The 576716-nt window shown below is 37.3% G+C and overlaps 2 protein-coding genes and 1 long non-coding RNA gene across 3 annotated transcripts; 2 read left to right on the top strand and 1 right to left on the bottom strand.

The window, feature by feature from the left end:
- The first annotated feature begins 114996 nt into the window (after positions 1–114996).
- Positions 114997–548902, top strand: LOC124159317 (5-hydroxytryptamine receptor-like). Its single transcript, XM_046535061.1, has 3 exons — positions 114997–117678; positions 410265–410508; positions 545216–548902. Exons 1-3 carry the CDS (start codon positions 117087–117089, stop codon positions 546177–546179), a joined length of 1800 nt encoding a protein of 599 aa, XP_046391017.1. The 5' UTR covers positions 114997–117086; the 3' UTR covers positions 546180–548902.
- LOC124159318 lies at positions 229860–230601 on the top strand. Its single transcript, XR_006864945.1, has 2 exons — positions 229860–230171; positions 230570–230601. It is a non-coding gene; the product is annotated as an uncharacterized LOC124159318 (long non-coding RNA).
- Positions 548903–558431: 9529 nt separating the features above from the next.
- Positions 558432–561026, bottom strand: LOC124159856 (neuropeptide SIFamide). The gene is made up of 3 exons (XM_046535757.1): positions 560992–561026; positions 559541–559699; positions 558432–558728 (listed from the first exon to the last, which is right to left on the bottom strand). Exons 2-3 carry the CDS (start codon positions 559680–559682, stop codon positions 558637–558639), a joined length of 234 nt encoding a protein of 77 aa, XP_046391713.1. The 5' UTR covers positions 559683–559699; positions 560992–561026; the 3' UTR covers positions 558432–558636.
- Between the last annotated feature and the right edge of the window lie 15690 nt (positions 561027–576716).

The following is a 576716-nucleotide window of genomic DNA, read 5'->3' as shown; positions in this document are numbered from 1 at the left end:
ATATTCTATTTTCTGAACCAGTTTTCGTAGAAGTTGGTTGGTTGCTAGGTGCATTTCGCGTTCGTCCTTTAGCTTATGGATTTACTTTTTATCAGGTACGTTTTAGGCCTCGTAAAAATCTTAACTGGGCTTAACATGGTATAACTGTGGAGTTGAAAACTTGAGAAAAGCGTTAATTTGTTTACATCAATATGAAGTGTCATCACTCTGCTTCGAAAAGGTATTCATTCGCGTTTCTCTGATTCGCACTACTTTCACTTATACCAGTAGTAAGGACGAGAGTCATTGTGTAGCGATAGCCACTTGATTTCACGGTCTGAGCTGTGATTGGTGACAGTATGATTTACTTGCTGATATGAGCGATGTTTAGTCAAATTGCCTAAATTTAAGCTTTTGTGAACGGGGCTTCAGTGTGTAACCAGACTTTTATATCACCAAAATACTGAAGTTTATCATTTTTTACAGCTTTCCGTCATCTCAATTTTTTATCCACTATGCCTCAAAGTTTTTGAAGTGTGCTTTTCATAAAACTTTGCTAAAAAACAAGTGATAAGGCTGTGCGAAAATAGTGGAGACGTCACTCTTAATCCCACACCACTCGTTCAAAGTCTCATCCACGCAAGTACTCGACGTTTTCTGTTTCTAGAGCACTCATCGCTGCGTCAACCGTCTGTCCATGTTATAAACGCAATTTCAAAGTTCATTCCGGTATTTTACGACAGCGGCCGTCTAAATTGCTGTCGTTATTTGTTTTCATTACTAAAGAACTTTTCGAAAAAAAAAACGGATTGGACATGTTTTGCAATAAACGGAGTAAGTCACATTTCATTTTTTCTGTGTTTTTACTTTTTTCTTCAAAATGCATGCTCTATAACAGCCACCAATTTGGAGCGAACGAATATCAAGGTAGTGAAAGCAACAATGTTTCGCAATAAAAGTAGCAGTTTATGGGAGGAGGAACAAACGAGGAACCGTGTGTGGATTGGTTGGGAAAAATAATGCGTAGGGGTTGTAAACTGTTACGTATTGTGTTGTATTGGAAAGGTGGTGAATGTGTCTTCTAATAGTTTTCTTGCCCACCTATTTCCCCATTGTCCTTTTAAATTCAAATGCTGAGGTAGAATTATTTCGGCCTATTTCGTACGGAAAGGCTTCTTCCTTTCTGTAATTTTATTACCAAATTTGACGGGCTCAAAAATATTTTTCCTGACTTAAACCCACTTACATATAGCTAAGAAAAAATAAAAATATCAAAAACCTCTGCGGATGCATCTCATTACCAACAGGTATTCTCAATATATTGATTTTTTTGTTATTAAATATTCGAAAGTTTGACTGAAATGCGTAGTCTATTGGTGTAATGTGATCGAGTCCAAATTTGATTGGGTCATTAGTACTAAAAATCATCAGTTTTGATCACTTTAGCTGCAAAGAATTGAGAAAATGTGGTTTTACGATCCATTCTATTGTAATGGGCGAGAGTGCGAGAATTTTGGTCTATCTTCACAGAAGGTTGAGGAAAACAGCAAATGATTCAAGAATTACGCGATCAGTCATTCCGTAACTCAGAGGGGTCGCTCCAGCAAAGACATCTGAGGAACGGTGAAGATGATAACTAGGTTTATCTTTCCCCCAATCAAATAGTAATTTCCGTTGTCCCTTTTTCCAGGATCTGAGCAAATTAAATTATGGAGAGTTCAATCGAAGTGATATTTGGCTGAGTCATTCTTTTATAACCGTAGGTAATTGAGAAATGAAGGGAGGTAATTGCCTTGGGACCAGTAGCTACTGTAAAAGTCATGCGTTTGGGTGCATAATTTTCCGACCCAATTAAATTTTATGACTGAAGTTTTCAATTTTATGCTTGTTCATAGTTCCAGTGGTGGAGGGAGAGATGAAAAGATACGCGGGTATTGCTGCCATGAAGTAGATGTGGATATTGCGGACATAAAAGATTTTTGCAAGGAAAGTAAAATATCTATTGGGGTTTTATCATTTACTTCCAAAGTTCATCGCCTCGATTATGTGCAACCAAAAACTTCATACAAGTGAATTCCAACTACGAATGGAAGATGACCTCTCCATACCCGATGTACACACACGTGCAACTCCACATTTCATTATTATAATCATTTAAGTGTGAAATATTGATATTAAAAGCCGCTGCTGGACTTCTTTGTACATAGTAGTACATAATTCTACCACTACATGCCACATCTGTTAAGTTTTGCATTCGTAAAACATGATGGGTGACACAACGACAAGCAAGATGCGTGCGCGTCGTCAACTGTTTTCATTAATCTCAGTTGTTTAAAACTAATAAATAATTCAAAAAAGGCTATTCGGGCTTCCAGCCGGGTGGTCTCCCTCCATTCTGCCGACGTTAAAGAATAGCCTTTTTTGAACATATTCGCCGGGAAAGCATCAGATTTTACTTCACTAATAAATAATGTTTACAAAGATTGTATCAATTGACTTTAATGAATGATGATAAAGTATTCATCAGACTTGTTTTCGGGGTTACTACCGCGTAGATTCTTCTCATCCGATGACAGTTTCGCCGGCATTGCAGCAGGCTTCTTCAGGTCAATGAAGTGGCCTGTTAAGTGGCAAGTGAAGAAGTCTGCTGCAATAATGCCGGCGAAACTGTCGTCTGCAGAGATGAATCTACGCGGTAGTAATCCCGAAAACCAGTCTGCTGAATCCTCACCACATCGTGAAAGCCTACACAAGGATGATAAAGTATTCTTGATGATAATAATTATTCGTACTATCGTAGTGCATGAGAATATCTAAAATTTTAATATTTGTTTATATATATTCCTTTCAAATTTCACTGAAATGTTATTTTTCCATCCAATCTGATTATAAAAGGAGCCTAAAACATAAATAAAACAGCTCAGAAACTCATTGGTCTGAAGAAGAAAAGGTATCTACATAGGTCCCTACAGTTTGATGGCCCATCTGACAGATATAGCACTCTATTTGCAGCCCTATCATCATTAACACCCAGGAAGGCATGATAGCTCTGCGTAAATGTCCCCACCACCACCACGGTTTATGTTCAGACCCTGGGAATGATGATCGAGTGATCCAGTGACTAATAAAGCCTCTGTACTTTGCTGGATTATTTTCCAGAGAAATAAAATGCTTTAATTTGAATGAAAAGGAGCCTTTTAGGCAGAGTACTTGGTTACAGTTAGGTTCCAATACTAAGAAGAACCCTTAATTGAAAGCTGCCCAAGTATTGACATAGGTAACCTGTAAATTTGAGAGATTTTTCTGGAATTCATAACTTATTGGCCGGTAGACCTTTCACTATGAGAACCCACTAAAAGTACCCTCCGGAAACGACAATTTCTTCTGGTTGCATCACTGGACGTCTAAGGGTTATTTTTGCTTATAAATGAACAGGTAAGTATGATTCAAATGCGAGGATGGTGTTATGAAGTACTAATTGTTCTAATTTATTGAAATTATTTACAGTATAGGGCCTATAATTTTTCGTATTTCCCCTTAGAACGGAGTAAAGCTACGACAACGGCACGATTCATCAAAAACTAGTACGAGCGAACAGCGAGTGGAACGCAGCATTTTCACGAAATAGACTGAGATCTTAGGCGGGCGATGATTTTTCAAAAACGATACGATTTAAAAAGTGGTCTCAAAATATTAGAATTGGTGAGAAAAAATTTATTAAAAAATCCAAGTTCGTGCGACGTCAGATAGCCGTGCCTGATGCGCCTAAATGGCCTGAAGGCAATTATGTTGAATATTGAGTTTTTCGAACCGAATGAAACTTTTTTTAGGGTAACCCTGATATAAGAGAGTCCTTTGGGAAAGGTTTTCAACTTGCTAGCCGTATTCCTTAATGCCTAATTGTTGTATCAAAGGCGCCTGCCGCACGTGCCATGGCTCCCTCCGCGACGCGCGTATCTTGATTTGCTCGACACTCCTCACTCCTGTGATTCTTCCCTCCTTCCCCTTACACGCTTGCAGAGTGGATCTAGAGCGAGCAATAATGGCAAAACGGGGACAATATGATTCGTTTGTCAATGCAATTTTGTAAAAAAAAGTACCCTGGGGTAAAAAAGAAGGGAAACAAGGATTTTCACTGGGTAAATACGTTGAAACAACTACAAAATATGTCGCTAATTTATATCTCCCAATATCTCCCGATGGTAACTGCTAGAGAATCGGAGACTACGAGCTAGACTTAGATGTATTGAGCGATCAATATCAGGTGCTCTTTCGAGTGATACTGAAAACATCTCTATAAAGCCGGATCTGACAGATACGAATAAATAAGAGATATTTATGCGAATATGCCCTTTAAAACACGTTTTTCTTAAATTTGAAAATTTCCCTCAGAAATGTCACTGATTTATTTTTTTAATCTTTGAGAAAATGGCAAATGTGTACTGGTTTCTACTTCACACACTCTGGAAATGTCAAGATTAGAATTTAACTTTTAAATGAGGGAATCGTAGCAAAAAAATGAAAATATTTATTGGTTAGGAGAGTGTGTTGCGGCTTCCAAACGACTTTTAGCTCGCTAGAATAAATGGTATAGGAAAGAGCCAGCGGATTGGTGTATTTTTTTTAGTGGCTTGGATAGTGGCTCACTCTAGGTGTATCTCTCCACGATGAGGGTTGGTATAACCATAAAATCCTCCTCTTTTTCCCAAGAACGTCCGTTCACTTTATATCCTCCTTAATACTTCCCCTCTCTCCAATCTCAACCAGCCAACCACCTCGCCTCACTCTCCTTGTCTCTGCAAATCCCCTTCCAGAAGCATCTTCGTCTTTAACCCTCGGTCATATCACCTAAATGGGAATTTCCTTACGGTTGGCGGAAGGTTGTCCGAAAAACAACCCTAACATCCTCCTCAGCCGTAATGCGGGTGTCTCTAATCTGATCCTCCCAGTCGTAAGGGTTGTCGACGAAAAAACACGACATGGAGTAGGTGGAGTGAAAGCAAAGGGGATGGTGTAAGAGTGACATGGTGTTAAACCATACTGTAGTTTTTGGAAAGTGTTCTTGGTGAAGAAAAAGTTTTTTTTTCAGCTGCTGCGACTTTACAATTAGGTATTTATTGGTTTCCATCTTTGGTTTCTGTTAATATACTTGCGCTGCAGGCTTTAATTAAGGCTTAACCGGGGACGAGTTAACTATAAAAAATATAGCGAAAAGAAATGAAGACGAGTTACGGTACGTAATAGCCCGAAATATTTCTTTCTCAAAGACTTGAATTTCACAAATGCAGGAGTGGGAAGTAAACTGCAGCTATTGGTAAGAAGACTAATTCGCTATCTACCCTACACAACACAATACGTAACAGTGTACTGTTACGTATTGTGTTGTGAAAGAAAGAAATATTTCGGGCTATTACGTACCGTAACTCGTCTTCATTTCTTCTGCCATTTAATGACCAAATTTGACGGGATGAGAAATATTTTACTTGACTCAAACCCAATCGCAGATAGCTTAGAAAAAAATATATATAAAAAATCTCTGAAAATAATCTGTTGGAATGGAAGGGGGTTGGTAGACGAATTACATGGTTTTTAACCACATTGTAATTTTTGGAAGCTCTTCCAGATGCAGAAAAAGTTTTGTTTTAACTGCTGCGACTTTACAATTGGGTATTAATTGGTTTATGTCTTTGGTTCCTGTAAATATTCCTGCGCTGAAGGCTTCAATTAAGACTTCGAGCTTTCTTCATGTACCCTTTTGAAGTTTTTCGACGTTTCGATGTGACAACGCAAGAAAGGCTAGCTGACATAAGCAGTAATTGATTATATATAAGGCAAACTTATTGTCTTTTCGCGGTATGTGTAGTACATCCATGTCTAATTTTACCATAGGAAAACTACAAGACGTGTAAAAGACGAAGACAGTTCACATTAACTTTTGAAATGTATCAAATAATTTTATTTTCATAAACAATTTGATTGAACTCAACGTCAACGAGAAAAAGAAGTTACTTTTGAAGCGTAAAAAGTGAATTGTAAATTTGGCTAATTGAAAACTTATTAGTGAGCCAAACGTCGAGTTAATTCAATCCGCTCTGAAATTATTGTTACTCTAATAAGAAATTGAAAGCAAAAGTCATTTTCAATTCGAATTTCAAGTAAAACAGCACTTTCGATTCTATTATGGTCGGGTAGGTTTCCTTAGACTGACACATACCCACGAATTCCACTTTTTAAATATAAATGAATGTGCACTGAGTTTGAGTCTCTTTTCTTATTAGATAATATACTATTTTTACTCGACCAGGATACATAAAGGAGGTTAAACATTGAAGAAAGTCCGGATAAACATAAGGAAGAGAAATTCCTCTAATTTGAGTGGTTAGGCTGAATGTGTTCCATGAAACAGCAATTTCCTTATTTTCTTATTCAACGATTGGGACTGGTCATCAACACATCTATGGCATGACCTTGAATGCTCTAAATGAAGGCGTTTAAGTAGCGGTGATGTTAACGATAAAAAATATTACCTACGTACGAAAAGCGACTCCAATCATCGACCTCGGTGTTTATGCCTGGTTTGAATTTACAAACCGTATCCTATCCAGCCAGTCTTAATTGCTCAAAATTCTACGGTTGAATAATGAAATGCTGGAGAGACAAAACATTTTAGCATATAAACAGTTGTGCCTTTTTCAAATGAAAAATGGTTTTATAACCGTTTTCAAAGTTTTTATGATGTTCAGTGAATGCTTGGAAAACTTATGAGTGACCGATGTATCGCTTTACGTTGACATCGTTGCTCGGTTTCCCCCTAACCCTGAGCTATCTGATCCATCACTATGTTTTGCTTCTCTAAAGCCCCCATAGCCCTCATTTCGCATGCGAGTCTCAATTGCTACTTATATTAGCGCGCATGAATAGAATTAACGACCTATTTATGTTTTAAGAGTGTTATCCTTGCCGTGTGGAATGGATTCCTTTGTTGCTGAGGTCTTTAATTGGGACGTTTGAGGCAACCGAAAAATCTGATGTCTGAAAAGATTTTTGGGGAACGGCAGTGTTCTTTGATTACGACGACAGCTTTGATGAAGGGTTGGAGCTTTCTTTATGTATCTTTTCGAAGATTTTCTACGTTTTGATGTGACTGCACAAAAGAGTCTTGCTGAGGCAAACTGAGTTAATTTGCACTGCCTGGGCGGAATATCCAACGCTAATTTTAGCATCATAAAATGAAATGACGTATACCAGACGAAGACTGCCCACTTAAACTTTTGGACTTTATTAAATAGTTTTCATACCAATAAATACCCACGATATGATTCAAATGAACTTAAACGGGAAAAAACAATTTGCTTTTGAAAGGTAGTAGGTGAATTGGAAATTGGCTAATTTAGATGGTAGGAACGTAGTTCATTGGTCGTGTGATTTACGGTAATATTACAATATAAGAAGTTTCTCGTAGTCAATAGCAGTCATTGAGTTTTTAACGTTATTGTGTACATGTGCAAAACTGATTTCAGTTTAACAGCTTAAATATCTCCATGCTTTAAAAATGCACGCTCAGTGAATATCCCACGGTAGCCTAATTTATCATAATCCTTTCCAAAACATTCCGTTAATTTGCAGAACCTACACGACGAAGGATTTAAAGAGCTCCTTTCATAATCCTTCAGGCTGGCCAAGCTCCAAAATATACTTTCTCGCTTTATGACCTGGCCAGAGATTTTATCCCTGTGGATTTCACCTTGATCCTGCTCAGGGCACGTGGTCTAATTTGGGACACACCTCTGCGTTGCGCAAGGGTTGTCGGAGGATCTCGCCATGTCCGCTGATTTGACCATAAAACTCGAGTGATCTCGGGGTGGTCTTCATTATTAGGATTTTGAAATTGGAACAGTGCGCGATTTCGCCTGCTACCGAGAAACTTTTCATGCGACCTATAATACAGTTGTCCTTATGACTTTATTAAAGAGTTACTTTTTCACTCCGTTGGCCAGGGTTCAAATCCAGAGGGTTACGAGCAATATCATAGACCGTCCGATCGCGGTTGGAGTACTTAATGGAAAGAACTTCAAGCATGGTAATCTGTCCGTTGATTGGGACGCTAAGTCGTGGTCTCCATTGCGCCTTAACCCTTTCTAACCCAGGGCTGTTTTTGGGAGAAATCAAATTTCAAGATATTTCATTTTGAAAACTTGAAAATTTTACACTCAATGATAACTATCCCGGCAGCTAAATATTTCGTCACTAAAATTTATACTAAAAAATAATATATAGTTATCTCCTAAGTAGAGCTGTAAGTTTAAACATTTTTGATGTTGCTTAGAAGCAACATTGGATTATAGAGGGTTCAGTTTCCAAAGAGGCTAATACTTAGGCTTTGAATACTTTAATAATAAAAACAATTAAGAAGGGGAGGCTGCCAGAATGCTTCTAAAGTACTCCATGGAAACCTACCTTAATTGGTAGAATAATATAGCATTAATAATAATAATACCGAAGATGGAATTCTCTTTAACCTTACTGTCATTTCCCTCCCTTTATCCCGAATGACCTACTTTTGTAATCCATTTTGATAGACTGGATTATATTGCATGACTCTTCTGCTAAATCATGAAACATTAATTGACAGAAGAAGAGTACGCTGCAGAATACCGTATTAGATTTTATTTGATATTTTAATTGGTCTTCGGTATATCCACGGCGAGTTATTCCGCGTAGGGAGGCTTACATCTATGGAAGTAAGGAATCTCAATTTGACTGTGATTAAAGGTAAGTCGAAGCTAGAGTTTAGCCCCACAGAAGCTGTGATCAGAAGGATTTTTGGAGTCGGAGCAAGTAGATTTTTTCAAGAATTCCTTCGTGAATTTCAGGTCTTGGTTAGATCGAATGGAAGGATGATCAGCATTTTTATTTCGCGATTTTCTCTCTGCAAGGGAACCAGACACAGATCAAATACCTTCCGTTCAAAATGAACCCTGATGCAAGGTAAAGTTTTATCACAGTAAACTGTCTTTTTTATAATCTAATCGAAGACTAAATCGACAGTTTTGAAATGCAATTTCGTACCTCTCTGATTTAGTTTACAACATCGCTCGAAGGATTTCTAAGTCTTTATATAGATATAAGAGAGATATAATTTAGATAGATATAAGAGCCTTCACCATTTTTCTCAATTAACTTTCGAGATTTTTTCATAACTCTCTAGTTACGGTTAGTTGAACTATAATAATTCTATGATTGTTCAACTGTACGTTATAATGATATATAGAAGGAAGATAATTTCACCATCATAAATATTATAGACTGCACGTAATTTGAAGACCCACTCAATTGAACTATGAATACATACTCCAAGTATTGCACGCTCGATAGATCTCGGAGATTTAAGGTACACTTTATTCCAATTCTTCAATAACAAACAAATTATTGTAATTTATTTTGTTTTAAGTTGTTTTCTTGTTAAAACTTTCGATTTTATTCGCACCGAGTGGCTAAGATGGAGGCAAGTTCTGCAGCAGGTGGAGCAGCTAAGTAAGGATTTCAACAAGAAACCTAAAATCAGCTGATTGGTAATTCTGTCTATCCACGTTTTTTATGTTCACAGTATATCATACTACGGTAGATCAGGTAATAAAAATATAATAAGAGAGATAGACTGTAGAGCAGATGGATTCTAAATGTCGTTTATTCCACGATCCATGAGGGACTATAACGAAAGCGTTAATATGTTAGTTGACTTGTATTTTAGCTTACTAACTTACGCTTTCCTCAATGCATGTTAATGAATTTTTCTTGTGATTCCAACAACATGTTTTGCATGTTCTAGCTTCAGACGTGGATTGCCTTTATTAGTAGTTGGCTAGTATTGCCTTGGCATGAATGTGGAAGTATATTTTTTAGTATGCGTAAGATTTTTGTCCGAGTGGTGTGCATGTGGGAATCCTCTTGCTTGCTGCATGCTGGTGATAGATCATCCCCTGCCAAACATCACGGCTCACAAGGTCGTGTGTAGACGCAATTCATATCTTGTATCGAAATTTCTGAACATGCAGTAGTGAAGAATTACATATCCGTACTACCATTATTCATCCCTCGGTCACAAATTGTTTCCTTCAAGGATTTTACCTCCTTTGCCACCAACGGTATGGAGTAACGTTGAACTGGAGGACATTGTGGGCGTGGATATAATTAAAGTGATATTTTATTAGAACCTCCACTTTATCTTTTTAATGTCAACATTCTTGTCCACTTGAGTTGGATTTTGGCCATTATTAAATGCCCCCCAGTAAGGCGGAAAACTTATATCTGCTACACCCAGTGTATACATACGTTGCCTTAAGGGTGTATAGGCAATAAGTGTTTCCCCCAAAAGGAACCACAACTAAGTACCCTTCATCTTCTCGAAGACTCTCCTCCCTCTCCTGAAGTCTCTGCGACCTTGTGACCACGCCTCCTCCTATTTATTCTCTTCCTTTCCCTCCTGTATTGCGTTATAGCCCTAGATTCCACTTGCTATTCTCCTGCTTCCAAACTGGAAGCTACCCTCTTTCACTCTCTTGCTTGATTGTTTTTTTTTTCCTTTTAAGATCCTATCTTTAATAGGTCGCATAAGAAAAAATAAAGGCGCAAGTTACACCGCCGCTGGGAAAAATTTCACGGCGTATAGTCCATGGAGGAATTGGGAAATACTTAACGAAATATTCAGCCAATCGGAATATTTTTATCCATCTAAAGTGATTTTACATTAGCATTTGAAATCGAAAAAAAACTGTAAAACCTTCTAGTGCAGCGTAGTAAAATTTTTATAAAATTCTCTCAAGAGGATATATCTCAGATTTTCATTGAAATGGCATGAACCGGGAGGTAATAGGTGATTCCTTGGTGGTTTTCCATTGAAAGTCGGAAACTATATATTTTTTGCAGGGTGGGTACGTTAAAAATGAATCAACTACTGATAATATGAGTTATAACAATTTATGTTAGTAATTTTCCACTCAGCGTTTATTTAACCGATTTCGACACTTATTGCGTCAAATGTACTATTTATGTATTACACTGGATGGACTTTATGTATTTCAAACTGGAATTTTACGAATAACAAGCAAGTAATAGAAGAACTGCTTTCACTATAATTCTTAGCGCGTTAGATAGTATTTTATCGCATTATCATCCATTTTCAGTAGAATTCCCCATTATGATGAAGTTGCATTTTTCAGTTGATAGGGGACAAAGAAAAAGAATCGGGGGTGAGATTTAAAATTTTGACGAAAAAATCTATTTTGGTATATTACACAAACTGCCTTATTATAACCCTGGGTACAGGGATGCCGACTTGCAAAAAATATTGGGGGGCCCAAACCGGGGATCTTGCCCCGGGAAATTTTATGAGTATTGAGTTTTAAGTTTTTTAAGCATTTTAGAAGAGTCATACGATCAACATTAGAACCCTGTTAACTCGAACCTTGATATCTGGACACTCCGGGGAAAATCGACAAGCATGACACATTTTTTCCTCACACCCATAACGAATTATTTCGGGGCCTCGGGCCCCCTCAGGCCCCATGGAGCCGGCGCCACTGCCTTGGTACATCTAAACCTCTATACTACCCCGTAAGCCGCCTCAATAGTGGCATGTAGGAAGGTACTATAGCACTAGTCGTAAGCTAATGTATGAAATAAGAAAATCTAGGTGGACATCGTGAGAGGTTTAACTATTTTATCTTTTTAGCATTTATTAAAGTCTTGGCCCATCAGTTAGACAAAATATCTCTGAGATGATTCTCTCCGTACTAAAATGTAATTTCTACTCTTGATTGATCGGAAATCAAATATAGGGTCTTGGAGATACTGGGGACCTATTTCAAGGGGCAGGAGAACGATGCCTGAGTAGTCAACGCACTGAAGAATGTTGTAAGGCATAATAAGAAAATCAGGAAGAATAACGTAATATATTCTAAATATCAAGTATGCCTAATACGTGGCCTCCGAATCTTCTAGTCCAATTCGTGCTGAAGCCTTATGACGCACTCAGCTCGCTCGTAACAGCTTTTATACATCTGCATCTAAATAATACCCTGCGAGCCACCTGCAAAGGGTGACCGATCACCAACATGCAGCATGCAATTGGACACCCACATGCACACCATATGGTCACAGAAATATTACGTGTACCAGCAAAATATACAGGCATATTCATAAGAAAAAAAACTTGCCGATGGTTTTTATTAATTCCTATAGCAAATGCACTAAAGGTTAGAAGGGAAGAATGTCATTTTAAATGTCTCTGTTTTTCAGTCTATTTCTTTTATTTTTTCTCATGATAACGTCTACCATAGTACGACGGTAAACGAAGGATATGATTCTTGTCGTCTGAGAAAATTCTTCTTCGAATTTACTAAGTAAATTAAGCCTATACTTCGATCTTCGGTTCAGTAAAGATTACCATCATAACTCGTGTAACATACTGGAAATGCTGCACTTTCTGTCATAACTACTCATCACAAATCTAGCCGCCCTGCGCTGTACTCGTTTGATTTCAGATATCAGTCCTGCTTCATAAGGGTCCCATTCGCTAGCAGCATATTCTAAGTGAGGCCTCACTAGAGTCAGGTGGATTATTTCTTTCACCTTTTTTTTTGCATTTACCGAAAATTCTTTTTACAAATCCCAGTTTACGGTTAGATTTCCCGCGTACTTCACGCATGTGTTTACCCCAGGAAAGATCCCGGGTAATGGTGACCCCTAAGTATTTTAGGAATTCGGCATTTGATAATGCTGAATTTGTAAAAATGCAGACTTTTGACGATTTGCGCCGCTTTTCTTTGTATTTAATTTAGCTCACGGGACTACCAAGAGTAATGCCTCGCAAAATGAGGGAAGGCATGAGCAAGGATTGTTGGTTTTGGAGGGAAATCCCACATCATCGTTGGGGGTTGGGCATTCTTAATACGATCCCTTCCTTCCAACCTCCCAACTTCCTATCCCTATCTCGGAGACCCTCAGCTTCTCACTAATTGCTATGCCCAGCGCCTCTCTCGACCTTGTCCCTGTAAGGTGATTTCTTTGGGTGCGTTATGCTTCCCTCAGTGGGTGGGGTTTTTCACTCACGCCCCTGACCCCTAATTGGCCGCCATCTGACTTCGATCCCCTTTCGCTCCATGCGTACTTGCTGAGGTGGACAGGGATGAAGCTAGGAAAAATTATCAGTTCAGCTACTTCGCCTAATACCGGCTATACCTTCTAGGCTAAAAGTCAAAATTGGAAGGAGAAAAAAACTAAGTACCTGAATTTATCACGGCTTACAAATAATTTATCATTGAAAGGACCCAGAGAACTCAGTGTATCTTACCCTTTCGCAGCAATAGATTGAGTGTGAAATAGTTTAAAGAATATTTCGTTGGCTAATTAGGTTTTTTTAAAGGAGTTTATTTATTAAGTCAATCGCATACAGCACTTCTGGCAACTTACAGAGAAACAGTAGTATGGACATAATAGATATCGTAGATTGTAATAATCATTGCTGAGGGAATAAGGGCCAGGTTTCACCCTACCTTTTTTCCGTAATTGCTAAAGAAAAATTATATGGTAAATTTCATTTGCATGCCATGCACCTTTAAAATGGGTTTATTTGGACGAAGTTAACTAACTACTATTTCTTTCATACTCATCAGGAGTAATGACTGGCCGGTGCAAGTACTAGCCTTCAGTGTGCAGGTCAATCCCAATTTTCCTAGACGACCTCCGAAAGGGTCATAGTTAATTTCATTTCTCCTTAATGGTAGGGTTTGGCTTTTTTGCTCAAATTCTTGATTTTCGGCCTTCTAAAATGCGCTTTGGAAAGTAAAACCAATACGACAAAAAAGCAATAGATTGTTTAATATTTAGAGGTACCTAGCTCAAGAGCACTAAATATATCTAATAAATATTAGTAAGTAGTTAGAGTATTTTTTTCGACATGGGAGAGGGAACATGTAGCCATTTTTTATTTTCAATAATACCAGTTATCAAAACAAGGAATTCGAAGGGCTTGACTCCTACGAAAAAGAAAGTTTGGTACCATATCTAACTCTTAAATTCATGTTTTATGATCTATCTGCTTACCGAATGCCCAAGAGTAAAATTCAGAACAATTTTGTCCGAAATTGAGAGCAGAAAAGTAAAGAAAAATACATTAAATTACAATACAGGATACCAATAAATGCACTTCTGTTGCAGGATACAAAGTGAATTACGAGGTGATATTAATTAACTGAATTGTGAAGAAATGAAATTTAATGACCAAAATATTTCCAAAATGATTGAAACTTAAAAGATTTTACTTAAATTTTATCAACTGAAACGTCTTCTTGATGAAAAATCTTTCAATGTAGGTTAATAATGATATTATTCCTCCCTCACCATTAACAAATTTTAACTTTATTTTGGAAAAGTTTCTCCAGTCAAATTTTCCGAGGAAACATACTTTGTTTATTCGTATAATTTATTTAACTTTTGGCCCCGAGGGACTACAGGGACTACTTCCTGTTCCCAGAGATGAAGATGTCACTCGCTCCGCAACGATTTGATACCGATGCTGAGCTGCATGCTGGAGTACCTAAACCAGTGGTTGAACTCGCAGGCGGCAGATTTCTACAGGGAGGGTATTGAAGAATTGGTACTTTAAAGCTAAATGCCTTAATTTAAATGACGACTATGGATAAAAATAACCAAAAATTTATACGATGAAAGTTCTTATTCTCACATTGTTTAATTTTTAGTTCAACACATCTGTTATTTTCTGAACAGCCCTTGGATTAAAACGGAAAAAAGTCGCAAAAGTGGATGAATGGGATCAGGGTTAGGAGGATGGAAAAAGGTAGACGAAATCGTAACAATAAAATACTGAATACCGGTTCCATTAAACGATATATTTTTCATTACAAATTTCTTTTTATGGTGTTAAAATATTCCCGGCGTAACTTCCACCGAACTCCAACTCGTTTAACGTGTGTTTTTTTATGTCATAAATACGATATCGGCATAATGGTATCGATTTTCAACATCGACATATGGGCATAGAAAAGTATCTCGTTAAGGTTATTTTGTTCCTCGTTTGAAATTTCTTTGCGTGCTATTCATCCATCTAGTGATGGAAAAATCATTTGGAATATATCGAAAAACGAGTTTTGCTAGTCAAAGATAAGGGAAATCGAGATCAAGCCATAGTCCACGAGTTTCGTTCCAAACTCGATGTTTCAACTTCGATCTCGACCATTTTATTCGATCTCAGCAGCGTCACTACCGGCCTTTAATGTCATCATCCGTCCCAAATACTTTTCTCTAAGACCGGTGTAACTGGAAGGTAAGCCCCCGATCATCAAGATGGCATTTAATCAGCTAATCTTTCTTCAAATTTTTGGTAAGGTCGAATAGTTCTAAAGTTTAATGTGAGTGCATTTGTAAATTTTTACTACTAATATTGATATACGTTAATCCAGGCTAGTATTTTAGGTAGATATTTTCTACTACTACAATGTGTATATTGAGTGTTTACTGAAATTAATAATAAACATGTAAAAACTGGAATTTATTATGAACCGCCGATTTTTTCGATAAATCGATATTTCGATTTCAACCGTAATTTTTCCACCACTTCATACATCCTATTCAGTTCCTCACCACCCACATCTTGCGTCTCCTCGATGGTGTCTCTTTGAAGGAGGTCACAGCCAGGCCGATTGGTCGGTGAAACTGGAAGGTAAGCTCCCGATCATCAAGATGGCATTTAATCAGCTAATCTTTCTTCAAATTTTTGGTAAGGTCGAATAGTTCTAAAGTTTAATGTGAGTGCATTTGTAAATTTTTACTGCTAATATTGATATACGTTAATCCAGGCTAGTATTTTAGGTAGATATTTTCTGCTACTACAATATGTATATTGAGTGTTTACTGAAATTAATAATAAACATGTAAAAACTGGAATTTATTATGAACCGCCGATTTTTTCGATAAATCGATCTTTCGATTTCAACCGTAATTTTTCCACCACTTCATACATCCTATTCAGTTCCTCACCACCCACATCTTGCGTCTCCTCGATGGTGTCTCTTTGAAGGAGGTCACAGCCAGGCCGATTGGTCAGTGAAACTGGAAGGTAAGCTCCCGATCATCAAGATGGCATTTAATCAGCTAATCTTTCTTCAAATTTTTGGTAAGGTCGAATAGTTCTAAAGTTTAATGTGAGTGCATTTGTAAATTTTTACTGCTAATATTGATATACGTTAATCCAGGCTAGTATTTTAGGTAGATATTTTCTACTACTACAATATGTATATTGAGTGTTTACTGAAATTAATAATAAACATGTAAAAACTGGAATTTATTATGAACCGCCGATTTTTTCGATAAATCGATCTTTCGATTTCAACCGTAATTTTTCCACCACTTCATACATTCTATTCAGTTCCTCACCACCCACATCTTGCGTCTCCTCGATGGTGTCTCTTTGAAGGAGGTCACAGCCAGGCCGATTGGTCGGTGAAACTGGAAGGTAAGCTCCCGATCATCAAGATGGCATTTAATCAGCTAATCTTTCTTCAAATTTTTGGTAAGGTCGAATAGTTCTAAAGTTTAATGTGAGTGCATTTGTAAATTTTTACTGCTAATATTGATATATGTTAATCCAGGCTAGTATTTTAGGTAGATATTTTCTACTACTACAATATGTATATTGAGTGTTTACTGAAATTAATAATAAACATGTAAAAACTGGAATTTATTATGAACAGCCGATTTTTTCGATAAATCGATATTTCGATTTCATCCGAAATTTTTCCACCACTTCATGCATCCTATTCAGTTCCTCACCACCCACAACTTGCGTCTCCTCGATGGTGTCTCTTTGAAGGTCGTCTCAGCCAGGTCAATGGGTTCGTTGTCTCGCTGATCATCCACAATTTTCTCCTCCCCCACTCTCCTCGTAGCAACAAGACAACCATTTTCCTCCCACATTCCCTTTAGCTCCTTGCCATTGCCTACGAGGAAAGAGGCGACCCATATTCGTCCTCATATGGGAGTGCAGATATCCGATATCCAGAATGGCCTCGCTATTAGGTGATGCCTTGCTGGGAATCGAAAAAGACTCGTATCGCGTACCTATTTTTTTTTGCAGAAATGCAAGATAAAAATGCATAGATGCACATTCTATCTCAGAGAGTATTTTGCCACTTATGCGAAAGAATCTTGAAATAGGTTTTCAAGCTGAGTGGAAAAGCTATAACGCCACAAACCGACTGTCTCAGTGTTATAAATGCATAATGTGAGAGAATCTTTTGCAGGTTATCAAGTAATAAAATTTTTTCTCCGATGAAAATACATCTAGATGTCCATAAAATTATTGAAAATGAAAAAGGATTCGAATATTTATCATAAAAATTTATTTGCAGTGAATTTTGTCGACCATCCACATTCATCTTCCTCCATGCATAACATCATACCATTAATAGTTAATTAATCGAGTTAAACAGCAAAATAATTGATCAAGTGATGACTCTTGTTGGTTAACAATGACTACGTCATTAATTCTTCTGCCAGTTGATTCGATTATAAATTCCATTTTCACTTAATATAAAGCTATCAATAAAGGAGAAATATCCGTATTATTATTATATGGAATAATTTTTTGCTACCTTTTTCCTTTCCCCACAGTAATAATGTAGCTTAGCGTGTCAATACTTCCCATTACTGCGCAGCCACCTAAGGCACACACATAAATATTTACTGGCAGGATAAGGCAATGAAAAGGGGCCATTTCAATGAGATATTCTGCGTGCGGCGGCGGAGCCTCTGAGCTTCTATCCTCGGTAAAGGACAGTAGACACACCAATACGAAGGACAAGGGCGCATACGAATTAGGCTGGGAGCCGCTAGAGGCTCAGAGGCTTAGATTGATCGACTGTTAGAAATTCAAGGAATAGACCTTTAAAAGCGAAACGGAGAACATCATATAAGAACCTCACTGTATTCCCAGGTCCGACAGAAGCGATAAATTAATACAGATATTTTGCCGAACGGATGCTAATGGGAATTCGTTTTTCCCTCGAACAATAAGACAAAGGACTTCTTATTTGTTAGTTTTTATTTTTCGGATTGTTGCAAATTCAACATATCATCATTTAATGATGTGCTTATTCAATTTGCTAAGAGTTGAAAACAGGAAAATGAAAGACCACCGAGATAACATAGTTACAGTGGACACTGATTTCATAGATTTCGTAGGATCAAATATATACTGTGGCTAGGACAATTTTTTCGGGAAAGTAGTTTACTTCCAGGGCTGGAAAAGGTGGAATATTATTCACATAACCTTTGTTCGATAAATCATCCCATATATATTAGAAAAAGATTTCTTTGTTGTTTTCTGGAGATGTATCACAAGTTTAAAATAACACCGCGAGCTGCCTTGCAAAGTAAAATGAGGGATTGATATCATTTATCACAAGAATATATAATTGGTATCTCGCGTATAAAGTTCACGCACTGAACTCCAGTAAAAAAAGGGTCTTTATTTCGACATTTCCTGTAGTCTTTACGATTTACTCGTAGTGTCACATTTATTTTATTTTTAATCCGCGATAACTTTAGTCCTGTAACCTTCTGTGCCCCCTCACCGCACTCTTTGTTTACGCATTTTCGGATGTATATTCGGAACATATCGTAGATACGTACTAAATTGTACGAATATTATCGTGTCCCATCGGATAATTAAGAAAATTTTCAAGGATATCGCCAATGACAGAAAATATATATCGCGAAGTGTACTCACAGTCGACATTAATTACACGAAATGAAAAATCTTGCCTTTGTGCACGAACTGCTTCCCCATCTCCGCATGAAATCGTCATTCATTGAACTTCCTGGAAAGAAAGCTGAAAAAATAAAAGAAAGAGCAAGAGTCAAATCGAAAGAGCTGAAAAAAACTTCATTTGGCTTGCTGAGGTAATATACGGCCCAATACGTATAAAAGCGCAAAATAAAATCCTTTTCAAATGTTCTTGTTGGAAGAAAGAAAGGGTGTAAACCGAAAATATTCTCCACCTGACTCCCCATATATCATATTTAAAACCGATTGTGCAGAGAAAATAATTTTAACTAATGAACACATTACGTATGTTGTTGAATATGATGAAATTTTTCCATGCCACTGAAGAGATTAGATATGAGATGTCTCACATGTTTTTTATATAATAATACGTCTATATTACCTCAAAAATTAAAATACATAATTACTGTGCATACCACACATACACATAAAATAAAAGGAATCCGTAGTTCACCGTTAAGTCATTCAGGACTTTTCTGTTGGTTATAACGTTTATACATATAATTTTTCAATACCCAAATACAATTTCACAACAATATACAATTTCAATACACAAAACCAATGAAATATTCAATACCAATACACCATAAAATACAAAGTCAAACTGTTTATCGTTGACATTATTTGTAAATTCAATCGTGTTTAAGCTCAATATAATTTACCTTTCATTTGAATACATAATTCTTCAGTCAATCATCTTTTAACATTTTTCCTTTTCAATATCAAATCCAAATCTGTAAGGTTAAAAGAAAAATACCTACTCTCACAAAGAAAGTAGGTATGGTCTCATTTATAATGAAGAAGCATAGGTACATCTTTTTCCCAGTATACTCTTTCAAACTATAAAAAATGAGGCTATTAGTGCGTTTATCCTTTTGTGTCAATGCGCTCACAGTAATATCCAATATTTTTTGACATTATCTACATATACCTAAATGAAGATAAAGAGCTTTTGCGTAAAACGGCAAAGTGTTTTCCCCTCCTTCCCCCTGGTCTTCATTTTGCATTAATGCATACGTAATGCTAGGCCATAAATAAGAAATGAGTTAACTTCAAAACCTCCATTAGAATGGGAAAATATGAGACGCTTTTAAAACGGCAGTCCGCCCACAAAAACTGGTGAATAAGATTAGGCCGCTGTCAATTTTTCCGTGAATGCAAATTAAGTTCGCGTAATGGAAGCTACCTTATGAAACCTGTTCCATATATTCTTCCCTCTAGAATTACGCAGGTAAAGATAAATCTTTCCAAATCTCTACAGAAGTGAAAGGAGAAGACCTTTATTCGTTTTGGAAACAATACATATAACCGTCTCATGAAAAGGGAAATAATAACTAACGTTGACATAAGATAAGAAATTTAACGCCATTAGTACTATTAAATATTTTCTCCCAAATTTTGGAATCTCTGTTAAATTTTTAATGACTCTCTCTGTATCCACTTATGTTAAATTAAATAAACCAGGAAAAGAAACTTATTTTCAAGGATCGCGAACTGCAAATGGAAAGAATTTGCAAAAAGATTTTCAAGGCTGAAGATATTTAAATACACAGGCTGGATAACGAATGTCGAATTTACCTTCTTATAAGGATAACTTTCATAAACCTAAAAATAGCTCCAAGTATAATATAATAATAAATAGAAATGACTAAGTTAATATGATTAATGAAGTGAATTTCAACGTTACACGCGAGGCCGAGGTTAAAGAATATTGTTGCAGTTACTCTTTCCTTAACAATTCCTTTTTTCAAGCACTATATTTAGGATATTTTCTAATACAAATCAGCTTTTAAACGCAGTTCGTGTGCCACGGAAGAAGCGAATTATTATATCTTGACAAGCACGACTCCGACAATGGCATTGGCTGTTCCACGTTTCACGATGGCTCTGCTATGAATTAAGCCAAAACATGGCAACGTTAATTAATTCATACCCATGCTTAATACTAAATTAGAGCACATGAAATTGGCCGTTATGGTCTTAAAAAATAAATTGAGTGAATATTGCTGGTAATGGAAAACATTTGTAATCTTATATTCATATGACATTACATATGTTTAGAACAAAATTTATTCGGAATCTTAAAAAGAGGAATCTTAAAATTTCATAAATGTGAACAAAAGATGGCGTGTTCGAAGCCAATAAGCTGTGCGCTGCAGCACAATACAGCACTGAGTCAATGTAGCCAATATTTCGCAATATCATTCAGTGCCACAGAAAAGGAAATTGAAGTGATATCGGAGCAGGACGGGTATTGTCCCTAGACGAATCGCAGATGAAAGATGAACAGGTAGCCACTCTACAAAACCCAAACCTTCACATCTACAGTGACCCTTAAATCCAATAGCAACGAACTCATGGGAGCGGATATGTATAAAATCGAATAGAAGGCTCCTGAGGTTGAGGATTGTGTTAAGAAACGGCAGTATTACGGATGAAGTAAGAAGCATAATCCATAAATCGGATGACATTAAGTTTTTAGATATATACTCTACTACTAGTCTAAACAATAACACTAATAATATGCTAACTACTTGATAATACAGGTGAAATAGGCGCTGCGAATTTTTTGTTTAAATATCTCTCGTGTTATATTACAGTCACTAGCTAAGTATCTTGTAAAGTATATAACTATAAATGTGTAGTCAGTATCTGTTGTTCTAAATTCGAATGGGATGTAAAAATTTGATATGTTCTTCATGCGCTCGATTTCAATCCGGTAACAGCCGTGAAATTGTGTATGACATTGTAAAAGCGATTTTGCTCTTAAAATATTCATCAGATGCACATTTATTGATGGTCCATAAACGCATGATTCGTTACTAGTACCTAACTATGTGTTTATTTACCATGGAGGGTTTTGATGACTTTCGTGTTTCATGGATTTGCGGAGACAACTTGATCAATAAATGCCGCAATATTGGCCGTAAAACCCTTGAATAGACGCACTAAGGGAAGGAGAGTATACAGGGATATTAATTTATTAATGCTGCTCGGGATTCATTACAACAATGTTTTCGTCGAAAATAGCTGTTTTTTGGATTCTACGGGACAAACATAAAACGGGAGTATAAATTTCATTTCTGTTTTAATGATAAACAACCTCTTCTTTGTTGATGTGGACCTATTTAACATCAGTTTCATAGGCATCAATAAGCCATAAAATAACTTGAAAAATTCTCTGCAAATTTCCATTGAGGTAAATTTTTCTGGACTATAACGAAGTCAATGTGACTAATATGTTTTCCCGCAGTTCGAACGGAGAATTTAATCCTAGAATTGCATGTGAAGTAACATTTATACTTTATTATTCTTATTAATCTTCATTATGAAATATATAATAATTACAAATGTAGCTTTACGTTGATTTCCTGATTGATTTTATGCTGTGTAGTAGTTTTTATAAAAGCATTAACTAGCCTTGGGGGAGAATAGCATCATGCATTTTTAACTAGATTTCATTATTCTGTGAGCTGGAGCAGCTAGCCTTAGGATACCATAAAAGTTTTGAACGTGATTAATTCTGCCAGTGTCGAAACGCTCATGATCCCTGTAATTTTTCGCCTCTCTTCATAAATCATGGTCAGTGTTCTCTTCAATCTCTACATTTCCTTCAATCCTTCTTCTCTCTTCATCCCTTTTAGACTCGGAGTATTCATGTATTCTCGTGACCCTGTGACCTCAGTTTTCCTTACCACGGTATGAATAAATTAATTGCTTACTAAATAAAGCATTGCTTACTAAAGCAGCCTTACCGAAACGAAAAGCAAGGTCTAAATTCTACCATTAATTCCAGAATTCCTTAAGTTAGACCATACAATAGGGGAGTAAAAATTTGATCTTCGCCGAATTTTTGCCGTGGTAGAAAGTAGTCAATCACATTGCTGGGCGTAAGTTAATATGAGTTGCAGAAGTTTGCGACGGAGTAAAACCAGCATGGTAAAAAGATCATTTTTGTACTTCCCTTCTCCCAATCTATCACTGATTTTACTAACTTTATAAATTTTATTATAGATCTGAGTGAAAAATACTAAAAAATATTTTATACACATTACACTGTCATAGTGATAGTCTAGTGCACGGCAATAAAATTAATCGAAGGAAAAATCGCAGAACTGTCGGTGGAAAGGGCGCATTCCAATGAATTTACCAGTGTCAGACGCCTTCCTACTCTAAGAAGAGTTTTACTTCTGTTCATGATGCCTTAGTTTCATCAATTTTTCAAAAATGGTGCTGGATTGAAGTGATATTGATGTTTCCTCTACTTTTGCCTGCACTAATGACTTACACTGTTCTGCTGTTCCTCTGATTGCTTGAGGAAATTGTATGGAAGAATGGTAATTTTGTTCTGGAAATACTTAGGGAATGTCTTTTGATTGGCCTTTGAAAGAGAGTTACCATCAATAACATACTAAATCAAGGCTAATTTGACATTAGGCGTCCATGCTTCGTGGCTTGACGTGGATTGGATGGCCTAACACTTCATAATCTAGGAGCTCCTCACGCCTCATGCTGTGATTTTTGGAGAACGCTTTTGACTTAGAAAACGCTTTGAACAATCTGTGGAAATTCCACTCTTTCGTAAATCTATAGTGGAGAACATGTAGTTTGTGTCGCTAAGCCGAGAGACTCAACAATAGCTTTCGGATGTCCCTTCGTCCTGGCTGACCATTCCAGATTCCCCGATTCACGCACGAGAAACTCTGGCAAGGCTCTATCGAGACAGCTCAGCGACAACTTTGCGGTCAGTACGAGCTCGGCGTTTATATCCTGCTGAAACTCTACCACTGAGAGCCTCTCGGCCAATTCTAGCGGCTACCTCCTCTTTGTTTTCATCTTACGATGATGCTCTTGCTGTGAATTTCTATATCTACACAGAAGCCAAATCTGCGTTTAGGAAACATGTTGAATTATATGCTGACTGATTTCGCTTCTCATCTGTTCTATCGGAATGGCTTTTACCTGAGCAATTAAGGTAAAAAAGTCACGATTCGCAACAGCGGAGGGATAGGATTAGAGTTAATTTTGAATTAAATTCCACTGTTTGCATCTAAATGTATGGAACCCGTAAAAAGGTAACCGATTGATAAATTTAGTGTTATCTCTCAGTATGTAGTGGATAGCGGTTTTCAGTTTATCTTAGTTTTAAGCTTTGAATGTAAGTCTTTTTTATCGTAAGATGTAATGAAAATTATCCTGTATTCTTAATCGGTCCATTTTATTGAAATCACAAGATTCAATCATGACAGACAAATAAGCGTATTGAGAGAAAAAGGGTTTTATCTTCACAATTTCCTGAAATAATAAGAAATACACGTCACAGAAGTACACAGTGGATTTTTTCATGCGGCATTAAGTATGGGGCAACACAATTGTTGCTGCCAGACGATTTTTTACCATAAAATGAGGTAATTGTGAAATATTTCAAGTATTTTAAACTATTTTGATCTGATGACGAGGAGGCTCGGAATCAAGGAAAAAGTTTATTTTCCAAGCGTTTTGCTTTCTTGATACATTAGATATTTTTTATTTTCATATCAGTGAGGAATTTTCATCTGTTTAGTAGTTTTTAAGGCGACATATGTTTTTCCATTAACATTTTTGCCATTTGATGTGAAGGATTTAACATTTTACCATTATACATGCTTTGAAGCGAGTATATTATTTTCATTACTTAAATATAACCTCGATTTGGGTACTTTTCCCCTGACTTTCTAAAATTTTAAGGGTAGAGTGCTAATAGTTAGTAACTATCCTAATTATAAACTCCAACGTCTTGTAACAAAAAATAAGGTACTTACTTTTATGCCTGAAACAACAGAGGTAATTATGGCTGATGGATAATTACAGCCACTTTAAGGCCTTAAAAGCTCTTGAAATGGCTCCTCCTTCAAAGGCAGCATTTAAGATCCTAATTGACGATTCAGCGACTCACCATAGTTCTCAATCGCGGCTTTTGGCCAAAGAACTTTGATGATTCAAGGTCTCGACGCAACGTCTCCTCTACGGTCGTAAAAGAGGGTAGTGTAGCGTTGAAGAATCCTCGCACTAAGCTTAATGTTTTGTATCAAGTCTTTCGTAATATAAAAATCTCTCTGTAATATTCTTATTTGTTTTTTATAATAAATGAATAGGTGGTGTGGATACCCTCTCAGAGTCCACTTTTAGACTCTAAGCCCTACTCTTTAGTTTCGTTCTTGTTGTTTAGCATTCAATTCTTTGGAAAAATTTCGAAGTGCATTCGTTGTTTCTGTGCAAAGACAATGGGACCGGAAATAACACAAGCAAAAAAATTTTTGTTTGAAAACTTTTTTCATTTTAATAGCTGATCTTTACAGATTTTTATGTGGCGTATCCAAACCTGGCCTTAGTTTTTCTGTATCACCCATAGTTTCCGAGCAATATGTATTTAATATTTACTCTAATACCCCTATACGGTATATAGGGAAATCAATGAAACACAGTGTTACATCATAAATTTGTTTGCATTTACTACAGCGTGATAATACAGGGTTCACTTGTCAACTGGAATTGGTCTTCATTTTCTTTCCCTTTTTTCCTTGAAGCTTCTTGTGTAGCTTTTTCTGCGATGAATCGCCTTCTGAACTTCTCGGAGAAGTACCAACAGTAATCCCCCATTATCTTCGTTCATTAGACCTACTTTTTCAATCTATATATATAAAAGAAAGTCGAAAATCGTGTTAGTTAGAACACTTATAACTCGAGAACGGCCGCACCGATTTCAATGAGATTTGGTTCTTTGGATTCGTCTCAGGCGGGGTTAACATATAGGCTATTAAAAAAAGGATAATTTCACAAAAAAATTCATCTCTTTCCTATGGACATGCTTTTAGGAGTTATAGTAACACAACAATTGATAAGTCGGTCAAAACTACAAATTAAATAATTTGTTTTGTTTTTACCACTTTAATAACTGAATTTAGTAACATTATAACATTTTAATTACTAAATATATTCAAAATATTAATTAAATTGAAATTACATTTTTAAAATTTAATTCGAGCTGATTGTAAGCCCAGCCGTGGCCCAGCTCGAGTTGACACTTCACTACCGTGTTTGTAAACAAATCTCCAAGCAATTGTTGACAAACGGTAATGTCCGTGTTCCTGTCGAGGAATCGAGTAGTTTTAACTCATTTCCTTGGAATGATTGCAAATTAGTTTCAGTGAGCTCATCAACAAAGAGTTCCAGAATATGATTGATCACCAAAAGAATCAAAGATGGTTGATTTAGCGAGCAAGAACGAAGATGCGGATGACTAAAACGAGGTAAATTCAAATAGTTCGTACTCTGCATGAATTCGAATCTTTTAAATGTGTAACAGACGAAGACGAAATCACCAACTACCTATCTGAATATTTTAAGTCCTTGGACATACCTAGCTTACCAAGGCACGATTTACAGAAAAATGTAGTTTCTGTGTTCATGATCTTTCGAAGCCTAAACCAACCATAACTATCCAATGGAACGTGTTTGGTGATTAAAATAATTGGTAATGAATGTGATTCACGCAACTTCACGCAAAGGAAAATTCAAAGGTGAGGAAGTCCTTATTCCGTAGATTCCATTATCTCAACTCATATGCCCTTTTGAGATTAAACGTATTCAATTTCCAATTCGTGTTGCATTCGTGATAACGATTAAAAAATCGCATGGTCAGTCTTTCAGTTTTTGTGTTGTTTGTGCTCATGTGCTAATGAAAACCCATGATTTTCTCATGGTCAATTTAACGTGCTATGTTCACGAGTCGATAAACCATCCTCTGTATTTCTTCCTTCGCTTCAAGTGCGTAGCTAGGATAGGGGGTTTTGGGCGCAGCTAATACCACTGGTCTGTAGGGTATAGAAAACTCCCCCAAAACCTCTCCTCGCTGCGTCACTGCTTTGCTTCGCTATATTTATTTAGCTTCATCCGCTTCATCTTGCGCCTGATAACAAAACAAAAACTGTTGTTTATCAGAAGGTGCTTGACGCAAGAAATTAAACCCGAATGTGTAGAGCACACCGTGGTGCGTTTACGCATGCAGTACGTTTACGCAGTGCATTTTTTTCAAACAGAGATACTAAAACTGGCGCGCCTTAAGTCATTTAATGCGAATGCTGCCTCATAGGGGCTCTTCTTGCACGATTTTGAGCATCAGTCAAGCGTCGGTCTGGGGTTGTGTCAACCTCTCCCCTGAATGGGCCAAGTGTATGCAACAGACTTGGACCTAAAAACATTTTTTTACAGCTAATAACGCAAATAGCCAACAACTGAATGCGTATAATTTTTATTTCATGAACTGCTTTATTAAACCACAATGCCCAAAATTTCTTAAGCTAAAACGTAAGAAAATTTGCTGAAAAATATCCGCGTAGACGTGCTGCGATCCACCCTATATAGATTCAATAAAGAAAATTTCCTCCTGACAAGCAATTTTGGTACTCATTTACGTAGTTTTATTGAATTTGTATCCTTATTTCTTTATAATAAATTAAACATGAATAAAAACGATACAGCCGCTCTTGATTTATAAATGGTGTAAGTAAACTTTAAGTTCATTGATTGTTAGGCGATACGAAGTTCGCCGGGTCAGCTAGTTTTATTATAATTATAAAAAAGCTGTTAAATTATAAAAATATTGCTTGATTTCATAACTTTAACGGTAAAATGTGAATAAATGGTGGTGCTACAACTTTAAAACCATCATATTTGGATTCAGCAACTTTAAAAATATAAGAATAATGTATTTTCAGTAAAAAAGTTTTTTCATTGTTGGCCTGTGTAATTAGTCTCTTTCTGGATGTATTCTTCAAAGGGCCAAAAAGACAGAAAGATTTAATTTATTTTATCGTTAACGTAACCAGATGAGGAGTTCTATTACTTCGGATAACTGAGCACCACAAACTTGGATTGCACACCCGTCATCATTGAAGATACAGAATTCGTGGCATTCCACCTATACCTCAGGGCAACTTATGATACAAATTTCCAGAATACTTGCTACCAGCATGTAAATTTTACGTAATTTTACCATAGTAACACCATGTAATTTTATACTTAAGCAAAGGGCATACCCAGGATAAAAACTAGAAAAGGAAAAGCCGCAGTCGTTTAAGTTGTAAAGCAGGAAAGGTTATGGAACCAAAATTTCAAGAAAACTGTAACAGCGCTTTATTAGTTTTTAAAATTATTTGCTTGGAATTTTTAAAAATTTCAACTGTACGTTTTATCCTAATATGTCTTTTCTTGGATTTAAAGAAAATTTGTTCAAAAATTTCGTCTTGCACTAAATTTACTTTTGCTCCTAGGGTGGAGGGCTACTCCCTCTTGCCCCCCGCTGGGTACGCACATGACTAAGTCCTTGTGTAATCCTAAAGTTTTGGGCTACATTTTCCTTCAGCTCTTACACTTTACCAAAATCGCTGAGTATTCATGTTACCCTATTTATTAGAATTCAATGCACCCCTGAGGAAGTGCACTCGGAGAAAAAATAATAATGAAATCGAAAAAAAGCGGCAGAATCTCCGGCTTGGTTACCCATTATGCTTTTAGAATAGAGATTCAGGTGCCATTCTTATGAGAGTAACTCTGTTGGTAAGGCATAGTTATAATTAATAATAAAGTTATTAATTTATTAATTAATTCGATAGTTATCAGCGTGGAGTGAAACAAGATAGCATCTCTGGTGAAAGATTTTACGTTTATTTGTCAAAACTTTGCCCTGCTACTATGAATGAAATTTCATAACAGAATATTTTATTTCTTTGAATTAGTCAAAACCGACCGGTGACAGTATGCTTATTTTCAGATTGCGTTGAGCGTAGCAGTTTGTAAGGCTCGAGAAACCAAAGGCGGGACAAAACCTCTGATTGATGTCTTATTCAATTGTAGTAAAGAACGCCATAATTTTACGTGGAACATTTCATCTATGTAGTTAATTTACTTCTTCATACGCCTACAACGACATGGCATCGCCTCTAGAGAATAATTATTAATAAAGTATTCTACCGATTAGTGCTAATTTTAAGAAGAGTAGGAGAGATGATGAACCTCATGAGAACCTCAATAAGAAGACGGAACAACCTTATAGCCCACACCTTGAGATATGATGACCTGATGAAGACAATCGTCGAGGGACAAGTGGATGGCAAGAACTGAAAAGGGAGACCTCGAACAAAATATACAGGAAAAGATAAAGAAAGAAGTGAAAGAGAAAAAATATATATAGGTGTGAAAATGTTATCTGAAAGGAGAGTTGAAAGGAGAGCTGCATCAAACCAATCTTAGGATTGCAGACCAGTGATGATGATTATGATGAAGGTATTTTTGCAAAGAGTATATCTATTCCTTTCTGGAATCACTTCTTCAATTTAAAATAAGGACTATTCCTTTCGTTCTATCTAAATATCCTATTCTCTTTCTTCATCTCCCTCTTTTACCTAACATTCTACCCTCTAACACTGTTTTCAACATCCCCTCCCCGCTAAGTACTCGCTCTATCCATGCCTTATGCCTTCTCGGTATCTCGTCCAGAGGCTGCCTCTCCTCAACCCCCATATCCAGCGCTTTGCCGTTCCTCCTCCTCTACGTCCATCTTTACCTCCTTTAGAAAATTATGATGAACATTTTTAAAATTCATTTAGAGGCCTGCTGATGGTACGGGCTGGTGATTTGTCACCTCCCATATATAACCCTGGAGGTGGCTCGCAGGGTATTATGTAGTAGTTCATTTCTTCTCCTCTCCAGTGTGAAAAATTACAAATGTTCTAATATCGATTCCAAATTTTTTAAAGGCATGTTGGTATCCATGATATAAATTACAAATGGTAATTTCCACTCTTAAATACAAAAGTCAACTACCTACCGCGACTTCAACATATAATGTCATTTTCAAGATTGTAAAGTCAAAGACAAGACAAGACAGGTCTAATTTATACCTTGAAAATAACATAATATGTTGAAAGCATGATAGGTAGTTGAGTTTTGCAATTAAGTGTGGAAATGACCATTTGTCATTTTTATCATGGATATATCGAATCTCCACCAAGTAAAGCCTAAAACGATTTTATGCGGCGTATTGCTAATTAAATTTATGGTCATCAACATCATAAACTGGTGCTACGCTCCGTGATTACAGGTCATTACGATAATAGGTATTTTATGTCCTGTTGCGCAATAATTTAAGCTTTCGCGAGGAATCTAAAGACCGTTTTACACGGGGCACGTCATTGCGCAGGTTAGCACTGAAAACATGTCAAAATGCGATCATGCCATTTTGTAAGTGGAGCAGGGGCTATTTTGCCGTTCAGCATCTGCGCATTCTCCCCTGATATCTTGCAATTCACCTCTTTACACGACGCAAATCTGAGTGCGCCTTCGTCAAACGTCAGCTTACGCAATGTCATGCCCCGTGCAAAACGGCCTTAAAGCCAGCTCCATGCATGTATGAAGATGGAAAGTGGAATATAGACTGTTTTACACGGGGCACTTACTTGCACAATCTGACATGTATACGAAGGCGCAGTCAAAATTGCGTCGTGTAAAGCGGTGAATTGCTAGAACACATGCGAGAATGCGTGGACGTGAGACGGCAAAATAGCCCGTGTTCTAATTTCGTTCATGCATTCGCGCAATTCCACGCCATTTTAGAAATTAATGTACTTCTAACCTGCGCATTTCCGTGCCCAGTATAGCACAGAGAGTGAAAGGCTGATTTGATGGCAAAGTGGGGAGGGATGGGCGAGCAAGACTCATAGGACCACGGAGCTATTCTCATAGTAGAACAGCGTGGCGAAAGAAGTCTCTCGACCGGACTATTGGATTGGGGAGCGAAAGGAAAGAGGGGAGGGGATTATGGGGATGGAGGCGGATGAGGGGAGGTGGTGACGTAGGAGGGACAGCGCGAGGGGGGAGGTAAGAGGAGGTCAAGTGCTTCGCCATCCTTATTTTGCTCAGCATCTGAAAGTGCTTCCACCATGAGGGGTGCATATCGGAAGAATCAGAAAACCGATTCTCTCTCCTTATTCGCTTAGTCCATTCTATAACTGGATGCAACCTGGCTAAGGTCCTACCAATGTTGATACCGAATGGGGATTTTAACCTATGTCCACTGAAAAACGCTAGTTCATGAGTCCCTTAGGTTGAGGCAGAGAGATTTGTTTACTGAGCTTCAAAGACATTTTCAATTCCAAGATAACGTATTTATTGTTGTATTTGTTGTGAAAACCTGGGCTACGACGAAACAATTTCTTAAATTAAAAACATAAAAACAAGTTTTTATGTTGTGGCTAAACTTTTATCGGGATTCCCACCGGGTTAGACGGTACTTGAAACGTTGGCCGTTATAAAAACATTAACGCGGTGGGAATCCCGAGAAAAGGTTTACCCACATTATTCGCCGGGAAAGCATAAAATCATATTTAAGTTTTTATGTTTTTAATTTAAGCTTTCGAAGAATAAATACGTTTCTCCGCCGTATTGAAAACAAATGACGAACGATATACAATTATGGACGAGGTTCATGGAAATGTTTATGACCAGCTGAAAGTAAACATTGTGAAAATCGAAATGCGAAATCAGGGTTTTACTGCATTGGTTTGCGAGGATTTCACTATGCCATTTGTATTCAAGGCCATAGAGCTCCAATCCTCATATTCTGGAACCTTCTATCTACATTTACATCTACATAATACCCTGCGAGCCACCTCTAGGGTGCTTGGCAGGGGGTGATCAATCACCAGCATGCAGCATGCATTTGGACTCCCACATGCACACCACACCGTCCAAAAAACGTCCCGTATACTAACAAACTACACTACCATATGCTGTTAGAAACAATAATTGAACCAAGAAACATGCATTAATCTTTACATATGTTAGTAGGCTACACTACAAGTCATGCAATCCATTTACGAGTTCTATCGCTGCCGTTATAATCTCTTATTGATCGTGATCGTGGTAAAAATGACATTCGGAATCTGTCTGTTCTACAATCTATCTCTCTCATTTTATTTATATGATCTGATCTTCCGTAGTATGTTGGCATCCGTAAGATATGGTTAACTTCGTCAGAAAAGACACTGCTCTTGAATTTATCTAAAAGGTTTAGTCTATTTTTCAATCTACGGTCCGACAGAGATTCCCATCCGAGTTTATCTAAGAGGTCAGTTACACAAACAAGACTATCGTAACGACCTTTCACATACCTGGCAGCTCTTCTTTGCACGCGTTCTAACTCTGTTATTAAGCATTTTTCATGAGGGTCCCAAACAGTGGCAGCGTATTCCAAATGTGGTCTAACGAGGGAAAAGTAGCTAATTTCTCTCACTTTGTCGTCACACTTTCCTAATCTTCTAATACCTTCGTATGCTAAAGCTCTTTTTAATTAAACACTAAACCAAAATCAAGTTTCCATTCAAAGAGTGAACGTCAGAGATGAAATGCAACACAAACATAATGGCGTGGTAAAGAAGTAAAATTTGGAGATTTGCTCGTTTCTAGCGGGAGGGTAACGAAAATAATGGGCCTAGGTTTAGTTTTTTTCCCGCACGAAATTAAAATCTCCAAGGAGTTTAGTTTTGACACGGGAAGAAACTTTAATCCCTGGAATGAAACTAAATTATTCGAAACTCTGCTGCTCATAGTTTCGATCCCAGAAATGGAGAGGGATAAGAGGGAATAGTTTCGACCCATTACGTTTGACGTATGTGTAAAGAAGTTAAAACACCTGGCTTAAAATAGAATTGCCAGTTTGAGTTCACCGTTATCCTGCGAGTGGTAAACATATGAGTGCCCCATGCCCCACCTAATGGTGGTGGGTCGAACCTCTACTTCATTCAACCATACTTCGTACTCGGTGTGTGGGTCAAAACTAAACTGTTCGAAGGTGAAGCACGTGGTCTCTCCGGTGCGAATCATTAACTGTGTTTAGTTTGGTCCCACAGGTTTAGTTTAGTTTCGAATCGAAGTATTTTTGACTCCGATTTCGTTTCGACCCTGAGTTAAGCTCCCCAGGTTTAAATCCATTTCGTTTCGTTTCTAAATTTCGCTCTCGGATATAATCTGAGGTTTTAGGCCTGGCCTTCCCGTCTTACCACCCCCATCCTGCCTTTCCTATTTAAGACGTTGCACACTTTGGTATATTGTACCTGATGATGCTGTGAGCGAAACCGGTAGTAACAATAAATTTAAAATTGTGGAAATTGCTCCTGCTTCATCATTTCACTCTCGGGAACGAAACTATTGAAAGTTTACTTGTTTTGACTTTTGTTTAGTTTTGTTTGCCATCCCTGAATTAGGGAGTATAGATCGCGTTCATTTAAGCATTTTTAAACAGTTCAAAAACACATTTGAGTTCAATAGCAATGATGCAATAAACCTGAAAATGGTTTTGTGAAAACTGCATCTCAACGAAGGTTCAAATTTGACGTCTTCATCCTCGAAGGTAAAAGTTTAAATTCCAACTTGACCGTTCAACCGTTTTTCATGAACTTCTCTCTGCTTACATCTTGTCAAAATGAAAAGTCACGAAATTGCATTTCAATCAGTAATATATCAAGAAACCGTCAGAATTTTATAACGCCGAGGAGACAAATTTGACCCGTTCGGCCTACTAGTGATAACATACTTTTCCAGTGAGAGTGCGAAATTTTCGCACGGATTACTTAGTAGTTAGTTCTATAAATCGATTTCGACCAACATTTTTCTATCCATATTTCCGTTCACTTCTCTTTCTTCCTTCCTACTTTCCTTTCACCTCTTATCCTAAAGAACATTCGTCGCTCCCTCTATTCCACCAGTCTCAATAAAAACTTCCCTCTTCCGATGAACCCTCGCCGGAATCTCTTTTTCCTCCTTCTCTCATCGTTTCCTCACATTCACATCCAATTCCATCCCATCCTACTTCGTGCAAGGAATATAGTAGTGGAAGAGCTCCCCCCGCGACGAGTTGGGCAACGAATAGAGAAAAAAAATGAGGCCGTGTAAGCGCCACCTCCGTCCAATCTTTCATCTCAGCCTCCAAACACATCGCTTTTATTTGTAAAGGAAAGCTCCGACTGTACTCTATCGCTTCAGAACGGAGGGGTCCTCAATACCCCCGGGTGAATATATCCTATCGCCGACACTTAAAGCATACGCCGAGGCCTTCCAAGTTTTATCATTTTTATTTTCCCTCGAGATCCCTTCGGTAGAAGACTGCACTTGCTATCTGAGTATTTGACCTGAACATGCCTTGTATTTATGCTTGATTTGGGGTTGAATTAAAAAAAATATGTATCTGAAATGAAAAGCTCTGGTTGTGGTGAATGAGCGAAGTATATCATTTTAGACGATCTGAATGGCTTTTAAATTATGCAGTATATAGTTGATAGAAGTTATGAAATTGAACAATGAAAGAATTATAAAAATGCAATAATACGTGCATTATATGCTTTCACGAATTTCATAAGATTTTTAAACGTTGTGTATAGCTACGTTCTTGCTTTGACAGTTTTTGATGTAAGTCAGTTCGTGCGCTGTAACTGAAAATTAGAAAATTTTGGCTTTATATTTAAAGAATGTATTTGTTCTCTTGTCATAAGTTGCATTCAAGGTCGGATTCTCGGTGGAAGTTAACAACGCCGGCTTGCATGCGTAAATTTTATCAAGATTTTCCCTCTTCACCCTAGATACCCAAGCATATTACATGTGTAGGATATTGCATGCTGCTCATTTTTGGAAGCTCACCCTCTGCCAAACATCTCTAAGGTGCCTCGCAGGATATTATGTAGATGTGGACGATATTTTTTTAATCTCCACTTTTTAACAGAATTTTCGCTGTTAAAAGTACCTCGCGTACATTTGAACCAGCAGGGTTGTATGGCGTGAAAACTTTAGTATCCCGCAACTACTAAGTACAAATGAAATTAGTCAGTTTTTGCATTTTTGTTTTTGATTTTTGTGCTACTAATGGGTGAATAAATAACTCATCTACGGTAGCAGAAAAATTGCTTGAAAAAGTACTGCTCGTATTCTGCATCCGTTCGAGTTTTTAATCCAGCTCAAGATGACGCAGTCGATTAGTCGGAGCTATATCTGTCAGAGCTTTTTCTATAGACGCCAGCTCTTTGACGACGTAACCCGTTTTCTATGGGTGGCGAATCTAGGTTACCCCTCGGAAGCATTAAAAATGATTTTCTACAACAAGTAGGACATTTTTATAATTCTTAGGTGTAGTTATTGACAAGTGATTCTGTTATCTGTTTAAAAATGCTTCGCAATTTTAAACAGATAACAGAATTTTTAAACCGAAAGTTTTGGCCGTAAATTAGAATATTATACCATTAATTCCTACTTTGGCAGCTGTCTTCTGCAAATTTTTACGCAAAAAACTTTTTCATGACCTATAATATATTGCTTTTACTGTTATTGTTCTATCATATCTAAGTAATATTTTATTATTCTTATTGTTTATTATTATATTGTTATTGTTATTATTATATTATATTATTGTTATTTAAGTCAATACATTATTGGTAAAAAAATCTTTGACTGTGGGTGTTGCATTTCGAGATACATATACCTATTACTTGAATAATGATTTTTTTCTCTTGCAACTGACTAAGGTTTGTCATTAGGGATTTAGTCATGGCCACCACCGAAAATTTAGTATAACAACTTCAGTTCAATTTCAGTCTTTCTAATGTACCCCTCAGTTCTCGCTGGATATAGTGTCTTCTGGTATAAATGGATTGCCGTCCGCGCAATGATGTCGAGTATCAAGCTTCGTTCTCGAGAGAGACTAGAAACGGCTTCTATAATTATTTCCCTATTGAATGAGCAGGTGTCGGTATTTCGTGCAGTTTTTATTCATCTCATTTCCTTGGCAAACCTTACGACGATGACATTGGATGGATCTGCAAAAATATGCGGTTGAATTTGAGTGTCATTACGGTTGAAAAAACGATTACTGCGGCTAAAATCCTTGGTCTAATGCTTAAGTCTATGTATAATTTATTTGGAGAATCTTTAAATTCCTTCACGGTATTCCTTTCAGATCGTAATGATACTTCTGACCCAGTGTTTAATTCCCGAAGATTTTTCTTTCTAGTTTTATGTTCCTGCAAGGGAAATAACGTTCTAAGAGGAAAGGCGTGAAATGGAATTTACATGAAAAAAAATACGGAGTAAATATTAAAAATGATGAAAATGGCAGCACATGCCTTCGATAAAATGAAAACAATATGTAATAAACATTTTATAGCGAAAAAGGAGTTAGTTACGGCTTTAATGCTGTATTTTTTATTTTTACTTGTGATTTTTTATTATCGTGACGCAGATTAGCTTTTTCAGAGAGTGTATACTAGTGTACATTTTTGCCTAACTTAATTATTTTCTAAAAGTTCAATGACGATTTATATTGAAGGTACATGAAAATCAATTTACATGGTGAGTATTCTCCAGAATTCTCCATGAAAATCATAACAAGTATAAATAAGTAATACCTTTAAAAAAGCACTATATGTGTACGTAGAACTTATCATTTTCACCCTGTATGGAATTTTAAACCCTTTACTATGTCTTATCATCTTGCAGGAATAAATTCCAAAGTAGATGTATTTATTTATGGTTATATGTATTACATTGAGACTCTCTTGGCAATGGGTTTCCATTGAAAAATTAGAGTTTGAACAACTTAATTTCATCCCATAGGATCTGTAAGTGAATACCTCTTCAACAACTAGGCATTATAGACTACCATGAACACCGGGATGCATCGGAGCAGGAATCTAAAAATCCAAGTACACTACTGTAATCATATTCGTGTGAAATGGCTAAATCTCTTGTCGAAATGTTAAAGTCCATCAATCAAGCTAGGTATGCTATCACCGCCATCACTTCATTCTTAACCTCATAATCTGAGTGGAAGGAGGATCAAACTAAAAAAAATGTCGTAAAAAATCTGTTATTACCTTCTCACCGTGGGGAAAAATGTTATGTCAAAAAAACTACTCTAAGAGTACGTGGAAGTTTTTTTCATCGTAGGTGTTCCACCCTCATGTGTGGTAATACACGATAATAACTCAAATTAGAGTGCGTTCGGGTACAGCGCCGGTTTTAGTTGTTTCATGCGTGTCTGTTCACAATCAAAGCTTGTTCCTAATTTTCGGCGCCGGCTACAAGGGCCTACCGGCGAAGCAGAGTGTTTGAAACATTATTTCCAGCGCCTACAACGCAGGCAGATTCCAACTGTGGTTGTGTCTTCACTGCTTTTCAACTCAAGTGGCCGAGTGAATTCTTTTTTTTTATTTAAGAACACTAGTTGCCGTCAATAATTATCATTTATAGTCAATCATCATCATTCAAAGTCATCATCAATAGTGATTATTCAATGAATTTTCCTGTATAGTGTGACGATGCTGCCAAATTTTATGACGGTATTTTAAAAACAATAAATAGCTTCTCCTTTTCATTTGATATGAACTTTAATACTGTGTTTATTATTGAAAAATCCTGATTCGAAGACATGAACGCATTCTGAGCTTTAAAAATAAAAAAAAACTTCATTGTCACTTAACGAAGACATCTCGACAACTGAGGACTAGAATTTGTTTCCAGCTTTTTGCGCTGCCATACATTCCAAAATACATATGCTCATGCATCTTTACATGTTTTGCTTTAGGACTGTCTTGGCAATGAGTTGCAGGTTCGTCCGGCTCAATCTACAATCCTCCAAAAATGTACGGCATAGAATTCTTTGATATCATTGGCATTATGCATAGTTTTAGAAAGTTTGATTCGAAGAACTAATGCCCACAGACGTTGAGCAACCTCAGGGATTCACGGTATTTCGGGGTCTAACGACGGTGACCTAGGCCACGACGTGTGATATAAAAATGGAGTTTATTCTCAGTGCCGTTAAAGTTTTTCCAAAATATTTCACGGAATAATCTAAAAATATTTTCAGTCAATTGTGTCATAGAGTATCCCGCAGGCTATTTTCCGAATAAGTATTATAATGTCTACTTTACGTAGTATTTTGCCTGAAAATACTGTGCATTGTCTGGATATTTTATACAGTTTAAGACTAATTATATTATCAATGTCTTTGAATTCCATCTATTGCTCCTTTATCAGCTAAATCTTTATGATTTTCTAGAATTAATGAGAGCGGCCGTTTTTTGAAAACTTTTCTAGGTGCCGTAAAACTTTTTTTCAAAATATTTCACGGAATAATCTAAAAATATTTTGAGTCACTTCTCTGGTGAAGTATCCCAGTGGCCCTTTTCCGTATAATTATTATAATTTCTGCTTCATACAGTATTTTGCCTGAAATAAACTGTGCAATCACCAATTATTTTGCGCATTATTCAAAAATTTCTAGACGGCAATTCAAAAAAGAGAGATTTTCGACTTTTGACCTACGATTTTCGATTTGGGATCATTCTACTTAGTCTGTCTAATGCATCACGCTCCCAGCCAAAATTTGAATAACATTTGGGGCCTGTCTCAGCCTAGTGGTCAAAAATGTGTTCTCCATGCAAATTAAAGCAGGTGGCCCTTATTAGAAAGAAAGGATCCTCTCCAATATGGAGAATAGATGAGGAAAAATAGCCCAAGTATACTGGTTGTGGTATTATAGATATATAGGAAGGGTATCAGCTGGCCCATTCCTTTAATTCTTAGAAGGTTATTTGATGCATTTAAAACATTATTAGATTATGCATTTCTCTTCGATATCGATTCGATGGTAAACAAGTATGATAAGCCACTTTCATTTACACTTCAAAATATTTAAAGTTTATTCTTACATCGCGAACTATAGTAACATGCTTAAAGAGGGTTCATTTAGCCATTAATTTTTAGTCTATTGGTATACAGTAAAAATATCAAATATTTCCTTTTCATTATTGCGTCTTTTGCTTACGCCGGACTTTCCTAATATTCTTCCTGTATTTTTCCTTTCCTTACATTGTGGTGAAAATCATTTCCATTGCTCAACGCTCTCAAGTTAATGCACATCAAAATTTATGCTGAGCCTCGGATAATTTGTTCACGACGCGTTACAAAACCGATAACTTTGGTGTTATCGTGATTGATCTTTTATTGATAAAAATATTATTAATTATTATTACTACAGTATTCAATCGTATACGGTAGGCTTGCATGGAGAACTTAAGAAGAATTTTGGGAGCCTCCCCTTCCATCAAGCACTTCCCTATTCAGTTCACAATAGGGTCTTATCCCTTTCATTCTATCTAAATATCCTGTTCTCTTCCTTGTTCTCTCTCGTATACCCAACATTCTACCCTCCAACTCAATTAACTCAATTTTTAACATTTCCTCCCCGCTAAGTACTCGCTCCATCCATACCTTTTTTCTCCCCCGTATCTAATCTAAAAGCTGCCTCTCCTTACCCACCATGTCGAGCACTTTCCTTCCTCTTCAGTTCTGTCCACTTTACCTTCTCCATTCTTCTCCACTACTTCTCATATCTCGAACGCCTCCTCTCTTCTCACGTCCTCTTTCCCAAGAGTCCATCTTAGCGCACCGTAAAGTGCCACGCTTCAGATCAGAATTTTCACTGATCTTTTCTTCAAACTCTTACATAATCCAGTGCAATGGAAATGAAAAGAGTTTTGGATAGCTTTAGGCTATCCGAAAAAAAGTTAAAAGATCGGCAAAGAAGCTCTTTTGGATCGAGGTATGCTCATTTTTGCCGGTAGTATAGAACGCCTTTGAATTCGGTAGAGGATCTCCCGCTTGGCAGGTTGAGCTGTTGTCGTCGTGATCTGTAGAGTTATACGTCATTGAGAAGGCTCCTTCTAGTGCCGTCGAGAGATCAGATGTTTCAACTCTGGAGAGTATATCCAAATCACGATTTCTTGGTTGTTTAAATGGTGAGCGCGGTAATGTGATGTTTTCAAAATACGGGGGTGAAAAGAGCTCCTATGGAAATGGGAGGCTATTTTGTTCGTCATTTGGTAAATAACTCGTATAAAACCCCGTTGAGTAAGAATCATCAGAGGCGAATCGACGTTGAAAAATTCTCAGAGAAAGACGATGGTTATTATGAATTCTGGTGCTATTTTTCCGACAGGCGATTTGATTATTTTATTTGATGCGTAGCGTCTTTGTGAATAGACACGCAACTGATGTGTGAAAAATCAAATCAAATGCGAACCCAAGGATAAGCATATTTATTTTTTGATCCCTGTTTTGATGTAGGATAAATATTTTTTTGTTTCGATAAGTCTGGAGTCTACGAAGTTATAATAGTAAAGATATATTTCTTGTTGAAGATACGTACGTGCGTCATAAAATTAAAAAATTATGTAATTTCGCTCTTTTTTAACTATGCCCTGAAAAAATCATCCGGAATTACTAATTATTACTATCTTCATTGCTTATGCCTTCCCTAAAGATTAGGATCTAAAAATCATTAAATCATCTTTGCATTTACCTCGATTGATTTAACGTGATCTGCGCATGTGCAACTCGATAATGCTACTAGCAATTATACAATGTTAAATAGTACTACGTTGCTAAAGAAATATTTTTTTCTCCGTTTGAGACTCCAAAAACAGTCATTCACATTAATTTTAATAGATATTGTTCGAATGCTTCCCGAAGTGATCTAAATCAGTCGATTTGTTGTTGTAATATTGAAAATTTTAAAAAATTCGAAAATTTTTAAATTATGCTCTGGCTTTCATGTATGTAAACTTTAGTACGTTTTCCAAAAATTATAATATTTTGTTGTTTGAGGCTATGAAAAGCATATGCATTACTAAGATGAAAAGTGGTCGCACTTTTCCGCATTTATTTAATGCGTAAAGGCCTGGTTACACGGTACATGAGAATGTACAAGAAAATGTGAGAATGTCTGAATCTCAGAATGAAAACGAAAATGCACCGTGTAACCACGCAAAATGTAAGAATGTATGAATTTCTGAACGCCTGCTCTAATTTCATTCAGACAATCATACAATTTGAACTCAGAGTCACCTGGTGGCAGAATACGAAAACGACACATTCATTTCATCTGGCTTGTATAGGCGACTTCTTTGTTTACGTACGGCCCCGATAGTTATTTCGATTTGATATGATCTTGCTTGACTTGGATATCTCACTGATTTGATATAGGTAGCGAAAGAATGGAACACAAGAAAAGGGAATGGGTAAAATGAAGGATCAGATGGAAAGGCGCTGAATGTATGAACCGCGAGAATTGTCCAAGATTGAGATCCAAATGATCGTTAAAAGGTATTAAAAAGTATGTGATAGGCAAAGAAATAAGATTCAAGTACTATTTACGCTGTATTTACTCAAGTTCCTGTTTTTGAATCGAGACCGACTGCAAAGCGAGTCGAAATTTTAGGTGTTGCGTTGACATGCAGCGAACGTTATGGGCATCGCAGTAATAAATATTGAATTTACCTTGCCAAAAGCCTCATATTTCTCGTATATTCCTGTAGCGTGCGCCGATTCACAGGAGAAGGATGGAGAGAAATCACGACACACTCGCTTTCAAATCTAAAATTCAACTGCCTTTATTATGTCCTGTTTATTATATCACAAGGCTTAAGGGCACGAGAAATTTTGAAAATGTGCTTTTATTATGGAACACTACTATCCAACAAAATTTTAACGATATCGGCGGAAGACACTTTGAGAATATTCCTTGTTAGGGGCTCCTTGTGACGAGAGGCCGGCCGCCCATTACATTCCTTATTTTTCACCGTGGTTTAATCGTAATCAGTATTTATTCTCGTAAACAGCCACTTTCCGTATAATTTGATCCTACAATGGGTAGAATGATAGGTACATTTATAGAGTTGTTTACAAAGTGAAATAAGTAGCTTGATAAAATCCTGCGGTAACCCTGATTTAATAGTGTACTTACGTTGAGGATATCCCGTTGACAATATAGATAATGTATTTGACTCCATTCTGTGGATCATCAACCACTCATTACTCTTATTTTTGTCCCTTCGAACACAAGCAAAAAACTTCTCCGGCGAGTAAATAGAGGTACTAGACGTCGGGGCACTTTATATGGTTTTATGGGATACACTATTTATATGGTTTTCACACGTTTTTCTGTTGAAGGTCCATGCTACAATATACTTACTGCATTAAGCAAATGATGTAGGTGTGTAACGTAGATCACAATCTGCAATTAACTTATTTTAATTTAATCTTTCCAAAGCCCCCCAAACAATCGCCTTTATTTATTTCAACAACGCCTTGGCAACCCAATATATCCGAAGTTTGACGTTAAAGCAGCAATTATATTCGCCAAAGTTGCGTTTGAGTCCCTAAATAGACAGTTTTTCTATCCACTTCCTCAGTCTGTCATCAGTGGATTCCAGGCCGTGGTGTAACGCGCGCACGCTCCGTCACGTGTTTTCAAACAGTCGATGAAGATTATTTTTAAAGACTCATATCTCAGCTATAAAACATTATTCATCCGCGAAATTTTCGGCAAGTACATTTGAGGTAAGGATCTTATTATTCTAGTACTTTTAAAAAAGTTTGCATGTTCCCCATTGATTTATATTAAAGTTGAAATAATTTGTTGCGCATTAAAAAATGTACGAAAAAATGTCCGAAAAAATGTACCGTGTAACCACCTACTCGTGGATCTTGTCCATGAGAATGTACAAGAATCTGTTCAGAAAACCATTCAGACAAATGTACAGATTCTTGTACATTCTAATGTACCGTGTAACCACGCCTTAAGACGCGTTTCAGCTCAAAGAGCCATCATCTGGCAGAAAACCTGTACCTCTGGTACGACTGCAACTACTTTTCATTTCAATATGTCTGACTTAAATAAAAAAAACTCTTTTCAGGCGTGAATTGGTTGAAATTATATGAAGTAGCTTTAACGTTCCCTTTTTCAGCCGTAAAAGGACATATTTTTGTACACACGGTTAAATACAGGTCGCCTTTTGAATTCACTTTTCACCGAGTTCACTTTTCTTCAATTTTCTATGTTTAATCCGAATTTTCCTCAAATTCTTTCCCTTGCTTGCGTAACTATGACGTCAGAGGAGGCAATGAGGAATGACGTCAGAGGAGACATATTACTTCCAGGATCTTCACAGTGAAATAATATACCTTTCCATGACGTCTATGGGAAATGTGTATTTTCTTAAAGGGGACACATCCTCGGAGGAGGAAGTTGATGCAGGCCACCACAGCTTACCTCTTCGTTTCTAGGCGCAGAGTGTTTGGGAGCATAACTTTTCAGTGTATTCTAAGAGCAAGATTACCTACTCATTTTAGTAATGACGAAACATTTCATTTTGGTGTTGATTTTGAGGAATAGCAACCTAAAACTAAAATACTTGTGCTCTTCAACATTCTTTCAAGCGTTTTATTCCTTAAAAAAAAGCGAAAGATGGCGTAAAAACTTCAAACGTCGGTTGCTCCTTCCTTCAGTGCGAGGACATCGCTTGATTCTACGATGTTTACTCTTTAGTGTGCGATACCATCCCTTACTGAAAGGCTCTTTCTGATTGAAGAAATGAGCTTGGACTCTATTGACGTCACCAACTTATGAAAAATGGGCAATAACTTAGTTAATCTTTATATTAAATTATTTTGAAAGTGGCTGGAGATGAATTCAAAGGATTCGGCTTTTACTTTGTGAAAATCCATGTTGAAATGAAAATACACAACCTTGGTAACTTTTCACTGGAAAATTATTTATTGGTACAACGCGTGTCGACGCTGAGGCGTCATTCTCAAGCACACTGTTTATTATTGTATCGACAATCCAATAAATACACAAAATCTGTCAGGGGGGAGGGTGAAGGGGGGAGTTTGGGGTGGAGTGGGAGGGTTGGTGAGGGAATGGTTAGGATTGTGACTAAGCCCACGCTAGGAGAGGCAGGTAAGGTTCCTCGGCCGGGGGAAGGTGTCGGTTTGGAGTGGGGTAAATTGTGAAGGTTATGTGCAGTGGTAATGAGAGGTGAGTTTCTCAGGAAGACGATGTCATTAAGAACATGTCCCAAACTCAAATTTCTTTAAATCTCCAACTCTTCCAGGACGTCCATCTTCCTCCCCTTCTTGACTTTGTGTAAAATGTCCTGTATGAAGTCACTGTGATGTCCGTCTTCCCACAGGTGCTTTGCAAAGTGGGATTGATGTAAATTCTCCGTGCGAAAACACCTTTTATGCTCTTCTGTTCTGGTCAGGAACGCCCTATCCGTCTGCCCCACATGGACTGCGTCACATTCATTGCACTTGTGGCTGGAGATTAAGTTTTTCTAAATCCTTTCTTGAAAATTGACCTTATTGTATTGATGAATAACTTTTATTAGTGTGGATTTTAAAATTATATAAGATATTAATTTGGCTCTTATATTAGATATAAGCATCGAGTTAATTTGTGTAGTTATTATGGTGAGCATTTACAACGAAGTCTGATTCGTCGCAAAAACAAAAGTGGATAGCTATGAGTGAAAAAGTGAAATCTTCCTCAAATGTTTAGAAGCCAGTCGTAAAATGAATACTATTTAGTGAATCTAGTTTTTAATTCTCGTAAAAATTTATTGTTTATCTCGCGATTTGAGGAAACACCAATTTACGTTTTAAGTATCTACTTCTTTTTATGTATCAACATTTTTCACCAAGCTTATAATTTGAAAAATAGTAATTTTAAAATAATCATCACTATTATTTCGTATTTATTTATCATCTTAATTTAAGATTAAATATTCCTTTCTTACGCGACCCCTGAACAAGCAGGCAAGGATTTAACCCCCAACCACCAAGGCCGGTTAACAGGAGAGTCACCAGCGAGGTTCGAATTATTGATCTCTCTTTTTTTAAGCAGGCGCTTTAACCAACTAAGCCACGGCGCCGCGGTGCCGTTTCACTTTTTTCCTCCAATTTCAGAATCTCTCGATTCTTTTATCCATACGTTTGGTTAACTTTGTGTACTATCTGGCCAAAATGCTAAGGCACTTTTGAGAGACACGTAAGTGAGACTTTTTCCAAAAATAGCAGTGCATTTTTAGGCGATATTTTTGGGAATAAATAAGAACTTTAAGCATCGCTCTAGCCATTTTATGCAATTTTTTTCTGGAAAAAATCAAGATAGCTAGTAAAATCAGGCATTGCAATATTTCCACTGGGTTTTATTTTAACACTGTGCACTTGATAATGTTTGTTTGTAACAACGAAACGCGTGGTGTTAAAATAGAACCGAGTGTAATTATTGCAATGTCAAATAATTTGAATAATATTAAGAACTTCCTCCATGTGTATCACATCCTACAAAAATATCTAGAACTTTTTCCGCGCTTTAGCTATTACCTACTCAAACTTCATGGTCGAGAACTTTTTCATTTTTTAAATATAATAGTTCATTTAAATTTGATCTATGATCCAACTTGTTGGAAATAGAAGTCCTTTGTTAGCTCCTTCTTGAAATTTACATTTCTTCATCGATCCTAAATATTCTGCTCTACAATTGTGTTTTTCCGCGAAATCCTTGTCTCGGCAATAATTGGCTCATTAGCCGTTGAAATATGTAGCTAAGGGCATGGGAATTTAATATTAGACCTAAGGCAAGTAATTCGAACCTTTCATTTGCACAGCAGGTTGTTGATCACAAAGGATTAAACACGTGTGGGTTAGAGAATATCCTTCCGCCGTAATTTCCGCTGGCTTCTTTTCATTTAAGCGGAAGAATCGCAACGTATGAGATGTTTAGTTGGCTCTCTTTTCTTTTGTTATTCTGGAAGTGCGCTTATAAGGGCACCAATTGTGAGGGATAGAAAAGTAAAGCCACCGAAACTCGACCTACTTCTGCTGATGCGGGGAGCACGTATTGAACCGTTGATTTGCATGCGGGTAGCCGTGTTTTTGGGAAATCCTACCGACATCTAAGAGCAATTAAGGAGGGCTGTAAGTATCGGCATGTATGTGTCTAGCTTGGACATGGATTGAAAAGTATTTATTACCAACGACCAATCGCAGAGGTTTATGAGGAATTCGCCACTTTTGGTTTATAAAGACATTGTTAGCATTAAACGCTTGCACTTTCTTTCATGATGCTTTTGTCTCCAAAGAAAAATTGTTCTTCTGTGACATAATCTTCGTTATTAAGTTCTAGTTTTCTTTTTTCCTAGTTACTAAAATGATATTGTGAGAATAAATTATTTACGCATAATACCAAGAAAATATTTTTTTTTACTTTTCAATACATTTTTAACGAATTAAGCGAAAATTTTACGCTGATTGATTTAGTTATTTGTTTTTATTTGATAAACGTTTATTTTTGATTCCTCCAAAAATTTCTTTGGCATCATTAATATGGTAGTTATAACTAATTTAAAGTAAAATATTTGGTCTCCTAGCAATGAAGTAGTAACACAACCAGTAAAAAGTGTGATAAAGATTACGCCACCGTATTTTCCATTGTTCAAAGTTCATCGCTTTAAGGAACGTGCTTGGATGTTAGCGCATCAGGAAAATATTATATCCATGTCGAAAATCAAAAACTTGGTTGGAGAGAGAGTAAATATTTTGCTGGCTGAGTTGTTTTTATTTATTTTTTTACAGTGATTTATCGTGTAAGAATTCTAGAAATTCGTGCGCACGCGATGTGTCTCAAGGTTAATGGACATTATTGCATGAACTTTCCATGGAATACTCGCGACCTAGTTAAATTGTATTTTATTTTTTTAGCACGTGTGGAAACGACGGAAATAGCGGCTCACCGTTGGTGTGGTGACTAAACTAATGTAAAAGGGGAATGAATTCCTACATAAAAAATAACTATGAATAAAAATTTTGCAATAATGATGCATCACGATATTCGCCTGTTTTCTACACTTCTTTGACGGTTCTTTTTTCGAAATCACATATTAAAGTTAAGATTTTATCTTTTCACTATCGATTCCTTCACATGCACAAGATACATGAACTTTTTGTTTTTAACACAAGCTCCTCAAAGTCTGAATTTAATTACCTCTCCTATGACATTGTTTCGTGGAAGGGAGCATAATGCTTAGAGGAATAGCTCCGTGGTAATAGTCACAGCCGGCGACGACATATTGGACATCAGTTTGACCTGAAGACAGTTTGTCTTCCCTCCAGCTGCTTGGAATTTTTTCCCAAATCTCTTGCGGTTCTGGAAATGCTCATTGCCGGTAAAAGTCAGTTTTTACGCTCAAGTTTGAATGCGAGTTCCGACTTTAACACAATGTATGTCAGCTGTGGCGATGAGGGTCAGGGTAATTTTTCCTCGCAGCCATTGAAAAGCCTAGAAGTTCGTGGCGTCTATGATGGATTGGCCATAAAGATGGACCTGAATTCGTTCTGTTTGACCCAGAATACTGCGCGACGTCTGACAGAGCCGACTCACCAAAACCTTTTGTTCTTTGAGAGCACACCGAAGTTGTCAACTCTTTATGAGTCACCATCGATCTCCTAGCTGCGTGACTGTAGCCTCTGTACATCTCGGAAGGTTTTTTGGTGTCCGAAGTGTAAAATTGAGTTAGGACCGAACCTTTTCATCCTATTTGCTTGCAAGGTCTGAATGTTTGTGTGGCACAAGGAGAAATTGACGGTGCTTGTTGCGATAACAAAGGAAATATGGAAAAATATCTATTCTTCAATTCTTTGTTGCATATCATCAAGTTCTTTGGAGATAAAATACTCGGAAAGTTCCCTTTCTTCTTAGGTTTCGTTTGAACCGTAAGAAAGCGATATCGTCGCCGTATATTTGTTTTGAAATAAAAAGAAGTTTCCGTGGGTTTAGTTGATAATGTGTTCTTTTTTTCTCGCCACCCAAGGTCACCGAAAAATTTTGTAAATTCTTTTTCATTATAATTGACTTGTATCCTTGAATTAGTGAACACCTGCATCAGCGAGATAAGTGGTTTCATGGAAAAATTTTCAGACACATGGCTCCCAAATCGAGTTAATGCTCTTGATATATTGCTTCTATCCTACACATTCTTCGGATTCTATCGTCTAGAATGGGTTACTCTCCTTGCATTCTTGCATCGTTACAATTGTGGTTTATGAATTCAGGTCACCAGAACTCCGATAATTTTGGTAAAAATACAAATCATATATTTAAATCTGTGCCCCAAAGGAAATTATCTTTAAATTTACGGTACATAAAGGTAAAAACTTATTTCCATTAATTGTTTTTAAATCATACCCTACTTAGTGGGCTGTCATGGTATTAAAATTGTACGTTGAGTGCCATGAATAGTTAATTCAAAATGATTTTTTTCGCACAGTGATAGAATTAAAAGTTTTAGATATATGTGCACCTTTCCATCTTATCATGCTAATTTTATTTTTTCTCTACAACACTCTTCAATTCTTTTGTATACCTACTTATATTTAACAAATTTTTAATCAGCCAATCAGTGTTCTGGGTTGAAAAATGTTTATCAATTCAGCGCTGATTCTTTCTCTCATGGGAATAATCTTCACATTTTTTTAAACGCTATCATCCATTCAATGCATGGAGGAATGTTCATGGAAGCCAAACAAACTATGGAAAATTCAATTTGAATCCCATGCATGAATCAAACCAATTACGAAATAAAATCTCAGGATAAGCCTTGGGTAGCGAGTACTGCAAATGACAGGGTGTGGGCAAGGTGGATAGCGAGTATGAATGGCTGGCCGAGGAAACCACAGACTGTGCGTATGCTGCAAAGTCGCCAACTAGGGCGATACTGAGAATTTAATTTAGGAGCGGAGAATGCAGGTCCAGATTTTGCAAGATCTAAATCCATCGTTCGTCCAATTGCAAAAAATATACTCCCCTGGGATCGCAGATGCATCCGCTTGCTACTGTTTTTCGTCGCCAAATAAAAAGGAGGGATACAATTTGTTTTTCTGGCTTAAACCATTAGTCTTCGCGGTGAAAGCTGCTAAGAGGATTTGCTGAGCTTTCGATGGGAGTTTGTACTAATGGTGTGAGTGCTTGCGATAAGAATCGATTCGCATGTTTTTTTGTTGAAGTTGAGATAAAAGAGGGAAGGGCAAATAGTTGCAATAATTGGCAATCTGTATCTAGAGGAAACACACACGAGTAGTCCGTTCACTCTTGGACAAATATGCTGAATGATATCACGTGTTTTCCACGTTTTAATTTTTATCGTGAGGCCATAATTTTGAATATGATCGTGAAGAAAAGCGATAAAATGTTTTACGTATTAATCATATCCCAGCTCCTTTTTATTTGAATTAACTAACATTTATATATATACAGGGTGCGTTCCGGAAGTAATGCAATTGAATTTCCTGTGCCGCCCCTATTCGTTGGAGTGGGATCAAAAAACTTGGAGTAGATGGAGTCAACTCTAAGCTTTTTCATGATACCAGTTTCAGTGCTATTCAAGCTGTGAAAGCGACAGGACGTTAGTTATTGTAAACCTCTGCGCGCCGACCGCGTCACGAAAAAAATGGAATCGATAATCGAGCAAAGTGTAACTTTTGTGCTGAACTGTAAAAATCTCTTAAGTATGCAAAAAACATTATTCACGAGGTTTACAGGGACTCTGCTCTGCCATACTCACAAGTGTTGAGGTGGTTAAAGGCCTTTAAGAAGGGTCGGGAAGAGGTGTATGCCCAAAATTTCAAGAATGGATATATCAAAAGTGAAATAAGTGCTCATTCTATTTTTAGACAGCAAAAGAGTGATGTATAAGGAATGTTTTCTCAAGGACACACATTTAACGCTCCGTATTATTATATTTAAGACTCGAAGAAAAGGTCATCAAAACGAGAAAAGACATCTCTGCTACCTGGAAAATCCATCTCGACAACGTGTCTTGAAACAACGCGCTATGAGTTGGTGAGATCCTGGCAAAAGACGAGGTTCTAACGCTGTTCCAACCCCATATAGTCTTGAAGTCGCCTTAGCAGACTTCATTCTGTCACGTATGAATATTGAAGCGCAAATACGCAAAAGCGTATTTCTTTATTTTTCAGGCTCCGATACATTTAAAAAATTCTCAGGTGTGCCCATTCAGCTGTAAGTAGAGTAGAGTAGTTAGCCTACACTACCTCGTTGAGCTTGCAACCTCAAGGAAGTGAAAACGCTCTCTTGAAAAGACTACCTCACAGCTGGGGCATAAACAAGCATTGAAATTAGGCGTGAGTCCACCAAATTTCAAGATTGGCAATGGAAAATTTTATGCATAGTCTGCCGGAGCGAATTTTTCGCTCAAGACAACCAGTTTGTTGAAAATAGAATTTTTAGGTCTCAAAATCATGTATGGCGCATTGCTTTAACCTTTCGCTAGGATAATTTAACAATACCGGGACTAGCCATGGTGATATTTTTACGGAATCGCCCGCTATGCATGGTTTTCTCAGCTGTCCATACCACCTTGTTTGGTATATTCCTCAAATTTCCTCCGGGGTAAATGACGCCTCGGTAGCTTAACTGGCTAAAACACTCGACCGGAAACGGGAGGATCCGGGTTTGGCACACCCAGGATTTGACCCCAGTTCTCTGAATTGGCGGTCAGGTATGTCACCAGTTACACCATCAAACTAGGCCCTACATCTCGCATGGGATGCTGGCTTAGCCAAATGATTTTTCTTGGCAAATACCCTATTTTTCCATCCCTATTTGGCCATCACCCTAGTTTTATAGGTTAGTATGATTTTTTTCATTCTTCTTCGGAATCCTAAATCCGCTGGGTATTCCCCTAGACGAGCTGAGTATTCCCTTATCCTCATCAGGGTGTCAGGCCAGATGTGGCCTAGACTGGAACAACCTAATAAGCCACATCTTGAGACATGATGGCCTAATGAAGACAATCGTCGAGGGACAAGTAGATTGCAAGAATGGAAAAGGAAAACCTTGAAATAAATATATGAAATTAGTAAAGAAGGATGCAAAAGAGAAGAAATACGTTGGTGTGATACGAAAAGATTAGCTGATTGGAGAGTTGAGTGAAGAGCTACGTCAAACAAATCTTAAGGCCGTTATGCACGGGGCACTGAATTGTGCTGGCTAGAACTGCATTGAATGTGCAAGTATGCGTCCCGTGTAAAACGGCCTTTAGAATTGTTGACCAGTGAATATTATACTCTTTTGGTACTTAAAGGTGTTTAAGTAGTGACGACGGAAGGCCTTTTAGGTAGGAGTGCTTATTCATCTGGCATAGATTAGCATATTTTTTTCAATCTTCTTAAACATCCCAAAATCTGTTGAGCATGCTCTTTCGGTCTTAGAGGGTGTTATAGAAGCAGTGGCTTGGCAATAACCCTCTTTCCGGCAAGGATGGAAGGCCTTTCAGGTAGACTTGCGTATTCATCTCGCAAAGCTCTCTCATTTTCCACTTCTTACGCCGAATAACATGTAAATAAACGGCGCGAAGGTGGCGCTTCTTTCATGAAAGTAGGAAAACCGGGGCTGCTTTCTTTTTTCGCCCTACCAGTTCCGCAAGAACCTTTTTTCTCTCCCCGTTACCCTTTTAGACACCCTCTGGAGCTTATCAAATAACCTATCAATCAATCCATAGTCTCTGATATCCTCACCTTCACCCCGTCCGTAGTTTTACCCCTTCCAATTCTCATGTATCCTGCAACGCTGCCGAAAATTTTGGGCTCCTCCTCCCCGACGTGTCGTATCATCGCCTCAGGAGTACTGACGCAAAGTTATGGATACGAAAGGGCAGTGCTAAGGCATGTGGACTAACAAGGAAAGCCCTTGAAGTGTCACCAACATATCTCGTTCAAATTTTGCTAGGTGATAGGAAATGAATACCCATGAGGTGTAGTTTTTGTGTCAGCCGCCAACGCTCACCACTCGAGATATTTGCGACGGAAAGTAAGGGAAAAACGCCTAAATTAGTGCAGCGCATAGCACAACAATACACTGTAAGTGCCCTTAACCCTAGTAAGGGAATCTAAGGGGCTATTATTTCGCTGCGATTTGAATGAATTTAGGCGTTATCCTGTTGGATCATACTCCCAAAAACGTACATTTTCTGCAGGCAAAATAAAATTTAAGCCTAATTTTTAAAAAGCCTTGATTCCTAGCTGCGCCCCTGCCGCAGAGAAACGGTCAAATGTAAGACACGTAACTAAGAGATGCCATGAAGTACGTATATCTTCTTAACTTTCGGTTTTAAATCGCGAGTAATGTGTTTGCGTTTATATTTAATGTAAATGAGGAAAAACTAGAATATTTCCTGGATATAGACAGTTACTTATACCACTTATAAGTAACTGTCTATATCCAGGAAATAATGGAATACCACATAGTTAACCAAGAGTCAGTGAAAACTAGAATAGCTTGTTTTTGTATCACAGAATTATTAAATTTTAAAAATCCTGCCCATACAATCGTCCGTCCTTAAGACTATATTTGGCGCATAAAGGTTGTTAAGTTATGATAATTCCATTACTGTCACCAGTTTAAAAATGTTAGCAAAGTAGAGTCAGTAAAGCAAGATGCTTATTTTATTTGGCCTGATTTTATTAATATATTTACAACGAATGATACATTCCATAGTATTTCATGAATTTGACTTGCTCTCTGGATTCTAGTGCAATCAAGTAATGTTTAAGGATTTCAAATCAACTGTTGGTAGTCTATAAGAAGGACATCTCAATATATCTTAATTGTTACAAATATATTAAATTATACAACTAGTGGCAGCATAATACTAGATATCCTTTAAGCAGTATTGATTGGTGTATGAAACAATAGAGAAGATAAAAACAAAAAGCGCTGGCAGGCTATAAAAAATAAAATACTATAAAATATATTTCGAGACTATCATTTGTTTCAAGGTCAACAATGCCTTTAGGAGGCAAAAATGAGTTCTTGAAATAGGGCAGTGCTGAATAAATGTTTGCATCAGTGATGATTTCCCATGATACTAACCATTTTTTCTTTTCGATTCCGAGAGAGTTTAAAAATAAAGAGACCCATTGAATTTCCATATCTCTTCCCGACGTAATATTTATCGCGCTATTCGCGGATAAATAACCACGGATTTTACTCTTTCGCCGATAAGTTGTAGGCATCACAAAAAATTTGATGTGGGGATCATTGCTACTCCGCTAGTCCTCGACTTTGCGCGTTAGGCGTATGTGAGTGTTCGTTTACTATTTTGGGAGCAATTTCTTCCCTCAATGAAAAGTTCCTTCTGAACGAATCAGTAAGCCAAAACTCAACTGACGTCACCAAAACACGTTCAGTAAGTAAGTTTTTTATATATTTCAAACTGGCAAGGGTATGGTTGAATTAGGATAATTGCTATTGTTTTCGTCGTAACTTGTGCTATCCTTCCATCTACTGAATTCTTTCGACGAATTTCGCGACTCTGGCTGTGTGTTAACGACCAGATTAAGGGATTTTTTCCAAGACTTTCCCAAAATATTTGGATGAAAATAGGCAATCGGAAAGTTTGTAATTAAAATTTGTGCGTTCCTAATCTTTCGGAATTTGAACATCCCGAGGCTAGAGTCAGCTCATTTTTTCCCCCGAGAAAAAACTCATTTCGGAAAACCTTGGAAGTTGGTTCATTTTTCTCGATTTCATCCCTCATTTCCCCTCTCACACTCCTATTTTTTCATGTCGACGCCAGAAATCGGACAAATGGGTCTCCTTCTTCTGAAACATTTACGCAAATTTTTCCCGAAGTCCCTCAGATGAGAGAACAACTAATGGGTTTGTAGAGGCGGAAGTGATTTATCTGATGGTATAATTATTCAGTTAAAGGTAATGAGCCAAATTCTGGAGGGTCGTTAACTCTTATCTCTTCTCAGAGGAAATAAACTGAAATTTAAAATGTTTTTCAAGCTGAAATTTCACAGTGGAAACGCCATGCAATAATAACCCTTGTAACTACTCGCCATAACTTAGGACGTTAGAAGTCACACCAAAGCGATGGCGCGTATTTAAAAATAATTTTTTCCTCTTGATTCCACGGCTACTTCAATTCCTATCAATATGTTCACCTATGTATCCAACGATTTGATAGATGGATTTTTTTCATTTATAGGAAAATTCACCAAAATCGTTGGCACATTAATGGCTTTGCCTGGTTTCGCTAATAGTAGGGCCCTCTTCGCTTCTATAGCGTTGAGGGGTTTTTCCTTCTCCCGTTCCTTCCGCACCTTTCCTCTCCCAGAGGCGTCGTTGGGCTCCTATCGCGGCGGCGCCTCTTTCCTTTTCCCTTCCTCTCCAGCCCCTCCCCGGGTGATCGGGCGTATAAGCCACTGGATTGGTTCACGGCCCCGGTGCGTTGCATCCTCGAAGGGCTCCCATGAGCCCGCATACGTTCACCTATGTCGGCCATTAGTGCAAATATTTAGACTATTAAATCTTGAAATATAAACAAATGAGCTGAATTTAAAGAAAAGCAATGATACGTTCAGAGTTTCACAGGAAAATACTCTTGAAAGGAATTCCTACAATGAACTTAGCAGAACTTAATGTTGGAAGTTGAAGTTTGGGGAGACACAAAAAAGAAATACAAGGATTATAAGTGAGAGTTTTCCAATTATATTCACAACAGTTACACCAAGGCCTATACCAGTAAGAATGCTATGAATAAAGGAACAATCAGTGCCAAAATCGGTAGAAATAGGGGAAAAATAAATTCCCTAAATAAGCAGCTAAGGGAAAGTGGTCAAATTTCTTGCACAGAAACACAGTCAAGAGTTTCTTAACAACCTAGGCCTTTAGTTCATCAGAAATTGGCTTGGGAGCCAATGTATAAGCATATTATATTTGCGTGCGCTCTACATTCAAGCAAATATCTATGCAATGAAGAAAGAGCAGCTACAGAACACTTGCAATCAAAGCCTTACCCTGTTTTCAGCCAAATCATAATTTATTACATTTGCTTAGCACATTATCAGGCATAGAATCACAAAATCAGTTTCGCAAAAAGCTGAAAGTAAACGTACCACAGCTATTTTAAACGGTGAAAAATTTTTCCCAAAGTAAACTTCAAGACACTACAAACATGTCTGAACAAAATAGAGCCAAGTAATAAGGTTTACAGAAGAGATAACAACAAAAAATGAACCTTTTAAAACGGGCTGCATATTTACTCTTTTGCATATATTTTTGTCGAGCTATGTTTTGGCTTGAATCGCCGATTACTAAATTCAAAATCTAAACTCTAATGATGAAAACAAGCTTAATAATAAATATTCATAACTTACTTCATCACACAGGTAGATCACTGAAAATGGAGTACTTCTTCCTCTTCAATGATATTGCATAAAAGAAGGAACTTCCCATTTTACTTACCCTGGCGAAAATAATGTGAGATAAGAGAGTGGTAATGCATGACGATTTTGAATAAATTATCAAAATATTCTGATAGTCCATTTCCTCACCGCAAAAGTAATCTGGCTGAAATTGTCACTATTGCAAATTCTCTCTCTTGCATTGTACATGGCATACTCCAGGCAACATTTCCTCTCGCTTTATTTTTTCGCTTTTTGTTCACTTAATTTTCACTGGAGAAGCAATATGTCCCTACGAAAACAAAAATAGAAAATTTAATATCTATCATTCCCGTGATGATTTAATTACCACTTATGCAAATAGGAGGTAAAAAAGACAATATTCACGGACAAGCCGGCATTCTTCTTTGGCCTAATTGATAAATTCGAAGAGGAAAACCTGCTGATTAATTCATTTACCCCAAAGCGTGGAGGTGGCGCAAGTTGATTAATTGCTTTGGCAACAAAATAATATTTATTTATAGGTTCATTATTATTTTTTGAATAGATAGCCTTCACGTATTAACAAGAACAGTAATAATTAATTGAGTGAAATAGCACACATAATTACTTTAAATTTAAAAAAAACTTTGTTTTTCCCTTCTCTTTGGTCTGCATCCTCTGTCATTGAGACCCTTTGTTCATTCCTCCCGGTTACACTGAATCTCTTCTCATTCTCATCCTGCCTTATGACTTGCCTGATGTGTCACAATTTTTGACTCTCAATTTCTAAATTTATAAGTAATTCAAGTAAATCTTGAAGCCTAATTTTTCCAATTAAAATTCTCATCTGCTACATAGTGTAGCAATCAGAATTTTTTGCATTAAATTTACAGATCATGAAAAAATCCCCTTTTATCATTTAAAAATCAGGCATCCAAAACTATTTTTAGATTTTAGGTTTATGGACACCCATTCGTGGAGGGGTTTCCTGGTCATCATTACGAATCCCCTCGTTTTAAAGTGAATATTCCGTCGCACAGCAGAACAAACCCCAAGTCGTAAGAATATCTTTTACCGCTTTCGACAAGTATCCTTGTCTATCTCCCACTTCCGTATTGATTCGATCTCCAACCCTTATCCAAGGTAAGAATTGTTGACCTGCGGAAAAGTTTGTGCTAAGGATAAGAAAGAGAAGTCATCACCCACTTGTTGCGGGCCCTTGACTCGAAGGATTGAAGAAGAGAAAATATTTCGGTTACTTACCTGGATGAGGGGCGAGATCACGCTTCCGTCCTTGAATTGTCTTGCACTTTTTTCCGGTGAGCGCCGAGTGCCGATGGATGAGATATAATAAATGAATATCTGTAACTCTTCCACTAGTATACTCTTATATTATTCCAATTTTCACCTACATACCTCCGTAGACTTGGGAGGAAAACTTCCAATTCCTTAACAATAGGAACATCGAGTATGTCGACGTAACACGCATTCACTTTTATCCATCAACTTACGAAGCATCTTTTAAACTTCCAAAAAAATTGTTTCCTCCATATTTCATAATAGGGTGGTTTCCTATTATTTTTTTATTGCCTTAATCGAAAGATTATTACTCCTGGAGTACGTATTTCACGCTTTTAGATTTTTAAATGGCAATATCTATTTTTCGCGATTAAATGAAAAGTGAAAATTTTCAAGCGCGCGAAAACGCGACGCTCAAGTATGAATGCCGGGAAATATCTCCTTACGTCGTATTTCTGGTTCCCCCTCCCGCCCGGTGAGGTGACCTTGAGGCGAGGCTTAGCGCTGATACGTCGCAGGCTGCCAGCGGGTAGCTGAGTACCTTGCTGAATGGTAGCGCTTGGCTTAATAAAGGTTTATTAGTACCTTATCAAACGAAGAAAACTTTCCGACCTTAGCCAGTTTTAGTAGGTGATTATTAAGACATGTTTCCCTGAGCTCTGTGCCTCATGCATGCATTGGTAACCTCAGACGATGTATAACTCCTATCCTCTCGTGTAGAAACTAGGTCCCTGTGACGTCACGTGGAGTGGAATCGCATGGGCGCCAATCTGGCCTTTTTCAAATGAGGATAAAATTTGACCCTTGCCATTCGTCTAAACCGGCATTTCAAAAACCAAATAATTTGTGTATTATGAATACACTAATGGTGGGTAACGAATTGCAATCAATGCCTTTCGTTTTCTTTGATGAAGGAAACTACCCTATTCTCCATCCCAATTCAGTTCTCACAGTTTCCTCTTCATTTTGTATGGTTATTTCCTCCTTGTATATCCTTTTGCACGTCGTATGTATATTTTGACACTTTAAACATGTTTCAAAACGGATACTGTTTTGCTTCACATTCCAGAAGAGCTCATTTAACGATATCAAACTTTTTCAGCACGACGCAGGAGTTCTGAGTCTCATTTTGTTATTCTTTATTCAAAGCAACTTAACGGTTAACAAAGAACTTGATAATTATCATCCGCTATTTCTGTCAATATCGTCTTTCCTTCTTCTTTTTTGCTTGATGAAATTCATGTAGTTATGTATGAAGGGATCGCAGGTCGAGTGGATACATTTCTGAATGTTGTAAGCGCATTATGAAGTTCATCCCCATGATATATGCATTAATGATAATTAAAATGGGTTTGAAAAAATTACGATTCAAATTTTTACCAAGAAATGGAAAGTCACACATTAAAAATTTGTAGTCACTTTCCTGATATATTTGATTTTCACTTAGCTAAAATTATTTTTTGCACCCTTTCTTAGCTAAAAGTCCCATGAAAAGATTAAGGCATTAATAAAAACATCTTTAAGCTGAGTCCTCTTTAAGTGGAAAGGTCCCACCGAGGAACTTCAAGATGCTTATAATGGGGGCAGATAGAGGAGACTGGGACAGAGAACATGTGGTGGCTAAAGAAACAATCAAGGGAAATGGATAAATAGAGGGCTGTAGTTTTCCCTTCAATAGAAGAATAAATTATTTATAAATCGGTTAATACTTCTGTGAAAAGAAATCGTAATTTTTTTTTAATGTTCCACAACCAGCATTCCTTACTGCAATCGCCGAAAAAATCTGCGTTAGGAAGAAAAAAATAAAGGAGAACAGGGAGGGTGTGGTACTCTGGTGGGTAGAATGTTGACATGTTGATCGAGGGGTCTCGAGTTCATATCCCGGGGTAAGTCTTCTGACACCCCAACAATGGTGCTCCGGCACTGTTAACAAAATACATGATAGTCAAATAACACTTTTATCAATTTTGTTGCGTCAAAATTTTAAAAATGTACATTCGTTACCAAAACAAAATAATGATAAAAATAAATAAAATGTAAATAATGACTTGTAACGAAAAAACACAGTAATATTATACTTCTAAAAAAAAGTGCGTTCCGGCACTGAAAATTCTGCTAATACGTCACTGCACCGCAAGTCAAAAATCCTCGAATTGCGAGGTGGCCAAGGAGAAGGAAACGGCCTTTCTCCCCTTGAATAGTGGTATACGTGAAATTTACACACCCGTGTCTTATTTTGAGGTGAGATTTACCCTCACCTATACAAACAAAACTTCGAGTGGAATCACTGGGTGAGTTAAATGTAGAGGCCATCCAGTATCGTTGCATGATCCTCACATTACGAAGGACACTCCGAAATTAATATACACAAATTTCCTGATACCAAAATTGTTACTCTAGGCAGTTCCAATTAATAGAACCATCCTTCCTGCTTCGAACGCAATACCGGTCGTGGTCTGGTAGCAGCAGTTCTATAAGAAGTCGGATGCACTTTATGCCCGTCAAAATAAACGCGCTGTAGTTGAATTACTTTGTTGTGTGAATGAGACGGTCGGAAACATTCAGTAAATAGTGAAGAGGGTGTACACAGATGATAATGTCGATCGTAGTGCAGCTAGACAATGGGAACAACGAGTATCTGGTGAGAATGGGCATGCAAATATTGAAGATCGTGGACGCAGCGGCACATCCCATACTAGTGTCGTAACCATTGTAGGAATATGATTTGGGGGGGGGGGAAGGAGGGAATGGATGGCCTGGGGTGGCGACGGGGGGGATGGGTCAACGGCGAATTTTTGAGAAATGTCCTGCCTGGAAATGCATTTTACATCATTTTGGCACTAAAAATTTAATTTTAAGCAGATGCTGTTATTATACATCAAAACTAGACAATAATTATAAATATTTTTTAAAATTTCTCTGAGGCTTCGAGGGGGATCTATCCCCTCATCCCTCCATAGTTACGTTAATGTCCCATACTGCACAAACACCTCTCATTGTGCAGCGCACCGAGACAGAGTTTTACCGAATAGGAAATCACGCCTTAGATCCAAGGTGACGTAAGGCTATTGAAAGGAACGGAGATTATGTTGGAAAGTGAAATGGTGTTCCTAAAGAGTGTGCCAATGCACTATAAAAAGTGGAAGTGCTTAGATTAAGATTGTGATGTCAGGAAATTTGGTTGTATTAATAATGAATGGATTGACCCTCGTACTTTTTTCCTGTCCTGCCAATAAATGACCTCAAGTCAGACCGTCAAGAAGCAGTACGCCTTTTTATGTGCTACTACATGAAACCCATCAATTTTCCTCTCGAGGTCATCCGATATGCTTTACGAGTTTCTTAATCGTTAGTTATATTTTAAGTCACGTGAGGAACATTTTCTCCCGGAGGAAGCTCAAATCCCCGATTCCTGTGGCCATGATTCCTAAGTCCACCGCATCATAGTTGCTTCTTTTAATGGCCCTGGTGCATGGTTCGTTTGGATCTAGAAAAGTGGTGAGTGGTTTTAACCTGTACCTAAAAGTGCCCTACCTTCAACTCGTGGGTCAGTGGCGTACCGGGGGGTCCAGACTCACCCGAAATGAAAAAGCACGCTAACTTTGCATCAGAAGAGAAACCCAAATATTGAAAAATCATGACTTAACTAATGATTTCTTGGAAACATGAAGTTTTTTTCGATTTTGAAAAGTATTAAAATTAGTTTAAAACCCACTCCTTAGTACATTGTTTTTCATAACTTTTCCCCCTGGTTTTGGACCCCTGCCACCCCCCAGAACAAAATTCCGGGCTACGACAGTGCCGCGGGTGACTTAGTCTGGGGTAAGCTTTCCTCTCATTTATCCAAAAAACATTCAGTTTGACTTACTGGCTGATCGATTGAAAGGAGAAAAGAAGGCAAATCGGTAATTAACGCTATGGCATGCTGCCATCCAACTGACCTCTTAATTTTCTCGCTCAGAAACTATTTTATCGACCACCGTTAATACCCTCACTTGCACTCTCTCGTCGTCTTGTCTCGTGGCCTAATTTCTAAAGGGATTAAAAAAGAAATGACTTTGGCTAGACAGGATCTATTCCGCCCTTTGAAAAAATAACCTTCCACATGTCGCGACTCATACTCGATGTCGCCCAACCGGACGGGATCCGAGACTTTCCCATTATCTGTCGTCACAGGCAGCGGCGGCGTTCCATTGGGTCGGGCTTTAAGCTGTTGAGTTTCAGCAAAGGGGTAATGGGACGAGCTCTGGCGAGAGTTTCGCTGTGTCCCATGGAATCTGCGGAAACTGGGTCGCGGAGAGTTCAGCCAAAGGAAGCGAAAGAGATATGCTCATGGAGATAAGGTCTGTCCATTGTAGGCTTTCCCCCGGTGGAGAAAAATAAAACAATCTCTCCCCCGCGTCGGGGAATCACATGGAGAGACAGATTAGAGTTTTCCCTCAAAACGTATCCCTGTGGCGTAATGCCTAAAAATATGACCACCATGAGATAGGAATGGAGCCAACTAGAAAGAAGAATGTCTGATACTTTCAGTCGAATTGGGGGATGGGTTTCGTCATGAATGAGGGGTTTATCTCAGTATTTGGTAATCTCTGTAGGGGTATTAGAGCTGGAATTATTATCGCGTTTGAAGGCAAGGACGATAAAGAATGGCTTGCCTTAGGCTTGATAGTGGCTTTGAATTATCATAAGCGTATTTTAATAGAGACAATTTCAAATGCTTTTCAAGCCTCCAATGTATATTATATTTAAACGGTGATCGTCTTGCTTTCAAGGTAAAACAAGAGCAGGATTGGTGCTGTTCAAATATCATTATATAGTGTAATCTTTTTAAAATATTGAGGTTATAACCAGAGTGTTGATGACGCAAAGATTTCGACGCTGGATGCTGACAATGTGCAAAAAATGTGTATGTTATCTCATTGTGTACCTATCAAAATTTGCATTGAAAACAGAAATTTGTATTGAAATCACAAAAAATCATTTAGAATGGGATTTAGAGGTGGCACCCTCGCTGGCTAGAAATAAAACAATCTTTCCCCCCACATCAGGAAATCACATGGAGAGACGGATTAGCGGTTTTCCTCAAAACGTATCCCTGTGGCGTAATGCCTAAAAATATGACCACTAGATGGGAATGACAAGATAGGAATGGGGCCAACTAGAAGAAGAATTGCTGATATTTTCATTGAAATTGGATAATGGGCTTCTTCATGAATGAAGGATTTATCTCAGTATACGGTAATCTGGGTAGGGTTATTAAAGCTGATATTGACCACGTTTGAATGCAAGAACGATAAAGAATGGCTTACTTTATTCTTGATGCTGGATTTAAATTATCGCCAGCGTATTTTTTAGCAAAGGAAAGTTTTATTGGTTATCATGTCCCCAACCCATACCTTATTTAAACTGTATTTGTTGCTTGGAACCGATACAATCTTGATACTTTTCAAATAACTTGAAATAGTTTCATCAGTTTCGAATATTTTAAGTTTTAATAAGAGGGCTGATATCACACAATACCCTGATGGTGGTCCTAAAATTTATATTATTTTGAAAAGTATAATGTTGCAATTTCTCCTTACCCCATTTTCTCGGCAACCAAGGATATCTATTTGTGTGGAAGTAGTTCGTCCTCATTCATTACAAGAATTTTATTTCAAAGATATTTAAGGATATGAGGTAAATTTTACTAAGAAAGTATGAAAGTCAAAAAGTAGCTACAACAAAATTTTATCGTATTCTGCGTGTGCCATCTAATCTGTTTCGTGACGGAGCATTCAGTAGCGACTGAATAGATTTTTACGAAATGCTGTGTAATATACCATGCCGGGAAAAATCTTAGCAAAGACATCGTTTTTATGATTGACTGTGGTTTGCGGGATATCTCCTTAATTCCGATTCTTTTTCCCACGGTCGAAAGAAAAATCGTGAAAATTTTACCATTAAATATTAAAATGCAGATATACAATATGCATTCATTCGTTATCGAATTCGTAAATATAATAGTAATCATGTTATCGTAATAGATGATAACGGTTGTATTTTTCAGTATTTCTCAACCGTTAAATTAATTTTCCTCAATAAAACCTTCCCCTCTCTGACGCTACCACCAGCGTTGCAAAATGATATTGTTTAAATGTTACTGGTTATAATGTATTTCTTGGGTCTAAACATCGAGAATAATTATAACATTGTGCCCTGAACCTTGGAATAGACGAATCATCATAGAACTAATCTTGATATCCAGAAGCTGTCTTGGCATTGCCTCCTTAGGCACTTGTAGTAAAAGGAGAAAAGAAACTTGAGATAATGAAGCGTTATGGTAATGGGTTAGTTGAGCTTAAATAAACATGAAACTTTCAACTACACGGCTCCTCATACTATGAAATATTTTTGGCGATTGGCCATAGTTTTATCAGAAAATCAGAAAAATTTTTCTTTGGATATAATGCTACCGTCTCCTATCAAAAATATCCAAAAACTAAATGCGCTGAAATATATAAAGAAAGCCAATAGAATAGGGTAAGATGTCGAGGTTGAGATAACAGTTTTTCATATTTACACAACTTTCAAACCTATAAAATCGAAATGAAAGAAGTTATCGTTTTCTGGAGGATGTATTATTTGCCTCTTCTGATTACGGCTTAATTAAGGGTCCTCTGTCCAGAAATCCGTAATTAATTATTGTGGCAGAAATTGGGTTCTCAATTTAAATATAAATCAGGCACATTTGATTAATTTTTGGGGCCACAATATTCGCTCATATAGATCCAAATGGGCAGAAATTACTCAGACAACTACCATTCACCTATTGGTTTGGCAAATCACATCATATTACGTTATGCAGATGTATACGAGTTCTCAATTGGTTTGCTCGAAGTGGAAACCACATGTATTATGTATTAGTACCATGTATTTTTACGCGTAAGGGTTGGAATAATCCAATATGGGCAAGAGTTTCTCTAACTGACAGCGTATGACGTTGATTTTACAAAGAGAATGCCCAGAGATTGAGATATTGGTTATAATCGCATAACTTTCGTAATCTTCGCATCCGAAGGGACGATGCTGAGAGTGAGTAATTCTAATTCGCAATGGATGTTATCCTATATAAGTGACCACTAAAAAAATAAAAGAAAAAAATATATACATATAGTGAATAAACAAAGCCACTAATGGATGCGGTTCTTTTTTATGCTGATTTTATTTTCCTCCTCCGCTGATTTCTCGGCCAAAATCTTTCACATTTTTTTAACCACTGCTTGTAAAAATCCCAAAATATTAAATATTTATATAACAGGTATGAAGAATATAAATGAGTAGAACTGTGTGTATGAAAAGATTCACTCATACAGGATTTCAATAGACAGCTGCGTCAAGCCAATGTCAGGAATCTTGACGAAGTAAAAAATTTTAGTTTTCACATTCGTCCAAAATTTGAAGAAATAAATTTATATAAATGGCTATTCTTCATTTTTACTTGTAGCTTAAAGATAGTATTTGTGTTAGTTTAGTGCATTGCATAAATGTTCGTGGTATCCGAATGGTGATATTTAGAAAAGGACGTCTCTGAATTTATAATTAGAAGTGATTTTAATAGCATTACGCATCTTTTCAGTCCCTTTCCCATTTTCCCGGTTGAGCCTCGAAGAGACTGGAATAGCAGGTAGATTTTATCATTTAATTTTTAAGGAAATCCATTTCCATGGATCCGCAAAGATAAAGCAGTAATCGATGTTGAGATTACAAAAATGTTTCCCACCACGTAGTTTGCTTTATTTTGAAGAAGTTTTTGCTTGGTCTATTGAATATTATGCTTCATGATAAATATCCTATCCTGTAATAGATGGATAAGGCATCCTTAGTATTGAAATTGCGACTCTATCCATTTTTTACACACCAAGGATTGAAATTCGCCATGAAAAAAATTATCTGGCTCATACGGAATTCGAACCCGAATCTCCTTTCTGCTGGATAGGTATGCCACCCGTTACACCACCAAGCCGACTTCTTCCAAGGTGAATCTCAAACTAGGTTAACCGAACAAGGTGTTACACACCAACGGTGAAATTCACCATGAAAAAATCATTTGGTTTAGCCGGGAATCGAACCCAGATCTCTCGATTGCTGGCAGTCCATCTTCTTTTCCATTTTTTCAAGGCGAATTTCATCTTTGATGAATAAAACATATCAACTGGGCTCGCGACTGCTTACAAAGTCACTTCTTCTATTCGGTGTTTTCTATCCATGATGTTTCTTAGTGTCCCACCCAGCTGTTGACTCTTCAACACAAAATTTCCTTACGACACAAAACGATTTCCTTAATTTAAGGAATACAAATTCGGGGAAACGGACCTTGTAGAGCAGGGGTCTATTCAATATCTTTTAATGCAAAAGCAAAAAAATCGATTTCACATCGTCCGGGAGGCAACAATACTCCTCGTTACTCTACCACCACATCAATAAAAAATATCAACTTAAAAGAGCAATAATCTGTATTGGTTAAAGAATTCAGTGAATCAATGCGATTTTTGACATTGCTTATTTTTGATAAGTGTGTTGAAATATATTGCGTACCGCGATATAATATTTTCTTAAGTCTATGGGGACCGAAGGAAACCGCGGGCTGAAGACCTTTGTTGTGGACAGGAATAATAATCAAAACTGAATGAAAGTCAAAACCAATAAAATTTCAATAGTTTCTTCCCGGGAGCAAAATGTAGAAAAAAACGGAAATGAATAAAACCCGGGGTGCTAAACTCAGGGTCGAAACGAAATCGGAGTCAAAACTACTTCGGGTCGAAACTAAACTAAACCTGAGGGACGAAACGAAACACAGATTATATTTCGCAACGGAGGGACCACTTCGAACAGTTAAACCCTAGGAAGACTGAAAAAAAATTATCGCGTAGTAGCCTGACTGGGTCCAATGGACCCTTAAACATTTTTTCCACAATATTACCAGTGTATGATGAATTTAGGCTGAGTTAAGTGATGGTTTCCAACTTATTTACTTCCTCAACATATTTCTTCACGTCTTTATTATTATTAAATTATTTTGTTGGAAGCTAGTACTGCAGGGAAGCATAATATTATTCCCTCTACCACAAATATCACTTCACCTAACCCATTTTTATGAATATTTATTAGCAAAATTACAATAACACAAGTTAAAAAATTGATTTTTTGTCAATGATAAATAAGATATGTAACAAATTTAATGAAACAAAAGTATGATGCATTTACAAATGTTTTTAAATTACTGCTATGCTACAACAAGCCTTGATTGCATAAAATTTCTGAATGCTCTTGACATATATTTTTCGCACATCGTGAAGAGGATGTTCGTGTCTTTCTATCCTTATTGTTGTTGCACTTACGACACTTATTTTCCTAGGTTGCTAAGGTTGTCAAGGAGTGTGTCACATTTTTTTCGCGATTTCAATTCTTCCGATATTGATATTCTCTTGGATTCCATTAGATTGATGAAATACCACTTTGTTAGGAAACCCTATAGGCTGTATGGCATTTACAGACGTGAGCTCGAGTGGAATCCCTCGTTTATTTTACCTCATGATCTCTACAATCGCTAAACCTTTGGAAAGTAGTAGGCAGTCTACTTTCACATATTATGTTTCTGGCTGATTAGTCCCTCAACCATACCTGTAACTAATCTTTTCCCTTGATTGACCTCTCACCTTTTATCAGAGTATATACCTGTGCAGACTTGGATATTCCACTTGTATGAATCACCACTACCACTTGCAGCCGAAATTCTAATTTTATTCAAAATTTTAATTCCATACCTTCATGGTTTTCATGAAACATACTGTGTAAAGGTACAGCGCCCACGGAACATCAATAACTGTTCGTCATCAGGATCCTGGAACGAATGCATATTTCAAATATTCATTCTGCCCATCAAATATCTCTCTAATAGTCTGCAACTTATCTTCGCCTCTACTTTTCCTCATTTCTGTCGTATCATCAAATCGAATAACCCGCAGTATTATTTTCACTCTATAATACTGTGGAATATTGGTCGCCCGTCTAGTTTACTCCAAAGTTGTGAAACATTTTCATTTTTTACTTGTAAAAACGGTAAATATTAGCAATCCCAGAACCTTATTTATTTCAGAGTCATTTTCTTCATTCTACAAAGCCTTTCAATAGTGGTCCATTTTCTAACAACATCAAAGATGTTAGGACGAAAAATTAGCAAAAAAGGAGAAGACAGAATAAAAATTCCGCACGGCGCACAGGATATGACGCAAAATATTACGCCTTCGCATTCTACCCTTTTTAGTGGCATGAGGATTTGTTTACCACTCCTCTTTCAGATTGCGTAGAATAAAACCTTTCTCCCGATAGGAATTCCCCATTTTCATATTTCTATCATCTTCTCAGCAAGATGAAGAAAAATCGCCCAAGGTTCAGTTCTTCTCCATCCAACATTCAACATTCATTCAACATTTTAGGCTTCATCTCCACCGGAGTCACTACTACCCTCCTCCTGTCAGCGCTGTATGTTTAGATGCTGAACACGTCCTTCTGCAATCTTTAGATGAACGCTTTCCAAATGTGTGTCACTATTAGCAAGCCTGTCGATAACGTGGCAATGAAATTGATCGATTTTTCATTCCAAGCTTTACTTAGATATAGATGGAAGATAACATTGTTCGTGCTACTCCTTAGTTATGAATTTAGGTAATCATTAGCAAAGCACTGTCTCATATTATGTTTCTGATATCATCAAGCAATTCAAAGAGCTCAATAATTTTACTAGAACAGCTAATTTGTACAATAATTATAAACAATGCTTTTTTATTATTACCTACCTCAAAAATATCTTGATAGCTATTTTGACTGTAATATCCAAAGAACGACGCCGACTTCTTAGCTCCTCAACTACACAGTAAGTATATAAATAGTCCCTCTATGAATTCAGTCACATCAATACCTCACTACACAAAATTTGGTGCCACTAAACATCCGGTAAAGGTAGGAATAATAAAATTGATGTATATCATAGTAGATAAAAATCAATACACCACTTCATCTAATCCATCTTAGGAGTAAACGATTTGGTAAATGAGGTAAATACTGAAGTATTACTTTAGAACGAAGGAGTATAATCTTTTATATAATCCATAAAGGTTTGTATTTGCCATGTACGGCATCAAAATGCAATGATGGTATTCAAATTCTTCAATGCCTTCAGTTAGATAGTTGGAATAACAGTAATGTCGGCAGGCAGCAAGACCACTCCAGCTTGCGAGCGTAACTTCTGAATTACCACCACGAAAGCACCGCAGACGCTATTTGAACGGTCTCACATATAAAACTAACATATTTTGGGACTGAATGTAGATAATTCACACTGTGTATGCGTCAAACCAGAGAAAGTTGCAAAAACCACCCATTACGAAACGATGTGGATACATGTTTCTGACCGTATCACTCTAAATGTGCCATTGTAAGAGCATATGAAAGGCTTCAAGCCAATCCAGAAAAATTACCCACTGATTGGTAATTGGTATCGCCTACGACTTTGTTTATAACTCCATAAACATTGATTCTCCCGAAAATACAAAGTAAATAAGAAAATTGCTGATAAGTTGAAATGAATTACCCATAGCATTGAAAATAGTCGACTGGGTCCAATGGACCCAGTCCGTCCACTGTGTAACTTTGTAGTATACTATAAAATGTAATGAGCCCATTCTCGTTATTTCTTGCTATGTTTTAGAGGACATACATATAGGAAAAGTTACGGCGTTAAAATGAGTTTCGTGCATTTTTGACATAATTATAAACTTTCAAAACTACCAACTGGGTCCATTGGACCCAGTCCGTCGTTGTAGGGTTAAGTTTCGACCCACACACCGAGTACGAAGTGTGGTTGAATGGAGTAGAGGTTCGCCCTACCGCCTCTAGATGCATGGGGCACTTATCCACTCATAATCCGCAACGCAGCATTCAGTCGGAATATGACGAAGCTAGATGTTATAACCTCTCTACATTCTGTCATGAAATGGGTCGAAATAATTCCCTCTTTTCAGTCTCCATTAAAATTTTTGGATCGAAACTCAACCAAGAGTGACGGATTTTCGATTAATTTAGTTTCATTCCCGGGAGTAAAGTTTCCTCCCAAGTACAAACTAAACTCCTTGGTGATGATGGAATGGTTAGAGCCTTAGAGTAAGTATTCCATGTTGAAACCCATTGGGACCCTACACTTTTATCTTTAATCCTAGATAAAAGATGCAAGTGTAGGGTCAACGAACGGATCAACTCCATCTTAGCTCAATTGGAAGGCCGATGTAGATGATTAAAGTGATGTACTGTAACTAAACAGCTGGTGGATCTCGACCTAGTTCATTCGTGGACACAGTCGTGGTGTAGATGAGACTGATTATAGCCATATTTGTTGACGTTGGATGTCATTGGTCCTGTGAAAGACTAGCTTCTGATATTATTTAACTTCGTTTATTTATTCTCATGTGAAACATTTCGTATAAACTAGTGGTAATAGCTTGACCTAATTATTTAATATTTATCAGTTAATCTGCTTCATCATGCATAAATCAATGTCCAACTACGATGCTGTTAAGATTCTTAGCTCATTCAGCTCTGGGTTCCTCATTTGTAGGTGTTATGAAATATTATCACATGACCTGAATGCACATTATTTTTATCATGGACTTCCGGAGCTATAAATACCATGGCGTCCGTGTGTGAATGCTAATGGTTTTAAACTCCGAGTAAGCTTACTTGCGTAGCGAACATCTTTTATTATTTTTTTCGCACGCTGGACCACTTTCTTTCTGATTCAAAGTTGCCCAGTGATTTTTTCCATTTATTGCACCTTTTTTCAGCTGGAGTCGTCGGGTGCTGTGCATTCAGATAATTTGGAAGTAAAATCATTTAATGTTGTAAATTATACAACGCGTGGAACTTCTGTCTCCTGATAATAATCTCATCATTGAATCGAATCATAAACTGTGCGTGTTTCTCTAAGACTTCAAATTTTTCGGAAGAATGATAAAAAATGGCCTAAATAGTTAACTACAATCTTATTTTCCGATTTAATACGCTGAGAACCTCTTGAGAGGGCTTTACGATGAAGCCTTGCTGATAAAGTCATTAGTCTAAAATGGTATTCGAGTCGAGCAGATTTTCCATTCCCTCACTGGATAACCTTAGGAACCCATTTCTCATCTTAATCACCTGCTCTGGTAGCAATCTTCCTATGAAACATCATTTCTGTATCTTGCGAAATATATCAACTGCTTTCATTTAAAAGGCAAACTTTAGATTCAGCTGTGACTCCTCTTCTGCTTTTGCGGTTCATTATATAATTTATTTTTCTCATGCATATTTAGAGTTGAAATGCAAATGATTAATTTTTAGCTTTAACTTGAATTGATTTAACTTAAACTTGAATTGATTTAAATTTAACTTGAGATAAATTATTAACATTCCTGATGACAGTGCTTAAGCATTGACACCGTTGGTGTATTGCAATGAAGTTTACATGAAAAATACCTATCTCCACCATGCTCGCCTATAGCGCAGGTTTGAGGCTCTCATCAGCTTGTGGTTCTTTGAAGTCCTTTTTCTTTCGCGTTGCCATCCTTGATAGACCGTGAGGACCTAAAATCTAGATCCATACACCTTGGAAAAATTTTCCATGGGAATTGAAGAACTTGGACAGCGTAGTGGCCTGCAGAAGTGATGCGGAAAGACAAAGGTCAGCGGTTCGATTTCAAGTACAGCGGATTTTTTTTTCTCGGCTATTCATGTAAATTTCACGCGAAACGGTCGAAATATTACACGATGGCAGTGGTTATTTCTCGGGTTTTTACACTGGGTAAGGTCCTCCATATCTCATTCTATTCTCTCTCTGATCATTCTTAAGGAAGATGGTATGAAGGGCCTTATCCGGTGTGAAACCCGCCGGGAAAAGAAACCATACATTACATCACCATTTGTGGAAACTTTTGAAAATTTTCTGAAATTTAGTTGCCATTTTGTAAGATAGTAAATAGACTAAAATGGGATCAATGATCTACATTAGTATCATGCCGTATTTTCCCGTTATGCAGATTTTCAGTAGCTTCAGAAAGATAATTTCATTTTTCATGTTACTTAGCATCTTTCATGCTATTTGGAGTTGGTACTTTGGTACTCCTTTTCGATATTTAGAGATGGAAATTTATGGTGTAAAAAGAGATTAGATGGGATTAGAGAAGAGATTAGTATTAGTTTTTTGTGTGTACTAGATGGAAATATAATAGTAAAATGCTTACAATATCGTTTTATTGCTTTTAGAGTGCTCTCTATTTGTCAGAAAAACCTTTTATTTCAGCTCTAGTTGAATCATAGCTCTTAATCCTTGTTACAGTAGCAGAAATGTATCAGTCGCTATAATCATGTAAAAGGTACGCGAACTCAGCATAAGAAACATCATTCTATTTTATGTACCACGAAAGTTTCATCCAAATGACATCTCCCCATAGTTCTTGTAATATAGTCGTTACGGATATATTATGTATACGGTTTCTTGACAAGGTATCCCCTGTGGACCGATGACATCGGTAAGCTATTTATTTAAAATACGGTCGTTGAAATTATACGCTGGATGCTTGCTAGTATGAAATTTTATTAATATTATTGTTTGATTAATTAAAAATTAATGACTACCGTGAAATAATTAAATTAAAAAATTCAAATAACTTTTTAATAAACTTTTCAAACTATACCACCCCATGAAGTCTGCCGCCCTGGGCACAAAATCCCTCAGCCCCCTCAACGAATCCCCTTGTTCCGGGCCTAATACAACGAGATAGGTCACGGTGACGGCTTGGGTTTCCAAGACCCTCGGTGGTAACGGGTTAGCCGGCATCAGTTACAATGTGCTGTCAGGGACGACAATTACTTATTTTCAAATTGTAATTTATCGGTACGAACGCTTATGGGGCATGGAGATTTAGCAGGGTTTAGTTTACAATTAGGGAAAAGGTATCAAAAATGTGGGATTGGAATTGTGTGTAATACTTTTGTGCGAAGTGTATTTTTTTTTCTCGTTAGGGTATGGTACCAAAATTTTACCTAAACTTTTCCCAGCTAACTTAATGCCTTGATGATTGAGCTGGCCGGAGTGGAGCTTTTTCCGGCTTCAATCGTATTCACTTATGGGCGCCAAGAGATCATGAATAATCATTCCAAATCTTATTCAACAACTGTAAGAATGGGAAGATTAAACTCAAAACTTTACACCCAAAAAATGAATTCCTTCAACTCTCTACATCAAACCTTTAACTTAACTTAAAAAATTAAACTTAAAACTTAACTTAAAAAATTAAACTCAAAATTTTACACCCAAAAAATGAATTCCTTCAACTCTCTACATCAAACCTTTTCTGTGAATATTTCCACAAGTCAGACTTTTCCTTATTTATCAATACGTAAATGGGGGTAAATATCCAGTGGAAGTATTTTATTGATATATTATTAAATTAAATTATGACAATCGTGCATGGAGAAAATCATCTGCCTTCCACCCACAAGTAAAGACACTTGATGGCTTATTTTTTTAGAGTACCCGGTGCAAATCCAGAGTTCGAAAAACCTGGCACACCACCACCAATGAACTTGTTGAAGCACTGAGTAAGGAGATATCCCATGTCCTCTTGTAATGAGCTCTTGTTTTTGAAGCTTTCGGCTTTCTTTTTTTTCTTATAAGATCACTACTACCTCTAAGCCACAACGTTTACGCTTGGTAACGTTAGCATTGAAACTAATAACTCTATCCATTAAAGTATTTGTACTTGGGTGGCACAATGCAAGTATATTTCTACAGTAATAGCTAACTTAAAAATGTATTGAATACTTTTCACACGTGACACATACGCGTCAAGTACGATGCATTAAGTGTTTCTCAAAGTCTCTAAAATAAATAAACAAAGTTTTTTTTCCGGGCTTCCTTCAAGCATACTTTTTCGTGATTTGTGACTTCACACACGGCGTGATTTTCAGTGCACACCATCACACATTCCATGATATTGCCACCAAATACCCCGTGAATATGGATTTTACCCAATGCAGAATTTCAGCAGTTACAGCTTCAAAATGTGCCTCAGTGGCCAATCTGCAGGTCGGGTAGGCCAATGAAATTATAAGTTGAAACGAATTTTTTGGTCCAAATTCCTATGAATATATTTCAGATTTACTAATTCACGTTGTAAAGATTAATAATGCAATTTGTTTATCATGTTTTCCGGTTGCCGTACTCTCCCGGGAGTATATTAACTTCAACACAGGAGCACAAGGTGACAGACCGGTTGAATTAATTGATTGCATCCGGATTGCATGTCTGTGCAATACCCCGCCCAAACCCATGTGTACACAAAACCAAGCCACGTCACTATCATTAAATGATTTGATGTGAATAAATGAGGCTATTGATTATTACGACCACCAGTATTGAGCTCCAAATGCTTCGGAAAGGGTCAATATTCTTGACCTATTTCCATTATATGTAGTGATTTTCATTTACTTATTGTTTTGCATTCACCCCCAAGTAATTAATTAATGCATACCAGCCTGTTGGCTATCCCCGAAACGTCCCACAATAACCTCTCTCCAACCCCTCACAAGCCCTTTTGAAAGTGACAGGACCGTATGCTACCCGTCGCTTTCCCACGTGATTCATGGCCACGGCCCCGATAGAATTTCATCATCTTCTCTTTTCCTCCCTTTCACCCAAACTCTAGTCACGTTCAGGCCAGGGGGATTCTCCCACTAATGATTCTGCTCATACGAGTCTCCCCAGCACTTCACCTGTTTTTTGTTGCGGCTTCTGTGGACCGGAATATTTTCATCCAATACTATTCGATTTAAGTGTATGCGACGGAATATTTTATTATTTCGTACTTTTATTTATTTTGGAGTAGGGGGTTGAAACACATTCTTCAAATATATTCCCACTTATGGACTCAATACTCGAACACATGTGATATAAACATATCCCTTTACCAATCGACTACTTTCTTGAAAAATCCAAGCGCTAAAAAACTCAAAAATGGTAAAAAAAAACCGCAGAAATTCTAAGCCACCACCGTTCATAGTATGACATAATATCCTTAAGATATATCATTAGCTAAAGGATAATGGAATGAAACGGAAACTGTTCCTCACTCGTACAGAAATTTTTAGATACAGATTAACTACAATATTTTTAGAGACATGCACAACATAACACGCAAAAATGTAAAAAAGTAGCAAGTTAATTTTAAGCATTCAGTACTTTTTTGGCATATTTATTTTTATAAATTACCTATCAAATTTATTTATTTGGCTGGAGACATTCTTCTATTCAGTAAGATCACTCAATACTATTAGTCCCATCTATATCACCTGAACAGATATTATCCTGAAGATATTTTATCATTTAAAGGATAATGGAATGAAATGCAAACGATACCACCCTCCAACAGAAATTTTCAGCAAAGATTAACAGCAATATTTTTAGAGGCATTTTAATAGCAAGTACAAAAGTAAAAAAAAACGTAAAAGGCTTATTTTGATTACGCTTTTGAGATATTTACATTTCTAAAAAGGCTTTCAAGCTTATTTATTTAGCTGGAGACATTATAATTCAGTAAATATTCTCGGTGTTTTTAGTCTCATCAAAATCACCTGGATATCGATTGCCGTGAAATCTCTCTTTGCATGTTTGCATGTTATAACATAAAGGCTTACATGAAATTTTCCTCGGGAAATGAAGGCGATGAACACTCGGTTGCGCTGGCAGTTTGCACCACCGATTTTTTTCTGACCTATTAGAGTGAAACCTTTGTCTTTGAAGCCTTTGCGCCGGCTGTCTGCCATGCTAATTACAGAGCTCATTTCTGATGGGTCTGAAATGCTAAAGAAGTATAGAGGATGGGTTGTCACGCTTCCAGGGTAAGCTCTGTCAATACGTCAGACAGACTGTACGTGTTGGAAGGGCTAGAAATTGTGCAGACAGGAATCGGTGCCCTGTTGAATGTAAAAACGTTTCCTTGTCACACTCCAATCCTCGTCATTCCATTTCCCAGGCGTCCGTCCTTTCAATGACCACTTCACTCCTTTCCAAGGGCGTACCCAGCGTGGGGGGCAGCTGCCCTCCCCCACCTAGAAGCAAAAATTGCAAATTTCTTTAAGGAAAATAATATTTTTCCAAGCAAATTATTTAAAAAAAATAATAAAGAGCTGTTACAGTTTCCTTAAAACGTTGGTTTTATTCACCTTATCCATGCTTAATTCTTACCCATAACTTGTGCATCCATGGCTTTGCCCCCAGTTTTGATCTTGATCACACCGTTGCTCTTTTCCCATTCTAATTATTCCTTACCTACTCTCATCCCCCTCTGAGTGGTGTATGTACGGCTCAAAGACCTTTCATTGATATTGTACTAGTGTTTGAAATGCGTGATACCAAAGTGAAACTTGTGGAAAAAGTGCCACCTTGTTTACTTCAACCAAGAATTTTATCTTATGGTAATTTATAGGAATCTTATATTTTCTCTCTTGACTGGATAGAGAAACTCTTATTTTCAAAGAGATTACTCGAAGAATGTAGTCTCATGAATATCCAATGCATATCGGTAGCTGTGAAACTCTCTTTTCATGTCTGTATGTTATAAAGGCTTAGCACGGAATTTTCCTCGCTAAATGAAGGGGATAAACTCTCGGGTGTGTTGGAAGTTTACAACATCGATTTTATCCTAATCTATGAGTGTAAAATCTTTGTCTTTGAAGCCTTTTTGCTAGCTGCCTTCCATGCTAATTACTAAGCTCATTTTCGACGCGTCTGAATTGCTAAAGTAGTATAGGAGTGGGGTCGTCACGTGATCTGCAGCGCACTGTCGTGCCAAATTGGAATGCCTGGCACAAATATCGGGTGCACCAATCGATTCCACACAGCTGCTATTTCGGAGGTGTCTATAATAACATTTATCTGACTTATATCATATATTGATCGCGCTTGATGATGATGATGTCGGTATGTTTATCAAGCAGTAAAAAAGGAACGAAAAAACATTTTTTTTATTTTATAGAATCATTTTATGCCTCGATAATACCTTCATTCATCTGAATTATATTTACATGGCATCCAAAATGATAGCTTGTTTAACCGTTTTCATCCAAGTTTCATTGAAATAGAGTTATTAAGATATTTTTCAAAAGGTATCTCATCGTGTAAACCTTTTTGATTGCATTATTTGAATTATGACTTTTGTATTTGTATTTATAGAGAAATAAACTAATATTCTTTCATTGAAAGTTTTATTGATGATGATACTATTACAATGCGCAGGGAAATTTAAAAAAAAATGAAAATGTTTCTACAAGTCACTATCATGTGACCTGGAAATGATTTATTGAGCAGGTGTATAATTATAATTGAATCAGTGTCTTCCAGAAGCAAAACTTCAAAATATTAATACTCGTATTTATTCCTAGGCGTGGAAAAGTCTGGATTCGTGAATCGAGAATCCTGCCAGCGAAATTCCCTCCTTCAAATTGCTGATCACTTGACTTCTGCCAGTGAAATAATATTGTTGGAATGCGATTGAGCTCCTTCTGTGCTTGTTGGGGCAGGAAAAGTGGAGTGAGGAAGTGTTTGGGCATCCATGAAGGAATTAGAATCATTTCTGCAGCCATGTCAGAAATCTTATGAGTATACATTGCCCAGAATGCATCGGGGTAATGTGAGAGGATTTTTTACTCATTGAGCGGAGATCGTAAATTATCTTTTCATGCCCTTCTCCTCACAAGTCATTCCTCGTAAATTTGATTCAAGATGTGCAGAAGTTCTTGGCGTGTGATTATTTTTCGGGTGATATGAGTCAGTGTATAAGCATTTGAAAGTATCATCCGATAAAAGTTCGGTGAATACCAAGCATTGCGTTTTTATCCTAAAAGATAAATAAATTTGGAAAAGCTTTAGCTCTAATTAGATACTTCTCCGATAGGTCATTATTTGTTTGTAACATTGAAAAAATACCGTTTTCTTAAATCTTCTTCATATTTTATTAATTTTAGTCTCTAACTAATCCTTGTGGCTACTTCCTAAAGTGCAAATCTCTTTCTTCAGTGTGTTCAATACCATAAGAAAAGTCGGTTAATACAACTGCCTTTTTTTCATGAGCAATTTACATTGTCATTTCGATATCTAATGCATTCATTTAGTTTATTTTGCATTATACTATTAACAAGATTGGTGAAAACGATTTGATTCGAATATATAAAAAAACAGGAAATTACTTGCAGTCATCATTTTTATAATAGTTAAAATGATACTGTTGGCAATTAGATGACTATTTCATGCCATTTATGGATGAAAACTTACCGTATCCGGACAGCGATCCACTTTGAGTCAACTTAGTTGATCGATTCCAAAAACGATGCTTCAAGGCTCAGATTTACTAATATAAAATTATGTATTATGCTTAAAGTAAATTTACGATTATCCTAGTGGATTGGAATTTTTTTTCAGTAAGCCCTAAAAAATTGTAAGCAAAACATTTTTTTATGCACCGGAAACTTTATGAATGAGGTGAAGAAGTCAACTTAGCGATACACATAAAAAATAAGACGCTATACCTGTGATTTATCAGCGCATACCTCAAACCTTAAGCGGTAGATCGGTCACATTTAGATGCATCAATAGTGCGACCAGCAAGCACTGTAGGATTTTCTTCTGATTCTTCTTAAAATTATTTCCACTCAATTCATTGAATATATTCATTTATTATATATTTAAGTTTATATAGATTTTTCTCAGTTATATTATCATGCATGGATTTGAAAAAAGAGCTTTTTTCATCTGCAATAGAGACTCATCTTCAAATCAAAAATTTAGCTTTTTATCATTTTGCAAATCCGTGGTGACAAGGCGAGATTACGCTAGTAGCCAGCGTGGAATATTTTTTATTTAAAGAATAGTAAACGCTAGCAATGTTCAGTGTGATTGATTTGTCACAAATTATGGTATTTTTTAAATTTTTATTTAATATCTTGTAAATATACTCGTTGCTAACGTTAATAACAAAAAACAAATTCAATACAATAAACCGTCAATCAATAAAGCCAAAAGGGAGCCGATACGTAGGCAGTTATGGAGTTATCGACCCGTATGGAAAGCAGTTTCTCAGATCTCAGAGCCACAACTAAGTTCCTGAGCAAATGAAATGAGTGCTGACCTAAATGTATAAGCAGGGAATTATATAGGTTCTGTGTCCCCTTTTTTGCCTTATCAGCACAACGGATGTTTTCTATGACGGAAAAACTATGTACTATACAGGGTTATTCAAGAGTAATCTGCAGTACTTTAGGGGCTGGTAGGGATGAGAGTTTTAAGCATCTTTGTCCATAAACATGGGGTCGCAACTCCTTAGTTTCTGATCCATGACAACGCAAAAATTTTTTTGAATGCACTTTGCAGTTACCATGAAAACGGTTTTGCTTGGATATCCAGTCTTTTATACATTTTTTTTAGTACTCTGGAGTTTTAACGTCATTTAATGATTAATGTTGGACGAAATTGTGCGATTATAATTGTCTGAAACAATAAACCTTTTAGCTTAATTAAACGAGAACTTTAGAGCGAGTACGATTGGAAAATATCACCCATTAATTGTTATTGTCGTACATTTTCTACCGATCTTACTTATTTAATGCCCTTATGAAATTTTGAGATTAGAATTAGGTAATGACTACACGATTTTTTTATCCCTTCATTTTAGATTCTTTCGTTTTTGTCAGCCAGTTCAGCGATTGCCACATTTTTACTCTCTGAAATTTGTAGGCCAGGTGTGCGCCTGTGATGAGAGACAGCATTAGCGTGACGTCTGACGGTTGGTGGGTGTCAACCAATTAGCCTCGTCTATGGAACGGATGGCCAGATTTCCGAGAAGTGCCGAGCACATTTCCCGATTCCACTGCCAGCGGAAGGATGGCTCTTGTGTCCCCAATATGCGGCCTCCGAGATGTGGTGGATTAATCACGTGATCGCTCCAACAGCTCCCGATCAAGTATGATTAGAGCTGCTGCCAGTGAGCATCACTGTGATACTGAGCACAGGTCATTCAATCCCATCATGTCCTTCTTATTCTTTTATGACTTCTCCGTCATCTGATTTTTCATTCAACTTTTTCCTGGTTTTCCGTTCAAAGTCACGGAACGTAGAAAGCATCTCTTCTCAACACGCCTCGTGTGATTTATTTTTACGATACGAGAATTTGTTGCGTAGCTGGGCATCAATATGCCCTTTTTCATCCCTTCCAAGGTCAAACTTGCATTTTTTATAATTTATCAATCTCTTTCCTCGATGCGTCTCTGAAGTACCTGTCACTGCACTTCTACCGATATTCTTCGATGGAATATACATTGTTAAAAATATAAGTTAAATCCATCATCGTCCGGATAATAAAGTTAATAAAAAATTTCAACGATTTATTCAATATTTTCAATATAGTTTACCTACCAGCATGGATTTTTTACTCAGCAAGCTTCGCAGTGTCGATATCTGTCCCAATTTCGTTCGGTTTATATTTATTATTGCATATGAACACAATAAGGACCTTGGGTGTGATTGAGGATACTATGATGCAGGTTTGGAAATACCTCTTCCTCATTTGACAAGGTTGCTTTTATTTTAATGGAAGCAGTAGTGGACAATAAAGAAATGACTAATGTAGACAGTAAAGGAAGATACACTTTTGTCTGCCCCATTTATTTTGTCTTTATATTATATATTTCGTGGATTCTATTAATTAATTGAGGATAAAAGTAGATCATATTTTCTCCTTGTCGGTGGTGGTCAAAATTATAGATCATTCTATGTAAGAATCCCAATTTAAAAAAATTAAACACATTTAATGAAGAGAGGAATAATGGGCAGGTTAAGGTTAATTTCTAATTGCTGAGTTATGGCGACCGCATGCCGAATCAAAAATTAATTGTCATCAAGTTTTTTCCAATAATGCTATAAATCTACTAGTACCTATATGAAATACTTATCCGTGAATTTGGTATACCTTGTGTTTATGCCTTTTTTCAAACCTAAGAGATGCCTTGTATTCTATTGCATTTTTTCTTCAACAAACTGAGTCGTCATGTATTGGTTATTTTTTTTCAAATTTATCCCGTTTCGCCAACAGTAGTAAAGAATGTAAATCACCAGAGATATAATTATATTTGTAATTTTTCCCATGATTATCTCGCTAGATTTTAGTGACAACGGCACATGGTTTTCTGGAACGATATTTTCCTAGCCTCACACACTCGCAGATGTTTTTACCCGGCTGTTTCCCTCTGGTGCTTGGCTTTTGTTTTTCTTTCGAGTCAGAGACGTTGGATAAAGCGTCATCAATATCCATTCCGGGAAAGCGAATGTGAATTGAAGTCGTTTGTTCGATCTCTGTTCATCCGTTTTTTTCTTATTTCTTTCTCTCTCGTTCCGTCACGTCGTCCGACATGGAGTTTTCACACAGCTCGACAATTTGTTCCATCACGCCGACAGCCTCGGGAATTCGTCCACGCGCAAAATAATGGATCGCCTTCGTTTCCCGCATTTCATTTGGTCCACACGCAGCTTCTGACCCTCTCTCCTGAATCTCCTCGCTCTTCTTTCTCTATCCTTTTGTCACTCTCTGCACAAAGGCAGAGTATAGAGTTTTATGTTATGGAGGGGCGAGCCATTCCTTCGGGGGTGTAAAGCAAGGTGTATCCAAACGTTTCAATGTTAAGGGCCACATTATTTATTTCCCACATTTATGCGGACAGAAAAAAAATCAGTGCCAGTAATTTAATTTCCTTGAATATTAGAGTATAGCCATGGACAACTTAGAAAATATCTTGTTGGAAAAAAATCAGGGTAAACTATATAGATTTCAGCCTTTATGCAAACAAATTAGTATGAAAATGAAGCTGTCGCACAGTGGGCTAAATCGGAAAAAGCTGGTTAAAACCTCAAAAACGTTTTTTTTTGAGGTAGGACGTTGAAACTTCGTATACATATTCTCAAATAAATTGTGCATAACTTTTCTGGTAATATCTTTCCTGTGCTTTAACGTTAACAATATATGTGAGGTCAAAGTTGAACAAATTTAGCAAAAAACGACCACCCTCGATCTTTTCTGAAAATTGCCAAATTTATCCTCGGGAAGTGGTTTCGTCAATTGTTTTATCGACAAAACTGATATACCATCTTAATTATCACTTCTTTTTCTTCCATTTGAATGGTTTTCAAAGATTTTGTTTCATCAATAACCATAGATATATAACAAAATGGCGGACCGTGTTTAATTTTTTACATAAACGTAGAGAAAAAGTAGATACTGCCGCCGACTTCCACTAAGTAACTTATACCACATCGTTCTATGAAGCTTCTACATCGTGGATCAAAAGTAAAATCTTGCACCAACTTGCAATGAAAAAACAAGTGCAAAAGGTGCCATTATGTAGAGTATTGGCATTGTTGAAGTTATGGTGTAATAAAATTTATCGCATTCAACTTTTATCCCTGCATTCATATAAAAAACAATTTTTTTTCTTCCCACCAACAGCTGTACGTGGTAACTCAGTAACCCCACCAATTTTTTTCACCCAAAATTGAAGTTTTCAAAAACAATTTAAATGTAAAGAAAATCATTCGTCACCTAAATAACGACAAAGTGATTTAGCTCAATTACAAAAAATATCAAAAGACTAACTAAAAATAGTAGAGAAAATTAGCATTATTTTGGGTAACTTAGGTACCCCGCACAGTCACGGAAGGGATATAAAATTTTTTTGAGATACAGGCCATATGGATTTACTCTAAATGAATCCTTTAATAATCATGATGACTTCATTTAGTTTGTACAAACCACTCACTTCACGAGTAAAGTAACTTCACGAATAATTCGTTTTCTTGAGGGGTGAGGAGGTATCAACAGAATTATTAAATGTCCGCTGTAACTTTTCCCGTGAAAGTTTCTGCTTATTTTCTTTACTAAGCTCACCATCAATCCATCTTTCTCTTATTTTATCCCTGTTATTTTAATATATTTAAATCCCTCTTTATTGCTGTTTAGTAATGAAAATATCATTATCATCATCCAGATCGTCTCTATTGACTCTATCTATACCTTTGAAAACACAACAGACTTTTATTCCATTGGGAAATTCAGTCTTATTCTTTTATTTCATATTATCTCAGCATCTTTGAACGGCTAATTCTCTTTTAACGATCTGAAAAACTACAAAAAAAACAAAGCTCGTACGTCACGAATATTAACTTTTGTCCTCATTTCTAAGCGGGCGTCTTATCTGTCAAAAATCTAACGAGATTTTTCCGTAGCTGAAAAAAATTCATTCCTCGTATCATTGGATGTAATGATTTATTAAAACTTAATTGATTAATTGATTATATTTTCTTCAAAAATATTTACTACTATTGTGGTATGCCTTACCGATATTGCTCTGTACTCTCTACTCTATACTTGGAAACATTGCTCTGTAATCTTCCACCGCTGTAAAAACTTGAGCGTGTTGAAAAATTCAAAGCTCGGCCATCACGGTTGGGTTAGAATACGACTTAATTTATTGTAACTGGAAATGGGGCCACTCCATTGGTCTGTTTCCAGCACGAGACGTTAATAAACGATTTACAGATATCTGGCCAACATTAAAAACAAACAAAATACAGGCCACGCCGCCATAAAATTGTCTATTGTGACGTCAACTTTTGCTTTTCCTTAGGTATTTTTCCATTAAAGTTTTCATCATCCTCAGAATATGCTTTCTAGAATCGAATTTGCTGGGAACCATGCTATCCGCATTAAATACTATGCGACCACCATATCAACTTCGAAAAAAAATCAACCGTGACACAGGCTACGGTTTAAGTGCCCTATGAAAACTCAAAGAGGAAAGGCAAAAAACCAGCGCAAGCCAATAAGAAGTAACCTAATGAATTTGGCGGGAAACTGACCAGTATATACGAAGGCGCCATTCTCGATTTGTCATGCTCTGAAGACGATGGGAGAGGCAGCCATCGAACGTCGGTTTACAATGAACTCACCCGGTGGAAAACCCGAAAAGACTACACCAGCATCATACGCCGGGAAAGAACAAGATCTTATTATCATATAAATGTCTACACGTCATTGCCAATCTACTCATTTTAAAACAAATTATTTTTCTTCTGTTAAATATCAAGTTTACTCCAACCATTCCGATAAATTCTTTTTTACTCGCCATACATGTTGAATTCTACATTCTTCGCTCAAAGTTTCTTTGGGGAATTTCATGGTAAATCTTCCCACGTTATTAGCGTACAATTTCTTGGAAGTAAATTATAATCCTCTCCTCGTTAAAGCTTTCGCAGGTATTCGTCATGTTAAATAAAAACTTTTGGGCTATGTCGCCGCGTCAATTATTCGTTGGCCCCAACGTTTCCCGAACGATGCTGGTTGCTTTTTCAAGGGAATCTTGATGTGCACGTTGGTGATGGTTTCTGTAGGTGGATTGCTAGGTAATATGTAGATGTGGATGAAATGTATTGGCAACGTGTCAAAGGACATGAATTGCCCAACCGCGATCGTATTGCGGTTGATTTGCCTCTGAAGGGAAAGAAAGGAGTAAAGGAGGAAATTAGAAACGCGAAGAGTTAGACAGTTACGGGTGACGATTGAGGGGCGTCAATTTGAAAATTTCAAGGGAAATATGACTTTTCCCGCGCTTAATCAATGTCACGGCGCGTCATGTGAACATGGCATCTTACTGGGAAAAAATCGACGATGCAGCAACAGCTGCCCACTCCACTGTTGCCTTCGCTGCCATATCCTACCACCCTGACTGATGAGAAACAAGGCTCGTTGGAGCGTCCCGGAAATAGTAGGGTTCCAACGTGTCCAGGAAGCTGAAAACGGAGATGGCATGATTGATTGCCGTAGATATAAATGCAAATTATCAGTTGGGTCCGGTTTGGCGCATTTCCTGCTTCGATGGAATGGCTCTTGGAACTTACGTAAGGGAAACATTTCAAATAAAAAATAAATTTCTTTATAATCGATTTTTTATCAAAGGTGATTCTTCTTATTATTAAGCATTAAAATTTATGCTATCATAATTAATTGATCACTTACTATTTCGTAATATTTTCTTCGAAAATTTTTACTATTACTGTGGTGTGCCATACCGTAGGTGCTCTAGAATTCTTCACCATGGCAGAAAGATTGAACGAGTTGGAAAATTCACAGCACGGCCATCGCACTTAGCTTGGAACACGACTTATTGTAATTAGAATCTGGGCCACACTATGGACACGCTCTACTACATAGGGCAATGATTTGTAAAAAGATACCACGTAAAACTCCCGTAATTATAGATTTATCAGCCGGTCTGGCGCCGGGATATTTTTCCAACTTTGACAAATTAAAGTTTTCCTTTCCCCAAGACGTTACGCCTGATGAATTATTGCTGGTGATTATAAAATGGAGGTACCTTAAGATTTGCAAAAAATACCGAGTGTTTCAAAAAGAATATACGTATTACAAAGTATTATTTTTCCAAAATATCGATTGATTCACCCTGGTTTTTTTCCGAAGCTGCGCGAAGACAACTCCATTTTTCAACAATAAGGAGCGCCCCCTCACTGGAGCTGCCAATTACGTGAATATTTGAATGAACCTATTACGCCGTGGCACAGCGAGGGGGGTTTTGGAGGATAAATTATGACACCCCTTTCAGAGCTCAGCGAAATTTTTAACGTCAATCCATTTCACTTAATTCGATAAATATTTATTTATTTATTTGTCAAGCTGTCCACATGCAGCATCATTGCCAGTTTATAGTGGCGCAGTATTACAAACATAAAAGTAAAAAACACAATTAAACATTATAAATTCATATAAATAACCATGCTTTGAATGTAATATTAATATAATAGTGAAAGGATTAATAAATTATCCCTTAAAAAGCCGTAAAACTCACCATTATGGACCATTTATCTTAAAAATGTTATGGGGGAGGGCCCCCGCTTCTCCCGCTTACCCTGGTGAGTATTCCACGCCCTCAGACCCCCCCAGTATTAGTTGCGCCTAAAACCGCCCATAGCCTTAATGTATAGCAGCGCCTCTTCTCGACAGAACCGTTGGATTGGTTGTCAGGGAGCTGGCAGCTTAGCATTTCTCAGCTGGGAACCACAGGCACCGGATTTGATACCCTGTGACATCTCCTGTGGGTTTTCGTTAAAAACAAAATTTATGTACCACTACTCCCACGGGACCTGTAAGAGGTAAAGAACCGGATACATACTGCCTTAATATTTGTATCGAAGGGGACGCTTGCCTGAGTATGGGAGGAATTTGAGTATCGATGTGATATGGTTCGTATCGCTGATAGAGGACATATTGAACATCTGTAATATTGAATATCTGCAAAACTTGAGAGGCTCGTGAATATGTTTGTTAAGTTTCATATTCTTGTGTCTTAAACTTTAATAAATATATGCATTCAAAATACGTATATTCTTTTTGAAACACCTTCTACCTATTGGTGGATGGTATGGTATTTGGAGGAGGTGACCGACAGCTGAGGTCGTTTGCGCCATGAGGGAAGGGTATGGAAGGAATTTTGGAGAGAAACCCGGCATCGGCATTAGCTTGCTCTTAACGAAAGGCGCCAAGGGGACCACGGTTTAACGTCCCATCCGACGGACTGAGTGTTGTGCTTGAAATTTTCTACTCACCACATTCAGGCAGGGATCGGGCAGTCCGAAAATTTTATTGCACCGGAATTCGAACCCGAGCCTACGGGGTGGGAAGCCAACAATCTAGCCACCACACCAACCCGATCCCCGGTTTGGTGGATATGCATCTTAGGTATTGACAGCTAATGTTGCTCGACCGAGTTGCTGCAGTTGGCGCTTCAATCCCATACCTGTTCCTATATCAATGGTCTCCACCAATCGATCTTCTCATATGTCACAATACCGGACACTTCACTATTCCTTATCATCATTTCCAACTCGAGCTTAACATCTTTCCGTTTCCTTTCGACCTTAAATCCTCTGCTGGCATCAAAATTTTAACGTTTTTCTGTAGTTGCTGCGTGAATTAAAGAATTCACGATCAATGGCTGGATTTTTACACTAATCTTTTTATATTCTGAATGTGTTGCGATATTAATGATTTGTAATAATGGCACCTTTCCCCGAAGATGGTTGCTTACTTTATTTTTTTTCTGCACAATACGTTTTGGCATTCTTCCTAAAGGGTTTCAAATATGTACTTCTTTCATTTATATTTTTCCTCGAGTTTTGACCTGCTTTTTTGACCTTAAAATCGTAAATTTACGTCACTCTGCATTTACTATATTTTATTGCCCCAGTGAACTTGTCCAAGGCTAAATAAATTTTACTTCATAATACTCTAAATATGATCACTATACTGTATCTCATATTACCCCATAATCCTCTGCACCACCTTACATCCTTCCATCACTTTTATGCTCCCAACCGCCTTTACTAGCCCTCTTTCCCCTGAAAACATAACCCTTACTCTTCTTATCTGGTCCCTCGGAATATTTTTTCTGCTACGGATATCCTTAATGCTAGTCTCAAGGCTTCTATCTCTATCGGCTCCAGGAAAACTTCCCTCCGGTGTTCCTCCCAATACGAAAAAAGAACCGGCTTCAGCCCCTGCAGCTATCTCATAAACTATACTACCCCCCAACACAATATAGCTCCGTGCGAGTAGGAACTTATCCGCCTCTTCCACTATTATACTTCGTTTCCCGATATTCTTTAAAAGAGTGGACGAGGAAAAAGTGCTGAGTAGCCTCTTTCGATACTAGCTAATCTGCATTCCGTATGGGGTTAAGTGAAACGAAATGCCTCTTTTGAAAGATATTATGTATCTCAGAATTTTTCTCCCTTTTCTTATGTCTCTCATTGAATCGCAACCTATTTTTTCCGCTACTTTAGTCATGAGAATCCTTCATTTCGCAAATCTGTCATGTATTTTCCTGTGTTGCACTGAGAAATAGTGACGCCTTCTGGCTCAACAAAATTGAGAATTTGAGAATATTTTTATTCTTGTAATAACTGAATATTTTAAGGCTATTCATTAAATTCAATGGAAGTACATAATTATTCAACTTCCCTAGGACATGTGAAAAGAATGTTTGGGAATGATCTTTCTTACGGGGGATAAGGTTGGTGTAGTGTATAGAGTGTTGGTTCCTCCCCCCCCCCGGGTGGGTTGGGGTTCATATCCTGGGGGCGGCAGCAAATTTCCAGAGTCTGCCCGATTCCAGTTTGAATTTCGAGTGGAGGACATTTCAAGCGCAACGCTCCGTCCGTCGGTTGGGACGTTAAGACGTGGTCCCCTTGGTGCCTTTCGTTGAGAGCAGGCTAATGCCGACGCCGGGTTTCTCTCCACCCTTCCTTTTCCACCCTTCACTCATGGCGCAAATGACCTAAGCTGTCGGTCGCCTCCTCCTAATACCATGTACCATCTTTACTACGTTATAAATGACAAATATTTACCACGTTCCTTTTCTCACGTATTTTATAATTTCTTACGTAAGGCTTTTTAAGAGGTGTAAGGGAGTATAAATGAAGCTTTTACCTTTTCAAGATCGTTTCATCAGTAAGATATCTAGAAAAAACTACTTACACAAGGCACTTTTCAGGTTGATTATGGCTGACACACTAGCCTGGTTATTTAAGGTCTTGCCTAAAATGTCATTAATTTTGGACCCTACATGTATGTTAATATATTTAAACAAATAAATGCTGCGCAAAAAAATCTGCTGAGATAGTGAGTTGAGGTACTATCGTATACAGAAAGTAACAAAAGTTAAAAAAAAATCTCATAAGGACTTAATATTCAAGGTGAGAATGCACTATGAATCATTTTACTTAAATTAATTTTGAAGTCAGTGCTTCCTATTTATGTGATTAAATGTGGTATTTGGAGGTAGCATTTTAGAGGGTTTGGCATAGAATTGTTATGTATTATCATATAAATATTAATTTTCATCTAGCAAGTATATAAAAATTAAAATACTCAACCTTGGTAACTTTTCACTGGAAAATTATTCAATTGTTTAATTAATTATTTATTGGTGCGACGCGTTACGACGCTACGGCGTCATTCTCAAGCACAAATTTCACAAAGTAAAAGCCGAATCAATTGAATTCATATAAAAATTACTTCAAACGATAAATTTGTGAATAAATAAAAGTTAATTTCTTGGGTAAGTATGAGACCAACTAGCTCATGTTAAGTTGTATTAAAGGTATTACCATTGAGTTATACTTTAACTCAATGGTAATTCCTCTTTCTAACTCTTTGAAATTTTTTCAGGTGATCCGAGGTATAAGTTATTTGCGCCAAAAATTAGAAAATTGGAAGGTAAATATGAAGTGACTCTTATTTCTATATCTATTTCAAACATTTTTTAACGCATTTATGTAATAAAGCAGTTTTAAGTGTGGTTATGCATGTGGGTACATATATTGATGAATTATGCACCTGACCTCTTAAGGCCCCATTCCATCTTGAAATAGTCCGGTAGAAATTGTTATTTGAGATTAGCCTTTAGTTAAAATTACGACGGTGTCGTAGATTATATTTTTAAACATAAATATTTAGATTATATTTCTGTAATGTTTATTACAATGACTCCAGCGCCGTTCGTCTGGACCAGGGGTCTCCAATCTACTATGCCACGAGGGCCACATTCCAAGTTCCAAATCGCCCCGCGGGCCGGATAGCAAATTTGCCGATGACTGAAGTATTCGATTCCAATGTTTACTGAAGTATCCAGTGGCGTATTTCTTATTTACGAACAGTTGAAGGTGACTTTGACGTGTCGTACAGGGCTGCAATGCTCCTAGCGGCGTCTCACAGAGTTATACGAGCGAGAATCATGCGCTACTTCAAACGAGTGTGCGGGCCGGATGAAAACCCTCCTCGGGCCGGATCCGGCCCGCGGGCCGTAGTTTGGAGACCCCTGGTCTAGACAAATCAAAGAAAATTCATCCGTTCAGGCGAAATAAAAGGATGCAATGACGTAATAGCTAATTAGATCGCGCTTATAATGATGCGTGAACTTATCCTGACTATAGTTTCAAGAATGGTATTAGTTAAAAGTACATAAGGTAAAAACTTTCCCAATCTTCATATAGCTATGAGTCACGTGCGTTTGATCCGTGACTCAATTGGGGCCTCACGAAACTCACGGTTTCCATTTCCATCTGTATCGCAAAATTCTCTCCTTCCTCCTCCATTTCCGTATTCTCCTCTAGGCTTCATTTCCTACCGAAAAAAAACTCATCTCAACTTCATTTCTCTTCCTCCTCAAGTTGTCCGTTCGCGAGTTAAGTCACCAAAAATGCACTCCTTAACTCGGGAGAGGGCACGCGGCGAAACGTAAGGTTAGAAGGCACGTTGGGTGCCCATGACACCGCAAAGAAAATATTTTTTTCTCTTTCCTTGGAATTCTATCGGTATTACGTGTTCTTTTTTAAAATAGGTCCACCGAATTTAATTGATACCAACTATTTACTTTTACACTACAGCTATAAAATTGTTATTGGGATAAAAATATTCAACTGAAGTTTTCTACATAGGCTATTTGACATTCGGTAATATGTTTGATAACTTCACAACTTTGGGGTTCAAGGCATGAAATATCTTATAAAAATTCTGCATTTAATTTTCTTCATGCTAACAGAGAGAAAAAATTTAGCTAAATGACAGCTCGGGAGAAATAGGAAAATAGCCCGTGAGGTGTAGGTTACACCCTAGCCGAAGCGGAATGAAATTTTTACAGGATACTGGCAGTTTTTTTCCAAATGTATGAGACTTGGAGGTATACAACAACACTGCAGATAAAACGATGGACGTACAATGTGTCAAATAAGAATCATGCGCAGAAAAGTTTCTCGGGTTTTCCACCGGTTGATGTCGTCCATGTCTCCCGACGTTTCGATCCGCGACTTGCTGATCATCCACAGGGGATCTTCCGAATGCCGTTCTTCAAAAATTTTTCAGTATATATACACTCCATCCGAGTTCAGGTGTAACCTGATTGGTTCACGCTGGTTGAGGTTTTCCCGCCATTTTTGTCGTATATAATAGACTTCATTATTGGTCTCCAAGCATTGCTGATTTGGAAACCAGTGTCCCTGTTGAAGTTGTTGCGGTTACACCTGAACTCGGATGGAGTGTATATATACTGAAAAATTTTTGAAGAACGGCATTCGGAAGATCCCCTGAGGATGATCAGCAAGTCGCGGATCGAAACGTCGGGAGACATGGACGACATCAACCGGTGGAAAACCCGAGAGACTTTTCTGCAGCTGATACGCCGGGAAAACCTAAGATCATACAAGAATCATGCGGTTTCATTTAAACCCTGGCCGCCCTTAAAAAAAGGTTTGACAACATCAGTGCCTTTTTCTTTTTGGTATCGGTCTTAAACACCTAAGTATGAGGGAGGGCAAGTGTTAAAAGGGATTTTAAAAGATTTTAGGTATGCTTGAAATTATAACGGAAAGATATCGTTAAAATTTGTGAATAATATGCATATTGGGTTTAGCAAGATTGCAACTTACCTAAAGAAACTATCTGCCAGTCATGTGAAAACATTGGTGACGACTGGAGTTCATGTTTTTAAACCTACTTACGCCCTGTTAGGAATTTTATTTTAGCAAACCGTGTCCAAAGTTTTTCCCTTCCTCGCGGATGTAGCAAAATGGTTCAGGAGGCAGACCCAAATTAGAAATTTCCATCGAAATCAATTTATTGTTGCTATATTTAATGTTACCCTGGCCTATTTTTATTTATAGTCATTCCTTATTTAATGCGGTTAAATCTATACTATTTGACGGCCTTTTAATGATTAACCTGAGATTTTTCCATATTTCCTAAACTATTTTCGCCTATTTACCTAACGCCATTGCATTGCAAGCATGTGACACTTGGTGGAAAAATATCAGATCCCCTTCCTTGAAGATTTTAGATAGAAATGAAGTAAATATTGACGCCCTGCTCATCTCTTTGAAAAGAAAAGACATTATGCTCTGCTCAGTGAGGAGTGCGCGAAAGGCTATGCAGAATATAGTATATTGAAAAAAGGGGAGTAAATGAAATCTGAAAGACATTTTATAGAGAATGAGAAGGGTAAAGTTTAGGAAGGGGAGCAAGTCCAACTTTCTTTATCGTTTTCCTTTTTTTAAGTATTTTTCCAGGGTCCGAAGCCAATTCCGTTGGAGCTAAGGGTGCCAGACCATCATTCGCTTTTGTCCTCCGTGCCCCTATTGTCCTCTGAGGGCGAAGAAAATGTGAGGGTGGGGGTGTGGAGACGCCCCAACACACGCAGGATATCTTATTGCAAGGACCCATTTTCTTCTTCCTCGTCAATACCGTCCCTATAAAGGCCGTGGGAAACCGTATCCCTAAACCTATTCTACGATCTTAACCCCGTCACAACCATATTGTTTCTCATTCTCCCTAACTTGGATCTAAGCCTTGCTCCAAGGCATTATGCTTCAATTGATTCTAATACGAAGTAATGCCTGACGCTCATTGTTTAGTAATTGGTTAGGTCCTTGGTAACGTCTAGTTTAAGCTCTTACCGTCGGTATGTTATTACTGAATCATAGAAAATTATGCCTCACATGAAAAATTAAATCTTTTATTCATATATTCAAGCTGTTAAAAAATCTTCTCACTATAATAAGGAAACAACATGGTGTACTATATTAGAAAACGAATGGAAATGTACCGTAAATGGTGGTGTCATGAGTACAAGTGCAACAACTAGACTTAATAAATTGCTTATATACTTGACAAAATAATAACTTGATTTCATTGCTTTGGAAATATTTTTTGCTAACTCGCATGCTTTTGAAAATAATGTAAGTACCACAACCAATCGTGTGTACTATACCGCTCTTTATACCTTTTTATGCGGCTTTGAAAGAAACCTGCCTCCTAAATGAATGGTAAATTCTATAGGTCGTTAGTAAAAATTGCTCTAACTTTAAACATTGTATCCACTTTGAGAAAAAACCCGGACATAATACAGCTCGGTTTTCTATGGCCTAAGACGGAGTAACGTTTCCGATGAAACTGAATACATTGTCCCATTTTGGAAACTTGTTTAAATAAGGAAGTAGGTGAAGATTCTCTTATTCCTCCTTATAAATTAACACTATTAGACGTGTAAAAAAACGCGTTACAAGATTTGTTATGCACTTTATGTATCTGTTGTCACATTTAAGCTTTGATTTTCAATCGTGTGACTGGGGCATCGTAGCGCGATGTCAAGAAGGTGTCATTGATCGTATTCCGTCCATTTCCTCATTTAAGAAACTTGTTTAAATAAGGACGTTGGTGAAAGTAGGTTTAATTCCTCTTTATTAATTTACACTGTTGGACGTGTGAAAAACGCGTTACAAGTTTTTTATGCAATTTATGTATCTGCCGTCACAGGTTTAAGTGACGATTTTTCAATCGTGCGACTGTGGCATCAAAACGCGGTGTCAAGAAGATGTCATTGATCGTATTCCATCCATTTTCTCATTTAAGAAACTTGTTTAAATAAGGACGTTGGTGAAGGTCCGTTTAATTCCTCCTTATTACATTACACTGTTGGATGTGTGAATAAACGCATTGCAAGATATTTTATACACTTTACGTCTCTGCCTTTGCAGGTTTAAGCATCGATTTTCAATTGTGTCGCATAGTGGTGTCGAGAAGGTGTTCGTGTTCCCCGGCCCAGTCATTTTCTGGGGCTCCCCGCTCATCCATTCCACTCATGTACAAATCTTCCGACTCCTTCCCTTTCAGCTCACTCCAGTTCACATCCTTTCGTGGCGCTCCCCTCAGAATTGGGGCGCAGCCGGGTCAATTGTTCCCTCGTTCCTTTGGCTCATCCTCCGTTTACTTCCTTCTCCGCCTTTCTCATTCCAACCGGCACGACCATTTTCCCTCCCACTTCCCTTCCTTCCTTCCAGTCTTGGGCCCGTGTGAAAAGGAACGACCCGCCCGTCATTGATATCCATCCAATACCCGTCCTTCCTGCCTCTTCACCTTTCATTCTCATTCTCCTCCATTAGGGCCATACACTATCTGGCTTGAATTATCGCCCAGAGGTATAATTTTACTACGGGATGCTTCATGAAGTAAATATTGCCGCTTTACCCCAATTGGCTTGCTGGCAGTATTTATACTTGGACTTAGTGGCGTTACTGTAGGAATACGCTTTGGGGGGGTGAAGGGACCTGGGGTAAGGAGGCTCCCCCCTGGCTGGGGTAAGGAGCGGTAAGGAGGACCCCCCCCTCCGGAGGCAACGGTGGCTCCGGGAAATTGTTGAAAAATGACATGCCTGGAAATATATTTTCCATTTTGGCACTTTAACTCTAAGAAGATGCAGTTATTGTATGTGAAATCTGGACGATAGTTTTAAATATTTTTTTTTATTTCTCTGAGCCTTTTGGGGGGGGGGGGTTTCTATTATCTCATCTCCTCATAACAACGCCACTGCTTGGACTCGTTAAGAAGCTCGCTTTTTCGCCTTTAAATCGCTCATTTGAAATTGCGCAAGAGAAGAAAGAATATTAATGCATTATTTGCTGAATCGATATCCTTGCTGGTTTTCTTTGTACTGGAGTTTGACTCGTCTAGAAACTCATTTTCTGCCCTTAAATCGTCCAATAAAACTTGAATAAATGAGGAATGAATAATCATTAACTATTTTTTGAATTAATTTAAATAATATCTCTAGTGTTTTTCACTTAAGAGAGTACCTTAATATTCCGTAGCCGAATTAGGCGAATGTCATAAAATATGATTGAAATATCTATTACTCAGGATTATCTCAAGATTTTTTGCAAACTTTCTGCATCAATTTCAAATATACAGTTAGAAGAGAGTAATTTACGTTAATACAAAAATCTAGGAATCGGAGAGAGAGATTGTATGGATGGGTTTTACGATTACACGTCGGATAATTATATGTTTTCATAGTATAATTAGTAGACCATCGTGAAGGCACAGCAACGGCACCGGTCATCTTGCTAGCAATGATTATCGAATTCTTCTCTTCAGATTCCAAATGTTGCTTCGTTATACTATCTCCGATTTAGCTCCATTATATTCTCTTTCACTTTCATCTGTTTTCCATTGGCATTTAATAAACCCTTTTCAGTTTTTTGTCGCATCCACCACCACTTATCGTTATTCAAAAGGTCCTTCTTGCTAATAATTTAGATAGGTTTATCAAGTATTTTATTATCATGGGAAAGAAATAATCCCTTTCACATGTTTTAAGTAGGCCAGAATCTCATAATACAATCAATTTTCTTATTTTTACTCTTGAGTTACTTGAACTTTCGAAACATTATGATGACAATCTGTAATTCTTATTGCAGTGAAACTTATGGCGGAATGTATTTACTAATTTGGATGCACCCTTAAATGTTTATATGATGCTTTTAGTAGTATTCATTAATTGATTTTCAAATTCTCGTTCCATCCCCTACACCTAAAATTGGCTGGTATCGGTGGCGGCGGGGGTGCAGAGTTACCGTCTGCCAAACCGCCGGTCAAGGGTTCGAGTACCGCCGGGGCAAGTTGCCCCGATCCAGGGTATAGGCGTTTACGTATGATTGTCCATTGCTGACGTTTTTGAAATATCCTGATTTTAAGGCCTCGAGTGAGTTTTTTTCGTGGAGGTGAAGGCTAAAAATGCTGTAGTGTCTGAGGCATAGATATCCAACTCCACGCTAAACTTCTTTGACAGTTAAGAGTTTTACTACTATAAGTTCAGATGGCAACAGCATCGGCATCTGCCGCCAAATTCAAATCACTAAAACACGACCTCCCTTCCCATTCCATCATTTCAAGTCTATTTGCTTCAACTCAAAATGCCCGCAAACTCGTACGCACAAAATAACTGATTCTCAGGAGCGAATGGGTAGCTTCATATCATTTTTATTTGAAGGAAAGAGCCATCAAGGCCTCAGGGCAGTTGGTTATTGTTTATCTTAGGTTTTTGCATAAAATCGAATATAAAAAGACAAAAATAATATTTATTGTCAATAAGTACATTATTCATGAGAATAAAAAACTTGGCCGAATAGTTCTGAGCTACATATTTTTTTCATGATGAAGTTCTGAAGAATGATTCATCAACTCCTGGATAAAGAAAGAATAGCAAGAAACACAATCAGAGTACATCACTTGTAATGTTTCAGAAATTAAAGGAAAATTACACCTCCCTATGAAAAACACAAGAAAGTTAAGAGAAATACTAGGACTTTCAAACAAAATTAGCTAAGTGAATTGGCCATAACTGAGTATTGCACTGTTAAACAATTTTTAGACGATATCCACAAAAATCAGTTCTGTAGGACAAAAATGGAAGCAGACTCGTAACTATAGGGGGGGAAGGGGGATAGGTCCCTTCCAAAGCCTCAGAGAAACAAAAAGAAATTGTCTAGTGTTGACATTTAATAACTGCGTCTGCTTAAAGTCAATTTTTTAGCGCGAAAATTATGTGAAATGTATTTCCAGGCACGCTATTTTTCAAACAATTTCCCCAACGAAGGTGGGGAATCGCCACCCCAGGCGTAGTCCTAGTTACGCCTCTGAATGGCAGCATGGATGATGCGATGATTCAAAACTTTTTAAGAAACTAGAAATACAGCTCAGTAATTTCTTAGAAGAAAATTATCTTAGACTGTTGCAAAGAGTATTTCAATACCAGGTTAAAATTAAAGAAAGATTCACATGACACCAACACAAAAATTCATAAAGTTAACTTCACTAACAAAACAAAATGGTATAGATAAGTGAAAAATAAAGGCATTAATTAAAAATGATTTAACTTAACTAAATAGATTTAAACAGTAATTCTAATACATATTAACTTCAAACCACCGAGTTTGGATGTTTGGAGCAAGCACATAGAAGCATAAAAACAATGTGACGAGCGAAGGATGGAAGTTAACTAAGCATAATAAAAATTATGCATTCCTTTTTCGAGATCCTTGGAATTTAATAATAATCGCTTCAAGCAGATGAACTACATTTGGATTGATCATTCTTAACAGTCCTATACTTACTCCACGGGAAAGATGTGTCTTTATCAATTGAGAGGAAATAAACTGAAATGTCACTGTTCTTCTAAAGAGTTGGATTAAGTTACCCAAATTTAAACATCCAACAACTACGTTCTTGAGAAGTATTTCACAACACATGACAGCAGATGCAATAAAAATGAATGTGACTTACCTGGCTACTTGTCGAGGAAAACAGAAAAACTTACAGCCCTTAGAAGGGCAGTCCTTAACTGCGCAACAGTAACGTATTTCTTACGATACTCCAAATTTTGAAGATCTATTACGATGCGATACACGCTGGCATATGCCGACATTCTTCGATTTCACTACAGAACTCCGAAACAACAACACAGTTCACTTGAGAGGACGCGGATGTCACCTTCATTTGTTTTTCTAATAGCACTTCGACCGAAAATAAAAATCATTAGAAATAGACATTTAGTTATCATAAGGAAAGGCAATATAGCGTAAATTGTAAATTCATGGCTGAATTATGCATTTTTATGGCTACAAATATTATATTTAGCAACAACTACAAGAATAGGTGTCGCAAATGCTTGCGGAAAAATTTCCCCTGTTCTGTTGAACTTCCCTGGTCTGAGGCCTGGAACTCTTCTTCCAAACTCATCTGGCAATATTTATCCCTTATGTTTTTAGCATTTGAACGCAGAATTTGTTTCAAGTAAAGGACCCTCACCACTCCTCCACCCACCATCAGTCTGAACTTTCTATTTTAAAAGTTTTTTCACCGTTGCTATCATTTCCTTGAAACGTCGCATCTCGCGTTTTTACGAGGACGCTAAAAATAAATTGGCTTCGTCTCCTATGTGGGTAAATCTCACATCCGCAGCAGAGCCGTCACACTCCGTGGGATACGACGAGTCTCCTAAAAAAATGTGAAAGAAATTATTTTCTTTTGGAGACTGCGTCGTCACAACCTGCCGCCTTAGAATATTTTTTAAGCCCTTGGAAGAGCAAAATGCCCAGCTCTCAACTTGAATTGTGCGGCATTTGGGAGGTCCAGGAAACCTTTTTGGGCTCTCGGCAAGGCGACAGACCCGTGAATTACATCACGTCTTCGTCTTCTACTGAGATGATGACCAGCGAATCATACTGAAACGAGCTCGTCCTTCGTCCCTTTACGAGAGAATGAAAAGGAGTAGTTCATCCGACGAGCAGTCAGTGAGGCGTGGCACTCGCAAGGTTACGTGTGGTGGAGTGAGCAGCCGATAGCGTCGTTTTTATCGATTTTTCTTCCCGTTGGGAAACATAATACCGGGCAAAAGTTGCTCACTCGTAGAGACATTGCAGTTTTGTTGTTATTTTCCAGTTTAGGCAACATCTGGTGTTAGACGTTTTGCAACGAAGTTTCAGAGTATTGAAAATAAATAATAAAAAAAAATATTTTAAGGTCCAAGTTGGCCGATTGTTCAAAAATTGTCTTCCATCTTTTATGCATAGGCATAATAATATAAAAACGCTATTTTTTTTACGTTTTTTGATTTAATGACTAGCTTGCCCCCCTTGCCATACTTGACGGTTATTGGCTACCCGCTACACGTATTTGTCTTTTCCTCTTTTTAATAAAAATAATAATCTTGTGATATAAGGTTTAGCAATAGTGCTATGACGTTACTTTTCCATCTTGTCCCAACAATAAAATTTGTGCCCTTAACTTTCTAATCTAAATATTAATGGTTGCACACGTCTTTCATAATGCATATTTACCCAAGATAGTGATGCCTGTTGCCGAAATAAATTAATGAAAAGTTTTTTGATAATTGGAAACATTTTGAGCCGAAATCTTCAGAAAGGCAATTTTATATGATTTGGAAGAAAAAGTCCACTAGAGAGATACCAATTCGGCCTGGAAAGTTATCCCAGGCTTTATATATCGCTTCAAGAGAATAGAGGCAATGCGAGGCATACTAGTTACCAGTTAAACTAAAATTGAACTTATCTTCTTTGATGCGACCTTGCAAATTAACCGTCGGAGGTTATATTTAAATGAAAGTCCAAAATTTGAAGAAGTGGCAAATATTGATATACTCCCATATATCACGCGAATGTTATTTCGATATCAGTGTTTTGTTTTAGAAGATGCTTTTTAAAATGAGTCCATTCACGTCAAATGAAATATTCACTTCCAGCATGAAAAATTTTCATGCTCATATTTTGCTCGAGTCAGTCGTATCAGCTGAAATTAGTAGATCCTAATTTGTAATTTAAAACAATGCCGGCATCGAATTTTTTTACGATAATTTTTGCTGGGGAGAATTTGAAATGATTTCAGTGGTTATCTTATAAAATTGGCATCAACCATTGTGAATATAGACATAATAACCTGAGCACGCTAATTTTATGGCCTTCATTTCGATTTCATTACTAGCATGCTCCTCCTTGCCACACTTGTTCGGTTGTTGGCAACCCGTAGTACGTATATCTTATTTTCTTGCTTGAAAAACGTAGATTTTTAAGTTTTAAGGAATAGCTACTGTACTATCAAGTTACTCTTCATTATTTCCATTCTAAAGTTATCTTGAAATATAGCTCTCTTACTCATACTCAACACTCAACTTGCGATAAGAACACATACGGTATTGTTCTCACCATAGCTCATATGGCCGTGAGTATCACGAATGACCAAACCATAAGTCCTCCTACTGGAACACGGAGGTTTGATATCGCAATCCGATATCTCATGTATCTCGCAAATGCACGGCAATATATATCCCAACCGGACTGCCGTAACGCCGAACCGGAACAAAATAAATGATACCCTCGCAATTTTGCTTTTTATTCGACCTCCTCGAAAGCGATCTGAGCAGAAGTCCTTGGCGAAAAAAAAACATCGATAAGGAGGAGCAGAAGATGATACTCAGTTCGCTTCGACGGATCACTAACGTGACGCCGACCTCTGCACGATTGCTGACGAAGCGAGAGACGTGGAAGCCATTCGTGATGTGGGCCGTGCAACAGAGCGCAAACCTATTTTTTTTTTCCCCGATTGTTTTCTCATTTTCTCTGACTTGTAGGCCACCATGGTCTTCTCTGTGAAGTGCGTTTTCATTTCTCTCTCTCTCTCTCTGCCTCAAGCTTGAAGCGTTTCTAGTGTTTGAAAGTCGATTCTGTTGTGGAAGAAAGTTTTGGGAAAAAATAAAAGCGGAGTTAAAATATACATATTTGCTATTTTCTCCATTTAAATTCGAGATAGTCCGTGTAATATTTTGTCTTATTTACATTTCCCATATTGTTGAGGGAAGCATCTTTCCTTCAATCCATTTTATTGTGGTCTATTCCGTTACATTATGGTTATGTTAGTAATCAAATTATTTGGCCCATTATTTTTGTTAAATATTCTTCTTACATCCCCTCTCTACCGACACCAATTGTCTTCCATAAATCACGCGAATAAAGGAAAATTTGATGCTTATGTCAATGCATAGCTCTTCTCATCATGAAAATCTAACACATTATATTAACATGTGCTCATAATTGTATAATGTGCATATATCTAGTATAAAAGCAAGATTTTATGACCTCTAATAATTTCTTTCATTTCCTATCCACTTCTGTAGCATGAACGCAGCGAAGATATCTATTATTCGTCGGTTTTTCAACCACATCCCCAATATCTGAAGAAGGCAGGGATAGTGTGCACAAGGTAGATAGCTTTGTACCCGAAAATGTTTTAATGCTTGTGCCCATGTTCAAATTGAACGAGGAAAATATGATGGAAATTATGATTTTACCTTTTAATCCTTCAGTCCGATGTAAAAAATGCGCAACAAGGTCACCTTTGTCTCCTTCTCTGATACCGGTACACTATTGAGCAATATTTGCCGATAAACCAACAATAAAGTTAAGTATTAAACCTTATGAAAAGTCTAAAAATCAAAAATGTTTATTTAATTCTATGAGATTAGAAAGTTGACTGTTTGCTTAACTAAGGCAGGATTATATTGTTCATTATCACTACTGTGAAAAAATATCAGCCTTAAGATATGAGAAATAAAATAAAACACTTTAGATAGGACAGCACGAATGGGCATAATCTGTATCATGCTGTACCCATTGGTGGTATATGAGACCGGGTTACTGATACGAGTGTTATCTAAATACAGAATATTGTCCTTCCTATAAATACGGGTAAGGTATCTGCTTCAAAATCCATCCCAAAAGCTCTGGCCTTAGCATCGCTATTGTTGGCGATAGCTTCTATGATTCTCCTAATACGAAACTTAGCGTGAAAATGACCAATGAGATGAGAACGAGGGACGAGAGTACACAATCCGGATTTGCTGCGAATTTGTTAGGGATAGGAGATTTGACTACTGCCGGCCGCAAAGCTGCTTTTGAAGGAAATCGTGTGGGGAGTTCCCTGGGCCGTATTAATGCGGATGAGTGCTGGTACTGGTTATAGAGGAACGGTTCGGATGAGGGGTGATATTGATGTGGGCTGAATTGTGGGAGGGGAAGGTCGAATCGTTCACTGGCCAACATTACTCTGCTCGGCAGCCAAAAATTCTCTTGCGAGGCAACCTTATGTGGTAATAATGATAATTATAGATTCCTTTTTTCGGACGAGGTTGAGACTAGAAAGTCCTCTCTTCTACCTAACCCCTCGTTAGCGTGAATGCAAACATACACATAAGGGTAAATAAACATTTACAATAGAAAAATATACAATTACAATATACGGTAATAGTGAAATGTCAAACAAGATGTACAAGTAAATGTGGAATTTTATGTGAAAAAGGTTGCTGTTTTGGGAAAAAACATGACTATAAGGGAGTAATGTGTTTCAGCGAATAAACACTCCCCAGGAAAACGCCCACACAAGAAGGGCGGGGTGAAAAACCAGCGAAAACCTAATGAGTGAAAACTAATGTCATGATACATACGAAATACAACATAACAAATGAGTTACGTAGAAAACACAAATAGAAAACATGTGAGTAAGACATAAAATATAATATACGTATACATACTTGAAAATCACAAAAAAATTTCATTCGGGATAAACTCCAATCGGAATTTATTTGTATTAGATTATTGTAGAGGCATTCAAAGGATTCGACTCCAGTCCTGAGAGATTCTCTTTTTGATTTGTTCTATTTAAAACTGTTTTACGAGTATCTAGGTTTTCGTATTCATCAATCATTTACCATTTTTATGAGCCATATTTCTTCTTTGTTAAGTTTGTTTTTACTCTGAAAGTGAATTTAAATCTTCGGCAGGTGATGAATGCGACGCCAAAAATAGGAATTCTTCCTTCAAAGCGAACCAGATGTCGAGTCATTCTCGTACATTTTCATTCGAATCGAAGTTTTGTTCGGCCAGTGCGTGTCCCAATGGTGCGAACAGAAGATAATCGGGCGGAGCCAAGCCTGGAGAAAATCTGGATGTGCTAGTATTTCTTGGTGGGCTAGTATTCCATTCATTAACTCCGCGTAACAAAACAGATCAAATAAAATCAACAGATTTGGGCGTTACTTGATGGAACGATGAAATATTCATGGTGAAATAAAAACACAGTACTATTCCATAACCTTATATTGTTGGAGTCTACTAGTTTCGACGTTTACACCGTCATTATCAAGACTAACTCGCGCTATGTTAGTTTTGATAATGACGGTGTAAACGTCGAAACTAGTAGACTCCAAAAATATAAGGTTGTGGAATTGTACTGTTTTTATTTCACCATGAATAAAACAGATCAATATTTTCGGTGCTCTCTTGCAAACTATATGAGGGAAGAGCGAGTATTAGTATGATTGATTGTATTAATTGTTTCGCAGAAACCTGGAAGAAAACCCTTTTTAAGAGATTGAAATAAATTCTCTTCCTTTAAAGGAAACCTCCTTGTCTCGTCTTCTCGAGAAGAATCAGCAACTTCCTATAAGAGTGTCAAGCCGGAAAGATTTTATGCGTGGCTGCGGTCCTCCGATTCTTACTCGGTCCAACGGAACACTCCAGGTTGAATTGCTGAGCCTGAGGTCTGAGGGAGCAGTCTGAGGAGACCAAACAATTATTCAGGAAACAAAAAAATAAGACTGATTAACTTCTTGTTAAGCCTTGAGTAGCCTTGAGAATGGGTGTCGGGCTGGAACCCGAAACGTCAGGGCTCTTCCCATATCTTACCCGCGCAAAAAAAACCGAGAAAAGGTTAAATATAAGAAAAAAAAGACTATATAAATAGTGTACTAGAGAAGGCAGAAAACGAAATGTGCCAAATTCCAAGTAATTTTATGGTACAGTAAATATCTTCAAAAAATGGTTCAAACCGTGTTCATTTTGAGTTAAACAGGATGGAATATTTGTCACAGAAAAGCCAGGGGTTTTGGAGACTTGAAGGAAATATGTTGATGAATCACTTAATGCCGGAGATAAATGCTTGGACAATGCGGAAAGAAGTATTTTCCAGAATGTACAGACCAAAGTAGAAAAACCAAGCTAAGAAGTAGGGGAAAATACGATTAAAAATCTGAAAATTAATGAAGCCCCAGGAATAGGTGGTAGAAATGCAGAAGTAATTAAGACAAGAGTTAAAGATCTGGAAATAAAAATCCTAAATTGATGTAACAAATCTGGAAAGAGGAAAAAATTCCTAAAAAAGCAATTACTGTCCCGCTACACCAAAAAGGTGACAAACAAGACCCTACATAATATAGAGGAATATCTCTTTTAACACCATTTATACATTTTTTCTATGATTAAGCTAAATAGATTAGAATTGCATACAAATTAGATTGCGGAAAACACCAAGCAGGATTCATAAAAGGCAGATCTACTACTGAAAAAATATTTATACTTAAACAGGCTGTTTCAAAATACTGGGAATTTAATAAACACATTTTTGGCTTATTTGTCGATTTTAGCAAAGCTAATGATAGTTTAAACCTGGGAAAAGTGTGGGAAAAAATAGAAAGCTCAGGAATTCCTAGCAAATTAATTGAGTTAGCAAGGCTGTGTGTCAAAAAAAGCAAATGTAAGGTAAAAGTTGAAAATGAATACACAAAAAGATTTGAAGTAAAGACTGGTGTGAGACAAGGAGATGGCCTATAACCTATACCCTTCAAAATGGCATTGGAAAAGCCACTATAAGAAATCAGGAGAACGGACGTGGGAATAAGAATAGGGAAAAACATATCAGTGCTTCTCCTTTGCAGATGACTTACGTTTGCTAGCTGGAAATAAGGAAGACTTAAGAAGCATGACAGGAGTACTTTAAAAGAAACTTAAGAAGTTGGACTGAAAATCAATGACGATAAGACCAAATTTATGTCCTTCGGTCGAAACGCTGATTAATCTAGAAACATTACAATTTTGAAAGAGTGAATGAATAAATGAATTGAAATACTTTGGTGACATCATCAGCTCAAGCAATAGTGAATCATATGAGACACAAAACAGATTAAATTCAGCCATTAGCAGTATGTATGCCCTGAACAAACTGTTAACAACAAAACTTTTATCTATCAAAACCAAGCTTAGAATATATAAAACCATAATAAGACCCATCCTTGTATTTGGAGCTGATTCATGGGTTATCGGCAAACGAACGGGCAAGAAATTAATTGTCTTTGAAAATAAAGTGTTAGGGAAAGTTTTTGGACCAACAATGGAGAATGGAACCTGGAGAAGAAAAAACAGCAGGGAAATCAGGGACCTTTTCGACTCAACAGACGTAGCACCTGGAGCTAAGAGCCAAAGATTGCGATGGGCAGGGCACACAATACGAAGAGAGCAAAAGACCCTTGTAAAACAAGTCTAGGCAGAAAACCCTGATGGAAGACGACCTTCAGGAAGACCGAGAAAAATATGGAAGGATGAGGTGCTGATTGGCATGTGAAAATTGGAGTCAGCGAGGCAGATGCAGAAGTTAGAAAGAGTTGGTGGCAGACAGTTGGCGAGGCAAAATACCATTTAAGGTATAAATGGCCATGGGAGTGAGTGAGTGTGAAGTAGAGGTGTGGTCTACCGCCATTAAATGAATAGGGCACTCATGTTTTGACCTCAAACAGGAGAATGGTGAACGCAAACTGGCCATTCGATTTTTAAGCTCAATGTTTTAATCTCTCAACATTCTGTCATGATATGGCTCGAAACTATTCCCTATTTCCTCCCTCCACTCAACTTCTCGGATCGAAACTTAACTATGAGCAGCGGAATTTCGATTAATTTAGTTTCGTTCCCGGGAGTAAAGTTTCGTCCCGGGTCGAAACTAAACTCCTTGGTGATTTTAATTTCGTGCGGGAACGAAACTAAACCTAGGCTTCATATTGCCATAATTTCCATCTCTGTTAAAAAAGTATGCTAACTATTACACCTGCGAAAATATCGACTTACATCCACCTTTTTTAGAGAAATGCTCGGTGGTAGCATTGAGAAATAGTTATTCCCTAGAGGACAGGGAGTCAGATATTATAAAAAAGACAACCAAAGACTAATATTGCTTCACATAAAATTTTGTTGGCGTTCAGTTAAACTTAAAGGCCTAACCTAAAACGTAAAGGCCTAAACGTTCCTACTCGTAGTCCTTATTTATTCCCTTTTAGCGCGGCGGGCCAATATATCGGTTCTTACGTAGTACATAATTTAATTTGCTATAACTTATTACATTGATGTATTTTATTTCGGTGAACGTAAAAATATTTTGTCAATATTAACCAGTTTAACCTCAGTATATTATAAAAACCGGTTAGGGTTATGTAGTAAAATACCTTTCTATTGTTTTTTTCCTAGTTGCTACATTCTATGAAAATACCCTCCGCATTTCTCGCTAATACCCCAGGAAGAAGGATAGCACTAAGGTGGTTAATTTTTTTCGCTTTCGAACTATGCATTAATGCTGTGCCTACCGAACTGATCATATCGATCACTGTCGGCTATGAAGGGTTGAAAAAAATGAGAGTTAATTGCCAAAGATAAGATTGTATTCTCCTTTACTCACTCGATGAATCTGTTTCCTGACAAAAAAATTCAAGAAAGAGAGGATTAGGACGCGCGTGGGTTCCAAACTTCCCGGTGGACTGCGTGAGTAGTTACTTCGAAGCGGCCTTCCCTATCGTCTCACAAAGAAAGAATCCCTCGGAGTCGTGTTATCACAACCTACCTTCCGTTTTTTGCCGTATCCCTAATCCTCTTTAACCCCTTCGTCACTTCAGCGATCCTCGGCGGCATACCATTTCGCAACCCCTTCGTTTTTTGTTTTGTTCCTCCAGCTCATAATTCGGAGCGTCATTTTTATCACCTCTGGCAACAGAGCAGACATATTAAGGATTCGAGTATGAAGTGCATCCTCATTTCCAGTTGATTTTCATAAATTGAGTTTTTTTATTTCCCTTGATTTTTATTTTTAGCATTTATTAGTTTAATTCAATGTAGGTTTTGAAGAATTTAAATTAAAACATTTGGTCTACGTATCAGTATATGTATATGCCTTCATAACAATGATAATAAACGTTTTCATTGGGCGAGATTGGGATTAGAAAGATCCATCTCCCAATTAACACCTAGTCAAACATGAAATATATGCAGTTAAATACATTGTCAAGTTGCCCATGAAATTACATGCAGAGAAATTACATAAAAAGAAATAGATGTTCCATTTTTAATCAACAAATAAAATTATAAGTTTACAAAGTTACCATTGACCAAGTGTAAAAAAATGTTAGTGAACGTGGGACAGGGATATGAATGAATATAAGCACATAAATTTGATGATTTTATCAAAATGTTCTTTACAACAATAAAATAAAAGCAAAGAATTCAGTTGTAAATTAATAAAAAAAATTTCATGAGAAAATAAGGCACACTTTTTAAAAAAAATTACGAATTGTGTCTCGATTGAATGGTGCCGAGGCTAAACTTCTCGCAGCGATTTTAGTCTTATTGGAGGCGAGTTTTAGCTTATATCTTAAATGCACGTGAAAAGGGTAAAAAATCTAAGAAAGATTGTTTTTAGTATGTCCAAGGCACTGGAAAACTCCTTCTTTGGTAAAGTTACGAATACTATTTATAATACGGAACATGTGTCTGATACTTAGATGACCTACTCTTACAGTTCACTGCTGCTTTGACCATCGAATTTGCATCGCTCAAGCCCGCACAATAGTATCCGTTTCTTATATTGAGATTAGTGTTGATGTAACTTCAGCGAAGTATGCCTTTCTTGACCCATTCATAGAAGATTTTAATTGCTCTTAAGTCACTGCCTTAAGTTACCAGGCAAATTTTTTGTGGGCTAAAATTTTCCGGGAAATAATAATTTACCAGATTTAATTATTCTCTTCGCACCAAAATAATTCTTTCGCCATAATTACAACTTACGTAGAGGGAGGAGGAAGTGTATTAGAAAGCTATGAATGTGATGTAGAGTGAGCGCCAGATTTGACCGAGGAAAACTTTTGCGATATTTTTTTTCATTAGCATGTTAATTGCCAGGAAATCCGTAGGCTTTAATGAGGAAACTCAATCTTGCTAAAAAGAGCATTAACGACTCTTATTTGCATAAATACTTAATAAAAGCTGATGAAGGATGCTTCCCCGTCCATTGTTGGGGTTTAAATTTTTCATCCCTACTTTTCACTCCAATGAATGGCAATGATGAAGAAAGTGGGCTCTCATCAGGGGAGATAATTATTTTCATTTGCATGTAGCCTTGATAATCTAATTATACGATGGTCTCAAACTTTCAATTTTGTTTTTGCAGTCAACTTTAAAACGCTTTGGTTTCGTAGATGAATTCCAAGTAGGAAATGATTTACTTTGTTACCACACTCATCGAGATTCATTCCATCTCAAATGAGGAAGAAAATTCACACTTTCCTTAACACATGCCTCCTTAATTTATAAAAATTTAATTTCTTTTATATTTATTCTATTTTACTTTTTTCACTTAGTCATGATATCTTTTGTTTTTCTGTAATTTTTACTTTATTGTGTTTTCAATTGTTTGGTGACATGATTTTTAAATTATGATTTTTCTGAGGTTGGCGCATTGAAATACTTTTTGAAGATAAATTTCGCTTCATGACTTTTATTATCAATCACAAGATAGTTGCAGGGTTAGGAATGTATGGTGTATTTGTTTCAAGAACTCTTCATTCTCTGTTAGTGCTAAAATATTCTGTGACCTAGCGCGTCGACTTTATTACTGAATCATTAAAAATGCTGGTTCAATATTATTATCATTTCACAATGTCATGAAAGGGGTCCAAATCTTTAAAAGCGTGAACTTACTGTTCATCACCTATGCCGCAACCCATGTTGAGCTGAGTGTTTCGCTACGTAGGTTTATGAATCGAGGAATTTTAACGGGAAATTGCAACCACAAATTTTACGAATGAATCTGGCTCACTTCCTCGCTAGAACCTGGCCTTTCAATGTATCCGTGAGAACGTTATGTCACAAAATTTTGTTTGGTATAGTATTTCAATCGCGTAATATTATATTTGTAATTTGGGCGAGATTAACGAGGGAAAATCTCTCGCACAACTTATGAGCGACCACACTCTTGACTAATTTTCCATCACAATAGCAAAACAATCAATTTCAAACTAAATTGATGAATGATATTCTCTCATACTTGTCTTTCTTTCTTTATCACCTCTTTCTCAGTCTATCTGCTATTCACAAGCGTCGCACACCAAAAGTCATGCACCCAACCTCACTGAAACCGTCCAAACGGCTTTTATTTCTTCCAGTAGTCGTACATCATTTTATTGCATTTGAATAAAACTTCTCTTACTCTGTCCTTCATCGTTGACAAGAATATTTTTCTTCATTTTAATATTTTCTGTGAGTTTCGAAGCCATTAATTGTCAGAGCAGAGAAAATACTTGAATAATGAATAGCCGTAGGTTGGGTTTTCTGTGTCAATAGAAAGAAATATTCGTAGAACATCCAGTGGTAGCCAAGATATGAATATGTCCTGAACTGTGATGAGTCAAACGCTGTCCTTCAGGACACCATTATTCACTAAACCCACGGTATTCAATCAAATTCGATCAAATTTATGATTTTTTTTTGCCTTCATCAAGCCTTAACCTCAGCACGAATTTTCTGAAAAATTCAGGTGAGGCAACGCATCACTTGAAGCACAGGATGAGGGGACAGGAAAATGTGCACGGAACGTTACAACAGCACTCCAACACTCAGCGCTTCCGTAAACATATCTCGATGGCGGCATCTCTTTTTTCGTTTATGGCGGCCTTCGATATCACTTCGCGGAAAAGCGCATCTGGCCAGCCGTTACTGAAAAACCTTTTTCTGGAGTGGAATCCAAACCGGCGTTATCGGGACCCTTGGAGCGTGCAAAAATGGAACTTTTCCGTAATAAGGCGTCCTTTCATGTGTGTGTTCCAAGTATAACGAGACACGTGGACCTTATCAGAGGTTAAAGTTGCGCGCCGAAAGATCGAATAGGTGATACTCTTGCTTTTGCTAAAGATTTATCAAGGCTTGGACACAGTGCTTGATGAATAACTGTAGAGCTATCTTATATATTTTGAAGGAAGAGAGGGAGAACTTCATAGCACTGAAAGATTTAATTTTTGGTCCGAGAAATTAAATTTTTTTATATTGTAAACATCTTTTAGATTTAGCTAAGTCATCGATACTGGATAATGATTATGTTGCAAGAATCTTTCAATGTCATCAGCTACTGGTTTTTCAGCTTGTATAAAAATTGAACTTTTTTGTAGTTATATTCAAATATGTAATTATTTAGGTATAAAAGATATTAATTATTTTTTGTTGCACTTTTATGAATCTTTCACTTACTATCACTTTTGTATGAAAAAAAAGAAACGTAAGCGATGAATGTACAATTATGAAGGTTACTTCAGCACAGGTTCTCCTTTGAGGCAACCCGGCTTTATTGTAATAAATTCAGTATTTTGTATTGCCTTGTTGCAATCAATAAATTTTTTCGCATTGAATTAGCACAATTTACCTACTAATATTACATTTAGATCTTTATTTATATAAGCTAACCAGAGTTAGAATTAGTTAAATACTTTAATTTAGTATGCCTCCTTTCGGTAAGAGAACTCAGCTTTGCTTTCCTGTTTGAGAACTTATCTCATTATGATTGAATGATATTTCCCTTGGAGCGAAACAATTATTTTAGCCGTGAATGTACTTTAAAATTTTAGGTGAATTATTATTGAAGCTCAGAACAAACTTGAAGTGCATCAAAGCGTGATGGTTTCACATGATACTGTAGAATATGGGTAGCATTAGCTTGAAAATGAGTTTTCGATTAATACCGATTCCCGCTTACCTACACTTAATCTAATATATTTTTTACGCATTTATTTATCTTTCAATAAGTTCATCCATGGTAGTTAAAAAGAAAATTGCATGATAATTTAGGTAGGTCCGAGCATTTTTATTTCTTTCCTTTAGTTTATTAATTAAAATAACATTTAGTCTCACTTAGTTGATTTAAAATATTTGACACATTTTCCAATGACTGCATTAATACTGCATACATGAGATAAATTAGTCAGATGAATATCATTACCACCATACTGCGGCCTTTGGATTCGTAAAATGTTTCTCCTTCCATGACTCCAGGAGTTATTTTTATTTTTTTCTACTACTTATTGAACACCATCATGTTCATCAACATAGGTGAGTTGTAAAGCTCTAAAAAGGTATGGTGGTCAAAGAAAATTTGTGGAAAGTTGTGCAGTTTATTCATTATAATTAGTTGATTCCAGTTCACTCGTTGAGTTTCCAAGTTTGTTGCACCGCAGCTTGGTGATTTTTTTAAGTTCGATAGTCCCTCTATATCTATCTCATAATGCGCTTCGCTAACTCTGAGCATGCATCTGGCTAGAAAGGTGGTCAGTATTAACCGCGAACGGCTTCGAAAATATTTAGCCCGCTCGGTATCTCCCGCGGGCAGAATACCTATTAAGGGAGTGCCTGCTCCGAAAGTTTGTTCGCCTAGCCGTTGGCGGTAAGTGGGTATGAAGCACCTCTGTAGACCTTGAATATATGGTGGAATATTGGCAAAATATGTTGCAAACGCAAGCAACTCCTCACCGGTTGGCTAACGCGTCTGTTATCGTGCTAAATTCTGAGGTTACCTCCTACTCGCTCCCGTGAAATGAATTGAATCATCGCCTTGGCTGACCGAGGAAGTTTGCCAAAATTAAGCGAAGAGGAAACATGGCCGAATAATATAGGTCACGAAGAATTTATGGACTAGCTCCTATGCGTCTGGAAATTCAATAAGGAAAAGGAAGACTGTTTGCTCATGCCTGATTGGATGGGATATTTTGCAACAAGCCTATTCTTTGGTATCCTTATCAACTGTTGCCAGATAACCATCCATTCTCATGGAGGACATTCTGTGTCAATGTAGTCCCTTATGTTTTCTTTACTGGGTTATTCAAAAGAGTGTTTTGACATGTGGAATTACATAGGTGGCTGGGAAATCATTAAAATAGATGCGGTATAAATTTGCTTGCTTTTAATTTTACATCCTTCTGTCTGGATTGAAACTAATTGGAAGGCTTTTTGTCGAAAGTTGTTTTCGATAGCGTTATTCATTGTCTTGTTAGGAAATATAATTACTTTTTTTACATGAAATCTGTCGGTTGAGTCCGTTTGTCGGTGGAGGTCAGAGAAATGTCTTTGTAAACCGCTCTGTATGATGAAGAGCCACCAAAGTAAATTAGGTTATGGAAAATGCTTAGATGGTGAGAGTAAACATGTTTGGAAATTCGAAGATATATAAATTCTAATTCAAAAATAAAAATTTGTATCTCGTCATACAAGCTTGTCGGGAAAAATTAGCGAGGGGCAAAGATCGATGGATCTTACAGTTGCCGACACACGCCTTAAAATATTTTCAGCGTAATTACGACGATAATTTCACAGGTTGATTCTTGTAAATAATTCTTATTTTTCAGTAAGTTTTCGATAATTTGATGAGTTTACTTCAAATTGATGTTTTGTTGACATTTTTTGCACTTAAATTTTTTTCCTCTCTCAACGCTATTATTTTTCAGGTCCATGCCGGGGATATGACTGTTTTTGTGAAGATAAAGGTAAAGGAAATTTTTTTCCAGAATATTTTTGTAAAAGTTTAGCTACTTAAAAATATTAATTTTCCTGTTTAGCTGAAATTCTTTTGTTTAGGAATATATTAAGCGTGCTCTGGAGTCTAGATAGTTGCGTTCTCCAAGCAAGGGTTGCGCTCAAAAATTTTAAAGAGAGTATTCTCGTGAGTTAAACCTTACCCGCAAATTTCAAACATATCACAAGGAGCATTCTCTAGAGCTACTCCACACAATTTTTAAAATGAGCATTTAAGGTCATTCCGCCAAATTCAACGAACGTTTGTCTCTTAGAATTCAACCAACAATTCTCACGGATAAAAGTGACTATTTTTCCTAATCAGCAAATATTTTGTCACCGAATATATTCACGCCGATAATTATCTCTAATTTTTCGAAGAATCTGAACGCATGATATGGTAAAGAGAGCCCGATGCCTGAGACTGCGCACAAAGAATTTGAGCTTGAGACGAAGTTTCGTTTTAGTGTATACCATGTATAATTTATTCACTTTATGCTTGCGGGTGAGCTTTCGTGAGAGCCCGGACACTCGGGAAGCTTGAGCCGTGCCTCACTCTACGTTATCGGTGAAAGAGCTTGGCGGGTGGTGAAATCCTCCACCAAAGGAAATGAACTCCGGTCAGTAGGGGACTAGCACTGGTGGTGGCATATGGGCCCAAATATATATAGGGGAATGTTTGTCCGCGATCGGTGTGCATTGTTTTGCTAAAGCTCTTGTCGAGAGTTCGGGCCTGAGAATAGCTGCTCCCGGGAGGCACCTTTTTCGACCACCGCTACCTCCTATTGCCAAGGTAACAATCCTCCATCCCTGTTTTTAACCTTGCCTTTTCCCCGAGTCTCTTAGTTGGTTTCCTGGCTACCACAGTTCAGAAGGGTGATTTTTTTTGTTGATCGACCGTTTCTTTTTTTATTACATTATTTGGTACTCGTGTTCAATCGTGCCATTTTTTTCTATGGTTCACACTCCTCCGCATACCCCCGGGCCTCAAAGTACGCTTCAAGCTTCGCTAATGGGTAGGGTTAGTATCAAGAGAGAGGGGGAGCGAACTTAACGTTGTCAAATGTACATAGCCGCCTTACTTAGTAACTGAAAATGTGTGCATCATGGGTGGCCATAGGTATTTTTTCCCTGGTGCCGAGGCAATGTACCAACTCATTTGGAAGGTATAGAGAATGATCCTTTCACAGAAGCTCATGAGATTGTCAGCTACTACGCTGAATGAGGCAACTTATTTGAAAAAAGCACTAAAGTCATGCAAGGAGAATTCGTGCGGTTTAGCAACAGTGTTCCACGAGCAGAGGCGCGATGATAACTCTACGGAGGCCTGAGAGCGACTGACTGAGGTCACGCCTGATGTTCGCCGATTGGCAAAGGGAAAGTCACGTGTCGAGAAACTTTCCCTCCCCTCATTCCCACTTGCTTTAGCCACGCCAGCTCACCCGCAAAGATAAAATGAACATGCCTGGATAACACTGCTGTTTTTTTGGACCAGCAGTCATGCCGCATGGGTCCATATGTTCTTATTCTTATCTTAGCCAGACTTCCTCTATTTCTTCATTCGCTCGTTGATTCACTGTATTATTGATTGACGTTCCCAACTGCCAGAATGAGAGGCACTCTCTCCTGTGAAAAGTCCACATATCCGAAATGAAAATAGGAAACGAGGGTTTCTGCCTCGACGGATAATTTTGGCCCTATTGATATTTTTCGAACTCATTGGACTTTGCTGGTTGTTGCCTAATTGTTTCCAAAGATCATTTCGTTAATTCAAACGAGATTTTAAAACACTAGTTTTTTTGACTTGATGCGAAAGTGAAAGTTCGTCTGTGCCTTTTAGACCACATGAGATTCCTTTGGGGAATCGTAAAAATCATTTTCGTTGGTAGATGGTGTGGGAAATGCTGGTCATATGTTTCTCCACACTTCCTGGTCTTAAGAAGTGTCCTCATTTAGGAATCAGAGTTCAACTGGCAATGGGCAAGAATACAACCACCCTTCATAATCAATTCTTCATCTTTCATTTAGGGATAATTGCGTGCAAGATGGATATAAGCGTATTATATCACCTTTGTGAATAAGAGGGTTTTTATCAAATTACTAGATTTTATGCTGATCTCTGATGCCCTATTTCTCATGCGCTGAACCCTCTTTGCAATTGATAAAAATTTTGAGATTTATTTTGTATTCCGCTTTAGAGTTCTTCAGTGTAAAAATCAAGATTGTGCATTTTTAATTCAAAATAACTATTATCAACTTGATTCTAATTCAATTGCTTTTTTTCCATCCATAATTATTGTAAATGTTGTGATCTTCAATCAATAAGATATCAATTTTTGCCTGTATTGCGCTATATTATGAAGAAGTATTCTCTGCAAATATGCTATTTATTTTAATTTGACTACATGTTTGATAAGCCGATCTCATTTCAAACGAAAATTATTTTTTTGGAAAACGACAAAGAGTGTACGATTTCATCTTCCTTAATTTAATATAATTTATAAGGTATTCGTACTAAATAAGCATTTACATTGGGTAGCTGTTCTGAGCTGACGTTGAATGAGCACTATTACGGAATGATTCTATCGTTGATGGCTCAACGAAGAGGAAAATCACCATGACAACGAGAGTAAAAATAAGAAATATTTCATGCAACGTAGGTATCCATCCAGTTTTGGCACTTTCTGTGCCATTATTAAGCGTGTAACTCCAAACGTTTTGGAAACTGGCACACGTACACAAGTTTTCGAGAGGGGAGGGATAAATGATAACAGAATTTTAGACGGAGTCCCTTATACCGCTGTGTTGGCCAAGGTTTTTAGATATTCACTAGTTGAACTGACAAAGCAAGAGAGAAATATTAGTAAAATAGCGCCCGTGAAAAGGCATTCAACCAAAAGGAGAATTTTATTACAGCTGGAAATACTAGCATAGAAGTAAGGTAACAATTCATCAAATGCTACACATGGAGCATGTATCTCTATGGTAGGCTTGGGTTTTAACAGCAGTGGTGAAGTCATGAGTGAAAGCATTCGAAATGTGGTGCTACAGAAGAAAGATAAAAATAAAATGGATCCACCAATAAAATGTAAATAATGAGGAAGTGTTGAGAAGAATGAGAGAAAGGAGAAATCTTCTAAAAACCTTAAAGAGAAGACGGGACAACTGAGTTGACTATATTGTCAAACCAAAATTATGACTGTTACAAATAGTGATGACCAGGTTATCCATTCACACACCCTTAAACAATGTTCAAGGTAAAATATGATGAAAATCAATGTCTCTGGAAATTATTGCAACTTCTTAATCATCAGAATGTTGCTAAAATTATCAAACTAGGGGATCGGGTTGGTGTGGTGGCTAGAGTGTATAAAATGGGATTTATAAAGTTTTGTGGAAGCGCTTTATTTTACAACTTCCCTAGGACTTGTGAAAACTCTGTTTGGGAATGATCTTTATTACGGGATTGGTGTAGGGGCTAGAGTGTTCAGTGGTGCAGCGAGGGGGGGGGGTTTTAGGGGATAAACCCCACCCCCCAGAGCTCAGAGAAATTTTTAAGGTTAATCCTTTTCACTTAGTTTGATTGATATTACCAATAGAATAGTGTAAGGATTATTAACATATCTTTCAGAAAGCCGTAAAACTCACCATTTTCAGCCATTTATCTTAAAATTCCGCAATTTATTAATCTCACACCAACCTCTTATCCTGGTGGGTATACAATACCTCCACACACCCCGGTATTAGTTGCACCTAAACCCCCCCCCCCCCAGCCTTAATTCCCAGCTGCGCCCCTGAGAGTGTTGACTTCTCACCCCGTGGGCTCTGGTTCAAATCCCGGCGGTTGCAGAGAATTCTCAGAGACTGCCCAATCTCTGCTTGAATGTTGTGTGGAGACCATTTCACGCGCAACACTCTGTCCGTCGAATGGGACGTTAAGCAGTGGGTGCATTTCGTTAAGAGCAGGCAAATGCCAACACCGGGTAACCATCCGCCCATCCTTACCTATCCTTACCTCATGGCCTAAATGAGCTTCAGCTGACGGTCGCCTCCTCCAAAAAAACCATTATTATCTAAATAGTCGCGGTCTAAACTGCATTCTCTTCATTTGTTAGTTGATAAAAGAGTTAGTCGCCGTTTGACGCCGGTAGCCGGGTAGTCCCTTCTCCACTGACGGTTGGAGACATCTCAGAGGGAGCACGCATGCCTCAACCCTCCCCTCTGCTCCGTGCTCCACCGAGTGGTGGGAGACCATCCCCTCCCTTTACTCCCTCTTTGCCTCCCAACACAACCACGGCTACCCGGCTACCCCCGCCGCAACTCCCGCCAACACCTCCACCTCCCCCTCAACTTCCAGCGGCTGGAAGCTTCTCAGTTGCTCCTGATACGCGGGCAGGTTATCATCGTTCTAGGGAATTCGCCCGCCACTTCGCGACGGTCGTGTGTTTGACTATGTGGAAGTTCGCGAGAAAACACCGTCGTCCTCCCACTTCCATCAAAAGTGTTTATTATCTCGCCTTATTTCGAGACATGCCTCATTGCGGTTCAACACCTTGACATTTGTTTTCCTGGAGAAATGGAGCCTAGAGTGAATTGAGCTAACACTTTTTCCATCTCTTCCGGGAGGGTGATATTATTTTTTAATACCAGTTTGTGTGGTTTCTTCCGGACAAGACGAAATTCATTCCGGAGATCTTGTGTTCCGTACTCTATCCCACTATAACTATTTTCTCTTTCGCTCATTTATCTTCCTATTTTACACCTACCCAAAGGACCAGTAGTCCTGTGAATGTGTGGCGAGGTATTGGCCGATGGTTCGATGTCCGAATTTCGCAGTTTTCCAACCAATAAAGTTACATTTTCTATGGTGCTCACCGAACGGATTTTCGTGCTTCGAATAAGGCAAGCTTCTAATCTGTGATGACTTGGATTTTTTCTCGTCATGTACTTCTGGTGAGGGTTGCTTCTCAGGATCGGGAAGCATGCTGATGTTATCCGGTTAGTTCCTTCCATCAATCCCGTTGGATAAACGCATTGCACTGCAGGAACAATCCAGTTCCTTAACTATGTTCCCGTCTTTTGAATGTTGTTGTGTCCCCACCAGTATAATCCCGGATGACCATTGCCAATTTTCAGTGTTACTCATGATTTTTGTTGACAATCAAATTCTACCGTATTAAAGTGATGTTTGTGCCTTGGCCGTAACTGGATATATTAGATATATATAGTGCAACTGAAGGTGTCAATATGTCCAAGTGCACTCCCTTAGTCTTGCACTTAATTTCACTTTCAAGAGTACTCGCTGAAAGTGTGCTTTAATCATCGAATTTTCCACTATTTGGTTCAGTCAAGCGTGTGACGAACAGAAGGGTGTTATGGACGATGCTTGGACAATATTGTGCGCCGAGAAAGCAAGGCGTCATATACTGATGCCTTCACAGGCCATCTATTCGCACTGTGACAGTAATTATTCAGTATAAAAAGTAAACCATACCTGAATGAAGATATTGTGATTTTATGTTAATCAGTGTATGGTATTGTGTGGTAAATTGACTGAAATGCTTTTAAAATTAACTTGGTATTCAGAATTTGGGATAAACAAACAAACTTGGCTATTACGGGTTTTGAAAATTATAGATAGCGAAAGAGATGTGCACCGGTTTCTGAAATTAATCATCTCGGCAGTTAACATCGAGTATACCTGCATTGCAATTCCAACGTTAAATGTCTAAACATTTCTTTGTGATGTGATCGCTGTACCATGCTATTGAAGCAAGGTGCTGATACTATTGCCTGAGTGACTGCAATAGCCTTTCCCAAAATATGCTTATTGACTCATGTGTTCTCAATTTCGAAGCATATCGTACGTTTTGAAGAGCCGAGATGCGTTCTGAGAATAGAGGGCTTAGAATTAGCTTTGGTATGGAAAATATAAACTTTCACGTCCGTGCCGGAAGATGGTGGTGGAGTTGCACGTAAAACGATCAAAATATGCCCATCGAGGTTTGCAATATTGAAACACATCCTCTCTTTGCCGTTGACTGTGTCATATTTTACTCTATGATAAGAGAATAAAACAACAAATCAGTTCCTTTACCCCCAAAAAAAAAAAAATATGAATCGCAGTGGAATTCTTCTAACTCTAAATGAACATCATGATATTCGGAGACATTACTTCGAAGGATATTTATCATACGCTTAACCTGATGAGACTCTGCCCCCCTCGTCATCCACGAAAGGAAGATCAAGTATCATAAAAAGGATTGGCAAAAGATCAAGGTAGAGTATCGCGGTATGAAATAATGCCCAGGTTCATAAAACTTATTCTGTGACGGTGTAAAACAGGGACGTGGTGATTTGCCGAAGGATAAAGTTTTTAATGGAAAGGTATTACTATGACCGCGCCGTGATGTAGTAATACCGATGGCCCACAAGCCGCCAAACATTTGTCACGATAACACCTGATCTTCGTCCTCGATAGCCATGGAGAGGTTCCTCATGTCGATACCGACGGCCGCGGTGGCCTTCGGGCCGGCACCGTCGGCGGCAGCCGCCGCCGCTGCGGCCACAGCCGCCGCTGCCAGGTTCGGCATCTTCCCCGCGGCCGCCGCTCTCTGGCCCGCCGTCGCGGCCGCAACCGCTGCTGCCGCTTCGGGAGGCACCGGCGTGATCATAGAACTGGATCCGCCCTCGGCGAACGACTCTCGCCTCGACCCAGACGACCTCTCGCTGGAGGAATCCGAAGGATCAGACTCTGTCCGCGGTGTTCGCCCATCTGACGGCCGGGGGAGCGACGGGGTTACTCCGTGGCGGATTTTCATCGTGGGGAATGGGAGCGATTGGGCCGGAGGCGTGTTGGAGAACGCCACGGAGGGCGGCGGGCAGAATGGATCGACAGTCGGTGGATGCGGGAGGGATGCGGGTGCCGAAGCGGCGGGAGCGGTGGTCAACGGGAGCGCGGGGGGCGCGTGTGGCGGCGCCGAGGAGGAAGGCGGACAGGAGACTGGGGCGCAGCTGGCGGCGATGGTGGGCACGGCGCTCATCCTCGGACTGCTGATCCTCGCAACGGTCATAGGTCAGTGCCTTCTCACCTTGCGCATGGCAGCGTGTTGGCTTGCAGATCATACCCGCGCAAAAATGCCCCAATGTGGCTGCTATACAGTTGCTTATGGCCATGGAGATGACAACGACCTGGAAGAAGTGAATAACATAAGATGCATACCCGGGTTTATTGTCAGCCAATGCAGTGGTCCGAAATCGGAAACAGCTGGACTAAAGTCTAAAATTGCTTTTTTTGAGGTAGAGACTTGAAAGTTGGCGTACATGCTCACAAGTGATTGGTGAAACAATTAAGCAACTTTTTCATATATCCCCTCCGTTGCTAAAAACAGATGACCAAATATGTCCAAATTACCATAATCACGCCTGATCTCGTATTTCTTCGAAAAACTTGAGCTGCTGGTAGAGTTTTGAAAATATTTTAATGGAATAAAAAATAACTACTTACTTCTCTGAGCCCCTGCGTCGCGAAGCTGGGACGTGAAGTGCGATCTAAAAATTGCGCTCATTTACGTAGACGCAAAGTTATTTCAAGATTTTTGTTTTATATTCATAAAGTATCTCTAGTAAATACTCTGATGAAAAAAGGGAGAAGTGATATTTCTCAAACTAAAGATATTCTCTACTTTCTATCAGATTTTGCCAGAAAAAAGGTCAGCCATTTTTCGACATTTTACCACAGTAATATTAACCCAAATATTCAAAAATGATAGAAAATGTAGATGAAGTCCCATTTTGTTGGAGTATAATGTTTTTTTTTTTCATTAAAATCCTTTCAAAATTCTACTAGCAGCTTAACTCTCAAGTTTTTTTTGAAGAAATGCGAGATCGGGCGTGATTTTGGGAATTTGGGCATGTTTGGTCCTCTGAATCTATACAACGGATGGAATCTATGAAAAATAACTGATTGTTTCATTATCACCAATTATTTTTAAGCGTGTATACAAAATTTCAAGTCTGTCACTCAAAAACATCAATTTTAGACTTTTGCCTGGCTTTCTCCGATTTCGGACAACTGTGCAATAAGTGAAATCAATGGTTAGCGAGTTTACTTTGTGCAATCGTGACATAATAGATTAAAAGTAAACTTTGTTGTGTTCTACACAATATTTATTAATACTTTGCGGATTTTTACCTCTCCATGTCCTTATCTTTCAGACTATACGGGTTCACCTCTTGATACTGAACTGAAAATGTCGAAACCGGTTGAGTCTTTTAATAAATGCTGTGTCTAATGCTAAAAAGTTTACTTTTTAATCTATCATAGGCCATGGGTGTCACTGGCAGAGAAATCTCATTTCATATACTATATAAATATTCTCCAAGATCTATATCATCAAGATCATCAACTATACTCCAAGATCATAACACTACATTGTTATATAAATATTATTTGAGGCATAAAAATTTCGGGGTTGCAATGCAGGCCATTACATGTCGGTAATTTTGTGGACAAGCAGTTTACAACGCAACATAGCGTTAGGTCGAAAACATTTCATGAGCTTCGTGTAATGTATTTAAGCTTTTTCCAATTTAGGCTTCCTTTGTTTGTTCTCTTTTCATAAAATTGTCAATCTTAACGAGTGGTACATATGGATACCCCAGTTACTTAATGCCTTAATTTAAAGAAAAAATATCCCAGCTCAAATGAAGTATTAAGGATGTAGTCTATCAAGTATGCTCTCGAAATTTACTGTGATCCAATGATTCGGTTCCAGGTAATTTGTTTCGCTCAAAAATTGTTTTCGTGTATTTTATGGGATTAAAACTATGTTAAATCTATATATAGCGCTAATAAAATTCAAATTCAGTCCAACTCGACGGGGAATCGAATGAAAATAATTATGCCGCAATTTTTATTTGTCCCTCTTTTCTTCATACGCTATTCGTAACCAAAATCGTATGCACATGATTTCTCTTGCGACGGAATATTATTATGCTATCCTCGCACTCCCGCCTGTAAATCCCGTCCTACATTTGGTAGGCAGAAACTTGATCTATCACCGGTGATCGAATCACTCTCGCATCTTCGCTAGCTGTTACCGACATGGAATCTACGATACGGTCTTTACCGCGAAAATCGCCTAAAAGTAGGTGGCGCAGAATTACGGGGTTCTCAGCTCTTAGGGAATCGATCAAATCGAGAAATCTAGCGCATATGTTTTTAGCTATGGATAACTGCCATGATTAAAAACATTAATTGAGCGGTACCCGTAAAATAGCTAAAATATTCTTTTTATGAGGCGTCAATTTTTATGGCGGATGATGAGAATGTGTTGGCATGGATTTGTGGGGAATAATCTAAATTCTCGGGTAATTATTTGTGTAGTTGCACAACGCTTCTTATCGAACCTATGCAGAATGTTTCATGCGTAAAATATAGATTAATTAAGTTAAAAAGACCTCGATAGATTCATAAAATAAGTGAAAGTAATAGCCAATTTAGGTCATCTTCATCTCATTCTCCGGGAATAATAGTCCCATTAACAACTAAAGATAGCAGTGTTATATTTCAAGTTTTCTATTGAGAAAGAAACTTTGTGTCTAAATTCTTTTCTTTTATATTTAGGCTTCTTGTTCATGTTGATTTTTCAACTAAGTTGTGTACTTTAACAGTTTTACTAACTAGATTTTTATCTTAAAAATCACTCTATAGTTTCAAATACGTTTTTGTTGCTCGCAGGAAAGTTTAATGGTATCAAAATTTAATTGTTTACATATTCTCTTGATTTACACGCTGATTCATTTTGCGATATCATTGGCAAGAGTCATTTAGAGGCGATTTTAATGTAAATTAATGGAAAGAGCAATCAATGTGTTAAACACATTTCCACTATTTCTGAGAGAAACTTTATCGTACCCTTATTAAGTTAGGAAAGAATTATTCTTTCTTGCCATTGCTTTAAGCTGCCGCTCATGCTGTGGATGTTCTCAACTAAGTTTTTCGGTGCGATCAAGTCATTAATACGGAGAACATATGAACGAAAGTTCGAGCACATTTTTCAGGTAAGAAATAGAGAGGAAAGCTAGCGCCAATGTTGTGTGAAATTCTATAGCCATGCGAGAAACTTCATGGTTTACTATGAAAATGAGAAAAAACTGATGCATTCCGATTTATTTATTTATTTAAGAAGACATGAACCTGACCATGTTCTAATAAAGTTTTGCTTTTATACCCAAATTTCAAAATTGTTAATTTATTTTTTACTAACTCTCCAGCCATCTCACCAAACTTTCTATTTTACTATACTTTTTGTCGTCCATTGATCGTTCAGGATTGTTATTTAAATTTAGTTTAGCAACTATCAACCATCAACCCACTGATATTATTGGCCAAATTAGCGATTGGAACAGATTTTCCCCCTACAAATCGGTGTTAAGGTAAATATCTTATCAGAATGACGTCACGTTGTGTGTGCAGGTTTTGCTTTAAAAATCATACGAGTTCTATATAACTGGTATAATGTAACGGCCTTCATATATAGCTCGTAATCATGTAGCCGTATAACTTAATCCTCGCAACCTAACTATAAAGTTTTAGCTCCGCTTTTCCCTTTCACTGGCCACTGCGCCTCCACGGGAGCCACAAAAGAGTGCTGTCTTTCATAGCGTATATAGGTCCCGTAAGTCGTTAACTCCTTTTTAGAGGACCGTAATGTTTTGGAAGATAAAAATTGACTCGAACGTAAACTTGCCAAATATTTTTTGCCGATACCTTTTGAGTTTGGATGTTGATGATAAATACAGGATTCTGTAGAAGCCATCATTCACATTTATAGCCAATAACTTCCTCTTTTCACAAGATGAATGGATTTACTTTATCTCTGTATTCCATATTTTAGTGGGCATTGATCAAAGGTCACCAGTTAAGGGAGGCGGATGGCCACTGATGCCGCTAGTGACGTAAACTTGAGACATGATTGCGGAATGGTCAGCCAAGGTTATTGAGAAGAGGTTCTGAGGAAAATTTTCACGTTGCCAGCAGCGGTAAGCTGCGAGATATTGCACCTTTACTAATCTATCAATAAAAGTATTTTTATGAATTACAATATTAATAGTCTTTTGTTGCTAATGCGATTCAAAACCGTGTTCGGAGTATCGGAGAACAGCATAGCCAGCAATCGTGATTTTCACCCAATATCTTCGGTTTCAAATGACTAAGGGTCAGTCAACCATTTCTCATAAGAACATCTTTTTTTGCTCTTTCTAACTATCCCTATCCTGTCTTATTTTGTGAGCATTTTGCTTTTTACTTGATTTTGTGTATGCTACACTTCTTCTGCATATATTTATGAATATTCATGGGTGTCTTCATTATATGGTAACACTCAATTTTCATGCAGTATTCCCCCGGTTCAAAGAGTAGGATTACAAGATAAGATAAATTCTCAATGATTAAATTATATATCCTTATTATGTGATAAAAAATTGACCCTTTCTTAATTTGGATAACAAGTACTGTAATAACGTTGGCTTAAGGGTTTGGCACCGTCTGGGTTTAACGCATACGTGAAGATTTTATGATGCTTAAGTTTAGTTAGGTCTTTAACGGAAATACCGTTATTATATCCTTAGAATCGTGTAGTATGGGAATTTTGGCGAACTATCCCTATGCTTATTATTATAAATATAGAGCTTTATGATTATACGATCTAAAGTAGATGATATTTATTAAAAATATATTGGAACACCAAACTTATACCTTTTCTCTTCAAATTTCACTTAGTCGTGGATTTATTTCCATAACTTTGAAAGTAATTTATGCCAATTTAATATCTGCTTATCACTCATTATTGTAAAGATGTTTATTTTCACATTTTTAATGCTGGGGCGTCCAATCGGTTCAACAACAATTTTTTTACCGTTTAAAGATTATTAATTTCGTCGAGACTGGATCGTTGCGCAGTAAATTTTACCCAATTTTAGTTAGGAATCACACTATAACCTCTAAATTTTGTATCAGTGGAAATTTGCTCTGCGAATCTTGACTTACTGCTTTTTCTCCATGATTAGTAGCTCCTTTATTGATAGTGTACTTTTTTTAGAGGACTTCATTCTTGCACTATTTTGTTACTAGTTTCAAGCCATTTTGAGAAAGTCGGATTAGCAGTTCCTGTGCCTGAGTATGAGACTGATAGCGTCGGTTGATAGAACCCCCACCGCTATTTATTGACAGTAGTTTATTATTATTATTATTACTTATTGCTGCAAGTTGGCTATGGCCTGGGGGCAACATTAGATTTACGTACATGAATAACAAATCTACCAATCTAATAACAAAGTAAGAAACAGAAAAGGCACTCTAGTAAAAAAGAATGAATTAATTTTAATATCATGCAAGTAACAATGAACATTGACCTAATTAACCCAATTCCAAACTCTCCCTAATCCACTATGTAATGAACCAATTAATGATGAACAATTATTCCTAAAACATTTGCATTTGCGGCGAAGTTCTTAAAAATAACTTAAGATAGTTCCTGCCTCTCCTTCATTCCTCTACGTGGGAAGGGTCTTTTTCTAGATGCCTGTTTTCTATTACTTATTTCTTAATTTTGAATTTATGATCTTTCCTTCCTGTATAGCAGGTTGAGTCCAGCTTTAGAACTATTTCTTTCCAGCCCCGCTCATTGTAAAGGCTTTGTACAGCCCACATAACCCATTTATGGTTCTTCTCACTTTTAGAAGTTTACATCCTAATCATCCTAACATACCTGTCACACTTTCCCCCTTCTATGTTTCCATAGAGTATACCTGGCTGCCTTACGCGGAACTTTTTCAAGCTTTAAAGATTCATTTTTACATTGGGGATACATTTTTACAATTTATTTATGTTCGATTAATATATCATCTGATTGACATACTTTTACATTGGTATCTAGAGATGTTATCAAGCTTTCCCCTCAATATTCTTCGTGGAGGTATTTATCGTACAGTTCCCATAGTACCGCGAGATTGATAAGTACCATGTGACCACTTCACCCTCTCAAACCATATTTAGACATCCCTTGCACCTATCTGTGCTGCGGTGTGGAAGTTATCCCTCCTGACTGCGACATGCAGAATGCCACTCCCCGGTTCGGTATTTCTACGATATGATACGATTTATACGCTACGAAAATTCCACTCCAGTTTCTCGTAGGTACGGAGGAAAATAGCACATGTGAAAGGCGTTGAGAATATTGTGTTCAAGGTGACCGTGTAGAGAAATAAGTTTTAAAAAACTTCCTTAAAAGATGTAGTGGAAGATAGTATGTTCCGTAATAGGTCAGCAAGAATTTTCAAATATCCAGTTTTACTTTACTTTCGGTACTGACAAAATTTTTAGCAATGTTTACTCTTGTATTCCATTTCCAAATTTGGTAAAATGTGTTCTCAAATTTGGCTTAGTCTTCCTTAAGTTCTACCTTAATGCTAAGCTAATACAAACATTAAGTATTCTCACTTGAAAATAAAGTATAAGAATCGTTGAATCCCTTTGCTGTCACTTTTTTTTCCTTCCCATTTGCCTTAAAGGTTCTTATACTACTTGCGAAATTTTAGTGCCTTGTTGAAGTTTTCTCCTCTTCGAAGTCGTTTAACGTCTGCTACGTGGTAGATTTATCTGTCCAGCTGAGTAGATGTTACTGAGTTTCGTCTTAGTTTTTTAAGCATTCTAGAGTTGAGGATAAATTTTATTTCTTCTTGAGGCTTTTGCTGCGCTGGATTGAAGTTCTTTCGGTGGTTTTCCTCGAAGTTGTTTTGAAGCCGTTTCGTGTACTATGATGGCTATCCTATGCATATACCATCCTCAGGGCGGCCATTTGGTAGGGGACCCTGAGGATTGCATACATAGAGGGCAATTTCGACACTCGGACCTGATCTGAAGATGTGGCCAGCATAGGCCATGAAACGTCATGTTGAAACAACTTCGGCCTAGCTAATAGCTAACCCGAAAACCAAAGAGAGAACCATAAAGTTATATTATTCGGGTATACTTTTAATTGATTCAAAATCAATCAACCGCGTGTATTTAAATGTTTTTATTATTTATTTTTATATTCCAAGATATAAAACCCGTTATTGCATCTGATCCGTCCCAAACTACTCTCGGAACCTCAATGGCTCAGCCGATAGCCTTTGCCTTGTCATTATATGCCTTATTTCACCACGCTTGAAGCTTATTGTGTTATATCCATCGTTATTTTGTCCTTCCTCCAGGCTTTTCTTGGTCTACTCCCCCGTTTCACTGAAAAAAAAACCTTTACGATGCCCTATCCCGGAGGAGTAGATCGAAGAAAACCTATCTCCTTGTTGACGCTCCTCCGTTGCATCTCATATGAATGATATTCGGGCAGGATGCGGTAAATGTAGTTTCGTGGTTCGAACTCTCTCGCGGGCAATATAACCAAGGAAGCACGTCGTTTATTTCGCCTAGGAGGTTTCCCTAGAGTCTTTTATAAGTAACTTCTAGCCGTTGAAGTCCTTAATTGTTCTCGAAATTCCAAATTATTTAAAGACCGTATTAGCGATTTATTATTGTAAGTACTTTTAACCCCACATAACATGCTTACTCTTCCTTCCTTAAATTTATACGATTAGCCGATGCTGTGACAGTGATATTTGTAGTTCTTCTTTTGTAAAAATATTTATAATTCACGACTCCCATAAAAGTTATTACCGTGGCTAGTCCCGGTATACTTAAACTCGTCAATTTATAATTCACATTTCGAGATTGCTCAAAATTCCGATAGTTTATCAAAACACACAGAGACTTTTGTTATCCCAGTTCTTAAATAAATTTGAAATATTCTTCAGAGTGAAAATATTTTTCTGGCTCCTGAAAGTTAATCTTCCTGAATTGATAAACAAGTTATGTAAACTAATTGCGGATGAGATATAATACCGTAGATCATCCAAGGAGAGGCATGCTTAGATCTTTTATGTGATCGTTTGATGCTTTTCACTTAATGGGATGAAAATATGAGGCATATCGTAAACAGGAAATAAAAGTAATAAAAACATTTCTTTTTCTGTAAATATGTACATTCACGTAAATATATCCATTCAGGGAATTAGGGTAGTCTGATAGACAATAAGCCTGTATTTAGGCTAACTTTAAATTCTTAAATGCGGAAACAAAAAAAAAACATGGAACCGAAAATATTATTCATTCTAAAAGAAACATCAAAATGAATTTTGTGCGTTAAAACAAGTTCAAAACTGTAGTGATGTAAAATGGAATTGCAACATAGAATATGCAACACATACAATGTTAATCATAATATACACAGTGAACAGACCGTATCATAGAAAGTTATTAGCCATTTTTAATCAGCCTTATATATTTACCATAAAAATTAGTTTCTTTAATTGCATTAGGTAGGATATTATGAAATTTTGGATCGAAATACAAGAAACTCCTGCAGAGTTAAATTTTCTTTGGGCAAAGGCATTCATAAATCTCTTACGAAAATTTATCAACTAGTAGCTCTCATATAATTTTGGGCTCTATCCAATAAACAAAAATAAGAAGTGTAATAAATTTAAATGAAATATTATTTCAAATAATATTGCCACTCGTCCATTAAATGATATTATTGACCTTCGAGCCCATCCATTATATTGCGATTTCAGGTCAGAGCGAGAGATACTATTCCACTGTCAACTCTTGCGGTCCCACCTACCAACTAGCGAGCTCAATATATTTGTGTACATAGGTGTAAGTGCATCTCCGTGCCCCTGTGTGAACACTATCAGCTTGCCAAACAAAGAGCGGAGAGGCAGATGTTCTTCCTTTGTTCCGCTGTAGCGTGGCAAGTGTCAAGGCACTTTCCTACCGGATAGATCCAGACGCCGAGGTGAGATCCTAAATGGCAACTAAGAGATAAAAGGACGGGATTCAATTAGGGGCTAAAAATTAAATAAGTCTACTCTTCTGGTGAAATTTACAGAATACGACATTGCTCTGAGGCGCAATTTCAGAGGAATTTTCTATTTAATAAATAATAAGGATGAGAAAAAAAATATATATGCAAAATAAAAATTCTTTAAAAGACGTGGCAGTCACGTTCCATTGGTTTCATTCTATCTATTTTGTGGAATGATTCTCGTACAATCCTTTTACTATTATCTTGGAATATTCTGGGTATTAAGAACACATCCTTGACAGAATATCCCTTTATCTCATGCATAAAAGTTTACTTACGAGAAAATACTGGGATAAAACTTTCGTTTTCAAGCTACAAGCGATTATCGACAAGTGTTTGTACTGTGTTGCGTGAAAAGTTCAAGATGATACCGAAAGTTTCTTACGCGTGCCTAATACGTTGCAAAAAACTGACCTAGAGGACGTGATAAGGGAGACCTCTCAATGCACTTCCATATTTTAACTAAAGAGTAGTATTTTTATTTTTTTATTTTTTATTTTAAAGAAAGAGAACCACATGCAGCATACAGCTGCCATTTTACAGTGGCCTGCTAACAATACATAAATTAGAGGACGAAGAAGTATTATAACAAGAAGGAAACAATAATTAAATTTACGAAAACATAAGGTCAACAAGAGTCTGTAGGTGCAGCCTACTTCGGTGACAGATAGGATGGATAAAGGCTTATAGAGGATTTCAATGGAAGTGCAAAGGGGTCGATGTGTGGAGGGAGTGAGTTCAACACAGAAGTAATGCGGTAGAAAAACGAACGTTTAGTGAGTGAAAGTTTAAGAATGGGCACGTGGATTAGGGGATGAGAACGAGTAGGGCGGGGTAGTGATATTAGGGATGAAGAGGGAGGAAAGAATAGCATCAGTGGACATGTTGCGTAAATGCGGTAATCTAATTTTTACTATTTTGACAAAGAAATTGCTGACACAGTCCAGGAATGAGAGGTTGGTTTGTGAAGAGATAGACCAGATGGGACAAGAGTAGGTAAGAATTGGAAGAATGATAGAGGAAAAAAAGTTCTAAGTGCTTGGGTGTCCTTAATTTTAGTGAAACGGTACAGGCCTAAGAGGGGCATTGCTTTAGACTTGATGGATTTTATGTGCGGAGAAAATTTAAATTTATTGTCAGTAATAATGCCTAGGCCCTTAGATGTTGACACACGTTTCAGAGAGTGATTAAAAATATTTTAGTCAAATTGATATGTGATCTTCTATAGGGAAATAGGTATCACACTACATTTATCTGCGTTTAATTTAAGTTTGCGGAAATTGCACTAATTCGATGCCTGACGTAATGCATCGTTTTAGATGAAGAAATAACAGCATACGCTATCGATATGTGTAGTATACTACTCCTGAGTGCTACTTCTTGTTTCATTGCATAAGTATCCTCCATATCCCTTGATACCGCATCCACTTTAGTACTAGTCGTATTTTCTCGAAATAAGTATTCGAATCAAAATTGTAAAATTTGAAACAGCAGACATACCAATTAATTTGAAATTGTAGTAAAAATCTCCGGACCATTTTTTAAAATATTGCTTGGGCAACCATTTAAGGCATGCACAGCAGGACGTATGAATCTTTTCTTCCAATCTATCCTCCGTTGGTGTTTCCCTAAGTCGGACGGAAAGCGCGTTGCAAAAATTCATTTCTTATTTTAATTGGCTATCGAATGCATGATTCTTCAAAAGAATTGAGATTGAATGTAATTAGCTGCTCACGTTTATAGATGTGATAGTATTAAAATAATATTTGTTTCAACTTCCCCGGGAAGAAGTTTATTCCTGATGCATTGAATTTATCTACTCCTATGTTGAAACGGAGGTTTTTGTACGTATTAAATATTTGACATTGGCTCTTCAAGTTGATGAAGTATATACTGTGAGTAGGTAGTGCGTAAGCTTATTTCAAGCCCATTATCACTACTGCTGTTACAAATGGAATTATGAAATTATCAGAGTATATTGGGAATGTGCTCTATCGTAAATTAACGGCATTGCTGCCCAATATTTACATCGTTAACATAAACGGGTGCATAAAATGGATAGCAGGGAATATAACGGAGATTAAAAATGGCAAATATGGTTTTCTGTATCGCAAATTTCCTTCAGATGACTAGGAATCAACATGATCAATGGCTAAACATTCTATTTAGAAGGATATTCTCAGCCTCATGCTGTTTAATTTAATATCAAAATACGGGGATATCACTTTGCCGATAGCTTTTGGGCCAAATTCGGTGAAGTATAATCGCATTGGGTAAGATTCAATTACAAATATTTTTCATAAGCCTTTTTATGTTCCAGGTGATAACCGTTATCCAATGTATACTCGGAGTAACGCATTAATTATCTCATACCTATCCAACATTTCAATATGCTAAAATTATACCTGCAAAGGTAATTGCGGGATACAGAGCAATTTGTAGGTCCCATTAATTTTATCAATCCTTGGATGAGAAAGGCATTTTTTATTTAGTGGGATAATTCCGTTTTGGATAAATTTGGTTTCCAGTGAGGGTTGCTAAATCCCTTGGAAAACGACCATGATGAATGATTACGTTGTAGTTGTGTAACGCAATAATTATTGCTGTTTACTGGCTATCATAAATTATCAGATATTATAAATCATAAATAACTGTAATTAGGCCGATTACTTGCAATTCAATTTCACCTCAACCCAATACTGTGCACTTCTATATAACGTCAAATGGGAAAAATAGCGAATCAATCTGCAGAAATTTCCTGCCGATTTCAGTTGCGTACTAGTGATCAAAATCTGCTAAGTGTTTCATTTCCCGTTGAAAATTCATGAATTGTACATATTTTTCTTACACAGAATATTTTCTGGTTAGCATGTCGTTTAAATAATATATTATAATTCACGGGTCATATACGAGCCTTAATCATTAGTAGAATTTTATGCAAAGTTTGACAACTCTAAAGCTAATTGATACTCAAAGAAGGCTTTATAATTTCTATTCCAACAATTTTGTTCCGTATGAAGAAGTCATTATTGCTGAAATTACTGGTGGATGCTTTTTTGCTCCTGGTAACCAATATCTGCCATCCATTGTGCCTCTGGTTTCGATAAACAGATCAATAGGAATATGTTTCATGGCATTTGGGTGTAATTAAAACTTCAAATAGTTAGGGGAAGATGCAATAACTACGTACATGGCCACGTAATTTATACCTACCTTTGCTTCGAATACCTTTATCTGTAACGCAATAATGTTTTGTGAGTTGTGCATTGCATGAGCTACGCTGTTTCATAGTACAGAAGATGTCTCTTTTTCCGGTATTATCTACAAAGAGCCATGAATAATCGTGCATGCAAATAACCATGGATCAAAATAATCTTTAATTGTGTTACACATGATGCATTAGCTGTGTTTTAATTTTTCCATAGCTTTGGATAAGATCACATGATATAGTTTCATTATTAGACTTGAAAATACTCCTAGTACTTGAATTTAATAGAGATAATTAGGGTAAATGTGTGCGAAAAAGAGTAGATTATGTGACTTTTTCGAACGGAGACATGTAATTTTTATTATGTAAAGGTGAAGAAAGATCTAATTTCAAGGTTTTCTGGAAAACAAATATTTTGAATTCATTATTTTAATGAAAATGATAAGGCATATATTTTTTGCTCATTCAGTGCGTTCCAGCTGGTGTTTCTTGCGACATGTAGAGAAGTCTATTTTTGATTAGTAAGATTGCTCGTGGTATTCCTCAATTCCTGGCTAATTATCACCTCCCGTCAAGTCCGCTCAAGATGAGTGAATCCGTCGTTAGATTTCTCCACTTTGAAGCGCGATGTAAGTGTCATCCACCGTTGCCAACCGACGTCAACAGTTGCCTTAATCTGAAGTTCGTTTTGGCTACTTCATCGAGCAATTAGTGTTGAGAGCATCTGTTCCGGCTCATTTTGTCCGTATCCCATGAGTTTTGTGTGAGTGAAAACTGCCGAGCTCCAACGTTGTGGAGGAAGTGGTACGAAGCTATTTTGAAATTACTTTGCCCATTAATAAAAATTAAAAGTTACAGGAAATTTTTTACTACCTTTATTAGAACCATTTTTTAAAATCATCTTTTACTCTGACTATCCCATTGATCGTGTGCCATTTTTGACCTTGGCCATTTTAGGACTTTCCTTCAAGATATCGATGAAATTCATGAAAATTGGCATACTTACTCATCGGAAAATGTCGTATATTTTATTGAGTACAAGAACAATACTGCAGTTTTGATAATTTCATCGCGCAATGTTGGCCTGAATCGAAATCTAAAATGTGTCTTTTGAGGATTAAATGTTTAAAAAAATTCGAGGTAGAAAATTTCTGAATTTCATTGGTAAAGATGTCTATTATAAGGTTTTCGGACTCGAGGGAAAGTGACTGAAATTAGAGGTCAAAAACCACACACGATCAATGGGACATTCATTATTATCTTCACTGAAGTTTATTCAAAAAGCATTCAAACCGGTCATAGGGTCAAAGTATTTGTGGAAAATAGCCAGTAATTTTTTTAAGTATTTGTACGTTAAAATTGTATGTTAAATTAAAAAAGTAAATGATAGCTAGAACCTTGTTGGTCCAATTCAGACATATAGCCCACAATGTTTGAGAAACTTCAGTGACTTTTTGAGACCACGAGTGCTTCTGTACAGTGATGACACGGCATTTCTTGCTCCTGAATTTGAAATATTATTTGGAAGTGATCAATTTCTCATTCTAAGTAAGATAAAAGCTTACATTGTATTTTATACGAGTAGAAGGATGAGTCAGGTTGTTTAATAGTTGGAAATATGAAAGAGTATGATTTTCCATATTAGTCTGCCAATTATACTGTAATTGTTTCTGTCATAAATAGACCTGATAATTAAATTATTCATGACATTTCAGTTCATTGGTGTTGCATTTAAATGGAATTTACATGGGATTCCACGTGTACTCTTGGGCAGAAAAATTATCCTTGACTGAAGATGGACTAGATGATTTACCAAATCCAACTTCAATTGTAGCTGTCTTTTCTTTGAAACTGTGCGTACTGTACGTATAAATTTATAAAATTATATCTTGAATCCCTTATTATCCGATAGAAGCGATAAATTAAGAGAGATGTTTTGCCGAACGGAGAGATATGGGAATTCGTTTTTCCCCCGAACCATAAAGGACTTTTATAAACGCTAGTCCCAACTCGTTAGAGGACTTCATTTTTTTAATCTGTAAACGGCTGGTGTCCTAGCACCCCCTGCCACACGCCTTTTAGGCGGCTCGCGGGGTATTATGTAGATGAAGATTTCAAAAACTTGTTTCGCAGACTAGACATTGCTTAAAGGGTATTGCAGCAGATTGAGGAAGCGTATGTTTTATGCCAATTACACAATGGGTCAAAAATTTTCCCAAAAAAATAAATTGACGCCGTGTATTTTCTCGGTCAAGTTTCAGTTTTATCTATTGATGTCTGTCTTTTAAATTTGTTAAATTTTAGATTGTAATAATTTGAAATAATGTTCTTCTTTTATGTTTTCATTGCTATGGAAGTTTTTAAAGAATTTTTGAGAAAGTGAGGAATACGGTGTATTTTACAAATTATGATTTTTTAACTAATGGGTGATGATGCACGGTATTTTAAAGGGGTACTCGTGGTATTACTTTTTTTCCAATTGAAAATTAAGCGAATGCATTTTTTCACTATGCCACCCTAACCGATATGCACTGCCTAAGAATAGCTTACTTCAATAGAGAAAGTCAAATTTCGCCCATGAACGTTAGTGGTGCCGCTTCATTTGTTGTGGAACATTTTTCAACCATAGTGCATGAGTTTTGTCATGTGAGGCGCTCTTTTCTTCCCAAATGACGCCTGACCTCATTATCCTACCTCAATATTAACCCCGTGGGAGTTAATTCCTCATGCGGAGCGCCTCTGAGGGTCCCGGATGTGAATTGATAGATGGCGCTTGTCTTGGATCCGTGCCAACGGACGGCCATCATCTCCTCCCCTGCCAACCCCCACCGATACTTTGCCTTTTACCCACCCCTTCACGGCTTCCCTCCGCGCCCGATGAGATGCCACGGTTTCTCGCGGATAAATAAATAAGTCCGTCGCGCAATGCATGGATCGTCGCCAGAGGGAATAAAGGTTATGCTCTCGCCTCATATCCCTTCACACCTCACTTCCTTTCCCTTCTATCATTTCGACCGAAACTCCCTCCGTAACTTTTAATGTTTGACGGCATCCCACCAATACTCGTTCTCAGAATTTTTCATAGTTGCAGTGGCAGAGGGCCGAGCGAAAATTTTATGCCCCATCTTTTATTTCGGTTGGGTACGTGAGCTTTTAGGCGTCCATATATTTTCGTCGTGTCCAAAATGAGCTATGTGCGTCTTTGAATATAGGCTTCTGAGTGCCTTTAGAATGGCACTTATTAGGTGAGAAGTCAGAGATCTGACTTGAGTTGGCTTTTCGATAGATTTGAGTGCAAATAGGTTTCAGCTGTGAATTTTTAGGAGCGACTTTGAATGCATGCCTGCGCGAGACTTAACAATGATACTTACAGGGATGCCGACTTACAAAAAATATTGGGGGGGCCTAAAACCGGGGATCTTTCCCCGGGAAATTTTATAAGTAGTGAGTTATAATTTTTTAAAGAATTTTAGAAGAGTCATATGATCAACATTAGAACCCTGATAACTCGAATCTCGATATGTGGACACCAGGGAAAATCGACAAGTCTGACACATTTTTTCCTCACACCCATAACGAATTTTTGAGGGGGCTCGGGCCCCCTCAGGCCCCATGGAGTCGTCGCCACAGGATACTTATTTGGTTAGAAGTCCGAGATCTGACTTGTGTTGGCTTATCGATATGTTTGAGTGCAAATAGGTGTCAGTTATAAAGGTTTAGGTGTGTCTTTGAATCTATGTCTCCGTGTGACTTTAAAATGGCAGTTAACCCATTATAACCCTAGGTTGCTTTTCAGCAACACCAAAAATGTTTACATTGCAGTTTTATTTTGGAAATATCCTTTCTACGCATGATTTTTGGAGTAAATTTTAATGGAGAAATATTTAGCGACCTCGATGATAATGATTGACTGCAAAATTTTCTAGTTTTCAAGGTGAACAATTTTGAGATTTCAAGGGTTTTTCGGTCAGAAGTCAAATGTCTGACTTGCGCAGGATTTTTGTAGCAACTATAAAACTATATAGTTTTTAGCTGTGAATTTCCACTCCCAGCCTATTTGGTAATATCACAACCTATGCTGTTAAAGTTTACGATATTATTTGCAATATATTCATGTACAGGGAGTGTAACTAATTCCTTTATCAAGACTCAAATAATTAAGAAGCCAGCTAATAAATAGAGGATGAAGTTCGGTGCAACATTGTCAAACATTCACTAGTACCGCAATCATTACCTGAAAAAATTACATCGCATGTTCCCTCAAGTATGTCGACAATAGTGTCTCCTATATAGTAGGAATATTATGAGTTCCTATGACATGGAAATATGGATAATCTGTATTTTTGGCATGCGTGCTAAATATTTATTTTATCCCTCGATAATTAATACCTGTTAAATTGCTCTGTACATTTTTTCTCAATCCTAAATTCCATTTTTTGCGACCTCAGTCAAGTATACCCGCATAAAACGATGAGACAATGCTTTGAAACTACCATGGTGGCTCTTTCGTTCTCAGCTTCCATCGTTGATATTTATTTGCGTTTATTATTTTTTTTCTCTTCTTATCTTGACCTCGTTTAATACATGTTATAATATTTCTGGAGTTTAGGTCAACGTTGACCTAAACTCCAGGAAATATTACAATTTGCATTTATTCCGATTCGTTGATATTCTCGCTTCTTCAAAGACAATTGACAGCTTAGTCAAGATGCGAGACGCTCCATGTTCCATTTGAAGAACTCTACAATTTTAAACTGTAAATAAAACGCCGTACCAGTTCGTGTGGGGAGAGACCTGAAAAATTCCATCGTATAAACACATTATTTTCACGGTTTATACGCCTGTTTTTCCTGCACAATGGTAGTGATCAGTCCTCTCTCCACACGAAGCGGTGTGGCATGGGATTTACAGTTTAGAATCGCAGAAAACTTCAAATGGGACTTGGAGCGTCTCGCTGCTTCACCTTGCTCCCATTTGTCTTTGAAGACGCAATCGGGCATGTAAGTTTTCCATTTGGTGGGACGGAATCGCAATTTACGTGCGTCATCCTCAGGATAAACAATGGTTTTCCTCGTACATTTTCCTCACACCATAGTGACAGACGTCATGCGACGAAATCATTGTTTTCTAACACAAGACCTCTTTTCGTCGTCCACCTGGAGAGTCATTCTTCTAGTTCGCTTTTTCCTCGAACAAGAGAAGTAAAGCCCTTTATTTGCATATATCAGGAAGTATCGCATTACCTGCTGCACTCTTGTAAATTCATTTGGTAGTCGAACGTATTCAATGCGCAATGCTTCTGTTTAAGTTAATGAATAATATTTTCCTCCTCTTCCTCTCTATGAGGCTTTTCTTCAATCTAGAATGTCATCTGCGTACTTAGTTGTCAATGCAAGCAATAATATATCGATGGCTAAGTTCTAACAACACGTATCTACCTCAAATTCGGCCGGTTTGAGACATGTATTTTAAACAACGTGTAATAACATTAACAAAATAAAATACAAGCAAAAAACAACTCTTTATTTGCAAATGAATGCTTCTTTTCAATTTTATGAACCTTTTGTATTTAATTTCAGTGTGAAAGTAATGAATATTTTCGTTTTTTTTTGCTCTCCTAAAAATCTGCTATTTTTGATATACGTGTTGTTAGAACTTAGCCATCGACATGGAGTATAAATGAAATCATTAAAATTAATCATGTTCTCTGTATATATGTATTTTGCCTTTTTTTCATCAAAATGGGTATATGTGGGTATTTGAACACTAGTTCTTAGGCACACATTTACTGCTCAAACTATTGAGTCTGCGTTTGGCAATCTGCGTAACAGTCGTGAAGGAGTCCTATGCGGGGCTTTGAGGCCATGTAACTTGAGATATAAGCTTAGTCTATTCCAGAGGCACAATTAAAATAGCAGATAAATGTGACTTTGTTTTGAAAGAAAGGGATTTATAAATGTGACCGATTGGATTGATTGGTGGATAAGCACAAATTGTTGGTGCTGTGGCTGCTGCTTTTCACCTCAGGGCGAGAAGCTAAGATTTGGAGCCAAGTGCTCTGACGGCCTGATAGGCAGGATAAGATGCCTTGGCAAGGTTAGAAGGCTTCCAAATACTGACCCGGCTAGTTCCGCAGGCGTCAATGAGGGAGTGGAGGAGGCCCTCATGAGTGAATCTTCAGTCCCTTTGCCTCTTGAGAGCCGCTGGCAGGACCGCTCCCACTAAAGCCATAATAATTCTCCACTCTAACTCCACTCCACTCTCCGCAGTCTCGCACTGGAAAATTACGCCAGGACACAACACCTCTTGTCTCACACCTTGTCACCCCTGAGAAGATTAGGGCTCTCCCGGATGTAAATTCACGAAATTGCTGAGATCAAATACGTCAGTATTCTCAAAGGCATTTCGTGCGCTTTCCCTGTAATTGTTACTGGAGGGCTCGAAAGTGGAATCCTGAGTCACCCTTCAATCTCCTAACTTTCCTTTCCATTTTTCTTCGTCGCTTTTTATCTCTTGCCGGCTTCAGTGGCGTCAAGGTAAAGTCCTTCCCTATCAACCCAGAGATTGCAGGTCCAATTCCTGCATGGGTGGGTTTCTAATTCCAACCAGGGCTTTGATATGCTGGGTGATTCAGGAGGAACATACAATACTTCAGGTGGTAGGGGAGACAATTTGAAGCATTTTTTTATCGATAAACTTGGGGTTGCAACTCCTTAGTTACTGAACAATGGCAACTCAAACATTTTTGGATGCGCTATGCAGATATCATGAAACGGTTTTTCTTGAACACTGAATGTACAAGTCCATCAACATTATTATGAGAGAGAATTTGATAGCCCTACATTTGGTACATCAATAAAGACGAAGTCATTAGTGCTTTAGCCTCTTCTGTTTTTTCCCTCTGCTACCCAGATATCGACGAGGGCTGCTTAGTTTAACTTTGAATTTCTTGCTGTGTCACTCACAGGGAAAGAAGCTACAAAATGTCTAATTTTAAGGGAGAAACATGATCTGCGGAGATGGTAAATACGCATTTTAATTTCCGTTAACGAAAAATAGCTTTCTGCATCACTACGTGTAATTTGAACTTCGCTATCAGCAATACTTTGACATGATGTAGAAAACTCGTTCGCTTTAGTTGCATTTCGTTTCGAGAATCCATTGTAGTTTTATTATAATTTCAAACCAATAAATAAATGGAGGGTATTTCTGGTGACACACATCCCGTTGATATTTCCCAAATCAAAATTAAAACCAGTCCCAGAGATATTATTTCCTATTTAATTTCCGCGATTGGAAATTCACTTCTAGATGTCACTTGTTGCAACGTGAGCTTAAGTCATTCAACATTTTTATGCGTTCTTATTACAGTTTGTAATTTTAAACTCTGAGCTGCTCCAAAAAGCCTGCTAAACCCTCCCTCTGTAACGATCAAGTTCTGGTCTTCTTCACTGAAAAACCTCGTGGAATATCTGGTACCAACAGCTTCTTCTTTCAATTGTGGGTCGCTTGACGAGAAGGTGGGTGGTAAATTAAGTTCTTAAGGCAGCTGCGTGGAATCCTCTTACAGTCGTAGATCTAAGTGTCACGTTGGATCAGTTGATGCTCACCAAACGTCCACTCAAGTTAGAGGCAAACTCTCTTCTGCTCTAGTTCAGTCCCTTAGCATCAAGTTCCACTTTCACCGCAAATTATTCAAATTACTCCTCGCGGAAATTGGCTGAGATTGGACTGTCTGTGTATCATTTTCGAGGAGAATTTCTGGAAGTGAGAGGCTTTCTCGCGCAATTCCGTCCTGTCATTAATGACTTAATGATATGTGAAACGAGGGAGTAAGAGCGGTAATTGATGCCTCTGGGACTCACTTGTTTTCACATTACTAGTTATCCATATTTTACATTTCCTTGTTTAAAGCTCAATCGATACTCTACTGATGACCTTTATTATTTCCAACTTACTGCGATCATGTTTTGTATTTTAAATTGTAATTTTGAGTTACTTTATGTGCTCGTACGTAGGTTGGATTATCGAGTGCTAATTTTTGATTAAATAACCCTGATACACAATTAGTAGAAATTAATTGAAATACATTTTATGTTCTCCAGTTTCACATTTAAATTACGTGGCTTCCATTTAAAAACGAATGAAAATGTCACTTCTAATGAAAATTCTACCTATTCTCCTGTAATTGCTCCGTACCCGTAGAAAATGAAATCAAATAGGATTTTCATTGTATATTTTTTTGGAAATTCCATTTGAAAATCAGAATTGTTACGCTAGCTCTAATGACAACCCAGTAATGAATTACATATTGATTATATATACAATTTCAATATCATTTTGACGAAAAAGTTGTATAACAATGGGCTCCGAGATTTTCGCGGCGTTTCATCGAATTAGGAACGCCAAAAAACTGTTACTATTGCTACTAAAAACTGTCTGTTGCTATTACCTAAAATTCATGGCAATGCACGACATTCCACTACGTTTCGAGTAATTTGTAAAGAACGTATGCTGCAATGAAATCATTGCATTAGTCAAACTGTAAGTGATACAAAAATCAGCAATTGATTTTTAATTGAATGGGTATCTCCTAAAAGCTTACTCAGTAGCTTAAGTGGCTAAAGAACTCGACCGGAAATTGTGGGATCCGGGTTCCATTCCCGGTCAAGGCGAATGATTTTTTCTCTGTGGATTATTCGCACAATTCCCCACTTTATCTTTCGATGCGGCTCTACGATTCATTCTATTACACCTAACATCAAAACACTATCTTCGATGTGTCGGCCATATTGGAAAATTATGTCAGTGCCGCCATCGGTGATTTCAGTCCCAAAATTGGTTTTAAACCATCTTTGTTTTCCTATCTGTAAACTGCTTGGCTATTAAATATCGTTGGTGAAGGTTGGTGCTAAAACCTAAATTCTCCTTTAACGTTTCATTTTTGTTCCGGTATTATTGCTCCTAGCATGCGTATCAATTTCTCGGTGGGGTCCCAATTTCCTCTGACATGGACAAGTAATATGTAAATCTTAAGCTCAAATGTGACATGGCTACTTTTCTGTGAGGATACATACCAAGGCTGCTTTTTTTACGTTGCAACTGATTTTCCCGGGCTATACTTCTACATATTCCTTCGCCAGTAATCATTAACCCTCTCAGTGCCACGTACTTGGAGTGTTATATGCGAGAAATGTCGAGGGTATTTTAATAAAATGTAACATATTAGGTATAATTAATAGTAGCAGGCGTAACTTGGCGGACATCCATAATCGCAGGAATAGAAGGATCAACAACTTTGCTATTTCCACAAAGTAATTTATTGAGACTGACCATGATTTCGTTACAGAGTAACATTATCAAGGTGAAAAATGCAGGTAAATTGACAGAATATATAGCAGAAGGTTGGGTAAGGAAATTTCCGGGATCCGTTGGTTAGGGGGAGGTAGGGGTTGGGTTTGGAGTTAGGTTAGTTACATATTAGAGAAGAGATTTCTGCTATGCCATTATTTGGTACATCAAGATGCATTTATCTTATTCGTTCTTCATTTTTAAACGCACAATTAATTTCAATTTTTTATTCAAGAGTTCAGTTGCTTTATAATTATTTATTTGCACAATTAACTACCACAAAAACGATGTTTCGGCTGTTGCTGCTTTTCTGCTGTGAAGCAAAAGGCGGTATATCGGCCCGCGGCATTAAGAGGGTTGTATATATATCCACTCTCTCTGATATCTTTGTCCTCCAATTTCAGTTCGTAATCTCATCTTCTCTAACGCAGCATCCAGCAATTCGGCCTTAAAACATTCTTCCTCCTGGTCCTTCAATCGACCAAGTTTGCACGCTGCCCTTCCTTTTCAGACCCCTCTTCATGTTAAATCTTAACAATGATCAGAGGTCAAACTAGCCGCCACTGCATCCCATCTTGGCTAAGTTGCGATGTGCAATGATCAGTTTAAGCCAAGGTATACTTCAAAGTTCACAGTGGTTTCAAGTGGCTTCAACGATTAAACATTTTAGCTCTTTCCTTTCATCGAAATAGATGTTCTGTGTTTTTTTTTACAAATACTTTTATTGCGCATTATAAAAATCAGAAATGTGTGTGCCATTGGTTGAGAAGGAATCCCGATAGTACGACGGAATTGATGTTTTCCGATTTCCTCTAGTCTCTTAAGGTCTACAAGTTAAAGGAATTCTTTATTCCATGCTTCTTTGACAGGGGTCAGAATTTGGTATTACTTAAAGGGGAGGGGATTCGCCTTTAGGAGTAAGAAGACGCTACAGGGTTAGGATAAGATAGGCTTGGACAGGGAGGGAAGAATCTCGCGCAGTCATGGAGGCGGGGTGAGCTATTGCTAGCAAAACTTGAGAATTAAAGCGCCTATCACAGAGTTGGGCAGATCATTTAGAAAGTTGACCAAAAGAAAAAAGGAAAATTCTGAAGGCGGTCCAATATTATGCATTGAAAATAAAAAATGACATCTCAGGAAAAGATCTTGCGTTTTTGTTCATTTTAAGTTCTATTAAAGGCTGAGAGATGATGAAGGAGGATATGATTAAAGACACTGTGACTGCTTTTCTATATGATTCTCACAATTGGAATAGAATTTGGAACTTATAGCAGCCTGTACCTTTGCTATTCTCAGCATAAAATTTCAATATCTAGGCTGATTGAATGAATGTGTGTGTCCTTTTTTATGTAAAATAAAAAGGAAGATTAAAGAGGAAATTATTTTCCCCTCTAAGAGCCTGTAATTTACTAATTCTTTAGATTAGCCAATATGCCGATGAAATATTTCCAGGGCTCGAATCGGGGCCGCGGCCCCAAGTTTGTCCATTGCTGGCCTAGAGAAAGGAAAGACCAGCCTTCGAAAAAGTGACAGCCGAAAGATTTTTTTCTTAATGCCAATAGATACATTTGAGTCTTTAGGCTCCCTTTATAAATTCAATTCTCTCTATCGTTTGATTCAAAGGAGGAATTTCAGTCTTGAATAGGAACAGGCCGGGAATATCATGAAAATTATTTGATCTACACCAAATAATAAGAAATTGTAAATTTCATAGGATTAGAAGGTGTAAAAGCAAGGATATAGTTGTTCAGTATTAAAAAAAAATTCAAAGTGAAGATCTTTCGCTACTTCCCTTCGTGGGATGCCATGTTGAATATCGCGATGTAACTCATACATATGCATGGGCACGTGTGTGAAATGATGAATAAAACTCGTTTTAAATTTATTCACTGACACGTGGTGGGCCCTAATTCCTCCATCAAGTGCAGCAGAGTCGGCCTAAATTTTCGATTGCCTCCAAAAATCATTTTTCAACTCTTGTAATGTGGTGATGAACTCGTTGCATGGTCTTCAGCGTACTACAACGATCCCTTTCTATCTAATGTGCACCAGCCCTTCAATCCTTCACTACTGGTGGACGACTCATCCACGATCACGTGAGTAGGCAGATGGAATACCGGTAGGAGGGAGTATCAGCTGGAGTCTTGTAGAGAGTTGCATGATTGACCTGCAATCGTAAGACCCAGTTATGAATTGCTGTCAATTTAATGATTTTTCGGTAGAGAATTTCCTCCTTGTCGTATATCATGTGATCAGGTTTCGATTTTACAATTTTGTTCCAATCAAATAAAATGTCGGAATCTAAGTTTGAAAAAATCTAGGGTATATAAAAATATTAAAGCCGGTAGCAGTTTAATTCGTGAATATCGATCTACCGAATTATTTCCATTTAAAGAGCATATTTTTGTTTTTTTTATGAAAATGGCATTTTGTTTAGTTTTCTGTGTTATCTAATCCGAACCAAAATACAAAATATATGGATTTGCAAAACCAAAGAGTAATGATTTCACCGCAAATATTCTTGAGTTTTTCCGCTTCGTTCAATGTCAAACTTGATATTTTGAAAAGCAGTATCAACGGCGCAACAGACTCTCAGCATCGTTCTTGGCCTTTGCTATCACGATGCCGCCTTTTTTTTCCAGGACTCCTCAAGTTTCAAAATGGTCGGTTAAGCTCTTTCAGGAACAATAGCGAGCTTGAATGCATCCACGTTGATCGACGAGGGTGTATGGTGTACACTGCGTACCCTATATACCAAACGAGGCTTCGTAGGTTTACAAAAGGGAAACGACAGGCTGGTTATTAATATATAAATGTATTCAAAAGAAATCCGACCTCTGTGGATTGTCCGTATGCCTTTCAATGCCGTAAAATACCTTACACGTTTTCTGTAAGTATTCAATAACCTTCAAGATGATCCAGCGTGGACATCGCAGACCTAACGTCATGAAGCAGGGTGGAAGACGTGCAAGCCACATAAACCAGAAATGGCTTTCTTTCGGCCACTATATCATAACACCATAAAACCGATGTCGCGTCAGAGCGTTCTCATAAAATCGCTAAAAGGAAGTGTGTTTTTGAAAATGGAATGCATGAGAGGAGTGATTTAGTACATTTGACATAAAAATTTAATGAGCTTTATCTTTTATTTTCTCCATTACTTACCTAATGTGAAATTTTCATGCACAAAACATTGCATATCACTAAATGTTTCTTTTATACCCTTAACTAATACATGATATGCGGTAAACGTAGTTAAAAATGAAATAAAAGACAGAGAGAGTGTATTTTTTATTTGCACGTTCGTACAGCATAGCCTATTTCTTACGTCTTCATATTTTCAAAATTCTCTGAGGTTTGATTTGTTGACTGATTTTGCAATAATCTCTTTTTTGACCGAGTCAAAGACTCCTTCATTTCAATTTGCTGCCGCAGTTAATCTATTAACTTAATAAAGATGTATAAAATGTCCCTCTTAATGAACGAAAACGGAAAATTCACTGATTATTATACTATCGTATTTTAGCTGTAAACTCCTTAGTCTGTCACTGTTCAAGTGCCGCTCTATATTTCATCTCATCAGGTATACATGACCAGACTTCGGCGAATATCTATCAAGTCCAACAGTCATGCGCCTAAAGGTGCCCATGTCAATTTAATACGTCCAGGCATTGCTGTTCTCAAAGTCTTGGTGGTTTTATGAAGTCGGTTAGGCATTCATTAGGTTGTCGTGGTATCTCTTATTTTTAATGGAACTGGTAGCAATTAAGAACCGGATCAATCGCTTAATTGCATGGCATCAATGGCGGAGCGAGGGAAAGTTTTACGGGATAAAACCACCCTAGAGCACAGAGAATTTTTTTCCATTTTAGAAGTTTGATCCATTTTACCTGAATGGATTAATATCATTTATAGACTATTATAAGGATTAATAAAATATCCTTTAAAAAGCCGTAAAACTCACCATTGGAAACATTTATCTTTAAAATTTTCAGGGGAGAGCACCCATACCTCCCATTTACCCTGGGAGGTATTCCTTTCTCCCCAGGCCACCCAGTATCAGTTGCGCCTAAAGCCCCAATCCCAAGCCTTAATTCCTAGCTGCGCCTCTGCATGGCATGGTATATTTTCTCGCCTGCTGTACATTTACCATTCCATACTCAGCTCTCTGAGCGTCAGATGTAAGACATATGATAACTAAACTTCCACTCATCACTTTCTACGCTAATTTTTACTAACATGTAATCCCTTTGCTCTATTCGAAGTTGAAATGCATTTTTCGTGAAAGTTAATGGTATAAATATGATAATAAAAATATATTAATACTATTGTTAAAAATACACTTGCATATTATTTCGTTGGCCGTGAAGATAGATGAGCTTGTTAGAATATTAGCTTTAAAATTCCTGATACTACTAATTAAGTTCATTTTCAACATGTGGTATTGAACCTTCGGTGATGTTTATTTCATACAAGTTATTCAATTGGGATATAATTGGTCTGGCCGGTACCATCTCGGCATTTTGTATCAGCTTATTTACTTAATTACTTACTCCTGCGGCCACTTTAATTCATTTCGTTTTTTAACAACCAACCAACGATGTTTTTTTTTACCCAACAAGTTGTCTCCAGAGTCCCATGTCCTCCGGCATGTCAACCTCTCCCCCAAGTCTTCTCATGTCTTCAACCACTTCGCCATTCCAGCTTAGTCTTGTTCCTCCCCGTAGGCGCCTTCCTTTTGGTTGACATTTCCACACTCTTCTTATCATTGCATCCTCCTCCCTCCTCCTTACATGACCAAGCCAACTAATTTAATGTGATCCTACTCACAAAGACAGACACGATAATTGGCCTTCTGCACAGGTTACTGAGCTCTCTGCTTTTTAGTATTCTCCATACCCCTTCTTCAAATTTTGGCCAATATCTCCTCAGCATTTTATTTTCAAATGGTATTAACTGTTTCTGGCCCAAATTAACTATTAGAAATTCTGGAGCTGTTTTATTAGGGCCCATACCTTCGCCCCCGACAGGATATCTTGCTGTACTGTATTTTTTAATGTCTTGGCAAGATTTTACTCTTCAATGATTTTGACAACTCTGTTAGCTTCATTTAACCTCATTTTAATGTTTTTCTATTTTATTTTGGCTTTTAATGGTAACTCTGAAGTATTTTAATTCTTCAGTCATTGTATAGCCGTATCCCTTAACGTGTCGGCTTACGTATTACTTCTTTTTTTCCTTTACTTCAAATTTAATGGAATACTGTCGGCTAAGTGCTGCCATCGGTTTATTTTAAATTGATAATATTCGAATTTTGAGATTGCCAGTGTTATGATTTTTTTTATATCTTCCCAGCTCCCCCTGAGAATTTCATTTTTTTCGTTCATGTTTTATTTTTCAAAGTCCCTTAGAAAGACTTACAGTTGACGAAAACCATTGTGCAGCTTAGTGCCTTTTGTTCGTGACCAAAACCCAATTTATTTCTGGAAGCTGTTTCACTCCGCCCGTTATGTAGGTGGATTTTCGGCTGACCTATGACACGTGTGACGCTAGTAGTCCTACGAAGAAAGCTGGCAAGCCTCTTAGTGGCTGAAGGCAGGTAATTCCCAGAAGTGCTTTCGGCAGGAAGAAGTAGCCCTTGTCACGGGGAGGGCTTTCTAGAAGCACCCTTCGACACAACTCTCAGCAAATGGCTAGATGCCTTCTCAGGCGGTATATCCATGCATTGCGTCCCTGAATTCCAAGAAAGGATGTTTCCAACAACCAATTTTCCGACTTCGCAAGAAGTGATTATGAATAAATTCTGTGCTGAAACAGTGTAATGCAAAGATTCGTCCGCAAAATAAAACATATTGGCTGTTAAAGTAAGCAAAATGTGCAAACTATCCTCTCGCGATACGCAGTAATCTCCCAATTAAAATTCAGGTATGGAATTCAAACTTAAAGTTATGTAACGAGAAGAAATTATGTTTTAATGAAAATGTTTGCCATGAAGATGAGAAATCTAAGAAACATAAGTAATATAGTTTTAAATTTTCTATTTCTAGGTGATAGTATTCGATTTTTTAAATTTCATTTGCTTATTATACGATCAAAGTTTCCATACTTACGATTTAATTACCCTTAACTCTTCATATTGACTTGTATTATAATTAATTTTATTCAATCGTATGGCACTTAATGAAGAAAATGTATTTATTTTCTTCATTAAGGATTTTAATATTTACAAAGTTTGAATTGACATACATTTAATTCTGTGGAACCATTAGTAAGGTTAAAATATATGTTAGTTAAATTGATGTTGCACTGAATTGCATTTTAATTACATGCTAAGGTTTGATTTTAATTTTTTTGTGAACCTCAGGGCTGCGTCTTCTTAGGGTACCTGGAAATATTTCTCATTAGTTGTTGAATTCAAGTTGTCATTGCCAATTTTCAGAGTCTAATATGGACTATTATAAAACCTAAATTGGCACAAGAAAGTAGAATTATTTTTAAATTTAAATGATTTATGAATACATTGTTTACGCGAAAATAATATTTTCAGCTCTCACAAAATTTGTGAGTTATTTTTTATTCTATTTCGTATTACTGGAGGCTAACGAAGTATATAACATGTATGACTCTATTCTTTTGGTAGTTATAATAGAAAAAGTTGCGGATGATTTAGCGCCCCACCAAATACCATTCCATTGATTACTACTCATGACATTTCTGTGTTTGCACGTGCTGAAAATCGAGAAAAATATATTGCGCTTTTTTGAAATTAGTGTGACTTTTCGGTTGAAGGCATCGACAGGTTTGGATATTTTTCGTCGCGAATCGTGATTCAGTTGCTTTGTATGGGATTTCGATGAATATTCCGCGGTGAGTTACCTTCACAGAGATAAAATGTCGAGGATAAACCACGTTGCATGCCTGCAAATATTCATGTCCATCCACATGATATCCACAAATCTTTGTCAACCAATGCATACATTTGGACTAAAGCCAGTTGATGGATTTTATATTACGCCTTGTAAACTCATGCATATCAGGTAGCATCTTTCAGGTTACCATTGAACCCAACGAATTGATGAGAAACACCTCGGTTAGAGACTGGAAATATATGATGGTTGTGACTTACAATTTTTCTATTGCCTTGGCTAATGCTTAACCGTTAACCCTTTCTAACCCAGAGCTGTTCCTAGGGGAAATAAAATTACAAGATTTTTCATTTTGAAAACTTAAAAATTTTGCGCTCATAAATAATTATCGTGGCAGCTATATATCTCGTCTTTACAATGCACACCACAAAATAATGCATAGTTTAGATATTTCCTCAATAGAACAGAAAATTAATACTTTTTTTGATGTTGCTTGGAAGCAACATTGGGTTTTAATGGGTTAAAGCGCTTCAAATTTGGTTGACACGAAATAGATACTCAAGAATACTAATGTTGAACTAAGAAATCTCTTGTCATGGTTCAGATTTAAAAAAAATATATAGGCTACCGTTAAATGGGGTTACTTGGGCCCAAATCACTACTTGTACCTAAGCACAAAACATATGTTTAAATCAGTAAATTTGAATCCATGAATATTTTCTATTTTATTTTTAGGGTAATTTATATGCGCTACATGACTTTCACAAACAACAAACACACTGAAATACCCTTGTGATGTTTTTTTTTACTTAGGCCAGTGATGTCCGAACCTGAGGTTACTTTTTCCCACGTATGATATTTCATGGTTATGATGCATTGTTTTTGCTCATGGGTCAATATTACCCCAATAATGGTTTGAAGCACAAAATATAGAAGTATATTTCGATTTCAAAGTATTTTGTAACTTAAATGTACTTTGAAACCTTGAAAACTGAAGTAATATCTACTTAGTTCTACCGCCGAACAGTATTCACTATGACAATATTTTGACTGAAAAACTGTTTGAAAACATTGAATCTCTCTTAAGAGTGCGGGTCAAAGTTACTCTGACTAACAGATTCAGGCTTCAATTGGTGGAAGTTAGGCATATTTAAGTAAATGAAAGATCGTAGCACTTTTCCACAAGAATTTTTATTGCGTACAACGCGTTTCGGCTCACTGAGCCATCATCTGGTACAAGACTCTGATTGCCCAAAGCTTACGGTATGTATTTAATTTTAGCTTCTATCTTCTTACGAATATTTGTTTTGCATTGAGTTTCTATCCTTGGTACTAGCGTCATTCATCGTTAAATATTATCGATCCGAGTATTGGGCACCTCTAAGACGCTACCACGTTAAAGGCTGCTATTCATCCCGTGCACCATCGGTTTCCATGGTGTACATGTAAAATACTGTTATCCTGATCTGATGAATTAAGCTTTTGAATTCTGTGTTACCACAGCTTGAACTACAATTTTACAAAACGCATCAATCCCCAGCGACCGCTCTGTATTCGTTACTTATTATTCATTTAGGATAAATTTGAAAACTGCAATTTTAAAGGTACTTAATTCGTCTAAGATATGTATAAAATGTCTCAGAACTGAAAATTTTACCTCATTATTTTGCTTTAATAGAATTCTCTGTGGATTTAGTTCCAAACCGATTTAACGTTTTTCAGCTTTGTAGAACAAAAATATCGGTTTTTGCGTTTTAGCACGGTTAAATTATGTGATAAAATTACCTATAACGAGGCAATCAAATGTTTAAATTAGAAGCGGCAATCATGAAAAAGGTATTTTTACAGTTCATCAATCCTGAAATTGCAAATAGACAAATATCCAAATTATAATTCTTCGTGAAGTATTGATCTAGTGACAAGTGGATTATTTCTTTCTTGCATTTCCGAACGGTGGGTAATAAATAAAGGAGGCGAAATAACTATACCATTATTGCGATTTATATTCTTATAATGAGCTAATTAATTTGATGCTTGAGATGCAGATTAATGCTGGCCTGCTATAATGACCCTGAAAAGTTCATATTGATAACTAAAGTATTTGGTGAGTGTTACTTCACGAAAAATAAAAAAAATGCGACTCAAAAATCGGATGCGTTTACTCATGGATACCTCGCCACTTGGCACAAAACCGTGTCGGAAGATGAGAAGTTAGAGGGCAAGTGGATTGGTAAATGCATATCGGAGGTATAGGAGAAAAAGATATCACCTGTCCACCGTCACAACCGTTTTTTTTTATATCAGATCCACGACCAATCACATTATTCAACGACGAGGAAAATTAAATTCGGTCGAACGGGATGGAAGCTCGACAATCCACTTGGCTGGAACGACTGACGGAAAAGCACCGTATTCTCCTCTTCTCCTGCTTTCCCCATGGCAACCCCTCATCTGCTCTCCCCCTCCCCTCCCACCTCTCAACCCCTTGGTTTGCCCGATTGGTTCCCCTCAGGATACGCCGACCTCTTCACCCGTATCCAGCGCGAAATTTTTCCAATTTTCCCTTTCCATTTTTGCGGCTGAAGCCATCAAATTGTTTTTTTTCCTTTCCTCGCCTCTGCACTCAAGTTAAATCAGCGTTTTGGGGATATTTACAGTCGGCAAGTCTTGATAGTCTATGGTAGCTGCTAATAGTGATAGCTACCACAGAAACGGTCGGAACTATATTAATGAGAGTAATTATTCCTAAAGCGCTTCATTTATATGTGATTATTACAGTGATTTCCGTAAATTAAGCGCTTTTCGATATTAATTATCATAACTAAGTAAACATATTTATCAATTTTTTTAAATGTTATAAATGTGCTATGGCCTTAATCCATACCATGTGACGGAAATTGCGTTTTGCCATTTTCTTTAAGGAATATTCACAGCAAAACTGTTATTGAGATTGACAAAGTGAGCATGATTATATGAATTACTCATAGAATATATTTTCCAAGTACTATTTATTTTGTGTTAAAGTTGATTTATTCAACTAAATTTCAGTTAAAATATTTAGCTAGTAGGTAAAAAGAATGTGTATGGTAAATTGATTTTCGCACATGTTCATAATTTCAACTACACTTCGATAGAAGGTCTTAAAATGGCATTCCCATTGGTTTTCGTACCTTACCAATTGATAGTTGTTCAACCTCGTGAATTTGACCAATGTTAAATTAAACGAACAAAATTACCACGAGTAAGCTGAATAAATGAATTAGGAGGAGTAAAAACATATCTTTAATTGCATTTATATTCCTAGAATCGTTTTATTAGTTCGCGAATTTTTAAGAATAGCTTCTTCAACTAATTAATTAGCATATATACAAACCCGCGGTGCATTTTTATGTAACCTTGGGTGAAATGAGTTGAGGTATACTAATGGAAAAGTGATTTTATGAAAATGATTGGGAGTCATTCTATTCCTCAGAATTTTTAAAGCTTCTCTCATCGTCATTTCCAATTTATTGGCAGCCATTTTGTCGTAGATTCTGAGGATTCCACCGAAAAAGTTTTTTTCGAGAAAGTTTCTAACTAATTTTATTAAGAGGCTCTCAGAATTAATGCCTCAGGTTTCACGATCTAATAAACATTTTTAGTATGATTGAATGGCATTTTACTTCTCGGTATTAAAATTAAATTTTTGATGAGGCGCTGTTTACTCGCTTAATGGAAAATAGCGTGAAAGAGACTGAGTTTAGTACGCAGCATCTTTTCACATGAGCCTCCATTCGTTGACACTATATATAGTTAAAATAAATTAGCTTTTACCTAATGAGGTTTCTTTTTTTATAGAACTCAAATCATGCGTTCTTGCACTAAGGCAGAAAGGATATATTATGATAGCCATTATTCATTATTCCTTAGGGGAAATAACATGTTGCTGGTAACATTTATCACATATGTGATTCGTAGCATGCATTTGTCACGGCCTATTGAATAACTGTAACAGCTGCGATTAAATTAATACGGTACAGTCAAATTTACTCAACATCAAACAAATGCTTCGGACGTTTCTTTGTTCAAAGCTAGCAGTTTTATAGCAAGCCATTTCCTGGCGAGATAGGTTTTATTGCACTCAGAACTTGAGAGACTGATTTAAAAATTAGACTCGTTATAGCTGAAGAAAATATACTTAAGCATGAATGCTTAATGAACTCATTAAAAGCGTAAAATACTTGGAAATTTATCTTAGTTTTCTATTTTCTACCCAGAACATTATAAACATTAAAAATATGTTAACGAATTTGCCTTGGGGATACAGGAATGAGTAATTGCCTAGTACATCTTTGTACCGGGTTAGTGTTTGTATTAATTAGTTTGATTTGTTAGGAATAGATATTTTAGAAATTATTGCGCATTCATGGATATTCATGAAATATGTACTATATGGACAATAGAGGAATCATAATTAATTGAAATTACCTTATGCACCTGCAGTTGGGTGAAGTTGAAGTGAACCCCTTATATCAATTAATAAGGATAGACTTATAGGCAGGAGAAAATTGGAAAACATGTTTATTGGATCTGGCATCCTGTCGTTGGAACTACAGCTCGGAAAACCGCTCTTAACTGGTGATAAATATTTTCGTGTTATTTTTTCTTCTTCTGCTGGAAAATTTCATGTTATCAATGTTTATATGGAAAGATTTTTACCTGTGAATGTGAAGTATATACTCTACCGCGTGAACACCGGTGAAACTCCTATGTAGCTCGGTAAAATTGACAACGTAATCAAGGAATCGGGTTGTCGTATTGTCAGCGCAGTGGCCCGGAATGCCGAAGGTTCGATTAGAGAATCGATTTCTTATTTAAGAGAATATTTACACATGTTTTTTTATAAAGGGCCTATTTAATTTTCATTTTCGTAGTACGATCGCAGTCTTCATGTAATTACTCGTATGATACTACAAAAGATATTTTTTTTTGGGGAGGAATACAATTTTTGACAAATTTTATTAAATTTTAAATGTGATGTACACGTAAAGTAGCGAATGGTAATTCGCCAGAGAATAAGAATATCATTGGGTATTTTGTGCATAAAAGCTTGGTTTTCAAAAGAATTAAAATTTAATTCTCAGTAAATTCACCGTGTATCACAAGGTTGTGTCAATAAGTAATTCCCAATATCCTTTGTTTAAATGTAATGGATCCAATCTTTTATATGATAATGTTATAACACTGTTTATTGGCAAGATGGTCACACATTAAAAAAATGGTCAGTTTTCAATGCATGAAATTACGATGCACAATCTCATATAAATTGCATTTCCAAGTTATTTCATACTTTTGAACATGATAAGATACTCTTACTTCTAAATTAACACACAGTTACTGCATTTCTCATTCAATATTCTTTTAGGATATACTCATGGTGATTGTTGGAGGATTAATATGCGTAAAGACTGCTAGACTACCTCTTTTTTCAAAGTCATATAATGTACTTAATATCAAGCTCCCATCCACTGCTTATAGGATCGATATAAATATTAATCCACCCCTCCATGAACACAAGCCTGCTAACCTTGAAAAGAATCACTTTTACTGAAGGAAATAGAATGAATGTTGCCACGTTACATTATGATACCACTACATTGCGTAGGGATTGTTAAAGACTGTATCTTCCGGAATGGAATGGTGGAGAAAGGGGAGATGGACGTGAAAAAGAGTTGGGGCGAAAAAGGAAATGGACTCGGAAGGTATTCCGGCCGAAGGAAATTAAAATCGGATAATGAATAGTGTTATCTGCACTTCCAAGTCCCGAATCGTATAAATTTCATTCAAAAAATCTGTTTCTATTCAGATAAAGAGTGTTAAAGCAGATTCGGCTTGTGGGGATGAATTATATCTCCAAAAAATCCTCCAGCGTGGCTGAATACTCTGAGCGACTACGTAATTCTTGCTCGTAGAAGAAATTTTATAATAAGTGAAGGACCATATGCACTGCATAAATTCCCAATATGATACTCCTTCTGTTTTAATTTGCTATTATATTGCCAGTTAGATTGTAATTTATACAGTTCATCTTCGAAAAGATTAAAACATTCACCAAAGTGACCAAAGATGATATCTTTCTAACTGTTAGTATTATTTCGTTGAGTGAGTGACCGTATCTCTTCGCAATTATGCAATGTCACCAGTTACTTTAACTGCGGTTGCGGTGATCATGTCGTAATGCAAGAAATCATGTGGATGAATTTACCCCCGGAGCACTTATATCCTATCGTATTTGCACATTGTGTGGATATCTAGATAAGTTAAACACCAGAAAAAAATGCCGTATATGTAATACCGTAAGGTTAACCCAGTGAGAAATGGGTGGTGGAATCCACGTGGAACCCACGTGGAATCCACGTTGAGTGGTGGATATTTGGTGGTGGTGGATATTGAGTGGTTGGACCCACGTGGAATCCACGTTGATTTCAAGTGGATTTGTGGTGATTAGCATAAAATGTTAAACAGAATTTCTAATTTGTGGAACTTAACTCTCTGGTGACATTGCGTCATTTATCATCCTGAAACCACGCTAGTTATGTGAAAATGTATCGCACATTCTATTTTTATATAATTCGTGGAAAGGCAGCCATGAGAGCACATGAAAAATCGTAGACACATATATAGAAGGTTTAGATATAGAGTGGTTGAGGTTTTAATGGTTTTAGGACAGCACCAATTGCTGTTTTAATTTTTCCACCAAATTTCCACGTGGGTTCCACGTTGATTCCACGACCAAAAACACGTGGTATCCACGTTAATTCTCCACGTGGGTTCCACGTGGATTCCACCACCCATTTCTCACTGGGAAAATACTAAGGATTTTGTCTCATGACATCAGGAGTGGAAAAAAGTATGGAAGTATGCATAGAAGTATAAGTTCTTGGTTTAAAAGCGATAAAACCATTGTTTTAGATGATGTACTCATATGATATTGTAACACTGTTTGCTAGTAAGTTGCTTATGCAGTTAAAAAATCGTCAGTTTACAATGCATGAAATTATAATGCACAAACTCACGTTACTTGTATTTCCAATCCACTTCGTTCCCTTGAATATGGTAAAAGGTTCTTATTTGTGCATTGACTTACAATTACTGGAATTTTAATTTAATTTTTCTATAGAATATGCTTATGGTAATTGTTTGAGGATTATGCGTAAAGAGTGTAAAGCCACCTGTTTTTTTATGTCATGGAATGAATCAATATCAAGCGACCATACACTGGTCTAAGCTACTGTAAGTCGTCTTCGCCGACGATAAAGGGGTTCGGGGGAAACAGAGCAGGGAACAAGTCCAAATTCTGTCACACAAGCAACTTCCTTTATTCAGTCCCAAGCCATACACCTTGTTTCGCTGCACAACACCAACTGCCGACCCTAGCAGCCACAAGCCCACGCCCTGGAGTCACCGAATAGATCCTTTGTCAGGCGACTCTTCCGATGACAGCAGGAACGTGCCTAATGGCTGGGTCTCAGAGGAAGTCCGTTCGAGGCGACCCTCGTCGTCTCGCACCTTATAATAATCTAAATGAAACTGCTCTTACATCCACATCCCCCCCAAAGTGAGTTGCTAACACTCCCAAAGCAATTAAACCAAAGAAATCAACCCATCCAGAATATAATAAGTACATGTCCCAAACCCAAAATAATCCAAATTAAAAGAAATTACAAAAATTAAAACAAATGAGAGACATAAACCAGACACAGCGATAGCTCTTGGGTTCTACGTTTCCTCCAGCCACCACCCTCTTCCATCATCACTGCCCAAATTACACCCCCTCCACCGACGGTCGAGCTGCCCGTGGACGAAGGAAATAAGGGGAGCGTCCCAACGGCGAAGGCTGTGGGGGCGGAGGGGACACTGAGGGGTCTCCCGCCGACTCAGGAAGGGGGGAGGGAGGAGGGTCAACACTTGTCTCCGACGATCTGAGGTAGTAGGGAGAACGTTCGGCCGGCAATGGATGCACTTGGGGGGGAGGGATGTAGGGAGGCTCCGTGCTGCACGATGATTCCTCCTCAGCTGTGTCCCACCCATCGTCGGACCCGACGGCCGGGGCGACCACGCCCACTCCCTCGCACTCCCATTCGGCCCGTTGCATTCTGGGTGGAAGGGTGACGTCCTCAACTGATTTATTCGTAACAACTTACAGACCTGTCTAAAAAGTTCTGACATGAAATTAGTTCCCTGATCAGTAAGAAGTGTTTCCGGCACTCGGAACCTCAGTATCCACTGCTTCACTAGTGCCACTGAAACGGATTCAGATTTCTGATCTGTTAATGGTACCATCACTAAATATCTCGAGAAATGATCAAGTATCGACAAGATATACCTATAACCCTCCTCTGTCTTCGGAAGGGGACCCACAATGTCTATTGCAATAAACTCGAAAGGCCTATTCGCTGCTGGTAGTGCTTGTAATGGGGCCTTGCACCTACCTTAAGGGCTCCTCTGACTACAGGCAATGCAGCCCTTTACATACTTCTTGACATCTCGCGAATAGGATGGCCACCAAAAGTCCCTTTTAACCCTACTTCCTGTTGCCTGTACACCTAAATGTCCTGACAGTATATGGTCGTGGCACTGACGGAGCACTTTCTCCCGGCAGCTGCGAGGCACTACTACTCTTTTTCCCATTATAGTTTCCTTCCATAGTATACCCCCATCGACCACGAATCCCTCTCTTCCCTTCCATTCAATACACTCGGAATCTTTTTCCTGCTCCTTCCGAAAATCTATAACCTCTTCCACGGATACTTGGTGAATCTTCCTGCTTAAGGCATCCGCATTTGCATGGGTCTTACCAGGTTTATGAATTACTTCGTAATCGTACTCGCTCAATTTCAAAGTCCATCTCATTAACCTGCTACTGGGGTCCTTTAATCCAAAAAGCCAAGTGAGCGCGGCGTGGTCTGTCAAAATGGTAAATTTCCGGCCGTAGATGTAACACCGGAAGTGTCCCACCGCCCACGTAATGGCCAAAAGTTCCTTCTCCGTCGTCGTATAATTCACTTCCGGTTTCTTTAATTGCCTCGATGCGAATGCGACCGGGTGCTCCTCATTATTGACCACCTGTGATAGGACGGCACCTATCGCGAAATTACTTGCATCCGTCGCTATGATGAAAGGCAAGGAGAAATCTGGATATACCAACACTGGGCTGTTCGTCAACGCCCGTTTTAGCCCTTCCACTGCTTCGTCGCACTCCGGAGCCCAAACGAATGCAGTTCCCTTTTTCAGTAACATTGTAAGCGGGCGAGCGAGAATGGCATAATCTTTAATAAATCGACGGTAATAATTAGTCATTCCTAAAAACGATTGTGTCTCCTTTACCGTCTTGGGAGTGGGAAAGTCCATTACCGCCGAAATCTTACTTGGGTCCGGTTGAATTCCCTTTCCGCTGATAATGTGGCCTAGATAGCTTACTTGAGAAAGGGCAAAGTGACATTTTGTCAATTTCAAGGACAACCTGGCCGACTCGAGCCTCTCAAACACTCGGCCCAGCCGCGCTGCATGCTCTTCAATCGACCCGCCAAATACAATAACGTCATCGAGATACACCAAGCACTCTGTGGGGGTCATTCCCCTGAAGACTCCGTCCATCATACGTTGGAATACACTTGGCGCGTTTCTTAGTCCCATTGGCATACGTTGGTATTCGTATAATCCGCTATTTACAATAAAGGCAGTCTTCTCGCGTGACTCAGGGGCCATGGGAATTTGGTGATAACCTGCCGTTAGATCGAGGGTCGAGAAATACCTACACCCCCCCAAATAGTCCAAGGTTTCCGTAATGTTTGGAAGTGGGTATACATCCGGTTTAGTAATTGCATTTAAAGCACGGTAGTCTATGCAGAACCGGTACTTAGGCTTTCCGTCCTCAGATTTCTTTGGCACGATCACAACGGGTGAGGCCCAAGGGCTATGACTAGGCGATATTATTCCCCCTTCCAACTGTTCCTTCACAAAATTTTCCACTAAAGGCTTTAAATGATGCGGAGTGCGATAGGGTCTCCGATAAATGGGACGGGCGTCACCTGTAGGAATATGATGCTCTACCAAGTGGGTCGCAGGGGGTGTAACCGTTAATGAGAACAAATGCCTGTACCTTCCTATTAGGGGATGCATAACAGCTTTTTCCCCCACATTCAGGTGCGTCAATTTCCCTTCAATGTCACTATCCGAAAGCTCGCACAGACTCGTACTCTCCACAGAGCGCACATTCCTATCGCATGCACCCTCAACATCATCCCCGCAGAATCTTTCATTTGAAACAAAATCTACATCGCTCACTGTCGCCACCACTGTGCCCTTGCATAGATTTACTGCCGACTCCCCATAATTACTCACGCGCACCTTCGCGCTTCCTCCCCCGTCCACTCGACACAAACACCGGGCAACTAAACACTCCTCCATCTCGAGAGCCGGCTCCAACACGCACTCTTCTCCCTCCGTCCACTCCCGCCCGGGTAAGGGGAGGGATACGAGCTTCGATGAACGGGCTGGGATTACTTCCGCCGCTGGGAGTCGAACCGGCACATCCACACGTGGCCGGCGGCTCCAAGGTCCCTCATGACCCACGAAATCAGGCCCCTCCAGCCCCTCCGACCCCTCCGCCTGTCCCACCGAAGAGTCCGTCGGCAGGATAGCCATTCCGCCCGCCCTCCGCCGCTTCCTTCCGCGCTGCCGCCTTACTCTCCTCCTTGGTTTTCCCGCCCGAGGGCTGTCGAAATTTCTCTCGGCGACCTCTGGCTTCCCTCCCGGGCCGGCCGTCGACGCGTCCCTCGGTCGTTCCCATGACATGATTCTTGGCCCGCCCCCTCTGGTGGTGGAAGCCACGCCCCCCGTCGTAAATCCCCCCACAGATGTCACCGCACATCGCGGCCCCTTTCCAAATGCCTCCTCCGACTGCGGTGCGAATTCCCCGGATTTCGCTCTTCCTCTCTCGGTCAAGGGAATTATTGACCCCCCAATTGAGAGTTCCCCCTTTTTCACGTCAATAACGGCCCCCGTTTCACGAAGGAAGTCAATACCAATAAGGCCTTCATACCCGCCCAAGGTGTCCACTACTTGGGCCCGAAGATTATGCACATCGCTTCCGAACCATACCGGAAGCACTACCTCTCCATAATTCCAAATACATCTACCCGTCAGACCCTTTATCCTAAAACGAGACCTACGTAGAACTTGCCCCCCACAGCACTCCTTAGTCACTAGGCTCACCTGGGCCCCAGTGTCCACTAACATACGCCGCCTCTTATATTCACACGTGACAATCACCGCTAAGTCCTCCATTCCCCCTTCACGGTGCACACATGGAACCAAAGTCTTTACCGGGGGCCTTGGCGGGCGGCCTGCTCGGCCCCGGAACCGTTTAAAGACGGCTCAACGCGCCCCCCGACGCGCATCCGCCCCCCCACTCGGCAATTCCTCGCCCAATGTCCTTGTCCACCGCAATTAAAGCACCGCATTCCACCCCTGTTTGCACACTCTCTCGCAAAGTGGCCGGGTTGCCCACAAGCATGACAGACTCCCTCACGCATCGTGAAAACGTTTCTCTCTTCCGTCTCCGGATGAGCCCTCCTCTCTGCCTCGCGTATACGCACGGCCACATTAACGGCTGCGTCGAAGGTTTCCGGCATCGCAAGACGCGTATGTTCCCCCACTCTGCCCGGCAGGCCGTTTAAAAACGCGTCCAAAGCCCTTTCATCCGCTTCGGATTGGCGTATCGCGGCCGCTGCGGCATCTTCCTCCTCCTTCCACGTGTGGCTGTTCAATTCACGAATGCGGTCCGCAAATTCCTCGATCCGCTCCCTGGGTGCCATGCGGACGCAAGCAAGCATCTCTCTGTAGAACCGTCGGTTTTTAACCCCCCGGTACCTTTCTAACAGAGACTTCCGAGCGTCATCATATGTTTTAACAGCCCCTGCTCTCTCCTTCGCCCGCAGGTGCTCTAGTGCCCCCCCGCGGGTGCGTAAGGTGATCACACTTAGCTTGTCGTCGTCGCTCCAACCACTAAGTTTCGCCACCTGCTCCACTTGCGAGAAGAACGTCTCCACGTTCTCCCCCGCGGCGCCAGAGAAATACTCAATGGAGGATACCATTGAGAATGACTTCCCCGTGATTTGTCCTTCCCCCTTCGTGTTATCCGCGCGGGCCCGAAAACCTTCGTTCTCTTCCTTGAGAATCCTCAGTTGCGCGGATAGCTCATCCACCGCCTGCTGGAGGTCCATCTCGCGGCCCGATAAGCTGATCCGACCCGTCATCCTTGATTTATTTGTGACTTGATTTGCAGTTGCTTCCCCTAATATTTAGCAAAGATCCCCCACTTCGGACACCAAATGTAAGTCGTCTTCGCCGACGATAAAGGGGTTCGGGGGAAACAGAGCAGGGAACAAGTCCAAATTCTGTCACACAAGCAACTTCCTTTATTCAGTCCCAAGCCATACACCTTGTTTCGCTGCACAACACCAACTGCCGACCCTAGCAGCCACAAGCCCACGCCCTGGAGTCACCGAATAGATCCTTTGTCAGGCGACTCTTCCGATGACAGCAGGAACGTGCCTAATGGCTGGGTCTCAGAGGAAGTCCGTTCGAGGCGACCCTCGTCGTCTCGCACCTTATAATAATCTAAATGAAACTGCTCTTACACTACGTTATTAAAGAGATCTGTAAGTTCCCATCTTCCAAATCACGAACAGGTACATCTCTGAAAAAATACCCATTTGCGGAATCTGGTGTAGTCAGACGACGTGATAGAAAAAAACAGACAAATAATCAATAGTGGAAATAATAGTTCTCTTACTTGTTTTTTTCCGACATTGATCAAGGCCAGGGAAAAATTGCGTATTTAATTATGTCTTTAATATCCCTTCCCTCCCATTAACTTTGATATAATAGGATGTGATGGTTTCTAAAGGGAAATGAGTTTCGTTATATGATGAATTTTAAATGATAGTTAGAATTGGACAACAAACTATTATAATTCCTTCCACCTTGGTAGTAAGGTTCCATCTCGATCATAAGTTAGTGTCATTTGTTACATATCCGGTGTATTTATACTTCCAAATGCTTTAATCCCTGGAAACACTGAAATGACTCACATGATTTATTCCGAAAAATAGAGCAGTTTAGTATTGATGTCTCTTTTACTTTTATGTCCTGACTATAACACTTGTTGTGCATGCTGAAGCTGTTTTCATTTAAATTTTATTGTAGTATTGCATATTCTAGGTAAAGTGTAAATATTTCGAAATGTTAATCATAGACCAATTAAATCAATGCAATATACCATCAGACTCTTAACACAGCCATGCCAACGTTGTCGACAATGTATATTGATGTGGAATATGACACTTATCGTATTTTTAAGATGCAAATGAGTAAACATCATAAACGAAATGTAACATAGAGCACTAGAGGAAAACATTTTGTAATTAGATGAAGAGATTTTATTGTTAAAATATAAAAACTGTGATATTTCAAACTCAGTTTTTGAAAGTTTTTTTTTTCATACGTTGTTCCATGTTCCTACCTCTATTTAAATCGATTTCACAAGGTTTTCATAAAAGAGGAACGCGTTCGCAAGTAAACATTGGAACTATTTGTGATCAATAGCGCTCGTTTTGGGAGTTGACAGCAGCGTGATTTTCACGCTTTGATGCTTCTTGCATGCTTGCCTTGCGCCATGGGATTGTTTACCTCGCAAAGAGGAATGGAAATTTCTGTTTGATCCACCTGTATTTCATATCTCACCTGCCTCGTTACGTGATACGATATCGTCTTTTGTGAGGCGCCCTTGGGAATATTTGAGACCCTCCGCGCAGATATAATTTTGAGCAGCAAAATGTGAATTATAAATATTATATGGCTTTTTAACAGGGGAAGCATGAGAATATTTTCCACTCAGAGATTGGAATTTTTCCTTTCTCCCGTGCTCGAAGGTTCTGTTCGCTCTTTCGAAAAATTTTCTTTGCTCCAATTTAATAGAGCCGCTGCTTCAGAGAGCGCCCATGATATTTCATTCAGTCTGGCAGAATTCGGTTTTCCTGGGAAAAAAGTCACCTTCTTGCACCTGGAAAACGATATTTGTGTTCCTGGCCACGTATTATCTGCCATCTATGGCCTTGAGTGTGCTATATTTTATTTTCTCCTTTCCTTGTTTTTAAATTTCCTTATGTAACTATGGTATAAATTACAGATTTTTTACTTGTGTCATCTAATAATCGCTGTTAGAAGCAGTTGTAGTCGTCAAAATTATGTTTTGCATATGTTTTTCGGTCGGTTTCCTTTAATGTTCGCTATTAAGTGTTACTCCTTGTGTGTAAATATTCTCCTCTGTGACATATTTGTATTATTCTCTTGTCATTTGTTTTTTTACACACCTCGAACTTCTATTTTTCGCCGATATTTTGAGGAAAGTAGAAAAAGTCTAGAAATGATTTGATAGCAGGGTTGTTAGAATGTGGGGAGCAGGAATATCAAGTTAAAGTGAAATCAGCATTTTTTTCATCTATTTCAGCGTCAGAGTGATTTGAAGATATATGTTGTGTGCTACAAAAGCGACTGGGTGTTGATAAAAAGGAGAATATTTGATTGACCCTGCCAGTCTGCCACCATATTTATATTTACAATAAACCTTAATCTTAAGAACTTCAATTTTTCATTTGATCTTATTTTTGGCATCGGAATACGGTAGTTTTTTCTAAGCGTGGTATCTTCCTAAACCACGGTTATGATTACCATAGTTCAAAGCTGCCCATTTTTAAAATCTGAAATGCCTTTAATGATCTAATTTGATGCTTTTCCTTGTATTTAATTATACAATCTTTCTTTGTAATGCTATTAAATACTGATGCATATAATATTTCTTGAGAACATTTGATCAAAGTTCCTTGCTATCAACGAATGCCAGAATCTTTTGTATTTTTACAAATGTACTGTATTAAGTCCCTCGCTGGATTTCTCTGTACTATACTACTTTACACTTTTAGGAGTTAAAATTTCGACTAGCATGTGGAATGAGGATTAAGTAGCACGACTAACATTATAGTGAGTAGAACAACCATGAGGCGTTTGACTTTCCTCTTTCTCGCACACTTTGTTACTACGTTTGTTTAGGCAATCTACAATGAACAATGTCAAAAGCACCGCAGAAATGGCTTTGGCCAAATATGTGCTTTTCATTGAAGATATAAGATGCCTGTTTGACAAGTCAGACTACTACCACACTTATGCGTATGATTGATCCAGATAATTTATCGAAAGTACCGAAATTGATGCATAAATTCGTCCCTAAAGGTATTTTAAAAGTTATTCATCTCTATTTTTTTTGGCAAAAAATATCGGGTCACTGTTACCCAAGAACGAAGTGTTATATATAAATACGCTTGACACAACAATTTCCAATTTATGCCCATTTACGAAATTTTTTAAATTCTTGTATTCTTTATGGTGCAGATATCATTGTAATAAATATAACAAGAAAATAATTGAATTCTACGGCAGTATTTCATGGGAGTCCCAGTGCGTACTAAATTAATCGCGGCAGCATTTTACACATTTTGCAATATGATATTTTTCTTTACCATAAAAATTTGAACTGTCTGAAGTCGCACAGAGAAAATTTTCGACCGTGCAACTCTTATTAGAGAGAGAATGGCTTATTTTTTTTAGCAATTAAGGTTTAGGATTATAAGATTCTTCAGAAGCGTAGAATATCCATATTTATGGCCGCATAGTAGTAATTATTAGTAGTAGCAATTATGCGTGTGGTAAGTTCGCCTTGCAGTTGGCTTAAACCCCTGCGTTCCAACGGGCTTGATTGCTTAGGTCAATGCCAGAGTTAATGAGACTATATGATGAACTCTAGGTAGTTGCACTCTGGTGTAAAATGTTTGCTTCTTTCCCCGTTGGAAGGAGTTCAACTCCCGACGATTAAGTGAAGATTTTATTAGGAGAGAATTCGATCTCTACAGTTCTTGCGAAAGCTTTCGTCAGTAGATGCAAACTTAGGGGAGGCAAAATGTATTGGCAGGTTGGGGAAAAGTAGCGGAAGCGAAAACTGAGCATGCAACATGCAAAATGACCAAAATAGCGCGGAAGCGAAGTCATGAAATTCAGAGCCGTATTGGACAATAAGGTATTTGTGGAACACGGAAAAAAATAACAAAACCGTCCATTCATCCTCTACGCTGACGAAGTCAACAAAGGGTCTCTCTCGCTCAATAACTCACTGCAGTGAATGGGTGGAGGATTAAAATTCACTGCAAGTATATGGCAGATTTCAAATTCGGCCACGAAAACCTTGTACAAGAGGCCACCAGTGCTATCTTTCCACCCACATCAATCGATTTATAGGGAATAAACTGTACCAGTTTCATAGTTGTCCATTGCGCTATGGCTCTGGAAGAATGCATACCTTCGCTCGACCGGTACTTTTTCTGGTGACATTTTACTCACGAAAAGCTTGTGGATTTGGGTGAGTGAGAAAATCTCCTCGTTTATCGAGTCAATATATTACAGCTTATTAAGGAATACGTCTCAGTCCGTGACTTGAATGTAAAAAAATAAATCATCAAGGCCTACATGGCAATTATATAAAAGATGATGGCACCATTTATGTTCGTCTACAAACTTCTGCTACTGTTTTCAAATTTTATGTAGAAAAACTGGACCCTGATCGAAATTTTCCTTTATTTAAACATGTTTTCTCCATATTTTCCAAGATAGATTTTTTATATATGAGAAAAAGCAGATATTGACAAAGGCCATTGTATGTTCTTTGAAATTTTAAAATTGACATTTTATTTCAAATTTTTTGTCGGAGCAATACTTAACCAAAATAGACAAAATACGATCGATGTGGAGAAAGATATACGTCTTATTAAGCTTTCTTTATGACTGTTCTTCGAGGAAAAGTAAAGCTCAGTACTCTGTCTGTCGGATATAGCTTGAAAGCTTTTGTCCCCACGTGAACAGCGCCTTCCGACATGATAAATATTGCCAACGATGTGTTTCTCTCCACACTAAAATTTTTGGTCGGTAGAATAGGAAGTGGATTGCATGTTGTCTTTGTCCGTACTTGCAATGGTGCCAAAAGCGTGACATAATTTGATTTGGTTGAGGCTTTTCTGCTAGGAAAAAAAATCTATTTGGCTCGCTACTGGCTTCCAGGATTTTCATGAGAGAGTAAAACAAATTTTGGGTTTTAGGGTCGTGAAAAGCACAGTTTAAATCACTGAAAAACTATCGAATGATCTGCAGTGTGGACTTCTGAAAGCGCTCCTCCTTGAGTCATGGATCGAAGTAAATTCCTGATACCACGCCTTTGTATTTGAAGAAAGTTTTGTTCGCATATTTTTTGTTTGCTGTTATAATAATTATCTTGCTAGGAAAAAAAACTTGTTTGAGATGCGGATGAACAATCCAACAAAGCACTATATTTATTCCTTTTACCAGCCTTAATAACCGGCATGTCCGCTTCTGTAATGAGGGATAAGCCGTTTATGTTCCAGTTAAATGCCTCACAATTTTCTTTACAACCATACAGTACGTAATGCAACATTCGATAGAATTTATCGGTAAGGTCGAATTTTTGTATTCTTTTCATACATAAAAACTGTACTGTGTACATTAACTACATCATTTTTTATTCGAGATTAACGCATTTTGTCAATAAATATTGTGAAAACAATCCCACTGCATTTAAAGTCATCCAATTGTAATTTATCATCATTAAAATTAAGATTACAATATTTCCATCGTATACGACAGCTGTTTACGTCGTATAAGATGGAAACATTTTTCCGTCCTCTAAGCTTTATCTTGAACATGGTTCTGGTATGAAATATTTTGAAATCATTTTCTATATCATGCCATAAATCCATAATAAGATAACAATGCCTTGAGCCAAATATTGCTTAAATGCTGCCATCAACCTTGCACCGCGGCGTTACGAAGCTTATTTGCTATTGCAGGTGCTCAGTTGGCCATAATTCCGTTCTCGGAGATTAATTTGGCAATCCCTCAGAAACCTGATTTCGTAGGGCCAGTTAACGTGGAAAACCACACGTCTGTGGAAGCCAGTTCATTACCACCTGGGGAGATCCGTAAACGATGTAGCTCATCTCCCAAAGACCATGACCCACAAAATCGTCTGAACGGAAAGAGTGGTTATTTTTTTTTTTTTTTGAGCGATGAAAATTTCGTGGATTAAAATTAGACCTCTGCCTTTGGGAGTTATCGGCGCTTGTGTACGCTAAAGCGAGGGCAAATTAAACGTATAATGGGATTTTAAAGGATATTCTTTTTTGTGATAGTTAGGATAGGGGTTTCAGTGCTCAGTGAGGTGGATTTTTCGTTCCTGTGGATGCGGACTGGGAATAGAAAGCTTACGGAGGAAACTGGGACAGCCAAAATAAAACGGAGGGAGCGGGATGCTTGGGTTGATCATTTTACTCCAATTTTTATTTTATAAGCGACTATTTCCTAAAAGGTCTGATTTCAAAATAAATCTCTGTAGCTTTGAATAGAAAAATACACGAAACCTAAATAAATGTATATATGCCGAATTGTAAAGGCCCTCTATATTATCGTATTGTGAGTTGTATCACTTTTTTATCCATTGACAATTGTATTTATCATTTTGAATTTGGAGTTATTTGATTTTTTTATTTCAATATGTTGAACTTCCACTGTATCACTCCTGATTCAGATGAACTTAATATTTAACTGTATTTAATGTTTTTCCTGTTTTATATATTGCCTTGCTGATATTCAATTTCGGAATCCCTATTTCCGGCAACTATTAAATGTAATTCTAAGTTATTCGTAAAAATGTCTGTTTCAGTCGATTGTCTTTTAGCTTGTAAGTATAGAGAACCATAGATTCCCGAAAAATTAATTAAACTCTCTCCATTGAGCGTGAGCCATTTGCGTAATGATCTAGTTTTAGTAACTTTATTGGTTTAAAGAGAAATTTTAGATAAAATGCTTTTAACCTATCAAGTATAAAAAAGATTTCACTCTGGTGTTCCAATTGGAAGGTTCACAATGATGCATTACGATAGACCGCCACCCAAAGTAAGCCATTCTCTTGTGAGTGCTGTGCATTTAGTTTAGGAGGGGGGAGGGAAGTAACATTCCTTTACCCGCCTCGTACTCTGAGAATTTCGGTATCGGCGTCTCCAAAGGAGATTCCAATCGGTCATAAAATCGATCGCAAATTAAGCATAAATCCTTCTAGGCGACCAACCTACCTATTGTTCAAGATAATTACACGTTAACAAAATACAATTGTTATGAATGCAATTAAAATTATAATTCTTATCCGTTCTCTCTCTCTCTTTCATAGTAGACAGCGGTCTGGCTAATATTCCTCATCCAGCTGTCTCTTGTGCAAGAGTGGTCTCCATTTTTCTTTATCCGGCGACAAAAATCGATTCGATAGGGGTTTTCCATTGGCACCTTCCCTTGTCCCCTTCGCCCCTGATCCTGGTCGATCATATCGCCCCTAGGAGCGGAACGAGGCGATGTAGAGAGAAACCCTTTTAGCGCTGTCGATGCCAAACCATACTCCCTTTTCCTCCCTCTGCTCCGGTTGCAGCTGAGTGAGGAAGCCCGTGGATATTTTTTTTCTAAAGCGTTGGTACTTGCTCCCTGGAGAAATGAATTGAGTCGATGTGGATCAAAAGGGGATTGGGTTAAGAGATGAGGATTTGCTGACAAAATCGCGAAGCAGAGTAGCCTCAGATCCATGGCGATATACAATTCTCCTTTATTTTCATGCCTTCAATGCAAGTTCTTGCTCCTTACAGTTAATTACGGGTATGCTGTGTTAGATTATTTTGCTAATTTGACTTTAATTCCTTTGAGTCTCTCTGCATCAATTCAAGTTACTTCATTCATTTTTTTCTTCCATTATTAACATACCGTATCTTGTGTCATATTATTAATTTATATTTTCACCCTGTTCATTGAAAATTAAATTCATTCTCCCAATAAGTTCATTTGATTCGTCCCTGGTGTTGACAATGGTATGAATTAATTTTCCAATCAAATCGGAATATTTGGTCCAACTTTTTTTGAATACCATGAAAAACCGATTCTTTTTCAAGTTCTTACATTCCAATGTCATCGATAATGGGAACCAAGACACTATTTAAAGGTAAACACATCGACGGAGATTTTACATGAGAAATTTTGACCTCAACTAACAACGTTGTGCTTATGTGGCTTCTTTGTGGAGATTTTTATGCTTGTTTTTAAGTGCTACCAAGAATATTTGGGATCAATAAACTTCTCCCTATCTTGTAGCAAAGGGAAAACTTAAAATGACCGTTTTAAAATCACCTATAGCTCGTCCACCTTGCAAGAATATTTTTCACTGTGTTGGTATGTGGGAAGGAGATAGTTTCACCGCAGGGACCAAATCCCAGTCTCTTAACCGCAATAGCCAAATTCACACACACACATTCACTCGCACAAAAAATCAAAACGAGATCCGTTGTGAGGGTTGTAGGAACTTCAACTACGGCTTCTTGTTCCACAAAACCGGGAATCTTCACAGGAAAAGGCTTACTAAGGATACCAAGTATTTTTGTCCTTATAACCAGTGACACAAACATTCATTCACCCACAAATGGTTTCACACTTCCGGGAGAAAATAGCTTCAAAGAGAGCGCGGTCAGAGATCGATAAGGTGACAGGGAACAAGGGTGAATGCGTATTTCCGAGGCCCGCACACCAACACAGTGAAAAGTTTTCTTGCTAGATGAACGAACTTTGAGAAATTTTTATACGACCATTTGAGTTTTTCCCTTTGCTTCATCTTTGGGACCGTAGAGCTCAATTCCCCCGTTTTGCATTCTCACTATTTCACTCGTATTTTTTTGTATACCTGCTTTGTTTTCCAGGATTTTTCTGGTTTTCACGGTTAACTTTTGCGCAAGCTCAGAGACTTTGCGTACTTTTTCGCACTGATATAAAATATTTTATATATCCTACTCTTAATTTAAATGAATATTTGACATCTTATGTGAGATTTTGACTGAATGGTTCCACGTGCAGTCAGCAGTTTTAAAACTTTATTGGCATTAAATGGAATAAGCGATTCTCTAAGCGTATATTGCGCTTAAGTTATTTTAAGTAAGTTCAGGATTCATTGAGATTACTTCAAAAATAAAGCCTCATTTAGTTGGAAAACATTAAGCGGAGGCATTCGCGAAACTATACCGAATTTTCTCGCCATATTTTAAAGAAGAATAATTTGTATGTTAGATAATTTAAATGACTGGACTGTGTGGTGATAAAATCATTTTCATCATCGCGAATCAAATACATTTTATTAAAATGAATTTGATTCGTGATGCATGGCAATTGCTATTTTAAACCATCATCAGTGTAGCATTTCAAGACAGAATACAGCAAAGCGTTATATTAATCTTTTTAAGGCATATCATGAATATCAATTATTTCAAGCAGCCAACCCGCTGCACAGTGGTCCGAAATCGGAAAAAGCCGGACAAAATTCCAAAATAGCGTTTTTTGAGGTAGAGACTTAAAATTTGACGTATATGCTCACAAATGATTGGTGATCATGAAACAATAAGTCGTTTTTCATAGATCTCATCCGTTGCTAAGATACAGAGTACCAAACACGACCAAATTTCCAAAAACACGCCCGATCTCATTTTTCTTCGAAAAACTTAGAAGTTAAGCTGCTCGTAGAGTTTTTGAAGGATTTTAATGCAGTAAAAAACATTATATTCCAGTAATATGATACTTTATCTACATTTTACATTATTTTTAAATATTTTGGTTCATATCGAGGTGGTATAATGTCGCAAAATGGCGGCTCCGTTTTTATGGCAAAACCTGACATAAAGTAGACATTATCTTTAGTTTGAGAAATAATAGTTCTCCAATTTTTACTGAGAGTATTTAGTAGAGATAGCTTAAGAGTATAAAGCAAACATCTTGGAAAAAAGTTTGCAGCTGCGGAAATGAGCGCAACTTTTTTATCGCACTTCACGTCCCGGCTCCGCGACGCGGGGGCTTAGAGACTCTGAGACACTGTTGGATATTTCACTTCCTCTGGAACTTAATTATTTAAAGACGTCGTTTTATGCACAGTAAATAGTCTCTATTGACCCTAAATACTTAATTGAAGATACTGCTAAGATATTTGATCGATATACTATGTTACTGAACGCGTAAATCTGGTAAACATGCTTTGGTTTCCAAACTCAACGGAATCAGGTCGCATATTACGAACATCCTTTGAGTAGGGTTGAAGTTTTCTCGCGTCGGCTGACATGTACAATTACCAGGAAAGGCAACAAATGGCATTCTATCACTAATTAATTCCCTTTTCAACCTTGCCGTGGAGGTGCGTGCCAAAAAGGGACATTTTATCATGCCGCGCAGCCTTTGTTGTTATACAATGGATATTTAAGAAGACGGTTTTTCCGCTTCTTATCCTGTTTAGCATGCCATATAACCTATCACGGGGAAAATATAGTTATTAAGGGATAATAGCATGAATTAATAGCTTTTTTTAAAGAAATTTTTTTTATATAATAATAAAATGTGAATTCATGCAGTTAGTATAATTTTACAATTCAAAGTTTTGCCTTTTTAAAATCCCGTCAGAATAGAGAATATATACAGTATATGCCTTATTCAATGCTAAAAAAATACAGAATGATAAAAATAGTGAAAACAATAGGAATAAAATGTTGAATTTAGACTCCTCGAGAGAATAGTTTGAAATCATTATAATCTAATGAAACATTAATCAAAACAACTTAAATATAACTCCAACGTATGATTTACAATGAACTTGAAGGTTAGAGAACTAAGAAAGTGTACGCAAATGAATTTACCTAACACCGCGCTGGTTTTTTGTAATCATGGTCATAGTTTGAAACTCTATAAATTCATGAATTCAGTCCTCCGAAGAATCTTGGCCATTACTACAATCTGATTCTTCTCCTTCACTTTCCTCTTAAACCAAAACTTCCCTCAATTCTTTAAGCATCTTCCTTGATATTTTTGATTTGAATTCACGGTAGACGAAATATACGGATCTGACGTAATCAAAAGTCTTTGGAAGATGTCGTGATTTGTGGCCACTCTTGAGTGCTTCCTGGTGAATCTTTGTCGAAATTTTCTGGTGTCCTTATTTCTTGCTTCTAATGCCTCTTCGGAAAGTTGCCCTAGTGAGAGAATTGCCTCCTTTACAATTTCCCCTCCATGCATCAGTACTTTATGAACTGTGGTTGGCATATAGTACCACGGGTACAGCTCCACGTACAGTTCCGCCGTTCTCTGGCAGTATTGCGAGAATGCTGCATATTTTAGGCTTATTTCACAGGATTGCCCTTAGACTTGACTTCCTTCAACTGTTCTATCAAGAAAACTGCCGCCTATTCTGCTTGTGGGACATCAAGAAGGGTCAGCTGCTTTAGCTTGAAATACGGTATCTTCTGAGCCCACTGCCTTCTCTCCACCTTTTTCTTGTGTGTCGACACCTCGAGCCCCAAGTGTGTTTGGTCCGCCTCGTTAGTCCTAAGCGTCCTAAGCGAAGGGGCCATATGCCTCGCTCTGCATTTATTTTTTTTATTTTTTTACTGGACAGTAATCAACGAAGATAAGATTCCTCCTTAACAGTCAGCGTATACCAGGACCCCTTCGAAATGTTTTCTCGTCTCTTGATGGAGCTTCGCACGCGCCTCAGTCCACTAGAGTCGTTCATGGGAAATGAAGAGACTGCGTGTACTGGTGTGAAAAATGTGCAGTGGGATTATGTTTTGATTGCTTCAAATCAAGTCACACAACGCAGATTTTCTAAGGTAAAATCATTTGAATATTAACATATTGACGTTTGAAACATTAGCACGTGAATACCTATATGAAATGATACGGTAATTACCGAACAAATACGGAGAAATGGGCGAAGAGATAACTTTTCAAGTAGGTGTAACGGGTAATCCTATCGAAAGTATCCAATCTGTTATGAAATTTTCGACCCCAAATAGCTAAAATACATCATGTAATTGTATTTGTATATATGAAAGATATAAATTATTGAATAATAGTTTGCCAAAAAGGTGAAGTCATTTAAATCTCATCCGGCCGCTGGGATGGGATTTAATTAAATGCCAGCCGCGCTTAAGGGGTTAAGTTTTGCGTCTGGTCGGTCAATAATGTGAAGAATGTTGCTCCGATTGATATTTAGCGTTAATTGAAAGAAATTTATGGCTCAAAGTGTGGGGGCAATGGAATGACAAAAAACTGGAAGGCCTGTGTAACGGAGACAATATTTGGGCATAAAAACAAAGCATGTTTACCAGATTTACGCGTTCAGTAACATAGTATATCGATCAAATATCTTAGCAGTATCTTCAATTAAGTATTTAGGGTCAATAGAGACTATTTACTGTGCATAAAACGACGTCTTTAAATAATTAAGTTCCAGAGGAAGTGAAATATCCAACAGTGTCTCAGAGTCTCTAAGCCCCCGCGTCGCGGAGCCGGGACGTGAAGTGCGATAAAAAAGTTGCGCTCATTTCCGCAGCTGCAAACTTTTTTCCAAGATGTTTGCTTTATACTCTTAAGCTATCTCTACTAAATACTCTCAGTAAAAATTGGAGAACTATTATTTCTCAAACTAAAGATAATGTCTACTTTATGTCAGGTTTTGCCATAAAAACGGAGCCGCCATTTTGCGACATTATACCACCTCGATATGAACCAAAATATTTAAAAATAATGTAAAATGTAGATAAAGTATCATATTACTGGAATATAATGTTTTTTACTGCATTAAAATCCTTCAAAAACTCTACGAGCAGCTTAACTTCTACGTTTTTCGAAGAAAAATGAGATCGGGCGTGTTTTTGGAAATTTGGTCGTGTTTGGTACTCTGTATCTTAGCAACGGATGAGATCTATGAAAAACGACTTATTGTTTCATGATCACCAATCATTTGTGAGCATATACGTCAAATTTTAAGTCTCTACCTCAAAAAACGCTATTTTGGAATTTTGTCCGGCTTTTTCCGATTTCGGACCACTGTGCGCTGGTGCAAATGCCATGGCTGTTACTGAATGGCAATGGATATACTTTCGGGATATTCAATAAATCGTTATTCTATTCTGAACCTTTCTGCAACTAATTTTCCACATTTTTAATCTATTTTTGGAGTCGCAAAAACATAGCATTAAATGTTTTGTTTTAAATAATATATTTTAATTTCACGATAGTAATCAAGAAAATCATTCTATTTCCATTCCTTCATTTGAAGTGAATTCCATATCACGGCCTGAGATGCAATTATCATTCAATTCATTCTCAACCAAGCCCCAATCACCGGTAGTATTATTAAAAATTAACGCGAAAACACAAAATAATAATTTCATTTTCTCATTGGATTAAATTTTATAAATTCGTTCCATCCGAATAACGAAGGATTCAAAAATAATATTTTTTCTCCGGAAACAATTGGATAATAATTTTGAAAAGCTTGTGTTCCTCTACAGTCTGTTAATATGCACTCAGTGTTATGAGTTTTATTCTCAATTCGTTTATCGAAATATTTTTCAGTAATTATTAATAATTAAAGTCAGTGGCCGTAGTCTCGTTTTATTGGCTCCAATAATCGGTTGTGCACTTTGACCTATCCATGCGGGCCGCTTTCGCGTGTTTTGGCAACCCCAAAAAGGAATGAACTCTTTCGAGTGGTGATTGTGGCAGTTGCTGAAGATACGGGTAGAGGACAATCGCTTAGGGTTACCAAAGGATAGGAGTAGATAGAGAACTATGGAGCAGCAAATACTAGAAAAGGAACTGACTGAATAGGCCAAGTCATTAGACACAGTGTTTACGAAAGAAATATGCTGGAGGAAAGTAGCCTGAGGAAGGCCAGGGAATAAGTTCTTGAGGCGAATGAGGAAGGGACACGTAAAGATAATATCGGGAAAAGCAGTTTTCAGTGAAATTATCTATTCGCCGAGGTCTTAAAGTTTATAAATTTCAGGCAACCGAGAAGTGAAATGTGATTTGATTTCTACCCTAATTTGCGTGAAATTTTTTTAGGTAAGATATATCCTTTTGACTGAGTCTTAGCTGTATTACTAGCGTGTGTTCTACAAGTTACTCACTATCCGACCTTATCCGACTTACCCGACTTATGCGACCCCGAAGAAAAACGACTGGAGAATAAAAGACCGTCGGCTAATCATACTGGATTGATTGCTGCTGGCAGAAGTGGGAAATTTGACAATGCCTGGCTCTTCCATTTTCATCACCTGGGAAAAGAAAAAGACAAGCCGGCAAGGAAAAGATATATTGTTCGAAGGCCAAAGGTGGTATGACTTGCTCCTTATAGTGCGTAGATGCCAGTTGCTACTTCGAATGTGAAGCAGAGCGTTTAATCACCTCTAGGGTATTTTGGGACCGGAGGAGAAGTATTTTTCTCCGTTTTTATCGCCACCCAGGGTAGTGTCACTGCTTATAATTGTTGGAAGTAACGCCACATCCACAGTAAGGGCAGAAATAAACCGAGTGGCTGCATTAACAGCTGGTTTGAATGGGTTGATTTGACAGTTGAAAAAGAATAGGGTAGGGATGTTGATCAGTTTTCTTTATTCGCATTGCTCCAAAAGAATCACGGTTTACTCTGTCCTAGAGCGAAATAATCTTTTTCTAGGAATTTTTTCCAGTCAACTCATTATATCAGGGGTTTGGAATACATTCTAGTAGAATTTTACGACGAATTTTCTCTAATTATCTGGAAATACACGTCTTCTAAAGGTACACCGTTCATATTGAAATTATAGTCGATCAAAGTTCACCTTTTGACTTTGACATTATTGTCTTTTCTTTCATCATCAGTCGGATTTATCCTGATTAATTTGCAGATTAATTTGAAAACACTTTGACAAGAAGTGCAATCGTTTGAAATGAGCAGTAATATTTGTAGAATGTCTTGACGTTCTGCATAAAATGAGACTTAGTATTCAGAATCTAATGTTAAGTCATGTTTTCCTTCCTTACTATAGCACTTATTCGGTTGGTAGCATCATGGTTCATTTGGGGTCTAACTTAATTAGTTATCTTTCAGTGTTGTTCGCAATAAATATATGCAGATCGGAATAATGCATTAGCAAGCGAAAATCGGAATCTTTTTTCGAAAAGGTTTTGACTTGAGGAACCACGTGATAAAGAGATGAAGACTATTTTTTTACGATTCTCTTACGTAACTGGGTATCGCATTTTTATTTCAGCTTTATAGAGTTAGTTACCCTGGACGACCTCCGTTATGAATATGATTTTCTTTATGGCAAATGGCCGGGCTACGTCACGTTAAGAGCAGCAATAATTCACGAAAAATTTATCGACGGAGACCCTATTTATGCATATCTCGTCGGTGACTGCACACCTAAATCTTCGAGCGAAATACCTCGCCAGCATCCCGCTCGCTAAAGGCGATGGCGTCAAGCAAAATTTATGGGGGCCCCTTCCTCCCTTCCGTTAATACGCGGGCGGAGACGCATCCCCATATTTTGTCGGGAATATTTACTGGCGAGAATTCGAGGTCTTGCTCCCAGCCGTCATTTGCAATGATCCATTTCAATGTGTGAGTGGAGGTAAAGGGGAATATCTCACGCATGCAGTTCACTCAGCTGTTTGGAACTCGAGGCTTGTGGATGTCTACTCATTCGTGACACCAATTGTTCTCTGAAACTTGGGCTGCATATATTTTTAGCATGGGCGCTCATCAAGTTTTCAGCAGGAAAGGTTTGATGATTGTGTGCGAAATACATTTCCATAGTGACTAACATAACATTTTGATGAAATTTTGAAATCATACATTCCATTTTCTTATTTATTGCAATTACTTGGGTTGATGTACTAGGCATGAATATCCGTTCATACTATGAATAATTGTAGGTATTAGTAATGAATAATTGGATTGAAAAAATACCTGGTTCAACGCATAGCACGTATAAGGTCACAAAGTCACCCTCAGGTGCAAGAACTGTGTGTCAATTTATAAAAAAAGAACTCCATATTTAAATTTATGCTACGGTGGCTGATGGGACATGAATGTTAAATACTACAAACATTTAAAAAAGAAGCTGAAATTTTCTGAATCTACGGGCATTGGATTAAATGAATTTTGAAACGAAACGAAAATGTTTCGTTTCACTTGATTATTTTGTAAATATACATGTTTATAGCGAGCTCCTCCTACCACAAACCAGCTTTCGAGGAAGGATCTGGATATAGATGCTTGAATTCCTGTATGACCTCGCCTGTCCTCCCCTTCTATACAATGTTCTCTTTGAAAATTTCCTACCCACTTTCCAAAGTCACACGATGCCACCTCCTTCTTGTGCTCCGCTACATGCTTGAGCAAGACTTAAGGCAAGGCGGATAAAAAAATACGTGGGCGATGGCATTAATAAAACTCACCACGGCAAAGGGAGAGCCTCTTGAGTGATGCTTCGTCTCATCCACCTCATCCTCCTCTCCACTTGTCTTCCTATCTTCTTTTCATCTCACGCCACAGCTTCCATCCTCATCTCTACCCTCCCCTTTAATCAGAATATCGGCCAGTCCCCCTTGAAATTATTGAGACTCGAGATTTGCATAGTGAGTTCAATGGACCGTAGAATATCTTGGCAGCTAAAGCGTGTTCATATTAATATGCATCGGATCTGGCATCTGAGTCAAGTTTAACTGTTTGAGGCATATTTCAAAGCATTTCAAAATTTATGACAAGAATATTAAACATTTTCTTCTGTAAATATCCCTATTAATTCATTTAAAAAAAATTTCTTTCGGGATATTTATATTGAATTCAATGGACCGTAAAATATCATGGCAGATAGAGCGTACTCATATTCATATGCCTCGGAGATTCTTCTGAGTGTAGTGTAACTGTTGGAGGTATGTATTTCTTTGGTTTCATTTGTGAAATATATTTCTAGAAAATTAAAATTATTCTTCTAATTATATATTCTAATTTAAAAAATAATCAAAAAATCTTCGTAAATTTTTCCCTTTTAATTCAATTAATTATGATTTATTTTGTAATTTTCTTGTTACCTCAATCGTAGTTAGTTCCGAGCGATAAAATAATTCACATAATGTTGGTGTAATTTTCAGCAATTATTTCGGTGGTTTATATTTTGCTCTACTTAGTCTCATGAATTTATTTATATTTCATATATAATTTGTCAACTTTATTGCTATTACTTTAATGCTTAGGTTCATTAACGCTACGTTTCTTTCGTCACTTTAGCTGTATCTGTTATTTACTCCGCAAAATTGTCAGTATACGAGTATCGGGATGTGTTTGAACGACAAATGTTAACTTTCTCGTGTATGGAAAAAAATGGTATGCGTTGTAAAATGTTTAATTATCCGTGTGCAACCTGTATTTATTGCACTCATATAGTATCAAAGGGGAAAACGAATTCCAATATGTGTCCATCGTGAAAGCTACTCAGTTTAAGTACGACAAGCATGCGGTTTAGACATGCTTGTGTGTAAATATTCTTCGTCCGTCTTGTTGTACTCCCTGCCTCTATCACACTGGTTAAATTCCATGTAGTGATACTCAGCTCTTGGTGGAGGAAAATGATATTTCCACTCACCACTTTCTCCTTTCTCAAGCATGTTACGATCTCCCCGGAGGGGCCTAAAAGAGACCCCCGCTGAATTGAGCCCTTGTTTTCAGGAGCCACCGCTATCCCTATAGCACTAAACACGGTCTCTTTAGGATCGTATCCTTGATCACTGACACCACATTCTCCCTTGCCTCTTTCCTCTGAACAGGATCCAAATTCCGTAATATTCTCTCGTACGTGTCATGGAGCTTTTCCGTACATGATGCAAGGAGCAGGATACAGGGAAAACCGCTAGATTGGACGCCAATGCAAAAGGTTTGTATTTTTATTCGGATTCTCGATTCTTCATTGCATTTACCTAAGAGAAATAAAATGAAAATTCCCGGGTCAGTGTGATAGGAATGGAAACATTTAATGCTTCTAAATTTTACCATTAGCTTCAATAATTATCTATCATTTTGCTGTTGTTTTCGAATATAAGTTGTAGAGTAGATATGACCTGTTGCCGGTAGTTGTAATGGTAACAGTAAATTTAATTTTCTCACCCGGTAGCAAGCGCGAAAAAAATATCTGTTTTTCCCCCGGCAAAAATAGCAGTGAAGATTTCTGGGCTCTTGCACCTGACAAGGTACTCCATATCTCCTTCCAAAATTTAGACAAGCAGCTCGCTCATTGTCTTCAAGGATTTAGGAATCCAATGATTAATGGAATGATCCGAAGATCAGAGAACTCTTCACTGCCCGAGAGAAATTCGTATATACTGTTCGCCGGGAAATGTCATATTTTTCTTCGGACTCCCTTTACCCATGGTCTTTTCTTCTTCTTAAAGAACGCTACCCGTCTCCTATCGCTCTTTCAAGGAGTTAAGGAGAACTTTTCGTTTCTGCTTCCTCCTTTGCGCCTTATCAATCTTGCCTTTGCCTGTTCCACGTCCCCTTATCCGTCCCCACCTTGGAATTCGGTCGCTTCCCTTTCGCTAGCAGAGCGAGACCCTATCACCCGCCTGTCGTCCGCCATACCGCTCCCTATTTGTACACATAGCCCTCCTCCCCTTATCTACACCCCACAGGCTTCCCCTTTCTTTCTCACCCTGTCTTTCCGTCCTACTCCAATATTCTTTCTTTTCTCTCCTACTTTTGTCTTCCAAACGTTTCCAACCTCCTTTCTCGAGGATTCGCACGCATTCTCCTTTTCTTTCGCATCCCATAAGGCGGTTGTTTTTGCATCTGAGCTCGTATCAGTCGGCTTTAGTTCCTTTTACGCTTCATCCACGCTCCCTATGTTTTTAATATTTAATATTCCACCTGTGATGCCGCAACTTGTCCAAAATGATAAAATTTAATTAATAAATCTAAGAACTTAATCCACTTTTAATAAGAGTACTTTATTTATTTCAATTTTTTTAATGATTGTCCCGTTTTCTCTCTTAGTTTATAAATTATTTTGGGATTTTTGCATTTTGAAAATAAGTTGTTATTGGGCAGGTGGTCAGGAAGTAAATGAAATTTTTACTAATATGCATTCGACAGATATGAACAAAGGTGATGGTATTAGATTGAAAAACAAGCGTTCTCCATTAAACTCTATTAAAAATATATTACCGCCCATTTACACCTGATCAATTTGCTTTGGTCTTTCCACCATACTTCTAAATTATCTCTAGTCACTCTGTATTTTTCTGGGATAGGCAATAAAGAATTGCAAAGTCGATTATTTGATCCTTCTCAGAGGGTTGAGAGTTTTCGTTTATTTAGAGAGGGGAATCACGCGTTGTTGGTTGAACTTGTTCTCTCAAAGAAGGTTTCCATTAACTATTAAGTTTTCCTGCTGCTGCATATATCATTTTTATATGCTGAAGCATAGTTCCGAGATAAAAAGTTTTCAACTTTTGGTTGCCTTACAGACAATAATTATATAGACTCGTGAAAACTTTATTTTCATTTCAGAGAAAACAAGTTCCCGAGACACGCAAGAGATGGCATTGTTGAGTGAGGAAGATTATATTTAATCCATTAATGTCATACATATGCCCAGAAAAACCCATTCTTAGTGAACGCCTACCGTTCAACTCTTGATGTCTGATTACTGGGGATCCTTAATTTTCGCGAATAATGATGCTTGTGGCTGCATTTTTTAAATTTTTTTTAGCGGGCTTTTAGCATTGCAGTATATTTTCGAGTTATTTATCAATTTGAGTCGTTATTAACAACGCATTAAAAGTACAAGCAATAATGAGATCGCGATAATTCTTTTTCTTGGACATGAGGTAGCTTTACTGATTACCCTGAACAAAGAAAAGATGTCACAGTTTGACATCAAGCGAAACATTGCCTTCGTATACTGTGTTTGTCTCAAAGTTGTTTGTGAACGAGAGCTTGTTTTTTAAACGGAATATTTCCACCCTTCTCATCTCCAGCTCTCAAAATATCCACAATTCTAAAGCACGTATTTTATCCTTTGATCCTCTTTCTAGCGTCCACCTTTTACACCCAGACCAAAATATTCTGCAAGTAATATATCACCAGTCCATTTTTCAGTTGCAGTTATATTTATTCTACTGATTAATTCATTTCTCTTTCTGAGAAAAGACTCCTTTCCAAGCATCATTATTAGCCTATTCCAAACATCACTCTTACAAAGGTTCATCTTCATGTTTCATTAGCATTAACTTGTGTCGTTTAAAATAAATTATCAGAAAAAATGTAAAGAAGAATAATGTTTGTATAATATTTTATTCTATTTAGGCTCTTAAATGAGTCGCTGTTTAGTATAATAATTTAAAGTTCTGAGGTACAATTTTTCGATAAAACGGCGAGTTATTGAAGGGCAAGTGGAAGAGAAGACCTTCAAGGAAAGGGCTCAGATGAGATATTTCCAGCTATGAGTAGGTATAACCTTTTCATCGCCAGCACTCGGCTACCTGCAGTTTGATGCAAGTCTAAATGGATCAGTTATAAAAAAGTAGGGCACTGATGAAGGGAGTATAACAGAAGAATTAAATGCCAAATGATTTGTTGAAAGAATAATGTTATACGTTAAACAAATCTTCGCCTTGCTAACTGCTGATGATGCTCAATAGCCTGCGTTCTACATAAAATCCCTTTTGTTGTCTAACTAACTCCATCTTTCCACGTATAATTTCTTCTTCACTTACTACTTCTTATTCACCGTCTTCCTCACTTCTACGACCCTTCCACTGTCATCCGTTTCGTTCAATAACCCTTCCTCGCTGACGCTACCGCCCTCTTCGCTGAAGAGAGAAAATTTCCCGAAGGGACGGGCGATACCCGACCCGCCTCCGTAGCCATGGCAACCAAGTGTCGCTCTCAATTCGAAGTGAGCGCCGCAAATGTTTGCTTCGGGAAGGGCGAAAGAAAGGACGGAGAATGTAATGCAGAGAAAGAGACGTCTTGAGTTGGATCTCTGAGAAATCCGTCCCGATTTCAAATTTGCATGTACTTTTTTCCTTCAACTTTCTGACATTTAGGCCGTGCTATCATTTTGCGTTTCAATGATTTTTATAGTAGCTTCCATTTTAGCTCTGACTAGCTATCTTAATGGGATTTTAAACGATATTGTACCGGAAAGGCTGTTGCAAATGATTAAATACTTAAAATTCTTTTACTTAGATATATAACTTATCGCATTAATCAGTTATAAATAAACCAGGGTACTGAAAGATAGCTAGCGGTTACGATAATCCGTATATCCGACAATTTACTATCGAAGCAGAAAATAGCATGATGATGCCATTTTTTGCATTAATGCCTAATGAAATCCTTCGTTTTATGCTAGCGGCTTAATATTACACCATCTGTCTTTTGAAAAGTCATAGTTTGCCATTTTCAACAAACGATAGTCACAGTAATCATGAACTGGTTTTCTGCTCACTGGCAGATTCCATAAACCGAAGTGGTTCCACCTCCACCTGTCCAAGGCCTTCTCGTTGGTTTCCTTGTACCTCCTTACTTTTTCCAATTTTAAAGAGTGGTACTAACCTCAAATAAACAAATGAAAATAAGTACAAGTGGAAATAACACAAAAGTATTGAAAATGGCCAGCAATGCAGTACAAATCTACAGTACGGTCAGTAAGGTAAGTGTTAAAAAAAACACGCATAGGTACATCTTTTATATCGCCAACCCTAAGCAACTTGCGTTCTGACGCCAGTCAATTTAATAACAACGGCGTCGCATTATGAACGTCTTCGAAAATAATGTTCCAATTAGGGTGACGAGTATGCAGGGGTGATGGAGTGAAGGAAGGGTCTTTTGCCGAGAGTGGTTTTCGTGAGGTAACAGGGTGTCGAATCTGAAGTGGCAAGGGTGTGCGGTGAAGTGTATTAAAGGATAAGGTTTCGAGGCGAGGGCAAAAGCTTTTACGGCCGCGAAGGGACAACTCCCGGGAGACAGGCCTCGCTCAGAGTCGGAGGGAGAGAAAAGGCAGGTAAAGAAAGGTAGGTCTTCCGTGGCGGGGGAAATGCTATTTCGGTCGGGGGTAAATCTTACAGCGAGCTCCAGAGCCCTACCGGTTTGGCATTGATGAATTTTAGTCCTGAGTCACACGCTTTCATGTGCATACTTTTGACATTTAAAAATATTTAATGCTGCAAGTTAATATTTAAAAGTAGAAAGTTACAAATTGATTTGAGCTATCATCGTTCTAATGGCCGACATTGTTTTCCTTAATCGACAAAAAAACTCTTAATTCCCACCTAACTCCTCTATTTTTTTTTATTTATTCACGTTTCTATGTTGTGTAAATTGGGATAATAAGTGATAAGTTTTGATTTTATGGATTTGGACCATATTTTTGTTTACGTGATTTCATAAAATGGATGAAGGCACCAGGAAAGACTTTGTTCTAGTCAAATTATTATTTTAAGCAGAGAACACAAGTCATGAATGTGATTCGTAATATGCCTGAGTTTAGTACTTAAATTGCAGTGTAATATTAATTTAAAAGTGTTTCACCTAGCCTGGGGCTGAGCTTTGTCACCCAGTAGGTTAGTGAGGAATGCAATTAAATTTTTTGAGTGAAGCATTAAATTATAGGGTTTATAAATGTACTCATTATGTTTTACTACCATTGAGTTGTAAATTTGATAATATTGACTCGGTAAGTTATCTAATAGTGCAACGGGAGTTATATTTTCCTGGTGTTCTAAAGGATACACAGTAATGAAAACCTTATCAATCGAACGGGCGCTGTGGAAATCATGAAGAGGACCCACTATTCTCGATATATCGGTCTTTTTTCTCGCGTATAAATCGTAACAATTATATCATTATGAGCTTTTTAGGGTGTTTGAAGTTAATCTTGTCACAATTGGCACACATCTATAATTTCAGAATTTTGCTTTCGTTTTTTCTTAAATGTAGAATTTTGTATTCCATGTTCTGGAAAATGTTTACAAGTTACTACTGTATTGACCCTAAAATTTTCAAAATGCTACACTTTAAAATGTCATATTAAGTCACGTCTTAATAAGTCACGAAAAAAGACTTGATATAAATGGACAAAAAGTCTAAATATGAGCGAAGCATTTTCAAACGAATGATCAAAACTACAGCTAATCCATTGAGATTTGCGTTCCTTTCACCGCTTTCCATTTCATAAATAGGAGAAAGAAGATATCTCCACTTTTTGTAACTTTCTTTTTGAGTTATCTTTACGCTTTTTCCTTGAGATTATATTTGTTTACCCGTTTTAAAAATTTTCAAAAGGAAGAGAGAGATGATGGAATCCACTTGTTGCGGGTCAACGGCTAGAAGAGATCGGCTGAGAAAAATTTGAAAAAAAAAAAAAAAATCTTTTTGTTCGCTCTCTATAGCAGAAAGTGATATTGCAGTTTCCCACAGTTACGAAGATATATTTGCTATGGTTTAAAATGATAATATAAAAGAACTTTCCATTCAGTGCTATGTGGTGTAAGAACTAGATGTATGGTGACGATTTACATAGCTGTGTTTAGATGGCATCGTTTTCTTGCTCTTGTAATTTCCTGAGCATTCACAATTTCATGTTACTTTGCTAGGTATAGTAAAAAGAATTTTATATAAGTATGGTTCGTCAACCACGAGTGTCTCTCTATACCATGTCTGTACTATTAAAAAAATATCATCTATTTTCACAAAATTGATATCTCTTAAGCGGCACTCACTTCTTCTAAGAAATACCCTCGAGAGATAATTAAGGAGCATCGGCTAGTTTCTTTTTAACGATTTATAGCCGATTTCACTAACATTATGTAACTGTGCAAAGTTGATTTTACCTAACTCATTTGCCTTTTTTGATAATGTGTGCGTTTTACCTGAAAATTTTCTTGCATTCTGTCCCATCATTTTTCAGTTTTTAATAGTAAAAAAAACTTAATTTAGAATTTGAGAAATGTTACTAATATAACTCATGAATTGACACTTGTAAACAGAATCATTAAAAGGTTGAGGTTTAGTCGTAGCGTACGGATGGCGACGATTCTCGTCATTTTTCCCCCGAGCGTTCCGGTTGTATGACGAAGATTCTCGTCATTTAGCCGCGTCAACTTCAACAATAGGGTGGTTTCCTATTATTTTTTTATTGCCTAAATCGAAAGATTATTACTCCTGGAGTACGTATTTCACGCTTTTAGATTTTTAAATGACGATATCTATTTTTCGCGATCAAATGAAAAGTGAAAAATTTCAAGCGCGCGAAAACGCGACGCGTAAGTAGGAATGAAGGGAAAAAGTCCGTACGACGCATTTCTGGTTCCCCCTCCCGCCTGGTAGGTGACCTTGATCGAGGCTCTGAGCGCTGATAGGACGCAGGATGCTAACGGGTAGCTGAGTACCTTCCTGTCTGGTAGCGCATGGCTTAAAAAAGGTTTATTAATACCTTATCAATCGAAGAAAACTTTCCGACCTTAGCCAGTTTTAATAGGTGATTATTAAGACATGTTTCCCTGAGCTCTGTGCCTCATGCATGCATTGGTAACCTCTGACGATGCATAACTCCTATCCTCTCGTGTAGAACCTAGGTCCCTGTGACGTCACGTGGAGTGGAATCGCATGGGCGCCAATCTGGCCTTTTTCAAATGAGGATAAAATTTGACCCTTGCCATTCGTCTAAACCGGTATTTCAAAAACAAAATAATTTGTGTATTATGAATACACTAATGGTGGGTAACGAATCGCCATCAATGCCTTTTGTTTTCTTTGATGAAGGAAACTACCCTGTTTCATTTCATACTTCAGGTATTCGGTAGTATGCTTTCAGTTATTGTTCTGAAGATGTGTTTCAAAACAACAGCTTTTTAACCATGTTTATAATAAAGACAATTCGCTCAAATTGGTATATATTTTCAATTTCATCACCTCTACCCAGATACGTCGTTCCTCTACTTTTAAATACGTCGGTGCGTAACATGTTAATACCTTAGCGCCTTTTACTCGCGTGTAAGCGGATAAATTGACTATTTTCTTCACCTATCCCTTTCACACTTTTCTGAGTCGAGCCTTTAATGTTGAGTTTGAGCAAAGTAGGTAGGTAGGAATTCATGACTCTTTAAACGCTGGATCAATGATAAGGTCATAGTTTCCCGTTCGGACAGATATGATTGCCAAGTTGAGGGATAATAAAGTTTTTATCATTTGAATAATGATGGTAATCCATCATTGTCTTGAAAAGTAGCATTTTTCTAGAAGTTCAAGGGTGAACTGATAGGTGTTACATTTATTACGTCGCTTAACGGGAAAACTATAAACTGCAAGTATTGCCTTTGGTCTCATAATATCTTTTTGGTTCAGTTCATGTGTTTTAATTTATATTCTACTTTTACATTTTTGGCTAAAGATCATTTCGGTACAGCTTTCTATCGTTCATATGACACGGTATCTGTTTTCATCCAGGCGGGTCGAAACTAAACTTCTTAGTTATTTTAATTTTGTGCGGGAACGAAACTAGACCAAGGCCTCGTATTTCCGTTTCCCTCCGGATCGAAACGAAACGTTTTCGTTTCGCTTTACTTTCGTCCCTGCTCTCTAGACTGGTGCAATTGGTGTATGACTTATAAAGAATACATTTTCAAAATCGTATTTGACGTACTCCTTTGGCCTTGTACACAGCGGGAATAGAGATCATGGACTAAATAAGAATCTCATTAATTTCCTATTTGTGTACATGTGATGAAGTTTACCAATAGATACTGGTCACAATGTTGTGCTATCTTTTCATAGTCATAGCTGTTTTAAACTTTCATTGCTTAATATAATGTTAACAGACTAGAAAATTTCCCTTTTGTACCCCAAAAAATGGAGAATTATCTATTTTCCATTATGTTTTGAGCCATAGGCTTGTCACCAATGCGCACTCTTTGAAAATCATTGCAGTTGGATATTACCTCACCATACCGAACCTCACCATCTCACCGAACCATACGTATGCATTTTTTAATCTACCATAATGGCAGCCAATTTTTGAGTACAGCGTCTAAAATTATTTTATCCCAAGATTTCAACCAGGTGATTAACGAAATTTTGAGACCTTATAGTTTATTATTCCTCGAGAGCGGTAAATCTAAAATAAGACATTTAGGAAATCCCATGGAAGCGCTAAATTATTCATCTATTCGTCCAAATGGATTAGAAATTCTATCATTTGGGACATAATGCCTTCCAAACTGTTATCGTAAACTATGGTTACGTATTTTTCCTCTGAGAAATAGGCCATTGATTACAAAATATGTTATCTTAAACGGGATTTATTTTTCCTGAGATTTATTCTGTATGATTAGTTTATGCTTACGTGCCTTTATATTCGAGACTTCGAGATCTCTATGTGTAAGTAAGACTAAAGTAAAATTCAAGGAGAGTAAATCTAGGCAATGCATTCAGAAAGCGTAAGGCCTCTTATCACTTCATCCTGGTGCATTAGTAATTTCATCATTAATGTGATAATGCATTCCGAATTGTGGTTGCATTTTTACCGACCAAATTGCATTTAAGAAAAACGTCTGTTCTCATTCTTCATAATAGGACCTGACGAGAGGCGAGATTATTCAATCCTTTCCGTCGTGAATCCTTCAATGAACTGACGTAATCTCGATGGACCATTCTCCTCGGTTCCTTTGGTTATACTCACAGCGACCCAGTTCCTTCGAATCCGAAGAGTCTTGCTTAGGTCTTCCAAACCCACCAAATCAATCCTTCATGAAATTTTCCAGCTCTGGTCCCTACCAAACGTACGGCCGCTGCCTGTGAGGCTGGTTAATGGAAGATAATAAGGGAGGAACCCTCTGAATGGGTAGAATCGAGTTTAAATGGATAAGTGCGGAAATAAATTACTGTAGATAGAAATTTAACTTTGGACGAGATAATGAGTTTTAAGCAGGATGATGTTAGTGGTTTGGTAAACGCTAAGGAATCGACTCTTTTCGTTTACTCTCCCTTCTTTGGCCTAATCTTAATTTTTTTAACCTACAGATTTTTGAAGCAATTTTAATGCACGAAATATTAAGGGTAATATTTTATACGATTTATCTGATCTGACTCTGTAAAAATTCAGTATTTTCCACTCAGGTTTATCTTACAAAATCCGTGATGCCCGTCTTATTATTCAATTTTTATCTCAAAAAGGGAGTCAATAATTATGATGTGATTCCATAATGGTTGCTGTTGTTATAATTCTTTAAGACAAGTAAATTGGGACTAGAGTTTACATGACCTAGATGATATGAAATAGGATAAATGACGTTGGAAAGTCTAGAAGTGCATCGTATCGCTTACCAGGAACGCGAGAATTTCCTGCTTGGAGCTTTGAAACTGATCCGATTTCGTGATAATAATCACCCTGACACACAATCCGCCCAGCTCACTCGACTGCAGCGAGTCTTAGCCAGAAGACCGCTGCATAATGACGTACGACGTACACAAGAATGCACCCCCACGTGTGTGTAGTCGCATCAAGGTTACACGCGAAATAGAAGAGATAGCGTCTGAGTAGGACGATGCGCGGTGAAGCGTATGTTTTAGAGGGAAGGCCCTGAATAGCCTTTCACCGATTTCGCTTGCTATCTCCCCTCCCCTCCTCACTCTAATGCATCCAAGTGACCGGGAGAAGGGCGAGTTTGTTCTATCCGCACTCCTCTCCCGCTTCGGCTCGTGTCGGATGAAATATTCCAGATGACTGCTTTGCGAAGGCAAGGCCGATTAGGGAACTGGGCCTCGCGAGGCATCAAGCGAGGAATTCCGGTTGCATCTCCAGGCTCTCTAAAATTATTGGGAGTACTGAAACCGCTTTAATTCGATAATGACGTGAACTATAGTGCCAACGATTCCAGGCCGTAGTATTAATATGTACCAATTAACTGCTTACTATAATTCTTGATCCCTATTGCGAGTGAGCCATGAAATTGTGCTGTCAAAACTGACCTACTCATCCTTCAATTTTAGTTCCCGTTGGATCAAAAGTGACGCATTCCTCAAAATATCTTTTGTGTTTCGGAGCATTGGAGGATATAAATAGTGTGATTTAAGACAATTTTGATATCCAGTTTAGCTATTTCAACTATGTCATCTTAATTTTCAAGCAGGTAGAACGATTTGGTTTTTATCTAATCCAGAATAAAAGGTGATTAATGAATATTTGCCACTATTTTCTTGGATTAGGCCAAGTTTGAAGAATATGTCACACTTAGATACATCCCTCTATATTAATATACCACTGACGTCACTTGGTATACATTCATACATGGTTGCCATTTGTGCACTGTATGCGCCATCTTGTAAAGCGGCTTATTCATGTTTTGATTCTGGAATGCATTTGTATTTTTTTATTCATTCCATTTTAATATTTCTCTCACTGTATATGAGTTGGCCTTACTTCGAAAAAAATACATGCAGCTCCTGGGAGACTAGCTGATGAAAATATGTGACGTGGCTGGTCCGCGATAAACTCGTTAATATTTTTACCTCATCATATAATCAATTTCAGACCATAGTTTTGCTTTAGAAAATTATAGGCTTCGTACCAAAGGTGTAACCGAATGTTTCTTTTATTTCCTGGCCAGAACCGAAAGCTATCACTCTGTCGTGTTCCGGATTCTTCCGCTCGATCACAGGAGTAAAAATGATTGCATCTGGTTCCTTTCGTTGTTCGTTTCAATTCTGACATTTCATCCACTTCAACGCTGTCTCTTTCCTAGTCCAATCCTGTCATTGCTCGTACCTAATTCTCTCATTTAGACCCCTGTATACCTTGGCCTCATTTTCCCGACCTTCTGCCACGTTGACCTCAATCCAATTGTCAATCTACTATCATTTTATCGGGCTTACTCTCTGTGACGGGTCTCATCATTCCCACCATTGTTTTACCTAAGGATTCATTCCCATTCCCTTCTTTCCATACTAAGGCAATCTATTTTCACCACCAAGTCCACTAATGTCTTCCTATCCTCATCCCTACTCGCCGTTGACCCTCGATTAATCTCACGTTCGCAAGGCCCCACGACATAACCATTGTGTACTACCTAGTTCCCTCTTTTTTAAAATAACTATTCATCAATACTCGTCTCCTATTCTACATATATAAATATTAAAGAGGATGTATGTTTGTCAGTCCGCTACTCGTTTCAATACGGCTGCACGGATTGCTAATAAAGTTAGTGTGTAGGTACATCTTATGCTCCCAAAGCCCGGTTGGTTTTGGTTTGGCTTTCACTTGCATCCGACGCGTCCTTTGCGTCCTTTTCTCTTTAGTATTTGTTACTACCCGTGATACAACTTAAGTGGTAGGCACACCTATTGACACGTTCAAACAGAAAACATTACTCAAAGGATTTTACAATTACCTATTTATCCCCTTGGTGCAAACCTTTTTGTTGTGGTATTCGTTCACATGCCGCTTTCGGACTACGCTTGTAGGGACAATAATCAATAATGTGGAGCGGGATTTAAGGTGATTCCGCGCGCGGTACACAGAAATTTTCTATCTTTTCCATTGTTTGCTGTTACATAAGTGTGCCATCATCATTCTCGTTGCGCTCCTTTACTTAAAAATCCCGCCATGTGACCACGAATTTCAAGTTTCCCACTTCTCTGGGCTCTATCCTTCCCGAGCAACGCCGGTTGGCCAACCAGTAAATATTTTACGTGGCAATCACCCTATTGGCAGTACCGTATGTTTTAGTCCATTGAATTTTCTTTCACCAAAAAAGATATACACAGCACTATTTTTAGTCTATGTTCAGGTTAATATTTTTAAGTTCTACATAATCTTTTCCTTCGAAACAAAGGCATTTTCCATAAATTAAAATATAATTAATGTGTTTAATTTACTTTTTTTATTTTATAGTATGCAAACTTCCGCGATATCTCGCTGTAATCTGATGAGGTTCTTTAATATTAATTGTCATATCACAACATTTTTTTGATTACCTTTGTTTTGGTACTGAATTCCTCTGGCTCGTGGATGTCATTTTGCTGGTAAATTTTACTCATGCCAAGAGGCTTTGAATTATATTAAGTATAATTAATTTTCTGGTTCGTAGGCTCCATCATGTTTTTTCATCATTTTTTAATATTATACCCTTTATAATCCTCTAGCCATTTCCTTGCCAATCAGCATACTGTTCAGAATCCCTTCTACTTTTCTATAGTATTTAAGTTAAATACGTCTATTTTTCCTGAAGTTACTCCATGGTAAAAAGCATTTTATGCTACCATACATTTGTGTAGTTATTGTCACTATCCAGAATAATTAATTTAGGGATTTATTTCTTTGTAGTTGTTAAAATTATTTGCGGTATACATTCTCATATTGCCGAATACATTGCTTGCAAAATCTTTCCGATGACCATATTCAATATTGCTACATGCCGCAGTTTCTTTAAACATCTCTACCTTGCTTTGAACTTGCATTCCTTCTCTCTGTGTGCTCAAGAGAACACTGGGTCTCACCATCCCCGAGAATTTTCCTTTGTTCTCCTGCAGACGGCTGTGCCGCATTATTTTCCTACGGAACATCACCCCTGATGCAACGGCGATTACTGCGAGTGTCTCCTCTTTACTCCCGGCGATCATCGTCACAAGCGACGGCGTCGTTGTCGGGCTACCGGGGCCAGCCAGGCCTCTATCACAATGCCTTTACGCCTTCGTTCTCCTCCACGGGCATTAAAAGAGGTTTACTCTGGCTGCTTTTCTGAGCTTCGCCTCTCCAAGCCTTTCTTATGTGCGCACTGCTCGTTTCCTCTTCAAGCATTGAAAAGTCATACGCCACCGTTGTGTTTTCTGTGGAGCGATGATGCACAGGGTTATTCAGGAGGAACCTGCAACATTTCAGGAGGTGGTAGGGGAGAAATTTTAATGCATTTGTTGCCCATAGCGGGGTCGCAACACATTACTGATCTACGGTAACGCAAACATTTCTTTGGATGCACTTTTAGTAGTTATCACGAAAACGGTTTTTCTTGTGTATCTAATCTTTTCGACATTTAATTTTATGCCCTGCATTTTCATGTTGCTTGTGTTTTGCGCTTTACGATCGTTGATTTTAAAATTCATTGTTTTTAGTGAATCTGGATATTTACGGACATAACATAATTAAGTTTAGACGAAAATGTTCGATTGTTATTTGTGTGGAAGATTTAATATCAAAATGGTGAGATTGCGCAATCCAATTTTCGATACTCGCTCATAGCTCTAGTTTAATTAAGCTAAAATATTAATCGCTTCAGAAAGTTATAATCGCAAATTTTCGCCCTTAACACCTCCTAAATGCCCTGTAAAATCTTACCACTTTTTATGTTAAATATTATCACTATTTTAGTCACAATTAACAAAATTTTTATGTGTAGGCGTTGATTTAATTCAGAATGCAATATTAGCATGTAGTTAAGTCAAATTTGTTTTACATAATTTAAAATTACATGATCATTTATAATATATTTGTCCTCAAATACCACGCTTGTCTCATATATGGCAGCTGTGCCTAAATTTAGAGCTGAATATTGAATTTCATAATTAACACGGTGTGAAATGCTTCAATGTTTTTGAAAAATTTACAATCTAATCGAAATGCAATACAATTTTCTTGAAGCAATCGATTAGTTAATCCATTTTTTGTACTCAGATTTCGGATTTTAATTTTTTTAATAATACGCACTTAAAAAAACAAAGGTTTTAGCAGGTAAAGATGGTGGATGTGCCCCTAGATATTTATAAAAATAAATTCAGCTAAAGTGCATCAAAAAAATTATATTTCCCCAAAGTTTCAGGCCTTAACAAAAAATCAGTATGAGAGAGCGTAATACCATATACATTTTAATATCAAGAAAACTTTTTTACAAAAAACACTGGAGACATAGTTAAAGAACATAACCGCAGGAAACAATTCATGATACACTTTAAGTACATATTTTTTTCTCAAAATATCTGGCGCTTTCCACCATCTTAACCTAACCCTTTGGACAAAAAAGTCTCTGCTGATCGCTTCACGCTGATTCTGACCTGGTTCTTCTTCATTCCACCTTCCAATATTCCTCATATCTCTCAATCTAAATGCTGTTTACATGAGCGGCCATAGCGTTTTTGTCATGGGAGCCACTCCCCGAATTACTAGAGACTTAGTGCACTCTGCGGCTGCATCAATTTGAATCAAGCCAGTGTAAACGCATTTCTACACGAGAAAGACTTGCCGCAGTTGGAAAGGAAAAAAAATTCCACTCGCACGCGCCGGCAATCTGAGAGGCTAGTAATTAAAGAAAGTTCAAGAAAAAATCATAAATTTAGAAAGGAGCGAATGAGTTCCTTTCAATTTTTTGGCTGCGAGAGCGGTTAAAAAGTTAAATGCCTACCATAATTCCTCTGCCAGGGCTTAAATTGCGTTCTTGGAAAAAACTTGTTTCTCACTGATGCTTCGTTAAAGATTTCTGACTTGTGGTTTGTGGCAACTCGAGAGCAGGTGGGTTTCAGTTGCAAAATTCTTTTCGGAGGAAATGCCCTCGACAGAAAATTTCTACGCGGAAAATAAATCAAGTTTTTGCGGGGCCTGAAGAAAGGCATATGTTTTTCCCGCTGATTAAAGACAATCTATAATTTATCTGACGTGCGCAGATGAATGCATGTAAATGGAGTGGCGAAAATCAAAAATAATAATAATCATGAGAAAAATGAACATTTTATCTTTCAAAAAAAAGTATAAATAGTACTTATTTCTTTTCACTGGTGTTGATGAAGTATCTACCGATTCGATCGATAGATTTTTCTTCCTCATAGGAAAATCTACTAGGATTGGTGGCATATTAATTGCGTAAGCTTGGTTTCGCTGTTAGTAGGGCCCGCCCGCCTTGTGACGGTGCGGGACTCCTCGTCCCTTCCCTATCCCCTCCCAGGAGGCGTCGTCGGGCTCCCATCGCGGCGGCCCCTCCTTCCCTTCTCCTTCCCTTCTCCTGGGTGCAGAGGTAAAAAGCTAGCGGTTATAATCCCTGACCCAGGAGTGTAACCCGCGAGCCCGCCCCAAGGGTTTCGTTCACACTGGTGTTGATGAAGTCATTCCTGTTAACTTCATTTTGATGACCCATTTTCAAAATATATCGCTGATTAATTAGACTATGACGTAGCGTTGTTAAACTTGGCTTTGAATTTGTAATGGATAATGCAAGCCATAGCTTCATATTCAACTCCTATGGTTTTCAACTTTCCATAAATAACTTACCATTCTGATGTTTTGAAGCTACGATCAATGGTCGCAAAGTTTCCCGAAGTTACCAAAATATCATTAGTAATCAGGTAACCTCTTGGAGGGAGGTACATACTTATCATCGAATATGGGAAAATATATAAATGCAGGGTGAGCAATATATATTATCTATAAACGTATTTAATTTTTACTTCAATGTTGCACGTTATAAAAATATTTTATTAATATAGAAATTTTAACACGCGTAATTTTAACTAAAGCTCATGTCATTTGTACGATGTTACCGTAGAATATACAAGGTGTGCATAAAGTCCTTCCCTGATTATAAAAATTTATTACAGAATAACCGTTTGGCATAATAATTTTAATTTTATGCTGTTACATTGGTCAGTTTTATTATCTTTTTTAAGACCACTTACGTCAGTGAAGTACGTGTCCCCTCGATAGCTTGGAGAATGTCTTGTTATAATCTCTAGATTAATAAAAAAATATTTTTTTAAACTTGCAAAAAAAAAGTAAAATTAAAATGTGTTTATAGATGGTATAATAGAGGGAAGGAGGGTTTATCTTTATTTATCTTTAGAATATTAAAAAAGGTTTTAGTATACTTTACAGTGGCTGCGGGTGTTGGAATAAATGTAGGATTTACTGTTTCTAAAAGGTCCACGAGATTGCTCATAGGGTTCTCCATATTCATTACCAAACTCGTTCTTCTGTTTGTAATGCGTCAAGTACCTCTTTGGAGGGTCTGGCGATAAAGTTTTGCGGGTGAATACCTCAGGCGAGCCCTGAGAGGAGCAGCTGGTTCGTTCGTTCCGTAATCCTTCCTTGGACACCGTATCTCATTTTAAACACCTGCTCTGAAGGGCTCTCGAATCTAGAGCTCCAGTTTCTTCTTGGGTGTACCTAGATGATTCTCATTTGAAAGGGAAAAATTTAGATTTCATCGATAACCTCTGTGCCTTCCTCCGCTTTCTTTGGCCGCTAAAAATATTTTTATTTTGTCTTATTCATGCCACATTCGTTGGAAATAAAGGCCAGTCATTTGCATTAACTCAGTATTACAAGTTTTTTTTCCTCGAATGATGATTTCTGTCTCTTTACAAATGATATTCTTCTTTTCTACTGCGTACATTCATGTAAATATCACTCGGTGTTTTACTTAAAAATTTAAAAAGAAGTTGGAGTACGTATTGGTTTTGTTACCTTTGGAAAACTTGGAGTTCGTATGCTAAAAATGAAGAATTTATTTTAGTATTCCATCGAATGAACCCTATTTGCCATAAGGAGAATTTATTTTTTTGCGGAATAACAATGCATGGTCGTAGTCGTTGTCCATTTCAAGTACGTGTTCATCGATTGGTTTCTTTTGTAGGAAAAGTTAAAATGTTGAATAATTGACCATGTTTCATGAATATTTTCGAAAAAATTTTAGTCTGTAACAATTCGTCATCTCATTTTTTCCGTGTATTTTTTGCTGAACTTTCTGTTTACTGTACTTCTGTCCTAAGTTCCTTCATTTTGAAATCAACACTTTTATACATTAAGCCATTAATTACTCATAAAATTAGTACTTCGTTCCTCCATTTTTGAATTCTTAGTAGGCGTGAAGTGCATTTATAAGTGGTTAGTGCTGGCTACACATTCGGATGGTGGATGCATTTTTCTCAGAACAAAGTGCATACTTGGAAATGCAATCAAGTTCCTAACAAGCATGTGCATATTTCTCTAAACAGCCTTTTCTCTCCGACTTTTAAAACATCTCCATGCACGGCTTTGTGAATTTGTTTTTGTTCTGAAAGGATATAATTCACGATCATTAAGATAAATATTTTCTCAGTTAGTTCACCTACTCAAGCGCACAGAAGCACTCAAATTTTTTGCAACCCAGAGTATGGGAAATGGAGACTTTTTATTCAATCATTGAATGAAAAACACAGCACGAAACTATGATATGCAGTCATAAAAATACATAATTTTTATCATATCCTCGCTGAAGTTTTGTTCCTTCGAGCCAGTTATATTTTCGAATTAAATATGACAAATAATTTGGTAAATTTATATCATGAATGTGATAAACGCGGTAAAAGAATTAAACTGTTCCAAATTATTCCAGCGTTTCTTTAACTTCTCTACTATTTGAAAATACTTATGGGTCACAAAAAATGTATTCTGCTAGCAAGTTTTAACTCTGAATTGAATTTGAATATCAATTTCTCAATCCCCTCGCTCGGGAATAAAGGATGAGTTCGTGATATATTGGAATCATTTCGTACCTCAGTTCTGAACTTGAAAAGCCTATGCATTTGATGGTGTTACCATCTCTTCAGTATAAATGCTCGAGGATAAATGTGTCGAGAATTTCGCTTCTCGTTGTTTCAATTCCTTTCCCAATTAAATAGCTACCTCTCAAATCCCTCGTGATCCGGATTTTCCAAACCAGTTAAAATGGAAGCTACATCGATCTGTATCCCTGTTGATTCTCCCGTCTCCGATAGCTAGCTTTTAGATAGTTTTGTTGCAATTTTGTGAGTAAATCTCAATTGAAGTGAGGACTGGAAAACGGTAGACAGCTCAAGGGAAGTCAAGCAAGAATGGGTCGGTATCCACATCCTGCCCCATGTATTTGAAGGTTTTCCAAGAATTTTGATTCGATTTTTTATCGAAAATTATATTTGTTTCAACAGTGTATCTAATTCTTATCTTACTATTATTCTATCCACACCTTTCTGCATTTTTGTAGTTTAAGTTAAGAAAAGACATTTCACCAAAGATCATTTACTGCCGGCTGATGCTATGAACATTTTATGTTTTTTAAAAAACCTAACAAGGTAAATGAATGTTTCTCCCCTTAACTATTGACTATGGTCCATAATTAAGGGGAGTTTTTATGGTCATGGGAGAATTATGGTCATGACACAATAGTTGGTGGCTACAAAGTTCTTTGATGTGTGACTTTCTTGCACCTCGCCACCAAAAACTTACTCCTATTTCTTGCATTTTTCATTAATTCTACTCCATTAAAAATTCACTCTTCCCTTTCTCTGGTTTTATTCTGACGAACTAGCATTTAAGTATTGACGTGAAAGGCTTTTTTTAATACTGGTTAGTTTTAATTCTCTTGATTTTGGAAGCAATAAAAATCAATTTTACACCGCAGTAGAACAGCAGTTCTCGGATGTTTTCTCATCTTCCTTACTAGATTGTTAAAATTGAGTGGTCCAACGGATAAACTGTTTCCGTATAAAAATAATAATATTTTGTATTTTCTCAAAAAATCACGCAGTTATTTATCCTGGGGGTAAAAATTTTTTTCATGACCAATTTTTAGTTTAATGAAAATCGGACACTTTGTCTTCGTTCGCTCCTTGGTCTGACTTTGAAGACGGAGCACTGAAAAATAATTACCAATGCAGGAGTTAAACTTTGATTTGGTATGACAGAAATTGAGGTTTCTCCAATCATGACGGCAAGTAGGGAAAGTGCTCTCTGCTTAGGCTATTGAATAAGAGATGGGACTCATTCTTCTCAGGAACAACTATAACAGAGGAGAGCCAAAGTCCGATCGTATTCAGTCCTCAACTACTTCGTTTAATTGTATTCCCTCCTCCAAATATACTTTCCTCTTTTTTCAATCTTCTCCATATTTCTATCCCAACTTTTATCTCTTCGCTTCACTTCCAATTTCAACCGCAAGCTACATTTCCGGGACTTTCCGGAAGGTCTTGGTGAAAAATAGTGATAAAGTGTATCTCTCGGTGGACGTGGGAGTTATATGTGTTAAGCGTTTTAACTGTTTCCTCTTCTTCAATCTACTCCCCATTCATAATTTTGGAAAACACATACCATATTTAGGATATTTATTATTCGATTCGTGAAAACCGATAAGTAAGCGATTAAGCAGAGTTTTGCAAGATAGTTTTCTCAAAAATGTTCAATAAGGTTCTTAAGAGTAAGTACAAAGTAGATTTTTTGTGCTGCCACGCCCGCTGGATTCATGGCTGTGCCTCGATGGAATTTCAACCACTACCTTTTTTTCTCGGCCACATGGATTAAACCCTTCCTTTTCACCACTGTCCATCCCTTTTAATTCGAGCTGACTTTTTTCTCCCACAACAAAGTTGGCGCCCGTCCCTCTCTTCTCCATATATCTCGCACGCCTATTGTTTTGTTTCAATGTTCCGGTCCGATTTGGTTTTCGGTTTCCGCTTTTTTTGGCTGAAAGTTATCCTCGACCGTCAGTCCCTTCGCTACCTCATTTGAACCAAGTGTCTCCCTTATTCGTATTTTTCTGGTCCATCTTTGTTTTCATTGCCTTTTCTGTTTTTACTCAAACTTATTTATTTTTTTATCTTTTTAAGCTCCTCCGAAACTACCAAAGTCAATGAATATAGCTGTTTTTGAAGTACTTTCTCTATTCTACGTTATAGATTTTTACTTAAGTTTGTCTTACAAATATACTTTTTTGTTTCGTTATATGGCAAATTTTGGGTGAAAATCCAACGTTTAAATGCCTTTCCTTTTTAAACATTGTTTATTCTAATAATACTGTAGCAACAACTAAAATTTTCTACTCTGCTAAATTTTATGATAACAATAGTTCGTCAACGGGACTTAATTGATGAAAGTTTTTATTAGACAAAGATATTTTCTTTGTTGCTTTACCCAAAAAAATAATCGGCACGTATGGTGAAGATAGTAATTGACGTGGTTCTTTCTGGTTCTATCTTGTTGGAATTACTTCCGAAAACTTAAAAACAACGATTTTCAAAACAAATTTCTGTCCACTTCTATTGATCTCTTCTTCTGCTTGTAATCTTTCTTCCAATTATCTTTTTGATTAGTTCACGTCGTTGTTTTACGCCAATGGGAAAACCCCATTCATGGTTTCATTCCCATTGATTGGGCCTGCTGTATCGGAGTTTGCTCTCTTCATTGGCAATTGGTATAAGGATCCAATCCGTTTTTATAGAATTATTTAACCCTTCCGTGACTGTGCATAGAAAACGTACGCGAATGACTGTATGGGGTATCTTTGGTACACCATTTATAATTCATTAAATATGTGTTGTATTGTACTCTTTCCTGTAATAGGGTGGTTTCCTATTTTTTTTAAATTGCCTAAATCGAAAGATTATTACTCCTGGAGTACGTATTTCAGGCTTTTAGGTTTTTAATTGATAATATCTATTTTTCGCGATTAAATGAAAAATGTAAATTTTGAAGCGCGCGAAAACGCGACGGCTGTATAGTATAAGTATAAACGCTGGGCAAATCCCGTGTGACGTCATTCCGTGTGAGACCACCTTGGTGCGAGGCTATGAGCGCCACTACGATGCAGGCTGCTAGCAGGTATCGCTTGGCTTAAATAAGGATTATTATTACCCTATCAAACGAAGGAAACTTTCCGACCATAGGCAATTTTAATAGGTGGTTACGGAGATGTGTTCCCCTGAGCTCTGTGCCACATGCATGCATTGGTAATCTCAGACGATATAAAACTACTGACTGCTCGTATAGCATCTAGCTCCCAGTGACGTCACGTGGAGTGGCATCGCATGGGAGCTAGGTATGGTATTTTTCAAATTAGGTTTAAAATTGACCATTAACATTCGTCTAAACTGGGATTCTCTACTTCTAAACTCTAATTCGTCTAATTTCTAAATCAAATAATTTTTATATTATGAATAGTCTTATGTTGGGTAATGAATCGCAATCAATGCCTTTCGTTTTCTTTGGTGAAGGAAACTACCTTATTCAGCACCATTCCTCTTTTTAATCATATAATACCTTTTTTGTATGATTTACAAATACATTGTAGTCTATATTTAGGTTTTTTACATTGATTAAATGCAAAATGGCAGTAATCATTCATATATTGCTATTGTAACTGTACATTGACTAACGTGCTGTGAAAAATACAAGTGCAAAAGGTACCGTCATGTAGAATATTGGCGTTATTGAAGTTTAAATATGATAAACATTTAACTTTTATTCCTGTGCTCATAAAACAAACAAGCTTTTTTCTTCCCGCCAAAAGCTGTTCTCCGCCAACTCAGTTACCCCACCAATAAAAATTGAAGTTTCCAAAAACAATTTAACATTAAAAAAGTCATTCGTCGCTGGTATAACGACAAGTGGATGAGCTCAAATAAAAAAATATCGATGGAACAAAATAAAAAATATATATACAACATCAAAATAATTTGGGGTAACTGCCTCACAGTCGCAGAACAGTTAAAGGGTTATATTTAAATCGAACATCCCTGGATCACGAAATGTTATTAAATAATTCCTTCTGAGTATCACCGGAACTTATTCGTGGCAATATTGCATGATATTTAAACATCTTAACGCAAACATCTTAAAATTGCAAAATTTACTGTTAAAAATTATATTCAAGCTCGAACTAATTATTTTTGAATGCATTTTTAGCTGTTACCCACTTTCGCGTCGAGCGGCAAGGGTTCCTGATTGCTCGGAATAATTTTATCATGGCCTTATGTGGATTAATGCATAAACGTGGATATTATCTATTGCTTTAAGTTGTGAATAAATAGGTGTGGTAATTCATTTACATAAATTCATTATTAGAAAAATGAATTTCATTCAGGAATGATTATTAGCAGTAATTTTTGAATCTCAAATTAAAATGTCAGCGAAATAATGATTTTAGGGCAGTATGAAAGTCTTAAAACCAATTTATGGTGATCATAATGTCTTTTTCATCTATTTTGCTATTCTATTTACTTAAGGAAACCATTTGAGGGTGAAAATAGTTTTCATTTAAAATTTCTTTCACAAATAATGCATTTATCCCGTCCATGTGATGCCCATTAGTCTACGCTTGATCTGGAATCTAATCGCATTCTATGATTTATTTCTTAATTTTGACACGTTTTCCCGCACTCACTTATTGGTACTTAAGCACAATAATGGCTACTTTGCTTGAGTGTATGCTTGGAAATTTGAGGACCGTTGTTCAAAAATATTTTTGTTACTGAAACACTAGAAAATGAGTTCATTCAGAATCATCATCATCATCATTAGTCAACAATCCTAAGATTGGTTTGACGCAGCTCTCCATTTCTCTCTCCTATCCGCTAATCTTTTCATAGCTACATATTTCTTCTCTTTTACATCCTTTATAACCTGTCCTATATAACTCATTCGGGGCCGTCCCTTGCCCTTTTTCCCTTCCACTAGTCCTTCAACGATTGTCTTCATCAGACCATCGTGCCTCAAAATGTGGCCAACTAAGTTGTCCCTTCTTCTGCATAAGGTTTTTAGGAGGTTTCTCTTTTCTCCCACTCTTCTTAGCACTTCCTCGTTACTCACACGGTCAATCCATTTTATCTTCATCATTCTTCGGTAGCACCACATTTCGAATGCTTCCACTCTTGACTTCTCTGCTGCTGTCAACGTCCAAGCCTCGCTTCCATAGAGAAACATACTCCATATGTAGCATCTGATGAATTGTTTCCTTACTTCTATGCTGGTATTTTCAGCTGTAAGAAGATTCTTCTTTTTGTAGAAAGCCTGCGCTATTCTACTGTGTATTTCTTTCTTGCTCCGTCCATCGCTGGTAATTCGGCTTCCCAGGTAAGAAAATTCGTTCAACCCTTCAAGCTTATGCTATCATAGGTTGATGTTTGTTTTAGCCTGCTCTCTTTTGCTGCAAACTAATATCTTAGTCTTCTTTTTGTTGATTTTCAGCTGATATCTGGCCATTGTCCTTTCCATGTTTGTCAACGTCTTCTTTAAATCCTTCTCTGTCTCGGCTATGACTGCTATGTCGTCAGAAAATTGCAGCATGCTAATATTTTCTCCGTGGATATTGACACCCGAAGCTTTCTCCTTGATTTCATTGATGGCTTTCTCTATGTAAACATTAAAAATTAATATGATAACTTTATTAAGCATTGGTTCATAAATTGTCGTCAATAAATATTGTTATTAGCTGTCAAAACTTTAGAATTCAGCAGCACTTTATTGAAAACACTTCAACAAACGATATCTTATCAGAACTGATTAATTTCTATACCAAGAATAAATATAAACAAAATGCCCGTCACCCATCGACGCCCACATCACACACAGGCGCCGCTACAATATGTGTTTTCAACCTTAACTCATGTATAAACTTGCGTGTGTTCCAAAATGTATATTACGACCATTTTTAAAATTGCCACCCTTGAAAATATAGGGAAAGTAATGAACAATTTCATTACATACGTCGTAGAAGATAGTTTATTTTTTAATTTTTTGATAAAATAAACAGTTTCGAACATAATTTGATAAAAAAAACTTCTTCTATTAACTACTATATATCCATCAGGTTATTTTCTTCATTTACGATTATCATCCACTGCGTAACGAGTTTATTGAAGTGTTTGCTACTTTCCAGCATATTTCATTTTTTTTGGACTTTTGTCAAGGTTGATCTATGAGACTAAACGATGGTCCAGCATGCATTGCAAAAAGAATGGGTTGAGACAGGAAAAGAAATCGGCAATAAATTACGATTTGTGGAAGATCCGTGGTAGAAATCTGATGAGACCGCTTTTCCCCTCTCCAGATTATGGGAGTTTGTGCTACGCATAAAACGCATCCCAAATACCCATGGATGTATTTTCAAACATGTATGTGTCTACGCGTAGTCGTTTGTTTGATTCCACCGCTGTAAAGGCGTTTAAAGTTTTATTTTCGGAGTGATGAGGATATGCTGGGCGAGCATTAAGTCTTGCCCTAATTATAATAATTCCTTACAGAATAACCGTTTGACATAATAATTTAAATTTTATGCTGTTACATAGGTCAGTATTGTGTTATTAGTTTTTTATTAACTAGCACTTAACATTTACGTTGGTATACTTCAACGTGTGCTTCCTTAGTAGCTCGCAGAATGTCTAATCGATTTTTCAGTTCCTATCAGGTGTTTTATAACATGTGTTTTGTCACAGTACCCATAGCAGCTTGATCCTAGCCTCCAGTTCGTCGACGTCAGGAGCTGGTATGGTGAGGACTTTGGCCTTTATATAGCCCCAGAAAAAGTTAATTATGTCGGACGGTTATTTTGTAATAAATTATTATAATCAGGACTTAATGCTCACCATGCATAAAAAATAAATTTACATGTACCTTTTGCATTGGAAAATATATTTTTGAAATATTGACATAAATTTCTTTTTTTTCTTCTTCATAGGTAAGCGGATAACTGCTGCTTGCAGCTAGGTCTTGGTTTACGATTTGTACTCGAACCTGTAAGTAGAATGCTGATTTCATTTTTTTATCAACAGTTTTATTTATTCCGATATCCCTAGTGCTTCTTCTTTTTGATTTAAAAATTTCCCAAAGCATTAAACCACTTGCACTTCTTAGCAGCTAACCTCAACGTTGCAGAATATTTTCATTTTCGCCTTCATCGAGTGGATTCTTCCACAAGACCGGACAAGTGCTACTTGTTAGGTGCATGAATGGCTTACAATCATAGCAAACATTTGCGACTTCACCCATTTAGAAATAGTAACTCTCGTTTCAGCTATCATTTCACAGGTTAGGCTGTTATGATGTTTACTTTAAACTTTCTACGTTCCTTCATCGGATACTCTACATACACAAAGACTTAATTCTGGTGAGGAATGTTTCCTCCTAAATGGTATGCTACTGGCAGTACGCGTGTGTATGCATGGTTTTAGATAGCACGGGGCCAATTTGACTGGGAATAAAACTTCTGGATACTTGGTAGTTCATTAAAATTCTTTTACTCTTTGATTCATTTTATAAGGAAAAGAACATTCAGGAATATAATTAATTTATTTTCGAATGTAAAAATAAGGATATGAAATGATGATCAAAACATCCTCACCATCGAATGGTACCCACACGCGCATCAAATGCACCTACCCTATTCTAGCATAATTCTCTCTGAAAATGTATGATTGAAACAGATTCGGCAGTTAAAAATATGATAAAGTGGCTAAAAAAAAGGAATATGTATTCTCAATTACCAATGGTTTCCCTCTAACTCCATTTCTTTTAGTGCTAAAGTTTACTTCCTCGTCTGAGAAATATTTCCCTTTCAAATAATTGGGCAGGCACGAGGGCCGTTTTTTTCAAGCTCTGATGGCTCATGAAGACAAGACGAAGAGATTGATTAAAAATATTTTCATAGCTAAATATTGAGCACACTTGTGGTGTCCTTCCGACCCAATCCCTCCGGCGATTGAGGAATTGGTCGAGCGTGTGGACAAGGTTCACTAAACCTTCTTCGGAAGATGTTCCTACCAATGACTTCCAATTAATTTTGCATTTGTCATGAATCTCTGCTACCTTCCTTTCTTCAAATCTTCATTGCAGCGTAAAGATGGAAGTCACACAGCACTAGGTTGGCATTGCACGGCGGGTGACCGAAAATGTCCCATTGAAATTGCTAAAGGAGCAGTTGGGCTGCATCATCGCTGAGATAACGGGCGTTGTCATGGATCAGAATATTTCCAGGAGTCGACATGTCTCTTCTTTTGTTTTGAATGGGAAATACTGCAATGTTTCACACTGAGCAGCTACATAAACGCAAAAATTATTTTTTATCGCCAAAAAATGTGTAAACGTGTCAATGCTGAAGGCATTTTGGGAGTTTTCTGACTATCGTTCTGCAGTGCCCAGTTGGCGGCAGAATCAATTGTGGCAGTGTAGTTAATAAGATTGCTAAAAACCTTAAACTAACAACTTAGGGTCAGAAATTATTTAAACGTGTGGTGCAGAGGACGTGCAGTTGGCCTATCCTCGCAGTACCAGTCTGTCGCTTGTATGGTGTTTTTGTCGAGTGAACGGAGGTTGAAAAAAAGACGCCATCGTATTGGTGGGCGGTGAGGAAGAACCTTCCTGTTTAGAAAGAAATGTCTTCTGCTATCGAGCCATTATCAGATAATAGTTTCCTTTTAATTCGAGTCCTACCCTACCGTTTGTCTTTTTTGTCCTGAATCCAATCCCTGTTTAGCAATTCCCTCCAGCGCCGGCTCTGCTACCTAGTCCAACCCTTTTCCCTCCAACCCCTAAGTAAAATTCCTCCATTTATCTCCCTTCTGCCCCGCTTCCTTTACCCCTTTTGTAGTCTTTCCCACTTTTATCTTCCCTCTTTACCCTCGACGAACAACATTTTGTTCTTTATCCGATTTCTTGCATGCTTTTTACTGGAATTTCCTTAGACCTAAGGTTCATATCTTTATAGTCCATATATTTCTCCTTCCCTATTTACAACCCTTACCATTTGAGAATAAAGTTGTTTTTAACCCTGCAGATAATACTATTTCGTCTCCTACGTGTCGTACATTGTGAATTGGTCGTTTTGTAATTTGTGGCTGAACCACCGCGGAATAAATGTTCTGATAAACTGAATTGAGAATGAGTTTTGTTCGAGCTATCTTCATCCTACCTTCTCCCACATGTAGCAGAGATGAGTGTCATAGTAAGTCGGCGGATGATATAAGATGCCACACCGTAGTTGTTTGGAGCAATCTATAATGGTCTGAAAGTTACCGTTAATGTATCAACCTAGAATCAAACCGAAGTCTCTCGCTTGAGGGCGAGAATGAAACGACCAACTACTTCCACCGTACAACTGTTAGACGTAACATAGCCACAACTTCAATCGGCTTTTATTTGAGACTTGATAATGCACGAGGGAAATTTTTCACTTACCGACGCAATGTTTTCGCACTAATCTTCATTCCTCCCGTGTATGATCCATGGTAATTTTCTTAAGGGGAGATAATTATTCAATCGCTTTTCGCTATACAAATTCATTCAAAGTAATGTTAAATATTTTTAGCTATTAACTGTGAATACCAATTTTTTTCTGAAGGAATCGTATCTATTTAGTCAATTTATATACAATTTACAACAATTGCAGCTTCTTAATGGTAATATAATAGTACAAATATCAGCGCAGTTAGGTAATAGTTGGTTATTAATTAAATATATTTTGTTTTTATCCAGAATACAAAGAATATCTCATGCATTCCATTCTTCTACATCTTCATGCTAACCTCAAATGAAATTTTTGGAAAATACTAATGTCCAAATTTACTTCCTTGGGGAGAAACGCGTTTTCTTACCTTGTATCTAGTATCAAAGGCATCATCCCTTTATGTAATGAGATCTTGAAACGTTTACAATCTTTTTCATATGTAATATTCATGCAATCTGAGTTTCAATTAAGGCGCAAAAAACTCCTACAAATCATTTACCGTTCAATTTCTTCAAAGTGCTTCATTCTGTAATTGGGTCCATTAATTTCTGCAATCTTAGGTAGGTATTATAGTAAGGGGCAGTGGAGTATTAAAAAAAACTCAGATGGCCCCAAAAGTGAGCTTAAACGAGTACAGTGGGATTGTAATGTAAACTACATGCATCTACTATAACCTAAACTAAAAACCTACATATTAATGTTTAGGCAAGTGGGAAAGAGTAGTTCACAAACCGTCCGGTACCTTTACCTGTAGGATACATTCATGAATGCAATGCAATGTAATGTTTTAATCATCATGAAAACTAGTTAGGATAAAACCGGGACAACTGAATCAGGAATTAAGATAACACGGGCAATCTTTGATGTTACCTGTTATAATCATTCAACTTAATGGAATGCCACAGTCCAATATTGCGCGAACCAGCCTACCCTAGAAAATCGCGTTCTTAAGGCGTTCGCCACGGAATCCTCCCGTGTACATAGTTAGCATTTTCTTCAGATGTTGCATTGGTCCGGCAAAACTGATTCATCGGCCTCAGAAATGGCTTCCTGAGTTCCGTTTCTTTTTTTATTTTTACGCCATTAAAAGTACCTAGGCCAATGTTGTTCTTCTTCTGCCTTTTGTTGACATACTCCGAATACATTTAGAAATAGGGCCACCAACCCAACATCGGGCTCTGCCATTTGCTGCTCTCCTTTTCCTGTCGGATTCAGCCGCTATCTTAGTCATTTATCTCTTTTTCGATTTAGCTCAGAGGTCATCCTCTTATTTGTGTTTGCTCCAGTCGCGAGATACCACCGGAGTGGAACTGTATTGCTTTAGAGAACGCCACACAAATGCGCGCCACTGTTACGGTCACCACTCACCTACCTGTGTAAGTTTGTGAAGATAAATTTTCAGCGCAATGAGAGATTTATCACGAAGAAAGAGAGAAAAAATTTATATTTAATATTAATTATCATGTAATAACTGTAAATATTTTAATTTTGGATTTGAGTGAAAACGTGATTCAGATGTTTTGAAACTATTTTTATCAGTTTAAATATGATTAACAAATTTTTGTACATTGTACCATTTTCTTTAATACTTAATTAGAATGTTTTAACGCTATAGCAATAGGATCTCTTCCTCCTTCCCGTTTCATATATTCGTTGTTTTTTTTAATTTGTTATTTTTGTGATATTGTCCTTTATGTTTAGTTTTTGTTCATATTGTATATTTCTATATGACACCCATTATTATGATGTTAATATCAATTAATGTAACTGCTGTATATGATAAACTTAAATAAATAAGAATCAGGCAAATACCGGATGATGATTGAGAAAGACGTTCGTACAACACGAATGCGGATCTTGAACTGGGGAAATGACTTTGAACGAATCTCGTCGTAATTTATTGTAAATTATCCTTTCCCACTCCTTAGAACCCACCTACCCTCAACTAACAACGTTGGATGCAACCTTTTTAGAGTAGTACGAACTGCGAGAAATTTTATGTGTGTGCACGCTGTACCTGGTTGGAAGAGGAGGGTTTTGGGCAGTTTCTGGCGTGTGATGGTTTCCTTCCTTCTCTGCTCGGGAGAGTTTCATGGGAGAGACAGTTTACTTACATTGCACCCCTCCTTTCCTGATATTTCCTCGAGAGAACCCCCGGTAGCACAGGTCATGGTGGTGGTGGTGGAGGTAAGTGTGAGATTTGGAGCCGGTGGGCGTGGATTCTAGCAACGAACGGAAAGGCAAAGAATGGGACGAAGGTGTGAGGGTTTTGAATAGAAAGGGTTCTGTTGTGTCGGGCCAAAGGTGTTATCAGTGGTGGTGTTGTAAGGATAGACCGACCCTCGCCTTCGCTTCATCCCTAAGGAAACACATTGGGAATAAGGGTGACACCGCTAGCAGTGGATCCGGTGCAGTAATGAGTTCCTTCCGGGACCTTTACTCTCTCAGGAGGTGGATAGGGGCAAAGGTCGTCGTTTGGGGGGAATTTACTACTTGTAAGCGCGCCTGTGACATATGTAGTACATCCAACTAAACTGGAACACGGCAGATCTCCCCTCGCAAAATGTAAAGACATGAACCGCATTAACATTATGAGTAATTCAATTACGGCTCATTTTATGACAAATAATATTCAAATAAAAAATATAAAAATTGCTTCAAACCTGATGCCATTATACAGATAGGAATTTTCAGCTTTTCCATAAATATTAACGGCTCTTAGGCCAGCGCGACATCCCGCCCTACTGGCCCCATTAACACTGTCAGTGTGAGAATTTTGATACTAAAGAGATTCAAGTACTAAAAGAATTGGAAAAATGTTATTCATCGATTCTATGAATAAGTTATCATTCCATTCAATTTGATGAGTCACCGAATCCATTATGCAAGGCGGAAATAAGGCCATTGACGTTTTACCGTGGGTGTCTATGTTATTTGCGGATGCAGATGATTTCATCAGATAATTGGCCAATTATCGTGCAAATGGATCTAGTAATTATTTATATCGCATTAATATTAAATTAATTTATGTTAATTCCGCAACGAAGATTTACTGATAACACACTTTGATATGCGTGCAGGTGGCATCTATTTAACGAAAATCACAGTGCCCAAAAACTTCCAAAAATACTTGAACGAATAATTCGAGGTAGATATAAGGACTCTGATTATAGAAACACGGCTCTGTTAAACTGGAAAAGCACGCAAATTACTGCAAAAAGAACTCGCAGCAAAAATCAGGGAAGTTAAATCTGTTACAGATATATATGAAGGAAATTCCTTGATCTTTCAGGGATAATTTAGGTGATGGATGACTTCGATTGTCTCGTCAGTTAATAATGTTTTCCAATAATTCGGAAATATTTATTTTTTTGTCTTTACTACATGCTTTCATTAATTAATTTTGTAACCAAAGGTATCGTTGGAGTGTCAATACCTTTTCAAATTCCGTATGCGTTCAAAACTGTCGCTATCATCTGAAAGAAAGTTGGAAGGATATATCTCTTGTATGCACTACGTTCTTCCATATTTAAAATATATTCCAGGAAGCAAATTTTCTTTCATGCAAATAATGGAATACCTTTGTCCTTGGGAAAATTCTGTAAAAGCAGGCAAATATCATGGAATCCTAACCCGTCGGAGATATACATGCTAGGGAATTCCTCAATCTCTCAGGAATAATTTAAATAATGGCTGAGTTCTGTTCCGTCGTCAGTGATTGACGCTTTCCGATGGTACGAAATATATATTTCTTTTTACCTTTATTGCATCCTTTTATCAATTTATTTTGCAACTAAATGTGATATTGGAGTTTTTTCTCAAACAGCATTTTTGTTCAAAATTGTCAATGTTCTCTGAAATTCGTACTGCCTACAACCACGTCAAGAATAATGACAATTTTGGTTAAAAATTATCATGGTATTTCTTGTCACCAATCTTGCAAACGCCACTATAACCAATTCACTTCTTGTCTGCGGGTGACCTTTCGTGAGAGCCCGGGCACTCACGGAAGGTTTCGCTAATGTGCTAGGGGTTGTAGTGATAGATAGAAGAGGAGCGAACTTAATGTTGCCAAATGGTACATTCCCGCAGTAATTTTTCACAGAAAACGAGTGAGTCACGGGTGGCCACAGGTATTTTGGCCTGGCGACGACACAATATACCTACTAATTTGGAAGGTATTGAGGATAATCCTATCACAGAATCCCATACATTGCCAGCTACCGCGCGGAATGAGGCACCATTGGTTATTTAAAGACAGGTAAGGAGAACGCGTGAGGTTTGGCAACATTGCTACACGATTCACGATGCTAACTCGACGGAGGTCTGAGATCGACTGCCTGAGGCCACGACTGCTGTTTGCTGATTGGCAAAGGGAAAGTCACGCGTCGAGAAATTTTCCCTTCACCCCACTTGCTTTAGCCACATCAGCTCACCCACAAAGATAAAATGAACGGAGTACAGTCTGCTTTGATATCATTGCTGTTTTTTTTGGACCAGGAATCATGCCGCATGGGTCCATATGTTCTTATTCTTATATTAGCCAGACTTCCTCTATTTCCTCATTCGCCCGTTGGATTACTGTATTAATGATTGGCGTTCCCAACTTTCAGAAAGAGATACTCTCTCCTGTGAAAGCCCCCATATCCGAAATGGCAATAGGAAATGAGGGTTTCTGCCTCGACGGGCAATTTTGGCCCAATTCATATTTTACGAACTAATTGGACTTTGCGGGTTCCTAGTTGTTTCCAAATTGTTTTACTCAATTATCTTTTATCTTTGTATATAAACCCTCTCCCTGGAGGACCTACCCTATCACTTTGTAGATGGAACGTTTGGCTCCTGACTGGAGGATTCGGTTTCAAATCCCGGGTGAAACCGTCGGATACCCCCAAACAAATACCCATGAATTTAGAGGTTGCCCTAACAAGTAGCTTACCCCAATTCCCTGAGTGCGTGAATTTTACGCCCCTTTGGCTTATTCTGGGACGAGCTCCACCCTCAACTTACCAATCTATCCTTCTTGCGGGTCGAATATTTGAGATTGACCACCCTCTTGCTGTTATTATTTAATGTCCAATGCATTACTTAATGAAGGTTTTTCCTTGTAAGAGGGAAAATGGAATGGATTAAAGAGTCAATTTCTCTTTTTTAAATAGAACGATACGATTTATATTCTCTAAAGTCTTACTTAAAAGCCATAATTAATGTAAGAATATTGAACGCACCGATTTTTATTCTGTTACCATTGGTATTAAGCCGGTCTCAAGAGTTTGGTATTTTTTTTCATTAGTCTCATGCCTCATGCGTTACCCATTTCCTTCTCACACTTTTCCTCGCTTCGACCGACCTGTCTAGACGCTTTATTTATGTCCCTGTTTTTCTTCGCCACAACCATTCTGTTTCTTCTCACTCTTGCGATAATTCACTCTTTCTTTCGGGCAATATCTAAGGAGTGCTTCAGAAAACAGTGTTTGAATCGCTGTTTCCTCAGTAGCGAATGAAATGAAACCAAAGCCTGTCCCAGAGCATGTAGCCTCCGTCAAATTTGATTCATGCATGTAGTCTTAATAGCGATAAAAATATACGCCTTAATTTTACGATTATATGACTATAAAATGGTGATGCATAGTACTTCTCGCTGCTTTAAAATCATTAATTCCTCTTTAGCTTTGAATGATTGCTTAAAATAATTTTGAATTTTAATTAACACCATCTTTGAAATGGTATTTTTATTATCTCTGCGTAAATTACTTTGCGTTTTCGTTACCAGGCTTTAAAATTCACTATATGTCATCTAAAGTCATGTGTGGCACAGCTTTTGGTACGCGTTATAGATGCGAAATCAACTACGTGTTTTACGTGTGTGTATTGCTGGTTGCTCAGCGTGAAATATATGTGTTAATCTTTTAGTTTATAGTAGAATAATTAGATGAACGCGGGGATAATTTGTTTTTTTTTCGTTGAAATGATGCTTTCGACTACTTCAAATAGAGTGGATGGCGTAATGCTTAGTAAAACCAAAACCGACGAAATTTCAAGAATTCGACGAAATAATAAACAAAAAGTCAAAAAATTCGCCGCGGCAATGCACTCTACCAGAACGACGATTTTCATCTTTTTGGTTTATTATAAGTAAGAGGAACAATATAAAAAATTTCTTACATGAAAAGTTTAGGGATATTTTTCACATATAGCATACGTACCTACGATATTTATTATCTTTTCCAAACCCCGGAAATTGAACTCTACACTTCGGCTATTTGAAAAGAAACAAAGAATAGATAATATTTAATTTTAAAAAGCTGTTTATATTGCGGAGATGTCTCTCTCTCTCTATAAAGAAATATAATGAAATGCACCAATTTAATATTTCTTCTTCATTCTTTAAACCGTAAACAGAATTACGTTTAAACAATGTTTAATGATTCATTGCAGCAGTAGAATAAACAACAAGCAAAACGATGTATGAGAGGACCCTATGGAGCTTCGGCAGGATTTTATACAAATGCTTAAAATTCAGCGTTCTACCTTTTTGCGCCGAGAGTGGTCCCTCACCTCGGCGCCGGTTGCTTAAGCCGCTTCGCTAATTTGACAAAGGTGTTGGTGGTATCAGCAGTTCAAGCAGTCGTCGGATCTTAGTTCGATTCCACGCCGAGGGAAATGATTGATCCACTGTGGAGTTTTTGCACTTTCGACTTCTCTTGCAGGTAGCTGCGTTGAAGGTTTGTAGCTGGGTATCCCGAGGTAGTTTCCTGAAAACTAAAGACATTTCTCGTTAGCACCAGCCATGAGAGCGTGCGCCATTATGAGGGTCTGACGTAACGAGAACAGTAGGCTTCACCTCCACGGTGCCTTGTTTCCGGTTCTCGTGCTTAGAGAGCCCTCCTTTTTTTAAAAATGCACTGTGTTAGTGGGCACGAAACGGAGTGACGTGTTCTCTCGTTAACGCGGTTTTGTTTTTTTTTTATTATTGCTGGTGTGTTTTCCAGGTTTCGGTTGGATTTTATGAGCGGAGTCACTTTTTACCGCGGTTGGAGTGGCGGCCTCCAGCGTTCGGCCTCCTCTTCCATCGTTTCCACATTATTTTTCTACATCTTTTTTCCGTTCGCATTGAGGTTCTCCTCTTTCTTATTCCTTATGCTGGAACGGCGGTGAGTTTGAATGAAATTAACGCAGCTAACCTCACTTTTTTGGTATTTTATTTTTTTATTATGCCGTCTGAAATGGATAATTATTGCATGTTTGTCATTCCTTGTCCTCGTAGAAAAATTTTAATTCATTTGGGATAACTTTTTAGCTATGAGAGTTTAATCGCTAGAGTATATATTTGTGTGATCTATCAGGAATAATGCAATGAAGTACTAATTATAATTAGTAAACGGTTATTTTTATTTGATAGGTTTTTCTTCTTTCTTATCCCTTGAATCGGAACCATAGTGAGTTTGATGTAAATTTATGCATCTAATCTCACTTTTTGATATTTTAATTTAAGTTATGTTGTCTTCTATTGATCATTATTACACGTCATTGGTTATTGTTCCTTGAAGATAAATAAAATTCAATGGAAATAAGTTATTAGCATAAATAATATAATTGATTGACAGTAGATTTGATTGATATATCGGAAATTCCGGTATTATTCATCTATACGTTTTACCTTTTATTCACTGAAACAACCATAGACTGAAATTTTACTGTCCTACGAAGACAAGAAGTAGGATAATGTATCTTATATACATACGTGACTTATGCCTTTGAGTACAGCTCATAAATATATTTAAGAGCAAATATTTACGAAAGAAGCTTAATACGTATATGAAATCACGGTGACGCGGATTAAAATAATTAGGGTGGGGCAAAAACCTTTCTATCCAAAGTGCTGCCGCCCTTTCCACCTTCGAAATAGACTTGCGTGTGTGCATGCCTCTTGGTCTGGCCCTAACTAGCGTGCGAACTTCATATGGAACACCTCAACATCACGCATATCTGGTGCCGCCCTACGACTCGTGATTTAGAACACCACTCCTAATGACCGACATTTACTGGGATATCTCTCTTCCGGCTGTGATAATTTCCTCAAACGTAATTAGCTGGTGCCATTCTCCTATGCGGCAAAACTCAACGAGGATAAAATACTCACTATATTCATAGCGAATTGCATTATCTTATATTAAGCTTGGTATATATGTCACGATACTTTTTATATATATAGGTACTTAAATATTGCAAGAATAAAATTTATGTACATTTGCACACTCCAATTAACTAGTAATCACCGTGATATCTTTCACGGAGATTAATTTAGGAAGGAATTACTGTTTAGTAGTATATTGGGATTATATATTTGCATGGAGGAGAGTCTACCCTGCTCCTGATGTTACTGATAAAGAATATCCGTCTTTTGGGTTCATCCGATTTTACCGGTAATTACACACTCAACATCTTCGTAAAACGCTCATTTCATATGAGTGTTTTATGAACATTTTTGTGTCATATTTTTATTATCATATAATTGTTTATCCTATTTCACCCTTTTTACTTCTTTCTTTAATCAACAAATTAATAATCCATCAAGTTCATATGAGGAAAAATCCATATTAAATCATAGAGATAAATGGATTAACAATTTTAATCAGACGTGTCGCTACATCTGGAAATCATTTTACTGGGCGCGTCATTGCGTAGCGATTTAATGAAAGGAATAAAACGTGAGCACTCAAACATGCATCCTATTGGAAATGCTTTAATTGGTGTCATATTAAATAATATCATATAATATATTATATTACCAGTTATAAATTGATGCACTGTACAATGTACAGTAGGCCGGCCCTTGTTTTTCAGAATTGCGAAAAGTTATGTTTTCCTGGTCTCAAAATGATCCAAATGAGGTCTATATTCACGTGTTGAAATTTGGTTACTTTAAAATAACGGCAACCCGTGCCCCAAGGGCCCTAAGTACTAAGGACCCTCAATTGAGTTTCTTGGGGTTGAAAAAGCGCTATTCCTATGTAAAACGTAAAAGTAAAGTTCTTTGGGACCAATTTTCTGTTTGTTTTGACCTATCTCTAAGCGTTTAGGAGATATCGTCCATCGTAATGCTAGGGCGCCACCCCGCACCGCGGCACCGCTGAGGTACGGCCCGCACCACTTACTACAGACTTCCCCTCAACCCCCTCCCCTCCCTCGGCAAAGACTTTGCTCCTGATGACAAGATTTATGTGCTAGTGGTGCAGTATTGAATAGGTTGTTCCTCTTGTGTCATGATTAATGTTGTTAAAGCCTAAAATGTCGATTTTAACCCTTCAACGCTGTCCTATGTACTGGGTACCGACCCCTTAAACCTTGATTTTTTTGGATCATTTTGAGACCAGGAAAACATAACTTTTCGCAATTCTGAAAAATAAGGGCTGGCCTAATGTACAGTGTATGTACATTTGTATATTTATCAGCATAGACAGTTGCCTTAGTTGCACGGAACTTATCAACCTGGTGTTTTTGTGGAAGTGATGGTTGATTTATTAACATCTGTAATATCCTTAGAAGTAGTCGCCTGAGTCGGCTTAATTTGATGGAAAAAGCAGAACGAATTGGTTCTGCGAATAATTAGTACGATATGAAGCAAAACCTATGATCAGAAGCGGCGAAATTCATCATGCCACTGCAATCGGTACTTTACGACAATATTTCTTAGAAAGCTGGTGTGCATTGGCTTTGAAGCGCATGGCCAAGGTGAAACCTGCGTAAGTGGGCGAACCTTTCCCTCACTGGCGAAGTTTTCGTTGGGTGGGGGGGCAGCAATCCTGCCCGGGGGTTATGGCCTACAAGACACCCCCCCAGTGAAACCCCTCAGAATACCCTCGAGTATTCAGCATTCCGTAGCCCCTAAGTGTTCCTGGAAAATTTGTTTAAATTAACCACTTAAAATCTTAAAACATCATTTTAAGTAATATCTAAGACTAAACTTTATTTTTTTAAATTTTTTAATTTTATTCTCAAACCACCGAATACAGCACATATTGGCCATTTTACAACGAGGTATTCAACAAATTTAACTAGTAAACATACATGAACAACCATGCCCTGGACAGAGAAAACCTACCCAGGCGGGACTCGAACCCGCGACCTCTTGTTTGGCAGGCGAGGACGTTACCCCGCCGCCACCGAATTTAAACTTATGGTTTTTTTTGTTTTAATTGTACTGAAATGTATAGGTTTCCTCCTTTTTTTCGGACAAATCACCATTAAAGTTGGTGGTATTTTCAAACGCCTTCGCGCTCACGCTTTCTCGAGAGGAAAGAAGCGGCAACAAGATGAGCAGCTAGAAGCGTAGGGCTCGTCCATTGTAAGCGAACTTGCACTGCCAGTGAACGTGTGTATTTCTTACAGACAGACTTGATTTTCTAGTATTCTAGTGAATTTTAACATGATCTACTTTGAAAAACGCCCCAAAAGCTCCGCCCAAGCTTTCCCCTTGAGTTTTCGTCCTTTTCCTTCCCTTCCCCCTGGTAGGTTGCCACCCGCAATGACGTCAAGCAGGCGTCCCCACTCTCCTCCACCCTTTTCTTTTCCAAAGTACCCCTTCATCCCTTCCTTTCAAGTCGTTTCTCTCCCGATCTCTACGCCTATTCCAAGCCATCCCGCCCTCTCTTTCATCCCCCCCCAACCGTAGAGTCTCCCTTAATTGCTTTCTAATTTTGCGCCCCCCTGTAGACAGCCGGGCTCCATTTCCTCCCCTCCCCCTCTCTTTCCTCACCTTCCCCATGCCGATCTGCTCCCATCGCCCGGGAAGGTTGTAATCTATGGTGAAGTCGAAGGAACAGTCGTGAATGCATAGTGATTAAGTGGCAGAAGTGTAGTTGGTTGAGAATAATAGAGATTTAGTCAGCGGGGAAGAAATACTTTGATTTATTATAATTTAAAATTTTGTCCTCGCTAAATTTTGCTGCGATTATATATACTGTTTGTGTTGCATTAGTGATAATGTCGTTCTTATATAGGCACGCATAGTTGACTCTTGAAGAATTTAATTGGTTCATTGTGGTGATAATCGTAATTATTTTTATTAATTCTCCAAATAAGAGGATATCCGTAACAGTACGCGTGATTTAATATAAGTATCATAAAGGAAATTATTCCAGGGAAATATTTAATCATATTTGTGCTTATTTTGATCATTATTGTATGTATGCAAGCTGAAGTTATTATTTGGGACATAAGCATTTACTTGGTTTCATTAGATCATCACATGCTTCATTCGAATTTCAGCCAGAGTTTAACACTACACCACCACGTTCCATTAAATAGGATACATTTTAATTAGTTCAGTTTAGTGTGAGGCAGTTTTAGCATATGAATCACATTATAAACCAAATACGTTGATATAAAACCTAAGCAACCAGCAGTTTAAGGCAACCCGTGGTGAGAGTTTTAATTAGGTAATTTCCGCTGAATGACTAAAATTTTGGGATTTGAATGGTATTGCGAAATGAATTATAAAATAAATCATGAATTTAAAGAAAAATAGAAAAAAATATGCACATATTATTATTTTTTATATTATATGTATCCTATAAATATCCTTTCCAATCTGTTTTTATTTTTTGAAGGAGTCTCTTCAGAAAACTTATGCGGAATTCTCTTACTATTAATAAAATCGAAATTTATGCCCTCACACGAAGGCGTGCGCGGACTACGCGTGTTTTCTTCCTCGCTCCATTTTTTGATAGAAGTTCGTGCTCTTAAACTTAATGGGCCCGAACTTGCCCGACACCTTCAGGCTATTTCTTGATTTATTGTCCTCGTTAGGTCGTTTCTTTTTGGGAAATTAATTGCTTTTTGTTTGCAGATATCTTGATATATTGCTTATTACTACTTGGGGCTAGAACTGTGAGCAAGGATGACGATTGAGGGCTAAATTAAGGCTTTACATCTCCAGTACGTCTATAAGATTTAATGATAATTCTGCCGTTGGCCAAATGAATGAAAATTGAATGTGGTTGGGTTGGAGTTTATACAATTCACGTCAATGTAGGATTTTCCTGTTTGCATTAGCAAAATTCACCAACTTTACGTGTCTTTTTAAGTGTAAATTAATGATGTAAGTTCACCGTGAATACGATGCCTTAATTTTGTTATGTGCCATAGCTAGGACACTAGCTAATTATTTCGAATGTAAAATATTTATTTCTTCCTCAAATCAAATGTCGAGAACTAGCCATATATCTGCATCATGTAACGAAAATATTTTCCAGCTTGGCATCCAAGAACATTAGCCAGCTGATTAATACTGGTATTTTGTTGTACTTAAACGAGAGAAAAATCTATCCAGATTACGTACTTTATTTTAGTTTACAAGTAATTACCGGTAATAAAGAGATAGGCATTCTTATATAATGCCTCGACTACACGTGTTTCAAAACTTTCGCTGCATCGTAATAGCTTACGTAAACTGGAAGTACGGGCGAGGACAGGGTTACTGGCGGGACCGGGACAGGATCGGAGAGTGTCAAATTAAAAAAGTCAAATGCTACCTACTTTTTCTTCTTAATAGCCCTTTCTAACCCAGAGCTGCTTCCGGGAGAAATTTAATTTCAAGACTTCGCATTTGAATTGTGTGAAAATTTTCTATTATATCATAACTATTGTGGCAGCTACAAATTTTGCCATTAAATTTTACAGCACGAAATAACACGTTGTTTAAATAGTTCCTAAATAGGTCAGAAAAATACAAATTATAAATTTTACTTAGAAGCAACATTGGGTCATAATTGGGTTAATATTCCATCGTTCCAATATGCTAAGATGTTGCCCTTTGCCCTTACATTGATTTCATGTTAATAATCCTCCACATTAGTACATTTTGGGCAGTGAAAAATCAAAAGGTTTTACTGTATTTTATTCGGGATCCGGTACCACTATGCCGCCAAATACAATGGAATTCGTTCAAGATTTCTCGTTCAAAGGTTGAGGAAGAAGGCTCTCTTCCATAGAAAAGAGGACGAGATAATAATAATAACGCAATTCCTATTGATATTTTAAATTTATGAAGCCAGAGATATGGCTTGAATGAAGGATATGATATATTCTTCTAAATATTGAGATAGGAAGCATTATCGTAAGCACTGCTCATGAAACTGAAAGAATAAGATAAAATAACACAACGGCTTCCGTCAACTCTTACATCTTATTTCTTTAGGAGCGACACGGTGAACATCATCCTAGAAACCCACTATATTTCTAGGCCCTACAGAAGCGATAAATTAACAGAGATATTTTGCCGAACGGATGGATATACTAATCCGTCTTTTCCCCGAGCCATAAAGGACTTAAAAATGGAAGGCTAGAAGTACATCTACATCTACATCTACATAATACCCCGCAAGCCGCCTAAAAGGCGTGTGGCAGGGGGTGTTAGGACACCAGCCGTTTACAGCTTAAAAAAAAAAATTAGTGCTCAAACGAAGTTGGGACTAGCGTTTATTAAAGTCCTTTATGGTTCGGAGGAAAAACGAATTCGCATATCTATCCGTTCGGCAAAACATCTCTCTTATTTATCACTTCTATCGGACCTGGAAATATAGTGTGGATCTAATATTATGTTCTCTGTATCGCTCTTAAAGATATCCATTCTCAATTGTTCAAGCAATCTAAGCCTAGCGCGCAGCCTTCGAGTCTCCAACGGCTCTCAGCCTAACTCGCTTAACATCTGGGTAACACTGTCTGTACGCCCGTAGCAGTTTTTGACGAAACGCGCAGCCTTCCTTTGAATTTTATTCAGTTCGCGGATTAAGTCTTTCTGCACCGGATCCTATATGCTCGCTGCATATTCAAGGTGCGGTCGGACGAGAGCGAAATAGCACCTTTCCTTTACTTTCTCATCCGAAAATCTTCCCACAATACGCTTGACGAATCCTAATTTCTTCAGGGCTGTGCCGCAAATATTCTTTATATGTGTTCCTCACGTGAGGTTCGAGGTTATCGTAACTCCCAGGTACTTCACTTCGTCTGTTGCCTTTACATTAATGCCATCCACTGCATAAACGTGGTTAGAGTTGGACGAATTCCGCAAGAAATGTACCGCCATGCATTTGCTCAGATTAAGTTTGAGTCCCCACTCTTGGCTCCACAAATGAACGTTGTTTAAGTCAGATGATAGAATTTCATAGTCAGAGTGATCACTAATTTCGCGATAGATGACAAAAGTAAATGAAAATGAACTCTGTCGATTGTTTTGGTGTGAGAGCATGATTGGAAATGTAAATGTTTTGAAAACAATGGTGATTCATTGTGTGCCAATGTGGATATATGTGATAATCATGAAGAAACAGGAAAGTGACGCCTGGAAAGTAAGAAGGATGAAAATCCACTTACAAACGGGAGCAATGGTAAAGGAAGTTAATGAGGCGGTTAAAATTCGCTCGTTCGACCGCTTTCACTTCCACGGGGAAAAGGAATGGCTACGTGAGTGATGAAGAAGATAGGAAGGAAATAATAAGAGCAGTGGGTAGAAAATTGGATGGAACGGGGATTTGCTGGGTATCTGTCAACTTAATTGGCTGAAGCATCTCTCGAGATGTCCCGAACTAGCGGCTAAGTGTGGAGGCGAGCCAGTCCTGTGGGCCGGAATAGCAGTTAAACGGGATATATTTCAGAGCGCGAAGCTAAGGTTTCAATTAAAGTTCAAATTCGGAGATTAATTAGAATATACACGTATTGACACAAAAGGCGGGAGAGTGTTGGCTAATTTAATTAGGGAGATTAGGCTAATTACACGGCATTGATTGATGGTGTATGAAAGGCTGCCAAATAGACAGGTCCTATAATCACGATTCTAATTATTTCCTCACTCGGGATTGATGGCAGCTTATTTGGGATAACTATAGCCATTGGAATGCGCCTGCGAAATGAACATGTAAATTTGGATTGGATAGCAATGAACATCGATTGAAATCCATTCTATTATTTAGCGAAGATTTAACATTCTTGCATTTTTTGGATGGGAAATTTATTTTTACCGCCATGTGCTTGACATTCGATAATAACAGCCAAACGATTAAGAAGTATGTTTACCTGATACGCTCAAAATTTTAAGCAAGGAGGTGTTGAATTTTATACCCTAATAATACATATCATTGGTTCAAAACATAGGTTCTTCCATGTCACGATGACGTTCTAGAATGGTAGCCTTATTTTGCATTTCCATTGTAAAACTTGATGGAAATAGGGTTGGCGTGGTGTCTGCAGTGTTGATTTCCCAACTCGTGGGTCGGATTCAAATCCCGGCTGTGGGAGAGAATTTTCAGAGACCACCTGATCCCTGCTGGTGCACGACCATCTAGTTTCTCTCTCGGTGGTGGTGGCTGGAGTGTTGTGACACAAATGTTGAGCATATGCAACCCGCGTGCCACCAAAAATGTCTGCCTTGGGTGGGGCACGCTCACTCTTGGGGCCGTATCTCGGGAACCACAGCTCACACTTGGAAAATATTTTAGGAGCAGCATGCCAAATGCCCATCGTATGTTTAGTTTGCATAGAAAATCAGTTGAAAAATACCAGCGCCTTCTTATCGCCTATCATATCCGAGAAACAGCCGAAAATACCAAATTTTCTCAACTTTGAGTGCGATGCGGCACGTTTTCCCGTTATCCAATTGCAACAATAGTTTACAGGATATGTTTTTACACCATTTGGCATAAAATGAAGGGGCATCCCGAAAGATATTCGAAAAATAAAGACCACCCTAGTTTTGTGTGGAGGGCATTTCAAGCACAACACTCCGTCCGGCGTATGGGACGTTAAAACGTGGTCCCCTTGGCGCCTTTCGTTTAGAGCAGGCTAATGCCGACGCCGTGTTATTATCCACTCTTCCCTACCTATCCTTCTGTCATGGCGCAAATGACCTCAGCTGACGGTTGCCTCTTCTAAATACTATACCATTCAAACCAGATGGATTTGTCTTGATTATTCAGATTTTTCAGGTAAAACTTTCCTTCTTCGTGCTGCCATGTGATGTAACTATCATGAGTCTATTAAAATGCAAAAATAAACCAACAAATTTACATTCTTCTATTTTCAATAATAGAAAGGTTTCACATAATAACGCCGGAAGTAACAGGTTATAAGATGCGTTTCCTTTTGTACTACTCATTCAAATAATCATCCTCAATTTTGTAATTTTTACTTTCAAAATGCAGATCCCTGCCATAACTACCGTGTAGAATAATGAAAAAGTTATATTTGACAATATTTCTTTCTTTCAAAGTGTAGAAAGCTATCCATTGAATTTCTGTTCACGTCTTACTTTCAAAAAATAATTTGAACGATGTAGCTTGAGCCCATGCCATAAAGTACCTTAGTGTGTTACATATACGGCCTTCTCAATTGGTGAGGCATTATTTATAAATGTCGTGGGAAAGCCGCGAAAAGCGAATTTATTGGATTTCCTTGCAAATGAATTGAGTTATATTTTTCTGTGTATATTTTGTTACATTTTCAGACGACATTTTTGCCTTATAACAGTCATCAATTTGGAGCGAACGAATTCCAAAGTAGCGACGGCAACAGCGCAATAAAAGCAGGCTTTTATAGGAGGTGAAAGCGTTCTGGTTTCCAAATAAACGAGGAGGCGTGGGTAGGATTGTCGAGGAAAATAAGTGAGAGGTTTCACGAACCTATGGGGAGACCATGGGGAAGAAGTACATTGTAAGGTTTAGCTGTGAGTAGCCTTCAGTGTTGGCCATTTGAAAAATAGAAAATTAGAGGGCATCGGGGAAGTAAGCAGTTTTTACTTTCAAAATGTAGATTCTTGCGTAAGCTATAACTATTTTCAAAGTCGTAAAGATTATAAAAATAGTTATCTTTCACGAGCTTTATTTCTTTACATGTATAGACAGTCAATTCAATTTCTGTTCACGCCGTTCTTTCGGTAAATATAGTGCGTGTTCAAGTACTCCCTTGATTTTTACCTACCCCCTCTCAAAAGATTTTCCGGTTATTTATTAATTACGGTGATTTCTGGAGACGGTTTTCGAGAAGGGAAAGTCACGAGTTTCAGTGATAACTTCTCATTCTCTTTAAAATACTAAGTAATTGCGATAATTAGATGATTCAAAAGGGGACTGTCTAATGGCCGTAAAAATGTTGACACCAGAGGAATAAGTTACAAGGAAGTTTACGGGAATTACTTCCACGCCAGGGACTACCACTGACACAAGCACACACACCCTAAGGGAAACCTTCGCAAAATTGTTGGACCTCGCTGAGGTGACTTTGGGTGGTAACTTGGGACCCTTCATAGAGCCGTATGCTCTCTCCTAAGGATGTCAGGTCATTACAGACTCACACTTCTTTGCGATTGCGATAGAGGTCAAATTAAAGCATTGCTCATTCTCGTCGCTATACCGTCATCGGTTGGTCAGCTGGTCGGGGAAACGGCCTTCTGAGGTAATAGTTTGGAACATTTTCTGTGAAGCTACGTTTTTTGGGGAAGCAAATATCAAGGAGCTAAAAAGGACGAGAGGGTTATTTTAGCGTCTATATTAATTGAGTATTTGTTTCATATCTCTCGGCGTCACTGTTCTACGGCGTCACTGCTCTAAAGATGGATGAAAAAAGGCTAAAAACTTGTGTTGGCGTTCCAATCGTGGCTTCCTGTGTGCAAAATAGTAATTTAACAACGTGCTTCAATTCCCTTAACTTATTTATATGTTTGGCTCGCGTTTTTGAGAAAACAAAAACCTCACGGCTTCTCATGCTACGGTAAACATTTTTCGAGCACTAGTAACCTTGATCTTCGATGAGGCTTTCTCAAAAGTAACATGATTAATTGGGATTTACGAATGGCTTGAGTTATCAACTAAGTTTTAGCAATTACCAACTAACGAAAGCCGAATAAGTCTGGCTCCATTAATAATAGTGCTTAGTCTAAGAATGACATCCTTCCTTTTTCTTCCAATATGGCGTCAAATTCCAAATTTAATATCAAAATGTCATCACGAAAAACTCAGAACACGTGTTATTACTTTTTCTCTGATTTATTTCGTGAAAATAATAAATCACCATTTTACTAATTGTAAGTCATACCTCTGTGTTTCGACAACTATGGCATTTTCCCACCAACTATCCACTCATTATGGGTAGAATGTTTAATTAAATTCCATAATTATCAAGTAAAATGCGAACACAAGTGTTTCGCAGCTGTAGTTACGAGATCAGAAATTAAACCATCCCTGCTGGTTCATTTGCATAGAATTGTGAGCTCTATACCGGTAGCTTTACTTTCCACCCTTATATTAACGCTCAACTTTCAATGCTACCAGGTGTTAATTCATCTGGTACTATTATAAATATCCTGGTAGGTATACATTATTTTTAAGAAACTTTACTTTAACTCTATCGTTTCTCCCGCTCGAGTTTCATCTTTGCTCAATTTAATCTTTCTTTTCCTCCATGAGCATTAATTTTGCCTCGATTTGTCTAATGTCTTGCTATAGTTTGCCAAGGTTTGCCACATATTTTTCTTACTTGACAACTTACTTGGGTCCAAATGCGTATCCAATCCATTTGGTACTTTTTTGAAGCGCTTCCTTTGACCTTTCCTGCTTCCATCCAAGAACCAAAGTTTTTTGTGCATCGGGTTATCGGAATAACTCCTACTTGTAGGTTTCAAAGGCTCTTTTGCTAACGTAGAATCATTTCCAACGGGAAAAGTTTTGAGAGAAAATTACTATCGCAGGGATACTTCTACTTGCATCTTGTTTCTTCTTCCTGTGAAAGCTTCTTATCATTTTTTGAATCTTCTTTTATTCTTTAATGATAAACCGCATCAAAACCAATCTGCAAATTCTCTCTCTTATGCATAATCGGTATTACTTATCAAAGGTTAATATCACTTCACCAAACGTTGAGAAGCTTTAAAGGCAAAGTATTGCCCCTTTGCTGAAAAAGTATTTGATAAGGTCTTCTCCGTTCATTTAATGAAAAAAACATTATGAGTACTTGATGTGCTTTAAAAAATTCTTTCTGCCTTATGATATGGAAGTTGAATGGATCAGGGTAAACTATTTAATACTCAAATGCTGTACAACAATGTAATTTCGAATACGAAATCGTGAAACAACTTCAAAACTTACTCCATTTCGTAATGGTTATAAATGCAAATTGTTAAGCTTTAACCTCGATGATGCTGAGATAAATGAGTGCCTGTGAGTGATAAAATCATGATTTGAGCTTGCCGAGTTTATGGAGGTCATACATTTGGGCGGAATAAGTGACTTATTTTGAAAGGCTCACTTGAGGTTGTGTTTTGCTGAATCAACCTTTTATGAGCGAGGGTAGTAAAGGAATGAAGAAGTGAAGAGTCATTAAAACAAATGAAATTGTCAGGGTAAACGAGTAACGAACAGTTAATGGGACCACTAACAACGATGAAAGAGAGTCCCAGCGATATTTAATTTTCCTTTTAATTTAAGTTAATGGCCGAAGAAAAGTTTTCATTCCAATAGTTATAACATAGGTGGAGCGTGCAAGCCTACAGAGAGTTCCGCATAGTGTAGTACTTGGCTTCTGATCGAAGAGTCTTGGGTTCAAATCTTGGGTTAAGCATACGGACACCCTCAAAGGAGATATCCTAAAAGTTTGGGGAGGACTAGAGGGAGACTAGGGACTTGACCCTTTACCCTTAATTTGTAATAATCATTTGACAATGCCCAAGTCTGGGGGCCGATTGTGTAACTTGGCTACCTTTCGTTCGTTAGAGATCCGTTCACTCTCGATTGAGTTCCCAGTATTCGAACGTTAGCTGTAAGTGCGATTGTGTATGGACGATCGTCAACAAGCCATCGAAAGTTACGACGTTGTCATATTTACTTGGAATTGGGAATAAGTTTCGCGATTGTTTTCCTTGAGCGCATGCGCAGTAAGGCCGAGAGTGGCTGTGTTTGTTTTGAATAGCGAAACTAAGTTAACAATATTGGTTTCAGATACAATCGGCCAATTAAGTTTATATTACCTATTGAAAGAATTTAACTTTGCGTATAAATCAATCTTTCTCAATTCAGTATTAAATACCTTCCTTTCCGTTGGAGCGTAGCTGATATTTGGGATTAGTAGTTTATACTCAGATATCGCTGACTATTTAGAAATGCCGCGGTAAGTCTCCATTTCGTTACTTTTGCAATTCGCTAAATAATAACTTGTATCATTTGTAATTGACTTAATTCATTTAGAGGAAATATATGAGCGGATATTCGATATTGATAGGCTCTCGTCTTCGCCTTTGTGTGTCTGTAAGGAGCAATGCCGCAGAATATTGAATATTTGCAAGAAATAAAAACTGACGAGTGTGAATTAGTACGACGTCTTAATAATAGTCGTAAGGTAAACAGTTAAAAAAACACGTAACTCATGAAATAAATAAGTACGTTAATATTCTCAATCAAAAACATTCTCATCATCACAAACCTTTCACCTATTACTTGAAAGAAAAAGCAAATATGCAGAGTCATCTTTAATATCTCCTCTCGTCTCAAACACCCGAATATCACTTCAAAAAATTTACCCTTTCTGAGGAAACCATATCGCATCAGAGACATTAATTGAAGTACATAAACCATATAAATTCAACTTAATTTAAGACGTCATTGAGAAGTTAAAATAAACTATTTGAATGCATAAATTAAATCATTTACTTGTCAATAACTGCCCGATGATCCGAATTAAATTAAACATTGTAGAGAATATAATTTTGGCAATGTATTATAGCACAACTATAATTTACCTAATATACTATAGTGGAATCACGTTTAAATCAAGCATACAAAAAGGATAATTTCATTTGAATTGCACACACATTACATAGCGAAGCAATTGTAAACGTCCTCATCTTTGTATCGTATAGTAAACTAACACGTACAAATTGTATTTATCGATGTAATTTCACTACTTATTCACGTTATTAAAAACATAACACAATGATGTATAAATTAAATAGAATGTTTAATTCACTTAATTCCACATGAGTTAATTTCATTTCAAATGCACACACATTACACAGCGAAGCAAATGTAAACTTGCTCATCTTTAAACCATAGTGAACTAATACGCACAAACTGCAATTATTTATGTCAATTCACTACAAATTCACGTAATCAACAACATAACACTGCGATTTATGAATATAATTGATTGCATAATTCACTTAATCCCAAAAAAAGGACATACAACGTGGCCATGAAAGGTAATAAACATTTAAATTCCATCCCAAACCTCACCTGTGAACGATTCGATGGCCTTATCGTCAAGTGATGTGTTGACGAAGAGATGCTTTCGATCGAGAGCCGGAATACTTTCGAACGTAAAGTTACACAATCGCTCCTTCAATTGTTTTCGAGTTGTTGATCTAAAATCCACGGGAACCGGATCGTTACGTTCGAACGTAAAGTTACACAATCGGCCCCCTGGTCAACAATAACTGATCCAATCAGTCATCGGGTTGAATTAAATCGAAACTTGAAGCTTGTATGTGGTGGAAGTTCTCCATATTAACAATGAAAGACTCTTCATTCCTTCCGCAATTTGAATTGTGGAAGTAACGTAGAGTCTTTCATTGCTAACATCAGGTTGGATCTTTAAGAGAGATCTTATGTCAGCAGTGGAAGCGGTAAATGTGGGCCATTCTAAGACAGAGTAGATCTTTACATTAACTCCCCCATGGTTCAACGTGTTCTCTGGTTGGGGAGTGCTAGGGTTGAGCCAGCCCCAGAAAAATCCAAAGGCATATTAAAATCACACATTTTGGGTATGGAAGGTTAGGTCTTCTCTATTTGCCACTCTGGTTGCCGAGGAATTTGTTTCGGGGATAACATAACGCTTCATCAGGGATTTGAGCTCGGGGCTGTTCGGTCAATTACCGGGAACTCTAACCATAACGCTCCTTAAGTGTTTATAATTCATTTTATATATGAGAAACCTTAGTTTTGGCGAGAAAGGGGTTTACTAGGTGTAATTATGTCTAAAAATATTATGAGTAGAAATTTTCAAATATGATTCGAAATAGGTATTTTCTTTAGGTGCTCGGAATTTATTTACGTGAAGTTTTTACTGACGAAGCCTAATCAATCGTTATGTTTACTTCATTGTGGGAAATTAGATCGTTGAGTTACGTTGCTCTTGCGTTGAGGAATATTTATCAGGTTTAACCCCGTGTAATCCATTGAAAAAATAAAAATCATAGCAGCAATTGTTTTGTGAAATTCAGATTATCTGTAATTATGCTAATAATTTCATATTCGAAAAATAGACTACTGATATGATACTGTTTTTTTAGTACCATTAACACTTTTGGAAAAAAAGTCGATGACATTACACTATGGCCGTATAGATGAGATCATGCATCTTAGTGAGTCCAACGCTTCTCTTAAGGCGAAGTAAATTAAAATTAGGATCAGAATTTTATGTGAATTCACCTTGCATACCGTCGTCTGGGAAGGTATAACTCTGAGATAGCCGACGAGAGGACCACCGGACGAAGTTGCGCAGACGCACTGCGCAAGATACCCGCACTCCACGTGCGTCTGTGGAGTCGTAAAATATCCAATTTGGTAGCTTCGACACGTTAAAAAAATTGCCTCTCTCCACGGTGGGAACGACTTTTTCTCGCTATTCCCTCTCAGCCTTTTCCCATTCTCATTTTCCCCGAAGAACTCTTCATCTTCTTTCACTGCCGGGCTGCCATTGTGGATTCCACTTCCATATATCACCTCTCTCTTATTTTACTTTCTCCAAAACGTATTTCTTCAATTCCTTTTTACTTCATATTCGATGGTTTCCCTTCTCTCCCCATGTTTTTGTCCGAGCCCTCATGAGCAGCATATTTTTCCTTACTACTTTATTTATCAATGGTTTTCTCGGAAATAGTGGTAAGGTGAACATGCTTTGATAAGCATGACTGGAATGTATGAACTGAACTCATTTTATTTATTTGCAAAACTCGGGCTGCTAATCGCTGCTTTCAAGTTCAAGGTAATCTTTTCTTTTTATCGCCTTAATTTAGGCATAGGATGGATTTACTTTTAACTTGTAGACGATAAGCTTTATGGGTTTTTAAATGAATTATTAGATTTTATGGTCATTTTTTCTTTATGAAATGAATAGAGGCTCTTTATAATTTTTACAAGTAGAGTTTTATTTACCTGCTAATTTGTTTTTTATTGTAGCTTAAGTGATATTATTAAAACATTTGATTGTAAGCTGTGTAAATACTGTGTGGGGGATACAACGTTAAACATAAGCAACTGAGATTTTCGTTGATGAATTTTAAAGAATAACTAATTTAATAAATCAAAAAAACAATAGCTGCTCTACGTGTTCTGAAGGTTTGACGTCCATATTTAATCGATATCCAAAGTAGAAACAAGCTCTGAAAAAAAAGTTAAATGGCTCGTGATAACTCCATTGCTGACGGTTTCTTTTATTTTGTAAGTTACCCTAACGAGAAAAATATAGACTTGAGCATGACCGTTGGATGAGGTACTACGTATGGTGAGAATCCCATGATTCCTCTGCTTTCCCTCTGTTGAATTCACTTTTTCCTTGCTATTGGCTGCAATTGCAGGTCTCTCTTACCATGGTTCGGCGACATTTCCTGCATTCTGTCCGCTTAAGGTGTGATCTCTTTTCTCAACAAAAAAATTATAACGTGCCTAGTTTCCAGATAGCAGTGTAAATATAGAAGGAGACATTACGATGGAAGTTATGGCTATATTTTATTCGCTATAACATCATTCTTGTCCACTTGCAGGGGCTATCGGCCACCATCTAAGTACATCATCACTGGAATGTGCAAGACACCATCATTCTACGAAGCGGTGGTAATAATAATAATGTCGTATTTTTTACAAGCGAATTTAAGACTACATAGTCCATTCTTACAATTTACTTATTTGACTATCACGTATATCCACACCCTGGATGATGGTAAATCCACCCATACGGGATTCAAACTCACAGCCTTTTCGTTTGCGAACGGGTCATTACCCCGAAACAACAATGAATCAAATTGAATCGAATTTACCTCGAACTAGCAAAAGTTGATATATTTACTATTGTGATAGATTGTATATATTGTGGTAGCTATTCCGTTTTCTTCGTAATAGCGTCATTCTTGTCCACTTGTGGTGGCCATCGGCCATTATTAAAGTCCCCCCGTCGTAATTGTAAAAATTTATACCTGCAAAGGCGTGCGTATGGAGGTCGCCTTTGGGGTCGTGTGACTAGGAGGGTCGCCTCAGAAGAACCATAACTAAGCGTCCCTCATCCTCCAGAATCCAGTCTTGGTCCCCAGCATCTCCTCCCTCCTCTCTGACCATCTATAACACGCCCCCCGACCATTAATTCTCCGCCACCGTACGTTTGAGCCTTAGATTCCGCTAGCTACACGTTCTCCAACCCTCTTAATCTACCCGTAGATACCCCACTACCCTCCTTCCCTTTCAAGCTTGATCGTTAACCCCCCATGCCTTTTCAGACCTTCCATTCCATCAAGCATCTCCCCTCCCAAACGCCAAACCTCCTCCCCTCTGCTTTCTCTAAGGCCATAGAGGCATTCCCACAAATTGCTATTCCTGTCGCGTCCGTAGACTTTGTCCCTCTAAGGTGATTTTGCCGGGTGCGGTCCCGCTTCCCTGGGTCGGGTGAGGTTTTTTGAGTCACAAGCCTGCCTCCAACTTGACCAATGCCTTGTGTAACGTGGAGCGACGACCTGCGTAGATACCTACGTAATAACATTTACCAATTTAAAAGGCTTATGACAGCTCACTTATATTAAACTTTCCGTGCAAACCTAAATGAAAAACGATCTGGTTCATTGTCCAATGCACAATAATAAGTGTATATATATTATGTTGGTATACTTGTAACTATTCATTTTCTGAAGATGTGTATAATTTATTTTTTGTTAATGTTTACATGGGTATACTCTTGTATGTATGTTACCTTTTGTGCACATCGAATGAAAAATAATTTGGTTTCTTGTCAAAAGAACAATAATAAGAAAGTGTGCATATATAAGTGTGTATGTATGTATATGTATGTATGTACATATATTTCACACATGTGTGTGTATATAGCTTCAGAAGAGATGCAAAATTTATACTTTGTATTTTCCCTTGTGTATAATCTTGTATGACTACCTAAGCATGTTTTCACTGTCATGTAATTGGAATTTTGTCTATGTTAACATATGTATACTCCTTTATGAATATCTACGAATGTTTCTATTGGCATGTAATGCGCAGTTATGAAATTCAAATAGTTGGTATATTGTCCATTTGCAGCACCAAAACTAAAAAAGGTTAAATTGTAATCCTGTTCCATAGAACACTAGACCTCGAACAATAAAATTCTATTCTATTCTATTCTAATAACATGCGAGCCAACTCTAAGGTGTTTGGCAGGGGGTGATGAATCACCAGCATCCAGTAGGCAAGAGGATTCACACATGCACACCACACGGCCTTAAGTACGTTAAGCGTAATAAAACTAACAAATTACACTTCCAAATTCATTCAAGGCATTCCTTGCCAACTACCCTAACAACACCGGATATCCTACGGATATCCGTTTCAGGTCCGCTATGTCCTATCTAGGTCCGCCGGCAATCAGGATATCCGTCGGATCTCCCACGGATATCCGAAGCCGGATGATCCGAAAAATGTCCGAATGGGATGATCATAGGATATTCTGTTACAGAGCTTTAATAACAATAATATACAATTGTAACCATTATTGCATTCAGGTTTGCACAATACCAATGCAGTTACAGCAAATTCATTGATGAAAACTAACTGAATACAAATAGCAACTCTGAATGCAAAAATTATTCGAATTGGCATTCGAAGTTTTTCCTGCAATTTTTGGTTTTCGCTCATTTTTAATATAGGTTTTCTGTCGAATGCAAGCATATAGCAATGCAAGCAGAATATCTGTTTCAGGTCCGCTATGTCCTATCTAGGTCTGCCGGCAATCAGGATATCCGTCGGATCTCCCACGGATATCCGAAGTCGGATGATCCGAAAAATGTCCGAATGGGATGATCATAGGATATTCTGTTACAGAGCTTTAATAACAATAATATACAATTGTAACCATTATTGCATTCAGGTTTGCACAATACCAATGCAGTTACAGCAAATTCATTGATGAAAACTAACTGAATACAAATAGCAACTCTGAATGCAAAAATTATTCGAATTGGCATTCGAAGTTTTTCCTGCAAGTTTTGGTTTTCGCTCATTATTAATATAGGTTTTCTGTCGAATACAAGCACCTATAGTTTGGAATTGGTGATTATAGCATTTACAAATTTCCTCCACAATGATAATAATTATATTTTTCGTTGGAACCATTATATTACATACTTATCTAATAATAACGGATTAAAAATTGTATTTCTATTCTAGCGAAACTAAAATCTGCTCTAGAAAAATTTGCCCTTACGTTTGATAAAACAAATAATGCACTGTTAAAAAATCTTTGGGACTACGAACCTCCGCTGAAACCAAAACACCGCCTCCCCAGATGTGCCCTCAACCCTTCCCATATCCCTATCCCCTAATTCCCTGTCAAGTATTATTATGCCATGACTCTTTTAATCTGTAAAACGTGATAAACTAATCTGCCTGCATTATTACTAAACGAACCCCCCAGGAGACAGCTGCAAAGCTGGGAACTGCGGAAAACAACCACGACAAATATACTTGGACTTGGAAAATCGTATTTCGAAACTTGCGCCATAACGACCGGCGGCCATCTTATATAACATGTGACTTACAGCGCCCACAGCCATCGCCACAATCACAATCGCCACTTAAGTTGTGTTTACATTCGTAGGTACTGTATTTTTGACTTTGTGAATTTAGCTGTGCTGTGAAATCTTATTTTACAAGCAAATTTACGTTGACGTACGCCATGGAAGAGGAAAATGATCCCGTTTGCAGTGGAGACTGGCAAAAAGGGATTAGAAGAATACAGTTTGTCAGCATTGACCCATCTACTGTTTACTGACCATTTAAATGTAAGTAAACGGAAAATTTTTCTCTATTCGATAGTAAACCAACGAACTTGTGTGTATCTAGCCTTTCAGGACTAATTTATTTCTCAGTGTAATTAATATTTTGTATGATCTTTGCGTGATAAAATACAATCCATTCAGACCGATTAAGTTTAAATATCAGTTCTCGCAGTAGAATCCATTTTTTAGCTGTTCTTTATGGCATTTAAGTATTATTCTCTATCTCAATGAACTCGTATATGAAGGGTCTTTCTCACAAATGAATAACTACTGAGAATATGTCGAAGAATTATAGTAATTAATGAGCAGTTCAGGACATAGCCATCAATTAACTCTCTCCGATCATTATCATTTACGTATTGATTTGTGTCTTTAGTAAAATATTCGCTAATGCCTTACAGTTAGGAGAGGATGCAGAAAAATACATCTTCTGGAAAATGACGTGAGGTCCTCCGAGGATAAAAACAACAGTGTGAATGCCGGGATCAGAACATTCCAGTCTCTCCAGACCGCCCCGTAACTAGGAAGAGAAAAATTCTATAGCTACTGCAGGAGCATGAAGAGCCCAAGGAGGTGCAAATGTACCATGTAATCCCCGGAAATGGTAACGAGGAGGTTGATGAAGATAATTCGTATCTATTGATCCACATTCTTCCTGAAGGCATGTTTACATTGTACATTAACTCGTAGGAGTCATTGTCTAAATGTGTGAATGCATCAATTTACTCGGAAATGCACCATGTTATAGGCACCCAACTTGTGTGAAGTTGTGTGCCTAACCATTGTGTGTTAAAAAAGTTAACGTTGGAATAGAAATACTTTGTCATTCCTCTTACTCAGGTGTTTATTATTTCGTTGTTTATCTCATTTTAGTCTATTGTGCATTCCGTGAAAATAATCTACTAAGCATTGCTCTGGTCACATGTTTTCACACTGTATTTACTTAGTCATAAGTGTTTTGGAGTTCAGAGATTAAGTGAATTCATTGGTCTTATCTATATGGACAGTTTATTTTGTGCCAATGTAAGCATGAAATTTGTTTCCATGTTATAACTTATGTATGTTTAATAATTTTGTCTTTTAAAGCCATGCATGTTGTATTTGTTCACAGAGAAGTGCCATTTTTGTTAATTTTATAAGCTGAAATTTATATGATGAATCAAACGATTGTTTTATCTGGTTCTTGTCAATATTCAACTGTAACCAAGTAGTAATCATTCTTAACTATTGTTTGCTACAATTTTTCATTAAGGTCACTTTACAAGGTTGAATTTATTCATTGATACGGAAATGCAAACCCAGAAATTGTATCATCTCAGGTTTATTAGTAGGCATAGTTGGAAGCTTGGGTATATAGATTTTACCTATAAACAATGTCATTGTTGATATGATTCTTCAAACCATTGAAATCTCAAAGCATAAGATGTTACGATCTTCCTTGGAAATCATTTTTCTGAACTTTCAAGGTATGACCTGTTCCATTCAAATTCTTGGATTCACTAAATTTAAATTGATCCAATTCCTAAGAGGTAACATTAATTTTGAAAGTCAGTTTGCTTGAATGCAATAACTCAAAGTAAATGTAAAAAGGCCTTACAAATGACAAAATAAGAAATATTAAATAGTTTTTAATGCAAATTTGTTTCTTTTTATTTAATCAGTAGTCACTAGTTAAAGCATTAATCATTCGAATGAAGGAATCTATTTGGTGTATATTCTTGCAACAATATGCAAAAAATGGTATTAATATCCGGATGGGGACGTCCTATGGATATCGGATTTTGGGACATGCGGATGGGCCACGGATATCCGAAGGAAATCCGGCGATATCCGTCGGACATCCGTCGGATATCCATAAGTCCCAAAATCCGATATCCATAGGACGTCCGCTGCCGGATATTAATACAATTTTTTGCATATTGTTGCAAGAATATCGGATTTGGGACATGAAGACTCCTTCCACCTTGTTAAGGTTGTCTATCATGTGCAGGAATCTTTTTGGTGTATATTCTTGCAACAATATGCAAAAAATTGTATTAATATCCGGCAGCGGACGTCCTATGGATATCGGATTTTGGGACGTATGGATATCCGACGGATGTCCGACAGATATCGCCGGATTTCCTTCGGATATCCGTGGCCCATCCGCAACGTCCGCCTTGGATATCCGACGGACATCCGTCGGATGTCCATGTGTTGTTAGGGTAATTATGAAGGCAGTCTGCCTATAAAGCTAGAACATAAATATATGCTTTTGTAAATTCAAGGAAATTTAGATACATGCATTACGGAGTATATAAGTAAGGAGACTACACTGCAAGTAAGTCTTAACGCTGTTTGTAAGTCGTAACGCTACCGTTAAAGTCTCTAATCGATCGTGGAAAAAATGGCATTTGCGAATTTATCTGATCTACAGCCTATGTTACTAATTTTATTTTTATGATATGATCTATCGTACTATGTTGGCGTTCGTAAGGTATGGCTAACTTCGTCAGTAAATAAACTGCTCTTGAATTAACATAATAGGTTTAGTCTAGTTTTCAGTCTACGGTCTGACAGTGATTCCCGTCCGAGTTGTTCTAAGAGGTAAGTAGCACTAGCAAGACTGTGATAACGACTTTTCACGTACCAGGCAGCTTTTCCCTGTACGCCCCTGTTTCCCTCTAAATCTGTTTTTAGGCCTAATTCATGAAGATCCCGGGCACTGGCAGCGTATTTCAAATGGGGTCTAACAACGGAGAAGTAGCCACGACGAACGCGTTCGACAGAGGAAAGGAATAGAACATTGAGTAAAAGAAAGACAAGTAAACGGTGTCACGAAGTTTCATTATCTGTAATCGTTTACATACCTTATGCGACTGCTGCGCACCTCTCGGTATGCCCCTTGTGACTCCTTTGGAAGACCTTATTGGCTCGAAATACCGTGAGTGCATCTCGCATCTCGGCGAAAACTACGCAACTGACTCAGTATGTGAGACGGAGGGTCGTAAATTCAATTGTAAAAGTAGGAAGTGGTAGGAAGTGGGTGGACAAAGGCATGCTAACTTAGAAATCGACGTATCTTAGCGGGAATGGGGATAGGAAGGGAAAGGCATAGACGTAAAAGTTGGATATATAGCCAAAGGCTAGTTTGTGATCTGTCATGCATTGATTTTACTTACAGACCAATCTGGCTTTAAAGTACATGACCTGTAAGGTAATTTCCAGACAATTTTAATCTCCGTATAATCTTTAAATGAATGCTTGGAGAAAAAAACAGCAGGCATGAAATTTAAAATAAATAACTAAAAGCGCAACAGTTCAATTTCGGTTGACATTTAGAAGAATTCAAATGAATGATTACTCTAAGTAATAGCCATTTTTTAAAATGGTGTATTATTACTAAACACATTATATTATAATTACTAATGCATAGAAAAGAGGAATATATAACGTGAATGCGGCTTGAATATATTATTTTTATTGTTACTATTTAATTTGAGTTAAAGCTGTGACATCTGATAATCTCTTTTGCGTAATTACTCGTTATACATAATTAACGACTAATTTCAAACGAAGCTGTTACCGGTGAAATTGATGGATGAATATTAATGATGGATTACGATGGAGGTCATTGAGCACTTTTTGATTCTCATTTTCAAAATATGACTGGATATCCATCTTCCCATATTTACTTAATCCGTCTTTTGTCCCGGATAATTGCGAAATATATTCCAAAAATTCATCCATTACCGAAAAAATCTCATCAAACTGAACAGGACGGGTTAAAGACCAATCAGTTGAAATGCACATTTGTGAAATAAAGCGTGTGGCACAGCCTACATTTAAAAATGAAGTACCTTGCGTTATGTATCGAAGAATCCATACACATGTGAAATTTAGTGCATTAAAATGTCATTTTATCGGATTGATTTTCCATTCGGTCTTTTGTCCACCTATGTTAACTGAATGTTTAGTGGTGAGCATAGCAGAACCCTAATGACAGAAACCATTTCTAGTCCCTAAGTTCTGCGTTGATTTCTCACGGAAAGCACATAAGTCAAAGTAATCCTGTTTTATGCAAATACTTTTTGCAATTGCTTCTGAAAGGAAAAAAATAGTTCGTAATACCATGCTATCAGATTTTCCGTTCCTTTGCTACCTTTTGCTCAAGATCTACTATGGTACAATAATCTGTATCATTTGAGATATTCATAGATAAAAAATAAGCGGCTTCATGTGGCGGACTAAGTGTTTGCTTTCTACGTACCGGGCCCGGGTTTGATCTCGATCCTGGCTGACACATTAGAAAGCATTCCCATACTTTGGCTATGAATATTACAAAAGAGGATCCTCAAATCGGCCAATATGTGTGTTGTCACACACCGCGCATTTAAATGGGTTTACGGAAGTTGCCACTCATGTCGCTAACGGACAAATTGATCCGAGTTTCACGGGGAAATAAGGTATAATAGGGTGGTTTCCTATTATTTTTTATTACCTAAATCGAAAGATTATTGCTCCTGGAATACGTATTTCAGGCTCTTAGATTATCAAACGACGACATCTATTTTTCGCGATTAAACGAAAAGTGAAAATTTTCAAGCGCGCGAAAACGCGACGGCTGATTAGGAATGCTGGGAAATGTCCGTGTGACGTATTTCTAGTTCCAGCTGCCGCCGTGTGAGGTGACCTTGGGGCGAGGCTTTGAGCGCTGATGCGACTCAGGCTGCTAGCAGGTAGGAGAGTACCCTGCTAGCAGATAGCGCTTGGCTTAAATAAGGATTATTATTACCCTATCAAACGAAGGAAACTTTGCCAACTTAGATAATTTTAATGGGTGATTATTAAGAGATGTTTCTCCGAGCTCTGTACCTCATGCATGCATTGGTAATCTCAGACAATGTAAAACCCCTATCTACTCGTATAGAAACTAGGTCCCAGGGACATCACCTTGGGAGGAATCGCATGGGCGCCAATGTGGCCTTTTTTCAAATTGACCATTGCCATTCGTCTAAACTGGGATTTCTAAAACTAAATAATTTGTATAATATGAATACACTACTGATGGGTAAGGAACCGCAATCAATGCATTTCGTTTTCTTTGACGAAGGAAACTACCCTATTAGGGGTGTCAACCGAAATTCACATTGATGATGATGTGATTTATCAAATTCATACATCTTCAATGGTAATCCTAGCAATTAAAAAAATTATAATGAAAAATATAGGGAAAAAATGGATCGCATTGCACACATCCCCATTTTTGAAAGCCGATTAAAATGCAACCGAAGTGGAAAGAGAAATCAGCCTTCTAAGGGATGGAATTGGGCCTCTTATATGTAGTTCCTTAACTTTGGCAATGCATGAAGGTTACTTCAGCTGCTGCACTTCAGTCAGATGGGACTTAGTATTTCTCTTGGAGTTATTCGTTAAGAAAGTTTCGTTTCGTGGGGAATTTTGGAACGAGTTTCGCATTATCTGATGTTGACTCCGTGTCTCTCTCCCTTGGAAATATTGCTTGGCAAAAATTTCGGCCGTATCCTTCAGTTATCGTCTCATACCACTGTTTGATACCCCAAAACACAAAAGATAAAGTCTTGTGTAACATGATTATTCAAGTTTTCATTCATCATGGTTACTTGGGTAGCATTTAACAGCTAACAGAACTTGTGTTCTCAGTTCTTAAATCCAAATCTTTATTTTCCTATTTGAAGGTAGAGCTCACCTCTGACTAAACCACTGGAGTAAGATTCAGCAATTTTAGTTAAGGGCTACAGGGCTGCTTACGCAGGCTGGATAAGGATTCAGTAAAACATAAATATTTTTGAGATAAATAAAGAAAATTGGTGATAGCTTCCGTTTTTAAGTGTTTCAGTTCTAGTTGTACCATGCCACTGTCAGTGGATATCTAGATGTATATATACTCCGAATGATCCGAAAGCTAAATGTTTTCGCAACTCACCTATAGGAAGCTCAGCAGGTTCATTGGGACTCTGTCCGAGCCAGGTGACGAATAAGCAAGTTCCGCGAGGGAGTACACTAATTTGAGGGTGAAACTATATATTTGGATGAACGTTACGACGACATTGAGAGTCCGCTTGCTGAAGTTCCCATAAGGCCACGGTGCAGCCCTGACGAGGGATGTACTTAGTTGGTGCGGTTAGGTTGAAGCTAGTTATGCGCGCAAGAAGGTAATAGTAATTAAGGTACATACTGTAGTCATTTATTATTCCATGTGATTATCTTCGTCTCAAAATATCTAGGGAAAATAATTGTCCTTGTTGAAAAAAGTGTTCACTAGTTCGTTCCTTCGCTACCCATATTCCCACTGCTAAATGTGAAAACGGATGTAGAAAAAACGTTTGAACTGAACGAAAAAGTTGTGTGCCTAACGACGTAATGCCAAAAATTTGTTATCAACAGTATTGATTTCTGAAGCATTTTTATATATACCATCATAATTTTAAATAAATTCATTTGATATGATGTGATGGAAGGCGGAGATGAACAGTAGCCATAAAATTGTACAAAAATATTTTAGAACGGAAAGGGTCCAAGTTTAATATTTTTCTGTGGACAACTGAAAAAACAATTCGATCAAAAATTCGATCAAGCAATATTTTAATGATTATTTTTCTAAACACCTGTATGTGTTATTTCTGAATATAATAGGTATATTATTTTCCTTTTTATTCATTCGGGAGCGCGAAAGTGTATTTTTTGGAATGTAAAATTTGACCTTTCGCTGAAAAGTGCCAGATGTGCTTAATCACTTAGGTATTTTTCAGCATTAATTTTTTCATAAATGGTTGTCTACCTTTGAATTTTTTTATGTAACTAATGAAAGAATAACTGTGTATACTGGAAATGAATGAGAGGAAAGCTATCGGATAGGCCACGGACGTTCTTGGTGGTGCCAAAGGGGAAAAACGGAGAGGCAGAAAGTCAATAGCCGGTAGCCCCGAGTGCTATAAAAAAGAAAGAGATATGGGACAGAAAACAAATGAAGGGATGTCCCGATGCTTTGTATGCACGTCAGTCGTTTTCCTCTTCGAAAATATGCCTCCAGATCTCAGTCACAAAAAAGTCTTTTGCTGAATTTAGTTTTAAATTATTATGTCCATTTTAACCTTTTCGGAAGCGTGATCTTTAACCTCATTAATTGTGGCATAGTTAACATTTATTTGACTCATTTGTTATCTCTATTTCATGCTGTCGTGGTTGCAGCTCTTTACTACGCAATCCTTTTTTGCTGGATTAGTAACGCTACATAGTATTCTTCAAAGTATTTCTATGCTATGCGTGGCATTTTATAAGCTGGTAACCGGAGAGTTTGAGAACAGTCGACGACTCGCTTCTTCATAAACAATAAATTCATAATTGCAAGCTGAAACCACATTGTTTGTTTACATAAATTAACTTATCATGTATTTCTGATCAACTATATCTTCTGCGTTCAAAGTTTAATCGCCTCAACTTCTCATATGTGTCGAATCCAGATTGACCATTTCCTAAATCGGTTTTCCCCTTCTTTTATGTCGACTTCTGGACTTGTGCGTCTAAGAAAATAGCTGTTGAAAGTCGACAGCTGTAGAAGTCAACATCGAAATGTAAACTAAGCTTAAGGAGTGCATTGTAAAATAATGATCGACCCTTTAAACGCCTCACTTTAAGGGAACGAATTGTTTTTACTAGTCTCCGACATACACCCAGCATATCAGAGAATATTCATGAAAGTGAAAAACTTATTCTAGTCCCTTAATTACCCCTCTCAACGTGCTACAACCATTACTCTCGTGTTTAGTCATTTCGCACTCAACAAATGTTGTTGGACTTACAATTATAGTTATACAAACCGTGTTTGCCGTCTTCCTTTTAATAAACCCTTTCTCTCCCCACTCAGAAAAGAAATTTAACTACAGCCTTGCTTGCGGATAATATTTATTGGATTTTTGTACTCAAGTATAAAAATACCAGCTGAGTTTTATCGGAAGAGATCATAAATTTAACATTTGCAACCACCATTTTATCTGAAATCCTGAATGTTTTTTTTTTCCAAAACTCTTGAGCGATAGATTTTGTTGATAAATGCATTGATGACTCGAGTAATCTGCGTAGTGACTTATATAATGTAACCATATTTTTCTAAATAATATGCTGGTATAAATGTGTTGACCAATTGCAATTTAATCAGAATTTCATGGTTAATAATACATCTTCATTTTTTTAAATTTAGTTATTTTTTTCATTTTCCAGGTGGGTACCAAAAACGTTGGAGATTTTTCTCTGAGTAAAGCCATGAGTCCTCTTTGATGAATGGTAGGAGTTCTCTTGCTTCACAGTTAAATATTTACAAATTTACCTTTAGTTTAGTTCGCTTTAAAGCAAATACTATTTTGTATGCCTGGTATAATAAGGTTGCCATGGAATTAAAGGATATAATAATTATAATCATATAATAATAAATTAAATAAAGCGATTACTTATCTATAATACGTGACTAACGCTGATAGCCGTGCAGTCATTTTATCGGATAGCTTCCTCCAAAAGCGGGCCGAGTTTTTTTCCTGCTTTGAAAATTATTATTTCTTGCGTCAAGTTCCTTCCACAACCGCACATTATGTAATTTTCGGTACCTGGCGTCTGATTAAAACCCATTGCTGGTTCCATTTCAATCCATCCCGCAGTTCCAATCAAAAATAATAATAGGGTCCCTAGTGCTTTACATGCTGGCTGAGGAGAGGATATTGCTGATGGAGAAATTGGGTGTTGATGCAGCGTGCAACTGGAAGCGAGAGAACGCTGAAGATTGCAAGACGAAGAACAATGTCAAATCATTATGGGACTATGTTAGAATAAATAAGAATATGATGACTTTTACGTTAAGATTTTGAGGCTCTTCCTAGCATTTTCTTAATTAAAGAGTGAATCCCGTCGGAGTGGTAATCTCAAGAAAACATATGCCACAGTAATTAGCATTCTTTTGAAAGTAGGTCAAGTTTTTTAGTCAAGACGTAACCCGAATTATATCCCCGGTAGTAATCCAATCTCGAAATTATTAGGATATTTTCTTGAATTCGACTCATTACTGACCGCGAATGCCGAATACCGTTAGTTCTTACAATTAGAGGAGAATGCTATCTACAATCCCCTTATGGTCTGGTTACCCGAACGAGTTTATGTCTAAATGCATTAGCGCAAAAATGAACTCAAAACCCGTCATTGTACCGTGTAGCCATCCATCTTGCCCGATTTCATGAACAGAAAATAGATCGTTTTCTAAATTGCCGGTTAATTTTTATGTATTCCGCTTCGGCTCACCAAATTCGTTCATGAATTCACATGTAAACCCCTACTTTTTATGTTTCGTAGCCTTTAGGAGTCAGCAAATGTCAAATATGACACTTTATTTAAGAACATATGTTTTACCAATTGCAATGACTCCTCAGAATCGTCCAGTTGGTAATCTTGAGAGAATATTTTAAAATTAAGGATATTCTTTAGACAGCATAACAGTTTAGCACAATTTAGTTTACTATTAACCGAAGTGATATTGCTTGTAATAATTAAATTACGTAATTATTCTCGAGACATTATAATTAATAGTAGCGGGCGTAACTTGGTGGAAATCCATAATCGCAGGAATAGGAGGACCAACAACTTTGTTATTTCCACATAGTAATTTATTGACACCGACCACGGTTTCGTTACAGAGTAACATTGTTGATAATGTTACTCTGTAACGAAACCATTCTATCCCTGCTATTCTCGAGACATCAATTTCGTGCATAAACCACCACACCATCTCGCTCAGCCCCTAAAAATATCCATGCACATGATCAAGGAAGAATACGAGACAAGTAAATGATCTTGAGAGAATATAAGATGCTGGAAGACAGAAGAATTAAGGAAGGAATGAGCGATTAGCTCTCGATAGGCCGCAAAGCTGGCCTTTCAGGAAATGTGCATTAAAGCGTGAGAAAGTCCTTCGGCCATTCAAGTGGGTGAGTGCAGGTGGGGGAGGGATGGAGGGGATTCGCGGATTGGCGGAGAAGGGAGATGAGGGAAGGAAGTGACGTAGGCTGAGCAGTGAACTTTGAAAGTCGTGACGTCACATATCACTAGTCGTTTATTTTTCCAAAAACATTTTCAGCCTCTCATAAAGCACTGAGTGAAAGTTAAGTAACTCTCTGCCCCTCCCAATCGGAGTTCTTAGTACTATAATTAACTGAAACTTATTCATTAGGCAGGAAATTAATTATCTACGTACTCATATAGCTCTGTAAGTTAATATTGAACCCGAAATTTATCTTTCAAATTATAAAAAGTCCGTGGGGCGGCCATGTTTCCCGTATTTAAGTTTTTTATCTGTATTTTAGATTAATTATAATAACATTAAACCCTCCTTACATATCTGTTCTTTCAGTCTCATCTTATCTCGAGTAGAAATGGCATTAAAAGGGCTGCGCTGAATCGAAAAACGAACGCTAAAAAATGATGGTAGAGAGGCACTAATTATCGGTCCCGTTCCATCCTACTTGCATTAAGCCACGTTAAAAATGTTAAAACAGCTGTTGAATCATGTTTTGTTCTTTTAACGAGAATTCTTACAAAAAAGTTAGGCACGAATTCAATCAAAATTGCATTCTGAAGAGCTTGAGTCAAGATCATGCGTCTCGCTGACTTAGATCTTTCCAGGTCGAGTAGGATGCAATTCGCCAGTTGAATGCATTTCCACTCCGCCAATCGTGTTGGAAAGCTAGTGGAGGTGCTAATGGTGTGAGACAGGTGGCGGTGTGCTTGCGCGATATGCATCTTCATCTTGACGTCTAAGCACTTGCTCCTTTTCAGATCTCGATATCGGAGGTATTCGTTTCAGAAAACGTAATGGATATTCACGAGGCAATTTGAAAGCTCTTTGGAGGCGAAAATTCGTGATAGGAAGGTTTTACATCCGTTGACTGCCTTCAATGAGTAGTATGGAATCGTACGTATTTGGTAATAAATCTCTTTACACGCTTTCAAACTCAGTGTATAATTCCTATTCCTGTTTGTCTCCGATTTAAGATTGTTTTGCAAGGTTTTAATAAGTTTAATATACTTAAGGTATTTCTTCTGCATTGATCTCACATTCCAGTTTCATATCCGTAATTTTTATCTTCAGCATGCAATTGTTAAATGTATCTCATGTAGATTGCTGGGAAAAATTTTCTAGTCTGTTTTCTGGAAATGTTTGCCATTGCCTTCACGCTTCTGCATTTCTCTTCTTTTTTATTGTGTAAGCCCCTATACATGTTTTAAAGATTAGTGTTCGTACACGTTCAACTTAAAGAATTTTGATGGTATAACAATTTTTTTTCTGCTCTCGCCGTATCGATATTATGTAGTGATTACTTGTAGATATCATTGGGTAAAATTTTCGTTCATTCTTCTGTGGAGGAAAACAGGTTTTCATTGTTTTAGATTTCTAAAAACAAGTGAAAGTAACATTACTTTACTAATGAGTAAGTATTCTTACGTTTAGCTATTGCTTAAATAAGGTATTTATGAGGCATTTCATACTTTGACGTAGTTTTTGGTGACCATGGGAAAATCGGTTTGGAATGTCATTTGGATATATTTCATACCACGATTAAAGTCAAATGCTCTAATGAAGATTTTTTCCTGGATTGAAAAAGTAGTATGTAGAGAAGATAAGAAGGAAATAGACTATATCAAATAAGTTCAACAGATTCAAGCAATTGGTGGAAGTTAGAAATATTTAAATAAATAAAAGATCGTAGCACTTTTCCACAAAAATTATATTCAAAATACATAATGTTTTTGGAAAATGCTACCATCTTTTATTTATTTTAACAGTACATCAAAGTACATCAAACAGTACATCTTTTTGCACGCAATCCTCTGTATTACTTTTCATCCAAAATTCCTTTCAAGTCGCCTCATGTCCATTTCCGTATCTATTTCATATCTAAGGAAGTGTTCTCTCTTTCAGTGGTCCTCCATACTTTACCTAGATGTCCATCTACTTTCATATTCCTATAAAATTTCCTGGCCTCTGTGGCGACGGGGTAATATAGTCTGCCAACAAAAGTGGTCGCGGATTCGAATCCCGCACATCATTATTACTATTATTTTTATGCCTCGTGAGACCTGTAACCGGTAGTGGCCCTGTCGGAGAGGGTAAGGGAACACCAACTAAGTTGCATTCACATTCAAGCACAATAACCGTTAACAATCAGTGACTATGAAAGTGTATTGTGTTTGGTTTTGAAGAAGGTATCAACTGCCACTTTCCGTGGCGTTGTCACTCACTATCCCTTCCATGTGGGGAGGAATGTCTCTCTTATCATTGGCTCGCACGTTCTCGTATGCTCGTGTCCCAAGTACTTTTTCCCTTACTTGAGCATGCAACCCCTCAACGCGGCCGTCATAAACAGCTGTGTGTCGAGGAATTTGAGTTGCTTAGTGTCTCAGTTAAGGACTGTGGGTGTGAGGGAAGGAACATGTCGGCCGCCTAGGTGAAAACATTTCAATTCGGTGAAAAGTCTCTTTATTTATTCAAATATCCTACAGTCCTGTATACCACCGAGTGTGTAAGCATTATATCTTTAATATTATAACTCTGGTTGTATTTTTTGACTGGTCTTTATTGATTGTAGATTGCTATAAATTATTTTTCCGTTTAGCGTCTCTTTTGACCGGAGCCCTTTCCCTTTTAATTTAATAAATTTTAAATGTTCTATTGAACAATCTTTAGGAATCGCAACATCATCATTGAACTCTGATTTCGTATCAAGGGTGATCCTTGTTGAGTATAAAAGTCTGTGAAAGAACTTAATCCGTCCCTATAAGCCTCTTGGCGGCATAAAATGAAAATTTAGCGGGCTAGCCAATTTGCCAAGCCCCTGGCAGTGAGAATGAATTTCCTTTATGTACATAGAACACTATTGAATATTGGCGAAGTGTGTTGCAGACGCTATCAATCCCCTACGGTCGAGTGAGCGACTCTTCCTAGCTGTATTAAGTTCTGATCGTTGCTCTTTCCTCGTTTACGCGATTTGATTTGATTGACCAGCTCGGCGGACCGAGGAAGTTAATCGAAAATACGCTGGGAGGAAAAAAAAGTCGGCTTGAGCGGATAGGCCAGTTCAGATTTTTGTTTGGAAGGCCAATAAGGAAGACCGCACGGGTTTGCCCAACTCAGATTAGGGAGAATATTAACTAACTTGTCACCTGTTTGATTTTCTTTATCTACGGTTGCTAGGGAACCATCTTTTCCTCGTGGACGATAATTTTAGTCGCCAAACTTACGTAGCGAATTTCTGAAGTGCTTGATGAAAATTACGTTTGTGATGACAGAAATGGCCACTTCACCACCATGCTTCACATTTTTTCGTCAATTATATTTCACCCTTTTTCAACATTTATTCATGTTGTTTAGTACTCTTTGGCACTAATGTGAAAAAATTGTTATGGAAGTACAAAATGAAAAGAAATCCAGCCTATATTAATATTCTGCTAAATACTCATTAAATAAATAGCTAAAAAAATACATTATCTGTCAAGATAGTCTTGGATGTACAGCTTTTTTATCTTTTCACCAGATAAATTTCACTCACAATCAGTGTGTGTCGCGAATAGAAGGCTGGTCATAAGGCCAACGTAAGGTCGTGCGAAAAAGATGCTTTGTATGTCTAGCTCAAACACTTGAGGGTCTACACTTGCTAGGAGAGCGGTTTGGTCTGGGTTTTTATTTACTAAATTTAGATATAATTAAATTAAAAAAGAAGAACTTTGTGCTTTCACATTAATATTTATTCACGACCATGGTTTCAACGTTAGACGTCATCATCAGGTGAACTCTACAGAGGTCCATCACATCCTTTTATACCAGGCTAGGAGGGGTAGGGAGGAAGGTAATTAGGTTGAACGGATTGGTCAACAGAGAAGAGGGAGGGGGGAAAAAACTTAGTCATATGGTATGAAAGAAGTTAGGGGGAGGAGGCTTCCTTAGGGAGGGCATGGCAGGTGGAGGGGGGATGGTTCAGGTGAGAGAGAGGCCGAAGAGTTCGTCATGTCATTAGCCCAGGAATTTAGGAGTGGGAGGCTTAAAAGAGGGGAGTGGTAGTCATACGAAAATTCGTTTACAATGTTGTCATTGGAACGTACGTGCTGCAAAATTTCCATTTGTTCCAAAGCGTCTAATCTAGGTCCTTAAGGTTCATGGTGAAGCACTTCAAAAACAAAATCACTTTGATGATTGTTATCTAATAAATGTATAGCAAATTGTGAAGTAGTCTTTTTATTTCTCTGGCAGGCCTGATGTTCTTTCACCCGCTCTTGAAATTGTCGCCCCGTTTGCCCAACATACACCACGTTGCATTCACATTTTAGCCTATACACCCCACTTCTTTCTTCTATATTTATAATGTACATAATTTATATACTTATGTCTTATATTGCCGATAACCTGAGTAACAGAAATTAGAAACTATTGGAAGTTTGGGATGGGGAACCTAGCTGAACTTAGCCTGACGAAATTATGTTGCGATGATTATACTTCCGACCTGTCCCAGAGCCAACTTGAGTTCATGCGAAAAAGACGTCATGTATGTCTAGCTCAAACACGCTAGGGTCTACCCTTGCTGGGAGAACAGTTAGGTCTGGGTTTTATTTTGTTGGCCTTGATGAGGAAAAGGCGCCATTTTACGCGAGTAGAGCGGGGTGGCCGGCGAGGAAGCGGGAGACACCTCGACGTACGCATGCCCTGACCTTCCCCTCCGCTCCGTAAACCGCCGCGAAAATCCTTTCCTCCCATCCCCACCTCACTCTATGTCCCCCTCGCCCGCTTTCAAGCCCTGTTTGCCTCCCCATCTCCGCCCGGTCCTCCCGCCAACACCCTCCCCTCCTTTCCCCAGATACCGAGCCTCGGAAATTTTCAGTTGCTCCTGATCCGCAGGCAGGGCGCTATCGTCGGCATGTCCGCGCCGCCCAGCTAACCGGTTGTGCGTTGACGATGTGGAAACTATCTTGGAAAAGCCACTTAGAGAACTTTCTGCAATATAGTGTATCAGTCTGAGATTATTCCCAAGTACAACCAATCACAGTCCGGCGTTTGGATATTTTATTTTTCTTGGTGACACATCCTCGACGTTCAAAATTCTACCTCCGCTTCCCTAAGGGTGATGTGTGGTGTGGGTAATATTTCTGCTCCGCGAACTACTCTCTAAACTTTGCAGGTCCCGAAGAAGTTTAGATCGGAGTTTGTTTTCTTGTGTTCCGCTCCGCACTGTAGCCCTCTCGTAACCTTTGACCCCTGTCGCACACATATCGCGTTTCCGTGCCCACTCTTCTCATTGCCGCCTGCCCTGCGTTATGATAAGGTGTTCCCGTGAGTGGTTGCTGTGGTTGTGCTCTCGAGTTTAAAATCTGATTTGGTGCGCCCCGCTAATAGCCTCGGTTCCTTTTTTTTTAGGACCAGTACAGAATCCAAGAGAGGCACGTACTGTTATTGTGATTGTTTGGCATTTCAGTCTGCGGTACCTGGTAGCCTGTTGATGCTCTCCGGTCTCTACTTTACTGACTCCATAGGGTGAAACGCTCGAAATTGAATAAGAAAAATAGTACTCATCATTAATTCCTCATTTTATTTCCTGTTTGTGAGATATGTATCCTCAAAGTTACTCTATTCGCACGAAACATCCTGTGCGTGACTTTTCGTTGTACCAGGGAGGTTTATAAGTGATAGTGATGTCATCTCTCGGAATGAAGGCGAATAAACGTGGTTAAAGTGCAGTGATTTATGTGATACTGATACAGGGGACGCTCTCTACCTGATATTCCCAGTTTTGAGGTGTGCTTGCTGAGCGTACGATTGAGCCTCGTTGCATCCACCGAGGATTCCATTCGAGAGGCGAAAGTATAGTTGTTTTAGTTGGTGGTCCGTGAATGTGTCTGATATCATTCTTGGACAACTTAAGTGACTCTTAAATGATTATCGCTGATACCGTCCTCGGCGGTAGTTCTCAACATCAAGGGACGGAGATGTTTGCGACAATCGTGCCTGAAAAAAAAGAAATCTGTGATTCTGGTTTGATCGATTTTTATTTTTGGTAGAACAATAGCTTCTTCCGTGAGAAAAAAAATATATTGTGTGATTATAACGTCTTAATTTCTACGTTATTGAGGAAAGAATTTTTTCAGTACTGCAATTATACATATATACCTTAAAAGTTTAATGACCTCATTTTTGCCCACAAGTCTTCGTAATCAAGCCCTCATACACATGGTTGATGTGTGAGAAGTTCGATTTAAATCGAGTAAGCTCTATGTTATCTATTCATTCAAGTGACTTGCATTTTAAATTGAACGGCATAATCAGCTCTTTACATTAAACCACATAAGAGCGTATTATCTTCTAAAGAGTTTAGAATTGATGATGAAGAAGATTGATGATCAAATGATATTGATAACAACAATTGCAGATAATTTTTTAGGCTCAGCCGTACCTAATAGAGACGCAGATTTAAAAAAGATCACCCCTCCTGTGTTCTCACAAAAAGGAAATTAATTGGGGAATGGAATCCATCGACCAAATAAATTATATTTTATAGCAAACTTTAAAAATTATAATGCCATTGATTTGGCGGTTAAAAGTAATATCCCTCTGGATCGTTTCATTTTGTATAATGGTCATCTAAGTTGCAATTTTTAAAGAGCGTCATAAAGGAATGTAGGCGTTCAAACTTTTCAAACGGTTGGATACTATTTGGTTTCTTGTTCGGAAATAATTCGTCGACAAATCTTCGTGGTAGAAAAAGAGATAGAGTTGTCGCATCACTATGGAAGACCCTCCTGTGGTAACCACCTCGCCGTCAGCAGTCCAGGAAGAGAAGACGTGATACCAACCGTCGCATACCATGGAGAGGTTCCTAATTTCCATACCTAATGCGGCGTTCGCCCTCGGGCCTTCACCGTCGGCGGCAGCCGCTGCCGCCACCGCCGCTGCGAGGTTCGGCATCTTCTCTGCGGCCGCGGCTGCCGCTCTCTGGCCGGCCATCGCGGCCACAACTGCCGCCGCGGCATCGGGAGGGACCGGGGTGATCATTGAACTGGACCTCCCTCCGATGAACGACTCTCGCCTGGACGCGGAGGACCTGCCGCTGGACGAGCCCGGGGTTCCAGGGTCCGACTCGACCGCCGGCGTTCGCTCCAGCGTGGACAGCCGCCGAAATGAGACTCCTTGGCGGCTCTTCGTCGCGGGCAATGGCAGCGGGTGGGCCGGAGGCGTGCTGGAAAACGCGACGGAGGGTCGGAACGGGTCTGGCGGCGGAAACGGGAGCGAGGCGGGTTCCGAAGCGGGTGCGGTGGTCAACGGGAGTGCCGGGGGAGCGGGGAGCGGCCCCAAGGAGGACGAGGAGGCGGGAGTGGAGTTAGCGATGATGGTGGCCACGGCACTCATCCTCGGACTGCTCATCCTAGCAACGGTCATAGGTCAGTGTTCTCAATTAGAGGAAATCACTGTGTTGTTATGAAAGGTAGTTGCACTTGGCCCAGTGATGGCTTTCTGAGCCGAAACGCGTCGTACGCATTGAAATAACTGTGGAAAAGTGCAACTACCTTCACTTCAATATGCCTTGAACTTCCACTATATACCACGTTGGAATCGGTTGAAATTATTCAAAACCATCGTAACTCGCAATACGTTTTTGCAGAAACCGACACTATTCACTATATCGAATGACTTAATGAATTATTACAGATGAGTGCGCTTTTTGAAAGCTTAAAATTGCAACAGTGAAAGATTTCAAGCTTTCCCTGCGTTTAACTTGGATAAGCTATTCCGTGGATCAATGTAAGTTCCCCTGGACAGCTTGCCTTTCGTTTGAATTAATTTTTATCATCATCAGGGCTAATTGTAGATGATTGAATACGTCCTCGAACATAAACGTGAACGAAACGGCGAGCAATAAGTCGTCCAGAATGAAGAAACTGACCCAGTGAATATGATGATTTTGCGTTGTTTTATGAACAGTTTTCCCCTAAATTCTCTCTCCAATTTCTACAATAGACGTAAAATGTTTTTGATAAGTTTACTGTGAAGAACGTTTGGACAGAATGCAATCATAAGACAGAAGAACATGGATGGGTCTCTTCACGTCATTATCAACGTGTAATACACATATTGATACCAACCTAAATATTTCGCAAACGGTAGAACTTTATATTAGCTCCTTTTAATGTGAACAAATTCATTCTGTGTAAACAGTCATACAAAACTTTAACTGTGCATAGTTTTGAAAGTCAACCCTTGGATAATATTAAATCAACACCCTATATGCAAACCTGTCTGTCAACCAAGCACTGGGCAACCTGTCATGGGCACTGACGTAATATCCCGTAGCTTATTTGAGATAAGGAAATTATTCAAGCCGTTTACAGTTATCCAGTAGTTTAACTTTATGTACGATCTCTGTAACTCTTACCCGCGTGAATAGCTTAAAATGAATCTTTGCTTAAGGGGTTCCAATTGCTAAAATTTAATTTTGTGAATTACGAATCATAGCAGTCACACATTTCACATATCCACGTAGCGTAAGCCTTTCGAAGTATTTAATTAGACGCATTCTGACGTCATCAACCCAGCAATATGCCCAAAAACGCCTTCTGCGGCGATACCAATGGCTAAGGAATGCTCCGTAAGAAATTCTTAATACAACTTCGTGAGGAATACACGCTCGTTTGGAAGTCAAGACTCGTGCACACCCCATCATAAACATCGCTTTGCTGGCCAAATTCCCTTCCTCAACGATCTGCACACTTCTTTACCGCACCGAAGAAAAGCCCCTCCCTCCAAACTCAGAGGGTTTGTTTATCTCAGAGACGCAGGAATGGTTTAGCATTATTGCCAATTCGGCGTCAGTTCAGGACTTCGTGGTGGCAAGATTTTTTTGTCCGAGACAGTACTATTCAAATGTAAATATTTCATAAAATAGGGTGCATATTGGATTCCAAGTATAAATTTGTCCGTTTATCACAGAATATCTCGAAAAAATGGAACCTATCTTTAAGATTAACGAGACCTAGATTATGTTTTCCGTGCCAGTATATCTTAAACTCTGAAAGGCCACAATTTCTCCAAATAATCGTCGTGATCAATTTATGAAGTAGATCCATTTCTTAAGGGAAGAATAGATACTGATATCAAAATCATGAAAGAATGATATTCTGTAAAATGTACTTACTACAAATACTAATGAGAGAGCGAGGAAAAGATGTAACATTTGTGTATATATTTTGCGTGATGATACTCGTGCGTTTAATCTTACCTCTTACCTTTTATTTAGGCAGACCATTATTATTGATCTTAGCTTATGAGGTCGGTATTTTCCATCGTCATTTATCTTTGAACGTCATGCGGTGCCTGAATTTTTTTACCCTTTCGCTTATGGACCTGCATTTTCTTTATCAAATATAATTTATATTTCACATGAAAGACTGGATAATTGTTTGCGTTGTTTATTTCAGTATTCAATCATATGGACAAGGCCGGACCAAGGATTATTTTCTGGGGGGCAACGGTCCGACAGGCAAACGGTCAACTCATATTTGAGATTAAAATCTACATACAAAAATTACTGTACGAAATATTGTAGTCATTTTAATACGAAAGTTATTAATACGAAATTCAATGATTAAGGCTCCATTATACACAAAAACGAAAGTATTCCTAACCGTATTAAAAATCTTGTCTATATTTAACGTCTAGAGGGGCACCTGCCCCCCTCTAAATCCGCCTATGCGCGTGGACCTTGATCATAAAGCCAGATAATGAATCATAATATTTTTATGGCTAGTGGCATCTCATTACATCATTTGCTTTATATCAGTATTTTTGATGCTAGTGGTTCTAGGTAAACCGGATATTGTCAATTCAGAGGAAAAATGACAACGGGTGCTATTTTCTGCATATGAGATTTCATGGTAGGTTGGTAATTTAAAAACGGAGAAAATCTGCATCACCTTGATTAAGGTCCAAAACATTTCCACTCAATCAATAAGGTGGAAGTCTTCACTCAAAAAATTTGATAAAAACTTCCCGAAGAAATTGCCACACCACAGTTATTTTAAATCGAGATCTTATGTCGGTAAGCCCGAGGTATATTTGTAAAGTATATTTTAACCCGAAAATTTATGATCCAAGTATTATTGAGCCGCCTGTTAAAGTATTGATGTTGTTGCCTGTTTTACATTTTTAGGAATACTTTCTATTCCGTCATGCAGTATACATTACAGAGTAATCACTCCCATCTCCCGGCCAATCAAAGAGAGGCTCATATTTTCTACAAATATTTGACCAGAAATTTATTCGAATGGTACCCATTTATCACGGAATTCATTTCTATTGACTTGGCTTCTATTTTTAGGCATGATACGTCGTTTCATTTCGTATCATCCACATCAGACTGCAATTCCATTTTATCCCTATTTTATTTAGTTGCCATAATGCCGAAGTATTCCTCCAATTCATTCCTAGGCATATCTTATCTGTATGTTTATCTTTCATATGATTTTTCCGTGGATATATTTTCTTCCTAGGAATGCTATCTTTGCGTGTTTAGTTGTTCCCACATCATACGGCTGCACATCTCATCCAATTTTGGCTTATACATATTCCGAGGGAATGCCTTTCTTGCGTGGAAAATTCTCCTTATTTCATCATGCGCAGCACTGCCTTGAAGGTAGCTGAGGCAGCGTTCCTCTTTCAGATTACGATATTATAAAATCATAATGTTATAATGTTATTATATGTGATTTTTTACGTTGAATATACTGATATTTCTGTGAAATTTTTCACTTTTTTTGGGCAATTCAGATAGCAATTTTATTTTTACAAAATATACGAAAAGTAGTTGCTTATTGTGGTTCAGTCACTGAGATAATTTTATGTGGAGTCTCGTTAGTTTTGTTTTCTTTCTCATTTCCCTAAAATCTTATCTTCCACGTCATTTCATATTATCGGGATGGGAGACATTATTTCTGAATTTTTTACCCTCGTAATATACTTGAGTACAGGGGAATTAAAATTTTTGTACGAATGAAAAACTTTGGAAGTTGCATCGAGTTTTTATAATTTTGGGTACCTAACCTTAATTTTCAGCGGTTATTTCATCCTTTGCAACGACAGTTCAGTCTTGTGATCCCAGCATTGTGGAAGTAGTTTGCTTTCTCAAAAATACTACTTTAAAGGCGACGAATCCTTGCCGATGTTTAACATTAATAACCTTTACTGACAACTACAATAACCTTTGTGAGAACTATTGTACCTTTCTCCAAGTTGACGACCGTTTTAATACACATTTTATACGCACTAACATACACAGAAAAAGTAGCTGATTGAAATTTTATGCTATCAAGTAACGTTTACTCATTGCTATATAGGTGCTTTGTTACAAATGCTTTTAAGATGGAAATGATGTCTACATTCACAACTTATGTAACACGCTTTAACATAACTGTCTTGTCTTGTGCTTCGAAATTCTATTCATTTTCCAGTCAGTTATCTATTAGTTTTTTGACGCTAAAAACATAGGAAAAAATTGGAATGAACTGATTTTTCATTCTGTTCTAAAAAGTATGTGCGTCAAATGAGGATATGAAGCTTCTCCGAATATTCGTTAGAAAAAATAGTCAAATGCTATGTTTTAATTCGCTTTCCAGTATCAAAATACCTTTGTATTTACTTTAAAGAAATGGATTTCCTAATTCCTTACTCAAGAGGACTCTTTCTTTCCTTTTTTTAGCTAAAACAACCATCCGTCTCAATCTCTGATATCACTAAACTTGAGTTTTTCAAAATCGAGCGATAGGTAATTTGATCCTACAGATGGGACTGTTCACGTCTGTTGCTAAAACTACATCTCCTTCCATCGAATTTTCATTTATTTAATTTTCATGGTCACTTTCTCTACTTCCGAATAATTATTCGTTGGTATCCATATCTCCATTAACAATTTTAAGTGTCTTTCTAGCCTTTGACCGATCATTCTTGTGAAATGACGCGAGTGACTTGATCAAATAGCGAGTTGAGCCGCTCATGTCACATTTAGTTAGCGTTTGCTCGTTATCCGTATTACCGGGTGGAAATAATCTTTCCTGACTGCGGTGCCACCCTACCAGTGGTGTGGAAAATTCCAGGTGCTTTCGCTCCAGTTATTCAGCGAGCTGAAGTTGAAAAGGATATGCGATGAAACTGAGCGAGGAGGTCACTTATGTTGGTGAAATGGTTTCCAGGCTGATTGAAGCCATGTGGGAAATATTAATTAATTTAGGATTAGTTTTTTAAAAAATTCTGCCATCATCACCATTCATAGTCCTCCATCCGACGTTTACTGACGTAAAACGGCGTTTTGTATTTGTGACGTAACTGACGTAAATCCGTATTTTTTTGACGATGCAATTCAATTTTATTCCCCCAAAAATAACATAAATTTTAACTTATTCAAATGCTGTTAAATTACGAACGTCAGCAAATAAAATTTCTTCAACTATGTTTCTAATCCTGGAATAAATTGGTTGCATTCGCAATATTGGATTCACCAGCTGAAAATGTATTGCATTCTTTATTTTTTAGTGTAACACTCAATTCAATTAAAATAAATGACTGTAGGTACATTCTCCTCAGCTAATTCTGTGATTGCTCTAAATATTTGGTGATATAATTGGCAAAAATTATTTTCCAACGTGGAAGTAGTTTCATAAGTTAAGCCATTAACTATTGGTTTTATGTGTTGACCCTAGTTAGTTCCTAATTCATGGGATACATGTATGAAACTGAATATATTTACCATAACTTGACACCACCAACCTCCCTGTGTAACATTCTGACCTCATAACACCATACCTTTGTCTCCCTGCTTGGGTATGGGCGTTTATTTCTTTTGCGAAAAGCAATGAAAGTCCTGGAGTGTATTAATTGATGGCGCTTGCTTTGGATTCAGTCCAAAATATGGTCATAATTTCTTCACCATTCTACCTCCACTCATACTTCGCCTTTTAGCCACACTCTCCAATTCAACTGTATTTCTCGCCCCCTGAGATGGCGCGGAATCTCGCGCATAAATAAATAACAACTCCATTACGCATTGCCTGGATCGCCGCCAGAGGAAGAAAGGGTTATTCTCTCGCCCAATAACCCTTAGCACCGCGCATCCTTTCCCTCTACCCTGCCAGAATATCGCTATATTTAAACTTTGGTATCGCTATATGATGGTATTCGAGGTGCATTCGTCCCAGAATTTTTTCAAGGAATCATTAAAAGCAACCAGTGTAAAATTTATAACACACCCAATTTCAATTTCAATTGGGGTCCCAGACTCCTTTTTCCTCTTTTCAGAATTGGTATGGGGTTTATATTTGCGTATGTTTACTGCCATGTGAAGGGATAACGGTCCACTATCTCTAGCAAGAATCGTAATTATCATACGGGTGCGGAGAGTTAATCTTCATATACAACCCCGTCTCACTTATATGATACATTGTGGACATATTATTTTAAGCAAACAAGTATTATTTGGAATAAATTCTAACGATTATTTTAAACGTTAGAAATTATATAAAATAATTTTTGTTTAAAATTTTAGTATCCCCTGCAATTTTCATAGCTACCATAAGGGTAGAGGAAATTACTCACCATCTTTGAAACCGCCTCTCTCATATGATATCATGTGGACTAATGTTTTTGGAAAACATATTTTTAGCGTTCGAAATTTTTCCAACTAATATTTGTTTTCAATTTCCCTAAATTTGTTAAGGTTCCTTTAAAGATTTTAGAGGTACGAATAGATATAATATAGATTTTAGCGGCATAAATTTGGTAAAAATGGTAATCACCGAATATATTCTAAGTAATTTCGTTTTATCACCACCACAGTACACTTAGCCCTTAACGTGGTTACCCCGTAACATTGTTGCAGACAATTAAGACTCAAAAGTTTCCATGCTTATCCCAACCAAGAAGATACAATCAACAAAAATTCTCGTTTTATATTAACACCTTTTTGTCTTTGGATTTTAATGAAAGACCATTTGCTTCCTTAGCGTGACGTATATCAGTGGAAACCATACAATGAAAAGTTTTAATCAAAAAATAATGGAAAAAAATGGAAATGAATCAAATGATGAAAAAACAGCGTTCTAAAGGGAGTAGAAAACATTATCTCAATCAAAGTTTTTCCTTTTTTCATTTCCACTTTTGCAGTCATATCTATACATTTACATATAATTGTAATTACCAGAATAACTTAACGCTAAGGTCGAGAGGTACGCCGATCTTGTCATCATTAAATACCTGATTCCGTGTGCACATTTTCTCTAAATGAAAAAAAACCTACACCGAAATAAATTTTTAGTCTCTATTTCGTTCGAAAATCCCATAGAGAGAAAATGAGTGACCATGATTCTCGTTACCGGAATTCGAACTAGGATTATACGCCAAGTGCTCTACCACATAGACTACAGAGTTTTTGGAAAATAAAACGTAGTGGCAACGTTATTCAAACGTTTTTATTCACACGACCGGTTTCAATACATTTTGCACTTATTAGAAAATTGCCAGCCTGTTTTAATTTTCAGTATGTTTCAATTTACACCAAATTAAGCATGGAACAAAAATCTATGAACTACAAAGGTATTTTATTCCAACTCGGAGTTTTGTAGTCTAAAGAGGACAGGATGATTTTTCTTTTGTTGCATTGTCGCACATGCATTTTGGGGAACTCTGTAAAGGTACATCACTGGCTATCCCACGGTTATTTACTTGAATGTTTTCAATTTATTTGTTCATTTCCTTTAGTTGCTGTATTTGCTGGCTCATAATTTTTTCTAAAGCTCAACAGATTCAGCCTTCAATTGGTGGAAGTTAGGCATATTTAAATAAATAAAAGATCGTAGCACTTTTTCACAAGAATCTTGTGGAAAAGTGCTACGATTTTTATATTCATTTTAATTTTTATAAAGCATTTGATGCTAAATTGCCAGCAACGTTCTCGCCTGCCAAATAAGAGGTCGCGGGTTCGAGTCCCGCCTGGGTAGGTTTCCCCGGTCCAGGGCATGGTCGTTTGTGTACGTTTACTTGCTACATTTGTTGAACACCCCGGTGTAAAATGGCCAATAAGAGCTGTATCCGGTGGTTTGAGAATAAAATTTTTAAAAATTCTAAGGCGCAGTGTTACCCCTAACGATCTCTTAGCGACGGCATTTTATCAATTTTTTCGAGCGATACGTCCGATACCTAATTGAATGTTGGGTGGAAGTCACTTCAAGCAGAGCACTTCGTCCGACGGATTAAACGAGAACGTTAGTCTCCTCGGAGCGTTTTCATTAGAGTAAGCTATCGGTGACACCGGATTTTTCTCCAAATTTCTTTCCCTTCCATTCTCTCTGAGCAAATGACCTTAGATGTCGATCGCCTTTTCCTACAGACTCCACGGATGCAGTTGTTACTGTGAAGTAAAATCGTTCAATTGTATTAGGCTCAACTATGTGGAAGTTAATACTCGAAAATGAAAAGGAGACTTCGTTGATTTCACTAATTTATATTGTCCGTACGACATGTTTCGAACCATAGAGGTCATTATCATGTGGCTATTAACAAGTGGTCATTATCATTTATCAACAAGCGGTCATTATTTGATAATGACCTCTATTGTTCGAAACATACGTACGGACAAAATGAATTGGTGGAAATCAACGAAGTCTCCTTTTCATTTTCGACTGTGAAGTAAAGATACATGATAAATCAGTCGTACGCAGAGATCTTGGCTGAAAACGCTGCATTATTACTTCCCGTTTGGCATTTCACATCTACCACGAAAACAAACGTATTAAGTTAGAAAAATTTACAGTTTCAGATCATTTCAGATTATTAGGGTCCATGGATACAGTTATTTCTGTGAAGTAAAAATGCATGATAAATCAATTACACGCAGGGACCGAGTGCGGCTAAAAACTTTGCTTTATGACTGTTAATTTAACTGCGTTGCCAAATCTCGCGGACAAACTATCTCCCCATTTCCTTTAACATTTGACACAGCCTTTCTGCACGCCATTTTGGCATTGCAACGCCTGAAGTTCATCCTCTTTTATCAATAGCCATCCCCTTCAATTGCAGTTCGCCATCTCGTGTATAATCTGTGTCTCGTCTGACTGAGTAAAAGGGCCTCGTCTCGTTACCTTAAACACTTCTTCATCGACTATAAAACGCTACTTTAAAGTTTGATGTTACTTTTACGTATTTTTCTCGGAAGATTTTCATCGAATTTTCAGCAATATATTTTTCGCGGCGTTACAGTTATCCAAATTTCATCGGGGTTTGAGCATTTTGGCGTATAGTTAATTGGGATTAGGAGAGCTATAATTAAGAACTTAAGAGTCTGCGTAGTGTCCCGGAAAGCCAAAGGGCCGTAATTCGTTTTCCGCTCTTGGAGATTTTTTTTCTCGTGGAAATTCATGTGAATTTCATATATGTCTATTAATAAAATTGGAAAAATATCGACGTAAATAAAATAACCGAGTTAACTTCGTCAACGCAAATGATATTTCCTTTGAGTGAAAAAAAAGCCAAGGGAAAATAAATTTTACCACAAAGGTTGTCTCTCATTAATGATAAAAAGCTTTTAGGTAGCCCATGTTCGCAAAATTGGACTTCAATACTCTTTTATGAGAAGCGAGGTGGCCCAACGGGTAGAGCAATGGGTATTGATCGAAGTTTTTCGGATACAAATCCCTGTTGAAGCCATCGGACACCCCAAACAAAACCCTTAAACTTTAAGGTGGCCCCGTAAATCGAATTTGTGATAATAACTCCCCTGTTGCTTAGTCTGGGGTGAGCTCTACCTTCATCTAACCATGCCAACCTCCGGGTTGAATCACTGATCAAGCGTGTGAGTGAGTTTTTTTATCACGATAATAACAATTTTTCTCTGACTTATTTTTTTAGTTATCCACTCATAACTGCATTTCAGGGGTTACAATTAGAACTCTTTGGGAGTCATAATTATTGGCTGTCATTGGCTGATAATATGTCGCCAAAAATTGGTTTTATAGAGTTGATTTTTCCGAAACAATGAAAGTTATATAGTTGTAATGGACTGAGTGAGAATAGTGATGGAAAGAGTGAGACGTAGATTTTTGTTGCTCCAATTGGGTTAGAGTGTGAATGTTGCTAGCCAACTTTTCGTTGGGAGACTTTCCCAACATCGTCAGGCCTGATGGGGGATAAATTCCAACGAAACTACGGCCGACAACATGCAAAACCTAACCCGGTAGAAAACCCAAGAAGATTTTTTTAAATCATTCACCGGGATAAACTCAGATTCTTCATTTTATTTGCTTTTTTATATTTGTAGGTATTAGTGACTCATTATTCCTATTTCCTTTCGAACCTGCTCTGTTTTTCTGGACCGATTTTAGTCCTTACTGGACGGAAATGATGTTCGAAGCTCATATGGAGTGAACCTCTAACAACTGTGCAAACTCTCGGAAAATAAAGAGCGCGTCTATCACGAGGAAAAGGTCGAGAAACGTGTTTGTGTGCTTACCGGTTGCGAAGCACGTGGCGAACAGATTCGTTGGCGGCAGAACGTGCTTTTGCGGCCAGCCCTGTATTTCGGTCACGCTTCGTGCGAACCATGAGGAGCGTTTCCCGCCTTCGCCTGGAGAGTTAGGTGCTCATATGGCAGCAGGTGACGTGTGTCAGTGCGTGCTCCTGAATGATGGAGAAAGACCGGAGGTAAAATAAACATGGGGGCCGTGAAAATATATTTCTGCGACAAATAGAGTTGTTTACATGAGCGTGATGAGGCGTGTAATTTCTTCCCCTATTTACTCGCAATGATGACTTACCCTTTTCCTCCCCTTCGTCCACTCTAAATAGCCACTTTAAAGTTTGACGGTTACTCTCTCATATTCTTATCGGAATATATTCTTTGAAATTGTCGGCAAAATTTTACGTGGCGATGCATGCATTCAACTTCTATTTGGTTTCGAAGATTAAGCCGCTCATTTTATAACTTTATAATCGGAATTGGGTTTACAGTAACAACTACGAAGCTATATGAAGCATATCAAGCATGCGTTTTCATTGCCAAAGCAACGAATATTCGGGGAATATCATCTTCGAATGGGATGTGTTTAATTATAAAAACATATCTTGGCATGTGTAAATTTTATAAACGATATCATCGTAGTCGACCTATTAGCTGATCTCGAATATTACCATTTCATTATCAGCCTTATCAATATTTTTATTATAAAAATCCTGAGATTTTGTGTTCGTTAAATTAAATGGAATCAATTTTTTTAATCTGCATAAACAGCATAAAAACAATCGACATGATCCTGATGATAGAAGAACATTAAAATAATTTCATTTTTCACAAAAAAAATTCAAATTTCACTTTACCATGAAAAAAAACGGTTAACCGTTGGAACCGAGGTCGGTTTTAATTTAATTAAAGTTTGGAACATCAAAAAAATATGTTTTCTTCTGTCTTCGCAGTTAAAAAATTCCAATAAATAAAATATGAGTCTATATTTTGTAAACGGTATCGACGTAGTCGACCAATCAGACCCATCTAGTGATCTCGAATTCCCACTTCATTGTTGTTCTCACGCGCAATACCCGAAAATTGTGCTCTTCTATGTTAACTGCCTTTTATCCCCGACTCATGCGGCGCAAGAATGCGCGGAGTCGATAATGCCTATTTCCCGATGATGGATACCCGTTAAGAAGCTGAAGCTGTTCCTGTCGCGGCCCTGTTGGATGCTTAATCATTATTACGGCGCCAGCAAGAACTTGACGTCTATCCCTAGACTCACTTTATCGTTGGCTCGGTAGGGAGGAACGATGCGCTAACAACGCCGTCAGGATGCTTATTTCATAATTCATGGCCAGGCGTTTTCGTCGAAGATAAAATCGCCCGCCGTTAATTGCACCGTTTTCAATTGAAAACTCAACCGCACTAGACGCTTTCGGTCAAAACGGGAAGCGCTTTGGTGGCGCGGGCGTAATTTATTGGCCAAGCGATCGACAACCAGCTTCATCATCAAAGCTCTTGCGAAAGATAAATGGCCGGTCTTTTTTTTTACTTTCCTTCCATCGGCGCTGGAGCACGTGCTGAAAATTGATGGATCGATTCTAAAACCATAATGAGTTCGGAGGCGATAGCATTGATTGCACAACAGATGCGTATATACAGTCGGATTATTTTGTTGGTCCAAGATAAACCTTCCTGAAAGGCCCCGATCGCCGGTTGCGAAATCTGCACGCGAATATGTGCAGAGCGCGAATTTATGGAATGAATCGTGAATGCGAAGGGAGATTCAGTCCCGGTATTCATGTATGTACTAGTTTCATCGCATGTATTGCTGTTTGCTTTATCTAGAATTTCCCACTTCCCTAGAAGAAGTTTTTTCCTTCAATAGTGAGCCTGTTCCATAGGTGAACATACTAGAAAAAGAAAGCTTTCATGATTCGTATTTTTCGCTTTAACCCTTGAGCCGGTATGCCTCATATTTTTACACGATCGGGCGCGAGGGCGTACTTTGTCCACAATATATGCATTTATATGATAACACTCGATTTTTTAAAAATCTGTCTTCATTTGCAGAAATAGTTCAAGTTTATGCATTTATAGGCGATACAGATGTAAAGGTACGCAGGTAGTACACGGCCGGTCGCGCGGCGTAATTTTTGCACCACGGATGTCGGGTTCCTCTTGCCGATCTAAAAAAAATGTTACAATACTTCGTGCTTTAAAATCTCAAGCTATAGACAGTCAAAATGATATTGTAAGAATACACGATGCAATTCAAGAAAAGCAAAGCACGAGGTACACGGCCGGTCAAGCGGCGCACTTTGTATGCCACGGGTGTCGGTTCCTCTAGCCGATTTAAAAATAAATTAGCAACAATACTACGAGCGTTGAATTCTCGTACTATAGACAGTCAAAGTATGTAGATTTTAAGAATACACGAGGCCATTCTGAAACAGAATGTACGTACAAGGCTAGAAATCCTTGGTTTCCGAAGATTGGCGCACGTTATTCGCCATCGCGCCCACTCGAGGGTTAACAGTGATAAGTTCGGTGCCGAATAGCGTAAATTGTAAAATATATTTTTCTCATTTGACGTGAGATTTATGGGAGGTAGTTAAACTATTGAAACTTTCTGTACAATATGTAATTGTTTTGCGATCAAAAACTCTATTTTCCTAAATTTAACTCCTAAAATGAATGAATGAATGAATGTGCCTATTGATTTCTTACATTTTAAGTTAAATACTTTTTTCTTGCCTGAGTGTCTGAGTACTATTTACCTTAATGAGAGCCCTTCGATTATTTCCGGTTTCGTTATTGAGAATGATGCATTGATTCCAACGGCTATTTCAAATTGTTCGAAATGAACCAAATGAGCACAATGAACGACGCGGAGAAAATGAATGATGCCGTTCCAAATTAACAGTGTCGACTAAATGAGCTCTACGACTTGAAACGAACTTGTCAAGCTATTCATTTCAATGCTACGTCATTTTATGTGCTTGTGCGAACTAACAGACGCTCTTGAACAAGGATTTAGAACGAACCATCAACGGACTAAATGAATCAAAATGAACGCGGAAAAAAAGATAATTAGCGAGATTATGACGAGCAGCAAAGCTAAGTTTGCCAAGATTGCGTGTCGTATTGCTGCAGGAAATGTTAAGAGTTAATCATTAATATGTCCGCAATGAGAAGATTTTAATGTTGAACACTGCAATGATCATTTTCGAGTGATAAACTTAAAACTGTTACAAATTTAAATGCTTGGATTTTAAATGTTTCAGTGTAATATTTAACGCAAACACTTTAAACCTTGAGAGTAAACAATTTCCTTTTTCTGTAAATATTTTGTTTGACAAGAACATTATATGCATCATACTTAGCATATACTTTTTTTTTTACATTTTATAATCAATTTGGATACACACGGCAACCGCTTGGCAATAGTATTTTTTACTCTATTCAATTCGATATCATTCTTTAAATTATCCTTTTGTGATTAATGCATTGTTTTTTTTATTAATATCACCTTGTTTTTGTCGGCTATCACCTCGTTAGGCCCAGATTTCTAGTTGTTTGGGATGCTACCATCGGAAAACATATTTTACGCGTGATTCCTTTCCCTTCATTCGACGATACTTCGTGAACCCGAATAACCGAAATGAACTACGTGAGCGGCATGAGCCACATGGTCAACATGAATCACTCTAACCCTTCCATTAATAATTCTCTCAAGTCCTATAGCAGTACTTACCCTTCTTTCAGGTAATAACTTGTTAATCCTTTGTAACCCAGAGCTGCTTCTGGGAGATTTTAAATTTCAAGACTGCTCATTCTAAAAATATGAAAATTTTCTACTCAATCTTGTCGATGCAAAGCAGCTACAAATCTCGGCATTAAAATTTATGGCACAGAAGAACACATAGTTTAATTATTTCCTGAATAGAGCTGAAAATGTATACATTTTTGATGCATGACAAAAACTACAGATTGTAAGTTCCATACCTCAATTCAAAACTAAACAACCGACAATGGTTTCAACACATTACGTTGAAAGTCGAGCTTTGAATTGAAGTGCAGAAATTGCCATTAGTAGTATTGATAATGGATATAACAAACTTCCACCAAGTCAAGCCCGAAACGATTTATACACTTTTTATGTTACTTAAAAGCAACATTAGATTTTAATGGGTCAATCACTCCATCTTTGTGACAGTTCCATCCTGAAATTTTATTTTGTGTTTTCCCCCCTTTCACCCATTATTTGCCTTCTTAGCTCAGATTTTCAATTCTCCATTATCCTTCCTTATGATTAGGTTGGAGATACATGGATGGATATTTTCGCTCGACTTCTCCTTAGATGATCCCTCTTTTTATGGGAGAGTCAAATTAGAGAGTCCTTTTGCTCTCGTCTTTTCCTTATCTTATTATTGCCCTTGTAATCCATTCCTCTTATCTTTTTCTTTCAGGCCCTCTCCCCTACTCCATTTTGACCTCTCCTCCTTTGCTAACTCTTTCAAAAACCCTCTTTTGCCGTTTACGCAATATTTTCACCCAGATCTTTTTCTCGCTCTTCTTTATGCAATGTGTATCTTTCTGGTGACATGATGGTAGCATTTTTAAGAATGCCCCTTGGACTACTCTTTCTATGTCTCTGTCTTTTTGTGGTCACAACACTCAACCTATTCTCTAGCCTAAATTTTTTTTCAACCTATCTTACATGGGATGGTTATTCTCCTTTTCTAGAATTTAGGGAAACGCCACACTTAGTTCTTAATATTTATGAGAAGTTGATAGTCTGGATATACTTTAGGCATCGAAAATTTTTACTCGGTGTCTATAATACACATAGAATTTGAGCGAGAAAAATTAATATTTTTAGGATCTGTCCACCCAAATGGTGAAACATATATATACGGTGAAACATTTGCGATAGGCATTCATCCGACTTTTTCATATCTATTTGATTTTTTTAAATTTATGAAAATAATACGAGATGATTAGTTCAAGATGAAATATCAACATAGAAACTAATTTCGTAAAAATTTGAAGTACATAAGTAATTAAGTTTACCTTCGTGTTCGAAAACTATACTCACCGATAAACAAATCCACATGTCACCTAATCGTGTCTCTGTCTTAGAATTAGAATGAGCGGTTAAGGAAATAGCAGCTTTTATCAGGGGTGGTGGTGGGATTGTAGGAGAATGGAGAGGAGAAAGGGATATGGAAGCCACATGGATTATGACAAAGGAGTTGGTGCGACTTAAATCGGATTTTTCGAAGCGGAAAGAAGCAAAGACGGGAATTGGAAACGAGTTCTTGGTAGGTAAGTGGGTTTCGGTTTAAACTAACAAAGAAAAAATTCAAAATGGAATGCAAAAAATTTTGTGATTCCACATAACTTACCTGTGCGAACACAAAAATAAGGCAGTTAAAAAAGTTTTTTTTACATTTTTAATGTTGAGTCGATTCAATTAAGTCACGATAGAGACAACGATTTATCAAAAAAAATCAAACTCACCCCAAAAGTTTGAGAATTAAACCGGCTCATTTCATTTATGTGACTGAGTGGCCACCACGCTCTACGATATGCTTGATACGAGGAGTTTGACTTGCATATCATCTAAAAACGGGTAACCAGATGGATTTGGCCACACATCGTTGCCGTAGCAGGATTCACAGTCGAGCGAACAGTGTCTAACTCGTCTCCATGGGAGTTGAACGAATGAGCCGAAGGGCGAATAGACTTCCTCTTTGCCGCAAGGGGTGAATCGTTGGGAAGGGAATGGCAAGATCTGACTTCCCTTTGGACTTTCGCCTGATGGATTGACTCCCTTAGAGGAAGTAGGCGGTGAACTACTAAAAGGCCATGATTTGCATTGGGTTGGAGAGGGGGTAGAGAGAGAGAGAGAACTCAGGGTCTGTTAAGACGAGAGGATTCGCCAGAAGATCAAAAGACCCTTGATGGGAACGATCTGCTGATGGAAGTATCGAGAGGAGGAGAGAGAGAGATACCAAGATTTTAGGCTTAGCAGACTCTGCCTTGGACTTCGGCAGCAGCCATTGCTACTTTTAATTGGTCTTTCCCCCACTCACGACATTTGCAATTTACACCACCTTCTCCTCTCTCTAGGAGTGACTCTCCTTTGCTAAATCACAGCTCTCGAAGGATTTACTTGAGATGCATTATTTTCATATACATATCACATTACACAATTAGTCTGCGTCACCAGAAAACGACAATTTTGTAAAGATAATATTTTTTTAAATAAAAAAGTAATTATTTGGATTTCTTAGTTGCATATATATGGAGTAGGCTTAGTGGTCATATGTTTGCTTGAAATAAGAATTACCATGTCAAATGTTGCAATGAAATTCATTTTGGGGGGTACATGAGAGTTAATTATGAAGATAAGGAATGTCAAAAGCATTGCACCTGTCAATGATAATCCAACAATAGACTATTTAGTAGTAACGGCTATGATATTTATTACTTGAGTGGTTTTAAATGCCAACCGTCGTTTATAATTGTCATTTTTTCGGTTTTGAGAATAAATTTAGCTGTTTGAACTACCATTGTGAACGAAAAATATCGTGCGGCTTTGCATGATGTGAACAGGCAGACGATGGATCGAGAGAAAAAGATAGGCCAAGGCTAGGGTGACTTCGGATTTGAATTTGCCGCTGTTACTCGTAATTGACATTAGGCTTTACCACAGTGACGTTCCTTAATGGATATGAAAAGTAGGAATTTTACAAAGAATATTCTCGGGATGTGAATACTATGGAAATTAAATTGTAAAAAAAAGTTGCTGGGAAGTTTTGCATCCTTTTTCAATACATTCTTTTGACGCTTCCATGAATATGAGACAAATATTCTATGCACGATTTTGTGTTCTGTAAGACTCCTACTAGAAAATATATTGTCGATGAGTATTTATGTGCTCGATTCACCCTCTTGGTCGCCTTATTAAACACATCGATTTATTCCGCCTTCTTACCGCAAAATACTGTGTCAAGGAGACTAATGAACATGTCTCTGCCTTCAGCAAACAAAATATATCCTTGGCTTGCATATCACTGCTCGTGTTCTTCCCTTTAGATGTACTAGAAAAAAATAAACTGCAGCGGGGTTCCTGTGTGTACCCCTTTCGTTCACCATTTATTTTACTCGACTTGTGATCCTAAAGGCTGAAGTGAAAGTTCTTTTCCGGGTGACATTTAATTCTTCAAAATTCCCGTCTTTCTGAGACATGAACCATTTTTCTCGCCCCTCTCTCATCTTTTCCAATTCTTCAAACCTTTCCTCCCGTCCACAAGGAGCTTCATCTTTTGGCTCACCGCCACCAACTTACCACCTAAACTATCTTCATCTTCCTTGTGTAATATGATCCATCCTGTCTCACTCTACCCCTATTGCTCACTCTTTCATCCTTCATTGTTCATATCAGTTTTACAACAAACAAAATGCAACGTTGACCGCTAGTTTCTCCAGTAGCGTGATAATATTACCGCTAGGGGCGTACAGACAGCGTTACCCAGATGTAAAGCGAATTAGGCTGGGAGCCGCTGGAGTTCGGAGGCTGCGCGCTAGGCTTAGATTGCTTGAACAACTGAGAATGTATATCTTTAAGAGCGACACCGAGAACATAATATTAAAGCGCACTGTATTTCCAGGTCCGACAGAAGCGACAAATTAAGAGCGATGTTTTGCCGAACAGATAAATATATATGGAAATTCGTTTTTCCCATGAACCATAAAAGATTTCAATAAATGCTAGACGCAATTCCCTTAGAGCACTTCCTTTTTATTTGTAAACGGCTGGTGTCCTAACACCCCCTGCCACACGCTTTTTATGCGGCTTGAGGGGTATTATGTAGATATAGATGTGAATGTGTAACTACTGATAATTATATTAGGGAAATATCAGCTATAATTGCACTGTTGAGCTATAACGTTATACTAAATTTAGGTTAAGGCCTTCGAAATGTTGTCATTAAGAAGAATGATGAGGATCAAATGGATCGACCGAGCAAGTAATGAGAGTGTCTTAAGAAGAGTAGGATAAAAGAGAAGCCTCGTGAATACCTTGAAAAGAAGACAAAACAATCTTACAAGCCATTTCGTCCATGGTTTGAGGAAATTTTAAGACTAAACAAAAATCAATACTGTCCATGATCTGACGTAGACATTTCAGAATTTAATTTTTCTACTATCGTACGATCGTTATGGACAGTATTAATAATAGTTTAATCTACATTTTTCATTAAATGATGGACATAATGCTCAAAGCTAAGATCTTGTTAACTTGTTTCGTTCCTAGACTTTCACTCACTAAACGTTCGTTTTTCTACCGCATTACTTCTGTGTTGAACTCACTCCCTCCACACATCGACCCCTTTGCACTTCCATTGAAATCCTTCATAAGCCTTTCCCTATCCTATCTGTCACCGAAGTAGTCTGTCACTGCAGTTTCTTGTTGTCCTTCTGTTTTTGTAAATGTAATATTGTTTTCTACATGTTATATTGCGTCTTCGTCCTCTAATTTATGTATTGTTACCTGGCCACTATAAAATGGCAAGTATATGCTGTATGTGGTTATATTTCTTTAAAATAAAATAAAAAATAAATCATTATATCTTTCAACCATAATTTTGTACCAAAAATTATTCCTCTGTCTTGCCTAAATTTTTATATGGATCGGGTAAATAATTAGATGTTCCCGACCCATTAGATTTACTCTATTTAGATTTAGATTAAATAGTTAGATTCTGTATGACATGGTAATTACCCAAGATTTCCAGAAAAATTTTCAGATTGAGGATGTTTCACAAATGGTGAATTAAGAATATTTCGTTAAGGTAAGGATAATAAATTGATTAGAAAATTCCTTCGAAAGAACAGGAATAGTATTTTCCTATTTTTTAATGAAAAGTTATTTCTTCAATTCTAATCCTAATTCTTCTAAATTATCTGGCAGCTAAGAAATATTTTCTTGCTTACCCATTCGATAAAATTTTTATCCTAAAGCAGAGTCGTTCATAAGCATAGATATTTTTTAGAAATAATTTTTTTCTATTCAGTAATTTCCAAACTCAATAATTCAATATTTTGTCTTACATCTCACACTTTTTCTTCAGAACAGGTTCACTATTAGACCATGATAGTGAACAAGAATGTTTTATCTAATTATTTATTGAGCCGTTACCCTACCTTCGTGAATAAGTATGTTCTTGGGAGAGTCCCCATTTGAACTTTGTGAAAGATATTCTAGATTAAATTGAAGTGATACAGAATTTCTTGCATGAATAGTTCATCTAAACAAATATTTATTCAAGGAAGATAAAATTACTATTTTTGTCCGTTGTGATTCTTGTACGAAATTTCTCCTCAAAGGCATAGAGTTGTACAGTATAGCCATATTTTATTGAAATATTATTGATTAATATGCGGGAACGCAGCCATTACTTTAGGAGTTGTCAGGTTCTCCTTCCCGTGTATCGCGACGATAGTTAAGCGGGAAATTCCGTAAAATTGGTAAAATTGTCCCCTTTTCGCATTTATCTTCTTTTAATCAGTTTAAAAACTGGCGCATCAAGCATCTATCTTATAAACTCATGCTGTTCCGCACTTTGCTTCTCTTCTTTGCCGAAGGCAGCTTTTTCTCACCAAATATGACTTTATTTACATCGAACCATTCCGGGAACTCCCTCTCTCTGCCGAATCTTCAACCATGGTGGTTGCTTTTCCATTCCATTAGCACATTCTGGGTCTCAGCTCCTGCTTCCATCTGCTATTTATCCTTTGTATTGTATCCTTTTTCTCTCGGCGGAAACAGCCTTTAAAACAGTCGCGTGTTTCTCCTCTTTATATCCTCCATCATGACACGAGATCAATAATGAATCTCACGTCTCCTTGGTGGGAGACACCTCTCAACGTCATAATACGACTCTCAGTCATTAAGATGTTTATGTGGCTTAGTTTTTGTTTACATAAAGTAGCCGTTTTAAGCTGATAGCTAGTAAAAATAAAGGTCTTTTTTTTCAAATTAACTAAAGTTGCTTCCATAAAATAACTAACCTCTGTTGTTTTATCTAACTGCCTCTAAGTGACTCAGTAAGAGTAAGTTTGGTTCGGATAGTTGAGGCTTGAGCCCACCCAGACTATATCACAGTCTTGTGAATTTCACTCTTTCGGGGTCTGGTTTTTTCCTTATTTACCTCGAAATTTGAGGATTTTTGCTTGAGAGTAGCCAAAGACTTCACGTGGAAGTTGAACCTGCGACCTCTGTATCAACCTCCAACCGCTTTACCCACTGAGCCACCTTGCCACTGGCGTTAGTTTTTTTCGACCAATTTGGTAAAATTTCGGATGCAAATCCGACTCACGGAAATATTTACAGCATTTGATCGCTTTAGTTGGAGCATACGAGTATTTTCATTTGTACTAGCTTTTCATTTACAGTTTGTGCATACCTCAATAACAGATAGTTCTTCATTTTCCTGCATGTATTATCCATCCTTTTTTTTACAATTTACACACTTCTATTTATGATCTTTTTATTTAAGACGGTGTTACCCTAAGCTTATCCTTAAGTTTATATGCATATTTAGGAAACTTACTACCTTAGCCACCTGTCACCGCAAGCATCGTTTAATAAATCACCAAATTCATCTAATTTTTACAATAATGCATCAGTCTTTTTTCTCCTAATTTCTCATGCAGAAATGCGTAGTTATCCTCTTCGGTTGTTGCCGCATTTTTACAAGCTCCCACCGAAAGCTGGATAAAATCCTTTCAGCTGCTTTCACTGGCAAACAATGAGCCTCTGAACTCGCGAAAAAAATTCTCTCTCCTCATTCATTTGGTGCAGAAAAAAAAATTTTGAATGGAGACATCTGCGATCCCGAACTGTAAACTTTGCGAGGATTTGTTTTTTCAAAAATTGGACGGGCGGTGGATTTCGCTCGTGCAAATACCCGGTCTGTCTTTTCTTTCCTCCCAAACTTAAATTATTGGCGTCACCCTCGGAGGTGACTTTGCAACACGCGGAGAGGGAGTTTGTTTTTTCGGCCGATGCAGGGGGAGCGATTTCCAATTTCCGCGAAGCGGTCAACAACCAAAGTCCCATCCGGGATTTTGCTTCTTAATTGGTTTGATTCATGCGCCGAATTTCAAATGGTGTTTTTTTTCGGTAGTTGTTTTGGATCTCGGGTGGTACTTTCATGCCTGAAGCGAAAACAAGTTTTGACCGTTAGCAATTAGAATATTTTCCATGGTTGGAAAAAGAACGTATTGAAAGAGTGACATGTGTACTTAAAATTAAGGGGAACCTAAAAGGCTGATTGGTTTATTTTGGCTTCGAGTAAAAAGAGTTCATGAAAACCATGTAATATCATTGATTAAGGAGATGGAAGGTATCGTTAAGCTCAAGCTTCATTATTGAACAAATCACGGACACTTAAATGCCTGTCATCGCCAATTACGCCACCAGAGAAGGCTTTTCTTATAATAGACTCTATTATGAAGATAATTCTTGCTAATAGTGAATGTGAGTGATTAATTGTCACTCGGAACTCATACGTAAACTCTCCTTAACTGTAGAAATATCGTCGTTAAGGTGAGGTTATAGTGGGATAAAATAGATTATAAGCCAATCGTAATAGAGAGATTGATTGAAGAAGATGACTTTTACCTTTGAAAGTTGTTTTTATTAGTAAAAACTGCGATTTTCACCGTATAAAAAAGTAGTTAGCCCCAGTAGCGTTCTCAATTACCGATAAATTGAGGCTTAAATTTTCCTACGTGATCTGGCAGGGTCGAATTTCGTGCGATCAAACTGGCCTTTCTGAGTTTAGTTTACTAATTGAACTTCATCCTGACTAGTAAATTTCAAAATATAATTATTTTGGAACAACATTATAATAGAATGGTGGACCGATATGGAAAGGATCTAAATATAGGTAAAGAAGAGCTGAAAGAAACTGTGGTTGAATAAGGCCACTAGTATTTTAACTAATAGCTTACTGAAACATTATGCATTGCGATTTTATGACGTAATTTACTGAAATAATTTAAATTATTTCATGAGAAGCGATTTTAGTGAATTATATTTGCTACTGCTATTTTATGAATGCAGGTACTCGACTAGAGAAGTCAGCTTGTTTAACTTTTAAATAATTTATCCTATATTCGGTAAAGAGATGATGATGGTATAACAATAGAAGCTGCATAATACTTTATATGTGCAAAAAAATTAATCTTTTCCAATCATAATAGAGTTCCATATAGATCATCATATCATATAGAGTAGCTTTTGCTGTGGCAAATAACATAGAGTGTTTTGGGCTGAATCCCTACCCTGGTCCATTTTTAATTTCAGTAATACATTTCACCTACACCTGACCGTTGTAAGAAGTAAGGGGGCCATCGTAATCAATGATATTACATGGTTTCCATGAATTCTTTTTATTTGAATCTATAATGAACCAATCAGCCTTTTAAGTTTCACATAATTTTAAGCACTTATGTCACTCTTTGTCGTGTGATGAGAATTAGGATGAGAAAGAGCTTTTTATGCCTTGGCAGCAACTACTTCTTACTCGATAGCGGAGAAACGCCGAATTAAATGGTACGGAGTGGAGCCCATCCCGGATCACGCTCGCGTGAGTATCTAAGTGCATACGTGCTCTGAGTACGGAATTATTCAAGGGCGTACTTTGTTATTTGTGATTTAGATCAGGGAATCCTCGCAATGCACTTAGTTGCACGGGGAGAGGGTTCTCTGGGCGCCTTTAAATCAATGTTGGGCAAAATGTCAGCATCACACGAAATATTGGTGAGGATGTGATGCTCAGTCGATTTCCAAATTCCAGTGGAAATACTGCTCAGATTGTTCAATATGCAAACTGTTTTCTTCGCGTAAACTCACTTATTACTATACCTTAGAAACCATCCTTCCCAGTTAGTTCAAAGAAAAGGCTCGAAAGATATGACGGTTTAGTAGAAAGTAGACTCAACTAAATACAGCTTATGTCCAGAACCATTAGAAATCTTAAAAAGTCTTTCTCTCTTTCCCTTATGAAATTTTTAGTTGTTTAATATTTTAGTAAATATTTTCTCGAATAGTGGTATTATTTACGCCTACGACTTAATTTATACGTCAATTGAGTGTTTTGTTCATGGTATACTTTTAATCAATTAGGGTTTGTCTGTATTATTTTCATAAACGTTAACTTGCATTCAAATACTCGGGTGCTATATCCTGTGAAGATCGCCGTGGTAGGTATATGCTGTATAGGCGTACTGAAAATCATGCTTGAAAAGTATATTTGTCTCACAAGCCAATGAAAAGTTCTACTGTAGAAGTACGTAATATGTCTGATGACAGTGCATGGACATTAGGAAGACGTTTACAAAGTTGGGACAAGGTGAGCCTCAATTTTCTTTAAATAATTTTTTTTCAGTCATAAAATATAGGCAAAAACTCTTACTCCTTTGATTTGACTTCAGTTTGTCTGGATATTTCTGTGCAAAAATATAGTTGATTTTTTCATTCACAACTGTCTTATTTCCAATCAAAATATGTATTTGCTTATGGAATCTTAGGAACTGAGGAAACTTAGAAGCAAAGCCTCATGATATGACATGACGGAAAAGTTTATTATTTTGAATAAATAATTCTTTTACTGGATTAATCGTATTCTAGATTAATTCTCTAAAAAAATAAGTACAATTTCAATAAAATGAACGTTCACATTTGCTACTGCGGTCGTATTTTACTAGGAACATTTCATATGATAGATTATTTGTACGCTCACCGCATTGCTAATTGAGTATTCGGAATGATTTTAATTGGGAGCATGTTTTGGTGAGTAAAATGCAAATTTCAATACACACACCTTCCCCTGAGTGCCATGATATTTATTTTTAGGCGTAGCCGTCGCTTGCCACATGCAATAGTAGTTTCATTAATAATTACAGGGAGCACTTATTTGCGTACATTTTCGAAGGAAACTCCTGAAACAAAATCAAATAATGAACAGGAGCAACCAGGATATCGGTGTCATAGTACCTAAGCAAGTACATATCCAACAAACAATAAACATACAATAATTATAAGACATCGGGTACTACGAGAACCGTCAAGCTACGATAACTCAGCAAAAACAGCATGCAAGCGACAGGCGGGTATACTGCGCGAACAGGGCAACTGCATGTCCTCCGCACCACACGCTCAAGTAATTTCTCAGCATAATTCTGTCGTAATTATTTAAGGTAAAGTAATCTTCACGAACAAATCCCGTCGTTTTCATCGACAGATCGTTCTTCCTCTTCATCGCCTTAACCCACTTCTTTCTTCTCGCTTTATTATTCGACATAAGGACGAATATTTTATTAGAATTTCGAGATGTATTTGAACGCATAGGCACCACGCAATATTTATTATTCTTTATTATAAACAGCACTTCACGTAGGAAAACATACCGTCTTCCTGGCGTACGTATACCGCAACAATCTCGAAGCTCCACGCCTCGGACGTTAGCAACTCTGTTTGGGGAGAAATGACGTCACTCCTCTTGGACACACTACTTTCGTTCGTACCCCCCACTCCTCCACTTTGACCTTTAATATCTTGAAAACTAACGCTAGTATTGAAATTTCCCCCGGTAGATATTCTTTCCTAGAGGTTTATTACATTTTGACAGAGTTTTCAAAAAATGTGAAAATTCCCCATGATCAGATTGAACTCGAGTGTTCAATTTGATAATCGTTGAAGAATAGTTATTTGTGAAACAAACGTCGGTTGATATTTTTATCGAATAATAATATAAATAATAAAAATAACTTCGTGTTATTAAAGTTGGTCAATGAAATTTGGGCTTTCTGAGAATATTATTGTGATTTCTCTTTAATTATAATTGGGAAATAATACTCATCCTTGCTTTCTTTTTTCCAGGTGGGTACCACGCAATCTGCTTTTTGAGTTTTCTGCATATTTTACCGAGTTGAAGGTACGAAGTTTATCTTTGTTTCATTCCCCAAAAACCTTAACCAGTATGATGAAAGATTATTCCCTGAAAAAGGAACTACACTACTGATGAAACTGTTTTAATATTTATTCAATGGAGCTGATGCAAATTTCACAGAATATCTAAGGCTTGATCTCTCACGACAGGAGGACCCGTACTTGGTCTTCATATTGCCTTTCATAATTGGTGCCAATTATCATTACTATCATAATAATATGTAGTATTTATGTGGTCGCATAATATTCTGTATAATATGTATCCACAGTTTCAGCTCATATTGCTATGCGAATGAATTCTTGCGTAAATAAGTTTGGACCACTTTAAGTAGCATCTATATTTTTTAATTGAAATACTTATATGAAACCTGGAAAATACCTGGGATTAGATTTTGGGGAAAAATTGGAATCAGTAGAATATCTCGTGTCTTGTATGTGTGAAGCCACAAGACGATAACGCAGTAGATGTTCAAATGCTCACACATTTAATTTAATTGGTATGCCTACGAATCATTTGCCATTTTCTTAGATACTCCTTCGAGTGTGTTGAAAAGTGGTGCAGAATCATGTACCTATGCGTCACGTCTTTTGCTGAACGCTCTGTCATTTAAAATACATTCTACGCATTTACCCATTTTTATTAGCGCCTGAGAGATATATAACTACTTTATATATCTCTCTATATACTATACTATATATATATTATACTACTTTCGGAGAAGCTTTCGTAGCAATTCTGTATTTTAGAGGATTTGAGAAGGCGTTAGTTTTTGGTCGATACTTTTACTGTTCCAATTTTTTTTCTCGTTTTCATGTGTGTCCAAGACTTTTAAAGCGAAATAATTGGCGTCCCAAACTTATCCACCTTTCCCATCACAAAGTTGTAGATTTTCTTGACGCGCAAGAGAGTGGATACAATTTTTTTAACTTTGCATATTTAAATGAAATTCCATACGAATTAAAGTTTCCCTTGCCGCTTAAAACGTATTAATCTTTACCTGGGAGAAGATATAGGAGGGTGTTCGCCGAGCAGCGGAAATTACCCTCTCCTTTCACGTCTCTCGCGCTGAGCTGATGACGGCGAGTGAGGAAACTACTGAACTCTAGGCCATGAGCCACAACCGTTGCCCACACGGGAAATACCGTGGTGCCCCTGGATATCCTTCCCATTCGGAGGGAGAAGACTAATGTGGCAGCAGTCGCTGCAACTGTCTCACGTGCAAAGTTTAATTACTAGTTAAAGGAGGTTATTCCGAGGATAATCGTGAGTCTCCATATCAGGAAACCTTCAAATAAGTTCTTATTAAATTTATTACACTTATGGCTCGAATAATAAAATTTTAATGCCATATTATCTTGAAATCACGTCCAAAAATCCATATTTGACTTATTTTTTTGTGGCGATACTAATCTAAGCTCAAAGCAGATGGAAAAATAGACCACAGTTAATGTATAATATTGAAAAAATACCGATTTAAAGATCGGCTTGGCATATGGATCATGATAAATATGAAACTTATGCCCCTCTCCGAATTGAATATACTATTATCAGGAAATTGATACTATGACTGAAGTCAAATGAAACAAGTTGCATGAAAATGGTGCTGCAGTCAGCTTTTTACTGCAATAATTACCAACTTATAAATATAAGTATACAATAACTATATTATTTTTACCCTTATTTGACATTTTAACTTCGATACATGTCGTCTATAGCTGTAAAACTTTTTTTTCAAATGGCACGCGTGAGAAATATGTACTTGAAACACCCAGTCGTGAACTTTTCTCTTTAGGCTATATTTTTGTGCTTTATTGTTATTAAAGCTTAACTCTTTAATATGGGTTCATCCATATTATTTGATTTTTATTCATATTATATCATCGGTACGAAATAATATCCCGCGTCTTTGCTTAGCCATACTTATTTGCTTTCGCTAGCTTCAGAGTATGATGTTTCAGAGTTGATTAGGTAGGTAGTCATTGCACATTATAACTTTTATAACGTAAGAATTGCAGCACGAGAGAGGTTTCATACTAAGTTGGAATATTTTAGATGTAAAATTTAATGATTTACCTTACCCTTTTTATATCCCATCTTTGGGTTTAATAGGACGGAAAATATGTGAAAGATCATGCCATTTTATAGCCAGTTAGAATATAATTAATAATGAGGCATTTTCCTCTCCGAGAAATTTTCCTTCACACAAGAAGTCATTCCTCAATATGAAGGAAGGATCCTTATTTTCATTATAGTTCGTTTAATTAATCTGTGAAGTTATTTACTAGTAAAAAATATTACTTAGGAAAAATTAAAATATTTACTCGTTTAATTACTAATGAAAGAAGGTATTTCGAGGAAGAATGTGAGTTTCAATATCAGGAAACCATCAAAATTAGCTATTTTTATTAAATATCTTTCACCGAAGGCCCAAAAAATGAAATATTCCTGCCAAATTTCAATATTAGGAAACCTTACTTTAAAATCAGCATGGTTCTTCAGGCGGCTCAAATAGCTGGAAAGGGAAATTGGGTACCCATAAAAACATATGTATTGAATTACCAACATTCTATTCACCCTTACTTTGGTTTATTTATGGAAGACCGATGGATATCATTTATGGATCTAATCTTTCTTTTTTGCCACACACGCAAAAATTAGCTAACTTACCAGGATTATTAAATTGCTAGTTGTGATAAAATTTGATAGATAAAAACACCAGTATTTGTTTAAAATTCGGTCCTTATTTTCAAGTAGCTGCTCGTGACTAACTAAAGTACGGAGGAAATGAATTTCTCAGAAAAGTGGATGTCGTCTTGAACTCATGCCGAGCGGCATACCGCTTCTCGGCGTTTCCCAAGGAAAGATTCTTCCAGGACGAGTAAACGGACCATAGCTCTAATTACGTAACCTATGCATGAAAAGTGGGCAGTATCTTCCGCGTACTTTTGTTTTAAACTTAAAAGGGAATGGCTAACTGGGGATTCTTTTTTCCATCGTGACTGTTGTTTTCCTTCGATTTGTCGGACACCTTTAGTAAATTTTAATTCCGTGTCTGACGGAACCACCCCATTGCCTATCTTTAATCCACCTATCTATCTGTATGTACAAGAGAGTATGTCTGTATGTCTGTCTGCTATTCATTTCCATACGGCTCCACAGATTGCAATCAAAGTTGGTACATAGGTGAATCTCATGCTCCCAAAGCCCGGACTGCTACTTCCGAATAAGCCCAATGCGTCATTTGCATCATTTTTTTCATTACAGTTCGTTACGTCAGTGGCGCAGCGAGGGGGGGTTTTTGAGGATAAACCCCCCCCCCCCCCCAGAGCTCAGAGAAATTTTTAATTTCAATCCATTTTAGTTAAGTGGATTGATATTACTAATAGAATAGTGTAAGGATTAATAAAATACCCCTCAGAAAGCCGTAAAACTCATCATTTTGAACCATTTTCGCACCTACCGCTAATCCTGGTGGGTATTCCATACTCCCACGTACCCCGGTATTAGTTGCATCTAAACCCCCCCCTCCAGCCTTAATTCCTCGCTGCGCCCCTGCGTTACGTCACGTAATAAAACCTCTGAGGTAAAACATCCCGCCATTTAGGCACACCTCTTGACACATTCACATGAAAAACGTTACCCAAAGGATACTACAATAACCTATCATTCCTCATGGTCCAAACCATTCTCTTGGGGGCACATAGTCACACGAAGTTTTTAGCCTGTGCACGTACGAACACACATAGCGATCAATGCTTTGGAGCAGGGTATTCTGAAATATATTTTGTTCTGAAGCTGATCCCGTGCGCGGTATACCGAAGTAATTTTTTTATTCCCATACCACCGAAATTGGACTTTTACACCGGGTTTTTCAACAACCTTAACAATAACAACGACACAAACAACCATATCCTGGATAGGAGCAACCTACCTCGGCGGATCTTGAACCCGCTTCCTCTTGTTTGCAAAACGAGAGCTTTAACCCGCCGCCACCGAGGCCGGCGATTCCCTTTTCCATTCTTTGATGTGATGTAACGTCTTCCGCTCTCCGACCTATTTCAATTTTGAATCAACCGTGGGATAAGTTATGGAGACGTCGGAGCTATCGTTCATATACCGTCTCTATATATGCTTCGTTCCTATACCTAAAAATCCCGCTATGTAACCATGAATTCCAAGTTTCCCACTTCTCTGGGTTGGTGCTATGCTTCACGAGCAGTGCCGGGTGGCCTGATTGTTTTTTTTATAAATTTTAATTTCGTTTCTTAGGGGACTGCCTCATTGTAACTGATGTTTCGTGAAAAATTGCCCGTGAGTCTTGCATACAAGGGCAGGGTACTTACTCTGATTCCATTATATGGGAAAGAGATGGAGGGAATCTCTATCTGTGCCCAATGCACTCTCAGAGTCCAGCTTTCTCTATCTTTATGTCCACCTGCTCGATCTCAACCCCACTCCAAAGGGCAAGTGCCTCCGGAGGAAGAGAGAGGGTTTTCCGGCCTCTTCCAACCCAGTCCCTGCTTCTGTATCCTACGTCCATCCTCCTTCAAAAGGTCTTACCACACAATCCATTTCCTCCTGCCCGCCCAAGTCTTTCCTCGTAGGAAGGGCCATCCAAAGCGACACGTCGCACCCCGGTGGCCCTGACAGGGCCCATTTGTTCGGGCGAAGGGAAGTAAAATACGTGGGGGTGGGTACTCTCCGATGATTGCCAAAGCGTCTTCACGGGTCGCCAGACTTCATCCAAGGCCCTTCGCCAACCCTCTTCGCTCCCTTCTCTCATGCTCCAATGGTCAACTTTATCCTCTTCCTTATTCTCTTATCCCTTCGGTAAACCTTTTTTGGTTTTCGTCCCGGTTATTCTGATCCCTTTTTCGGGTAATGCTCTTTGTCCACAAGCCAGTTAATGTTTGCTCGGACCAAGCCCCTTAACGCAATAAAGCGCTTTCTCATCCATAGTTGGAACTCATATTGAATCTTATATTGATAGCTTGTAGGATAGTAAAACAATAGTTTCACTTCATTAAAACTTTCGCGGGTGCTCGTCATTATGATCAAAAACTTTTGGGCTATGTCGCCGCGTCAATGCTTTGGGTGGCCCCAACGTTTCCCGACCGATGCTGGTCGCTTTTTCAAGGGATTATGGAGAGATAGGAATTTAAGATCTTTTATATAGGTGCCTGTGTCAGGAGGTGGAGGGAGGGGAGCCGGAGGTTGGGGGAGTGGGTTGCTGCTTGTTTCTTCTTATTACGGGTTGCCAAGTACGGCATTGGCGCGGCGACATAGCCCAAAAGTTTTTAATCATAATAGTTTCACTGCTCACTAGCTTGTATGTGATTCTAGAGATGTCAATCCAGCCATCAGACTTGCAGGATTGGTATTCTGCTAAAATTGAAGTCTTAAACCAATGCTTGAGAAAAAATTCGTAGCTTTGAAGGCATATCTATCTGTGTAATACAGTACACTATTGCTCAGCGCTTGGTTCATGATCTTATTTTTCTCCCTAGTAGGGATACTAACTAACCCTATTTTTAGCCTTCCATTGAGAAAAAGAATTTATCAAGAATTTCAACAGAATTTCCTATCTTTTTAATTTGTAAAACTGTTGATATTCCTTAGTTTTTTGCAAATTTTCTTCCAGAATTTCTAGTCAAAAATGTATTACTTTAAAGAAAAACTCTTCACTCTGTGTCATTATGGCATTCATTTGATGAAAGAAATCGGGAGGCTCCTAAAAATTATGCATAGTAAAACTTGTTTGTTTAAATTGCCCAAACAGGTTGTTGAGAATCATTGGGTAGAATTTTTGAGCATTGTATTCAAAGGATGAAAATAAGGGTTTTAAATACTTGGAGATATGAAGAGCACTAGTAATTTTAATAAGGATGGTAAATAAAAATAATGTTAATACTCCACTCCACTCCAGAGTTTGAATCAGGCTGAGCTCTGCGCTTAATTTGTTTTGGTACGAATTTCCAAGCTATCAGAGTAGACGAAAATTACCCGGGCTATAACATGATAAGTATATTTGCATGACATATACCGGGGAGTAATCTAATGTGTTTTTAATTCAATAAATAATTAGGAATTATAGTGCGAAAATATCTTGCAAGCATCAGCCACATAATATCAAAATGGTTGATTACAAAACCTATCAGGGATAAATTGACATAATAATGGCAAGATCGTTGACAATGTACGAATGAATCGCGTTGAAATTTTAAACGAATATCGGATTGGATGTGTTAGCCATGATCGCTTTTTTTCACTTATGGTAGCAAAAATATTCTTTCATTGCATGAGTAATAAAATTTTCTCTGCAAGCTTGCGTTCGAATATCTGTATTACTTCACTCCTCGGTGTTCAAACTCGTTTTGGATGCTATTATTCGACGGTACCCGACGTGGACGCTATTTCCATCTCGCTTTCGACGTTTTCCCCTTTTTTTCGTCCCGTACTCGTATTTCCGTATTATGGCCGAACAACAATGGAGAATAGTTCTAGAGAGTAAAAAAAAGGTGGCCTTGCGCAAACAGCTCTTTTGCTTTTGTTGTTTTTTACACATTAATCTCCGGCTCCACAGGTACTTATTGGAGATTGCTTACGCTTTTATCAAAAACGGGAACGATTTCGTTGGTGAAATTCGTTTTCAATCCTCTTTGGTTCATAAATCAAGGTCATTTTTTCTCTCGTGTTAATTTCGCGTGTGTGCTTGAGCCTGCCTGTTGGTCCCTATCACCATACGTTCATCCACTCTCCGCTTCCTCTGGCTAAAAAATCACTTTTTCATGCCTACACCCTGCACTTTTCCCTTTGAAGTACTATGCTGATTCTTGTTTTGGCTTTTATTTTTTCCAGGGGTTTTCATCAATCAAGTGGTCAGGCGTGCTTGCTCATTGATCAAGCACGCCTTCATTTGAATAGTAGCAACGCGTGACTTAATGACATTCACATACTTATTCTGTAAATGGAGCGGTCATCCTTCAAGCGGTCAATTTCATCCCTATATTGTCAGGACGTAAGGTAGTAAGTCATCCATTGCTAGGGTGACCAAATCTAGTACTGTCAAATAGAGGAAAAGAAAGGAAAACATCGAGGTCATGAAAGGAAAAAGAGGACAAATAAAAAAGTAATAATCCCATTTAAGATGCGAAAACCTTTTTTTTGAACTTCAAAATATATTAATAACAAACATAAACTTAGAACATTGACATGGAAAATTTATATTAATCTAAAATTAAAACATGAAATTACACTTTATTTGTATTTATCGGAGGATGATATTCCTACCAATAGCTCAGGTCTTTCAAACTGATATTTGTAGAAGTCCCGACAAGAGTATTTCTTAAAATTGTACTGCTCCATTAACAGGCATTTATCAGATTTTATTTGCAATCTATTTCCTTCATCGGTCCATTGAGATTTAATCTATGAGAAAACTTTATCTTTAGATTAGCATTGTGACTTTGAATGTTAAAGAAATAGACTGTTGCTCTACATTGCCAGTAAATATTTGTTAACAAGCCTAGTATGGTTCAGTTGCTTTAAAGGTATGTATTTTTTTAACTTACTATCGAAGAATTTTGAAGTATTATTGGTCCTACAAGGATTTTTTTGATATAATTTGATTTTCATGTCGCTTTTATTAGCGTTAGTTTAGCATCTCATTTACAGTGGCGCCAGAGTAATTGTGTTTCTTTATAATACAACCAATGAATTCATTTACATATTGAGCCCACACTCAGGTATTCAAGAAATTGTTGGGTGTACATTTTCTCTCGGCAATTTTTTTATTTTTATGACACGTGCATATAAAGCGCAATGCTAGTATCTGCAAATTGAAGAGATTACAGTCGAATAATGGGTGGTGAATTTTTCCCCGGAGAATTTCATCTTTTTGTGTGAATGAATCGTAATTGTTTTACTTACTTGAAATATTTGTTATTATAAATGGAAGTATTTTATGTATTTAGTGATTTTAAAGTTCTCCCAACATCAGAATTTCAGGAGAAATTCAATTTAAAGAAAAGAATATAAATATACACGTGAATATACAGCCCCGCTGGGAATGTATAACTACGTCTGTCTGTCCCAGTCATTTTAATGCATTTATTTAACTGTATTTAATTATTATAATCCATCAATAACATCGGAGTTCCACAAAATTTGTTTCTTTCTTGAAATGGATCAAGTTTACTGCAATACTTATTATATTTCTCACACATCCTATGTAATGGCGAATTGTTGGCAAAATCGTGTTTTACGTAGTTTAACTTAATAAAAGACTTGGGAGTCAAATAAACATCTGAAGCATAAAAATTTACACTCTTCAAACAAACCTGGCATTCATACACTTACTGTCTTTTATAGTCTATTTATAGTCTCAATAATATTCCGCACTTCCATTTTTCTTACTAATGATACCTAAGGGTATCCTCCAACATTTTCCATTTAATTTCTATCCGCCAGGATAACAGGATGAAAATATCATGGTAGAATAATTTTCATAGCACGGCTAGAGCGTCCAATGGCATTTAGTGCTTCCGATCAGGCCTCGTGTAAATACAAGCACGTGCTGAAATCAGGAAAAAAATAATCTACGCCAGTGATCACAAAGGCGTGACTCCCAGCCACATGAAATGTTTTAATCAATAAGCACAACTCAATATAACCGAAAAAATTCCATGAAAAGGTATGTACGATGATAAAATTAAACACTTCAAATAATCCGCAGTTGAAATACGAATATTCATATCTGGCATAGGGAGTAGCCACACAGTCACTAAATAAACTCATACGTGCAAAAAACTAATCTCACTATCTTTCCCTGGGTTTCGCTTCTAACTCACAGAATACTTCATCAACCAATTCAAGCAACTGGATGAATAAAAATATTCCACTTGCGTGATTCTCAGGTAGTGCGATTCCACCGCTGAAAATATTTTAATGGGGTATTTTCAAATGCATTGAAACATGGTTAACAACTTTTATAGAATGATTTGGCAATAGAAATCGTTACATCGATTGATTTTCCTTGAAAAATATGTGATGTTATACCTAAATAATTTACAAATGGTTATTTCAAATTTAAAGCGCTAAAGCTCTAAGTTACCTTCACTTTGGCAATTTAGTGGCAGAACCTATAAAATTCTTTTAGTTTCTTTCCTCCGTACATCATCTTAATTGGCATTTTGGTTCATTATGCAGTACTTACAATGTGCCTTGCTTTTGATTCACCGTGTGTTACAGATAAAATTCCGTCGCAATTGGACTACAAATGAGAAACTTGGTTAAATTATCTTTTTTTAATTGCTTGAACCATCCCTGTTCTAATTATTACCTTTCGTTGTATTTTGTTCGTAGCAGCAATGGATTTACCTCTAAAATAATATTTAAGTTCGCATAAAAATATTTTGGCGTCAAATTTATTAGTCAACCTTTTTGTAGTGAGTTTATAAGGCAAATTCATAAATAATATGGCATCTCAAATTAGCAAATAAAGGTTAAAACATATTTCAAGTGACTAAACTGCCAGAATAACTGAACCGAAAATTTATCAATTAAAACTTAGCGGCATTTCCTTGCCTTTAGAAACAGTAACATTCATCACATTTTACCATTCTGTTCGACTTAGTAACATATTGCTGCGAAAATTTGTAATTGTTCTTTTATTTACTTCAATATAATCATTATTCCCCCTGTTTGAACTATATTTGCATGACTTACCTGGGTTATACCATTAAAAACTCCCCCGAAGCCGATGGCATATTAATTAATTTCCTTTTTTGTACATTTTGTTATGCCGAAATATACCCATGGTGAGAGTCATAATGCATTTCACGTACCCTTTAAGAATTGAACATATTTGATAAGTATGATATCTTTTATTTTCTTTTTACTTTTGGGTAAGCATATTATTTTATAGAGTAAAATACAGAATAGAGATTACTAGGTCGATTGACTTTGTATAAATAGAAAGAAAAGTTCAGTCTTAAATATAATTTCCTGAAGCTAAACCACCTGCCTACCGCATATTCGGATAAGAATCACTCATCCGATTCACAAGTCACGCCGAAGCACTTGCGGTCATAACTCCGAAAGTAATTTCCAAAAGGTCAATGTACTCTTCTAATCTTATGAGAGAAATAACATGAGGTGATAGAATTATCTGATGATGTAAAGTCATCCGCCATGGTAAAACAATCCCCCTTGCTTTGTGTATCTCAAGACGGTCTAGGCGAAGGTATCATTGCCGTCGTATAATTATATTTTATGCATTTCAGCCGACATAATTTATTATTACATCTTATATGTTCATGAATTTTTCTTTTATTTTTAAGATATCAAACTAAAATGTTTTGCTAATAATTTTAGAACTAAAATGGAATAAACTTTTCTTTATTCCCCCGAGAATTTTCCTCTATTTTTCTGGTGATAATTTTTTCCTCTTGTTTTTCCTCCTTTTTTATCCTAATAGAAGATTTTTCTTTTTTTTCTTCATCTCTTTTTTTCAGGGGGAATAAAATATACGAAAAATGCGCATCATAATTCAAGGATCTTTTATTTTTTATGTGCATCTTTCCGTCTCTTTTTATTGACTTCCAACTCTATCTTTTCGTGCTTAAGCATATAAAGTATTTTTTTCTCGTTTTTTAATGTTAAATAATTCCAGAGTTAATTCCCGATTTTACTAACTCCCAAATTAATTCAATTTATAAGTTTAGTTACTGATTTCATGTTTATTTTGAGTGAGATGATGTAGAAACTCATGTTAAAATGTATGAAAGAATATCAAATACGGGCAGCTGGAATATTTTTCTGAAGCAAGCTAATGACAGTTTTTTTAGCAAACTAAAAACAATTGCGTGCATATAAGCAAGTATGGATGATTTGAACTTATTTAATGAGAAATCATATTTAATTGAATCATTTTACTTTTTTGGTTCTCATCTTCTTTAGATGTATTCACTGAACAATGTCCATTATCATTCTTTAATTCATTTGACGTTTAAAAAATTAAAAAAAAAAACGTTATGATTTTAGAAGTTTTATCAATCAAATCTATTTTCATATCCCGTGACGAGCATCAGTTTCTGAGACTTTAATGAATTTATAATTTGGAATTATTGCAGCTTTAAAGATTCTTGCTTGGTGTTGCTATGCTGCACAAAGCAATCGATATTTTTGTCTCGGTTACTGGAGCATCAAGCGATCGCAATGCTATTGAGGCATTTAATTTTTATCGATTAAAATAAGCTTCTAGAGACCACTCTATGTGGAGCCCACGGATCAATGGATGTATATCCTCGTCCATCTTTGGGGAATAGTCAGTGCTGAGGTTGATACTAAGCATCTCCCGCTTCCGGGATAACTAAACCTCCAAGCTAAAAGGCTTATACGTTATCTGGTAATAAAACAGGATATCAGCTTCCTAATACTCTGGACGATTATCTTTGAGCCGGTAGGGATAACTGGAGCGTATTTAGGGATTTAAAGTGATTCCTCTTTTCGCATTGAGACTTGAAAGAGTGCATTTGGTGCATGAGAGGAAAAGGGCATAGGCTTACGGGCAAAGAGAGGAAGTGTCTGGATTGAAATGGGAGAGTTGTAAGAAAACTTAGAGAGCAGGATTTGTAGAAGTTAACAGCTTGTTGGAATCATTGATCGCGTGATACAATGGTGGCTAAACGAGTAAGATTGGGAATAAATTTATGTGTCCAAAGGTAAGCTTTAAAAAAGTTAAAGCAATTTTTCGTTTGAAAAACTTTTAAATAATATGCTTGAACTAAAATGCTGAGTGCGAGATGAATTTAATTTTGCTTGCGACAGCGTTGCAAATTAAGTTTATCAAATGTGTCTCGTTGCCCAAGGGGGCATAATATTGCCCTGTAAAATCTACACATGATGCATGGAAGAAGATTCGTAGAAAGAAGTATTACAGAAGGTTCCACCATCAAAGTTTCTTTGGACATGGATTCTGACACTAGTTCAGTTTCGAATAATGTTTCGTAGACGTTACAACGTTAATTTCAAATAATGAATTTTTAATGTAATCATGAATGATTAATTATCCATACATATAGTTATGGATGTTTGCGTCAATATATTTCGTAACCTTTTTAGTTACCATCATGGAAGTTTGGCACATGTATGTGTTTGATCAAGGGGAAGAATTTTTTACTCTCTCTTTTTTCACTGGTACTCATTGTTTGTCTCTCCTTTTGTGGTCCATATTATAAGTATTTATCTCGGTGCTCCGGTTTCTTTTTTAGACATTACTCTAACTCAAGATGTTATGGTTATGTTTGTCTGCACTGTAACAAATTTTATCACCAACAAATGATGGTAGTGTTGAATAGAGATCATAAATTATTCGTTATTCGTGAATGAGATTGAACGTTAGCATAAATTCCATTCAAAATTTTTTGAGTGCTGGATATTAATGCCAGTATATATAATCCACTTTCGATTTCGTTTTACTGGGGCAAAAAAATATACACGGGAAGGACAGAATCTCCCGGAATTTGCTAGTGCCGTATTAACCATGACCTGCACTATCTTAAGACGGAAACGATTGCTTAAAAAAAGTAAGCGTTAAGGGGATGGGCAATATGAATGGGATCAGAGGATGGAGGAGGCGAGCGAAAGTTGAGACTAATTGGATGGATCCGTCCTTGGGGCAAGCGCCAGTGATATTACATCTCCCTGAGGGATTGAGCGGGAGAATAGGGTGGGGTTGCTACAGGGATGGTTTCTCCTTCCTCATGAATGCCATCGAATCGTCCGATAAAGTGAAGGGGGTTTGGATGACGGAGGAGCGACGGAAATTGTTCCCGATTATGGCGGTCAGCCTAAACCTTTTAGAAAAACTCCCCTCCTACTCTTCGTCTCTCTCAATCCCCATCCGTCTCTGTTATTTTTTTCTGCAAGCGAAAAGTATCGATCCTATTAACCCATTTCCGCCCACCATAGCCATATGGCTATACACCTTACCTCTCTGCGCATGCAAACCTCCTGATGGCAAACTACGGACTATTTGGTTTTCAACCTTATTTAAAATATACCTCCTAATGTTTTACCGTCTAATGCATAAACCGTCAAATAGTTCACTTCAGAAGCTGGTAAAAATAATGCCGTTTGCTTAACCCTTTCTAACCCAGAGCTGCTTCTGGGATAAATCAAATTTCAACATTTTTCACCATGAAAACTTTAAAATTTGCTCTCAATCACCATCATCGTGGCAGCTAAATATCTTGTCATTGCAGTTTACATCACAAAATAATGCAGAGTTTAGATATTTCCTAAACTGAGCAGAAAATTTACACATTTTTGATGTTGCTTAGAAGCAACATTGGGCTATTAAGGGTTAAACTTCCTTCTTCCATTAACTCCTATGCCAATTGTGTTCCAAATTTTGATCCTTTTTTTCATCCCTCATCCAACTTGCACCTTCACTATCGTAATTTTCCCCCTATTCCTCGCACCACTCGATGACTATTCTTTGTTATATATTTGTAAATGCTGTTAAATATTTTTGTTATAGTTGTTTACGTTGCTTAATATTATGAAATTGTTTCTCCAGTCCTCTGTAAATGGCCTCGTGCTGTTGTTGGATTAACTAAATAAATAAATAAATAAATAAAGGGATGACTGCAGATCGGAATTTGAATATGGATGACACCTGTCTTCAAATAAGATGCAACTGTAATGAAAGGAATTCTAGGAGAACTAATAGGAGATTTTACTTTCCTTCGTCCAAAGCTATGCTTCCTCACACGATTTAATTCTTCTTTGTAGCCATATGTGATTCCGTGAAAATTTTTTCGTCAATTGAAGAGTATTTTTAAAAGATGACCTATGTCGACCATAGGAGTGGAACACCTGAATGTCTTCAAAATCGTTAGCAGGTATTATTCTAGGCGGAAATAGGTTAAGTTCCGCAGCGCCGCTTTCCTCTATCCTCTTCTGTCCTTGACCCTGGCTGATCGTATCGCATTCTAAAGGGGTGGAAAGACCCTTTTCACGTCTTTAGAGCCAAACCACGTTCATGTTTTCCTCCCTCTGATCCCAACGGGGTGAGGAAGGCCGTGGTCGGATTTTTTTGCGAGGTACTCGAGTGTGAAGAGACCACAAAGTATGAGATAGTACACCTAAAGAGAATGCTCAGTGGCTGGATTGGTGGAAGATATTGAGGTCAAGCAACACATGTTATGAGAGTGGTAAACTCGAAAGAGTAAATAGGTCTTCTGGAATATTTGGTGATAGTTTGTAATAACTAAGTTAAGCATATAATTAGTGAAAATTATTATGATTAAAAACTTTTGGGCTATGTCGCCGCTTCAATTCTTGGGTGGCACCCAAGAATTGACTAGCCCAAAAGTTTTTAATCATAATGACGAGCACCCGCGAAAGTTTTAACGAAGAAAATTATTATGTTCGAGTATAGAAAAATCCGAATGCTTGTATTAGTTGGAAAAAATATACAGAATAAAGAATAATTATATCACGAGATTTTAATCGTAGATAGCTGATGTCGGTAGGAATAAAAATTACACACGATGTTGATGTCAGAAACGTACTCTTTTTCAACTACACAAATTTTGAGCCAAGTGCTCCATTGGCCGCGAGTTGGCCCAGTAGCCGAATGCTTTGGATGCATCGCGATCTCCGGTAAGCAAAGCATTCAAAGTCATGAGGTGTTCAGAGCCTCCGGGAACAGGGAAAACTCGCGGCCAATCGAAACGCTTGGGTCAAAGTTTCTGTAATTCAAAAATTGTTCGTTTTCGATAAAGAAATCATTAGTAATTTTGGTTTCCACTGGTATTGGATATCTACGGTTTAAACTACGTGAAACTTTTTTCTACACCATGTATAGTACGTCGGGGCGCCGGGGTAAAGTCCCCGACTGCTAACCTAGAGGTCGCGGGTTCGAATCCCGCCTGGGTGGTTTGACCACCATCCAGGGCATGGATGTATGTGATTGTCAAACAAGTTAATTGTAAGAGAGGACTATCTAGTCCTAAGTTAGCTTGTGAAATAAAGACGACATTATTATTATTATTATAGTATAGGAGCCGTGTTTCTACAGCTATTCCTAGCAAAAACCTGTTTTCTCGATAGCCTCAAAGCATAGCCCTTGTAGGGTTATCATCATCTTTTCTCTTCCTATTAGATGATTGCCAAATCAATCGAAGAGCCCGTTTCGGTAACAGTATTTTTTTTCAAGCTCCTTTTTGAATTAGGAATTTTTCTGGGTTCAGACATTTAATAGTGCCTTGGAAGTCTACTAGGGTTTCCACCGGGTGATTTTGATTTTGCTGCCGACGTTTCGGGAACCGAGTTGGCTTCCATCTTCTGGGCTGATATCAGGTCCGAGGAGTTATCCGGTATTTAGAACGTCGAAAATACGATCTGCCGCAGAAGACGTCAGCGTCAACTGCATTGCTAATCTCTATAATAATTATTCATATTATGTATAATATTTTCCTACATATAATTATTCTTATTATTGTAATTATTCTAGTGATGGGTCGATTCCAAAATTTTATCGATTCCGATCCCGATTCCGATTCTGAAATTTCGATTCCGATTCTACCGATACCGATTCCATCGATTCTGATGCCATAGGCTCCAAGAAAAATATCACTTAATTCCAGGCAATAAGAAAACCACTTTAAAAAATATTACTCTGTGAAATAGTCAGTTGACAAAAGCATTTTTCATATCATCACTATGTAATTAAAATATAATAGCTAAATTTCAAAACAGAACATACCTGAAAAGCGGTGTTACATGATAGGTATTACTTTAGAATATTGGTACTCATAATATGTCGACCATATATATGTATCCAAACTACAAGGGAGAGCCCTGAGTAGAGAAATTTTCATAGCTGTAATAAAGATTGCATACTACGTATATGAATCATGTAATACTTGGCCCTTTCAAATCCTCAAGCAGAATAACCAATTATTCTACATGCTCAGCCACCAGGTTTTGACGTCTCCACGTTACATTATTACTGCCTGCAGAAAATTGCCTTTTGCTACACACTTGTGTGACTGGGCAAGTACTTTCCTACCAAAATTGCAATATTTCAGAGACTTAGGAATTTTTATTAAAAATTATATCAACGATTTTTTTGGACCTTGAATCTTCATGGAATTCAATTGGACGAAGCGAACGAACTAAAGAACTAAACTTTGACCGGGATCCCGGTCAAGGCGAATGATTTTTTCTCTGTGGATCTTTCGCACGATTGTGCATTGCGGGTGACTCCCGTAAAAGTTATCACCGCGGCTAGTCCCGGTATACTTTAAACTAACGAACTAAACTTTATTTTGTAGAGCCAAAAAAATTCTATACTTCTCGCGTCATTTAATCAACCTTAAAATCACTTCCTTTTTTCAGTTCAAGAAAGAAACTAAACGCTACAAATGAATATCTAATCGGTCGAACGCAGTAATAAAAAAGGCTAGAGAGCCTTGTGGTTTGAAAACTCCCCCTTCCGCGCGACTCACCTCGGCGAATGTGGAAAGGGAAAAAGGGTATCGGTTGTTGCCTTTCACGGAAAAAGTTCATTTTTCTTTCTCTTAAGCATGCTGACTTAATCTCTTCACTTTACTTCAATACCCGAGGCATATTTCTTATGCGTGGGATGGATCCGAAAAATCCTTAGTATTTTCACTGGAGTAATGCGCTAAATGTTCTAGTCGATCTATAAATAATCCTTTTTAACATCCTCAGTTTAGTGTTTGAAGTCAATGAAGACGATTATCCATGCTTAAAATGATGATTTTCAAGACTAATGTTTTTAAAAACTTGAAAAATCGGCCTCAGTTACCGAGCCTTAGAGTTCCGCGGCGTGTAGCTCAGCCGTGACGCGCGATTGAAAAATCGCTCTTATTTCCTTCGTCACAAACTTTTTTTTCCAAGATTTCTAATTAATAATCTTTAGAAATCTCTACTTTATATTGCGGATCAAATTTTCCGGGTTATATTTTACGCAAACGAAAGATAATGTCTACTTTATGTCAAATTTCACGTGAAAAACGGGTCGGCCATATTGCGTTGTAAAACCAGACAGATAAGAGTCAAAATCTTCAAAAGTCATTGAAAGTATAGGCAAAGCACCAGATCAAAGGAATATTGCGTTTTTTATTTCATAAAACTCATACCAACGCATAACCACTTGGATAAATTCAAAGATTTTTTGAGAAAAAACGATATCTCGCGTGGCATTGAAAAATTGGTCATGTTTGGGCCTCTGTATCTCACTATAGGTTCGTATTCATGTAAAATGGCATATATATATCTATATCTGGTAATGATTTATGAGTATTTACGCTAAGTCTTAAGTCTCTATCCCCAAAAAGGTCATTTTGGACTTCATTCCAGCTTTTTCCGATTTCGGACCAGTGCAAGTGTGCGCCGCGTAGGAAGACGATCGGCCGCCGCGGCTGGCGTAAAGGTATTCGGCGCCCAAGTCGACAACTATAGTGTATTCGGCAAGCTGAAACTACCAGGCAAAGGCATTAGAATGACTTATCGGCTTTAAAAACTGCATTATTACATGGGTTTCATGATAGCGCTTCCTGTCGGCAGATTCCTGGACCTACTAGCCTCGAAAGCTCTGTAACCTTAACTACTCGACTCGACAATCGTAATGCTACTCGAAACGCTCGAGTTGAGTACCAACTACTCGATCGACTTGAATTTTCGAGTTCTAGCACATCCCTGGAAGATATGTGTTTTGTTATAACGATTACGGGGCGCGAAAATTCAAATGACTGTTGGAAACGCGGTCGTATATTTTGTTGTTTGATGTACTACTGGAATCGGAATCGATTTTTCACCTTGGCAAGTACTCGTTTTCGATTCCGGTTCTTGGTCAAGAATCGAGGAATCGAAGAATCGAGGAATCGAACCGACCCATCACTAAATTATTCCAATATTTACTTAATCAGTGCTGAGGTGACATGATCGATAACGTTTTTTTTAATTAATAAAGGTTTGCATCCATAAATCACTTGAAAATTATTATAATAAGAAGTATGGACTAGATTTTGTCATAAAAACCTTCCGTCGTTGCGCTAAATTGGTCCCACACCTCTCATGTGATACTCAAGGGCCTTTAATGCAAGGCAGTATACTACCTAGCCTGTATTTACAATTCCGCAGCTTAAGAACTCTCTCTACTCGACCTATTTTTTGATGGGATATCTTTTGCACAAAACCCTTGCTAACTTCTTGAATTATATATAAAGTTCCATGGTGCACACCCTTTTTCAACATTCACATGTATCGCAAGTATAAACATTTTAACCTTCCGACAGGCGCTATATTGGAATTGTTGAGTTCGGGCGGAATGTGCCTGACAGGAGCAAACGTGAAAAAACATTATTAACTCTTAGCATGGCTCAGTGGTACAACGCTAATGTTTAAACACAATTATTAGTTTAAAAGAACACTTAAATTATGTCTTATTTGCTATATATATACTCCTTTACATGCCGTCATACGGCCCCGGACCGATTCAGCGAGGTGCGATATAACGTGCTCTTTAGGGTGTTAAGTATTATGATATGTAATGTATTTTAGCATGTGAATTCAATGAGGTCAATGTTTTTTTATTTTGCTAACTTATTCAGCTATTAATGATTTTATTTTAGTTTGTGGTGTCGTTATTATGTCAACTATGCTATATAATCCACCGCTGATTTGTCGGCATAAATGCGAAAAGCAAAAGGCTGCATAGAGTATTTCAAAACAAAAGAGCAACTCTAAGCGCCAAGGCTCTATGCCGCCTAGTGGCAAGGAGAAATGAAAAAAAAACATTTGCGCTGTGGCTGTCGGATCCGCTGCGTCCGACGGAAGGTTAACACGGGAAGTTTTAAATAGTAATTCTCGGAAGAATATTTTCAAAAATCAAAATTTCGTTTATCTAAAATTACCAGGCAAAACTTTGCGCAAGATTGTCTAAAGGAAATTTTTTAAAAAAGTCAACGCTTGTCAAATTGTTGGCATAAATGTATATTAAGACTAGTGGTTTCATCCAATAAGGCGTTACTTACGCACCGGCATCATCTCAATAGTTTGAACGTCAAAACCGGGCATAACCTTGTCGAGCACACATGGAACAATTGTATCGGAAGCCTCTATCATAACTATTCTTGAGGACTTATTAGCAACATCTCTCTTCAATTTGGCATTGAAAAAATTTGCTCTTCCTCATTTTTTATGCAATTGGTCCCGAGGTGAGATTTCCGAAAAGGTTCTTTAATTGGAATGATATCGTTTGAAGTGTAATAAAAATTGACAAACGGAAACGTATTTTGTAATTTAATTGTGATTGCACCATAATCAATTGTATGATTGTATATTCAGAAGAGAGTCTTGTCTTTGTAATTCAATTTAATGGAAATGAGGAACTCGCTTCGTTGGTGAAAAAAGTAAAAAAAAAACATCCATCCAATATTTTTTCCGACCGTAAATGGCCGTCATTAATTTGAGAAAAGTTTACTTTGTTCTTAATTTCTTTTTACCGTATCCCGTGACAAATTTGCTTCATTTTCTCGTCAAAGCCTTGTTCGTTATACTTAATTCAAGGCACGTAGTCTCCTACTGCCGAATCCGGAAAGTTTTGGTTGAGATTGGACATGCTACATAAGTGCGCACCAGATTTGCGTTCTGCATGTACTTTCTCATAATTTTGGTGCCCCGAGGAAATAAGTAACATGCCTTCAGTAATGTTTGCATTAATCTGAAGAGATGTATGCTGAAAGTATGTTCCTCTTCTCTCTAGTATTACCGTGCCTGATTAAAAATTGTGTAGAAGACTGTTCATTCAATAAAGATCCGATTTCTGTGCAAGTGACATATGCACAAGTTAGGAAAACGTCTCTCCTCGTTATCTCTCACATCAGAGTGCGAAAATAACTAACTTGCTATAACCTCGCGTGTTTGTCAGAGTTCCAAATCTCAGCGGTGGCATAAGGTTTTAACCTTCAAGCCAATTCTTGTTTGGAAATTGTGAAGTGCATTACAACAAAATTGGTATGTATGCATTATTTCATTGATTTATTTAGCTATTATATTTTGTATCAAATAAGGTTTTTCCGATATGTAAGTAAAAATTTGTGCTATACTCATCAGGAGTTCTCAGCGTTTGTGAACGATAATCCCAACCCTCATCAGTATGCTATTCCATGCTCACTACGTGAGACCCAGACGGTAGGCCGGAGCTTACATTCAAGAATTCGTGGGATCAAAATGCAAGAATCAGTGAGAAGAAAATTATAAAAAAAGTCTCGCGTATGAGCGTCGACGAATAATCGTGCCTAAGGCGCGTAAAAGCGCCTTAAAGGCCTAAATTAAGTTATTGGGACGATATTTAGATCGTTTTGTCGTATCCTTGCGTTAGCGCTGTCTCAAAGGCTCCCCCCATGCCTCCCGCCTCCCTGCCACCTACCGCGCATTGCTTGATACGCGCGGCACTCCTCAATCCCGTAGATCTTCCCTCCTTCCCCATATATACTGGCAGAGTGGAGATAGGGTGAGCAATAATGACAAGCCGGGGACAATGTGATTTATTTTTAATTTCAGTTTGTTAAAAATTATACTTCAAGGGAAAGGGAAACAAGATTGGTTAGCGAGGAAGAGAGTAACACATGAAGAGCTTTGGCTCTTCGTTCAGAAGGAGAAAACGTTAATCACCGTAGCTTTTGTTGTTGGGACGCATCAATGACCCTAAGAAAAGTAGTCTTTCAGCTTTTATTGCCTCCCTGGTCAGTACATCCTCCTAATGAGAAAGCAACGATCCTTTTCACAGAACGCAGGGAGAAATCGTTCCCCTGATTACTTTTATAGCGAATACAATGGAATGACTAGGTTGATTGTACTAAGAGTGGAGCGGAGAACAGCTATCTGATACATGGGTACTAGAATATAAGCAGGAAGTGTATGAATACTTCATAGATTTTGAAAGAACACTTGACAGAGTGGACTGGGTAAAGTTAACGTGTTACCTTACGGAAATAGGTATTGGAGGGTCGGACGACTCATTCGTAATCTATGTACCTATGTTCCAGATTCCTCAATTGAGAGTAGTTTAAGAATAATCAGGGTATGGAAGCATTGGACGAGGTGTGCGGCAATATTTTCCAATTTCACCTTTGCAGGAGATAGTAAGGGATTCGTGGGACGAATTTAAAGCAGAAATTTAAGTGAGGAGAATGATATTAAAATGAGTGAGTTTCACGGATTATTAGGCGTTGATTAGCCACTAGCGGGATGGCTACATGCAGCTATAGTAGATGCGTTTGAAAAGCATTGAGAGGAACATGGAATTCATATTAATCACTAGAGGACCAAACTTATGTGGTTCAGTGAAGCATCGCGATCAAGGAATGCGAGGCTCAAGGTAAAATAGATGGTCATATAGAACTATTTGGACAATAATTCTGAGGGTTCAAGGCGAACCCTGCTAAGGGTACAGCGCACCGGGGCCCGGAACCAAGCCCGAGGCTTATACGCCAGGACACCCGGGGAGGGGCTGGAGAGGAAGGGAAAAGGAAAGAGGCGCCGTCGCGATCGGAGCCAGCCGACGCCTCCAGGGAAAGGGAAGGAATGGAAGGGAAGGAAATAGGGATTAAACACTCCAGCGCTATAGAAGCGAAGGAGGCCCTACCTAGCGAAACCAAGCATACGCAATTTTTCTTCTACCAATTCTAGTAGATTTTCCTATGAGGAAGAAAAATCTATCGATCGAATCGGTAGATAAAGAACTATTTGGACAGCACGCTTGAGGAGAACGGATAAAACAGTAAGAACATGAGGAAGATAATTACGTTGGCAATGTAGGAGTTAATGAACAGAAGAGAGCCTATGAGAAGAACCCTAAAGAAAAGGCTTGTGAAGAGTCAGATCTGGAGTGTAACACTAGGTGATGCGGAAACAGAGCCCGGAGGACAAGAAGGAGCAGGAGGCGTTCGAGATGTGGTTGTGGAGAAGAATGGGGAAAGTGAAGTGGACGGAGATGAGGAGGTACGACGAGCGGCTGGACACGGTTAGGATGAGGAAGCATCTACTTGGCATGAGAAGGAAAAAAAAGATTAGGATGAAGCGAGTAGTGAGTGGGGAGAGGATGTCTAGAATAGTTTTGGAGGGTATATTAAAAGGTAGGTGAGGTAAGAGTAGGAAGGTAATGGGGATCTAGGATAAAATGAAAGGGGATAGGCCTTATTGTGAATAGAAGGGGGAAATCCATGTTGGCAGTAAAGAAAGGCCTGGTTGTCTACAAAAAGCTTTATTTAAACCTGCCATAATCGATAGAGTGATCTAATAATAATTTCGGCAGAGATAATGGTTACCTGTAGTGAATTTAGTTTTCAGTGTCAGCTATAATCATTTTCTTATCTTGGCCTCTATCAGGGCATCAGACCAATTATTTTCGTGTGCATATTATTCAGGTGTAATCCATGATTATCATTTCTCGCTTATTATTCCTCATTTAATTTACCTCTGGGAGGTTATTAGAACTAGGGAGATGCATCGGGCACTTACCTTAATCTTCATTTTTTATTTATGTTGGGTCCTTGTAAATATTGATCAAAAAAGTACGCTCACTTCCCATCATAATTTTTATAATGAAGCATTAAGTTTCACGAAGAACTAATACTTTTAGCAAACATTTCCTTCATATGCGTCTGTCGAAATTACTACAGTCAGTTTTCTCGAAATAGAAATCGATGAGATTAAATTGGTTTTATCAAGTAAAATCTTATGAATTGGCCCATAACAAAGGACAATTTAATGAAAGCTATGACATCCCATCGTGAAAATCGTATTATTCAACGAAATTTGGTGAAAATTTAATTTGATTTAGAACATTGAATAAGATTGTCTCTCTAATTTTCTGTTGCATAAATATAAGTAAACGCGAATATATGGGTAAATTGAAGTCTCATATGCCTTTGATGTCGCTAGTAGTCTGAGTGCACATAAAAAAGAAATTTTAAATTAAATCATAAATGTTGATCGCTTTTTTATTATCATACCTACGACTTGTTTCCCTGAGAGCGAACGGAGCAACAGTAATTTAAAATATGGCTGACCCCATGCACACCAGCTCCCATTTGATCGTTCCTTACACAAAGAAACCCATTCACTCGCATCTCTCCTCTTCCTTCATCACAGGCTGGTGTTCCCAAAGTGGCCCTCGTCTGTTTTGCACTGCCTGTGCATTCTTTGCTGAGGTCTCGTCGCTGGAGTGTTGAGTGGTGGGAGTTATATAAAAAAACATTAATGAAATAGGGAAGGTTGATGTGCCAGTAATGGAGCCGGACGAGAGTAGAGAGACAAAGGCTGATGATACTCCTTTTGTTCCGTCAAAGAGGGGGTCAGGGGCAGGTGTTTCCTGCGGGGACATATGAGATCTATTCCTCATCTCATGCCTATAAACCACCTTCATTTTTAGACGTACATCTCTCTCGCTGCATGGTAAAACCTGAATTTCGTTCTTGCATTCCTTTTCATGTTCAAAATAATAATTCAATCAAGCGCGACTGTTCCATGCTATGACTAAGAGCTCATTATCAGTTAATGATTAAATTTCATTTAATCAATTCTTATTTTTCAACCCCTTGTCAATATTTGCGTGTATTGTAGATAATTATGAAAGATTTTAGCTCAGTATTACTTAAATATTACATTCCTATTTTTAAATATTTTATATTATTTGAAATTCAGACTGAAATGTATGCTACATAAATGTAAACTATCAAGGTGATTACTTAGTGACCTTAAAAAATTATGGAACAAATTTTTTGGCGCCATCTCTGTTTTTCAAATAAATTTAGCTTTCCTTATTACAACTGCTTCCCTTGATTACACAGAAAATTTTCGAGATAATTTCGCCATCTTGTTTTTGAAGCTTATTAGAAATACCAATATCTATCGACAGAATTTTTGGGCTCGATTGACCACCTAAAGGTCTTGTATTCCAGTTGTAAGAACAAGGGTAACCTCAAATTTCTATTCCAGTAATTTCCTATAACCTATAAATTAAATCTGGCCAATTTGGCACGTATCCACATATCGGTAAATATAATCCCTAATCTCCATTCTCGGCTATTTCATTGTAATGTAAGCCTTATGAGCCAAATAAAAAACTGCTAGTGAAAACTGGGGTAAGTACTTAGTAAATGAACGCTAATTACTCATAAAATGCAACATAAATTAAAACGGAATGATAATTTTGTAATATCGAAGGAATCCTTTGAATGCATATACTGAGTATTTCAGATGGAATTTGCAATGCTTTAGGAGTTGGTAGGGGACAAAATTTTAAGTATTTTTTGTTCTGTAAACATGGGATGACAATTCTTTAGCTACTGAGATATGACAACGCAATAATTATTTTCGATGAACTTTACCGTGAAAACGCTGGATAACGCAATGTACCTACAGTGATGGAAGGGATCTAAAACTTGTGCTGATTAGCTGGAGATATGTTTCGTTCATTTTATGCTATCCATAAAGAGAATGGTAGCATAGTATAGCAATGGACGCCGACTAATCTCAGAAATTTAAATTTTCAGAAAAACGAGAGTTTGCGAAAGAAATATCAATAAGATTCGCAATCTCCACCATTTTGAGAAGAATGGTTCCAGACATTGATTATTTAAATTTAAAAAAAATCATACATTTTATTAAACTTATAATTTTTTATAACGCTTAAGTATCTCCGAAATATGGAAATAATATTTTTACACATTTAATAAGTTGGGCACATAAAATAAATTGAAAATATTAAAAGCCTTGATGCTTATATACTTACTTCAATCATAGTTTTGCCTTCATTACCTTCAATTCCAAAATGATCCTTTACTTTTCCTGCAAATAAAATTACAGAATTTTTATTAGAAACTATTTTTAGCCTAGCGTGAAAACAAAAAATGTTGATCGTAGAAAAGAATTAAGAAATACTGCCACAAAGTCATAGGATACCCACATGAGATGGACATGGGATATAACTTGAGGCATTGATGCTTGAAAATACACCCATTAGATAACAGATTACGGCGAGTGATATCAAAGAAGATACAAAAAATAACCAAAGAAAAACTTACTAAAAAGGATTAAAAAGCATTTAACGAAGACCCCTTGTCTATTGGAATAAATATCGTTTTAATAGAAGTAATATGGGCATGGCTTGGTGGAAATCCTTTATCTTTGAAGTTTTAGGTGTATAAACTTTTCTTTGTCCACGTGGCGATTTATTATGTCCGACCATCGTTTTGTTGCAGCGTGAAATTTTTAATTGTTTTTAACACCTTCAACATTTTATGCTGTAACGAAACCTTCGCCGCGCAAAATAGATCACCATGTGGAAAAGCAAAGTATTTATTCTATCGACTACTATCTTTTTAATGCCATACCTAGTCTTTTCCTGAATTTATGTGAAATCTTGGAGAGACACTCTGAACCTGAAAAATAATAAAACAAACTGACAGAAAGATAAAGAGTAGGTAGATGCTTGAGTGACTGAATTTGATGATGCTAGTTATAGTTCACAGCAAAAGTTAGAGGATGGGTGGACAACATCTCTCAGCTTGGGTATATGTTCATTGAAAAAGCTACAAATTATCAAATGTTTATTAACCCATTTTGAAAAATTAATCCCCGCTGAGGACGTCAAACTAACCCTTAATAAACTTTTTCAGTATCTCTGAGCTATGGTGGTGTTTGTTTTTTTCACTAAATCATACTGGGATTATTCATTTTTCCGTTTTTTAAATAAAATACTTACGTTCCAGTTTAGTTGGCCCTGATATCCTTGGGGAAATATTAACTGAGGTTTTAGGTGCAAGTAATGCGTCCGACAGCCCGAGATTAGAATTGAATATTCTTGGAGCTGCTTCCAATTTCCGACCGAGGGGACTCCTACCTTTCCCCTTTTCGGCTTCTAGAGGTTTTATTTTCGTCAATTCTCTCAGCAATTCCTTCCCTGCCCTCCCTCATTTAAAGTACGATGTCGGCACATATCTTTTCAGTTTTTCATTTCATTTATTTCAGAAACGGAAAAGTTAATAATTCCAATTCTGAATCACCTTTTCAAGATAAATTAGATGTTGGTAATTCAATTTTCATCTCTTATCGGGTTTTAAATAGGATTTATTGATGACCAAATACAACTTATGCTATGTATAAAATGATTCAAGATGAAGTCTTCTGCGTGATTCCAAAAATAGCAAGAAGATGGGATAGCGACTGCGCCATTCAAATCAGAAACTATTCATGTATATTATTGAAAAAATATTACCATCATGAGCTACAGTCCTCGGGCTTTAAACTCTAAAGCCTTGGTTCTTTAAGCGTGAGAATTTAACCCTCATTTTATAAGTGAATACTTTTTCCATTCATTCAAGCTAAAACTAGCAACTTTTTCGTGCAACTTTACTTGATTTGACTCGTGTTGGTATTCTTTGAATGGGAATTTGTGCTGATCGGCATCTTCCTCGAAGTAGTTCTAATTCCTGTATGCTTCCAAATTATTGATCTTGCGCAGGAAGAATATCAGCGAAGGAAACGTACTCAAAAACACAAAGAACGCTGGTGAATATCGAAGCAAGTTTCAGAAGTCGACATTTTTGAAGGGAAGCCGTGGAAGCACGCAGCATTTGGCGCAACATTTATCCCGCTCGGAAAAAGTGCCACATTGCCTTTTTTTACCATCCCGAGAAAGCGTGCACCTGAAAACATTTTCTGTCGCAAACAGCAAATGCACGATGTTTATCTTGCATGCGCATCCATGGTGCATATAAAAGGACAAGGTACGTGCACAGCACATGTCTATAAAAGGCGATGTGGGAATACGCCGATGCATATTATTGAATTGCGTGAAATGTTTCCCCACTGAAAATGTTTTGCAAGTTATTTCTCTGTTGCAAATTTCCCAAGAGTACTTGTCATAAAAAAATTTAGAGAATCAGATCTCTCTTAGTGCTGGCTTGTCACAACTATCCGAATTTCCTGGGATCAACCTTATTTTTGGCACTTTTGACTCTGCATGATCTACTTACATCTAAATCTTCTCACTACCCGGAGAACTACAAAAATTATTTTTAGTATTTACGTGGTGTTAGGTCACTAGCCGTCAACCGATGTGAGAATACAAAGTATTTAGCTGAATGTTGTGAGACGTTTTACTGCTTGAGCTCCACCAATCAATTTTTTAACTACTTTGTTGCTCTGGTAAGAAACGTATTGATATAGTTTTACGCTCGACAAATCTACCGAGTGGGTCTACCTAGTTTCAGATGGCCGGTTCACCACATACGATAGAAAGGTTATCTGCGAGACGAACGAGTTTATAAGTCGAATAAACAGTCGTCGAAAAAAATTACATTTTTGAATAAAGGGGAGTATGATGGCTGCTTAGTTAGCCCATTAATGCCCAGAAGATCATAAAAAAATATTTTACTTTTTTCGCATAAATAATGATTAGACATCATATCTAACGCACGAAAAAAGATTTACAAAAATCTCTAACATTTGCATAGTACTTAATCCTATACGTTTCTTAAGATGCGTCCGGGCACTTGAGGGGTCAAAAATGTACCTACATCATCAACCATCAAAAAAGCCAAAGTCAATAGAGTAAGGAACGTGTTCAAGAATTGTGAAGGTATTGCTGACTTTTTTAAATAATCTCACTCAGCAAGTTTTGGATCAATGAACTTTCTGCAGTCGTTAGTTATATCAAGAGCGGTATCTTTGTCCAAAAGCGCTTTAGAACGATTGTCACGCCCTTTCCCAGTTCCGTAGAAACAGTGTCCCTTGTTTCCGTAAAAATTTGATCACTTGGGTAAATGTAAATATGTATCACTCTCTCCTTCTCTCTTTAAGCTGTATTCCGCAGTTTTAGATGGCCCATGACAAATTGTCTCACGTCCTGTTCGTGGCGTTATTTTGTCTGCTTCAACGTTTGCACGAAAGCATTTTTTTCCGCCATGTGAATTCTTTCCTTTCAGTTTTCTATAACGCGCTGGCCCGGAGTGAAAGTAAGGCAGTGGCGAGAGAGAGTAAATGTAACGTTTTCCGAGGATCCTCGCTGATATCCAGCGGGACCCGATCCTTTTTAGACTTCTGAGGACATTTTATCTTGATGAGAGACCATTGATGTAGCTCTTCATGCAACAACCTGGAAGTATGCTGTTTTGAAAAAGTGAATTATTTCGAGACTTTCTCTCGACTTAAAGGGATGACTCAGAGTCGAGGGTGAAAATACAAACAGCCACGGCGTAAAAGATGGATATCACGCATTCGAGTAGGCATGCGTCCGAAAATGCCATTACTTAGATCGATATTTTTTCAATGCTTACATTCAATTTTATTCAATTCATTTATAAACATGAGCCATTCTGACACATGGGAAATTTTACACTACAATTCAGGAAAATCAATTATTAGAGGTACAAAAAAACATGATAACTCTAAACATGATAAAGGCTCAATAAGGGCAATTATAAAGAAAATAGAAAAAAAGAAAAGAAATAAAGATACATACCTGTACATATAAACACATTTACACGCATCATGAAATCGGATACCCTGGAATCCAGCCGCAGAATATGTCCACACATTTGAAATAGCTTGGAAACAATCCCACTATACAATGTTGAAGGCTAACAGCAGAACGCAGCATTAATGGGAAACACGTGTAAACAATATCAAAAACACTAAAATATATTCTCCGCCCCATCATATCAGTTATCCATCACACCAGCATGGCTAGTTATACTGAGAAAGGGTCATGAATTATCAATAAACAACTTGTACACTTTTATTTTAGAGGATCAACGTATCTTAATGTGTACTAGGCATTCTTGTACGGGAATTGACTAACGAAGTTAACATGTTACTAGATTAATAGTAGGTACCGTTATAGATGTGCGACACTAGTTGGCATTCACGCAAATAGTACTGCTGTTCTTTTTAACTCTAAAAGCTTTGTTTATTCGTGGGAGAATGGTAATTTTGAATTTTTAATGAAAGTAAAGTTATCAGAGTATAGGCAGTGCATTGATAAAATTTAATAACATTTACTTATCAAGTCTCGTGTAATTTTTTTACTAATTATAGGTTTTTGATCACCCTAATTAATAATTTTTAGGGCGGGATTGTTCATAAATATTACATGACTTTTTTCGGCTTATGGGGACATTTCAAGTTTTTACCAGAGTGTTACGATATTTTTTGTCTCCCTCGTTCCGTTCTTCTCAAATTTTTCTTCGTTACTGTATGGTATGTTCAAGATTTTTTGCGACTCTGCGTCAGACAGCTGCGAGCGTGAGGAGGAGAATTTATGGGTTCTGCAAAATCGACTGCAGCAGATATCACCCAGTCACCTTCCCTCCCTTCTTACTTCCCATCCACAAACGTAGCTACACTCGTTAGCTTTTTTATCCTCGGATCGTTTTTGACTCCCTCCGTTCCCGTATTACATGCCATTCGACCCACCAAACTTTTTTTTTTTAGTTCGAAAACTTTCAGCATTCATCCCCTTCATTTCTCGCATTCTCTGTGCCTATCACAATCTTTAGACCTCATGCTCACGAGTCGACGCGAGCTCTAAGCTTTATTCAAATCTGACTGGTTTTCCGTTTCTATTGTCTGTTTGTCTACACAGTGTTTGTTGTAGTAAACCCCAGAAGACGAAAAAGGCTTGCAAAATTAATAAAGGGTATGGCAGCATAACTTCATTTTTTCAGAGCTTAATAAAACCAATTTTATGAATCAGAATTTTTAATTTGTTTTTATAATGTAAGCACATACCTAAATTTTTGTTTTACACAGTTTTGAAGGTAAAATTAGGTTGGTAATCCCCCATTCTCCATGCACTCAGTAAAAAGTTTGAATGAAATTCACTCACACCTCTGATAACGCTTTGCAACCTGAAATTTTGGTTTAGTGTTGCCGTTTAGAAACTGATATTTACCGGATGCGCTTTCAATAACCTTCGTAACGGACGGCCGAGGAGATAAAGCTTCCCGAAGGGAAAAACGAAGTCAAATACACATTAGTATCCTAGGCAACCGAGTGTGTGTCTTTCAAGCATGGGTGAATAATGCAAATTTTCCCCCAAAAAGGGTCAAAGGAAACCAAAATAGTGTGATTTAAAATTGTTAAAAAAGGACAATTGGCAGTACGGCTGTCTGTTTGCACGATTAAAAAATTATATGGTGACAGAAGCAGCAGAGGAGATTATAGGAACTAGATAATCGGTGGCGATGGTGGAGAGTATGCTATGAGAGAAAAGTGGGTATCTAACGTATGCATAAAAGTGAAACCTTGCATCGAAATATATATGTTATAGCTTCTGCAACCCTTTTTTGGAACATTTTGTGCGCGAATTCTCTCTTGGTGCATTCCGTGTTGTTTTATAAGTTATATTATATCGCAAAAACAAAGGTATTTATTTCAACCCTTCTTATAAAGATATCACCAAAAGTTTTATTAATTACAACATATGCGTTGAGCTTTCGAGATGGTTACATAAGTGATGCTGATTTTTCTGAAATGGGCGAAGAACATTAAAACTCGAAGTGAAATGGAGGTTATGAAGAGGTTGTGCAGGAGGAGGTTGTGTGTTTTCCCAACTGTTTAACCTATGATTGAGGATGAATTTTGGGAAAAGTAGTATCTTAATTGGATTAATTATCGAATATAGAGAGAGGAGGAAGGGAAATATGGGGAGAAAGAGGGTTCTAGTTGGTGTGATGGCTCACATGTGATGGGTTCCCACCCTGTGGTATGGATTAAAGTCCAAGCGATGGCGGAAATTCTCCAGGTCACTCTATCCCTGCTTGAGTGCTTTGTATTGTCTTTCAATAATAATAACCGTCTTTATTGGGCGAGATTGGGACTAGAAAGTCCCATCTTCCATCTAACCCCTCGTCTAACATGAAATTAATGCAGGAGTTAATATATTACCAAGTTGCTCATGAAATGACATATAGAGAAATTACAGGAAAAGAAATAGAAGTTCCATTTTCAATCAACAAATAAAATTATAAGTTAACAAAGTTACCATTGACCAAGTGTAAAAAGATGTTAGTGAACGTGGGAAAAACCTAAGAATATTGACAGTCGTCCTTATTGGAAAAAAAACTCACTGCAGGAAAACGCCCACACAAGAAAGGGGCCGTGAAAAACTTGCGAAAACCTACTGAGAGAGCTAATGTAAACCTGAGTATCTAAAAATACAATAAATTACATGGAAAATTTCACCCAATACCTGTAAAGATAAAGAAAATTAGATGAAGCCAGAGGAGATAAGTGATGAATCTTTCCTACTGTTCCCATGATGTTACGTGTCTCGTTGTTGTTCTCGAAGAAGTTCCAATGAGAGTAAGGTAATGATAACACTGGGTTTCTGTCCATCCACCCCTACCCAGCCTTTTTGTTGGTGCAGATTATTGAGATAGATCAGGTGCTATATATCGTCCTGCAAATACTCCTATCTCTTGAGATAAAATTAACATGAGCAAAAGTGAATAGTGGTAGCGTAATGCATTTCAAGTGAATAAATGTTAAATTGATAGCCGAAATCACTTTCATACTCTTATACATCTTTTTAATTTTTATGCTATTAAATTTAATGGCATTTATGTTTAAAATTTCATTGTCTATTTTATTTTTAAACTGTATTTATTTGCCATTGCCATAGTGTTGAAGGGAAAGTAGTGATTGATTATTGAGCTAATGAGTAAAAAAGAGAGTGAAGTAAAAAGGAAACTGAATTTGAAGCTATAGGAGTATGACGAATAAAAAATGCTTAATATCTGCCTACGATTCCTTCCCTTCGTTATTCGAGTGTCATGATTAATTTTTGTTCAGGTTTATTCTTAACAACATTTCAACCTTAAAATTTTATTTCAATGGTTATTTTGTCTGTCTGCCTGAGACTTTAAAAGAACTAGGACTATCATTGTAGACAGAGTCTATCTAAAAACTTATATCTTTGCTTTAATTTTTCGTATAACATTGCTTTGAAATCAATTCTTCCCGTATTTTACCGAGAAATATGGTATATTTTGGAATTTTCATTAAATAGGTACACATCACCTTCGTTTTGCAACGTTTTCCTCACACTATTAATTACGGCCTTAATTCACCCTCGTGTTGGTTTGGCGACGGCCCAGAGTCGAAGGATGGGAACGCATTTTGCCAAGAGTGGTTTTCGTGAGGTAGGTACTGTAGGGTGAATCCGGAGCGGTAGAGATGTGAGGCAAGGTGCTCTTAGGTCGTAAGGTTATGAGGGGGAGCGCTTTTGCGGGTGAGGGACAAATCCCAGGAGACAGACCTCGAACAGTGTTGGTGTGAAACGTTGTCTTTTCTGGATCGGTAGACAAGGGATGGGGTGTACTCTGACTGGGAAAAATTCTATCTTGGTCGTAAAAAATCTCACGCCGTGTTTCCGTGACTTTATTGATATATGCACAGAAAATACACTCGTAAATTGAGTATAGTAGAACGAGAAATATTTTAGAAGCCATAGGACATATAACCAGATAAGAATATTTAGGACTGACAACAGATTTTCGCAATAGAGTTGCTGATGAATCCAAAGTAAGGTACGGCTTTGAGACTGCTTGCTATTAGGGATGTGCGAGTAGTACTTTTTGATCTCGAGTCGAGTATCGAGTCGAGTGGAAAACTACTAGAAAGTATCGAGTCGAGTCGAGTCGAGTAGGGCAATTGTGAACCAGGCAATACAGCAATGCATGTTCCAACATATTCTCATTTTTCCTAACCCTATATTTTCCTCTCCCTATATTTTCTATCGAGAATTTTTAACTTGATTTAAAAGGAAAAATTATTAGGAACGTTGAAGTAAATTGCGTCAGAATTAGGAGAGGAATTAAAATTAATGAGTCATAAACAGTTCCATAAACACAACTGATATGAATTCACTTGTAATAACATGTCATCAATTTAATTAATATATGTATCCAAACTGCTCAGAAGAGCCCTCAGTAAATTGCATTATTGTATTAAAGATTATCTACCTAAATAAATCATGTAATATTTGATACTTTCAAATTCTTATGCAGAAAAACCAATTGTCCAACATGCTCAAGCATCAGGTTTTGACGTCTCCATTTAACAGTATTACTGCCTACTGAAAATTGTGTTTCGCAATATTCTTGTGTGGCTGCGCAAGCACTTTCTTGTCAAAGTTGTAAAATTTGGGAACCATGGCAATTTTTATTAAAAGTTACATCAACGAATTTTATGGATCTTCGATCTTCATGGAATAAGAGACGAAGTAAAGGAACTATAAAACTCAGCTTTAGCTTTAGTATTTTTTTCTTTATTACTTACTTCGTTTAATCAACCAGAGTACCTCTTTTTTTCGTAATTTCAAGAAGAAAATCAAACGCAATAAATGAATAAACGAATATTAACATCGGAGGTACACAGTACTCAAAAATGCTAAAATTTGGCGTTCTTTTTTGATGTGAAACACTGGGAAAACCGGCATGGTCCACTAAAATTAAGAGTTGCATTTCTTCCATAGAAATCTTATCAATTTTTACGTATTCTCTCGGATTTTGAGTGAAAAAAGTATGGTAGGGTATAAACGTATCGCATAAGAAAGTATGAGTGACAAAGCGGTCCACTCCGATTACGCCGCCGCGTTGGAAGACGGTCGGCCGCCGGGGCCCACATCCGCTACTAGAGCCGACGTGGGCCACGTCGACTACTATAGTAGTTGACTGCTACGTATAAAACAACCTGAATCTCCTAGGGTAAAGCATTAGAACAGCATATAGACTTTAAAAACGATATTATTGCATGAGTTTCATGATAGCGCCTCCTATCTGTAGATTTTTGAACATACTAGCCTCGACAGCTCTGTAACTGAAACTACTCCACTCGAAATTGTAACACTACTCGAAACATTCGAGTCGAGTATCAACTCCTCGACTCGAATCAAATTCTCGAGTACTCGCACATCCCCACATGATGTAAAAATCTGATCATATCCTGAGTAAAAAACCGATAATTAGGACATTTAACGCGTTACTTATCCATACGAGACTCCCCGGAATTAAAAAACCCATAATATGCACATTTTCGGCGCATATTTCCAGCTCATGACCAATCAACTAAATGTTAAATATGTTTTCTCTTCTTTCTAAACCCCATGAAAACCCCATACTGTTGAATAATGGCGTGTTTGAAAGAATAATTCCATTTGCAATGTCCCATAAAGTATATCATAAGCCCAGCCGTTTTGGGAAGACAATTGCCTCGAAAATTTTTAAACAGGTAGCTCCCACGTTTCACAGAATCACCCCGGAGAGGTATAGGGAAACGAGAGCCGGGGTAGATAATAAATAATTCTGTGGAAACAAATGAACGGACGTAAGAGTAGTGGTTGATAGAAGGGGGATGAAGGGTTGATGATCTAGAAACCTTCTAAGAAGATTTGGCATGAATGCACCGCTTTCTATAAAAAGTTTGGATATCATTATGTACACATGGAAATGATGTACCAGCGTTGAAATCAGTGGTATTTAAAATTAAATCTGTAGAAGATTACAACATCATTTATTGCTCCACTTATACTATATGCCCTTAAAATATTAATTAGACAGAATAGCATTACTAAAGCACTCAGTTTTTCAACTGGAAGGTTGTTTTGAACTCTCGAGGGTGGAGCTAATTCCAGACTAAGTTCCAGGTATCTCAGCTCTATTATATCAGGGTCGTTTCCCTTCACTGGGCCAACCTGCAGAGCGAGGATTATTTACTGGGATGTCCGCAGCTTCGCCTGGTAATTGAACCCGTAACTCTCATGTTAATATCCAAACAACTTGCTTACCAGGCTAAGTGCCTCCCAAATATTTTTGTGTTGAACAATGACAGAAATATGAGAATCGCAGATAGTAAATAATACGGATCCAAGTCAGTTATTTTTAAATTTATATTTATATTAAAATTTTTAGATTTTTAACATTTCTAATACCTCTAATTCAAAAATGTGGTGCTGCAATATATTATGAAAATCAAACAGTTCGACCAAGTCACTCATCATGATTGACAGTGTATTTTTGTTTTATGATTAGCAAATGCAAGTGATAATTATGAAAAATGAAGTGATAAAAATGAATAATTATGATATTTTATCATAAGCAAATTTAATTTACCGTAATGATGAAAATTACAGTAAACCGTAACGTATTATTTATTTAAAAAGGGTCAGCAAATTAAGATATATTTTTTGCGGAATATTTCATGTTTTTATATTTTATCTCGGCTTTATTTTTTTAAAGAAATTTTTTTCTAATTATTTGGCTGCTCTCGGAATTTTTTGCCTCCAACTGAATTGGAGCTTCATTTAATCCATTAGGTTGGTACCAGTGGATTGGAATGAGCGTATACTATTATGCTATTGTTATATCTCTTATCAATTTCTTCATGCCCTAAATTTCATGACGTAGAAATATAATCCTGAAAGCCCACACCACATTGATATTTTACGCCTAACTGCCTGTGCCAAAGGAATGATTATTACTAATGATTATCAGTAAAAAAAATAAAATAAATGGCGTATTGGATTGAGGTTTTTGAGATTTCATGACCTGCCTCTGAACTTCCTAATCTAAAATGAATCTGCTTATTGAAGAATTATACTAGCTCTTGAAATTTATTTCTTCAATCATGATATTGAAACGGAAACCATTATGTTTAAAAGATTATCAATGAAATTCTATAGTTTTTCTTTGTTAAATGAAATATAAAACTTTATATTAGGGACGCATCAATCATTTTCACGGCTTTTTCTCTGCTGCAATGGTCCACGAAAAAGTCTGCTTCATTCTTAAGTAGTCAGTTCAGAATTTTACGTTTGTATAATACTTTGCTATTGGCCTGTCACAGTCGTTAATTTTTAATTTATACTGCCCTAATTTACAACAAAAATGTATTTTTTAACGCTGTCAAATCAAAACGGGGACTTTTTTCGCGTTTCATCTCAGCTGTGATACTTTTAATGATGTTTGAGGGTACAAGAGGTCCACCGCAAATGACTTTGGATTCGATGCTAAAGCGGAAGTAATCAAGCTTGATGGTGCACTGATGAGTCAAAATTAGGTACTCTATGCAAATAAGATGATAAAGAAATTTTTATAGGTGAAGGAGTGGGAGGAAAGGGAAACAAATGAAAGAATTTTCTTTTCCTGAATGATTACAATGGTAATGAAATACAAATATTTTAAATCAATAAGGGTAAACTAGTACGCGCACATTGCAGAGTACTAAACAGCACAGATGACGTTTTTGTTCTTGATCTGAGGGAAGAGAAAGCGTTGGGGATTATTTGGAGTTTCAAGTAATATTTACCATAAAATTACAAAATTTTCAGCTGAAAGATGCGAAAAACTCTTACTCCTTTATGCTGGTATTTCTCATTTTGAGCTCTCTGTGTAGATATTAAATTCCCGTCCCACTACTTTTTTACGCTAAATAAATTCAAACGCAAGCCTATTTATCTAGAGTTAGATTTGTAGTAGCTAGTTGTGGCTGATAATTACACGAGATATTACATTTGGAAAAAGTAAAATAAGGTTAGTATTTTCTCTCTGTTTAGAGACTAAAAGTCAATCCTCCTACTATTTTGTGCTTAATATATTCAAAAGCAAACCGATTTAACTTGATGTTCCAGTAGATGTTACAGTACAGACTGTAAATTATAGAATTATATATAATTTCAGGTCGTAGTTATTAGATTTTGACTTATATAATGCGTGACATTTGACACTTAAAAAAAGTAAAATAAAAGGCGAAAAAAGGGTTGAGGTTTTAAGATTTGGTGAAGCAAGGAAACTATTTGAGCCACCAAAACTTCGCGCGGGAGAGGTTTCTTTACTGTTTTTTTTTCAGGGCGAGCTCTGCGTGGGCGAGGAAGCGTTAAGACGTGAACTGTGGAAACTTGCTTGAGAGCGAGGGTTGGAACGGCGTTGGATAAATTCGGGGGAAGGAAATTGAAATCGCTCGAGTTAGACCGGGAAAAGTGGGATTCAACCCGGGAGGCTGGATCCGGATGGGGTTAGTTGGTTAAAGGAAAGGCCTCCCCGCGAGGGAAGGGGAGCGGCGGAACGTAAAGAGTCAACGAACTGTGTTCGAGATAGACCGTGAGACGGAGCGAGCGAAATATATATATATTATCTGCCCTCCTCCACTTTGCCTGTCCTTCTGAAAGCTAATTCCAACATCAAACGTCACAATATCCTCTTCAATTAAGTTATCCTCTCTCTTCGTCCATTTTTAATGTCAATTTTTTCCGATAATTTTTAGAAAGGCCGCAGGACGAGAAATTATTTGAAAAAAATGACGCGAGTTTGTGACCTGGAGATCTCTAAGTTAGTGTGGGTAAAGTGGTGATGGATGGGCTTAAAGAGATGGGAGTGAAACAAGTTTTTTTTTCATTAATTATTAGAAAGGCCTAAGGACGAGAAAGGATACGACAAAATGACGCGAGCCATGCCATGGAGATCTCTTAATTAGAGTGAGTGGCAATGAATAAAAATTTGTTTAAAGAGATGGAAATATATTATCAATTAAATGAAATATTTTTAGAACCTTTTTGTTGAGTTGGAGACGTCATAAGAGTTCTGGCTTATTACTTTCTTTCCGAATGAGCCACTCACTGAGGATATAAATTCCATTCAGTAGTGTAAACGATTCAATTGGGATTGGGATGTTTCAACAACCATCTATAGAAACGTGTCAACTTTGCTTCAATGGTAGAAATGAAGGAATATTATGTTGCACTGCTCCATAAGGAACGCTCCTTAAAGAAGTGAGACACGGTTGAGTAAAATACCTTACGACGACGTTAAGAGCTGATGATTGACGAAACTGTTATTTTAGGGGGATAATAAGGTTTGTATTTTAGTCATATACGATTACAAGAGTACTATGTAATACAAAATGTAATACTCTGTGGGAACTTTACTGTATGTTGCACTTTTTACATTACTTTCTGTAAAATGAAGTACTATATTGTGTATTATAGCATATTATACATAGGTTGCCACGGTTTAAGGAAAGATTTTATCGTTATTCCTGAAGCCAGGGAAATATCGTATTCCAAAAAAAAAACGCACCTAATAACTATGGTCTTAAATAGAAAAGATAATACATCCAAATTTCTTCCATCAAAATAAAATGAATGATTTGAAAATTTGATCAAACGCAGAGAATAAGTTATTAAGTATTCCTATTTCTTAAGGGATCATGATAAAAATATACTAAGCGACACCTTTAAAGCTTTTCGTTAGTGTTGATACATTTCACTCAAAATTACACGTCTATCCAAAGAAAATCAAACCTATTACATGAAATGTCAAATACAATTTCAATGGTATATAGTGATGTTTTCGTGAAAGTATTTATGTTGTTAGTAAAAACTGTTTTTCAGACAATATTCCAATGAACGGAAATAAAATATGTTTCCCCTTATATCAAGTACTTTATGTTAATTAGACTTGCCATATTTTTCTATGAAGAACCCGTTTGAAAAATTCATTTTTGGCATTGAGTGTTATTGAGATGTTATCATTCAAGGATTGGTATACTCATAGGGCCTTCTTCAAACCAGTCGCAGTTAAATTCAACCGATTCAGGAGCGATAAAGTAAAAGTTCGATATATTTTAATTAAAGGAGTTATTTTTATCCACAGTAATTTTAATTCTAACGTCGCGTTTCGGCTCACAGAGTCATCATCGTGTACCAGAAAATGGCTCTGTATGCTGGAACTCGTCGTACGTATTAACAGTATTGTGGAAAAGTGCATCTACCTTTTATTCCGAATTTCACGTTTTTTTTAATATCCAGCCAAACGCTACGAATCACTACCAAGAAATACTATGCGGTAGAAAAAATATAGGAATATTACGAGGAACCAGTGGAAGGGTTTCCATGTTCTCTCAGTGAAGAAAAAAGAGGTGAATGGTTTATTTCAGGCCCACCTAAGACAGAACGGAAAGATTTCGGTCCATCTGTCTTCCATTCCTCAGTCAATCTCCCCCGCCCCTATTTTGTCTTTCCCCATTTCTCCGTCCTCGACAAGGCTTCCTTTCCCTCTGGTCCTCCCCCTCTTTTCCTTGTTCCCTACTCTTATCTCCTTCCTCCACACCGCAGCTAACTCCTTCAGGGCTCTTCTCCTGGTGATGACTGAAAAATGGGGTAAAAGCTGCTATCGATGTAGGATTGTACAGGTGCTTACAGAGTGTTTGAAACTTTTCTGCGTCTGATTGCTACTATTTCTGCATCCAATGCTTCCCTCCCACAAGAGTGCATATTTTCAATCTCGTACTGTTGTACAGCAAATCGTAGCATGAATGGTCGTACTATGCACCGCATTGCTCAATACGAATGGCATTGTAGGATAAGTGATTCATTTCATCAATTTTAACTGGCATAAGGCCGTTGATTTATTTTTTTTTAACTAGCGGAATAAATGGGTTTATATTTCGACTATATGGGCTTTACAAGTTTAACCTACTTCAAACTTAAAAAAATTATCTTAAAATTTAAAATTGATGCAAGTGAAATTTTTTTTAGTGTTTTCTAGATAAATTAAATCTTAAGATATCTTGCTAAAACTAAAGACTGAATTTTATAACTTAAAAATTGAAAAAGGTCACAAGGTGCCACAAAAAAATTTCTCTGAATTAATTGTTTCTTTTTACAAAAAAGCACATTGTGCATAAATAATTATCAAAATTGGAGATTTTTGGGACAAGAATGTACATATTCCCGTGTTTTGATGCGAAATCAGAGGCATATTTTTCACCGCAAACATTTTTATAGAATAGAGCATAGCTGATATCTCTGGCTCGTTTGCTATCCATATTTTTACTCCCATTTCCATACTTTCACCTCTTCCCTTTACCCCCACTTTGGTATTGATTTCTATCCCTTCTACAAAACAGCCGTTATCAACATCAGGTATTCTGTTTCTCTTCAGGACCTAAACATCAATTCTATCCATCTGCTAGCTTGGCGACCGTCAGTTACTCACCCCTCTCTCATTTTAAGATTTGCTCGCAAAATCATAACAGGCTGTTTGTATTACATTGGATTGAGTCATGTTACAGTGGTGCATTTAGATGCAGAGGGATAATGGCGTATTAAAACATTTTGAGGAAATAAAGTATTGAGGAAATAAATTTTACGAAATTTATTTCCTCTATAAAGAAAGGAACACGGTGAAGAAAGAATGAACTGAGTTAATGTACAGGAACGGAAGGGAAAAATCATGCGAATCAAGAATGTTTACGGTAGGAGAATTATTCATTGCTGTGTTAGCAGGAGATGGAAAAATTGTACATATGGGGATGGTATATTTAGTAAATAAAATACTATTTGCTTGGCACACGTTATCAATGCATTGCGATAGTTAAATTAAAATTGAATTCATAATTAATCGTAGAGGGCGTAACTTGGTGGAAATCCATAATATCACGAATACAAGGATCAAGAACTTTGCTATTTCCACATAATATTTTATTAGCACCGACCATGGTTTCGTTACAGATCGTTACAGATCACCTTGATAATGTTACTCTGTAACGAAACCATGGTCGGTGCTAATAAAATATTATGTGGAAATAGCAAAGTTCTTGATCCTTGTATTCGTGAAAATTGAATTCATTGATTATAGCTAAATTCTTTTGAATGCTTGTACTTAATTTAAAACTTATCCTTGGTATTGCTGGATATTTGGAGGAAGGGACCGACAGTTTAGGTTATTTTAATCTTAGGGAGTGGTATGGAAGAAAATATGGAGAGAAACCTGTCGTCGGTATCAGCCTGCTCTCAGCTAAAGCCACCAAAGTAATCACGGCTTAATGCTACATACGATGGACCGGGTGTTGCGCTTGAAATGTTCTCCACATAACATTCAAGTAGGGATCGGGCAGTCGCTGAAAATGATATGCACCCGCCGGCATTTGATCTCGAACCCACACCAACCCGATCCCCAAAACTCACGATTTGCGTTCAAAAAAGTCAATGTTGATAAATTATAATGGGCAAATACCGACTACTATTCAACATAAATCAATTAAAGATAGGGATAAGACGAGCACATTTTATTTATTTTTTTATTTATCCTTAAAAATCTCTCCATCCGTGCCAGATATAGATTCTCAGTCATCCATTATAATTCGCCATTACCTATTGCAGCATAAATTTTCCAACTCGGGGAGTTTCCTGTGCCAGTCATGTACCATAATCAAAAAGGAGGAGGCGGTGGAGAAGGGACTTTGGCTGGGGTGTCAATAAGATCAGCTGCCGACGTGCGCTCCTCATCGCATGAAATATTGCCTAGGGTCGAGCATGTCGGCGCATGACTCATCAAGTGTGTGTGCCTTATAATTTGGCACAAAGTTATTCAGCCTTCCTTTTTGTTTCTCGTTTGAATTGTGACTGTTTTGCTCATGTTATATTTGATCCACAGTGATGTTGGTTATGCTTTTCACATTGAAATAAATTGTATTTATGATTTATTGAGCATATCCTTACGGTACAAACAACTAATTTATTTCTCAATGAGATTTAAGCAATGCGTGCGGAGATTTAAGTGGTTTTTTCTATGTGGTTTACCTCCTAAAAACTAATGTTTATTCTCATACGTATTATACATTGTATGATGCATTAAATGTAAGCTAGTTTTCTCCTCTATAGGTAGCATTCAGTGAGCAGCAGGGACTGTAATGTCATTCAATCACATTAAATTTATCTGCCGATTGTATAAACGATATCATGCAAATACCTTACATGCCCGTAGTCAATTCCTGGATGACATTTATGGGGCAAGTCAATAAATGAGCTCATGTGATGCTATTCGCGACGACTCTTAGGCCCGTATCATAAAAGTCCCCTCGAAGTTTGAGTCGAGGATGGCCTCGTTTGAAGCCGGCCTAGCTCGACGAGGAGATCCCTCGATCGCATCATATCATAAAAGTCTCCTCCAGCTCGGCTCATAGGAGGAGGGGTTTGAGCCAGCGGAAATGACGCATTGTTGAGGACGATGTTTCTGGTTTCAGAGTTGACAGTCTTCCAGCATTGTTCCATGTTCATTTTTACGAATCGTATTTGCGCAGACATGCGCAGTAGCGATATACCGAATGCGGCCGGGGATATACCCGCCAATATCAACAATAGAAACAGAAATGTTTAACAAGGGGAATACACGACCTGACGACTGGGGTGGCCGATTGAGCTCAAATTTTCTGATTCGGTAGATCACGGATATCAACTAAATATGCCGAAGCAAGGCGACGCACTTCTCAAAACTTTTCGAGAAAAAAGCAATTAAAAATCGTAAAAAACGGGTCTACGGTATATATCCGGTATTTCCTTACATTTACTTAAAGACAGCGGTGGCCCAGTGGTAACGGTGGATGTAATAGGATGGCGAATTCAATCCTCACTCACGGTCCTTTTTTTATTTTATTATTCAAGGATTTTATTGTTTACATTTTTAAAGATTGTTTTCTTATCTTCGTTAGCTCAATGAAAATATTTTTAATTCATTTTTTTAAACATTAATAAGTGCTGAAAGGGGTAGGAAATGAAGCAAGGGCTATATAATAGCCTTTCCAAGGGCGATTTTGTCTTTATTTGTTCTCTCTAGGTATATTAGGGTATTGCGAGTGTAAATTGTCTTCTGTAGGGGTGGGGTCAGAATAATGACATTTAAATTATTAATTGGGAGGGAAATCCACCCTATCGACGGATTATGCTTTCATTGGGATTTTAATTGAGAAAATTATTCGTAAGCATGAATGACACGTGTATGCCGTCAAAAATACAGGGCAGTCGATGCGGCGGAGGAAAGAACACGTTCTCCGTTTGTTCGAGTTCGATCCCGAAACTTGCAAACGAAGAATTTAGTAATATAAAAGAAGTACTGTGAGTGAGGATCGAACTCCCAGTCCTTGCATCCACAGTCAACCACCGTTACCACTGGGCCACCGCTGTCTTGAAGTAAATGTAAGGAAATATCGGATATATACCGTAGACCCGTTTTTTTAAGATTTTAATTGCTTTTTTCTCGAAAAGTTTTGAGAAGTGCGTCGTCTTGCTTCGGCATATTTAATTGATAGCCGTGATCTGCCGAATCAGAAAATTTGAGCTCAATCGGCCACCCGAATGTCGTGTATTCCCCTTGTAAGTCGGAGCGCATGGCCAAGCAGGAGCAGGAAATTTTGTGCAATTTGGTGGTCAAGTACAAGGACGTAATTGAGTGTAAGCGCTCGGATGCGGAGTCCGTTTTAAGCAAGGCAAGATGCTGTCACAAAATAACGGAAGAGTTTAATAATCGTGGATGAATAATCATCATCTTCTCGCAATGGCGGAAGTCACCTCAAACGCTTTGAGCCGACAATAATCTAACCTCAAAGTTTGAGCTGAGGCTGGCCTCAAAATTCGACGTTTTTGAGGTTGAGGTCGGTTTTATGATATCGTATCTCCTCCTCATGACGACAATGAGGTGGAGGCCGGCTTCGAGGGGACTTTTATGATACGGGCCTTAGTTACAAGAAGTGATTTTCTCACTTGGCCTGCCAGCCTTGAGAGTGTGTGATTCATGCCTCTCCCTTGTGCCTTTCCATTTGTACTTGAGTCCGTGTGTATTTCGCTCACAACAGCTATTACGGAATTTCAACTTTTCCTTTAGGAGCTTTGTTCCCCGGCCATTCACTCACTCTCTCTCTCTCTACCTCGATTTCTTCTCCTCCATCCTTTCCACTCACCCCTTCCACCGCTATCTAGCCTCCCTCTCACGCAGTACTGCGGCAGGTTCTTTTTGCGAGAGCTATGATTAGAAAAATGATTACTCTTATACACCTCACAACACTGATAGAGGTGGATGAATTCTGTTATTTGGGAAGCAAGATAACTAGTGACGGGAGAAGCAAGAAAGAAATTATCAGCAGAATAGCCCAGGCAAAGAGAGCATTCCACCAAAAGAGAGGCCTGCTTACAGCGGGAAACTTAAATATGGGAGTAAAGAAACAGTTTATAAGTACCTACATCTGGAGTATGCTCCTATACGGAAGTGAGGCATGGACAATGACCGCAGCGGAGAAAGCAAGGATAGAGGCCTTCGAAATGTGGTGCTACAGATGAATGATGAAAATCAAATGGATCGACCGAGTTAGTAACGAGGAAGTCCTAAGAAGGGTAGGAGAGAACAGAAGCCTCATGAAAACCCTAATAAGAAGACGGAACAACCTTATAGGCCACATCTTGAGACATGATGGCCTGATGAAGACAATCGTCGGAGGACAAGTGGAAGGCAAGAATGGAAAAGGAAGACCTCGAACAAAATATATGGAAAAAGTAAAGAGAGATGTGAAAGAGAAGAAATACGTAGGTGTGAAATAATTATCTAATTGGAGAACTGAGTGGAGAGCTGCGTCAAACCAATCCTAGGATTGTTGACCAGTGATGATGATGATGATGACACCTCACAACGTATTTTAATAGTTTTAAAGGGGTCAATGAGCAAGAATACCAAAGAAGCCTCGCCTTCTCATCTTTTCATGCAATCTTAGAAGTGAAATATCTCGGACTTCATTTCGTTGGACGCCAATAGCCGACTGCACTTCTGGTGCGACTGCATTGCTCAGCGGGTTAAGGAGAGAGTGTTACGTGACCTGACTACACTCGATGTGGATTTTCCTCTACCTGTCTCTCTCAAGTCAAAATGGCAAACCTTGTACCATTTGCTAGTCATCAATCGAATCCTTACCATCGCTGCCATTTCGGAGGCCCCTTTAATAATCCTATGGATTTCGTCGGATGCTGCTGACCCTAATCTTGTGATCACTCACTTGTAAATATCTTCAGAGCGGGACTGGATGCCACCTATCGAAATTCCGGATTTTTACTGGCTTTTTGTCAAAGTTCCGAGTTTAATTTTACCTCAGAGGATATGCAAAACTCTTTCTTTCGCTCGGAAATGTATTTTAGACTTTTCAGGGCTTCTGACTGTATAAATTTGCGTTCAATTCACTCTTTCCATTTCTATACATTCACTGCTCAAGTGCTCAACAATCGCTCCGCCACCAAATCAAATTGGACACATTGGAACACATTGGAACACACAAAGAAAACATTGTTTTTAATGACCTGGCTCTTTTTTTAAATCTAGCCCAGTGCTTTTAACAATTAAAACTAACAATCATTTTCAAACTGAAACTCTGAACACTGATTTAAAAGTACTTTTAGTGCTCTCTCCTAATTATAAACTGGAATGTTTGCACTTCAGCACTCGCTTGGATACTATCTTCTTTCGGGCCTCATTAGTGACTTTTAATCATTTATTCCTGGTAATTATTTTAGTTGTAAAATCTATATCGATGTTTTTCTTTCTTTTCCAGGTAAGCAGACAATTTATCATTGCCACATATTTTCTATATCTTCATTCCTGTTTCCCCGGACGCGTAAGTATCATTCCTTTATGGTATCGAGGGCATATTACTATATTACTACCAAGGGGTTGCTCGTTTCATTGCTCTTTGGCACATCAATACGTAATAATTTTTTATTATAGACGGGCAATATCAATTTTTCTTGTTGATTTTGTAAAAACAAATTGAGAGAACATCCCCAGGTTATGGATTTCCTTTCTTCTTCCTTTCTTACGAATATTCATATTCCTAGTGAGCGTCAGGTTCGTCATCAGTCATACGCCTAACTGCGTTTATTATTATCCTACCATTTCCATCGCTTGCTCGATTTCGCCCACATTTTTTCATTGAATAAGCTGCTCCGGGGTCTGCCCGTTCTTTCCGATAAATACTTAGCAAATCGCCAATGACTCTCTTTCAGTTCGACTCACATGTAATATTAGCGTCCAGATGAAACTTGAAGCTGTGATACTGGATCGGACGAGATTCCTTATCAATTTTTCTATCATATTTACAATTCTGTGAGTCAGGAGTACACTACCTCAATTTCGTAGTGATAATATGCATAATTTAATGCAATTAGTTATCAATGATCATCGGATAAATATTACGAGGTTATCCATTTTATTATCTATTTTTGTGAATACAATGACAAAATCTGAATAAAAACAATTAAAATTCGAACCAAAAAGAAGTTATTACTTAACTGTGAGTTCATCTTTATTACAAAAACATATAAACCCTTTGCAGCAAGCAAAATTCGTACGTCGATTATTGTACGAAACGAACCAATCGGCGATGAATTATTTGTCATAAACTTGATAGCCAATATTAAATCCCTCATTTTCATCCCTCTAATTGAGAATCAACGATTTTTTCATATCTAGCTTATAGATAAGGCAGTTTTGGATTCTATCGCCAATCCCATTGTGCCGTGGGAGTTTTCGGGGAGGTGCGTTACTAAATTGCGCCTGGAATTTATACCTTTCTCTTCCGTGGAAAGTGTTGAGTGTGTTTCATTCACTCCACAACTTCACGGTTTCCGTATAACATTACAGTCTCGACATCCATCTACTTGTTGCGGGAAGAGAGAAGGGCAAATAGAAAGGCCAGCTCTCTCTCGCTTTCCTCGACTTGCTCTAAATAGCCTTTCCTCCTCGATATATTTCCTATTAGGGATCACTGTAGATGACCACCGCACTTCGGTGTCAGTTACCTGTGTTTCAGGCGAAATTGCGCGGAAATAATTCCAATTACCTCAGCGCTGAAAGTGTAAAATAAAACCAAAGTGTTGTATATGCGCTGCCAAAATCAGTCATTGTATGACGAAAGATTTAGTGCTTTCCCTTCGAATTGACTACGTTTAGAGTTCTCAGGATCGCCACCAGGTAAACGAACTGCACTACTGCCAACGTTTTGATGGTCGAGTCGGACATCGAAACGTCAGCAGTAAAGCAGATTTGACCCTGTGGCGATCCCGAGAACTCTTAACTCAGTCATTGTATGTCTACTTGTGGTAAAAGGTGAAATGAGGATGAAGGAGAAACTTGAGAATTCTGTAATCAAATTCAGACAAAATATTGACTTATTGATGCCGAGGGACTATTGTATAAACAACAATAACTCTCGGTTTTCGTCCCCTTCATTCACGAATGGAATAATGTAAAACATTCAGACTTCCAAAACGAGTGATAGTGGTAGGTACTTAAATTTTCGGGTTCAAGCTCTCAGCTTCATGTGGTAATTTGTTAAATATTCTTATTTGTTAGCTGTACTGTTATCATGAAGAATATAAGGTACATGTTTATTTGTAACAGTTAGTTTGTCTATCAGAGTGAAGAAAAGCTTTTGATATCAGTATCGAAAAGTTATCCAAAAGACGCAAAGAATTTTAAAGCATGTTGGTGGTATAATTGTACGGGTTGTTGGTTAATTACACCACCAAACCATCTTGGTTAATCGGCAATCGGGAGAACCGGGTTCGAATCCCTGTTTAGCCAAATAATTTTCACGGTGAACTTCATCCTCGGTATACATAACTCTACACCCGTTCGCGCGACTGCGTACAGAGTCACATATTTCATGCAATGCTGTAAAACTATTGATAATATCCAGTTTTTCCGTTTTTCTTAATTCTGATTTCCTCCGTTTTTAACATACTTTTCATTGTTAGGAACCCATGCGGCGCATATTGCACTGCCGATCGGAATTCAAAGCAGCTGCTAATTCCTGCGTCTATACCGCTTGCTTTTTCCTGTTCCTACTCAAGTATTGGCATATTGATGCCCATGGTTTTTGGCCTACATCTATCTTTTTCATAACATGTATGGAAGATAAAATATATATGTTTCTATGGAGAAAAACTCATCTGGCGCAGTCATAACCGAGCCGAGTGGTATACAAACAGAACAGCCTGATTCTTCTGTGTGCTCATTTGTGTTTTTTTCCGCTACGCAAGTATCGGCTAGGTGTCGAAGGACATCGATTACTCGCCTACTGTTAAGCACGGATGAAGTCACGAGGAAAAATTGCGGAGTGGAACAGTGGTTATATCCTCTTGAAGTACGACAGCTGGACGGTTGGAACCGAGGTCGCTATTTTAGATTTAAATGAAATAGAGGGGCGGCGTCGTACTTTTCTCCGCTTGATCAATGTCACGATGTCGTGTAAACCCGGCGTTTCGTGATAAAGAATTAAAGGATTCAGTACCATTCCATTTCTCTCTTTTGTACTTCATCGTTTAGGATGATGAGAAACTGCTCTCGCTATAACGTAATGGACGCCGTCCAGAGAAATCCCGGAAATGTATCGAAGTTTAAAACGGAGAAGTCATGATTGATTGCCATTGGACCTTTATGCAAATAGCCCATCCGATCAGGTTTGTCTTGTTGTTTTTTCTGCTGTGACGTACGCTCTTCGTAATTTGTAAAATCGGAACGTTTCCAAACTGTGTGTTCATTTTATTGTGAGTCTAAAAGCACCCTGAAATGAGAAATTGCGTTAAAAATTACGTTACTGATGGGGATTTTGTTCTGTTCACCTCTTTCCTTTGCATGCAATGCGAATTAAAATTTCAACTTGTCCTAATTAACTACAAAAAATTTACTTTCCTGCTTTTCAATGGCGGACAAAAAAAAATACTTTTCGCAAGACTGTATGTGCTATGCGTAACCTCCCAGGGAGGTGTTGGAATTGTTACATGCAGTACCAAATCATTGATTTGTTCATATAGCTTTAGAACTACTTGGCTTTTGGTATACCGGAGTTGTACTTTGTATCATTCCTTAATGCAGAAAATATATATGGCGATGATTTTGTCTGTTTTCCTTCGCACCCTAGTAGGTATGTTCTTAGCGTATTTACGTAAATTTGGATTTTTACTTCGAAAATAGCTATAACGCTACCTCATTTCACTGGTCCAGAGTTAAAGATGTAGGCCAGAAAGTATATAGGCACATGTCATTTTCATGAAAATTTTTAATTATGCTCTGCTAATTGTAATTTGAAGACTGACATAATTGGATTTTTATGACTTTATGTCTTGAAATTTCATTCAAAAATCCATACTTTTACAACGATTCTTATCTCTATCCCTGAATAGGCTTCCGAAAAATGTTCATTTGTACTCTAATATATTATTCCTTTTGAAAAGCACTCACATAATGTTTATTATACGTTTGCAATCGGTGTAACAACACAAATACCACCGGAACACTTCTTGAGTGTTTTTAGTAGATGAATGCCTCAATTGAAGTCAAATCATGTTATTTTCGTGGAAAATGACGCCGCAAAATGTGTTATTTTAGTGGCACTAGGGTTGAATCAGTCACTCCCTTTGTTCGCTTTGTTGCTTTCAACTCTAAGCAGATGCCGTCCGTGATGGTGAAATATTTTTCATGACATAGAAGAAAAGTATTCGGTTTGAATTGCTGATCCGCGAAGATACCGTCTTGACAAAGTAAATTGTTTACCATGGTAATTATTTTTATGCACCAGAGCAACACGAATGTATTTGGAATTCAGTTGCATGTGAAATAGAAATTTACTGAGATATCAATGCTAAAAGTAGAAATTGAGCACTATTGAAACTTCCGGTCGTCATATCAAAAATAATCTCATAAGCTCTATGTCGCCCTTGAACGATTGGCGTTTCCAAACCTTGTCTCTTGAGCGTGCTTTCAAATTCTTTGTGCCTTTGGCTGCCAATCTTCATCACCTCTTCGAGAAATCTCTCAAACCTATGTAAGTCCCTACTCGAGGAAAATATTTCTCTTCCCTTCTCCCATTCCATGAAATTATGATTGTCGTACTAGTAATATCCTGTTCATCCTTAGCATTATCGTCTTTCACGATGATAAAGAAATGTTCAAACGTGAATTTTTTTAAGATTTCGGATTTAGTTCTGAAATTACGTCTGAATGCATTCTGTTAATGACCTATGCTTGCAGAATTTGGCCAGCATTCGCTGAATAAGTTTAGATCGGCAACGATTTAATACGGAATTTTGGCACCCTCCAGGATTGGTAAATTTTATGGGACAGCAATTAAGGCCTACCCTATTTAAGACTTACCTTCTCATGAATAAATTTGAATGTATTTCGCTAACTTGCCTTCAATGTACCAACCTATTATCATAGTATATTTACTGCTACCTATCTGCAGAATCTAACCCAATACGTATTCTTCTGGTTAGTGAGCAGTAATAAGTAAATACTAATTAAGTATTTAGTTAGTTAAATATCTTCATTCCACTTAATGAATACGACTTCACTTAAATTAAACATACATTTCATCTTGAGAAAAGCGAAATCTGTATTAGGATAAGTGGTAAGTTTGATTGTTAACTGTTTTGTGCATAATTCTGCTGTTTTTATTTAAATATCAATTAGGCTCTCTTTGAAGGGAAACGAGCTTAACTTTGATAGTAACTCGAGAGTGGCTTCCGTTTACGTTTTGAGATTTATTAACTCCCTCTTTTTCACGGGTGAGTCGCGTTGTGGCATTTAATTATGATCTAACGAAGCTTCCAATCTCGCTATTTATTTCCATATCTTCAAATTGTCTTCCTCTTCCGTTTTTTTCTGGAATACCCCTCCTGCATTCTGAATAGTCTCTTCTTCTCATCGATAAACCTCTCTTCGTCGCTTCGAGCTTTCCCTTCGCGACTTCCGTCACCGAAATAAAAAATTCCGTTTGTCTCCTCAACGCCCATAGGAAGATATAATTTTGAAAACCACCTTTTTCCGGCTTATATTTTTTTCCATTTTATTCTTCGGAGGAAATAAGCCTCCCTCTCTTCGTCCAGTGAGAATTCCTCGCTTCCTGGGAACTCGACTTTTTTTTCTCTCCTGAAGTATTCTTCGTGTCAAACCTTCCAGCCATCACCCTCTCCATGCCATCTGTTTATTTTTCCGATCGTTCTCCAGCCACTTGCATCGTTTCAAGAATGAGTTATGGTCCAACATTTTCTTCTTTTTGATTCTTTTCATATCTCTCTTTCATATCACTTTCGGATGCATCAAGAGTACCTACTTACACCTTATCTTGCACCTGAAAAATGTTTTCCCCTTTCTACAATAGATGTGATGACGGGATTATATTTTAAGTCTCTTTTTGCTGCAATGAGTAATGCTTTAAATTAGATATATAGTAATTGGGTCTTACTATATTAGCGAAAAAGTGAGTACGAAAGTTATTTCCTGACTTAAAACAATAATTTGAAATTATGCACTTTTTAATTCAGTCTAAAACAAGACTTGATCAACAGCAACTCAGCAACTGTTTTTCCCATATTTCTAACAACCATTGAAATTGATTTCTGTAGTACTCAAAACCCAATTTAACATTGACAGTTTTCAATTAAAAGGAATGCTGCAGTGTGCATTCCAATTTGTTTATAGAACCGAGCCGACTCCGGTCACGCTGTCCCTTTGTTTTGAAATCCTTACGAATCAGTGGAAAAAATGAGGTGTGTAAAAGTGTGTGCATTTTACAAATTTTTCACCCGACACATAGCTTCATGGAGTCGATTGATAATAATTTCAATGAAAAATGTGACTTGGGGTTCTTGGTACAAAAATGCCTTAGAAAACAAGCTTGGTTTTTTGGAAGAATTTCAATTCAAAATAAATTAATTCGATATGTGAAAACTGACGTAGGTAATTGTTTCGAGACATTTTTATTTTTAATAAATATAAACGACTTCATTTTTTACAAAAGTCGATCCTCGATATTGGAAAACACCATACTAATCATACATAATTCTTCTCTTCGTAAGTTTATTAGCAGATATTGCTTTATTTGTATATTTTTTAGTTTATTATGTTTCTTTAATGAACCTATATTTCCATCGAGCTAAAAACATTTTTTTATCTCTTTCGTACCAGAGCCGATATAGCGGCTAAAACCTATATCATCTATTATTATTAAGTAATGTAAGAGACTTAAGTACTACTGGGCTTCTTCTTTATTAAATAATTACCAGATCGAGAACTTAAGACTACAGTACTAGGCTCATAGCACGATAATATTCCAAGTGGGAACAAATCAACGTTGCAGAGATGTGCTTTTAATGCTGCATTCTTTTAATTCCCTATTATAAAAAGTATTGATGGGTGGAAATTGAATTCCTGACATTTCCCTCCTATTTATATTGGTCCATAAATTCGTTGCATAAGCTCTTATCCAGTATCCTTTTGTACTCAAAACTCCCCAGAGAAGGATGCCCTTCAGGGAGTTTAAACAGGCCTTGAAAGGCATTCCGTGGTCAGCGTAGTACACGTAGGTGGAAGGTAAGGGCTTCCGCCGGCTTCCGGAGTGTGAATGGCCTTTCTACAGGTCAGGGTTCACAAGAGGGAAGGAGTTTGTACCCTGGCGGTTTGCCCCTTTTTCCTTGAAATCTCTCTCGGGAGAATGCGGCGTATTGTTGCTTATCGTGGTGGTGGTAGCTATGGGATGTGTGGAGGAGCGGAGCGGGAATTCAAGCCATGGAAAGGGACGGAGGTGTGAGGTTTGTGAAGAGAAAGGGCTGTAGTGTTGACCCCAAGGTGTCGTCTGCGGTGTTTCCCCAGAAGACGGGCGCTCATTCCTCCCCTCTTGCGACACGTTGGGAAATTACAATTCGCAGAGGATCTAGAGCGATTTCCTTCAGGGACAAAAACTTCATCAAGAGTTGAAAAAGAATATCCATCATCATTTCAAACCGCCTTAGTAGTAATTATACTTCTACATTTACATGCTGCCTCGCAAGCCACCAAAGTAGGCGTATGGCGGTTGCGTAAGGACACCAACTTGTTACATATAAAAGGACATGCTCTAAATAAATTACGATTAGCATTTATTTTAGTACTTTAATGGTGGAAGGAAAAACTAATTCCTATGCCCATTCGGAAAAATTCCTCTCTGGTTTTGTTGGACCAGGAAATATACTGGGGCTCTCATTGATCCAAAAGGTTTTTGAGTCTGTTGTTTTTCTCGTGAGGCGCGTTGAGTTATTTGGAAAAGATACTGTTAGGCGTAATGACTGCAATTTTACTGGAATTATGTTTTTTCCAAATTATATATTTAGTAGCTGAGCATATAGTCTGAGCTTTTCCACGAGAGTGAAACTTAGTATTTTGATTTCCCATTAACTTTTATTTTATTCTTCAATTCTAAAGGTACCTACTTTATTTGAATAACGAAATTACACCTCATTTTTTACCATAAAATGATAAGTAATTGCTTTTGCGATAAAATTGTTTATAAGTTAAAAATTTGAAATATAAATTAATTTTTATACGTATAATATGTAATTATTTTACTTCAACTGCCTGTTTGCGATTAATAAACTATTTCAATTTTTTTTTATTTTTGGATTCGTTAATGTAGAAGATCCAAATTAATGCGATTGGGAATGATCGCATATTTTTACTGGTCCCTGCATGTCCCTATTTGCATTTCTGATCCCAATTTGAGCCAATATATCAGTAAGGACAAGAAATATCATACAGGTCCTGGCTATGGAGCTTTATCCATATTTGGCAGATACCAATGTTTCACATTAATACGTACACTCAAATTATATTCTTGTCGTTCAGATTCTTATTAAAAAATGATTCCAGCAAACGGATATTGATTCTTTCTTGCGTGGACTGTAATTGAAATTCGTAGTAATTATTTCAGAATGAATGCATTTTGCATTGAGCCACAGATTTTTTACGTCCATTCAATTAATTAAATAAGAAAAGTACATTCTAAGCTCATATGACTCATTTAAAAATGAATAATCAATTAATTATAATTATTTATTCTGCCGAGCATAAATAAAAAAATAAGTGGCGCTGATTGTGGTCAGTCCACATACATTGGAAATAAACCCAAATCAACCGCAGTAATCTTTTAAAAAATCAGTAAAAGAAAATTTCAGCGAATTTTAATATATCTGAGGCAGTGAGGGACACATGGGCCGCATTACTATTCAGGAAAGTGATTATAAATACCGACATGTGTTGCAATCAAGGTTCTTAGAGTACTCATTCGCGAGTACTCATTGCCTCATTCGCGACTCGGGCTCCCATTGGTATGACGTCACTGTAGACCCAACTTCCAGCGCCATTTCAAATTCTAGCCTTTCCGCGGGCGTAACTGCTTACCGCAGCGAGTTCTTGAAGTTACCCTCTATCGAACACTACAAGCCTAATTTTAAATTGAATGCCGATTTATGAAAATAATGATGTTAAGATTTAAAAAAAGATAAATTTGTGTATTCAGACGCTATAATTTCCTGATGAAGTGTTGAAATGGGAAGGTCTGCGAGTTAATTCCGTGTCCACACTTCCTTCCTGTAACTCTCAAAACACTGTTTCCTTGCTACTTCTGCAATATAATTTAAACTTAGATTAATATGGCTGGGAGGAAAATACGCATAAAACGAATTAGTTGCTTCAAAAAATTACAGTTCCGCCACTTTTTAAATAGAAATTGTGCTCCTTTTCATTCCTCGCCGGGCTTTGAAAATATATAAGATAATGAAAATTATGCAAGAGGACATTGAAATCCTTACTTCAATGGGAAGAAAAAAATAAGCATAAAGAGTGAAAAGAGTTGTAAATTTACCGTTATTACTATTTTCAAATCATTCGTAATAGGAATTCAAAGTGATGATAAAAACCGACATGTGTTACAATGCTCGATATAGGTAGAGATAATGCTAAAAAATAGTGTGGGAAATAAAAATATCAATTTCGTGCAAAAATAATTCCTATTGTTGAGAAGCCTTTAGGCCTATAAACTTCTGACAGTCTAATTATATTCAATTTCAAAAAATTCTGGTGGCAATTTACATGGCATGGTGGTTTGACAATTATTTCGGTTTTCCTCTCTGCCTGAGATGAGCTGATGGAAATATTGGCGAATTTCAATGACCTATCGTATTATTTTTCAAATCAACATTTTTAATTCTATTTCTTTTGTAATTGATGGAAGAATAAGATATTTATTAATACTTTAATTTGAAAAGGATACATCAAGTCGGAAATGGAAACCTTTTCCTTGTGTAGCTGTTGTATGATATAGTGTGCCACTATCTTATTTTTTAAATATTTTCCTTATAATTGCCATCAGCCCCATTATTGTCCGTTCAATTTGTAGGGCATGTGTCTAAAATTCATACTAGTACCGATATTTATTTAACTACTCTTTTTTTAAGATTTGATAGCTGTACGAATGGAAAACTGGATATCTAGTACTTTATCTTTTTCCTGAAACCACATTCCTACGGGAATATAAGAGACAGTCTTTCCTGTGGCTTCCAAATGTGTGTAGTCACCAGAATAATGGATCACCCCTAGTTTCTGTACAAAAGTAGAGTTAATTTCAAAAGCAGAGTTTGATGCGCAATAGCTTTTTTATAAACGTTTGATGGAATCGTAAACTTATTAGACCAGTAACCTGCTTCTGGTATCATCCCTCAGTCAGTACACTCAGTCATGATTACGGGAATTTCGGGAAATCCGTGTCAATATTCTTCCCAAATATTTTCGAGTCATCCAAAAAAAAATATTGCGACAAAAAAGGTGATGAGAGTAAATTATGCCATCCCAGGATTAGAGAGTAAATTTTTATTTTCTCCTCGAGTAAACTTTCATTTTATAATTTTTTATAAAGCGGTCGTTCAAATTTCGCCCGAAATCGCAATCAAGTGAAAGTTACAATTAGCACAAAAATATTTTAAATTCAGCCACTATCTCATAAATTTAAAATAAAAACAATTTTCATGCCCACTTTTCATGAATTAATGCCGTCATTTTCATGAGTTTTGATTTAAATACCCGGATCGGAAGATTCTTTGACTATGGCAAAGGTATAGCTTTCTATAATAAAAATATCAACGAAACACATGAGGAACATGCACAAGATGTAGGACTAGGGGCAGAAGCGGCGACACGTTTGGAATGAGTTCGTGACGTCATCAACTAATTTGCGATTATGTAAACACATTCAATTTTTCAATGGAAAAAGCTGGAGCATCATGCGGCGTAGCGAAAAACGAAATTCAATAATCTATATATATAAAAGAAAGTCGAAAATCGTGTTAGTTAGAACACTTATAACTCGAGAACGGCTGCACCGATTTCAATGAGATTTGGTTCTTTGGATTCGTCTCAGGCGGGGTTAACATATAGGCTATTAAAAAAAGGATAATTTCACAAAAAAAATTCATCTCTTTCCTATGGACATGCTTTTAGGAGTTATAGTAACACAACAATTGATAAGTCGGTCAAAACTACAAATTAAATAATTTGTTTTGTTTTTACCACTTTAATAACTGAATTTAGTAACAATATAACATTTTAATTACTAAATATATTCAAAATATTAATTAAATTGAAATTACATTAAAAAAATTTAATTCGAGCTAATTGTAAGCCCAGCCGTGGCCCAGCTCGAGTTGACACTTCACTACCGTGTTTGTAAACAAATCTCCAAGCAATTGTTGACAAACGGTAATGTCCGTGTTCCTGTCGAGGAATCGAGTAGTTTTAACTCATTTCCTTGGAATGATTGCAAATTAGTTTCAGTGAGCTCATCAACAAAGAGTTCCAGAATATGATTGATCTCCAAAAGAATCAAAGATGGTTGATTTAGCGAGCAAGAACTAAGATGCAGATGACTAAAACGAGGTAAATTCAAATAGTTCGCACTCTGCATGAATTCGAATCTTTTAAATGTGTAACAAACGAAGAAGAAATCACCAACTATCTATCTGAATATTTTAAGTCCTTGGACATACCTGGCTTACCAAGGCACGATTTACAGAAAAATGTAGTTTCTGTGTTCATGATCTTTCGAAGCCTAAACCAACCATAACTATCCAACGGAACGTGTTTGGTGAGTAAAATAATTGGTAATGAATGTGATTCACGCAACTTCACTCAAAGGAAAATTCAAAGGTGAGGAAGTCCTTATTCCGTAGATTCCATTATCTCAACTCATATGCCCTTTTGAGCTTAAACTTATTCAATTTCCAATTCGTGTTGCATTCGTGATAACGATTAAAAAAATCGCATGGTCAGTCTTTCAGTTTTTGTGTTGTTTGTGCTCATGTGATAATGAAAACCCATGATTTTCTCATGGTCAATTTAACGTGCTATGTTCACGAGTCGATAAACCATCCTCTGTATTTCTTCCTTCGCTTCAATTGCGTAGCTAGGATAGGGGGTTTTGGGCGCAGCTAATACCACGGGTCTGTAGGGTATAGAAAACTCGCTAAGGTAAGCGGGAAGTGTGGGGGCACTTCCCTCAGACATTTTACAAAATAGATAAACAGTTCAAAATAGTGGGTTTTGCGGCTGTGTGAATAGTTAAATATGTTTTGTTTGTTAGTCATCCGTCCCCCTAATATTAATAACAAAATCTTTCATAAAAAAATTCTCTAAGCTCTTGGGGGGGGGGGTGTTATTCCCCAAAACCTCCCCTCGCTTCGTCACTGCTTTGCTTCGCTATATTTATTTAGTTTCATCTGCTTCATCTTGCGCCTGATAACAAAACAAAAACTGTTGTTTATCAGAAGGTGCTTGACACAATACATTAAGCCCGAATGTGTAGGGCTCACCGTGGTGCGTTTACGCATGCAGTACGTTTAGTACGCAGTGCATTTTTACCAAACAGAGATACTAAAACTGGCGCGCCTTAAGTCATTTAATGCAAATGCTGCCTCATATGGGCTTTTCTTGCACCATTTTGAGCATCAGTCAAGCGTCGGTCTGGGGTTGTGTCAACCTCCCCCCTTAATGGGCCAAGTGTATGCAACAGACTTGGACCTAAAAACATTTTTTTTTACAGCTAATAACGCAAATAGCCAACCACTGAATTCGTATAATTTTTATTTCATGAACTGCTTTATTAAACCACAATGCCCAAAATTTCTTAAGCTAAAACGTAAGAAAATTTGTTGAAAAAAATCCGCGTAAACGTGCTCCGATCCACCCTATGTAGATTCAATAAAGAAAATGTCTTTCTGACAAGCAATTTTGGCACTCATTTACGCAGCTTTATTGAATTTGTATCCTTATTTCATTATAATAAATTAAAAATGATTAAAAACGATACAGCCATTCTTGATTTATAAATGGTGTAAGTAAAGTTCGTTGATTGTTAGGCGATACGAAGTTCGCCGGGTCAGCTAGTCTATATATATATAAAAGAAAGTCGAAAATCGTGTTAGTTAGAACACTTATAACTCGAGAACGGCTGCACCGATTTTAGTGACATTAGGCTCTTTGGATTCGTCTCAGCCCCGGATAACATATAGAACATTAAAAAAAAGGAAAAGTTCACAAAAAAAATTCAACTTTATCTAACAGATATGCTTTCAGGAGTTGATTGTTAAGACGGTCAAAAAAATAAGTTTTTTTTTCGTTTTCACTAATTTATTGACTGATCTTTTTAACAATATTAAAAAAATTAAAATGTTCAAACATGTTAAAAATATTTTAGTAATATTAAAATAATTGAATTAGAGGTAAGCTCAGCTCGAATTGAGTTGTCAACAAACACATAGCTACCGTGTGTGTAAACAAATCTCCAAGCAATTGTTGATTATCTGTAATGTCCGTGTACTCTGCATGAATTCAAATCTTTTAACTTTGTAATTAACGAAGAAGAAGCCACCGACTATCTATCTGAATATTTAAAGTCCTTGGACGCACCTGGCTTACCACGGCACGACTTACAGCTAAAGGTAGGCTCTGTGTTCATGATCTTTCGAAACCTAAACCAACCAAAACTATCCAACGGAACGTGTTTGGTTATTGAAAAAACTGATAATGAAAGTGATTCACGCCACTATAATCAAAGGAAAATTCAAAGATGAGGAAGTTCTCAATCCGAAGATTCCATGATCCCAACTTATATGCCCTTTTGAGCTTAAACGTATTCAATTTCCAATTCGTGTTGCATTCGTGATAACGATTAACAAATCGCATGGTCAGTCTTTCAGTTTTTGCGATGTTGTTCTCATGTGTCAGTGAAAACCCATGATTTTCCCATGGTAAATAATATGTGGTATGTTTACGAGTCGGTAAACAATCCGCTGTATTTCTTCCTTCGCTTCAAGGGCGCAGCTAGGAATTAAGGATGGGCGCAGTTGATACTGGCGGGTCTGTAGGGTATAGAAAACTCGCCAAGGTAAGCGAGAGGTGTGGGGGCTCTCCCCAGACATTTTTTAGGATAAAAGGTTCAAAATGGTAGGTTTTGCGTCTGTGTGAACTGTTAAATATTTTGTGACTCATCCGTCCCCCTAATATTAATAACCAAATGTTTTATAAAAAGATTCTCTGAGCTTTCTGGGGGGTTTTAACCCCCAAAACCCCCGCTCGCTGCGTCCCTGCTTCGCTTCGCTATTTTTATTTAGCTTCATTCGCTTTATCTTGCGCCTGATAACAAAACAAAAACTGTTGTTTATCAGAAGGCGCTTGACGCAAGACATTAAACCCGAATGTGTAGGGCACACCGTGGTGCGTTTACGCATGCAGCACGTTTGCGCAGTGCATTTTTCCAAACAGAGATACTATAACTGGCGCGGCTAAAGTCATTTGATACGAATGCTGCTTCATAGGGGCTTTTCTTACACTATTTTGAGCATCAGTCAAGCGTCTGTCTAGCGTTGCGTTAACCTGCCCCGTAAACGAGCCAAGTTTACGCTACGGACTTGGACCTAAAAAAATTTTTTTACGGTTAATAACACAAATAGCCAACAACTGAATACGTATAATTTTTATTTCATCAATATTTTCTCATTTAATTTTTAATAAATCAAATATGATTAAAGCAATACAGCCGCTCTTTATATATAAATGGTGCAACTAAACTATAAGTTCATTGAATGTTCGGCGATACGAAGTTCGCCGGGTCAGCTAGTAGTAATATAAGAACAAGATGTGGTTCTCCGCTCCTTGTGGTGCATCTGCTCCCAACAGTGACCTGCAGTTCCTAAAAAGATTTGTTAACTACGAAAGTGTTAACCTGGACATAGCGAAAGCAGTACTAAAGAGGTTTTCAAACCACTTGTGGTACCTGAGTGAGGAGTTGTAAGCCAGTCATTCTTTGACGGATCCTTTTCTAGGTAGTATGAAAAGGAAAACGTGATACGCCGTCTGCGGACATGCGAGGGAAAATATGATCCACCGAAGAAGGCATTCTATAAACATAAAGACATGACTAAGGTATCTATATCAAATTTTTTCACTACTAATTCGAGAAAGCTATTCAATACATTGTAAATACGCACTCCATTATTTAATTCGCACATGCGTGTCTGGTAAGTGGTGCGGGCCGTACCCCAGCGGCGCCGCGGGGCGGGGTGGCGCCCTGGGGGTTGGATTGCATTACGAAGGACGATATCTCCTAAAAGCTTAGAAATAGGTCAAAACAAACAGAAAATCAGCCCAAAAGGGCTTTACTTTTAAGTTTTACATAGAAATAGCACTTTTTCTGCTCCAAAAAATTCAATTAAGGGTCCTCAGTACTTAAGGCCCTTGGGGCACGGGTTGCCGTTAGTAACCAAATTTTAACGTGAATATAAACCTCATTTGGATCATTTTGAGACTATGAAAACATAAATTTTCGCAATTCTGAAAAATAAGGGCCGGCCTAATGTGCATTGTACATACTTTGGTAGTTTTTGCTGGATAATGAATTGTGAAGTTGCAATCGAAACGGTCATGACGATTTATTTTTCTTTGAGGAGTTTTCGCGCAATTTGTACATTATTACCCCGTAAATTTTTTCACCGTAGCCAGTCTCGGTACACTTTAATTAGATTTTTCTCTGTAGGTTGCCATTTGAAAAATTCGGTAGGGCATCCTCGTTATTTAAGAGCAAAATTATTCTTTTCTATCGATTAAATACGTTTATAGATTCTACGCTAAATTATTTCAATGGCTCTCTATTAAGAAAAATTATATCAGTCCGATTTTCAGTTCTTTTTCAATTACTGATATTCATTAAGCTTACTGTCGTTACGCAAGGTTATTCATTAAGCTTAGTTCCGTTACGCAAAATTATAGATTGTTGCTGTAGTTGGAAAATCATTGAACGTTGTTTATGAATTATAAATGAGATCCGAATTGAAACTCTTCCTCCCCTATTGGAATTTTCATTGCGAGCATTAAAATGTTAATTACATGACGTGGCTTTGTGTTTTACGGTTGTTTTATCTCGTTATTTTTAAATTCTCGTGGAAGGCCATGAAGGCCAAATGCAATTATATTTCTCATAAAAAAATTTCAACGAACGCGCCCTCTTGAAATGAGAGTGAATTTTCATCAACATAGCTGTGTTTTAACTCTCATCGTTCGAATTTTTAATTGTTTAAACCTGCTGGATTAATGTTTAAAAACTGTGATAACCCACGTTCGTGATCATATATTGAGGGGTACATAGATTAAAGTTCCGTCCGGATGTGCTCCTTCATTTTTACCTATGTATGTATGATTCAGTACCCTAAAATCACATCCAGTTAGTGTAAAATCTACGTTTTAATCGGCCATTTTATTCATAAAAAATTGTTTTCAAATATCAAGGCTATAGTTTCCTCACATAATACAACAAGTAGATTAAATATTCCTAATTCCCTTTAGTTAAATTCTGCAACACTCGAGCTAATGTTAGAACAAGGTATCAATTTCATGCAGGTTTCTTATCAAATATTTTCTGGGTTGCGGAAAAGATGATGACTTTGCAAAAATTTTATGTTTTTGAGATAAGAATGTAATCTTGCTCGACATAAATTCTGCCATAGCGTCATAAATTTTCATACCTGACCATTTACTCAATCAGTTTTATACGCACCTAACATGAGATACATTATGATGACCATTTCTTGTAGACATTTGATAGTTTTCTCCCACGCTCGAGTTCTCACAAATTGCCTATAAAATGTCTTATCACAATCTATGTAATACCAAAGAAGGCAAACATGAATGAGAAGACAATCTCATATTAAAAAATGCTTATGTTAATTATATCATAAATAGCTTCATCCAAACATGTCCTTTGCAGGCATACTTGAATTTTTTTGAACTTGTGGCTCGTTTAGAATGTGGAAGATAAATTTCTATGGAAACGTAAATCAATATCTGCTTGAAAATTTAACTTTTATAGGTGATATTTTCAGTCATGTGGTATTTTTCATTGATTTTTCAATTAATAGTCTTATTTCGTTTCTGTTGAAATATTACAGTAGCATTATTTTCATTAAATCTGCTACCAAACTGCTTGACTTCATTTAGAATCGTCTTACTACGCGGGGAAATATGCGATTGAAATCGATGTAATAGAATATCTACTTCAAAGCAAATGACATATCATTGAAAAACTATTTTCTGTTTGGAATGGACCAAAACATTTTAGTTGGTGACAGCCGTGAAATGATTTTCCTTCAGGCAGTCCTCCCACTCTTTGATCATTTCATACCTAAGAATGAATTTTTTGTAGAAAAATATATACTGAAAGGAAAATATACGTAGATCGTAATACGAGGTGCATGAGATTCTTCTGTACAGATAAGTGTGAGGGATGGGATATTCAAAGTTACAACTACGCCTCCTATTTTTTTCTTCAAAGTGGAAACAAATAGAAACATATGTATTGTTTTAAAATGAGCGTGCACTCTCTATCACTTCGCGACAGAGATAACTGAGCTGTGGGGCAGATAGCACTCTTTCGGCAGGGTCTAGAATGAGAACTGTTTTATATAATTGAAATGACGACGTTTTCCTCACACGAACAAGGTGCAATCATTCGTTTTCTGCATTCTGATGGTGTGGCACCATTTGAAATTCATCGACAGCTGATGCAGGGATGTGATGACGGAGTAATAGATGTGTCGAAAGTGCGTCCATGGGTGCGAAATTTTAATGAAGGCATTAAACCGAGTGGCAACAAGCCATAACTATATGGTGCAGGAATTGCGACTGCAACTGATCCGTCAGAGGCAGTACAGGGAACAGAATTGAATATTAGGTGCTGTGAAGGCCATAGTTTATATTATCCCAATTCAATGTTACACACTCTACATCTCGCGGTCAACTGACCGCTGCCAAGCCGTTTGCTCTCCGAAGTCTACTTTAGGCATTGTCCATTCGCTTTCATTGCGTGAGTCTCGTAGGTAGCTGATGTTGCAGTAGCTATGGGTGGGAAAGGAGCGACCGGAAAACAGAGGAATGTGCAGGTGAGGGGCAAGTAGAGGAAAAAAGGAGAGAGCGTGGGACTCTTAGGAAGGTTCTTTGGAACAAGACGCGCTAGCATCCGGCCTCTTTAAGGCCGTTTTACACGGTACACGGAATTGCGTAGGTTAGAGCTGCATTAATTTCTAAAATGGCGTGGAATTGCGCGAATGCATGAACGAAATTAGAACAGGTGCCATTTTGCCGTTTCGCATTCACGCATTCTCGCATGTGTTCTAGCAATTCACCGCTTTTTACGACGCAATTTTGAATGCGCCTTCGCACGCACGTCAGATTGCGCAATTCCGTGTACCGTGAAAAACGGCCTTTACACTATGCGATTTTTCAGTGCTCAAACAGACTCCTAAAGAAGTCTTCGCCGCGGCTATGGAATCATTAGGAAGATCACGTCGAGATTTAACACCAGTTTTATAGTTCTAGGATGAGTAGCCAGTAAGGAAAAAAATCGAGGTCTTAGAACTTCAAGGCAATACACCTCATGTGAAGGTTCATTGAGACATTGGAGAAAAAAATATGACTCCTCGCTTAAAAGTTTTCGCTAGCATTCATCCCAAAGAGAATCCCAGCCTTTTTTCACATGACTTCCCTCTGTGGATTTCGGAAAGTTATTTGACTTGGTTTTCTTTGGCAAATTTTCCACTAACCGAGCGACGCGTAAGCTCGTACTCAAGGCGCATGAGGGTGAAATATACGTATACACAACCCCGCACACATACATGCATACGAGTGTTAACGGGGGTGGAAAGATATAAGGCGACTATCAAGAGTTTAAAGACTTCAGGCAAGGGGCTGTATTGGGATTCTTCCGTACAGCTAAGCGTGAGGAATGGGATTTTCAAAGTTAAAACCACGCCTCCAGGGAATCATGATCTTTACACACGCATGAAAGCTCTGTTGCGCTCGTGGAGTGTGCTTCGATAAATTAGAAATCCGGGACACATGAGGACTATTCTCTCAGTTTTCCTTGGTTAGCCACATGAGAGGCAAATACAGCCAAAGTAGATTAAAATTTTCTAATGACATGAGCCTTTCCTTCGGGCTGCAGAATTGTCGCGGTGGAAAGGCCTGAGCGTAACAATGACCCCTAGAGCTGCATTGGCGGGATTAATTCTCAACTTCTCCCGGTAGGTCAAAGGGTAGGAGCCAGAAGAAAGGTAATACACGTGATAGTTTCAAATGAAAAATACTGCCCAAATTTAAGTAGAAAACCCTCAAAATGATGTTTACTGTGATGTGACTGTGTGTATCACGTGTCTCAATAATTACTCAGTCAACCAAAAAAATACTGAATACCCCGAGTAGAAACATTCATTTTTATAAAGGAGCAGGCTATCTTAGTAATTATTTTTAACTACTGAGGTTATTCAGTTTGACATTAAAATAGATAACAATCATGGAAGGACTATTGTTGTTCTAGAACGCGGTAAAATGAAACATATTAATACAATGTAGACTTATAACCACTTTCGGAGAAAATAAGCTAAATATAAAGCGTATATTTATTTTTATCCATTCTATATACCTAACTTAAAGAATCTCATCGGTAACAATAAGGTTATTCATCATTTATTTTAAATTGTCGATTATGAAATTTTTTTTAATAGAACGACTTATGCTTCCATTTATATCTTACATTAATTTATACTTTTCAAGATTTTCGTGGTGAATAAATGACGCCTTAAACCTTACGCTATTACATTAATGAATTTTCATGCAATGAATGCAATTTTCGCTGTCTTTCATTTCAATTTACAATTTACCTCATTTGAGGAATTTTCTTCATTGTATAAACTGTCAGCGCTAATAATTATTCAATGCCTAGCTATTCCGTACAAAAGTTCAGATTTCAAAAAATATATATTTCTAAATTATTATTAAAATTAGCTTAGTTATTCATTCATCGGTTTTATCTTTGCAGCCACCCTAATGAAAGGTCAATTGAACATTTAATCCCAGCCAAGCGCTTTAGATGACTCCACCAAAATAGCCCGCGTTCAAAGAGGAAATGGGAAGTAAGCTCGATTCTTTCTTGTGTACACAGGAGGAATGGAAATAATTTCGCTCTGCAAGAGAATTTTAGTCTTTAAATTGGTGTCTTCCTTAAATGAGGCCAATTTTTATGTAATTTCTTCGAGCCACAGCAATTTTCCACGTGAATTGTTTGAAAGGGCTTCCCTTCCGAAGCTGGAAACAATAAATGACCCGTTTCCATAACAATTCCTCAGATACTTTTTTAAATTGCCATTTAATTTTTCACCGCAGTGACTAAGTCGCTGACTCTTAAGAATTTAGCAGATGCAGATTAGCAATGATCTATTTAATTATATGCTGATTATTATATATTAATTAGATATCTATAAATAACTGCATATTCATCTACATGCCATTTGTGCCAATAAATATTTGTCAATATGCTGGAGAAGGTGTTGATTGGCTTTGGATTTTGTGTTCTTCCATCGTTGGGGAAATTTTCAAATACTTTGAAGCAAAAAAATTAATTTACCACGACGCGTTGTGCTTACTTAAAGGAATGCACTTTATTTTATCCAGATCTATTGCTCGTTTAATTAGAGTGCTTACATTTGCAGAGAGGATTGAATTCATTGAACCAAATGGCAAATTTTCCTTGTTTCAGAACGTAAGGAACTTAACCCATTACCACCTAATTTTTGCTTCTGAGTAGCATCAAAAATGTATACGATTACAGATCTATTCAGAAATAATTTAAACTACTTGTTCTTTTGTGGTTTAAAGCTTGATGGCGAAAAATGTAGCTGCCACAACAAATATGTATATTGAGTAGAAAATTTTCACTTTTTTAAAAAATGAGATGCCTTGAAATTTATTTTCTCTCAGAAGCAGCTCTGGGTTAGAAAAGGGTTAAATTCGCAGTAATTTTAGCTTGAAAATGAATGGGTCAGATATTAGATTTCGCATGATGGACGTAAAGGTATTTGAGACTTCATACATTATCTAAGTGCCAATTATCCATCTCGGTCTTGGTTGCAGTTGTAAAAACTAGGATTCCACCACTTTGAACAGATAGTCTAAGAGATTTCTTTAGAGCATTTAAATTTCTCTCTTCGTTGTGTCCATCATTCTGTCATGAGTGCTGCTGGAAAAATGGTTAAAAGATGATAATCCGTCGCTTCAGAGGGAATAATTCGAATTAATCGTGCGAGCAACCAAAGGATTTTTCGCAAGGACGACGCGACGCCAGGAGGAGCAAATGGAATTCAGGACTTTCGAGTGACGAAGACGAAATTGGATTACAGAGGCCATTTTCTCTTTCGCCGCGCAACCTAACCATCTGACTGCCGACCGTCTTTTCTTCTCAATTCAGTTTTATATTTTATTTTTGCTACCCTTGACTTTTTCACTCTTTCAAAGAACATTCGTTACGGGTACACACGCGCAGCTGCGTTATGGAGGGATTAAATGGAATTAGGTAGAAGCAGTTACTGCTGAAATTTTTGTTGCCAATTATTTTAAATCCAGTAATGACTGAGACGTGTTTTTAATGGTTTTAAGTGAACAGTGTTACTCTGTAGTTAGATATATTTTTAGTGACTTTCTTGGCTCCCATCACATCATGAATTTGAGCTTATAGTACTTCTTAAAACTGTTACCCCGTCATCGCTATTACCTTGAAAATTGTTTTTGGGAAAATTATGTTTACAGTACAAAAACTATTGAATAGCCGTTATGGAAACTAAGGAATGCGCTCCTACTAGTTTGTAAGTAAAAATAATTCGTCATCAAGCAACCTTTGGTATTCCTACTTCAGAATGATTTTAAGTCCATCATTTTCTTTACCGTCCCTTTTTTATAACTTACTTTCGACCCTACTGACTTATATATTTCCCATTCTGGCATGGATTAGTACTTTTTAACTATACATTTTTCTGACGGTTTTTTACACTATCAATTTTTAATTTACTCTTTTCTTCAATAGAAAACAATATTTATACCTTCCAAATTTTTAGAAGTTTATTAATGTTAGTAAAGTTTAATCTAACTATTATTTTTCTCCATTTTTCCAGTTAAGTACCTTCTTCTATCTAAAAAGAACTCGTTCCACTTCCCTTGTTCTCTTAAATTGGATATTTTTTATTGTGTACCTTATTTTCAGTTATTCCATCGAATTTCGCTGAAATCATCATCATCGACTCTTGACCTTTTGATAACCATAATTTCCGTCTCATACATATCCTTTGATTTCTTTCTGTTACCTCATAATCAAAGCTATGTTGAATGAATGTGCTATGAATAAAATATTTACAGGGGTACATGAAATGGGAACACGTCAAACTTAATTTCATATCACTCACTCAAAATATCCCCATCGCGTGTCCTTAATTTTTTCTAGTTTCAATGATTTCATCGGTGCTTAATCCGTTGTGAAAAAAGCAACAAGCATGACTACACTACTTCAGCAGATTTTTTGGGAGTAATGTCAAAGTTAACTCCATTTTCAACGACGACGAATGTCTCAATCGGTTTCATGGCTCGTTTTATTCCTTGAGAATCGAGAGAACAAAAACTGTATACCAATTAATTTTTTTATACCTTCTATGTTTGCATTTATTTTTTGCATTCTTCATGTCGAATCCATACCTTATGCCTGCCACCAATTGGGAGCGAATGGCTTCTAAGGGAGAATTGAGGCAACAGCGTTTCGCAATAAAAACAGCAGTTTATTGAACGAGGAAATTGTCCTATTTAGCAAATATATTGGAAGCCTTGGGTAGCCTCGCTAAGCAATATGTCGCGTGGGTTTTGTTAAAGGGCTAGAGAGAGAGAAATGGATATTGTATTGTCCGGTTATGATGTGGAGGGACTGGGGGAGGGGTGGAAAATTAAGGGAGAAGATAGGGATTAGGCTCGAAAGGGATAAATATATGCTCGACAGTTGCGTGGATAGAAATGGATGTGAGAATGAGATGAAGAAAGTAACGGTAAAAGTCAGGATATGGGGAAATTGATTGGAGTTACAGTTGGAGTCCGTGAAGATGTTCTCGGTGAAAAAATTATCCATATCTTTAAGGGAGTGTAAGATAAGTGAACTTAATAGGGTCTCCCACCGAGTTCACCATTTTCCATCTAAGAGTTTTGGTGAAAAACTCACGAACACTAGAGGCAGTATCAGAAAACACAAAAAATTTTGTATTAGAATATACATCTAGCTGTTAACAGATAGAGCCGTTTGTCGTTAACGGGAAATGCCTTAAAGTTTCAGCGATGGTCATTTGTGTATTCTCGCAGCCTCAAAGATTTATATCGAAAAGCTGATTTGACGTGCGTATTCTCATTAAAATGTTACTGAATTTTGATCAAGATTTATGAGTGTTACATACATAATTATTAGTGAATAAATTCCGGTGATAAGGGGCTGTTTGAGGACCTTCGGTCATACATTCATTTCTTACCTTTTACTTACTGAGCTGCTGAAACTGCAAGAATTTCTTATCACCATCGTTGTGGTAGTCATTAAAGTTGTGGTTATATTAAGCAATAGTTAATCGCAGATGTCCTCTTAATATTAGTATTTCTTCTTTCTTGTACTCTTGCAAGTTGCTATTTGCTATTGTCATGTACCTTCCTGAAAGGAAAAATAATAACTTATGAGATCTAAGCACGGAGGTCGCGTCTGCGCTTTACGGATAGGAGATTTCCTTCGTAAGGGGAACCTTGAGTAAGAATTCCTCTTCCTCTAGAATCCTTCATTCTAAGCTTTCTTCTCTTCCACCTTCTATAATTTAACCATCGTCCAACCACGCCTCTCTCCATCGATTCCCGCGCCCCATCGTACATTACAGCTGTAGATTCCGCTTGCTGCGCGTTCTGCAACCCCTATAATCTACCCCAAGTCACCTTCATTCCCTCCCGACCCCATTACCTTTTTCAGGCCCTCCCCTATCACTACCGCCATCCAGCTTCTCCGCAGTTTTCCCTCGCACCTAGGGATTCCCTCAAATTACTACGCTTGGATCGTCGAGGGACCTTGCCCTTGTTAAGGTGATTTCGTTTGGTAATGCCCACCTCTCGGGAAACATTTTTCGAGGTGACATCCCAATCAATGACTTGATTACCACCTAGTCTGTTTCTTACGCTCATGGTGGAAGCGTCAGTACAGGCCTGATTTTTTAAGGACATCATATTGGTACCGTCCTAGCCATGGAGCTACCACTACGAAAAGGTAATTGAGCATCTATTGATGACAAAGGCTGGAAAGTATTTACAATTTGTTATTAACGATTGAGATACCATTGGTTTATAGCGCTCGCACTGGATGTGAAGTAGCGGAAGCCGTAAGCTGACGTTAGATCACGTGACTATGGAATACAAGACACCATGGTGGCGCGTTATTCATTACTCCCTTAATGGTATTATACAGCTTACTCTATAGTGAAAACGCTAATTAGCTATAATGGAGTTGTATTTTAAAGAGATAATGATAAAAAAAAGCAGAAAACTCGAAAGTATATAGGATTTCCCGGAAGAAAAAAGCAAAATAATATATGAAGTAAATCTTTCATATGAATTGCAATTAAAATTGAGATTCAAGTTTTTATATTTGAGTTAAAAGTCACCACCAAAATTTGATACCTTCGTAAGTTGTAATCTCAACTTCACCAATAATATAATTGCATAAAATATCATTTGAGAAAAACAAATTATGATTGCTTATTAATCAGAAAAGAGCAGACGAATGAAAAGAACTTAGGGATTGGTTTTGATGGTGAAGGGATAGGGATGCGGTTCAATCCAGCTGAACTATAATCAATCAATGCAAGTCGAACATTTAAATTTTCAACTATGCTAAAAGTGCCGAGGCATTTTGCTGATTTTGCAGTAGGCTATGAAAGAAATAGGTCTCAAAAACAAATACTAAAGGTATGTATTCAAAAACTTTAGGAAATCTTTATTATACGTGGTTTCACCTTTTAAATGTGTTATTTGACGAATATTTGGTAATACAAATTAAATTTTATAATTTAAATAAAATTGTTAATTTTAAAATAAATTGAATATTGACTATTGAATGATTAGAAAACTATCAGCATCCGAGAGTGACTGAGCGCTGTCGCGCTCCTGAGGCTTTTCGCGAGAGATAGAATGAGCGCGATAGCGCTCTCCGGCACTCTATGGGTTAATATCTATGGCATGACTGATGGCAATTTTAATGCATTTATACTTATTACTATATTTAATGCTTAATTTTAATGCATTAAGCAGCACTTAACAACTTAAGCAACACCCGTACTCAAAACCATTAAAATGGCTGGGGAAAATCATCACAAACACGCCAGCCAATCAGAGCGCTCCGCTGTTGACAGTCAATCAGCAGTCAAGTTACCACGAGTGGACTATATATAAGGAAAAATCTCTCTCGATACTCACAGCCCTAAGGACGATGGCCGAGTCAGACATCGAAACGTCGGCAGCTACGCAGTTCCTGACCCGGTGGCGATCCCGAGAACTCTTCACGGATTTCATTAGGTCCTTTCCTTCTTTTATTGCTCTTTGCGGGATTAATTATGGATGGGAGAAGGTCAGCCCTGTGTTGTAACCTTCTTTGGAGCTAAACGTTTGCATCTAAATGGCCTATAAAAATAATGACTTCAGGGCAAATATACCATTTGAATACCATTTGAAAACAGATTTATGGTTGCAATTCAGTAATAGCTTGCGTTTGGGTGTTTTACCCAAGGTTCTCTAACATTTAATTTGAACTTAAAAATTTGTCCCTCAATTTCTTTTCCGCATTAAGTACGCCCATATGCGATGCAGGCTGCTTGCTCTCTAAGTGGGACTTGGTTACCCACTGCCTTCATTATTTAAGTGCAGTAGTCATGGGAGAAAATCCTTAATTCCCTCGTAACACTCAAATGTTTATAATACCTGAATGCAAACGTGCAGCGCTAATGAGTTTTGCCTTGTTCTAAAATCGGAAAGTTTTGGGAACTTGAGCTCACCAAAATGAGCCCCGGCTACGATTAAGCTGACGTCCCATTTAACCGCTAAACATGCTTATTTTTTTAACTCCCCGGAGTTTCATGGCATCTCGGAATTTCTTTTGCAATTTTATTATTTGCAAGATTAATTCCTCCAACATTTCCCGGAGTTGATATTTATGGTTTTCTTTTATCATTGCAATGAATACCTAAGAAAAATCCATTTTCCAAAACAATTTCGTGCTGCTAATTTTTAATTTCTAGAATAGGCTTTTTCGAGTTTTACCTTCTGTGAAACCTCACAGCCAGGCTGGTATCGGTGGCACCAGAAACTTGTTCCCGTCTGCCGTTACCACCATACAGGGCATAGGTGTGTGTGATTGTCAAACAAGCAAATAGCATGTAAGGACCATCTACTCCTAAATTAGCATATTATAATTAATCTCAAAATGGATTAAATTGTGGAATTGTATCGTTGGTATTCACTCTAAGCTCTTGTTTAATTAAGCTCAATGATTGATTCTTTCAGACAATTCGATACCTCACTGTAAAAACGCTCAACAATCGCCCACCGAATCAAATCCGCTCATCTAGTAGCCCAACAATACGAATCCGCTCAGCGAACAGTGTACGGAGCATAAACGCTCATCTCCTATTCTCCAAGCTTGTAGGTCAGTTTATGCTCCGGACACTGCCAGCTAAGAGGATTCGTATTGTTGGGCTACTAGATGAGCCGATTTGATTCGGTGGACGATTGTTGAGCATTTTTGCATGGAGGTATCGAATTATAATGATGCATTTTCGTCCAACTAGATGGAAAGTATCAGGGAAACGCCTAAATTTCATTCGAAGCGCAACAATAGCCCCTTATACTTATACCAGGATGAAGACCAATGACGGTGCATTTTTGTGATGTGGGGTGCACAAATGTAGGAGTTTTCATTTCCGTCTCGAAACGCACTGAGCGCTGGCGGCTGAAATAAAAACTACACATCATCAGGATCCATTTCTTACAAATCACCTATAAAAAATTTAATGAGACCTGGAGGCAACATTTGAGGAACTTTCTTTACGAGTCAGGATCAAAACTTGGTTAACGTTTTGGAATATGGCCATTTACCTCTTACATACATATTTATCTTCCTCGGGAGACTTTCTTCAATTTTCCCTTCAATTACATATCTCACCTAATTGTCATGTCCTTTGAAACTTCCCATCTATCGGGTCCTACTTTGGTGTATGGTGCCTTTCTTCTCTTATTTTTTGCTTTTGCACCTCGTTTTTCACTATATCCGCAGTGAAATCTTTTGTTAGACCTAATGAGCTAATATTAAGGATATTTTAATCGAAAAGTGCAGAGTTAACGGGTGGAATTAAATTTTGGTGGGGAAAGACATATTTTAAATGTAAAGGGTTGTTGAATTTGTAATGAAAGGTATTAGGAAAAATATTTACAGTTTTATTATTCCATTCATAAAACTGAAGAAAATATTTGAATGATTATAAGTTAGATGAGAACAAAGAATATCGCGTAGTAAATCGAGCATTCATAAATTGAAGATATTTAATGAATTTGAAAGTATGCAGTGACTTTGATAAATTAATTTTGATGAACCAGTCACCTGTTGCTATACCGGGAGCCTTAATCCCTGTATACCCTGTATAGGAGGCATCAAAGTTCTCATTTCTGCATATAATTTTGAAATTATTGAATAGATACTTGCATCAACATTACGATGGGGAAGCGCAATATTTCAACGGATGTACCGTTTACCTATCAATCAAATAGTCTCAGATATAAATTCGGAGAAGATTCTAAACATCTTAACAAAATATGTGGCAACGGCCAGGGGTAGCGGTGCGCAAAATTTCACGAATAATGTTCGGAGTAGAGGATGAAAATACTTAATTCACTATCGCGAAAACTGAGTTCATCTCTTACAAAAAGTCTTGCTAAGACACCTCTCATTAAAGTAACTTAACAGACTGCTGAAGTTCAACATTAAAGCAGGACTTCATTTCTCATTAAATTCTGACCGAGAACTCCCGCATTTTTAAATTAAATTAAGCTTTAACTCAGTCGAAGTTGCCTTAATGTAGGTGATTCCTCAGACCCAATAGAATTCCAGGATCTTACGTGGTATAAGGTCAATTATCGAGTAGTTCTCTTTGTGGCAATTGAAAAACATCATGATTATAAGATAAGAAAAACTAGTAATTTTATGCTGTAATTATTTGCCGAATTAACATAAGGGTATCGTAAATGGCGTTTTATCGTTATAAACTGATCGAGTTAGTTAACGTTGCAGTGCGGAAAATTTTAGTGTTAACTCTGGATCGTATTGACTCCTATGAAATCACCTAGAGAAGAAATGTGATGTTGTACTAAATTAAGAAATCAATGCATTTATTTCAGATCTAAATAAAGTCTATTAATATGATAGTAGTAGCTGAGCGTCAACAGTGAACCATTAAGTGCACCTGCGATTTAAAGTGCATCCGAAGCATACTGTTTCTAAAATAAAACTAATAGATTTTACGATAAAAACCAGAGCGAAGACACTAATCTTGTGTAAAATAATCTTTTAGAATGAGAACTATAGATTCCATTTAGAACTTTGGGATGGCTTGTAATTGGCTAAGACGCCTCACAAGCAAATCCGGGTTCGAACACCGGCTAACTCAAATATTTTTTTTGGTGAAGATTCATCCTTGGTGTATATAACTCTAGACTCCTTCGCGTGACTGCGTACAAAGTCATTTGTTTATGCAAGGCTTCATCTTGTATTATTTACAAATTAATGTATCTCTATAAAGTATTGACAAGTGGTAGCTGAGCCTCAAAAGCGAACTCGGAACCTCACCCTTTCCTTCACTACGTATCTTACGATGTCATTCCATCCGTTTGGACAAAAAAGATACAGAGAGTATTCGGACAGTAACAATAATCTATAAAATGATGGGAAATGGCGGGAAAAAATAAAATAAATCAGAGCGACCGGAATTGTCGCGAATAAACTGAAATGCCTCTGCCCTTTGGAAGGACCATTTATTTCAAAACAACGGAATGGTGGAGTAGCGTAGGTTAAATGAGCCCGATGGCTCTGAGAGACCATTGCCCGTTCGTTCTTCTCAGGGGACGTGGAAGGGAAGAGAATGAGAAGTTACGCTGTATAAGGGGGATAAAGGAAGACCTTTATTTCATAGAGAAGGAAAAGGCTTAGCAGGAGTGTGTCGCAAGGGTTGGTTTAGCAAATTCTCAGAAGTTTATAACGGTGTGATATCGCGAAACAAATAGAGAATGATACTCAGTATTAGCTTCATATTTTGATCTATGACCTCAAAACAATGGAATTATGATCTCTGTGCTTCTTGCGGGCAGGACTGGGCGAAGCCAGGCTGGAGCCAGTATCTAACCTTGGAAACTGGCCGAAAATCGTAAATTTTAAAAATTTTTAAGAAAATATGCTAACTTCGATTGGGAGGATATTGCTCTTTATGGTGTTTACTTTTTGTGATATTTCGAATCGCAATATTATCAAAAGTAAGTATTGGTATTGAGAAAGGTTGGTATGATTTATATAAATGCAAATAAATGTGTATAATTTTCCATACACTTGAATGGAGCATAGTAACCTGTGCCCTGGGATGCTAGATTCACAACATCCTGGTTTCATTGTTGGAGGGGGGCATCACCGCTTTATTTTATTAAGTTCAGGGAACATGATGTAGTGCTGATCCTCCACGATTCAGTGAGTCACAGATTTGCACAAGACGCAATGAGCAATGGTCTGATAGCACAACATTCTTGCACCCTAAGGTAAGATCTGATTTGAATACCACCCACTAACCCATCACCAACATTTTGATCCAAAGTGTGGTTATGATAGATACAGAGAGTTAGATATATCTACATGTATACAGTTCACTCCATACCTAGCTCCATGTATGTGATTTTCACAAATCCAGGGTAAGGATGCCATGAGAATAAAATAAAATGGTAACCTTCCACACAATTTTATTTACTAAAGTACCAACCCCGTTTCGACACGTAGTGCCATTATCAAGATGACCTTGATAATGACACTACGTGTCGAAACCGGGTCGGTACTTTAGCAAATAAAATTGTGTGGAAGGTTACCATTTTATTTTATTCTCATGGATATAAAGCATTTCCACCAGATATCGCCGGACACTGTGAATTATGTAAGGATTCCAGTTTATTTCTCGTGTCTTTAGCATTACAAGCAGTTTTGTTTTGGGGTATCCAAAAATTTTCTTTAGCGAAGTTGTTTTCACAAATGGTGCGTGCTCAAATGGTTATTTTTTGTGAGTATAATTGCAGCCGCCATTTTTGTAGCCTGGTTATCATGTTTCTGTATAAATTGTACACTTTTTATGTATATACTAAATACTTATTTATTATTTTATTTATTATCTATGCTTCAAAATTCCATTTTTACCTTGAGTTTCTCATAGAAAATTTCGAAACATGGAGTACTAAGCTTTCTTAACGTATCTACGTGTCTATACATGAGGCGCATCAATAATGTCTCATAAAGTCACTGTAATAAAGTACTGATAGAATTATGGTTAATTATCAAAACTATGCTAAAAATTACGGGAAATTTGTGTATTTAGTCATTCTGTACCATAGTAATGAAATGAAATCGGGGCCGTAATGATGGCCCTAATGATATCGGCCCGGAGCCGTAATGAAATCGGGGTAGGTAGTCCAATTTCTATGTAAGCAGATGAAAATGAAAGGTAAATGGTGAAAGAATGGAGAGGAACAGACTAGGAGGGATATTGCCGACGAGTGTGAGCAGACCCTTTTCACGCAGGCCAAAACAATGGGGAGAGGAAAGTGTGGGATGGAAATGGTTGTGCCGATGGGGGGAGATGAAGGGCGGGAAAGGGAGGAAAAGCTTGATGAGTCAAGGAAACGCCTCAGCAATTGACCCGGCCCTGCCCTCGTTCCAAGGGCACGCTCGAAGCATGTGGACTGGAGTATTCCAGAAAAAGGGTTGTAGGGTTGAGAGTAAGTGGAATATATATGAGTGTTGCGGCGGGAAATTACCTGTCTAGTCACACGGATACTTTTGCCACTGCTCAATGTTCGTCCCACATGCAAAATTGAAATTCGATCCGAAAACCGAAGTCATTTATGTGACCGTAAAAAAAGGGGGTTAGAGTTCAAAGTTTTAGTACAACAAATGTCCTTACTTTTCGGTTAACTGAAACGCCTTCTAAATTATTTCCATACATAGTGAAAGCAGCTGCATCAAATGAAACATTTTACCAGATGTAATGCTATCTTTGTTCGTAATTTGGCTGTTTAATTTATTCGCACTCATTAAGTACTTAGATTAACGCATGTGAATTGTCCATGGTTATCATTCGGCAATTACTAATATTGCTGTCAACATTCCCCAAAATTTATCAAATGAAATAGCCGTACGTAAAGTGATCTTGTTTACCATACAATCCATCACGATTTCATACATTTTTTCAGAAATTTTGTTTCTGCAACAGTTTTGGCCAGAATTTCGGATGAGGAAGCATTAGGCGTCAGGCGTTAGTCTTTAGGGCAAATATAAAAATGGAGTGATTTTCAACTTCTGTGCATGGGACCGAGATTGGTGTGGAAAATATAATAACACGCTTGTGGTCTTTTTTAGACAACGACGATAGCAATTGGCAATCAACTATTTTTCCATTGTACAGTTGGGTACTTCAATAATTCTCCAATTTTTATTGAAATTTCCTTGTTAATAAGATGTTCACTTATCTCGACCGTCATACAAACTATCATAAGTCCTCCGAAATCTATTTCAAGGCTTATGTGCTGCCTGAACTGTGATTGGTGGAACATTTCAGCTGTCAGTTTAGGAAAAATTTAGTTACGTAACTTCTAGTTAAGCTATTGCAAATGAGACTTCAGTTTTATTTTCTTAACGCTGAGTAGAAGAGCTCAGTAATTGCTTTTCGATGTCTCCTATATTGATCAATGGCTTCAATATTGGCTTCATGTTCAGGTTACTGCGTGGCCACCTTGAACGCTCCTGTGTTTATTTACTCTGAGGTTAAGACCACGACACGGGTTTTGGTGGAAGATTCCCATGGTTATGTGGGTGTGTGAGTAGGTAAGCCCTCAGAGATGTTGAGTGGTCGCTGACGAGGAAGGGAGAAAAGGGGCCATTCCACTGAGATATCCTCTGCTTGAGGCAGGCGGCGCCTCGTCGCTCCCAGCCTCTCTTCTTCTCCGTCCCAAAAGGACAATGGGGGCGTTGCCACGAAGGACAATAATGGTCTAGCACCCTCAGCCCCCGAGGAATTGGCTTCGGACACTGGAAAGAAATATATTAGAGGGAGAAAAGATGAGAAGAGGACGGAAAGGGAAAGGACTTCGCAGTCCCTACGCGTCCATCCTTTATTTGCCTATTCGCTCTCTCATCTTCTTTCTTTCATTAGATCATTCACTCCCCATTTGATAATAATAATAATAATACGTTTCATTACTTCCGAAAATAGAAAAACAATCTTCACAAATAATTCACATGCTTTTTTATATCCCAGGGAAACTTTAGGTAGCCTCTAAGAAATGTCTCTGGTGAGGCTACCATCCTAGAGTTAATAGTTCTTTATTTCTTTTTAACAGAATAATACAAGCAATTACAATTACACTGTAATTTTCCAATAGTATTTACAACGTCGCAAATTGAATAAAAGAACTTCAAATGATAGTATTGAAGAAATAATCTACATTTCGCTGACTTTGTAGCCACTCAGATATTGGTTAGTTAACTTTGTTTTGAGTATAACTATTGGCTTTTAAGCACTCTGGTGGAAATCTATAAGCAGTTACTACGATATACAAGAATGATTGTTTAAAGAGCGATTTTTTGTTGAATTGGAAGAACGTAAAATTTATTTCTTAAATTATGTTTCGTTCTTTGCTGTGGTTTGTTCCCACATTTTTTTTACCATCACACTTACAAGCATCAGACACTTAACCATCGTAATTTCTGTCGGATATCACGCTTTCTGAAGTGCAAGGGCTGTCTCCTAAAGAATCATGTCTTGCCTCCTCTCAAGTTTTCACAGTCTTTAATCGATTTTCAAGGGTTTGATATTGAAGTAAGAAGAAGTACTGAGACCCCACCCGGTCAAGAAATTTCTGGGAAATTAAATATTTAAGTAGGGTTGAAAATTGAAATTAACCCCTTCCCTGATTTCATTGCCATGTATATTTTATTTTTCTCCTGCCTGTATATCTGGGCTTAGTTTCCGTTGCCATTCAAAAGAAGATAAATCTCTCCGCCATCGTTACAATTAAATCAAAATATTCAAAATAAAATCCCAGTAAAACACATGTTTAAGATGGGAAATTCATTTTCCAAGCACTATTTAGTCATATATTTTCATCCGTTTCATGTAATTCAACGTTATTTATCTTTGCCGGTAACCTAGTCTAAATGATTCTGGCGATGGTTATATTCATGTAAAATATTTGTTTTTATGAAATGCATTTATTATACCAAGAATATGGAAAGTGTAGTTCTTATACTTTCCCATCAACGCATTTCTAGGTATACTATTTAAACGTACCTACCACCGTTTTGTCTTACCTATCGTGATCTAATTGTAGTCGAGGTATTCATTTTTTTAGTTCAAAAAGTAGAGGAAGACATGATAATGATTTATTTGTACCATGACGGAAAACTATTGCAGCTAATCGTCGTCTAGATATTTTGATATAATTAACATACTCCGTATGCGTTAACAAACATAACATTAATTTTTAATAAATATTAATTTAACATAATAACATTAATAAAACACCATAGCTTGTGAAGTGCCGTATTTTTCATCTTCACAGCTTCAGAGTAGATCTGCAGCTTTAAGATGGTTCTTTCTATTGCTTGCTAGATACAATATTTCCGTGTCCGGAAGGGGGTAGTGTTAAGAAGAGAGTACGATATTTAAAGATTTAATCTCGATTTAACTGTTAGCTTTTCCTTTATTTTGTTTAAGAAGTGGCGTGTAGAACCTCACAGAAAATATAAAGACTCTGTAATTCTAATTACAGATTCATCTAAACCTGGTGATACTCACGTCTGGTTTATATATCTGGTTCTCTTGACAAAGATCTGATCCCTAATGCAGCACTTCGTTCTTAGCTTTCATGTCAAATGGAATATGATATGCTAATATTTCAAAGTCACATAAATCCTTCCTACTGCTCCCCGTGACAAAGATGCCACGCATTGTGTGCAACTTTGCGGTAGAATAACTTGAAATACAAGTTTCCAACATCCTTATCTCCTGAGCTGCTACTTCAGTGTCATATCGTTCAAATGCATTCCGATTTCCACTCTTAAATGCAAAAGATTAAACATCTTTAACGTAAAAATGCTAAAAAGCTGGTGCCGTAACGGTTGCATGCAAAGCTCCTTGGATCGAATCCATAGAATCTTATGTCAACTCTGGGAACGGAAATTCAAATTCATGGGAGGAAGCTGAAGGGGAACAATGAGAAATGGCAGGCTGTGGAATCATGGGCTCAGAAATGCATTCCGTAAAGCATCTTGGGAATGAATTCAGATGTCTAGCTGCCTAAAGCACTGTAGCCCACGAATCCTAGACTTTTCGCCGTGGAGTGGGATCAGAGATAACTCTTGGCGACCAGTTCTGCATCGGAATCTCATGTTTTCAAACTTTTCCGTACAGTTGAGAGTTAATTCCAACACAGACTTCATTTTATTACGTAGCCTAGAGAGGTGTGTTGCGATTTGCTGCTATATATATTTACGGCCCAGTTATTATGACGTTTGGATTCAAATATCCTTTTATGATAATGGAAATGCTAATAGAACCCAATTCTGGAATTTTTAAAAGAAAAAATAAGGAAAAATCCGCTTCGAATACCTATTTTTTGTGCTAATTTATTATCACATTATTTATGCACATAGCAGGAGTTCCGTTTTCAGTAATAGATACATGGCGGAGGCTAAGAATGAAGGGAGATTACCTTTGATCTTCTGAGATAAGGTATTGGATTCACTTGTGTCTACGTGGCTGTTAGTCTATATTATTTTTTAATTCGTGATTTCAAGTTCTTCGTTCTATTTCTCAATTTTTCTTCAGCTTCAGGTAATGTTTCTGTTTTCGTTTTTTTGTACAATAAAAAATATATTATCCCACGATAGAGAATACATGTTTCGGAAATTTAATATGAACGAAGACCTTCCGGTGGAAAATTCAGGGAGTTGTTTGTTTCATTCTTACCAAATATTTAAACATGGTGAATTTGGCGTCTATCCTTTCCGCTCTCTTACTTTTATTCCCTTGTAGCAGGCATTCAGTGGAAACCGGTCATCACCACGGGGCTGTGGACATCGGCAATGAGGAAATTCTTGTATCCTTGAAATTTTGGTCACGTTTTAGTTCGTCAACTTTTATTATTAAAGTATTCCACCGATTAAGGTAGGTTTCCATGGAGTACATAGGAAGGACATTGGGAGCCTCCCCTTCCATCAAGCACTTTCCTCTTCATTTCACAATAAGACCTGCTCACTTTCATTCTATCTAAATACCCAGTTCTTTTCCTTTTCCTTCCCTCGTTTACATAACATTCTTCCCCCTAACACTGTTTTCAACATCCCCTCCCCGCTAAGTACTCCCTCCATCCATACCTTCTGTCTCTTCCGTATCTCAGCTAATGTCTACTTTAATCAAGAGAAAATTATAATGCATAAGACGAGACTGAAAATAAATAAATGAGAAGGAAGTGTTCTCCGAAGACATTCTTCACGTAATTGTCTTAGTATGTCACACCCTTTTGGTCTCAGCCCTCTTGCACACCCATATCTACGTATTACACGCAAATCACCTCATGGTGTGTTGGGGAGTATTTGGCGATCAGCTGTTAACAAAAAAACTAAATTCGCACATGAAGTTCCACCTATCATTTATTACAGTACCTTATTGTCTGGGGGACTAACACACTACTATACCTTTCCCTTCAGAAAATCATATATGTATATTTGACGATTCTGTCGGACTTTGAATTACAGTAAGTCTCTAATGTGATGTTCTTTGTGCCGCTCTGAAAGATATATATATTCTTTGATACTCGAGCGATCTAAGCCTGGCTAGTAGTCTCCGAACCTCCAGCGGCCCGGGCCAAATTCGTTTATAATCTGCGTAACCCTATCTATACACCTCTAGCATTTTTTGAAAAATTGCACAGCATTCTTTTACATGCTCACTATGGTGTTAAAAATGTAAGTCTTTGGATTATTCACGCCGCCCCATGATTATGGCATATACGACTGATTAGCTGACTAATGCTTTGCTGACAAATATCTACTATAGACCTCATCACAAGTCTATCTCCGTCGTGCTATGATTGATCACTTAGCCCATTAGCCAATTCGGGTGGGTAACACGCTGGAGAGAAATGTTATTCCATTTTTCCGAGGCACGCATTTTAGGTTAGAATCGACTACATAGGTATTTGTTACATTTGCAAAAATATTTTGTTTCTTTCCCAGTTTCGTTAACCCGATTTATCAGTGCTTGATTTTCTCCATGTACGGCCAGTTCATTTGATTGTGTATTTGATTGTGTAGGTAGGTAGGCGGCAATTTATTGAATTGGAATGTGAATAAATTCTATCATCATTTCCTCTTCGTCAGAGAAATTCTTTAATTTAATTCCACATGTATACTCTTCATCAATCTGTTATTTTTGAAAGATTTTTATTTGAATGAGTGAGTAACACTTTTTATTCAAAATATCCCTCATTTTCGGGGCCATTCCTGCTCATCACGCCAAAGCTTTGAATTGTTTTTAAATTCCTTTACAGCTAATTTTATTCGGCAATTTTTGAGTGCTAATAATCAATTTTTGCTTCAAATGAATATTTTTGGAGTTGAAATATAATTTGACGCGTCTGGAATACACAGAGCCTCTCTCCGTGACGCTGTATTCCGAACAGTTACCAGAAATAATGCTCGAATTTTTACTCATGCGCAAGTTTGTTTTTACGAAGTGACGATCAATACGGGTTGAAATGACGAGTAAGCCTTTCAAGCCAGGAGGACCAGCGTTCGCTGGATAGTAGTCAGCAGTCAGTCATGAAATAAAGCAGAAAATTTGGCGAAAAGGTTACCTTTAAGGAAAAGGCAAGGAAAAATTACTTTTCCCTACAAGGTTTTAACTGGGTTACTAGATTCACATGCGAATTATCAACGAAGATATCATATTCGCAATAAATTTCAATATAAATAAATAAATATATATAAATAATTTACTTAACATGTTGACTCTAGTAATTCTAGGTAAGCTATAACCTCGCATGAGGTTTAATATTTTTGACAAAATCGTCTGGGACCATAGATCAAGGTGTTAGTTATTTCGCATGTACATTGACCAAGGGATAAATGAAACCCTTGCTCTTGTAATGAACGAATCCGCTGTAGTGGTTTTTCTTTATTTTTCAGAGTGAATCATAAATTCACTTCCTAATAATCAATTCTCTTGTACCATTTTCATTGATTGGGTTCAATATCTTAGGTTTTTTGTGGTAAAAATCTGTCAAATTAATCTCAAATGAGTACTAAGGTTGCCACATAACACTCATTTCATTGGGACAATATAATAACAAATATTGGCAAAGGACATGTATTTATATAAGTCTTTAGGACTCTTCTCATTGGGCCATTTGGAAATTTAATTCTCCAATATCAAGGCTTGGATGAAAAAAGGGAAAATTTAGCGATATATGAAATATTTGAGGTTTAAATAAATTGTAACAATATTCAAGAGTGTAAATAATGAGAAAACCACTAGTATTTCAAAAATAAACCCTTAATACAGTTAAATTGTTTATTCTGATTAAAAGTCTTAAACAAAAAAACACGAATGCGGTAGAAAAAATGTCGGTACTTGTGCATTTCAAGGCGAATGATTTTTTCCTCGGTGGAATTTCCGCATTTTGAACTGACTAGTGAATGAAATACGTAGACATAAGTTCTTGTTAATATTACATTCTGTTAACAGTTTGAAAATCATTGCTCCTTCGATCAAGAAAGAGCTTCATTTTTTTATATTATTGAATTGCTGCCTTTTTCCTGGGAAGATAATTAGTTTTAACTGCTATTATTATGATTCCTCCAGTTATTGTGGAAATAAGCATGAAATATTTATTTCACCTTTCTATGATTTTTTTCTGTGAATACATTATTATATGTATCATATAAAGATGAAATATTCTGTTGGCACTTTCCTTGTAATTTTAAAGGAAGTGATGGGATGAACAGTGTTGTGATTGAACACCCCACCAATTTCATCGACACGGCCATGCTCAAAACGCAGAAGTATTTCACATTCTATTTTCCAGGTTAATTATATGAATTCGTGTTCAGCTATGAACTTGATATATATTTTGTTAATATATATAAATACCTCCAGTTGGAGTAGGATAAGCATGCCACGAAAGAGTGGCCTGCTATCAGCGGGAAACTTAAATATGGAAGTAAAGGAACAGTTTATAAGAACCTACATTTGGAGTATACTCGTATATGGAAGTGAGGCATGGAAAATGATAACAGCGGATATGTGGTGGCTACAGAAGAATGATGAGGATCAAATGGATCGACCGAGTTAGTAATGAGGAAGTCCTATAAAGAGTAGGAGAGAAGAGGAACCTCATAAAAACCTTAATAAGAAGAAGGAACAACCTAATAGGCCACCTCTTGTGACATGATGGCCTAATGAAGACGACCGTTGACGGACAAGTGGATGGCAAGAACGGAAAAGGAAGACACTGAACAAAATATATAGACAAATAAAGAAGGATGTAAACGAGAAAACATACGTAGGTGTGAAAAGATTAGATGATAGGAGAATTTAGTGCTGAGCTGCGTCAAACCAATCTTAGAAATATTGACCAGTGATGATGATGAGGAGTAGTTTTACATTTAAAAACAATCTATGAATGTGAAATTTTCTGAATTGATCAAGGATAATAAAACCTGCACGATAATTTTACTGTGAATCAATTTACCCTTAAATGACCTAATTCTGAATATAATTAGTGCCAGTCTCTCTAGAGAGGTATCTATTCACGTGAGAAACTTTCTCCTTGGTGAATCCCAAAATGCTGGAGGCGCGACGCGACGGCGGCATGTGGAAAACGTTTGCGTAGCCTGTTTTCGTTGTCTGGTGTGATTGTGGTGTGTCGGGTGGGCTGCGCTCCGCCGTGACAGGTGAAGGGAGAGTGAAGGGAAGTGAAAAACGAGGGAGGAATCGTAAGGAAAGGTGCTGGGATCAGATGTCATGCAACTGATCCCTCGCATGTCACGTCGTCGCTGCCCCGGAAACAACCGTTGAAGGCCCGGACAATGGAAGCATTGCTGAGTAGATGAAATTGTAAGGGTAAATTTTTCATTCGATCGATTTCGTATAAAGTAATGTAGAAAAGCCAACATAATTATTCATTTTTATAATGCGTTTATTATAATTTATGCGCAGATAATAGAGTAAAACACAACAAAAGAATTCATTCAGCCTTACATTTTCATAATTCATATTATCATAAATATTATAAATAGGAAGTTATTTCCCTTACAATTACAAGGACTCCAGCAGAGCAAACAGAATTTTTCATGGGCATGTAATTATCATTTATGCATAGAAAATATTAAATATAGTAAATATAACCAAATAGTATATTCAGCCACATTTTTTATGATTCATTTTACGATAAATACTTAAAATATGAAGTTATTCGGTACCTATCGTGTATCGTCCACTTTCGTAATCCTAGAGTAGCTATTTTAAACACGTTTTGGTCATCTTCGTGTATTTTGAACAACTAAAAACCTAGTACCATTGAGGATAAAGTATATTCGTTAAATCTATGTGTACTAGCATAAATAAAGCCAGCATTTACAATAAAATCTATCATTTCATATACTAATTAAGAATCTAGAATTTTATTTCATCATCAATACTAAGCAACTACTTGATCAAGCATAAAAAATTAAATATTTGCAACATTTTCTTGTGTTATTCCATCAATGTCATAAATATGCACCAAAATATGTTAGGGCTTTAAATATTTGTTCTTTTATTACTCGGTTAACACGAATAATACCAAATTTGGTTCAATTATTTAAATGAGAGTTAAAAAAGTATTTTTTGTAGTTTTAAACACTGTCCCGCCCTTTTTTTTATAAAATATGCATATGAAAATCCAGTTTCCATGAGTAAAGCTAAGGTGGTATATTTTAGCTCATGATTTTGGATAATTTACCGACTGAATGTGAATACCTTTCGTGATATTTTGTTGATTAATACCCATTAGAGTGAGAATTATGTATTTTTCAATGTATATCAATTGATCGTTAGGAGAGATTCTAGTTATAATGATTTTTCTTTTTCAGGTGAGTACTGGGGGTGGTAGATGGCCCTCTATGAAGTACAGGAGCCTGAGGACTCAAGGATAAGTGGGCTTTTGTTCCCATTCCGCACTTCCAGTTTATTTGTTTATTTTAAATTGAATTACTAACTTTTGTAATGTACCTGACTGGCATTTAAATTCTGAGGTAGTCATAACAGTAGATGGCATCTTATTGTTAGTGCTAGAAATTTGAAAACAGAGGGTTCTTTCTATGTATTTTAATTAATGAGTGTCTAAGTGCTCGTGCTGGTGATTCACAATTTTCGAGATAAATGTTTGTTTTTTGGCTTACATTTTTTTATAATTATGATACAAAACTCTTGAATTCCATGTATTTAACCTCGAATTTCTAAAGTGCCGTCTTTTGGGAATATAATTTGAGAAATTCTTTTGGTACATATGTCATGAGCCTGCAAGGTCAATATAATTCGTTGTTGCGGAAGTTTCTGATATCTCTATTATGAACATACCTAACGGGAAAATAAAACTTAATAAGAACACCACACAAAGTAGGACATTAATAATTTTAATGTTAATTTTAATTTTTATTCTAGTGTGATTTGGAATTTTCAATTTCGCAAAATATTTTTAGCGATGGAGATTAGTTAGTATTGCTTGGGCGTTACTTACTATTTTTAAGGATGTTTCGATAAATCTTACATTTGGACTTTAATAAGGTCATATGCATGCCCTTTTCGAGGTCTGATTTTACTGAATCATTGTATCACCTTCAATTTTTCACGTCGTTCGATGATTTCATTTAATTTTCGTCCTTCACTGCAAACGTTTAGCCTGAGATTTGGTTTTTATTTATACGCATCTTTTGACCAATTGGGCAAATTTCATCACTAGAACGTCACTCGTGAAATATAAGTGGTTTAAGAAATTAGGTTTATTTTTGAAGTGAAAACTTCTTTAGCGGCGTTAAGCACTTTTGCGGGATGGGGAAAAAGCATAGAATTCGCGTCACCGACCCGACACCGCGATCGCTACAGCGAGATATACATTTCCGTCTTAAAATTCGTCTCTCAGCATCATATCCTTGGTAGTATAGTGATCAGTATCACCGTTTTTCACGCGGGAGACCGGGGTTCGATTCCCCGCCGGGGAGGATTTTTTTCTCAATCTCATACAATTAAAAAAATTTTACAATGGATATTTCAACTACGCAGGCTGACTAGGTATTGTAAATAAACTTTGTTAATATATACACTGTTAAAGTCTGTTCGTTTTAAAAATATTAAAATTGAAAATAAAAATCTATAGTGTATATTGTATGAGTTCATTAAATATAAAGAGCTCGTGGATGAACGTGAAAAAGAGTGTACACGCTATAAAAATACAGGTCAGCACAATTTAAGGCAGTCTCTTTTATGTGCATAGTGTACAATCATAGGTTTAAAGCATATTAAATAAGAGAAATAAAAGCATATTATGTTTTAATATATAAATGATGTTACTTTCTATCCATACACATAGTATTTTTAATATATATTTAATAATAAACAGTTTGCTGAAAAAAATAATTTCAATTTTTGTTGAAAAATGAGTATTACTGGAAAAATTAGTTCTTTAATAATATTAAATCTATATAAAAAATAAATGGGTAATAATTATTTCAGTTTTCACTTCTGTCGGCCAGTCCCACGACTGCCCCGTCTTTTTTATCCTTAAATACATTGACTAACTCTCGTATAGAACTGAGAGTTGCGCAGCTTATATCCATCAAAGCAGTCGTTATTTGTACTATCAAGACTCCCCGTACAAGCGTAAGGATGTATTTTCCTTTCGGAACGGGACTTGTCCAAACGGACACGGGATTTATTTTAAAAACTCCGTTTGAGAGAAAATCTTCACCAAAATTTTGTGTTGTCCATACTTTCCAAACATAACGTTACCGAAGATAGGAGACACCTAAAGGACCTCACGTCTCGATCTACGAGGCCGTTTTTTTCAGCCTCCGATGGCTCATGAACAGAAGACGAAGCAATTGATTGAAAATTATTTCATTGCTAAATACTGAACACATGTATGGTGCACTTTCGACATAATCGCCTCGGCGATTGAAGAATTGGTCGAGCCTGTGGACAAGCTTTACTATACCTTCTTCATGGAATGTTGCCACCAATGACTTCCAATGAATGTTGCCATTGTCCTGGAGCTCACTGCCCGTTTGGAAATGCTCCCCTCCAAGCTAAATCTTCATTTCAGGTTAAATATGGTATTCACACGGCGCGCCGCGGCGCTAGGTTGACATTGCACGGTGGGTGATCAAAAACGTTCCATTGAAATTGCTCGGGTATCAGTTGGGCTGCATCAGCGCTGAGAGACGGGCGTTCTTTTTGATCAGAACACTTTTAGAAGTCAGCATGTCTCTTCTTTCGTTTTGAATGGGAATGGGAGTAATGTTTGAAACTGTGCAGCTACATTAACGCAAAAGTTCTCTTTTATCTGTTTAGAGGTGAATACATCACAATGCTGAAGGTTCTGCTGCTCACTAGGCAAGTTTTGTGGCCGTCGCCGCAGTTGAGGCAGTGTAGTTAATGAGATTCTCACATTCCTTAAACAAACAACTTACGGTCAGAAATGACTGGAACTTATGGTGCAGAGTATGCGCAGTTGCCCTATCCTCGCAGTACCCACCTGTCCTTTGCATGGTCTTTTTGACGAGTGATCGGAGGTTAAAAATATAACCGCCCTAGCGTTTTGATCAATTCTATTAGCTCGCTTCTCAGGGAAATTCCTTTCGTGGAGAAAGGAACGCTCGAGCGCCTGGAGACAACATGGGATGTCGCTAAAGTGACTTTTCTAAGGATATGCATTGGGCCAAATTTCCATCACTTTCTGTTCTATTTCAATGTTTCCAAAATATATAGAAGAAAGATATTCCAAAAGTATGCTATCACAACGTTTTACTAACTTTACCTTATTTTTTATATCTCCTTCTGTACTTCGCCGTCTTTAATTTTGAACATATAATCGGATTTCGCGAATGTTTGCCGGCCAATCACGACTTAAGGGAAAGTAAACAATGAATTATTGCATAAAAAAATGTAGCTTTATCTCTTTGAACTCGGGTATAGGATGGGCAAAGTATATATGCTCAAGAAATTTCTATGACTGTATAAGAACATCCCATTCCGTGTGAAATATGAAAATACGGATTTTTCCTTATACACAAAGCTACTTTTATTCATAAGTACATTTAAGTATCTTGCTTACAGTCCAGGAATTTTCGCTTTTTCTCCCAGGGAATGTAATTGCATGCTTTTCTAAGGTTTCCAAATTCTTTCTCAATACGGCGCGCAATCATTTGAGAGTTAGGGGAGGTTCTATTTTTCCACCTAACGTTCATGAAACTGTGCATATTTTCATTCAATTCAGGTCTATTCGCATTTTGAGAGGCAATTTTGTACAAGGTGCTTCATGTAGAACGGCCTCGGCAAATATAACATCATTTCCGCTGAGTTTTAATTCAACGAACGTCAAGATGTATTAAGCTGTACTCACTCTCCGTTGCTAGAGCCATTAGAATCGATATCGCAATTCGATATTTTATGAATCTTGTGAATGTCCAGCAATGGCTTCATTTTTTCCGGAATTCCAATAAGCCCGCCAAAGTCAAAATAAGTGGTTCGCCTCATACTTTCGTTTTTCTCTCATTCCTTTTCGGAAGCAGTCAAGGAGGAAGTCCTTGACTGCTAGCATTTCTTGACGGAGCAAAAAACGGATGCTCTTTCTCCGGTTCGACGAAGCGATAGCGTGACCCCAACAGTGAGACGTCTGCCGGAGAGGTAAAATATCCTCCGTGCAGGTCATGAAACAAAACCTTAGCCCTTGTTTCTTTCCCCGATAATCTTTTATTTTCATCTGGCGTCAAGGTCACCAGTTTCTCCTCCGAAGAGAGCATTTTCGCATTTTCATTTATTCACCTCTGAAACGTGAGGTTTCCAATGCTCGAAAATCGTTTTCTTTTGTTAAGACTTTTTTTCGCAAAAGAAGGAAAAATGTTAGTTTTGAGTATTCCAAATGCTGGTTTCCTTCTTAGTTTCATTTACATAGCTGTTGTTGCAATTTCTGCCTTAGTTATTATTCATACTGTCGAAAATAATCATTATAATGATCATGATTATTATCATGATAATGACGTAACATCCGAAACCGGTAGTAATTTTTAAATGAATTGTAAAAGCAACGAAGTGCCCTTCATTGCTAACATTAACAAAATAAAAATATCTGATACATAATATGACTTTGAAATTAGAAAATACAGTGCTTATTGGCACAGCGCGATGTTGCAGGATAATGAAAACGAAGAGTGGGGTGAAAAACGGCAAAAAGACTAGGGTTGCCAGCAGAGAGGAACAATTTATTGATCACACATTTACTCTTTGGATTCCCAATTATCATTGAATTTAGTTATTAATACCATTTGTATTTAAAAATTTGCACGCTGAGGGTGGACAATAACGTGAAATCAAGGAAAATGGAATACATGCAATTAAGAGACACAACTGTGTTGGGCAGATTATCGGAGGAGAAATTCGTGCAAAGACTGAAAGACTGATGCAGCGCGTATTTTACACTACATATTAAATGCAACAAAAACAAAACAAAAATATTTGCGCTGTGAGAGTGAAAAATAGCATGAATTCAAGATAAAGGGAGTACTTGCACTCACAGAGTTGGAATTTAAGTGTGCAGGTGGCCACACGGAGAGCGGGAAATTTGTTCCTATGGACTAAGAGGATAAAAGCATTGGTTTTCGGATTTATCCTTCCCTAGTTGCTTCGCAAGAGCATTTTCGGTTTCTCAGCCATCAAAGAGAGGCAAAACATTGATCATTCATTGGCTCATTAAATACTTAATTATCGTTATTTTTTATAATCCCACGTGTGTTTGACGTCATATTTAAACACTTTAAAAATTACGAGATAGAATTGTGGTGGGCAGATTATCGCAGAAGAAATTCGCGCAAGGACTGAAGCTGACTGATGGACGGCTTATTTCTAACGTAATACTTACCTACTGAGGGCGAAAAAATAGCATGAATTCAAGGAAGAGAGAATACTCGCGCCAATTGGGCTTTATTAGAAGCGGATACGTGGTCAAGGGGAGCGGGAAAGTCGTTCTTTTGGACTGGAGGATAAAGGCATTTATTTTATCGTATCGACGTGATAGTTACAAAGAAAAAGTGACAATAACGATATGACAAATCTTAATTCTTACGATAATGACAAATACACTGTATTTTTCATGATCGTAAGAACGAAGCGTTGATTGAAATAGAGTTTTACGACGACTGGTCGACGAATAGAAGCTGAATTCATTACATTAAAGAATATGTGTATAAGATAGAAAAACTATGCGAAGGCCCTCTGTATTTTGGACTAAAATGGCTATTTTACACGTTTCTTTTCCTCCTGGAACTGACGAATTGTGTATTTCATGCATCATGCGCACACTATACATGCATAAACGTCAAAGGGTTAGGTGTACTGAGGGTGAAGAATAGCGTGAATACAGAGATAGAGAGAATACTTGCACTTACGAAGGTGAAATGGAAGGAGAGGCAGGTGGCTATGGAGAGCGGAAAATTCGTTCCTATGGACTCAAGAGGATAAAAGCATTGGCTTTCGGATTTATCCTTCCCCTAGTTGCTTCGCAGGAGCATTTTCGGATTCTCGGAGCAGAATGCGGACAGTGGGGAAGGGGAGGTCGAACGATTTGACCTCCCCTTCCCACTGACCGGCCGACGTCACTGCCTCCCCTTATCCCGACACCACCACAACCCCTAAAATCCCCGCCGCCGCTCACCTCATGCTGTTTTCCTATAAGAGCAGCTTTGTGGCCTCCTGGAGCCAGCTTCTCCATCCCTATCCACTTTCCCAACAAATTCGTCATCCGCTCCCTTTCCCGCTCCCTCCTATGCTAAGCTCAGCTCCCTCGATTCTCTTTTCGCTGATATTTTCAAAGAGAAACTCAAGAGTAAATGCAAATAATGGGCTTATTCACCAATTTAATTTTATTGTTGTTTGCAGTGGTGGATCCAGAGAGGGACTTGGCAGGGATATTGCCAAAATTGTGTATCCACTTTATGCTAGATAAATTGGTTATTTGGTCGGACCCCCATTACTACTGGCAGGTTGCTCACTATCTACCCCCCTTCTCCCTATTCGCGATTCCATCCCGGAAGACGCCAACTACCGGCGAAAAATGTAAGCAGCGCGATGGTTATAGAGTGAACTGTTTACGCGTAACTCATATGCCGAATATAGGCTGCGTTGTGCCTTATCGTAATCCCTGACGCCTGTTGGCTTCTTGCCTGACAATCATCCCTCTTTAATAGATCTTTCGCCAATTGTCTCGTATTTCTGTGATACCTACAAAACTGTATATTTTATGTAACTCTTAACTGTAACGTAACTGAATTTTCTTTTCTCACAGCTCAGCTTCTCACGTATTCGAACTTTTCATGCAGTCTTTTCCATTATTTCGTCTCGGGAATTAACTGTAATAACCTCTTAATAAGTCTCGAGCATCTATAGTTTAATAACTTTCATTCCTTCTTCTTTCTTTTTCTGTCGTCGTACACTTTCATTTTTATCCCATATTTCATTCAAGAGGAAAATGAACGGCAAGGTGACTATCTTTCGGCGTCATGGACGCGTTTTTTGGTGGAAATTCTTCCTCAAGAAATATTAATTAGGGAGAATGTGTCCTCAAAGCTAGGCGTAGGTATAGTTCCTTCCTGTATCTACAGTCCGGCCGCCGAGAGTTGTCAGATGACTTTTAGAAGGGTCTAGTTCGGGGTAGAGGGCAAGGTTACCAGGTAAGAAAGGAAAACGCCCACCTCACATGCAAACAAACGGGTTCCGTGAGGAAAGGAGCCAGAAGGGACGACGAGCATGAAGGACCCAAAGGAAGAATACCCTGTTTTGGGGATAAGAAGTAAGGGCTTGTTTTGGTGGCTCAGGCATATTTCATTACTTCATATGCATGTGACAATTTCGTATGGTTAGGGTAGGGTGTGAGGTGCGTTTAAGGGACAGCGATGGCCTGCAAACCGTGCTAGTGCAAGGTTCTTCTCCTCTCCTTTTGAACTTCCATCGGACAACTCTCGCCGGCTGGACTGTAGCACTGGTTGGTTGTGATAGAGTTTGGGAAACAAAAATAATAAAAGAGTATCCATGATAAGATATAAACAACAGATGGTTATTTCCATATTACAATAAATAACTCCACTACTCACCATGGTTTCGAAACTCTATGTCATTTTCAAGGTGCTGAATTGGAAACTCTATCATGTATTTATAGGAGAGCCAAGATGGGAGGAAGAGGAGGAGGTAATGGAAGTGGCGTTAGGGTAGTTTGAGCAAGGGGGCGACATACCCATAAGGATAATGCGTATAGGTTTTGATACATCAGTGCCATCTATGCCAGTGGTCCAATGCTGCCGCGAAGTTTGAATGCACATCTCGGCGCGTGTTTCAATTTTTTTTACGCGTCACGATAGAGCGTGCTATTCAGGCCTAATAATGATACTGCAATTGCGAGAAACTTAAAAGCAGTGAATGTAGGAAAATCTTCCTGAAGAACTTCCCCAGGTTACTAAAGCAGTAACCATAATACAAGATTAATGTACAAAGTCAACTGGCGATCTGGTGGTTGGTAAGAATAATGATCTCGGAAACTTACTTCAGTGGACATTAGTATTTATTGATACAATAACTGGCAAAAGAAATACAACAATAACAATTTCAATATGACATACTAGAGATGAAATCTGACGAAGTTAACCATTCTACAAGCACATGAGATGCACAAGCAACAAATATCAATGACAACATGAGATGAGCAGCCTTTGCGTAATAGGAGAAAGATTCCATTACTTAAGTAAACACTCCACAGACAAAGAGGGTGACCCAATTTTCCTTGAGGTAGATGTATCTTGCAATAGCTCTGGTACAGGGAGAATAATGCTAATCCTGAAACCATAGACCATAACAATACTTCACTAGAAATAAGCATGCAAGTTTGGATATCATTTCATGGAAGATAATTATTTAATTATGAAAGGAGGACATTATTTCGTAGGAAGTTGTTCATGATGAGTACCCATTAGGATATACAACATATCTTGGCAGAGGAGTCTTAAAATGAAAGGTTCTTATAAGTTAATATCCATCACTTGTACGAAAGAAAGTATTCCAAAAGTAGAAAACGAGAAAAGTGAAGAATATTTTATACCAATGTAGTAGAAATTAAGTTCTTACTTCAAAATGAAAGAGATTAAAGTTTTAAGAAATGTAAACATCGTAGAACACTTAATGAATAATGCTCAATTAATGACAATTAAACAGTTGAAAGGACAGAGTTGAAAAAGCAAATTACATACATAACCAACAAAATGATTAGCATTAAACAAACGAAAGCATAGCACTAGCGATAAATGAGTAGTTTGAACACTAGAAAAACTGCAAGTACAATGAAAAACATATTGAAATATAAGGAATACAAGACACCATAAAATTTTGAAAACATGAGAAAAGGTTAGCTAATCACAGGTTGAAATCAAAATGGAATAATGAAGGAAACAGAATTACTCACATTTTCATCACCAAATACATTTCATACCCACGCAATTTAGCAATAACCAAGATCATTGAGACTCGTATCCTTCATCGAGCACATTCCAAAATCGTAAGGGACACTGTAAGCAATAAAAAAAAGTCTGCAGTTAACACTAATGACTATCAATAAGCCTCAATATCACGTTTGTTTACATCGAGATTCAATATGGCAGCCCCCAGTTCATTACTGCTCAGAAAAACAGGCTACACCAGCGCCTCTATGTTGGGTAGGCCGTTGGACCACTGGGGCTCCGGAAAAATCGAATCGAAAGAGGTTTTCTATACGATATATCGCAGTTCTGTCGCCCCCTTGGTTTGAGGGTGAACAGTGGATGAACAATTGGCCCTCATTTGTTCACCCAAACTATTCCCTCTCCTACTCCCCTCAATTCACTTTCATACACCCCCTCCTTCCACCTTGAATCTGCTTTAAATACATGATAGAGAATCTATGTTATCACTTTGAAAATGACATAACTTGAAAAAGCCATGTTCGGTTGTGGAGTTAATTCTGGTTAGAATTAAAGCATGGAAATTACCAATCTTTGTTTATATTTTATCATGAATATATCTCATTTCCACTACGTGAGGACTGAACCGATTTCATGCGTTCGTGATGCCACAAAAAAGACTGTTTTACCTGTTTACGTTCCGTAGCACTACTCCTCCAGCTGTTCGCCGGACAAATCGACGGTCACAACCCTTTCGTATGAAATTTGATGACGTCAAGACCCCACGCTGAGCGCGACATCGCTTACCAGATACTCCTCGGTCCTGTGCATACACCACGCGTGATCCCCTGTTGTGTGCACTCATGTGAGTGATTCCTTCCCCTAATGAAGCATTCTCCCTGGAATAAATGAACCGGAGCTCTATCAACGTTATAAAGCTGTGAAAAGTCGACGATCACTTTTGCGTTTCCCGGTTTTTTTTAGTAATCGAGAGAATAGCTGACTAGATAACATAATTATTTTTTGTCTTAACTTATCTTTACCTTGTAACAACCGAATTATTTTGATGAATTGCGAAGCCGATTCTGAATATTCAAGCTGTTTGCTACAAAATGGCATAAGCCCAATGGGGAGGTTTCCGGTTTTTATCAGTTATTTTGGATAACGTTAGAACTACTAGAGATACATCTTACATTTTTTTCATGAGTGTTTCACTAATAATGTCATGACTGTTCATTATAAAATCTAATCACCATTTTGGAAGGTGCACAGAGAAGTTGAATGCCAAAAAAAATTAAATAACTTGTGCCGTGTAGAACTCACGGTTTTATTTGTGTCAACGCAGTGACCAAAAGCAGAGGCCATTCCCCAATATCAATGTCTTTATTGGAAAAGTTATCTTAGAATAATGTATATTAATATGGAATATATTATAATCCTGTCACTTCTTCGTTTCCGTGAGCAATTAATAAATTGGAAATCAAAATGGACAAGTACACAAAGCTATCATTGGAGTACAAAATGAGCAATTTATCAATGGCATGAGCAAGTGAGAAAAATCGCCCTTGTTAATATTCACTCTGGTGTCCAAAATAAATGGCGATTAGATGGAATGGCGAAGCGCTCTGGAGACGGATGGATGGTTGGATACATTGATTTTTGGATTAAAGCTTTACTATTAACTTCTATGAAAAGGACACTTAATCTGACGTGTACATATGGTGGTAAGATAAAAATAATGAATCCATGTCCAGGGAAAAATTGTGAAGAGGTTATCAATCCTACATGCCATTAATAATGAAATGATAGCTGATAATGATTGCTGTGAACTAAAGGGATTCATAAAGATGATGTTCACTAACGGTACTTGAGAACAAGCAAAAATATTTTGGTATACATTAAAATAATCTAAATAAAAAATGGTAGCGGCATCATAATTCAGCTGCGATTCCATCAAGCACTGTTAATCATTTGGAGTTATTTTTTTTTACAATTTCTTATTCATCTTGTCTTTCCAACACTATCATATCTCTCACACAATCTTTCTTAACTTCAAAAAGTTTGGACAAAATTTTCCCAGTCATTCCTAGTCAATTTAAGGACTCCTTATATTAATTAAACATTAATTCCAGAGCTCCCAATATCGTGTTTTTTGCTCTCTCCGGCTTCCCCTCCGTACCATCGGATTTTCTGATTCTGATTTCACCTAACTACCCTTTTTTATGCGACAATACAAGCTACACTTTTCATTCAGAATTTTAGGCATGACTTTGCTGACTCTTGCGCATGAATGAAATATTTGTTGTCATCAATGTATTACCCCTCTCTTCTCGCTGTTTTTAATTTCTTAGCTACGCTCTCATTTGATGTTTGAAGCCCCAAGTTTTCGTAATGTTTTGTCAAAACTCTAGATTTAGAGGCCTCATGCCACATCTATTTTCAATCCCAAGCCACTGTCAAGTGGTAGATCCTATCTAACGGATGAAGGTATGATACATTTCAAACCGTGTAAAGACTCATCACAATGACTTTAGGCTGGTTATTACCAAGGCTGATTAATATAACTTAATCAAGGTCGTAGGATCTATTAACCTCATGTGAGTAACGGCTTTCGGGCGTTACTTCGCGTTGTGTTGTCCATAGGTGACGACAGTTTCTCCAGCCATCCTGCTGACGTCCTCAGGTCATAAGTGGCGATGCATAAATTTGGGTGTATTATGTAGGTACTTGGATGAAGTATTTGCCAGCAGGATGAAACTGTCATCACCCATGGACAACACAAGGCGGAGCAACGCCCAAAATTCGTGACTCATATGGAGAAATGGCGCGGAAACCTTAAACCAAACTTGAAATTTATTAACCTCAGCTTCACATTCTGAATCTTTCACAAAATTTGTAGTCTTGAGTAATGATTCATGTATTTTTTCGGGTTTTTATCGGCTCATAATGATGCCAGAAATGAAATAAGATGTCATATGGCAGGGAATACCTTATCGACCTACGTGCTTGACATTCCGTGACCGTGCGTCATTGAAAGATGCATCTAGCCGTTTTATGTGAGCAAATAGTAATTATTTATAATGATAATAATGTAGTAAAAGATCGTACCTTTCCTTGATTTGTTTGGTCCTGAACAACTTGAGCACTCTAGCATTCTTAAAGGCAGAATCTCCATCACTTTGGATTATGTTATCTTATTGTCAAAGACTCGTCAGGGAATTATAGCTTTCGGGTGTTACGCAAGCTTACCGCGCTCGGCATTGAAAAGGTAGACCGAGACCACCGAGACTATAAACCATCAAGTGGCCAAAAAATTGAGAAAGGTGCTATTTGTTATTCCTACGACAGGGTATTTCTGGGGGAAACCAGTTTACGAAATCATGAAACTTAGGGAAATAGATAAGAGAAGACTAAGCATATGCGAGAAAAGGGAAGAAATTATTTGAGGCTAGGAATTGCGTATTCAAAGTAAAATACAAACAGGAGATTTTGGGAAGGAGTATATTGTCAATCTTATATCCCTTTATAAATATCATCCCTTTGAGACGTCATACTTTCTTCCTAGGACTCCAGACATTTGAGAAGAATATGCCAATTCTGAGTCCAAATTCAAACTAAAATACGCTTTTAAAAAAGTTTATAACAGGTGTCTATGACATTTATGCAAAGTGGAAACAAGTGAACAATTTTCCCAGCCTTTTCTCTTCGATGTAATAGTATGTCCTGATATTTTAATAATTATTAATTAAATATTGTATAATTATATTGATTATCTTTAATAATTTTCCCTGCAATATAGCGAGACGTAGCAAGATTGACTAGACACACTTCCAAAAATAGATTGTATTCAACAAGTGACTTGCGATATAAAATTGAGTAGACACCAGCGAGTACTTTTGTCGTTCGTCACAACCATTATGGGACTTAAGTGTGCGGGGAATGGCCCTGTAGATGTCGAGAAAGGCACAGGATGTCAGCTCCACGCAATGCACGTGCGGGCTATGGCGATCAAAGTTGATCGTCAGAAAGGATAAAAGGGATAAAGTTTCTCTTTTGCCATCCATCCCATTCTCTCCACCACAAAACTCCCGTCTCCTTCCATCAAAGACAAACCTATTCGCGTGGAATTAAAGGATTGAAATGGCTTGCCGATATTAAGGTCTCTTTGGGTCCCGCTGTGCTCCCTCTCATAAATGAAAATCGTTTACCTGTACTGGTGGTAAAATCCTGTGACGCAAAGGTCGGATTAAGATTTCTAAGTGGCCAAAATTTTTCGGGAGAAAGTAATATGGCTCCACTTTTAGGGGTTAGCGTAAGACGCCATCGGCAAAGGTTTACAGTCGATAATACTGTTCATAAATTCAGGAAGCACACCACAGAGAAAATTCTAGCTGTGGCGAGCATAAGCGTATCCAGTGGTATTTTGTAACCCATTGGCAGAAGACGCAAATAATTATAAATAGTTTATACAAAACGTACTATTATTGATCATTTTTATGCTATTAGGTAGACCAGAGCACGTCAACCCGGATCTTTTCCATTTTACCCAGAATTTTATGATTCTTATGCTTTAAGTTAGGAAATTTTAGACATTGTGGCTAAATAGCGCAGTTGATAAAGTCAAAATTTCTGTAGATTGTTGCTAATTAGTTTTTAAATTTCAGGCAATTAGTTTTCTAACATAATATAATTCTATTCCTAGCATAATAATTACATCTTTCCATTTTCTATAAGAAAATTTATGATAGTCCCAATATCAAATTTAAGCTGAACGGTCATGAGGAATGTATGAGATAAGCTGTATTATTGTAAGCGATAAGAATCTTTCTTTCTAAAATTATAAATTGATAAAATATTTATTCATGCAATAACAGCTCCTAAAATAGGATAAAATTCTGTTTCTTTTCATATATTTTTTATCGCCAACTAGGTATCATTAGTTCATAATAATTTTTAATGTTTTCAATACAAATTTATTCACCTTCATAGAAAACATGTTATGCTTTCCGAATGCTATACCGATGCTCGATTGACATTGAAAATCTCGTAGGAGAATACCGGCTAGGGAGCAGCATTAATATGTCATAACTGGTGGCGTCCAGTTACAACTCGTTTTTGAAAAAGTGCAGTGCGTAAACGTGCCCCTGCCTACCCTACTGCCCTATATTTTTCAAAATTCCCGGATTTCATAACTTCCGTTTAATTTGGATCGTCTTCTCTACCCCCGGGGTTTTTATCCCCCATATCCTTGGTGGGATACCCCTTCGGACATTTACTGATATAATAAGGATCAGAGGGCACCCAAATTGCCGATTTTCGTAATCGGAGTGGAAATTGAAGAAAATATTTTTGGTTATTAAAGGAGTATCAGGGTATGAACGGTCATCCGAAGTCTTTCATATTGAGAAGAGTCAGAATTGATATTTTTCTATCATCAGCTGGTATTTATCCATTTTTAAGCGGTTTTATGTTTAATAGCAATGGTGATTCTGTAAAAATGGTGATAATTTGTGAAAGAACCACCGGGGAATTTATACTTTTCCATTTTCAATCGCCTTTTAAGTCAATGAGACAGTTTTGTATTCATCCACCGTGGCCTATACTCCTTGGCAAGAGCTAGTAATCACCTGGCCGTGCAAATCGGCGTGGAAATGTTGCACCTACATACCAAAATTTGAAAACTGTTTCAAAAATGTGCTGACTCTCGACAATACGAGTTTCAGCGCTCTTGTAGATATCATTCCCACTGTTGCTATGCTCATCCATCCATTATACGGTATCTTTTATTTCTATGTCGGCAAAATTTTCTTTTTTATCGCGAAAGCATTTTAACGATCAACTTCATTTACGGTTCAGTGAATTTAATTTCCTATTTCCTTAACTTTGAAATTTATGTGAAAATATTCTAGAGCTTATGTATGTATCAAAATGTCGTCGTAAAGCTCGTTACCAATCCAGGTGGCAATGTTCTCTCGAACGACAAATTCCCCTTCCAACTTTGCCGAAGATAATGATGGAGCAGTTCCCGGCGTTAAAGTTGTTCGCTTGCTCTCTCGGCTGAAGTCTTCCTAAACTCAAGTTAGTCGGTAGACAGATGGAATTATAATTTCTTAGGGCAAAGGTCATATAATTTGTATCATACTCGCAGCTTGAATTTTTCTTGTGAGTTTGAAATGCCTGCGGAGGAGTTAAAATAAATTCGCCATATAAAATGAATGAACAAAATGGAGAGATTTAACTGATTTCAATTTGCGCATATAAAGGCAATGTCAATGAAGATATTGTCCCTTTAAAATATTTATTCAAAGAAAGAAAAGCCAAGTGAAGACAATTCATAAGACTTAAATATGGTGAAATTAAGTCATTTGGGCGTTTTTTTGAATTTTTTTTGAACAATTTTGAAAAAGTCACACATTAAAATTTACAAATGTTAATGTTACACTAATTGGTTAGTGATATTTATAATATTATTAAATACGTTAAAAAAACCTTCACAAATATCGTGAGAAAACGTGTTTTGTCTGCTATCCCGTTAGCTACCCTTACCCTACATCTAAATCACGAATATAAAATATGCATCCATGCTTCATTCAAACACACAATTGTATTTTTTATAGGTTTAACTTAAAGTTTTCACTATTGCGGTCCGTTTGAATTCATACAGAAAACGTATATTGGTCTTCCAAATAATTCAAATCAATGATTATTAAAACATCTTGGATAATGGACGGGGTATGTGAATTTAAAATTTTATTAATGCGGTATTGGTACTACAAATAAAACGAAAAATATGAATGAGATATCACTTAACCAAAAAGCAAAAGAAGCATGAAACGCGTAATTAATTTCTAAAGAAATAAATATATTTTTTAATTCTTAGGAAAATATTTCGTTCGCAGCCTTCATTCATGTGATACATAAGTTGAAATAAGAGGAGAATAGAAATGCTATCATACCATCATTAGACAGGAATGGATACTTTAATATATGGAAACAAAGAATCTTTGAAATAGAGAATGTAAAATCATCTGAATGAAAATCTGATTCCAAAATAATTTTTCAGAGAGTCATCTGCTGAAAATATTATTAGAATTTAAAGGGAATAGGTCAAGCTGGAATTCATTTGCAATATAGATGGATCTTACTAAAGACAAAGAAAAAATTTGTGTCAGTATTATATGAGATTCATGTAATCAGGTAACGTATAAAATAATGCATGACAAACAAGATGATAAAAATACCTTGGATAACAAAAAAATGCTACTTCATTTTAGAAAAAAATGAATAATTTATTCAAAGTCAACTAATTAGGCCTTATGAAGAGCTTTGGCATGTTTTTTCATCATTTTTTTTCAAATGAGCATGTTCTATTTCAAAACTAACCAAAAGTTTTATGTGGTATGAGTGGATAATATTGAATTATATTCATTGAACTTTCCAAGCCCAATGGATCGCATTGAGTGGTGATATCCTTAATACCTTGATGATATATATATCACCGACGATAATACATTGCAAGAGAATTAAGCAGGAAATTTTATTCCCAATCTCTGCGATTATAAATCGCTTTACGTCATGCCGTACGCCGTCATGAGAAGGGATAATTCGGTTTCCAGTTCATTGAGCATCGATTTTATAAATTTTACCAGGGTTTCACTTTTTGACAAGGGATAAAATTATGACCGGACTATCACACGCCATCTACCGTCCGCCCTTGGTTTTACGGAACGGAAAACCCCGCTGGGAATTCAATGATCCTCAAAGTCTCCCGGCTCGAACTAACTTTCGGGGTCATTGTGAGTCGACATAACTTTTGCCTCCGAACCTCGATAGCATTTGCAAAATTATCCGGGCAAACAAGGGAAAACCAGCGAAGTCCATGAAGTGTGTAAATTTCAATGGGGTTATAATTTGTCGCCGAGGCCATAATCCTCATTTCCGTACATGAGGATCCACACTGCGGAGATACTTTCTCTTTAGGGGCGTGAAGACTGTTTGTTGCTATAGAAGACGAGGTGAGGGCTAGAAATTGGGTAATGAGATATTTATATCGATAACGTATATGCGGTTTATTTGTTTCCATTTATCACCCGTAGGAATATATTTTGAACTGATATATTGACATATTGTGCATAATTTTTCACACACCTCTACCGGTAAGCGGCGACGCTTATGAAGAGAGTATCATTTTTTTCCGCATTGATATACTTATTTGCCTTCCATAAACCCAATATTTACTCAATTATTATTTTGATTTGCTATACCGGCATTTCATTCTGTATAATTTTTGGAACACTGCTACCGGTAAGCGACGAAGAGAATAATGAAGGAAGTAGCAATTTTTTTGCACATTTATTTACTTGCTTGCTATTCTTATACCCAATCTTTACCTAATCATTTATATGCCTACCAAAGAATACAGGGCCTTAAGGAATTCATTTTATTTATATTACCATTATTTGAGTCGTACGTTGTTCAATTTTCATTTAGAATATTCAAGGCTAGAGCAATCCTCGATTATAGCATCGTGGAATGAGCTACCCCACTAGAAATATCATGAAAGAGGAAAATATGGTACCACAACATCCTTGGAAATCTCTTAGATGTATCTTTACCGAGGACAGGCTGACATATTGCCTGATAAACTATCTAATCAGGTTTGAGTACGCATTTCTTTGTTTTCCTTATGTACTCAAAACACGCCGGAACTTGCCAATCTAGTCTTTGTATCTTTTATATTGGCATGTTTCCTACCGTCGATATTTCAATCAACTCATGAGGTCAGCCAAGACTTTGATCCATTCGTTTGATTGCATCAATCAGCCCATAGAATATAGATAAGATTAGTACTAATCACCAGCCGATATCTTCATCCCAATTTGACTTGCTAATATTCGGATATGTTCAAGGCCTCTGGAGTTGCTTCCCTATATACCGACAGGTTATAAGTTACAAAGCGAAATTGAGAAACAATCTTCATGCCATATTCTGCACACGAGAAGTAATACGAGCTGAAAAATTAGGATATTGCTCTATCACTCACCTAATCCAGGAATAGGTTTATTTTTCATGCAAATGCGGGTCGAAGATATTACCTCTTTCAAGTAGTTTGGTATTAATTCATTGTAATAATTTCAATATCCTCATTAAATTATACATAGGTAGTCAAAGCTATCGTTAGGATTCTTGTGAAAAGATGCTTTAATATTTATGTGATGTAAAAACATCAAACTTTCATAACAAATGAGTGAAAACGACGTATGATAATTTTCTTGTATGAAGATTTTCCAATCAGTAATTCCTGCCTATAACCATGATAAAATTTACATGCCAATTTTCCCTCAACTTTAAAAGGCTTAAAAAAACACGCATGGCATTATTTAAGTGTTGAAACAAATATAGTCAATCTAATGCGGAAAGGTGACCACATCCTTCTCATTGACATCAGGTATATTCTTACGTTTGGCATCATTAAATATAGTTGCCAATGTTACATCTCCTTATCATAAATATTTTTGGAAAGGCTGTATTTATAGTATTTGCACGTCTTTTCCGTACCTTAAAACGTATTTCATGATCCTTCTATATGCGGAACTCGCAATCTTCTTTTAAGATAACGGAGTATTTTAGGATTACGATGGAACGTCCTAGCTGTGAACCGAAAGCTGCTAATACTGACTTTTCATTATGAAAACTTCTTCCTCTATCTACCTTTTTTTGTCAGTTGCAATGAAATTAAAAGGACAAGTGGAAGAAAAAGTTCCTATTTATGAGGAGTTCATTCTGAAGTCAGGTAAAGTGTGCTGTAGGTATTGCAATACTTCTTCATGATACGTGGCTGGCGTAAAATTATTGTTCACTAAAACCAACGCACAGTTACTGCAACTTCAAAAAACTGAAAAATTTACGATGACAACCCTTCCCATTGTTACGCAACAAAATAAACAAAAACGTATTAATTGCATTGTCTCAGTGTTATATCCACTCCGCTTCAGTTGATCGCTAGGTGTGCCCAGAAGATAGAATGCTGCATCGCCTCCGAAACGTCGCGTCGGCCAGGTATGTGAACTGACGACTCGACGTGGCTTCACCCCGAAGACCGAAAGAGTGGAATGATTAATTTTTACCGCGGAATCCTTTATTTAAGAATCAAAAATTATTCAATTTTAGCTCTCGTGTGATTTATGCGAAGATTGTTTCGAGCACCTTCGTTTTGATTCTGGAAATCGTGTGTTTGTTAGCATCCTACAAGTTTTCAAGATGGCGGACGGTGGTAGTTGTGCCTATTGCAGTAAAACTATAAGCTCCAATTCTCAATATATTATCTGCAGCTTGTGTGATAATCATGTTCATAAAAAGTGCTCTAAGTTATCAAGTAATCTTTTTAAGTTGTTTGTGAACGATCCCGAAGCTGACTGGTTTTGTAGTAACTGCAACCCGAAAACAAATCGCAAGATTTCTCATTTGGATTGCACTACTGTTATCAATGAACTGAAAACGTTGATTCTTGGTCTGAGTAATGAGATTGAATCGCTGAAGAAACAACTCTCACAGGTCTCAAATGGTGTACCTCATGCGAGCATGGACATGGAGTTAGTTTTCGCTGAAGTAAATGAGAGGCAACAATGTGCATCAAACGTGATAATGTTTAACTGTAAAGACTCTAACTCTTTTGATGAAGATAAGGCAGCACTTACGTCGATAATTAAGGATATCAACAGTGATATTCCTCTTCAACCTATTAGATTTTTTCGACTGGGCAAATTTCAAAACGGCAAAAATCGCCCGATAAAGGTGATTCTTGACTCGTCCACCTCTGCAAAGAAGCTATTTCTTCATAAAGGGCAAACTAATTCTGAAGTCAAGATTGTTCCTGATCGTACAAGAACCGAAAGACAATATCTTCGCCAACTTCGTCTTACTCTGGACGAAAGAATGAAAAATGGCGAAACTGACCTAACAATTAAGTATTTTTATGGGTGTCCGAAAATTGTGAGCTCAAAAAACTCAATAAGCCTAAATCGCAATCCAGCATCTCAATCTACTACCAGAATGTAAGAGGAATGCGTTCTAAGTTGTATGACTTCAGAAACTCGATGCTGAATTGTGATTATGATGTGATTGCGCTAACGGAAACTTGGCTTAGTCCAGACATTCTAAATAGTGAACTAGGTATGAATGACCATAATATCTTCAGAATTGATCGTAACATGTATTCAAGTGAGAAGAAGAGCGGTGGTGGCGTTCTGATAGCGGTGAAATCCAAGTTTGTGTGCAATGTTTTAGAATGTGATCCCACTATTGAGTCTGTGTTTGTTTCAATCTGTTCTACTCAATCTAAAGTCCTGATAGCCAACTCTTACTTTCCTCCAAATTCGTTATGTGATAGCTATCAAACATACTGTGAAACGTTAGAAAATATCGCTGATTCTGATAAATATTCTGAAATATTGTTACTGGGTGATTTTAACTTACCGCAGATTGTGTCCTGGGATTTTTTGGAATCTAATGATTTAATAACTACAACAATACTAACTCCATCTGTCAGAACCCTATCAAATACATTACACTATCTACATCTTAAGCAGGTGAATGCCATCCACAACACATATGGTAAACTACTTGATTTAATTTTTACCAACATATGTTCAGTGACAACTTCCCAGGAATACTGCTCTCTTCTTAGTTGTGACCTCTATCATCCTGCACTTAATATTTCCTGTACTCTTAAGAGTCACATGAAGAATATGGACTTTGTTGTGTCTAAGTATAACTTCAAGAAATGTGATTTTGTCTCATTGAACAATTATTTACTGAATGTTAATTGGTGCAGTGAACTTGAAAAGCTCTCTACTAATGAGGCTTTTGATCATTTTTACTCAATTATATATCAAGGTCTACAACAGTTTACCCCAATTACAACTATTAAGTCCGGTAAATATCCCCATTGGTTTAGCTATGAATTAAGAAAAATGATCTGTTTAAAAAAGTCACTTCATAAACTTTATAAACAAACTGGTTTACATTGTGATTATGTACGATTTTCAGAAATTAGGTCTGAATGTGCGAAATTGATTAAAATCTGTCACAACAGTTATATGTCTCAATTGGAGGCATCAATTCCTGGTAACGTTAAGCGCTTTTGGTATCATGTAAATGCAATAAGACGTACTGATAGATTACCAAATGTAATGTGTTTACAAGACCAAATTGCTGATTCGAATGAAGGGATAGCCAATTTATTTGCTAAATATTTTTCATCTGTGTATAGAAAACATGATAATGCTCCTATTCCTGACTACTCATTACATTCTTCTTTTACTATAGCTTCGTTAATGATTTCAGTTAATGAAATTGAACATAAACTTGGTAATCTTGATCTAAACAAAGGATCTGGACCTGATGAGCTTCGTCCCCTATTTTTGAAGATGTGTCAATCCCCATTATTGTATCCACTATTCATACTTTTTAACAAATCCCTCAGTAGTGGCATTTTCCCAGACTCCCTAAAGTCAACTTACATAATACCTGTGCATAAAGAGGGTAAAAGAAATGTTATTTCTAATTATCGCCCTATTGCCAAACTATCAGTATTAAGGAAAGTTTTTGAATCACTGGTTGTAGATAAACTTAGTTCTACTATTAACAGCATTATCATTCCAGAGCAACATGGTTTCATTAAAGGTCGCTCTACTTTGACTAATCTTCTAACTTTTCAAAACCATTTATTGAAAGCTATGGAAAATGATACTCAAACAGATATCATCTATACTGATTTCTCGAAAGCATTTGACTCAGTCAATCATGAAGTTCTCCTTGTGAAATTAAAGTCACTTGGCTTTACAGGCACACTAAATACCTGGCTCGAAAGCTGTTTATCTAATAGATCACTTGTGGTTAATATTAACTCCTCAAAATCAAGAATTTTTTATCCTACCTCTGGAGTTCCTCAAGGCTCTCATTTGGGTCCGATGCTTTTCAATGTGTTTATAAATGATATCAAAGATGTTCTTGACCCAGTTTCTTTTCTACTTTATGCAGATGACCTAAAGATTTTCCAAACCATATTTTCTGAAATAGACTTTGTTTCTTTACAAAACAGCCTACAAAGGCTTGAAAAATGGTGTAAAATTAACTACCTGGATTTGAACATTAAAAAGTGCAATACTATCTCCTTCCATAGGAAAAAAAAGCCATTACAATTTCAATACAAATTAAATGGAATTACTCTGCCACAACTATCCCATGTAAAAGACTTAGGAGTAATATTCGATTTCAAGCTCAACTTTACACAACATTTCAATTATATACAGGCAAAATCGTTTAGAGCTCTTGGCCTTATTTCAAGATTTGAAAAAACTTTAATAGTATTGAAATTTATAAAGTGCTTTACACATCTTTAGTTAGATCTAACTGTGATTACTGTTCTGTCATATGGTCTCCTTACTATGTATCTCACATTAATACTATTGAGTCTATTCAAAGGAAGTTTGTTCGTATGGTTTCGATAAAGTTAAGACTATTTGATAAGGACTATAGCTATTCTGCTATCTTGCCTCTATTTAATCTTCCTTCCATGTTTAAGCGGAGACAGTGCTCTAATATTATTTTCTTGTATAAGCTATTAAATAACCTCGTTGATTCCCCTATCCTACTAAGAGAAATATTCTTGAAAGTTCCTTCTTATTCCACTAGAGGTGACAACCTTTTTGACAATAGCCATCACTCACGCAACTATACCCATTTTTCCCCATTGCAGCAAATAATGCGTGACGGCAATTTATGTCTCAAAGTGGACCTATTTTTTGATTCCTTACCTTCTGTAATGAGGTACCTGAAAGGATTACCAGATAAGATGTTTACTTAATACTTAATTACCTATTTAATATGTATACTATTGTCATTGTTGTGAAATCTTATAGCATTTTATAAAGAATTTTAAGCTTTGTAATTGGGCTTCAGCCCGTTAATTAATAAATTATGAAATCCTAGTGTTAATGCGAGGTCAAGTATCATGCGATTCGGGCTTCACTGATGGTTTAGCGCGTCTATAAAAGTGGCAACGCTGTATTCCATTGAGGTAGTTGTGCAAGGGGTAGGTTGTTTTTTGTTCTAAGAAAATGACGCTCTTCTCCGCTATCAATAAATTAAAACGTCGACAATTATCGTAATAGGTACTATAGATTAGTTTAGTTTCAAACTTATTTAATTGCTCGTTGTATACATGAAAACAAATGGAAAGGTGAGATAAGTTTAGCTTGTAGGGGAAGTGAAACTGACATGAATCAAAAGCCTAATATACTTAAATAAAATTGTGCACAATTTTACAACTTTTTCTACTTCCTGATAGTTGTTTCCTAGCAACTATGGCAACTGTAAGAGGACCTCGGGGGTACAGAGCTTCGGCCATCCACAGATATATTAATGTCGGAGAGTCATCCCAAAGTGGCTTAAAAGAGGAATTCTCGCATAACTACATCGTACCTAACACACATCAGGGGTCACTTTGGAAACTAGAGTGTGTGAGGAATCCCAGATGCAGTGGCGGATACAGATGGGGGGCGCAGGGGGCGCGCGCCCCCCCCTTGCGGGTCCGCTTGTATTGCCGAACATTGCAAAACCACAATTGTAACTTTTTTATATCATAAGATGGCATTGTCTTTTACATGTTTATAATCACTTTAAATAAAATTTTCGTATACTCCATCGTGTATGGTTTTCCTGTGATTTGTCGTTATTTATGCTCTTGCGACCAATTTTTTCCTAAAGGGAGAACCTCTCTCTGAAATAGTAAATGAGATGAAACTCAAATTACGTCACCAAACCATGATAATATGGCAGAAACTTTCGCGATATTCGTTTTTCCTTTATTTCTAATTATAAAGTTACGAGGAGATGACTAAATGGTGGAGATTAAAATAGTTTATCTTACTCTTTCATTTAATAAGTTCGTTAAATGGATTCTGAGATGGGTCTTAGAGAACAAACCTATTCCCACTTAAGCAAAATTCATTCTAAACAACATGTTACATTCACCATGGATGACAGTCGCCATGAAAAATCATTTGGTTTAGCCAAGATTCAAAAACGGTTACCGGTCAGGTATGCAATCAGTTACGCCATCAAGCCATTTTTTTTTTAAAGTGAATCTCAGACTGGGTTTACCGAATAAGGCATTGACGTCTCAATATCACACTGTGGCTCTGAAGACGCAGTCCGTGCTTACTAAGCAACTGCCGGGTAATAAATCCCTCTTTGTCGCTATCCGGCGACAGGCGTTTTCCAAAGTACTGAGTAGAAGAGGCACTTGTTATGTGCATTTTTTGTAGAAAAAATAAGAATAATTTATTTTTTCCACGTGCATGTATTAGATAAAGATCTAGAGTTTGACGAGGACTCTCATCATTGGGCATGACCGGAGTTCTCTTACGACCGCTGAGCACAAAACCCTTCCCTAGCCTTCTTAATCTCTTCGTCATGCTCTTTCTTGTAAACCATTACTCATACCCGCCTATCTGTCCTGCATAACGTCTAAAGCCCAACTTCTTCCTTCCCCAAATTTGAGTCACAATGTAGTTTATGCATTTACTAAATGTCACTCAGTATCATTTATTAGTAATAAACATAATAATGGAGATCATCTTCGAAACCCAGGTCGTTTTGTCATTAATCTATGAGGAAAAACGAAGTCACTCCATTGCCTTTATAAGTTCTTTTCCATTTTTAATACCTTCTTCCATGAACTCCTATTCCAAACGTGTTCTAAATTTTATTCCTTTTTTTTCATCCCTCATCAGTCTTGCTCCAAACCCATCATAATTTTTCCCCTATCCCTCGCACCACTATATGAATAACGCCATTCTTTCTATTCAATTTGATAATATTATTGAGTATTATTTTATTCATTGTTTTTACGTCTGGCGTACTATATTTAAATTTTTTCTTTGTTGTTTTGAGTCCTTTCTAATCGGCATTGTGCTATTTATGGACTGCATATAATAAATAAATAAATTGTTTTAAAATTATAATTGGATTCCACGAAGTCACACCGGCGACAGCGGAAAACATTTATTCTACACCAGCGATGTATTGCATGCAAACAGCCCTCCCCTACCCGATACGGTAACCATAGTAACGGAGAGTCCGTCCACCTTCCCACACCACGCTTTCGAGCGACCCGTGCCCCCGTTTCAACCCGTGTGGTTCGCTTTCCTCTTCCAGTCAATCCCCTCATCCGTCCTCCCTCGTGCCCTGTTTTGACCACATACTCTCCCCCGCACCGTACCTTTGTTTTCACCCCCAACCCCCCCTGAGAGTGGTGGCAACGCTCGATACTTGCATCGGTGTGCTCGTAAATAAAGGGAAGCGAAGACGCGGCGAGACGGTTGACATGGATGGGCTGGTAACGTTGGTATGTGGACCGAAAGCCAGGGCTCGTAGCCGGCGATGAATAAGTTCGCTCGCGCATCGGTCCGGGAACACTCGATCTCCACTCTGCCGCTGGGTGAAATCCATTGCTGATGAACGACACCGTGGATTATAAAGGGGGTGAAAGGCAAGGGGTACTACAAGTGATTTATTTTTCCAAACAGAGCTAGGCTCAAAAATAAGTTAAAGGTAACTATACAATATCAACTAGGTATTTATGTGTAATTTATAGTTAAAATTGAAAATTCGATCGATCTAATGTGAAGTCTTCCTATTCATTTACGCGAAAACACAGTTCTGCAAAAAAGTTCAAAAAATGTTCGTCTACAATTTAGGTCGTTTCTGGCTAATTTTAGGTCACTGAATCTGAATATGACCTCCGTTTTTTTCTATTACCCTCCATTTTCACGAGCAACTCCTAAACTGGGGAAACCAACCCCGTAACTAATTTAATTAGCTACCTTATCACATGCAATGAAAAGCGAAGAAAAATGGTCATTTCAATGGTTTTAAAATGTTTTTTTCGATTTTCACCCACTAAATATTTTCGACCCCCGTCTAGTTTTTTTTCTTTCATGACACTGATAGCCTCAAAACGTCCGTTTTTTAAATCAGCAGCAGATAATATTAGTAAAAGTACATTTAAAAGCGATAAGATTAGATACGGGGTTGGTTTCCCCAATTTAGGAGTTGCTCGTAAAAACGGAGGGTGATAGAAAAAAACGGGGGTAAATTTCAGTTTCAGAGACGCAAAATCAACTAGAAACACCCTAAATTGTAGATGAACATTTTTTTACTTTTTTTGCAGAATAGTGTTACCAATGTCTTCTAGCAGGAATATAAGTTCATGTTAAGAAACTGACACATTTTATTTTCCACTTGGTGTCAGCACAGAATTAAGAGTTACTCACGTACCTTGACCGCCAAGTTATTGCATATTCCGTTAATCTATTTCTGGATCTCTGGTTAAAAAGAAAATCACTTGTACCCCTTGGCCTCTCACTTCTTGTACGTCTTGGCGTCATAAATATGAATGCACCAAATCTTAATGAAAATTCTTTTTCTGCCCTCAGTGGAGGTTGGATAATAATGTTCTCGCCTGGCGAGTAAGAAGTCTCGGGTTCGAGTCCCAGCTGTTAAATTGTAGGAATAAAACGATTTAAAAGGCCCTAATAGTGTTGTTTTCAGTAGTATGTGAATAAAATAGAAAGTTAAATTAAATTCGGATAACCTATTCCTGTGGAAACCCTATAAAGCTTTTTATCGTGAACGCCTGGAAAGATAAAATTAAGTACCTATGATAAAAACATTTATTTCATTAAGATAATTGGTATTTCGATGTTTTTGGTGCGTATCTATATTCATTCAATGAAGGTGCGTCTTTCATAAAAGAGAATGGGAAATAAGTTGCCAATCCCGATTTGTATTCCCAATTTCTCCGAAGAATTTATTTGAAATTAAACATTTACATCTGTATTTAATTTAACTGTTGGCATTTGAGCGGATTTTAGAAATATTCTGTTAGGATTTATGCATGAATTTATGGTTACCGGGTGTAATGAGTCGTAAACTAGGCTGAGGACTCAACATATCGTGTACTCTTCCTCCGTGGTTTAATCTCATGGTAGAATGGACCTTCAAAGCATAAAATCAAAAATCGTACGAGGATTGAAATCTTTTATCAGTAGCTTAAGGTGAAGTGCCTTATACCACAACGGAAAAAAATCTAAATTCGGGTCTTTCGGTGATAATAATGACGTGTGCCGGCTTAATATAGAATATAGAAAGTGTGAGAAAATCGTGACGCCGATAGTGGTCGGAGGTCGCGAAAGAATATGGAATGTGATGGGCGAAGGTTGCGTAGGGGAAAGAGGTCCTTAGCAACCATTCGGTACGCGACAATATCCCAATGGCGGTATCTCTTTGTAGTATACCTTTCGATATCAGTTTAATGTACAGTACATAAGCCTGGCCATTAATGATTACTCATCCTATTTGCAAGTATCAACAAAAGCTGTGTTATCGAGGCCCTTGATGCTTGAAAGGATGCCGCTAAAATGGAACCTTTTGTCATTATGATAAAGGCACCCTTCTGTGTATAACTTCTGTGGCACAGATCTTATCATAAGAAAGTGATTCGCGGCCATAAGGCGAGTTGAGTAGATAGCAGTGAGCGTGCATTGCTGTCTATGTGTCACACTGGATGTTGATATTCGGTAGATGAATAGCGGCTGCCTGATTGCATGAAAAAATCGGGTGCACTCCAACCCACTCACCCAGCCGTATCTTGTGTTCTTTCGTGAAGCATCACCTGTTGGAAACGTTGGCTGCTGTTTTTTTTTTTTTTTATTTTCAGGGTTCATGGAAAAGATCCATGCTAACATATACCTGTATCACTAATACAAAAATTTTTGATGTGAGAATATTCTTCGGAACATTTTTCGTGTTTGAGATTTAAACAAAATTGTATACTCTAAATGCACTGGAAATTTTAGAGAGATACATTAAGTTCAATTTAGTGATACATGATGATAAAAAGCAGCTGGACGGGTGTTATTTATCTCCTTAAGTAGGAAGAAAATGTATGCTGCAAAACTTACGATAATCTTAAAAACTGAGTGCTAATTGACTAAGGGGTGAAATGAAAAGGAAAATTCCTCGTCCGGAGCCATCTTAGAATCTAGTTAAGAATCAAACATTTAGATATTTTTCGTAACAAATTGTATGCACTCAAGTTTAGATCTTCAGTTACCACCGTGCTCATCTATAATTTGGGTCGCTCAGTTAGTCCCGAAATCACGATGCATCAGAAGAATTAAGTTGATGGAACGGAAAGAAAAGCTGTGACGACAATAAATCTTCCCCATTTAAGCATTATCTCCTAATCAAAAAGATAACGGACAGAAGGCGACAACAATGCCCCCCGGTTTGAAAGGCTATACAAGCGCAGGAAGGCAGGCCTGCAGCACATTAATTCTCTGAGGACGATGGAAGAGTGTTCCGTCGAAACGCTAGGCCAAAAAATTCTCACTCGGCTAGAAACCCGAGAAATATTTATCAGAAATATTCGCCGAGGAAAAAAAATCATATATTATTATCTCCTAAGTTTAAAATAGCTAAACCCAAATTTTGCCGCCCACTTTACATAATTATTAATCAGAGAAAACTTTTCAAGGAGGAAACAAAACGCTCGCGACAGTATAAACAATCAAGAACCTTACTTGGCCCATCAATATGTCCTGGGAGTATTTGAGAAGCGCTGAACCACTTGGCATGAGCTTTTGATGTCATGAACTTATCTTTAAAAGGGTTGAGGCCGACGGTATTTCGTCGCAAATACCTGGAAAAGTAAATGGCGGATTCAGAAACTGAAAATACGGGTCGATTGTACATTTTTTTAAACTCGACCATTACCGGCAGTAAAAATAATTTGGTGGATTATTATTTTGGATTCGCTCACCTGTGATTTTAAAATGATGTTATTTCGGCTTCTCGAGCTAATGTGAAGAAACTGTTATTTACTTCAGCAGAAAATTTACGTATAACGGAAAATCAAAATTTCTCAGGTTGACCTGAATTGATATAAGCAAAACTCCTTTCTTTGTATTTAATATTTTTTTTACTTTCTGTCCAGGCAGCGTTAATTAACCCCACAGTTCTTTTCGTACTATACATGTTACTTAAATTTTTAGACTTTCCTTCTCACATTTAATGAAATCACAAGTAAAAATAAGGTTAATTATCTGGTTTTACTATGGTCTTGTACTAAGCTAACTTTGACTATTCACTGCTTGAGACTTAATAATCCTCCGAAATCTCTTGGGGTGCTGCAGTGGTTACAGAGCCGTATAATAGCCATGACTGTGCATAGCATCGACTTGGACACGGCTGCGGTATTGCATTGGTATTAGCCTCACCGCGACAGCTATGAAGTGGACTAAAAAATCAAAGATTACGCAACAACCGTTGGTCTAGCCCACTTTTTGATTCTTAGGAGTAAGCCTTGTTTTCAACATCTCAAGGTTATTTATTGTTTAACAATAGTTTTTTTTCGAGAAGAGCCGTACGTGGTATCATATCTGTGTGACCATGGTCCTCAAGCAAAACCATTATTTCATGAAAATATCAAAAGCAAGATCGAGCAGTAGAGTGATGTAAACTGCGAAATGAAAATAAATGGACAAAATCCACTTTGCAATGACTCGTTGGGGCGTGGATAGAATCCCGTGGGATACATATTTCGTTGTGAATTTAGTTTAATGAGTTGAATATTTTTTGGCAAGATCGTTCCACCGCCCTGAAGCTTACTCTAGCTTATTCCATTCACCATTTATCGGTTCATTTTCTTGTTATGAAGTTTTCAGCGGGGAAGGGAATCGCTCAAAAGTGTGGAAACAAAAACAAGGCACGTGAGAACACTTCATATGCAGCCACAGGAACGGGTGCAAAGATAATGATAGCAATGTTATGAATTCACTGCGAAAAATACGTGTAACTTATCCAAGGTTCACGATCTCCCGATTTTTCGCTATTAGTGCACTAGGAATATCTGGGGTTTCTGGGATTCCATCCCGGTGAAGTCAAAAGATTTTTTATCAGCTTATTTCTTAATTAGTGATTTATTTCATGTTTTTACACCCATACCAGTATTTCCTCGGTCTTCATCATAGGAATATAGTTATGTTTATTCACATTTTTTCTTCGCTTCCTCACATTATGGGTAATTTTTGCTTTTACTCTTATCAAATTTTTAAATTTGTTTTTCTTAATACAACTTAAGTATATCTTCAGACCAGGAGTACTAAACTTGGAGTATCTTTTTATTGATATAGTTAAGTTATTAATCCAAAGCTTGATAAGATGTGAGAAACATAACTCTAGGAGGTTTTTTTTCATACTTCACCTTCACTCCCGACCTTATTCCTACCTCTCTTAATCTGAAAGTTGTTTTTGTTCCTCTGTGCATCCAGTAGTCACACTATGGGTAAAAAAGAACTATTCCGAGAGGAGTCGTATCACTGGATGATCCGCGACACGAACGGCTAAAGCCGGCTAGAGCTTTATCCGTTAGAAATGGTCTAACCTTCGTATTGAAAGCTGGAGTAATTTATCCGCCTTTCTTTACCGGTCACTCTCATTCCTTCATTGTATTTTTTTGTTTTATTATGAAATTTGAGCCTGAAATTGAATCTTTGAATGAAAACACTTTCATGCACTTAAACTTACAAGGAATTACATTTACGTTCAGTTAACAAATTTTCAAATTATAAATATTGCTGTTTCGTATTTGTTTAGATAAATTAATATGTTATTGCTCTCATTAAATTGACTAATACACACCTTAAATCACTTTAAGGAATAATTTATACTGTTTTTGATCAATACATTCCCTATGTAATTGTCTACCCACAGGAAAAACTTCGTCTTCTTTTTTTGATGCCGTTATATTTTAAGAGGAGAATCTAATAAATGCTTGGAATCACAAATATTTACCGAATTAAATTCATAAAAGATAACGATTTACGAGTAATTGAATGCTATTGAGCTCAGGTTAAGTATTTAAATTTTTAAAAATCTTCGGATAAATGGTTGAGGATCACAGTTTGAGTTTTGTCTCTGAATCGGTTTCGAACTCCAAAAATATGTCTTATCGTATGACCGCAATTGATGCCTAAACCGTCGAGGAGGAGTAAAAACTGAACTTCCGACCTCTCATCCCGACCGGATTCGATGCGTGGATTATGACGTCATTCGGCGGAAAGCCTCGAGGATGTAAAATTGTCGATCGATGCACGTTTTCCGGAGGAATAAAAAAAGCGAAACGAAAAGCGATGGAGGAAACGCATGAAGCGGATTTTTCGGTCTTTTATCACATCATCCCCTCCACAATTGAACGTAAATCCTCCGTCACGGATTTTCAAGGATATTAAAAGAGGAAATGTTTTTTCCTTTCTCGTATTTACCCGTGTTTCGGCAGAACTGGCAGGAACATGTCAAGGAGCAGGATGATGGAAGCCTCGGAAGACCTGTCCTCATATCAGTTAAGGGCGCGTTATTTTCAGGGGTTATCCCCGTGCATTTTTTTTCCCTGGTTCATCACGGTTTATGACATCATGCGGGGATGACATGAAAAAAAAATTGATTCCTCTGTTTTCAGTTTTTGAGATGTGCAATATAAAATTATTTTACCTTTTCTCCACACGATAATTTTTGGCAACTTGTGTTCACTAATTAAATTTTATCCATTTTTCCGACACTTCAAATGAGGAAAATAATATCCACGCTGTATTTCGTAATCACTTAGTTTTTTCGATTCGATCAATGATTCAAGGAACCCTATATAGGAAGCAACACTTTTTAAGTAGGTACTTAATTAAATTAATGATTTGGACGTTTATTATTCAAAATGAATAATGAATTGGAAGTTCTCGTTAGTCCATAAAATGTGAACCGGAAATTGAATTTGATACATTTCGTTATTCCTAATTACTGGTTTATTAGCCAGACGACTCGCTATCCTGCATTCTTTATCGTCGTACCGTGTCCGAACACATTTTTATTTAACTTTGTTTGTTATTTGGATTTTTCATAGTATTAATTTATATTTTAATATACGTTGTGTCAGGTTGATATTTTATTAAAAGAATGTCCCTATATAGTGTTGTTGATAAAAATAAGGTGAGTCTGAAAAAGAAAGTTTATGTGAGAAGACGTGTTTTAGAGATGGGCAATACCAAATTGAGATTTCAAGGAAGATAAATATTATTTGAGGGTTCTCAATACTTAGAAGTAAGTACTTAGATGTTTTGATAGATAACTTCAATCACCTGGTATCCTGATTTTGGTAAATTTGGTCTCGTGATGACTCGCGTAAATTGTACCCATCGTTCATGCTGTAGTATTTGAATCATATCGTTTAGCTATAGAATAAGATAGTTGTTAATTACCTTGATACACTAAATTATGAGTTATTTTTTGATTGATTAATAACATTGTTAGATGATAAATTTTTAATTCTATCAGACTCTCATTTTTGCAATCAAATTTTTGCCAATATACTATGAAAAATACTAGGAAAGTGAAACTATAGCTGAGCTGTAATGACCTTGATATTCGGCCAATAAACAGAAATGCTTTTCATGTTCTGGCATTCCAGTGTTTACCAAATGTCTGAATGGCTCTGTTTTATGGCCCCGCCAAGCATCTATCAAAACACCCACGCCTCTTCAAAAGGTCATAGCAGAACAATGTAAACGCGTCGAAAAAACACCGTGAGCCAGCAACGCTTTCACCCATATCCCGTGCCGCAATTTTCCGAGGAAGCGCAGAAAATCTCTACTCCGATGGGCGCCGCGTTAATATTTCACCGCTGGAGTAATATTGATGATATTTCAGGAGTCTTTTCTAATGAATATCTTGCACATAACTCATGGGATATTACTCTCCATGCCGCAAGGAGGGTTTCCGCGTATCCATGATCCTTCTCCTCTGGTTGGGAGTAACAGAGAATCCATCTGCATGACCGGGGAAAGTTGAAGTTAGTGCCCTAAATCAAGCTTAGAATGCAATTTAAACGATTTACACCTACATTTACTCAGTATTCCACACAAGGCCGTATTTTTCTAGTCACAGCGAACGAAATTCCGGCCTCCACCCTCAAAAATAACCTGAGAAATAGTGGGGATTCTCTCTGAATACATTTGAAGTAAATAAAAATACTTTAGGAATAAAGGTCGAGACTTAAATATCAGCTTGAACTTATAATGTGCTTGCTCCTGCATATCAAATGTAAAATTTTTAGAGCTAAAAATCTTTAATGTATTAAAATTTCTGATCCCTTTATCTCCTTGTTTGATTAGTACTGAGCATTAGACAGAGAGCTTAGGCGCCCCCTTGTGCTTGGCGGCCGAGTACTTCGCTTACAGTTTAAACCGGCCCTGTCTCCGTAAGCAGCCTCAAAAGGCGTGTGGCGGGGGATGCTTGGAAACCAGCGGTTAAACAAATGGAAAGGAAATTCTAACAAAGTTTCAACCAAACTTTGCTTAATTCATTTATTATTCGGGGGAAAAGCGATTTCCCACTCCTACCGTTTGAGCAAATTTAATGTTATCCTTATTGATTTTAAAACAATGATCGAAGCAATAAGGTTAAAGTAGACAGCTTTTCCTTGGTTTAATGAGTATAGTTTCATAGGTTTGGCACCGATACTCTAGCAGGCAGCGTTAGATCCAATTGAGTACCCCAAATATCCGAAAGGACATCAGAAACGTGATAATTAATTTTTTTTAAGATACCTTAAGTCAAGTTAACGGTTACCGGTGTATTTCGACGACGTTCAGTCATCGCAATTGTAGGAATAACTCTCCAAAAAGACTACAATTCCTTTTTTTATCATTTATGATAAAAAAACATTTTTAACCATCATATTTGTAAATTTTAGTTCGGAATTACACTAATTTATTTTTTCTATCTTCGTTGTATTCGAAATAGGGATGGAAATACATATCTGAGGATAAACTTTTCTCGGGATTCCCACCGGGTTAATGTTTTTTATCGGCCAACGTTTCAAGTACCGTCTCGGCACTCATCTTCAGGGCTGAATACAATATAATATTCAGCCCTGAAGATGAGTGCCGAGACGGTACTTGAAACGTTGGCCGATATAAAAACATTAACCCGGTGGGAATCCCGAGAAAAGTTTACCCACATTATTCGCCGGTAAAGCATTAAATCATATTTAATATCTGAGAAAAATTTTCAATGATTTTTAAATTGATTCTAGAATACGAACCACAATCCTTTTGATAACATATCCGGAATATCGCACAACTCTTTTTTTTTAATGCTTTTATGGAATGTTTAAGATATTGGAAAAGATTAAAGATTTGATTCAGTATTGATACAATTAGGCACCCTACTTTCTTTGGTGTTAAGTGTAAGAATTTGAAGGTTAAAGTTAAATGAAAGAAAAGACATAATTTCCTTTGTTAACATTCAATTTTTTTTACCATAGAAGTTAATAATCATACGCAGATATTTGGTTGGGTGCTTGATCAGAGCCTTCATTGACTTAATTAACTGGAAAAACTTAATTTACCCTCTCTCGACATCAAAGCGACGAATTACCAACACTAATGCCCTTTGGATGTAATAAACAAAAAAAAAACAAAACAGAAAGAAATTTATAGGCTTTTTAGTACTCGTAGAATATGAATACAGAGGGTCTCTGAATGATTTCCCCTCCATGAAAACTTCAGCCTCAAACTGGATATGGCTACTCAGACGTCAACACGCTAGATAAGGTAGATATTTCGTCTGCAATATTGACGGAATTTAGACAGCTAGAGTGGAATGTTGGGAGTCCTATTGACATGTGAGCGAGACTCAGGAGAACGTGGCCAAAGCCATGAGAGGTTATGTCCAATCTTGTCAGTGGAGGCGCAGCTAACAAACTGCGAGTGTTGCGTCGCTCATGGTATCAGTGTTAAGCGGCTTGATTAATTATCTGCAAAATACCTCTACTTTAGCCATTTTTACTTTTAGTTGAGAAATATTTGTTCATCGTACATGCAGAACTCAAAGAAAATCTTTCCGCTTATTTTGATAAGTTCCTTTTTTTGTAGACGATACCCTTTGAAGCCAAAAAATAATGTTCTATGAAATAAGAACATTAGAATGCACTTATTTTTTGACTCGGGCTTTTCCATAATTTGTGTGATGACCGTGGCCCTATTCTTATAAAACTGACTTCATTTTATTTCATTAAAAATGTATTCAATTTTATTTCATTTAAATATTTAAAACTCGAAAAGTAGAACTAAAGGGCGCCTACGCTTATTTATAAGATGGATCTTTCGTCGAATCAAAAATTAATTGGCTAGTGGAGGTATATATGCTTAATAAATTGATATAAGTATTGAGGTAATGGTCTATACTAAGTGCTCAAAATAGTTGTAATCTGATGATTTCATATAATAGGAATTATGACTGTTTAAATATAGGTTGTTTGTACCATGGTTTGTAGGAATAATGTGTTTGTTTTTATTCTGAATGGTTCATTTTCCTTATTTTACCTCTCTTTTTTCCATAATGTTTTTCCTGTCCAATTTATTTAATTTTAGTTGATAATTTTAAACAGCACATTTTTTAAATTCCCATAGGAATTTTCTGATATAATAGCTGTCGTCAATAGAAGCTTGAGTGGTAACTTAGCTGACACCTTCATGGTATTCCACAGGGGTGCTAAGTAGTGGTAACGCAAAAACCATTACTGCATGCGCCGATTTTAGAAATTTACCCTGGTGGCCGTCATGCACGAGTATTACATTGCGAGGATTATCTGGGAAACTGAAAAAGCATTTGTACTATTAGTTCACGGTTTTAAAGAAATATCGTGGAGACCACTACAGCCGTTTTACTACAAGCCTAAGGTATAGGTTACCAAGCAATGTCGTGGGAAAATGGCGATATTAACTCCTTTTCATAGGGTTGTTAATGAGTAAAAACGTTTTTTTTTCTTTAGATCATTGGTTCGTTATAAATACCTTTTTATTAATTGAACTGGAAATAAAAGTGAAAATAAGTTGAGATAGAAGATGACTAAGGTTTTTGTGGTGTTAAAATGAACCATTGAATGGCATAAGATTTAAAATTATTCTCAAACGGAACGCTAGTACTTTATGCATAAAACAATGTTAAAATGGAAAAAACATTGAACATAAGGAACTCATTACACTGAGTTGTCTGGGAAGATTTTTATACCAACTTGCGGGATAGACCTATGGCTCAATCGAAATTAATTCTTGAGGATCTATATCTATAAATCTTAGTATTGGCTTTTTATGATATTGTCTGCTAAAACGTATTTCTTGCAACCTGGATATGGACAATTGATCACTTAAACGGTGAGAATATTTTGAGTTATCAAATTGATTATAATTTGTAATACCGTTTTTAGTAGGTACATTACTGGCCACGTAATCATTAGCCGTACAAGTGCAGTCAATATATTTTATGAACCTCGACTTACAATTAGTCTGTTTCTCAACCACAATGGTAGTAGGTTTGGCCGGAATTTCACTTTTGGAAGCAAGTGTAAAAAAAATCCACCCTCGCAACAATGGAAAATGGACAGAAAATCCAGGATATAGATACTGGAGAAGAAAGATAGAAATAGAAGTGAAGGATAGTAATGACTTAAGCCTCGTAGGCAGGTCCTCTAAGTGATGCTTCGGTTTAAGCCGGCATCGTCAGGGATTATTTATGGCATCTGAGTTGGAGAGGAAGGGTCCCGGATGTCCGTGGATTTGTGCTGGGAAGTGGGAAGGGGGAGAACGGTGCTGTGTCAATGAGTTATGCTCGTGGCATTGTCGGACCAGAGAGAGAGAGTAAAAGGGACGCGTGACGTCAGCGGAAAGGGGGTTGAGGGTGGCCGGCCAACTCCATCAGTGACCCTTCCCATGATATGACAGAGCGCTCCCCGACTCTCTCTTGTTTTCGCGCCGGAGGGAAGGCAGCTGGGATTGTTATTGTTGCTGGGATCCAATCAAGAGCCAATGGCCAATTAAAATACTGCGCATCCAATCCCATTTCATCCTATCCTCGCGCACTTATTAAATTTTTCATAGCGAGATGCTCCAACATATCGCTCCTATTCTTTTGCAAAACTCTAATTCATTTATTATTCATTTATCTCAAAATTTCAAATCAAGCACCTTATCATCTCCTTGGTTTAAAAATATTCCATCGCGCTTAATTTAACTCTCTAGCTTGTATACTTCTTCCCAACTACCAAATCAACAAATACAATTCGTGTTAACTTCTAAAATATTTTCACCCGCCAATTTCAGCCTCGAGTTTTTTTCTTCATAACCTAATGGCGTGAACTTTTAACACTAGCAATATAATTTGTTGATTGTTATACTGATATATAAAGATATTTTAGTACTTGAAAACAAACATGCTTATATTTTAACTTATTTACACTCATCTATTTCATTGTAAGTAGATCAGCAGTACTTATAATACTTTTGACATTAATTTAACTTCTGTTTTCTTTCATATTTAAGATGAGATGTATTGAAGCATAGACTACAGATGCCAATTGAGGGAAATTGCTTCTGCTGGAGATTGTCGTCGCAATGACCTTCATTTTCGAAGCATTTCACACTGAGTGATGCATTTAATTCTATGTATTCGTACCTTAAAGAAAAACTTGGCAAGAAAGTGTATGGTGAGGAGATAATACTTTTAGATTAGATGCGAAGTAGACAAAGATTTTTAAAAGAGTGAAGTAATGAGCGGAGAAAAGATGTAAAAACAGTGTTGAAAGCAGAACGTTAAGTAAGCTTGGAAGGGGGAGGAACAGAAATGGATTTAAACATGTAATGAAAGAAGTAACTGAGGAAGGCGATATGTAGCGGATTGGTATCCTTATTTCATAAAAAATAAATAATTCCATAAACAATATAATAGCGCCATGTCACCTTGCAAAGTATAGTGTATACAATATTCACATCTTGCACTTTGATAACGCTGAAATTTTAGGTTAAGAAATTAATAAAAAATGTATTATTTAAAGAAATGATTCATATCTATAAAAAGAATTTTGCATTTCATTCCCAGACCTATACTTCAGCACGTTATTTATTTTTGCATAATGGAGGTCATGAAATTAAAATCGATTAATAAAAAAGAGAGAAGGCAAAGAAGATAGATAAAGAAATTGTGCAAGGAGGGGGCATTTCTTTAATGAATGAACAAGCATTCATGGGTTTACTCCACACTCCTTGCCATCCCGTTCCCCAAGTGCACTACTAAATGACACATCTCTCCCTTATTTCTCCTAAACCTTCCCCTTCCACTACCCACTCATCCGAACCATAAAAATACCATACCTGATTTCAATAATTTCACATTATATTTGAAAATGACCGGACGGTCTATACTCGTCTTATATTTTTAGTAAAATTTTCGAAAATTGACATCCCTATTTTTCATTAAATATAGGCTTTCATGTGAATTGAAGACGGAAATCCAGTATGTGACGAGAGACAGGTCGGGGGAGCTCAAAATCTCCATGTAATTCTATCCCAACAGGTACTACCGGTAACGGTACTGAATAGACCTTAATGATACCTTTGTAATAGAATAAACTTTCATAATAAATAAATAATCTTGAATACAATAAATTTACGTAACTCCGCTGTACGAAATATCTAGCTCCAATAATTCGTAAGGGAAGTATTCGGACTTGAAGCTGGAGACAATTATGCGACGTTGTCGGTTTATCCAACCCTTCGCGGTCCCACGCTTCCCTCACAGCCGTTGCAGCTTCGCATGTTGTTGTTGTTAAAGGAGCGAACGACCGAAGGCGACGCCCCTGGCGGCCGACGAGTCAAACACGGTGCCGAAAACACACGCTCGAGTTTCGGCGAGGGAGGAGAGAGAAACTTTGGGAGGGATTGTGAATCGCTGGATGTTGAGTTGCAATGGTGTGGGAGGGGTGGATATCACTCTCATCGCCTCCCGGGCGAAGCCACCAGGGGTGACTGTTCTGAGCGAGGTTAGAGGGGGAAGGGTTTTTCCCAGGGGAATTTTACCTTACCAGTGTTTCTTTGGAGTCGCACGAGGTGGCGTGCTGAAGGGGGAAAATGGAAATAGTGCCGAAATTCTTCCTTATTTTATTCCATTTTTTTTGCTTTTTTACCGTTTTTGCCCTTTATCTCTACATTCTTATAATGCCCTGCGTGAGAGCACATAATGTGCATGCACCAAGAGTAGTGATATGCACCTATTTATTTATTTATGTATTTATCGAATTATCTTTTAATAAAGTCAACGCAGAGTAAAGAGAAGTCGTGAAACAACTTATCTTATTATCAACGTAGACATTGTACTGCCCACAAATTTTATTATAAGAGCGTTCTACACATTTTTCAATTTTTTCCCAATCATTATCAGGTAGGTATTGATATACAGATGAAACGCGTGTAGTATGATCTTACAATAAAATTTGTGCGCAATACGATATCTTCGTTGATCATTATCCGTTGATATTTATTAGCTATTTGCGGATTCCGAAGTAAATAAACTTGTCACTCGGGCAAAAGCATCTGTGGTCCACGATCTGATTTTATCCAATGTCAATCAGTTAATTTGCTGTCGATCCTCTTCACTTTATTTTCATGATCTTGCCGCAAGGACAATTAACTTGTTAAACCCTGTAAAATGCCTTCGACTTGTACTCCTCAAGGTAGTAAGATAAGAGAGCTCTTAATCCATGTTCATCTTTTCTCCAGTTGTACCTTCCTTCTTCGGCAATGTATGCCTCACGTTTAATACTCAAAGGTGAAAAAGTGGACTGTATAGGAAACTGAATGCCACCGAATGGTACTTACAAATAATTCGTGGGCGTCAATGCCATGGTGTGCTGGCGCGATGTCATGGGGCAGGTTCTCCTGCATGTCCGAATCACATACCGTCTTTTCAACTACTGTCTCCTCGTCTAGAGGACCGAAAAAAAGAGAATCTCCTTGCCCTCTTACGGCGAACACACACCAAAAAACAAAAGTAAAGCGGAATGCACTACTCGGCGGTAAATACGATTAAGAAGTTTACCGAACACCTCCTAATTTCTGAATTTGGTGATCCTCACGATGCGTCTCAAACAAAAGCTTCGAAAGACGTCTGTTGGTCTTCTCAAAAGACTCACACTTCTGAATTGTCTGAACTGTGCTACCGGAAATTCTAACATTTTAATACCCTATGTTCTTTAGTTCTTTGCGCATGATAGAATCCTTTCTGCCATAAATGGCGTCTTGGCCTAGATATTTTAGATTTTTAATGTCTAATGTGTACATTCTATCCTGTATAATGTTACCCTCAAGTATGGTGTATGATTCCACCTTCTCCAATCTCCCTCCTTTCAGGCGGACCTCGACCAATGTTTTATTTACACTTGCACATGCAGGAGGAGCCGTGACCGCCATAAAAGCCCCAAGCAATCCCTATTAAATCTCCTATTTCCATTCTACTACTACGATGTCTACTCCATCTTCTCTGCGCGTCCCTCCCTGTACCCTTAAAAGCCTCTCTCCTCGGTTCCACTAGCGCGTAAGAGGCGACCGCAAACGACTTTACGGGGCTTTCCTCTTCCTGCGGAATACCCCATAGGTCTTCCTTTACATGCCTTGGCCATTTACGAAGGGAGTGGGACTCGAGGATAAAGTTGGTCTAGCATAGTCACCATTTTCCCAAAGTTTCTATGACCGAATGTTTTACCCATCCTAAGGAAAGACTTGAATAGCTGTGGAGTGGAGGCCGAGCGGTATCAAATTACATCATGTGAATGTGTAGAAATAAATAGAAATTCTAGCTACTTAATTTTCGCATGTATTCGTCATTGCTTTTCTTGGTGTGTATTGGTGCGCGATTCCGATTATCGATCCACTTTCAATAATGATTTCAGTAATTAATTACGTTATATGTGATAATTGTGCGTATCGAATATTTTGCACATGAACTGCAAACGATTGAATGTCATACAGTGTATGAATAGGCATTTGATGTTGACAGATTTTAACTTTGGAATTGTCTGTTACGCTATATTGCTGCCAAATGACTTGTCTCTCTCAAACATAAAAAGCAATCCAACAAAATTTGTATCAATTATATTAGTTTGATTTTATATACGAGTTTTAGGAAGGAATATTAGCTAAATCAATCACACTATTTAAAAAACACGAATTTCTAAATTGATGAGAAAGTCTAGAAATTTCGAATTGTAGACAAATAAAGGTATTTTTCATTCAGCGCACTAAGTCATCATCTGCTGTATCGTGATCTTGCTTAATTAATGCTCGAGATAGGATAGAGTCAACAAAATATTATTAAAAGTAACAAAAAAATATTGATGAAAGGTGGAAATTTTAAATTAAAATCGCACCGAAGGCATTTTAGCTTTGGAAATTTCACAAAAACGAAGTTTGAAGTTTCTTCCCGATGAAAATAAATATTCTTTTAGTGAGAGCCCGAGTCGTTCATGAATGATATTCATTTGATGGAAACAAGGAAAAAAATCTCATCTCTAAAAACAGCAGTGAATATCTTTTTTCTGCAGACTACGTATTTATTCAAACTGGAGTCCTTAATTCTCACTTCTTCAAGCAAGATTGAATTTCCTCATTAAAACACATGGCTTTCTTCGCGATAAACGTATTAATGAAAAAAACACCCCCAGTTTGGCCAAAGGGACAGTATCCACCATTGCACTACGCTCTCCAAATCTAAAATCTCCACTTCCTTAATCCCTCTCGAATAGCAAGGAAGGAAAGCATGTTATTGGGCTAAGAAACCGCCCAAATCTTGAATGGCCATAAATACCCCCTCCAATTTTGTTTTAATTTTGTTTTATTCCAAAAATTATTAAGTAATTAAATCTTTGCTGGTGTTGTTGGCGTTGGGGTAGAGTCCTCGCCTGCCAAATTAGGGGTCACAGGTTCGAGTCCCGCCTGGGTAGAGAAGAAGTAGCGTAGGTTCCCCCTTTCCTGGCCATTGTTGTTCTTGAGCGTGCAATTAATGAATTGTTGAATAAAACCTGATGTAAAAGGCCTGTATGCGCTGTTTTTTGGAATGGAAATAAATTATAAAATTAAATCTAATATATTAATTAATATAATGCTTTGGATATGACTCCCTTTGTCTGTGAAATTATAGCTCACTGTAATGCTTTGATTTAGGAAATAACCAGCATTTCTCAATTTATTTAGTGTAGTTGACATAATTTTTCAATTTCAAACTCATGCCTATGCATGAGACAACATAAAAAGCTCAAATGAAGTTTCAATTACAGTTTTAAGCGTAATTGCTGGAACTGAGTGGTTGGTTGTCATCCGAATTAACTTCATGTTTTAAAAATAAACCGTTTCCCACCTTTCGAAGGGAACTTTTGCTCTTAAAGAAGCTATGGAATGACCTTCTTACACAGAAAACTTATTATTTAAATCCGGGTCTCCACGATGATTGTTGTAATTCCTGGTGATATCTATCCTCGTTGGAACCTGGATCGTGTTTAGCAAAATGTTTTTATCATGGGTTATCGAGGTGTTAGCTTTTATTTCTAAGATGGGTTTCGAAAATGGCCATATGAATGAAATTAAAAGTGAAATTATGCAGGAAATATATTTGCTGAGTGGAGAATTTTCTTGTTTTGCGATACTATTGTAATCCACTCAGAATGGAGCAGTAATATCTCTAAATGAAGCAAAGAAAACCCAATTTTTGCATTGGTAGGGTAGGGTAAAACCTTTTGATACCTACCTTAATTATAGTTAAAAGTGAATATTTTATGTTTTAAATAATGTGGACCTAAAATTATTAACACAGAAAAAATTAAACTTTAAGAGAAATTTAACGGTTGGACCTTTAATATTGGCAACAGCGTCTGAGCTCAGCGAGATAAAGTTGTTGAGCAGCGTGTTTATGAATGGTCGGTACAAAGTTGATTTAGAGGGTGACATAAGTCAGCCGTCACCGAATATTAATTTCCACTTATAATGCTTTTCTTGCCATGAATTTAAACTGTAGAAACTTCTTAAATAATTTTGTATGTACATAGTTAATATATTGATTTAGTGCTCCTTTTTTACTGATTTGCACGGCGGTGCATTTCTTGCGGAGCTCGTCCAACTATAACCATGTTTATGCTATGAATGGAATTGGTGTAAAAGTCACAGATGAAGTGACCTGGGAGTTGCAAAAAATTCGAACATATCGTGGGTAACATATTTAAGGAATATTTTTGGCAGATCTCTGAAGAATACGATTCGTAAACCGTATTGTGGGAATATTTTCGCATGAGAAAGTACTGAAATGGCTATATACAAAAAAAATCATTTTTATAGCAACTGCATAGTGTATACAACAATTGTTTTTGTTGCCACTGCGCAGTAATCAATCAGTTGTGACCCCATATTTATGGACAAAAAATGCTTAGAATTTTCTCCCCTTAAACCTCCTGAAATACTGCAGATTCCCCCTGAAACACGCCTGTATACCCTAATAAGAGTCAAAAGTGTGGTTTTGAAGTTAAAAATATACGAGAACATGACAAAACGCATCTGGTGTGTGCGAGAAATAGATTTAAACAGGCGCAAAACATTATGAAGGTACGGCTTTTGATAATGGCTATAGCGCCTGAGCCGAGCGAGATAAAGTTGTTTAGCAGCGTCCTTATTTAACGGCGGCACAAAGCTGATTAAGACGGGGACACATTCCGCCGCATTATGAGCTTCGCCTAGCGGAGAAGGGTCGACAGGACAAAAAAAAGAAAAAGGTTGCAAATAAGAGTTTTCCACGGAATGGGTGTGAGATGAAAGGAAGAGGACGATTAAAAAGAGAGAGAGACATTCCGCCGAATTATGAGCCTCGCCCAGTGCAGAAGAGGCGGCAGAAAAAAAATCGTCGCAAAAAGGTTGCAAATGGTAGTTTTACCAGCGAACGGGGAAAGAGATAAAAATGGTTTAAGAGGAAGTGGGATAAAGGATGTGAAGAATGGTAAGGCGAAAGGCATATAACACCCGGCGGGGAGGATGAAGACCTGTTCATAGTTACTAATAACGCAGTCTCTCTCCCGTTCCGGCCCTCTATATTCATGCAATCAGGCCCTTGCATGTATTATATTTGTGAATACTATGCACCTCTTCTATCATGTTGTATTTTGTGTGTATTATAACATAAGTTTTCACTCAGTAGGTTTTTGCAGGTTTTTCACGTCCCCCTCCTTATGTGGGCGTTTTCCTGCAGTTTATTTTTTCGCGGAAGGATATTACTCCCTTATCCTCATTTTTTCCCCACAAACAGAAATATTTTTTGATGAAAATTTCTAAGTATACTTGGATATTTCGTCTGAAATTTCACTAATTGTATATTTTTTATTTAAAATTTTTTCTTACCGTTTTATATATATTTGCGTTGACGCTAAGACTTTTTAGTCTCTATTTAATATTATTACTATTATCTCACACGCTTGAATTTTTTTTGTTTTCTGAGAGATTATGCAGGGCTGGAAAAAAATGGACCCCCTGCTTTGGCACCTTGAGCCGTACCATTGCGACCCGTTTTTAAAGCCGAGTAGTATGCGAAGCGTCACATAGTGAGCTGTGGGAACGCAATTATGCACTCCGGTGTGACTGCGGTGAGTTAGTTGACTTCGTTTCTGCTTAATTTTTCTCTTGGTATATTTTTTCTTGGAGCTTGACAGCGGATGGTGCTGGAATTCAATTAGTGAGCGAATATGGTTAGTGCACTTGGCCTCCATTCGTCAACCACAAGCCAACAAACACAAGTCTACGAAGAGGATTCAAGCTGCTTCGAAAAAGTTGTTTCCTCGTTTGCTTTCCGCATTAAATGCCCGCAAAAGCCTTGCATTATAGTTAAAGCATTGACAATAGTGGAGCGGTTTTGCATTTAAAACTTAATCGCTGTGTTTTATTTGTGTCAAAAGTTTCATTTTTCTAGACAATCGGAACAAAAAACTCTTTTTTAAACTAGATATCATGTCGCATTCACCTATATCTGTACTCTCTCCTGTATTTTGTTTAAGACCGTACATTAATGGTGTAGGAAATGGACGAATGTTTCTCCTCCCTCAATTACTTCATAGAAATAGATGTTATTGACGTATATGTGCCCCCATACCTTAATTTAGTAAAGTATTTGTTATCGCTAAATTCCTTCGTGATGTAGGTCTGGAGAATAATGGAGAAGGTGGAGTGAACGGAGAGGAGTAGGAACTACGAAGTGCTGGACATGGTGGGTGAAGAGAGGGATATTTCAAAAGGGATACGAAGGAGACAGAAAGCATGGTGAAGCGAATACATAGCGGTGAAGAGATGCTGAAAACAATATTAGAGAAGAGAATGTTGGATAAATGAAGGAGAGGAAGGAAAAGGATAGAGTTTTTAGATATGATAAGAGGGAGTAGCCCTTGCGAAGAATTGAGGAGGGATGTCCATTAAAGGAGGGGAGACTGCCAAAATACTTCTCAAGTACTCCATGCAAGCCTACCTTAATCGGTAGAATACTTTAACAATAATAATCGCTAAAATGTGTATTGGAACATGCGCAAAGTTGTGCTGATGCGTACTTGGATACGTATGGATGCGTACTTTTAATGTGCTTCATAATTTTAGACATTCAATCATAATTGTTCATGAGGTTCATCGTAAAAGTCATACTACATTTAGGAGATAAAATAAGATTGAGATAAAAATGCTAGTGACAAGTGAAGAAAAATTAATGTCTGTCGGTAAAATGATGAAAGATAACTTTAGTTCACTAAAATAGGGCTGTAGTCATGGCAATATGCTAGAATTTTATTTCTCTTTCCGTCAGCCATCTTGAAAAGAGAACCCCCTCAAGAATCCTCGACTTTGTTTTGCCTCTTGTTTGTCATCCGCAAACTCACTCTTGAAGTTTTGTCACATCACAGTCTTCTAATTGACTTCTCCATCCCTCTCTCTACAAATGCGTCCTCTACTCTTCTCGTCCCTCTAGCTTTATTCGACCCTACTTTCCGCTTTTCTATCTTAGTGCCCTCTAATTTCATTTCTGAATCCCTCTCTCCTGTGCGTCTTGTTCGTGTTACCAGTCGCTCGGGAAAATAAAGGCAAGATACGATAATATCTCAAATATTTCGGCACAGCAATGTTACAAATAAGGTGGAAGATAGAAGTTTTTGTACATTTTTGAATTATTTTATTATATTTGAATTGATTATTTTGAATTGATTATTACATCAATAACGAAAAACATAATTCTTAGCGTGTTCTTCGTAGGCTCTAGGGTCACGTCATTTATGCTCCAAGCCTTTCCTTTTCGTTGCGTGTGCCGTTGAGCTTATGAATTTCAGATAAAGCACTAAGCACTATTTTGGGGCCATCTAAATTTCTGTTCCGCATACTTTCTTAATAACAAGGTCCAAAAGCAGCATCAATGCGCCATGATAAAACTAATGTATTTGACCATTATTCCTGGGATATCAAAGAAGCTTCATTATTTCTATTTACCTTTGCTATTTATTTACCCTTTGCTTTCATAATTTTGCACTTGTGACCACCTTTGCATACGAATTTTAATTTGTTTTCAAAAACTTTGAATTATAAAACTTACACTAAATAAATGAAATGCATACTTACATAAAAAGTACGCAATTGCATTCTACTTACCACATCTGAATCCTATTAGAGGTGATTTATAAGGTCTTATGACTTGGATTACACTTTATCGGCTCATAGACCGTTGCTGTTTGAATAAGTGATCTGTAGGGGGTCGGAGTTAGTGGTAAATATCTCGATAGTACCCGAGAAAATTTTCCTTTATTTTGTAAATGTAGAATTCAATAAGGCATTCCATTTTCATTTATATCTACGTCTACTAGGTAGCGTGCAAGCCACCACCAGGGTTTATGGCTCGGGATGATTCCATACCATGAATGTAGCACTCATCCTAGCCTAAATCAAAAACACGCTCGTTAACCTGCCACAGGTCAAGCACATAGGACCACGACACGCAGTTAGACCAGAGACTAGGAGAGTCCCAAAGACAAGGACGTGCTACCGTGCAAATTAACTACTAATTAGTACTAGGAAAACGAAATATTGGTATAGTAAGTAATTCATGCATGCGTTATAACATAATAAATAATTCAAATTGTTGTTATTTTCATTTAAAAATATAAAAAGTAATTTACTACACGCACATAACCTATCCCGAGTTGAACTATCCTAGGGATAAAGAATCGCAAGTAATTATACTGTAGTATACTATAATTACAGTCCCATACTGAACGCGGAACAAACGAAATCATAAATATATCGGTTTTGCGATCTAATTTCCTAATCTTATCCATAATAATTAGGCTCTCTCAAAATATCTTGAACGTCAGGCAAAAAGTATATCGCTCGAAATTTCCACAGAAGACTTCATCTAAAATTTTCCCTTCAATCGATTAGACTTTCCAATTCTAAATCCTTATCAATTCCGTTACACCACTATGCTTATCGCAACAATTTTTAACAAATCTTGCTACTCGCCTCTGAATTCTATATTCGAAACCATTCTTTTTTCATAAAGGTCCCATACGCTAGCGACACACTCCAAATGTGGTCTCACGAAAGAGTAATAACAACGTTCTTTTACCTTTTCATAGTATTTCCCGATAATTCTTATTTAATATATCCTATTTTACGATTTTTTTGCCCGAAATTTTCATTAATGTGCATTCTTCAAGATAATTCCTCCTCTCTCCTGAGTATTTAATCGAATCTACATTTAATAGCTCCATTAATTGTATTCATTGAGTGTTTCTTATTTCCAATTTTCAGCTTTGTTGTATCTCTCTGCTTCCATTTGCTCATCTGTAGTTGATTTTAATGAGGGATTTTTCTTCCCCCATTCCAAGCCTCCGGAGAAACCTTTCCGTATCCAGCCTTAGGATGTCCTTTTATTACAATTTAAAAATTGCAGGTACCCTTAATTTGAACCCTCACTTATCTGTAGGAAGCCCATTAAACGAGCTATCGTCGGTTTTCATCAGGAATCATTAACTAATAATATTTTTTCGCGTTTTGACGGATTTTTTTTAAAGAATCGGATGACTAAAATTTCTTATTTTACCACTAATCACTATTTAAGTAGGGTTTTCTACTTTAAGTAGTTCCTTGCTATGCTTAAAGCTCCAAATACTGCAGTTAATGCTGCTAACCTTGATAGACACAGCCTTACGGCTGGCATGGAAGGCTTCGTTGTCTTTTCGTGACGTGTTTTACATGTGCTGTTTACGTGTGAAACTCGGTTTGCCTTAGCCAGTGAAATGCGATTCGCGCCCGGCGTAAGCATTCTCCGCAACTCTGGCTGAATGTGGTAAGCAGCGCTCCAGGGAAATAGCGGTTTGAGTTCCTTGTTTTCCCGTTCTCTGTGATGCACCCACGTTCTACTTGCATGTGTGAACGCAAAGCATTGTCTCGATTGCTGCCTTCGTTGTTACGGCGACTTCAAAACTGAAGTTCATTTGAGGGTGTGAGTGAAGGATACTATCCAGCATGCATGGCTCACGTGCTGAATCCACGCTCTCTCTTCTTGAAGGGTTATTTTTCAGTCAAATAGGCGGAAGCTATCGACGCTTTGAAAACTCACGCTCTTGTGACCACGAAAACTTTATCATCACCCAAGCGTGCATGATATTTTTTATTCCAGTATATTTTCTTGAATTTTTTTATTAGGCCTCTCGAGTGAAGTTTTAGTGGGGAAAATTGAAGTTTGTTTGAAAATCTTATCAAATAAAAATAAATTTAATAGTTTTAAACTACTCCTTGGAATAAATAATTAAAAATTTTTGGCTTTTCTTCATAGCTCTTTGGAAAAGACTTTCTAAGATGAATAAAACCAAATGAAAAATTAAATATTGTTGCAGTCAAATGAAAGAAAATATGTGCCTATTGTTCTGATAAATAATCTCTAGAAATTTATAGGTTAACGAGAACCATGGGACACTGTGTGGGCACTGTTACTGACAACTGCGTCAAATTAAAAGGAGAAAATGAGTTTGTCTGAGTGAAAGATATAAATTCAAATATTTTAATCATTGTTTTTTTTTTCTTCAAAGGAGATTTAAAAGCAATGTGTTGCAAATAACTTCAAAAGAAGACAGTCCCATGCATGCGACGTGTGCAGTGGAGATAGTGAACGCTTTTTGCGATGATTTTGGAAATTCAAGGCCCATCTAACCATCGTAAAAGGGCTCTAATTAATGGTCTTAGTACAAAATGATGTTCTATGTGATGAATCTGGGGAGGCGGAAAACTTTTGGATCCTTGTCTTCCTGAAAGGTTTCGGCTAAAAGCGGAAAGAAGAGCCCGGGATGGAGCATCCTGCGTTGTCAAAAGGATAAACATGCTCCTGCAGGATCTTGTGAAAACTCTACGGGAAAGTTTCCATCGCTTTGAAAATTTGTCGGTGGCGTATTAAAATTTTTTCCGCACAAGGATGCACATCTGCTTACTATTAAACGCGCGGAATCAGCTTATATACGTTCACTCATCATCTTTTGGTTTCCCGTTGACGTTGATAGCCGTAGTATAGGTTTACTTTACGATGCAAATTGCTACGGAAAGCGACTGTCAAGTTGATAAACAGTATGGAAAATGATACATTCACCTGAAGATGTAACTATTTTATGAAACCCAGGTCGTGCATATTTAAATAAACAATTGAATGTGACAAGGTTCTTTTTTTTATTTTCCACAGTAAATGTGTTTCACATAGTTAAGTCTGATGTTATCACTGATAAATAGTAAATTAGAGTCCCAATTTCTAATGTTAGAAATTATTTTTTGAGTTTTATTGCCGATATGTGTAAGTTTATTGAAACCCAGGGATTAAACCAGGCCCTAGATGAATTTATTAAGGACCTGGAGATGATTTGGATTTCGTGATAGGTGTTGTTTACGACATGAAATTTGTACGCGCATGAATCATTTTCAACGCCACATTAAAATTTGGAAAAAAAATTGATGGGAGGGGTGAACTTATTCTATGAATCAATGGAATAATGACCGACTTGTTCAAAAATTTGGTATTTAAATCTATCGAGATGAAAATTATTAGAGATTTCTATCTTATAATCATTTCGTTGACACTGGAGGATAAAAATGCGTATTTTGGTGCCATTACATAGACCATAAGAAGCCCTTACCGGCTGTTGGCATATTTGAAATTATAGACCAACCAAAACGACGTCTCACGGAGCTCGTATAAACTTTCGGTGGGAAAATATTCTGCCCTGCTGGAAACTCACCACGTAATTAGACTCTTAGGCACTTCAGTTCTCAAGGTGACTTTAAAGTTAGTGGGGAAATTCGTGGCATATCGCGTCATATTTACCCGGTGTACTCATCCAAATTGGGAGGCTTTTTGATCACCCAACGGCGAATAACTTAGAGTATCATTTGTACTACCAGTTTTCATTTCAATGGTATTGCTCTCCATTTTCAATAACATACAGGGTGAGCACGAATTCTTGCCTTGATTATAAAAATTTATTACAAAATAACAGTTTGACAAAATAACTTAAATTAAATGATGCTACATTGGTCAGTGCCACTAGTTTTTTTAAGACCACTTACGTTAGAAAACTTCGACTTATATATTTGTGAGCTTGGTGAATCTCGTAGAATGTCAAATCAGGTATGACATCGGTATTTAAGTTCCCGCTAGGTGTTTTGTAACATGCGTTCTGTCAGAGTATCCACACCAGCTGAATGCTGGCCTTCATTTCTTTGACGTCAGCACCTGATATGGTGACGAATCTGTCTTTGATACAGCTCCATAAAAAAGTTAATATGTCAAACGGTTATTTTTATAATCAGGGGAAGACTATACGCTCACCTATATTTTAATTCGTACACCAATTAGTTATGAAAATAATAAATTAGCTTCCTACAAGTTAAAGTTTACTTTCAACTAATTTTGATACTCTGTGTCATAATAGTTTAATTGGTTATTATTAAGATCTAGTATATTAAAAAGAGTATCGAAACTAGTCGACAACGAAATTTTATAAGTAGGAAGCAAATTTTTTATTTTCCTAACTTAAAACAGAATTGAAGGTTGTGTTGGCCTACTAAGTGGGTAGAGCACTTGACTGCTGATAGAGAGGTCACGGATTCAGATCCCGGGTGAATCCTTCGGACACCGTAAATCAAAATCTTCGTAGAACGAGGTGGCCTAGGGAAAGGAACTGGACCACCACACACGCCCGCGATCTAGTCCAGGACGAGCTCTGCCTTCAACTAACCAAATCAACCTTCGCGTTGAGTCAGTGAGTGAGTGGAAAATGAAGTCTACAATGTGAAGCCCTCAACCATCCGGTGCATAGTACACCAATTGATCATGGCACATTCATTCATAGTGAAGGAAGTGGAGGAAATATCGTCTCCTCAAGCGTCAATGAGATTCAGGAACCTCAGAAAGTTTTCCGTTGGGCCGAGGGCGTCTTTAAAAGAAACAGTAACGCTACCAAGCCGAAGTTCGCTCTGAGAAAATGGCTTGGTAGGGTAACTGGTTAACACGCCTGATCGGCAATCCGGTTATCCGGGTTCAAATTCTGGCGAAGTCTAATATTTTTTTGATGGCGAAAGTCATCCTTTGGTATATTTATGTTATTTTTGTTCTTATATTTTTTTCCTGAAATAAATATTTTCTTATCGATCTATCTAGCTGAATTAAGGGGCCCATGTCCGTTCGTAGGAGCTTATACGGTGACGAGTGCAGAGGGATCCGTTTATCCTCAATATTTCCATTCTTTTCCATTTCTCAAAATTTCCATTTCCATTCTTCCAGACTCCAAAATCTCCATTCTTCCGGTGCTACCTCATCTGGTTGTTTGTAGATGACAACAGGTCTGTCATCAACAAACAACCAGACGCGGTAGCACCGGAAGAATAGAGATTTTGCAACCTCGACACGGTGGAAACCTACGCAGTCACATTTCCGGTAGACTACTTGCGCTCGCGAAGTATAGTTTCTTAATATTATGAATTTGATAGATTGGGTCATCACGAATTTTACTTTCTGCAAACAGCTCTTCTTAAAGCTTACTTTCCCGCGAAATACAGATTGCTCTGCTATCAGTGGCTATTGTTGAAAATACATTTAAATCCGTGCTGAGTGAATGCACAATTATTGGTGAATGAATGATCATTTATTGCAATTATCGTGATTGAAAAATTTGTCTTCTTCCGCAGGGAACGTGTTCGTGATAGCTGCCATTCTGCTCGAGCGAAATCTTCAGAACGTGGCCAACTATTTAATCCTGTCACTGGCCGTTGCTGACCTCCTAGTCGCCTGCTTAGTCATGCCTCTGGGAGCCGTCTACGAAGTCAGCAAGCAGTGGACCCTGGGACCTGAGCTGTGCGACATGTGGACGTCGAGCGACGTCCTCTGCTGCACCGCATCAATTTTACACCTAGTTGCCATCGCCGTGGATAGGTAAGCAGCGTTTTATCTTCTTCAAACCACGGAATGGCAAGTCAACCCGAAGGGAAACGAGAATGCGAGGCTTAGGTTTAGTTTCGTTTCCGCACGAAATTGAAATCACCATGGAGTTTAATTTTGAACCAAGACGAAACTTTAATCCCTGGAGCGAAACTAAAATTAATCGAAACTTCGCTGCTCATAGTTAAGTTTCGATCCCAGAAGTTGAGTGGATGGGGGTAAGAGGGAATATTTTCGACCCATTTCATGACAGCATTAGCTTCGTCATAATGCGACTGAATAATTCGTTGCGCGTTCTGAGTGGAAAAGTGCCCTATATGCATCTAGAGGCGGTAGGGTGAACCTCGACTCGTAACCATACTTCGTACTGGGTGTGTGGGTCGAAAATAAATCGCTCGAAGATGAAGCACGTGGTCCCTCCGATACGAAGCATAATCGTGCTTCGTTTCGGCCATTTGTTTTACTTTAGTTTCGACCCGAAGTAGTTTCGACTCCGATTTCGTTTCGACCCTGAATTTAGCTCCCCGGGTTTTATTCATTTTCGTTTTGTTTCTACATTTTGCTCCCTGTAGTTAAGCTATTGACATATTTTTTGTTTAAACTTTCTATTAGTTTTGATCGCCATCCCTGCTCCTAACCGCTCGTTCATTTGAGCGTCGAAACAAAAACATGGAGGAATAGATCGTGTGGTATCGATAGACATTGGAAAAGTTCAACATACACCTTGTTCAGGATAATTTGTATTTCATCTTGAGATATGGTTATCGGATTGGAGTAGGATGATTAACTTTATTAGCTCGTGTGTCTCGGGGTCTAAATTATCTCATGAGTGAATGTGGATGTTCATTGCGGAAGAAGCCCAGTACCAAATTACTGGCGGCAAACCTGTCCGATTACGACCACACTCGTAAAAATAAACTACGCCCGTTAAAATTGAGTCCACTTAGGGACTACAGGAGCAAGTTGACCCCTTCTGTGGCTACTTCCTTAGTTTTCATGACCGAAATTGCATTTGGGCAATTCCATTTGTGGCGGAATTACTTTTAGAGAAAACTATGTATGAGGATATTTCGATAAAATTTTAAAATTAAAAAAAGAAATTGCAAAACTTCTGTGCATGATTATAAAACATTTATGAAGGTGATTTTCATACACAGAAACAACATTAATTATCGAAATACCTTCAAAATATGCCAAAAATTAACATGTGACGGAATTACTTCTAGTTCAACCTCCTAATCGCGTTGATTTATAACTTCTTCAAAACTTTGTAAATCGAAGTGTAATTTGAAAACTTTTAACAAGGCTCTGAATAATGTTTCAAATAGTGATTTCACAAAATGCAATAACTTAGCAGTTGATTTATCGATATAAAATATTTCCAGCCTAAATTTTAATTTGAGAGAAAAAGTTGACATTTTCATGGAAATGCCCATTTATCAAGACCTGATTGTAGCTTGTACCAAGATGGAATTCACAGATCTATTACATATGGAAATATAAATATTGTATTTTTTATATTTTACGGTTATAAAATAAGAATGTACTTTACTCGAGAATGTTTTCTTGCGGCTAATGAATTTCACGGGAAGCACTTGTATTTGAAGTTCATTTTTCTCATAAATCAATCTAATTGGGCTTCTAAGGTGGTCCTCTAATTTATGGGTAAAGAGACTTATGAGACGCGGGCACAGTTCGTAGACTAGAGAACTCCGCGAAGTATTTTATCATAGTAATAAAAAGATTTTTTTATGTTATTTATTTTAGTCTTTAAGTCAACTTCGAAAACGAAATTCATTAAAATTCATTCTGATAATGGAAAGAAAGGGCAAGATACTGCGATAAAATATTCTCCACCGCTCAGGCATTTATCTTTAGCTTAAAACTAGAGGAGGGGAAAGTTGCCGACTTTTTTCATGAATCGGTGACGTCGGTAGAACTCTAGTTTGTTTAACCGTCGGAGAATATTTAATGGAGGGGAGGAATCACTCAAAAGAGTTACGTAATGCCTGGTTTTTTCTTGGCAAACAATGGCAGTGAATATAATAAAGCCAACGTATTGGTGTGCAACCCACCCATCGTTCTCAGTGATTCAGAAACCCAATGCCATTCCCTTCATTCCTTGGGAAGGTACTTGCAAAATCACATGCAAATAGTTTTTTCGTGGCAATTAGCTGGAAATTTTTTATTTATTTAACTAAACCCTTATAAAACTATCATCTGGCTTGATTTAAGTTTACATATTGACTGAAGTTGATTATAGTGACCAATTCACTGAGATAATAAGTATCAAAAGGATGGGTAACATCCGAGATAATTTTTTTTGAGGTATTCATTTGAAAATCACCAACTGTTTGTTTCCGAGTTTGATTGTATATCCCAAATCGTGGGCTCAGAGCTGCAATCTTATTATTCAGTGATTAAAACCAGATGAATCTTTATTGAATTTTTCCTAGAGTATCTATAGTACCTACAAGTTGGTAGGCATAGATTTTCCTGGGCTTAAAAAGTCATATTTCGCTGAGGGCATAGATTTTTTGTTTTTATCTCGATGTCAAGTGCAGTTTACAACTTCCTCTGCATCCGTGCTCAAGAAGTTTGGCTGATTCAATGCTCTGATTCACGAGAGCGATTTTTCCTTATTATTACTGCTGTGTGAATATATTCGAATGTGATATATTCAAATTCCCCTTTCATTTACGGCTTAGTATTTCCTTTGCGCTAGCTTGTTAGAGGTTTTAATAGGATTCTCTGAACTTCAGCGGTTTCCGAGCAGGTCTTTTTGTCATTGACCGGATTCTGCAGCGCTCTCTTTTGTAGTCATCAAGATTGCTAGATTTGAGAAACGAATTGATTCTTTCCAAATCATTTGCGTACAAAGGAACTCCTATGCTTTGAGGCAAAATTTTTATGACTCCAGCACCTTAAACAGGAATTTATTTGAATTTCGGGTTGGAGTGAAACAGGAAACGTTGGATCGAAAGATGAGACAGTTTGTCTTGCTACAAACTTTGTTTCCTTTCTGCCCAAATAGATATGTTCATTTGAAAATGTGATTTGCTTCTGCTTTAAGTTGTTTCTTGGAATCACTTTCATTGTAATTATGAATGCTCCTCCGTTAGGTTGCTATTCCTAGGTTATTCAACTTGTGAATGTCTACATTTGTGAGTCTTTGTATGATTACAAATGCAAAAATATTGATCTCAGCTAATTAATGTCACCCGCGTCTATATTATTGAGCATTTCATTTTAAAAATTGATTTTATTCTGATTTAAGTTCTTTCTTGGAATTACTTTCATTGTAATTATGAATGCTGCTCCGTAAATTTTCCATTTCCAGGTTTTTGAATTTTCGAATGACTACATTTCGAGTCTTTGTGCGATTTCAAGGGATTGGACATATATGTAATCCGCGCATGTATAATTAATGAGCGACATAAATTTAGTAATATTAAGTATCTAAATTATTATTTCTCTACCAAGCATCAAAATATTCTTCATAGAATTTTATACTTTGAGTGACTTTATCCAGTGAAATAACTATGGAATGCATTTTATTGAATACGTGAATGTCATTGATTTTGACTGCACGTTAGTTTTGCTTATTTATGCCGATACTGTTATCATTTTCATAAATTACATGACTTTTAGTATTGCTGTGGTTACCAAATTTCCCCTTGATGTATCGTCCTTAGTAGTGCTATCTAGCAAGAAGGTTTCTCTATTTTAAAAAAAATACTTCATATATTATGACTTAAAATGAAATAGAATGAAGATATATCGTTGTTCATAGCAGAACGGTAGTCTTGATTGCGGTTTCATCAAATTAGATTTAACCCTCCGTCAGTCGCGTCAAATTTGAAACGCTATTGGTCTCGCGGCGTCTCACAGACACCATTTTGGAATTGTTAAACAAAATGCATGAAAGCAGAAATAACTCTTTTAACTACAATAAATATTCATTGAATACTTCATTTCACTGCTGGCCAACGAATTTATGCATACTAATAGTATGCATAAATTCGTTGGCCAGTAATGTAGAGATTTGTATCAATTAAAGACTAAATAATACATATTTTGACGTTTCTTACAGTGCTTTTTCATCGAAATTATACCAACATGTTTAATTTTGACAGTAAATGCAAACATATTTTCGCGGTTTCACAGTACAAATTTTTCTAACAACCTAATGAATAATTTTGAGTACAGGGGATATAATTGCTTTTTGGAGACAATTTATATTGAAAGCGCGTTCTGTAGAAATTGAACCAAAACATTTCCTATCATACTGTAAATTTGTTGTTCGATGCAACCATAAAATTGTTTTGCGTATGTTTACAGTTTATGTCATGCATCTACATCCATGTAATAAGCCACCAAAAACTTATGTAGTAGAGGGTGAAACGGAATATTATACGCCAAAGTTCACTCAAATAAAGTGACAGCCATAGTAAATTCTTCGCAATAATATTATCTCTATTCAGGCGTTAAATTGAGTAGTACAGTGAAAAAGTCGAAACAATAATGCGCATATTCAAAATGTAATGCTTAAAATAGTCGTTAGTTTAAATTATAAACGTATTTAAAAACTTTGCGATGAATATCACGAAGCTATTAATTAGTATGTAACGTAATGTGACTCAAGTTGTCGCTTGGCGTGTATCCGGTCTCCAAAACTAGCAAAACATCAAAATTAATTCCATAAATGTGACAAAAAATATGATCATATTTGTTACTATTTCAGAATCATAAAATAATAAGATGCAAGGAATATGAGTTTTCTTAACTATATAAATACGATTTGTGCAAAAAAATTGCCTGGCGTATGATAGACGCCACACGACCAATCGAGGGTTAAGACAACATTCCATCCAAAGATTGATCCATAAATAGCCTCGAGATAAGTGTTTGAACTGTTAACCAACTGTGAACCTATGTAATGATGTCGACGAATAGTTCATCAAAATTACTGGCATTCTATGTGAGTTAATCAATCCGTTCTTAATTTCTTAAAAAAGAAACATGAATTGGAGACTATTTAATAATTTACCACAATACTTAGAAAAAGAACAAAATATTTTTGTAGAGTATTACCTAGTTTTCTTTGGACTCCTAGCTGCAATCCACACTTAGTTTCCAAGTTCGGTTTCTTAAAACTCGTACAGGATTGATTATTCTCAGCCTGACGTAAATTTTAATCAACTGACTTTACTTGGATTCTGGAGGGAACAATCTCATTACCGATAGTTTTCCTACATTACCGACTCTTGAAGTAGAGTCCGCGTAGCTATATTACTAAAGGGGATGAGAACTTCATTAACTTGATCTCCTCTCCTACCGAAAAATAGATAAGGTTATCTGCTATGGCTCATAGCAAATCACTTTTTACTAGATTAATCGAGTACCTTTCACCTCTAGTGCGTGGTTATATGTAAACACTAAGCAATTCTCCTCTAATGCATGTACTGACACACATGAATAAACCCATATAGATTTTGATAATTTCATATGCATCTTTCACTTTATTTGTCACCATAGAGCTGTTTTCCTCATAATCCGTTTTAGCTGTATTTAAGCCAAGAAGTAATTTTGAGAAAACTTGGTAGTATACGGTGAAATTTCGACCCAAAGCTAGACAAAACTTCAAAAACGGTTTTTAGATTACGGAAATTGAATCTTCACACATTTGTTCCCAATGACTTAGTGCGTGCGATAGCGCAAACTATTTATTATTGGTTATTTTACCTATTAAAAAAATATAGCAAAAGAAGGAACTATGCAAAAATCGCCCGTATTTAATTTTTTTCCGAAAACACCGAATTTAAGTTTAAATATTCAAGTTGATGCTATTCCTCAGGTAGCAATGGAAAATTGTAATTGCATAGCAAATTTAAAAAATATTTATCAGCTTTTTTTGTTTAATAATCTATGACTCACATAACATAATTACTGTACAGCCACCTAATTATACCCGCGCATTACATTGTTAAAACTCTTCGTCCATCCGCCCAATTCCTATCGCTGATATTGTAATATTCTTGAAAATGTCTAAGTACATCGGTGATTTCCGCCAGTTTCATGTTGACGAGTAAGTTTTCACTCACATACAGGCTGACTAAATGGACGTCGTGACGCAGCAAAAGACCTAAATGGGCCCCGGTCAAAGGCCCATCCATGACATAATCTCTGAACTTGTATTTGAAAGATGATAGCGTGATTCAGGTTTTACAAATTAATCAGGCAGTAAGCAGCTTCCCTTGATAAAACTTGCAGCAGCGACGAAGCCCTATGATTCTCCGGTCCGTTAACTCATCTTACCATCCTTCTCTCTTTCCCCTCAACTCTCTCCCACCTTCCTTCAACCTTTCCTTCTCTCCCTCTTTAACGCCTGACTCTCACGAGGGAAAAATAGAGAAAGAACGACTCAGCGAGGTATCTTCTTGGAAATTCTTTTTGCTTCCTCCCCGGAGAATGTGAAGGGGTAGCCGAAGTTTTGGCGGTTGTGGCTGGTTGGTTGGCTGGCCTAGAGGAGCAATTTTCCGTCTTTTCATCAACACGACGGCGCGGCTTTGGTGCCGAGCTTGGGGAAATACGCCGAAGGGTTGAGGGGTCGTGCGGGAATTTCTTCTTTCCCACCCAAAGAGTTATTTTCCTCCCATAAAAATGCTCGTAGCCCTAATCTGCGCGGTAGGCTTAGATTGCTTGATAGATATCTTTAAGAGCTATACGGAGGTCACTATTAGAGCAACACTATATTTCCAGGTCGGGCAGAAGCGAAAATTGAGAGAGAAATTTTGCCGGACGGATAGATATGGGAATTCGATTTTCCCCCGAACCATTAAGGACTTAAATAAATGCCAGTCCTAATTTTACTTGAGTATTTGATTTTTATAGGTAGACGGCTGGTGTCCTAACACCTAAATCCTAAATAGAAAATCTAGGTATTGTTTGCAGAAAAAACAATTCTCAGCTAAATGCGTCCTAAAAATAGTCAATAATACAAATTATAAACTTTTGTGCTTACAAACATGTTTAAAATCATTATAAAATTTTATTCCGTGACATAGTAAATGTTTCAAATTGTTTAAAAAAAGCTTTTTGATAGAAAACTAGCATCATTATCTATTGTTTCTGCGCTGAATGAATTTCATTAATTTAACATTATTAACCTGCTGATTTTATGAAGTATATGTCACACTATATCATGGCCACCTGATCCCCTAATGCAAATATTTATCATGCTTTTGAGCGGTTTTGGTTGCGAGCACTTCTAAATTTATTTTAGGAGTATGTTAACCACTAAGCGGAGAAAAAAGCCAAATGGTGTCTGGAAATTGGGGAACATAGGCCAACCGCTATTAACTCATTGGTTCCTAAGTATTCTATATGTGAAACGTTTGCCCTAGTAGCATTAATAAGAAGTATTTTCGATGCCAACGTAAAGTTGGTTCACTATAAAAAAATATAGAGGAAATATTTTGTGTCTAAGTTATTTTATTGATAAAACTGTAGTTAATCTCCCTTGTTTCATGCTTTTATTAATTTTACAAAATGATTTTTACTTTTTAAGTTGGCGTAAATTTGTTATCATTGCCTGTAATTACTTAAAAAATTCTCATTGACTCTAAAATAACTGAGACACAAAATATTGCTTCTATATTTTTAGTAGTATTGTCATTGCCGATGTAAATTTGGTGCGATATAAACTAATTCAGCCATATTTTTAATAAAATAGTTGTAAATCTCATACCTTAAATGATTGTAATTTAAGTGACCGTACATTTACTACCACTGTCCTGATCACTAATGTTTTTCACAGATAATACATATATTTTGGCATATGTAATACATATATTTTGGCAAAATCAAATGTGACAGACAAAAGCCAAGTCTAACCCCAGCAACACGTTTTTGCTGAGGTTGTCTCTTAGCTAAAGTATCGTAACCACCAGTAAGTGTGTCGAGAAAATAATATAATGCCACGTGCGGTTCATAAAGGGCGAGAAAAAATTGTTCCCAGAGTGTAATATTTCCTGGATAGACACAAAAATTTCCCTTTCTCTTCATTGCCCTGCTCGGCGGACCATTATTCAAATGAAAGAAAGAGAGCGTATGCTTCTCTCTCTCTCTTGCAGTGTCTCTTTCTCTCTCTTCTCTTTTTATGATTTATTGCAATTCACACCAGCAGCCCGCCTCTTTCTTGCCGCGGTCCATAAAACATCCAAGACTCCTTTCTCTCTCTCGCCATAACTTTTTTTTCTCCTCTTCTTCGCCCGCCTTCGTTCCTTAATATCTTGCTGAGGACTCCTTTTTTATTTATTTCCAACTCCCCCTTTATTGCGCGTCTTAAGACGACGTCAGTGGCGCATTTTGAGTCCTTGCGGTATTTCTTTACTGGGATATGTGAGGTGGGTATTCGGAGGGGAATTAAATAATTTTTCAGTAGGTGGTCACTAATGTTACCGATGCAGTAGAACGAGACAGAAGTGTGTAAGATACAAAAATATTTATAACATTTACATATACATATACGAAGGACCACGCAAGTCACCATCTGGGTGTTTGGCATGAGGTCGTTCAACACGAGGCATGTAGCTCTTATCCTAGCCTTAATCAGAAATGCCGGACACAGGTCAGAAACCTGGAAAATCAGACCAGAAACTAGGAAAGTACTAAGGGAACGAACATGGAAAGTAGCATGGAAACAGAACTATTAGTTAGTCGTAGAAACGGGCCAACGAATTGTCAAGCTAGTTTTAATTTTTTCAGCCTGGCTTTTACCTATACTTAAAACATTAGGGGAGAAAAAAGCTAAATAATTATAAAAATTACAGAAGCGAAATATTATTAATAATACCGCTTAACTGATAAAAAGTTGTTTATCTTCCCTATTTCATTCCTTAAAGGGTTTAACTAAATAATTTTTAATCTAAGTAAGCGTAAATTTTCCATCAATGTCCTTATCACTTATGTTCATCACAAAATATATGTATTTTGACACAAGCCTAATAACAAGTTTCTCCTCAGATTGTCTCAAAAATATTCTGAGGATATCGCATATTTATAGTGTAATTTATCTCGCTCTTCTATTTTCATTGGTACCTATTGTAATCACAATTCTTACTTTTTTACCTCATAAGATTTTTTTGTTGATACTTCAAGGCGTTTTGAATCTATATGTGACCCGATCGACCATGGACCAATCGTTTCTATTTCTTTTAGGGTAATACCGTAAGTATCGAAACCGCTAGGTACTAAATATGTCGAAACTAACGCATTTATGGTTACTATTACGGCTTCAGGCAGAGTAACTAGGTCAACACAGGTGGTACTAGCGCGTTCCATTCCTGCGTCTCACCCGTGCTCTGCTTAACGTGCCTGCAAGATGGGTCACCTGCTCGATGGAGCAAATTGTGCATTCCGGGTAAATCCGTGAAGTTATCACCGTGGCTAGTCCTAGTATACATAAACTCGATGGAGCAAGTAGTATAAAAGCCAATGAGCCATGCCTCTGAATAAATATGTTGATCAGGCTGATGTCGGCATAGGCAGATTTAAGTAGGGGTTAAATTTACAAAATATTTATTTAAAAAAATGAAGTTTTTTCGGCAGTGAAAAGTATTAAAAATAGTTTACAGTCCTCTACTCAGTACCCTGCTTTTCAAAAATTTCCCCCAGGTTTTGGACCCCCTCAACAACATTCCTGGCGACCCCACTGGGTGATATCACTGCATAAACTGAAGGACTCACAATTATGGTACAACATGACCTTTGGAGGCTGATCCAGGATCAGCGAAGAAATTCTGGTGTACGTGCAAATTCTATTGCTTAATCAAGTGCTGAATGAAGAGTTTAAGGTGTTGTGGATGGCATTTATACTTTTTTGCGAAAGGGACTTCTTTTACAGAGGCAAGAGAAAAAATTTTAATCGTTCTTATTAGTGCCTGATAATGTTGTTAAGTTATAGTTCTTTGAGAAAAACAATTTTATAAGTAGTATGTAGTGCTCCGTTCAAGTAAAAACTAGAATTTCATTTACGCTTATTTATTTTTTCATTTCACTCCCATAGTGCTATCCATAAATATGTATGTCATTCCCCAGTAGAGGCTTTGTAATACTCTGAGATTATAATCAAGAAAATCCAAAAGGAGAACAAATGGATTTTGCCGAAGGAGTTTATACAAGAATCTAATTCCTTACCTTCATGCAATCCTACTTTATATATTAGATATTTTGTAAAACCTTTGAGAACTTTATAATGGCAATATTAGATCGGCATACAATTTACTACGACCTTTCGGCCATTATTTTGTTAGTTAAGTGTCTTAAATTTAGAACGTAGCACCCGAGAATAGCAAAACCCTATTATTTATGATTAACCTCCACTTTTAATTAATTTGCCTATCTGGAAGAGCTGCGTAAGTCACTTTTTGAGGTTTCTTCCTAAAACTATGGTAACGATAAATATCGATTCCATACGTAGTATACGCTTGTCACTGTTATTTCGTATGACGCCCACTCCGCTTGTTACACATCACCATTTAAGATTCGTCCCAGTTGGTCCCAACAACTCGAAGCAGAATTATAGTTGAAGTTGGTTCCTTGCTTGTCACGTAGATAAGGAAGACATTACTTCCGAGACACATTCCCAACGCGTGTCTCACTTTAAACCCCTTATCGTCTTTACTCTGTATTCTGGTAAACTTACACGATCCCCTTCACCGTTTTAAGCCCATCGAGTGCTTTTCTAAGCCCTTAGCAAATTCCCATCTAGCGGCTTAGTGGAGCTTTGTCGTGTCAAAGTGTGCAATCTTAAAGCAGTGAAATTCATTGGAATATTCATCATTTGACTCAAACGTTCTTTTCAGCGGCCATACGAGAATGAACTAAATTTAAATTATGGCCGTGGTGATTAGAATATGTTATTTGGTCGATACAGGCAGTATTTCAGAAGCAGGGACGAAAAGACTATCGTCAACTTCACCTTTTTGCAATTTGGATTGGTAAATGTTTTATGCTAATTCTGGTATTGGAGCAACTAACTCTGAACATGCTCCTCTTTTGGGTAAAATGAATGCAATCCAATGTCGTTTGGGGTCTTCATGAGATTGTGAGAATAGATAACAAATTCAGCCCAGCATGATGATGAGGAACTGGGGTGTTCTTTGTGATTTAAACGTTTATTTTATTAATGGATATAACGCATACATTAATTTTTTATCGTTATTGTTAATTCATTATGTAGTTAAAAAAGAACCCCTAGATCAATCAGTTTTGACTTTGAGGGCAATATCTATATCAATCAGCTATTGATAATAAAAAACGGTCCTTAAGCAGGATTTTCCCCGAAATCTTCCATGAGTTGATGATAAATAATCTCGATGATTCCTGTTATTCTTCCGCTTAAGCGTATCATTTTCTCTGCCTCGTGTAAATAATTGTTTTATTTTTCAAGCTTACTCGTCATCAAAAGTTTTCACACACACGGGTAGCTACACGGGTATTGGCGAAGACGGAGGAATATCATCCGCGTTTTATACGTGAATCCATCGAGATAGTGAAAAGGCCTAACAACTTTAATAGGGAGGATGGATATAACCTCAGCCGTATATGGAGAGGGTTCCTGACCCAATATAATGACCAACAGCTATCGCCTAAATTTCAAAATCGGGTCAACAATGGGTAACGAAACATATATAAGCTCGGGACAAGAACGGTTTCCTCTCATTCTCTTGATAACGCTCCCAGTAGGAGGAGTGAAACGTTGAGTGAAAATGTTACCTACACAGCAATACCCGAGAAACACCACCAACATTTTCAATTACAACTTCTCACTTTTTCATGCCATGTCTCCCTTAAATTGTACCGCGTCTTGCGTCGTTTCTTTATAATTCCTATGAAGTTAATTTGGCTCAATTGGAGTGTGAATAACTGAATGAATGAATATTATTTATGCTTTAGGAAAACCTATAAGATCAAAGAAAATAATATGTATGCATAAAGTTCTGCTCTGAATATTAATAGCATTTTGACAAAAATACACCATAACAGCGATCCAAAATATAAATATTCGGCTTTGAAGAAATCATAACAGGGCTACAGCAGTAAAATGTGCTTGGAAAACAACAAAATGAAATATTCAACATCAGTAACCCAAAAGCATAAGTTTTAACACAAATTATAACCAGCACACATATGAATAGAAAGTTTTGGAAACAACGAACAAGAGAAATGATAAACGAACTTAAATCCTGATCTTCAAATACAGTCTTTCTTTAAACGGTTGCCATTTCATGTATCCGTCAACCATCTCTTGTTATAGCTGGATTGAAAATATCATTGGAAATCATAAAACGGTTCCAGTTTAGAAACCAGGTCTGCATAATTAAATAAATAAATCACTAATCCCAAGAGGGACGCAAGGAATTTTTTCAAAGGAGCGAATTCTATCAACTATGATGAATGTATCCATTTGGTGAGTTTAAGTGCTCGATTACCGATGATAGTTGATCGATGGTGGAATTGCTACCGGTGGTGACGCTTAACTTGCTCCACCACGCTGTGTATTGCAAAAGGAAGCTTCGTCTAGCCGTCAGACTCACGCGTATGTGTTTAGCTTCCAATCACCTATCCCAAGGTTTAATTGTTTCCAAATCTCAGTGTTGTAGCCCAGTCTTATACAGGCCTATATGTTCAAGTTTTGATCCACTTATCACCTCTGTTTCTCACGTCATCACCCTAATCCACTGATTAGTGAATAAACTTTAGTATCCTTCCTCCATCTTTTTTCTCAAGATCTTAAATACAAGAATGTTAAAAGAAGTTTATTTTATTTGCAGGTCCATTCGCTATCTTAAATTTTAAAAAATGGCGAATAAAAAATGTAAAAACTCAAAGGCCATGAAAAAGATGAACCATAAGTATTCCTTACATCGGTCACGAAATGAAGAATAGAGCCAGAAAACCGTTACTCTGTATTACATGTAGGAAATAGTGAATACACCTGTTGGTTTTGGTTGTCGCTGCATATTTGTATAGCTGGTTTAGTTGATTAGTCAAAATGTATCAGGAGTTGAATGATTAATTTTCTATGTAAACCATAGTCTAGACTTTGGTTACCCTTTTATGAAATAAGTTCATTTCACTCATGCTTTTCGTCGCTATATGTTCATAAACCACTCCTTCCCTTCTGACCACGATTTTGCCGTATTTACTTTGTGTAAATGATATTAATCACGTCTCAACGAGATCATCACGTCAATTGGTTAATTTCAGGATGATTTTGGTGAATTTGCTCCAATATTCGTCCTCAGATACGTGAAATTATTCCTTGAAGCTCCTCATTTCAACAACCATGACTAACTTCTGAATTGATTAAAACCTCAGTTTTTCAAGTCCAACCATCGCATTTTATTTTTTCTCATTTTTTCACGTTGATAATTCAGATTATAGTCACATCCCCACAGGACTTTTATATTGTGCTTAACAGCATATCGTATCCATAACTTAAACTTCACATAGGCTCTTTTAAATTTTTAAATTGTAATGATAGCAATAAAATTGGAATATTTACTGCCACATCTTATTTGGGTGTTTTTTATCAGGGTGTTTTTATTGATGGGATTTTTTTTTTCAATTCAGGGATTAGTGGTATTAATATAGTGGTAGATTGCTATAATTCAGTGGAAAGTAAATAGGTCAGCTAAAATCCTTGTTTTGAAAAATAAAATGAACATACCCATAACATTTTTTGCATCTAAAAGCGACCAGATATTCCGCAAATTACTGAAGAAATCACTGTTCTGCCTCATTGCGGTCATTCTTGGACTTCAGTTTTGTGTTGGAGTGAGAGTGGCTTGTAGTTGATAACAATCATACACGGTAGATCATTGGGGTTAAATTGTCAGCATAGCATTACCGTGTAGGAAAAGCATCATTAGGTTTAATTTATCGGCTAAAATAAAATTAAGCTATTGTGATCAAAGAGAAAGTTTCATCCTTTGCTTAGTTTAAGAAATTTTAATGTAAAAACATTATACTCTCTCATTATGCAAACATTCCGATGGATTGAAGACAATTTTACTAATATTACAGATATTTTTAGCATTAAAAAAAATCGAAGAAAATTTTGGTATCATAGGCTCTAATTTTGGTAGAATAGGATCTATTTAAGTGAAATTTGATTTGCTTTAAAGCTCTTGGAAAGGCAAAATTATTTAGCCTTGTCATGAAATGGCGCATGTTTTATATAAATGCTTTGCCTTATTCAAGAATCCTTGCTGTAAACAGGCACCTGCTTTGAAACCGTCCCTTTGACGCTCGAGAGAGACGTTAGTGTGTAACTCCACACCCACTCGACGAAGAGTGATCCAGAGTTCCAGGAAACATTTAAGCTCTTTCCAATTCGCCATTTCGCAGTCGTCCGAAGGCTGCGGTTTTGGATCGCAATGTGCTTGCAGGCGATGAATAAGGGAAAAGTGTTGTATGGGACGAGGCAGGTCTCACTAGAATTGCGCAGGGTTTGGAAACATTTTGTTACGGAAGAGCCATAACGATACCTCCACTGTAAAAACGCACAACAATCGCCCACCGAATGAAATACGCTCATCTAGTACTACTAGGTCTGCTAGATGAGGGGATTGATTCGGTGGGAGATTGTTGAGCGTTTATTCAGTGGGGATATCGATAAGTTTATATAAGTTATAATTTGCAATATTTCACAGTTTTTTAAAGAGGCACTAAAATGTTTGTTTGATTAAAATGGTAATTAATTTGGATTAGGCATATTAATTTTATTTTTCAATTAAAATTAATAGTTTTAAATACCAAATAATAATAATAAATAACATAAAAATTTAAACTTTGAATAAATTATTTCAATTGATCGCTACAGTATTAACATCAATGAGAGCATCGTGTATAGTTAATTTGGTATTCTCCCTCATTCCTACATTCATGGTTGCAAATTTTTTTTTGATTTTTTAAAATAAAATAATTATTGCATAGTGCAAATGAAACTGGTAGGGCGCAATTTGAGATCAAAAGAGCCGCATACTGCTCGCGAGCCGTTGGTTTCCGATCATAGGCATAGCCGCATCTTTCAAGAGAACAAACGAAAAGAATCTTCTAAGTAAAAATGAAATGTTATGCAATGGGATTAATGGGAACATGAAATCCCATATGGGATAAATTTTAGTTTGATAGCAAAATGAGAACCAAAAATGAGGCTATTTTTTTTCTTCAAACGTGTCTAGGATTTCGAAAACAACCTACATATATCTTAGTTTTTTTACTGTCACATCGCTGCTTGAAAAATTATCATTTATGGGTAACATTTAAGATATCAAAAAAGACTATACTCACAACGTAATCACTGAGGTTTAGGACCAAGAAATCAATAGTGGCTGTTTAACGTTGACTTTACAAACGTAGCAGGTAGACACATCTCTTCTTAAATCTTATATTTCGCGCTCCTCAAGGGGACTGGGAATCAAATTCCGTATTCACACAAGGAAGCGTGATCCGAAATTCCGGGGAACATTTAAGCGCCCACCGTTTTGCCTTTTCTCATTCATGCGTGGGCAGGGGCTTTGGGCTGTGGAGTGTGAGGAAGCTGTGCCAGGCATGAGTGAATAACGTGGCGGGGAAAGAGATAGAATTTATGAGTAGGTATGGTCGAGCCTTTCAAGAAAACATTAAGTCAAAGGGATACTCACGGTTAACACTGAAAATATAGCTACTGCGAAAAGGGAGTAATCTCACGAAAAGGTAAAAATATGTAAGACAATGTCCCAAATAATTAAGATAGGTTATTGATATCGTTCGTTAAATATTCCGTGAATTTCGGAAAATTGAATTTGGAATGTTTATGGACATATTTTTACCTCAGTTAAAGTTTTCAATGGAGACATTTAAAATACCGTAAGGCCGAGATCTTCAATCTCCAATATTTTGGTTGCTTGGGTTGGTGGTGATAGTTGAATTAACTGTCGTTTATCGATGATTGCCAGTGGATAGTTGCATATTTTTCATAACTTCCTATCTCAATTTAGAGCTTTCATTGATAAATTAAATTTTTGTGCAAAATGAATCTCTCGTGAAATTTATCTTTATCCCATGGAAGTTTGAATCGATTTTTAAATTCTCTGAAGGATCAGAAATCCTACTAATCTTTCAGAACGAGTATAAGATTTTGCCTTATCACTGGCACTGATACTTTAAGACGGTCAAAGTGAAAGAGATCTAGGGTTAGGCTTGAATGAACATTGGGGAATAGGGAAAGAGACAAAGTGGGATTCATGGCCTTCCTTCTTTCTGGTTCCGTGTGTCGTAGCGCGGCCCGAAGCTGTTCGTGGAGCTGAAGAGGACAATGATGGATATGTGAAAAAGGGAAAAACCACGCGTGTGCGGTTTTAGTCCGTAGTAGACGATAATCATATCTATACAAAATCATCGCTTGGAGAAATTAGCATTAGGTTTATTTAGCTGAATTTGCTACATCATTCTTCTTCAGGTAGCTAACAGTTTTATACAATCCCTCATTCCGGTAAAAATGACCAATGGTCATTGACCATTTAATTTATTGATCGATACCTCCTTTTTTCAAGTTAAATCATAATATTCTTTTATAATTTTACGTATTTTATATTTATACATATATATATATATATATTTACGCCAAATTAAGTTGCTTGTAGTGAACGGGAGGTTTAGGTATAAGAGAACATTGATGAGCAGGAAGAAGGACAAAATAGGTTCCGTGCCAACACACTCACAACATCCTTCCTCCGCTCCGTTTCCGTGAGTCGCATCGCGGTCAGAATGATGTTTTTTTTATAGCTTTGCGTGAGGTTTCTGGGTAACACTTACAAGGTAAACACTAAATTACCGCCCTCATTCCTTCAGGCACTTAATCTTCTACATTCACTTGGAATTGCAGTATTTTGATTATTTCATGGTTCACGCCATTAATTGGTCTGGTTCGTAATGAGTCAAAATAAGTACGTTACGATACGTAAGATAACGTATACAAAATCATCGCTTGGAGAAATTAACATTAGGTTTATTTTGCTGAATTCTCTACATCATTCTTCTTCAGCTAGCTAACATTTTTATAAAATCCCTCATTCAGTCAAAAAGACCATTTTATTTATTGATTGATACCTCCTTTTCTCAAGTTAAATTATTATAATAGATCCATGAAAATCGCACTTTCATTTTAATGCATCGCACTTTCAATAACAGTGTATCGCATTTTATATTGTCTATTTTTTTATTTTCATAATGAGGTAGATGACGATAAAATGTAGTAAAACACAGGTATATGACAAAATACAGAATGTTTTAAATAATTATGTTGTAGAACAATAATGAATTAAGGAATAAGACATATAGTGGCGGAGGTGTAGCTTGCCCGCGCCCACTTGTAGTTCGCGGCCACGTAGAGTCCCAGCCAACTAGCAGCTGGCCAGTCGATCACATGCTTTAAGCGGTGAGTGTCGGCGGAGATTTTAAACTGCGCTCGGCACAAAATGTACGAATTTTGCCGTCGAAAAGGCAAATTTGCGTAAAAATATCATAAAAGTTCAGTCATTGCATCTATGTCGCATGTATTTGCGCACATCGCATCTATATCGCATTTGCGATTTTCACGCATCTCTAATCATCATGTAGGGAAAAAACCCTCTTGTAAATAGGGATTCAGATATGAGTGAACGTTGAGCAGCAGGAAAAGAGACAAAGTGTGCCACTACGCTCACAACACCTTTACTCCACTCTGGTTCCGTGTCTCACATTCGCGGCCGGAGCTAGTGCGTAGGATGTAGGGGGACAATATAGCGTGGGGAGTATGGTATGGGGGAAGGGGAACCACCACTTTTGAGGTGGATTTCGGGACAGAGTAAGTGCGCGTGTGAGTGAGGGTGTGGGAGGTCGCGAGATTACGGAAAGGTAAGGAATTTTGGGAGTTTATCGCAGAGTTTTCGTGTCGGTGGTCGTAAATTATGCACCCCGTTTTAAGTTCTCTCTCTGCTTTTCTTTCGAGTCAAGAGTTTTTGTGCGTGAGTTAGCTAAAGCGGACGGAAGGAAGATCGCGGCGAGGGGTTACACTAAAAAGGGCTTGCCTTCCTAAATAATGTCCCCTCACACGCGAACGCGAAATGGCTTCAGAAGGAGGATAAAAACGGTGGCGTTTAAAAAGAATAACACAACTTCACCCATCATTTTGATAAGAAAAAACTATAAAGCCTCTTTATGATGGGTGCGAAAAACTCTTGTGTAACGAGTAAACGGCGAATCATATGGCTTTTTCGTTTATCTTTATTTTTTTCTTGCACAAATTATTATATTATGGCTGGTATAAAATTATGTTATAGCTGACCTCGGTGGGAGCGGGTTAATGTCCTTGCCTGTTACTCAAGAGGTCGCGTGTTTTTGTCTCGCCTGGATAGGTTGTCCCTACCAAAATCACGGATTTTCGTGTATGCTTGACAGTTAGGTTGATGAAGACCAATGTGAAAGGCCAAAAATGCTGTTTTCAGACTTACAGGAATAAATAAATTTAGCCCATGTAAAATTAAAATTGGAAATTTCAATACAGGAACCGCATGAAAGCTATTAAAATCAGTCTCTTGTAGCTTATATGAAAATATATGTTAGAGTGCTTATTGTTTTGCTATAAAACGCATTTAATGCTATAAATACTCGTTAGTGTTTATTAAAATATTCAAATATACGACACATTTACATTTCATAAAAATATTTTTCATCTCAACGAATGTTTTTATATCCCAAGAAAATTCCTTGTATGAAGCTGTGAGACGTTCTTTTGATTTCTTGGTTCTGTAAATGGCGCCGAACTCTCTTTTCACAGCTCTTTTCTGTTATTTATCCTCCTTTATTTCCCTTCGTCGTTTCGTTTCATTTAGTGTTTTCGCCAGTCTCCAAATCACTCCTTCTTGGAAACGCCACCTCACTTCTTTTAAATAAAATCTTTCGATAGTGAAATGCAGCAGAGAATATGACTCACAGGAACAAAAATATATGCAGAACTCGATAGGCTAGCAACTCTATGTGGTCATTACAACTGAGCTGGCTGAAAATAAGCTATATTAGAAAATCATTGCTGAACTCAGGAACGCTTATGACCGTGTCAAGAAGTTTTTATTCTAAAATATTCACCAATATTTTGTTTCCAGATTTTTTAAAAATTCCTGTTCGGATTTGTCTGCTTCCATCAGTTGAATCGCTTCTGCTTTATTTGTTAGTGTAGGCGGAATTGGTTGAACGTGAAGGTGGAGAAAAAGTAATTATCTTTCACATAGGTTCGGTTGAAATGCAACTTGAAAAATATATCACTTTTTTGTGATATATTTTTCAAGTTGCAAGTCGCTGGGTGTGGTGAGATTCTCCACTCCAATTTTCCACTATCCACTACGTACATTACCCTTGACTTGTGATAGGAAGAGGTTTAATTATTATTAAGCCACAATGGTTGCCTAGTTTACCGTATTTTCATATATTACATACACATTACATTTTCTTATATTACGTATTTTCTTATATTATACCAATCCCGTCACATAAAATTTTCTTTACTTCTTTCTTAATGCACTGTCTATATTATAAGACTATTAACTAGTTTCTTTATTTAATCTCCACTGACATATCCATCAACTCACATTCATTCCTTTATCATAATTTATTCTAGTATGTAAATTTTCATCTTATTTGGCTATAAACTGTTATATTTTGCGGCGAAATTGAATGATCTGAGCCCTTTATCTATTCTCTTTTAAATCATACATTCCACGTTTTATCATGTAGCTTGACTTCTGACTTCATTCTTAACCCTCATATGGATTCACTGCGCCTTAGCGGCGCTCGAGGTTTTAAAAGTGGTGTAAAATTTTTCCATTCCAATGAATCATTTTGAAATTTTCAGTAGTCTATTTTTTCTGCTTTCTTCGTCTACACACAAAATTTTGTTAGCATAGTGTTGATAGATTACATTTTATTGGCCTCTAATGGAAAAAGTTACGTCGTTGGATTTTCGGCGCCGCTGCGGCGCTCAGTATTTCCTCGTCACTACGTCGTTGACTGCACTCTCAATGTTAATGTCAAAGCATTTACGTATCGTATGAAATGCTATAACATATTTATAATCATATTATTTATATTTCTAAACATTATAAACAAATGAAATTGTTAAACAAAAGGAAAATATTACCATACCAATTTTGCTTTCTATTTTAGCTAAGAATCAAAATATTTGCCTCGTTTTGATGTTCATTGACAAAACTTCATCTTTTTACAAGAATTATTCATAAAAACTCATAGCTAGTCAAAGTTGTTTTTTCATGGGCCTCCGACTTAGTTTTGCTTGGGCACCTTGTCCGCTCCGCGTCCACGTACCTGCCGTGGTGATAGTCACCTTAGGGTAAACCCTAGAGTAACTCTGTTTAGAATTACTCCAAGCAGCAATTCTAAGAAAAATTTAACACAATGCACTATCCGAATTCGTAGAATAATGCTTTCTCACCGTTGTGTGAACATTTTTCGTTGAATGAGTAACTGTAACTTGCCAGGAGATTCAGAAGTTTCACCGACTACTGTGAAGAACACATCGCACAGTTATTGTTATATGCCTTGTACCATCATTCGAAAAAAAACCCTTTGCGGCTACGATAGTCTATACAAAATTGCTGGCATTTATAGAGTTACTGATGACGTGACAGTTTACCATTGGGGTGAAAACAAGATAACTACCCAACTACTTGTGTGATAGAAAATAATTTCTCTTTCCTAACGATGGGTTTAGACTTTACATGGTAAAAATCGTTTCGTTATGAATAGGTGAAAAGACAATTTACCGTGAGGTGAAAATTTGTGAACATATTTCTCGTTTCTTTGTGTACTGAAATGCACAGATGTTTTATGCACTGGGGGTGTTACTAACGTAAAGGGGTGAGTGAGGAGGAGAAAGGAGAAGGAATGCCAGGAGGTTGTTTTGGGGTGAAGGGGTGCTAGTGTGTCGACTGCCAAGGATCGGGAAATACCCAGATCGTTAGGACAGGTAGGAGTAGAAAATCCTTATCGCGAAAAAGGTTGGGAGTGCAAGGAGGCAATTATATACAAAAGCCTGCTTTTTCTTCATCCTTCCAAAGCTGCATGAGGGACAGGGAACAAAAGCCTTGTCAAAACGCCCCGCGGTGGCCCTCCCTTCATTCCAAGAAGGTCCAGCTCGGGTGGGTCATTAGGGTGGAGAGAAGTTCAATCAAGTTTTGTGGGAGGGGGGAAGAAGGTGGTGAATGACGAATAAGGGAGCTTAGTGGGAAGGTATGGACAGTCTCAATGTTTGGGTCAGTGAAACGCTAAGAAAGGAAACGGAAAGAAAATGTAAGGGAAGTCCCTCCAAAGTGAGGGTATTTTTGTCACCCCAGAGCATTCTTTCATCACTTTCTCACGCAGAGCTGGACGAAAGAAAAAAGGCAGCTGCTCCTCCTCCCCTACCACCAATAGCGCATACTTCTAAGAATTTATTTTTTTTGGATTTTCCACCAATAGAGGAGTAAAACCTAATCTGATGCACTCCCACGCAAAACTTTTACCCGTCCATATCTAAGGAAACCTTTCCCTGTGGGCTACACGCCCCAGTGGGGGAATAGGGTTCCGTGGTAGGAAAAGAGTACCGACTCTTCTAGCTCCAACTCCAAAGAAGCGTTGGGTTCTTTGACAAGTCGCTTATCATCCCATATTATTTATATTTCAAAACCCATAAGCCTTGATTTTTTTAATTTCAGGACATAAGCTCCCAGAATATTCGTAAGATTTGTCTTGATCGCCAGAATCTTGTAAAAACCACGAAAGTAACACTCGTCTGTTCTCACTTAACCTGCAGCTGTTCTATTATTAATGTTTAATAACTTATCCTTCTATATACAATGCAAAGATATAACATATGGGTGGACGCAGAGAAGCAAAATTATGTCATATAGTCATAAACGAATTTTATTCGGTCATCATTTTTAGTATTTAGATGCATAAAAATATAAACAATATAAACATTAAAAAACGGAGGTTGTCGAGCTCTGCATTTCAGAAAAATATTTCAAACAACAATTACACACGAAATAAAAACTTTCACTCGAAAATGACAAACAAAGGGAACTGAAATAAAGACCATTACGGCAAGAAATGGAAAGGAATGCAGCGTTCAAGTTTTTTTGTTATAACTTCAACAATAAGGGTTTAAATCTAGCAAAACACGGTAAAAAATAAAGATGATAGATGTATTTACCATTATCAATCAGAAAATTTGTAAATTTAGGCTAACTTTGAAAGATAATAGCAAAAAAAGACGCGGCGCCGCTGCGGCGCCGAGAATCCAACGACGTAACTAATTTTGTAAATCCATATGAGGGTTAATCTTCCAGTTTTTTCTCTAAGCATTTACGTACTAGATATCACATTATGACCTTGATTGTCAACTTCAGTTTTTTCAGCCATAAAGGGGACAAGATTAGCGTTTAAAGCTTAGGCTCCTCCAATTTGTTCTCCGAAGAGCGTGAAGCGTATGATGAGGAAGAGGTAAATATCATTATCTATGATTGTACCTGTGTCCTCCGAGTGGTTAAAAAGGTTTACCGTTATCCAAGTGTATTAGCTTTTGCAGTGGTTGCTACATATGTTTCAATTATTCTTTACTTGTAATGATCCTGTACATATTCAGATGAAAAATAAAATTTAACTTCTGGATGGTGAGTAATAAAATGCAACCGCTCTTCTTCAATTACACACTCGATTGATTTGATCCCCTCGATTTATCGTGTATCAAATAATGCTGAGTGAGGTAGTAGATAGAGAGGGTAAATAACTAATACCTACAGGGATTTGGTAACGTCATTGCGTTTTTAATATGAAAATAATATATGATTTCACCCGATATGAATAAGTATATTTTGTTGTTACCTTCAATCCTAATGAAATATCTACATTCTATATTATTTTAATTCAGGTTTAAAATCATTTCTTAAAATATACCTAACTAGCGGTTAATAATTATATGATTTCCGTGGATTATTTTCAGCGCTAAAAGTATTATGTTTCTTTTAATTCTGTCTTATGGTTCGAAAACTGTTTTAATATTCAGATCATGAGTTTCACTGCATGACTATTTTTCTGTAAATTTTATTGAAAAAAACAGCAAATGTAAGTAAATAGCCGGGTTTCAGGTAATGTTTAACGTTAATAATCCCAACTCTCTTGGGAGATAAAGATTTTTCTTTGCTACATGGCACTGATAATAAAACGTGATTTTAAAAATTTTTTGAGATCATTGATCTTTTTGGCATTTTTCTCATGTATTTAAGGCTTTTCTTCATCGAATTTCCGAGATAAAATATACTTTACTAGCATTATTTCGATCTAATTAGCACCTGCTCGTAAATTAGCCAAGTTTCTTATGTGGAATTATAAATTTTCTCTTCAGATTGCAAGGAGATCTGATTTCGTATCTCAGAAAGTATTTACTACTGTCTGATTACTTTTTAATTAAAAACTAACTTAAACCTTGCACGTTCCAAATCAAAAATAGTTCAAAAGATACTACAGACGCGAGAAGTTTTATGGTGGGAGATAAAAAGTCGAATAGGTTCAGACCTAACTTTTCAGGGCACAATGAGAAGGCTGTGCTCGTAAATCCTTCACGTGCTTCATGTTTGCATAGAGATACAAACTTGTGCAATTTGTAGGAATTTAAAATTTCAAGGGCTAGCTCGACGCTTTTATCTGGCAGCTGCGTCCGGGGAGGAAATTAGATCCGTGACAATGATTCCGAAAGAGGATTGTGCTACTTTGCTTTTGAATAAAATATGCATGTGCCTTCAGCAGAGCTTCAGAGCAGAGCAAAACTTTACGACCACTGCATGGGTAACCCTGTCCATCAGTAGCAGAGTTGCAACCTTAGCAGTTGCTGCAATGCATCCTTGTTACTGCGGTGTGTTTGTATGAACTTACGTGAAACGTAGTCATGAAACATCGTGACTGCTTTTTTCATTACTGATGCATGAAAATTTTACATCCCAAGTGGACTTTGAAAATTCGGTACATTCAATAAACATGGTCTGTGATCAATGGATAGGTAGTCGTAATTACGATATTATTCTTGAGAATAACAATGAGGTGTCGCTTTACTAATTAGAATTTATTTTCTGAGGCTATAAAAAAGAAATTCTGTAGCTAAAATTGGCGAAAATGTAATCATTGTCATAAAAAACATGTGAAACCTTTTTTTTTTCCTCTATAAGTATATTATCAAATTTTAATAGAAACCTTATTTACTCTCAGGATTTTGAAAGTTCCTCTTCATTTTAACAGCAGAGATAAGTTGTTAAAATGAAGGGGAGTAATCGCTTAATTGTCAAGTGGTACTTCATATTTCCTAATGCGCAGTGCCCACAGTGCATATAGCTTGAATTTGGGCCACTATTTTTCATCAAAATTCAAGAAGTTCCACCATCCAGTACTATTCCAATCTATCACCTTTACACCATGGGGAATTGCAAAATTACATTAGTATTTGAGTTTATTGGCTCTTGGATGTCGGCAATCTATTTAATTCGAACATATTAAATTTAGTCCGGTGTTGAAACACGAATGAAGTAAATAGCTATGCTAATCTGTCTTTTTAAACGGTCGTGCATATAGCAACAAGTAATTCGAACGATACATAAATTTAAAACTTTCTTTTGCTTTTGAAGACAATAAGACTCCAACCCTAAGGGTAAAACATTGAGATTACATACTTCAACAAATTACTGTAGCTCTCCTCTACACGACCTGTTACAATCAATCGGACTGCTTAAAATCATTCTTGGAGAATGTAGGGCAGTGTCGTAGGGAGGGGGGGGGAAGCCTTACACTGAAAAATCATGAATGTGCGAAAGATTTTTTTGAAAAATCAAGTTTTTTCGATTATAAAAAGAGTTAAAATTAGTTTGAAACCCTCTAATTAGTACCTATCTTTTTTTTCCCCACCACGTTTTGGACCCCCCCCCCCCCCGAATAAAATTCCTGGCTACGCAGCTGATGCAGGGGTCCAAAACTGGAGCTTGAGGGATGTAATAAAACATAAGGGGAAGTAAACTTCATTTACATATACTGACAGGTAATTGTCTAATATTAAATTGAACAACAAATATTTGGCAAAAACGCGAGCGTAAAAGTTACTATTAAAGAATGTTTTAAGCATTATTTCTAGGATCTCATCATCCAATACTATGCAATCCAAGGATGTTGCTGTTCAGATTAATTATTAAAAATAAAAATGTTGAGCGATAGAAGATAGATTTAGAGAATAATTGAATGGAGAGCTGCGTAAAACCAATTTTGGACATGCTGACCGTTGACGACGAGTCTGTTGAGACCTCTCCTTATTAATAGTAAAGGGAATCAAGAAGGAGCCGAAATTAAAATTACTAAATTTCAGCTCTTTCGGGGCATTTAAATTCAAAATTGTCCTTTAAACATATAGGATAGGGATGTGCGAGTTGTCGAAAATTCGATTCGAGTCGAGTAGTTGGTACTCGACTCGAGAGTTTCGAGTAGCATTATGAATATCAAGTCGAGTCGAGTAGTTTCGGTTATAGACGTATAAAATCGTTCAGGCTTGATTTTGTGGAAGTTTGATATATCCATGATAAAAACACAAATGGCAATTTCCACTCTACAAAATTCAGTAACTCTTGCTTTACTTTGTGGCATTCCATTATAAGTTTCCTGAATATCAGACAATTAATTATACCACTTTTTTATCAGAGAGCGACCCGGGTTTCAATGAATTATCATCATCTTCAGGCGAAATTTATGATTTTTGAAATAAATATAATTGATCATCATCTTCAGGCGCACAATCATAATTTGCGCCTGAAGATGATGATAATTCATGGAAACCCAGGTCGCGCTCTGGTAAAAAATAAGTGGTATAAGTAATTTTCTGATATCCAGAAACTTAATTTCCACTCTATTTAATTTAACACTCCACGACCGACCATGGTTTGAACACTTTGTGCCATTTTCAAGGTCCTCACCCGGAAGTCCTTTGAGACGGTCACGGATCGCTTCAAATCGTTGATAGAATACATTAGGTAACCAGAGAGGTGAAAATGCCTTTCGTACGATGAAGAGGGGTAATAACTAAACGTGGGGGGGGGGGTGGAAAGTGCACTAGTGCCATCGCCAACCTCTTCCCCCCTCTCCTTCCTCCTCATCTCCAACCCGCCGTGAAAACCTGGCGGGAAATGTAATTTCCTTCCGTCCCGTCTCTCTCCATGCCCTCACACTCTCCGGTCCATTATGGGAGCGCGCGCGAGGTGTTGATTTTTCACTTGGGCCGCAATCGCCCGGGGATACGCTCAAACCCACGGGATGAGTGCTTACCTAATGGGAATTTGGATGCGGATGAGGTGTTTGGGCCCATTTTCGTGCCCGACCGCAAACCTTCGTACCTGTGTGCGTGTATAGCACTGAATATCACTGTTTGTGCCCACAATCTCAACCGTGAGGACTCATCGTCTGAGGTTTCTCTGAGAGGTGTTAATGAACGTAAGGCTAAAGAAGATAATTGTTAAAATATCGTAGGATTTCGCGACGAGTACTCTATATAAAATGTTTGGCACCGGGTAAGCCTGTTTAAGGCCTTAACCCATTTATGCCCAGAAATTTTTTTTCGCATATGCTATTGAATTTTTCACTAGAGTTGATGCAAATGGTCTCAGGAACACTAGAAAAATGCTTAAAAAATTCCTAAGTACTCTAAGTCGTAGTAATACCCTGGGTCGAAAACGACCCACTGGGCACGAAGTGGCAAATAAGGTGAAATTTGAGAGAGAAATAGCCTTACCTGGTGTCAAACCCGAGAAGATTTTATGTATAAGATAATAGTTTGCTGCGTCTGGATATCTGGGATCGAATTCCAGACGAAGTAAATGATTTTTCCCCTGGTGGAGTATCTGGTTCGTAAGTGCACTTGCGGATGACACAGTATCAGTTAGCTACATGCTATTCCACGGTTAACCCACTGTATTTCAATGTTAATGGGGTTGAAACAGTATTTCTTGATTATACTAATATTTCAATTGATTTAATCTAGTGTTACAATAGTCTTGAATTCTGAGGAATTAGAAAAATTGTTTAATGTGCATAATCTGTTGGAATTTCAATGCTTATTTAAAATCTTTTGTCGTTTATGTATAGTATACATTTTCAGCTCTGTTTAGTTCAGCTGTTTCACCTCTGTTATAAAGTTTAATGGCGAAATATGTAGCTGCCACAATGAAAATAATTGAGTGGGAAATTTTCACGTTTTTTTTTAATTAATAGTCTTGAAATTTAATTTCTCCTAGAAGCATATCTGTGTTAGAAAAGGATTATTTCCTTCAGAAATTTTAGCCGCGTATTAGGGAGAGTAGTTACGAGAATAAGACATTCCATACTTATCCAGGCAAGACCTGTTGTAATCTGTAGAAATCATGAGGCGGTGGTGGTGCACCGACGAATAAGGTGGCAGATACGAATGGTAGCGATAGAGGGGCAGCTAATTCAAGAAAAACTACAAGCTAATACAACTACCTCCCTTATGACCTGATGCTCTCACACTGGTACATGTCAAACAATAAGCAACAAAAGACTTTAATGAAGCTTTGATTTTCCAGCAGATTATTCGCCTTAAACAATACTTCAATTCCTCGGTATTCAAGACCATTGCAACATTAAATTAAATAAATGAAAATATAGTATTATCAAGAAATACCGTTTCAACCACCAGAATAAGGAAGGGTCTCACATGCAAAATCACCACTAATGACTACGCAAGGTGGAAACACTTAGCCAACAGTATAACTCGACGGTAATTTTTGCTGAGTACAGATGGTCTCTGCGGACATAGACCGGGGAAAATTGCTTTTAATCCCTATGAAGTAAAATTTTAATATTGGTTGATGAGTATGCACCACACTTTAAATAAATTTTAGAGATACACAGTTTACATTATTTTGAGTGGAATTACCAACGGCATCTCGGCTAAAACTAGTTTTCAGTGTCATCGGATCTATTCTGAGCTGATTTGTTGATCTTTTGCATATCAATCCGTGGGTATATTTTTTGTATTTTATATTATTTCCAAACCTCCGAATACAGCTCTCATAGGCCATTTTAAATGTGGGTATTCAACAATGAAACGTACACGCGGGACTCGAACCCGCTACCTCATGTTTGGCAGGCGAGAACTTTACCCCGCCGCCACCAAGACTACAGGTAGAAACGTCGAATGAGCTACTTCTATTATAATTTTTCCGGTATCCGATATAGTGAGAATAATATGCACAAATACCATTCCAGTTGTGATCCATTTCCTTATTTTCGAGTAGTGAGAAGTAAAGTCGGAATTGGTATTTTCTCGTTTCCGTTGAAAGGAACTAAGCAAACTGTTGATGTACACAGCTATTGTCTACCTGCTATGTTTATGTGCGCAACACAGCATACTAAAAACGATTCTCATACGGTATCGTATACCTTATGAGGAGGACGATGCTTCGCGACATTTTTCATAGAATATATTACTGAATGGCACCATTAGTTGTAGTTTTATAAAATATATATTATTATGCCCATGAACCAAATTCGTTTAATTTGTTTAGGATACCTGGTCTGATAAAAATAATTTTTATGGATGCTTTTCACGCATTGATTAATACAGCAACACAATATTACCCGATTCGTAAGTATGACCTTCCTTTACGGTAAAAACATTTACTTAAGAAGTATTTATCAAACATATTGTAAATATATCTCACCTTTTAACACAAGTCACTGTCTCTTTCTTGCCTACCTCTCGGAATAGTGATTCTTTATCACAGATCTTTTCGATGACAAACTCTCCTGACGTCCTCAGGGCTCTGATACATTAACACTTCCCCTCTGAATTCTTGATTATACTGCGTAAATTGCATTAGGTTCTTCGTGAGATTCAGTTTGGGTGTTTGAGCTTTGGGATAATGGCTCACGGTAGAGGACAGGGCTCAAGTTTGGTCGGACAGTGAAGTACTGATTGGATGCTGTGATGGAAAAGGACGTGAGGGCACACGTAGGTGTCCACAAAGGGGACAAAGGTAGAGGAAGAATATGAGTTAAGGTCGCTCTGTGGGCGTCGGCCCGTGTCACTTCTCCTATTGGGCCCGTTCTAATGGCCACTTGAGGGTTGACCCCTTTGCCTTTGCTCTGCCCTCTACTTCTTCCCAACCCTTTCTTCCACCCCTCTTCAAAGGACAAAGAAAAGAGCACGCAGGGAGAGAGACACCTCTTAAGCCCTTTCATTCGCTGCAATTCTCTCTCTTGTCGTATTTTCTATTACCACAACGCGCATCGTAAGCCTTCATCTAAAGGTACGTATCACATAATTTCTGTGGGTGGATTGGGTTGGTGTGGTGGCTAGAGTGTTGAATTCCTACTCAGAGGGCTTGGGTTCATATCCCAGTGGTGGTAGTGAATTTTCAGACATTTATAGAAATTTTAAATCATATGTAATAAAAATAATGAGAATAATGTGCTTGAACCAGAAGTGGGGACCACATATCTATTTTTGTCCATCATTGAAGCATAGGAGCCAGTGGTAATTGGAGTCCATAGTAATACAAATTAATGTTTTAAAGTATTGAGTATGCAATAAGCGTTCGATTAAAATATATCTTTTGCAGAATTTTAATGAGGCATCCTCCCAATTGGATTGTGGCGGTACGAGTGACCATCCACGACCTTCGCCCTTTAATCTTTTTACATTTTTTCGTTACCTGTAATTACTATATAACTAAGGATCTCAGATTTTGATGTAAGTGTTTCAATTAACAATATCTCATATTTACATGGTATTAATTTATCAAGTATTTGACCATTGTGGCATGAGTACACTTGAAATTAAGTACCTCTAAGTCACACATTTAGGTTAGAGGGACCAGTTCATATCCCTGTGTGAGGGATACATATTATATGGGTAATTTAACTTGATTCTTTTGAGATCAATTCTGATTCAAACCTTTTGATTCATGCAAAAATGAAGTGATAAGCGTTTAGTGATTATTTGTACCCTCGTCAATCTCAAACTTACTTCTATCTATCCTTCATCATTACCATTCAGGAATTTTTGGCTGGTTGTTGTAAAAAGGTTACTCCCGTATAGAATAGTACCATTGAATTTGCAAAGCGTTGTACGTAGCAGGCCATAACACTCACCTATATTTGTACTACAGGTTAGTACAGAAATATTTCATTCGTCCGCACTTTAGTGCCCCTTGGTATACATCTAAGAATTTTCTATTCATTTTTCAAGTTTGAGGGATGATGTTAGCACTTAGATCATATTATAATAATTGGGGAAGTATTTTAACCTTTTTACACTTTCTTTCATCCTCTTTGTGCAGTTTAAGTTTGTTTTCAGTTATTTTTATTCTTACGGTAGAATTAATTGATGAGGTAGCTTCTCATTCCTAAATTTTGCGTAACCTGGTTCCTGACTTTCGCAATCATCCCTGCATACATTTTATACGGTTTCATCTCCACTAATCCTGTTTTAATTTAGGCGCCAATGTTCTTCTTTGTTTATGGTAAATAAATGCTTCATTTATCACTTTGAATGTACTCTCAAATCATTATTTATTTTTACGTTTTTGTGAAAAGTTTTAAACGATCGCCGATGTTAGTAGTTACTACTCCACTAGTATTAATCCCATTAAAGGGCTAGGCAATTGTGGTGGGCCTTTGAGGGAGTGCGTGGGTAAAGTAATTTCAGAGGTGCAGGTACCTAATGAGGTGGCGACAACCTGTGGCACGCTGTGAGCCGTACGTGGAACCACGAGACTGAGTGGAAGTGCAGGATTCCCTTAGAATGCGGGGTCCCGCTCGCATGAGAATTCTCTCTCGCGGGAAACGGTGGGTGGCCTCGGGCGAATCGCTGGGTGAGCCACCCCGAGAATTTCCTTCGCATCTCCACGGAATGCCAACTCGAGAAAACTACAGGGCGTCAGTTTATGGAGTGTGCTGAAGTTCTTTTACAAATACTTTAAAACTCACTTTCGACCACTAACTGACTGATTCATGTTATTGCTTGGGGGTAAACATAACGAGACGCGACAAAAATTCATAGAATCGTTTGAGGCCCTAGAGAAAATTGTCGAAACACTAAATTTTCTATATATTGCAGAACTGACCCTAAGAACCTGCGTTTAGGGGGCATTTAGAGCCTAAAAAATCGATGATTATGCGGAAATTCATCGTCGCGGAGAAGTTTGCTGATGGTACCATAGTCCTTACGATAGCCATATAGAAAAAAATATATTTTTGTAGCAGAAAAAAAGCCTAGAAGCTAAGAACTGTTCGATATTCCAAGGATTTAATTTTACTACTGAAAAAATAGCTTTAAGGTGCAAACGACAGAAAAAATTGGAAGAACTTGCGGAATGACCAGAACAGCCCCCCTCCCTCAACGAACGAAAGCGAGCCCATCAGTTAGGGTTCCGCGATCTATTGCGAAAGTCATCCGAAAGATTACCTCGGAATTTAAGGAAAAATTTAATTGGAGTGCATAAAATAAATAAAATTAAAATATTTTTTCTGTGAACCAAGTTCGAGCTTATCTAGTTCGTTGGCCAAGAAAATTATTACTCACCAAATGATGAAAAATATAAAATAGAGAATGCGATATTCTGTTCCCATTGTGCATAATTTGCCGGTGTTTTTCAATTTCATCAAATTAATTCAATTTAATCAAAATAGAATAGGCAAAATCATTTCAATTCTATGTTCTTTATTCATTTTCTCTAATTATTTAAATTTTCATTTGGCTGGTTGTTCCAATTTTTCTCTTAAAATCATTTTCTCAGTTTAATTCATTGGCTCGATAAAAGTATTGTTCTCAAAATTACGAGAGTTGGCGAGCTGAACTTTCCGTTGCGTTTGTTCAAAATGCGTGTTATGATCGGGAAATTATCCGAATCATGTTGGAAAAGGAGGGCTAAATTTATAATAATTACAATCAATCAATTCAATGCGTAAATTCCTAAATTTTACATGATTGAATATTTCCATATGATTTCAGAAATTAAGTTGAGGCATCATAAGTATATGCTCAAAAAGTTACCGGGTGTAGGATTTCGGGAATATGTGAACCGAACTTTAGGGTTAGAAATTCTTATTCGTGGCCCAAGGTCTTCCAAATCACCTTTAAAAGTATGATTTAACGATATTTATGCTCTATAATGTTTCATTCTATTGAAATTTGTTTTCTAAAGGTCACCCCGAAATGTTATTTCATGTGAAAATATTCCTGCTACTTGCTAAGTACGTTACGTCGTATAGCTGTGCTATTATTCAGTATCTTTCAGTATGCGGTCACAATAACGGTGGGTGAGAAATTTTCTCGTGTTTGTTTTTCTACAAAAATGTTGTTTATTTCTAACACTGCGCCAACGCACAGTTCTTCATACATTTTTTTTCCACGTTCCGAAGAAAAGTGTATAACTGCAGGGTGTGGTCCAAAATATCATCACATGCTCTGTGAAATATTTTCCCACTTATTTAATTCCACGTTCCATGTCATCCGGTCTTCTCCCGTGGATTTCATTTGTTGATTACGGTAAGCCCTTATGGTTCCTCTGCCTTTGTATTCATCCATGTTTTTTTCTGTTGCCACCGCTAAAAACTTGCTTGATATTGACCTAAATTAAGTTATACTTGAGAAATAAAAGCATTTTTGTTGGGTCTTTTTCTTACAAATTTTAAATTTTTGGCGAAATACTTCTATTTGAGAGGTAAACTTTAAACTTTGAGTGTAGATACTCGGTTTCTTTTTCGTTAAAAAATTTAAAACACTTTTTTAATTCTTTTTTTGGTGTAAAACATATTTTTAATCACATCACCATACGCTATATCTAGTTTAAACTGATGAATCTTGGAGAAGTGAATATTTTCTATATTTATTTCAATTTTCAGGTTATCTCAATATCTTCAAATATTATACCATACATGCTCTCTTATACCAACTACAGCTCTCGATAATATGAAAACTAATATCCATTATGATTTGTTAAAAATAAAATTTCTTTCATCACATTTTTTTACTTCTGAATCCTTCATCCCTTCAAGATTCTAATATTTTCTTGATAACATTCACGTCAAATTCCATGGACGACTGTTACCGATCATGTGAATGCATTAAAGAGACGCATGGCTCCCTCTGAACGAGAAATTTTTGTGACGCCAAATATTTAAGTAAAAATATTAATATAGCCTTGAAATATTCGGGGTAAATAAAGTATACCTTTTTCAAAATTACTGTATGTCAAATTTCACTATAGTTTTACCTTGATACTCACTCATATGATGTGTGTATACAATGGATAAAATAAAATCAAATGTTGCCAACGGTCAACTCCGTGATCTCAGAACATTCCATGGTTATAATTTCATAGATTTCATTTGAATTACATAATTTTCCAACTGATAATGCTTCGGTTAAAGAAAAAAGTTCGGTTGAGAGTGAGTAATGCATTTAACTAAGATCCCCGTGATTGATTCTGGTAGCTATGAGAGGTGAGATTTATTATATTTCGATAAATGGCGTACCGATGGCTTCCAATTTTTTCGCTAATGCACGTAATCCTACGCGGACCGCGTGCAGCATGAATGTTCGGGCCATGCTTTTTTTAACATTCAGAACAGAGGACGCATGTGTTGAAGCTTGAGCGAAGTTCAATTCGGGAAAGGATGGTGGAGATAGCGGAATGCTAAAGGAGGGATGAAGCATATTCATTATATGGGACGAAAACTGTTCACGTGCCTGTCGGCAAACCTCTCAATTTTTCTGCGGGCACGTATATGGGAAGAGAACGCAGTAAGATGGAAGGGCTTTGCTGGATAGACGTTTGCGCCAAGAGAGTGGGTCTAGGGGAAAAAATACTGTGACTGGAGGGAGAGGTCTGAGTGGGATATCTCCGCTGCTGCAGTTGAGTTTTCCGTGAGAGATACACCACCCCTGGTTATTATATCTCCTCGGGCAGGGAACGGTTGAAAGGTTGGTATGAGGGTTATTTCTCCCGGCCGTCCACGGGGATATTTTGTCCGACGCTATCTTTCTCCGTACATCCATCCCACCGTCCTGTCCCTTGATGCAAATAGGTCGTGGGCGAGAAGGATGGGGTGCATGGAATTGGTTTAAGGTGGAGTAGGTTCCGCTGAGAAACGATGGAAATGTCATTTATTCTTTTCAACTATATTTTGCCATTTTCTATTTTTCTACTTGAATTAGATTTAAACAACCTGTCGCATTATCAGGTGTAGCGTTAGTTATCGTTGTCAGATAAATACTGCTCATTTAACTTTTTATTTTATAAACGTTTATAGATTAAATATTTTTAAATTAATGACTCAGATAAAAATAGCATAAAATGTGGAATAGAATTATTGAAATGATAATATCTAAACTTATGCAAAATACTCGGAAAATAGATACAAAGATATTACGAAATCAATTGCAAACTTCAATTTAACTTTTAAGTCGCGAGGATTGGTCTATTCTATTAGAGCAAGAAATATTTACGTGGCGAAAAATAATGTAACATATAATATGATGATCGTAGTATATCCTGCAGAAAAGAAGGGAAACAAAAATCAGAAAAATTCAAAAACCTGAGAAAACTAACCTTTGCTAGAAACTTGTCGCCAAGAAGATATGGACGCGGGTGTTTTGCATGTAATGAGTGCTTGTTATGCTCCGTCTTGAACGAGCCATTCCCATTAATATTCGAAATTACGAGCTTGAGAGTTAATGTAGTATTTCCTAATTAAATGTTTCTCTAATTGTATTATATCCTCCTTAGGGTAAGATGTATTTTCCTATTTTGCATGATCGCTGGCTTATCCGAAGGAATATTTTCTGTCTCGCATAAAGAATCACTTAGACGTCCTAGATTATTTTGAAACTGAAATGAAGTATAAGTTAAAAGATTAATATGGTATCAGCAGAATGTTAACATTGACGATGATATATAAACAAGCAGAGAGTTGCATTGAAACCGGAAGACGTGCCTCAAAAACATAAGAAATGTGCAGTTTTAATGTAAACATGTCCAAATAAAATTAATTTTTATAGCGTGAAAACGGTTCAGACTACATCAGACCTTACCTTTATTTTTTTACCAGGATTTGTATTGACATGGGGGCTGTTGATTCAAATAATCACTTGCCTTGCTTTCATCACTTGCACATGCAAAATACGCTTGCAATGTGGGATAGGAAAGTGAAAAAATGCAGATTCCAAGCTAAAGAATTTGACCCGGGCCAGGCATTCAATTTAAATCACTCCAGCTGTGAATGTATCTCTATCCTTTTCTTTCGTCTCTTCTTGTCTTCATGGATATTGTACGTATGGTGGCAATGTGAAGAATCACAGTATATGCAGAATTCATGCCGTGATCATTTCGTATCCCACTGCGTATTCTACACTCACCACACTGCCTTTCTTTACTGCTCCCGACGTTTTACGCTGAGTTTTCTACAATCTAGTCCACATGCGAGACGATTTTTTTCCTTCCACCGCTTCCCAAATGCTCTTGGCAACCCAGCCCACTCCCCTAGGGTCCACCTATTGTCTCTCTTCATGCATAAGTCTCTAAGGACGGCTTTCATTTTCTCTCTTTATATTCTTGCCGAGGGAAAAATGTATCTCAGTGATTTTAGGAGAGTTTATCCCTTGTTACTGGACCAATTTCATTTTTTTTGAAAGGACACCACAACGCAAGCCGTTTATATGGCTCTGCATAATAAAAATTTATCTCCCAAGTAAACGTTGTGGTGAGCGTAACGGTTTTCCCGGGCAAGCGCCTCTGAGAGGCTTTGGAATATAAATTTGAGGATGAAATATTATCCGTATGAATTTTAATGGTAAAGGAGAATGTACTTAAACGAGACTTATTTTGGTACTCCGCCCATATTTTAAGCCTGCTAAAACAGCATAGCAAAGGCGTACACGTTGGAATTACTTCATCATCATCATCATTAGTCAACAATCCTAAGATTGGTTTGACGCAGCTCTCCATTTCTCCCTCCTATCTGCTAATCTTTTCATAGCTACATATTTCTTCTCTTTTACATCCTTTATAACCTGTCCGATATAACTCATTCGGGGCCGTCCCTTGCCCTTCTTCCCTTCCACTAGTCCTTCAACGATTGTCTTCATCAGACCATCGTGCCTCAAAATGTGGCCAACTAAGTTGTCCCTTCTTCTGCATAAGGTTTTTAGGAGGTTTCTCTTTTCTCCCACTCTTCTTAGCACTTCCTCGTTACTCACACGGTCAATCCATTTTATCTTCATCATTCTTCGGTAGCACCACATTTCGAATGCTTCCACTCTTGACTTCTCTGCTGCTGTCAACGTCCAAGCCTCGCTTCCATAGAGAAACATACTCCATATGTAGCATCTGATGAATTGTTTCCTTACTTCTTTGCTGGTATTTTCAGCTGTAATGGAATTACTTATTACATTAATATTTTGGTTAATTATAATTTGATAAACTTTATACGATTCCTAAATCACTGGTATTTGAACGAATTTTCACTTTTCAACAAAAGTTTACAGATTTTTTTAAACCCATGTATTACTTGCTCGTACAAATTCACGGGAAGTGATGGTTTATGACTCCTCTATAGATACTTTGGATACTTGAGCCTATTAATACGTGTCTATGCCCACAAGAAATGTTATACTACCAATAAGGATAGTGTGTTTACAGAATTCGCGCACCAGTTATTACTTGTTCTCTGTTTTATAAATGTTAACAAATATTTTCCTTAATAAAATCCTTTAGTTATTTTATCATAAGAAACATCACTTTCTTGACTTTTATTGCGGTGATTCTGTTGGGAGTTTAGAATACTGAAACAGTCAAAATGCATTGCCAGACGGAGGAGTGCAATCCATGCAGCACAGTGGGAAAATGTATCTGCATTCAGCATTTCTGAGTTCTTTCTTGTTTTCATTTATTGCTGTATTTCCTATTTCTCTACATTAGCAAACATGTACTGTGGCTTTGCAGTCCTTTTTTCACATCGTCCACTTTTTTACGCCTTGACGAACCGTTACTTTGATGCAAGCTCTCCGTCCGACTTTTTTAAATTTTTTTTTCATTAGGATCCAGGGAATGAAATTTTCCAACGGGTTACTGAAATTTTGAGACAAGATTGGAGCAGTCCTTCTGTGACGCACGTTGAAATGTTAGCTGCATTCCATAAGAGCACGGTACAAAAAGTAATGAGGCTTTCTTTGCTGCAAGTAAAAGGATGGGAAAATAGGGGTGGAGAGTTTTTCTCCGCAGCAGTGCATTTGGACCGGCCATGATAGAGTATCACCTAGGTTGTTCTTAAAAGCGCAATTAATAGAGTTGGGGGTTTGTGATTCTTGACGTCCTCAGCCATTACTTTTTTAAGGACTTCCATAAATTTAAATATTTTTAGAATCCGCAATCGGTTACTGAAATGTTGACGCAGCTTTGAACCAGTCCTCCTGCGATATACGTTGAAACAGAGCCGCGTTCCATAAGAGCGCTGTACAAAAATTAATAAGTTTTTTAGGCTTCAAGGAAAAAAATGTAAAAACACTGTTGAAGAGTTTTTCTCCGCAGCTGTGCCTTTGGACCAACCATGACAGAATATCACCCAATCCTCAGCCATAATATTTTTATGAACACCCAGTAAGAGAAATATTCCAAGTATCCGCGATCAGTAACTGAAATTTTGACGCAGAATAGACCCAGTCCTTCTGTGACGTACGTTGAAACATCATCCGAATAACATCACGAAAGAGCTGTACAAAAAAGAAATGAGAGATTAGGCTTCAAAGAAAGGAATGGGAAAATGCTGGTGAAGAGTTTTTGTCCGCAGTAGTGCATTTGGACCGACCATGATAAAATATCACCTGTGTTGTTCTTCAAAGCACAATTAATGGAGTTAGGGAGCTTGCGGTTCGTGAAGTCCTCAACCACTGTCGGAAATTCCCAGACTTATGGCGCACTACTGTGAGTCGACACCCCGCGGGGGGAGGGGAGGACAACACAATTATCCGCCAGCTCACTGGCTTGCATTTAGGAGCATTAAGATGGCATCCGTGTAAAAGCTAATTAAACTGACGCCACTGAGACTGTGATTCCATTAGCCCTTGCCTTTGCCAGGTGGAGGCGTGGGAGGACATGTGGGAAGAGAACTCGAAAGGTCGTGGCTGACAGAGTGTAGAAGACCACGTAATTGCGTTCCTTCGGGACGATTCGATTAAAATGACACCGGCAAAGCGCATTTCGGCTGACCCCATGCAGAGTATAGGATTTTGCTCGCTTCAAAATTGGCGAGCAAAATTAAGTAATCCTTTCCCTTCCCACGTGTACATCTCATCTCATATTTTCACTACATGCATTAGCACTCCAAGTTTTCAACTTTTACTTCCTTGATGGAGTTAGCTATCCTTGAAATGACAGAGTAGGGGGAATCAACCAAGTGTCAAGGCTGGGTGCATGGCTAAGGTGAAAGGTTATATCGCCCGTGCACGTGGAATCTGGGTAGCAGTTATTTATAATTTGAAGGATCTCAAGCATCTGCAGACGGGAGAAAGGGCAAAGGTTGGGCCCTAACGAGTTACATGACAATTTCTCTCCGTTAATGAAACTGATCATCTTATCCAGCCTTGTTTTAAATCCAAAAACTAAGATAATCGTATGGAGCATTTGTATTGTACATATATTGTGTGAATAACTACGACTCTAGGGGTTTGATTTGTTCTCGGCTCAATTGGGAGCAAAAATTTTCTTCTTCAAAAAATGCTGTCTTTTAGTAGTTTTATTGTAATTAATTTGTAAATGTGTCCAAAAGATACGATGGGCACGATGATTTCGATATAGCATTTCTAAATTGAAGATCCATTGCCTTTCCTACTTCATTCATGCTGGGTTGAGGTATCGGAGCATCGCATCTTTTAAACATATTAACAAATTAATTACAATCACGTACAATTAATGACCTTTCAACGGCTGTAACTAGAAATACCTAATTAATTTTTTTTCCTCTTCTTATCTTGACCCCATTTGATTCATGGTAAAATAGTTCTCGGAGTATAGGTCAAACGTATGTGATTCAAAAAAGTTTTAGCCAACGTTTTAGTTTATTTTAAACAATCATCAGGGCTTAGCTGAATAAACTGAAACGTTGGCCAAAACTTTTTCGCATCACATACATTTGACCTATACTCCGAGAACTATTTTACCATGAATTAGAAATACCTTGAATCTCAGACAAGGTGTAAATTGTATCTCAGACCTGATCTGATGTTTTGTCCATCATTGGCCACTAAACGTCATTTTGAAAATAACTTTACACGGATAACCCGGAAAGCATTAAGAGAATAGCCAATCTAGGGTTACGGAAGCGAAACTTAAACCAATATGATCCCGCAATAATGCTGAAGAATTTGCGGCTCTCTATCTACTGATTGTCCAAGTCCTAAGGCTGGTACACATTTAGACTGTTGATATTGGGGAAGTTCCCTGTTTTTATTGAGGCTTAAATAGGTTTCGTGATACCTACACCAATCGAAATCTCAAAGCATTTAAAGCATTTTTTTAATATTTTCTTCCACGATTTTTCCTTTACTCATTGCAAAAAGCATATCTTTGTGTAAATATTTCCTCACGACAACAAAGTAATGTGTCAATCCTTATTCTTAGATGATATTCTTCACATGGGTTCTCTGTGGCGCCCGCGTAGATTGGATTCTTAGACATGCAAATAAAAATGGTTAAATTTTCCCGATGTGAATTTAATCATACTAAATGCTTATTTTGTTATGCTTTATTTAATTATCTATTTAGAAGCACGCCTTATATTTCAAATTTAGCTCCAAATCTGAGTTACGCGTCTGGAGTAGTTGTTATTCACTTTCTTTGAATAACTCGTCAAAACCTAGAGGGAATTTCATGGAAGCGTTGAAAAATTCTTTCGTTTCTGATAAAATAATGGGCAACAAGGCCAAGAATCAGTCCTTTCAAAGTTTTTAGATAAAGTATAATGTTCATTTAAAAAAATTTTCTGTGGTGTATATCTAATTATTCTTGTGGGGATTCTCATGTTTTCGCTGTTATCTATGCACACATTTTATTGCTTAACTCTTGTTTCTTTTCTCTTTCTGATATTTCCCATTCCTTATAAAGTTTGGAGCAATAGGAAAGCCAAAATAATATCATATTTTACCCGTTTTAGACCTTCTTAATCTCTCACTTGAACTTAATTGCTAAGCATTGAATGATACATAATATATATGCATATAATTATGCACAATTATATGGTGCATGATAGGCTAGCACTGTCATCGATTCACGAGATGAGAATCAATAGTGATAACCGAGGGAATATCAGTTTTCATTTGTGTTAATTCGTTTGATATCCGATGTTTCATCGCTCTGTATGGCACATCAAGGTATAATATAGCTAAACATATTGATGGCTAAATTCTAACAACACGTACCTCAAAATTTGGCCGGTTTGAGACAAGTATCTTAAACAAAGTGTAATGACATTTAAAAATATAATTCAAGCAAAAACAACTCTTTTTTGCAAACATATTTCATCTTTTTCAGTTTATTGAATTTTTGGTTTATAATTTCAGTATATTATTAAAAATATAAATTGTTTCTTTTGCTCACCTGAAAATTTGCTATTTTTGAGATACGTGTTGTTAGAACTAAGCCATCGATATGTAAATTACTTAACGATAGCGTTGGAGTGGAAAGACCTACTTCTCACCCCTCCGCCATCCAATTTACCCTCCCTCCAAGACACCCCCTTCCGTAATTAACGGAGCTGGGTCACCTCACACTCTACCATTACCCTGCATTGCCCATCCTCCTCCTCCCCGCCACCCATCTCCCAGGACAACGGCTTATCTGAGAGGTACCGACGCCCATTAACGGAGAGCCCTGCCGATGGCTTTTACCAACCCCTACATTTTCCCACGTACTCCATCCGCTGCACCTCCCTTGGCTGTCCCTCATTGGAACGTGCAGGATGCTATTCCTTAGCTAAGGTAACTTGTGCTTCGAGGAAGGGAGCGGAGGATGGATACAAAACTTGGCTCAGCATTATCCTGCTCTTGACCAAGGCATCAAGGGGACCATGGATTGCGGGCCAATCCAAATGAAGCCGCCATGTGCAAGTCACCAGGAAATTTTTCCTACTTTATTTTTGCTTGAAATGCATATGAATAAGTCATCGGGAGATTAGCAATAAATTTTGATAAAGCCGAGACATGATAACGCCCATTCGTAATATGATGATGTTCGAGGTTTTGTGGTGGCGTGAGTATTGACCTTCTACCTCAGGGACTCTTAAAAATTACTTGCAGGGACTGTCCTATCCCTGAAATATTACTTTGTGAAGGGCACTTCAAGTACGTAACTCTATCCGTCGGATGTGATGTGACCATATTTCGTAAAAAGTGGGCTTATCTTCCAACTCTGTGTTCCTCTCTTTACATATTTTCCCCAATGGTGCTAGTGACTAAAACTGTCGATTACCTCCAACCAATACCTACTAACCTACGAAATATGATTGAAGCCTGCTCTTCCTCCCGTATCTTTCGCTTCATCACTGGGTCAGACAATTGATATTGCTGTTTTCTCCCATTCAGGACAAGATGGTGGAAAATTCACCTTCATATCTTTTTATTTTACCAGATTTCCTTTTTTTAGTATTCTGATTTTTGCCTTTTCACGGAAAAAAATCATCATTAGTGAAAAATTATAAGATTGGCATGACGTAGCTTTCCATTCTCCTTTCCGCTTGTTTTGTCACAGCGACGTATATTTCCTCTTTTACATCATTTATAACCTGTTCTATGCAACTCATTCGGGGCCATCCCTTGCCCTTCTTCCCTTCCACCTGTCCCTTAACGATAGTTTTCATTAAGCAATCATGTCTCATAACGTAGTCAACTAAATTTTCCCGTCTTCTCCTTTAGGTTTTTAGGGTTTTTAGAAGTGTTCTCTTATCTCCTTCTTCTCTAATTACTTCCTCGTTACTTCCTCAGTCTATCCATTTTACATTCATCGTTCTTCAGTAGCATTAAAATTTCTAATTCTTACACTCTTGTCTTCTCGGCTGCAGTCAACGTCCAAGCCACGCTTACATTGAGAAGTATACCTTATTAACTCTATTATATTATCACGCCATGTCCAACACAATATTCCACATTGCATTAAATTCAAAGAATAGCGATGACAGCGTTACTATAGATTATATTTATATATGCCTGTGGATTAGGTAATGAAGTTGGGTACAAGAGAAGCAATTTACGGGTAGTATCACGGATATTGAAGATTAAAATGTAGGAGAGGATTCTGCAGTCGGCCGCGAAATAAACTGTCTCCCACCACGCATTAAAATGATACAAAAAAGCCGCCATTTGCGTCACTGACGGAAAAACGATCCGGATTTCATTATAAAAATTTAAGATATTCAACCAAAATATGAGTTCTCTCTACCTCCCAGACCCTCTTGAAAAAGGGCTGCGGTTGGTCACTGGTCACTCTGCCAATTTTAACAATTTTTTCCAGCCGTTTTTTCATTAAGGATCATATTTTAAGGTGATATCTAACTGGCTTCAATTTAATCCCAGGAATACCAACAGTTTCTGGCTTCCAGGCTTGCTGACTGTTACAATGTGTGGACTCATGGCTACATTATTAACTTTGGTGCCCTTAACAAGCTACGCTGTGATATTCAAAGTCCTCATTGCCATCAATTTTATGACCCAAAATGCCTTCAAAGCGTAGAGGCACGGGGGCAGTGAGTAAAACTGTAATAGATGGAAAACTTAGTGTTTTCCACAATTTTTCCCCGGATTTTAGATTGCAGAGGGCTGGCGATTCTATGACTTTTTGTCGTATCTCGTCTCGTTCACCCCAAACACTTATATGACTCAGTCATTTAGTGATCGGAAGGGGACTTTATAGCGTGTACATAATATAAAAATCGAATTTGTAACTAATAATCTTTGGAAGGGTGAATAACATATAACAAGATATCAGATATATAAATATAGTAAAAAAATATATAATCATACAGTAAATTTTTGGGAATTAATGGACATGGACGCGCTGCGGGTATTTTGGAAATTCAACTAAAATGTGATTGAAATTCTAGCATGAATAATGCTTCATGGGTATGTACTACAGTCTCCTATATTTGATATCCTTGGGCAGAATATTGAGGTATGGATGGAAGCATCATTTTTTTGTTATTTTAGTTCATTTTTCCATTTAATTGTGCTTTCCAGTCCTCCACTTATTGTTCTTTTTGAATCCATTATTTTTACTTGCCTGCCTTCATGCGTGAGGTTATGGAAATATCGATGTACACGGTAAGACAGCATAAATCTTTTAGTGGGCTATATTCTCCACTCCGGAGGTCCCATACTTACTAAATCACCGCTCACCTGACTGTCGAGCTCTCGTCGGTGGCTTCCTCTGATTATGTATCGTCGTCTAGAGAGCATCCTGCTATCACGACGTTAGAATAGCTAATAACCCCCTTCATGGCCAACAACGTTCAACATCACAAACACTAACCTACACAACAAAACAAGTGAGAGGCGATTTAGCCAAATTCCCTTCACTATCTATGGCGTAAACATTCGAAGTCTACCTTCTATGCAAAATTATAAATTATGTATCCAGTTACTCACAGTAGCGTCGTTTTAACGTATTGGATCAATTTCCAAAATACATTAATATTCAATAACTATTTTCAGTAAACTATATTTACCATTATTAACTCAAAGACCAACCGTATAGGTATGAAATTATTCCGCAGCAACGAAGCAATTATTTTCCTGCGATGAAATCTCTTCCTTTGTGCCTGATAACTATATTTTCAAATGATCATTAAAATTAAATGGTGACAAGATAGTTATTTTTAAATGAACTAATAAAATGAGGTTCATATACATTCTCGCGCGCCTAGGTGTCCTTATTATTCATGCATTGGTTCAGTATTGGCTCTTCTCATGGACATGTAGCGTTCCATTTTTTTCTAACCACAATTGATCATTGACGTTTAAGGTCGCATTTAATATTTGTTTTGTTGAAAAAACAACATTTATTTCCTTCATTATATAAACATTCTATTAATTAATTTAATTTGAATCAAAATTTTTAATTTTTGAGCTCACAGTTATTGAGAAAATATCCATGTGGTTATTAGAGCGACTCTGCTAAAGTTGTGCTTCATCTCGTGTTTTATGCTGTATAATTACAATTTGGAACCATGCACCCAAAACTAATATTAACTGAAACTTGAGCGATTTCGCATAACAGGGGTAGAGTATTTATTTATACGACATGTTTAGACTGCTGCATACACGCAGGATAACGGTTTCCTTTGGGTTACGCAACCGGAATGAATTTTTTTCGCCATTTTACATGCATGGGATTAGAATAATGTGACAGTGATTTAAAGACGTGGAAAACGTTGTTTAGAATACAGAAATGTATGTCCCAAGTCTTTGATTAATATTCGACTGAAATCATATAATTTATTCATCGTTGAAGTTCTTAGGCTGTGCCTTGTGGCGACAGCCTATGAATGTTTTTCGCTGCATATTCCTGATGGGCGCTTGATTCAGCCCCTTTACCGTAAGGAAAAAACTCATTTTTGACAATTATCACCAAAGTAAACAAAAAAAAACATTTCATTTGTAGACATCTAATTTAGCAGCAATTGAAATTCAATTTTATTTTAGCTATCCAATTTTCAGTTCATCGAATACACAAAAATTTATATTGGCAACCGAATTATTCCCTCCTCTTACATATTTTCATTCTATTTCAGATACTTGAATTCCTCTGTGGATAAAAATCATTTGATTTTCAAGTACTGCACAAGATTTTTCAAACGTTTAAAAAAGATCATATCGTTCATATGCAATTCCATGTTTATCATTATATCTGAAACGTGCATTGCTTGTTTGTGTATTTTTTTACTACTCACTATTGGTAACGCATTGAATAGAAGGCACGTGTACACTGTGGCGTCTTTTCTCCTTCAGCCGATCACAAAAATATAACTCACTTCCAATAAATATGGCGCATATTTACTGATCTCACTCTATGACGCAGCAATCACCGATGCCAAATAAATAGGATTCCTTTTCCTGTGATGAAATTTTTCGAGAGGTATAAAAAAAAAAACAATTTTTATATCCGGCCATTCCAGTAAATCCAATCACTTCTACCGTTAAAAAAAGTGCCGGCGCTACGGCGCCATTAAAATTGCGTTCCAATGAGGGAACGTTACTGGTATACTCACTCCACCAAGATAAAAAAAAATTGAGATCTCTGGATCAATCCTTTTTTTCGCATCGGAAAAGGAAGATAGGTTGGCCTCATGCGTCCCCATTATTCTATAAATCGGATACTTTACTTCCTCCCGCACGGCCGTCGCTAAGGCGGAAAAAATACCAATACACCACGTGAGCAAGATAGATATATTTCCGTGAAAAAGCATACGAGGTGTCGAAGAAAAAAAACGGTCAAGTTGGTAGCATATAGATGTCTAAGTTGGGCTGTGAGAGATCGGAGTGAATGAGACTATGATTTTTGGTTGGGTTACGGCTTTGGGAAACGGATCACGTAAATAAAATTCGAAGATTCAAGCATTTCAATGAAAATTTATCTATATTAAAATAAATACTAACAATTTTCCGCGATTAACTTATAAAATATAAAGCATAAAATTTATTACAACCTAGGTTCCAGAAGATACTACGTCAACCTTTTCCTTACCAAGTATTTTGTTACCCTTACGTCTATTGCCAACTACATTAATTTATTTTAGGATACTTTAATGTTTATTTTGTTTTAGAAGAATAAAATTATTTTTTTAACATTGTTGTATGATTCCTTTGCTACCTCTACGTCCATTATCAACTCACACCTCGTAATTTAATATTATGTTCCAATGGAGGTCAGACTACTAGAGTAATAATTGATTTATTTATGTACATAATCTTCAAGACACAAATGGTGTATAGTGAATTCAATTACAACTTTTTACTGGAATGGGGGAAGTAATCTTCCCTCCTCCTTCCCCTCAATTTTCCCCCCTCCTCTCACTTCTAACTATCAGTGTGAAATGATAGATTTTATAGACTAAATAGGAATAATGACATGAATATAGTGCCCTATTATTATTTATATGTTTATTATTATTATTTAGTATGCTTTAACTATGGGAATAATTGTTCACCTTTACTTAGAAGCATTCAAAAATAAAAGCTCATAACAAAATGTCCATTTCCAATGCATGTTACTACATCATCTTCAAGGTAAAAATGGTGTGTAAGTGTATTCAATTTATACTATTTTTAACGGAAGTGGGGGAATCAACATCCTCCATCTCTCCTCCCATACTTTCCCCGCACCAGGTTAATAAAAGTGTATATATTTAATTTATTATACGCTTTTTGCGCCTTGAAGGTAGCGTAGTAACATTGAAACCAAGGTGGTAATAAATTTTATAATCGTGGAAAGTTGGAAAGTATCTGGTAAAAATGAGGCGGCTCATAGGAAGTATAAATACGAAGGACTCTCTCTTTTTCTCTGTCTCTCTATTTTCTGAGAGAATAGAGAAGAATATGGATCCTCGATATGGTAGCTTGGAGCAGGTAAGTGGAGGAGCCATTTTTTTCACATCGGTGCGGTGTCTAGTCTCCATGCAGGATTCGATTCAATTCAATCCTCTGAAACCGGCCCCGCTTGGGTTCTTCTATCCCCTCAGGGCGATCATTTCAATTCTTTCGTACCTACCGCCTCTTTGCTTCATGTTTCACAGCGGCCCTGGAAAAAAGTGATCATGGTTAGGCATACGGGTGAAATGAAATTTTTCAGCTCTTGTCTGCTTAATTTCGGAACAGCTGCAACCCCTCTACGTGGACCGCATTCTGGCGTAAGAGTCATCCTCGAATCCACGCTTTTCCGTATCTAGGTTACGGAGGCCCTTGAAATGGTTGGAACATATGTGAATCTCTTTTACTTTTTTATCTTTATCATTCCAACGCAGCCGGCGCAAAAATGTAATGAACTTAATTTACAGTGCAAAGGAATTTATCAGTCACGCATTTTAGTCATATGATCTGGTGAAAAATCAGTAATTACAAATAATTTCGCATTAAATTTTAATTTTGATCGTTTTTTTATTCGTTAATAATCACTAAAGAATGTATTTATATCAAACTGTCGGGTAAATAGGTTTCTATATTCAATCAATATTAGAACTAATCAACATTTAACATATAAAATAAGAGAATCACCTTTAAATTTCCTGTTCCTTATATCCAGTTTCATTCTCATTTTTATTTTACTTCCTGACACTGCATTAAGCAGTTACTTGTAAAATTTCCATTTCAATTAATATTTATACATATTAGAGCCTGAAGAATATTTTCAGCGTGAAAAAAGAATAGCTTTTACATACAGAATAAGAAATTACGCGAATATAGAGTAAAAATGTAATAGCATAATTTTGGAATAAACGAAGACCATTATTCTAATCGCTAAATAATGCTTATAAAAATCTTTCGCTATTAAGCTGTATAAAAATATTTAACCGATTTCAGATTGAGTAAACGTTTTTTCCTAAAACATATAAGTATTGCAATTGGCTATTTTAACCAAGAATATGTGATAAAATGTTTAGTCGGTTAATGCCTGAATTTTTCGAATGAACGATTTTCCAAGCCTTAACGTTAAACTTGATGCATATTGAATCCCCTGCGCCTTTAAATTTCTGCTGATTAAGAATCCTGGGGAGCAATGGACAGTTGTGGATTGTACTATCATTTGCAAAAGTCTTGCAACAAATCGAGCGGCGCCACTTTCGCTCCACAAAGATTGTGCCCGGAAATTGTATGGTTTTCGGGTGTATGCAACAATCCAATACTAGTCTTCATGGTTCAATGCATGGAGAACGGGTCATTGGGTGGGTGAGGTATTTTGTCATCCTTTTCAGTCTCGGGATTTGACCGCTTCCATATAAGTGAAATTAATGTTCATGATATTCCCCCGAACACATTGTAGCATTTAATGCAGTAGGAAATATCGAAGGTAATTCCTCGGAGAGATTTTAAAAAGTTGGTTGCTTGGCTCTTTTTGAGTGATCTCAGCTCTTTTCAGAGAGCTGGAAATCACGAGTCGTTCACTGTGAACATGGCAGACTTTTGTTTACATCTATCGACTCGGGTTGATGTTTTAATATAATATCTACGACATATGATACGAGGCAGCTTTGAAATTCCCAGTGTTTCATCGTATAAATATCTGAGCAAACACGTAAAATATGAATTAGTTAAGCTGATCGGCATTAATCGTTGCGTAAGTAATAACAGAGTTCTCCGACGTCCGTCAATCGGTAAAGATTTATTCCTTTCCACTTATTCAAAGTATGACGAGGAAAACTTAATTCCAGCTAAAAGTCCCATTTTTAATGATTGTCGGATTTCAATAGGTATTGTTTGATAATATGTTCTACTGCTGAATTAGTGTGAATGCGAATAATAACTCTAAGCTGCTATGGCGTTGATAATTAAGTTATCTTATTTAGATGCAATCATTTACATATACACTGATGAATTCGGGATAATGTAGATTACTTACTTAGCATTATTAATTGAATTATCTACTTGCATTAAGTAGGTTACATTGTATTAGGAAATGTGTTTGTTGGCAATACGTTTTATGTTTAAGGCATCAGTGGAACTGCAGCACATTTCATAAAACCTTTCAAGTCGAGTAAGAAGGACGTAAGCAAATCCTAACAGAATTTCTGTTTGTAATGAATGTATACGCTTGCTTCATTAGAAATACAAATACCGAGTTTGAAACATAATAACATATAATAATAACTTTAAAAGACGATACCATACCGAAGTCGCAGGCGACAACATCATTATATTCCTATTGTATATACTAACCAGCCGAAACATAGAGTAAGCGAAAGCCTCCGTGCTCAAGTTATAATCATATAAACGAATAAAAGACTAATATACCGAGAAAGTGATTATTTTGATCAAATTCGTTCAAGTGAGAAGCCGTAGCAGAAGCACATGAAGGAGCTCATTGTTACAATAACATCAAATAATTAAAATTACCATTGGATGACCTTGAGCTAGAAATAGCTCAGTGGATAAACATTCGGGCTGGTGTCAGGAGGGGCCTGCGTTCAAATCCATCCCGTGGCCGAAAATTTTTATCCTCCGCACAGCCGTATTTTATTTTAAAGTTTTTTATATTTTTGACATTTATGTTAAGAGGGTACCAGCTATTGAATTTGAGCATCTTTTGCAACAATTTCTAATTTAAATGACCGTGCGACGGGAATCATGCGTAGTTAGCGCGGTAGGACGAATCAATTGCGTTTTCTTGAAGGAACTCCAATCAGAATCACTGGTGAATGTAATTTCTAGTGTTATATGGTTTCCTTTACAGGTCCGTAACTGCTCAACATTATTAACCTTTGGAATGAGAACTATCGTAATAATCTAAGGTTCCATATACATAATTTCTTAAATAGATCAATTTTATCTGATTAAAAAGGAAATTATGATTGATATTTTGCAGCGATTATGCTGTCCGTCTATGTAGTATGCTGCCTATTTGTCATCAACTTGTCGCCATCTCCTACCAAGTTAATTTCTCCAGTAAAGTTTTTCAGAACAATTTTACCCTTTTTCGTTTCGTAAATGAGGAGTGACGGAAACTTTTCTTAGAGATAGAAAAAGATATAAATTAAGTGAAAAATTTTACTTTTAAACTTTAGGCTTCAGTATTCTACAATCAGTGTTTTTTTAATACAGTAATTTTGATGGAAAGGGACAGAATGTGAGACTTATAGCTGATCTACTAAGTACAATCCTTGGAATAACCTATGTAATGGTAATCCTTAATCGTGCACGCACCACGGCGCTTATTTTTAAATATAGGAAAGGCTTATCTTGAGGTATTTATCAACTATTTTTCTAGTGCGTACTTTCTTCAAGCAAATTGTGGCATCAACATGTATATGATAGTGCTACAAATTTGCCCTATATACACTATTTTGGAAGTACGTGAGAATCACTTACGGCCTGCATGTTTTACTCAAGGTAACCTACGTCCTCGTCCCTGGCTGGTAAAGTTGCGATAAAGATGTAGGGCAAGACGAGGTGCAGGACCTATTAGCTGACCAAAACTACGGCCCGGGAGCACCCGATTCAGCGTTAAGAGCTGAGGGAGCGGCTTAATTATGCGCAAAGTATTTTACCTCCCTAACAGATGCGCAAAGTATTTTACCTCCCTAACAGATGCGCAAAGTATTTCCCTCCCTAAAAAAGGGCGAATATTGGTTAAAATTGACTTTCAATTTAATCTCTGTCCGTTGTTGTTATTGGAAACCTTACCAATGGAGGCATTCATGGATAGGGAAAAGTCGTACTATTAAGTCACTCTTTAAGTTGGTTGTCCTTAATAATATAATAATGGCCGAAATATTAAAATCGAAACAGTAACTAATTTATTATAACAAAAAGAAGATTAATGCGACATGTTCACTAAATATGTTAGTGCTATCGTAAAAATTTAAGCCTAGATATGTAAAGAGTAAAAATAGAGACACATTCTGCTTGCAACGATGAGGCCTAGCGATTTTTTTTTGCAATCAAAATTCCATTTTTTTCCCGAAGAAACATTTCCATCGGTGTAAATATATTTATCCAATTAACAAATTGATAATTAATGAAGAAGAAAGCTTATGGAGCTATCTTTATCAGCTTCAACCTACGTAAAGAATTACGTTATAATACGTTAAATATGGTGGAGACGACAGAGTCTTTCTCAGTCAGTCAGAGTTTTTTTCCGGAAAATTGCCGGTTAATTTTTTTTCATTTATTAATTCTTCTATATCGGACAAATATTTCAACAACTTAATATAAAGTCTCCTGAACGACGTTGAATCCCTAAAAAAAAGGTTACGAGCGAGTTGATTTCTGTTCCTAATGGCGAAATCGCCCCAGCCGGCCTTATGGGGTTTACTATTGGAAGCCAGGCGTCATAGGTACCCACTCTTTTAACGGGTAAATATTTTCAATTATCTACTCCAGTCAACTACGGGTACAAAAATAATCTCAAACGCCGCGACGACTTAACAACATCTACGCTCCTTTACTCAACTGAACATCGTAATGATTTCCTACGTCTCACTCCCGTGTCACGATGACCCGTTCGTGAGTCGTTCCCGAGCTACCATGAAGATTCATACGTAGATAGTGATCATTCAAACTTAATGGTGGCCAGAAATCGACAATGGAGCGAAAGTGGCGCCGCTCGATTTGTTGCAAGACTTTTGCAAATGATAGTACGTGATAGCCAAACACATGAATACTAATCCCTTCTTGCATTCGTAAGTCTTTCACGTTTGTTTATTGTCGAACACTCCTAGTGGCCGCAGTTAATGCGGTGGAAGTTTCGCAGTCCGCTTTTCTCACTGCTGAGATTCAGCGATTGACGGCTTGATAAAATAGAATGGCTTGGCTGCGGCAATGAAGAAGAGCTGAATGGTGAAATACGAAGCTACTTTTAGGATAGCTAGTTTGTAAGTGACCTCCGTCCTCAATGCTACAACAAACCTTAAATTCCCCTCGAATGCTGCGGGGTGGTAAAAGAAATAATAATGAATAAAAATGGCATTATTTTTACGAGCATAGTTAGTAAAACAATGTCCTTTCTTACAATATCCTCATAATATTGATCACAAATATTTTTGCCATAGTGATGACAACCCAGGCGGAAATTAAAATCTAGGTAAACCTTAAGTTTGGCAATCGAGGAATATGGTTTGAAAAAGTGACTATTTCAATGTGTGAATGAATGTCTTTCATAAATTATTTTATATTTGTCTTGATACATACTTTAGGATTGGAGAAAAATATATTTTTATGAAATTTTTGCTCACATGGAGATCCTCCAAATGTTAGATTAAATTTTACTCATAATTTGCTTCTTTCTTACAACTTGATTTGGCAATTGGTATGATAAAAAATACTCTGGCAATAAATTCAGCCGTTAGTGGTTTTCATCCAAAAGTATCCCACCCATGCGCCAGAGCTCATCGTGAGCATGTACGGGAGAAAATCCGAAAGTAATGCCATCATGGCATTTAAACTCATCCAGCCATATAACGTCCCTGCTACACCTTTCTTATAAATCCACCGCTTGGTTCCTCCATCGATATTTTCAGACGTAAGAGTTAATTCTCCGCGTTATCCTCGGAGAAGAATTAAAATCTGTAGATTCGAAGAACGTGATGTTCTCTCTCTTTCTTCGTAATCCTTTCACTTATGTCCGCATGGTCTTCACCACATTCGAGGACCCCAACTGCCGTCTCGAGGGGGCAGAGGTGACGAAACATGGGTGTTTCTTTGCATGATCTCCTTGAATGATACGAGGAGAAGGCTTTACGAGAAAAAATATTTTTTTCCATTCAAATCTCCCCTAAAATTGCAGGTATTTTCTTTGGAGCCGGTTGTTTTCATCCTCCGTTTTACTCCAATTTCTCCACTTCTTGCCCATACATCAGCTTTTTCAATATTTCACCCTTTTATTGACAATTCTTTACATGCGAATTCTCTTCTTGCCTGATACTAATCAATTAATTGTTTTATTGTTTTCTTGAAATACGTTCCTACATGTTGAGTTATAAAGGGAAGAAAAAAATTGTTTCACGAATTTTTTACCCCGGATAGCTGATAGTAGAAGGAACCAAAATTACAAGTAATGTTTTGGTCAAAAATGCGCTATTTTAAACCACAGAAACTTTGAACTAAGCGCTTACATTAGGCGCGACTTTGTCTTGTTGCCAGATGCCTGGAAAAATTGGCCGGTAGATAATACATTTGAAGTCATGAGTTTCTCCAGAATATCCAGCAACAGGGTAAACTAGCGGCCCATCGGAGTGCCTAGCTCAAAGTTTCTCTAGTTTAAAAATCATAGGCACATCATCAATTATTTCAGTTCCTACTGGCCTCAGCTATTCCGGGTTAAAATTTCGTGACACATTTTTTCTCCACCCTGTTTATCATTTTTCCAAAAGCAATTGATTTCAAACGAAAATCATGGAAATTATTTTTACTTTGGTCCAAAATGAAAAATGATATATTTTTTCAATTTGCTGATAAATGAATTTCCCTCCGTTTGGAGTATTGTACATGAGTTATTAAATTTAATCTGTCCAGGTAAACCAGTGAACTTCAATGCTATTGGGGAGGAGTCTTTGGCTTATCTTGCATTGAACAAAAAATTATATTTCTGAAATAGGATAATGATGTAGAAGCAAAGAAGTTATATGTGGTGTAAACCTTCGTAATCATGATATTTTTCTAAGCTTTTCTTTCTTTCTTTTTATGATGTTTTTTTGATGATTTGCTTTGTTTCCACTAGCCTTTGAGTGATCGTTGTTCGCTACGTAAATGTCATTGATACAAATCAAAAAAACATATTATTAAATTGAACAATCATTGAAGGTGACTTGTTTATTGCATCATTATATAACGTACCACCCTAATGCCATTTTAAGTGGTAAAAAAACTTTACAGATGGAAGTAATTGTAGCAGATGTCTTACTACTTTAAATATTCATTGCCCGTGTCAAACTACTGAGTTTAATTACCATAATATCGCTGCTGTCCAAGAGTATCGTTACCGATAGGCGTAATTTCAAAAAGTGGTATCTATGTCGACCAAAAAATAAATACGCCTCGATCTGTTATTACGTTGAAACCACGAGAAGAGGGCGAAAGAAGTTTTAACGAAATAAATTGAGCAGACGGAGGTGGACATATTTTTTGCTGGCGTCTCAACGAAATGACAGTGCACGCTCAAATGTAATCTAAGGGTCGAGGGAATGACTTCGGATATCAGGATAAATGGCTGTAGCACACGTCCAGGGCCCAGTCTTGGGACAGTTTAGCTGAACATTTTCTTGTCATAGCTTCCTTCGGATACTCTTATGTCGACAAACTCCTGAAAGCTGGTGACGCTGCGACTTTCCTCTGTACCCTAGGTTTTCAGTCTTAGTATCCCCAGGGTGCTGTTTCAATACTTCCTCCACTGTCCTTTCCTCAAATCCCTGTCTAATCTTGTTAAGACTGCAAGAGTTGACTCCTTAGTGGTACCGTGTTGGCGTGGGCTACACATACTTTTTCTTTTTTAGAAGAATGTCAGTATATACCAGGTGGATAGGCCAAATGAGTGAGATAAGAGTAAGTTTTTAGGATAAAAATTTTCTTCTTCTTCCTTCCAGGAATAGGCTACTAAGCTTGTTTCGGCTCCACGTTGCCATCTTTTTCTCGGTCTTCCTATACTTCTCTTTTCAAATGGTTGATATTCTATTGCTTGTTTTGGAATTCTTTCATTTGGCATTCGAAGTATATGTTCCTTCCATCTGTGTTTGTAGTCTTGCAATTTATCAATGACTGCCTTGACACCCAGTTCATCTGATAATGAGATAAAAATATCAATAATGTTATTTTGTGCAAAGCAACAGAGTTTAGATCACTTATGAGCAAAATAATGGGTAAACTGGTTCACGTTGCAATTTCCGCAGCGAAAACATACTGCAAGTTGACGGACAGGTGCAATGTCATAATGAAAGATTAGCCCTAAATGTAATGACGAATAGCAACAAAATCACTTAGCTATTGAGTGAGAGTGCATTGAGGTAGACACTTGCAGTATGAAGGAAATAAAAACACAAAAATGTATCACTAGATATCAAATGCCTGCTTTTTTCCCGGCTAACAATGGTAGTAAGGATTTATGGGTCTCAAAGTCCTCTATACTATTTTTATATGCTCCGATGTCCAACTCGTCCATCGTCGTCATGGATTCAGGAATCCAATGAGTCCTGGCTGGATTGGGTTCCTAAATCTCTGAAGGCGATAGGCGAGTTGCATATCAAAACGTCGTAAGATATGGAGGACCTTATCCGGGGTGGGACCCGGGAAATTCTCACTGCCATGTTTCACCAGAGTAAATATAAAAAAGTTAAAGCTTACGTAAATTCCATGTGAAATTCCAATTACGTAAATACCATGTGATTTTAACCATAATTATGGACCCTGCTCCTCTTGAAAAATTTTCAAGCAAGACAATTGCAAAAGTAAGCATCAATAGTTTGATTAAGGGCTGGGAAAAAATGATAGCCCTGTAAATTATGCATAGCGTGGCACTATTCACCAGTTTATGTTCTATCTCCATTTGCGATCGCATTCTGAAAGAGCGTGAATAAAACGTACAAAGGTATGGCGAATTGTGGAGGTAAAGTGACGTGACAATTGATTGAAAATCGTCCTTGCTGACTCAAAAAGAGGGGAGTTTTTTTGAGTGCGGTTGAAGTGAGAAGCCCGGACGACAAGGCGTCTTGGCAAGGAATTTAAGATGAGTGAAGGGGCCGAAATAACTAAATTCGCAAGAAGGTGAGTGGAACCCCTTTCTCCTTTCCTCTCCACTTTTTTCATGGAAGGGGACGTCATCCACTTACTGTGCAGGCAGAGTAGACGAGAAGAGCTGATTGAAATCGAAAGTTATTTTTCCTTCCATCACTTCACCTTGCAGAGAAAAAGTGAACGGTGGAAAATTCGGGTGAAAGGATCAACCGCTTTGCTTATTTTTCATCCCAGGATGAGGGGATGCGTTGAGGTCACACTGATAGACTTTTTTGCTTTCGATAGTGGATAGTTTATACTGTAGGACTATTTGGGCGATAACTGACAGCTAAGATTACTCTCGTTTGACAGCGGAATTAGTTCCACGGGATTTTCCTATTTGGCGAATTAAATTGCATCTAAGTTATGTTTTCCTGTTTGAAATATTTTGATAATAAAAAATCTCGTTTTTTTACTCAAAACTCTTTGCAGTGCACAATACATCTTAGAGCCCCAGTATGTTTCCAGGTCCGACAGAGGCGATAAATTAAGATAGATATTTGCCAAACGGATAGATATGGGAATTCATTTTTTTCCCGAGCCATGAAGTGCTTGAATTATTGCTAGTCCTAATATTGTTTTAGCATTTGCTTTTAATATGTAGACGGCTGGTGACCTAACATCCCTTGCCGAACGCTCTTTTAGGCGGCGTGCGGGGTAGTATGTAGATGTAGATGAATGCTTGTGGAAATATTTTGGCAATTGCTTGGACTCATTCAGTTTCTATTGATGAAATTAGATTGTTAGTAATGAGGGTTATAGTGCATTCTTGGTGTGTTATTTTAACTTAACGTTCATTTACGATTTCATTTGAAATTAAGAAATTTTATCTTCCTCTATGGAAATACTTTTCGCATAAGAACGACTAGGATATTTTTCTTTTCTCTCGCCCTTGAGTTTTTCAAATGTCTAAAGATAATCTAATTTACAATGAGCAGTTAATATAATTTTAATGAGGGTTATTCCTATTATTAATTACCCCTATTTGTACAAAAGAACCGTTAAGAAACGCTTTGGTATACATTTAATATTTTCTTGGAAGATAGAAAAAAAAATATTTTTTTGAGGTTGCTGAATAATATTTTCGAGGTATGGCATTATATTGCCAAAAGTACTAGTTTATTTCAAGTCAGTATATTTCACATCCAATCGTGGCCATCGATATTGTATATTTTTATTTTTGCTCGTAGTCAATACAATCAATACTTCTGAGGTGAAATTTCTTTTTCGATGAAATGATAAAGATTACGTTCGTCATTAAATATGTATCGATGAAAATGGTCTTCAAGGTCCAGAGATATATGATATCATACGACACCAAACTTATATCAGCCAGAAAATTAGGATTGTTGCGATATACTCAGCACTATTTTACACTGAAATCGCAGTAGACGAAGGATACACTATGGTCATTTTTATCAAATATTCATACAATATCAGACGATTTTCATAAAGACATTTGAGAAAATTACTGATACTAGTGGAATTATAAGTACAGTGCTGAAGCACGGTGAAAGATATTTCTAAACTAGGTAGAGAGCTGTTAAGATAAGATTAGGAGTATTTGGAGAATATGACTGGGGAAGTCCGTTTCAAGTTATTACTTACGTAGCTGGAGTATTTTTAACCCTTCGTAACATAGCTTTACGTAAAATACTTGCTAGAGTAAAACGGTGAATATCCGAGCTGAAATGTGGATATTCTTAAGAAATTTTTCAGACCCAAATGTATCTAATTAACAATAATTAAAACTAGCTGTGTAGGCTTCAAGACCGATGTAGTGAACAAAATCGTGTTAAAATGATCATGTATAGGTAACAAACGTCGTGCCACACAAGTATGTATGAAAAAGAAACACACTGACAATGAGACTCCTCTATGCCGATATTCTATCATACTCTCATTCACGAACGCAGAATTATGTGTACACTCAATTTCAATCGCATTTGGTAAATTGCCTTTATTCGCGATCAATTCCGATTTCCTGAAGGTGATGAATGAGCACCGAGATAGGATACCCCAAAAATATAAATTAAATTTAATGCAGATAAATCACCCAAAACGAGTTCCGCAAAACAGCCTAGTCTTTAATATTTTGAGGTAAATTTCTATGCATACAAAAATTAAGCAAATTGATGCGATCATTACATTTTAACTCACGAAATGAAGGTTAGCGTAAATAAAATTTTACATAATTTAAAATACGTGTCTACATGTAAGGTACCTGTCTGTGGAAATAGACAAGTACTTTTCATAATGCTAAATATAAAATATTTCCTCCAAAATTACGCGGGAAAATTTATCTTTTATCGGAAATTTTACTTAAAATAATGCTTCAGAAATAGAATGTCAGGGGGGAATAAATACCAAAGGTTTCACCGCAAATAAGATTTTTGTAGACGTAGTTGAAAAGTTAAAGGGGCCGAGATAATTGTGAACCCCTGGCGATGAGTCGTTGCTGACCCGTATGCTGCACGTTTGCACCACTCATATTCCGGATGTGCGTGTCTGGGCATTTCGACAAGGCAGACCAAATGTGGTAACGTCCTTCGCAAGCCACCCGCGGTTCGCCACTGGGCTCTCAAAACTTTTCTCATCGCCAGGCCAACGCGGGCGAGCCTAATGGCTTCCATCGCGGTCCAGTGGTTTTTTGTCATTAGGAAATCGAGAGAGAGAGAGAGGAGAGGGTGCGCTTGCTTTATGACCCGCGCTGACTCGGCAAAGTCGAACGCCAGCTTTACATTTTCGACGCCCGGCGTCGGTCGCAAAACGGCCCACGGTGCTGATTGCACCGGAAAGGTCAGTCTCAACCAGGTGCAGGACGCGGTGGCAATCATCCACTGCAGCGGTCAAGGTGAAAACCATGTTTTGTTACTTGCAGATGTTGGGAAATCGAATCTTTGCTTTAACCCAGGCCAAGGATCTCCAAACCTTTCAATGTAAGGGCTACTTTATATATTTCCAACATTAATGGAGCTTAAGGAATTAAAAAATATTAAAAAAAAACATATAAACACTCATAAAATCGTTTCCGGCTTAATTTTGTGGAATGATGATGTATCCATGATTAGAGCACATATGGTAATATCCACACTATTTTATTTATCACTTAACCGACCATGGTTTCGACACTACCTAGCTACTACCGAACATGGTTTTGACCTTGAAAATGACACCAAGTGTCAAAACCATGGTCGGTTAAGTGATAAATAAAATAGTGTGGATATTACCATCTGTGCTTTAATCATGGATAAATCAGTGCCTGTTGTTTAATTTCCTCAAAAATTAGAGTATATACATGGAAATTTAAAAAAAATATCGTGCTGGAAAAATAAGGTTAAACTAAATGGATACCTGCCTTTAGTTTTAAGCAACCAAATTAGCGTGAGGAATAATACTTTCGTTTTGACTTCAAAATTTCATTAAAATCAGGTTCCAGATTAGTTGAGCCAATTGTAAGAATTGATTTCAAATGGTCATCAGACACCAGTCAGTAGCCCCAGCTTTGAATAATTCAGCGATGCCAACCGTAAGATAGTTATTCTTTCAAGGCCAACAGGCAGGGATTTGTTTGGCGAACCGGATGGCAGGGATTTGTATGGACCAGGCCGGATGCGGCCCCCGGGCTATAGTTTGGAGACCCTTGATCTACTCCACTAATGGTAACTTTCCATGCTCAAATAAACACCTCGCCGACTTCCAGGGCAAGTAAAACGTACATTTATTTAATCCAGCATTCAATTGAGGCATTGAGAAGCATAATAGAATCGGATAGTACGTGATAACAATTAAAATTTAGAGTTAAATGCATCACATGATAAGGGAAAGCCTACTCTCTTTGGTGGCAGAGAGATTATTTGTAGCTTTGATATTTGATGCTATCTAGCGGGATTTAAAACAACTACTTTGAAAAAACTTCATTTTTTTTATATTAAACCAGTTTAACGCTTAAGTTAGCTGTTGTCTCTCACATCCCTTTGCTTCTCACTGCTTCAATTGTGTTATGTACACTGCATTTGGTTGGCGTTGCATATACATGGCGTACTGGAGAAATCTAGAATACTTCAAGAGGTGGTAGAGGAGACAATTATAAGCATTTTTTGTCCATAAACATGGGGTCCTTAGTAATGGCAAGGCAAACATTTTTCTAGATGCACTTTGCTGTTAGCATGAAAACGATTTTTCCTGGCCATCCAGCTTTTTTGGCATTTTATTAAAAACTCTGGCATTTGAAGGGCATTTAATAATTAAGGTTGTACAAAAATAATTGCGGTTAAATTATCTGAATCAATTAATTTTTTGCCTAATAAAACTAGAACTTTGAATGAGTGTCGTTAATACTATTACGCAATGTCACCCATTTTTAGGTTCTATATGAGTTGTAATGTGGTCGTTGACTAACCCAAGGTCGCAAGTCGCAATTTATTAAAAGAATTTTGTGGACAAGAGGGAATGATTAGACAATGACATGACAAATAATGATATGACAAACATATTCCGCGTTCAGCCCTTTAAAATAAAATTTGAAAAAGAATACGTGGCGTTGGACTCCGAGTTTTTATGAGTTGGTGGTTTCATTAGAGTTTCGGTTCATTTTTCTCGGGTAGCCGAGCGGGTTTGTATCTTGTGTTTATTGATTTTTATAATCATTATTTCATGCGGGGATACTTAGCTACATTTCAATGAAATTTGGTAGTTGTATTTTTTCGGCACTACTATAAATAACGTTGAAAAAAGGTATTTATGTTCGTCAATTGCATCTGAACCTCCTCTCACTCAATGAATTTATTTTCAAAAATAAGTTTATGGTTTGATTATCATTTTAATTATTCGCATTGGAACTGTAATAATATTATTCCTAAAAATTGGATATAAATGCTTCAAACTGTAACTTTCCCTTTCATTAATAACGCCAATCATTAAAGGAATACCAATAGCAATTAATTTTACGCCAACAGATATTTCCTGATGCATGTGGGCAGTGTTGAATAAATAATTTCCGAGCACTATACGTGTTTATCCCTAGTTATTTGGTTGATTAACCGTCAAATTCAAAATTAAAAGTACCTGATGATGAATGCAAGCCAATCGAAACATGTGCAGTAGAGTTTGTGAAATTAAATTTAAGTGGACAATACGATATCTTTGTGTAGCATTTAATATGCTGTTTCAGGGTATCTCTCACCCGAAAAAGTTGGCTTTATCCAAAATTAAAACCTGTGGGGGGGTGGGGGTAATTTCCAGAGGGTGATTGAAATTTAATGCTCCTTAGCGAGGAAATGCGGGGCAACCCATCAGTGAGCGCGTGGGCCAGATGGGTGGCCCATGGTTTTTTTATTCGTGTGCCGTTTTAATATGATGACATTATGTACACGTGATTTTCAATAGCTACACATTGTTAAGTCCTGGAAAGCCTCACATAATACTTTGTTAGTAATCGGTACCAGGTTAGCATTATAAAGCACGCAAAAGGAAGCGGGCGTGAGAGTGACACACGAATACCCCAGTGTTTTCGGTGCTCAAAATATTTCACGATTTTTCATTAACTTTACATTTTGTTCCACTGTTAATTATAAATATGTTCCCTAGAGTCAAAAAGTTCACTAAAAAATAAACATGGTCCAAATTTTTTACTTGTGAAATTTTTTTAGCAAAAAGTAGAAAACTTAAGGCAATAAAATAATTATATTAGTTCCACCAGTGTGGCCCACGCGCCCAGCCGCAAAATAAAATTTAACGCGCACTTAATGATTAAAGGTTGATGAGATAATGGCGAAATTTGGTGGGACTACGTAACATGAAGCACAATCACAGATACACTACTGTTGTAAGATTCTCAAAATTTTTCTTAGCCTGACCGAGTCTCCAAACTATGGCCCGCGGGCTACATCACGCCCGCCACATAATTTCTTCGGGTCCGCCAAGCAAAATCCCTTTGTGTTGGTTACAATTGGCTCATCTAATCGGGAAACTGACTTTAATGAAATTTTGAAGTCAAAGCGACAGTATCATTCGTCACCTTAATTTGGTTGCATTAAACTCAAGGCAGGAATCTATTCAGTTTACCCTGATTTTTTCCAAAAAGATATTTTTTTTAACTTTTCCATTTATACTCTAATATTTTAGGATATAAAATTTCTGGCACTGATTTTTTTATTCCTTCGGCACACATAAATGTTGGAAATATATATGTTGTGGCTCTTACGTTGAAAAGTATGGAGACCCCTAGAATAGAGTACAGTGCCGAAACCAAGTTCAGACTAATGTAGACTTTTGAATAACATACAATGTTAGTGTATTTGTGATTATGCTTCATAATAAGGAGCAATTATTATCTCAACATTGATTCATTCTGTGTGGTGACGAAGTAAGCTTCCATCTATAAATTGCTTGCGGGGAAAGCTTGAGCTTGCCACGTGCATCGGAAGTACTCGGTTGGAAAGATTAACGCATGGACTCCTGGGGGCAATATCTCTTTCCGCACGCCTCGTCTAATCCCAGATACTTCCTTTCAGTACGCCCATGATTCCGCAGGCTAGATTTAACTTGGAACGTGCATCACCTACATTTGAGCAGATTACTTTCCGAATGGCAAATTAGTTTCCTGCCTCACTCGCCTCGAACATCGATTTAACCCGAATAGGTACTACTCCTATGCGGTCATGCATCCGTTAACCTCAACCTCCTCTTTACGATATCAAAAAAAAACTGTTCCCCTATCAGCATGATATGAAATGTTCGGGATACCCAAAAATGGCCCAATTTTCCGGAAAATGGGCCAATTTGATCGATTCTATCAATTTTAACCGCTCCTTGTCTGCTCTCTGATTGCAGCGGAAGAGAATTGGCGGGGTGGTTTTTACGACTAATGCTCGATACTTACAGAGTTGAAAGGGATATTTCAGGATTTTGTCCGCATGAACATAGACAACCAATCTGCAGAAACGGAATTCTTTTTCGCGCTCATTACTTAGGTTCCTAGGAAACTCCATAGAATAGTGAAAGCGTAGATATAGTGTTGAATTAATTAAATCTGGCTTTTATGCTTGAAAATAAAGACTTTCAAGTGCTTGTCATTTATACATATGGAAACTGTTCGATTTTATCATGGTCATTGTTTTACTACTATTATCTGCTTTGTGGCATTTTCATGGTGAGTGGTTTACTTTTGGGCAACACTCTAGTGACTGTACTTCAGCATATATCCAGTGATTCTATTCTGAATATAACAAGCTTAAAATTATGTGCAGAAACCAGATTTTTTCCTATGTGCATAATTTATTTTCCTCTGCAACTCCATAAAATAGTTAAAGCGTAGAAATAGTGTAGAAATAATGAAATTTAGCTTTTCTTTTTGAAAAAGAAGCCTTTCAAGTACTTTTCGTATGTATGTTTATTAATGCAAAATATTTAATTTAACAATAATCTTTGTTTTACTACAATTCTTTGCTCTTTGGCTTTTTCATGTTGAGTGGTTACCTTCTGAGAAACACATTAGTGCAAGAATCTGCAACCCGCGGCCCGAATACGGCCCATGTATAATAACGAAAATACTGTATCGCGCAAGACAACACACACACACAATCGATACACTCGTCAAAAATAAGCAATGCTAAAAATCGCATTGATTGATTGGAATTTTCAACCAATTAAAAATTATAGAAGTTTGACATTGTATGTTTTGTTTATTTTTTGACGTGGTGGTAAGTGATGTGGAGAATTATTGCTCTCTGGACGATGTGAAATCGAGTTTTAGCCCTAGCATTAAAAAGGCTTGAAGACCCCTGCTTTAGTGGCTTTAATTCGGTTGGTAAGGAATTCCAATTAATTTATTCTGACCATAACATGCTTAAAATTTCATCATACGCCATCAAATAAATTTACGGATGCACGAAATGATAAATTTATTTATTAGTACAGGGCCCGGATGACCCTTCGTAAAACCTCGAGTACGGTAATATCGATTGCATACACACGAGCGCCATCTCTGGTACGAATGGAATCCATAGCTTCAACATTCACACTAATACGTGAGATTCCAAAGTTATTGATTTTTGAAGTAACAACCGGAGATTGAATTGATCATTCTGGGTGCGATGCTAGCGGTCGTACCATATGTGTGCGGGAACTCCAATGTTTTCTGTTCTCCTCTCCACTTTCTCTTTGCAGTGATAATTTTATTCAAACATTTATTCTTTACTCACAACGTTTCAGAAAAATAATCTTCGGCGCCAAAATAGAAGTACCTCAGCATTAAACAGTAACTACCAGCAAATATAGAAGTCCTCATGGAGACAATAAGAAAGGAGTAAAAGCAATAGGACATCAAAAATATCAAACCGAAATTATAGCAATATCTCTATTAGTGTACAAATGACCACTGCCTTCGTAGCCAGTACAAAATACTGAAGTTTACTAATCATTTTATAATATAAAGATAAATAACAAATTTAATGATCGTAAAAAAGTCTCGTAAGTATTAATATTGCAATTAAGTGCAATAAAATTTGAACTCCTAGCTAACTTTTTATATTTTTGTCTGAGTAATTTTAAATCACATTTTTCAGCTACCAAATATTAATAGCCGATTTATGCATTTGATTTATCAGAATAATCCTAAATGCAATCTGATTAATTTGTTTGCATCATATTATTGCAAACCAACGGAATTTCACTTTTAGGGCCCCCGCGCACTGACAACTATTTTGTTGCTTTGATAAGGTTCCAATGAAACGCATGGCATTGACTGTGGCCTCGCGAGCAGGTGACGTATTAGTTGCCGCAACTAATTGTAAGTCATTGCGTCCGGACTTATTCCGAGGGTGAGTAAACTATTCCCGGCAGGAATAGACCACGTGGGTTTTTAGCAACTAAATAGTTGCTTTGAAAAAGTTGCCATTGCGCGGGGGCCCTTAGAGTCATTTATTTAATAATTATATTTTTCAAATTTTCGTCATGATAATAGATTAGAGTATTATAGATCATAATTAGCAACATCGCAAGTTCTTTTTAGCTGATTCTGGAGATGTTTTATATTGACTTAGTGAGGGATGCATATTATAAGCCTCAGGACATAGAATATCATTACTCTTTTGTTTCCATACCGCGCGTCGTAAGCGAGGCTAGGGGCGGGTCCATGCCGCTGCTTGGTCAAGCGAATCGAAGTGGGTGGAGTCGGCGGTCGAAGCTACCAGCGCCTCTATTGATCCGAAAATTATTACTTGCACTCCACCTACCATATATTTCTCTCCTTTTACCCAATTTATTGTCCATCTGCCGCAACCCCTGCAGGTGGTGGTGTCCATTCAGCTGTATCAATAGCCCGCAAGCAACAATGGAGCAGGCAACCCCAGATACTGCGATTGAGCTGGGCAAAATTGACGCCACCTGTAGAAAGGGCCGAGCCCAGAAGACGTCACGATCGAACGGCCTCGGTATTTCCGACGGACACGAAGGGAGCATCGGAATAATGAAAAAAAATAAGGGACTCTAAATATCCATGGCCTAACTCATCTTGCCTCGACTACGTCTGGAATCGCGTTTCCCTTTCAAACCCCGTTCATTCACCCGAGGTTTCCAAATTACTCTGTTTTTAGCGTTCAGCCATGCGAGATTGGCAACCTGGAATTGAAAAGAGAAATTCGTTAAACAAAGATGGGTACTAGGGGGAGAGAAAAGTCAAAGAGTAACCTAAATAATATCTAGCCTGAAATGAATAGTTCTTGATATTATTTGATGAGGTATTTACCCTAAAATTTAACCAAGGTTGGGCAATACACGACAGAAAAGAGACTCCTACGATCTTAAATTTTTGATTGCAATACCACCTTCCTCAGATTAAGAAACAAGGGACAAACTACTCTTGTACCAAACTCTGAGGAAGGTGGCATCGCCACCGAATGTTAAAAATCGTGTAAGTGTCTTTTTTATTTTGACTTTTATACTACCTTTCCCAACCTGGGTTATCTCTGTAGTACATTGGAAGAAATGCATACTTCTTTCCAACCGGGAATAATTCAAATTTTTATTGGATAATGCATATGAGATAAAACTTACGAGGAATGACTGTTTCAAGTCCGATTTTATTTTCCTGGACTGTTCCTTGGAGTGACATATTGATTCTTTTCGATGGGTTGGATGAATATGTTTATATTAAACCAGTTTCTTTCAGATTACCCCAATTTTTTATAATTTCAGCTACACACCATGGTAAATTAGCTATCATTTTTTCCTCACGTGTTCAAAGGTCTTTCCTCGTTAATTTTAAATCCTCATCTGAATTTTCGGTAAAAATGTCTTAAAAATCTGTTTTCTTTAGCATTTTTGGCAAATAGTTCCCCTAGCTAACATTTGATTTAGTCTTCGTTATTACCGCCTAGTCGGCTTTCAATTGAAACGAATTCGTTATTTTACTTTGCTAGCCATAAAGTCATCTGATCATGCACTCTTTCGGAGCATCTTTGTAAGCCAGTACTTTTTGATAGCATTTTTCCCCCGTTGTAGGAGGCATTTTCAATACGAATTGATACTGGTCCCACTATTGCATGAAAGAGGAGAATGAAATAATGACAAACCCGACATGTCAATAAGAATAATAACAACTTACTGGCCGTGAAACGCAGGACGAACCTGAGCACACGTTTACTTTTATCAACTATCCAACTATCATTCTGGCGATATTTTAATGAAATTACATTATTTACTTTCGAAGTAACACTTTTTGAGCAGCTTCGGACATTAATTCTCTTTTGGTAACAGACTTTCCTCCGTTAGAGGAGGCATCTTCTGATTGATGTTGAGTGAATTTTATAATTTATAGATGAAGGATAATACCGTAAAATTACCGTTGTCACCAGCAGCTGCACTGGTAGAATACGATTCAGGGTATTAGCTTTCCTTTCGGAAGACGTGCCTCTCGGTACGTGGAAGCATTGACTGTCTAGACATGAGATAGAAGCGAGATCCCCCGAGTGTGGATGTGTCGTTGTGTCGTGTTTTTTCGGAAGACATCGGGGCACCGTTGTTGTACTCTTGTCTTGGTTCCCGGCGCCAAGAGAAGACGGAGAGCGACTCGCGACACGAAACGTGTACCAAGGACTCGAATATGTCCTAAGGTTTCCGCAGGAATACCAGTCGGGAAGACAAATGATTGACGTATGCTGGAAAACTGAAACGAAGTCGTAATAAGCAAGGACGATTCTTTCCTCCCGAATTTTCACTTGCCTCACTGTAGACACGAAGGGATGCTGTCACATATTTCCTCTGCCAAACTCAACTCCAGTTTTTCCACTCGAGTCAACGAGAAAGAAATATTTTTTCCCCTGGAAAGGAATTACCTTTTCGCGAATGAAGGAGGATCTATTCTCTGCAACTCCGCGGAGAGTCCTGAATTGTGTAGCATCGAGCGAATGCCTTAAGGTTCCCTAAGGGCGACCTTATTTCGTTGGCAAAGGATTGGTTGGTTTCCCGTGTGCAAAAGAAAATGAATTTCCTGCCTCTTTCCGAATTCAGTACTCACCTTTGCATAATTATATCGTCTCCCTGGCGTTATTCTTGGGGATAGGTACATAATGTCTCACATTAAAACGGTTCCCATTGACTTTGATCATAGTTTCTCAATATTACACGCTTAACCCTTCAGTCGGCGAGTTCTATTTTGGTCCGCGGTTGGGCGACTGGCCCAAATGAGTGGGTGGCCCAAATTCAATATTTTTTATAGCCTTAAGATTTTAACCTTTTATAAATAAGAATGCAAATAATAACCTAGGATAATTTTTATTGTTTAGTGAAGTTTTTGTCTCTAGAAACACAGTTATTAGTATCAGTGGAAAAAAATTCGAAATAAAAAAAAATCGTGAAATATTATGAGCATCGAGAACACAAGGCCATGTATGTGGAAAACAATGCGTGTGGCACGCTCATTTGTGCGCTATATATTGCTAATTATGTGCCGATTATTTAAAAACTATTATTTTAGGCTTTAGACCCTCCGTCAGTCGCGTTACATTTTGAAACGCTATTTTTCACGCGGCGTCTTACAGACACCATTTTGAAATGATTAAACAAAATTCATGAAAGTGGAAATTATTGTTTATACTATGTACAATAAATCATTCACTGAATACTTATTTTCATGAATGGACAACAGATTTATGCATAATGATGATTGGAATATTTGTATTAATGAAAGACTGAATATTACCTACTTTTACGTTTATTACAGTTACTCTTTCCTCGAAGTTATTTCAACATGTTTAATTTGTACGGTAAATGCAAACATATTATGTGCCAAAGTTCACTGAATTTATGTAAAAGTCATTTTAAATTCTTCGCAAAAATAGTTTTATCCGGGTGTTAATTTGATTACAATAAAGAATTCGTAGCAATATGACGCATATCCAAAATGTAATGGTTTAATTAGTAGTTAGTTTGAATCATAAGCGAATTTTAAAACTGCGATGAATATGACGAAGCCATTAGCATGTAACGAATTGTAACATAAGTTGTTGCGTGGCTTCTACCATACTCGAAAAACAATAAGTATCAAAATTAATTCCATAAATGTGACAAAAATTGTAATCATATTGGTGACTATTTCATAATCATAAAATAATAGGATACAAGGAATATGAGTTTCCTAGTTATGAAAATACGATGCGGGCAAATAAAATAAAATGGACTGGCGTCTGGCAGACGCCACGCGATTAACTGAGGGTTAATAATGTGCAGCTACTGAAAATCACGTGTACATAATGCCATTATATGAATAATGGCGCACGAATGACACACTATTGTCCACCCATGTGGCCTCGACGACCACTGAGGGACCGACTTACTACGTCTGTTTCATCGATGGAATCATGTATTTTGACTTTTAACTCATTTCCCATTTCCGGATCGGCTTAAACTTTTACACACTTGTTTGCTTCTCATGAAAATATAATATTCATTAATCAGTCATCATAAATTTTGTTTTATTCAGCTCTTATCAATTTACTAAATATCATTTTTTTATTTTTCAAAAGATGGCGATAGTTTCTTGTAAAACTTCTGACCGTGAAAGTTTGTCGGAAGAATTGAGTTCAAGCGCAGTCCGTTCCGAATATTTTTTTCTCAAATTGTAACTTTAATGTATTTATTAATAACTTTTTTTAATATTGAGAAATCTCGCTTTAAAAGTACACGCTTTAATAAAAAATATAAAATGCACAAGTAACTAAAAAGGAGCAATTCAACACTTGCAGAATAAACCGTAGGTGCTAGGCAAACTTTCACATTATTATTACGTGCCCATCTTTACTTATCACTCAGGCTCTTTGACACTCAATTCTAATCAGCACCCACACTTCATTGTTCAAATGATGAAAAGTTGTTTTTTAGTTTTTAGAGAATTTTATGCCGTTCCGGAATAAGCGTGTTTTTTATATTTTTTTATTTTATTCTTTGAGTTTGTTCGATGCGAGGTAATTTACTGATAGGAGTTGATGCGACCTCTACTACTTAAAAAATCTCAATGGCAGAATACATGCATAAATATTTTCCTCGTGCTTATTTTAAAATTTCCTGAGAGTAGAATTTCCATCAAAGGAAGAATTTCTCCGTGTTCCGCGCCATAAACTTTATTTTTTGGCTCAGAATCCGTCGTTTTCCAAGGGTGACGTAGTGTATTTTGTGTATAAATTTCCATTTCCTAGGCACAGAAATGAATTGCTCTGTTTCCACTACGTATCCAACCTCGGTCGAAGAATCTCATCTCCGTAAGTGTCGAAATATTGAAAAGTAGAATATTAAGGCACTGCGATGCCCATGAGTCGAGGAATAAAAGCAATATATCCCTCCTTCACGTCACACAGTTTTTTGCAAATATTTTCATGTACTCAACGTCCATTTCATAAATCCAATAGCTTTCTCACATGATCAACGTTGCAGGACATTGTATTACTAGAACTCATGTGTATCGTTGATGGAAATGTGGATTTTTTTCTAAATGTAAATTTCCTAACCTTTATTTCGAAAAGTAAGCATTTCCTTTTCACATGACACATCTGTCACGGAATGACCTTAATCCTTATTCAAATAAATTATCTTGCAGTTGGAATTGTGGCTTCGATTTCCAATAATCGCTCTTACTTCATGTTGTATACCTTGCCTTTATATTTCCTTGCCAACATAAATTTTTGATAGTTATTAATCGTAGTAAAGTATATTCGTGGTATTCGATTTCTGTTTTTTTATAAAAGTTGAATAAACCGATAAAAATTCTCCAACTACGATTTATCGCATGATGCATTGAGTTGATTAAATTTTTGTTAAAGAGTGCACAGGAATTCTCTCTGTATTTTAATGTAAATGAGACCACTTCGCATTAGACTGGTTCTAATGTTTCAATAATAAAATAGAGTAATAACAGGTAATTGATATTCAATAGAGTAAATACTTTGGGGTTATAATTGTTAAGATAGTTATCGACGGTTTTAATTCACAATAAACTGCGAAGGGAAAAGGTACGTCTATGATCAAGGTAAAGGTTAAGTAATTTTATCCTTGAAGTTCCTTAAAATTTGGATATGGTCAATCAATGGTGCTCACAAAACTTAGAATATCCAAAAATTTGGTTTTTTAAATAATTTTATGCATCAATGACAACCAACTCCCGGCCACATTTTAAAATGGAATTGTACACATTTTAAATTTAAGCACAATTATCCCATGCCTTCTTATGAAAACTCTGTATTTCCTATTCACATGTCACATCTGTCGCATGATGACCTCTCCTAGCCTCTTCATTTCACTAATCCCTCCCACGTCGAGGATATGTCTTCGCATTTCAACCTTCAGGTTCTCTAGCCATCCTCAGATCCTACTGCTTCTAGTAAACAATTTCACATTCCATGTTCCTATCCTCAGTATTTATTACCACCTTTGACTGATGTGCCATCTCGAGAATGTATTATTACAGAATATATTACTCGGGAGAATGCCATCTTCTATGTATATAAAAGAAAGTCGAAAATCGTGTTAGTTAGAACACTTATAACTCGAGAACGGCTGCACCGATTTTAGTGACATTAGGCTCTTTGGATTCGTCTCAGCCCCGGATAACATATAGGACATTAAAAAATAGGAAAAGTTCACACAAAAAATTCAACTTTATCTTAGAGATATGTTTTTAGGAGTTGATTGTTAAGACGGTCAAAAAAATAAGATTTTTTTTCGTTTTTACTAATGTATTGACAGATATTTTTAACAATATTAAAAAAAAATTAAATGTTCAAACATGTTAAAAATATTAAAGTAATATTAAAATAGTATTAAAATAATTGAATTAGAGGTAAGCTCAGCTCGAATTGAGTTGTCAACAAACACATAACTACCGTGTGTGTAAACAAATCTCCAAGCAATTGTTGATTATCAGTAATGTCGGTGTACTCTGCATGAATTCAAATCTTTTAACTTTGTAATAAACGAAGACGGAGTCACCAACTATCTATCTGAATATTTAAAGTCCTTGGACGCACCTGGCTTACCACGGCACGATTTACAGCTAAAGGTAGGCTCTGTGCTCATGATCTTTCGAAATCTAAATCAACCAAAACTATCCAACGGAACGTGTTTGGTTATTAAAAAAACTGATGATGAAAGTGATTCACGCCACTATGGTCAAAGGAAAATTCAAAGATGAGTAAGTTCTCAATCTGAAGATTCCATGATCCCAACTTATATGACCTTTTGAGCTTAAACGTATTCAATTTCCAATTCGTGTTGCACTCGTGATAACGATTAACAAATCGCATGGTCAGTCTTTCAGTTTTTGTGATGTTTGTTCTCATGTGACAGTGAAAACCCATGATTTCCTCATAGTAAATAATATGTGGTATTTTTACGAGTCGGTAAACCATCCGCTGTATTTCTTCCTTCGCTTCAAGGGCGCAGCTAGGAATTAAGGATAGGGGCAGCTAATACTGGGCGGTCTGTAGGGTATAGAAAACTCGCCAATGTAAGGGAGAGGTGTGGAGGCCCTCACCAGACATTTTTTTAGGATAAAAGGTTCAAAATGGTAGGTTTTGCGGCTGTGTGAACAGTTAAATATATTGTGACTCATCCGTCCCCCTAATATTAATAACCAAATGTTTTATAAAAAGATTCTCTCAGCTTTTGGGGGGGGTTTTAACCCCCTATCTCTGGTCCCTGCTTCGCTTCGCTATTTTTATTTAGCTTCATTCGCTTTATCTTGCGCCTGATAACAAAACAAAAACTGTTGTTTATCAGAAGGCACTTGACGCAAGACATTAAACCCGAATGTGTAGGGCACACCGTGGTGCGTTTACGCATGCAGCACGTTTACGCAGTGCATTTTTTCCAAACAGAGATACTATAACTGGCGCGCCTAAAGTCATTTGATACGAATGCTGCTTCTTAGGGGCTTTTCTTACACTATTTTGAGCATCAGTCAAGCGTCGGTCTAGCGTTGCGTTAACCTGCCCCGTGAACGAGCCAAGTTTACGCTACGGACTTAGACCTAAAAACATTTTTATACGGTTAATAACACAAATAGCCAACAACTGAATGCGTATAATTTTTATTTCATCAATATTTTCTCATTTAATTTATAATAAATCAAATATGATTAAAAAGATACAGCCGCTCTTTATTTATAAATGGTGCAACTAAACTATAAGTTCATTGAATGTTAGGCGGTACGAAGTTCGCCGGGTCAGCTAGTAATGTCTATAAAATAATGGTGTCATAGCAGCGAATCCTCGGGATTATTATGTGGTGGCTTCCCCTTGCCTTGCCCACAGCGTAGTAAATTCAGTCACACCTGCAGTGAAATGAGTGTCGTTCTACTGACCACAATGGTCTCCACCATCACTCTCGTGAAGAAGAGTTGCTGCCCCCTCCTCCTGGAGATGTGAAGCTTAACCTTGGTGGCCTTCCGTCGCCAATTTATGACATCTTTTCGGGGTTAAATTGTCATTTAGATGGCCTACCATATCCAGGAATAGACCCATCTCACCTCGGAATGCCATCGCTTTTTGTCCCTGACTGCTAACTCGACGAATTAATTCGCTTATATAGCAGCTAATCCCTATATCTTGAGATCAACTCATCATTCACAATATGATGGACGCACTAGGTGGCTTTGAGCTCAGCCGTGAGACATAATTCCAGTCGTAGAAGCTCCTAGGATTCCCAGAAATTTTCTCAATGATATCCAGTAGCTTTTATGACATTCCCTTAATTGAAATAACTTGCTAGCCTCTCACAATGGCACCCTTAGTTTTTTTATTGCGTTTATTCTCTATATGGATATGACTCATTTTATTGCTTACCGTTCACTTCCTTGGTAACAACCTGGTCACCTTTGATCTGTTTATATGTATCCTTATTATAATCCGGTGGTGGAGTAGCATTTAATGGAACTTTGTTTTGAATAAGTTTTAACACAAGGATACAAAATTTTCGTTCTTAAATAGATATTAAATCCACGCTTCACCGTAGTGATACTCTCCATAGCAATATTACCTCTGTGAGATTAGTAATGTCTTTAGGACATTGAATTCCATTGGTTGTGTCTGATTTCTAAAGTGATTATTCCTCGATATATCGATTAAATATGCCGGGTCTTAGAATATTATTTGAAAATATTTTTATTATTTATTTTCGTTTACTATCCCTGTCGGTATTTTTTACCATGAATGGCAAGGAATATTATCAGTGTCGTTGGTCTTTAATACAATGCGCTAGACAGTATCACCATTAAAGCTATATTTTATTACACCTATGGAATTACATAACCGAAGGCATTGAAATTTTATGGAGGTTATTGTCAGTTCATAATTCGGATTCTATTAGGTTATTTAATAGTCTTCTAACTGCCACTGGCTCTCATTCTTAGTTTTAACATATATCAGAATGATTGAAGCGAACATTGAAACGCGTTGCCAGTCTTATATTTTCGTACAAAGCAAACTACGAGTTTTATAAATAGTTTTGTATTTGAACTGTTAGTTTTACAGTTTAATTTTGGTCGCGAAAGCATGAATTTTTTTTTACTGACTGTGCATGTTCCCTATTGGTTTATATTTGAAGTTGAAATAATTTTTCGCGCATTTAAAAATGTACGAAGAAATGTCCGAAAAAATGTACCGTGTAACCACCCATTCGTGGATCTTGTCCATGTGAATGTACAAGAATCTGTTCAGTAAACCATTCAGAAATTGTACAGAATCTTGTACATTCTAATGTACTGTGTAAACAGGCCTTTAGAGAAAATTTCAGCTCATAACATAATATTTAGCCTGAGGTAGCCTGAGTAATATGCTACATTTTCCATCAAAACTGAACGTTTAACACCTACTTGGATTTGGAATAGGGTGGTATATTTTTAATACACATAAAGTATTCCTATTTTTTCCATAAAACTTATTCCTAAGTTTCCCACTAAAACTAAGCATTAATGCAAAAATGTTAAATGCAAACATCATACCGTTGTGAAATTCCAATCCTGCTTGCTGAATACGGAGAAGTGAAGTACTAACCGAGACCTATTCTTGACAAAGTGGAGATTATCTTAATTAGGGTTTCAAGACGTTAAAATTTTGAGCAGCAAGGATTATCTCTGCCTTCTTTGGAAATTTTGCTACCGCAGACCTCCACGTAACGTAGCATATATCTGGAGAAATTCCTTAAAAAGAATCGCGAACTTTTATAAGCCATGAGTGATTCCGTCTCGTAAAAAGGCAGACGAATTCAAAAGCCCAAAATCTAGGTCACCGCCTCAGTCAGCCCCCTGGGCTATAGGATCATAAACCAAAAAGTATCGTCGTAGAGATGAGGTGGAAATGTAGGTGTGGGGTGAAGTTGAACATTTTTGAGACAGCAGTCTTATTTCTTGAGTAGGGCTCCCGTTTAAGAACGGGCATAAGGGAGAGGACGTATTTGAAACAAGGACAGCAAAGCAGTTGATTGCAGTCCGTTCCAGAGTTCCTCATACTCCCTCTAAATGACAGCGGTCGTTACAGATAGGTAAAAAGAATAAGGTTTGCAGCAGTAAAACATTCTAGACTTTTATTCGTTGGGAAATTGTCCAAAATTTTCTGCTTGAGGCATACGCAGTGCTCTTTCATTAATATATTCCTGTTTTTAGGGCAATATTGCGTCACCGGAGGTACGTTTTCACATTTTGTTCACCATTGTTTGTGGATAATATAAGCCTCAGATTGGGAAGGAAGAAAACTAGACGTCATAGTCAGCATACGATGGCATCCATTTAAAATATATTTAAACATACCTCTTCGAAAGTACCATAGTATGAGGTGAGTTCAATAAGTAATGCAACACATTTTTTTCATGGTCAATTTTGGTTGAAAGGACGTGGTAACTCTTGTGGAACATTTTCAAACATTCATGCTTCGCCTCGTATATTTACATTGACTTCCGATTCTTTACCCTGTAATACGGAGCTGTTAATCTGGCGTCTGTGACGGAGGTGCGTTACAAACATCGGAAAGTGATTGAGTTTCTTTGGGCAGAAAATCAGGATATCTCTGATATTCATGGGCACTTAAAGCATGTCTGCATTGATCGAAAAGTGGACAGAATGACGGTAGGTCATTGGGTTACGTGGTCTTCATCATCACCGAAGCTATTGATGCAGTACGACGTTGGCTCCTACATCGATCAGAGGAATGGTACCGTGGTGGCATACCTCCCTAAAGGTGGTATAAAGCTGAAGCACTAAATGAAGATTGCGTTGAAAAATAGTATTGTGTAGCTAAAAGATTGGGGATTTTGAATGCTACGCAAAAAGACTTGGTGTATTTGAATGCTGCATAAAACAACCCCTGTTCCATAAAATAAAAGTGTTGCAATACTCATTGAACTCCCCTCGTATGTGACAATAGCTTTAGAATGTTTGTTTAGGTGCAGAAGCACCTTACGTATCTTATCCTCTATGAATTTTATTGAAAGAAGAATGAACAAAGATAACCATTTTTGCACGTTTCCTCCTTAAATGACCGCCCTCGCCTTTTAATTCAAAATAATCTGATCGAGAATATATAAGTTTGGACACCATATTTTTTAACCAGACAATTTAGATTGTTGCGTTTTAGTAATTGAGAAGTGCAGACCGAATAATTGCGGATTTATAAACTCAACTTCCATGTCAAATCTAAACCTCGCAGATTTCATATAAATGATTTTAATATCGACCAGTTTCGTCACTGTGCATGACCTTATATACTAGGCTTTTCCTAAATTTTTACCTAAAGATGTCGCGCAGCGAACGAAGCTAGTCGAAATTAAAATTATCCATGCGAGGTTTTTACAAGGTTTTTTAAATGTAGAAATTTCACGAAGTCACGTCTCCAACTATCCCTTTACAATTATTATAATCAACCATGTTGTTTTATTGAAATACCGGCTAATTATTTTTTAAGGATTACTTACCTGGCGGAGTTAGGAAGTTTAGTAAGGTTTAGAGTTTCGTCGAAACGTGTGATTAAGTAGTAATTTTTGAAGCAGCGTGGTAATGAGTAGCCTAGTGTCGTTCGGGCGGCTTAATTTTAACAATCTATTCATTCTTTCCATTTCCAAGCATCGTATTCCATCTTTCGAGTCTCGTTCTCTTTTGACCTTTTATCAATTCTCTGGAGGAAAATTCTCGCCGATCGAGGGAAGCCCATGTCAATACTGATACTTCTAGATGAGTTCTATTACAAGAGAAACGAAAAAAAGCTGCCATACTTGTACGTCTCTGAAATAATCACCGCTTTTGCCATTTAATTCAAAATAATCTTATTTAGAAGATACCAAGTGTGGACCCCGTTAACGAAATTTAGACTGTCGCTTTTAACTAAATGAAATGGATACAGAACCAGTAATTGCGGGTTTTTAAACTCAATTATTACGTTGAATAAAAAAAATCCTGTATATTTCATATAAACAATTTTAGTATCGACAAATTTCGTCGATATGCGACAACTTCGGGAGCAAATACAGGCAAACATGATTTTATGCGCATAATTAATTTTTTGATTCGACATGAAGCAATTTCACGAAGTCACGTCTCAACATCATTATGATTGCCAATGTTCTTTTATGGAACTATCGGCTATTTACTTCAAAGGATTTTTTTTTCAAGAAAGCCTACCTGGCAGGAGCTAGGTTGTTTAGTTAATTAAGTTTCGTCGGATATTTTCATTATCTCATAATGTTTGGAGCACCGAGATAATGAGTATTTAACTTACAGCTGCTCTTTAACTCTTTCTAACAAAGAGCAGCTTCTCGGAGAATTTAAATTGCAAGAAATCTCGAAGAATGATCGTAGGCTGTCCCGGCGTATTGAATTGTGGAAGGCTACACGGGATTTCCACCGGGTCAGGTTCTCCAACTCCATCTCGGCCGACGTTTCGATGGGCGAGTTGTCCATCGTCTTCAGGGCATGAAATCTCATTTTATAAGTATAAAAATTTTCTTCCCGATCACATTTATTGTGGCAGCTACATGTTTCGCCATTAAGCTTTACAGCACGAAAGAACACGCATTTTAAATATTTCCTAAATGTTTCCTGAGCTGAAAATTTTTACATTTTTGATGTTACTTAGAAGTAGCATTGGGTTATAATTTGTTAAAATCTATTCACTCTCTCCGTATCCAAGCATCGTACAGTCCTCCATGTCCTTCCATCTTTCGCGTCTCGTTCTCTTTTGACCCTTTATCCGCTCTCTGGAAGCAAATCCTCGCGGATCGAGGGAAGCCCATGCTAATACTCTCCTACCCCTCGCACTCTACCTCTCCTCCCCGTACCACGCCACAAAAGCCTCCCTGCTCCACTGTTTTTCAATGCCGGGGCACGAAAGTTGGAGATTAGCACAAAAAGAAGGATGATTAATGGGGAGAGACCCCTGAGCTGCCAGTGCGTCCTTCTTGTTTGCCTCCTAAAAATCACACGGTTTAAAAAATAACTGCTCCTGGCCGCGAGGGGAAAACGCGAGACAAAAAATGTATGACGGCGGTGGTAATAATAATCAAAGTAATATTAATTTCGATCCCCACCATCCCATTACGACCGAGAGAATCCAAATATAGCCACAAAAGGGTTTGCATCTGTCTCTGACACTGAAGGGCTCCTGTGGACACAGCATCATCAATTCGGTAGGGGGAAAAAAATATGATGACCTTTTGAGCGAATTAAAATTAGCAGAGGAATTACGTCCTCGTAAACTATTTTTTTGACTGAGGCTATGAAAACATTTACGCTGATACATCGCTTTGAGGGGAAAATATGAGAGATGAATAGATGTAAATTTTGAAACGTAGCGGAGGCACGTATTTCTGTGAAGCTTAAGGGCTTAATTTCGTATCTGTGTATTCTTAAATTGAAAAAAAATTATTCAAATGACGACTTTTGAAAAATTTTAGTTCTGAAAGTTACGAACAATACTAAATATTTAATCTTTGTAAAAATGTAAACATATTATGAATATTTGTGTGTTGAAAAATCCAAGAATATTTATTTTGCCGTGTTTAACAATCCATTTTCTGTGAAGTCTGGCTTCAGGTTATTTTTTGTAATGGCGGTGATACCCCTAGGGTAATCAATATAATATCACCAATTGCCAATTAACATTCCTGAAGAACGTCATTACTTCATGTGACTTTTGCATTTTTCCCGTTATCAAGTCGCTCTGCGTCAATTCTATAATTTAGTCAACATTATTAAATCTGTTAATTCTGGCACTAGGTGATTTTAATAATCGCTCTAACGCGTTATTTTCAAACTAATATTGCCAATTGCCAATTAACTTTTTACTAACTGCGGCATTAGAACATCATTGCATTATGAGACTTTGGCTTTTTTCATCGTATTTTGTCACATGGTAGCCATCCTTATATTTTTTCATATTCGATAAATGTTGCACTCATAACTCAGGCAGAAAAGAATAGCTAAAAAAACATAAAAAATAAATATCCTTATCATGGTACGCAAAAAAATGGATTCGCGAAAATACTGACACACAAGAATGTTTACAGCAAGATTTGGCCTCGTTTTTGTCAACGATAAATTTGTTTGATAGTATCTCTGAAAATTATTAGTTGACCTGGGCATGCGCTTAAATTGTTGATAGAAATTTTCTCCAGGGTTCCGTTTTTTGCTTTTAATTGATGAATAATCATAGTTACTTCAGACTTTTAATAGCACAATACAGTTAGGTACTATTGAGTTCATTGATACCTTTATGAATTAAAAATATAGTAGCATTTTGTTCCTTTGAGTAGTGTTTCATCAATATTTAACCTGGAGTACGATTTCAATTTAAAATATTTATTTTAAATTTTCTTACTAATGATTTTTTGAGGAAAGAAAACGATTCTTTGACCATATTAACGACATTAATCCATGAAAAACGTAAACATTTAGATGAAAAAGTAAACATCACTTTATTTTGCTGGAACGGGAAGATGCATCTCATCGAGACGGTCTCATATGTAACAAACCCTTCCTACATCTGTTTAGCTGATCATTTCCCTCGCGATAAAACATCTACCGTGAAACTGGTGCCCCATCAGTAGCCCGTGCTTTACGTATCTTCTTTTGTCCCGGGGTCGACAATGACAGAAGCGGTAGCTAGCTGGCAAACGCGGTAATTTTCCCTTCCGCGAGAGGAATATGAAACTCTTTGCGGACAGCGAAGAGGGAGGGAGGAAAAAATATATCAGCTCCCAACCGGAGTTATTAAACCGGAGGAGAACTGAGATGGGACGAAGGAATAAAAAGCTGAGGGAGGAATGGAGGTCGATCTTTCCCCACCTCTCCCTCTCATCCAAAGTTTCAATCTTTCGAGAATTAGGCAAGGGGACACAAAAGCGAGAACAAAAGGCTCCCAGAAAAGTCGCGGGAGGAAAAAAAAAGAAGAAAATAATGCGCGCCCGAGGCCTACGACTGCTTTTCCGCGCTCCGGCTCGAGTTCAATCGGAACTCTCCACGCTAATTGCATTACTCGCCTGGGACACAAAAGGGCAGTAATAACGAGACGGACGCTTATATAGGATTATAAGAGAAGCAAGCTCTGGGTGGAGGCGAAGAAAATGGGTATGGAGGGAGAGATAGAAGGAGGACAAAAAGAATTGCGTATTTGATGATGAGCCACCCCCAGAGCGCGCGAAAAGGTTTTAAAAATTAGTTGTTAATTTACTTATTGAGATCCGGATCTAAATTATGCCCCTGCGTTGTCGTCACCCGCGCCTGCCCCTTGGCTTTAATGAAGTTGTACGGGATAAGTTCGGAGTCTGGATGACGTGGGTGCGGTTTTTCATCATCTAAGCGAGGATTACGTGCTATGAAATATTTATGACAGTGGCTTGTTGAAATTTATGCCTCGCCAAGCTGAGTGGCGGATGGTAATAAGGTCAGCCTGTCCGGTAGCTATGTTCTTGGGAATAATAGAAGCCAATGCGTTAAATGTTTTATCACTCTATTAGATTATTTTGGAATTGGGATGCATTAGCGACGGGTCATTTACATTCATTAGCGATGCATGGATTCTTGGATGATGAAGCGCTTAATGCAAGCCTGTTATGATACTTAATATTGCGTAATTGTGTGTTTTGGATCTCGATTTCTATTTTTTAAACTGTATCTTTTAGGTTTGTGATAAAGTTTTATTTTTTGAAGCAATATGAAATTAATAGGTATGACTCAAAGTGGGAATGTTTTTTTTTAACGATGGTATTAAATTTACACCAAAGCCCCTATAGTGAAATACCCTCACTATATGCTCTATGCATCAATGAATCATCAATCATTAAGGCATAACATTATTCCTAAAATATTTTATTCACTTTAATTACCCTTATTAGCGAGGAGACTTGATGAAGAGCTTTAAAGACATGTCGTATACCTTACCTAGGCGGGCACTTGACCCTCAGTAGATTTTTGGCCTCAGCAATGTCATATTAGGGAAATTACTTGACAAAAAACACATTTCTGAAGGCTATTTACTACTTCCGAGCAATGGAAGTTACGATGATCAAATGATTTTCATAGGATGTATCTTCCTCCTTCATCTATTTATGAATCCGTCGCATGAAATAGTAATTGAATAACTGTATACATGGGAAAGAGATGTAAATGAGGCAATTACATTCATTAAGATGTGCGGACAAATTGACGTTTTTCCGTTGGTGCCTCGGACATGGTAATGAAATATAAATCAAGGTAGATTTCCATTGAATACGGAATATTTTATCACCATAGTGAAAACAGACTTTACGCCGAAGAATAAATTTGAAAAATGATTCAAAGATAGAAAACGGATGTACTTGGATAACACTAACCATGCTACTGGAGAGTATGCATTTTTATAGGATCTACTGATTTATTAGTTGCCGGTGTTATCGATTTGCTTTCTTTCAAATCGCTCGCATTTTTATTTTCAACTAAAGATGAATGTTCTTGCATATTGTTCATAATTTTGATGCATGAGTGCAAAAACTCTCAAGGCCATTACTTCATGGGCATTTTATTAAATGCAAAATAGTAATGCTGCCTGAACACTTAGTTGAAGAATCGTATGTTTTAGCGGTGCAAATCTTTCTTTTGAATTGCCATTCGAATATCCTCTTTGCCCCGTGTTTCAAATAGCCTACTCGGGAATGTAATTGTCGCTCACGGACTTTTAGTTTTATAAATGCGCTTTGCGGCTTTCCATATACAAATAGCATAGCCTGACTGCTACTACGCACTCGCGGAAGTTTCAGCAATCCAAAGAGGGGTTACGTATCAAAAAGGCGACTAAAATGTGAAAACGTTTTCAATCTGTTTTTTTTTTTCTTGTTTGGAATACAAGAGTTCTTGATGCTACTGATTCAACATCTGGCATGTAAAATCACATGCTATAACTATGTATCCCATTAAATATGTACAGGTAAATTTTCATTTGATAGTAACCCATTACTTTTTTCGTTATGTAATTTACATTGTACGGTGTTGCCATCGATTATGAAAAAATGACTAATTTTGCTGATATAGTTAATGAGTTTTCCTGGGGTACTTGGTTCGCTACAATAAAATAAAATGTAACATCACTGGAGATTAGTCGACGACAAAATCCTATATTTATGTGAAACTCGTGATCACTTGCTAAAGGAATTTTTCCTTCAAATTTCGAGTCTTGCGTGACCATGTTCATGCGGTACTAGTCGGTCGAGCGGAGGTATTTTCCGATCGCTATTCATTATTCCCAAGGGTTGGCCTCCCTTTAGCATGACTGCAGAGGCACCATCGATGCATGGAACGACATTGTGCCGTAAACTTAGCATAATAGGCTCGTAGATTATCAGCCTTTGCGCATTTCCTGCACAACTAATGATCTTCAGTACTGGTAAATTTTACTTACTTTTTCGTACAGAAATTCATCCATAATGTCTTGCCAATAAAGATTTAATAAATTAAAACTGATGCCGTATTTTTCTGATTTTTTTTGTTTCGCGTGATTACATGTATTACTAATGGCCTCCTTTATCTTGAGCAAAGTTTCGCTGATATTTGCAAGTAGTATACTTCAGACCTGAAAGTGTATTATCCGCAAATATATGTGTTTCCTCTTTTTTTATCACAAATGGAAGTTAAAAATATTAGTCCACTCATTAAATGTCACATAATGTATAGAATTCGATACAGGCGGCGTTCAGCACTTGGGGACACTCTTACATCAGGAATTGATAAAAAACCAGACATTTTAAATAGTGTACTTCAGTCTTTGTGTATCATAAAATATATTTTATGATACACAAAGACTGAAGAAAATATTGAACAAGTCATGTGGCTGATTGTTGCATTTTATTTCGCGATGTTTAGCGACCACCTCAATCTCTCACCGCGTGACTCCAACTCGATGACTACTGGAATGCAACCAGTGAACAGTTGTGCTTGGTGCAGGGATTTTTTTAAAAAAAGAAAAAAAAGTACGAAAGCTTCCACGCCTGCCGTGTTGTCCCGATGGCGTCGCATCCGTCACACATTACCCAGCGATCCATTCCACACCCTCCCACAGTTCCAAACACGTTCTGCGCCACCCATCCTCAATTCCTCCCTCAATAAAAAGCCCGAGTGCACGTACCGCCTTTTTAATCCTCCTTTTATCTTCCCTTTCACTACCTCCACTCTACTCTGCCATCATTTCACCCCCGTCGCGTCGCGTCGTTTGTCCGTTTCCACAATTCCTAATGTGAAAATAACTACAAACACCGTTTTGTTCCACCCTTTTTTCCAAGTTTGGAACGATTGTTATCCAAAACGGGGTAACTAAAGGGGCAAATGGAGCTTGGTAACTCTACGAAAGCTAAAATGTATCTAGAATGACGTGAAAATACTGCGCCGCTATTTAACCAGAGGAGAGGATATTTTTATATACTTTGTTCCTAATTTTCTAAATTTTACTTTGACCATTATTAATCTAGATAGAAAGATTTAGTGAAACTTTTAATTCAAGAGGAATTAATTTATATTTATCATAGCCTGTCCTGAAGTTTATCTCTTTTCCCAATTCCTTATGTGAAAACAACTACAAACACCGTTTTTTCCACCCTTTTTTCCAAGTTTGGAACGATTGTTATCCAAAACGGGGTAACTAAATTGGCAAATGGAGCTTGGTAACTCCACGAAAGCTAAAATATATCTCGAATGACGTTCAAATACTGCGCCGCCATTTAACCAGAGTGGAGAAGATATATAGAGGTTTATATATTTCGTTTCTAATGTCCTGAATTTTACTTTGCCCATTTTTAATCTATTAAGAAAGATTTGGTGAAATGCTCAATTCAAGGGGTATTAATTTGTATTAATCATAGTCTGTCAGTTTTCCCAGTTCCTAATGTGAAAATACCTACAAACAACTTTTCGCTCCACCCTTTTCCAAGTTTTGAACGATTGTTATCCAAAATGGGGATGAGTAAATGGAATAATGGAACTTGGTTATTGTACTGAAGCTAAAATATATCTTGTGTGACTAGAAAATACTATACTGCTCTGTAACCAGAGTGGAGGGAAATATTTTATTCAACCCGATGTTAAATTTCTAAATTTTATATTGTCCATTTTTAATCCAAGTGGAATCACTTTGTATACACCACCGCAAACCATTAACTCTTCTAGCGTAGTTTTTTCAATGATAGAATTTGTCAAACAGCGGCGTAGCTGCGACAAAATTGGGGAAAATCAATGATTTTCGTTAAATTTGGCTAATGAATCCGTATTTTCCATGTAAGTTAATAGATTCCGATTTGGTCTATTTATCATTCAGCTTATCAACCTAAGTATGTTTATTACTAATGATAGATTTTTTCGTGTAAAAAATAGTTATTTCTTCGGGCGTTTACGTGAGCATGCTTAATCCAAAATAATCAAATTTTCATGTAAGGCCCTCATTAAGGTCGTCCGATTTTAATAGCGATGCAATACATAACTTTATCTTCGAAAATCGTTCTCGAGGCGTAAATGCGTCCTGCTCCCTCTAGTCTTATTCTAATTTCCCATTAGTCTTTTCCCTCTCTCCCTTGCTCCAGAATCCTTTTTTATCATGCATAGCTCTTAAAATTTGAAATAAATCCATAAACATCCTTTCAAATTAGGTCCTTTTTCCTTTAATCGGAGAGCAAAACCCGAAACTACGCAACCCAGTCCGAATTCACTTGAGATTATGCATCCTCTATAATAAGGGTAATTTCTTACATTGTCGTTATGCTATAATTGGGATTCATTTTCAACTACATTTCCAATTATCCGCAGTTATTATTTGCATAGCTATGGTGAATTACAGCTAAAATATGCAAGTTTCCACATCTAAAATTTTCTCTCAGCGACGGAACTGTTGGGTATTATAGTCGTCCGTTGACTCGCACTAGTCTGGAGGTTATGCGGTCCGAATATGTCTGTTTGTGTTGGTTTAAATTTACTTTCGCGTTCATACATGCACTCATTACCTTGTAGGTGTAAACACATCGTGTAACCAGGCCTTAAGCCTTTATTTATTCAGTAAAAGTTTATTTTTGGCGATTCAAGTGGACTGCAGAAAAAACTATTGCCTTCTTGATTGACTTCTGTTTGCACTGGATCAAAGGGTTAAAATAGGTCTGCAATGAGAGCATAGCGAAAGAGAGCAAGTTCAGAAAAACATTCAGCGCGGGCAGTTTTTAATCTTCTTTTGAAACAGTTCCCCACTGTTTTTAAAAAGGGTCCTATCCCACTCGTTGAAATTTTTCGTCCTTATCCGCTCCTCTCTGCGGCTTCGAGGCGAATCAAACGGCGGTCGGTCTTCATGCATGCAGTCATGTGTGTTGCCGGCGCGGACGCTGCTTCATTTCAGAGCCTCGGCACCTTTCCGAGCTCACGGTTCTCGCTGGCACCGCCGCTTTGAAGTGTCGCTCAGAGGCGCCGGTAATTCGTCAGCATGTGATAAACGCGCTGGATTTTGTCCGGGACCGCTCGCTTTTTTTTTCTTCTCGGCTTTTTACAACTTAAAAACTTTGTCATCCTTGCCCCAATTCCGTGTGTTCCACACCCCAGAGTGGGTAAAATTTTATGACTTTCGAAAGACTAATTGAGGGTCTGAGAACAATGCGCTTTGTGGCATGCGACTTTATGGATAATGTAAAGAAGACTAAGAGGTTGAAAAGAGAATGGAAAAAAATATTCCTCCCGAAGCAAGAGGAAAATTATCGATTAATGCCATACATATGAAAAAATTTTGTCCATTTAGAGAAGATGATGGGAATAATTAGCTTTTTAATTTTCCTTCAGACGATGCCAGAGCTGAGGTAAAGGTACAAATTCTGGACTGATACCACGAAAAACCTCTATTTGTTGTGGTTTTGTTTACGAATGTAGCTCGGCATCCATAGTATGATAATAAATCACGCATCGATAATTACTAAGAAATATTTTTCGTCTGAATCTTAGTTTATTGACTTTTTCCTTCATCATTCTTATGAATTGGCTCGTATGCGTAGTCGGACGTCCTTCTTCACCTATACTCACAAACGCGTCATAGACACCTCCACCATCAAATTCTTATTCTACATTTTACCCTGCTATCCACCTCAAAGCTGTTCGGCAGAGGGTTGACTACCCTTCCCAATCTAATAGTGGCCATCTAAATGAGCATGGCAGCACACAGTCCTCGGGCCCGAATACATATTCGCCCGCCTCCAGATTCCAGTTACCGTGGCGTACCACTTCACGAAATTTGATATTTTTCCAGCGTTACCCTTTAAACTGACTGAGATTTAGCAGGCTCAATTTGTTTGAGGCGACAAGCACTCTCCCGCATTGTGCGTGTAGATACCGTAAACCTCCGAATTATTTAGCAGTCACCTGTTGAATTTCTAGCATTCCTCCGAAACCTTTGAGACCTGATTTTAATGTCTCTACCCATCTGCCGCGAATGAATACTAGTAATTTGCTACTTTACATTTATGTCATCTAAAAAAGCTTCAATCTCTGATAATTTCGCCCATCTTCGGTTAAATAAGTTGTAGACCGTAGTCAAATCATCTTAACGAATCATACAAATTTTTCAGTGCATAAAAAATTTAACAGAGGCGTTCGAGATCAGGGAATGGAGAAGAATGGAGAAAGTAAAGGGACGGAAAGTAGGAGGAAAGACGAAATGCTAGACATGGTGGGTGATGAGAGGCAGCTTCTAGATGAGATACGGAGAACACAGAAGGTATGGATGGAGTGAGTACTTAAATGGGAGGGGATGTTGAAAACAGTTATATAGGGTAGAATGTTGGGTAAACGACTTGACTTTGCTGTTTATTTACCTGGCCCGGATTAAACAACAATACTGTCCACTCTTCACCCGGGCCAGGGTTTTTACATGAGATGATGTTTGTAAAAGCAGTACATTGGCACGTGTGCCGGTAAGTCCACAAATATGATCCCAAGTGATGGATCGTCAAGCTAGGAGGCTGCTATGGTGTGGAGAACTCCTGTCATCCACCGTTGTAATGGAAGCAGCCTCCGTAAGGTGGGCATCACCGGACTCACAAAAGTTTAGAAATAAATAAGAAATAAATAATTAAATACATGCAGAGAATAAAACTGGCAATTTTGGCAAGAAATTGAAACAATACCAGCAACAGAAATGGAAATGGAAATTATTGGTATAAATAGTAGGGATATAATTGAATTGATCAAGAACAAAGGCAAATAGACTATTTTAGTATCCGATCTGGAAATTCTTTGCGTAGGCGTCGCTTAAGAGAAAACCATTTAACGTTTTCCTCTAAATTTCTTTCACGTTTAGGTATAGTCCACAGAAGATTTTCAAGTGGCTGATATAATGTCAAAGGGTCAATATTAGCAGATTGAAGGTAGGATTTGATATCGGTATCATCATTAATTTTATCAACGGCTTTATCTATTATGGAGTCGGATACCCAACGATCAACAAGGGAGTCATCTTCTACAGAAGTCTGGGAAATAGAGGGAGAGAAAGGAAGAGAGAAAAAATTTTAGACGGAATGAAATGGAGTTTCCCTTATTGTGATTTTCAGAGGGAAGTCCAGGGAGAGAGGGTAGACACGCAGAATGCTTCTTAATTCTCTATGCATACTTACCGTAATGGATCAATATTTAAATAAAAATTCAGTAAATAGCCTTACACCTCTAGCCACACGTCTATTGGGGTGGTATTTGGGGTATGATGTAGATGTAGATTACGTGATCAGCAACGGCATCCCTAAACGCCCCTGTTCTATGCTTCCATAAGGCGGTGCCTTCATGGCGTCATACTGGTTGAATAGATGATGACAAGGGCCGCTGCTTTCCAGAGCCGAGTCATCTGCCCCTGGTGATGAACACGCCAAGTAAAGCCTTAGTCTTTTTCGGCCTTTGCAAAAATCACATAGAGTAGCCTCCTAAATCAATCCCAAAACGGACACCCAACGTCCCTTAGCGCACGGTACTAACGAGTTGCGTTCGCAGTTCATTTGTCGCGATCGTGAAAAATTCTCGATCATTTATCTCAGAATCGTTATTCATTTATCTCAGAATCGATGAAATTTTTTGAAAAATCATATCGCTGTTTAATTTCCGTGAATTAAATATTTATTGAGCAAAGATACGCTCATATTTGATACTTCTGGAGTCATTCGTATTATGTTTGCTATAATTGTCACCTACTTTATATTTGTTTTACTTTGAAAAACTCTGTTCGGTATACTTGCCTTACAAATTATGTGACAAATAAGTCGTGTTGGTAGGGTGTCATAAAATTTTAAGCTCGTCCATCTCTTAATGAATTAAGTTTAGGTACTTTTTAAATGTCATCGACACCGAATACGAACATAAGTTAATGAAGCAACTACACACAAAATGATGTACATATATGTATGGAAAATTTCCAGACTGCTAATGACGCGACTACAAATTGCCATCCGTCAGGTAAAATGGTGACCGATCATAGCGGACAGCAATGGTAATGTTGGATATGCAACTTTGTGAGATTTTTGATGGCAGCAACAATGGAGAAGTCCCCTGAATATAGTGTTTTTTGTCATTTGTTGGATATGGCAAATTCGTTTTAAAGCAATTTTACAGCATAGGCACTTAAATATTTTTCACTTCCAGGCAATGTTTGGAACCGTGACTTATTTTTTCCCCTGAAAAATTGCTCCTTTTCGTTTGTTCTCTTCTCGTTTCTCTTTGCTCATCGCTTTTCATCGTCATTGGTTAGGGACTTTTACTACCGTTAATCGGTTCTTCGGGATAGCTTTTGCTGTAAGAAGTACCTTTTTTCAAGCTAAGAATCATGAAATCTTGGAATCATTTTTATTTCTTGCTCCTTTTCTAGATTACATTGGTTGTTACATTTAAAAAATTAATAAGAGAATAACATTTTCACTCGAAATAAACAAGATGGAAGAAAACACTATCGTTCAGAGAGGTCAATCAGATTTAGTGATTAGATCAGTGATCTAGGATTGGTAGCACGCTTAACTTAAAAATTGCTCTTTTTTACATTTGCCCCGAGTCACCAAGCACCGTACGAGATTATTTCCGGGCCTAAACACTGAAAGAGTCCGTGCACTTGCAATCAAATGCAGGAATATATGATTCACAGTTCCACTCGAAAGCCGCCGCTGCATTTGCAAATTCCACCGCAAACCTCCCCTCTACCGTCCCACTGTGCCTTCGGGTCGCATACTCTCGTCGTATTTGGATTAGCGCCATGCTCGACACCTGCGTCCTGGGGAAAATTCAGAGGGGGAAGAGATATCTAGGCTAAAATGCATTTGATGGCCACGGAACTTCTTTGAGAGCATGGGAACTCTCCGTGTGATGGCGTAATGCGTGAACATGCACTTTGGACCGCTGCTCGTCCGTATTGGGAAATCCCCGTATTCACCACGGCATTTGGGGAATTAATTTATGTTGACCAATTATGTATACCTTTATTTAAAAATTGAGGCCGAAAGTTCCTAATCTGCACATGAGACCTTTCACCAAAGTGTTAAAAAAAAACTTTTTGTCAAAATTTTCGAAGCTACCGCTGTCATCGCTTCGACATTTCCTCAAGAATATATGAATAATTACGTGTACACGTATTATTGACAAAACGAAACAGTAACTTAACTTCGATCCGCGTGTATATTTTTTCTTATTAAGTGATTATTATGAATCGGTCCCATCATCAGGCTTAGAGATTTACACATTTTTTCGTGCGTATATAGTGGTGATCGTAAAATATACATATAATTCGAAGCAAAAAGTAACTTTTTCGCTTGAAAATTTTAATTGATGTCTGGGATGGAGTCGAGCTCATCTTTTATAGCGTCAGCGTCGAGCAGCTTTTATACGAGGGTTGCCCATGAAGTAGTGCACCAAATTTTTTTTTTCTCAGCCGACAACAATAGGGCGAATTCGAAAGGTTACGTATGCATTGTTTGAAGTTTCATGGGTACCCGTGCAAAATTTCTACCTTCTACGATAGATAGAAAAGCTGCAGGACCGTTTCAAAATGGCACCTATAAGTGGTCTACGTTGCAAGAAGTGTGCCGTCATCAAATTTTTCACCTCAGAGAAAGAAACTGTAGAGAATATTAAAAAACGTTCGTGCAAATCTATGTAGTACCTTCTGTCAATAGGAGTACGATTAGTCACTAGGCTAAAGATGACGAGGATATCAGTTAGCGTTTCGGCGGTGCTCCAAGATTTGCAACGTTTGGGGACTAGAACGAGGATTGGTAGCAGCAGGGCAAATAGTTGTTTTGCGCAGGGGGAAGGCCATAAAAATGTACGGATAATGCGTGGAATAATAGTGTGTGTAGTTAAAAAATCATTCTTTCATGTATGCGATTCTCATTATTTGCAAAGAATGTATGTCGAAAAGATTAAATGGTGCATTACCTTCTGGGTAACTATTGTATATAGTATACAGAGACTTTAATATTCGTGGTAGAGGGAATTTGTTTTCCTGGGTTGCGTGGTAAAGAGATAATTTTGGCTTGAGGGCAACCACAGGCTTCACGCAAGTTGTTAACCCGGAATTATTAATCAACTAATAGGTAATCAATTATTAGTAGCCGAATGCTCTAAATTCCCTTATCTCAATAAGCCACTACGTTCCCAATTTAAGCCTTAAAGCATAAGACTAATTTATATATTAAAATCCTTTTACTGGCACACATTCAATTTAGTCCCACGTAACTGCTAAATTTTCCGATGCTATCTGTGACGATTTATTGCATTGAAATTAGCGAATAACTTTAGCTTCAGTCTACCTATTACGCAACTACAATAGTTCCTGTGGATTACATTTAATTTGCGCTAATAACTCCTTCATGATTAATGTATATTTCTAATTTTTCATGGCAAAGGGAGAGGAGATACTTACTACAAACACGTGCATTTGTTGAAATCAATTTTTTTTTATCTCTTAGATATTTAAACCCACGTTACCGTAAGCATTAGCTGAGGAGTGGTAATTCAAGCATTAATTGTAATTGAATTAATTATGCTGATCATGACGGAAATCGCGTCTACCAATTATCATTCTTTAGGTAAAATGGTGACTGACCATAAGGGATAGCAATGGTAATGTTAGATATGCTACTTTTTATTTGTGAGATTAATGCTTAGTATTTATGATGTCGGCTGCAATAACCAAGGAGTACCGTTATTTAACTAAAAATAATTCCCAGGGTCACATTGAGTGCATATATCCCTAGTGGAAGGTTTCACGGGAAACATGTCGTATAAATATTCAAGGGATTTTTCTTTAAACAACCAGAATCCGAGGAAATATTTCTTTCGGGTTTAAAAATCGAGTAATGTCATTTCATTGCAGTAGGGAGTAATGTGGACCTCTCTGCAAAGTTTAAAAATTAATCTAATTCACGAATAAAGAGCTCGGTGCACTGTGTTGGCGTCATCTTCTTTATTCAAGTCGTTGTAAACTGGGAAACAGTAATCAATAACGGGTATGTTAGAAGGCAAGGTATAAATTTCTTACATGTTCATTTATTTAATAGCTTCATGCTCTAAATCGTCCAAATTATGCATTTTCATGGATAACAGTTTAGATTGCGTGATCCCAAATGCAGCCAGAAACAGCTGGCGGTGCATCTCGCCTCCGGTACACGGTAGACAGGATGCGCTGCTTGACGGGATGGGGATCACCAAGATGGCGGACGGATGTTAGTGACGCCGCAGCCCTCTCGATCTCCGTCACGCCATGACAGATACCTCCGTCCCACCCTCCTGACATGTTCAAACGTGCACAGCGGCCCTGACGGATGATAGCCTCTACGCCCTTGGCCTCCTCTAACCACGTGCCTACCCCTCTTCGACCCACCTTACCGTTGACAGCCACGCGAAAACGCACTGATCTATCCTCTCAATTATGACTCATCCAGATTAATTAATCGGCTTAACTTCGATCCTACCGATCAGTTGTGGATATCGACAGGTACCATGGTGCGAACGTTCACCCTCAGGAAAAAGGACGTCAATCTGAATTCAAATGTCGATGCACTGTCACGTACTGTTGCCTGGCATTCACAGTGATAAATTTTTTCCCCTATTTTCTAATAACGGCCTTCATTTGGTGTTTCATTAGTCTACAACTCCAGATTTTTCTCCCTTTTTGTGTAGGAAAAGCTTGGAACGACATTTTCTGTGTCCAATATTGTGAAAGGTGTTGTCTCTAATCTATATTAAAACGTTTCGAGGTTAGCTCACCTCATTCAAGCGTAGCATTTAAGCAACCAGACAACATGAATTTATTTAAGCGCACCCGACTTAATACGGCGAAATTCAATTTCAACGACAGGTCTGCATTCAATGAAAGAATGATAAACATTATTCTCTGAGGTAACACTTATGAGTATAAATGAAAGAAATGCAGTTATACAATCTGATCAGAGATATAAAGATGAGAATTGCTCATAAATAAAAGGTGGTCTAAAATGGCTAAACACTTCACCGCAGTAAAAATGAGCACGATCACAAAGATATTTCAACAAGATCAAGAGAATCATGAAGCACAAACTTAATTGCGAATCTTTAAATCACGGTACAGTTTTTTATTTGAATTATTCGAAGAATATTGATGGGTTGTTGTTAACCGATAGAAAAGTCCAAAAATTTATTCATGGTGATTTGGAAGGAGTTAAAATAAATACGGGTATTACTTGATGGAAGCCAGGATTGGATCGAATGGAATTGGGGTAACTCTCTTGCGATGGGTACATTAGGGATAAATTGATCGCACAGGTGTATAGATGCGAGCAGAAGTAGTCAGTTTTTCCATTTAATTCTTTAAGAAGGTCAGTTATATGTCTTTTACTCCATACATTAAAAAATTCTGTAATTTAATCAGCATGCATTGATTACCTTCCTAGGCATCATTTGCTGTCTGCGTTGAAATTATTGGCTGGCACCTTTTTCACCACCTTCAACTTTTATTTTATAATTTCTCACCCCCATCTATCTTGTTCCCTTTGAATGAACTGGAGCCTCATATAAAAAATTGATTATACATGAAACTAAAAAGCTAAAAATTTTACGGATACAACAGTTGACACTAGTTCCCAAAGCTCTATCTTACCCTGCTCTTCGAAGGAACGGGAGCCCCGTGTAAAAATAAAAGTGTTCTGCTGCAAAAATGGCGAGTGCATGTACCAGCGACCGAACTCTCTGGTGGTGTAGAGAGAGGGATGGGAGGAATACATTAGCGTAGTGATTACGTAGAGATGTGCATGTCCCTCAACTCTGAGCTCAGTCACTCCCCAGCACGCGCCCCTCGGTGCATCATCAAGCAATGGAGGCGGTTTTTAAGAGCTGTGTTCCAATTAATTCAGCACTGAGTGGTCCTGGCGGGATATGAAGCACATACACCCGTGCGAATCAGCGGCTCATCGCACTAACATAAGATGCGGTTTGGTATGCAGATCATCGGTAATGATGACTAGCATTATATTCCGATTCATTAACCATCTGCTCCATCAGTAATCCAGTACTCTCAGGTACTCATATCGATTTAATGGGACTGTTTCAACATTAATTGGAGAGTGATTCGAAAATTTTCCACTTTTTATAGCAATTTATCTTCACGATCGATGTCGAATACACTGCTTTATGTAAAAGTCTCTCGCTTCCAACGGGTTAGATACCCCATTTCTGCCGATGAAATACTTTTTCATCGTCCTCAAAGTTGGTTGGCCAACTTATATATGATTGGAACATAAATGTATAACAGCCCGCGACCTTACCACCTGGCATCAACTATTCCTAAGGACGACGAAAAATTATTTCAGCGAAACGTCGGCAAAAATGGAGTCCCTAACACGATGGATATCCCGAGATACATTCACAGCCATCATTCGCCGGAAAAGAATAAAATTCTACTTCTACAGTGTATTATCTTTGGGACTGGTAAACCGATTGTCTTATTAAATTATCATAAAAAGTGAAAATGTGAATTTCATTAACGATAGACAATCTGTATTTGCATAAAAACTAAAAATATAATGTAGCTCACTCCTTTTTTTTACTGTGACTGTAGCCATCGGTTTTTTGTTGTAAAATTTACGCCCAGAGATGAGATTTGAAGACTAATTGGTTGCATGGGGAATACGAGTGAAATATTGCCAGAATTTACGATCCGTTTTGATTTTATGCATGCAACTACCCATTAATTTCGTGAGAATACTTCTGTTGTTGACACAGTGTAGTATGTCTATTATACTTGTGGCATGAGGCCAAAAATACGAAATATCCCCAAATCTCAACATAGATGCATAAAGGTAATACTCACAGTAATAACACTAAAAGGTCATTAAAAATACTAATAATACCTTTTTAGCTCCTTTCGGGGAATGCTGCGTTGACTACATAATTTTTTTCGTATATTGGGAGCGTTTTCAATAGAGATATTTTGAGTTTTATCCACAAATATACTTCCTGTATCCAACGAATTAGTGTATTTAATTTCCTTTGTTTTAACATTGACGGTAGCCATTGCTTATAACCCCAAAGGGATTGTAAAATATGCGCCCAGAGATGAGATTTGTCGAATAATCAGTATCATGGTGCTTAGGGATGAAATATTGGTCGATAGTAGGGAAAGTGAAACGTCGACCGGAAAATGTCATCAACGCAGCCTTTCCCGAAAGGAAGTAACAAGATGGATAAAAAAAGCTGCAAAAATCCTCTGACAAAATTTAATACTAATAATAACCTGGAAGAAAAAAAAATTAAAAAACATACAGTGGAGCAGAGCTCGTTATTTAGCTTTTATGTAAAGATAGTAAGATAAATAAGTGATGAATTACTTCATAATTTACACTCTTGTCTTTTAAATTCAATGCTCCTCTTATTCTCTTTGTAAATATACATAAAATAAATATGTTGTATTGGATTCCCTTTCAGAGTAGTTTATTGCTTACCAATGAATATTTTAAATTAATACTCAAAGCAATAATCATTAGTATTTAAATGAAGTTATGACTTTTCTCGGAAAAACATCAAGTTTATTCAGCAAGGAATGCTAGAAACATCTGTGAGTTTCAAAGTACCGTTGAAAAATGCACCTAGTGCAGAAATGACTTATTTTCAATATTCATTTTCTTTTGAATTATCACATATCCCTTTCCCAGCATTTTTCACATTTCCAGTGAGTTGGCCCAGCAGCAGACAGTTATGTTCGATTCTGAGGCCATTTGAAGCATTTAAGGCCATTTGAAGCATCTATAAACAGTGGGGTTGCAACTTCTTAGTTACTGAGCTGCGGTAACGCAAGTAATTCAGCGGATGAGCCGACGAAATCAACTTATGTGGAAAAGGTTTAATATGACTGCCGATTTTTTCATTGCATTTTGCTCGAGAAGGTGGGATTGGATCGAGAAACGGAGAAGTACATTCAACTCTTTACTTTTCTATTTCCATTACATTCTTGTGCATAAATCTTTCTGAACATTTAGGCATGCATTGATGGCATCGCCGATCTATCCCACTGAGAGTTTTAGCTACTTTAAGTACTATTATTTCTAAAAAAAAGTAAACCGCTCGATGAAGTAAAGCACGACGCTATTTTTCATACGCCACTACATGAAGTCACGTGCCGCTGTATCCCAACAGAGTTAAAACATTTTCGTTTCTGTTAGTATTTTAGCGATCGCCAATAATTTTTAGAACGCAAATTTCTGAAGGCACGCGTTGATAATTGCCTCTGATGTGCGGTCCCCGCTTCGCGTCAGTCTCCCTTTGGGATTCCGCGCCGAGGGAGCGGGGAGTGGCGACTTGAACGCCAGGACTAATTAGCTTCGAGGTCTTCTCCCTTCTCCCTCAACTGTCTCGGTGACCTGTCACACAAGGACGATCACGCAGATTGCGAGAGACGCCGTCGACGTCTTCAATGATTAATCCGACGTAATTTGCTCCCGTCACCATTCCCTTGAAATCCATTATAAGTCCGCCGTTATTTTTTCAGCGTAAAATTCTATTGAGTGCCGTTTGGTAGGAGGTTGTTATTTCAAACCGCCTCCAAATTCAGTGGTGGTTATATTAACGTAGGTATGTAATTGGTCTGGGCATGCTATGCCAATTGAATGTACACGCGGATCGATACCCGATGAGGGTTAGAAGTTTTTCTTCGAATTTCCTACATCACCTCACTTGTTCACCACCGAAAACTGGGGGATAGAAAATATTCTTTGACCCTTCCTTGACTGCGTGGAGTAACTCAGTTGCTCCTGATTTTGCTAACATTGTATATTTTCATTTTGTCCCTTTTATATTTTTTAAATTTGATCGCCCTTGTTTTTCGTTACTTCGGCGACGAATGATTTTTTTTTGCATTTGAATTATTTTTGAAAACTTTTATTTTTATGGGTGGAGTTATTTAGTTAAAAAAAACCTTACATGAGCAGGAGGAATAAAAGTGAATGCAATAAATTTTATTATATTATAGCTTAAATAACGTAAATATTGTACATTAAAGTACCTTTTGTTCTTGTTTTTTCTTAGCATGTTGTTCAGTGTACAGTTAAAATAGCAAACTATGAAACATCCCTGCCATTTCGCACGAAATCAATGTAAAAACTGAATGTAGCCGACGATGTATTTATGAATTATACAAAACAAGATATTGTATCATTAAAAAAGATCCGTGGTGTTGAATTACAGGAAAAACTAATATACAACTTATACTTTATGAACTATAAATGGGGTACCTGAGATACCCCAAGCAGTCGTTCACGTAAGTTTGCTAGGCACAGTCACCGAAGGATTATGCAAGAATTTATAGCAAAACGGAAAAAAATGAGTATTAATAAGTAAGTAGAAAGGAAATGATGTATTACATTAGCCAGAGCTTGCGACTGAGGGACATGGACGCTGTCTGATGCAAATAACGGTATAAATTCAAATATTCAAATTTATTTATTATATAAATGTTTTATTTGAATATTTGAATAAAAATTTAAAAATTAAGGGGGGGAATAGTAAAATCAAAACAGAATTGAGATAGATGCATGGCGAACGTGGGTTTTTGAATTTTCTCTTAACATTTACAATTCGCCCACCGGCAGGATATCATCCGCAGAGTGTATTAATTGGCATCAAAATGATTAAAAAAAGATAGGAAACTAGTAAAACTCGTAAGAGCCCTCAGAAGAAAAAAATTGGTCCACTCTCCTGACCATGTGATCCCTACATTCATGTTATCTGCCAAAGATTATGACCTCTGTCATTTCTTGTCTATATGTCTTTCCTTTGCAGTGGTTGAGGGAATCAGTGAAATAATGAACCACCGAATTCGGTTGGAACGCCTCATAAGTACGTTTCTGAGCAAAAAATGGGAAATAAAATCTCGTAAGAGTGTAATTTTTATTACTTGTATTCCTGTTTCATCAATAGTGCCTCCATTACGATATTTAATGGATATTCATCGCTTATGTTGGCCAACTAAATTGAGTTAAAAGTCATAATATGGGAAATATTGTGCCCATCCACCTTGAAATACCTGTAATAAATATTGAATTAACAAAACATCAGTATGAAAGATTCACCAATGTATATTATTCACAAATTAATTAGTAGGCTATTCATTTTGAGTGAAGTGAATCGCAACAAAATTACAGCCAACGTGAGTGATTCGCATTCATTATTTATTCAGTGAATTTTCACACGGGAAAATAGACGAGGTAAAGATTTCCTTTGCTAATTACGTTCTGAATTGATGGAATGATGCTTTCTTCTTGGTTGCTTAAAATGATAATCACTCCAGGTTAATGTCGAATGAAATTAATTGTGAGAGCATTTTCGCGTCCCGGCCGGTGGAAGAGTAATTCAATGTACCATTACGATGTCATCAAAATCTACTCTTATATTTTCCTTGTGTTCAACTCGAAATTATCAAGGGCAAATATTTTATAGAGTTAAATTATTTGGATTTTGCCGCATCTCTTTGTTTTGCGACGGGACATAAAACATGAAAATTAATATTGAGAAAATTTAATATCCATCTCTGAGTTATTCTCCCTTCATTCAAATGTGGACGTCCATAGTGAAATGGAAGAAACAAATGTTTTATTCTGTCCTGTCGATTTCGAATTTTCCGTTCTTTTTACTATTAACTTAAAAAGATTAGGTTGCTGGAATTATTCACACTCTGGGTTAGTATTTATACACAAAGATAGAAAACTATAGTGGAAATCATATTTACGTTATTTCCCTTGAAATAAATAAACCTTCATTGCTCCTCCATTTTGCGACTATGAGCGCACCACTGGCTTTGTGTGTCGATATGGTTTGCCTTCCTATTTTGTATTCTCTTCCCTGATGAGTCTTTAATTCCATAACTTTTGAAATTATATTTTGCGGCGTTAACCCATTATAACCCAATGTCACTTTTAAGCAACATCTATGTACATATTTTCAGCTCTATTCAGGAAAAATTTAAACTTCTTGTTCTTTTGACCTCTTAAGTTTACTGATGAAATATGTAGCTGCCACGATATTACTAATTAAGTTTTCTATTTTTAAAATGAAAATTCTTGTAATTTAATATCTCCCACAAGCAGCTCTAGGTTAGAAATGGTTAAAGAAATAAAAGAGAATGGAATAAACAATTTCTCAGTTTTCAGATGGTACTTCCGTCGTTTACACATGCATCCTTTTTATTCAATGCTATTTTTTATATAATGAGAAGTTTTATGGCCGTGGTTCAGGGCAGAAAATAAACCTTCAATGATGATGTCAGTGATGTAATCAGGCGTTTTCTAAACACCCCGTTTCAATGTCTAAACCTCATTCTGCGAGAAATGGCACTTCCCATCTGAATGCGCTAGAGGAACTTAATAGCACATTTTGATAAATTTTCGCCGTATTCCAGGAAATAGGAGATTTTGACACCTTTCCCGAGATATGAGATGTAGGCGTCGGAAATTAGAATCTTAACTGAATTACCATTCAGAATCACAGAGACGGCAGAATTGAAAAGTAAATAATGACATTTCTGTGAAACGAATGATCCAGCGCGCTGCAGCTGCAGCGTCTCCGTTACTGCTATGGGGTGTATAAAACAACCGAGTTATGTACAGTATTTTATCCCCCGGTTTCAAATTGACGGAAAATAAGGTATTTCCAGCATCCCTTAAGGAACCGATTGCGACAGAAAAATGAAAAAATAACTCTATTTTCCTATGAAACAGTAATATAGAAAATAATTAGCAACAGGTGTACACTATTTTCGATCTAATGAAAATAATGGTTTTATCAATTAAAATGAAATTATTTGGAATGCATCCTCAATTATAATATATATGTTGACATAATTTGAGCAACTCTAATTTATTAGTATGAGGACAATTTTAACGGTTTTAAATGTTAAATTGTCAATAACATTTAGAGAAAATCTTTCCCATATGCTTTTTTCCATTGCTTTTATTATTCCAGCATCAAATACAAATGTATTCGTTGAATTTAGAACTTTCGTCTTGAAAATGATTGCTGGTCCATGTTGTTTGATTTTGAATCAGAGTATGATGCGCAATCCACTGTGAGGGAATGTCTTCTCTGGGTTAATACGACAAACTGGATCTGCTTAGAGTCTTTTAACGTAGCTTGACGCTGTGTGCACCACGCTGATCGGAGAGGGAATAGAACGCGATTTACGGACGTACGCTTATTTGGAGACAGTCAACATCAAGTGTTGAACTGCTAGGTGATGGAAGGATCCGCTCCACGTGAAGTGCTCCGAAGTAAAATTAATTCTCCTCTTACAACGCCCCGACGGAAGTAACCTCCGTTACATCACAGCCATTTTGCGGTCCTTATTATTGAGAATACCACTTACGCCTTGAATTTTTACGTAGTACTTGTTTTACAAATTCACTGCCCCACTTTAAGAACAAGGGTTGGAATTTATATTTGATCATAAATACGTCTTTCTTTTTCCACTGACCTCGATAATTATTCTCATTAAGAGCAATGGAAAAAATTCGTGATATTCATGGTTTATTTTTAAAATTACTTCCATTTTCGTCTTTCAAGCCATTATCAAATACATAAATACCAATCATTCACTGCTAATATGGAGCCCTTCCACCTAGTTCAACCTTAAAGTTTCAATTAATCTCATAAAGAGCTTTGAATGTATTTTCTCAATACCGCGCAGAATCCATTCCACGTTAAAGTAATTGGGTTGGGTACTCTTTTCGCTACAACTGCTAAGACGTATATCTAACCACGGTGGTTATAAAATTGTTTTCACTATTCGACCATTGATAATCAAATACTTGGTAAAGTGCACGCCAAATTTTATCTTATATGGCGTATATTTCTTAAAAAAATTTATTCATAAACGGCTTTTCCCCACATAATTAACCAATATTTGGAAAAATCACGCATCGATCGCTATTTCTAGCCATTCTGGTATCGATACAGATGCTACAATAGTGACGATAAGTGCATGTTCCGCTCGCCACTGTTTCCAGCCATATTTGTAGTTGTAAATAAAAACTGTTCTCTTCTAAATCGTACCATGACCTTTACCTGTACAGAACTATAAAACTGCAACAATGTTGGTCATGCCAAGATTGAAATTGCCAGCATGTTTGACAGACAAATATGATGGGTTATTTGACGAAACCAAGATTTTCAGTGAAAATAGGAGAGGCAAAACATCTCAAACAAAGCAACGTGCTTAACACAAAACCAACTTCTACTCGGTCAATCCTGAATTTTCTCGGAAAGAAATGGAGTTGAATTTTAAATTTGATTTGATATGATTTAATGAATAACTTAAATTTTTTAATGACTCTGGTTCCCATACAATGGGAACTAAAACGTCCATTTTCCACGCCCACCATTCTTTTTTTCTAAAACGTGTCGACTCATGAAAAAGGACGCGTTCGTACTCGAATCAAAGATGGCATGTGAAACGAAACAAAAATGTGGAGGGAACGAAAATACGAGGCCTAGGTTTAGTTTCGTTCCCCCACGGAATTATAATCATCTAGGAGTTTAATTTCGACCCGAGACGTAACTTTACTCCTGGGACCGAAACTAAATTAATTGAAACCCCGCTGCTCATAGTTAAGTTTCGATCCCAGAAGTTGAGAGGAGGGGGAAAAGAGGGAATAGTTTCGACCATTTCATGACAGCATAAGCTTCGTCATATTGCGACTGAATACTGCGCTGCGCATTATAACTAGAAAAGTGGCCCGTAGATCTAGAGGCAGTTTGATGAACTTCGTACTCGCTGTGTGGGCCGCAACTAAAATGTTCGAAGGTGAAGCACGTGGTCCCTCCCGTGCGAAACTTACTCTGTGTTTCGTTTCGTCAAAGAGGTTTAGTTTAATTTCGACCCGAAGTAGTTTTGACTCCGATTTCGTTTCAACCCTGAGTTTAGCTCCCCGAAATTTTATTAATATTCGTTCTGCTTTTGCATTTCGGTCCCGGGAACGAAACTATTGAACTTTTTTCTGGTTTTGACTCTCGCTTAGGTTTGAGTGCCATATTTCCTGATTCAAATGCGGAAGAATACATAATCCCCCCCCCCCCCGCATATTGGAGAAATGCTAGCGGGTATTTTGAGAAGTCAGGAGTTTAATGAGGACACCTTTTGATTCAGAGTAGCTTTCTTGGTAGTACTCGGATAGTATAAGCAGAAATCGGTGAAATGAGAGGTTTAAGGTGTATATACCAGGTAGTATTTGTTGCCGCGAATTGCCCAATTAGAAAGGGCATTGGAATATGGGTGTAAAATTAGACACGTGGCGAAGCATACATTTTTATTGATGCTATGGGATTCCTCAGTAAATGTTAGCATTTATAAAAATAATTGCGCAATTGTGATGGTAAATGCGTAAAGTGGAGTTTTATTTTGTAAAACAATGGAATCAATTCAATTACTTGTAGCATGTTTATTACTCAACTGTTTTTCACGCTTTTACTGAGTCACTAATAACGCCTGTCCGAGTTTGTTGAAAGAAATTTGAGAAAATGATCAGGAATGACTACTTTCAATTTCCAATTTGATTGATATTTTTTATTTTATGAGCATTTATTTTTAGTTTACTTTTAATCATGGTCGTAAGGTTAAATTCTTTTCTGGTGGTGTGATTAGGTTTTCACTGTTTCGCGATTCTTACAATGGCTTAATTAGAATACGTCTCACGTCTGTAATGTATACGAGGTACTTATTTATATGCGATGCTATATTCACTTAAACACGTTTAAATTCATGTCATACCATAGAAAGTGGAGTTTATAAGCGTAGGACTGGAGCTGGAATTTATAAACGTATGTTGCATATGTTATTTCATGAAGTTGCATACATTAGCTCATGGAATCTTTTCAGGGGTACTCACGTATACAAAACATGTGCCAAGGGTGGTCAAAATTCATATTTTTCTACTTTGAACTGAACTTTTACCTGCGGAAATCCTGAGAAATTATCCATAATACTTCAGATCGTAGGGATACACTGCTCAGACCGTTCGAAAAACGAACCTAGTGCTTTGAACCGTAATATTGTAAACCTCTGTGGAGGAAGAAGATAATTACATTCAGCTTGGCGCCAGGTGGCTTTGATCTCAGCCTATTACACGTTATTCTCCCACTCCCTTACCATTCCCGGTAATCCTCCTCGCCGTCGGCCCAAATTAAAACATGAAAAATTTAACCACGTCCTTTCACCTCTGAATGTTTTGAGCCCGCAACTTTATTATTTTTTTAAGTGAGAACACATTCGTAATTAGCGTGTTAAATCCAGCCAATTCGTTTGGGCCTGCTTGGCCTTTAGTCCATTCCAATTCTTTCGTCATTTCGGCATCTCGTTTGTTGGAAATTTGGTTAGGCAGCTGGTTACATATGTTACATTTTCTCTTTTCCAAAGGGCAGAGTCTCTGAGCAGGATACCAATTATAGCCCGATTCCAAATATTTTTGCTGCTAAGACACGAGTCTAATTTTGGGTGCGGGAAAGAAAAGTATCGTTGCATGCGAATTTGTAAGGCCAAGTAGAATTTAGGCAAGCCATTTTCCATAGCATATTGTGTTCTCCGACTGATTGACTGGTCTTTTTTGTGACGAACTCGGTAAAAACTTATGCAATATATATTTTAATATTCACTATACTATTATTTTGTTCCTTGTTCAATAGTTGTCAGTAGCTAAAATTTGGAAAATGCACTGTAATATTTTTTCAGATGAAATTTATTGTGCCTGAGAAACTGTTACATATTGCCAAAGGTAAAAAACTCTACACAGACTACGCATCAAACAAGTGACTATTTACGCAGTCACGCGCACGAGTGCATTCTCCAAGGACAAAGTTCAAATGAAAAAATATTTGACTTTGGCTAACCAGCAATCGGGAGATCCGGGCTCGAATCCCGGCTGAGCCAAATATTTTTCATAGCGAACTCCATCCTTGGTGTACTTTTTTAGGTACTTTGAATGCATAAAGTTTTCAGCATGAGTTTTAAAGGAGTACTGCGACACCAAAAAATGAAAAATACAGCTTTACGAGAGGAGAGTACTCTAGTCACACGTTGGGACCTCTTCCATTCCATTGATCCAACAATCTTGCTCCATCTCTCATAATCATCCGCAGAGATATGTAAAATGGACTTTAGAAGTGGTTTTTAGCTCTGAAAAGGTACAAATGATACTTTCTTACTCTGAGAGCAACTTAGAAGAATCAGGGGTGCCCCGACCCTATCCCCCAAGTGGTGATAATACTTTCCTCTAAAGGTAAATATCCCAAACCCTATCCCCCCTTAATACATTTGCCCACCTATAACTAAAACTTGATGATGCGGCTCAGAAAGGATATGGTTTACTAGGCTGAACTGTGAATTTGAGCAATCTACTATGAGATTTTATTAATATTTTGACCACACAATGAATTATTATGAACCAGTTCTTAACGCGTTAAAACTTATATTTAAGAAATATTTTCTTTTGGACTTGTGTGTGAAAAATGTTAAAATTTTGTCAATGGCGTATTTTGCATAAATCCCTTGTAAAAAATATAGAAATCGGGGCTTTGTTTCGAAGTTACGAGAATTTTGTATAAAAGCTTCAGCCCTTTTCGCGAAAAAAATTTGTCGGTATTTCTCATTATCTTATCATTCGGAGTCGTAATAGCATTTGCTTGAACATAAACGGGTCCATGAGAATAAAATAAAATGGTAAATTTCCACACAATTTTATTTACAAATTACCGACCCGGTTTCGACACGTAGTGTCATTATCAAGGTGTCATTATCGAAACCGGGTCGGTATTTTGTAAATAAAATTGCGTGGAAATTTACCATTTTATTTTATTCTCATGGATATAAAACATTTCCACCAGATATCGCCGGACACTGTGAATTATGTACATAAACGGGTGTTGTGACTCGGCCAAAATTATATTCGTGGGGTACTTTTTTTCAAAATTCAAGTCATTTCAAAATACTAGGTTATATTCCAACTGAGGAAGTGGTTTTACTGGCAGCTCTCTGCCGAAATATTCAGACCACCCACCCTACTGAATCGACACTAATGTGTCTGAAAGAAATGCCTTATCATTTCAAGTCGCCGTCACTTATTCGGTTGAACTAGCGTAACCAAGCTAGTGAGAATGTATCGTGAGTTACACTTACTGATTAATATGGCCTTTAGCAAATTTCAATTATGATTCTCAATTCGACAGTAATGTCAGCGTTAATCAGTACTATTTTACTCGAGATAACTCTTCAGTCTGGACAAAATAAATTCCTAGTATTATGTATGATATTAGTGTTTTATAATTCTCCTCAGTACATTACGCTGCTAATGATATTAAATTTTAGGATACACAAGTTAAGATTAAAGTTGAAAAAATACCTAATAATTAAATAAAATAAAGCTGAATGCATGATAAAGTTGGGAATACTATGAAGTGAGGAAAGAATGCCTTTCTGCTACTACAGTCTTTAATAGCGTGGTAATTCAAATAGTTACAAAAAATTCACATATACATGAGTTCAATGAATGAATGCATGTTAACTGGATGTAAATTCAAAATTTAACTAAAATAATCTAAAATATATCGAGCAGTTCAAGAGAAGGGCGTGCCATACTATATGATATCCCTCTTAATAATTCTCTGCACTTGTAAAGAGAACGCGAGGGGTTTCTCATTTTCGAATTATACATTCAGATTTCCACTTCCATTCTGCTCTTTGCTGGGTCGTTCTGAATTATTTTTTCCCCATCAAAGCCACAGAAAAGGTGACTGACACGGCCGGAAATGGCGATGACTGAAAACACACAAAAAATGAAAAATTCATAATTATACGTTCTGAATGAAAGTTAATGTCCTCGTCGCACGCAATTGTATACATTTTCTGAGCGTGTTGTCTCTCATATCTGTTCTCCTCTGTGACTCTAGGTGCGACCTAGAAACATCCGCATATTTTAAGTCTCAGCAATATTGTCGGAAGTTTTCCATTTTCCATGCTCCAAGTTAAATTCTTTTCTGTCAGAGTTATTCAAACATATCGCATTGGCATGCATATTTAGAACCAATTGTTTACTCATCTAAATTCCAATTCTTTGTTATTTCGTCGAACTTACGCAGATTTTATATGCACGTATCAACAATCGCTGGCCAACGCATTGTATTTTGGTTATACCTCATAAAAAATTCACTTTCTGCGAATAATTTTGCTCTGAAGATATTTATTTGCGTGTTCAAAGGAGCATGAATTAAAGTCAGAGTCTAAGCGTAATTTAATTGGGATGCATTCCAGCTTCGGCATTTTGTCTGCCTTCAATGTATTATCTAAGTTTACAATCATGCGTGATCATGTAATGCAAGTAGTTCAATGTAAATATTGATGATCAACAATATATTTTTCTGCCCATAACGTTGGGGCGGTAATGAATTTACGGATTAGTTTAAAAATAAATTGAATTTAATTTGCGAAATATGAAAATTATTTAATTACCTTACCATCGTGTAGACGGCTTCACTTAGTGAGTGCTTTGGCAACTGTGTTCCATTCATAATCTTAAACCTTTTGTACTCCTTCATCAAAGTGGTTCACCGATGGTATTTGAGATTCCCATTCTTACAATGAGGATATTCAATGTTCTTTCAAATCTTGCTTGGCAAAGAGGCATAGAAATTGATAACTCAAATATTTACTCATTTTGGTCTTCATTACAAACATCATTATTCGGTAAGATTGTCATTGATGTTAATTTCAGAGCTTTTCAGGGGGTTTCTTGCTTGAAGAACTTAAATCAGTATTTTATTTATCAATTACATTTTTCAAGAAGGTCATGATGCTAACTGCCGCTTATTTTTTTAATTGGGGAATAAAGCTGGTGCCGAATGAGAAAAATAAATTTTACTCTATAATTGGAAGACATATGAGACTAGTAGTAAGGCGTTATAATTTTTTCAAGGAACAAAATTCTGTCTAACTCTTCTCAATTTCTCATATTTCTCGACAAAGGGTCTTCATTAAGATTGTTTTTCGAGAAAAGGACACTCTTTCCTTAATTTTATATTCTCTACGCTTCAAATTTTAATCAAGTCGCTTGTATTAAATTATTTAGAAAATAATGGAATCACTAATGACTCACGGCTATGTAAAGGCGCTCCCAAATTGCACCATGCTCTCTGTGTAAGGAAATTAATTTTATATTTCTCTAGAGATAACAAATTTTAAACTGTTTCACATGCATAATTAAACCTATTAGTATTATGGTTTTCAGTTGATAAAACATATTTCATTCAAATCCATCTCAGATACCAAAATATCCTCGCTCGTCTTGAATATAACTTTCAGTATAAATAGACACATGTAAATTAAAGAGTTTCGTCTGATATATTAAACTAATGTAATTTTCATTGACATTTAAAAACATTTCATTCTAGTTTTACTTCGTCATCAATTGACACCAAAAAATGAGTTTTTTCTGTTTAATTTTCGTTAATTTATTTTCCTATTATTTTTTATTGCCTAAATTGAAAGATTATTACTCCAGTAGTACGTATTTCACGCTTTTAGATTTTTAAATGACGATATCTATTTTTAGCGATTAAATGAAAAGTGAAAATTTTCAAGCGCGCGAAAACGCGACGGCTAAGTACGAATGCTGGGAAAAACCCCGTGTGACGTCGTTCTGGTTCCCGCTGCAGCAAGTGAGGTGACCTTGGGGCGAGGTTTTGAACGCTGATACGGCGCAGGCTGGAAGCAGGTAGCAGAGTACCCTGCTAGCTGGTAGCGATTGGCTTAAATAAGGATTAATAATACCTTATCAAACGAAGGAAACTTTCCGACCTTAGGCAGTTTTAATAGTATATTATTAAGACATGTTTCCCTGAGCTCTGTACCTCATGCATGCATTGGTAATCTCAGACGATGTAAAACTCCTATCTACTCGCATAGAATCTAGGTCTCTGTGACGTCACGTGGAGTGGCATCGCAGGGGCGCCAATCTGGCCTTTTTGAAATGCGGCTAAAATTGACCATTGTCATTCGTCTAAACCGGTATTTCTAAAACAAAATAATTTGTATATTATGAATACACTAACGGTGGGTAACGAATCGTAATCAATGTCTTTCGTTTTCTTTGATGAAGGAAACTACCCTATTTCTTTTGTAAATACCCGTTTCACACAGCTCTCTTGGGGGTATGTATCGCAGCGTGCAAAAATGTTGATCAACGCTAAATTATGCATTCCTTGCAATTTTGAGAATCGCGCCGTCGTACAATTTTTCGGATTGTAATTCAAGTATGTCCTCTACAAGACAATTCATATTTTAGCTTAATTTTTATGAGCAAGCAACACGCAAGTGTAAGATCAGAATAGTTTCTCACCTATACATCCCATTTATCTTAATGGATGTTGAAATACGCTGATCCATCAAGATTTCCTAATTTATTTTCACTGTCTCTTTCTTAACGTTCTTTTGCAACGTGTCATTGGCGAACGCCGGGATAACTAGTAGTATAACTAGTGCCACTTAGTTCTCGTCATCAAATAGGTTGCACGGTCCGGCAACAATGCGAGATAGGAAGTTTCCAGATCTGTTTATACGATCGCATTCGCTGGCGCGGAAACAATTGAATCCGCTGGGGCGCATAAGGATGCCAACGGGAGACAAAAAATAAAGTAAGAGAGTGAGGCGGAGCTTCAGGGTATGTTTCTGGGTCTAGTACCCTCAGGGTGCTGGTATTTTCCCAACCCACCTCAAATTCCCAGAACTCCCGCGCCCAGGAGACCATTCTATGCATTATACATTTTTACATCGGACTTCGACTCGTGGAACCTTGTCTCTTGAATTTTCCAAGACGCCGCAAGGGGCAGGGCTGAGGGAATGTCTCTCGGATCAAGGGATTAGCATTTTTTCCGTCTCTCACATTGGACTTATTCTTGAAATTAAACTTTTATAAAACTATATCTTATGTTTTTTTCATGTTTCCTTAACCCGTCATCCCAAATTCAGAATGTTTGTGGGCCGCATTAGATGCCAACAAGCCCCAAGGGGAGGGCTTAGTGGACTTACTCCTTCCCAATTCTTTCTCCGTGTGGCCTTTAGTTTGGCTGATTCGTTTTGGCATTGCAATAACCCTTGGTATAATGTATGCGTTACATTCCTTATGGATTGGTGGCTTATCGATTTTGTGTGCGCGGCTAAAATTTTCTATGATAATTACTGTACTAATGAGGGTTTTAATACCTACGCTAAGCTTATGATCGGTAGCGAGACAAACTGACAGCTTCTCAACAAACCAAGCAGCGTAATCCGCTAGTTTGAAGCTGTAGGAATTGACAATGGGCCTCGTTAAGGTAAATATCAAGCTCTCTGAACTCAGAAAATAAATTTAAACTTATTCTACGTTGACATAGCTCACTTTTGTACCCACTTTCCGTAGCTATACAAACCAGCCCGTAGCATATTTATTTCTCAGAATCTGCATTCCTCACTCGGAATTGGTTTTATTATAGAGAGGGATCATATACTTTCGGAAAAGCAGAGCTTAGTCAATATGTTATTGCTGATGGGGAATCTTTCATTATAAACGGAAAATTTGTTCAATTTCTGAGATATTGAGTGACAATGTGTTCATAAGTTTCCGGTTTATCAAGAATATTTGCAATTTTGGAGACTCAGTGAATAATAAGAAAAGAAATGCACTGTGGAATAGTACGCGCAAAAATGATACGGTTGGCTGACTATGTAATTATATGCAGCATACCTAAGCCCAAAAATGTAGCCTTTAATCAGACATACACTTTTCTTGCACCGAAATGTTTTTGTTCTTCCGGTTGAAATATTGAGACTTTGGCTTTGTTCCTGTCAAAACTAAAACAAAATGGTTCATTTCCCAAAATGGTAACTATTTACTGCTATGTTGCGTTGAGAAATTTTCTCGTTATACGGCAGAATGAAGTTATTACAACCTGCATTACATAATTATAATTACTATTATTATTTTTTTTAATCTACTTGCAAAATGTAACGGAGTGATGAATCGGAGGAAGGAAGAAAACCAACAGACAAGAATTTAGGACATACAAAGATGTGTTAACGCATTTTGAATATTGCGCTCAACACATTTTTCCGATGTATTTGACCATACTATAAAGACCGAAACTTACATCGCTGCGTCTGAAAAAACATATCACGATGTGAGTAACAGCTTGATTTATTTCCATTACAGGAATCGTTGTATTGATGATTGAAAATATTTGAATAGTCAAACTGTAGCTTCGAAAGATTTTGAAACTTCAAGATTAATACATTCAAATTACTGGAAAAATTAATCATATTAATGGTAGAAAAATAATGACGCCTTAGCTCGTACCACCAGTTAGAAACTCCAAGATGGGATTAAATATTCACTACACACCACATTCATTTTTCAGGAATGTGCTATAGAGTAGCGTTATCTAGGTTAATGGGTCGCTCGAAACTTAAGTAGTTTTTCTATTTTTCTTTTGTATCCATTTTATCCAGCTATTCCGTTTAAGACTATTCTCTTCTCCAAAGCAATATGGAGTTTTTCTGTGCAATGGTCTCGTGACCGCCTAGATAAATGTCTATTTTATGCGATGCTGAAACTGAGCTCTTACCATTGCACCTAGGGAGCCCAAAATTCCCATTTACCCACTATCTGAGGCTTTTAGTACGCCCGAATAAAATTCAACTCCAGGATCTAAGGATAACCTGTTGCATGGACATACTGTTAGAGTACTTACTAAGAGAGTAACATTGGCAAATTCGTGGGTGGTTAATGACAAGTTTTTTCTATAATTCACGGCTCCTAATAAAATTTTATGTCTTATGTAAGCTTTTCAGGAAACATAAAAATTGTTTTTTTTCTATGAACGAGATATACGATAAAATTCATATCGCCGTCGAATTTAGCTGGGTAATTTCGAATGATAAGAGCTACGCGGAATTCATGCCGGGAGTAGAAGTAAGGCGAGAGAAACTTGGGTATCCAGATCAGACTATGCGAGTGTGTAAAGAGAAAAAGATTATATCCTTATGCTTATAGATAAGAGATTCTTGCGGAGACCTGTTTGTAATTGCTAGGCAAAAAAGAGTTAAATACGTTTAAAATACGATATTGAATTTAAAATGCTCAATCAACCTTTATCTGACTCCTTATTAAATGATTGTTGCTGTTAAATTGGGATTTTATTTTCAGTTTGTTTCTCTGAGATAACAAAATATACGAATCTACAGCACTCCGCTCGTTTGCATGGAAAAAAATATAATGAAGTATCCGAAAGAATTTCCTTTTAAGGGAGTTACTTGAATATGTTTTCTTATTAGCTTATGCATATCTGAACTCTGAATTACTTCTGCGTAATAATAATTAGTTTATCCTCCCTCTATACATGACATTTCTGAGATCAATGTTAGCATCTATGATTGTGTAATGGTATAGAATGCATAATATAGAAAACAAATTAGCCTGCTATATTATTTTTTATGTTACAAAGAATCTAAACTTTTATTGCCTAGTGACTCACAATTTATGAAATGCAAATCATTAAATTTTATTACAGAAAGATCTTTTTCTGCCATTCCGAATATGCCCCGTTGATACTGCACCTACAGTGATAAATGAGGCAGCTTTTTAAACCTCGAATCACCGGCTTCTGAAGAAAAAATACAACCTCAATCTCAAATTTCATTATTTACCCATTAATTTACCTTACAAGTTTCAATTTTTTCATGTCAATTACTCGCCTGACGTATATCGACTCTGCACATTTTTTTTAGCTCCAAAAAAAGGTTGGACCCGTAAAATCCATAACCAAACCAAAGTACGTAACATAAAAATAAAATAACATAAATATTATAAATAAAATCTCAGAAGTATGAAGAATTTTTAAAGTTCTTTAAAACTACATCAAGTCTATGGAACTTAAAAGATAACGTGCATCACGAAGAAATTAAACTATCGTGTTGAAAGTTTTCAAGAATTATTATCAACGGGCAACATTGTCATTGACTAAAATTGACAACAAAAAAATGAAAATAGTAAGAAACGCACATAGTGATTGTACATGAATGAATGGCATAAAATTTATACATTTAAGTGTGAGAGACCTGTTGTTACGCACGGAAATTTGTATGCAGAATTTTCTAGAATACGCAATTGGTACTATTTATGCATGAGCTAAAGAAACTCAGAGCCAAAAACTTACAGACGACAACATTATTACTATTTATATTGTCTTTAAAGAAGTTTAGTGAATTGCGTGCCATTATTCAGTAACGTACGACATGATTGTTCCTAATGCTACGAAACTCTCTTGCCTGCATTGTATTCATATGTTTCGTATATTTTTTGCACTAAAATAGTTATAAAGAAAAATCTTTATGATACAACTTCTCCTCTATTTAAAACCCAATTACAGCGTTTACTTCACATATTTAATCCTAGATAGTGTTAAAGTGCGAAATTTTACACGGATTACCCAGTATACATGCCTAGTACTACCAAGTATATACATATAATGATGGATGCTTTTCTTAAAGATTTCGAGCTGTATTACAGTCTACTGCATTTTGTCTTAATCATTATATAAATTCATTCCAATAGGTTAATACCAAATCAGGAGTCGAAAACAAAGCAGGATCATTCTTAATTTCGAATTAGGACCCAAGGAATATGTAAGTCAGTAAGTTTTACGGAGGAACTGAATACGTCTCTGCTCGTCTCTTTAATAATTCGCTTTTCAAGGTATTTCTCTCCAAGTCGAACCACTTTAACGCTCTTGGTCCGTCTCTCGTCCTCTTCCCTTGGCTATTTGGTTGTGACTTTGGTTATTCGAGTTCGGAGAGAATGTAATTACATCCTCCGTACGTCATCCTCCATGGCGTCTCTTGATGTGAACTGCGTCACAGATGGGATCAATGCAGAAGGTGCTCTTCCTTAGAATTGGCAGGACGAGAAACTAGACGCTATTCAGGAAGACGTCGTTGGGGCGGCGAATACACTTGGGGAGCGTTGCATGACGTCCCTTTGATTTATTCGATCGTGCCTTCTTTACTAAAATATTGCTATTACATTTTCAATAATCTAAGATATATCTGTAAGAACGTGGAAAAATTTCATATATAATATACACTTTGCGATGTGTGATGTTTAAATATACTGAATTATCTTTTAATATGAGATTCTTCAAACTTGCATATACGTTTGCAGCTATGTCCTCTTAGAAGCCTAAATATAAAGTTCAAAAAAATTACGGCAAGCCAGAGTATTAAAATGTGTGGTTGATTTTTATATGAATGAAAAAAATACCATTAGCAAACCATTCTAATCTATGATGTGACAATTACTAAACACCATTTATTGAAAATTTACTAGTTAAAGCAATCACGCTTAGGCCGGTATTTTTCAATCACATAATCCGGGAGAGAGCTGAATCCGTCTCCAAAATTTTTTAGTTCTTATAATTTTCTCGAATCAGCACATCTGCGTTCTTCAGAATAAACTCCCCCTTTAGGCATAGTATTTCATCGGATGTCATGTCTATGTAATACGTCGCGTACAATCTTCGGTGGACGTGTGATTACCATTCATGACCGACTTCTCTCTCAATGAGACGTAATTACAAACCGTGTCGTCCTAATCGCTGGATGCTCTCCCCGCTCCATTGAGGTTCCTCATCCGGGGAACCAGGGCGAGATATCCTTTAATCATGACGTTACTGATGGCACCATTCTGCTGCAGGTTCATTAACGCCACTGCGCTTTGATGATTGACTTTATGATGCCTACTGGTGGCGCCAGCACGCAAACTAAAAATAACGAAGGAAAAACATTCAAATCACCTGATCCCAATGAATGTTTGATACAGCACTTTATGTTGGCCGAGGTGAATAAATCAAAATTTTATTCGTTAGTGTCAATCTGCATGCCCTAATACGATTTTGAATAACTACTAGGAACGAATTAGATTATTGATTTATTTGAGAATTTTGAAGTTAAGAAAGATGATAAATTTATCCTTGGGGACGCCTCACTATAAAGATGATATTCTACATGAAAAATCTATGTCTTCACAGTCCTTGAATGTCTTATCTGGCAGTCCTTGGTTGTCTTGGATATCATACCTTTCAAATTCGCATCTCTTAAGTAATTATGCGAGAGGCAAATGCATCTTTCGTGTGTGCTACATGCTAAAATTATCGTATTGTAGCGATAGACTTAATTATCTTATCACTACTTACAGTTTTGTTTACTTTATTTATTCTTCCTCTTTATATTTTTAACTACAAAAAGTATATAAACTTCCGTGTTCTATCTCTTTCGTCCCAAACATCAACAACAACCCATTATTGGTATTTTCCATGACAACTTTTATGTGGAGTTATTGAGGGTTTTCTATTCCATTTATAACATACACGTCAAAGTATAAGCCAGACAGAATAAATTCAACGATTCCATTCAGTTTACTAAGGTACCGTTTGATAATTATATTTGAAACTCTCCGCATAGTTCGTAAAATTCATCACTTTTCGGCGATGACAGTGTCTTTGAATGATGTGTGAAGGGGAAATGTAAACACTCCGTCCGTCAAATGGGACATCAAAATAAAGACCTGCAGGCAATTTTTTCTTAAAGTAGGTTAGCGCCATTCCTGATTTTCTCTTGACTCTTCATTTTATGGTCTTAAGTGATGGCGGTGAAGAACTAAGCTAGGGATATCATCCTTAGTTAACAATGATGCAATTGAATAACATAAGTTTCATTTTCAAAAACATATTCCACGTTTAAAAAAATAAAAATCTAACTACTTATATTCGTTCTTCGCATTACTACGCTAGTTTTATTTGTATCATATTGTCTTCCGAGGTGTCCGCTCCATAAAGAAATGTGAGCATAATCACGGCAGGGTCGGTGGCCTTATAAGTAGTCGCGAATCGTTGCTGTTATTGGTACCTCTTCCACCATCACCTCATCTACCATTCATCTCCAAAACTGAGAACTTCATTCCCTCAACCACCCCACCTCCTGTCTAGGTATCTCCATATAGGTCAAGTACCAGGGCATATTCTTCCAATTTTAAGATCTTGTTTAATCTTACATTACAAAAAATACTTTGAAATTTAATTATTCACCTATTTTAATTGCAAAAACTCGTCAGAAATCAAGTCATTTGCCTTGGTCGGGTTTTGAACCAGGATCTGGAGCTTCTTTTCTGGGGATCCAGGTTGGCAACCCGTTCAAGAATTGTGATTTTTTTGTGGAATTCTAACTACGAGAAACATGAAGTTGAGAACCATTGGGAGGGAATTCTTGAGTTTCTATTGGGAGGGAATTCTTGAGTTTCTAAAATGAAAGCGATTAAATGAACGGAAATATCCCGTCAACGCAGGGAAAAACTAATAAGAAAATACCGAAGGGGGAGGAGAGGGAGAGATATAATCACATGCGTTTATTACGGTAACCAAAAATAATTCATGGGTTAGAGACTATGCCAAATGCTAATTACCAAAAAATAAATCCAGTGCATTTTTGAAGACATGTCAATTAAATTTTTTGGAAGTGACATTGAGATTGACTTAGATTAGCTGTAAAAACACTGTAATTTAAAAACATTAACATTGGTTAGTTCACGTTCAATGCACCTATTATTTTTTCTGAATTTGAGAAAAGTTATGTCTTGAATTGTTCAGTGATGAAAAATATTAAAAACCTCCTTAAAAGATAAGTATATTTGATTCATTTTTTTAAAACTTTGCTCGTCAAACCACTAAACCACCCGCCTATATCCTATGCTAGGGTCCATTCAACGAAGGGTATTTGAAATTATCATAAAGGAATTCTTGCACCGACTAAACTGATTAGGAATTGGAATCAATTTTTTCAACTTAAATTTAAAATAATGACCCAGGCTACATCCCTGGTTGGTAAATATAATATTTATTTTTAAAAATATTTTTTAAAGTATAGTCAATGGTACTAAATTTTTATTTCTATTTTAGGCGCATAAATTATGCTCACCTAAAAGCTGCGTGATAATTATTATTATTATTATTATAATTATAATTCCTGTAGCCAATCGTGAAATGAAACTCGAGAAATATATATGCAAAGCTCCTAAGACTTAAATTTTCTACTTAAGTTTCATCCAGTAATCCATATATTTGTAATGGTTGCAGATACGTTGGGTGAGAATAATTAGGCCGAGATACTTTCATTATGACCCCTTAAAAAACTTGATTTGAGGCATTTTAAATCTTCTGTTGCCTGTTTTTGCGTGCAAGTTCACGGTGACCTCGCAAGTGCCAACAAAGGATTCCTGACAACCCTACTATTGTCCCCCATTTTCCTCTTCATCACTTCGCTCCTGTACTTTGGTTGTAAAAGAGGACAGAAAATATGCAAATTACAAGGCACTCTTTGTCTCTTCTATGCGGATTGGCTGCACAAGAGGTCTCTTATTCCCTTTCATCTCGCGGAAAATCAAAAATGGCGCTCGCAGTTTTTCTGCACCCTCAAAGCGATGGGCTTTTTGAAGCATCATTGCCTCTGAGTCACTCGCGCCTCTTGTTGCATTGAAAAAGAACCAGATCGAGGTAAAGCGAGTGGGGATTTTCATTTTTTTTTTGAAAATTATTGCTGACGTCACAGTCCTTCGTCGTATGTTTTGCGTACCTCGGAGGGCATTGTGGATTCTTGATTTAAGATGATCTATTTTTGGCGAGTCACTTCTGTAAAGAAATAAATGTCTAAGAATCATTAGCCTTGACCTATGATCCGAACCTAGGTCTTCGGAATTTTTTAGGTGCTGTAATAAAGAAGACTCATTCACATTAACTGATTCCAATGAATTTTTTATTTGGCATTTTATGCTATCCGAGATGAATTAATCAAAATCCATTTCATTAGCTCACATTTTCATGCCTAAAAAAATTTTTATAAGTATTGGGTACAACTTGCAGAATTTATTTATTCAAAAATTTTGCCGTAAGGAATTATGATAAAATCATCCCGGGAGACTTCTCACAATAAAGATGATGTTGTACGTAAAAAATTTACGATTTCTCAGTCCTTGAATGCATATATCATTTCTTGTCATTATCAATGTTTTGATTCACGATGATCTATTTTGTGTTATTCACCTTAATGAAATAGGAAATTTCTCTGACTGAAATCATTACGTTGAAGTATAATTCGATCCAGGATCTCACAAATTCGCTATGTGCGTCAAAAAGTCAACCAATATATCATTTCGATTTCCAGAGAACTTGTGATAGTTTTGAGGGTCTTGAAATACAAAATTGTTTACCTTACTAAAGTATCTTTCAAAATAAATTTAAGTGTTTCTTAAAGCAAGGTTATTAAAAGTCGATTGAAGCTATTGTAAGCTTAATGAATCAACAGATACTCTTTCAGGGTTTTTCATTCTAATGTTACGCCGAGTACGATTGAGGAAATGGCATGGCCTCTCCTTATGAATGACGCCGAGGGGACTAAAGCTTTGCGACCCATCATAAAGACGGCGTGATGTACGCATTTACCATCCACGCATACTTCAGCAGCGATCAGGCTTGTTTTTAAAACTACTGCCTCTTTTTTATGAAAATAATACACTTGGTTAATTCCAGGAATACAGCGGTGTTGAGTAGCTAGTAAATATAGGACCAAAAGTGACTATGGTATTTCGATCGAAAATACACCATTTTTGAAGTACAGAAACTTTGATGTAAGCACTCCTACGAGTGTGGGCTGATTCTCTGGAGAAAGACAAAGGCAAATGCAGGCAAAACTTTCAAATTCACGCATTTATAAATAAATTAAGGAGGGATTCAAGAGCATAATTTTCTTAATATTGGAGCATTTATTTCGCATCACCAGACATTTTATTTTCTTTAAACATCTATATGCCCCCTATTTTGCTCGACAACCATCGATTCCACCACCGCTACCGGGATTAGAGCGTGGACCCATTGGGTAGGACCCCAAACACTCTGGCCATCACACAAACCCTATCCCCATCGTGTGCTCGAACATCCTGCATTTGGAGCACCTACATTTGGACCGCTGCCAACGGATTACGCCATCGCCATGTATATATTGCCCCCCATACATTCCACTCAAATTGTCTCTCTCCTCGCTTCCTGGTAACACATATGTATATTTCGCATAACGTGAAGTAATCTGATGGATGAAATTGTACCGCATAGCATTTGCCAACGTTCATATTTTTTTCTTTTTATTCCCCGAGCGCACACTCAATCGTGACGTCACACGTCACTCGGTGAAGTATGACGGGAGAAATATATTGGATTCACATTCTCGCGCGCATTCCGATACTCTTTGCGGACGCACTCGAAAATCGGAAAATATCGCGTCTCCCTAACATCCGAGTGGATCGATAAGGCATTACGTTATCCGCGAACATGAGTGATCTCGCCCCTCGCCAACATTTCACGGGCCGCCCGTGAGCGGAGGGCGTGGATACGAGTCGTACAAAGAGAGCAGGGCTCCTGCCCCCCGAGGCACTAAGTACGGATGGATGTTCGGAAAGAGAGAGAAGAGGTTGTGGAGAGGCCAATATGACGCTATCATGACCCCCTATTGTCTCTGAAGGATCCTTTTTCACTCATTGCCTCGGGGGAAAGACATACAGTGGGACGAATCTAGAGGCGGTGCCCTAAAACGGATAAAGTATCAGTTATATATATCGACGCGATGGAGATATTGTTCTCCCTGAAGAGATGTTTTTTTGGACATTTCTGAGAAATCTCACTTACTTATTTCAGAGAGGAAGTTGAAAAAAAGGTAATTTTCCAATTCCTTTTATGAATATATATTCCATTGCAAGCCATCGACTCAATTTCTAGGAGAGGACATCCATTAAATAAGTAAGGCGTTAAGGAGGGGTTATAATTCAAAGCGATTCTCACCAAATCTCACATCGGGAATAAGGGTGGTCTTTGCAAGTATCAATTAATTCTTTTTCCGCTAGAAACAGTGTTAAATTGCGATCTAAGTAATCTTAAATACTAATCTTAACTAATCTAAAATAAAAATAATTTCGCAATTTTTGTTAATACATCCAACACAATGAATCTTACATTAACGTATTTACGCTGAGAATTGGCATTTTGAAAAATTTCACGCGAGCCAAATGAGGTGGGAGGGTGGTTCAAAAATAGCCTAAATCAGCACTCGTAATTAATAGACGCACCCTTAAATGCACACTTTTTTCTCAATCGTCAGCCTAAAAAACTGTATTTGGGTCAGATTTAATGCATAAAACATGATTTTAATGCACACCAAGGATAACCACCTGTGTTTATCGATTTAAATTATGGCAGAGGAAAACGTGTTTAATCTTAGATCTTGAATTTAAGTATTCGGAGCATTATATAACAAAAGAAAAGATTGGAAGGTACCGTGACAGGTGGCAGATCTCAATAATTTTGTAGGTATAGGGCAAAACTTTGAGCGTTAGAGCATAAAACGAGTTTCTTAGCTTGCAATAACCACAGCCCCACTGTGGGCAAGCACGCCAGATTCTTGCTTTTGAACGCCGCCAGTTTTTCCCATGAAAGGTGGTTAATTTTGGCTTCATCTTTAGGATTAATATAATCGAGAGCCTTCGTTAGTTTCTTCGCTTGTGAACAAGATTGAAATTAGCAAAAAAGGACTACTACGTGAGGTTCTCATTAGTAATATAGCTAACTACGAATAAACTGACCATGCGCCTGTTTACACGTTTCGTGTTTCATCTATAAATTTGATTTCATTTAAATCGAGTGCCGACGAAAAAGAATCATCAAGATTGAAGAAATATTTATTTTAATTATTTTATTTTATAGCTTTCATTTCATTTTTTGTCATTTCTAATTGGTAATTTGGGAGCCATTATTGTCCTCTGCTCTTTGTTACTGCGCAGCCTATTTGAATAATATGGTTTCCTTATAAAATAGATTTTATTTTGCGAGGATCCTGCAGCGACGCATCTATTACAAGGTTTTTCTAGAAGTTTCATATATTTTAGGATACGCAAAAGGAAGAGGTATTTCGCGTAACGTAACAATGCTTTCCATAAAAGTTATGGAAAAATTGTAGAGGGAAGCTGCTGTAAGGATTTCTTGATTAGTGCATGTATAGGTAATCAATTTTCATTCACTTTTATTTTTCCATTAGATTTCAAACTATTATCAAATATATATTATGTTGAAAATATCCCGTTATAACTCATCTATTATTACGCTTTGCTAGAAGTATCGTACATTTTAGGAAACGAAAAAGAAATAGGTCTCTCGTGAAAAAAACATCGCGTTCGTGTTTGTGGCAGTTTTCATTTCTGGATTTAGTACGTGTTCCAGCCTGGAAGTGAAGGCCTCTTGGTATCCGAAACGGAGCATAATGGCGTGTACTGCGGAATATTTTTGTTCATTGAGCTCATTTCGGGGCCGAGGGCGTTCCTGGGGAATGCTAATGGCGGCACCGTTTCACCCTCTTGCGACGGCGAAAACGACAGTCATTTAGTATCGGTGTCGACCGCTAGCGGTGTCGCACGGAGAGTCGACGGAGAACCCATTGTCGTCGTTATTTTTCCTTCTCTCTCCGTCCGTCCCTCCCGCTAATGCCAAAGCGGTCGTAATTAAGGGAAATTTGTTTCGTAGGTACTCTCCCCACTCCACCTCTTTTTTTTTGCGGAGTCCTCCTTGGGGAGCTTGCGTAGTTTCTGGGGCGAAAACACGGAATGACGTAGAACCGACGTAGGTACTCGTGCGTCAAAAAAATTTCACAGAAAATGGAGTAGCGTTGCAATCGCTTCCGTTTAAAATATAGCTTCTTTTTGTTCCATCGTATTCTTTGCTCTCTTTTTGCGACGAAGGAACTTTATGCATATTTACGTGCGTGAATAGTACACGGCAATAAAAACAATAATCTCTTCTTTATTAGTGAACCGAATTTAGGACTCTATAGTTTTCTATTACAGTTTATTTTATGGTCAATTACAGTCTAGCGAGTCCTAAATGGTCAAATACCCAACCAGAGGGGATTCTATTTCGCTACCCCTGGGTTAGCAAGCTAGGACTACACACCACCGCTAACGACGCCCGAAGAATCATTTATAATGATTATTTTCTTTAAAATATCGGTATTGCTTCAATAAGCTAAAGTTTAATTATGAATGTAGCTTTGCTTCTTTCCAGTTTTATTTCATAATCATAAAATAAATTTTGCAAATTGGTCTCTCATCTGGTGGCAACACTGTTATCGACGGAAAGTTTTTTTCATATGTGTTTCCCAGTTTGCCTATTAAATGCTTATATTTTTATCGATTAAACGTCCATTATTGATAGCATCAAAGTTATTCTTTTTATGTTGTAGACCAACTCCAAAACATATTCAGCTTCTCCATTATTTCCAAAGCTAATGACAAATCGAAGCTATTTCTTCCATCAAATACCCTAGAGGCCATTAAAATGTATTCGGAAATCGAGAGAAGACTTCTAGCCGAATGAAAAACAATATTCTACAGAACATGCTATTACGCTCTGTATCAGATGACAAGAGGCATTCACTTCCAAGCTGGAACACGGAAATCCTAAAATGAAAACTGCCACAAACACGAACGCGATGTTTTTTACAGGACTGCTATTTCTTTTTCGTATCCTAAAATACACAAGAAATCTAGTAAAACCTGATAATAGAAGAGTTAAAACGGGATATTCGCAACATAAAATGTATTTGAAAATGCTAATAAATGTGACAGAAAAATAGAAATCAATGACAATTACTAGCAAGCAGGTAATAATGACAATCAAAGTAGTAAACTTGACATGGGATAGTCAAGAAACCATTAGAACACCTTTCCTATACAATGTTTTGTATGATTGTTGTGGAAAGTACTGGGAAAAAATTCACTGACTTGATTATTTACAAAAGTTAAGCTTATTTTAGCGGGTCAGGTTGACAACCAGAAAGAAAACAGACAGTATAATTGATGTGTCTTTGCCAATCGAACTACATATGTCGCGGGGACCGAAAAAAATGATGCTTTTTTAGGGTTTTACACGCATTGAAGTTTTTTGGTAAAAATTCTTTGTAGCGGCTTATTATTTAACGTTTTCTCTTCTACTTATATAAAATGAATGGAATGAACTCAAAGAAAACTGCTTTCATTTGATTATTTACTGAAGTGTTGGATAAAAATGTTGAGCGTGCGTGTAATGTTGGTTGCCTCGTAGCTTATATGAGACCAACGAGGCACACAAGCTTACATGTGTATGCATTTTTTTCTAATTATGCTCCTCGGCACTAGAAATTATCAGGATGGCCTCCAATTGGTCGTTCCGTCACCACCATGTAAATCAGTGAGCGGAATAGCGGATTCCATGTAAATTGTCCCTGTAGCGAAACGGCCGAGTTTTTGATCGTCGAATCATCTCCGATTTCCAGTCGAGGTAGTATGCGGATTTTCCTCGTTGTTTTGTCAATTTATCGCACGTGGATTTAGCACGCCGAACTGTGCTCGTTGGAAGCACGACCAGGGGTTACTTGCATGCATAAATTGAGCGTGGCCGAGAGAAATACCTGGTCAAGATTTTACTGGGAATTCTGAGGCTGGTGAATCGTCAAGTAACAGAATTAAAATCGTTGTTCGTGCGTAAAGGTCTCGAATGATGATCACGAATTTCCAGCAACTCATTATTGTGGATTGCAAATTCCATACGTGAAAAAATTTGTTCCAAGATAATTGTGGCTTTCAATTTTGGAAAATTTGGACTGTTTACTATTTTTTTATCCCATACTTTTCGGTCCCAGAAGGTATTTTCTCATTTAAAACGTCATTTCTCAGTCATAATTTGATAATCGAAGTAATTATGATCTCTTTAAGTCATTTATTAACTGACAAAAAATCCAAGTCGATTGTGAAAATGAATTTTAACTTTATCAATAATAACATTTCTCTACCATCATTGTAAAACCATTGAAACCACTTGTCACTAAACACAAAAAAATAACAATTACAAAATCTTAATTAGATTGAGTGAATATTTGGCAATTTTTTATTAATTTAAAATATATTAAAAATATATTAAATTTGCGTTGTTGATGAAAAATTTTTCTATAATTTTTTCAAGTATACCTGGACCTTCCCCGGACTAATATTCTAAAATGTCAAATCAAAGCCTCCTTGCACCTTCTGCAGAATACTATTCTTTAACCTTCCGTATTAATTTGAAGAGCGTAAGGAATAAATAAAACAAAATCAATTGTAATGTCCATCCATATCAGTAGTTTAGAAATGCCATTTTTTAAATTTTCATTCTTAATTTACCTTATTAAATATTTAGATGGAATACTTCTGCATTAATTCGTTAAAATGGACTGGGTAAGCATTTTACCTTCGGATGAGATTTTCTGAATTTTTTTCTGAGAGGTACAATACTTTCGTTATAATAATATTCAAGAATTTTTCTGGCACCGGGATGTATTACAATCGTTCAAATTTCTACTTACGATTAAATTATAATTTATGCAAGTCCTATACTGTATTTCGAGAATATCTTTTTCCTTGGGTTGTTTATGATTATATTTTTTACTCGTGTCTGAGTTTAATACATTTTATTCTGTCAAAAGAGAGTTTCGCCATCACTACATATTCTTCAATTTTAAATTTTGCGAACTTATTCATTGGATTAGAAATTGTTTATTTTGTTTACATAAACTTTGGTATCTTTGTCACGGAATGAAATTTTCCGGCTTCCTTGTCATTATAGGACCCAGTTGAATACTGACAGCCATCAATTCGTTCGAATCTTATCCTTTGCTAAATTCTTTTACTTCTCTTGGTGAAGCAGTTTGTGTGGCGGAGGATTAGATCACCCAAGCGACTGTGTGGATAGTCTTCTTTTTCCTCCACTGGCGACAATAAGGAAAGGTGTCTGATTTATCAACAGCGACGACGCGGCGCCGGCAGAAGAAATCAATTAACCGAATTCGGAGCTGCGAAATGGGAGACGTCGACCAAAAGTTTTTGAGGCTAGACAAAGGAACACCTTTCAATCAAAGGGATGGGGTTTTCCTTTTATTCTCCCAGGTTAGGCCGAAATTTTAAAAGGACCTTTCTATACTCATTTAAGAAAAAGAAACTGAAGAGATCTTGAGAAAGTACGTAAAAATGTCCTATCACGGCACTCGTATGATTGTGTGGATTAAAAAATGGTCACTTTACTTTGCTCAGAACTTCACATCTGCCGCTATTGAAGAGAAGTAACAAATTTGAACATTTGAATCAGAACGCATGTAAAAAAAACATTAATTAGTGTCATTGTTTATTTTGAGGAAATGCGTCATAGTTGCTTTAACAATTAAAGTCAGGTAAATGTGATATACCGGTATAATCGAATTGAAAATTATTTGAAAGCAATAAGATACCTGATTTATTCTGCCATCCGACAAATATAACCCAGACTTGATCTTCTTGAGATCAGACCAGATCAATCTTGAGTGAATTTACTTTTTAAAAGCTTAGTATGAAACCCGCATCGTCCTGAACAGTTGTTATTTGAACAAATACATTTATATTTGCATGGCTGTTTTTTTAAGGACATAAATGGTCTGGAGAAGACAGTGGTAATTTATACCGAAAGAATATTTGGTCGAGTACAAACGCGAAGAGTGATAGAGTAGAAACATGAAGTCATGAAGACATCAGTAAAGCGAAATATTTAAACAATGTGAGATAAAGTGACAAAGCTCCAGCAAAGAACGCCATTTTACTATGCATTCATGATCACTCGGAATGAGGTCAAATTTTTACCTCACCACTGTCAGTGGCCACATTTGTTTTATTTACGGCTCCCTATCGCTCCAGTGAAGCGTTTAATACAAAACGGAAACCAAAAGGTCCCTCTGTCTACAGTCTAGATGAAAGACCACATGGGGCCGGTCCACAAAACTTTTGCGGAGGAAATTTTAAATAGCCATTGTTTCATGGAAACCTTATAAGGAGATGAAAAAGCCTTTTCGATTTGAGGGAGATGGAAAGAAATTATTAAATTTTGGAAGAATAATTCTGGGAAAACTAGATACTACGGACGTCTTCCCTTCGTCGTGAAAAACGTGTAAATCATCAAAATGGGTTATTGGACAGTTTTTATGCACATCTTACCCTTCCTCCACCTTTACCTTTCCCATAACTTTTAAAAAGGCCATCGTGCCTCATGGTGTGGCGAACTAAGTTGTCCTGTCTCATTCTTAGGGATTTTAGAAGAATTTTCTCCCACTCCCCTTAGAGCTTCCTCATTACTTACTTGACTTGACTTATGATTTATTTAACTTGGCCCGGGTGAGGCCACAATCCGGCCTCCTATTCCCCCGGGCCAGGGCTTTTTTACAGAGTTAGTTTCAAATATTTCATTATATAGTTAGTTCATAGTCCAGATAGATTGGCACGAAGGCCAATTATTTCTGTCCAGTCAGGTGTCAAGTCAGAAGGCTGTTGGTTTCAGTTAGTCCATCCACCGATGTTTGTCTAGCAGCCTCCATTGATTCAACACCGCAAAACTCGGCAGGAACCACGGCCATATAAATCATGATGATGAATAAATAGATAAATTAGTAAATAAATAAATAAAATATTAATAAATGTGTCTTACTCGAACGATCCATTTTATCTTCATCATTCTTCGGTAGCACACTATTTTGAATGCTTCCACTCTTTGCTTCTCTGCAGCAGCCAATGACCAAGGCTCCCTACAATAAAGAAAAATTCTCCATATGTAGCATCTTATTTATTAGTTCCTTACTTGGTTTATCAATAATTTATTCATGTAAAACATTAATGATAAAGGGAAACATTCAGTTCCCGATGCATTTAATCTAAATGTTTTACAATCTTATGCCAAGCCGTCCTCAATACTTCAATTTTTCTTGCATACTAGCCTGTTGAAAAGCATGCCTTTCTTATGACAGTCAAGACATTTAATATGAGCTTTTTAATCTGCAGTGAAGATGCGATGGGTCAAGAGGGCAAATTTGCTGTCCACCTTTGTGAGTGACTATACCTTTTATTTATTTTAAGTAGAAACTATTGCTGCGGTAAATTGTTTAAAAGGTGAGGAGGCAGACAAAATTTGCTCTGGCTCAAAGGCAAGATGAGATACCGCAGGGTCCGATTCCCTGAAAATTTTCGGAGTCATTTGAAAAGACCATTATGTAATGGCAGCGTTGGAGGGAGACAAAGGACCGTAAATGATTTTGCGGAAGACGGAAGGAAATTAACAACGTTGGGTCAGGAGAGAAGAGAATAATGAGGTGAAGGATAGACACAATATAAGAGCGTCGACCTTGGTGAGACAAACCCTCTAAACAGTCCGTCAAATGAACATGAGCGAGAGAAAGGTTGGAAGGAGAAAGAAGGGAATTAATGTAAAAAATACTCAAGTCAAGAGACATTCGGTTGGGTGCCGAAAATGCTTGTGAAAAAAAATGAGGTGGAGAGAAAATGAAGCGCTGTTTTCCCGTTTGTGAGTTCTTTTAAGGAGAAGAAACAAAGGGAACCCCCCTTATCCCCACCTCCATCTGTGGAGCCTCGCCTGAAGTACTTGCGAAGACATTATGAGAGCTTGGCCTCCTGTAGATTCTAGCCCTTCCATTTGGGACGGTTCATTTCCGTTGACGTCATGTGCCGAGAATAAAAAACGGGAATTAAATGCAAATTTCGAACGAGGATAAGGTAAATGATAAACTTCACCCGTATCATGGTTATTTTTCCTCGTTGCCTGAAACAGATGCTTCGGCTTAAAAGTCTCTTTAAATTTATGGCTTGCACTCTTTTTTTTTTAGGATAGTCTCTCCTGATTCTAAAGTAAGAAGCTTATTCAATCTAACCAAGAAACGAGCCAGGATCCCACGATTTCACTCTGAGTTATTTGACCTAATTAGTCGCATTGGATATTGTGCAAGGGAAGTGATTGTTTAATTATTATTTGTCCCGTGATAATGGGGGAAAGTTGAAGAGAATGTTCAATGCTAATCCCTGCCAATTATAGTCATCACGCCCATTCTGACAAAATAATGAGTGAATCTCGAATTAGAGTGAGCTGTGCGTCGCAGCCCTTCCCTTGGGGAACCACAGTCAAAATATAATAATCTTTGCAATTAGAAAACAAATTCTTTCAAATAATTATGAACAAAAACAGTTCATGAATACACCACAAATGTTACTTCCATAATTACGTTCTTAATAGCGAAAATACGTTTGAGATATTGCTTCATTTTTTCATTATATGAATACAAAAAGCCAAAAATAGATCACTGAGGGCCTGGATCAGGCTAAGATGGAGAAATTGGCACCCAAATCGATTATCGATTGAAACCAGACCAAACCGCCACCATTATATTGAGCAAATAAAATGTGGTTTTTCGCCAATTTTTATCCCTTCATAAAGTTGAAATAGTTTTAAAATTATTGCAAAGTCTCTAAACATTGTATTATCTAGCTATTTTATTCTTCCCAGGCAGGTATATTTGTTCTAAATACTAGTGAAAACTTCTTCTCACCTTTGCATCTACCGTTTAATCTTGAAAATAGAAGATGAAAAAAAAAACTTGAATTTATAGTATTGAAACCGTGAATTTATGGTATTAATGAAGAGAATTTGTGTCATATTTACCTTCATTAGTTTTCCCTTTCAAAAAGGAATAACGTATGCGCATAATAATAAAAGCAATATAGGTTTTTCCGTAAGGTTTAAATGTAGCTTTTCATTGAATTCAATTCGATTGGTAGTTTATGATAAGGTACATTAACGGTTTCTCCCTTTTTCTAAATCTTTGGACGTTTTTATATTAAATATCCTCAAACAAGCCTTAATATCCACTCTCATATACTAAATATATTTTTTCCTTAGAGAAGAGATGCAGTATAATATATTTGGGCTATATTTAATTTTTTTATATATCCTTACTGTTAAGTCCGTTCTTTTTCAATACTAGCGACAACCTCTTCACACCTCTTCATAGGTTGACTTTCTGTCAAGGTAGGAACTTCATTTATTTTTAGGTAGGGAAACTAAGTAGTCAAATCAATCGTTCAATTATAATTGCATACTATGGAGGGCACTTTTGTAGCTGAAAATATTTTTATATTTCAAGTTCATTAGCACTATAACCGCGTTTTTGTCCCATCGCCCTTTGCAAATGTTTGCCATTCATGTACTAGTGGTTTGATCCCTTTGAAATTTACTGACTTTTACTCATTTTTTATGCTCTTTCGAATGGTTATATCAAAAATATTGTACGATGTTTGGTTCACGAGAAAAGGACGATTTACCTAGAACCGCGGGATGGGACTTTTTTTGTCCCATATGGGGAAAACATACAATTTCAGTTTTTTTGTACACTTATTTTGTATTTAGCATAATAACAATTTATTACGAAGGGGATCGATGCATAGATACCGTTATTCTGCCAGTTAGAAGCGCGGAAGGGAATAATCTGTGCACTGCGCCGGCCGCCTACTCACGCAGCGCCGGCCGCGTCACCTCTGCCCGGTGCGTCTGCAGGTCTGAGCTTGCAACCAACACGTCAAAATAAGTTTACTGTATTCCTAGTTATACTTAATAAAACGTTTTAAACATTACCTAAACACGCGTTTTGTTCACACAAACCACGAAAAACCATCAATTATACTTGAACATGACAGGATCAACGTATTTTGCCAATGGGACAAAAAAGTCCCATGGTTTTGGTGGGGTTGGAAAGTTCAGCGGTTCTAGTGTTAAATTACAGCTACGAAGGAGCAAATTATTTCCCACGGGCGTGATCATAAACAAAAAACTTACTAATTCTTCAATGTAGATCATTCATACACGTCATTTACCTAGTGCAATTGAAAGTTTTCAGGCGATATAAATCACACCAAAAATTGATCACAAGAAAGCAGTGATATTTTTAATGTAATCAGATATAAACTTAGCTTAATTATCCATTTAATTAGTATTTGGCTAAAATATCCAAAATTCCTGATAAGTAGCGCAACATAGAAAGGAAAACACTTTTTTCCGACTGTCGTGACAAATTTACCCCAATGTGTACCAAGTCACGTCATTTGACGTTGCGAAAAAACCCTTCCTAGAAAATTTGCATGTCACAGAAACATTCTCAAAGGGGTGGTTTCTTTCAGTAATTTTGGATTTCAAAATCGTTTTCGTATTATCTCTTCAATTTTTTTGGTGGTATCGTGAGCAAAGGGTAGGCTCCATTTGGCACTAGAAAAACTTGGTGTTCACTATCTTTAAAGCGTGTTCTTCTCTCACATATTGGAGCCAAACTTGGGAGAAAATTTGAGCAATAAGTTACAAGAATTGCTGTCTCCGTTTGGCCTAGACCTAATTCTAGAAAGCGTTAGAAGGCTAAAATTTCTCACTGACAATCCGTTCCTGGAGGAAGCATTACGGGGAGAGCATTTGCATTGCAAGACTTAGGATATGTCATTTTAGCCTGGCTTCTATTTTTTTTATGAGAGCGGTCGTAAACCTATGCAAGATCTCCCATCTATAGTGTTACCTTATTGTCTCCTTGAGGAGTAGACATGTACGACAGACCGGAGTTACGTCATCACCCGGGATGGCTTGTACATAGATGAGATCTGCAATCTTAGTAGGTTTTAACTTGGAGAAAGACTAATGTGAAGGAAAATTTCCTTATTAGTGACAATCTTTTCAAATATATGATAAATAATTTTTAATTTATGCGAAAAACTAACACGTCATTGGCGTGCGATTGAGTAGCAATCTGCTAATAATTGTGCTGCGGCTTGAAATACGCTCGGATCTGCATAAAAATTTCTGTCCCTTCAGTTTATAGCATATTTTATTATTTTTTTGTTAAACACAAACAATGAATTTACTTCTTACCTTTTCATCCTTTTAAAAAACTAAGTTTAGCCAAACCAAGTGTTAAAATTCTTACACCTCAAAAAAACAAGGTTTTTTTTCTGTGTGTGAGGCCTTGTCGGACCCAAATGTTTAATACGCTGTAAATTAATCTCTATTTTAATTAATTGACTGGGAAAAAACTTGCGAATACTTGCTTTTTTGTATTTTCAAATTTTAATCATAATTGACATGATTGACAAGTTTGAACTCCGGGAGCGTCGAATAAATAACGGAGCCAGAACCTTGCAAGCCTGGCCTCAAAGGGATCTTGAATGATGACTATGGCCTAGAGACTTTTTACTTCTGACAGCTCCTTTATAAGCTGAAACACTTGAGCCGAAATTTAAATATCGGTTGCAAGCTACCATAAAGCATGCTCTAAGTGTCGCGTGTCGTGAAAACAGCGAAGTTTTACTCAAATCGCTTCCATCTTGTATAATAACGCAACTTTGAAGAAAGAGCTAATAATGATTGAATGTTATGAGACATAAACATCACCTATGAGATGCTATTATGTGGTCTTACTTCCAATACTAAAACAGCCACATACGTATGAATGGAAACCTAATGGGAACCTTTGCAAGGCTGTAGTGGATATTCGATAAAAGAAACGAAATTCTTGGTGGTTACTTTTTCCCATGTTCTCCGGAAAATTTACCAACTACACCACATCAAAATACAAATTAGTTTTGAGCTTGTTCAAGTCCAACAAACACGAAAGCAGTATATGTATTTTTTGTTAAATTCCATCATATTGTCATAAAATTCCGTTTCGAAGGATCAACAATGACTTTAGAGTATGTCTCCATAACCTTCAATACCTGCAATGGCTTTCCGGTTTCAATCTAGGTTGATAGTGACCTATATTAGCATGGATTTTTAGAGCCCTGTGGTTTTGGCCCTGTCTGCCATTTATCTTGCGCGAAAATGTCAAAAGCAAGATTGGAACCTTTGTTTACACCCCGCGTAAAACTTGATCCTGTAGGAACTTGGTGTACACCTGACAACGTTTCTCCGCGAAACTTCGGCGCCAATTCCATTCGAGTTCGCTTTAAAAAGTGTGGCGCTGTTCAAACTTCGGCAATTAACTTCAGTCGGCGTTTAGTTACGCTCACAGCACACCTACCATACATCACCTTTTCCTTCCATCCAATTTCTTATCCTAGAATGAACCCAGCTTGATAGTCTAAAACTATTTTACAGCTGTGGATGTATTTTATTCCTTTTTTTCTTCTTATTCCCGTCGCAGTGAGTGACAAATTGAAGAAAGATTTTCCTAACTTGAATCCACGATCAATGAAATTCCTTACCTTCAAGTAATAGGAAAGGAAATAACTATATTTGGATATCGATTGGCTCTGACGTACAGTCTGCATGCATAGTATTTAATCTATAATAAATATTTTTCCAGGATTAAAAATGCATTGGACAACTTGTTATTTTTTACCAGCTGCCATAAAAATATCCTTTTTTTCAAGACATATTCTTCACATATCCGAGGCTGTATTAAGATTGTCTTTTGCTATTGAAAATGCTTAAAAAATATAATGATTTGATTTCTACTCTTAGTAGATAGTAGCGCAATGTTTCATTTATCCTCGAAAGATGTAGAAGTTTCTACCTTTCCTCCAGGGATGGCAAGTGAAACGAAACGCAAGTCATGACCAGTAAAATTTTAGTAGTTCGTCGTTCCCGAGAGCGAAATGTAGAAACGAAACGAATTGGATTTAAACCCGGGAAGGTGAACTCAGGGTCTAAACGAAATCGGACTACTAATATAATAAAAATACTACTTCTGGTTGAAACTAAACTAAAACTCTGGGACGAAACGAAACGCAGATAACGTGCTTAACCCTCGAACAGTTAAGTTTCGACCAGTACCGAACCACATACTGAGAACGAAGTATGGAGGCTCGGCCTACCGCCATAAGGGGCACTCATATTTTTACCATTAACAGGAGAACGGTGAACGCAAACTGGCCATTCGATTGTTAAGCTCAATGTTTTAACCTCTCTACATGCATGTCAAACGTAATGGGTCGAAAATATCTTCTATATTATTTCTACTGTATAGATACCTTTTTCTCAACTTATACGCAACTCTACAAATGAGGTACCAAAATGCACAGAATTTATCAGAGTACACGTGACGGCATATCTTACTTCTTAAATATTGCTATTGTTTCCTAAAATTGGTTTTTTAATAATTTAAAAAATAAAAACAAAAAAAAACAAAACAAAAAACCGGTAAATATTCCTGACGGTAACGGCGCACAAACTGATACATTTGCTCATTTGCAACAATATCTCGCATTCTTTAAATAATTTTTATCAAAATGCGGCTAATTCCATATTCAAGTCTCCTGTTGATACGTAAGTATGAGTCATGTGCGTTTAGCAGAGGATAGTGTAATTACTTCCAATGTTGTGTTTAAAGAGGTCCTCTGACCTCAATTTGTACATAAACGTTCCAATTAAATTTGTACATAAGACCCTGCCTTTTTTTTCTACATTTTAAAATTAGAAACGCGCCTATCCCTCTGTGGACCTGCATTGAAAAGAGCGGGGGAAGCCCGCTGGGAGCGGATGCATCACGCTCGTAATAATACTATTCCCTCTTTTCTCCCTCCACTCAGCTTCTGAGATCGAAACTTAACTATTAGTTGCGGAATTTCGATTAATTCAGTTTCGTTCCCGGGAGTAAAGTTTCGTCCCGTGTCGAAACTAAACTCCTTGGTGATTTTAATTTCGTGCGGGAACGAAACTAAACCCAGGCCTCGTATTTTCGTTATGCTCCGGGTCGAAACGAAACACTTTCGTTTCATTTTACTTGCCATCCCTGCATTCCTCATACATAATGCTTGTGGAAAGTACACAATAATATAATTTAACTGACATACTGCAATTGCATAATTGTAATTGCATCCTTATATCGTCCACTCATCTTTGTCTTCTATTTTAATTCCATTAATAGATTAAAAAAGGGGAATTGTGTCCTATAATGCATCGAAACGGATTTTTCTTGCTCAATATGGATAAACAGCTATTATAAAAAAGTAATTACGGTTAAATGTTACCGAATATTGGTTTCTTCCATGCTCTAACGTATCCCAAGAATCAAATTCCTCAGAGGTGATTGGTAACGCTCTGAAATTTGGTCATCATTTAAACATCAAAACTCATTCAGGTTGGTTATACGTTTACGGAGAGTTTTCATAACTATTTTAAATAAAAATATCGTAGCGTGATATGTCATCTCTATTCAATTTTTTTTCTATTCATTTTTAAAATTTTAATGTTCAATTGGTAGAAAGCTTCTAATAAGAGCGGCAATGATTCAATTTCCTATGTTTGTAATTCGAAATCTTTTGTTTCTGATTCTCATGAATACTCGTGTTACTTTATACCTGAATAACGATTGTGATCCTCTCTCCGTAGTGAATGGAATATCCATCCGCCGATAATAAAGAGACTATGCGGGAATGAGAATCTGAGAGTCCATGGGAGACTGCGGATATATCGTTTGATAACCATAAGGGAGCTTTAATAGTCACCTATAATCCCAGATAGCCAGCCACTTGTTCAACTTTTATTTGACGCGATACATGAGCGGACAACAAAACATACCCCTCCTGCTCATTAGAGATAAGAGGACAGAGCAGATAAGGGAATGGAGTGTAATCGGTGGTTCAAAAGGAAAAATATGTTATGTCGTAATTTCTGGTAGTTTGGTCTCGTGAAAAATAATGTTTGCCCCATGAGAATAGCCGGAAAACCGACCTGAAATCGTAAAATGCAATGTATGTAATGAAATATTTAACTTGAAGCAGGTAAAACGGTTTTATAAGGGTATTGTAAGGGTATAACGGCTTCCTTGATGTATATGTGACTGCTTTTATTTCTGTTCGTTTAATGCCATCGTTTAATCACATCGCTTTCATGCTTAGCAACTTTTTAATCGCATAATATCAACGTTAAATGACGCCATTCCACCTGCTTCCCATATGCTTCAAGGCTACTTTTATCGCGATTTTCGAAATCATCCGATGGAAGCGCACCATTAATGATGAAAAAGAAGATACGTTTTGGCTCTTCCAGCTTTTCCGGGCAAGAAATTTGATAGAAATTTTGATAAAAATCCATAAGTATAATTATTTATTTCACGATCTTTATTCTTCTCTACCATGATCTTTAGTCCTCTGATGCATTCGATATAGCTGCCATGTTCTATGAAATCTTTTTTTTATTATATAATAATTCATGAATCTAAGAGCTACTATCTGATAAGAGATCACTTGAGTGTTGATTATAACATACTTATATATTCTCTTCCATTTTGATATTTAGCGTAATAAGTATGACGTTAGGGTGAAGAGTTATTTCTTTTCTTTTTTTTTCATCATAAAAATATACTACGACTGGTCCTATCTTTTGGAGGAACCTCAAGCTGTAACGGCTGTCACCTGAGGATCCGAATTATCTCTTAGAACCCGAGGAAGGATTTGGAAAAAGGTTTGGTCCCGAACGAGGACCGTACTAATTACCAGTGGCTTGAGTCTCGTGTATCTGGGTTCCTGAAGGAATTTCATGCACGGTATTTTATGAGCGTGAGTTGCATAAAAAACGTCTTTTTGATATGATCAGCAATCAATCAATTGGTTTTGGTTGCCTATCAGATGAAGCAATTATTAATGAGAATGCTAAAAAAAAAAACGATTTTATGAAAATGGTAATACGACCAGGAGAAAGTTTGACAAGTTTTTGAGATCTCCTTAGTATCATTTCGTAGAAAGACGCCGTATTATAAAAATGCTACTTTCTACTTAGAAAAAGAGGGAGTCAAAGTTGAAATACGTCCATTTGGCGAAATTGGGAAAATATCTGCTAAAATCACCGTCAAGGGGATTGAATTCTTCATTCAGAAAATGGTTCCATCATTTGTGGATTTAAGTCTTCTACTCTAACTTCTTGGATCCATTCCGATAAGTACTGGGGGATATCCCTTTGAGCCTAAAAAGAAATACCAAAGAGAACGAGATCAAACAGAAAGTGCATGCATATAACCAGCACATTTTTTGGGTTGAATTTTCCTTAGTAATAGTATTATATTGATAATAGCAATGGTCCACGCGAGATATCTATCCATTCCAATCTGGTTAAAATGTGACTCAGAAATAGTTCCAATGAATTCCACAATAAGTTTTCAATCACGATGAAACTCAATATTACGACAGTCCTTATATTGAGGGTATTCGAATAAAAATTAGTATTTAATTCCTTTATTTATTTTATCAATTTCTTTTTATTCATTTATCAATTATCATCATAAATTTAAATGTAAATGTCTTGGAAAAATAACAAGTGTTGGCATTCTACTAAGCCATGCCTGTATATATGGCTTGTTGTTGAGAAAATTTTGCCCATTTTTTCAATTAATAGTCAGTTTTCAATGTCATTTTACCGCGCGTTTCCTAAATTTCTCTCCTTTTATGACAAATAAAACTTTTATATCAGTGTTTTGTCCAATATCAATCAACGTTTTAATCTATATAACCTCATTCTTATCCATTCTTCTCTATTATTCTCCACAGATACTGGGCCGTCACCAACATCGACTACATACACCAGAGGACGGGTCGGAGGATCGGGGTCATGATCCTGACCGTCTGGAGCGCCGCATTCCTGGTCAGCATAGCCCCCTTCTTCGGCTGGAAGGACCCTGACTGGGAGAACAGGATCTTCAAGGAGAAGTTATGCCTCGTCAGTCAGGACGTGGGCTACCAGATATTTGCCACCTGCTCATCCTTCTATGTTCCGCTCCTCGTCATCCTCCTCTTATACTGGAGGATATTCCAGACGGCCCGGAAGAGGATACGGAAACGAAGAAAAGTCGTCGGAAACCCTAAAGGTGGTGGGCAAGTCGGAACGGGTCCCGGACCACCCGGAGGAATGGGTACGGGAATCGGCGGTCTGGTCGCCGGCATGTCCATGGGCCCGAGTGCCGGTGTGGGCGCTGGGGCCGCCGCAGCCGCGGCCCTCGTGGTGGTCGGGCGACCCCTGCCGACCATATCCGAGGCCACGACCACGACGACCACGACCGCCTTCACGAACGTGTCGTCCGCCAACACGAGTCCCGAGAAGACGTCCTTCGCCAACGGTCTCCAACCCGACCCGCCGACGCAGACGGACTTCGGAGACGTGTCCCCGCAGGTCAGGGGCCCACACCATCACCACCACAAACCGAGGCGGAACAAGGACTCGGCCGACACGAAGCGGGAGAGGAAGGCGGCGAAGACTCTTGCGATCATCACGGGAGCCTTCGTCTTCTGCTGGCTCCCGTTCTTCATCTTCGCCATCGTCTTTCCCGTCTGCAGCTCGTGTAACTTTAACCAGTACATGATATCCTTTTTCCTGTGGCTGGGTTACTTCAACTCGACCCTTAACCCGGTCATATATACGATCTTCAGTCCGGAATTTCGGCACGCGTTCAAGCGGATCCTGTGTGGGAGGCGTAGCGTCCGAAGGAGGCACTTCGGAGTCAGGTACCTGCAGTGACGATCGGCGGCGGCAGCGGCCGTCTCCTTCGGTGCGGCACTCCGGCCTTTGGCGGAAGAGGAGGCGCCGCGGCCGAGGAGACGCCGCCTGCCGCGGTTCGTCCGGATAGCTCGTGGTCGTCCGCCGGAAATCGACTGCAGCGCCACGTGAGGCGAGGCGACCGCGGGGGAACCTAGGCGGAAGAGACGGTGGTGATTCCCTCCCGCGGACGCTTTGTGGTGACTCTCGGCTCTCATGTGATGTTCATCTGTTTTTCTCCGTTTATTTCTTTTTCGAAATATTCTTTCGGGTGAATCGTGGTACGCCTTGGCGCTGGTCGCCAGAAGAGGCGAAAAACATTCAGGACTTGGAAGAATGAATTGCCTTGTCGAACTCATTCAGTTTTAAAAATACGAAAGAGCTGAGAAAAAAAACTCTTGACGTGGTTGGTTATAAGAGTTTAATAACAAATACTTCGAAACGGGTTATTTTCTGGTTTGAAACAATTGATCTTCCCGAAACGCGTGCGGTCAAACACGGCGTTTTGTGTATTTTAAGATAGAAGAGGTTTTTCATGATAAAGATGATGGGTATTCAGTGAGTGTTATCGAGGGTAAAATTTATTAAATACATGTTGTTATTATGTTTTCAATGCAAAATATTCAAGCTAAACTTTCGCTGAAATGCTCTGCAATGGGGAATAATTGGTTCTTGGTAATATTAATACCAAAAATCCCATGCATTTTACAATGAAAGCCTTTATTTACCGAATGAGTCAAATCAAGACGAGAATCAGTGTGAATGGTGCTTTTAAATTATAGATGTTTCTTTCATCTTGCATTAAATGGTTGATGGTTTAGGACTTAGTAAAGCGGTAGCTAAATGTTTTATTGAAAAATATCAAAGTCTGATAATTCGTTAGCTATCTTGAGTAGTTATGTTCGTTCCTAATTTAATTCTTTTCTTCTCATTCAAACGGCAGTGATGACTTGTTTTGGTGAATGCATCATAATATTAATGTCATGTTTACAAAGTAAGGAAAGGATACGCTGTAATTTGTAAATGCAGAATGCGTGTGGGATTTGATAATTCCTGAAAAATATATGTATATACTTATAAATAATGTTTTGCAGTAGGTATAGTAAACTTGCTCTCGGTTTTTTTAGTGTTTGTGCGTGTGTTATTAAGTATGTATATTGTAGGGATTGCGATTGTGTGCAAGAATAAAAGAAGAATAATTTGTTGATGCATGCGGAGTGAAAGATAAACATTACTGGAAGAACAAATGACTCCCAAAACTCTTCCTTCTGCGGTGATATTTAAGACTTCCTTCCACGAGAGCATTGGTACCGGAAGATGGTGACAACATAACGGTCGTTTCATCTACCATTTATTTCATAAATCAACTCCTATGAAAGTGTTGCGTAATGTTTCCAAATCCCAACTGTAATATTGAAATTAGTCCCAGATAATTGTCATGTTGAAAGCCAAGTATGAGGTGCACAACGAAATCATCTGGTTCAGTGAATGGGATTTTGACTTCAGAAAATATGTGCTTAAGTTTTCTTTCAAAACACAATGCCAACCATTTCAGAAACTCTCATTTTCCTCCCTCAATAATTAAGAGACAATAGATCCCATGCATACAAAAGTGCTTATTATCAGACCTAGATTATGTTTCATTCGCGGTTGCAAACTCATCATATCCATACAATATACTAGTTGGTTGCATAGTTGGATACATACGTCATACATTTTTAGAAACATGGACCAGATAATTGACTAGGTAATGCTGATGCGTTTTCTTATTTTTATTGACGGCAGAGGAGTCAATCAAAAAGAATTTCTTCGTGCTCCGGAAAATATGTTTAATTTTTTTGTTTAGATTTTATTAGAGCGTTGCTTTTCTTATATTATGACCATACTACCATTATTTTTTCATATAGAAACTGATGTGCTGTTAAAAATCAATTGAGTTTTTACCTTTCCGAATTATGCAGTTCTCGTCGATAATTGTGATTGAAAGACTATGTCTATTCGTGCTTTTTTCAATAGAGACTCATCTACTTTACCTGACATGATGTCTCTATGACAGACCGCACTTACTGGGTTGCTGGCTTACTGGCTAGCCTCACATCGTAACGTTTATATAATTATACCTCTCAAAAGCATTGGAATTTTATAGCGAGAATCTCCACGGATGTCAGCTTTCGGAGCTTCATGCTTTTACGTTACGGAACCAAAACCACTTAGCTTATGTGCGCCATCTGACGGACCATTTCTCAAGACTAAAACTATTACCTATGTGTGAGCAGATTTATGATGCTTTTTATTATTCAACGGCTTCTACCCAGTTTTTGGCAGAGACCCCAAGATGGCGAGGCAGCCCACGGCCTATCACCCGCCACGCCCTGCGAGCCCCCAGGGCGTGGCGGCATTGCCGCACTGTTGCGCGTCGCGCCATCTTGAAGTAGCAGTGCTTAGAAAATTCTCGCTCAAGATTTTGTAGGCACTTTAACTATCCCACCCGACTGCTTTACCTTCAAAATGTATTAGATATCAAACTTTGGTTTATCAATCTTTTGTTTTCGGTCACCCAAATTAAAATCATGTGGGATCATCGGACCATATGACTACGTCTTTGTAAGAACACCCTTTGTCTAACAAGATTATGATGTTCACATTTACTGTTTGTGTATTTCCTTTCAACCAGTCGACATGAACAATAAATTATTCTGTATAACTCTACTTCTTTCATTCTAGAAATGTTCAGAGGTAAACCTTTCGCATGTTTGTGTAGCATCATGACTGATCCAAGTGAAATGCAGTTGAACATATCAGCTCTTTCAAAATCGGTGGTACTTTATTGTTTAAAGAATTCCTCTTTCATATCTTTCAGCCGTTATTGAGGATTATCATTAAATATATTATCAAATTATTTCTATATTTTGAAAAAGTGGATTGCCTGTGAGGAAGATGTCCCAGTTGGAAAGTTGGTATCGAAAATAATTTGATAAAGAAGTAAAGACTCAATGTACTGATTGCGTTCAGTATTTTTGATATAAGAAGTAAAAAAATGGCGTTATAAATTTCCAAAGTCTTCAATTCATTCAACGTTATTTGAAAAAAAAATTAAATTTAGATCAAAATTCAATACCACATGCTCCAAATATCGTAAAATTAAGCATCAGAATGAAATAATTAGATCATATAGTAATATATAAGCAAAACTCTTGCTGTGCGTCAAGTCTTTTTCAGATAGGTTTTCAAAATCTTAAGAAATTGATTTTCAATATTGCTATTGAATATTGAGAATATAGGATGTAATCTGGTCACTCAGGTTAAAAAATGGATCTTGGATGTTCAATTTATTTCATATACATCACCAGTCATAACCGTATAATGATAACCAGCCAACACAGTAACTTTTTTTTAGCATTCATTGGAAGTTTTGTATCTTCCGAGGTCTTTGCAGAGCTAAAAAGACCATAGCAATATGCGTGACTGTCTAAAGAAAGATACATTAGAAAGGAAACCTGAGATGGAGAGTAGGTAGATAAAACGGCTCTATCGGAAAGATTTAATAGAATCCATGTACAGGTAAGTGTATGGACTCCAATACTCATATTGTTTGCAAAAAACGAGCTTCGTTTTTTTTATTCAATAACTGATTCCTATGGGAAGTTAAACACTAAAACCAAAGTTTATTAATGGACTAATATGCTTGGAATGACATTGGAAATTCTTTGGTCCTCTTTTGATCTTTTGTTCTTGGTTTTCTTCCTTATCTAATCACTTATTATCTCCATGTTGCTATGCCTTTCATTTGAATTTTATGAAACCATATTCCACTGTTGAAAATTATTTAATATGTTTAGGATATTTACTTGAGCAAGGCTCTTATCTCTAATTATTATAAAACGACAAAAAATGTACTTATTTTCTAATTTACAGCCACATATCTCATATCATGTCTTTCACCATACTCAGATAATAGCTCACCAAATACGAGGCGAGATACTGACTAAAATCCTTCCAAAGTTCTGAAAAAATTCTTTTAAAGTATTTCTGGCCCATTTTCAGTGGTTTAGAAGCAATTCTCACGCCTTGACGGTACAAACATATTTTCCTTGTAACTACATATCCTGCATTGATTAAATTCTAAGGTCTGATTCCAATTTTTTGTTCTTGTTTTCTTGTAACTCACTTGTAATTATATGGAGTTACAATTGGTATTATCCTTAGAGGGGTATTTCCTGTGTTTTGATTCATTTTCTGTTTCCTTTACGAACCATAATCTGTCATACATAATGTTGATCCCTGCTTGCTTGATTTATGCCAAAATGACCGTTATTTTAAGGCAAACGTTACAAAAACATCTCTGTTATTCTTCTGGTTTGAAAATGTAAAAAATATACCACTATCCTGACGATGAATTTTTTCGTAGTCGTAAATATGGTATTTTTCTTTTTCCTAAACTACGATCAAAAGATATTCCGATATTATTGTGAAGAATGAAGACAAGCTGAGAGAATTCTCCAAGCAAACTTGAAAGCTAGACACAAAAGGTAAACTTACTCCGTTAAAATGCCATGAGAGCTTCAGTATTTGCAATGAAACCATTTTAAATCTATTACGATATTACATATTGCTTTTATTGGAATTTCAATGGGAGCAGTCAATTGAAAACTTAAAAAATGAGTAAAAAGAAAGCAATAATTAGTTTAGAATCATGCACTACATCCGCACAAATAGTAGTTTGTGGTAGACGACAAGGGAGAAGGAACGCAATGGTGGCATGGAGGCTCACTAGCTTTATTTCCGTAAAAGTAGAGATATGTCAAGGAGAGCAAGGTGATTAGGGCATAAAATCCGTAATCTTCTCCCCTTAACTATCCGGCAAAAATTTCCACTAGCTGCGAAATTTGACCACCTTGCCCGTCCTCAGTTCTCTCGCCGAGGAAAGGTTGCATTCACGTCGGTATAGGAGTTATTCCCCTTGCCTCTCATCTTCATGCTATATCATTCCTTTGCGCAGGCGTTCCGAGCAAAAACCATGTCGGAGTGAGGTTTTGGAGGAGAAGGGGAGACGGTTATATCCCCCTAAGCCTGCCGAAAAGCAGAGTATAGCAGGAACGCGGTAAATCAAGGATACAAAATGGGGTAAGGAAAGGATTTGCTTTGAGAATTTTTTTTCTTTATTCCTCGTGCACGGGTAGATATCAAAACCCTATCGAGGTTTACCTTCCTATGAAGGGACATAGGGTAGATGGGAATGGGAGGTGAAAGTGTAAGTTGGAGGTATAAACGTCTAGGGAACGTGTTGTTAGGGAAGTTAGCGAGAGATTCCTACTAGGAGACTGGAGTGTGAATAGCGGTAAAGATGGCAAACAAGGTATGGTCGTGAATGCGGGAGGGTCAAAGTATGGGGCAAAAGGAAATAAAATATAAAGACAAGGCCACATAGCTCGGGGTGACCCTAGACGAAAAATTAAACTTGAAAGAACATATTAACAACATAACCACAAAGGCACTTGGTGTAGAGGCCGGCTTGGCACCTATATTAGACAACAATACCACACCACCAGAGGTGACAGTTTTTATTTACAATACATAGTACATCATGACATATGTTATGACGCATGTTACACCATCATGCATTGGATTAGCCAGTAAAATCGACAGAGAAAAAATATTTATAACGGAAAGAAAATGCTTACGATCAATACTGAACACTAGATGGGGGACAGAGGAATATAAAAACGAAAGAATATATAAAAAAGCTGAAATCAAAAACATACAATCAGTTAAAAGGGAGCATTGGTAAACATGTTATGAAACACTAGAAAAAACTGACGAAATAACTACCTAAAACATAGCAACCACCAAAACGAGTACATGGGACAAACATACACGGACAGAGTTCTGTTTGCAAATCTAGGGCGAGGTAGCCTATAAAAGGGAAATTAAAGAAAATAGAACATTGCCAAAAAATCGGAGAACTGATTAACAGCAAATAAAAGCTGTTTATCAGTACGACACATTCGGCGATATTGGAATGGGAAAAAGATATTAGGCCTAGTGGGCTTATATTAGGCCTATATGCGGCCCTCTTCACCTCCCTTCCTTCTTTCATCAAAGACTCGTACCACTTTGTCGACATTCTGATCTCAACCCAGTAGGAGAAACCTCGTTATGGCAATGTTTAATGCTGTATCCCTTTACGCGTCAATCCCTCACGAGGGAAGACTCAATTCGCAAAGACCCACAAAGCATTTCCCCGCCACCAGTTTCATCACCGGCTGGCCGAGCTCGTTCATCCGACTAAAACGACCGGTATTATTATATTATCGAGTATCCTTCCCCTGTTTCTATATTGAAGCACCTCGTTATTTATTTATTTATTTATGCGTCATCACTAGTATCGTTTCTGGAAATGGAAAATCAATTCAAAACTACTGCATTCACATAAAGGGGTTCAACATATAAGTTAATAAGAACATATTTTAAGTCTGCAATTGTACACACTGAAAGCTCCAAAATACCGAGACGTAGAAATTATGCGTACTCGAGTTTGGAAACCGGTAAATAAATATCGAAAATACACTTAGAAAATCCAAGTAATATGTAATCATTTTTAATTTCTCAATTCTGCGTTTCTTTTTTATGTAAGTACTTACTTCATAAGTCCATTTTATTAGTATTCTGCATGGTTGAAACAAATAGACACCTATCCATGTTTTTTAGCGTTCGAGAGAAACACTCACTACTCGGTAAAGAATAATTTCATGGCAAATAATCTCAAGTCCGGGTAAACACTTTGTTTTAAATGATTCAATTTCAATAATGAACCTTCTAAGCAATGTTAGTTTTTCCCTCGGATTTTTTTATTGACTATCATCTCCGATCCATTCCTTTTTCTCATCAAAAACCCAGCCGTAGGTTTCTTCAGAGGATGGGAGAGAGATTTTTGGGAGAACAGTAAATATGAAATGAGGGGATTGGAGGCGCTGGAAGAGCTGAAAAATATGAGGAAATTAGAGCTGGGTTTCGAGCGTAAGTTGATCAAGGGGAACGTTGCTGGACTCGGTAGCCGAGGCGAGGGGACTGCCGCCTAAAGTCACACGAGAAAGTCCGCGCGCATTCAAAGCTATTGGATGGCGGTAAGGTGCTCCTTTCAAATGGATGAGGGGAAAGAAAGGATGTGACCTTTTGAACTGCTAAGTTTGCAACAGCTTTCCTTTGGGAAAAATAAGTACAGTTTCAATGTAGGATGTGAAAGCTGGACTTTTGCCAGTTATTTTTTCGATTGGTTTCTACGTGAATATTTCCTTGGCAATGCCTCAATAGTGCGATCGATGCTGATGATTTAATATATGCCCTTCAAATCTAAATCATGTCTTTATTTCCATTAACTCTTCTAAATTGTAATGGTTTAATTAACAGAAAAATGATTCTTATCTATATCTCACTTTCTATTTTTTCATTTTTTAAGTTTACAATTCACTGCTCCCATTAAAGTTTAAACAAAAACAATAGGTGATGGCGTGATTAATAGAAAATGGTTTCATTGCTAATACCGAAACTCTCATGACATTTTAATAGGGCCAGTGTGCCTTAATGGGCCTAGCTTTTACGTCTGAGTAGAGAGGATCTGGTCGTAGTGTCTCGGATTGTCTCTGGTGTATTATTAGAAAAGGACGCGTCTCCCTCGCGCGAACGGCTCGTCTAGGAATGTTCTCTTAATCATCTGAATCAAACATTTTATTATAATTTATGTAAAGCATAGTGTATCTAAACTAAAGAGAACACGTCATACCTGGTCAACCAAATCATGATAAAAGTAGTGAATATATCAAGGTTTTCTAACGTATGATTGGTTTAAATTTTTGGAACCGGTAAAAGAATTAACTTTAATTTTTAATTTAAATCATGATTTTTTGCGAAAAGTTATCTATACTTTTTTCTTAAAATTTTAATATCTTGACTAATTAATTGTTTAAATTGTTGTCACCTATTAAAGCATTAACTTTATTTTTTTCATTTACATCATAATTTTTCTCAAAAAATCTTTATTTTTTCTTTGTTTTTGAATTTTTCTGATTTTAAGTAGATCTTTTTCGCTATATTTTTATTTTTATTTGAAATATTTTTAATATAGTTTCGCTATTGTTAATCATAAAACTATTTCTAGTAAATCTTCTTATAAATATTAATACCCGCCTCCTTCAATGGTATGTTAAAAAAGATGATGCCACAGGCCACTCTATATTCGTGTATACATATACCAGTAGAATAACCTTAACTTATGTGTGTATATTTATTCTTAACTACAGGATTGTTTGCCAAACCAGAGGTGAGCAATGTATATTAAACAGAATTAGAGGGTATAGGTTTTTCCCTGCATGCATGCTTATGACTTCAGTATCGAAAAACAAAGTCCTCACTTCTCCAAGGCCTCTCTCCCCATTCCCTTTCCAGCGCATAAAAGTAGCCCCACCCCTTTCATTGTCCTATTCACGCACATATACCCTACTCTTTCCCCTATATGTATCGCACACATTCTCAGGGCCCAGGGGATTTGGCGGCCGATCAACCAGTCGTATTATATCTTGGTTTCTTGGTCTTTATCTCTCTCTATTAATTATTTAAATTTTCGACATCGAATGAAGAATTATAAATGTGCCTAAACATTTTCAGTTAAAAAAAAAGAATTTTCTTGACAAGCCCTTCTTTTTTCCTCAGATTTGAATAGCTCTGATTCCTAGTAAGACCAAATTTCACTAGTTTTTATCATGCAACAGTCCATTTAAAGCTGTTGAAATTGATTAAACCCGCCGTCTTCGATGACGCATTATATAAATAGAAAAGTATGAAGTAATTGGGAGGGAGACTCAGAACTATATTTGTCTATACATATATTTGTTTCGGAGAACTATATTTGTCTATACTTACGCTGTTAAAGAGCCTTGTGTATAAATTTTTACTTATAAGTACAGCATGTGCGCGTATTCAGCGGCAAGCGGTGTATTAATCAAACAGAATTAGAAAAGATGGGTTTTCTCTGCATACATGCCTCTGACTCCACTGTCGAACTATAAAATCCTCACTTCTACCGGGCTTCTCGCCTCCACTCCCTTTTCTAGGTCTAAAAGTAGCACCAATCCTTCCATTGTCCTATTCACACATACCCTACTCTTTTCTTTATATGTATCTATCGCGCTCATTCTCTATGTCCCGGGGTGGCTGGGACGAAAGTTCGACCCTAAATATTTCACAAACTCCATTCGGACTTTATGCCGCATTTAAGGGCTCGCCGCCTGAGCTTATGCCTCGTTCTCCTCCCTTCCTCTCCTTCTCTTGCTTTTCTTCTTCTTGAATTCCCTTCTCGCTGTCTCCTCGTGTTCATATCTATTCCCTTGCCTTTCCTTATCCCTGTGTCCCCTTATTTCCTAATCCTATCTGAATTTCCTTCTATAAGCTCTCTCTTGCCACTAATTTTATTGCTTGATAGCCATCTAAATATTGATTAAATTAAATGCGCATTAAAGTCACGACTTATGCGGAGCGGATATCTGACCCGTGCATATATGCAGTGGAGGTTTCCATCGTATCACCATATTTGTTTTCATAATACTCCCTTTTAACTATGGCAAGCCAATTATTTTATTACACATAAACCTCATGCGTCTCAGGTTTTTTTGTGATCATCTGTGACACCTTTCATCTGCAAAATAAACCGTAAAATTGGGGTATTTTATAGATCATATACAGGTGCATATATATAAATATTTTGAGCGACATTATCTACATCAAAAACTTCGCTAAGTTAATCATATTCAAAACTTACTGTAACGTGGTAGCGGAAATAATTTCTTTGTGAAATTTTCTTTCACATAACATTGGAGTCTTTGTGAGACATTAACGATGACAGCAACGTAGAAATCAAGAAATGAATGTAATTAGTGTGTGAATGGCAACATGAATTGCCCATGAGAGCAAATTATTGCACACACTTTCATAGTGAGCTATTCGCAATGATGACTCCATCTATCGAAAATCCGGTTCCAAAATCATATTTCATACTTTATGCTAAATTAAAATCCTTTCTTCGTTTTTCTCACCTCGGTTGGATCTAGATATTAAGACATAAAGTGAAAATGTTCCTCAATTTTATGTTTAGGTGTCAATTTGAAAAACATTATTAGACCCCACAATGAATCCATTGGTGAACTATGATGGAAGAAAATTATGCTTGGCGTTTATTCGATGACTTCAACTGGACTCAGGAGATGGATTATTTTGGAGGGCGTAATTTTTACTCTCTGTCTGTTATGGATTTTAATGGAAGTATTGAAATGATATAAATACTCCTTATTAACCTTAGATGACGCTTGTCTCTGCCAAAAATAGCTGTACGTGAAAATATTAAAGTGGAAATATTCTGCATCGTTATGTATTCCATTTAGTTCTATCTATTTTATGTTAAAATTTGAGGTTCTAATAAAATTGTGGTCCATAATCATTACCATCATCATCGGTCATCAATCTGTAGATTGGTTAGACGCATCCTTCCACTCAATTCTTCTTTCGGAAAATATTTTTTTTTTATTGTTACAAATATTTCAACAAATGTTTTAACAAATATTTTAGCAAATATTTTAACAAATGTCTTAGCAAATTTTTTTAACAAATATTTTACTACTTATTTTACTACTTTATACTTACTTTTAATATTAATCTTGTCTCACGATTTGATTGACTAAATTTTCCCATCATTCACCCAACGACTTCTCTTCCCTCCTACTCTTCTTAGAAATTCCGTATTTCTCTCGTTCCATCCATTTCATCCTCGTCAATCTTCTGTAATACCACATTTTGGAAGACCTTGATTTCTACTTTGCTGTCATCGTTCATGTCTCACTACGAATCCAATGCTATATTAAAGGAAATGTTACATGTTAAATATATCCACTACCAATTTACAATTAGTTTTTCTTGGGATTAACTAAGCGAAGTTTTTGCTTTACACAATGTCGCTCAAAATATTTATATGTATGCACCAGTATATGATCTATTACCATTCATTGTGGGAAGTTCATATCCTCTTCAGACCTGAAAGTGTGTTTTCCGCAAAATATTTGCGTTTCCCTCATTTTTCTACAGAAATAGTACTGAAAAATACATCCGCTAAAACATTGTTACTGTAATTATTGTGAACCCTTTTATCACCTATCACACGTAAAAAATTGCAACAATTACGAGAAGAGGGTTTTTATGCAAAAGAAACCAATTGCATACATATATTATATTGATAAGTTATATCTACTAGGCCATGTTATTGAAATAAAGTAAAATAGCATCAATAAATGGTACCCACCTTTCTTAATTCCACTTATTGTAGAATTACGGAAATCTGCAATCTTTCGTCCACAATCACGCTTGAGATTCAAGTAAGATTCAAGGAAATGGCAGAACATGTTCAAGCGGCGCTCAGCCCTTGGAGACATTCTTAGATCAGGGAATCAGGGAATGATTAAAAAAGAAAACAGATCTATCGCATATGATACACAGTGAGTGTATAGGATATTGAAGGAATGATGTTCATATTGTAAATACTGGAAGAAACTTACATCGCTGCCAAAAAAATGCCTGATTTTGACGCATTTTATTGTCTTAGCATCAGCATCGATTTTAAATAAATACTTATTAAGGAAATAAATTACGGCAAAGTTTGATTGTGTTTGCTCATTATTACGCTATAAAGTTAAAGCACATGTAAATCATACGAGTGGCACAGTTTTTTTCTTTTACTGGACCCAAGAGAAGGATTAATAATGAAAAACACTTTGTTACTTCCACAAAATTCACAGGGTTTCTATTTTATTACCGGTTTCGGCTATTATACTATTTTCAGATACATACAATATATGGTGGGGGGCAGGTGTTTATATAGTGGTTGTTAATGTTGGGGTGGGGGAAAAGGTTTGGATTCAAGCTGGGATTGGTAATTCGTGGAAAAGAATAGGGGGGGACACAGTTTGTCAGGTGGGTTGTTGGGGTGGGGGATATATATACCTGCCCCCACCATATATTGTATGTATTTGAAAGTGGTGTAATAGCCGAAACCGGTAATAAAATAGAAGCTCTGTGAATTTTTTGCAAGTAAGAAAGTGTTTTTCATTATTAATATGGAGCCCTTCCACCACGTAAAAACTTCAAGTTTCGATTTAACCGAGACAAGGAGTAAATGTAAATGATGACACCAGTCTGTTAATTTTGCACAGCAGCAACAGATTTATTTTTTATATTTTTTTACATTCTTTAGTACAGGAAACTGTTCTGCGATACATTTCGCTATTCAATTGTACATATAAATTTGAGATATTCGTTTGAGAGCCGACATTTTTTTACTCTTGAGAAAAGTGGTAGAGAGGTTGATTGCCGTTGTAAACATCTTCGATTGAGTGCACGCCGTTCAGTTGGAATCATCGCGGCGTGGATACCACATGGAGCACGCTTCCACGGCGACTTCGCAGAGGAACATCACTCTACGGGTTGATTCAGTCTCTGTTGGTGCATTAAATAAGGAATAGAAATGTATTATGACTGCTTTCCAAGTGATAACATCCGAACTTACTCGGTGTTTCCAACTGATTATACCCGATTATGATGATTTATATACTAATTTTATCCTTTTTATGGCTCCATGCTAAATCACTCGTAAAAGGAAGAAATGAGTGACTGTGCAAAAAAAATAAGATGATGGAAATCCGTGTTAGGATACCAGCTGCGTAACTGACGAAATATATTTGGTTATCTCTGGGAATGCTAGCGGAGTGGATTAGGGAGCAAAAGTGAAGCTGTATTTACGGGTCGGAAGTGACCATTGCGTACTAATATTTGGCTTGCTTGAGACCGAATTAAATGGTCACAATTTTCTGCCATTTGTGATTGCTTAACGTGCAAAGATAAGAACATTTGCCTGAGTGAATTGCTTGTAATTAATGGCACATACAGATGTCTTGAAATTTGACTATGGATTCGAACTTTATTTATTTCACTCCCATGTTTCCATGACTGTAATCAACATCGGATTAGTACCAAATACTAGAAAATAGCATTCAATGAAGCGGCAAAATTCGTCATTGATTTCGTTTGTTAAGAAGGAATTTTAACCCCTTGATTTCACTACAGTTGATTTTTTCGTAAGTTTTACATGGAAAATAGTGTTGTAAATATAACTCTGGAACAGAATTAGAATAATTTCATATTTTAGTTCATTTTGTTCAGAGTTTTTTTATAAATTGAATGGAATATTACATAATGCGATTCAATGAGTGAATAGGCATTCGCTCGGCTGTAGAAAGAGGATTACTCACCACCGGGGTTCATGCCGCTGCGTTTTCCGAAGATGCTGCCGTTCATAGGTGCCTTCCTGTAGGACGAGGCGCCGGCGCCAGCAGATAGCATGGCCAAGACAACCAGGGCTACGGCGAAGTAGAGGATCACGCGGCTGTTCATGTTGATGGGATTTGTGGCTGGAAGTGAAAACCAAGGCTATGCTAAATTAGTAAGCCACAAAATACCATTCTCTCTGTTTCAGGATATTCTAACGAGAATTGAAATAAATAGCTAGAATTAAGGGAATAGCAGAAGTAAAGAAAGAGATACATGCATGGTTACTGCAGAATAGTAAATATATTAAGCTAGTTATGTTCAATATATTTGGTATGAATTAGTGGGGTAGCCAGAAAGGGCCTTATCGTGGAGTATTCTGTGGCTTTGGTTGACATGTAAGACAAAATACATTAATCACCATAAAATAGAAGCATAAACAACTTGAAAATCTGCGATTATAAAAATATATTCCGTCTAATTTGCATGTTATGAATCTTTACCTTAATTTTAACATCCAAGGATGTGTCATGGAAAATCATTTTATTTGCGCGGGTTGCTATACAAGTTGAAAAAAAATATTTGTTGAAACATGAGCTGATGGTTTTATCTCCTTTCATTCCTGAGATATTTGACAGAAGATTCCTTGTTTTTGCTACAAGTGATGATTGCTATGCAGTAACTTATTAACGGAACCAAATTTTACATTGAATGATAAGGAAAACTTTTATATTTGGACAATTTCCAACATTTTGCTGGCATTAATGTTCAATGCCTCAGTGATAGAACTTAAATGAGTTGTCATTATTATCACTAAATGAAAAAAATTGTCAAATCCACAAGAAATGGCATGGCGTTGCTGACCAAAAGATGCTATAATAAATATAATCCAGGTGGCAATTAAAGTTTTAAAAATAGTGACTTTGGAAAAACACTGTAATATATTAGTGATTGCAATGAAAATTTACCATTAAGTCATGTATCATTTGAAATTGTGCAATGACTTTTCGATTGAACTCAGCGTACAGAGGACACTATGAGATTAAGAGATCTGGGTTAGCGCCTTAGTCCGGTTAAATAATTTTACCTATCTGGGCTTCCAGTACTCCGTGAATATCTGTTAACTTGTTTACTGGGCACAATGTATGGAAAAGAATTACTATTGTAAGAACAAGGTCTGCTTACTATGTCCCAGAAAACATGTCTCGTTTTCCCCCACGAATTTCAAACAGTTAAAGATTATGAATCATTGATTCCTTATTAATAATTTATAAATGTTATAGGATAAAATTTCACAAGTTTAACCGATCAATTTTTTGCTTGCTACAAGTCTTCTATATTAGAACAAATAAGTTGATGACGCTTAATTTTTATAGGCAAGACTCGAGTGAAAATACATTGGAGAAAATGAAAAGGCTTGCTCCTCTCAACTCACCAGATACCGTGGCGCTGTGATGCTTGCAGTGGAAGATGCTGGTGGTGAATGATGCCTGCTCTGTCCGCAACTAGGGCTTATATAGTGCCGAGGGCCTTCCCTTGGGACCTGGTCGGGATTACATCGGGGCTGAAGGAAAAGACAGGGCTTGGGGAATTCCGTCAATATTGAGAACTTAATCAAAAGCGAGTAATACGCCATATGCGAGCGATATTGCTTTTCGCCTGGCCTTTAGAGTACACCTAATTCCTAGAAATTTAAAACTAAATTATTATTAATGGATATATTGATCTGAAATCTGTGTATAAATGACCCATTAATTCTGTTTCAGTCAATCAAATTATTTTATCCCTCTTAGAATTGAATTTCAACGAGTAGGGTTGGACGAAGGATGAAAAAATTTAAATAAATAGTACTGTACTTTTAGATTGGATATTTTTCCGTATCTTTACATACAATATAAAAACATTTTCTTAATTCTTATATAAAAACTCTAAAGATAAATTTGCATCCTTATAACTTCCAAAAAATTCCTGGAATTCAGTTCAGAATGGTTCTTCATTAATACCAGGTGTCAATGGGAAATTTTTAAACTCATTTTATCCGTCAGTTGCATGATGAACTTGTTTAAAATTGAGTTTAACGTTATTTAATTAAGCCCAATTTAAGTGTAGATTGGTTAAATAGTGCTTTCTTGAATGTTAATTAACTAATGTTTTGTTTAAAGGTTATTATAATTAACTAACCTTTTGTTTAAAGGTTATTATAAAATGTACTGCCGAGCATTGCCTTATTTCTATGTAATGGCAACCCCTAATCAAGACTTATCTTAAGGGGTGTCTAATTTCACTGTTAATGTATGCATATGTTGTAATATTTTGGGGCAGTGAAATAAATATCTTTATCCTTATCTTAATGTAACATGGGTGTTCGATATACCCCTCTCACAATCAACATATCATTTTAAAAATTTAATGATTAACTCTTTCTCATCTTCAATATTGCTTTCTCTCGATCAAAGTGTCAATTGAATATTGTCACAAAAAACTGTATTTTCTTTGGATAAGATATGGAAGCTTAACATTCCTATTGCTTTAATCATGGTCGGTAGATTTGTTTTTTCTTTCGGAATTGTGCGTTTCTGGCAATTATATCTGCGATATACTAGGCAACTTAGTAGTGATTCGTACCTTTACAATGGCAGTCTGAGTGCTTGATCCGTCTCATTTATACAACCTATGAGAAGTTACTAGCGAAGTAAAAGCTACTTATAGACGTCACGAATAGAAGTCTTATCATCTTTACGAGGAGATGTTTAAACAATGAGAGCGAAAACCTCCCGCACGAGCGGTATTTTTGCCGATAGATTATACCTAATTTGACTTACTTATAATGTATGCATTCATCTTGAGATTATTGGGACATGCAGAGTACCCTCTTCCAACATTTTCCAGTAGCTTATTTTTTTAAATTGGGCACAACCTCAGCAATTTCTCCGACGCAATTTTTTTTTCAATATATTAGAGAAAAGTTCATACGTTTACAAGTCTGTGCTTAATACTATGGAAATTTCAACATGTTAGAAATAGTTTTCTTAGGAATAATCATCATCAGCAGTGGACGCCGATCCGACGATTGGTTCTACGTAGTCCTTCACTTAGTTCTACTTTCAGCTAATCTTTTCGCACCTGTGTACTCTTTTTTCTTTCGCAACATTCTTTATCGGTTCCGCGTATTTTATTCGCTGTCTTCCTTTTCCATTATTGCTACTTATCCATCAACGGTTGTCTTCATCTGGCTATCATGTCTCGATTACCGATTATGTTTTTCCGTCTTCTTATCGAGGCTTCCACGAGGCTTCTCGTCTCTTCTGCGCTTCTTTGGATATCCTTATTAGATACAGATATTCAGATTTTTTTTTCAGGTCCCTCCAGGCATCTCTGAAAATGTAGGTGCGAAGTAAAGTGCCCATTACTTTCCCCTTCCAAGGTTTATATCGTCCAAGTGCAACACTTGAGTAACATTCGATACCACACAATTAGCTGCCAAATCATATTAGAACTGAAGCCAGAATTCTGCGAGGGGCAAATCAACCCGAAGCGTACTCCAACTTCACCCCTCCCTCGTGGAACTATGAGTCGAGTGCAAGGCCCGCCACCAGCCGGCCTTTCTGGGAACCAAACAGTTTCCAAATAGGTTTGCATGAGATCCCCGCTGGCTGTCTGCTCGAGGACTTTCCGCTCAAGGTACTATTATCGCGTGCTTATAAAATTATTATTACTGTAATTTTATTAGCTCTCTGATCTATCATTATTCCTTGTAATTCTTCAACGTGTCAGTGGAGGCATTAATTGCTTGAAAGCTTGTTAGAAACTCCAAGTAAGTACACAGATTCGTAGTGTAATAAGAAAAAATCTCGACTTATGTGGAATTGATTGGCGGAATAAATTTCACACGCGGATTAGAGATTTATTAATACATAATCGGTTATCGCTATATTTTCCTGCTATTGATTAAACACCTCATTGTCCTCATCCATCAAAAATATTGAATATATACTTGGCATCCACAAATTTTTGGATAGAGCTCACAGCTTTAAGCAACAAATCCACCAACAAAAAAATTATCATCGTAACTTCGCTCTGAATCCTGCAAACAGTAGTGGTTGGTAGTATGATTTGGATGTTTTCTTATTTTATCGAGAGAAATATACCGAGAATTTGTATTAGATGAAAAGAAATATGATGGTTCATAATGTCTTGACCAAAAAATTACGCAAAGATTTCCATTTTGAATGTTGAAACTGTTAGAAAGTAATTGTTTAACGCTGGTATAATCTAAAAATTACAAAATGATATCATTAAATTAATTAAGTTTACATGATACTCTGAAATTAATTATGCCATTTTTTCAATTATTTTGCATTGGTAGAGTAATAGTTTTTTCAAGTAACTACTCGCAGTTTACTATTACACAATTGTTTTTGTATATACTATTTGAACTATTGGTTTTCATATACTCGAATGCTAGAAAAATACATGGGATCGTTAACGTTTGCCGGATAATGGTTGGTAAGCAGTAAACTTTTTCACATTTTTTCGCGTAAATCCTTTGAACTTCTGCATCAAATAAGCCACTTAGCATGCAGGCACGCAAACGGGTGTAAAACCACTTACACCAAGGGTGAAATTTTCCATAAAAATTTACATTTTGCTATGCCGAAATTCAAACGCGATTTGGCGGTTGTGGAGTATAACTTATTGCTACGACACCTAGCCTGGCTTAGTGGTGTAGCTGGTCGTGTACTTATCGGCTAATGAGATATCCGGGATCGAATTCCTACTAAATCAAATGATTTTTCCATGTCTATTTTTGCCATTGGTTGAATTTCCATTAGCTTCATTTTTTGATGCAACTTTCTAAACTATTTTCGTTTTCTCTCAGGGAATTAGTAAATGACTATGTAACTATCTGCGTCGGCTTCCCAACCCACCTGCCGTATTGTGTGCTGCATGTCGGAATGATGCCTGAAGGCAGCGGCTCGGAGTTTGCAGCTTCGCATTTCCGGATGGGCGTGGCTGCCAAGTGAGTCTACTATCTCACGCAGCAGGGCCTTCTGAAATATTACAAACCAGGCCCTTGAATCCGAAACCGAACCATGGATGTTATAAATTATGTTTTAGGGCGAATTCCCACTGTCAATGTTCATAAGTATTATTTTTTATTCATATTATCCGAAATATTTTCCTACTACCTGTTGGTACGCTTACTTTACATCCATTTATATTGAAATGGATAGGAATTAAAATCATTCTCGATGAAGATATCTGTTCAAGGTCTAGGATATTAAGTGGTGGCGCGCTGCTCTATTTTGCTGTAAGTGCTATACTCGAGGATAGTTATGGTTGATCGACGATAGAGTAAAGGTGTAATGCGATTGAAATTCATATCAGTTGTGAGCTTATAACCATGTTTTTTATTTAGTATTTTTCATAGCCATTTTCTAATGTTGCACAGATATTTTGGATGAAAGCAATAAAAATAAATTATAAAGTTTTAATTCTCCGAACATCTGTAACAATTGCAAATAGTTTAAGAATAGCCACTTTATGGATTTTTTCTCGATAAAATGTGATGGATTTAAAGTTAAACAATAATCACGCTCATTGAAATAATTTCGAATGAATTCCCTAAAGTTATTAACTCAGAACGTTAACTTTTTATCGAACATCTTGTTTTAGCTCTCAAAGCAACTTTCCTTGCCTGCCTATACAGGGTGCTATATCGTGGGTGGAAGGGTGGTGGGTGGGAGAATTTAAAGAAATACATTTTGAAGGTCTTTCAAACCCTTGGTTCTTACATGTCCCACGATGTTTTATTATACGGCACTACAAAACGTTAAATTTGCGAATAAAATGGTCATTACTTCCTGACGTGTATATTTCAGTATACCCGTGTATGTCGTGCGGGTCTCATGAGTTGCAGGATATGTTATTATTTTAATTATGATTCTGACTGAAATTTCATTTATTACTCAGTATCTATACATAGAGCAAATTAATTTCTTTATTTGAAGCGCGGTATTGGAAATTAACTTACACAAGCCTTCCCTCTCCTTCAAGGGCCGGGTTCAGCGGATTATGACGATACGACCACTCCTGTCGACTCTTGATGAGTGATAGCATGGGGCCCGCTATCAAGACGTCCGTTTGCCTGAAAGAAGACGGAAAAAATCTTCACTATCTACACCATGTAATACTGCATTGCCTCGGAAGCTTCTAACAAAAGTGAATTTTGTGATGAATTTGAATGTGAATGAAAGAGTATTTTTATGCTCAGCTATGCCACGGAAAAAATAAGGCAATGTAACCAGAAAAGACAATGTATTATATTTCGTGGTGCATTTGTAAAAAGTATTGACCATTACGAAAAAAACAGTTCGTGGTACTGGTAAACATATATGCATCCTTCAGTCCTACAATTCACATGACTGATTTCATTCTCTTATAACATTTCAATATTATTTTAAATTTCATTTCATTTCTGAAATAAAGATGACGAGAAATAAATGTTCGTTATTTACGGAAAATATGAGAAAAATCAAGGGAAAAAATGAGTCCACAGGAGAGGAAAATACGGACAGTCTATCCCCAAAATTCATGTAAACCTACTAGGCCGGATAAAAAGTGACTGGCTGACATTCTCACGGTTGGAGAACCGATTATTAGTGTGAAAGTTCACTTTTTTTAATAATAAAATTAAGTGTTGATATCGTTTTCACCGGAATTTTTATTTAAATAGCTGTTTTCGTGCTACAAATTCTGTATTCATTTCGTGAATAGATTTAGTCACGTCATATTCATGACATAAATAACTTTTAGCATACTGATGTAGTTTCACATGTGGCAGGATATGTTTTTTATTTAGATGACCCTGACTGAAATTTCATTTATTACTCAGTATCTAGACACAGAGAAAATTAACTTCTTCATTTGAAGTGCGGTATTGGAAATCAACTTACACAAGCTTTCCCTCGTAACGTAATAATAACGTAACGCATAAAGAATAGACGTAAGGTTGTTCCTTACGAAGTGAATAGGTTTTTACACAGGGCATACAACTTTGCGAATTTTCTTCAATACAACCATTACACATTTTGAACCATTGCGAGAATTTGGTAAATGTGCACTTTGGGGAACCATCAGATTAAGAAAACTCTTATTTTGACTAAATAATCATTCAATGGTGGAAAAGATAATTATTTTGAGACCATGTTAACATAGTTCTTGGAGTGTAGGTCAATGTATGTGATGCAAAAGAGTTTGAGCCAACGTTTCCGTTTATTTTAAACTGTCATCAGGGCTATGAAAGAAAACATAAAACGAGAATTAAACGAGGTCAAGATAAGGAAAAAAAATAATTATTTTGATACCAATAACAAGTATATGCATACAAAATACTGCCATTTTCTGGACATCCATTCGTGCGTATGCATAATTTTAGGTGTTTACACAATGCAATTTTGATGGGGAATGCGTTTACATATCAATCCGCGCGGGTAAATAGGTCGCCTAAACGTGACTTCATCCTCAGTATTATCCCTTTGACAAGTATTTTAAAATTACAAACATAATAGAAATTAAGTGCTTCTACGCATTATCAGACACTAATCCGTCTAATATTTAAGGGTAATGCATGAGAGAGAGAATGCGAATGATTCCACACCATATTCACCTTTTCCAAGGTAAAGTGTCCAGCAGCGATTTTTCGAATAATGAGATAAGTAATGCGTTCAATTAGTATCCGAATGACCTAACTAGCTGCATAATCTTAAAAGCTTTCATGCCACTAATTAAGGGCTACCGTAAATGCACCTCCCTCTACCCTCCTTCCAGCATTATCAGGCCCGTCGACACTGGAGTCCATTATTTATTACCACGAACAAAGAGTTTATTTTGCTACTGGAGGCCCCACCTTCTCAACTCCCGTGATTTCATTGTATCCCGCCGGTCACCGTAAATAGTGGCGCTTTCGTCGGTTCATTGCTTTAAAAATAATGCTATTTTTAACTTTATACGAACATATTACCATAAATATACGAGAAATTACGCCAAATATCGTATTTATTTCGGGATAATACGTATATTGACAAGTATTCTAGCTACTGTAGTGCCAATATTTACGGCGACCGTCGGGAATTATTGGATTCGCGGAAGTGGAGTATCTTGTGTACTATATTTATGAGAACGAATAAGGCCATTTTACTATAGAATGCACAGAAAGTTCCAGTTATAAAAGAAACTCTCTGCTAATCTCATCACCTTGTGATCGTAAATTGATACTGTCGCATGTGTTACGATTTCGAGTTCAACTCACCTGCGGAAATGGGTGTCAATGCCGTAATTTGTAGACAGCGATGGCAATAACATTGAAAAGTTAACTCCAGAGCTGCGAATAAAACAGACAAAACTTTCTAGTCAATATTTCAATGGAAATTGGTTTAAAAAATGGCTCACCTGACGGTCCCTGAATAAGCAGAATACCTACGTAAAATACCAAACTAGTACAGCATTTGATGAGTCAGGCCCCTGGGTTAACTTTCGTTTGAAATTCTTCCCTCGGATCCGTTCTTTGTAAAATTGCATCTGAAAAACAATTCAAGATGAGAATTTAATATTTAACGTCATCCGATGGAGATCTGGGTGCTGTGACGAAGCCTCTGAAGAAAGAACTCTTTACACCTTTCGACCCGAGTCGAAATCTCCACAAATCTGCATTAATCACCTGGCGATATATTTTTGCACTTATTCATCCAAATCCTCGTTAGTATAGAGACGCAGGGAGATGATGACGAGAAAAACTGTTGTAATTTGATTTATCACAAGACATCCTGCGGATTTTTTTCTTACTGATATATACATGCAAAAGATTTTAACTTGGACACTAAAACCTAATTTACACGAGCATTTTTCCGTCCTTCAAAGTGATAGCACCAACGATACGTTTTCAGCCACGGCCATTTTTTGCGCATCGCTGGAGCGATCGCTGTTATTGTTCCTCCAAAGGGATGAAAAAAAGAACGTGTGATTCACGCTAAAGCTTCGGTTCTCTCTTGCACTCTGTCACCCTTGCATCTGATCCGAATTACGATAGTGACTTTACGGGGATATAAAACTAGGATGCAACTATCCTACTATACTGCAGCTAAGGAAAATAACTGAATTATTTTGTTTGCTTCCTTCCACGCCATTCGCACGTAGAGCAATGACTTCAGCGCATGCGGCCAGGCTCAAGTGGAGTAGGTACGCTTTGAGAAATTTAAAGGTCTCGGCCGTTGCGGACATCAGAGCCATTTAACTCCGTGCGACGATGCATCGTCAAGCCGTGCGGTTGTTCGCCGTAGGCGTAAATACCGTGTCCTATCTTCTTTTCGCTTTGTCCGCGCTACGAGTTCGTCAGCTGTGGCGTTCCGGTTGGGTGGCTATCCACGTCTGTTTACTCGACGCGCGCGCCACCAAGGACCAGTACCGTACTCAATCGCAAACATATTCCTAGCGTTATCACGGCGGCAACCTTGCGGCAGACTATTCACGAGAACGCGCAAACAGAGCCATGATCGTTTTGGGCACCTTTCAACACCTCATTTATATGTTTGCTTCACAGACAGCGATCTACCAAATGCCTTTAAGAGGATGCATTCCCGATCGTACTTGGTAATTATTTTTCTGACGTATTTTTCTTTTCAAACTAACTCCATCACCTGTTAATTTTCAGGGTTTACAGATAAGATCCTCAACAACATTTTCATGCTTTTAAAATATAAAAATTTTACTCATTAGAAAATGCTAAAGTAAAAATTTAAAATTGAGATAAAAAAAATGCTGACAACGGTCTGCTTTGATTAATCTGAAATTCCAAGTTAATTTTTAAATAAGAAAACAAGCACAAGTTATAAAAGACTGTTAGAGTTAGACTGTTAGAGAGTTACAAAAGACTGACCCCGTAATATGTGTCCGCTCAAGAAATTATTGATAGAGAAATGATACCATGGAAGTCATTTTAACATGCTTTGAAAGCTTTCACAAAGAATAGCAAAGGTTATATTTTGCGATTGAATTCACCTTATTGAATGATTCCGCCATGAAGCAATCGTTAGTATTTATGAAAACGAGAGGATAAAAGATACTAGGGAATTAACCACTGAAAAGCAAGTATTTTAATCACTGCAAAACCTCGTAAAAATCCTACCTACTTACAATAGAAAAATCCCCTGAGGAAACACCAATTCCTTTGAAATAAAAATTGGTATTCATTAAATCAATTTCTTGTACATGATTATCATATAAGACCGGTGCGGTCTCAGTGATTCATCGGTAATGGGGATTGAGTGGTTTCATTGGATTCATAGGTAGGGAGATTTTTTATAGGCTTCCCCATCTCTACTTGAGTGCATGAGGGGGACACTGTAAGTGCAGCACTCCGTCCGTTGGATGGAGCGTTAAGCCGCGGTCCCCTTGTTGCCTTTCGTTTGAAGTAGAGTTTCTCTCTTATCGAGCGACTAAGGGCGCACATATTGAAAGTTATTTATAATGTAAAAAAACTGTTTCAGACGATAAATTAGAAAAATAAAACGCATAAACTGTAAGTTATTCCGTTTTCATTTTTAAAAAATGTTCAACACCGCACCATTTTTCATAATAATCCTGTAATTCAGGACGGAGTCTACTATAAAACCTCAAGAAATGCCGATAGGAAAATATTTTATGAAAGCATTAAATCTTTCTAAGGAAAATTCACGACAAAATTTACCAAATTTACTACTTAACAAATACTAAAAAAATAATATGAAAAGAGGAAAAAAATACCTATTTTCGTTAAAGAGTACTTAAATGAAAATAAAAAATTTCATAGCTTCCTAAAGCTCGTACATTAAAAAGCAAAGGTTATATGTTGCGATTGAATGCACTTTATTGCATGATTCCGCGCTGAAGTAATTTAATGTAAATCGAAATGGCAAATATTTAAAAAGCGTATGACCTTGAAAAAGTTGTTTCATCAATTTCTAATGGATCCATGAACCATTGTCATATATTTCAAGCTTCCCTCGTGACGTAGGTATCTCGAAGAAGTGGCCTACTCCACGCGTGGAACTCCTTCCGTTCCGAGTGTCCTGACAATCATTCTTCGTCCACAGCCTCATCTCCGCCCATATTTCATTTCCCTCCAGAGACCTAGGCATATTGTATTTCCAGGCCAGAGGCAGAGCTCAATCTTAACTCCGTTTGTCTTCACATTGACTCCAGTCGTACCATGGAGTTGGCGCGGTCGTTTAGCTTGTAGTTCTTCATGCCGCGTTAAACATATTTTGTATCCAGAACATTTCATATAATTATTATTGTCGAGTGCTTCAACTCTATTTACTCTAAATTTTTTATACCTTTCTGAGAAGTATTTCTTCGTTCATTCAATCTAATTTTATGATTTCCATATGTTCTAAAGTAATTATATTGTGCGTCTAGGAAGTAATAATATGTACGTATGTATAATTTAAATTATGTGCAAACCATACTCCGCAAATGTTTAGTTAAAAAATTATTCGAAATTAAAGTCACAAAATTTTAACTAATTTAAAACTTTAATCCAAAAATAGACACAGCGCTATAAGCTATTAGCTAATCTTTAAGCTAAAATAAAATTTTAATTCATAGAATGGTTCTTAATTTTTGGCAGCATACTTTTGATAGATAACATCAAAATTTTCACATTTGAAAGAAACGTATAATAAACCATGGGTGTATTCGATGAGATTTAGCTATGTTATCAATTGTGTCTTTGAAGCGCAAACCTTATTCTAATCATGTGGGCTTTAATGAAATGATTCAGACTATGCCAGAAAAAATCAACATATATTAAGTAAATGTGCAAGTAATTAAAAAAAATATTGGCTAACTTAAGCTTTTTTGGTGATGAAAACTTTTTCTCGAGGGACTTTATACTAGATGTATATGACTATATGATGCCACCCAAGCATTGATGCGGCGAAATATCCTAAACAGTTTCAACCAGAATACGACCATCTTTTAACGAAGACTTAAGCTTTTTTTAACCTAAAACTTGTAAACTTTATGATTGATATCTGAAACTAACAGGTTAACTCCATAAGAACAAAACAGGAGCGTGCAAGTAGGTTGAAGTATCCCAGCTGTTTAATGACAATGTCCTTTTCCTCTTCCATTCCTCTGGTCGATGCTTTCCCTATTCTCAGTACTCTCCGAGGAGATAAAAGGCCATGTTCTCGGCAGGTGAATCCAATCCAACGGTCTGTGTGTCATCTTGCCACGGGCGGGCGGCGCGCGCTTTCCGGAACTGCAACTTCGACCTTCCCACGCTCTGCTCCGCACCAGTTGCTGGAAATTTTTCCTTCGTGGATTGGTTGCTTTACCCGCGGCATCCTAGGATTCGAGTTGGGCGCCGCGAAGCCACCGCCAAGTCAGTTGAGAATAAATAGAGAATCTCCTAAAATGTACACATTTGTTGGATGCATACCAAGTATTCAGTAACAGTATTGCACTTCTCACTCCTTACACCTCATATTTTTCTCTATTGACCAATCTGCGACTTAACCCATTATAACCCAGTGTTGCACCTAAGTAACGTAAAAAAATGCATACATTGTCCGCTCTATTCACTAATATTTTAAAATACGTGTTATTTTGTGCTCCAAAGTTTAATGGTGAAATATGTAGCTGCCAAAATAACTAAGATTGAGCAATAAATTTTCACATCTTTTAAAATGAGAAGTCTTGAAATTGAATTACTCACTGAAAAAGCTCTGGATTAGAAATGGTTATGGCCTGTTTTTTTACAGTACATTCACCCGTGCGAGTTAATTTCTAAACATATGAAAGCGTGAATGAAGAGGAAAATGTACCTACCGTGTAACGACCAAACTTGTGCAAATGCATGAACAGAAAATAGGACCTGTTCTAATTTGGTTCCTACATGTTCCGTTCTGGTCCAACAAAATCGTTCACGCATTCACGCATTAACTCGTACGTGTTAATGTATCATGTAAGCAGGCCTTTAATGACCATCGGCGTGGAGGATGACTCGCCGCTCGCCGTTCCAGCTAAAATGCACCCGAAAGCCGCCGCCATCGAATTTTTACTGTCGGCACCTAGCTTTCGTGGGGACTAGGCCGAATAGTATTACATTAGGGAGTTCATCAGTCGGCTGTTAAATTTACCGCCACCTCGTATTTATAAGGTATCTCATTGTCGCCACTCGCGATACTGACAGTAGAGGGATCCTCTTTCCGCGGTGAAGTAAACTTGAAATAGGGATGTTTACCGAAATTTATACACGTGATGATATCAAATAATGAATTTTCAATATTATTCCTCAAGAATGCGGATACTCTATTGCAAGAATTGAGAATCAATGAATCACTTTGTAGTCCAGGAAATGAAGCATTTTGGCTCGCAATTTTTTCAAACTGAATCGATTTTCTTGAAATTTTCACAATAAGTAGGGAATATACCAAGAATTAAAATCTATATCATGCCGACGGGCGCTTTTACCCTGGGGGTGGTTTCCACCCCATCTCGGGGGTGGAAAATATTAATTATATTTTGACTACAGGAATCGATAGAAAAATAAATTTTAAGAATAAAATGTTCTTTCCATTTTTTGCGTAAAATTAATATTTTTCGAGTTATTTGCGATTGAAAGTAACAGTTTTTTCACGAAAAAATCAACGATTTCAATCGATTATAGGCAAATAACTTGAAAAGTATTAATTTTATTAGAAAATTGTGAATTACAAAACTGTAGCTTGTAAAAATTTTTAAACAAATCTTGTTTTATATTTCCTTTATGACCAATTCGGACCGAGCTACAACTTGTTGATGGTTATCTATTGTTTGTCATATGCTAAATTTGAAAGATTCAATGCCAAATAGCGGGAAAAATGTAATTTTCGAGGAAAAGTATGTGATCTGTTTAAAAGTGTTTTTAAAAAACTTTCTTAAAAGGAGAAAAAAATATTTTTTATCATGAAATTTGAGCGAGTAATGATTAAAAATAAGATCAGTCCCTACTTTTTTGTACGAAAAAATCAGTGAAAACAACTCCTTATTACCACAATAGACAAAATTGATCAATGCCCTTCAGTATTTCTCTTTATTTAAGTATTGTTAATTGATCCTAGAAGTTGTTTTAATTTATAGCTCAAAATTTTGAAAAAAATGGAGGAAAAAGTGAAAAGTCATTTTCTACAATTTCGTTAAAAATGCTCTTTTTTTCAAAATAACTCCAAAAAAACTGGAGATATGAAAAAAATGCTAGAGTAACAAATTGAAGCTTCTTTATTTTCAAATATTTTGGTGTGTTTCAATTTTCTATACAATAAATATTTGGTGAGATATTGATAATTAAAACCTCTATTTCCAAGGGAGCTCCACCTTATTTAAACCCTTAAATCCCTCCCCTTTAAAAATAAATGACTCGAAAAAAATTTAATTCACATGACCTTGTAGTCAGTAAAAACCCTACAAAATACAATTTAAATGAACTTTCTATCATAAAAAATAAAGGAGCTATGTTTGAAATACCAATCAAATTTATTTTCGAAAAATTCGAAATCCACAATTCAGAGCATAATATTCCTCATAATCAGCATATACTTTGTGTACTTTACGTTAGAAGCTAACGATACACTCAAATTTGCTACAAAATAAACACGTATACCCGTTATATACGTACACATATGTGAGTATGTGTGCTCTCGCTTACAGTGACCTGTGAGCATGCATGTGGTGGGAAGACTGTCCGAAGCCATACAGTCTCCGTTTGATTGTGTTTCATGTAATGTCTACATAAATGTACATTTATTTGTTTATGTTACCATGACGAAGTTTGTTCTGTTTATCCTATTGTTATATCTTTTCTGTGCTGTGATTAAAATCATGAGAGAAAAAAGTGAATACATAATAAAAGTGAATAAGAAGATACAACTTGATAAATAATTTTTATTTTTAGGGTAAATATTTTTTTTTACATTAACCCCCAATAAGGGTTGATTATTATGGGTTGAAACGCCTTAAAATTATTTTCCAAACAAAAAAAATAATTATACAAATAATTTAAACTAAATTTTACCCGTATTTAGCTATAAAATATAATATTTTAAGTTTCAGCTTTTAGGGGTAGTTTTTACCCCTAAAAAATAAAAGGCTCCCTTCGGCATAATATAGATTTTGAAGAAGGGGGTATGATTAGTCTAATCCCAACTATGTATGCAAATCGATTCGGTTTGAAAAACATTTTTATAGGAGGTATGATCAGTATAAACACAAGTTGTTATGCAAATCGATTCAGTTTGAAAATTCTTTTTTACATTAACCCCCAATAAGGGTTGATTATTATGGGTTGAAACACCTTAAAATTATTTTCCAAACATAAAAAAATAATTATACATATAATTTAAACTAAATTTGACACGTATTTAGCTTTAAAAAATAAGTTTTTAAGTTCCAGCTTTTAGGGGTTGTTTTCACCCCTAAAAAATAAAAAGCGCCCTTCGGCATAATATAGATTTTGAAGTAGGGGGTATAATTAGTCTAATCCCAAATTTTGGTGCAAATCGATTCAGTTTGAAAAAATTGCAAGGTTTTTCACTTTTATGAGCTTCATTTCCTGGACTATTGTGCTGAGGACATTTTTGAGCCACAGTTACACTATGTAACTATGTTATAAAACAATTTTTAGTGTACAAACTTGTATAGCAAAGTTACATAATATTTCCAGACATCCAAACTAGACTTCAATATATAGCATTGCTATGTATCTTTGGGTAACTTATGAAATTTATTTCTTCTACATTTCCAGTGCTACATAGCTAAGCTTATTTTTGGTTTGCCGAAGTGCATTCCTCAAGGAGTGTTATATAACTTTGCTATATGACATTTTGATTCCAAAAACCTACATTCCAACGTAAAATATATATAGCATGTCATATAGCAACGTTTCGTTTAATGGTTTAAATGCGACTTTGAAAACCAATTAAAAAGTGAGGAAAGTGGTAGCTAACGGGATAGCGCAGAAGACAGTTTTAATACAGTAGAAGTCCATTCGTGAAATATGGTTGTCACCGTTGATGGATAACTTTGGTGGGCTCTTGTTAACCAAAACTTTTCGTGACGTGATTGGAAATTATTCAATTGCTTTCAACGAATTTGGATTCTCCCAGCTATTTGCGACATTGGCTGTTGAGTGGTCGACTGTCCCGCCATTTTCTCGTTTGCCGATGGATGAAACTTTAACCCATTAATTGTATCGCGCTGGATTATAACTTCGCGCGGAGTAAATTCTTCTCAATCCATTCAACATACCCCGAGTTTGGTGATGACTTATTTGCACCGTGCGTCTGTAATTCCAACAGAGCTATACCATCTCAAACTCAATGCCACTCCCGAGGTGGTTCCAAGAATCTTACAGCTGAGTGACTATCTTAACCGGATGGTCGTTAGGGCTAGTTCTGAAGTTCTAACTTGGCACTTAGCTGCAGAGTTAGGAGGTCTGCGAGCTCTATAGTTCGCTATTTGAAATTAGACATATGCCTAAAATCTCGCCAGTTAGCTTCTTGCGGAACTGGCTAGTTTCTTCAGATGTCTTAGGTTGACATCTCGTAAGATTTTACACCATCAATCACAAAAGTACGTTCGGTGTTCTAGTTCTCCAACTGGGCGATTGTTTAGGAGGTTTTTGGGTTTCCACAAGACTCGGGAAAGTTAAGATTTAATTCGCATTAAGATTTCAAATCTGCTTGTTGTTACAGGTAAAGTATCGATAATTTAGGATAAAATATTTCAGATAACTTGTCTCCTCATTAGAATGATCGCACAATGTAATTGGGAAAAGATTTTTAAATTTATCATAGTCTACCAATACTTTGTAATTTAAAGGAGAACTGGTATGTTATCCCATTTTAGAGAATAATTTCAAGTAAAACCAGAGCCCATTTTAATGTACAAAGAGGCCGAAGTCATGGAAATAATTGTCATATTTCTGTCCTGTTCACTGTCCTGTTCTTCATAGGCTGATTTGTGGAAGAAGTGACAATGAAATCATCTTGCCATTAATTATGATCGGAAAAATTAGCCTAACAAAACTCCTGATTATGTCTCACTCAATTCTGTGATCATCCCACAGCCTTGATCTTTAAA

Source organism: Ischnura elegans, chromosome 5 (genome assembly GCF_921293095.1).
Source record: "Ischnura elegans chromosome 5, ioIscEleg1.1, whole genome shotgun sequence".
In the NCBI taxonomy this organism is placed as follows: domain Eukaryota; kingdom Metazoa; phylum Arthropoda; class Insecta; order Odonata; family Coenagrionidae; genus Ischnura; species Ischnura elegans.
Note: the sequence above shows the minus strand (reverse complement) of the source record. Positions and strands in the feature narration are given on the sequence as shown.

Coding starts and splice junctions, on each gene's coding strand:
- LOC124159317 (XM_046535061.1), top strand. CDS start 117,087: ATGGAGAGGTTCCTCATGTCGATACCGACGGCCGCGGTGGCCTTCGGG. Junction 117,679..410,264: donor GATCCTCGCAACGGTCATAG/GTCAGTGCCTTC, acceptor CTTCTTCCGCAG/GGAACGTGTTCGTGATAGCT. Junction 410,509..545,215: donor GTTGCCATCGCCGTGGATAG/GTAAGCAGCGTT, acceptor TATTCTCCACAG/ATACTGGGCCGTCACCAACA.
- LOC124159856 (XM_046535757.1), bottom strand. CDS start 559,682: ATGAACAGCCGCGTGATCCTCTACTTCGCCGTAGCCCTGGTTGTCTTG. Junction 558,729..559,540: donor CAGCGGCATGAACCCCGGTG/GTGAGTAATCCT, acceptor ATGCACCAACAG/AGACTGAATCAACCCGTAGA.